This window comes from Antedon bifida, chromosome 10, assembly GCF_963402885.1.
Source record: "Antedon bifida chromosome 10, ecAntBifi1.1, whole genome shotgun sequence".
Classification (NCBI taxonomy): domain Eukaryota; kingdom Metazoa; phylum Echinodermata; class Crinoidea; order Comatulida; family Antedonidae; genus Antedon; species Antedon bifida.
Window position 1 is genome coordinate 17660992 of NC_136235.1, and position 545581 is coordinate 18206572.

Below are 545581 nucleotides of genomic sequence, written 5' to 3' on the forward strand. Positions count from 1 at the left end.
TATGGACACATCATTTTTTTTTTGTCACATAAAGTTTGATAGTGTAGACAGAGCTTAATAGTAATCGATACTAAAATGTAGTGATAGATGGGTCCGAAACCTTTCTTCTTCAAACAAATTGAATTTTTTTGTGTCTGAAACATGCCTTAATATAGGTATTATTTTTTTAATTTTACCCTGATCTGCCTCTTATATAAATGATTGATTGATTTTACAACCCTTCTGATTGTTGGCCAGTCGTGTATCCCCTGTAAATATGATTGCATAACAATATGACATTTACCTTTAATAAAATTTGAAAGTTTTGTTTAATTTTGTAAAATACTATCATGAGGTTGTTAAGATAGAGAAAATTGTTAGTTACAATAGTAACAACATTCAGCAAAAAATGAAAAGTTTGTTCATGAGATATTCCATGATATTGTGATTTCGTGTTTTAAACCGAATTGTTTGATTTATATTAACGAAACCAATTTTACTATATATATATATTAATATATATTAGTAATATCAATATTGTATACACAGTTAATTTAAATATTTATTAGGCCTATAGTAATATAAAGGAAATAGTAAAAAGTAAATCTCAAATTATCAAAAACAGTCAAAATTACTCAGTTTGCATGGGGTGACACTTTTCCGGGAGATCCCCATTAATATTGTTGAATATTGTTCTCAATCTAAGTATCTACTTCAATATAATGTATTAACTATAACGTATACGCTACTGTATAATAGATAGAACACAATCGAAACTCTAATAAACAAATAAGCATCTAATTACGCTTTAGATGCAATCACGCTTTATGACAATAAATTATTATTTGTTTGACAAGATGTTTCAGTGTGAACACTTGTTAAATAAAGTCTTGAATGTAAGGTGCACTCAAAAAGTTAATTCATAAGATGACATAATTTTTACAATTTGAAACTTTAATATGACAAGGTTGTAACAATCACGAGGTTTGTGTCAATTGTCTTTACAACCGAAATACACATAAAGAATACCGCTTAAGTACCAATATAAGGAAATATTGTTATCAATGAATATATATATATATATATATTCACACCTTTCTTTCTATAGATATCTTTTTATAGAAATAATATTCTGAATTAAATTTTCATTTTGGGCCAGCATTATGATTATTGCGCTTATACCGTATGCCACATGTAGCATGTGACCAATTACATTGATCATAGACCTATTGACTTCCACACTTTCTAGTACGCTATCGCATCTCGACTCATATAATAGAACAGCTCAAATGTACATACATATGCTTCACATCAAACAGCAGTAATAGCAGAAACATTGTAATTATGTTTAGTACTCCAAAAGTTGCCGGGAGCATGGCAGAATTCTTTTAAAACTAATTTCTCGTGTAGGGTGATATAAAATTCACTTTATTATTTTATTTATTTATATATTTTATTTCGAAACCCAAATCAACAGAAAAAAAACAAAATTTGCCAATAACCGGGTTAACATACAACAACAGAACGGATACAAATATAAAGAACAAAAGCCTAAATAATAATATTAAAAATATTACTAATTTAACAATTTCTCATGTAGGGTGATATAGAATTCACTTTTCCGTCATTTTATTTTTTATTTATATATATATTTTTATTTCGAAACTCGAAAAAAAAATAAATTGCCAATAACAGGGTTAACATACAACAACAGAACGGATACAAATACAAAGAACATATGCCTAAATAATAATATTGATAATATTACTAATTAAAAAATAAAATTACGCCCAAATATGGTCAATAGTCTATGACGTTTTAATATTGCACAGTTTCTTTTGCATTCAAACAAAGTAATAAATTGTCAGTTTGTCCACAGAGAGTGTTTACCTTCCGATAAGGGAATTTCCCTAATGACGTCATTGTCGATTGCGTTGTTTTGTGTACTACATGTGTTTTATCCACATTGTAATCTGTGATAATGAAACTTCATTAGACACATACATCATACGTACAGGAAGCTAATTGAAACAGTAATACGAGTAATATGAAACAAATTAAAACATTAATTAATGCTTGTTGAAACTTAAATTCATATTTAGATTGTCCATCGGATATTATGAAATACATTTTTAAGTTACAATCACCGAAACACTCTTTCATTTCAAAATGCTATGTCTAGATCATCGAACTTTATGTGACAAAAATGATGTGCCCATATATGGATATGATGATGTCATATCACTACCATATTTAACCATATATTTAGACACATCAGTCATCACACTTTTTTCTGTCAAACGAGTTTGATAGTGTAGACAGATCTTTGTATTCAACAGATACACAACTGTTTTCTTAATCATAATAATGGTATATGGATCGGTCTAAGCTTGTTCGGAGTGTGAAAATGAGTGGGGAGGGGTGATAGCCTATCACATATTCTTGTTTATTTTTAAATGGATCTCTTGTATGAATTTTACCTAAACGGACGTAAACAAAATAAAGTACTGGCACATGAGTCATCTCAATATACGTATGTTAACTCTTGGCTATGTTTGGCTAGGACCCACAACCCACATGAATTAAATGTGGCAACATAGCCTCTTTTATTAAAACGAAAACCAGCGAAGATAGATGATAATTATAAGAATATTGTTTTTCTTCTACACTGAGCAAAGTGTTCATCTTAACTAAAGCTCCGTCTACACTATCAAACGTTATGTGATAATGTGATGTGCCCATATGATGTCATATCACTACCATATTTGGGAATATCACTACCATATTTGGGCACATCACACTTTTTGTCAAACTTTGATAGTGTAGATAGAGCTTAATATCGGTACGTTATGATAACCATTTATATATCATCCTAAAATAAAAATAAAATTTTCACAATTCCAGTTTAATGACATCATGAATATAAGAACAATAAAATTGTTGTTTCGTTAAATCGTATCGATTTTGGTAATGAACATCCTGAAAGATGAGTACGTATTCGCGGAACTTTTTTTTTTCGTCGGCTTGATAAAAAGTTTTTTCGTAGCTCCATTTTTAGAATATTTATCTGCTGCATTTGTGGTTTATATTGGTATGTTTACACGCCCTGTAAAAAGCAAAGGTCGACGAAGAAACATTTTTGCATGCATGACATTAACAGCATAACATTGAACTTTCGTTATTACTGATACCACCCATGTGCTTCATTGATATTGTACTGAAGTTATACTCGATTCATACGTACAAAAGAAATGTAGCAAAATGGAAAATGTATCTCCCAAGAAAATATTGCTGAGTTATTCAATTCAACTTTATTAAACCACGACAGAAGCCCAGACAAATGCATTGTTGTTTATTCCATGGGGCCGTGCACAAATAAAATGTCAACAATGTATTAACAATATTATGTGTAGGCCTAGTATATAAATATACAATAATAAGTGATGGTCGTAGACAAATGAATGTCAAAATCTATTGTTCCATTCAAGTGCACTTATAATATGCAAGGTTACGTTTATTTATGTTCAAGTGTTGGTAAAAGCAGAGCAGCTTTTGAGTGGCTATGACGTCACTGTACATGGGGGTATCCCTCGATGCCCCATCATTTGTTGACATGCTAGTTTGTCACCATAACTCTGTAATGTATTGTACACAATTTTAGTTAGGTGAACCCTATACATAATAATATACGGTTTACCCAGTGAAGATATGGTTTATATAAATAAATACTGAAACAGATAAGAGGCAATTTAGGTGGTGCAACCGAATTTAATTTAAGGATGCTGTTGATTGGTGAGTCATCATGATTTATAAAGGGTGTGTTGTATTCATATATAGTAAATGACTATATTTCGGAAAATAAAAACAAAGCTAAACCAGGCGCGAACTAGAATCACCAGGCTCCGCGTAAAAACCAGATAAGTTACAGTATTATATTGGTGACGGAGTTTTTTTTTGTGGTGAACAGTTCCAATGTTTTCTCCTTTTCCACATCCGTTTTCTCGATATGCAACACGCTTTTTTTATCGGCACTATAAAGAGCTCCACTGCGTCTGACGTAGGTTTGTTTAACCAAATGGAACATGGGAAATACACATTGTATCAGCTTGCGATTTTACCCTAAAAATATGGATTTATTATTATTAATATTCTGTGGTCATATCCTATTGGAAATATCATATTCCCTACATTTTATTTCTACATATGTCTATTCATACACAAATAAAAAAACACGCAACAGTTAACGGCTGTCGCTTGTTAAGCTTGGTTTCCACTAGGACGCAACACAAGGACGTAGACGCAATGCAAGGACGTAGACGCAATGCAAGGACGTAGACGTAACGCAAGTGAGTTAACCAATCACAAGCGACAGTTCGAATAATCCATCGCCTGTGATTGGTCCAATCTCTTACGTTGCGTTACGCCGTTGTGTTGGGTCTGTAGTAGGAAACAAGCATTACAGTCACTTGCATTGGGACGTAGGCTCAGTGTGAATGTGGCTCAAACACGTAGTGACAATGCTGTCGCTTGTCAATCGCTTTGTGTCGTCATCAGGTGACTACGCATACACAGTCTGAGCGTAGCTTAAAGCTACGTGTGCAATCATTTGCGATGAACACCATGCTAAGAACGTAGCACGCTAAAGAGCTGTCGCGTATTATTTTTTTTTGCATTGACACCAATATGCTTGGTATGTAAACGCAACTTAACGAAAGGGCCTTGTCGCGTGTTTACAATCGCTTACGTCAGGGAACGCAAGGCTTGTGTCCCGTGTTAGTACATACTTGCGCTATGGACACCATGCTCAATGTGAACCGTAAATTACGACGACTATCGTGTGTTATATTATTACTTGAGTTAGAGGACACGTAGAAAGACATCGATTAAGCTTGGTTCCCACTAGGACGCAACGCAAGGACGTATAGACGCAACGCAAGCGAGTTGACCAATCACACGCGACTGTTCGAAAAATCGATCTCTTGTGATTGGTCAAATCATGTTGCGTTACGTCCTAGTGGGAACCACCAAGCTTTACAGTGTGTTCGAGCGCGGGAGAGTAAATTCACACTTGCCTGGTTTTGAGGCACATACAATGTTTTGCGTAATGGATGTGAAAAGGTTATTTTTCGGTTGTTGTGTTACACAACATGGTACGATACACAGAAGCCCAACCACAGAAGATACTCATATATCGTATGATAAGTATTGTTATTATTTTAGTGCATCCCCCTGTTCTAATTTGAACTGCATTCGTCTGCTGAGTCATCAGTGTGTAGTGTGGTGTGTATTATAAATGAATCAGAAAATCCAGAAAGTTATTTTGTGGATTTTCATATCAAATCCTGTTTGAGTCTAAGATAGGCCATATAGTTTATTAACGTATTGATTGTATAGTAAATAATAATAGCCAGATTACGCAGTGAATACCCGACTAATATAGACCTTTTGTAACTAGGCTTAAGATACCATTTGCAGTACAATTTGGTCAGGATTAAATACATTTTTTTGGGCCAGCCTATTCTGAACATTATGACTATGGATTAAATTTAAAACCGCGTGCATGCAATCATCTAAATAGACAAAAATAGAAATTGTTAGTGATTGTAAATCGAACTAATTAGTAATAAGCATAATTATGATTTTCAGGACTCGTTATATTTTTCGTTCCGCTTTTATTTCATTTTCGACCAAATTATTGTCGAATGCGTTCGGTTGTTTCCAAGAAAACAGCAGTCAAAAGTTTGAAAGAATCCGTGTATTTTTTTCAAAAAAAAAATAAAATGAAAAAAACAAAACCACAAAAAAAACTTAAATAGACCTATTCAACAATTGGAAGGAAAATGTCATAGTTTAAACTATACGAAAAACAACATTACGGAAACGAAATTACAGTATCGTGGGAAATCGCTGTTCTCACAGAACGCCATTCTCGTTTCAATTATTTTTCGGTTCCCCTCAATGCGAACGGCTTGGCCTTGCAAAGTTTAGGATCGAATACAGGAAAATGCTACAAAGGCTTGCGACTATTTAGGCTTACGTGATGGGTCACATAGGCCTATATTTTGTCTTGTATTTTAGTGGCGGAAAGCGAGCATGAGAGGAGGAGCATAGGGCAGCGAGGGAGAGGGGGAAGGTGCGGTTGGGAAGATAATGGTATAATACTATAAATTGCCAGTTATCTGCTACAGTGAATACCACCCTATGGTTACATGGTTACACGTTATTGTTAATTAGTCTACCCTTCCGAATTACAATAAATGAAAACATCGTCGGGCAGTGCAGTCAGACACATCCGAGATATGTTGTCGTTTACTTACGGGTCTAAAGGTTGTTTGTAATCATAAAAATACATTTTAATTAACTATATAAATATTGTTCAAGGTTGAAGTAGGCCTATAACGTCCGAAAATGAAGTTTTTACTCTAAAACGTAGGCCTATTTAAGATGACATTTTAGCTGATGTTACATGCGCTAAGTTGATTACATTATCTGAGGCCTAACTAATGTATATCATGAAACAATACATGCAAATTAAGCGTTGAAATTAAACCGATCACGGACGGTTTTTCAGGCAGGCTAACAGACTATGTAGGTCACGGTCGATTTGACCCGGATTCTTGCGTGAAGGATGTGTTACTAACAATAAATAGAGGGCGATATTCCAATAAAGTCCATCACTTTATTTATATTTGAGTATTGTCGTTGAATTGTATTTGCATATTATCGAAAGCTTCCATATCAAATCAAACAACTGCTAGTATAGTAGCAATTACTAATATTTAATCTGACTAATAATAGATAGGTCTATTTTTGTACCGAACCTTTACTGATTGCTGAAGAGATAAGTGTATCTCTTGTAGGCCTACTACAGCAGTTACAACTACTGGTGATATGTGACACGTCACTCGGGTTCGAATCCCTTAATGATGATTTATACTTGAAAAATCACCAACAAAACGAATGCAACCAGGCTAGAACAATAGGATGGGTTATTGAAATGTAAATTATAGAAATGAACGATCATTTGTCGCAGAATTTTCTGTCGTTCGATTATTAGATATTACATCATTTCGTATGTATATTTTATATGCAAATAGAAATAAATGGAAATAATTTTCCACTGATGAATGAATGAACAAACAAGATTGGCTCTGGCTAATTCTGTAATACTAGTTAGTATGTAGTATGTATAATAAAGTGTAAACAACATTCTTTTAATATACATAATCTATAGAATGATCGCTTAGAAGATAATGTGAGGGCGCTCTTGAAAAGTACCAGACAACTGTACTTTGCAGGCGCGCAACATTTATCCATTTATAGTGTGTGACGCGTTACATAAAAGGCTGTTATAGTCACTTGGACACCATTGTAATCCGCCAGAAAGTTCCTTTTAAAGTCATCAACGCCACAGGCTAACAATAACATCCGTAATCATAATTTTGCATCTTAAAAATATTTATTTCTTATAACTTAAGTGAATAGGTCATAGTCCTTATGAATTAATACAAGCACGTATATATTAAGCATGTGTATCTATATATCTATCTTATATAAGTCATTATATGACATCATATACTTAATTTCATTCTGGAATGTCTTGTCACCATTGTATTATTATACCACTTATATACATATTTAAGCAAATGTATTAATATACCTTCTCTAACTAATATTCTTTGATAGCATCATTTTACTATTAATATACAATATTATACTTAATGTCATTTTAGAATATCCGTGTAACCATTATTATCAGACAACTTCAATAGTAATCCTATGTATGTTATGTATTGACATACCTATCTAACTAATATTAGTTCTTTGGTATTTGAGTAGGCCTAGTACTTCGTACTAATATACATCATTAATGTAGAATACAATATCTTTGTCACGATTGTATTAAAATACCACTTCAATAATCGTATTTGAAATAATTTATGCAAATTCATTAGCATAATTAATAGTAATATTATTTTGCATCATATTTATAATTTCTTTGAATGTCCATTATTACCATTCCACTTCTAAAATCTTTAAAATATTTAAAAAAATATTATTAACATACCTATCTAACCAATATAATATTTAATGTAGCATTATTTAGTGTTTGTTTGACAAAAGAATACAATTAAATCAAATAACGTTTGAATTATTAATTACATACTATCATTTGAATTTGCATAAATGTAATTTACATAATTTACAATAATAATAATATTAATTATTTACGTTTATTACACACCTGCTGAGGAAATCCTTGATATTTGAACCGTTCATTATTTTGCACTATTGAACGATGAACGGTACTATTGACCATTCAGCTTCAATTTTCTGCAACGCGAGGTTTGTGAAAAATCACTTTTTACCCCGCGTCCAAAATTGCAACGCTACTTTTGAAAGGCCTTGGTTCCCAGACCAGATGGATATTGAATACAGTTGGTGTGTTATAATAAAAACATAATGTTTTATTTTCTTTGATTGAGAGAATATTTTATTCGGCAATTTAAACCCATGAAATATTCTCACCATTCAACATTCATTATTTTTATGCTAAAAAAACAGAAAACTGTTTTACATTGTTTCCTTTTTTGGAAACTGTTTTGATACAAAACAACTTTTACAATATCTAGAACAGGTTTATATACTGTTGTTGGTGGCGCTGTTGTTTTAATTTTTGAAGATGCTTCATTATAAAATAAGAACAATTTATTACTTATGCACATTGTTAAAACCACATTTAACAAAAGTTAAAGTACAGTAAATAAACCATGAACTAGAGTCTTGTTATACGTACGTTACTAACAGATTTTCAAAATCTCAGTTTTTTTTTTATATTTCAAATTGAAATAATCCTTATAATAATAATCATAATAATTAATAAATAAATATATATGTATATATAATTTTTAACATAAAGATTGAGAAATAGCAATAATGTTGAAATAATCTTTATAATAATATAATAATTGATAAATATATATATATATATATATATATATATAATTTTAACGTAAAATTTGAGAAATAGCGATACTGTTGGGATATAATACAATGACAGATAAGACTTAAGGAACAAGCAAAGTAAGAAACGATAAAATTAAAGGAGTAACATTAATAAACCCCGTAATCAAATAAGCACCATTGCGTTATTATTGGTTATCGGCCTGGTTAGTTTAGGAAACACTCAATTTATCATAATCATAATGTAACATTATGTTATATTATCCCAATGCTTTTCATAAAAAATGTAAAAATGTTATGAAATGTATAATACCATTCCAATGAATTAATATCACATTTGTAATTTTAGTAGGAAAAATAATCCTTAAAATTTTTTTTTTAAAGTTAAAATTGAATGTAGTATATATTTTCAAGGTGATATGTATATAATATAGATTATAATATAGATTATAATAAATATAATTTATAAATAATAATTAATTTTGAACGGTTTCATCAATATTGCATAACATTAGATTGGTCAGCTGCTGGCATAAACACATCTGGCCAATTAACTACCTAAAGCCATACTAAATTATCATCGAGTTGGTCAAAAATTAAAAAGTGACAATTATAAGCGAAAGGGTTAAACCCAAACATATGAATTTAAGATATTCACGGTTGAAAGCCCATTGCATCTTAAATGTAAAAACTATAATAAATTTCATATAGTAAAATAACGTTGGTGGTGTCTGAAGCTGCTAAAACTTAAACTAACTTAAAATGGAATTACTTTATTTAAACATAAAATAAATTAATATACTTATTATGATTCGACATTATTTGATCAACAATGTGAGTTTTTGCATCTTTTCCATGTCTTGCCGTTGTTTGCGACACACTGGCAGCCGACTGATACGTTTTCTTTGCGCATTTCAAACCATGAAAGGCTTTCGTCAATCCTGTCAGCATAAAATAACATACGCACCTCATGATAGATTTCTTGACACCTTCCTGGACATCCATGTATCACACATTGGTCGCATTCACAAACCACGTTGTCAACTAACATCGGAATACGTTGTTCGTTTTTTAAACTGACTATCGTTGACTTGCAGTTCCGTTTTTCTTGTTCGAATCCTTCTTTGGTTTGTTTGAAGATTTGAACGTCAGCTGAAAATACACAAAACCGATATATATATATATATATTATAGTTTTTTGATCATTATATTTTTATTGTGTGTTTTTTCTCTCTGCGTCAGTGAATAACGTTATCAAAACTAAGATGGCCTATTCAAGGTTTGATTTTATTCATCTTATCGTTCCTGTTAGGTAAATCAACGACGTAGCAGAGCGAGTTGGCCAATCACAAGCGGCAGTTCGAATAATCCATCGCCTGTGATTGGTCAAACTACTTGCGTTGTGCTTACGTCCTTGCTTTTAGTTCTAATATAGGAATTAAACTTCATATGTTAAACGTTAGAAATACTTACAACATTTTCTATATTTAGACGTGGTATTTGTAGTACGTTGTGTGTCACTATTGTTCGGTGGTTGGTAACTAATAACATAATCATTTAGGTGTCTCGTTGAATTGGCTAAGATAACAGTACTCATTGTAAATATAATCATTAAAATAGTGGCAGTCTGAAATTTAAAGAAAAATGTAATTTTTAATGTTTTCTAGGCCTACATATTTTGCTTTATTAAGTTTTATTAACAGCACCAAACTACCCAACTACGTCACTGCCACGTTCACAATTTGGTAGGCATAATTACTATAATATACAAACATGTCTTCTTTCGTATTTGTGAACGTTTTTAAATGTATTAAAAAGATAACGCACACGTGGTCCTTTGAATCTTTTGTACTAATTACATTGATTGGACATGCACTTGTGTTCGCTGTCAGAAAGTACAAACTAGGGAATTCCCCTTTTACTTTACGCGACAATTGACTGACGTCACAATAACTTTACTACAGTGACTTTCTGAAGTCCAATTAACGTATATTGTCAATATTTTGCAACCATTTTTGTGACATTATTATAAATTACAATGGCTGCACTAAAATGTATTCTGTAGAGAGATAATGAAGATGACTTTACAGATAAATAGGCCTACAGGGAAATAAATATGATCATCAGTAATATACATCAAATACCCAATTCAAGCAAGGAATTTTTTATTTTTAAAATATAAATTATGTTGGTCTACCATATTATTTGTAGGAAACTGTATTTTGTGGATGCAAACTGTTAATTATTTTAAGAAAAAAAAATAATAAAATCAATTGAAACAGCACCTTCTATATTATTTAATTAAAATACGATCTGGATGAGTTTGGTGGTAAGCATGTGTACATTGCAGCAACTAGGCAGAGGCCTAAGGGTATATGAGTTATAACAATTGTAGTAGCTAATTACACTAAACAAAGCTCACTCAGATCCCTTATTTTCCTCCCTAAACCTTTTAAAGTTGAAAGACCTTAACTATTATCAACAGTGTACTTTTCTCTACTCATCGATTAACTCCCTAAACCCACCTCAATTTACAAATTTATTCCAACCAAACGCATCTTTTCACAATTATAGAACTCGAACTGTACAGGATATGCATATCCCTCTTCATAAAAAAACATCATTTCAATATAACATAAGATTTAGTGGACCTAAACTATGGAATAAACTACCTTCAAATATTAAAGTTGCTGTATCTAAGAAAAGCTTTTCATTTAAACTTAAAAGATATATCACATCCAAGTATTAATTTTTATTATATTACATCTAATGATAATAATTTTAATGATGATTAACAAGAATACGAACAACTCTTAATTTATACCAAAATTATTTTTTTAGTTATTTTACTTATTTAGTTTAACCCATGTTATGTAAATTTATATATTGTTATTTCTTTATTTTATTTATTTTTTTTTCTTTTTCCGTGTTGTTTAAATCTAATCTTTGTTTAGGCATGTCTGTCACAAGCTTTTTGCTTTTTTGAACATGCCTTCTTCAATCATATTACCTTTCTTTACACCATTTTGTATACTGTTTTATTTTAAAGAAAATAAATGTTACTTTGAATTGAATTGAAGGCCTGCAAACCACAGTGATCACTAGCGTGAAAATGCATTTCAATTGAACTATTAACACTAGTATAGTAGGCGTAAGCCTATACTAGAAAATCTTAATTAGGCCTATATATATCAAGAGAAGATTGAAATTTTACTCTTCCCCTTGGCTTATATTGAAGATTCAAGAAATGTTATTGGTCCACTTTAAAATGGAAATTCGTTTTGCTTGGCATAATTAAGACAAAACGAAAATACATCAAATTGCAAAAGGCAGTGTTAAAATACTATTAAAATGTTAAAATACTGTTTAAAAAAATTAAAAATTCAGATTTCAAAAACGCCATAGGCTCTGTAAAATGCTGTTATTAAACGATTAAAATTTAAAATAAAATATTACAACAATATTACAATATTCTTCACGCCTAAAATGTTTTCTTATAGTATGTTATTCACATTAGTATATTTGAAATGAAATAACAGAAATTAACTACAAATGAAAGTTTGTTATTTTTTAGACCTATATTATTTTGTGGTGCGTGGATGGAGATAAACTGTCCTATTATAAACGAATAGGCTGGCCATGCTCACTACAGATACACACCAATGCTTACAAGCCATGTAAAAGTAGGCCTACAGTCAGACGATACTCGCAGTAAATCACTGATAATATTATATCTTACCTTCATATCTATAGTTTCTTTAGTGATTCCTAGCTTAATGCTTTAAAGTTGATGAGTTGGTATTGGTTTGATGTTTTAGTTTGGTTCTAGGCATGCATGCAACCAATTATTATATAGGCTAGGCCTAAACGATGAATGACGTAATGCCGGTACTTTCCCGACTACATTGCACGCATGACTAGTCGACTCGAATGCATTTAGCCAATCAGCATAGGATATGTTCTGTTATTATTTAATTTATTTTAATTATATTCAGTTTATGGAGTTAAGCCAAAATATTTGTATAGAAAGATAATGGAAAATTCACAAAAAGAAGATGATATTAGTATTTTTATATTTAGATAATTATCTAATAGTGTAGCATTCCTTGTTGATTGTAGGCCTAACAATCTACTACAGTGTGTGTGCAATATTGGTCTAATGTTTGCCAATGATGTATTTAATTATTATTCAATTTTTTGAAAAAGAGCAAAAGTCACATTGGAAAATAAATGGAAAATGTACAAAAATACAATGGTTTTTTTTAAATTATTAAGTTATACCGTAATTATTATTCTTCACAATTATCTAATACTAGGCCTATGCAGTATTTGTGTCAATATTTCACTGTTTGCCAAGATTGTTTTATTATTAAAACATGATTCATATTATTTGAATTATGTTAAAAATAGTATGAAAAATAAATGGAAAAGAATCGTATATTCTTTAAATATGGGAAAATTCCTTACTGCAGTAATTATGAGTCAACGCATTCTGATGGGATCTAATTTATTAAAATGATTTAGATTGAGGAAAAAATAGAAAATAATAATAATAATAATATTATAAATTGAATATACTCTCTCATTCTAGTCAATCATTCAGCCCATGTATCTTCATACTCATCATCAGGTCATTGCCATTTTATGGTGTAAGATAGTCTATCTCGTTCAACAAAATACTCCTCATCTGGTCACCGCCCCTTATTGCCCTTTTATGGTGTAAGATAGTCTATCTCGTTCAACAAAATACTCATCATCTGGTCACCGCCCCTCATTGCCCTTTTCTGGTGTAAGATAGTCTATCTCGTTCAATAACATACGGTACTCATCATCTGTCACCGCCCCTCATTGCCCTTTTCTGGTGTAAGATGGTCTCTCGTTCAACAAAATACGGTACTCATCATCTGGTCGCCGCCCCTCATTGCCCTTTTCTGGTGTAAGACAGTCTATCTCGTTCAACAACATACTCATCATCAGGTCACCGCCCCTTATTGCCCTTTTATGGTGTAAGATAGTCTATCTCGTTCAACAAAATACTCATCATCAGGTCACCGCCCCTTATTGCCCCCTTCTGAGACAGCTCCTGTATCAACAAACTCATCATAGGCTACCATCCCTCATTGCCCTTTCCATTACCAACATACTCATATTTACTGTAGGTTATCCCTCATTCATTCATACGTCCATTCGTACGTTCATTTATTCAATACGACAAAAGCATTTCAATACACTATATTATACAAGTTTATTTTTCAAAATATTTGATTACAAGAGGTTTTAATAAAACCATTAATAACTAATTCGTTATTATAACGATACATTTGAAATATGGCATATACTAACTTTTTAAAAGTTACATATTTTTTAATATTATATAATAATATTATACTGTTGCTTATTCATTATTCATATTAAACATTTATTCTTTGGATATCCTTAAGTGAATTGTAAATATTGGACTATATCTATTTTCCATAAAAGGTCTAAATGTATGACTGTGTAAATATAAAAATAATAATTTTTTTTAAAAAGTAGCTTAAAAAATCTCGATCCTTAATCTAAAAACTAAAAACTGTAAAAAATATAGAAAAGATATGCTAGCATTTAATTCATTCTTTGTAGTAAAATATATCAAAAGAGAACGCAATCTTTAAACTGTCGCTCGCTTACAAAGGAACGCAACGGCAATTCGCTCTTCTTCTAAACGGTAGTAAAAATGACCACGGTGATCCTGAATGGTAGAGTTCTTCAACATCTGCATTTTGATCTCAAACGGATGGCACAGCTCGTTTGTTGGAACACTGGTAATGACGTCTAAACAGAAACGGGTCAGGTTCTTAGCTCTCCAGATTGTGGCAGGGATCCGATTGGGGTCGTAATCTCTTTCCATCCGGAAAGGACAAGCGCCATCGGCTTCAGATTCTGAAAAAAACCCATAATTTCGTATGATTATAAACTATACATTGTGGGTTGTAGAACTATAACACACGTCTGATATCCTTTTACAAACTCAGAAAATAGTACAGCCATCTTATCCTTTTTTACATTGAAATATTTGCTTTCTTAAATAAAATGTTTCAGAAGCAGTCTAATGTCAACATGGCGTGTTAATATACAAATTGAAGATGAATACAGTACGCGCACATTGTAATCACGATTCTGCGTATAGGTCAGATTAAAAGTAGTGTTTGTCAATGTACTATTTACACAATTGACCTCTTACCGTTAACTCGAGACCCGGGTGCGACGCCATAGTTTCTTGGAAATTTGACTTTAAACAAATCTCCTACAGGATAGAGAGAAGAAACGGTTGTTGTGGAATATGTTGTCTGGGACAAAACCAGTATCACAATGAATAATTGAAGTTTGATCTGAAGGAACAAAAATTATAATAAATAATTAATTGTAAGACAACATTTTAAAAAGCACTCAAATCTCGTACTGTCTAGTCTAGAGACAATAAGGGACCCCAGTTTCTTGTCTGCTGACTATAACCTTTCTCCTACATCTGTTTTACTGCCATTATACATTTTCAAATACACCGATACGAGAATCTAAAGTAGAAGTTGTACCTAATTTTTGATTGACCTCATCTTAGCTGACCTCATTATCATAATAAAAAAAAAGTAGACTACATGGTTTATAAAGGTATAACTTATGTATTATTATTTACTATTATTGCAAGGAATAAATAAGAAAACAAGTATATTTCAAATATAGGGTTATTATTCGTATTAAAATACGCCCTTCTCTTGAATCTAGAGGAAGGGGGAAAAAGCAAATTATAGGCAAAGAAAAGATGAGCTTAAAATATATGTAAATGTTGCAAAATATCAACATAGACAGACAGCAGGCAGGATGTTTTTGTAAGATGGATATTTAAGATCCGTTAAGATACTAAGATAATATAAATAAACTATAAGAATGATCTAAACAACGATCATATTGTTTTGAATATGGGTTGTACTGTACTATTCTTCAAGTTCCAACGGAAGATTCGAAAATAGAAAGCCGCCACTTTAAACACCTACTTAAATATATCGAAAGGAAACGGATGTTTAATAGGCCTAGTTACACCTGAATAAAATTGGAACGATTGACGTGGATTGACTTTCATGTATATTTCAATATAGACATAACAAAAAATAACCTGAAATTGGGGAGACCAGGGTCAACCTAAGTGAACTTAATCACTGTATCTGAATTAACTATATAACCAAATGCATTCTGTTAATATAGACATAAGCTGATGTTATATATTGCATTTGTAAATTCGTTTTAATAGATACTAGAAACTCTTAATTCATACAGTTTGACATTTTGAATTCTCAATAAATCAAAGTTATTAAAAAAAAATGCAAAACAAAGGAATGTTAGTGTTTTACTATATGAAACGGAAGTAATTCGCTTTCATTGTGTGTGACCATGCTGTTAGTTTTTTAGGGGCGTTGGTAGAACTAATAACTATGTAATTTCTATTCTTATAATTCACTTAGTGGATTTGTAATTTGCCACCTTGTCTGAAGACGTCTGTCAAATATTCGACTTAACCTCGATTGATGGAACTGTACTCCGCATAGAACATAAAAAGACTCCCCTCTGTCTGCATGTCTGTCTGTCTATCTGTCTGTATTGTTTGCCCGATATGCCTATTTTATTTCATTTCATTATTTATGTATATTTATTTCAGTAAAACATTACGTGTTTTAACGCCTACATTTTTATCAACATTAATCGCTTATAATCGTATATAAGAAGTGATACAAAAAGCTGGCCTACTTTTGTTTTAAAGGTAAAGAAATAGTTTCCCAATTTGTATGTTAAGTGATAATTACTCAAATATTACTATAATATTGATATTTTATTATATAATATAATATTGATTGTTTTAAATTTTCCATCTCGTATCTTAAATTGTGTTAAACTATACTCTGACAGTAAAGTGAACTACAGAAAAAATCAGACTGAAACAAGTCTAGGCAAATTACTATGTTACTAAAAGAAAGGTATGTTTAAATGATGAAATAAATACAAATATAGGAAAAAATCTGCGATAGGAAACAAAGATGTCCGACCAATATTCAAACTAAGTCTCTTAATATATAAATTGCTAATATACTTTTAAGAATCATTTATAGTTTGTAAGTGAAACAAAGCTGAGTTTGTTTTCTTTTCTACAAGTATTCATTCATTTGAAAAGGATTTGTGTAAAAATACTCAATTGAACTAAACTTAAAGATTGGACAATACTTAACGAGTTTAGTCAAATTGTACTGAAGAGAGAAATGCTAACATAAAAAAAATAAATAAAAGGAAGCAACGATACCTAACCAACATTCGAACAAATCTCTAGTAGGCCTAACTCAAATTTCTTGTCGCAAATTTCTCCCCAAACAGATTAACTTCTTCTTACGAGTAGGACTGCCTTATCGAACCTAACCCTTCTCCTCCTTTCCTAAGAAGATGGACTTTGATATGCCTAACATTACCAAATTATGCTTCTAAATCGTGAATTAATAGCAACTCATAACTGTCAACAGATTTTATAAAAACGCTTTAATAACTCACCGATTTAAAATTGTTACCGCTCATCCTGGCTATGTTAATAGTTTAACTTGGAAGAAGACAAACTGGTTTATGTTTAATTCGAATACATCTTCTTGCTTTTATATAAAGCAGTATAATCTATTTAAGGTAACATTCCACAACTATAACTTATATATTTATTTCCCTCTGGGAAATCTTCCAGGTAGTTTGTATTTTGTAAAGCATCAGTAGTTCGACTATCAGGTTACTTAATCTTCTTTGATTTTGTTCAAATCACCAGAAAATCAAACATAAGAACGTGTTCACACTTTGTGTTTATAAGTTACAAGTTCCTGAGACACGAATTACGGTATTTATATAAATAGTGTAATTAATGAATTGTTTAATTTGACTTTCACAAAAACAACAAAAAATGTTGAAAATTGTAATCACAGAAGCATGGTAACACAAATAACTAATTCTATGTAGCCAAATTCCATGAAGACAGTACCCAAATTGAACGTGTTTTTTAACAGCAATAATATTGACTCTATTACGTAGCCGTTTTAGCTTAAAAAGTCATAAAAAGGCGTTAACATTATTACAATAAGAAATGTAAATAGCATAAAAATGCAACCCTTAGCCCAGTCATCATGCTATTTGCTGACTCTTAAACATTAACATATCAAACATGTATAAATACAACGTTCACTTTGTTAGCATGCTGTTTATTGATTATTAGTGTTAAAATCAAATATAACTTGATCGAACAGTACCCCTCTTTTTCCATTTGCTTTCTAGATACGCTACATTCAGATTACAGTATATATAAATATACTTGTTAGAATTAGGAAATAAACATGTAAATACAATATAAATGTATGGTTATTGTATAAAAAGTAATATTGAAAAGGAGGGATAAAGTGGACATGGGTTAAAATGGAATATTTTATTTTACGTTAAGCTCAACTTTGTCTATTTTATTTTTAAATTATACTGTGCAAAAATTGTCAAAGTGAATCCTTATCTAAAGTTAAAATAGTAGAATAAACCAGTGTAATTTTACTCTTCTCTGAATAAAGGGATACTTTAATTATACAGTACTTTGTTCATTTTTTTATTTTTAAATGGATGGAAAGTTTCTAACTAAAAATGAAACCATGACCATAGAATGTGATGATGGTGGTGATAATCAGATGAGGATGATGATGAGGCTGATAATGGTGATTGCGAGGATGTTGAGGATGAAGTTGATGACGATGATGGTGAAGTTGATAATGATAATGAGGATTATGAGGATGACGATGACACTGATGATGACGATGATGATGACGTATTGGTTGATTAATTGATCGATTGATTATTTGATTGATTTTATTTAGCATTTGATTTTTTTATGTTTTTTTGCATGTGTTTTATTATTGTTTTGTTTAAGATAGATACGTTGTTTGATTTGTAACTTGTACGACATATTGTGTAGTTTAAGATATTTATGGTTAGTTCAAGCTTGACTTCACCACTATTATTAAGTACCACTGATAAAAAAGTGAAAGTATAAAAAAAAAAAATGTGTACCTATTATTTATTATCATGGAATTTCATTTTCTATTATTGCCTCTTGTAACATTTTATGTTCACAAACACATGACAAAGCTAACCTATTTTAATACATGTTGAAATAAAGATATTAAAAAATTACGACTTTGGAATAATATCTCGTGACTGACAGTACAATGGCCAATGAACAGGATGATAGCAGGAGGGAAACTCCGAACCTGCTCATTGAAGCGTTTATTTATCTGTTTCTTTTGTTATACTATGTCAGGTGACCATACCTGTAATACCCAGTGTAGCGACAAATCTGGCTAACCTGACCCGAAGCTATTCCAAGACCGGAATCGTATATGTTAGCTTATCGTGTATTTCATTTTTAATCAAACCAGGATCGATTTAAATTATAAATCTTTCCCTAATTTTCCGTAGAATGTAGAGCAATTCATACACGCACAATGGATTTTCTTTTAAACAAAATATTTTACAAATTTATAATTTAAATCTTGCTTTGTAAATTAACAAAGGTAATCATTGTTAGCATTGTTCCCATCGTTCGTTTTAATGGCAGTGTTCTTTTAACTTGTGGTGTCCCTGAAGGGGTATCCCAAAGCAGGGATTATGTATACCGAGAAATGACTTTTCAAATATAAAGAACTCGCTTGTAATAAAATATTTTATAAATGGAAAGAATAAATGTGGGACGCACCTACCAAAGAGAGAGAGAGAAAGACAATATAGTATTGTATTAGTTTCAGTTTCATTGTCAAGTGACATTTATTTACTTCAAGAAAAACCAGTTAACAAGATGTTGGTAAAAAGTAAACGGTAAAAGTGTACTTTTGCTGATTAAGTGTGAATTTGAATGGTGCTTTATTTTAATATTACGTCACTTTTAGACGAACGAGATACTCTCTAATAATGTCAATCGTTTATGCTGTAATATGTAAGAAGTAAAGATAAAGAGTACCTAATTTTCTCTTACCCACGTGGACATTGTTTTTAACTCTCACAAATGTTCACATATTTATACTGTTTTCACATTAAGTGAAAATCCGATCTACTTAGTATATATAAATAATGTAGGCACAATCTCTAAAAAAACAAAATTCTTATGCAATGTATATAGAGATTCTAAAATATCTAATATAAATTTATCAACCAAGACATGGCTTTTCTCTCTGTTTTCCAAACAGTTGGTGAAAAGCATTGACATAACGTGTGGGAAAAGAGACAAGGTATGGTTTTCAGAGAAAGGTTATAGACAGGAGACAGAAAAATGTAAGGTGCTGTTTCTTTGTACAAGACTCATGTGCAAAAAAAAGTATGGACCCGATTTACATTTTTTTTTTATTCAGGGGTTCTAAAATATCTAAATATATATTTAAAACTTGGCTTTTAGATCTGATTTTAGTTGAAAATCCTATCATTATTAGCTATTCAACACACTATAATATGTCTATGTCTATCAATTTTTCTCGGATTGAAGCAGAAACAATGGACAAGGTTCACATCAATCGAAGCGTAAAGAAATGTAGTTCTTTTGTTACTATTCATCCCATGCAGAGAGTTGTACTAGACGTACGTATCCTAGATATTGTACACAAGTTAAATCGAACACAGCTATACAGCATGTGGAGGAATTATCCCCCCACGCTATGAGGAAATACATATATTTATTAAATATATATTATATGTAAAACACTGATATTCTATTTTATCAAAGCTTGCATTATTGTTTGTCTTTGTTCACGCTGAAGTTTTTACAATTTTGCAAAGGAGGAAAATCCCCAGCACTGTAAAATAAGTGTAATGAATGATATGTTATCGTTAGGATTAGGTGGATTCCCGCTCATAAGTTTGTCGCTAATACCTATATACCAGTTGACAAGTGACACCAGATTAAACATTCATTTTTTTTTAATTTAAAAGGTTTTGCTATTATCAATGTTTTCATCTATGCAAAAAACATTTAAATTCAAAGTAATTGCATTGACTGTATGCTAAAATCAACTAATATATCATCTCAGTGATCCTGCATATAATTTTTTATATTTTACTTTGTGTGTATGTATGGCTTTTATACAAAGGATATATAGAAAGCTCTGCTAACTTTTCTGGCCCTTTACTTTATCGTTTTGATTTGCTTTTCGCTTTTTTTTGTATCTCCATTGAGATCCAGCCACTGATACCCACAGCAGTGTAATTTTTTCAGTAATTTGCCTTTGGATTTATATATATATATAGTGTATTTATAAATATTTGGCTTATCTGTAATCAGATCTAGTTAAATTTGTGGGTTTTTTAAAAATTGCCTGCATTATACAACACACCTTCGTTTAATATAAGTTGGTATCCTCGGGCCTGGGACGTCTGTGTACTTACTTGAGGCATATTTATATAACTAAAGGCTTATATGACACTAACAACTTGTTATTGTTTGACAGAGACGGTTCCACAAAAGAGCTTCGCTAGGCCTATATTATATGACAACATTTCTTCCTTGTATTTTGTAATTTTGGCTTATCTAGATGAAAATGTTTGTTTATTAATGAATCAAGCCATTTGTATCATGTGAAACGGACGTCGCCCATGAGAATGTTTTCCCGTGGATCGATCCTCGGTTGATCATTCGAGCTTTTTTACGTAAAGCTCTTTCGAATTGTCGTCATATTGTGACCCGTCACGCCTCAATGTTTCCATAATCTTGCCCAAATGTATCTTACATAAGAAAAAATTAGGAATTAAATCCAAAGAAAAAAGAAAGAAAATGAACCTGTATTAAATACCAAAAAGAAAACAGCTTACAGAATAATAGGAACTAAAGATAGTACGACCGCTGGAGATATTGTTAACAGTGCCATAAGTAAGGATGAGTATCACCCTCTCCACCATTAGGCCTACCTTGTCTTTAGTAAGTCAGGCGTTTAGTGTACCCAAGATAGAAAACCAATAGGATGAGAAACGAGTTTCTCACTACTGAAATGAGGCAATTAAATGGAACATGGAAATGTTGATCATTTTATGCTATACCCATACACACACCAATCTTGCTTGTATTTTGTATTTTAAACGATGTATTGTATATTTATTGTACCAAATTTTAACATTTTTAAATGTTAATTTTGTATTTTTATGAGAATTGTTAACCTTTTAACTTTAAACAAACGAAAATAATTTCAAACAATGTACTACTGTTTTACTGTTTTTGGCCATGAATATATCAATGAAATGAAATATATAAACTTGTTCAAGATATTTTTAATTTTTGTCGATAAGTTAGGTATTTAATTGGTGTTTTATATTATTTTATTTATACTATTCATAATATTATATTTACTTTTAATATACATTTGTTTTGAATATAGAATATTTTATATGCTTGTGTATGTTTTATTGGAGGCCCTTAATGATCAGTTCCTTCACTGGAACTGGATAGGCCACCATTATAATTAAAGATGCTATTAAACAGACAAATAAATAACGGTATACATTATAATGTATATATGTAACTTTTTAAGAACTTGATTTCCTCTGAAATATCATAGACAAATAATTGGTATATTTTCTTTTCTTTAAACAATTTAATTTTGATGGAATTTACTGTATTGTTTAATCTAATCTCCATTTTCTGACAAACTATTTTGAGATCAAAGAATATTAAATTGAAAGAAAAAGGAAATACCTAAACTATGACATAGTGATGGTTATCTACACGATCAGACTAGTGTGATGTGCCCAAATATGGTAGAGATATGCCCATATATGGTAGTGATATGACATCATCATGCCTATATATGGGCATATCACGTTTTTTTTTCACATACAGTTTGATGGTGTAGACAGAGCATTTAGAAATGAAAGTGTTTCAGTGATCGTATAAATTTTGATAGTGTATAGACAGAGCTTAAGAGGATTAGAAAAAATAGTATAATGTATATATAATTAAGTACACTTAGTTACATCACAAATACCACGTCACCGAATAAACACTACACTAATTAAGGATATAAAGGCGGCATAACATTAGCCTGACGTAGTGAATCAGTTTAATACCTGAAAAAAAATGATTGTATTTTTTAAATTAATAAAGAATTTTTAAAAAAGGAGCGAATGGAAGAATAAATAAAGAAACGAATAAATAAATCAGTTTTCATTTCATAAACATTTATTTCTATTAATGGTGCATAGAAAATAGCAATAATAAATTAAATAAAGAAGAAACGTACCATTAAACAGTTATTTAAATTAATATGTTTTTTTTGCTTGATTAAATTGATGATTATTAAAATTAAAAATATTACTGTGAAGAAGTATATTTGCTCTATTGCAACATTATCACAAGATAACAAAAGGATTAACAACAGGTGTCATAGTCATCATTGCTATTACTGTATCATTTTCGTCGATTTAGTGTATTATTATTTTTGATGAGATATCAGCGTTATCATCACCATTACGTCATCGTCATAATTTACTCGTTGTCATTATCACAGTGTGTCTTTTTGAGGATCAAAGTATTGCCAAGTTATTATTGATACAATGTACGCAATTCTTTTTAGTATTGATTGTACTGGAGCATCAATAATAATGGTGCGTTTACATTATTATGTCATTATGATCGAAAACTAAAACAATAAATATGTTTTGTGATAAACATGTCATGTGAATAATGTTATTGTAATTAACATTATACTCATTAAAATGAAGGTAAATAGAACACCAATTCTTTCAACAAGGTCTTTATTTGCAAGAGGCTATATTTACTAGTGATGACGTAATGGGAATTTCCCTTTTGCTGCAGAATACGATAGCGCGTGTTATTTGCATCGCTAACGTCAATACGAATCTTATATACAGCGACGTATGATATTAAAAGATGCGTTGTTACTTCTTAAAACAGAACGATATTGATAAGTTAAAATAATTGATTATAAACAGGTTATTTTCGACAAAACACGACAAGCACAACTAAAGCTATGTCTACACTATCAAACTTTATGTGAAAAAAACATACCCATTATCGACATGATGATGTCATATCACTACCATATTTTGAGCATATCACTACAATATTTGGGCACATCATACTTTTTTGTCAAACTAGTTTGATAGTGTAGACAGAGCCTAAAAAATCAGAAATGTTTCATGATTTTTTATTTTGTATATTTATTTGCTATTTGAAAAAACATGACATTGTTTTTGTTTATTTTTTTGTACTAGAAGTTTAGAACATATATAATCACAATGATTAATTAAAAACGTCATTGTATTTGACATCAGTATGACTGGGAGTTTATAAATAGCAAGTGTAATAACTTAGCTACATCATCAACTTAATGCAGACTCTCTCACTTCTTTCAATTTTTGATGTTATTATATGTTGCTTTTAAAAGATTGTATCCCTGTGGTATTCCTCGTCTGTTTTTAAATATTGATTGTTTTAAATAATATATCTCAAGTATTATTGAATATTTTTATATAGTAATAATTTTATCAATATACATTTTAAAATGTTGAAAATGTACTCATATTATTTCCATTTTAAATTGGCAAATAAAATTGAATCTTCAATCTTGAATCTTCTTTAATGTTTAAAGTATTAATGAATATAATATGTTTACGTTATAGGTGAGAAATGAGTTTAAATACTTATAATGATTTATGAATATTATAGCTATTTTATAATTATTATTGTATTGTCATAATGTATGTAATAACAGTTATATAAACCTGTATGAATATAGAGTAGAGAAACATATTAATGAACGCGCTACATGTGAAGAATATAAATATAACGATAAAAATACATTTATTATATAAAATTGAAAAGAAATAAAAGTGGGTGAAATCCCCACAAAAGAGAGAAAAAAGTTATTGCTATTATTTCGGAGGCAATCCGGACCATGATTCCAATTCTAGACCACTTTTTATTATTGTGTTAAGACCTGCTAGTGTTAAAAGATAGGAGACAATTTTCAAAAGCCGGCGATTTGGTACTGAGCAGTCTTAACGTAACGTGAGATTCATAGTAAAAATTAAAATATAAAATGTTATTAATAATAATAAATACACACTCAGCACCAAGACACAAAAATAAAATTAAAAAGTCGGGGAAAATCATATGTAGGCCTAGGGGAATTATACTTTAGACGGAGGTATGAACTATCGGAGTGGCCTTCTAGCTTAGTTATTTGTTGTGTACAACGTTATATTACTTAACTTAACAATTTTCAATCCTTCTCAAAATTCAACGTGTTTGTTGCGTTGTTGCTAATTTGCATATAGGTGGTCGCGGTTTGGCTAGAAATTCTCAGCGTGAAATGATATGTGAATTAGTTAAATTGATCTAACAAACACATTGTTGGTGAGAAATTTCTGTTCTAACCTGGCCGAATGGCTAAAGAGGAATTTAAAGTTGGCAGAGGCATAAGTATATCGGATGTACGGTTCAGGAGGAGATAGTAGGCCTCAACTTTCGTGTTTATGCTGTTGGCTAACGAAACACCTTTGTATACTCCGTCTGGTGAATACATTTACTTTAAATGGGATATAGACGTATCAATTTGTTGTCTGTAAGGATATTTTGGACATAATTGCTTTCAGCGCACCGTCGAAGGTAAAGGAGAGCTCTAATTCCGGGTTCGAATCTCTGTTGAGGTAAGTTTCTCGTTCTAGGCTAACTTAATAAATACAACATAGATAAGTTACTAATACTGTAGATGGAGAAGCATTCTATATATTTAAGTTTAGAGTTTACGATTTTTCTTTTTCTGTTTATAAGTTTATTAATATGGATGATATTTCCGAAATAAAACGAAATTGAATTGAATTGAATTGAATGTTCAGGATTTCAAGTTTCTCATATGACGGTCGAATTTATAAATACAAACATAGTAATGTGTTTCCCTCCATCACTTGTTTGCAGACGATGGATCAGATAAACGTCTGATTTTTCGTAATTAAGATGGGCGAGATGACTGTGTAAATACATACGTATACAACAAATGACGTCATATAAACAAAGGCTATTTACACGTTGCAGTGATTGATTTTGATTTGAAATTAAACTATACAATAGTAAATAATAGTGTATATCCGGTTACGACAAAAACACGCTTTTAAAACACAACACGGTATTGGAAAGATTTATGTATTACGCTGAAACTCAACAATGTAAATAAATATACCTACGTAAATAAAGTTTCAAAGTAATATAGAAACAGGTAAACAAAATAATAATAAAAATATTGGATTTTCCGAAAAAATTAAATTCTAAATGTGAATTTGCAAAAACAACACTTGGTGGTCCTTAACGAATTTAAGAATAAACAATAATAATTTGTTTTCCTAAGTGGTTGGAATTGAGCATAGACATGATTTAATGTTACATTCACTTTTATATAAGTTACATAGAGGTAATAAGATTATAATAAAAATACTGAATTTTCCGTAAAAATTAAATTCTTCTAAACATATAATTTTGCAAAAATCCTTAACAATAATTGTCTTAAGCCTACACATGATTACCTTTAATGTTACTCCTTAACACTGTTATAGTTACATAGGTTTGATTTCACGCAGGTGGGGGCAAGCGAAATTATTGGACATTTCCTTACATTGCGTCGGTACGTTACAAAGGGTAAATATAGGAAATTTGATTTCGTATTGTTTTAGTGGGAACCACACTTTGTTCGATTTTGGTTTGTTAAAAAGTATTAATCAATCAATCGTTCGATTTATATAGCGCCATTCCAACAGTCATTGCTCACTCATGGCGCTGCCAAAAATATCAGAAAATGTGAGTTTTGAGTAGTGACTAACTTAAAGGTGCTTAATAATGATGTTGGTTTAATGTTCAAAGGTAAGTGGTTCCAGAGCCTAGGTCCAGCAATACTGAAAGTCCGATCTTCCCAAAACTATGTTTGCTCCTCGGAGTGACTAGATCTTAGTTCTCGCTTTCTCTCCTTGATTGTCAATAATTCTGAGAGGTATTTGGGAGCGCAACTATTTAGGCATCGGAACACCAGAAGCAGGATCTTAAATTGAACACGCGACTCCACGGGTAGACAATATAACTTTTTTAGCAATGGTGTAACATGATCGTACTTTTTTGCACACGTCACCAAGCGAGCTGCCCAATTCTGCACCTTCCTCATAAGTAGTAGAATTAAAACAGCTTTTTTTTCGCGCCGCTCTTTTAGGCAGTTATATTCAAGAGAACGGAAGCATTAGGAAACAGTTACCATGCGGTAGGTTAAAGTTTACTACGGCTGAAAAAATGGGTATTTAGAAACTCGGACTGAGAATGCGCACACCCTAAAGCACGTCTGGGAAAAGAGAGACTATGAATACATTTGATGATGCATATTAATGCATGTAGACGGTTGTTATCGTGAGATGAGCGGCGATTTTTGATTAAAAAAAAAATATTTCTTGTTCAATTTAGCAATACACTTCGGATTTGGAAGCACATTTGAGGCTATACACAATTGTGACTATCTTAAAGAATAAAAACAAATTTCACTGTACCTCTAAAATATTACTTTATTAACAGTAACACCAATCAGTTACTACACATATTAATTTTAGTAATTGTAATAAATAATACACCATGTCGACATTTCAATTTTTATGAAAAATGTAACATCATTTGGTAAAACTTTAACATCGCCATTGTAAGTTACATTAAACTACAAAGGCATAATAAGAATATTATAAATAAACATGAATATAATTAAAACAAAAAAACAAGGTATTTTTTAAATATTACCTAAAAATATACACTAATTAATATGCAACAACATATTGTACTGCCAAAACTAAACACAATTTGATATGTACATTATTATTTTGAATACAAGAAACATTGTGGTAAAATAATGGAAAGGTTATTGTTACATAATTATATTAATCTTGAGAAAAAAAAGACTTAGATTATAAAATCTTTTCACTACTAAAACAATAGTATTTTACATGTTTGCTCCATATCAGTGTCGAAACATCAACTGTGCATTCAATTTATATTTATCCTTTGCAAATTCGAGTTTGTGTAAATCAGTTGAATTTAAAAGAACAATTAAACACAGTTAATCCATGCAACTTAAAATATTTTAATATTTGGGAAATTCTATCAGACATGCTTAACAAAAAAATGAAAGCAAATATTTTGCCTTAAGAGTTTTTCACTTAAGCACTATCTTGACATCTTGACTTAACAAAACAATAAGTGCCAGCGCTGTACTTTAACAATAGGCCTACTGACTTGTTGATTTGTGCATGATTTAGTAGCACTGGTAGGTGGTCCACATGACTGCTTATTGATCTATGGTTCTAGGTTCAAATCCTGGCACTGTCAGTGTGTGAGGATTGAACAAAACAGTAAGTGCCAGCGCTGTAACTTAACAATAGGCCTACTCACAACTTGCTTATTTATGCATGATTTAGTGGCACTGGTAGGTGGTCTACATGACTGCTTACTGATCCCATGGCCCTGGGTTCAAATACTGTCACTGTGTGTCAGGATTGAAAGAAACCTATGCTATCGTATCCTTAGTTTTATTTTACAACATACAATTTAGGATCGATGTGCCTGCTGTCAGATGTGGACACATTTAAAAAAAAAAAAAATGACAAGTTAGTTTTTGAAGATAAAAACTACTGCATTTAATTTGATTTCCGCAGCAAACAGCGGGCAGCAAAACAATAGAGTCACATTAGGAACCCATTTGTAATGCATAAATTATCTTTACTATACCTGGGAATAGATTTCTATCAATCACAGATTACGGTATATGTTTGCTCAATTTTTTTAAATAATCCCCTTTGTAAAAGCCTTCCCTGGTCATTTCACTTGAGAATAAATAATATTTAAACAGTACAGATACTAAAATCTGTGCAGGAAATAAAAGTCCCCAAATCAAAAGAATAAATTATGTGATACTTCTACGGCAGACGCTCTAACTTTTAGAACTCTGGTGCAGCCAGCCAAATTGTATAGCAACTTTTTGCACCCTAAACACGGTTACTTTATTTTTTATTTGATCACACATTTCTAGTGTACATTCTTCTATCTGAATCAGATATATTTTATTTTATGGAAGAAGTGAGGTTACGTGTGCTCAACGTGTCAACACTGTCTACACTAGCAAACTTTATGTGACAAAAAAAGTGATGTGCCCTTATATGGACATGATGATGTCATATCACTACCATATTTGGGCACATCACACTTTTTTTTTGTCAAACTAGTTTGATAGTGTAGACGGATCTTAAAACAATATTTGATACTGTTCCCTTTATTGTACAGTCTACTTTAATTGAACCTATAAAAAAGCGTACAATCAAACAACCATCAATCCATCTCAGCGTCATCTATTTTGACTGGAGTCCACGAATAAACATGTTGTATGCAGATTCTAGGTCATACAGTATTTGTCTAATTTGCTCACTATCCAATTCGTCTGATGCTCGCATACTGTTCATTGTTTTCAACCTGAAGAACATTATAGAATTTTATAATTATTATTTTAACTTTTTTATAGTAAAAATGTGCAATATATTAAATTATATAATAACTAAATAAATTCCTGTCATTTGATTGGATGATTGTGGGTCACATGGCGTGCAACAGTACTCACTATTGAACGGTCGTTCAATAATTCGCATTTGGAAAATATTTTTATAAACTATTATTATTTGTATATTATTACCTCTGCCAAAAAGGTTATGTTTTCATGCATGTATCTTTATGTTTTTTTTCTATATGTATTAGTTAGCAGGATTACAAAAAGTTATCGCCCGATTTTCATAGAATTTTAAAGGATGATTTCATAGCTGTATGGGAACATATTTTTCATTTTCGTATTCTTAGGTGGAAGTTTGCGCTCTCTGAGTGCCCTTCTAGTTACGAGAGAGTTTCTTAATTATACAAATTTTTCCCACTAAATGCATCCATACAAATAGGGTATAAAAATGACCGGAATCGTACTGGGGGTGGGGAAATTTAGGGGTACAAGATGTAGTGTGGGTATCTTCACTAGTTTTGCAATAATTTGAAATACTCTACATATAGATTGAGTTAAATTAAATAAAAGAAAAAAGTAAGAAAACAATTTTATTGGAATTAAGGTTTACAATGAATTCACTAAATTCCCTTATTAGGATATCATATGTTGTATTTCATGTAGACAATACAGTTATTAGTTAAATGTCAAGTGTACTGAAGTTTTCAATGAAATTGAAACTAATTTTTGCAATTAAATCGCACATAAATTTGATGAATATCTTCAAACAAAAAGAAATATAAAGTCCAACTTTCGCTAATAATCCATTCAATGCTGAGTATTATTACTAACTATTGTATGAATAAAATTAGGTTTAAGGATATAAAGTTCAAAGTATTATGAACAGGTTTAGAACAATTACTGACATTTAATGGATGACAAATGAAAGAAAAAAGAAAGTGAAATAATTTGAATATATCACTCATTAAGTTAGAATGTGCCTCTTTTGATTGTCTGTGAATTAAATATTGTAATAAAATAGCAGGAACTAGAACTGGATACAAAAAAATGTGTATAGGATTGGATATGAATAATAGAGTAACTTATACAAGATTCAAATGTCCCCAATGAAGATGCAAGAGATAACAAAATACCTTCAAAACAAAGGATTTAATTGTCTACTCTAGGTATTTGAATCTCAGAATAGGTTATAGTAAATTTAAATCTACTAAAGAATAATTTGAAAAGGGGTTCCTGTTTCATTTTGAAGTTTGATTTCTATCTTTAAACACTAGGTTAAAAATCTTCAAACAAATATTGACAAAAAAACAATCAAATAACAAACAACTTGATGATGATCAGATGATGTCTATTAATGTTCAATATTTCCTTAACATGTTGCCCAAATATGGTATAATAAACAAAAACAATATAATTTCATAACATATAGTAATAATATAGTAATAAGATCATAGCTAAAAGTGGAATTTTTTATTATTAATTAATTAAAGATGTGTTTTTCCCCTGAACATTTGTTTAATTTAATTGTTTTGTTGAATATGCCATTTTAATGTCACATAATAGTTACTCACTTTGACTAAAAATTGGACCGAAAAAAAATTATTTACTTGAAAAAACTGATTTATAGCAAAAATACCAGCCAGCCAATGAGTTTTTGGTTGAATTTAGCCATTTATTTTGACATTTTATAACTGTCAGTCATTGGTCAAGTCGCTTATTTTGCGTCTAAGTCTTTGCGTTGTGTCTCTAATGGGAACTAAGCTTAGGGAAAGGTTGCTTACAGTAAGCTGTGATTGGGTTAAATTATTAAAAGCATCTTAATATAAGTTTCTAAATAAAATCATTTTTTAAAATCTTCTATAAAAAGCCGTATACTGTATATCTTTTTGAGATTCGGATGTTGAGATAAAACAAAGTTGGATACTTCTAATTTTATCTTCTAATATGTTTAAAAATGGTAATAATTGTATGGTTTTCATCAAGATATATTGGATCAACTAGCTACGAACTCAGAAATCGTTGTCAGAAAGAAATGTAAGGGTGTGTGGCGCAGTGTGTTGGACGTTGGATTACTGGTCGTGAGGTCGTGAGTTCGAATCCAACTCTTGTCGCATTGCTTGTATCCTTAAGTTAGACAATTTACTTACATTTGCCTCTCTCCATCCATGTGTATTAATGAGTACCCGGTTAGATCAAGACACAACTTTGCGCTGATTACTAGCTGCATTATGGGAGTAACAAAAAACAAGGCCATATACATAGCTGCAATCGCATGTGCTCAAAGTTTTTACCGACCGACCGACATAGTGAGCTGTAGAGTTGCGTTTGGCTGGGGAAGCGCTTAGAGGCATTGTGCAATAAGCGCTACAGTATATAAGAAAAAATATTAATTCAGTATGGTGGCAGCATTCATTTTCAAAATGTATTCAATTTATTTAAAGTTACTTATTTATTTTAAACTAAATTTTTCTTATTTTGTACTAATTGCTGTTACTTACCAATTTGCAACCTTTTCTTTACCATCATAGCCGTCCGGTAATGAGCTCATTCTGTTCATTGTGTCATTCAGTTCTCGTAACTCTGGCTCAATCTCATCGACCGCTTTCATGTCCAATCGCAGTTTATCCATAACTGTGATAAAAAGCTATACAAAGAAACACACAGTAAAACATCTTTTTTTAAAAGCTATACAAAGAAACACAGTATAAACATCTTTTTTAAAAGCTATACAAAGAAACACACAGTATAAAAACTATAACATCTTTTTAAAAAGCTATATAAAGAAACATAGAGTATAAAAAAAAATACATCTTTTTTATTTATATTCATTATTTTTAAAAGAACACATCAACATTGATCTTTATAGCAACTTTGAATCAGAATACTGTATTATATTTTTTTTTTCCATTTTTAAAACTTGAATTTATAAATTTTAAATAAATATTATTATTATTATACAAGGCTGATTCCTCTTGTCAGTGTACCTAACGCATTATTTTCTAGTATTAATTATTAAAATATAAATATATTTAAAATTATATGTTATATGATTTAAAATCAATATTATTATACAGGACTGATTCCTCTTGTCAGTGTACCACATCATTTTCTAGTATTAATAAAGTATAATAATATGGGAGTATGTTTGCAGACTTGGGTAATAATGTGAAGCGCTTACAGGCTTTGTGCAATAAGCGCTATTTAAGGTCAACGAATTATCATTCTAATATTTTAATCTAAACTGAATTAGATGAATTCATAGCACCGGTGTATCCAAGTGTATCACATGCACTTTCAAGAACCCCTCTTAATAGAAAAGGGGGTTCCCCTTAAGTTTTAAAATCTGACTGAGTTGCCGACACTTTGTAAAAGGACCCCACCTGGAGTCTGAACTGCTTTTAAGCTTAAACTAGTTTGACAAAAAAAGTGTGATGTGCCCAAATATGGTAGTGATATGCTTAAATATGGTAGTGATATGACATCATCCGTATCAGCCATATATGGGCATATCACATTTTTTGTCACATAAAGTTTGATAGTGTAGACAGGGCTTTATGTATAAATAATTATAAATATTATTATGAGGGCAAAATATATTTAATTTCAAAGAAGCTAACAGACTATTTTAAATATGATTATGTGGGACTCACTATCAAATATCATTTAATGATAAAACAATTTATAATATTTATATGTTTATGTCATTGTGTAATGTTGCTGTTGTTAGTAATTGATTTATTGGAGAGCATACTGTAGTTAAAAATATCCTGTCTCATGCTTCTCTGTTAATTTATTGTTGTACCTTTGTACTGTCTTGGTTTTTTTTATAATATAATAAGAATAAGAATAAATGAAATGAAATAGTTTTATATGGTTGTTACCTTTCAAATTGTACATCGTCATTCTATCTTTCACTTTTATGATTTAACTAATGCCTTTGTCAATTTGTATTTATGGAACTAACGCTATATTGTGAACATTTTTATTGTTACTATTAACTGTGTGGGATGAATGAAAATTTCTCTCATCCCTGCTATTAATATGTAACTATAGTGCTATTGTTAACATGTCTACTGTTTCTATTTGTGTAACTAATGCTATTGTGAACATTTTTATTGTTACTATTTATGTAACTAGTGCTATTGTGAACATTTTTATTGTTACTATTTATGTTACCATTGTGGTAACAATATATATCTGAAATCAAAAGAATATAACTACTTCTATAACCAATTTTGGATTAAAATATAACTGCAAGCACTGCAATTTTTTTTTTAAATTCTTTCTTATTTCTGTTTTTACTATTATAACTTTTTTGGTATTTCTACTAGCTTTATGTAACCATTAGGTCCAATTTGTATTGATTTAGTTAGATAGAATTTTCAGTATCATAGTTACAGGTTTCAGAATGGTTCAGTTACAAAGTTTTTATAAAGTAAAGTAATTAAAGTAAAAACATACAAAGTTTATAAGTTAAAGTAATTTTTGAAAAAAGGGAAAAGATGATATCCATCCACTTTATTATTGTTATTATCAGAAGTTAAAGCTCTGTCTACACTATCAAATAGTTTGACAAAAAAGCGTAATGTGCTATACGGTAGTGATATGATATCATCATGTCCATATGGGCACATCACATTTTTTTTGTTTTCAACCAATGGTAGAACATCTTTATATTTTCAGTACTCACTCTCAATTGTTTAAATTAATCTTTTATTATTCTGTATTTTTATTTTTTTTTTTATTTTTATGTACCCTCATTTTTAAACATATATTTTAGCATGTTATAAATTTACACTGAAATGGGGTCACTCATATACACTGTATACTTATGTTATCTTTTTTCTTTAACAATCATTTGAAGAGTGAAAAAATAAACGAAACGAAAACAATTGATTGATTGCAATAAAAGAATTTATGAATTTGAATTATCATATTTTACTATTGTTATTTGGTAATAACACTTTAGAATCATTTCACTTTTTGTTTTATACATCATTATACATACCGATACAATGTGTGCAATGCATTCACTTGTGTTTTCTTTATCATCTCGTATAGTAATTGGTCTATCTTCTCTTATTCTTTCAAGCGCTGCGGGACAGTCCATCTATAAGAATTCAACTTTAGTCAACATGATTTTGAACATGTATTTCTTTACATGAAATCATTTTATTTACATGAATTAATTTTCTTTACATGAAATAATTGAAGTATTTTTATTTACCAGCATTATTTTTTAACAAATCAATTTTTTTTTCAATCTAATTTTTAGTCAAAAAAAAAACTATTATGTGACATTAAAATGGCATTCAACAAAAAATGTGAAAAAAAACCTATTTGTTGAGGGGATCAATATTAATAATATCTTTAAATTTAAATGACAATGTGTTGAAGAAATAATTAAACATGTTTCCCCTTTACCTCAACTAATGGTTGAGCTAAAAATAGACATTGCGTGTTATTTCCTTCTGATGGTTGAGGGCAGTACACCATAATCTTTAGTAAATTTCCAGAAAAGTGACTGTGACTTAAATAAAGTTTCCTTTTCAAATATTTTTTATAATGCTTCTTAATTTTGTACAATGATTAAATAACCAAAAGATTTTCCAGACTTTTTTCAGTGCTTTGAGGGCAAAAGCATAATTTTTTTTAATTCTTATTTTGGTAGGATAAAATAGACAGATGCCTTTTTCACTCCTGTGAATACTGTTCCTATGGGAACTTCAAAGTGCTGGAGAATGGAGCTGTGTAAATGGTTCCTCTGCTTTTCCTTTTTGGTTATCTCAATGTTTTATGGATCATTTTTGTGTGTAAAGCTCTTAGAAACATTGTATTAGGCGCTATACTGTATAAGACTACCATTATTATTATTATTTTAAAAAATGGCCGATTCTCTGAAACAGACCTTGTACTTCTTCATAAATTCTTCAACATTCTTAAATTCATCTGATTGGACTTGTTTAAAGGCTGCCTTGTATTGTACTAACAGCTTGGAACAGGCAGCCGTGTATCTGATGAAAACAAAATGATTTAATTGATAATTGATTTGATATTGATTATTGATAATTCCTATAATATTTTTATTGTAGTGGAGCTGTAGTTTGGTGGTTAACATGCTTGCCTTCATATTCTAAGGTCCAGGGTTCAATCCTGACCTAGTGCCAGGGTTGTAACCAACGACTCTTTCAACTCCACCCTCTTAGTTTATAAGCACGATAAATTATTATAAAATATTTTATCTATCCTGTAATTGGCAAGTTGCTCGCTGTTGGATGTGTATTAAATAAAAAAAATTAAAACAATAATGTATTAGTTAGCTAAGTGAAAGATAAATAATTGTAACTTCTTAGTTATATACTATATTTTTGTTATTTGATCAATTTTGCTATTACAATTTTAGAAGTAGTTTTTAATTTTTTTGTTAAATCAATCTGTTATTTCAATTCAAATGTATTTGATTAAATTATGATATTTTCTCAACATTGATTACCAAATAAAGAAATTCAAACTCAGCCAATAGCCAGAGTAGATTGCAATACTCCCTTGTCTAACATTCCATCAAACTCAAACTATCAAACAAATGTGATGTGCCCATATATGGACATGATGATGTCATATCGCTACCATATTTGGGCACAGTCACACTTTTTTTCAAACTAATTTGATAGTGTAGACAGAGCTTTAGAAAACAATGTCAGAATATCTTACTCTTTGGGTGACACTGCATCTTTGATGTAAGCTTTTTCTAGGTATTGCATTGTGTTAATTACGGCAAACAGCTCCGCGGAATTATCATGTTTCTCGCGTTCTCTTGAATTTCGGTACAACTTTACTTCCTGTATTGGAGAAATAAAAACCGTGTAAAAGATGATTAGTTTTGATATCCTTTATGTTTCAACATATTTCAAATGGGAAGTTAAAATTTTCTGCACCCAGAATTATAATTAGCAGATTATAAATTATACTTATAAATCTGTTTCTACATGAACTTAAAGATATATTGTCCCCCTAAAATTTTTTTTTTAATATGCTATTTTAATGTCACATAATAGTTATTCACTTTGACAAAAAACTAAATCGGAAAAAAAAAATTTACCTGAAAAAAAATGTAATTCAAAGCAAAAAATACTTAAATTGTCTGTCAGACAATGGGGTTTGGTTAAAATTAAACATTTCTTTTGTCTTTTTATAAGTGAAATAATTATTTTTTTTTTGTTTTTTTTTACAGAAGTGAATATTAACTTTATTAAAACTGCAAAATTGCCTAGTATATAAAGTCTGATTTTATTAATCTTCATTTTTCATGTTTTTGGGGGCCAATACATCTCTAATAATGTTAAATCATTTTGTAAATAAATACATACAGATTTTCAAAAAACTTGAAGCTAGAGGCTATCAGTAAATGACAAGAATGTTGATGAAATTTGAGTATTACTTACCTCATATAATTCAGGTCGATGAACAGGCCCTGTTTTATTAAAAAAGAAACTTATTGAATAAAAAATGCTATATTAAATTATATTTGAAAAAAGTATTGTAATGTAAATGATGATGAAGAGACTAAAAAAAAATCGCATAGGCCTACATTATGTTCATTGTTTGTATCGGCAGACGGAAATATTTTATTTTGATTAATTGGCTAGGTCTATGCTATGGGAGAGCCTCTCTAACTAACTAGTACTACTACTTAGTACTAGCCATTATTAATTATTTATGATTTAATATTGATTGACGACAGCCTAATAAAAGTATGCTTGCTCAATTATTGTCAATTGAATTAATTATTGTGGTGACAATTCGGTTCATTATCTTTCAGGAAACTGGTGTATATCACTTTAAAGTAGGAATAGTAGTAGAGCCTAGCCTAGAGGAGGCCTAATCTCTAACTAGGCCTAGCCTAACTCACTCCCGGCCGGCCTCGCCCGGCCAGCAGACTCAGCCTGGCCCTAAAAAGGGCCTAGGAAATAGGCCTAGGCTAGATAGATTCTATATTTCATTATACAGTACATAAATGGTAGATTTACCTTGATTAGTCTGGTTAGTGGGAGCCACTCCTGGGAATATAGACATATTTTACTTATTATTGTTAATAAAATACAGTTTTTAATGAAAAAAAATCGTCGGCGGTCCGGTCAGAAGGATATGAATCACGGCTACAACAACAAAATTGACATGACATGACATTTGACCCGGAAGAGAAACGCTACAAATTAATTGCCAAATTTCGCGCGAAAAGAAAATACTGTACATACGAAACACGACAAAGTAATAATAATACTAGCTAATTAATAGTTTAGAGGATTAAGTGTTTGGTCACAGAGTTAGTGTAGGCCTAGGTCTAGGCCTAGTATTAAAGCAATTTATGAAGGCATAAATAATCATAGAAATCCATTAAGCCTAGATAATCTAGCCTAGCCTAGCTTAGCTTATAATAATAATTAGCCTAAAGACTAGGCTAGCCTACATATTACTAACACTACTACTAGCAGGAGTAGCCTAGCTAGGTAGAAGCCTGACCCTAGTAGGCTAGCCTCTACTCTATGCCTTTAGGACCTAGCTAGGCCTACGTACTACAAGCTAGCTACCTAGCCAAAGGGGATCGCCAGAGGACTAGCTAGGCCTACCTATCTTCTTTCTAGTTCTAGTAGTAGTAGTAGACGTAGGCATAAATTATGTACTACTACTAGTAGTTAGTACTGTCTGAGAATCAATAGGCCTATGCTTGCTCTTGATTGATTGTGGAAACTACTATTGCTATTAGGCTATAATTAGTGACTACGTGAATTGCATGGTTCTTTGAAAGTCGTTTTGACTGTTTATTTGTTTATAATTTTACACAATCAAAATTATTATATTTTTGACCTTAGATAAAAAAAAACCATGGCAATGACCGATGCCCACCGTCTTTCTCTTCAATCATTTATGACAAAAGGAGTGATGTCATCCGAGGAGGTGATAAGACTTCATGCTCATGCATGTGCAAAATTCCAGGTGTACCATGTAGAAAATGGACATGATGAATTTGTAAAAAGAATAAATAGAAATATCCAACCATTTTCTATGGAGATACGTGTTGCAAAAGATGAAGACGACGGAAATCAAGTTTATGTTCTGGTAATAAAAAATTACATTTAATTTTTAAATATTAATATTCATTAATTATGAAATACTAATTAAAGGAAATAAAGAAATCAATATTGTTATACGTATTTTTTAATTTTCAGGTTCGAACTGAAGAGTCAGAAATTTGCAAGTTGATTTCAGACTATCAAGCAAATGAACTAGCTCTTTTTCAGAAAATAGTAAGGAATATCTAAAGCTCTGCCTACACTATCAAACTAGTTTGACAAAAAAAGTGCGATGTGCCCAAATATGGTAATGATATACTTAAATATGGTAGTGATATGACATCATCATGTCCATATATGGGCACATCGCACTTTTTTGTCTCATAAAGTTTGATAGTGTAGACAGAGCTTCACACTTGCAAAATAATTAGTGAACACTTTTGAAAAAGTCTGGGTCCTCATTCAACGTTGCTAATGAATGTGCACATCCCTCACACACCACTCGCGCTATAATCTGGAATTTATCCATTAATTCCACCATAATATAATCAAATTCTGAATAAATTTACACACACTTTATTCAATTGTATACAGAATGCAGAAAATTGTATTGGTCTTGCTTGATATAAAGTACAGTACGAAGAAATTAATGGCATTAGTGGCAGCTCATATAAAGTAACATGAAAATATATCAAAACAAACTTTATCTTTGCAATTCAAAAATATGCAAAAAAAGAAGAAAAATAAATTCCGCCTGACTATTGCATTATACATGTGAATAACATTAGGTACAAAGGAGAACCTATATCGATCATGTTTCGTATATAGCCTGTTTATATAGCTTCAGTAGGATTATAGCCACCCAAGTCCTTAGAAGGCAGAGACTCAACTTGTGCTAACCACAGTAATCATTAATTTTAGCGACAAGAGCGTATTTTTATACTTCGGTTTCGCTGCTGGCATGAAATATACTTGAACCATTTTTTCCACTTTCACAGCATTTCAAGACTTGTTTTTTGCACTTTAAAAGTTAAAACCATTAACCATTATTAGTATTATTACAGTACTTATAAATACTACATGTTATGAATTCTGTTTTTATAGTCTACATCTTTACTTATTTTCCCTTTAGATTGATCTAATTATTGAGAATGGTACAGGTATGGCATCATCCACAGATGTGCTCAACATTGTGTTGCCGCAGCCTCACAAATTGTTAAAGATAGATAAACAAATAGTACTTGATAAGTTGGTAGCTGAAAAATGGTTAAAAAAGGTAATTTTAAACTCTTGGTCATCTTATCTGAAAGAATCGCGCGATTAAAAGGGTCGATGTTCGGCCACGAACTAAGAATGGGAGAAAATACACCTGAGCATTCCTCATTAGTTTTAGCGGTGGTTTTATTTAAATGATTTTAAAGGACGTGTTTGTAGACATCAACTTAATTTACTATATCATTAGAAAAGATCTGAGCAGTAGACATTTTTAAGCTTAAAACACTGAGCGACATGCAGTTGTTGAGAGATGTAGCTAAAGACCGTAAGCAATGGTATGACCGCTATTAAAGGGTCCTTTTGACCTTCGTGTCGGACAGACTATGTCTTTTATACATGAACTAACAGACTCTGTACCCATCTAATCTAATAATATGGATATACAGCGTTTGGGAAGTATATGTATGTTTCTCAGAAAAACTTTTTAATCAGTGTGGACCAAAATATTGTAATCAGGTAGTCCAATATTGGGGTACAGTAGTTGACTGTAGAAATGTATGACCGTGTCCAAGTGGATAAATCTACTGCGTGCGAATCTCAAGCAAATTACCAAATCTTGTCTTTTAATGTTAAAATTACTTCATGGTATCTTCAGTGTAATAATCAATAATGTATTAACCAAAAATGCTACTGTATTTTCCAGAACCAAGGTCAGATATCGTTGACCACCAGATCAATTTTAGAATTAAAGCACTATCTACGAGAACACTTCCCTGATGATGTCACAGTTTGCAATCTGTGCAGCAACATTGTTTTTAAGGTACATCAACTTTACTGTATACATGGGTTAATTGTGTTTGTTCATGATTGTAGACAAAAACAGACCGTATTGGAGCAATTTTGATTTTGCATCATCTCATTTAATTCTTCAATTACATGATGTAAACCAAACATGTGACTTCTAAACTAGTTGTCAAACTTCCTTTTTTTAATTTGTTTTACATAAAGTTATGTTTTTAAAGATGTATTGTCACCCAAAAACATGAAAAATTAAGATTAATAATGTTTTAATAAAGTTATTCACTTCTGTAAAAAAAACAACAAAAATAATTATTTCACTTATAAAAAGACAAAAGAAACCTTTAATTTTAACCAAAAACCATTGTCTGACAGACAATTTAAATATTTTTTGCTTTTAATTACATTTTTTTCAGGTAAATAATTTTTTTTTTAGGGGACAATATATCTTTAAGTTTTGTAACAGTAATTAGGGTATTCATTCTGTGTGTACATTTTTTAAAATTTTGTTATACAAAACTATAATTAAATTAATAATTTATTAAATTACTTAAAAGTTTCGATATACTTTCTTTTTTAGGGTAACAACTGCAGTAATATCAACTGTAGTGTTCGTTTGCATTTCCATTGCTCCAGAGACATGTTTCATGGCCGACCAAATGCTGTGTGCCCTGGATGTGGTACAAAATGGCCATATGTAGTCGAGAATGGTAAGTTGACTATTTAAACAGAAAAGCATTCAATGTTTATAATAATGTTTAGTTTAAGAAAGTACAAAATAGGTTGCGCTATTGTATTTCAAAAGCAATAGTATAAAAAAATATTTTCCAAACGCGGAAGTACTATTAAACGATCGTTTAATAGTGCGTACTACTGCACGCCATGTGACCCACAATCGTTCAATCAAATGACAGGAATTTATATAGGTGTTATATAATACTTTTTACTGAACATAGTTCTCTCAAGTATGCCTTTTGACAATGGAATTTATGGTTTATTTTATTGTTGTAGGAATGGAGGTTGATTCCGAACAGGGCACTTCGTCATCATCATCTAGTACATCTAAAAAAAGAAAGAGATGAGGCATCCAAAAAGACATCACATTCATTTCATTATTGCAACAATTCCGTCCACTACCTTTAATATGCTGTATTAAGTTTACGATATGTGAACAAATTGATATGTTTTCTACAACAAGAATGCATATTATATTGCCTTGATCCTACAGTAAAAGTATAAATTGAATGTTTACTGTGTATATATCAGTATGACTATAGTAACAAGCTCTGTCTACACTATCAAACTTCATGTGACAAAAAATGGATATCCATATATGGACATGATGATCACTACCATATTTGGGTACATCACACTTTTTTTGTCAAACTAGTTTGATAGTGTAGACAGAGCTTTACATTACAATATTTACCTGTTTTCATAATATAGTATTACGATTATACAATGTATAAGTACTATTTTGTATCTACAGAAAGTATTACATTGTAATAGGCCTAATAATTCGGTTTACAGACAAAAAAACGTATAAATCAGTTAAAAAAATGTGTTGGAGAGTTTACAGATTTACTATGTATAATATAAATAGATAAAGTAAACTGTATTTTCTTTGATTTATCTTAATAGTTTTACACATTAATTACATAATTAATCTAGACTGGTGCTGCTTAAATCGCTTTGTGCATTTACTTTTATACAACTCATTTGGAATATAATGTAAATATACACATTGTAATTTGTTTTTGGAATTTTTATTGTACAGTTGTTTTGTTTAAAGCTATAAGATTAAAATTGTTGAATACTTGCATCGACGGATCCTGGGTGAGTTGGATCTCACCTGACACACTAAATATCGGAAAAGTATGATGCAAAAGATAAAACCGTAGTATCCAACGATTCAAGACTGTATTGTAGATTGCACTTTCTAAAGCTATGTCTACACTATCAAAATAGTTTGACAAATACAGTGTGATGTGCCCAATTATGGTTGGTAGTGATATGCCTAAATATACTGTAGTAGTTATATGACATCATCATGTCCATATATGGGCACATCACATTTTTTTTGTCGCATACAATTTGATAGTGTAGACAGAGCTTACTGACTGCACTATATGTTAATCTAATTTATCAGTCAGTATTTGATATACATTAATTTATTTGCAACACATATAGTACACACAACCCATTTCCTAAGTTTCGCTAAATCTACAGTTACTATTTTACATTTACTATAATTGACAGAAATAACTAACAATCACATAATATATTCTGTAGTATAATATCATGCATCAAATTATTATACTGTACATAAAAAAAATACTGTAAAACAAGGCCATATACATGGCTGCAGTCGCGTGCTCAAATTTGAGTTAGTGTTTACAGACCGACCGACCAACCATCCGACTAACCGACCGATATAGTGAGCTGTAGAGTCGCGTGGCACCCGACTAAAAAAACTGTACATTCAAAAAAAATATATTTATACATAATTATATTAAAGATATATTGTCCCCCTAAAAAAATATTTTTTTTAAATTTGTTTCTTGAATATGTTATTTTAATGTCACATAATAGTTATTCACTCTCACAAAAAATTGGGTCTGAAAAAAATGTATTTACCTGAGAAAAATGTAATTTAAAGCAAAAAATGGTCAAATTGTCTGGAAGACAATGAGTTTTTGGGTAATTTAACTGTTTATTTTGTCTTTTTATAGGTGAAATAATTTTTTTTCCCCCGTTTTTTTTCTTATGGAAGTGAACAACTTCATTAAAACTGCAAAATGGCCTATTCAAAGTCCGATTTTAAAAATATTTATTTTTCATGATTTTGGGGGACAATACATCTTTAACTATTCTTTATATTTATAAATATATATACATGTAGAAGATTGCCATTGTCATTCTATATCTATACAAAGGTCATTCTATTTAAACTATAATAATACACATTGAGTTGTCACTATCTTAGAAAGTATTAGTCAAGGTGTGTTCGAGTGTATAACTCATATGACGTCATACATAATATTGCTACTGGTACATAATTAACAATAATTGTTATGTGCCCATTTGAACAGAAATGTTTCGTTCGTTTTCGGGCTACAGTCATTTCATTGGTTTCTTTTTCGGTGTACAACATCCTTTAATGAGCCAGAAATCAATCGCTTCAACAAATGCCACGAGACTGGCACCAAAGAATAGCCCCAGAGCACCACCAAGATCACCTGCAAAAATAACATTAAATAATAGTTTAAAATACATAATAATACGCGGTTAATCGGTTGCAAACTTCATGTTCAACAGACTTACTTACTTGTATTTACTGTGCGTTAACAATTGTGTTTTTTAACTAAACACATATACAAATTTACCCGATTCTGAATCTGTCATTAGGTAGACTATAACTGACTATTGACAGTCATCTAGATACGGGTCTAAGTGTATTAAGTAATATACGTTTAATACATGTTATATCTGTCGCTATGTTATTGTGCGTTAACCATTTAAAAAAAACTGAATACGTATAAAAATTAACCATTTAATCTGTCATTAGGCAGACTATAACTAACTATTGACAGTCATCTAGATACGGGTCTATGTGTATCAAGTATACGTTTAAAACATGTTATCTGTCACTATGTTATTGTGCGTTAACCCATTGTGTTTTTTTACACAATACAAATTTACCCGATTGTGAATCTGTCATTAGGTATATTCTAACTGAATATTGAAAGTCATCTAGATACGAGTCTAAGTGTATTAAGTACTTGTAATACATGTTATCTTTGTCACTAAGTTCGTATGTATAATGTAAATTTGTATTTTGTACTCGTATTACTGTCAATAGTTGGTTAGAATCTACCACGTGACAGCCGCAAATCGAGTGAAATTCAATTCACCGCGGAGTTCACATAATTAACTGAATCTGCACTAAAAACACTTTATTATTTTATAGCTATAGCTCAGCATTCTTCATTTGTATTTTTATTGATGCTGGTCTATAAATTAGAAAACGATATCAATAGACTACTTACATACGATAGAGAAAAACTCGTACCCCGGTTGCTCTACTACCTCTTCGACGTTCAATGTTTCATAGTAGATGTCCACTCGAGCTAAATTATCACTATGAAATTAAATTAGTGTAGCTGTTATTCTGTTATGACATAATAATAGATAGAAGAGCTTGGTCTACCCAAGGAAATCTAATAGGACACTGAGTTCGCCTTGCCAAGATAGGAACTCGTAAAAGTCTTTGTCTTATGTCTAGCTGCGTCAAATACCAATGGTACTACTGTAGCCTACTCCTGTACATATTCTCCGCGGCACGCAGTGTATGATAAGGGGCGTGGAACTGATCGTGTCGCAGCCACAGATACACATTTTTTTATTTCAATTTATATTAATGAACCTTTAAAGTATATAACTTACGCTATGTATTCTTCGGTTAAGAACGATATATCACTGGTGGTGTAAATGCTTATGCCAAACGCGAAACAGGAATCCCAAACTAGCGGATAAGCAATCACGAATAGTTTACCCAATAATACGTCAGTGAAGAGTTCTGCGTCTTCTTCGGTCAAGTTCGCCGATGGAGTTTCCTTGGTGGCGAGTAGCATTGTTTCGTGTATAGCGTCAATCTGGTTACGAAGTCCCTTATCAGCTTCTTCTAGAACCTCTTGATAGAAATCGGAACCGACTCCAGTATGTGTCTTGTTAAACTCGTCGTCTTCACTTAAAGCCGCCGTAACATCGTAATATATATTATCTCCGAGTATGTGGACCAAATAAAATATCATATCATAGCAAAATATTGTGAATTGCCATTCAAATTGTGTAACATATTCTTGGTCCACTTCAAACACACCCTGCATGCTAAGTTCTTCGGCCGTTTCATCTACTAGGTCACCTACAGATTCAAGCAACTGTTCTGAAATGGCGTTTCGTGTTGCCTCCATGCTTCGTCTAAAAATATTAGCAAGAAGATTAAAAACTAATCGTACTAAGAACGTATTTCAGTTTGTGTTTGAAAAAAAAGTTTTGGATAATTTTGATGTTTTTTTACGTTGAATTCAAGCTCAATCTCCCTTACAATCGTAGTCATTCTGCGTTAGTGCCATTGGCATGATTTCCGGGAAATCCTATCATGAATTAACCATTTGTGATTTTACCAAACATACAAACACAAATTGGCGAAACTGAAAAACTACATATGAGTATAAATAATTGTAAATATGTTGCGATACACCACGTAAATAGGAACTGTTGAGGTTCTCCTCGACGTTTCGATCAATATGCTTTGAGAATTCTCACTCTTGAGGACGATCAAAGTATTTTGATCGAAACTTCGAAAGCCAACAGTTCTTTTCAGAACTATACGTAGTGTACCGCAAACTTTATATTAACATTTGATTTCGATATGCAAACCTTTAAACAATATAAAACACATGTTTACGTCAATCAGCTTCAATCATAAATCTATATTATAACTATATATTACTATATGGCATTAGTAATATTAGTATATTGGTATTCCATGTGTTTTTAGCAATACATGTGTATACTATACGTTTTATTTTAGAAGATGCATATGTCTTAGTATTAGTAAAAGAAGTAGTATACGGGTAGATTTTAAACAAAGATAGAGTAATACAGTGTTTCATTGTTTCAAATCTATCTCTATCTCTGTGTTAGCGGTACATTTGGCTTGTAAATAAATAAAGATACTTACTTGACTTTGAATCCTAGGCCAAGTGCGAAGTATTGGTGCTGGTTAGTCACAATAAACGTCTGCGGCACACCGCGAGAAGGAAAACGACTATACGACGGCGTTTTCAGAAAGTTTTCAACGTCACATGCCTCTTTACAGTCACAGTACTCCTCCCGATGATCAGAAAATTCGTCTGTAAATATAGATAATACGTAAATGTATAAGCTTAAGCTAAGTTAAAGGCCCGTTTACACTGGAACAATAACGAACGACGATAGATACCATAGAAAAAATATGCATTTTTTTGCAGAAAACAAAAGAAATGCAATATAATAACGTCATGATCAGTAAGAACAATAACATCGTTACAATTATACTGATTTAATTGTTATTATTGCTCATGACGTCATGACAATATGGATCTACGGTTTCAAATGCATTTGTTTTCTGTAGAAAAAGTTAGTCGTCGTTGATCGTGCGATAGTATAAACGGACATTTAACCGACTTCACATCGTATGAAATTCGAAAACGTTTTAAATACCTTAGTATTTTTAAATACTTAAAAGTCATTGTTAAAAAGTTCAAATGAAATTATTTTTAAAAAATGAATAGACCAGTAATTTAACTTGGAATGATCACCATGATCATTATCATCTGATGATCATATTATCATTTGATGATCATAATATCATTGTTATCATCATAATCACTATCATTATGTTCACTACTGATCATCACAATAACTTACTAGGACCTAATATCACGGAGGTCCTTATGTAATAAATTATCAATCCGATTCCTCCATGTCACGAGTATGCGCACTCGTTTCAACAGTTTTGAAATCGGAATAAATATTGACATAAATAATAGTAAACACCAATTACCACTTTATGACGGCTTTTAAGCTGTTTATATTGCATTTTCAGTTGATAGCTTTCTGAAATATGTCAATCAACTAATTTACTAAATAAACTTGAAAATGATTAAATAGCAAAAATCGATGACCAATGTGAAAGAAATAAATTGAATCCGAGTACTGTTTCAGTGGTGATTGTTGAATGACTATATTACACTTCAAATAGAGAAGTCAGAATATACGTTTAATAATTGCACTTTAAATGGCCTGGAATAACATCTTTCTCTCGGCCTATAATATCGACCACCATGGCTTTTGTAGTTCAACCAAGATGGTTGTTGTTCAACCAAGATGGTTGTTGTTCAACCACCATGGCTTTTGTAGTTCAACCAAGATGGTTGTTGTTCAACCACCATGGCTTTTGTAGTTCAACCAAGATGGTTGTTGTTCAACCACCATGGCTTTTGTAGTTCAACCAAGATGGTTGTTGTTCAACCAAGATGGTTTTTGTTCAACCAAGATGGTTGTTGTTCAACCACCATGGCTTTTGTAGTTCAACCAAGATGGTTGTTGTTCAATCACCATGGCTTTTGTAGTTCAACCAAGATGGTGTTTGTTCAACCAAGATGGTTGTTGTTCAATCACCATGGCTTTTGTAGTTCAACCAAGATGGTTTTTGTTCAACCAAGATGGTTGTTGTTCAATCACCATGGCTTCTGTAGTTCAACCACCATGAGTTGTGAATTAATAATTATTGACCAGTACCATCATTTTCGATAAATTTGTTTTATGATTACATCTTTTTCAGTTTTTTTGGTAATTTTGAGTTTTATTCTGTTTGTGGGCGAACTGTTCTTATGACAACAGTACGGTGGCATGATGTTATCAAAGTAATTGTCAAATCAATTGTATAAAACTCAATATTGATAATTATCACATTCGTTATGACAACAATGCAGGAGGATATTAATAAAGTCAAATTGAATGTAATTTAAAAATGCCAAAACAGTCACTCAAACTTTCAATTAAACTTGAACAGGATTGTAGAAATTACAATTCACTGTGACGTATTGATTGCGCGTCATCGAGATGAATTGTCTGAAAGATTATCACAAAAAGGTATTTTCAGACATAAGATTCTCAACGTACGTAACTAAAGTTTTTCGTAATTCTTGCGCACGCGCAGATCGATTTGTTTACAAAGTGGGCGGAGCTTGTGCGTTGAATGTTGGGAAAGAGCGTTAACGTTTACGTGCTCCTGCGAAAACTCCCTCCCAGATGTTCTACCAACGTCTTTGGGTACTTTTTTTTATCAACAGTTAACAAGTAAACATATCATTTTCAAAGTCAATACTCAAAGATAATACAGGCACCTGTAACTTTAGTCTGGGTTCCATGAGACGGCGTTTTTTCTTAATATTAGTAAAAAGATAAATGTTTTGGCACATATGGCGTTTCATACGTATACTACTTGATTTTGGATACTCCACAAAAATCGAAATAAAAACAAATAAATTTTAAAAAAGACAATGAATACATACTTGGGGCAAGTCTACTGTAACTTTTAAAAGTCTTAGAATAATATAAACAAGGGGAAACATGGCGATGATTTTTCCATAGAAATGATTACAAGAACATTCAGGGCCTTCTTACCGTATTTTGGGAGGTAGCATCCAGTTAAGTTAGCGGGCGAACAGAACACTTGATCTGCATCTAAAATAAACAATTTCAGCTGGATAACTTGTACAATATAAGTTACAATAGTTACCAGATCAAACACAGAACCCGTACTATCTATATATTTATGTTTGATATAACAAACGGTGTGCAAAATAATCTACATAGAAAACTTTAGAAATTTAAAGTGAATTAAATCTCACTTACTGCCAGGTACGTAGTAAGTCCGGCATCCGCACTTCTCCATAAAATAATCAGTTTCACATTCAAGATAACATCGAGATTGCGTGTACGAATCGTTTGTGTACTTCAGTTGCCTATGTCCGCTTTCAATACACGTTCCATGTGGTTTTGGTAACGAGGTTATCTGGGAACATTACATTGAGAAAACTTCAAATATACGCCTTTGCCAAGTTTAATCAGGGAAGTGTAAGGACGGGGAAATAAACAACATGAGTTCATGTGATTCAAGCAAGAACGTTCGATTCCAAAAGTACTCCGGCCGAAAATTCGTTACACATAGTGTGTAACGAACGTGTATAGTCTAAAGACAGGTCCTCCCCAATTATTACAGCGAATAATGTACTGAACAGAATTTGAAAATCAAAACAAATTGACAAAGTTTAATATAATGGCATATGACCATCACAAATGCACTGCGTGCATATTAAAAAATTGTACTTTGAATGTTCACTGTTTCTATTTTTAGCAGACTCGTAAACTTACCGTTTGTTTTCGTATGCCTATTGACGCGCGCATTCCAGTGGCGATATCCACGCCTGACGCCTCTAAATCCGGGATATCGTTCTGACCGTCAATTGCTATTCTGAAACCGACGTTTTCTCTCGGAGCCGATATGTACTGTATGTGCTCAACATTGAGTATCATGCTAAGTCCGCGGCGTTGTCCTGCAATACAACATTCATTGTTTAGTTTAACTGGAGACGCAACGCAAGGACGGAAGCGTAACGTAAGTGGTTTGACCAATCACATGCGACGGATTAATCGAACTGTCGCTTGTCATTGGTCAACTCGCATGAGTTGCGTCTACGTGAGAATAAGTCATAAAAGCAATGTAGTGATACTGTAGTATTAATCATACGTTTTTAATTAACAATATATTAAAGTTTTTACTACGTTTCATCTAAGTATAATGTAATGTTTCATCCGTACAATAAAATATCTACAGCTCTGTCTACACTATCAAACTTTGTGACAACAAATGTGATGTGTTCATTTATGGACATGGTGATGTCATATCACTACCGTATTTAAGCATATCACTACCATATTTTGGCAAATCAACATTTTTTTTTCAAACTAGTTTGATAGTGTAGACAGAGCTCTAAAAGCTTCTAAACTGGATCCAAAAAGTTAGAAACGTTTCGACCAAAATGATCCTTTTCTGTCATAAGGTTAATTAAATTAATTGGAAAAATAGAAGAAGAAAAAATAGAATACTATATACAAAGTTATTAAACAGTTTCATACCGTACCTGCATTTTTTATATTTGTCTTGCCAGTTGGCGGATTGAAGACATAACACGCTCCGTAATTTGTATAGGTTAGCGTAAAATTACTCGGGCCGCACTCAACACCATTGAACATACATCTGCAGTAGGTAAAACCAGTAATACTTCAATTTATATACAATAATATCGGATAATATCCCCTAAAGGTGTTGAAGACTTGTTTCAAATGTCTTAAACAAACTGTTTTTCTTTTTATAAGAATAATATTCTTTAAAAAAAAAAGAGTTTTACATACGGATATGAAGATTTGTAGATTCTAAAATAGTTAAGCAAGATTATTATCACTCACATTACTACCTTATAGGCCTACCCGTACACACATCGACAAAAAGTAGCAATGTAACAAACACATCGTCAACATGTAGTTTTACGTGTGAATCTGAGTCTATGCTGTAGGCGGTGATTTCTTTTAATAATATTAAACCAAATCGCCGTCTACAGCCTAGACTCAGATTCACACGTAAAACTACATGTTTATTTTCTATTAAGACGTCACCTGATTACCATTAATATCAGAATTGAGCGAGTCAAATTTACAATAACAATATCGGCAATGCTTTTATATGACCTTACAGGTATCTTCTTTTTATCACTTACCTTCTGCTCCAGTTATTTCCTCCTTTGATATGCTTTAAGCCATGGAATGACGTCTCGTCACTGAAGACATCAAATCTTCCTTTCACCTCCTCCTCCTCATCGTCCTTTATGCGTCTTTTAATCGGCATATTTACCGTGCTTTGTGGAGCCAAGTTCTTTCCTCTGTGTTCATGTGTAGCAATATCCATATCGTCTCTCCACTGTCTGTTGGTCCAATGTCTCTTTGAATGTTCACTGTTTCTATTTTTAGCAGACTCGTAAACTTACCGTTTGTTTTCGTATGCCTATTGACGCGCGCATTCCAGTGGCGATATCCACGCCTGACGCCTCTAAATCCGGGATATCGTTCTGACCGTCAATTGCTATTCTGAAACCGACGTTTTCTCTCGGAGCCGATATGTACTGTATGTGCTCAACATTGAGTATCATGCTAAGTCCGCGGCGTTGTCCTGCAATACAACATTCATTGTTTAGTTTAACTGGAGACGCAACGCAAGGACGGAAGCGTAACGTAAGTGGTTTGACCAATCACATGCGACGGATTAATCGAACTGTCGCTTGTCATTGGTCAACTCGCATGAGTTGCGTCTACGTGAGAATAAGTCATAAAAGCAATGTAGTGATACTGTAGTATTAATCATACGTTTTTAATTAACAATATATTAAAGTTTTTACTACGTTTCATCTAAGTATAATGTAATGTTTCATCCGTACAATAAAATATCTACAGCTCTGTCTACACTATCAAACTTTGTGACAACAAATGTGATGTGTTCATTTATGGACATGGTGATGTCATATCACTACCGTATTTAAGCATATCACTACCATATTTTGGCAAATCAACATTTTTTTTTCAAACTAGTTTGATAGTGTAGACAGAGCTCTAAAAGCTTCTAAACTGGATCCAAAAAGTTAGAAACGTTTCGACCAAAATGATCCTTTTCTGTCATAAGGTTAATTAAATTAATTGGAAAAATAGAAGAAGAAAAAATAGAATACTATATACAAAGTTATTAAACAGTTTCATACCGTACCTGCATTTTTTATATTTGTCTTGCCAGTTGGCGGATTGAAGACATAACACGCTCCGTAATTTGTATAGGTTAGCGTAAAATTACTCGGGCCGCACTCAACACCATTGAACATACATCTGCAGTAGGTAAAACCAGTAATACTTCAATTTATATACAATAATATCGGATAATATCCCCTAAAGGTGTTGAAGACTTGTTTCAAATGTCTTAAACAAACTGTTTTTCTTTTTATAAGAATAATATTCTTTAAAAAAAAAAGAGTTTTACATACGGATATGAAGATTTGTAGATTCTAAAATAGTTAAGCAAGATTATTATCACTCACATTACTACCTTATAGGCCTACCCGTACACACATCGACAAAAAGTAGCAATGTAACAAACACATCGTCAACATGTAGTTTTACGTGTGAATCTGAGTCTATGCTGTAGGCGGTGATTTCTTTTAATAATATTAAACCAAATCGCCGTCTACAGCCTAGACTCAGATTCACACGTAAAACTACATGTTTATTTTCTATTAAGACGTCACCTGATTACCATTAATAAAAAAGGAGAAAATTTCAAAACAATTGTGTAAAGGATACACTTACACTTGCAGCATGTCTTCCATCCGATGAGCATTGTACTTTATAAATTGCTGTAAATTTTTATCGCCGGGGTATTTATTTGAGTCTAATACCAAATTACCGTCATCTGCCGTAGTTATACCAACGTCAGGTGTCAGACTTTGAAGATATCGAAGACCGTATATGAAAAAGTATACGAAGCCACCCATTAATGGAGTTACCTCATCAAATCTGAAATAACGTAATTCGGTTTACATTATCAACATAGATTTACATAAACTAAAGAACCCGTTACTGATACTGATACTGGTATTATTTTATTGTCCATAGTAATATAAAATGGAAATACATTTGAAACTGGTATGAAATATATGAAAAAAAGATATACTATATACAAATTCAGAAGATTACAACAAAATACACAAAAATACATTAAAAGCTAGGTTATATATAATACATACAGATTAAAAGTTACGTATACAGTATACTAGTCAAAGTCAAGTCAAAAGTAACATTTATTTCTCTATAAATTACAATAATTTTAAACTAAGAGTGGTGAAATCCAAAAAAAAGCAACGCTTCTGAGAGGCAGCCCAGTCAGATAAGTCACATTTGGTTTTTTTTCACATAATTTACAAAATGCAAGCTTAAACACAGATTCGTACAAAGCCCCATACTTGTCTCTAGATAGGAACCTAATGACAGAGATATCGTCTATTAAAAGTATTTAATACAGTTAGAAGGTATCTGGCAGACTGACAGCAGTCTTCCGCAGAGAGTCTAGTGACAGCCACAAAATCGGGTGCTGTAACAGTATTCAAACCTTTCTTATAATTATATTTAGTACCGATCTTAAAGCATTTTTTTTACCACTGTTTGAATTTATTAGGGCGAATCGAATAAGTTGGCTAATGCGCAGGCGTAATTATGCTTAATCAATCAGAACTCGGGGATGTTTGATTCGCACGAATATATAAGTGGGAAAACAGGCTTAATCGATCTATTTCTTTGATGTAGGATTCTACACATTATTCCCCACTACCTTTTGTACACCAGTAGCAAAAAAATCAAATTTATTCTGTCTGTTGCCAAGGAAAATCTTCACCATACTTAACCGATCATCAAAAGTGGGTTAATTATGTTGCTTAGGTTCTACTAAGGTAATGTAATTCTAATGTAATTAATTTTGTAAAAGATCTGAATATCCAGTGTAATCTCCCTGAAATATCTAGGTAATACAAAAACAATAGGCCTATGACACTAAAACCTCGTTTGTAGCACTATCATACTAATTATTTAAAAACTCAGATAACGACATACATTTTTGCAATTAAGATTAGCAATAAGTAGTAAGAACACTGATTGCTTACCGTACTGTAGGCCTAGCCTAACTATCACGAATTCGTGGAAGAACACACCTTTTTTGGTGAATGAGTTTTTAAATATTTTGTATTTGTTTTTTATAATTTGGTCTAGAGACAATGCAGTTTATTTTCTGTTATAACCATGTACTTTGCGAGAATCGGCTGAAACTTCTATCCGAATCGACGCTCTGGTATGAAAGAAGGATAATTTGAATTGAAAACCATCATTGACGTCGGCATCAACTATTACATTATCAATAAACCCGTACTATTCTTAAGCTCTGTCTACTATAAAACTTTATTTGATAAAAAGTATGATGTCCTATATAGACATGATGATGTCATATCACTATCATATTTGGGTATATCACTGCCATATTTGAGCACATCACACTCTTTGTTGTCAAACTAGTTTAATAGTGTAAACAGGATCGATCAGAATACTTACTTGAACATATTGATATTGCACACGGTAACTTTAGGAAACGGTACTGATGATTTGGTAACATAATCCAAGTTGGTGTTTTTCGGATAATCAAAGTACTTGCTTACTGACCGTTGTATTTGATATGTGAGACCAATCAAAGCCAATATGAGAATTATCAACCAAGATATTCTGAAAAAAGGGGGAATTGAAAGTATACTTTGACACATGCGAGCCCGATAATACAAACACAAAAAAGAGATATTGGTTATAATGGATTTTAATATGAATGGCAAGTCTTCGTTGCAACACATGCTCGTAAAAGGAGAACATAAACAAATAGAACATTGGTATGCTCTCTGAAAAGGGCCAACAAAGGCAACGAAGGAGATGTGATATAGCAGAAACTTAGGCCTACTGATTCACTGACGTATAAAGATGTATTGTCCGCTTTCAAAATTAATGAAGATAAGAAAAAAGCAAACCATTTTGTATAGTTTTCAAATCAGAATTGAGCGAGTCAAATTTACAATAACAATATCGGCAATGCTTTTATATGACCTTACAGGTATCTTCTTTTTATCACTTACCTTCTGCTCCAGTTATTTCCTCCTTTGATATGCTTTAAGCCATGGAATGACGTCTCGTCACTGAAGACATCAAATCTTCCTTTCACCTCCTCCTCCTCATCGTCCTTTATGCGTCTTTTAATCGGCATATTTACCGTGCTTTGTGGAGCCAAGTTCTTTCCTCTGTGTTCATGTGTAGCAATATCCATATCGTCTCTCCACTGTCTGTTGGTCCAATGTCTCTCACCACCGTACGGGGCTGCATCGATATAACCGGGAATATCGCAATTACTATAAAATATCTCGTTGTTTCTTCTGACAAACAACGGATCATCTACAAAATGCTTTGAATCTTTAATTCCACCTTGATGATACATTGTGACGTTGTATAGTGGAATTGTTTTAAAGTACAACAGGTAGTCAAGTTGATCCTCCTTCTCTGTTCTGATTATATAATTACGCGTGACGATGTTCGTTCACAGACATTTCATATTCGTAAGTGGTCACGTGTTCTGAAACACGTTAAATCAAAGTCTTATACCAGTAAGATTGATTATTCAAATCGGTGATCACAATGGTTTAACGGTTCATTTAAATATCAGTAAGAGTGATTATCCAATTCATTTATTATATTCACAGTGGTTGAGCGGTTCAATTGATTGTGTATGTATGTTTTATTATGATTATGTTGTTATAACAAATCCATGAAAACGTTTATAATTCCAATTAAAATCAGTATGTGAATAAATATAGAATACAGAATCTGTATCGGTACAATAGGAAGGTGCCTGACTGTAATTACATATCTGTGGACCCGGTTCGTCCCGTTTGATTCTGAACGTTTAGGTGGGTAGTGAGCTGTCAAGAGCTCATTAGTAGGGTGACCAGTTCCTTTCCACGCCACCGCTTTACACTTTTCAACCAGAGTACTCATTTTACACATTTAAGTGGAAAAGCAGTGGTTATTATCACGATTTGAAACGTGTTCTTTCTTAGGGATAGCAAGCTAGGCTACCGCATCTTGCTTCACCTTTAGTTTGTTTTTTTAGGTTATTTATTTTACTTTCAATTATTACATTAGCTTAATTTCTGAAAAATTGTAAAACAGTTAAGATAAGGACCATTAAATCCCATGTTTCCATGAAATTAAGACATAGGGTTTTTTTATCACATTATCGACATATATAATTATTATTCACATTGAATTCATGCAAGGAGCCTGCTATAATCTATATTACTCACAGAGAAAACATAAAATACGGATATTGTGTTATTTGTATAGTAAAACAAAACCTTATAGATCTAATAAAAAATTAGGTCAATCGATATGTCACCGAAGTGTGAGAAGTGATTACATTTAATAATGAAATAATATTAAAATTGAGATCAAACGATAACGTTCAACGGTTTGCAAACAATGTGAAGTGACGAAAATATCGATTACTATCACATAATTTCAATTCCTTAAAGAATACCGCTTTTCTTTTGGTATTATTAAAAAATCCACCTCTAAACGATGACTAATGGACTATGTGATCATATTATTATGTTTATCTAACAAAAACACCCACAATGCCATGGAAACGATTGAACTTCTTTATCAACGAATATCGATTTGCAGCACTTTTCTTTGGTATTGTCAAAAACACCCTCTAAATGTAGAATGACTATATGCGGTGGTGTAATCATAGACTAATTCATTTCCATCACACATAATGTTATGCAAACGATAAAACCATCGATATAAATAATAGATCACCATTAAACTCACAAAATATATTGAATATCGATTTCCATTAACACCCAATACTCCAAATTCAGTTAACGTAATATGCACTGTTATTTCAATACATCAGCCTTTAGAGCATCTTTTTAGAATTGTACATTAGAGTATGACTCTGATAGTTTCAAATAACTTTACTCTTTTTACCCAGTCAGCCTCTGGTTACTGGTTTCTATATCGCAATTGATGGGCGTGGATCTGAAGCCATACATTAGAATCACTTAAGCGTGGTTCCCACTAGCGACGCAACGTAACGCAAACGACGCAACGTAAGAAAATGCCCTTCCAATAATTGTGTTTGCCCCCGCCTGCGTGAAATCAAACCTGCGATGTTTGCATCACTGCTGCGTCGTCGGTTCCACTTGTGATTACGCAATACAGTACTTTGCGTCAATACGTCGTTTCGTTGCGTCCTAGTGGGAACCACGCTTTAACTTGTTTATGTGCTACTTCTTGTACAGTATATTATTATTATTATTGAAATTCGTTTTGACCAAATAAATACATTCACCCAATGAGGATGAAATGATTAATATTAATAAACGGCTAATGGAAATTGTAATAATTTAATGATTATTTTTACAATAAAAATGGAATAAAGTTAGAATTTAGAAAAAAAAGTTCTTAATTCATACACTTTGGCATATTAAGTTGTTTACAAGGATTTTAAATTCAAGGTTACCTCGTTTGTTTTATTTGTATTATTACACGTCATGAATTATCATTAAACTACAGAGATACGAAGCTGACTTACATTAACTTGATTAAAATTGATGGTAAACTAAAACAATTGGAATAATTTATTACTATTGATTTGTTGCACGTAAATGAGAATCGTATATTAGAAAATCGTGAAATATTAAATCAAAGTCAAATTTAATTTATCCTTAAAATGTATCAAGCTTGTATATACAATACAAAAAAAGACTAAACTGAGTTTTTTTTTTTTATTTATAGCCATACAATTCACCGGTGGCCTTAGCTTAAGTGACATTTTGTCCTACAACGGCATCTTTCCATTTTATACTATTTCATTTTAATCTCAACGTTCTGAACAAGTTGTTTTATTTTGTATAATATAGAACATCTTTATTTATAGACATTCAAATGCCTTGTGTTTCACCGGTGGCCTTAGCTTAAGTGACATTTTGTCCTACAAAGGCATCTTTCCATTTTATACTATTTCATTTTAATCTCAACGTTTTGATCAACTTGTTTTATTTTGTATAATGGAAAATAAATGATATGAAGAAACACAGTTTATTGATTATAGGCTTTCCAGATTATTATTCAGAATTGTCATGTCATGGAGTATTCTTTACTCCATGGTCATGTTAAATAATCCTATACCGACAACCTAAACACAACAGAAATAGTTTGTTTATTCCCGTTATTTCCCGTTGTAAAAACGTATACGTACTTACGTACTACTATATACTAAAGCGTGGTTCCCACTAGAACGCAACGCAGCGACGTATCGACGCAAAGTGCTGTATTGCGTAATCACAAGTGGGAACCGACGACGCAACAGTACTGCAAACATCGCAGGTTTGATTTCACGCAGGCGGGGGCAAACACAATTATTGGAAGGGCATTTTGTTACGTTGCGTCGGTTGCGTTACGATCCGTCGCCAGTGGGAACCACGCTAGCGACGCAACACAACGACGTAACGCAACGTAGGGGATTTGACCAATCACAAGCGATGAATTATTCAACCTGTCGCTTGTCATTGGTCAACTCGCTTGCGTTGCATCCTAATGGGAACCAAGCTTAATGAAGGCTAAATTGAATAGGAAGCCATCAGATAGAAAATAAAATAAACAATACAATAATAGCAAAATGAATTAAAGTTGCAGGTTGTAATTTAGACATATATAATTCAGTTCAAACCGATGATTTTACAGTTAATGGTATTGGTGTTTGCTGTTCTTTCTTATAATTGTGTCTATGTTTGTGTATTTGTTATCTAGGTGCCACGCAACAGGTAGTATTAGTGAACAGGGAACCTTCTAAAATTGCATTGATTTACAATATAGTTGAATAGTAATTGTACAGTAACGTCAGTTAATGAGGTATCATATTTGTATACATATATTTCCATATTTAAACTGAGAGAGGCTACGCGTGATGATTTTCAGTGAGTTACAGACCAGTACGATGCATTGAACGGGGAAATCGATTATAATCAAGGCAACAGCGCTACCTAAAAATATAGTACTATACTATATTGACTTTTACTATTACAGTGTAAATAAGCACTTGCCATATTTACCCATGTTACGTCATTTACTCAGCATTTTGGTTGTTGGAAACTTTTTGTACAAATCTTCATGTTTAGGTAAGGAAAATAATTTATAATTGCTATAATTTTATTGTTATTATTATTGATTTTAAGGAACATGCTTTTTTTTTAGTTTTAGTTACAGTGTTGTCATTAAAATTGGCTGTCTCAATTAAAAAATAATCAAGGTTAGGCTAAATCAAGCGATATAGACCAACAGTCAAAGAGAGAAACGCCACCGAATTTATTAGAACCCCTCCTCCTATATTAGGAAAACTCATTTAAGGAGACACTTGACTTGCCCCAAGTCTGTATTTATTTCGAGGCTTTTCGATGTTTGTCTGAAATACAGTTTCAAGCTCAAGTAGTACACGTATGAAACACCACATGTGCCAAAATATTTATCTTTTAATTATAATGTTAAGTCAAACCTCTGTCGCATGGTGCCCAGACTAGGTGTCCGTTTAATAACATTATTTGCATTGATAACAATTAGTAATGTCAATTTCGATTATTTGCACAAATAATAGTGTTTACATTTTTATAACGTTCGTGCTTTGTGTAAACTCGTAAATATACCGTATCGTATATCTTTATAGCCCAACATAATGGAACCTTTTCAACAATCCACGAGAATATTCTGAGTAATTACAATAAAGGAATTCGACCGATGCCGTCGATTGCCGGTGGACAAACATTGGTACAACTATCAATGCGTTTTAGATATCTTGTTGAGTTGGTAAGTATAAATGCGTCATTAAGCGTGGTTCTCACTAGAACGCAACGCAGCGACGTATTGACTCAAAGTGCTGTATTGCGTAATAACAAGTGGGAACCGACGACGCAATAGTGCTGCAAATATCGCAGGTTTGATTTCACGCAGGCGGGGGCAAACACAATTATTAGAAGGGCATTTTCTTACGTTGCGTAAATTGCGTTACGTTGCGTCGCTAGTAGGAACCAAGCTTTACAAGCACGTGCAACGTTGATTCGCACCAGAACTCAACGTACGTGCGTACACGCAAAACAAATAATTTAACCAACAACAAACGACGGATCACCCGGATTGTCACTTGTGACTGCGATTACGTCATTTCTTTGAGTCTTTAAGCTTGGTTTCCGAAAGCGACCAATGACAAGCTACGGTTCGAATAATCCATCGCTTGTGATTGGTCCTTCCGTTGCTTCCTAGCGAGAATCAAGAATTAGGAACCAACAGGGTTTGTTTTGAAATGTTTGAAAGAGATAGAGGAGGAACATGTACGAAGAAAATAATGACCAGCAAAACGTTTATTTGATTTATTTGAAATATTATCGCGTGACAAATTGGAAAAAGAAGCCCATTTATGGTATAATATAATAATGTAATTCTTTCCTTAATAATCATATTGGGCCTTTAAGTGACAGTGACACCACAAGAGAGAAATAGCCGCTTATGTCGAATTATCTCCTCAATTTATGACTTTATAACTGACTATTTAATAATATTTTTCTTTAATAGGATGAACGTCATCAGATATTTAATGCATTATCGTGGGTACACATGGTGAGTAAACAAAGTTTTACTGCATAATTAATTTAAATAATAATAATAATAAATTGAAAGAGTAAAACCGTATACCTGCATCTGTATGCACTTAATAAAGAGATAGGCCTATGTATTGACAGATTATCTGCCCATTCACAATTATATTAATTCCGTTTTATGATTTATTTGTTGTTGTAACGAGGCGTCACAGAAAAGTAAACTTTATTGTATAGTATTAGTACGGTATGATGATAGAATGTATCTACAAAAGAAGAATGTATCTACAAATTCTTGTTTTGGCTTATCATTTCCTTTAGACACAATTGTTGTATTTTGATAGAATATTTTAAATTGCAAATATCGATAAATGGGTAATTAAAGATGATTTATTATAGCTTAATTCGTTTCAAAATTGAACTGCATGAAATTAGAAATTATTTATACAGGCATATATAATTGATTCAACGGGAACATTATTACGATAGATGTGAAGTATCGTAGTAGGCATATTTCTGTACTTTTAATGTTTGCATAGTATTAGCCTAAATACTTTAATTCTAATGTTTATTCATTCTGTTTATATTTTGTTCTCCGCTTTTTTTAGTAACAACCCGTATACCAATGTATTGCTTATTTTTAAAGTTCATTATATTTTATATAGCGATTAAAAATTATAGTCATACATACATTTAATTTATATTTTCAGAACTGGACAGACAATCGGCTAATGTGGGTCCCGCGTGACTATAATGGTATTGAAGAAGTTGTAATAAAACTGAACCAAATATGGTGGCCAAATCTAATAGTTTATAACGAGTAAGTCATATCGGTCAGTAAAGCGTGGTTCCCACTAGCGACGCAACGCAAGGCAGCGACGTGCTATATTGCGTCATCACAAGTGGGAACTGACGACGAAACAGTGCTGCAAACATCGCATGTTTGATTTCACGCAGGCGGGGGAAAACACAATTATTGGAAGGGCATTTTCGACGTTGCGTAGGTTGCGTTGCGTTGCGTCGCAAGTGGGGATCACGCTAATCTTCTGACGACAATCAGTCTCCCGTACCCGCAATGAACCATTCGTATTTATGCCGTTTATGCATTTCGCCATCAAATTAATCATGCGTAACGGAGTGTAACTAGCGCCATCACCATGGAGTAATTATTAATCCATGGTTAAGAAAGAGTGGTTACACATACAATATTGTTATTGTATAATGTAAAATAATATGTATTGTTTATGCCTGTATTCATAGACTCATATAATTTATAATCTAATAGTAAAAATAAAAAAGGGATCAAAGTATATTGATCGAAACGTCGAGAAACTCAACAGTTCTTTTCAGAACTAATACACGTGGTGTACCGCAAACTTTATATCAACATTCGATTTCGCCATGCAAACCTTCAAACAATATAAAAATAAAAAAGTTATACATTTTCAAATAGGGGCCTATAGATGTGATTGTGAAATAAATGATTATGTTTTTGTAATAAGTTTTCTGAAATGATGTGTACAAAGCTCTCCTCTTTGATCACTCCTATTCGGGGAACATCCTATTCGAGGGACATCCTATTCGGGGGACACTTCGGTGGAACAAACAAAGGGAAAATATGTTTCACACATATTATGGTCAACACCTTCAGAGGAAACACATATTAAGGGGACACATTGTAGATTCTAGAATCTATGCACATACCAACCAGTGTGTATTAATAACCCTTCTTTTCACGTTAATTGAGGGCGATATCACTTATTTTATGTGAACTTAATACAGTATTATATTCGTTACAGTGCAAGTCGTAATTTTCCAGTTATCGGAACCTATGACATAGACTACTTAGATACAGTAGTTGATTCGAGTGGATTGGTGTCGTTAACATTCCCCTTTGTTCACGTGACCTTCTGTGGCATCCACATCTCCCACTTTCCCTTTGATTTTCAGACATGCGCATTACGCATTGGACCATCCGGGGTTCCGCGTACAATTCTGAAAGTGGTCATCCATCCTGAAGATGTGTTTCTTGATGTTGTGACCCGGAACGGGCAGTGGAATATTGTCAGCGGTAGAATTTTTGCAGATGAAGATGATGACGAGAGCATTTTCTCCCAAGGCGGCCAAGACGATGTTTCGTCAGTTGTTTTCGAAATTGAGCTGTGCCGTAAACCCGATTATTACATATTAACAATCGCAATGCCTGCGTCAGTTATTATGATAATGGCGTTGTTTGTGTTTCTAATTCCTGCTGAATCTGGAGAACGACTATCGTTCATAATTTCACTCGTGTTAGGAGTTTTGATATTCCAGTTATTCGTTGAAGAAACGTTACCAGTAGTATCAGAGCGCCCTCTATTGGGTATTTACGTTACATGCATCTTTATGGCACAAGTGGTGCTCGTTCCGTCCTCGGTTGTGTCGATGTGGCTTGTGTTTAAAACCAATAGGGGTGTTCCGGCTCCTCGCTGGATCAGATATGTTGCCAAATTTTGCAGGAATTATATATGTTTTATAAACGATGACAACAACGATAAAAGTAAAGCAAGTGACAAAGAAGATGCAAGGTCGAGCAGCATTCCAACAGGAGAGGTTGTCGGTGACATTTCTATAATATCTGATAGAAACATAAAGAAATTACCTGTGGATGAGAATGTAGATATAGAAACGGTAAGTATACACAAACATTCATTGACGACAAACGGATAGACAATATAACTATCGCATCTATACAAGTAGAGGCCTAACTGCAGTTCAAGTTGTGTTATCCCCGTTCTCCCCACTGTAGTATCTCCACATATAACATTTTGTCCAGTTTATGTATTAAGTAAATTCTATTAATACTAATGTATCACATGTTGTGCCTGTATAATGATATGGTTAGGTTTATGTTCTATGATACATGCATCACATTACATGATCTTCCTCATGCAAAACCCCCATTTTGAGTCGTCTGTTTGTATGGTGTAAAATACATATTACTCTTTTCCATTTGAATAAATACAAACATCCTTTCTTTTTGTTACAGAGCATCGACAGTTGGCGTATTGTGGCAAATGGACTGGACATAGTGCTGGCTGCCGTCACATTAGTGTTCATTATTGCGTCAAGCATTTATCTTATTGTTCAAAGTCTTGCTCATAACTGTTTTGATTATCGAGATCCTTGATGCGCTTATGTTAAGCATGATCCGTTGAAGATAAACAACAATTAAGCGTGGTTCCCACTAGCGACGTAACGCAACGCAGCGACGTATTGACGCAAAGTGCTGTATTGCGTAATCACAAGTGGGAGCCGACGACGCAATAGTGCTGCAAACATTGCAGGTTTGATTTCACGCAGGCGGGGGCAAACACAATTATTAGAAGGGCATTTGCTTACGTTGCGTAGATTGCGTTACGTTGCGTCGCTAGTGGGAATCAAGCTTTACCGTACGAACGGAAACGTTATAAGTAAATTCAAATTCTATGGTATTCACACGGACAACATTCGATGAGGATTAACCTATACAGGTCATGCTTTGTTGAATTCATATCTTAGTGTATAGGTTCTTCTTTTGTAATGTTTTCATACTGTATGATCTCATCCAAAATGTATCTACAAAATAACAACTTTTGACACCATTCTCGAATCAACTTTTAAATTCCCGACTAAAGACACATAAATTAAACCATTTCTTTTCTATAATCGTTTTCACATTCACTATAGTTTTTTTATATCATTTTCTTTTCTTTTCCTTTTCTCTTGTTGTTTTCTTTTTTCTGTTTGCATTTCGTTATTTACTGTAAGTCGTAAGCATGTTTAGATATCTTCCGCTACGGATCAAAATATAACTTATTGAATCAGTGCGAAGTAAATTGAGGATCATAGGATCAGTCAGATATCCACTTAATCACTCATAACCCATTTAATCACTCATAATCCACTCATAATCCTTTGGTATGTAAACCTTGAATGCGGAGTAAACTGGTCACTAACCTTCTCAAACCTTATGTGGTGTCACCCAATGGTTACCTTTTGAGAATTACATTATACCGCGTTTGTTGTTACAGTAGTTTCGTTGATAGTAATGTTTTAACGACCTCTAGACACATTTTAATATTAAACTTATTTCTCAAATGATTACAAAGAGTGAGTGCAAATATTAATTTTTAAATTGATCATAGAAAGCAATGTTTTGATTAAATAGAAATATAGAAGAAGTTAAACAAAACTACCTCAGAGAAATATACTGTAGACCGCGGTGAATCAGAGGCGTGGCTGGTTTCTGAGTGGATGTACTGTCAGTATATGTAAATGCGGAACTAGCCCTATATGCCGCCGATATGATACGAATAAATATGTATAGTGTAAACAGTAGTAACACAAATAAGTAAACTGTAAACCTTTAACAAGCAATCATTTTTCTCTGATAAATTCTTTTTTATTTAGGAAGAAATCATTCGTGACACAATACACGCCATACATAGAATACATCTTTAACTTAATTCATTTGCAGAGACACCAGGTTGGAAAAACTGTGTAAATCTCTTACCCTGAAACTGAATATAAATCACATTGAATACACCCACAATTTAAATAATATAACTCCTGGTTGTTGGTATTCAATATGTTGTTATTGAATATTTATTTATTTATTTATTTGTATTAAAAATAAAGTGTAGAACTTTTAAATGAGGTTTTGCAGAGAATGACCTCAACTCAAACAAGAAAAATATGATTTTTAAGAATGAACATTCTGGGATTGACATCCTTTACTAAATTGAATAGTTTGCGAAATAAAGAAATGATGGCGCTCTTCCATTATACCACAAGTTCGGTTCGGTTCGGTTGACTACGCCTCACGCTGACGGGCCTGATTCCGAATCCATAATAGATCTCCGTATTTATTACCGATGGTTTAAATCATGAATACAATTCGATATATTATGTAATATTGCCTCATTTAATGTGAAGAAGAATTAGGTCGACACATCAACATCTGACAATGACTGCCAGTTACTTTACCAATGTAACACGAAACGAAAATACTTAATTTCAAATTGGAAATGGATTTTTAATTATCTTTAATAAACGGCGGATAACAACCTGTGTCTATCGAAGCTACAGAGAGAATACTGGAAAAGGTAAGATTAGATTACATTACCACTGTTTAACCCACGTACCAAATTGGAGGGGTTTCAGACGGTAACACCGCCGAACCCCACAGGCGTGAATTTCGGCCAGACAGTTTCGGCCACGGCCACAATACTATTTCTATGGAGCTTCGTGTACCTGTAAGGGCCTATGTTTTATTACTGTATGAAACTATCTAATTGTCTTATAGTACTACTACTACTAGTACATTCATAGTACATGTAGGCTACATAGCCTACATAGTGATCATAAAATGGTTACCTCATAAAACAACAACAAATAAGAACAATAGCAGATTTACATATGAATAGCTGAAACGAATGACAACAAAAGAAAACGTATATCCCTTAACATACCAAATACCAGGATGGGGGATATCTCGATGAGTGTTGTAATCAGTGCGCCATCGATGACTTGATTAAACACTGACAAAATTACATTGATATATAACAATTGCATTATATAATTACCAGGGAAGTGTAAAATCACAGTCTGATATTACGTAATATATAGAGAAACGAACTAAAAACAAGTATAGCGCCCCAAATCATAGGAAACTTTTCATGAGTGTTGGTATCAACGTTTCAGCATGGTTTCAGAATAAACACAGAAGGACGAAGGAATAAGAAAACTATGATATAATATACTATTTTATATTATCTCGTTTTTTTTTTAGTAACGCTCTTATTGAAACACTGCCCTTCTTAAATGAAAATACAAAGTTTTCCGAAAAACAAATGCTGATTTAAGGAGGATTACACATGAAATTTGTTGTGGATTATTCAACAGTTTAAAAGCTACATTATTGGCAATTCAATAATAGTAATAATCAATCATTTAATTTCTATAAATTGATTAAAGCAATATTTAAGTCATTTTGTTTTAATTATCAAAGTAAATTTACTGTGGAATTTGTCATCAGTGTAGGCCTACAGTATATCACTTAAACAGTTTTGAAAAGAATTAAAACGATTCATCGCTTGGTAATACATTTTAAAGCAGATTTTGTGTTTATTCCTCATTGATATTTTTCCATTTTGATCATTTATTACAGTAGTAGTTTAAAATCATCTAGGCATCGGGTTTAGCAAAGACATTAAACCAATAAAATACCTCAAACTTCGATTTTATTTTGTGTTCGACCCCTTGGGTATAACATAGCTTATCTGATTCACACCGTATACCAAAATCAGCCCGATGGTACCTTATCAGGGGTATCTAGGCCCTGAACGATGCTGCATGACTTCCTCGCTACAACGTCGCTACCTCGACCCTTGCGTACTTTTCAATTGAGGCTAGATTTCCGGGGATTTAGCTCTTTTGTGTCCTAGATTATCATCAGCGCTTGACCACTAAAAAGTGCATTATTCGAGGTAATAATTGTTTTTGAAAATCGCTTCTGATTTTAATCTTAATCAGGAGGATTAACGGTCAAATATATTATATAAAATAGCAGTTTAGATAATATACTATGAAGATGATTATGAGGCCATCCCTACACTATATTACAAAGTATGATTCAACAGTGCCAATTCACTACCCGTTGAAGACACGCCTTTTCTTATTTGTATTGTAATCCCGTGCACTACATTTCCTACATTGATTTCACTTTCTAACCAGGCTTCAATTTCTTGGCCTATCTATCCACCGCCACACGATAATCAATCTCGGGCATTTTTTTTTCTGTTAACTTGATCGTCCATCATTACAATGGTTGTGCTAGCACCTGTATTCTACACCAAGTTTTACCAGGGAAGAGTGAAAATACTTCAGCTCTTTACTCTTCCAATCTACTTCCAATCTTCCCTGGTTTAACGTATTCTGTATTGCAAACCTTTGAAACACCCCATGCACTCTCCAGAATAAGGATTATATCTTGCACACCATACTTACCACGCTGCCCAACTCTTCATATTCTTGAATATTTATTTATTAAGCTATATACATTGAGTAATTGCAGTTAACATTGATACTATATATAATAAACAAAACCACTTTGGAAATAAATTCTTTACTGAGGCACTGAAAGTTTAATTCATTATAATATAATAAGTATATACAATATTAATAATATAAATCCAAAGGCAAAATACTGAAAAATTGACAATGCTGTGGGTATCAAAAGCGAAAAGCTAAATCAAAACGATAAAGTAAAACAGCCAGAAAAGGTAGCAGAGCTTTCGGGCAACACTAGCCCTAGCCCATCCGTGCAAGTCAATATTAATAATATATATTGATATTTTTGAACAATTTTATGAATAACTTTAGATTATTATGAATCATTTAAATTATACCTTGTATTTCGTGGAAAGTGTGTCAATATTGTTTAAAGATATCAAGGACAGAAGGATTATATATTATAGTCATGATGTTAGTATGCGCGTAGCGATAGTTAAAATTTCCATAAGTCTGGATTCAATTCTTGTGTTACATTTTGCAGGTCACTTCAGGCAATGTAAATATTACACAAATGTATTAACAAATTAAATCGAATTTACTGTGCGGTTAATGATTAACGTATTTTTTAAAAAGAAGGCACAATCATTTACACTCAATAATAAAGTGAACAACATTCTGTAGTTGTGTAGTTTTAGAATTTATGCGTAGCGCCCTCTCTCATAATTAACGATACGTTGATCCATTGTTCCGAAACAGTATGTAAAGAGAAAATCTATGTAGGCGTTTTTAATTACATAATAAATACATTGATCTGTATTCTGTTTAATCAGGAATTAATTTGTGTTTACAAATTATTCAAATCACACATTCAATTAAAATAACGGTAGGCCTAGTTAGCCTACTGTACATATTCTGGCATCATAGACAATAATAGAGTTTTATTTTTCGTTTGCCTTTCTTTCTAGGCCTAATAACACTGACAGATAGTAAACAGGAATACATTTTATTATTGTATTAGCCTTAATTCTAATCCGACTGCCTAACCAAGCCATACACGTCTTCAAGGACTCTTACACGAGGCGACAAATTCACGATTTTCTATTTTCTCATATAAGATTCAATTAAGTTCATCAACATTTATTTATAATAAAACATTTATTTATAATAACATAAGACAAAATATACATATGCGAAAAAACATCATTACCACCATGGGCCATAGTGTATACAGTGTATTTATATTATTTAGTTGAGTTAATCAATACTGTAGTTTAACATCCGCGAGTTGCTGTGTAATTATGTGTTAACATTTAAAAAGAAGTGACACATTCGATTCCGCTGTCGCTACTAGCATGTCTACACCAACATGTATATGATATCTTGTCCCGCCAATAAACGATAAACACAGATTATAGCTCCATGCACAGAGGAACACAGAACACCCCTTTTGAAGTGGATTGTTGAAACTGTAAATGGCAGAGTACCAAACAAAGAAATTTCACTTTACCTATTCAGAACAAAACATTGTGACGTGACTTTATCTTTGCACCTGTATGTTAATAATCTTTTATCAATCGATGCGCGATCTTGTATTCAATTTTCACCAGTTCTTCTTAACAGTCAGCTTTTGTTCTCAATTGTCATATTTACAAGTATCGATTGAATCTAGAAATACGATACTGAGCAGCTCAAAGATTTTTGTCTGTTCGAGTCATGTAGACAGGCGTAGTAAAACCAACGGTTTCTGCGGTGATAATTTGTTCAGTATACATTTGAGCATATTGACTATTAACAGTTGTTAGGTAAACTTTAAGATTTGTTTTGATTTAAAACATTTAATTGTATGTCTGTTTGTCCCATTTTGCATTTACAACTTACTATCTGTATTATTTCTGTTTTGTAGGCCTGTTTTATGATGTACAAGTACACATTTAATTTACAAACGCCCAGGGTGGAAACGTTGCGGATAACGTGACAAAGTCAGACCAACCCCCCCCCCCCTCCCTTCCCCCTCCCCCTACATCTCCCCCTCCCCGCCCACATTTCAATTAATAATGTAAGTGATAGAACATGTTAGGTTAACTTTTATTCACAATATAATTTATTAATATAATCGTCTTTCCAACCCTTCCTCTCCACCTCATCCTTTTCCTCCGCACACCCTTCCCTTCCCACTCGGCTCCCTTTCTAAATCCAATGTAAAAAACGTCTTTAATTATTTATTTCATCAACGCATTATGATTACAAATGTTGACTACGCAAAGTTCTTTTGCAATTCCTTAACAAATTATCATTGCTTATGATAATATACAGTACATTGATATGAGGCATTGTTCTCTAGATGAGATTAACCAACATAAATTATTAATTTTCGACATCTGATAGGAAAATACAAAAGTGAAATATTATATGACCCCACTCTAGGCAGATTTGTAGACGATAAGTGATATGCTAAGCAATTTGCGATTCAATCCTCTATTAATTGTTATTACAAAATGAGTCGTTTCTCGTCACTAATAAGTGATTTAATTTCTAATCAGCGCCGACAGCATATCTATACAGTAGTAAAAGTCGTATTTCAATTACTGGTTATCAATTGACCCTTACGGGAAGCGCACCAGAAATGGACTGGTTAACAGTTTACCCCTATGGGAAGTGCAAACAGACATCCATATGTTCCACCAAGGTTCTGACGATCGTATTTTATTAAATTTAAATCTAAATTGGAGCTGATGATTATCAAGATGACGAAACAACGTCGATTATGAAGATTAGAAGTTGATGATTATGACACAATTCATGATGATGATAATTATTGTAATTGTTATGATTATTTGATTTACATGATAAGGATGATGACGATGATAATGATGATGATTATGAAAATGATGATGATGACGATGATAATGATGAGGATGACGATGATAATGATGATTATAAAAATGACGATGATTATGATGATGACGACGAAAATGATGATGATAATGATGATGATGATTATGAAAATGATGATGATGATGAAAATGATGATGATGATTATGAAAATGATGATGACGATGATAAGGATAATGATGATTATAAAAATGATGATGACGATGATAATTATGATGACGATGATGATAATGATGATGATGACGATGATGATGAAAATGATGATGATGACGATGATAATAATGATTATAAAAATTACGATGATGATGATGACGACGAAAATGATGATAATGGCGATTATGTTAATGATGATAATGATGCTGGTGATGATTATGAAAATGATGATAATGACGATGAAAATAATGATGACGATGATAATGATTACGATGAAAAGGATGATTATGAAAATGATGATAATGATGATTATGATGACGATGATAATAATGATGACGATAAAAATTAGGATGATGATAATGAAAATGATGATGAAGATGATGAAAATGATGATGAAAATGATGATGACGATGAAAATGATGATGACGATGACGATGATAATGATGATGATGACGATAAAAATTATGATTTCAACTCCTGATGATTCGATTATGATGATGTTACCATAATAAATACCATATAAAATGATGATGCGGTTTGTGATTAGTATGATGATGACGTTCTCCCATATCCCATATTACGTTTATGTAACGGTAGTCATTGTATTTAAATACATTTTAGAGCGATTATTCAAAGTTCAAGTTCTTGTTAACGACACGACACGTTGAACTTATTAAACATAAAATTCCTACTTATAAAATGCTGGTTTTAAATAATCCCACTAACAATTTTATCATTGAATATTATTACGGTTTGAAAAGTTTTTTTGTTTGTCTGTATACAATAACAGCTGTCTATGACGTCATTGGCTACCAGTACAATATAGATATACTGTATTAAAATAATATTTCTTTGTAATATTCGGCTTATTTACAGCGTGCACAAAGGACATAAAGCGATATTTTGAGTGTTTGTTATGTACGGTTGTCCCGGTTATAATATAAAAGAAAACAACTATTTAATATTATTAATGTTTGACTTTATGATAATTTGCAGTTGTCAACCAGCAACTATTTAGAACAAAACAATATCTGTAGTAACAATATTTTTAATAAATTAATTTGATCTACGTAGGATAATTTAAATAAACATGTTATTTGTTATAGTATTTTGTGTAGTACTTAGCGCTGCTTAAATTTGGATTATAAATTATTAAATATTAATAATAAATAATAATTTATTTGGAGTTTACACTTTTACAACAGTGACACTCGACCAAATGGAAGGTGCATGCAGAAGAAAGGACAACAAAATATACAAAACACACGATATAGTAAACAATAATTTCATATTATACATTATAAAACATAAATGCTTATCCAACCAAAATGTTTACGAACATGAAATAATATCACATTCAAAGCTGCGTTAGAATTCATCAGTCTCCATAATCTGCCAGACTGGTTCTAGTAACAGTTTTATTTGTTGGTATATTCAATGAATGTGTTGTAGTTGCCTTTCTGGAAAATAAATGAAAGTAATTGAATTTTCAAATACAAATCACGTAGTGATGACACAACGTGTTTTGATATTTACGTCTGATTTCACGACTTGACTTGACTAATGTTTAATCAATCGACTCAAAGATAACATCCATTTTCACGAGATTCGTAACAGCTTGTAAAGAATATTGTTTAGCTTGTGGTCAACAAGAAACAATTGTTAAAATGTCTTTATATTTCTAGGCCTGTAAGAAAATATCCTATCGATTAAAGCCAAAATTATATAGACATTGAATACGTTGAATAAACATATAATATAATAATTTGATTATTATGATTATTATGATTATGAAAATGATGACGATGAATCCTCCTCCTCATCCTCATCATCAGGCATTATTATTTTCTCATCCTACTCCTCTTCTTCCTCCTCCTCTTCTTTTTCGTCCTCCATCACCATCATCATCATCATTCTTTTCTCTTCTTCTTCCACCTTCTCATCCTCATCATCAGGCATCATCATTATCATCATCATCATCATCATCTTTTCCCCTTTTCTCTTCCTCCTCCGACCTCTTCTTCGTCCTCCATAACCATCATCATCATTCTTTTCTATTCTCTTCTTCTTCCACCTCCTCATCCTCAACACCATCATCATCATTTTCCCTCTTCTCTTCCTTCTCTTCCTTCTCCTCATCAATATTTTGAAGTCAATGAGATTATAGAGTAAAGAATAGAAAATAGTGTATACATGATGTAATACTATGTCGATACATTCATCGACGAGCCAGATAACACACAACAAAAAATGAAAATGCAATTTGTGTTCGATAGTCTCGTCTGCTGACTGCCGGAACTACTTACATTAATACATTATTGCTGTCTTTTAAGTGGGCGTGTTTTTTAAATTAACATCTGGGAATTTGATGGATTATTGTCGTTTCAACTGCATATACATATTTTTACGATTTAATGTGATTTTGTCTGGGATTTGAAATAATACCATATTTATAGTCTTTTTCAGTCGGCGGGCAATTGTTGTTTTCTGTACTATGAGAGCTAAAGATCAATTTTTCTGTTCCATAAATATCTTTAATGTTTCTCACCTAAAGGCCTTATAATATGTCTGATATAATTATCTGTTCAAATAGTATTAACTGTATTATTATCATCATTCTCCCTCCTTCCTCTTCTTCACAATTATTACTCCTCTTTGGATGAATCATCTTCATCAGGCATCATCTGTTTCCCCTTCTCTTCTTTCCCTTCCTCATCTTTATCATGCATCATTATTTCCCCCTTCTCTTATTTTTCCTCTTCCTCATCCTTATCATCAGGCATCTTTTCTCTTCTTCTTCTTCTTCTTCCACCTCCTCTTCTTCCTCATCATCATCAGACATTATTATTTTCTCTTCCTCCTCGTCGTCCTCCTCCTCCTCCTCCTCATCATCATCATCATCATCATTATCATCATCATCATCATCATCACCATTATCATCATAATAATCATCTTTTTTCCTCTTCTCTTCCTCCTCTTCCTCATCCTCATCGTCAACCTCATCATCAGGCATCATTCTTTTCTCTTCCTCTTCTTCTTCCTCCTCCTCCTCCTCATCATCATCATCATGAATCATCCTTTTCCTCCTTCTATTTTTCTTGCTCCTCCTCATTGTCATCATCATCCTTTTCCAAAAAAGTGTCCCCTTAATAGGGGTGTCCCCTGAATAAGGGTTGGCGTCGTAATGTTAAAACATATATTGCCCTTTGTTCGTTTTACTGTAAAGTGTCCCTTAATGCGGGTGACCCTTGGATAGGCGGGGTTCTACTACTCAGAGGTACGTCGTTCACAACCAATGATATTTGTTAACAATGGTTTTATATTCAATAGTTTTGATAACACTAAAGATTAATTCTCCTTGCGTTTAAATACAAAACCCAGACAGAAATTTTGATATCCAATATACTGTATTACATTTTATTCTCAATCTAGCAATGATTGCAGTAAAATGTCTACCCAATATTTAGGCCACCTGAGATTTAAATTCACGATTATTGAGATGCTAATATTCTGTATCAGTTCGGGTTCAATCCTCATTTGCCATATACACACATTTATCGTGGTACTTTATATAGCATTGTTAATTACACTGATTCAATTGATAATGTTAAAATGGTTTAACTTATGATTTGACCTATAATATTATGTTTGTCATTGTGTTCGGTTCTATTGACAGACGTGTCTAGCAAACTCAACAGTAAAACACAATAACATACGGATATAATTACTATACAAACGAGTTTACCAGTATAAAGAGTCGTGTGCGCGACGCGTGTGAAATACTTAGGACCGGACCACGCTGCACTCAGATGAATACATAGGTCAAACCAAGTACTTTACTCTGCTTGGATACGCTTGACCTTTTCCACAAACGCCTTAACAATTGCACATTAAGTCCTTATACTTATGACGTCACACACCATTTATTTTTGTCTTACCGTTTGAACGCACTGTAACGTTACGCTACTCCTAAAATGTTTAAAGACAAAACCATGTGTCTTCCTCTATTGTCTTTTAGCCTGAATCACATTTGCTCATTAGTCTGTCACCAGAGTTCGATGCGCTTCATAAAAAAAGATAAATGTTATACAGTTCTACTAACGTTGCGCATTTTTATCCAAGGGCATGACTCACAGTAACACATTTCAAATCGGTTAAAAGTAACCCTTTTGCAACGATGAACTAAATACATTTATTATATCAAAAACATCCCTGCATATTACATTCGTTAGGTAACATACTTTCATAAGAGCATTACATAATATTTTTGTTTTGTTTAAAGATGTATTGTCCCAATAAAAAATGATTAAATTAAGATTAATACAATCGGACTTTTAATAGGCCATTTTGCAGTTTTAATTAAGTTATTCACTTCTGTAGAAAAAAACCCCCAAAAAACAATCATTTTACTTATAAGACAAAATAAACGGTTAATTTAACCAAAAAAGATTAATTGATTCAGACTTTGAATAGGCTATTTTGTAGTTTTAAGTTAATCACACTTCCGTAGAAAAAACGAACAAAAATAATGTTTTCACTTATAAAATAACAAAGTAAATGGTTAAATTCAATCAAAAATCCATTTTGGCAACCAATTCGAACATGTTTTGCTTAAAATTACATTTTTTCAGGTAAATAATTTTTTTTCGATCCACTTTTTGGTCAAAGTGAATAACTATTAGGCCTATGTGACATTAAAATGATATATTCAACCAAAAATAATTTTTAAAAATTTCGTATATCTTTAATATTGTATTTGATAGTTCCACTCCATTAGTGGTAGGCCGATAGGCCTATATTAATAAAGAGATAGTAATATGTCTGTTCAATTTTTTAAAGTTGACAAATTCACTTAATAACTAATGTTATTTATTTATTTAAAATATTAACTTAGATAGTCTGATAACGTGAATATGAATTGAAATTAGACCATCAATTGTGTTATCACCGTGTGTATAGACAGATGCAAAATACGATGCTGCTTGGCGTTGTTCAGTGTTGGTTTTTTGATAATAATACTGGTCAGAAAAAGAATCAAAATGTATCGCTTAATTTTCTCCAGTTACAATAAATCCATCATGTCTGAGAATACAGTTGGTGAAAACAGATATATTCTCACACACGTGGTGCTTGTGTTGTTGCCAGTGTCTAATTATTTAAACAAACAATGATCGAAAATTAAATGTGTTAATTGTTATACTGTATGCGTTTCTAATAATAGTTTTCCTATTCTTTTTACCTCTCTTTACCTGGCGTCACAATGCGTTACCAGGCGTCACAATGCGTTATCTGACGTCACAATGCGTTACCTGACGTTTAATTTAAATTATCTGATGTAATTTACATAAATTCACATTTATTTCAGTAATATATTCACTTCTAAAAAATAATAATCATAAGCAAAATAAAGATGATTTTTTAATAGATAAAATAAAATAAAATGTTTTGAGAGTTTGTTTATTTAGAGTTAAGTTTGTTAATATATTAAGCACTTTTGTATCAATAAAAATTATGATATTTCATCGCATTCTAAAATGCATTCCAATTCTCTTTGTTTAATCAACGAATAAAACATTAGCTTGAGATAAACCATTAACACTGTATATATAATACTGACTTTTAATAATCACATTATAAAGAATACAGTATAAACCGCAAATCGATGTGAATAAAAAAATAATATAACTCTCGACCTTCGTTTCACTGAAATATACAACAATGGAAATAGCTCCGAGATTTATTGCACGATTTATGAATAACTGTACTTTAAATTCAGTAAATGATTTCCAGAATTAATCAGTCATCGAAATTCATCTTTATAATTATTGTAAATGTATACCTTAGGTTACGGTATCAATATCGAAGTAAATATTATCATAAATTAGTGCATTGTGAACTCCGACTGAACTCGGCATACATCGGTATGAACCTGGCGTTTTGTTTGTGTTGTATTGTTTTGGAATGATGATTGTATTGTTTAAATTGTATTGTTTTGTGTTGTGAATTTTACTTTAAAAAAATCATTATGATTAGAAATGGTGCTTCTGAAAGGTATTTAAAAAATGAATTACTTTTATTTGTTTTGATTTTTAAAAAGAATTAAACAACATGAAGATTTAATTAAATCAGACTTTGAATAGGTTATTTTGTAGTTTTAATAAAGTTAATCACTTCCGTAGAAAAAAACGAAATAAAATAATGTTTTCACTTATAAAAATAATGACAAAATAAATGGTTAAATTCAGCCCCAAAAAAACTGGCAAACAATTTGACTATTTTTGCTTTAAATTACAGTTTTGTCATCTAATTCTTTGTCAAAGTGGATAGGGGTGTCCAAAAGGATTGGTTCTATTTGTTTATGTATTCAATTAGAAAGTCCGGAAACGGCCCAGAAGAGCGCCACCAGGGTATGATTTATTGTCCCCCAAAAACATTAAAAAAAATTAAAGATTAATAAAATCAGATAGATAGGCCATTTTGCAGTTTTAATCAAGTTAATCACTCAATAAAAAACCGAAAAAAATAATGTTTTCACTTATAAAATGACAAAATAAATGGTTAAATTCAACCAAAAACCCATTGTCTGACAGCCAATTTGACTATTTTTTCCTTTAAATTACAGTTTTTTTAGGTAAATAACTTTTGTTTAGATCCAATTTTTGGTCAAAGTAGTAGTAAATATTATGTGACATTAAAATGGCATAATCAACAAACAAACAATTTACAAATTATTTTTCAGGGGGACAATACATCTTTTTTTTTTAATTTTCAATTGCTATCAATGTCAAAATGTATCAGTTGACGTCATCATCATCAGCAGCATCGTTTCGCTAATACATCAAGATGATTCAAACCAAAATCCTGCCATTATACCATTCATGGGCATATTCAAGTGCGATGTATTCAAATATAGAAATAATAAACATTACACACAGGTGACGAACCAAACAAAGATAGTCAACTTTTGCAGCGAATGAGAGTCTGTAATTATAGATGTACAGTATATTACCCGAGCTAATGAGCTCACCTATGATCAATAATTATGAGTCATAACGAGTACTCTTCATATCAAACGTTCACTCTCTCGTTGAACAATCCCGAGTTCCTTTGTCTATAGTGATATATCCCATGGGCTTACTACTGAAATATAACTAATAACTGGTTAATATCTTTGATGACAATTGTGACAAAGGTTTCGGTGAAATTAAGAAGATTATTGAGTTAGTTTGTTGTGATTATTTAGTTCTAAACGAGTTTTATTTATTTTTTTGTATAGCATTTTAAAAATTACCAGAAAGGTTCATTGTGTCTGCCTAACTTCATGCAGACAATTGGAAGTTGTTGTGTTGATGATAATTAGTTTTGATACAAAAATAACGTTTGTTTGAACCGTGCATTAAATCTTGACCGGGAGTTGTTGATTATCAAAACTCTTCTCCTAAATCACTGTCTATACTATCAAACTAGTTTGGCAAAAAAAATGTGTGATGTGCCCAAATATGGTAGTGATATACTTAGATATGGTAGTGGTATGGCGTCATCATGTCCATGTATGGGCACATCACATTTTTGATAGAGTTTGATAGTGTAGACAGAGCTTTACTCAAAGTTTGTTGATGAGAATAGTTGAGATACAAAATAACGGTTTGGTATACACTGTGCATAGGTTTTGACCGAGAGTTGGTAATCAACCCATATAATCAACCCATAACTCTCACCCTTACCCTTTGCTTTGAGAACTCCTCATTGTGTGATCATGGATCGTTGTGAGGCTCTGTTTGTTCGTATTTGTTCAAATGTTCTTTAGCAAATGCCCGTAAGTTGTGGAGCCTATATCCATTTCATGAGGTGCGAGTAAAGGAAATCTCACATAATGTTATTTGAATGTGATAAGCACACGTAATTATGTACTGACAGCGACATAGATGGAGTAGGTTCGAATGATCAGTAAGACTTAATATCAGGGAGGAAGTGGTTATCAGACAGACAATGTTCTCATCATCACTGTAACGATTTTAGAGATACAACTCTCAAATTCGTTTTAACGTCCTTTTGTTAACAGTTGATAACCCGTCTGTAAAAAAATAAAATAAAAATAATGTTTTCTCATAAAATGACAACTTGATTAAATTCAACCAAGAACCCATTGGCTGGCAGTCAATTTGACTTTAAATTACAGTGCTTTCATGTAAATGATTTTTTCCAATTTTTGTTGATAACTATTATGTGACATTAAAATGGTATATTCAACAAAAACAAATTTTAAATATTATTTTTTCAGGAGAACAATATATATACATAATCATTTGAAAGTATTACTTCGTTGATTTATCAATATCTATCTGAAAATTCATCTTTATAAATATGTGAATTGCGATAAATTCTTTGGAAAAAATCAGATTTACCGACAATCGCAGAAAAACATTATTAACAGCGCGCTTGCTAAAAAGGCGCCACAATAGCAACGCCATCGCGTCGCCACATTAGGAATAAACACAATGTTAACGCATTACGCATAAAGCGTTACCCTTGACTGACCTTGTTAATGCTTTCACTAACTGCTAATAAATGTTTGATAATTTGTGAAATGATTTATAGTCTTACATATTAAACATATATAATATGATAAATATTTATTATTCATAAACGTGGAGGTCAGAAAAGGTTTAGACTCAAGATTTGAAGTAACGTTCTGTGTGCAAATAACATTATTAATATCGTGGTATGAGCCGTGGACTGAATACCATCATGTAATATATTGTATTGTGACTGATGCTTTTTCTTTGTTTGAAAACCACTATACTGTACAAATTTAGATTCTAAACGTATAACTTGTACCCGCTTTTTCCACAAGCTTATCTTCATACATGTTTAATTTTGCCAGTTGTTTACCAGTATACTCTAAACGTATAGCTTGTGTCCACTTTTTCCACAAGTTTAGTTTACATGTTTAGCATTGCTAGGTGTTTATATTCTAAATCTAAACACATAAACTCACTTTTTCCAAACGTTTAGCTTGATACATGTTTAGCTTTGCCATGTGTTTAGATTCTAAACGTAGCTTGTGCCACACGTTTAGCTTCACATGTTTAGCTTTGCCATGTGTTTAGATTCTAAACGTAATATAGCTTGTACTCACCTTTTCCACACGTTTAGCTTGATACATGTTTAGCTTTGGCCGGTGTTTAGATTCTAAACGTAAAGCTTGTGCCACACGTTTAGCTTCACATGTTTAGCTTTACCAGGTGTTTAGATTCTAAACGTATATCTTTGTACCCACTTTTTCCACACGTTTAGCTTGATACACGTTTAGCTTTGCCGGGTGTTTAGATTCTAAACGTATAGCTTGTCTCCACTTTTCAAGTTTAGCTTTACATGTTATAGTTTGCCAGATGTTTATATTCTAAACGCATACCTTGTACTCATTTTTCCACACGTTTAGCTTGATACATGCTTAGCTTTGCCAGGTGTTTAGATTATAAAGGTATAGCCTGTACCCACCATTTCGACACATTTACATGTTAGATTCTTGTTGTAAACGCATACCTTGTACCCACTTTTAACTTCATAACAGTTTAGGTTTTAAACATGTTATCACAGCAAAATTCTTTTTCTCATATTTAGAAACAAACTATTTTTTATTTCAATACATTTTTTCTTACAAAGAATCGCTAAATTTTTACCAAGACTATCAAGAAAATTATTCTTATCAAAAACATTAATTAAATTAAAAAAAACAAAACTGATATATTATTTGATTTGACGTGGTGACGCCGATGATAAGGATGATAAAGATGATAAGCGATGAAGTGAACAGTTGATGATTATGATAAATAATAATAATGATATTCATGGTTATTATAAGTGAAAATAAATAACTGATGATGTTGTTGTATTTGATCCTATAACTTCTCTAAAGTACATCTGGATTTAGCAGGATTGTATTAACAACAACGTCGATCAGTAATTGCACAATTGTCATTAGTTACAAGATAGCACCGCTCTATAGGCTTATGATAATTGGCTAATGGAAGCTAAACTGTCTCGTTATCGTTTTGAATGAACTAAATAAATACTGCAGTACTAACTGTTTGCAGATTAATATTTCACAACCGCATTTTGTTTCTTTCCTTAGTGAATGTCTACACATGGCTAGCATTCAAACATTAAATAAATATTAGCCAATAATTATATCCAGTGATACATCGGGATCAATATTGTATTTAAGAACGCAAACACTGGGGTTTGATAATAAATAAATCAATCAATCAACTTATTACGCGATATTTTTCTGTCAGTCAGTGATGTAATAATTCAGATTGTGGAGCTTGGTTTTCACTAGAGACGCAACGCAAGGACGTAAGCGCAGCGTAAAGCGTGGTTCCCACTAGAGACGCAACGCAAGGACGTAAGCGCAGCGTAATGATTGGTACCCACTAGAGACGCAACACAAGGATGTAAGCGCAGCGTAAAGCGTGGTTCCCACTAGAGACGCAACGCAAGGACGTAAGCGCAGCGTAATGATTGGTACCCACTAGAGACGCAACACAAGGATGTAAGCGCAGCGTAATGCTTGGTTCCCACTAGAGACGCAACACAAGGATGTAAGCGCAGCGTAATGCTTGGTTCCCACTAGAGACGCAACGCAAGGACGTACGTAAGCGCAGCGTAATGATTGGTTCCCACTAGAGACGCAACGCAAGGACGTAAGCGCAGCGTAATGATTGGTTCCCACTAGAGACGCAAGGCAAGGACGTAAGCGCAGCGTAATGCTTGGTTCCCACTATAGAGACGCAACACAAGGATGTAAGCGCAGCGTAATGCTTGGTTCCCACTAGAGACGCAACACAAGGATGTAAGCGCGGCGTTAGTGAGTTGACCATTACAAGCGACAGATTATTATTATTATGTCGCTTGTGAGTGGTCAACACGCTTCCGTTGCGTTCTAGTGGGGAACCAATCTTAAGTGATTTGACCAATCAAAAGCGATGTATTATTTGAACTTTTGATTGTGATTGGTCAATTCGCTTTAGTTACGGCTTACGTCCTTGCGTTGCGTCCTAGTGGGAACCAAGCTTAATAGGTCTCAGTCCTGGTTAAAAAACAATCCCCATTTACGTTGACAAAGAAGTGTTGCTACTATATTATTACTTTGGCCAAAAGATATATACACTTGTTAATCGTCACCTCCCTCCCCTGATTTCAATTCCACCTCTGCATGTTTTTTGGGTTTTTTTTAATGACAACAAACATTCCGATAAATCGTAACATTCGATTATCCACAAGCGTACAGGTTGCATTAAATGGGTTTTCTTGAAGTTGAGATTGTAAGTGATTCATTTGTTCATGTTTCTAAAGAGTTGGTGTCAGTTCATTTCAGAATGGTAACATGAATCATGGAGAAAAAGTTACTCCTTCATTTATCTCCTCCATGGATATGAACCATATTAAGAAAACAAAACAACAGAAAATAAAAAAACATCTGCCCTCCCTTCCCTAAAATGTATTCAGAGGGTTGACGCTTAACATACAATTTTTTTTTTGGGTCTAGAACTTATAGATAACAGTAAACTTGAACGCTTTTATTCGCATAAGAAACCGAGCCTTTATTTTAATTGTGTACTATCGGTAATAAGACAGTAGGCATAAAACCTGGTAAAACGTAAGACCTATAACAATTAAAAATTATAGTTAAAATACGATTAGACATGCTGTAAATGAATTATCACACTCGGCCACTCAATTTTCATGCATTTTCGAAATAAATATGAAATGCACCAATGGTCATGGTCAGTATTGACCATCTGTGACCACTTTATGTTTAATAAGCTCGATAATTTAATGAATAAATGAATAATTTATTATTATCTTAGACGTCGTCTATTAACAACAATGCGTACCTCTGTAAACGTAATTTATTCATTAATTAATAATAAGAAATAATTGCGTATGACATTGTTTCAAGACTTTTTGTAATTGTGATTTTAAGAGCTAAATGTGTTAAGCCGTGATTATAAAATAACACAGCTATTTTAATCTTATACCATACGATCTTAAAATGTATATGTATTTGTTTCTAAGACCATATGATACAGACCTACGAAAAATATTTTATTTTATTCATATAATCAGTGCAGTCAAAATGTCTTGTGTGTTATTTGAGGTTGTAAACGTTCTGATGTACTGGGGTTGTTTTACTGTCCAGAAAATGTGATTTATTTTCCAAAAAATAAAGTAATCCATCTACTATTTTATTTTCCCCATTAGGTTATATAAATAAAGATATTTTCATATTGATGATATCGATTATTGACAAATTATGAAATTTGCAAATAATATTACCCGAGCGCACGCGTTTTGCGGGTGAAAAAGGCAAATTATTGCATCGGACTGACAAACCGACAAACGAATAGGCCTACATTAGTTTTAAGAAATTTCAATGTATTTCGGACTATTATTATAAACAATCTCACAAACCATTATAGATAAGGGATAGTTAGACAAAGGGTTAGATTAGGAAAAGGGAGAATTCTTTTGTTGAGGGAGAAAGATTTAACAACAAAATTGACCATTAACATAACATAGATATTTATTTTTTATTTATTTTATTTCGAAATTTCAAAAGCAAATCAAAATCCTCAGCAACCATAATGTTGAATTGAATATATATTTTGATTATAAGAAAACAAATATCTTTAAATTAAAGTACGGTGTACCGGTATGACACGAGGTATTAAAGTATGAAGAGGACCCCCCCTTTAGTTTCATCTGCAGTGTTTTTGTTTTGTTCTATGACACAGCAATACATATTACAAATACAAATAAACACGTGATCCATCGCTGAAAGTGCACATACTCGCGTCAGTTTTCTGATGCTTATGTTTAACGAATGCTCATAATATGAAGTATTATTATGAGATGTATCGCCCTGGGACGAGTTCATTGTCTTCAAGATCGTGTACAATATCCAGTTCAAGGAAAATGAAATCATTAATATAGGTCCAATGTAACATTCGTGTGGTTATGATCATCTGCCAATGTTAGCGTAGCATGTTGCACAGAGCATGTGTCTTTTTTAATTACTAGAAATGTATACGAAATTAGAATTTTCTTTTAAATTGGATAATGTTAATAATTGATATACATTTCAGTATACGTGTTACGATTGCGAAAATCGCTTATTCGAATGGCATAGTTTAATACTGCAGTATTAATGTCGTACTGTATATTGGGCTACTAAACCTTCAATATGTTTTTTTATTCTTTTAATCGGGTGGCAATGACTTTAAGTTTTTCTTCTGCCCAGCTTTTTACTAATAAGTGTCACTTTGTTTTTTCATTGTAAATGTATGTGTTTGCAGTGAAACAATAAAAACAAACAAACATACCCCTTTTACAAAAAAAGTTAATATTTATAAAACAATAATAATTATATTGAATTCAGTTAGTAATAACATTATCCAGTTACAAGTAATTCAAAGTTTGTCTCCAAACTTAATTTAGACTCCTTCTGCACACTTTTTTGTATAGTGTCACTTTGTTTTATGTGTTGTTAAATGTGTTTGCAGAGAAACACTAAAAACAAACAAACAAACCCCTTTTCCAAAAAAAGGGTAATATAAAACAATAATAATTATATTTAATTCAGTTAGTAATAAAATGATCCAGCCATATTTAAAAAAAAAAGATGCATTGAATCATTGACAGTTGCTCTTCAAGTATGTTATAAGCAATTTAATTTCTCTGAATATTACATTTTCGAAGAATTCCAAACTCCCTCTTCATATCCAATTCTAAATTCTGTTTAAGATATAGGCCTATAGGGCCTACGAGGTTAGGGAAACTATCAGAGGTATAACACAAAATTAGTCATCACAAAGGTCACTACACTACAGAATCATTATCACAATACATCATTTTGTGCACTTCATTATCATAAAAATCATCATCATCTTCAGTTTGCTCAAAATAATATTGATAAATATTTTAAAATTACTCAAAACCGTCGTCTAAACTTTATGTGACAAAAAAATGTGATGATGTCATATCACTACCATATTTGATCATATCACCGCCATATTTGGGCACATCACACGTTTTTGTCAAACTAGTTTGATAGTGTGTACTGTGTAGACAGAGCTTTATGCCTTGGAATTACTAATGAAATACATCATCGTGCCAAAACGACAAATTAATTTAAACTGCAACACGAATGTCTTGTGAGTGCACGGGAGAATAATAAATTATTTTTAAGACAAATGATAATTTAATGTTGATAGTGATTATGAATATCTATATTTTATGTGAAGTCGGTCACTATTTGGCGCGTCCTAGACCTCCACTGTCTCTGTTTATGACAACAGCACATTTATCAAACACTGTTTGCGAGTACTGTATATTATGTACACAAGTATATCTAATACATGTAATAAAATGTCGTTTTGTCGACATCTGTATAACGGAGTTACAATTGTAGTTTGTGTATAGGCTATAGAATTGCCCCAAGTCTGTAGTAGTACATTTATTATGTTTGTCTGAAATACAAGCTCAAGTAGTATACATATGAAACGCTATATGTGCCAAAATATTTATCATTTTACTAATATTAAGTCAAAACTCCGTCTGGAACCCAGACTCATGTAGGCTATTGAAATACAAAGTAAAAAGCCGATACATTTTTATTTCCTCTCCCACTTAAAGTCGCTAAATGCTGGGGTTGTAGGTCTATTTATGGCTCATTGAAAGTTCATACATTATTATTATTAACATATTAATAGGTCTACACCATTTGAAAGTATGTCTATCGACAGATGGGCATTCGGTTCCCGTGGGGTTGTCTCCGGTCGTGTACAACACACATGTGGTATGACGTCACTAATGTAGTTAATCATTACTTTGATGTAAAAATATATTTTATAATCATGTGTTTTTTTACGGGTTACCTCGGTCATTTGTACAGAGTTGATGAAGAGGAAGGAATTAATAGTTTGAAAACGCCGCAATCACCGCGTCTTTTTTTAGTCACAGTGTTAAAAATCTTACATCGATATGATAATTAGTGTAATTAGGTATCGTGCCGTTATGAGTCTGGACGATATTTCAGTCAAGCGTTTCCACGCATGAATAAGATATGATTGAACGTGATTTGAAGTTAAAATGAATACTATCATGAGATTGTGACGTCAATGATGGTGACGACGATTTTGGCGACGAATGTGACGGGTTGGCGACGAAGGTGACGGGTTGGCGACGAACGTGACAAGTTGGCGACGAACGTGACGGGTTGATGATGTCGTTAGTGATGATATGTAGCGCGATTATGATGTTGTGGTGCCGATATTTTATTTATTCGTGAAGAATGTAGGGCTAATTTATATCTACCCTGACCACGAGTTTTATTTTGTTACCTATAAGTACCGTAGATTCAAAGAGGAGGGGGTGGTGGGGATGGGGGACCCAGAAAGCACACCCTAATTCTCGACAATTTCGACGACAATACAAAAGATAGAACATTATGTTATCTGCACTTCGTTTTATTTTTTGCAACCACGTCCCCGTTTCATTCCCATAAACCACCTCCTCACTCCCTCTTTTCCACTCCCTCTTTTTTCTACTCCCTCTCTACTCCATATTTCTAAATCATAAATCCGACACTGATGATGAGAATAATGATGAATCCAAAGATTGTATATGTATGGCATTACTAGTATTACAATTACAATATCAACAGTACAATGGTAATATTATTATTGCAACACACGTGTATAAGTTAAATATAAACAAAACATTCCCGCGCCACCTACGCATATCATATCATGACAAGAATTATCTTTGACAAATATAGTGAGATCATCTACAAATACTGACGTGTCGTAATAAGGGGCGCATCCAGAATTAGAAAACAGTGGCAACGAAGAGTATCCACGGATTCTCAATAAATAACTTAGACATTATAGTTTGAATCTCCTGAATGTTTAATTCGAAACCATATCAACAATACTAATAATACAAATAAATAGTTGCATAACGAGATCGTTTACAAACAAGGTATGAAAAGTACTGTAAAACAAGATTATTATGCATATATAATAGTAGTTGGTCCATTTCCTATATACAGTTTTGAATATGTAAGCATTCGAAATGTATGTGTGAAGAATGAAATTATCGTGTTTGCGCCCTCTATAAATGGATAAAAAGTGCTGTAATGTCATTCATACAAAAAAACAAGAAAACTAGTGTAAATTTCTATTAAATCGTTTAATGTACGATACATGCAGGTTTACCGATTAAAACAAAAACACTGAACAGAGTTTGATTTAATAGTCAACTGAATTGAAGTTTTAATTTAATTGTGGTGGGGTGACACAGAACACCCTCCCTCTCCCTATATTTTCAAATTACAGCATAGGCCTATCACCAAAATGAACCATAATCTCTTACATGAATGAATGACCCCACAGTAACTATAAGATTGAACCCTATAACACTTGTCCTAGCGCAAACTTCTCCATGGGGTAAGGATGACACAATAGTAAAGTAAAATGTTTATTAAAAGTATGGTACGGTAGCAGCTCCGCGTTTAAAATTGATATTGCCTATTTTGTTCATGACATTTTAGTAATGTTGTAAGGGCTTATTTCACGATTTTTACTCGCTCGTTGCTTCACCGGTCCATCATCTGTCGATATATAACGCTACGGTACCCAATAAAGACAGACTGTATGAGTAAATGCGTTATTCTTCGTTCATTTTGTTGAAACCTTCACTTCTTCCATTGTCCAGATTGCGAGAGTCTATATATAGAAAATAACAAAAAAAAGGCTTATATACACAATAATCGATTGATAGAATTCAATATGTATTATACAATCGAATAAGTGTGTCATCAACTCGGCAGGTGTTCCCTGCTTTATGTCAATACCTGTAAACATACCTGAATACAGGCACGCTTACCTATAATCTTCCACAGATTTTAACAATAATCAGATATTTTCTTTATCTATTGTCCGTTCCTTGTTTACAATCCAATAACACTTAGGTGGTGGGGGTTTCATTATGTAATATATTTTGTTACCTGGGTTACTTTATCCGACTCCTTTTCAATACTTAACAGTTGACAATTAAGTCGTGTTTACATTTCGGTGTTTTCCTAAGCGTCGGATGCGTCGATTTGTGGCGTAAAGTGTCAAAAGTCTTTGATTAAAGTTATATGTTGGATTGTATTACAGCTTTCATAGGAATTTCTTTGTAACATGGTTGCTACCACGGGCTGCTTATAATATTGTGTAACCATTTCAAAAAAGCTTTGTATTACTATTGGGGACGTGTAAAATATTATTTTTATTATTCCTAACATAGTAGGCCTATAGTATTATGTCGTATATTTATCGTTTTTATTTATCGTTTCTATCTTTTGCTGGCATTTATCGTAGCATATTCTATCGTCTGATCGTAAGTCTTTCACATTCTGTCGTATTATGTATATCTTCGGGTGGACATAGTATAAACACATTAGTAGGCCTGTTTCAGTCAAATTTGATAGCCTTGTTCCAATGCAGTTTTCCAACCTATGATATACATAAAATGTGTGTGTCACGAATATTACACTCGGCGTGTTACACGCACGGAAGATGGTAAAATAATTAGCATTTTAAGTACCAGGTAATTTTTGTACATTCGCCTATTCAATATAGTATAAAACTTTACAAACAATGCCTTGGGTAGCAATTCTTAAACCAGAAGTAGCATGAAGTTTTAATATATCAATTAGTTTAAGTACGGTATTAAAGGTGTGCCATGTTATTGGCAAGTTTCCATGGGCTGTTTATTTTAATGATTAACGAACTCGTTAATACACTGGTACTGTTGTGGTTTAAGTACTTGTATGATTGGTTTTTTAATTACTGTTCTACGTTTCAACGGATGTTATTATAGGTCATATAGGTTTAAAAAAATTAAGGAATGGCGCGCGAAGAAACGAACGAACGAATGATACTAACGAAAGGATCATGGGCACCAAGAAAGACAAAATATATTGTTAAGACATTAACAATTAGGAAATAAAATACTATGTGTAATAGTTTCTGTTTACGATGATAATCGAGATTAAAAATCGCGAAAAAAATGAAGATGCACAAGCAAAGACGAAAGAAACACGAACAAAACACGAGCAAATACGAACAAAACACGAGAAAATACGAAAACACGAACGATGACGAGATAGGACCATGACGAATGATATAAGATGACACAGGCCTACTGATAAGAATACGATCCCAGTTAATAAGTTAATACCAAATTTGAGATGGACCTATGGAATATATTGAATATAACATTGTAAATACGAATATGAACACACTAAAAGATTACCATTGTTGAAATAGCTAAAGATAATATGTTCGATATAGGCTGATATGTGTAAAAAACAATGTAGCTGAAATAGTCCCAAGCGTAAGACATTCACAATATTATTTACAAAACAAGAACTCTTTTTTGTCACATTTACGACGCCGGACTTACGTGACTAACACCAACGTTCACGTGAAATGATCAATTTAATTAGCATTTCATTCGTAATTAACGCGTATAATTTTCCCGTGAGATTGAACACAGAAATCTTTAAAATCGGTGTTCCGTCGAAGGAATGTGAAACCTGTAAGTTTTAATTGAAACATATTGCAAACAGCACTGTTTATTTGGAACTCATCCAAGCATTCCTTCAAAACAATAAAGGCCTTGATTTTAACTAAACCAATTAATTACGCAATGATAATAACAATTAAAATTTGAAATGTCATGAAACTTCTACGGGAATTTTTTTTGTAACGAACTAAAGTCACGTACTATATTTTAAGTTGAAAGCGTTGTAAGAATTGAGGCTATGCTTCATTAAACTATAATAACGATACAAGTTACATGAGCTTACCGTGTTACGTTAATCACGAGCGATTCTGCGATTTTTGACAAGTCTCGTACGACGAGAACACGCATGAATAATGAATTAACGCGCGAAACAAAAGCATTTCATATACGTTGAATTTAACTGTTCAGACATTAACCTTATCGTCATTGAAAAATAGCGTATTAATCAGTGAATTACTTTAAGTACACACAGTTTATTTCATGAATTGAATACGTTTGGTATAATAAGTGTACTTCGTTTGTCTTGTATTTAAATTTGGGTCATGCGTTTTGAAAAGATATTACGAGTTTTGTTTACATTCTTTTGCTTAAGTATCCTTTCAAGGATTTACACTTACGATTCATTTGAAAAGAAATTCCAATGGCTATTAATCGCTGAGTAAGTGCAAATGAATTACGTTTTAGATTAATTATACGAGTGGAAACCAGTCTTTAAATGTATTGTTTAGACAGTTTAACATAAAGACCTATTATGCAAGGTGCTATTCACCGAAAAAATAACTAACAAGTGTTTAAAACTTTCTAGTTTTATTATAACGTCATTACTCGGTATTGAATACCCCTGTGAATTCATCTGAACATAAATTTCTTTATAAAAAAATCTAATAATGTATTGTAAAATTTAAAATCTACCACCACCACCACCTGCTTCGTGGTTGATTAGACAAATCAATTCGTTAGCTTAAATCGGTTTTATTGGTGTCTAATTAGTTAAGTAAAGGTATGCAACGTTCCAATTGAAATCGGGACATTTTTGTGATTGTATAAAGATTAAACGGATTTTGACAGAATTGCGCGATTATTTGAAGTTTCTATTGACTTACTGGATGTGAGCCAATATTCGCAAATCCATTTTGACAGAACTTCAAGACTGTTGTTTTCTTCTTCCTTATTATTATTTTTATTATTATTATTATTATTATGATATTGTTCCTATATACTAATAATGATACAGATTCCTTTTATTATCCAATATAATGGAAATTACAATGGTCATATCTTGGCTTGCCTTAAATAAATATTTTTAAAAAGAACTATCTTACAAATCTTTTGTTATAATTTTATTGGCACTGCACATTTTGTTAATCAGTGGCACACTTCAACTTGGTATTATTCTGTCCTTCTCCAGGTACTGTATAGCCTAAACGACAAACACTACCCTAACACAATCCTCATGTTATATCATGGACCTATTAAGGTGGCTATATCGTAATTTGTGCTTGATGTGCTTATACTAACAGGGAGTTAACTCTCCGTTTATAATATGCCTTTATGTTTAACCTAACAATCTCTTTTACAAACATTAATATACACATTTTTTTTAAATGAATCAATATTTTCCTTACAACGACTCTGGACTAACAATACAGTCAATAAAATACGAAACTTTAGTTTCAAACTTTAAGATTTTAGAAATGTTGATTAAAATCAGTTTAGCGCCACCTATGATCTAAAAATCAATTTATGTGACGCTAATTTAAAGTTTTTATTGCTGTCTGGAATGTATATTGAATTAAAAGAAATTATACGCGTTGCCCCAGTTTTTAATATGATTATATTGTCTACGTCAGTATGGTCTTTTTGATTGTGCACTTGCTTTTCGAAAATAGGTTACGGTACTTGGTCTAAACTTAACTATTCCTCAAACAAACATTTAAATTTAATCGTTCGAAAGTACCTGTTAAAGGTCACGTAACATATTATATAACGCCTTAATAAATTCCTGTCATTTGATTGGACGACTGTGGGTCACATGGCATGCAATAGTACGCACTATTTAAATTGTATCGTTTAAAAGTACCTGTTGAAGGTCACGTAACTTATAATATCAGATACAATCAAATAATAATTGAGCCTAATTGTATAATTATAAGCCTGGAATACTTCTTTGTGAAACTTAGAGATCATTATAACATTATGTGGTTATGGTAAGCAGCTTATCGGAACCGTTTTTCAGGTGCGTTTATTATTATTTTTAAAAAAAAGTTTTGTGGGTTTTTATCCCTTTGTTTGTAGTTTGTTTACCTTTGATTGGACCATAATAAAGAATAATGTGTTGGTATTACCGACACCACCACAGTCTTTAATGACTCGAACACAATCAGAAGTTGAACAAAAAGAAAATGGAAAAAAAACTACAGTATAAGGAAACGAATCATTTATGATGCTTTAGAGAGAACTGTGTACTAGAAAGAATGCACGAATATGTCGTTTCACTGACCAAAAATATCCGCTAGTATATAGACCTAATTAACATTAGTTGATGGACATAAATAAAGATACTGTAACCTGTACTAAATATTTTGAATCAACTGCTGAGATAGATGCTGTGTACTCTGAATAGATGGAACATTCGAGTGTGAACTCGCAGAAAAGGAACCCTCTCTAGATATAGGCCTTACAGTACATTTCATGTGTGGTATTACTAGCTACCGAAGGGATTATTATCAGAACAGTAAAATATTTATTGTTTCTTCCCATGAGAACAAGGTCTAACATTATTCGTCTTTTCCAAGGACGATTCCAAGTCAACATTAACATTCGTATTATTCAAAACATTTTTGATAATCTTAATTAAATGTTTATTCTAATATTTCTAATTCCTTTTGTGTTTGCATCCTTGCTCAAGGAATTCGACCTAAATTTGAACAAAAGAGAGGCCTACGGAAATGATATGTAGCGGGATTAGGATTATAGAAAGACCTTGCAAGTTCGATGATAAACAACCTAGGCCTATGAATTGTTGAACACAACCCTTAACTATCCTTAGCCTAACTATACGGTTTCTCTGTTTTCTGGTTGGAGAGTGGTAACCGACACCGGTACCAATTATGTGCAAAACAACATTTGAAACCATAAGCAGTAGGGAGGCATAATTTCATTTCTGATAAACATTCCTATGTTTCGATGTGATAGCCAGAATTTCCCAATAAAATGTTGCCTTATTGCGTTAATAATGCCGCCTTATTGCGTTATAACCATCAATGATCTACCAGATTATCTGATACTCTGGGTATCACATGACCCGTATCAAATGCTGTAATGTGCCTGTTTTGTAAGAGGGTTTAAGTTAGGTTATGGAGGAATGGTTAGGCGTATGACAAGATACAGGCATTATATGTGATAAATGTGACACTGTATGATACTGGGGAAATAGTGAACAACAGATCACAATCATGGCATCTTTTAAAAGTAACGCCTTCTTTAAGATAGGCTGGGTTTTCTCCAGATAACACGACCGTAATTCCATTGGGAGATTCTAAGGGAAGGAAGAGATGATGTTACTGGTACATATATCTACTTGTCGGATATCCCTTCTCCGGAGATGTCTTAACTTAAATGATAACAACTTATCTATAGCTAGTACAGATAATGACTTCCTCAGGCCTATATTATCAGTGAAATATCGATTTGAAAAATCTTTAATTAGTCTACCAATAATGTATATTGGTGTTACGCTATTGAAATAGAAAGTTCGAAATATGTGAATTATTATAAAGTTTACTGTAATTAAATACTGTTGTTAGTTTATACTTTATATCATAAACATGCGGTAAGCCTAACATAAATTACTATTTCAAATATATCAAAACTTATATATTTTGGCGTACATGGCGTGTCATACGTAAACTTGAGACGGAAACTAAGTTACGGACAGAAATCAAAGGAATACAGTACTAACAATATATAAGAACAAAAATAATAACAGATACTTGGCATATTATTGTTCCCGTCTCCGTCGGTAGAAAACGTTTGTTTTGTTTTGATGTTTGGAATCAGGTCCTTGAAAGTTAATTTCCTGGATCAACAAATGTTACGTAAGGCAAGGCTGTGGCCTTCGAATAAGGTGCGGTCAATTTTCCTTGGAATGTGTTACCCATGGGCCTACTGGATACCCACAATTTGGTGTGCCACCTAAATAAATAAAAACACGAATACTGTGGAGATTCATAATGAACTAATTAAATGATTTGGGATTCTTCTTTGAACACAATAAAAAATAAGAAAGTGATGAGTTTCCACACTAAGCGGGTTCTTTCCATGTCACAGCCATTAACATTTCAAATTTTATTTTTAAAAATACAAAATTATTTTAAAGTTTTATTCTTTAAACATATATTTGCTGAACCAAGTTAATCCGTAATTGCGCCGAGCATAGTCTTTAATGGCGACATTTTGTTGTGCCTTCGTAGCATGGTGGTTGATATGCAGCAAATTCATTGTGTTCAAATTGTTTCAATCCCGTTTATGTATGTATATAAACTTACTTATAGGCTTTTATTTGTATGTTCCAACTTATAGACCTGTATAGGTTTGTGTTATATCTTAGAACATGTCTTCCGCAAGACCTCTTCTGCAAGACCTCTTCCTATAATTGTTATACCATAAAATATATAGTAATACATAATATAGTAATCTTATTTCTATCATTAACAAATATGAAATGTTCTTAAATACAGCCATTATTAATCAAAGTAGGTAGGCCTATAACGTTATTATTTTTATTCATTTATTTGTTTCGTGTTGGTATTCTACGCCAGCTACAACCTTCACCTAGCCCCCATCACGCACCCTTAATCTGGTTCCTCCCCTGAAATTCATTCATGGTCTATTAAACACGTCAATATATCAAACATTGCTAGGATCTAGGGCTTTGATTTACTTGTGAGCCGTTTTCCGAATAGAAACAAACAATATCATAAGAGAACAATTATACAACAAGAACAATGTCATGAACGTGTCGCATTAATGTCACCGTACGTGACAACACATGTAGCGCGGCAATGTCATCATGTCAAGTTATCTAATGAAATTATGAACTTGGGACATGACCTACTGAAGTAGTTCTACTTTTAATGTTTATGGGTTGACTCGGATGTAACAGGTAAACCAGTTTTGAAACTCATCAAATGGTAACATGTTGCTCTGGTGATGCTGCCATCACCACCATCTGACATCACCACCACCTATATTCACCACCACCACCACCTAAATTCACCATCACCACCTGTATTCACCACCACTACCTGTATTCACCAACCATGGAGAAGAGGAAAAACTCCATGGAGATAATTCCTCTATCTTCCAACCATGAGGAAGGAGTCACTTGCGATTATAATTTGATTAATTTTACTCTTCTCTGCTCCAACAAACAGTGAAGTATTTTATTCTCTAAGGTCAGATGACTTAAAAAAGATAAGGTGCACGGACAAAGCACCAAACGATGTCAGGCTTCCGTTTCCCCTCCTACGATTGGTATTTTCGTTGGTTTCTGGCCTGTTAAGATTACCTTGCTGGAAGTCATTAATATACCCCAGACTCTCATAACTATAATTGTCCTTGCTAAGTACCACAACTTATAAATCAAAACAGGCCTATTAATGTGCAACAGTTTTATATAAACTGATCCTAGAAAGGAGGATGGCCAGGCTCACGTTCGTATCACTACCGCTATCCTCCCGTGGGGTAAGGGTTCTACGCTGTCTGGTTTTCAGTTGGCCATGAACCATCTTATTAAAGTAAGTACGTTTGTGTCAACTTGGTGTGATAATATATTTTTTGTTAACACTTTTTCCAACTCTGTGACCCCCATTCTATTGTCTGTTCCTAAAACGTGCGATGGAATCTGATCCGCCTGTATCCTTAGAGAGAACACTAAACTTCATCTATATAAAGAAAGTAAATTTATATAATTAGCAGATTACCAAGGGACCTATTTCTGGTACTTTTTAACCATATAGTTAACGACTCCCCAAATGAGGTGTAATATCTGCACCTAATGCCCCATTAACAGTAAGAAACAAATGTATAATATATAAAACAAAAACAAAGTCATTGTGTTTTTACAACAGTGGTCTTCGAATAGAGCGTGTCTGCATTCGACTCCGAGTTCGAATCATGTGTGGGTTATTTCCACTAAAGATTCATTTGCATTTTCACTTACTGAAGACAAATCTCTAACATTATTACTCGTGGCAAACTTTTTTTTTCACAATAGTGTCAACAAACTTCAAGTTATCGTCCTGAATATTTTGGCGTTGACATTCAGAAAAATCTATATATTGGTGACGTCACAGATTCTTATTTAAAATCTCGAGTATCGTTATCTTCAACATGAGCCGAAATAATAAATAGCACGCCCTCTGTTGCTCTCTCTATTTTACCAAGCATTTTGCTCAGTTTCTGAGCGCATAATGCTGTATTAATTTAATGGTAAATTTATAAACGTCAATAGAAAATAAGATTTACCATAACCAATTAGCTTATTGTCTCTTTCGTATCATCGTATTAATACTATTAGAGTACTAGGCCTATATGTTATAAAATAATTATACCATCTAAAGCACGGTAACTCTTTTATTTGAAAGAATGTTCTCCTGTAACCCTAAAGTTGCCTTCTAAATATCAATTCAAGGCCACACATGACTTTACTAAAATATTCTCGATTTAATGAATATCACCGTCTAGTAAAATAATCAAGCTAATCTAATAACATTACAGATGACATTACTAAAAGGTCAAGTATCAATACGCGTCGCGTATTAGAGCAGTCTAGAACCTGAGGCGGTGCGTTTGGGTCCGTGTATCACATCGGCGACACCCACGGAGCGCCGCATCACCGCGGGCTGGATTGAAACGTGACGAAAACAGCTGATTACCTTTATTGGCATATTGAAGGAGGAGTGGTGCGACGCACATTCAAAATAATACCACATTACTGTTGGTATACATCGATGTTTTAATGGGTGCCTGGAACTATGTTGATTTTCAATATTATAATGTGTTGTGTGCGTTTCATACACATGTACACAGGTCTTGTAAATTAAATAAACACGAACTCTTTAAACAATACCTTCATAATTATTTTTAAATATCATCATCTCGCATAATGACCAACCACATTATAACCACAACTTATATTAAAGATGTATTGTCCCCCAAAAATCTGAACAATAAGATTTAAAAAATCAGACTTTAAATAGGCCATTTTTCAGTTTGAATAAAGTTATTCACTGTAGAAAAAAAATCAACAAAATAATTATTTCACTTATAAAAAGACAAAAGAAACGGTTAATTTTAACCAAAAACCATTGTCTTAAATTAATTTTTTTTTTCAGGAAAATATTTTTTTTTCGATCCAGTTTTTGGTTTGGTCAAAGTGAACAATTATTCTCTGACATTGAAATGGCATATTCAACAACAAAACATTTGAAAAATTCTTTTTCAGGGGGATAACAGGCTTAAGGGGACCCCTTCAGGACCAAACAAAATGTCCCCTAATAGGGGTGTCCCCTGGATAGACGTCACCATTATGTATTTCACCATATTTGTTTCATAGTAAAATGACCATGTTAAAGGAGGTGTACCCAAACAAAATAGTATTTTTAATTTAAACCAGGAACACATTAACAACATTAAGCCTGAAAAATCGTGTAATGACCATACAGGTCCTTTGTGACTAATAAGGATTACCATGGCAACAATCATAATTTATATTTGAACCACATACCAACACACACACCTTCCCACATCACTAATCTCACCAATCGCACAGCAGCCTGTAGCTTCGTTCATAACTGTTCGGTCATTGACCTCAAGTAAATATAATAATAATACGCTAATAATATCATGAATATTAGCTTTAATATAGTTTTATAATTTATTAATAAAAACAACTATTTTGAGTATTTTATGTATAGAGTATTAATACAGTTAGGGGAAAATGGCAAAACTAGCACTTTGGTCATGTTACAAGAGTTTGTGAGGGGGACGAAAGTGAGTGTTTGCGTGGCGGGGGGAGGGGGAAAAAGGGTTGCTGACAAGAAATGTCGGTCATGTATCGGTCAAATCAAAGAAATAATCATATTATAGTCAAGTATTATTCATATTTGTGTTGAGGTATTAAATATAAATGCATTGATATTATAACAACAGATTATTCTAATTAATAAGTTATAAGCAATTTCTGTCTGTCACCAAGTGGTTATTGGTTATTTTGAAACTTGACCAACCAGCATTGGTACGGCCCCGTTTAAATAGTTTGCTACGATGGTAACTTATGGAGTGCCATTCAGATACGCAACAAACGTACGTGTACAAAATACGCACACACGCACACATTTCAATGTACTCATGCATTTTGCATGCGCATGCTATATATTTTTGCTGCGTATGGCGCCTCATAGCACTTCATCGTATCCGATTTTGTCGACGTTCTATTTTTACCATGTTTAAATTCAACACCTCGGTTTCACCATGTTGATTGCAGTACTTCAAATGATCAGTAAATTGCCATTGCACCGGACACGAAATTGAACGAATTGGCACATTTTGCGTTACAAACGATATCCATACGGCGACCCTCGCACCTGTGAGATTGGGCCTGGGGCGAAATTCCTAGCTGCAATCTTTCAAGGAGGTGTAGGTCTTCTCTTAACGAGACAAGTAATCCTCGTTTTGAGCCCGTGTAGTGAAACCGCTAACGAGCACGGTCGTGGAGTTAGGCTTCCTAATTCGGTTTACAACAACGTGATTCTCATAATTGAGTCGTATTACCTCATTGTTGATTTATTAATCAACATTGTAATTGTTTTATACTTACCCTGAGCAAAGAGATAGGTAGATTTATACATTATACACATTTATTTCAGATGTAAACGTAGAACCATGGACCTATAAATTAGAGGTCCATGGTAGAACTTACTAATGCGTGGTTCCCACACGAGACGCAACAGCGTAAGGGATTTGACCAATCACAGGCGATGAATTATTCGAACTGTCGCTTGTCATTGGTCAACTCGCTTGCGGTGCGTCTACGTCCTTGCGTTCTAGTGAGAACCAACCAAGCTTAATCTACCAGTTCTGATTACTGATGATGCGTCGGTTATGTTCTGAAATAAAAAATGTCACTTTTGTATCGATATTTGGGTCTTCTAATCTCAAATGTGTCTATAAACTCAAATAGAGTAGACGACACATAAATCGACAATTAATTACGGTGAATTATTGTGGACATTGTTTGTAATATTTATATAATTGTAGGCCTCATTTATCAATGTGGGATTGCAGATGAAGAAGGCAGATTAAGAGAACACAACAAACATCTAATGATCTTTGTATTGTAGACAATTGAGGCGTCGTGGATATCAATTTCATATTTATACTTTGATACGCATATCTTCACACGTTAAATAAGCTAATATTTTGCAACGAAAAAAAAACCGGAAACAAAACGATAACATACAATTAATAGCATAATTCAAAATAGTTAACAAATTAATTTATTCATTATAAATATTTATCTTGATATGATTTGGTTGCTTGTAGAAATTAGTCGACGTGTTTAAAATTCGTATGGACAGATGGGCGGTGACTTTTGGACTCTCGTGTATGGGACGCGCAATATTGATAATTATGTTTAAGATATTATGTAAACTCATTTTAATACTAATCAATGTATACTAAAGAACTATTAATATTAAAATTTAAAATGTATGATTGAATAATACATGATTTAATTTATGATATTTGATACTAATCGGCGTTCCATAAGTACAATGTACTTGTGTATCATTGTGGTATTACAACAACCAGTAGCAGATATATGTCTATCTCTAATAATCAATATAACATCTATGATACTTTAAACAGTGTATACCTATAGATAATACAGTCACGAATTAAGATTATTTTGGCTGCAATCTATTTCTCAAGTGACAATAATAATCGATTATTATATTGAAGTACGTACATATTTTATTTAGAGTATGGAGTGATGTTATTGTTGTATTCCTTGGAAGAAAACGCTCCACAAATAATGTGACCAATCACGACGCGGGATGTGCCTAACTACTCGCTTGCGTTGTTTCTACGTCATTGCGTCCAATAGAGACACAATGCAAGGACCAATCATAAGCGAGAGTTTGAATGATTCGTCTCTTGTGATTGGACAAGCTTGTATCGCATTTATGTCCTAAGGGAACTGTGTATAAATCATTTTACGAAGTTCGTACAAGGTTAAGATACAAGGATTAACTAATAATCAACTTGTTAATTGTTTACTTAATTAGACCCTGGATATAAGGCAAGTGCTCGGCCTAGACGAACACAAATAAAACGGTTTGCTGCCAACAATAGGTCGCTGGTCAAGCTGGTCAGTGGTCATTTGTCAACGCCGACTTCGCCAAGGTTTCAAATAACCGAGGGCTTGATTAAATTTTACGCAACCTTCGGAGGCCTGGGGAAGAAGGAAATTACAGCCTTGCAATGGCCAAAGGGACGAAATATTTGACCCTTGGTAAACAGTAGCAGTCTAGGCTACATGTAGCGTGCATACTATTTTAGCGTGACCATTTTCAAGAATTATTTGGACATTAATATCTCACGTTGACTAACTTATTAACATAATTAATCGTTTGTCTGGACGTTGAACTTCGGACACTCAGGAATGCATCGAGATGTCCAGCTGTGTGACGTCATCGACGTTAGATTACAGGGAGTGGGAAGTTGATGGTCAGCATGATAAACGCGTTGTTATATTTAAAATCAATAAAGTTATATCAATTAAACCAAGCATTACAAACCTGGAACGATACCGTAAAAAGCAGGTTCTGCTCAGCAAAAGTACACTGCTATTGTAGAGGTCTAAAGTCCTACTTCCGGTCATTTTTTACAAAAAACTATCATTATTAGAGCGTATACAAATACACATATTGTGAGTACTTTGGTATCAAAATAGTACTTCTACGACCTCTGGTTCCTTAGAAATGCAACAAATTGTTAAATCCAACATGGCCGACTAAATGGGTCAAAAACAACCCCATGGGACACGATTTGAAAATGTTAACAACCTGAACTGGTATATTATTATATTTTTGCAAATAGTTTGAGAACCTGTATCCGTCATATTATGTATTGTTTTGATGTATTATGTTAATTTGGATGCACCACTTCTGTGTGTGCCACCGATGCAAAGGTGTCATTTCCTAATAAATTATTATTTTTATTATGGTGAATAGACATACTTGAGATTATAAAAAAACCACATTAAACAAATATACCGTGCCTCTACTAAGATTAGAACCCGTCCTCATTTGAGACAACCCTATAGGAGGAACATTACCCGAAGGGGAAATATAATAAATGTTTTGTAACACTAAGTTCAACCGCCACCACTTGAAGGGGACACTTCCATCTCTATTAGAAAATATAAAAACTATTAATTCAGGTTACTCAACTTATGACCGATGAGTTTTGGAAAATATCCAGGTAAAAAATAAAATGATAACCAACATCCTATGTTATACTGATGGAAAGTAAATATTTTTATTGATTTGCGGTACACCATACTCTCACTCTTCTGCGAAATGAAATATCAAATTCAATGTCCGCCCTCTTTGTGACTTTGTTAAGTTAACATCTTACTTATGGTCACATTTCACCTTTACCAATCAGGTTTATACAACTCTATGATTTTAATGTTCTACATTCTATTCTTCGTCTTTTGTAAGCTTATAATCTTTTACAATTGTTGTTTAATCTAAAAATAAATAACAAGCAAATATTCAGACAATTATGTCTGTATAAACCTATTTCAATATTTAAAACTAGAACAATAAGGTGGGACATGCGCCTGAAAATGTTTTATTGTCGATATGATAAGCATCTTTTTCGGAAAAAAGAAAAAAATACGTAATGATGTTGAAAATGATGTTGAAATTATAGATCGTGTCGCGACGGCAATGGTGGCGGCACGGCGTAAATGGTTGCGACCACAGATGATGAATTCATCTCAGTTCAACAAAAACAAATTGTAGTGTAATTGCTTATCCTGTAAACATTCCTTTATTGATGTTGTTAAATGGATGAATAATTAAGATGAATGACCTAAAACACTGTAGACAGATCGTGACAAACCGCTATAGCTAATGTTTTCTTTTACGGCCAATGAAGCGATACGTTTGTTGATAGATGCTTTCGTCACCGGTGTCACCGCCGCGAAAGACACGATTTGATCGCATTTCAAAAATTGACGACGATTTTTCAGGTTGTAAATTCTTCCTTTATATAATATGATAAATATAATATTATATATAATATAATAATAATAATAAAGTATGTCGCTATGTTGTATTGATACGTACATGTTCAGCCGCTTTATAATTGTACCGCTCCGGGGACAATCGGAGGTTACATAAATATAAACATACCGCTAATAAGAACGCAAATAACTGATTTTAATTAGTGTTACGATGGAGTAGATATTGTTTTTATTATTGTTTTGGAAATAATAGAACCCTCTGCGTAAATTGCTTTGTTATCGTTGCTGGCCACAACGTATCGGGATACAGTGAAAACCAGTGGGTTAGATAGTATACTGGCGTCGTCAACCTCAACAAATTAAGACCTCCTTCTTCGTATCAAAATGGAAGTAGAAACTCAACTACTGTACTTAAGAAGTTTGTACAGATATTGACTATTTCGTTGTACATTTTGCGATAAGCGTGTTTAAGTTGTACCAAATCTAGAAAAGTTACAGTTAATCTATGATGAGACACAACATACTCAACTGTCGACAGAGATAATTGTGAACGGCTGTCGAATCCAGGGGCAAAACTCAACAGCCGGCTGGACACGCGAACCCTGGCTAAAGAGATACCGGACATCAAAAGTTCCGAAATACCACCGACGTAAAAATAGGTTAAACATACAAAAAAAATGAGATTCCTATAACTGCTTGAAATAATTATAAAAGTAATTTCTTTGTTAGGAGTTCAAGATTGGACACCTTTTGTACTGACGACGCATCAATGACGACACAAGAAGACAATAGTACCAGGGGCGGTTCCTGGTAAATATTTGTTTTTTCCGGTCAACTGTCAAAATACTGTTATTATAGTATCTCGATTGACACTATACATGAAATGAAATTTGATGATTGAAATGCTTTTATAGTTTCACCTGCTCGTATATATTTCATGAAAGGGAAACTGTTCGTTAAGCATTATGATTAGCGTTTACATAATATATATAGGCCTACATAGCCTACATACATTTCCCCTTACGGTTGATTCGTACAGTGGTTTCTTTAATAATGTACGCAATGTTTTCAGTGGCGGATTAAGGATTTTAAAAGGGGAGAGGTTTTCATAAAAATTGTAAAATGAAGTGCTGAATCAACTATCTATATATCTTTTCCATTACAATTTTGAAAATTTAGCCTAGAGAGGTGAGTTTGGTGCGAAACGACTCTGGAACCACCTTATGAGTTGTCACACGTTATCGTTTCGTAGGTTGTGTATATTGCGTAATTATCTCCTTTCGCAATTATCCGATATTCAACTACTACTATATCCAATGTAATCCCTAATAGTTAAATTATTTGCATACATTCTGATAACTGTTAGAACCCATTGATTGATTCAGGGTTCAAATTGAGAATACACAAACAGATTGTAGTAAGGCTTTATGACGTAATGTACTTAGTTACACAAAATTGCTATCCGCGATTGTTGCGCAATTTATGATAAAGCCGGACATTGATTGGTTCACGCAGTGTCGTATGATGCAGGTACCGAATCAGCTGTTTACCATGGGTATTGACCGTGACGGTCAGTTGTCCGAAATTAACATGTCCAATTAACAATGAAAGTGACCGTATTGAACATCATCACCGCCTTTCATTATTATCTTTATATTATATTATCAGTAATATTACGCAATCATAATTTCAGTGTGTATATTTACGTACGTACTCTCAAGCTTCACGTCACTTAAGATTTTTAAAAGTGCGTAGTTTCTCATAGGTGACTCCCGACTCAGGAAAATTTATTATTTTAAATTTAATATAGGCCCTACCGTATTGAATACCTATTTATATAAAATACCTTTTGTGGCCACTGTGGTCACTTTAGCGGTGGTTGGTGGTGAGAAATTAGATAAAGCAGTTGTGGCTGTTTTTCTTATCAATCAAACCTTACTGACCATTAGACATGACCTGGTCATTTTTCGGCGGGAATTAAGGGGGCTACCGTTAGGTATTTCAATTGAAAAACGCAAGTGAATGGTCACCCAGTATAAAAAGCTCGCCAGTCTATTGAAAATATTTGACAGATCATTTCCCGTTAAACATGCGTTTATACTAAAATAAATGATGCGTTGGGGAGACATAACATTCCACAAAAATAATAACACTGTAATGAAATATATATGCTTAGGTTTTGCTACCGTGAGAACGATCTAATTTTAACGTCTGTCCATACGTATTGTATAAACATTGTAATATAGTATAAATAGTGTAACCTCTATTTATGTGACACACCTCCTTGTTGGAATGCTAAGTACGTGGCCTTTGCAATGTGTGAAATCAATCTTGTTCCGCAGATTGGTAGGTGGAATTGACCATATACCATACTTTGAGTGTACAGTATATACTTTGGACACCTATTCAGGGACCACTTTTCCAGTAAAATCCTACTACTACTGTGTAATCCTAAAAAATAATTCCTCCGTGCTTTGGGACGCCTTTCCATGAAATTAACGAGTGCAATCAATGTCTTAACACTAGAAATCCTTCAGGGGGACATCCCTATTCAGGGGACACTCCTATTAAAGGGAAAACCTTCATAGGCCCCGATAGTGTCCCCGTATATAGAAAGAATTCAACTGCATTTTGATAGATGGCTGTGGTTTGGTGGTGGGTAATTGATTGTATAACGTGTTTGAGGGTGGGCAAGTGTTGGGATGTGGTGTTTGTTTATGGGTTGTATCACTGTTGTCTGCAAGGGTTGGAGCGGATATAACATTTTAAATAGGCCTACACAATAATAACATTTCAGTACTTCATTTACTTAATCCACTCGGTTCCTATTACAATAATCTCGGTCCGCCATTTAACAAAGATTAGGAGAAGGGTGAGTGGATATTTTCCTGTACTTGACATCGTTTTACTTCAGAAACAGTAACATTAATCAATTACTCGTTTTCAATTTCGTCTTTATCTCGTCTTGGTTTGTTACGATACGGTACAATTAATTAATCATCAGAAAGAAAAATGACATTATTTGCGAATAATAGGCTCATCATTCAATATAAAATATCGGAAGCCACTTGAATCTCTTTCGACAAATCAACCACTTTGCGGAAATACGATAAACTTTCATTTCCTTTTCCTTACATTATCGGTTATGTATTGCACATTGTATGGTAGTATGTACAGTATTTCTATGGACCAGCCCTGACTTAGAAACCCAATTAAGTTTGTTTCACGGGGCAGAGTCATTGCTTGGCGGGTAGGGACTAACTTACCCGTGCAAGAAACTAATCCTGAACGGGGCCTAACATTGGAATTATTTGTCATATAGGCATATAATGTATCTATATTGCTTTGATTACCCTATAATCAATGACTTAATAATGTGTCTGTAAGCTAGTCTGTTTTATTTATTGTTTTATGAAGTAAAAAACAAGACACCTCTCTGCCACCGTAACTGTTATATTTATGAATATTAAACACTAGTTTTTCCTCAATATTAATAAATTAAATGTAAGAAAAGGACGTTTTCCACAAGTAAAGTCTACGGTGAGAATCAGGCTTTTCACCGGGTCATGTTAATATTTTATCAATGCATACTTTATTGTTTTTAAATATTTGTTCACCTATGTGTCACCGTAAGTGTTTTATTTATCAACGTATATAAATGATAAAGAAAAAAAGTCAAAGAAGATCAAGATGAAGACAATAATACAGACTTGGGGCAAGTCTAATTAAGATGTAATGTTCACGATTAATTTATTTTCTATACGGTTTTGTTGAATTAATATTATTGGAAATGAATTAAAATAATTAACTTAAGTGTGATGTTATTTTTTGTGGATCATCTAAGCATCACACTAAAATGAATTGGCAATTAATTGTTTCCGCTTTGATGCGTGGGCCTGGCTGTCAACACCAACTAGGTACAGATGCCTACCTATCATATGGCTTTGTGTTGTATACAATCATATTCCTGGAAGCCGATGATCTAATTATGAACCGAGTGTTACCCACACAACTGGAATAACATGAAAATCCCCACGGCTAAATGTAAGGTCAATAGTTATCATATTAAAGGGAAGATCTCCCTGATGTTAACAACATCATAAAGAAATATGTGGAAATAGTATCAATTGATGCGATGTGACCAAAGGTCACAATAATATCTCACAGGTTCTCTTTCGCTTGCCATAGTGAATCTTGATGGATCCTATCTAGTCTGGGTTCCAGGAGTTTTGACTTATTAATATTAGTAAAAAGATAAATATTTTGGCACATTTGGCGTTTCATACGTATACTACTTGAGCTTTGTATAATTTCAGACAAAAATCGAAGCGTCGAAATACATAAAAAGACAATAAATACAGACTTGAGGCAAGTCTAGATCTTCCCTTCCGAAGGCGAAACAAGCATATATGAAAAATCCAATTGGTTAAAGATGGAAAACCACGTATTTTATTTTCCCCTCCCAATCCAATATCTTGAAGAAATGTATATGATATCCTTAATTTAATTAATTAATGAACCCACACAATACACAACCACAGCAGAGAGTATGATGATGTAGTACGTGAAGAACTCATTGGCATGCCGCATGACTCAATAAAAAAGAATGCATCTAATTGACACATGCAGAATTGTATGTTGGATAACGAAAATCAATCATTTTGGCTTTCATCGAATCATCCGAGTTCATTCACTTCATTCAATATTAAGTAAAGAAATTATAATGTATTCAAAATTTGAATGTCACTCATCACATTATTGCACCTTGCGGATACAGGTTATAAATTAATGATATCTATCTATCTTTCTGATAATGGTTTGTCCATTCATTCGCGTACTGTTGTTGTTTATATATCGGTCATCGACCCTTGTAACGTGACGTGTACTATAATGCCTTTTATCCAAACGTACATTAAAGCGAAATATTGTGTATTGAACCACAGCTATATTTTTAATTTGTCACTTTTGTCGAATTAGTAATGATCGGTGTATTCTATTTCTAAACACTGGTAATACGGATAAATAAAAACTTGTATTCTTTTTTCTATATACTAAAACATTGTGCCGAAAAAAGGACGCACAGCGTCAGCGTGTTGTCGTGGAATGCAAACGTCACATGCGTATCTCGCATTTAACCTCATATCATTTCAGTTCAGACTTTCTTCCGACTTTCGTCCGACTTCCGGCTCCTATTTGGAACATTAAAGTATCAACATTAGAAATTGTTACTGCCATTATATATAGGTCTACGATAGGCCTACAAAAAGTGTAATCGGATGTATTATGTGAAAATACATTTGACATTTACGATGTCGCTAGCTGCCGGCGACGAGATGACATTATGATGAACTATTTAGCCCAACTCTCGACAGGCCGACATAAACCACTCACGCTGCGACACAAAGCACTGCCAACAAAAGTGAATAATGAGCGCAATAGGGAACAATTCGTTCGAAATGTGATCTCTAAAAATGTAAAATTTGTTTTTAAATTAGTTAGTTAGTCTGCGATTTCGAAATAAATCTCTGAAGCAAAAGAAAATATTTCCATGAAATTAACAATAAATCGTGCTGTTATTTATATTAAATACTAAATAATTACCTATTCAACGTTTCCACTAAACTGAAAGCTCGTTTTGGAATGCAGGTATTCAATTTCCAACTTTCTTTAACGCCTTGGTTACCATGCCAACGCGGATTTCCCCAGTTTAAAAACCTCTTAAACTTTGTCTTGTAATTTTATGTTGTAAAATCAAATCAAAATCAAAGTCAAGTTATAATGATATTGTGTTGTACTTTATATATTCGTATTATATTATACTCTTGTCACTTTTTATTTGACTAGTTGTACAATTATTCGTCCTTTAATAAATACTTTCAACAATTCATAGATTAAAAATAAAAACAAATTCAAGAGATTATAGTTATACAGTACCTGCCATTTTATAAGAGCTTTCCGAATTCGTTTACTTTTTCTATATTATTCTATATTAATTTGTTTCTGTTTTGTAATAATAAGGTCTTTGTTTATTGGGGCACAAGTTGCTATAACAACGAAATACAGAGTTGTTTAATTTTTATTCCAAAATATTTGTTGTAATTAAATAATATATAATAATTATAGTCTGTCACTATTCATTAAATTACGATATATCTTTATCTTTATCTGTTGGGTCTTTCTTCGTAACCCATAGTAGGGTTATGCATAACCTTCACATAACACCCCTAACCACGGTTATGGTTTGTCAAACAGATGGTTATGATTTCTTTGGATGCATCATCATATGGTGAGAATCGTGAGCACGAGTGAATATTTGCGAAAACCACAGTAGAAGAAAAAGATTTTTGGATAATATCTATCTTCTGGTTTACACAGAAATCTGAAAATCACGTCCTCGGGGTACGGAGGGAATGTTAGTGTTGCCGATGAGGTACCTCCTCTTGGTGGGTGAGACCTTTGACCTGATTTCATCGTCACCAGCGAATGACATGAAAACATTTATCATTGCAAATGTTCGTTTGATCCTACCTCCATTTTATGTTCAAACCCCTCACTACCGTTACTACTGACGAGCTTGTATATATATAAAACCTCCAAACCGAAATTGATGTAAACAAGTTGTGGTTTATTCACATTCACTATTAAAAAAAGGTTTGCGGTTTTTATTATGTAGACCTACAGTATATGTAATAAAAACAGTTCAGTGGGCCAATGACTAAACCGGCTTGAAAGAAACGAGTTTCCTGTCCTGTGTGCCTAACCACTACCCTGGGAGAGTAGGCCTACCCTGGGAAGGGAGTGCCTTGGTAAGAAAAAGACACATTCATCCTCAAGGCGATTTCTTCACCACCACAAATTTTACCAGAATAAAAACTTATGTGTGGTACAGTAGGCATAATTATTTGTTAAAGAAACGCGTATTACTGTAATGGATATGAAGTAAAGGACTGAATAGTCTTATTCTTTACTCCATGGAGAGTATAGTATAATGTACCTTTATTTAAAATAACACTCAACTTTAGCCAACTAAAAATTGTCATTATTGCTTTTTTTTAATATAAAAAGCTGAAATATCGCCCTCTCTCTGATTTATATGGAAATGCAATTTGCAAAAAAAGATAAGTTAAAATTAAATAAGAATATAATTATGGAATGACATAAGTTATGACAAGTTCCTGATTATTAATTTTTTTCTCCTCCCAAATCTGTCTTTTTCTTTAATTGCACCCTACTTCCATTTAGGTAAATGAAAAGACTTAATACGAAGATGGTACACATCTTTACCAATCAAATTCCCCCAGAATATGGGAGTCGTTTAGCTATTACTGTTCCAGACGATATTCGGTTCCTTTAAAGTTCACAAGGTAAAAAGACACACCATTTAGGTAAATGAAAAGACTTAATACGAAGATGGTACACATCTTTACCAACAAATTCCCCCAGAATATGGGGGTCGTTTAGCTATTACTGTTCCAGACGATATTCGGTTCCTTTAAAGTTCACAAGGTAAAAAAGACACTTTAAAAAGAAAGGAATAATTTGGCAAGATATTAATTGAGAAAACACCAATGTATTTTTATAGACCAACCTGCTGCTAATGGCATTACAGGTAGTTGCCACAATATTATACACTCTTTTTAATTGAACTCGGAAATTTGTGGTTATTTTTTACTTCCGATTTTCAGGGACAAGTCCAATGAAATTTCATTAACTTTTTAGGTAGGCCTTTTCTTTTTTTAATACAGGAACGGGTCTAATCTTATCACTTTTTACTTCACTTAATTATTTATATACTGTACAGTTTTCCAACACGAGTTTTAGATGCAACTATCATTTTTTCAATGTTAGCAGTTTTAATAATATAAGAATAATTGGCCTCTTCGACCTCAAAAGTTGTTTGTATCGGTCGGTGTTAAAGTTTAAACTATCGTGTATTATTTTTATGTAACGTACCATATTTTACATCACAATATAAAACTTATTATATTATTACTACTGTACAATAATATTTATTGAAGCTATACGCCTTTAAAACGGTGGCACACTAAATATATAGACAATAAACAGATACTGTATATCTATTCTTTGCCTTTAACTTACTACCGTTTACTATTTAGTATATTGGTGATTGAATCAGGGATTAAAATTCTATCCATGATTGAATGTACTATTAGGCCTATTTATAATTCGATCAATGATTGGTTGGATTTAAGCTAATTATATCAGATAAGGATATCCCTCCCTTATTATTGGTTAATCCAAGTTTCTTTACAGTTTTGACTTTAAACGACCCATGATGATCTGAACCGGAACCAGCCAAGCATGAAACGCTTGTTTTATAATATACGTGAGGGATCGGCGACCGCTAGTCACCCCTCTGAGAAATGTATTAATTCTTAAAATTTCATCGATAACGAAAAGTAGAACCGGGTGTGTGAGGAATGGAATGTATATCAGCTTCTCTTGATTGTCTCAATTCTTCATTTTTATAAATAATATATTGTCAATTTATGCATGATTAACTAATAAAGAAAATAAAGGTTAATAACAACTTAAATAGATAGTGGTTTTTTGATGAAATGTGGGATATTTCATATGCTGCCCAAAGTATTGGAGATTGTAGAGATGTTGCTTCAAATTTAAACTAGCAGGCATTAAACTTGAAAGTGCTTTCACCAGGATTTGAATGCTGACTCTCGATCCACCAAATTTCCCTTTGCTTTCTATACTAATTTACTATAATGTTCACATCAATTTGACCATAAGGGTTTATTTTATTATGCGTATTGTGACGTCATGATATCAATAAACCAATTGATCTTCTCAAATAATATGAACTACGTATCCAATTAAAATGTAATTTATTCAAGCTGGTGTCCGATGACCATTAATAAGCCTAATGGTCAGAATAACGAATGATGCTTTAATTTATGCTGGTTGAAATCGGTAGGTATCCGACTGACCATAAATTAAATTAACTTAACGTTTGGTTTATTTTGATTTCAATCCTTGTTATCATTCCTCGTCTGCCCCTGTCTGTGATTTGATCATTTAAATAGACATTTCCCTGAGAAATTGTGCTATATTTGCCTTACAACTTTCAACATCTGTAGACCCCCCTGTCCAGAACCTTCAAAGAACCCCATCACATTCCATTTGCCAGGCCCTGCTCTGATGTTATGTTCGACAATTCTTGTTATCTCTCTGGCATCGGAATCTACCGGCATCATAGGGTTCAATTAGGCCAGGGGAGGCATCATTAAATAGACGAATGTGTTAGTAATTATGGGCTAACGAACGTCTGTGGATTGTTCTTGTTTGGTCCGGTGTGGTCTTAAAATAAAGGCACAATTTATTTTAACTGCGAAACTCTATCATATCCCACACCTACTGTGGTGGTAAGAATGTCAAATTGAGACACGTTTGATTTGACTACTTTGCTGTACTGACAGTAAAGTACGACCTCAAATTAAGATGGAGATCTTCATTTAAACCTGACATAATTAAAAACGTTTTTAAATCGGCGTTGTATATTTGTTACCGTTAAGATGTAGCCGACTTTTGGACTAGACAGTTTTTGTAAACACAGAAATAAGGAATGTTTTAACTTTTAAATGTTGGAAAAATGATGTTTTTCAAAATTTCGCTTATAATTTTTTGGCTTTTACAAAAAACAATCTTTGTTATGTTTTATCTTGTTCCATTTTTTTCTAGTTGGCATCATACTGAAGTACCGTACTTTGAAAGTTCACTGACTACAAGATACAGGCTGTACAATATAACCCAGATCTATTATTTAACCTACACTTTTTTTTTCTCCAACCATTATAAAAAACATACTATGAAACCTCCATATTTAGATATTTACCGTAAAATGAAGTCGTAGACAATGTTTTATCATAATTGGCCAATACGAAGGAGACCTTTTTCACTATACATTTAAGAACATTATGTACATAATTAGAACAAAAAAAACCAAAATAAAATCGAACAGATATTAGTCAAACTGTATTCAGAATAAAAAAAAAATCTTACGATACCAAACAGTAAAGTATTTGAGAAAATTAAATGTTGACCTTGTTTTAATGTTAAATAACTATGGGACTGACTGTGTTCAGTCAGCCTGGTTGAGGAGAGAGATGTACAGTACTGTAGGTTGCCATGTTTTAATATTCGCTCACCAGCCATGGTGGGGCTGAAATGGTGGGTTTAGAATCTTCAGGTGGTTAGGTCAGTCGTAAAGTTCACATTCACAAAATCGGCGTAAAAAGTTATTTCATAATAAAAAAAATAAATGTGCGAAAAACTGCCGTTTCAAAAGTTTTCGAGTGATATCATCACTTTAATTCACGTACATGCGTGCAAAACTGGCGCGTAAGCGGAGCAAAAAAAAGCTGTCGTTTGAAAATTTTTCGAATGAATTAAAATTATCACATGAAATCACGAGCGAACGGTGTGTAAAACTGGCCAATCAAAAGTATGCAAACACTTCAACTCAAGAACAGACGTTCGGTGCGGAAAACCGCTGTCGATGCTTGAACTCCAGACGAGCGTATCGTGTGCAAAACTGTTGTTTCCGCCATGTTTGTTTGGAAAGTAAAATGGTTGAACTCCAGACGAGCGTATCGTGTGCAAAACAGTTGTTTCAACTGATAAAGAGGCGGTGCATAATACAGGTAATGCATTAGAATTGGAAATCGATGAACTATAATTTAGATGCGTTCTTAATATTCATGAACTACATGAAATGTTGATAAATGAGTCAGCTATACTTGTATTAACGTATACAATTATCGGTGCCTGGGCTCAACATCCTTTGTTCGTGTTATGGGTAGTTTGTTTGGCCTTTTGGGGTTAGTGTACTGGTAGATGGTCACACATTGTATTGAATGTGTAGATATTAGGTGAATAATTTAAGTTTTCAATGAACTGCATGAGATAAGATAGACTTACCCCAAGTCTCTTATAGTTTATTTCGAGGATTTTCGATGTTTGTCTGAAATACAAGCTTCAAACTCAAGTAGTATACGTATGAAACGCCATATGTGCCAAAATATTTATCTTTTGCTAATATTAAGTCAAAACTCCGTCTGGAGCTCAGACTAGAGATACGATTGGATGCTTTGAATTTTGTACGAATTGTTGGTGGATGGTGTGTATTATGTATTTTTGGCGGGTTTGGTTTTCCATACTGGTGTTGTCTTACAATAAAAAAGGCACAGTTCATTTTAACTGCGAAACACGTCATTTGAGACACGTTTGATTTGACTTAAGTTCAGTAAAGTATGAGCTCAAATTATATTAAGAAGGATATCTTCTTTTTAAACAACGTGACATAATTAAAAACTTTTCTAAATAAAAAAAAAAGGCGTTGTATATTTGTTACCATTTAAGATGTAGCCGACATTTTGGACTAGACAGTTTTGTAAACACGGAAATTCAGAGTGATAAATAAGAAAGGTTTTATCTTGTTCCATTTTTGTCTAGTTGGCATCATACTAAAGTACTTTAAAGGTTCACTGACTGTAAGATACAGACTGTACAATATAACCCAGATCTATTTTTAACCTACTATTTTTTTTTCTCCAACCAAATACTATGAAACCTCCGTATTTAGATATTAGGCCTATAAACTAAAATTGTAAAATGAAGTTTGCAGCCTGGTCAACAATGTTTTTTTTTTCATAATTTTCTAATTGTAGGTTGGAGGGAGGGGTGGTGGGCTCGAATCCGTCTATGACGTTCTAATGCTGGTGCCATTAGCATTGGCAATTTACTTCTTTTTTTTGTTAGATGTAAATATAATTTTAAACGGTATAGTTTCTTGTAGGCCTACTTTGACCAACAATATTCAATAACCTGAATAAGTACGATTACCTTTGACACCCATTGATATATGAAACCACCTTATTTTAGAAAAAAAAATTCTCATTCACTTTCATTTCCGGTAAATACAAAACATTAAACACAATAAGGAGCTTAATAAAATAAAATTCAAAAATAAAACAAAGAAAACGCAACGGCTCATGGTAAACAAAAACTGCTATTGTTAGGCAGTCATGTTTGAACTCCTCAAACTGGTCGCAAAATATGTACTTTTATACTCGCACTGCTTGATAGAAACAGCGAGAGGTTCGGGGAGCTCTAAAAAAAACAATACAAACAGACCAGTTGAATACGCCTATTAATAGGTCAACCATTTATAACATGATACAAAGGTGAAAGAAAAAAGTTGCAGATTATGGTAACACGGTCGAAGAATGTGGTTGTGGTTATTTAGTGGCCACACCTATGGCAAAATATTATATGTATTATAAAAAAAAAAAACAGTAGAATATAACATGGTATGTGTTTCTTCTCCGAAGTAAGGACGCTAATTTGTGGTTTATTTGGAATGTTTTGTTTACACCATCATGTTAAGTTTCCAAGTTACAGACCATGAACTTTCCGTAACCCATTTTTTCTCAAAATAATGCTATTATCTACGTTACTACTTCATTATGTGGGATGCCAAAACCAAGCCCCTTAATGAATGTGATACATTGTGACCAAACCCAAATCGCAATGTAGTCAAAATGTTTCCAGTCGTTCTGTCGCCCTCTAGCACAATTGAATTAGAGTATTACCCCACTCCCCCACCACTATCCATGACACTCCCATATATGGTACTGATACTACGTAGAACCCCTCCTTTGAGACACTTTCCTATGGACGATGAGCAATATAATATGTTTTAACCCATCAACAACCACATTATTTCAAGAGATACTCTGGACCTCCTGAAGGTGTCCCTCAATATGGTTCTACAGTACTTCATTGTCCATATTATACACATTAAGAAATAACTATATAAACTTGTGTTTCCCCATCATCTTCAAATGCATCACTACAAACATACGACCAAAGTGTCACCATTCCCATTTAAAGTTTGTGTTCTTCCTCATTTAAGAACCGAAAAACGGCCACGGAAGAGAAAAATAGGTGAAAAGGAATAGGTAATTGTTTTCTGTGGGGCTTCTGCATCCCCTACCACTCACATTCATTTATATAGTTTAATTAATTATCATTCTTCACTTACAAGTTATTTTATTCAACGCTTTTGCATGCGATATGAAATTCGTTTTCAAATGAAGACGTCTTTTAAAACCGAATTATGGATAATTTTCAACAAAGTTGAACTCGGGGTCAACAACATTCGGTCTGTGACAGCAGTACAACAACGCTTGCATAGATCGATACAATCTGGTTATTCTCAGAAGAAAATAACAGCTCAATTTGATTTGATTATTTTAATTAGTCTGCTTTATCAAGAATCAATCATCCGATTAGGAACGCAGACAATACTTTGTTTGGGTTTTGAATGTTTTGATAATTATTCTATTACGGCGTAATGCGCGTGTTGATGCCATGGTAACAAGCAGAGGGTTAATAACTATAATTCGGAACTTATTGATTAGAATGGTAATCACGCTAATGGTTCAAGTGATGCGCGGATTTATGTTTTATATTTGACAGATTAGCCCGTTAGGACACGCCCTGTTTACTTGCAGTCTGGCTGAAACATGCTGCGAAATAATGGTCAGTTTTACTCAATGGAATAATCTTCATTGTTTTATATCAAATTGATTACCGTGTCAACTGAATTGTTTTTACCAAACGCCTACTTTGAAACAGTGTACTCTCAGTATATCAGGAGACACTGTTTAATTTAAGCAAGGAAATCTAACAAAAGGATGCTGATCAAAGGGTTTATCTGTGGCCGCGACACGATCTGAGTACAACGCCTCTTAACAGACCATGGAGCTATAAAATTAACTCCATGAACAGACACTGCACACCGCGAAAAATAATGTATATACAGTAGTACAGTACCGTTTATTTGTCGATTCCAGATATAAGATCAAAGGAGTTTCCAATTGTTCCCATTCTCGGCGTCCTTTGTTAGATTTCCTGGTTGCAAGGGACAACCCCTATGATGGGAAACTTTCCCGTACACGATTGGAAGAAATCGAACGGTACGGTCAACTTCTATTTCCCTGAATCACCTTAATTCTATTGTTATCAACATCACCATTAATTAATATCTATTTTAATTGATTTATTAATTGTAGTTTTACATAGCCCGTGTCATTTGTTTTTTGTTTGGTTCCTTCCGTCGTATAGGTACCGTTCATCAGGCCTCTGTTTTATTATTGATTTTTAAGAAATGCCATATTCTATATGACAAAAACTGCCCGAGAATGACCAAAAAAATCAGATAATTTTGTATTCAGCAGGAATCGTAATATACCCTGAGCATCACAACATTGTTGACAGATATGGAAACAATTCCATTACAGTACGGTACCTCCTGATTTTGTATGTCATGCTAAACAGCGCTAAACATGTATTTTGTTTATATGTAGCCTTATGTTTACATTTCATAATTGGATCCGCAAAAGTTTAGGCCCAATCTATAATCGTCAGATCCCCTTGATCCGTGCTTCAAACAAGAGGTTAATCCCCGCCACCGTACGCCATCAACCGCAAGATTGGATTAGTAAATCCAATATGTGACATTCCGAGTATCGTACACTATTACTACTGTACCATGGAGGAAAATGAAATATTGTTTTCCTTCATGACTACTATACTGTAAATGATAACATTTATTGAACAAACGCTTTTGTATCAGCGGCACAGGTTTATAAGGCAATATAAAAACATAAAGAAACTTATCAAAAATAAAATAATCTTATTATTTTTATTGTGTAATTTACAAAGGCCATGGTGATTTGTTTATTTGAGAAAATTGTTAGAGCTGCGAAACAAATCAGTTGGTAAAAAGGTGTTTACATTTACATAAGTTACCATTACTGCCTATTTATTAAGGCCTACAGAAGATAAACAAATAAGCATATTAAAGAATAAGACATTTGTCTATTAAATCAATTCTTACATCATTTTATATTGTATATTGATTTATTGATCAGTGATATAGACCTAATTTTAGTATCAAACAACTGATAACGAAAACTCCCCCGGTTGGATCAAACCGGTTCGTCCTCGTTGTACCGCTGAACTTCCGTAAATTGATAACTCTTTTTATAAGAAATATAGGGCCTACATTTAGTTTATTACCAAATACTACTTTAATAAAGTAATACAGAATAAACCACTTATTGGCCTTGGTTTTCAACGGAATCCCAGGTGTGTGGCGCGATAATTAACGCGTTCCTATCATATACAGATAGGATGTGGACTCGCGTATTCATATGCTATAATATTTAGATTTGGAAATAACTCGGAAAGGCGGGATTAGGTATTTCAATAGGTATCCGGTAGTTGCTACTCTGGATAACAAAAGCGTGTGGCAGGCACTCGACTGATTGTGTAACCCTCGATAGGGGTGCTGTGAGACTCAATGGCACCTGCAGATAATAATTAACCTGCTTCTGATACAGTGCTGCATTCGGATTGTATTTGCCCTGATTAGCTATTTAACCCATACGATTCTTTGAAACTCTCAACAAAATATAAATATCTCATCTTATAGACCTATATCTGTCTCCTAAGTTTGATCGACAACAAACCAAGGTCGTAGCGAGAGGTTAAAAACAGACGAGGCAAAGATGCTTTAAATATAATAATTAATATAAAATACGACGATCTGTGCTGAGAAATTGGGGTGGGTGGTGGACATTGAAAATCATGCTGGCTACGGCTCTGCAAACAATAGGTTTTATTTCACGAATTTGATGATTTCATACTTTTAGTCGCGTGCAAAGCGCGTACAGCTCACTATGTCGGTCGGTTAGTCGGTCGGTCGGTCGATTGGTCAGTAAACACTAACTTGAGCACGCGAGTGTAGTCTTTGTATATGGCCTTGTTTATACTTTATATAATCTGAATATATTTCTAAACTATCTTTTTCTAAAAAAAAAACACGCAATAAAAATAACAAAATTTGTTATTTAATGTCTACAATGCATGAAATGAATTTCTAAACATTATTTTGGCTCCCACCCAGTGTGTTTTTAGACAACGCGTTCTTTTTTCACAGTATATAGTTTCCAAATCATTATTATGAAATGAAACCTAACAATGAATAATGAATCATCAGCCGATATTGGCCCTAAGTAACTGGGTTAGTAGGCAACGAAATGACCAATATTGTATGAATAGTACGCCACAGATTTTATTCTTGAATACTCCAATAAACCTTTAAATCTTTTAACAACAAAAACAAACAATACCATACAAAAGATAATCAACAATAAAAATACTTTACACAGGTATTATTGTTAAAATACCCTGGATATAAAAGCGAGGTCTTCTCCAATTTCACTAAAGAATAAAAGTTGTTAATAAAGCATTTCCGGTAGACGTGCGGCATGATATTGTTAAATTTACACAGGGGGGTGCACAATCAATTCGAATGTATTCATCCGATTTGATCGAAGAAAGAAAGTCCCAAACAATAGCGTGAAGTTGATTGTCAAAAGTGAAAATACAATAATTCATTCATAAAAATAGAAATTTTGTGTTCTAGATTTATTTAATGGGATTTAAATTGCTACCGTCTTTGTTAACTGCATCTTTTAATTCGCTTGCATGGAGTAAAAATAAGCATTATTACTCCATGGCTGTAACTAAAATACTGTATAAAATAACAATTAGTGCAGTTTTCTTGGCCCCCAAGTGTTATGTCAACGTTATTTTTGTACAATGAATTTAGAATGAGAACGGTTTCACTTACAACACTTTACCACGACGAACGAGGGGACACTTTGTTTGGTCCAAAAGGTCTCTCGATTCTACTATTATTACTGTATTAAAAATGTTGTAGATATTTCACACTTTGGGAAAGATAAATAATAATTTATTTGGAGTTTACACTTTTACAACAGTGGCACTCGACCAAGTGGAAGGTGCATCCATAAGAAATATGGATATTGGTATTTCAAAAGCTGCACTTGTGATTTTAATAAACAGAAACCTTTTCAATACACAGTAGTCGTAACGAAGTACAATTAATAACACAAGTCTTCATAAAGACGCGAACAATACAATAATATTTACTTAACTAACCAATACAATGATCGATCGAATTAAACCCTATGACACCATGTCAACGAGTCATAATTAATGTGGTTATGCTTACAAAATGATAATACATTAATATAAAATAATGTAGGCGATAAGCCTCACCCCGTCGAGACCAATCAGAAGCGCCCTAACTAGGCAATCCGTCTCCCCGACTGATTTCACATAAAAAACAGCTGATTGAGGTCACGACCGGATCCAGTCACGTTCATTTGGAGCTCACTGGATTCTTGAATGGAAAGTGCAAGGGACGAACCAGGGCCAAGGTCGCGCCCTCCGGGAAAATTCTACCAATCGCTGAGCTTCCTTGGTGATTTGTCTGCATAGTCGTTCGTTCAACTTTTGAACCTCAGCCGACCAAACGTAATAGCGACAAAATCGATCAAACCATCAGGAGAAAATCAGTCAACTGTTACCCTGTTATGGGAATGATGTACCCTACATATTTCGGATTTAGTAAAAATAGTAGACAGAATAAAGTAATATTAATTTGACAGTCATCACAATCCGTATATTGTTATAATCCTGGTGAAATTGTTTCTCTTCTTGTTTTTTTTGTATGATTTGTATATGGATGTACTATCCGAAATCAAATAAAATAAAGAAATGAATTGAAGTTAATGATGAAATGTTAACCAGCGAGGGAAACATCGATTTTTTAACAGTCTGTTGTCTGCGGGGCCGAGAATTAAATTACTCCATATAAATACTTTAGTTCAACTACGGAGGTATAATACCTCCATGGTCCAACATCGTATGAGCGAAATATAAGAATGGGCTTCTGATACTGACTATTGCTCTCGACCAATCAGTGATCAGCACAAAGTTTCGTTGCCATGGGCGAGTTGTCTAGGTGAAATACGCGCGTGATCTTGCATGCAGACATATAAATATATCTCACCCCTAATCCCCCCACCCTCCCCTCCCGGCAATCCCAGAAGTTACAAAAAGTTCCAAATTAGTCTTGTTCTCTATTTCCTCATCACCTTCCGACCAATGTAAAGTTGTAAACAGGGCCTACAATGTCGCATGATCCATACATGGATGAGAGCGGGTGGGTCCATTATATATGGGTATAGGTACATAAAATGGATAAGTAGGTCATGTCTAATTTCAGTATGACATAATTGTGAGACAGTAGGAAGTAATTCGAGAAGGCACAGTTTAGGTACAATGTGTCGAGGGAATATGGAAGTGATTGATTGACACGTGTCTTTACAGTATTTCATAAATTTATATGAATCAGATTATTTAAAAGTTTCATGATGATTCAATTGAGCCTTGGCAGTGTTACCCTAAAAACTAACCTTTGTAGATCTTTCGCAAAAGGGACCCTTGGACATTCGCCTCAAAATGTCCCCCGATAACCCCAGATCGTTGAAAACCATTTATCTATGCACTACATTTACCTCCATGGCTTTTTCTTTTTATGTTATTCACTAATAATAATGAATATAACGATTTAATCAATAATATAATTTATGTAAAATCCATGAAAATGAACATAATTATGTTCAACCACTTAATTGATATAATGTTTCCTATATAAACAAATTTTGAAACCCTGGATCATACATCGGATTTATCGCTCAGCAGAATTTGAATGTGGGACGAAAAAGGTCATGTAGAAATATCTTCTTTTTTTTTTAACAAATTGTAATCAAACACTAACTATTATTCTTTTAATGAATGGTTAAATATGTTGTTGTAAATTGTAAAATGTTTATATTTGACAAACTTTATCGATAAAACCCGTTTGTGTTTGAAGAAAAACTGTTTATTCAATCAGAACTAATATGTATGAACAACGATTTAAAATAGTTAAAAACCGGGCAAATTCGGGTCAACTCCATTATTATCTCACAATGTTTCTAAGCCTAGACGTTTTAGCCGCAGGCTATGGACTAGGAGGTTTCTTTTAAAAGTCTGGTGCTAAGCCATTGGAAATGCATTTTAATTTTCTTTAGAGTTTACCCACGGTGATAGTGTGTGTTTTTATATTCGTCAAGTGAAGCAACTAATTACACTGATAAATTCAGTTTCTGGCGGGTATTTTCATTCTTTTTGTTAATACAATCATTTGCGCATGAACACTTCCGGTTAATTGCCTTCAGTGTGGTTACTTTTCAATATTAATGTACAGTACCTGTCAAAAAAGAAAAATAATACCCAACTGTTATAATGGTGCTATAGGATTAAAAGAATATACATTAAAAAAAAATCATATTTAATTATAACCGCTGTAGGCCTAATTAATTTTAAATTATGAGATGAGTTAAACTCAGATTTTTGAAAATTATCATCGTATAGCTTCAAATTATACCGTGCTGTTTCTTAGTACAATTATTAGTTCAGTTCAATATATTATGTATTTTATTACTTCAACATGTTTTAGGCAGAAAGTATTCATTATTTGCAGAAAAAAAATATTCGCCGTGTCTGTAGGCCTACATACATTTTTATTGGAGCACATTATACTTGGCTTGCAAAATGCAAATCTCGTGGTGTAAAGACTGTCTGAACATGGTCCAAGAAACAAGGCAATGCCGCTTTGATGTTTGCTTTGATACTAAACTTATGTACGCCATTAGGAACCAGTGACTCGTATTGACTTCTACTACCAAACTTATGACCCGTGTAACTATAAATGACACCAGGCAATCCTGCTAAATAAAGATTGTCTCAGGGTGGCCATACTTAGAAGCATTGTTATGGGAAGTTTTAGCGGTGTTTGTCAATGTTGTAATGTAAAAATAGTGCGGCAATCTCAGAATGAAAAGTTTAGCAATCGGGGCGGTGTTTGTCAATGCTGTAATGTAATGGTTCTGCAATCTCAGAACTCGTTTCAGTTTTGTGTTGAATCCAGGCTCAGTGCATGCAGGTATAAAAGTAGTACCTCCATGCTCAGTGTTAACGTATAGCCCAATATTAAGAATGATGAGCGAGGCGATAAAATTACAAGCGTTTCTTGTCTGAAAATATAAATACTAACGTCCATCACAGGGGAAACGAAACTAAGAGAAATAAGAAAGAAGAAGTATGCCGGATGCTATTTCCATTCAAATACATTATAGACAAAGCTCATTAAAACAATTGGATCGTAACACTAAACAATTTTATCTTAACGTTACGGAATTCCCACGACTTTCTTGTTAAACGCTCCTTTTTACTTTCTTAAGGGGAAAACCGTTTTCTATGGAACGCCGTTTACGCAACATTTCGATGATATGAATTGAATGGCGCGATATACGAATGAAATGTTTTGATATGAATTAAATGGCGCGATATATGAATAAAATGTTTTGAATTGAATGTTTTGAATTGAATGTTTTGAATGAAATGTTTTGAATTGAATGTTTTGAATAAAATGTTTTGAATTGAATGTTTTGAATAAAATGTTTTGAATTGAATGTTTTGAATGAAATGTTTTGAATGAAATGTTTTGAATGAAATGTTTGAATTGAATTGAAAAGTCAAACTATTGGCGGCGTATGTCATTCCCGCTAAAAAAAATACAAATACGATGCGTTTTTATCTTTAATTAATTTGTGTACATGTCATCATTAATACATTTCCTTTCTTTTATAATCTTATACATTAATTATACTTATGTATTTTTTTATACATACATTATCAATTAACAAAAATTGTTTTCTCTTTTTAACAAATAACAATCTTTTTAATTCTTGCTTTGCTTGAAAATAAATACAAAATAAAATGCGTTTTATCTTTAATTAAACCGTTTTAGTATTGCTTTTATATTAGAGTTAAGGGAATAATATTATTAATATTCATTCCAAACAACTTGGCGTATATAACAAAAGGAGAAGAAGCTAACCCGGCCGGCTTAAGAGGTTGAGAGAAAAAATCGTAAGCGAGAATGACATACGCCACCAATAGTTTGACTTTTTCAATTCAATTCAAACATTTCACTCAAAACATTTCATTCAAAACATTTCATTCAAAACATTTCATTCAAAACATTTCATTCAAAACATTTTATTCAAAACATTAAATTCAAAACATTTCATTCAAAACATTCAATTCAAAGCATTCAATTCAAAACATTTTATTCATATATCGCGCCATTCAATTCATATCAAAACATTTCATTCGTATATCGCGCCATTCAATTCATATCATCGAAATGTTGCGTAAACGGCGTTCCATAGTTTTCTGTAAAAGCAAACAATGAAATATTTCTACTGGTATGACTACGCCTTATAAGACACAATAGAGTGAGCGTTATTCATTAATTCATTCATTGAATCGTTATTTCGGAATCTCTGGTTCATAGAAAGTAGCATTACGTAAAAATTAACAAAATGTAGGCCTACTGATAAGACGCACTCGCATCTCATCTTAGGATGGTATTCCACCTGGAATATAAAAAAAAAGAAAACAACAGAACAATTTCCATTTTAAGATGGGGCTAACACTGCACGTTTTTAGGGTATACAGTATAAAAAAAGAGTTACCGTAACCCTTGCATTATATCAACCAAATCTAAACGAATCCGCGGATCAGGATGATCACCACACAGAAGAAGAAGTGGTGGTTGAGAATCGGTTCGGCATACACTTAGTGTGGGGTTATTATACGCTTCCCATACATATCAATCAGGATATCACTAAGAAGAGGTTTAACTTTTGTCTCTTCGTTAATGTGACTTTACAAGTTTATATTTTACCTATACAAATTTCCTTGTCAATTTGTCATATAGCTGAGTAATACACAAGTTACCCTTTAGTCCCAGCAACTATATGTATCTTATCTATAATAAATTTACATTCCGATAAAACGATTTGTTGTGGTTGATATTAAACGATACAAGATAAATGTATACAAACATTTCAATATACCGTTTACCAACGGAACAAATACAAGATAGAACGGTTGGATAGATTAAAATATCCTTTTAATTATACTAAAGTGGTACTACAGATCATGAATATCTCTATGGTTAGATACAGACAATGTAATATTCATAATTGTTTAAACTATCAAACAATTAAAATTTATGAACTTAATCTGTTTATTGTTTGTATTGATAAATACGGCCGGACAAGAAGGCTTTGTCATGCAGTTGTATGTTTTTTTTTTCTTTCTTTTTTTATAACACTGCTGTTAAATAAGCATCGACTAGTTGCTTCCATATTCACACTGGTTATACGTAATAGACGATCGTATCTTCCCTGGTCTAATATTTCAAATTCATGTTTTATTTTCCTTTAAAAAAGTTATCAATTAAGTTACTGCAGCGTTTGTGTGAAAAAATATCGGCTCGTGACCGGTGAAGAGTGTTGAAGTTTGTAGAAATAAGGATAATTTAACTGACGGTTGCAAGTCAGTTAGATAGATAGATGTACCATGGATGTACTGTACAGTATTAACAAAACGATAACCAATTTTACCCTTATACTAACTTAAATAAATGTAAAAAAAAAAACTGAACACTTCCGACCTTAACTCCATACGCCCTATTTAAATGGTGTTGTAGTCTGGTCTTAGCGACTCATCGGCGCCATATATCAAACATTCACTCTTTAACTATAATACTAATGTTTTGATAGTGATCCTGATAACATATTTATTAATATTATAGGAAATAGAATTATCATTTACGATGTTTATTTAGTACAGTAATTCAAATGTACCTTGGCACTTTGATTGGAAAAGCAAATACTGTTGTCCATACTGTATTCATTTTTAAGCTCGAAATAATTTATTTAATGGGATGATTGATAATTTAATATCAATTAGGTCTCAATCAAGTACCGATCCATTCATCCAGTAACCAGCTCAAACCAAATCAACAGCTTTTTTTTTGTGAAAGACGTCCACACTCTAAATGTGGGTTAAATTCAAAGCACTTAAATCGTTATTAATATTTCCATATTTAAATATATACCCATATTGGTCCATAGTTTATTCTATACTAGGCCTACTGCTGTACATGTATTATATTAAACAACATTGACAGATACATTTTTTACCATTTTCCCCACATCATCATAGGTTGGTTTTACCTTATACTTTTCCATTACAACAGTCAATTCTATTCGTAATGAGATGCTTTTGAATCGTTACTCAATGTCCATGGGTAAATTCTGTGCTATAGGCCTATAGGCCTATAGGCCTAGCTATGCTTCTTTGTGTTTTTGTTTAATAACTGTTTTTTTAAATTAAATGTATAATGTAGGTCTATAAGTTTTACAATTAGTATTAAGTTCCTAGAATTCAAAACGTTTGGATTGTTATTATGTTTCTTTCTATTTATTGTAAATATGTAAATATATGATATTACTAAGTAAAATATCTTATAAGTATTCTGACGCACATTTCATAGCATTAAGTCCACTGTCAATGTATATCAATAAACCGTATTATGAGGTCTCTCCCAGCCGGCATTGATTTATATCGTTAACCAAAATATAATCAAATCTATAATCAAACTAAACGACGGTAATAAAGGGTCATAAATCATAAGGCTATATCAATATTACATGATTACCTTTTCATTCAAATGACATATGCCAATTAACACTTGCCACTCATTATGAAAACATAAATATTTACAATGGTTTCATAAACAGTCATTCATCAAAGTAAATGACTTATATCTGTATTGAAAGTGTTTCTATGAATCGGAAATGGAATATCCGATTGATCAGTACTACTACCATCTTTCGCGCCAAAACTTGTAGTATCCGCGTCTGAATTTTTTTCTGGTGTTTTGCATAGATATAAGCATGGTTTTACTCAGTCAAAGTGGGGTTATAGTCAGTGAAAAAAATGTGTCAAATGAGGTGCTGAATTACAGTATCTTTGTAGTTGCCGAAATTTAGGGGGAAGAAAGAAACGAATAATTAGGGAAATCTTGACTGCCCTTTCCCTTCCCACCCCGCTACCAAACATTATATATCTCCTCCTTAACCGCATTGCTTGGTTTTCTTACATTGTAACTTTACTCATTAATTCTATTTCAGAAGTCCATATTAACCATTAAGCTAGCTAACTGTGGGGCGTTAATAGACTTACCAAAGGTCATTATGAGCCCGCATCAAGTTATGATGTAACAATCATTCAAAAATATAAGGGATATTTCTCTACTCTACTTTTTGAAATACTTTTTTAGTTCCGATACAGTTTGAATTTTTTAAGGCCAGGTGCGGGCAACATATTTCCATTGATTATACATTCCAATAAGTATCGATCTATAATTTCCGTTTTAGAATTTTTATTGGAAATAAGCACTTCCTTCTAAGTGAAGGTGATAGTTCAAATTACACAGTGAAATCCATAATTCTTTTGTACACACATTTGTAAATAGAGAGGCATTTTTGAAAAAACTATGAAAAATAAACAGTGCGGTAAAAGATTTTTGTGTTTTTTTTTTTAAACCAAGCATATCAATAAGCCACATTAAAACCTATATTATTGTGATGATTGATTTATTTTCAATCTAGTTCGATAAGCGGTTAGTCTCTTTGAAGATGAATTATTATTGTACCTAGGTCATAGTTGCACCACGGATGTATACAATTAAGTGAGCACCCCATTGAGGGTTGTGTAAACCCCCTGGTTAATAGACCATAATCTGTGGAATCCATAATGCTTTATCGTTTCTTTATGTTAAAGTCCCAGTTCTGATTAATTCCAGTAGCCTTGTTGTAAAGGTGTTCTGACCGAACCTCCCCCTAGGTGACTGTAAATTTAGAGTAGTATAGCAAACACGATAATAATAGAATCACAAAGTACAAACAAGTTTAATCAGTCCTATGTGTTCATATCTCATTTTTTTGCCCTTCAAACTGCCGCTGTTTATGTATTCCAAAACTCATAAAATACTTGACCTCCCAGAAGAAGCAATGAAGAAATTCTTTTGTTTACTTCTTGCCAACTTTAAAAAAAAAACATTTTTAGTATGTAAACTTATGTAAATTCAAGAGTCAGTTTTATACTATGTTATTTAAATATAATTGGTAATTGATAATCTATTGGTAAATTCGTTAGATTAGAAAACAATCAATTGTTTACTAGCCAGATCTGTAGTGTGTTTTCAAGTATCACGTTTTTAATTGGAAACGCGCAATCAAAATGAACATATTTTTTAAAATTATATTTTTGTATTATTTAAGATGATGAGATTCTCGTGGATGCCAAGCTGATACAGATAAGATTGAAGATGTAAATGGCATTATTGATAGCAAGTGATTGTTAAAGGAAGAGTAAAGAGAATAAATGGAGAATGAAGAAGGTAAGGACAAGACAAGAGGGAGAGAAAGACGAGAAATGAGAATGATAAGATAACTTAACGGAAGATGCTTGTCGCAAAGATGAACATTGCTTTAAATGACATAATATTTATGATTTATAAGTTAGTTGTGACTTTTCATTTCACTGTAATTAAATGTATCAAGAGAAAGCAGAGGGTCTTCTCGAAACTAATTCACATCCGTTTTGTACTCCTTTGTGAATTGTAAATTCTCGTTGTATTTATGCATAGGAACTAGACGTTGTCTTTTTGTTTGCAAGGTAGTGAGTAAAGCTCTGTCTACACTATCAAACTTTATGTGACAAGAAAATGTGATTTGCTCATATATGGACATGATGATGTCATACCACTACCATATTTGTGGCCATATCACTACCATATTTGGGCACATCACACTAGCTTCATAGTGTAGACAGAGCTTTTGTTCCATGAGTATAAATAATCTTCTTGAAACTTTATTATTGGAATTATTTGCTTAACTTTGCGAACAATGTTTTTTTTCTTTAATATAAAGTGAACAATTTCCAAGGTTCACCTTGATGGTGAAGGGTTGTGTATTTTTGTTTGACCTTTTGGTCTGGTAGATGAACTTGACACTAAAGTTGTCCATGTAAATTACTCAAACAATAATGGTACCACTGTGTTTATAATAGCCTAAGCTACATTTATCACTGATGATACACATTCCATAGTTTGTAACCATGGATCATAACAATATAAACACGAACTTTTAGTCTGTAAAAAGAGCAATATATCAACAAGATGGTCGATTAACATTCAGCGATGCCTTCTGTGTGATGGGAAATTTAACAACTCGATGCTGCGGTTACTGCATGTTTGTTGCTGAATGTCATTTAACCATGTTCTTACGGTTTTGAATCTTGCAAAATGGAATGCGGCAAACTAGATTCGGCACACTATAGATTCGGCAAACTTACTGAGTCGGCAAATTTGATTCGGCAACAACTGAATCTGTAAACTAGATTCGGCAAAGTAATATTCGGAAAACAGAGATTCGGAAAACTAAGGATCAGCAAAGATTCGGTAAACTGATATTCATCAAATTACTAGATTTTGGCAAACTTGGTTCGGGAAACATATTCGGCAAAGTAAGATTCGGCAAACCGATATTCAGCAATCTAGATTGACAAACTAGATTTCGGCAAACTAACTGAGTTGGCAAAATATATCAGCAAAGTCAGATTCGTTAAACTGATATTCAGCAATCTAGATTTGGCCTAGGTTTCGGCAAACTAACTGAGTCGGCAAAACATATTCAGCAAAGTAAGATTCGGCAAACTGAGATTCGGCAAACTGGGATTTGGAAATGAGTAGCAAAATAACATTTTTTGGGACACCTTTCTTGACAAAATTATAAACAAATGTTTGCCAGTGTACTCAGACCGGTTGCGGTCTTTATTTACATTGAGTGAAAATCTTAATTGTTTAATTTCTTCCAGCTTCAGCCTGGTGTACTTATGCCTGTAGTGTACCTACGTTTGACTTGTGGTGGAGATCTCCGTTTGTTAACATATAAATACTTGAAACCCCTACAAAAATGAACAATTAACGAATTAAATTGTGTTTAACTGAGCTGAAATAAATCATTAATCCTCTGATTTGATATCAAACACAAACAAACTGATTTCCATCATTTGTTTATTTTCTATAAGCAGATTTGTTTATCAAATATGTACAAGAAGTCTCGTGACCTTTGCTAAAACGCCAATGAAAAGAACAGAAAGACCGTAGATTATCAACACAAAAGAGGCAAAAAGTTCGGATTAAATAAGATTTGTGTAAGTGTTTTATCCGGACATTAACCCAAGCTACTAATTATTAATGCACAGATGAGTATTTTCGTTTCCAAGAACCGTTCAACTCCATGTCGAAAGATCGATTACAACAGGGAGGTCCCTGATTACACAGTATACAGAACTGTACAACGAACACGCAAATGCTTTGTATAAGCATACGTCAATTAAAACATATTCATGTTTAACGTCCCTTTCCTCCTTTTTACCACAGTTTCGAACTATAAAGTTAAGAAATTGTAAAAGTTCCGTTGTACTATTTTTCACTGTATATTTGACCCTATAGTCCAGAACCAAAATATATATTTTTTACAGCTTATCAGTGTGGGCTTCCATATATACTCTTTATTCATAAATGTTTTGTTCTTAAACATAAAAAGGGAAAAACATGTTTATTTTGACATAAATAAAGGTATAAAAAGAAACGTGTGTTGATCTGAAAAGTTCTATAATCTTTTTGCGGCGTCATTTAAGTCGAATAAACAAAATAAAATGCGTCTATTAATCACACGGCCATGTTAATATTTGCAGGCACTTATAACGCGATTTACCTTATCGTATTCAATAAGCCTATTGTTGAAAGAAAACTGTATAACATTTACAAAGTTTAAGCGACTTCCGATATCTCACAAGTGTTTGTTTTTGTAAAGAAAATCAAATAGTAACCAAACTATATCAAACATAATGCGTAGATACACAAACCATGAGACAATGTTTTAGGTGAATAGTTTAACGGAAGCAGAAACTTTACTTTTACAAAAGGTGTAGGCCTACATCTTTTTTTTTATCGTAAACATGGATCATCACGGTGAATAAATGTTGTATGCCTCGCTAGTCAATGCCGAAAAAAAGTATTATATAGTCAAAATAAGTTCTATAGCTTAATTAACTTATTACTCCAGTTTTCCCTTTTATACGAATGTGCGTAATAAAAATTACTTTTATTTCAGTTTGTAGAATAATTTGTTTGTAAAGTAACTCTTCCAGACCTTTAACCTTTTATTTCAATAATACTGATCTGTCTGCCCCTTTTTTTCTGCTAAAAAAAAAATATCACCCAAAACGCATGGTACACAAATATCACCTCATCGATATATATAATGAATGGGCATTGTATTTTATTGTAAGTTCATTGATCTTTACGCTAATTAAATCTTCATTTGTATACAGGTGTACTTTTAATCACCTTCATTTATAAATAACTTTACAACGGTTATTATTGCTTCGTGTAACAAAAGTCTTTATTTGCTTTTGTACGGCACAGTGACTTATTGAAATTTAAAGTTAGTGTTTATCATTGTTATCAACATTTAATTTTCAAAATTAACCCTAACATGCCGGTTTAGTATATTGCTATCACTTTATACCACTTTATAATTTGTGTTATTGAATACATAACACTTGATTATTACAATTTCGAAATATTAAAATAATAAATAATAGTAAAATTTGTCATTATACCGATGGCGAGAAAACGATTAAGTTCCCGCTTTAGTCTGGTGAAACTTTGTGATTGACAAAGAGAAATTATATAAAGCATTGGAACTTTTTAAATTTATTGATCTCAATTCTGTTCTGTAAAACATTAACTTGTCTTGATTAAAACGTCTAAGTTAAGTTATACCCCAGATTTGATATTTAACTTTATAGTGGTCGTTACTTTAAACATGGAGGTTACCTCCATGCTTTAAACAATGACTTTATTTTACCAATTACAAAATTAATCGCTGAAAGATGCAAGCATAAATGACTGATAAAAACATCAACTTTTCACGGACTGTGTCCCGCAGCTATGTAATTCAAGTTTATAGCTTCAAATACAAACAGCTCTTTCATTCTGTTACGTCTGGAGTACCAATTTTACGGTTCAATGTTTATTGGTACTTTAACAAACTACTGACCAATCATGGCTCGAAGATATGTGACGTAAGAGACGTTTTGCGATTAACGCTTTGCAACAATGAAATACATTTGTATTATCTGTAATGATACTTGTATTATTTTTCGTTTGTTTAACCTCTGCATACATTTTATTACTTTTTTAGCATCAGTAAAATTATTTTTACTGTTTTATTCTTTCAAAGGTGACAATAAAACTATCTTGTAATGGAGCGCTGTATGCCACCGCTATAATTTCGTTATATTACGGTTATTGTTGCAATTTTTCATAATTATTATAATATAATAATATTTATTTGGATCGACACTTTTTAACAGTGGCACACATGCACATAATTACAAAATTTGAACAACACAATTACTTAAAAACTATACAAACACAATGGACAAGAAAAACTGAAGTATTATTTTGATTGAGATATTTTAATTGGGATGGTACTAAAGTACAATACTCAAATGATACCTTCTTGTATTTGATATTAACAATTATCCTTCAAATGTATTGTAAATGAAACCATTACTCAGTTGTCGGTTATTTTGTATACAATACCGGTACGCGTTTGCCCAAATCTTCAACAATTAACACAGCCCTAGGTTTTAAAATGTAGTAATTTGATAGCAAAGAGTAATAATTGTTCCATTCAATTTATATAGGCCTAAACTGTTTCTTTTTTCTTTGGTTTGAAATATCAGCTCTTTGAATACTCACTGAATGTCACTTATTAAACATGTGGAAACAAAGATACAGAAATAGTGTGGTGTTTCGGTCAAGCCATATTCTAATCATCAAGAACATTTTTTCCCACAAGCAAGATTATTATTTTAATGTATTAAAATTATTACATTTATATTACAATAAAGAAACAGAAGAAAGAGATTTTTATAATCTATTGTGTTTAAATTAAGTACCGCAAGTAATCGGATTGATCTCATTCAGAAATCAAATTGAATCAAAACAAAAATAAATCCGAAAACAAAACAGACGGGATTAAATGGCGTTGTACCCCGCTGTCAGACAATTGTCTTTCTTCAGAGTTGTAAACAAAGATTTGAAGCAAATACAAGACAAGGTAGGCCTTTATTGAATGGTTTGAATTGAGTAGGCCTATACTTTTGTCGGACTTGGCTTGTCATAGGATAATTTCGGTTGTACAGTGTTTCTAAAACGTACCCGAAAAAAAACCCGAATGTACTAGATCCCATACAGGTGGCAACAGTTACAATTTTGTTTTACTTGTAACAATTCAGTTTAAGGTTGATTGAATTTCCGACAGACCACACACTCTTTTAGAGAGCTACAACCCCCCACCCCACCGATATCCCCTCAATAATAATAAGTTTCATCTTGCCAGGAGCAAGTAATAGGCATGAGCCCAAAACTGCTCTTACTCCATCAAAGAGAAGCTTGCTTATTTACAGTATAATAGTTGTAGTACAGAAGCATTGGGTTAAAATTAATGACAAAAAAAATCTTTTTCTTACGGAACATTAGAAAGTCGCTGGCTTGTAACTGAAAATTAAAGTTTTATACTTTTAACATGATAAATTCAAAGGTTGAACTGGGCACCTTATAAGGTTTAACATCAGTTAAAAGGTGCATAATAGCACCTTTTTGTACAATTTTCGTGCCGTATGCGCACGCAAGATGTCTGTAAACAATTTTTAAAATATTGAATTTCAGAGGTTATTTACTCTGGTTTGCTTAAGTCTAGAATAAGTAAACTTTTCTTTCATATTTAACAATATTATTAGAATATTTAATATCATAATGTAGGCATCTGTTGTAAATTTATTTGATACAGGAATTGAACAATAATTTTAAGCGCGTGCGGTTGTTAAAACAGTTTGAATTGAGAGGAGTTTGCGCCCAAAAGCCTATAAAACTAGGCCTAGCTCCCACACCTCTCCAGTGTAGGATAGCTGTTAAAAGTAAGTAACGAAGATTTATAGGCATGTGGTTTGGTGGTTTTTATTAGATTAATTATTATATAGGCCTATAAGCCTAGACCTAAAACTTAAAAATGATAGCTAAATAAATAAATAAGGCTAGCTAGAGGGTAGGCCAGGCTAGGCGCGGCCTCCTACCTAGTCTATCTAGGCGGCCTCTACTAGGCCTAGGTTAGGCCTAAAGTAGGCAGTCTAGAGGCCTACTTGGCCTACAGTAGCCTCTCGGGCGGGGGCTAGCCTAGTCCTAGACCAGGCCTAGCCTACTTACTTGGGCCTAGCTAGTAAGTTAGGCATAGGCTAGGCTAGCTAGGCCTAGGCTAGGTAGACTTTTAAACTTAATTAAAAGCAGACCTAGCCTAGGCCTATCCGGCTAGGCCTATACTTAATAATAGACCTAGCTAGGCAGGCTAGGAGCCTAGCTAGTTATTAATATTAGTTACAGTAGCTGGGTATTATTAGGCCTAGTAGGCCTATATTAAATTCTTATACACATTATTTTTAATTATAGTTACAGCCTACATGATGTCATGGAGGGATAAAATAAGTTTAAAAGAGCACCTCTGCTCTGATCAGCAGCAATGAAGATGTTCAGAAAAGGAGAAAGAAATGTGACCACATGTACCGTAATACTATATATAGGGCCTACTATACTACGAGCTGAGGAAAGGGAGAGGAACATACTTTAAAGTATGTGAAGCATGTGGACAAGGTAATTTGACTTTAAAATCAGAACAATGTCAATAATGTATTGTATGATGTTGTCATATTAATGATAATATTAATATAATAGTTTCCCTTCCTATTTCATGCTTTTTAGGAAAGTACATAATCAGGTGAAAAAGTTCGGAAAAGGTGAACCAGACATCAAGAACACTGTTTCAGATATATGGGGATAAGAAGAGAATACTGTCAAAGATGTCATCATTAGATACTTTTAGCAATAGGCCTATTGTTGGTTTGAGAAGAGATGGCCACACTCTATTTAAGGTGCAGAGACTGGTAATTGCCATCCATTAATTCAGCAGTTGAATTGAATAATGTAACGTTTTAAAGTTGAATAAAATTAAAACAAGCTTAATCAATATTTTTTGTATTTTAGTGATTTTTATTTGTGCACCTTTTTTAACAGAAATTTGAATCTTAGAAGAGCATTATTGAACCTTTTATTAGGGTGTAAAGTTGCACCTTTCTTTAGAGGTTGAATTTTGCTCCTTTGGGGAGCTGCTATTGTTGCATTTCGTTTGCACCTTTTAGGGTAGAAAATTACACCTTATATGGTGCAAATGTGAACTACAAAGGAGCATTATAGCACCCTTTATCAGGGTTCAAAATTGCACCTTCCGTCTATTGTTGCATCGGTTTGCACCTTTTTAGGTAGAGATTTGCACCTTTTTTTTTTAGTGTGCACGGGTCAATAAAGTAACACCCTAATAAAAAGAAAAAATAATTGCCCGTCGTTTTACATTTATTTTCCTGCAAGATTTGCAATTAGGCTCAAGTATAACAACTGGTCGCGTTCATTTTACGAGGCATTGTTTTGGTCATTCTTCTGCCTAATTTCCGTTTCGCCCACCACGCCTTACATCCGGTGTGCGGAATTTTAAATTATGATTAAAAAAATGATCTTGTTAGAATTTATTTAAAACATGTATTGAAATAGTCTTCTGTATGTCGCAAGCTCTCTACACGAGTGCGTTCCTTCTGTTTGATGTTGAAATTGCTCAAACTATTTGATTTTTTGTTGATTACTACACGGGTGTTTTCACTGTAGGTTTTTTTTTCACTTTTACCTTAATGTATCGACGACAGCGATTCAAAAGAATTTTTTACAACATTCTACGATAGTGCGAGATGTTCAAATGTTCAATCAGGGAGTAATCATTACAACTTAAAAATATACAGTGAACCAGGTGGAATCCTGTGTTTGCGTCTCTTCATGAATAAGAAACACTCAAGAAAATCATTGTTTTGTTTTTCAGATTCTGGATTCGGGTATTACTGTTTTACTGTTGTAAAGAACGCTTAAACGGATTTAGCTAATTCGAAGAAAATAATGGACAATGTATGTGGTATGTGATAATTGGGAATTAGTCGGCTGTCAATAAAAGAACAATATATTTTCAAACGGCTACTTCAAAATTTGAATCTGTATTAGGCATATGTCCTCTCGTCTGTTAATTAATAATTGTTAAAGTCTTAAATGTTGTAAATTCTCTGTGATAAACTTGTTACCTGGTGTTGAAGCCAACGCGATACAATGCAATTGGTGCACTAATTTAATCAAAAGAATAATAAAAGAAATTCCTGACATTTTAGAAAAGAAAGCGATTTTTTTAATTTGTCATTTTATGGATTAATAAAAAGAATGGAACACACTGGCTTGTACACTTTCTATAGCCTATAGGAATCTTTCAAATTACTCAGTATTGTCAGTCTTTTGACCTTACTTCTGATCAGATAGGCAGGATGACTAGAGATGTAGGCCTAATAAGTTTCATATTTTGAATTTCTGATCAGTCCATTTCAGATCTTTGCTGTACCAGATAATAAGATAGAAATCAAATCAAAATGATAAATAAAGTTGATTGAGGAAAATACGCCAAAATGTTGCAGCAGATTTGATACAAACGTTTTCGATCATGAACTTTTTCGATCATAGGTAGGCCTACTCTTTCTCAAGTTATAGATTGGTAGAACAAGATAAATTGCTATGTACAGGGAAGAAATTATTATTGATTTGATTTGATTTGAATTTATTTGGAAAATCATCATAAAAAAAAAAAAACATACAAAGTGATAACATAAATTACGGACATTACAAATAATACATTTATAAGAGATTTTCCAGGATAGCCCAAAAAGCTTATCAGCTTATTTCCATTGGGATCCTTTTACAATCTAAAATAAAAAATATAATCATTACAAAGTATAGCATTAAACACGTAAATATAACAATAATATAATAGCAGTAGATGGATTGTAAATATCCTATATATTTAAGCTTAGAGGTTGCGAATTTCCTTTTTTCTTTTTCTGTGTGTACGTTTGTTGATATGGATGAAATTTCCGAAATAAAAGAAATTGAAATTGATATTGAAATTATTAAGTTACTGTATCTTGCAAACGTTGTGGGAAAATAAAAACCCTCATTATCAAATCAAACATATTGAATTGTTTAAAAATGTCACTTGTTCATGTTATCAGCAATATCCTCTTTATGTTATTTGTGATTGGTTTGTTTGACAATTGTTTATAAATTGCTTTAGTCAAGGAATTACATAATATAAACAATCATTAACAGGATTGGATTTCCATTCACTCTGACAGAAATTCAAGATATACATTTATAATAGGCCATTAACAAGAAAAACTATTTTCAATTAGAATGCTTAGACCCTATGTTGTGTGCATAATAAATAGTCATTATATCATAATAAATGCATATTACACCATTTACATATAAGTGACACTTTTATATAATTGTAAATGTGAGGTACAAGATATAAGAGGTATAAGATATTCACAATATGAAACAAAAGCAGTGCCGTTTATTATCAATTATAGATTCCCTTCCCGAAAAGAAGAAATGTATATTTAAGTTTAACCATGGCAATGACTATTGTACCATTCGGCTGGTTTCTGTTCCAGTATAACATGCCATGATTTCGGCTATATACCTCCGGTGGTACCCATACGGTACGTTTAAGGAGGTCGGTTTGAACCCAGTTATTTGTTTTCCTTTGTCCCAACAAACAAAAATTAAAGATAATTTGACAATTCCCTGCTCAGCGTATGGCACGAGAAATAAATTATATAAAAATCCATTGTTTAGAGAGGTCGCATTCCTGAGTTAGCAAGTGAAAAACTAGTGGTGTGACGTCATAATCAGCAACAAATGTTTCTGAACATAAATAATAAAATGTAAGCAAGATTGGTTATTGATTTAACCAGGAAAATGTAACTATATACCCAACATGGTGAAATGTTTATGATGAAATCTATATTTTATGACGTAATAATATACGTTTTCACTCAGTTAAAGACGTAATCTCCATTTGTTTTTGTATGCAATTTCTTATTATTGATAATTATAACCGTGAGTCGGAAATAAGATCATCATCATATTCGTCCTCGTTGTCATCATCATCATCACGATCACCATCATCATCATCATCATAATTCGTCCTCGTTGTCATCATTATCATCATCATCGTCATCAGCATCATTATCATTGTCATCATCATCATCATCATCATCGTCATCATTGTCATCAGCAGCATCATCATCTTCTTCGTCCTCGTTGTCATCATCATCATTGCCATCATCTTCTTCGTTCTCGTTGTCATCATCATCATCATTCACAATCATTGCCATCAGCAATATCATCATCATCACCATCATAGTCGTCATCCTCATACGTCATTATTCTTGGAAAGATCCATTCATGGAGGTATGATCCATTCATACAACATTTTTTTGGAAAGCCAAATTAAATTTGAAACATTACACCGATACTTTCTTTGTCATCTTCAAAACTAAATGAAAACGCTATCTAATTCAAAGAGTTTGGCAACTCGATACCATGTCCTGCTCAAGAGAGTTCATCCGAAAAAAAAATCTTATCTTCAAAATCCAAAATACCTTTTGTTTCTGTCGGTTTGATTTTCGACACGATTTGAATCTGCGGGATATCGGCGTGTACTTACCTCGGGGAATCATCGGCAAATAATAGTAATTGAATATTGCCGTTTAAGTTTCTCATAATCTTTGGGATGCAAGTCACTCGACTAGGGAGCCGGAACGTGCAAACATTTGGATAAGTCGTCACATTCCTAGATAAACGTTAATAATATCCCCAGAGGCCAAATAACAAGCTACATGATTGGCTGGTCAAAAATATACCTTATTAAATACTTTACCACCAGGTAAAATAGCTAGAAATATGTATAATTGTTACCATTTAACAGATGTCAATGTTAGATAGGAAAATTTGTAGGCGTGGTGTGCAATGTAAGTGGTCATCTATAGTGTGGCAATAAACTGTAACTTATCTTAACGCTTTTCCAGAAACGAAATAATTTAAAGTCGAATAATCACGATTTAATACAGTTATTATTAAATTATCGATGAGATATGTGTGCATGTAATCGGTGCATAATTCTTGTTGTACCCTCCCAAGTGTTCATGGCGTCATTTAGGGCCCCTTGGGAATAGGAAACGCATTCGTTCACCACAGGTTGTATTTACACATGGGCATATTCTCCCCCTGAAAGAAAAATTCTGATACAATGTTTTTGTAGAACATGCCTTTCAAGTGTTCACATAGGCCTAATAGTTATTCATTTTGACCAAAATTGAACCAAAAATGTATACATATATAAATACCGTAATATAATAATGACAAAATATTTTTCTTTTTTTATACGTGAATTATTTTTTTATTCGTTTCTTTTCTAATGTGAAAACTATCAAAAGTAGGTCTATTTCATAAACAGGATGTATGAAAATAAAGTTTATTTCAAGAAATGCGATGTATTTAATATTGTCCAGTTCATTTTCCCTTCCCTGGATTGTTCTTTTCTCTTTATTTAACCCACATAAACAACTTCTAATATGTGCTGGTACTCTTGTATGCGCAGAACAATGTAAATATTCTTATTCTAATTTGGCGCCCTGTTTGCCTCATTCATTTTGAACCATGGAGAAACTTATTTCTCCATGTTTGAACGTATTTCATTTTTCCTGTGACTTTTAAAAATGAGGTAGAAGGTGTTTAATTTATTCCGCAATCTGCGTATTAATCGGGTTTAAATTGAAACACAATTTTCTTAATATTAAACATTGAAAAGATCAAAACATTTTGTCCAAAAAATCCTTTGAAAGGATGACTAATATTACACTTCTATTCTACTCTAAAATACATGTTTATTTTTATTTTATTTTATTTTATTCAGTCACAACCAACAGCGATGAAACCGCACTAACAGGTTGAATTTAGATTTGATTTTATTATTTTTCATAGAAAATGTCTATTAATAATATTTAATAATAATTGACATCATTGATAATTTTTAAAACCATGGTGTGAGCTTATACCGTAATTTAATTTTGGCCTATACTATGCGTTCTATACAACAATGCAAGTTAAAAATATTTCATCGTGTTTCAACATTTGTTTTGCGATTTGAAGAGGAAAAAAAGTTTCAATAAATATTAAGGGATCATGTTGAAATCTCGGCAAATGGTTGTCAATCTATTGAGACGGAATTCATAATTTAATCAACCACATTAATTAAAGTCTGAGTACTACATTGTTATATCCAGTATAAACAGGTTGTATTTAAGATATTTTTACAATAGTGTACCGTTTTTTGAAGGATTGCGCTCAAATATGACTACTTTTTTAAATAATAAATAATATTGATGTAAATTGTTTACATATAATTAAACAACTTTTGATTTAAACAACAATTAACTCATTATTTCTATGAAATGTATTTTAGGAAACCCCTTTCCACAAATGGAAACGTCCGTCTGGTTCCTGAGACATGTAGCTCCGCCCAGCGACCTAGTAACTGCTATTTCACAAACGTATTTTATTGCGCAATATCAAGAAATATAATGATTTTGAACATATTTGTTTCTATAAGGTTAAGTTATAACTATAAAAAGATTGCGTTTAACATGTTTAGTTTGTTATATATATTTATTTTAAACTTGATGTCTTTAATTTCGTATTTTGTATATGAGTAAGAAATGTAGATCCAAACGATTTCATTCAAACAGGGTGCTACACACTCAATAAATATATAGGTAATATCAAAAGTAAATTATACGTTTATTTTTATGATATTAATTACTCGAATGTTTGTTTGATAGTATTAGTTCAGTTTTTAGTGAATTGAAGCTAAATTTAAGATAATGTATTATTATAGGTACATGCATACACAGTTTTCAATAGGGGCGGTATCCACTGTTATCGCGCCATCTGTGGACTCGCGGCGTGATATTCCATATCGTAGTAAGTAATTGGCCAGGTCACCGATGATACAGGGCTTTTCCTGGCGCTCCCAGTGTAGTAATAATTACTCAGTTCTTGAGCATCGAAAGGTTGACAAAGCCTATTTTAGGCTCTGGTTTCTAATTATATAACTTTACTGATTTTTAGCGGCTTTGGATATATAGTAGCTTGGTAAGTTGTTATTTATCATTGTGTGAGCTCTATGTCTTGTTTATATGTTATTTATTTCTGTTTTCTCTTCTGTTAGTTTTGGGGAATCCTAGATGTGACAGTCACATTTCACATATTGTTGTGTTGTGTTCAATATGCAAATGTCCTTTTAAAAATGCCGGTAAAAAATTCTGCAATCTGCCAACATTATAAGTCCAAGATTTCACTGGACTCTTTTGATAATTTAGATACCTAATTATATTCAGTATGCGTATATCGACCTGTAATTATTAGGCTGCTCAACTATTTAAATAAAATTGTGTTTTGCATATTTAGAGATTTATTGTGCATATCGACGATGTGGTGGATGGACGCTCAACTCAAATCACTGGTCCATACCCCGGAAGTGTAAACAATAGACTTACATAGGCCTAAGTATTTAATAACAAACTCTACCACCCAGACCCGGTTAGACTAGCATTCAATAGGTATCGCATTTCTGAGATGTATTGTATTTAATTTTATTTTTTAATATTATTTTTAGATGATGACGTTAGCACATCGGAGAAACCATTCCCTTCGGTTCGAGTCTGAATTTGATGAGAACCGACCATACTTTGTCCAATCTCTGGATGAGGAGGAATTCTACGAATCAACTTCGCCCAGTGAAGATATATGGAAAAAGTTTCAGTTGTTGCCAACTCCTCCTAGAAGTCCAGGAAGAGATGAATTCGACGATGGATTTAGCCCGTTGCTTACAGACACTGTGGTCACTTCTTTGCATTCCTCCATAACCGCTGAACAGCTGCGTCTTGTTTCCGAATCTCTGGACGATGGTCTTGCAAGCCCAGCACCACCAAATGTGTTTATTGGTGGTGGAGATATAAATTCAAATCTTATTCAAGATTGCATGTGGAGTGGTTTAATAGACACATCATTAAATTTGGAAAAGGACTTGGCAACACCTACGACCAACAAATCATCAACAAAGGATAATAAGCCGACCAAATCAAACAAATTGTCTTCTTCCACAACCGACTATGGAACAGGTGATTGTGTAGACCCGACAGCTGTGTTTCCATACCCGTTGAGTGACCGAATGGACTTGTGTCCAGACACACCGTCGGATTCTGGTACGTATATCATTATGTAATCAATAGATAGGCTAGGCCTAGGCCTAAAAAGTTCGTGTTTTTGTTATTTTACTACACTACTTTTTAATCCCTTACGTGAAAGGTTCGTTGGCTCCCTCCCTTTTAATGTTATAAAAATTGTTATAACGTATTGTATTTCGCGCGCGTACTGTAAAATAGGAAGTGAGAGTGGAGGTGGAAAATCGGGTCACTTAAAGGCCATGACATCGACCTCTGAATAGAAACTATAGAACTACTCTTTGAGTACTGTATTTAATGTCCTAATTTATTAAGCAAATAATCATGCTCCATTTATGCTGTGGGTTTCACTCTACAGTACTTCTACAAACTTTATACTTTTTTTGTACTTTGTGTACAGTTACTGTATGCCTCATGTACATTGTAACTAACTTTAATTTACAAAAGTTCAACATTTAGGTTTAAAATATGAGTAAAATATCTTGATTTGATGAAAGGATGATGACAAATACTTGTTGGCAAAATGACAAGCAACTTAGTAAAATACAAGCAAACACTGCGGGTCAATATTCACAGATAGGCCGAGATACTATACAATTTAATATATATAATTTCTTTTTGTATTGTATTTTATATTAAATGTCCAGCAGCAGTTTTTTTTTTTAACAGTGCAAACTTTAGGACGATACAGTACCTAGTGGTACCAATCATTTTCTTCTGTAGTCTTTCACTTTCTTAAAACTAATTGGAATTCTTAAAATTCCTAATAAGTGAAATCATAGTTCTTAGCATTCTGTTGTAATGTATTGTACAGGTGTGGGCCCAACATTAACTCATAAAATAACCAATTTAAAATAGTGCGTCTGTTCACATAAAATATAAAGATTAAAATGTTGTTTTTTATTCATTAACCCAGCTACTGTAATATTTGCTATTGTACAGTAGAACAGTACTGTATGTAAACAAGTCCTCTTTATTTTAAAGCTCAGATACAGGCATGAATTTTAAATATAATATTTGGTTAATTGTACATAAATCAAATATTTGTAACAGAAATCAAATGAAAAAACATGAATTTCCCTTAATATGGTCAAATACAAAATTTGGCAAAATTCTTCCATAAAAACCAGGAAGACTTTTTTTCAGTAGTTAGGTAGTTAACCTAATGTATTAACATGTCTGGTGACTCCCTAGAAGGTGAAAAAAGATGGTGGATATACGGTGGATAATTTTTGCTATAGCATGAAAATAAAAATCTGAAGTTGAATAAAAATACCAGAAATGTAATATTCAAGTTATATTACCTATATTTAGTCATCTGATAACATTTTTTACCACACCGTTTATTTTTCATAGCTTTTTAAAATGCCTCTCTATTTACAAAATTTGTGTACAAAAGAATAGAGATTTTACTGTGTAATTTGAACTATCCCCCCCCCCACTGATAAGAAAGTGCTTATTTTCAACAAGCTCGTGTAACACAAATAAAATCCCAAAAATTATGAAACATAGGGGATCGATAATTATTGGAATGTATGATTAAGAGAAATTTTTTGCCCGCACCTGGCCTTTAAAATAAATTTTAAAGTTTTTAATACAATAATTATAATTTATTTCATATTACATAATTATTGTATTTTTAAAATACTCTTTACCCATCCCTGCATAAAGAAAACAGTTAAATCTGGTAAACTTGAATTTTTCATCAATATTTTTTAATAGTTCTGCTTTTTAGCGACAAAAGAGTCATCATCAACCAATTACAGAAGATGATGAACTAAATTTTCTTCGAACCAAACTTGAATATTAAAAATGCTGGGGACTATTATACTGTAAAAATATCTTAGAAACCAGACATCAATATTAATAATATTTTTAATACATTTTTAGCATTTTCTACATTTGATTTAATGGTGCATTATTGCTAGATTTAACCAGCAGTACTGTAATTTTCCATTTATTGACAGTAATATTTTCACAACAAATGTATGATATTGACTTAATTTTTCTTGTTTATTGTCATTACAGAGGAGGAGATTGATGTTGTTGGGATTCAAGAAAAACAGAAAGTGAGTGAAGTTACCAAGATAAGAATTACGCACAACTACTCCGCACCTTACTCGTCGAGACCAAGCTTAAAACGGAAATCGGGACTAAATCTTTCTTTAAATACATCCGCGAAGAAATCAAAATTAGAAACAAATGTAAACATTGAAGAAGTAAAACGTGTTTTACAGAGTATCAAATCGACTCCATCATCGAACTGTAGCAGCAGATCTCATAGTAAGTCCAGCAGTAAGCATACGAGTCGTTCCGGAAGCAGGAACAGCAGCAGAGCATCCTCAGACTCTGAAGATATTGACAAAAGAGCATCACACAATGTTCTTGAGAGAAAACGAAGGACTGACTTGAAAAATAGTTTCATGCGATTGCGCGATAACGTACCAGAACTCGAATGTATGGACCGTGCTGCGAAAGTTGTTATTCTAAAGAAGTCTGTTGACTATGTTGCGAAACTGCAAAATTCGGAAGAGAGTTTGCAATCGGAAGTACGAAGTCTTCGACGAAGAAAAGCCATGTTATTACAGCGATTAAGGACTTTAAAGGAGGAGATATTGTTCTAGACATGCAAAAAGTTTTTTACTAGAAGAGTGCAGAAATTTTAAAGTGTTTTGTTGGGAGGTATAGTAATGGCAATATGTATAGGAAAGGTTTTGTACAGTTTGTAAATATGTATAAATTGTGTTTGTTTCCTATGTATAGCATATATAAATATATATTTTTCTTTTTGTTTTATATTAACCATAAAACTCTTTTCTTTGTTGTATACTGTATGTAAAAACTGTATATAGATTGTTTAAAATTGAAAAGATTTTTTTATATAAGTTTCATTAAAAACAGTGTAGTTGTTGGCGTATAAGCAAATCTTCCATTAAGTAATTTCTGAAAATAAAAAGACCGCACATTTATAATCTTAAACCCTTAAACACTGCCAGCCTTAAAAATATTATTGTGTACTGTATTAAAAACTCCTGCCAAAAACATCTCTGTTCTGTCAAACCACTCTACAACAAAGAGAGTGTATTAAACCAAAAAAGAATCGTTAGTGAATAGCTAGATATACAAACAATGTAGGCCCCTTTGTCCTTTTGTAATATTGTTTAAATATACCTAGGTATTAATGGTTGCACCCAGATACCACTTTCTGGCGCCAAAAGTGGTCATGCGGAAATGTCAGTGTGTCCAAGTTCCTCATTATTTCATACATACGATCAGTCTAGTCAATATCTCTGGAATGTACATGTATTGATATAACGAATTGGAAACACCCCAATGAAGGGTAAGCCTCAGACTGTTCCATTATCAAAAATAGGGGTGGTTATTCAATATAAAAATGTGTATGTAGTGATTCTTTTTAGGCATTTTCTACCTCTGGTAGAATAAGCTTTGCGATTTTAGAATTAATGTGTAATAGTAAGACAATTGTGACTCGTGTAATTTAGCCGCAAAAATAAGTTTTTGATAAACTAGAATTTTTGATGCAAAATAAAACATGATTTGAGTAATTAAGAAATGCAGCTGGAAAATAGTAAATCATTGGTGCGTGTAAGAATCTTCAATTTTATGATTTCATTTTAAACATTACTAAATTCATTTCCAATAAATAATTTTGTATTTAAAAAAATATTGAAAGTAAACTTCAAAATAATTGCAATTTTGTAATTAATATTTTACAATTCCATTGCCATTTTTCGAATTCATTTATTTAAATTATGATCAAAACTGCTTGAAAATTAAATTTCTGCTAGCATATTACGGTGTTTTTGAAATTTAAATAGGAAATAATGTGTACAAAATATTGCATACAAAACAATGCACTATTTTTAAAGAAGACCAAATTTGTGTAATACTTTTTAAATAAATCAGAAAAATGATTTTTTTTTTTAATTTTAAACCAGAAATTATTTTTTTCTCAAATTCTGAAGATGTTTAAATTTCTACCTCAGGGTAAATTTCTCAGGTTTAAATAAGAAAAAATGAACTTAATTATTAATATGTTTGTAAAATTGAAAGGAAATATTTGTTTTTAGTTTGTTTGAGCAGCACTTAATTTTCTAAATAAAATAAAGTGAAAAAATCAAAATTTTTAAATAGTTTTTAGATACCTGATAATCATTACTTACTATTGATTAAAATCGATTATTCTAATCAGTTGATTGATAAAGTATTGATTTAAATTGATTATCATAATCGATATATTGATATCTATTGATTAGGTTTGAACAAGCACCAATATTTACTATCTGTTTGATGATTATATTTAGAGTTTTCGTATTATAGATTTTTGCAAAGTGTTTTCGTTTATTGTTTATGCATTCAGAAATTGTAAGTCTTCCAATCATTGTTATTGTATCTTCTGTTTTGTAAGAAAAATTATATAGAAAAAAAAACATGATTTTGCATACGTATTAATAAAAGTGTTAAAGAATCAATACATAACGTCTTATGGTTGTTTAGTAGTCTGTAGAACTTTTAGTATGTACTCGTAAGTCACACTGCTTGGCCTACATCAATTGATAAAATGGATCGAATGTTCTGTATGTGTGACGTAATCGGTGGTGATGTGTGTGTTGGGGGTGCGGGGGACAATGGATCTGTCCCATCAACACTTAAAAAATTACCTAGCTCCGTATCAACAAATCCACTATTTTTCCACTAGCCTAAAAAGTATTAATATACAGTATTTTACACCCAGCATTAAAGCATTCCAATACCACTCCACCTAAAATACATAACTAAATAAACAGTACTATTTTAGTTACTTCACCCCACCCTAATCTTGTTGACGCCCAGTCCACCCACTTTCAACGTCCCTGGTCAGAGAGAAGAAACTGCATGATAAAAGGGCATGACTTCTATATTATTCAGTTAGAACGTTTCAGCAGAATTCACAAACCTATTTATATTTGCCTTTTAGTATAAGTATACGATACGAAATACTTAAATTGATGAAATATTTATGTTCTGCTGTATGAAATCATGAAGGAATTCATCCGAAACCGAATGTTTATGTCTGGTCTGGGTGTGTTTTTTAACTGCAATAAAACGCAGCAACTTACACTTACAAATTGTTATGCAATCCATGTAGCGATTTCGTCATACTGTTTTATTTATTAATAACTACATTGTTAAAGCATAAATTCCACAAAGTATTGCATTAGTGAATTACATGAATGTGATGTTCATGTGTCACATTCATTAAAAAAATGCTTCCATGAAATAATAATATTTAACCACGCTAAACAATCCGTAACTCAACTGTAATTATTATTTTTGCACAGTTTTTTTATTATTAAAAATAATATCACAATCGAAATTATTAAAGTAGACCCACTGAACAGTATCGTATAATTTTTCCCCTTTTATACCCACCTCCACCACTAACGTCCACCCCATGTATACATACACCATATTTTCGTAATCGCAGTAAGAAAAGACCAAATGGTATGTTAAAAGCAGAAACCAAACATCATGACATTTTGTATAGGCCTATATTGAAATGAAATATTGAAATCTCATTTGATGCATTTCGCTGAATTGATTTGAATTAATGCTGTATCATTCAATAGGCCCATGTAAAGTGTGTCTGTGGTTGGGCCACATTCAACCCATGGAGGTATAAAATTAGATCAACAACCCGGGACATCATTCAGCAATGTACATTCTCGTCTGAACATCCCTGTGTTTTTCTTGGTGATATTATCTTTAAACTCCTTAAGCTTCTATTAATCATTCTCGTTGTGTTCTATTCATGCCAATGCAACTGTAATGTATCATCTTCTATTCAACAGTAAGGCCAGAGGATTACCATTTTGAATGTAAACTTTGACAGAGTGCGACGATTATTACAAAGTGCGACATAGCAAGCTACTCATGCTGTGACGAGAGAACACAGAAACAAAGGAATTGAGAGGTGAAAGAATACCCGAAAATATCTTGCAACGCAAAGCGGGTGACATACACCGTATGCCCTTATTTGGAGGTAACATAGGTTTGGTTGATAACAAAGAAACTTGAAGAAGAGAACATCTTTGTTAGTTAAGTTCTAATGTGTCAACTGATTGTGTAATTTGCTAATGTCGTATCAATCAACCCTAAATAATTTGTGCGATTCACCGTACGTAATTACGCGTACTGTAGCTAATTGATGATGTCATAGCTTGATTGATTATTATTGCATGCTGTGGGTCCAAATTATACCACTGGCACGATTAACTTGTTTTGATAGGCTAACACCAAAACATTGACAATTGTCTGCTTTCTTTTATTTCGATATAACTTGTGTTTAGATTCAATTCAATAACATAATGTGGTAACCGATTATTTCGGTCCCGATTTAAATTGGTCGCGTTTCAAATGCCTTTCGACTAATATATCAGACATTCGATGTAATTTTCCATGTGCAATTGTTATTTCATCATCACATTCATCAAGTTAAAAATCGAATCGTCATTATTTTAGAACGTGATGTTATGGCAGTCGATTAGCGTCTCCAGACCTCCATATCAAGCCTTTCACAATTTGCAGCTTCAAACAACATATTACAAAAGCGGATAATAAACCATTTTTGCATGTTTTATTTATGTTCGTTTCCCTGTTCTTTGTCTGCTGTGTCGTTGTTTCCGATCTGAAACTTCTGTTTATATTATTGGCTCGTTTCAGGGTTAATCACCATAGTAACGGGTGAAATTACAGTGCACGATTTATAATTGAAATTAATAAAATGGTGAATCACATAGATGTGAATAATTAATGTTATTAAACATTAGGATTAGTCATCCTCCGTAAAAACGGAAACTGCTTCGCTCACGATGTGTAGCACAAAGGGTTACCGTACAGTTGGTCTTTTCAATTATAGACCTATCTATTTTATTGCGCTTTTGTAGCCGAAATCGCAAAACAAGACATGCACAGGAGAGAGTGAAATATGTGTAGATGTTCTGTCCTATAAAACAGATGTAACATAACCAAACATTTTATCATCACACTCGACAGTGTGTGTGTACTAATCTCGAATGCAGGCTATAAATTAGGCCTGCTAATATTTAAAACAATTAAGACTCCGCAAAAAAAAAATGAAATTCTTGAGTTTGGGAAAATACAGTTTGTAATGGATCCACTGAGAACTGTTAAGTTAAGGGAGACTGTAATTTCAAACTTGGCAGCGATTAATTAGCCAACACTTCCGTTTAATTTATTGCAGTAAGACAAACTACGATTATCTAATCAACACAGGAACACGTGAGGAATGTCGCTGAAGCAGCCTGCCTATTATATCATCTGTATTATAATTTATCAACTGTGTATCCTCTGAGAGTCATGCACATAAAGTTAAGTTAATTTGCATCATCATACATCCGGTACAGTAGGCTAGGAGAAAGTTGTCCGTCTATAAATCGTGGTATTCTTTGCGGTTTTAAACATGATGCAATATCCGATACATTTGGTTATTAGAAACAAGTTTTATCTTTTTTTATTTATAGCACTTTTCAATTTTTATTTTGCGTTTAGACAATGATAGCTGATGATGAAAAATAGATGTACAGTATTATTATTCTCATGATGAAAACATTTCCAGCGGGCGCTATGATAAAAATCTTAATTGAGGGGATAAAAAAGGTCTACTATAGAGGGCGGTAAAGCAACATTTTAGTTTATCAGACGTGTCCTACACAGAATTCTGTGTAGGAAAACTTTTGTCGAAAAATAAAAGGGTCGAAATTTTGCCATTTTTGGAAAAAAAATCACTGTACTACAAAGTACAGGGATTTTTTCGAAAAATGCCCAAAATATCGACTTTTTAAAATTCAATTATTATGCAATAATATGGGTATATATGTGCATATATTGCTTTGAATCATCTTATAGGGCCATAGTAACCAGTTTTGTCGAAAAATAAAAGGGTCGAAATTTTGCCATTTTTGGAAAAAATCCCTGTACTATAGTACAGGGATTTTTTCGAAAAATGCCCAAAATATCGACTTTTTAAAATTCAATTATTATGCAATAATATGGGTACATTTGTGCATATATTGCTTTGTATCATCTTATAGAGCCATAGTAACCAGTTTTGTCGAAAAATAAAAGGGTCGAAAATTTGCTATAGTTGGAAAAAAATCCCTGTACTATAGTACAGGGATTTTTTCGAAAAATGCCCAAAATATCGACTTTTTAAAATTCAATTATTATGCAATAATATGGGTATATATGTGCATATATTGCTTTGTATCATCTTAAAGAGCCATAGTAACCAGTTTTGTCGAAAAATAAAAGGGTCGAAATTTTGCCATTTTTGGAAAAAAATACCTGAACTATAGTACAGGGATTTTTTCGAAAAATGCCCAAAATATCAAATTAATAAAATTCAATTATTATGCAATAATATGGGTATATATGTGCATATATTGCTTTGTATCATCTTATAGAGCCATAGTAACCAGTTTTGTCGAAAAATAAAAGGGTCGAAATTTTGCCATTTTTGGAAAAAATCCCTGTACTATAGTACAGGGATTTTTTCGAAAAATGCCCAAAATTTCGACTTATTAAAGTTCAATTATTATGCAATAATATGGGTATATATGTGCATATATTGCTTTGTATCATCTTATAGAGCCATAGTAACCAGTTTTGTCGAAAAATAAAAGGGTCAAAATTTTGCCATTTTTGGAAAAAATCCCTGTACTATAGTACAGAGATTTTTTCGAAAAATGCCCAAAATATCGACTTTTTAAAATTCAATTATTATGCAATAATATGGGTATATATGTGCATATATTGCTTTGTATCATCTTAAAGAGCCATAGTAACCAGTTTTGTCGAAAAATAAAAGGGTCGAAATTTTGCCATTTTTGGAAAAAAATTCCTGAACTATAGTACAGGGATTTTTTCGAAAAATGCCCAAAATATCAAATTAATAAAATTCAATTATTATGCAATAATATGGGTATATATGTGCATATATTGCTTTGTATCATCTTATAGAGCCATAGTAACCAGTTTTGTCGAAAAATAAAAGGGTCGAAATTTTGCCATTTTTGGAAAAAATCCCTGTACTATAGTACAGGGATTTTTTCGAAAAATGCCCAAAATTTCGACTTATTAAAGTTCAATTATTATGCAATAATATGGGTATATATGTGCATATATTGCTTTGTATCATCTTATAGAGCCATATTAACCAGTTTTGTCGAAAAATAAAAGGGTCAAAATTTTGCCATTTTTGGAAAAAATCCCTATACTATAGTACAGAGATTTTTTCGGAAAATGCCCAAAATATCGACTTTTTTAAAATTCAATTATTATGCAATAATATGGGTATATATGTGCATATATTGCTTTGTATCATCTTATAGAGCCATAGTAACCAGTTTTGTCGAAAAATAAAAGGGTCGAAAATTTGCCATTTTTTGAAAAATGCCCAAAATGTCAAATTATTAAAATTCAATTATTATGCAATAATATGGGTATATATGTGCATATATTGCTTTGTATCATCTTATAGAGCCATAGTAACCAGTTTTGTCGAAAAATAAAAGGGTCGAAATTTTGCCATTTTTGGAAAAAATCCCTGTACTATAGTATAGAGATTTTTTCGGAAAATGCCCAAAATATCGACTTTTTTAAAATTCAATTATTATGCAATAATATGGGTATATATGTGCATATATTGCTTTATAGAATCTTATAGAGCCATAGTAACCAGTTTTGTCGAAAAATAAAAGGGTCGAAAATTTGCTATTTTTTGGAAAATGCCCAAAATATCGCCTTTTTAAAATTCAATTATTATGCAATAATATGGGTATATATGCGCAATTATTGCTTTATAGAATCTTATAGAGCCATATTAACTAGTTTTGTCGAAAAATAAAAGGGTCGAAATTTTGCCATTTTTGGAAAAAATCCCTGTACTAGGCCTATAGCACAGGGATTTAATCGAAAAATGCCCAAAACATCGACTTTTTAAAATTCATTTATTATGCAATAATATGGGTATATATGCGCATATATTGCTTTGTAGCATCTTATAGAGCCATATTAACCAGTTTTGTAGAAAAATAAAAGGGTCGAAATTTCGCCATTTTTGGAAAAAATCCCTGTACTATAGTACAGGGATTTTTTCTGAAAATGCCCAAAATATCGACTTTTTAAAATTCAATTATTATGCAATAATATGAGTATATATGTGCACATATTGCTTTGAATCATCTTATCGAGCCATAGTAACCAGTTTTGTCGAAAAATAAAAGGGTCGAAATTCTGTCATTTTTGGAAAAAAATTCATGTACTATAGTACAGGGATTTTTTCGGAAAATGCCCAAAATATCGACTTTTTAAAATTCAATTATTATGCAATAATATGGGTATATATGTGCATATATTGCTTTGTATCATCTTATAGAGCCATAGTAACCAGTTTTGTCGAAAAATAAAAGGGTCGAAATTTTGCCATTTTTGGAAAAAAATCCCTGTAGGCCTACTATAGTACAGGGATTTTTTCGAAAAATGCCCAAAATATCGACTTTTTAAAATTCAATTAGTATGCAATAATATGGGTATATATGTGCATATATTGCTTTGAATCATCTTATAGAGCCATAGTAACCAGCTTTGTCGAAAAATAAAAGGGTCAAAATTTCGCCATTTATGGTTAAAAAAAAGGTCGGGAAAAGGGGCGAAATTTTTGCCATTTTTGGATTTTTCGAGAAATGCCCAATTCAAAATATCGATTCTTTTTAATTCAATTATTATACAATAATCTGGTGTATATGTGCATATATCGCTTTGTATCATCTTATATAGTCATAGCAACCAGTTATGTAAAAATAATAAAAGGGTCAAAATTTGGTAATTTTTTTCGCCTTTTTAAACAATATGTTGAGGTAACATACGCATGTAAATTATGTCATAGTAACCAGTTTATATAAATAAATGGGTCGAACTTGTTTACTTTTAAAAATATGTTGAGCTAACATAATATACAAGACATTACCCTGCTCTTTTTTAAACGATATTTTAATGATCTCAATGAACAACTGTCATTCTTTTTCCAATACTAGTGTTCTTTCATTCAAATAAAATACAACTTCTTAACCCGGTTACTCGTCTGTAAGAATGTGTATAATATATATAATACATGTATTTACATAATTTTAAAAAGCACTTGTTTTTTATTATTCTGATATACAGACCTACCAATGTTTAATTAATCGTTTATATTATTTTTTTAACGAATAAAATAATTCCTTATATGGTATTTACAAACGTTATGTAGCATTCAATGCGACAATTCAAAATATCACGTGTTTTGATAAAAAACATCCATTGGAAATTAATATACATTGGTATAAATTATTATTATGAATAATAATAACCTACAAGATTTAACGTACTTTTAGCAATCCATTTTCCGATTATATTTAAAGATTAATATTTTATTTACATGATATTCTTAATCTTTTCTATTGGGAATAGTCCCCCTGCTATTATTAGTAACTATAGCGTAAAAAATGAATACAACATTCACAAGTTGACGACTCTGATACACAGCAAAAATAAAAGTGCGCCCCCTATTTTAAACAAACTTTTATAATTGTTTTATCATTAGCACTCTAGAGGGCGCCTTTGAACTTTTAACGACACCGTTAATGTATTTACCAGCCTGCTGACATGCTAGGCAGACAGTTAGAACCCCTCATTTAAGACCCCCCTCTTCAGAGGTCACCTCTATTAACTTTTCTTTGAAATGAATGAAGGGAAATATGTTGCAACACTGCGGCCAATCCCTTTTCGGTGAGACGCAGCATAAAATTTATTTAGAATTTAAAAATTATTGATACTGTGCTTCCGCAGCATGGTAGAAATCATCCAAGAAAGAATACAAAAATTCAAACGTAGGCCTCTTATCTGAGTTGATGTCCCAACACTGACGCATTATACCATATAGTTCATCCGGGCAGTCATGTGGCTGTAGCATTCGGTAACCACGTGACACTTGCTCTAGGACCTCTCTATTTACCATACCTGAAATAGTCATGTGTGAAGACATGGCAACATTTAGTGTATTGTATTTGTATTTATTTAGAATTTACATGAAGTTTAAATATTAAAAGAATGCTTGTTCGTTTTACATGGTATACAGTAATATTATTATGTTTTTATCGTACTTGCTAAGATTGCTAGGAATGTCAAAATCTTTGAAATAGTACTATACCTGGATATGGTACACGTCCTTTTGTGATGACTTCGTAAATAAGAATACCGAATGACCATACGTCGGATTTGATTGTAAATTTACCAAAGTTAATAGCTTCTGGAGCCGTCCATTTTATAGGCATCTTTGCACCTAAAATATAAAGTATAACCTTAAACAATAGTTCTGTAAATATATTAAAAATTATGTGTGATCCTTAGTCACCTCCTGGTCACACATGTATCTCTCTACGTCCTCAGCACCAAAGATAATGACCCCCTTGTCATCGTCAGCAGTATGGTTGGTCACCTCCTCGTCACACATGCGGCTTTCAGCTCTATGTCTTCTTCATCGTCACCAGCATGGTTGGTCACCTCCTCGTCACACATGCGGCTCTCTATGTCCTCTTAATCGTCACCAGCATGGTTGGTCACTTCCTCGTCACACGTGTGGCTCTCTATGTCTTCGTCATCGTCACCAGTAAGGTTGGTCACTTCCTCGTCACACGCGTGGCTCTCTATGTCTTCTGCATCGTCACCAGCATGGTTGGTCACCTGCTCGTCACACGTGTGGTTCTCTATGTCATCTTCATCGTCACCAGTAAGGTTGGTCACTTCCTCGTCATACGTGTGGTTCTCTATGTCCTCTTCATCGTCACCAGTATGGTTGGTCACCTCCTCGTCACACGTGTGGTTCTCTATGTCCTCTTCATCGTCACCAGCATGGTTGGTCACCTCCCCGTCACACGTGTGGTTCTTTAAGTCTTTTTCATTGTCACCAGCAAAGATGATCACCTCCTTGTCACACATGCGGCTCTCTATGTCCCCTTCATCGTCACAAGCATGGTTAGTCACCTCCTCGTCACACGCATGGTTGGTCACCCCCAGTCAAATATGTGTCTCTCTCTACGTTTCCTTCATCGTCACTGCAATATCTCATCGTTCATCTCATCGCCATCCAAATCATCGTTGCGCTATTATAATCAAGGTGATCTTTAACATCGCAATGTCATTTTCACCATCAAATCATCTTGATCACCACTATAAATGTCACCCTAACCATCCTTCTTATTTCTAAACATTAAATATTAGTATATGTATTATAATACCTTCTCTTGCAATGTATTCAGTGTCGACAAGTCGAGAAAGACCAAAATCTGCAACCTTACACACTCGATGCTCACCAACAAGTACATTTCTAGCAGCAAGATCACGGTGAACGAAGTGCTGTGATTCTAAGTAGGCCATGCCTTCAGATACCTAATTTGAAAGAACGAGACGTGGATAGTTAGGATGCTAAATTAATGTAGCTCTTGGGTCCGATACGAGGTTAACTTTTAAGGTCTTATCGTATGTAGGCGTGAGAGGTAGAAGGTACATACATCATTTTAGAATATTGAAATGTCTTAATGGTAAAATTAGCCTACTTGAGCAATGGAACTTCATTTCCTATGCCTGCTCCTTTGGATTCATTGAAACATATATGCTTCTAAGAATAATGGCAATAATGATGATGATGGTAATGTTTATTCAAACACAGTTAGGTTTACCTGAGCAGTAATATCTATTAATTCGTGCTCTCGTAGATTCTTTCCTTCGCCTTCATGTAGGTAGTCAAGTAAACAACCATTTACCATCAGCTCTGTTACAATATAAATTGGTTCCTTAAAAAAAACCAGAAATAATAAATCAACACATACTGCATCTTTTCCAAAGGTTTATTTTAAATATTTATAAAAATAGAAATAACATAATAATAAATAATTTTCTCAAATACCATTAATCTTCTTACACATCATACACTTAAGTGGAGGAATAGCGCGTGTTTTGCAGCGTGACTGGCCCGAATTGTTGCACAGGTGTGGACGACATATACAACTATTGTATCTCCCCTAAGCGAAAGATAGCTGAATCAACGTAACCCGCTCTCTTCTCAAAGATTCATTGAGTTCTTTAACGGCGTTGGCCCACTCAAATAGAAATATTGGCATAAACTTTCCATAACACCATTAACTATTTATTTGAACATATAAGCATATAACTTACTCCATCTGAGCAAACTGCAAGAAGAGATACTAATTTCGGATGACGTAACTGTTTCATTATATTTGCTTCTCTCAAAAATGCAGCCGGGTCCATAGCACCTTCTTTCAACGTCTTTACTGCCACCTTTGTCGTATTGTTCCATATACCTTAGTGATAATACATTTAAAAAATTGTATGATGCAAATGACTATCAAATACAAATGACTATGTCAATTACTATCGACAATGGTATCATTGTATCAAACAATATGTTTAATTTCTTATTCCTAACATTTATTATATTCAAATAGGTTCAGCTCTGGTATACTCCTTCGTCTAAATTTTAGTATTGGAAGTTTTACTAATCTAAATTGAAGAGCTATTTTTCCTTTTGAATTGCTTACCTCTCCAGTTAAAGAAAAAATAAATAAAACTTCCTCAATTACAATAACATAGGCTTAATTACATTTCGAAATTGGTGTACTATTGATTTTATATTAAACTTTATTTTGAGGAACGAACAACAAAGACAAACTCACCTTCCCAAACTTCTCCAAATTGGCCATTTCCGAGTTTTCGTTCCAGCTTGATGGAACTCCTTGGAATTTCCCAGACGTCTTTGCTAATCTCAAACATTGCAGGCTTTTGGCGAGGACATGGACTAACTAAGCGACACACCAAACCATCCGCATGAGCTAGAACATTTTGATAATTAAACATTTTAAATAATAAATTAAAGAATACACAGTGCAGTCCTGATATTCTGAGGTGGCATAACATTACAATACAGCCAATTTGCCTGTCGTTTTGTAACTTTCTAAAGAATTTTGTTTCTTATCTTAAATTTTAAGATAGACTACATTGAATGGAATTTTAATAACTGTATAATACGGTATAATAATGTATAAGACAGTAAATCAGAAGATTAATTAATGTTAGTAGTGTGTACCGTATTCATAACATACTTCAATAGTGGGTATTTCTGAATATAAAAAGTAATAATTTAAGTAGTATAACTTCATTCTTTTCGTATTGTGTCCTTCATTGTGGTGTTCTGTTGAAAACTAGTACTTATTACGGTTAGTTGCTTTTTAATTATAAAGTCTTAGAACACGTCTTTGCAGTCTCAACTTCCTTCATAGCCTAAGGTTTTTTTTACCAAATTGTCAAGAAATCAGAGCTATGACACAGGTTTGCATACACGTTTCGAATGCACCTAATACATGTATTAAAGTTCATTAGTAATTCAATTTGACAACAAAATTGACGGAAGTTAAGATTGCAAATTCGTGTTAAATACCTCGCTTACTTTGGTAGTGTTTAACGAGCTCCTGTAAAGACCTGAACGTGACTCTTGTACTGATGTAGTAGCCTCCATTATCCAGAGCTCTGATTCTGTAATGCTTGACGTTAAATCCACGGCTGTCGTCATGGTCGAGGACGGAGAGGGAATATGCTCCTGTAAAAAATGTGGACCCCGTTAAAGCTGAACTTGCTATGTTACTTCTTAATTTAAATGAAACGTGCTAATTTTGTGATTTGGAGAATTTTTGAAATTGGAGTGTTCTTATGATTTAATAGCCTTCTTATTAACTTCCATTCTTACGATGTGTAGGCCAACATCAGCATGTACGTTAATATGAAGCGGATGACATTGATGGAAAGACAGTACAACCACTCTTCCTTTGTGACATTCCTATTAAGGGGAACTTTCCCGTGAAACAATCAATGTATATGTTTTAACACTACGGACAACACTATAAAGGGACAGATGTTCGAAACACAAAATTGCAATCTCTCGGGAAGTATCTTATTTAAAACACGATGAATGGGTGCAGAACCTCCCTCCTTCAATATAATTGGTGGTGTGAATAGTGGTTTCAATCGAATACGAGACATGCTACCTGGGCAAGTTTCACTTCCTCTAACCAGGAACGTTCCTCTGCAGTTTCCAGGAAGTTGCAGCTGTTTCTCGGCGTCTTTTCTCATCAGTCTTTCGAAGAACCAACTGCAATACGAAACAAAAAGTGCATTCCACACATTAAATAACTTCTTTTACTAAGTAAAGCTACGTTCACACTGCGGCCCGGTGGACGGATGAAACAACATGAAATGGATGACTAAAAACAGAACCGTATATACTAAGTTTCGAATTTTGTACAAGATGTACGCAGCGTCTGGATTAAATCGTAACGTAGCTATGCGTTTTCTCCTTCTCAATCCACCTGTGCCAAACCCGGCCTCAATATGAACGTACTGTAGCTTAACACTGGTTATATGCATACTTTTACTATAAACATGGCAGCTAAAAAATCAATGATTTTTTTTGGTCATATTTCACTTCAATGTATAACATAGTGATAGCCTACTTACTCTTCAGACTGTAATTTATCCGCCGGCTCAATGTAGTTCCTTGGTACATAACCTTCCCTGCTGGTCTCCAACGAAGTCGCCAACCACCAGTTTGGATCCCTGTACATAACATAAACAAACTTAAGATTATTTAATCAACATAAATATGTCAGACTATACATTCTTGTATTAAATATTTTCAAACATTCAAAAATAAGATGTATGTATAGAAGATCTGTTACCTACAATATATTTTGAAAAAATGGGAAACTAAAAACAAAGCAGAAAGAGCGGGAATAAACAGACGAAAAATGGAAGACGATTGTTCTTACTGCATATTCCGTGAAAGGTCTTTTGTTATCCAATGAGATGCGTTCTTATATAGATATTCGGTCCTGCGTCATCAAACCTACGTTATGCTATGAATTTGCTCGCAGCACTCACTAGCACTTTGTAATTTCTAGTATTATACAAATTGTCATATAAAGAAAAACATACTACTCCTTACCCCTTGTCAGTAATAATTAGTATGTGACCCTTTCTAAATGTTAAATCATCTGCAGTCCTTGCTTCATAATCATACAGAGCCTTGAATCGTTCACCTGTAACAAAAAATATATTTTTTTCGATTATTATATATAAAAAGAAAAAATAAATTCATTATTATATTCGTCTGGAGATCAAACTGCTAATGAAGCATGCTATATGTTCCTCTACATTTAGGCTTGAATACTTACCTTTTCCAATACGATTCTCAGTGGAAGATATTGTTTTATTAATGTATTAAAGATAATTATTAAAGGTCGCAATCCAAACAAAAAATGATATTAACTGTAGAGTTTTTAAATAAGATAATTATGATGTTTTTATCTGGTGAAATTAGACTTTCTTTAAAATTTCAAATCGTCATAAATTCTCAAATTATGTAGCAATTTCATTTTCTTTATTAAAATTAAGTGTGATTTTTACCTGGTTATCAATTGAAATGTATTTATTTGTGAAAGTGTAGTATTAATAGTCATGAAATTATTAGGACACCGCTAAAGCTTGTTTCATTGTGTTGCGTCCAAGTGGAAACGAAGCTTTAGACAAAGGTTTATTCACACAAGTGAAATTGTAGTCATGCGTCTATTAGTACACCGTGCACAAAGTAATGTTCACGATACTGAATAAATGGTACACACAGGCTTACTGAGAATCGGCTGCGAAAAAATGACTTTCAAATTAGGCCTATTGGTTCAATTTTGAGAAAGATTGAACAAAATAACAAATATCTTCAATAAATAAAATAATTATGTTTTACCTTCAGTTAGTTTAGAATGAGTGGCATGCCATTTAGTAGAAGTTAATGGATAATGTGTTTTAATAGAATGAATACGTGATTTCTTTTTAGGTGGAAGAAGAGGTGGTGGAAGAGCAGGTGGAATGTCTGCATGCCGATGCGTGACGTCATCCTCAAGCTGTGTTTCGTCATTCTTGAAGTGATTGTCAACGAAAGGAAGATGCGTTTTGTCACTTTGAAGATGCGTTTTGCTATTTTCAAAGTCAGTGGCATGAACTTCAAGTTCTGTTTTTTCATCCATAAGTTTATTGCTGTGAACCTGAAGATGAGTGTCGTCATCACTAAGGTGTGTATCACCATGTTTAAAATGAGTGTCGTCATCCGCAACATGCGTTCTATCATGCTGCAGATGAGCGTCGTCATCCGCAACATGCGTTACATCATGCTCAAGATGAGTGTCGTCATCCGCAACATGCGTTCTATCATGCTGCAGATGAGCGTCGTCATCCGCAACATGCGTTACATCATGCTCAAGATGAGTTTCGTCATCTGCAACATGCGTTCCATGCTCAAGACGAGTGTCGTCATCTGCAACATGCGTTACATCATGCTCAAGATAAGTGACCTCATTTGCAACATGCGTTCTATCATGCTCAAGATGAGTGTAGTCATCTGCAACATGCGTTCCATCATTCTCAAGATGAGTGTCGTCATCCGCAGCATGCGGCGTTCCTCCATCATGCTCAATATGAGTGTCGTCATCCGCAGCATATGTTTCATCACGCTCAATATGAGTGTCGTCATCCGCAACATGCGTTCCACCATCATTCTCAAGATGAGTGTCGTCATCCGCAGCATGCGTTCCATCATGCTCAAGATGCGTTTCGTCATCCACAACACTCTTGTCATCATGCTCAAGATGCGTGTCGTCATGCTCAAGATGCATGTCGTCATTCGCAAAATGCGTGCCGTCATTCTCACCTTGCACAGTGATTTCCGTGACAGGGACCGGTGGTTCGGTTCCGTCTCGGTCTACCATTATCTCTTCGGGCGGTTGTCGTTTACCTTTTTGTCGTTGCGCACCCTTGTGTTTTTGCTTTCTAGTCTTTGACACTCCAGACGCTGATATGGTAAGTGTTGTATTTCCATCGTCATGGAAACCAGCATTGTTATCAGCTATTGCACTTTCTTTGTTACCCATGTCTTATTATTTTACCTGAAAAGAAATAATTTAAAATCATTTATAATAATATCATAGTACACCTACAAATATCATCAGGTAATTGTGTATATCGCTATTTTTCATTTTCTGGATGATAAACACTATTTTATGAAGCAGAGAATCTTTACAAAAAGAGCGACCTTCTACTGCCGGAAAAATGTGTCATATCCGTATTTGAATTAAAGCTTATTAAAATGATTCAGTGACAGAACTTTTCATTACCACACAATATGTATTAGACCTGCAGGTCTATTTATATTTCGTAGGCCTAGATGTTAACATACATATATAATATATTTTATTATGTAATAATAATAGTTCATTCTTAAATAGTGTATATAAGCAAGCTCTCAATGCGCTGCACATTATTTACCCCGGGCATTTTTTTTAACATATGGAAACATACTCCGATAATAATGCAGCTAGTAATCAGCGCAAAGTTGTGTCTTGATTATATGTATACTCATGATAACTACCCTGCTAACTTGCATGTGTAGTACTTTTTAAAAATATTGTTTTAAGTGTTTCATTCACCATAAACCTCCGGTGTTTTTTTTTTTACAGAAATGATGACAACAATCATTACAATAAAATTGTTCCTCGGAAATGACATTCGTTATACGGTAATGAATTAATGTTATCCACTTACGATGCTGACAGATCGTCCATTGTTTTTAAAAGTTTTAGTTGGTCTAATGTGATGACATTTGACTTTTTTTTTATGTATGTGTTATCTTTCTTTTTAACTTGTAGTGTTATCGTATTGTACATATATTCATACATGCTTAAAGCTCTACACTATCAAACTTTATGCGACAAAATGTAATGTGCCCATATATGGACACGCCGACAGCATGATATATATCATAATACCATATTTGGGGATATCAATACCATATTTGAGCAAATCAAACATTTTCAAACTATAGTTTGATAGTGTTTCAGAAATTCAGATGAAGATGAACATCGATATTTATTTATTTGTGCAAAATTAATTAAAATTAAACAGGGGAAAGCAATAAACTATAAGTTGTAGTTAAATGCACCCGTATGACGGAATGTTCAATATGATACTGGCAAATAAAGTCATAATGTAGAGATACAGCACTGAGAATCAGGGATTTATGTGGTATAAAACTTCAATCAAATTAAGTATAAATAAAAAAGAAGAAGATACAATAAACATATAATAAAATACAGTTATATAAATATAGAAAAATGTCGTCATTCACGTTGCAAATTGATTTTATCATTTAATTGGGCCTATCTCACCCTTCATCTTGTGCTGACTAAAAGGAAAGTAGATTTTTCTAACTTTATTATTATTAACTATTTTGGTCGATACAATGATTTTTTCAAGTTAATATTTATACGTCTATTATGATAATATAATATATATTTACCGTTATTATTATGTTGTGATAACATTGAAATACTTATAAAGTTAGGCCTAAAAGAAATTGAGATAGTAAATAATGAAGTCTCTTTCGTGGCATTAGATTATATTAATGAGTGTACTTACTATTAGAGTCTCCTCTCGGTTTCTCTTTGTAAATCGTGCGACTTATGTTTTGGTATCGTTGAAAATTATAGTACAGTAAATGTATTTAGTTATAGTGAAACAGATATGGTAGACAGAATAGGTTGTATTATTAGTTATATTGATATCTAATTAGTAATACTAAATGCATATTTCGGTATTGTTTTATTTTCCATATTAGCTGATAATTATACAATTAACAGTACGTCATGGATTCTAACGTCATCTGTAAAAAAATCTTTGTTTGTGTGGGCAATTGTTAATTCAAACAGAGCACACCTCATTTTGGACATCCCCGAAGGGACATTCCCATAAAACAAACGAACTATTAAGTTTAACACTTAACTATAACCCTGTTTAGTGGACACGCTTTTGGGCCCAAAAGGTGTCCCTCTAATAGAGGTTCTGCTGTAGTTTCAAATGTTTGATTTCGCTTAATTTGATTTCGCTACAATCCAATATCACTGACACCGACTCAAAAGTGAAGTCAATAATAAATGATAATATAAAGGGAGAATACACTTTTGAAGTAGGAACTTTTCCAATGTATATCCACGTAGGGCATTGCCCAGTGTCATGGCAAAGTATGTAATACAGACATAGTCACGACAGTCACAAACACGTGTCACATTTGGCGTATGATTTGTGTTAAGGTTAAGTTAGGCTTATGGCCTATGAAACAGGTGTCACATGTGTTACAGGTGTGACACTGGGCAAACTATCAGTAGCGAGAATCGGCTAATTTTCTGATTCAATACAGAGAAACATTCTTTCTGACATCATAACTTTTAGTAAGTATAAAAAACAGACCAAATATGGCAAAATAATTTACTTTTTTATATTACAAAAACAAATGTATGATTGTTTACCGTCATGAAAATATAAAATTAACTAATTATTAAAAAAAAAATGTTTATGATTATAATAATAATGAGAAATATATATCCCAATGCATGATGGGAAAGGAGATTTTACCTTAAAATAACGTATTTGTAGTATGAGTAAGCAATCTTCAATTAGGATAAGTGAATTTTAGGAAATGAAATCGAGTGATAATTAGCATAAAAAGAAACTCCGTTAACGCCTTTTAATGATACAATATAACATAACGAACGATAAAATTAACAAAAGAGCCATAAACAAAGCATGAAAGAGCAGCGAAATAAAATTGCATTCAGTTTAGTACACAATAGAAAGCAACGGCAAAATTAAGTGTGTGTTTTTATGAAAGTAATTATGAGTTTTGAATGATATTAAGGCAAATTGATTCTGGCTAGGAAAAGGAAACCGCCATGAAATATCAGACCGCTTTATAATTTAATAATTATAAACTTCCTGTATCAACTTTATATCAATCTAAATAGGTCTAAATGCTAATATCTTGATAAATATATAGCATATACCCGATTAAAAAATAATAAATACACGTTTAAATGCTACAACAAACTCAAAATGCATATTTATTATTAGAAAGATAGTAATTTCTAAAGTTCAACAAGTTAGTTTCGGAGATCTTACCTTGTAAATTTCAGTGAGTAAATTTCCAAAAACGGCTAACTATCTAGAAAACCACTCCACCAACAAAATATTAGTAGACCTATCCAAAAGTATAACAAAGGTCGTATGTTTGAACATATATATCCAATGTTTCTGTTACGTTCACCATTTTAACGTTCTTGTGTAACTGCCATATTCATTTGCAGCTCGTCTCGCACTTGTTTCCGAAGTAAAATGAAGAAAAACGGGACTTAGTGCTTCCGGGTTATGAGACGTCACACACGAGTAACCCCGGATGACCTTTAAAAGAGCGTAGGCCTAAAAATTCCATTGAATTTACTGTTTAAAAAGCAACAAAGAAAAAAACAAAACAAATATAACCAATATCAGTGTCAGCAAAAAAGTCCACTTGTTGGCCTAAGCATGACATTTTTAGAGTACAAGTGCAATTTATGAAAACCAGCAGCTCCATTTTTTTTAATGTTTTATCTCAGCCCGAACATGGTAGAGTGTTTCCAATGTGTAAGCCATGCATTAATGACGGGAGGAATCACAACGATAGCTTATACCTATTTCCTAAATTGCCTTAATCCTCTAAATATCATTACAAAAAACAACTCCGTACAGATTCGAAACCCAAGTTAGAGTTGAGAGTAGGCCTACTCATAATAACAAAGCATTTACCCTGATTGAAAATAACTTACTTACTTCACAAAGTACATGACTGAACAGCTGACAATATTATACGTGCTTCATATTACGTAATTCATCGTTATGTCATAATTAATTCATGAACATCATCTTGAGGGAACGAAACTATAATTAATATAACAAAGTTATAAACAAGATGACCGGTTAGCTCAGCCGACAGACCGTCGTGTTAATAACACGAATGTCGTGGGTTCGAACCTCACGATGGTCGTGGTGGAGTATAGTTAAAGCTATGCGAGCTACTGTGTTTGGGGTTTACATAATTATACGTCCCCCTTTCCACCACACATCATGATACAGCACTTGCAATGCATCTGATGATGATGTGGTGGAAATGACCCCGATGCTGTGGCAGGGCCTTAGTGCTGAGGCAGGGAGAGCACACTATAACATCTTTTTTTTTTATTTCTGCGGCTTACGCCACCTGTATTCGATCTCGTAAATGCTATGTTTAGCGCCCTCAATTTTAAAAACACCTGTGTTGTAATGTCAGAAAATTAGAAATATACAAAATGTTTGTGTATTGATGCCGATGTCTAGACTGATTTCAGAGTTGGGCTAATCGTGTATTCAATAATAAGGATAAGTAGCGATGATAAATTCAAACGATTTTTCACCGCGCTCGTCTAGTAAGCTAAAGCACTGCTGCCGATCAAACAAACACGCTCTTTGAACTCCGTGTCTCTAACCGCGGCCCTCTATAGAACGTTGCGAATCAACTGTTATATTTTTAATCAGGATCAACAACAAAACGTATCCATGTAGAAATCGTATGCGCAGTCTAATTGTTCTATTGGCATGTCTGCGTCGAGCATTAATTGGCAACAACAAGATATTGCTGAACAACTATTTTTAATTTTATCAAAATCGGACTACGGAAAAGTTCACTTTTAATTAGTTTAAATAAATATGCAATTTTTATATTTGAATTTTCATATTGTTCTAATTTCCGAAAATATAAAATTACGTTAATCTATAAAATATAAAATTATGCTTTTGATTATATATGTCTTGGTCTGCTCAGTGCTTAAACATATGGCTAAATAGCAGGTTTTTCATGAATCTCCATAATTATCGATATTATATTTATATTGTAGTGCCTGGTGATTGGCTAGTGGTTATGTCATTTACCTCACAGCCAATCACCGGGCCAAATTGAATCAATCCCTGATCTGGGATTGGCTGGCCATGTATAGTCATTAACTCGCCATCCCAATAGTAGCGCTCGTTTGAAAGCAGACATGCAAACGAAGAAACAACTATTTTATTTTTTCCATGATTTTTACTAAGGTGATTAAAGATCATGATTACACGTTGTGTGGCTACTATACTAAAGAATAGTCTACCAATAGTCTATGTAATGATATCAATGTCGCTAGTCATAGGGATTTAACTATAGGCCTATTTTAAATTACAGCCGAGGTATTCTTGCTGATTTTGTAATTTTACTTTTAAGTAAAATAAAATACAGCGTGATCCACACACACAAACCTACTTAAAAGTAGGTTTGTGTGTGTGGATCACGCTGTATTTTATAATTTTTTTTCTGTTGAATTACCGTCATGGCGCGCACGAATTCCATGCCTCGCTGGCTCGCTCTTTTGCAACACTGTACCATTTAGATTTTAATTGGTATTGTGTCGGTAATGCCTATAAATGTCATTGTTCTTATCTTAAATCAACGTACACGATTAGCGTTAGACTAATATTATTTGAACAGACGCGACTAAATATTGTAACAGTAAGTTATAATTCCATTAGCAAAATGGAGATATTGGATAGTTTGCTTACAATTAATAAGTGGCTTGTAATTGTGATCGATCGCTTATACGCAATTTACCCTCAAGCAAGTTAAAGAAAGGAAAGATACAATTTGTGGCGATGCTAACAATTTCTAATCAAAGTTTCCACAGCCGAACAACTGAGTATGTTCTAATACCGTACCTCCAATCAACTAGAACAAACATGTTCGTCTATTTGGAACGCACATTTAGTTGTTTTTATGAGACCACTGTGGGTGAGTAAGAACACATAGGCCTACACGCTCACAGAACAAACACATTTGAATTTTATAATGACTATGTGAGCTACGCTATTAACACTGTGTGTGGACACTATAGCTTCATGATAATAATAATTACAGATGGCGTTGTGTTCACATGCGACACTTATGATGGTAAACAAGAAGAGAACATACAGGCAAAAATCATCATTGCCCAGGTTACCATAAGTTTATAACATAGGCCTAGGATAGATCTAGGCTAGCTGAGATAGAGGGTGTATTTTTCATCACCGTTGTGTAACTGTAAATTGTAAAACCCATATTGTTTCTCGCGTACTCCATTTTCTACGGTTTCCACACCACAATTATGAATTATTGTGCTTTTCAGAAATAAAATTAAGGAAAGAAACATTCCATTTTATATTATAACGAGATTACGAAAGTTTATTGAACTACCATACGAGGCCATGATTATTACATTTCAAATGATGAGTCGTCCAAAGCCCATTAAAATTGACTGAAATCTAGATCAATAATAGATAGACATGCAACGTGATATGTTCACTTCCGGTGTTGATGGGATTCAAAGTGCTGTAGCCGATGGGCACCATAATGGAGGTGTACACAATGCTGATCTCAATGTCCGAGTTCTTGTTTCTAATCCTAAGCGGTTTCCGCAGCGGTGGTGGTGGTGTTGGCGGTGGTGGTGGTCATTTCGTACTTCCATGTTACCCACGCAATAAGACACATTTTAATAAAGCTTAATTATATTGACTTGACTTGAAATTCTATTCTTCTTGTTTTAAGAAAATGGAATGTCACTTTATTCGACTAGAAAACTTGTTAACTCGTCCTGGTGACGAGTTAGGTGATGATCTACGTAAACGTCACGTATGTACGCGGAAATTATTCATGTTATCCTACGACCAAAGTATGCATGCTTAGTGCTGAATGTGGTCTATCTATCAGGGTGCATTTCATTTGGTATTTCAGCAAATTGTTCTCATTACATGGTACACCTTCTGTTATTCAAATTCTATTCGGACTAGAATATAAAACATGAATAGAAATATTCTAAAATGAGTTATTCAGATCACCAAATATAAAGTATATTTCAAATAATGCTTCACAATCCTTGGGGTACGGTATGGTTTCCCATCATGCTTTGCTTCACGATCCTTTGGGGTATGGTTTCCCATCATGCTTTATCTTCATGAATGAACTCCTTTTCGCTGATGATATTTTAATTGTACTACGAAATTGATTTTTAGATTAATATTTCTATCGCTTACTTTATTCTTTTCAAATCCATTTCTCAAGTTTAATATAAAACGCATATTTTAGTCAATGATATAATAATTCAAAATATAAGTATATTAACACTGACTAGACTCGATTTGTTATCTGGGGGAAGTTAAAAAATGAGTAAAATATGATTTATTTGTTGTCATTTGTTGACTTAATGTTATTAGGAAATATAACTTAAACATCATCGATACAAATAGATCAAGAACTCATCTCATCTACAGTATGTTCAAGGTATAACATAGTAGTCATTAACTACAATGTCAAAGACACTAAACGGGTTTTAATTTCTTTTATTTTAATCATGTTAAACGGTTTTTAAATAAGGCCTTCGTTAATTTAGCCTATTACTTCATAACACGATAGTTTAAAATGTAATTTAGTTTTGTTTCCACCAGCTGTTTATTTTTTTAATACTAAATTGGATACCAGAGAATAAAACTGTAAAAGTACACCAAATGTATGGTAATATCAGCCCCATGTCGACCACCGGGGGACGCAACATATTTAGGAAGGTCCACTAACTATAATACAAAATCATAATGCATTATAAGTAATGTACACCATAATATAATGGACTTACACTTGATTATTGGATGACTTCTTCTACTTTAACATTATTTGGTCATTTTTATAGGCTAAAGTTTTTAATATTATTCATTTCAACATTGTCTTTGGATGGTTCAGCTTTTATGTTCGCTGATATGTTTATCTGCAGATACAATACATGCAATACAGTTAGACTCGATTCTGATGACTTGCGACAGTCAGTCAGAATCTATCTAGTGACAACTGCAGAATCGACTGCAGACGCTCGTAATTGGTGTAGAGTGGTAGTGGAGTTGTAGTTGGTGGTTAACATGACTGTCTTCACACTCCAAAGTCCCTGGGGTTTAAACCTACCCTAGTGCCATGGTTGTAACCTACGATTCTTACTAGGCCTAGGCCATTCCCATGCCTCAAATGAGAAGTAATATAAATTAGAGTTTATCCATCCTACAATTGACGAAATTCTTGCTGTTGGATGCGTTTGAAATATAAAAAAAATAAGGTGTTTGCTTTGTGTCGTGAGAGCGGCTCGTTAACTGAAGCAGGTCAGCCAAACATTCAACTTTATAGCTTATATTTAATAGCATTCCATAAAGGATCATTTATAATGAGATTCTACTACATAAAGTTTTGTTTAATCGTAATATTTAAAATGTGACGTTATGTCACTTAACATGACGTCACTTTCAATGATATATTCACGTTTGAGGAACTTTAGCTGTGACTATATAACCGTTGATGCGTGGTTATTTAATAAGATTCGGTTGCTTCTATACCCAAAGTACCAATAAGAAAATAATTCCACTAGTGTATATGATATAATGATCGATTTACTTAAAACACTGGCTTATTAACACGTACGCAATTAAAATATTCGTGAACTCACATTCACCTTTTTATGTGGTCGGCTGGATATCTAAAGTGTGTGTTGAATTTGTAGCCACTGAACTATGAAATGTTTCAGTTTGAGCAAATCACCCGTCCGAGTTAGTAACAAATGTATAAGTAATTACTAATATATTTGTAGGTTAATTCCTAGATACAATGTCATATGTGACATCGGCTTTACCGTAATCTAACCTCTAATTCATATGATATATTGACGAGTTATGTGACGTTTTTGTATCAGTACTTTAAATACGATTAAGTATAATTTAGATGCAGTATGGAGAATCGTCGGGTTTACGAGTAGCTTCCGAAGAGCTTGGTGAAAAATAACGCTGCTTGTTGTCAAAAAACGCCTGATTTAAAATTTGAATAAGCTGCACAGATATCACAGCCATAAGCAAAAATGTCTATGCAAAAGATAGAAGACTAAGTTCAGAACTTACAATTAGGCACTCGAATTCTAAATCTAGGATCCGTCACTACATACAGTATCTTTATAGTAAAACGTTAACAAATACTTGACACTGTATGTGGCGATGCATCAAATTCTGTGTCAATATTAGATTAAGGCTGTCACGTTTGTTAGTTATTATGACGTAATGCAATTAATTTGGCGCGTTATTACCCGTACACATTTTTTGGCGGGAATGTAATTGAGCCATAACACATTTAGTGTTTGTACAGTAAACAATACCGACAGCAGTTTGTAATAATTATGAAAATACAATGCTTTTTCCTAACGGCTACTTGGAAGTTCATTAATTCGATTTAACGCATCATCTTTAAGCTGGGTTCCCACTAGAGACGTAATGCTGCGACGTACACGCAACGCAAGCGAGCTGACCAATGACAAGCGACAGTTCGAATAACCATCGCCTATGATTGGTCAAATCACTTAGGTTGCGTTACGTACTTGTGTTGCCTCTCTAATGAGAACCAATCATTAAGGACTCAGTTAGTTATTTTCAGACTATAATTTTTTTTATTAACCAAGCCCAAACCAGATCTCTTAAATAATATAATAATAGGCCTAATCAGTACTTTAGTGGTAGTAGGAAGTATTACTATTTTTAAACGTATTTTATTAGTGATATTTTTTGACGTGATTTCTTTCTTTTGATTTCACACGTTAAAGTAGGCCCACTGAACGAATTAAATACACAATTGGTTATGTATCAAGAAATATAATTTCTTAGTTTAATTCAAATATTTAGATTTGACTTCAGTTTGAAAGTGGTTCATAAGCTACGTCAGCATTAGTTCATTTTACTCAATACCATTTAAATTAATAACAGTTACAAACAAATGCTATATTTTTAGTTAATTCCAGCGTTCTGTGCCAATATCTATCAGTATTATTATATCATCACGTCATAGCCAATGAAAGTCAATAGTTCCGCGCATGTCTAATTGTACTTCATGAGCTTTCACGAATGAATTTCATAAACTTAAACTAAAATTCATCATCTATCGATTCTCGTTCATTCAATGACAGTTAAATTTGTCCGGTAGGAACCGTAACATCGCAGTGCATTGATTTTCACAGAAGTGCAAGTATTCATTTTCTGGAGTCTTAAGCTGACTCAGAGGGAATTTAAGTTAGAAGATTTGAAGTTATATCACTATTGGTCTTCAAATGCCCAAGGCATGGTATTGACGCTTATCTAGTGAACATCATTATTGCTCTGAGATATTCCAGTTCTATTGGGGATACATACCCATCTACCTGGATTAAGTTTAGTTATAAACTGATTTTGATGCAAATAGGAAGAAAGCGAGATTGAGGAAAACAAAATGACTTTTTCAATGGGAACACAATTTTTCAGACGTATTATGCCAAGATATGAACAAGATGAAACAATTAACTTTGCTAAAGCTGATCATATTGAAATGACTGCACACACAGAGAATGGCAGTGCGGGAATGAACCATTCTGCGCCGGATGCAGCAAATGGTCATCTACCAACAAGCTACGAGTCTGGAGTTACTTTGGTGAAGTCACCTTCAAGTAGTGGTGCACCTGTACGTAAATACATATCAGCGTGGGATGCAGGTTGGAATATAACAAATGCAATACAGGTATGTGTGTTTTGTGCTGTTTAATTTTGTGTAACGTCATTGTACAGTAGCTGGTCCATGATTTTAGATTTTGAAATGGAGTATATGTGTTGGACAAGGCTTTAACATTGGTGAACTAATCTGGTGTTTAGTGGTTTTCAAATATAGGAGGGTCCGTCCCGACCCAACCGCCTAATCCGTAGTATCGGCCTAATCTGTAGCAACACAGCCATGCTGTTGGCAAGAGGTTGTGCGTCAACGTATTAGAATTCCTATGGGGACACAACAATGTGTACCTTTAATAGAGGTGTTCCCTGAATAGGGGCTGATTGTAGTGTTAAAACATGGATTTTCCTTGTTCGTTTCACGGGAAAGTTTACTCTGGGGTGTGTATCACTATTTTGAATTATTTATTAAACTAATTTTAATTAATGTAATTTGTATTTTAAAATACCTGTACAGATTCTTTATCTTTTCAATATCGCACGTAAATGTTGTCTCTATACATTCACTGGATAATATGCCATTGATATTTTTGACATTTTTTATCAGAACAAATAACACGAAATGAGAGCAAAATGTAACATGTTCCCTTCTTTTATTATGCCATTCATACCAATGTAGTTTTATAAATCATTCTTTATTTACTTTTGACAACCCACTCAACAAAGATCTTGTGCCGTATCTCATGAATATTTGCAATTCAATATCAGTGTAAAAGCTTAAGTTAAGCGTCCGCTTCTTTATAATGTAATTCTATTTGAATAGTTTGGGAAATAAAGATATTTAAAGAACATATTTAAAGGACCAAATCGGGACGCAACAAGTTCCCCTTTAACAGGGGTGTCCAAAGGGGTTCTACTACAATGTATACACAGATCTAGACCAATATTGATCCCATCATCATGGATGTGATTGTGCTGTATGGAGTCTCCCACTGACCCTAACGATTGTTGTTAGATTTTTATTTCTTTGGCCTGCTAACCGGGTTACCGAAAAGTAGTGTTTTTTTTTACTGCTACTAATAATTTATTGACACCAATCCTTGTGTAGGTTCTAGATGGAGTTTTAGTAAAAAGATAAATATTCTGACACATGTGGCGTTTCATACGTATATTACTTGAGCTTGTTAGCTACTTTTTCATACCAGAAATATTTAAGAATGGGCTTACTGGGAATGCATCATTTTATGTCCAACGTATGTTGCTTTAACTCCACCTTTGAAGCTAAAACGCAATGTCCCGTAACATATTGTTTTTACTAAAAGAGAGAAAGCAGACAGAATTAAAATTGAATTTCACGCGACAATAAAACAAAATCGTTTTTATCGATTTCATTAATATTACTGTAGGCCTAGAAAACGTCTAACATGACGTACATGAACACCCATAGCCGGCCTACCCTTGCGTGAATTTACCACCTTCCCCATTCAGAATATTGTACATCATAAAGCTCTGTCTACACTATCAAACTACAACTGTGACAACAAAAATGGGTGTGCCCATGGATATGATGATGACATATCACTACCAAATTTGAGTATATCACTACCATATTTGGGCACATCACACTTTTTTTGTCAATCTAGTTTGATAGTTATTATTTGTTCGGGGATTTTGTTCTACGGAAGTGATTAACTTTGTTAAAACTACAAAATGGCCTATTCGAAGTCTGATTTTATTAATCTTCATTTTTCATGTTTTTTGGAGGACAATACATCTGTAAGCAGGGAAGAAGAGTTAGGCCTACTGTTAACTTAACGTAATAAAACATGCATTGTTTTTGTTTGAATGTAAATAATCATAAATTAAACTAAAGATTATGTAATAACATATTGTAACTAAATATTATATTCAGCAGCATATAACGTGATTAACTTATACGTCAAATATATCATACACTATTGCCATTTGATATAAAAAATAATATCATTATTATCAAATATAATATATATCAAACTAAAGACATGTACTCGTGAACTATAATTACTGAACGGATACATAAACAAAGCTTTTATAATCTCTTATAAAACATAAAATAACGATAGTTCGAATTAATTGATGTTTGATTGGATCGAGTTGCAACATTCAAAAATCGACAATTCGATAACTTCAGAAAAATGATCCTTAAAAACAGATAATTGCTTCATAAAATATTATTAGATTATATTATGATGTAATTGTATATCAATACCATACATACACTAATTTATCTATCTTGTCATTTTTATATAAAGATAAATGGTGAAAACTCTTTTTTTTTTATTATTATTGAATTTCATATAGTGCATTCGAAGTGTGAGTATAGCTATGCGCGGATTAATGAACTGAAAAGTATAACGCCCCTACCACACATTGATACATTTTGTAAAAGAAACGAATACAAGTTTAAGAGTATATGTTTGTTATTGCAAATATACTGAGATTGAACATGTTTTACTGAGACTGAATATGCTATACTAAGACTTAATATCATATACTGAGACTGAATATGCTATACTGAGACTGAATATGCTATACTGAGACTGAATATGCTATACTGAGACTGAATATGCTATACTGAGACTGAATATGATATACTGAGACTAAATACTCAGACTGAATAGGCCTATGCCATACCGAGATGAATATGCGTTATTGAGACTGAATATGCTATACTGGGACTGATTTATGCTATACTGAGACTGGGTACAGGTGAATCCGGATAGAAACAGCAAGTCCTCGAGTCTTTACGGGCTGAATTTTAAATCATCTCGAAAGATGGCATGGATTCTTTAAAGAGATGTGTGTACGTACGCTGGACAGAACTATATGGACGAGGGACCGGAGACTTGCACGTGCGCCGAATTGATAGCTTATGTTGCAGTGTCCCGGTACTTGTTGGTGAAGAGTTTATTAGGCCTAGTGGTAGGCCTATTATAAACGTACTGATTTTATACCAACCAGGCTTCCTACATCTGTTAAAAAGTGTTAATGTTTGAAACTAATAAACAAAACATGACGTTCCGACGACGGCGACTAGATTCCTATGTTAAGTCAAATGTAATGGCTCATTACATGCAATGAATGTGATCCAGATATTACAGTATCTCATATGGGATGAAGGTTGCTGGCAGAAGACGCGATACTGTATTCTGTTTATTGGGGCTTGACATGATACCGCTCGTCTATCGGGTGGCCAAAAGCATTACAATTACTGTAAAGTTTATTTCATAAAATTAAGTTTGATAATATCACGGTATACCGTACACCATAGTTATACAACTGTAAAAGCATGCTTTGATCTTTGAAACAAATTCGTATTCTATTTATGTCGAAGCCAACAAATGCCATTCGTTTATTTCGAGAAATACAAAAATGCAATATAGCTACTTTTGAATTAGTAATTAATTTACACAGTGGATTAAATAAACATAACATAATTGAAAATTATTTCACCGTGTCTAACAATAATGGCATAAATTCATTGTAAATTATAATTGATTTCAGAGCATGTTGTTAGTTTTATAAGACATCGAGGAATTACATTTTGATCATAAGCTTAACCAATTATTCTATAGATGACATGATGTAATAAGTGATCCCATGGGACAGAAACATGTGCGTCTAAATGTAGATATACATTTTTGTACGCGCGCGTCGAACTTGTGACTTCGGATGAAAAATTATGCATTTACTCTTTCTCAAAATCCGGACCACTGTGTTACAACACTCTTTCTCACTTATGTAACTACTACATTTTCTTAAGCTCTGTTTACACTATCAAACTTTATTATGACAAACAAATGTGATGTGTGGACATGATATATGGACATGATGATGTCATATCATTACCATATTTAAGCATATCAATACCATATTTGGGCACATCACACTTTTGTTGTCAAACTAGTTTGATAGTGTAGACAAAGCTTTAATTTGTTTGAGAACATTCTCTTTAATTTCTCTTCTTTGTCCGCTTTCTCCAATTTCAACGTCTTCGTTCGATGATTTCAAAGCTCTACTCACTCCACACTCGATCTGAAATACAATATTTCCTATTATTAGCATCGTAAAACTGTTTTTAATTAATTTTCAATATTAAGGTTCATTTACACTACTATACATATCCTAATTCCATTCTAAAATATAATATTGTGTAGATGCGTTTAATTCCTATACAATCCTTTTTCTAGATCTTCTAAGATATTTAGAACAAGCTGATTGTCTACGCAAGGCCTAGCAAACCCATATCGTTATGACACAAATTTTACTTAATATTATGAAATAACTATTATTTCAATGAAATTGTTCTCATTAAGCCTGGGCTACAGAGCATTACATCATTTATTTTACTCATGTATTCGTCAACTTTGTTTTGATTGGATGTACTAAAATATCAAGCGATTATTGCAGAGTTGAGTGAAATTAAAGGTACACACGCGATAAAAGACAAACCGTCTAGCTTCTATCATTTTATCATAATGTAGGCCTAGAGTTTTATTACCAACGTATGTTGTGCTTTAACTTGTTTCCTACCAACAAAAACTAGTAGATAATCAACATGTTTGCTTTCGTGCCATATCTGGTTTCTGCTATATTATAAAACGGTTTTCATTTCAATTCCATTTTTACATGAAGTCACACCGTATGCCAAGTAAACATTTTTTTTATATCATTTTACAAGTTGGTTCATATTTTGTTTATCTTATTAATTTTGATTGGTCAATCAATTTTCCATCTATGGTACCTAAAAATATGCCAACACAATGTCATGATTTATTCCTGAAGATGAACAAAAGTTAACTTAAACTAAGTTAAATTTATTTGTTTCTAACTCAATACGAATTTGACATAAAATACTTGATGAAATTTCCATTTCCTATTTCATCATCTCCATACAATAAAGTCTGAAATTAATTTACATGATAAATATAAATAACTATATCTCATTTAATAATAGAAAACAATTATAAAATTATTATTCTCATTAGTTTGGCGTTTGTATTTGAATAGTTTTTCATTTTATCAGAATATCTACACTAATAATTTGCTCATTCAAATAAATTGATGAATTCCCGTATGAACAGTTTTGTCAAATGATATTGCCAAGGAGTGTAATTGTTTTCACACATTTGCAACGGTGTATGAATACAGAGTTGGAAAACTATTAGCCTTAAATTATTATTACACTTGATAAACACACATCATGTCCGTATGCACGTAGCTGCGAGCCGCGTAACCTTTCTGTATGATTTTAAACAATTTTTTTACAAGCAAATACAGGTATTACAAAATTTTAAATTAAAAACTTCTCAATTATACTAACATGTACGTAATAAAATAAAACGTTATATAGTTAGTAGGCCTATAAACAGTGATGTACGGTACGGAGAATGACACACTCGAAATGCCAACAAACTAAAGTAAACTAATGTTAGTTCAGGCATGGATTCTGTCATCGTTTCCTCATGATGGGCCTAATAGTTTCGCCTGCCATCTTCTTTAGTTGTTGCTGTTGTTTTAAAAAGCTGAGATTCAGGTCCAATGGTTAGCTCCGGTAGTCGATATGTGCCCATACTTGCTTTTGTTTCAAATAATACAAAGTTAACGCTGGATATATATACAAAGACTCTTCATATCACAGTATAACAAATTGAATTAATTTATTTTCTAGAATAAACATTGATGTTCAATTCACTGACGGGCATAATTCTTTTGCAATTTCACAACGAAATATTTTAGGTTTAGATGTTTGTTGCATGTTTTGTAGGACTTCATCTTTTTTAAGCTTACTTTTTTTTTTATGAAACTAAGGCCTGTACTTGGTTTATCCGGATCCCAAAATATGATTTGATGTTACATACCTCATTGATGTTCACAATTTTATTAAGATTTCCACACACTGCTTTCATTTTATTTAATGTGTGAGTTCTTTATATTTCTCGTATTTGTCGATAGCCAGGGTATTCTTCACCTCAGCAATGGTGAAATGCTTCTAATAATTCTAAGATATTGTAGGCCTGAGGTTAAACTATCCTGATAGTTGGTCTCAATGACGTTTTTTAAAGTACTAACCTGTAACTTAACATGCTCGGCAATTTGAATAATCAATTAATAGAGCTAGCATAGATAACGATCAATTACTTTCACACCTGTGTAGTGTTGAAGAAAAATACAAGAGATTGTTTCGTTACCATAATGATAACAGCGGCAATCAAGTTAAATCATTATTAATTATCAGTCGATTATGAATCATGACATTTATTAAATTCAACCGTAAGTTCCAGTTGCCTATTAAATATGACACGTATTTCCAATTACTATTTATGTGAAAAATATCAACTTACTGATGTTTTACCAAATCTATTCTTACTCAGTTTCGAGATTATAACTTGGAATAAAACATTGAACCTGAAGACATCTGCCAAATCAGTAATATACTTGTACAACACTATGCGGCTGTCATTAGGTATTTTGTAACTGACTATTGACAGTCATCTAGATACGAGTCTAAGTGTATTATTTTTAATACATGCTCGCATGTAGAGACAATGCATAAGGTACAAGTATAAATAAACTAAAGCAAAGTCGGCGTAAGCTGGTTCCTGTCTGGGAGGGTGTAAATGTAAATGCTGAGCTAATATTGTGAAAAATAGAGCTGCGGGTTACCGGAAATGGCACTTTACATGATTTGGTTAATACAAGTTTTGGGTTCATTTCAGCCTAATTTTGATAAATTTTAACTTGTTAGTCCTAATGCATTATCTTGAAAGAACTTTAAAAAAGATGCACAAAGTAGCAAATCGCAGAAAAACGTGTGTTTCTCACGCTGTTCGTATTTTATAATTTTGTTCTGTTGAATTACCGTCATCGTGGTTCGCATGAACGCAATGCACACATTTCATGCCTCGCTGGCTCGCACTATACCATGGTTGTGGCTTAGGTAAGACATTTTAAAAATAGAGCTGCTAGCTCGTCATTTGAAAATGTCTGGCCTAGGCCTAAACAAGTGGAACTTTTTGCCTGTTTGGATAACACACTCCCGCCCCCCTCTCCCACAAGCCGAAATCTCTGAAACAATTATAAATTTTATATTTCGTCAGTCAATAATTTTGTAAGAGAAAGCAATTTGTACAAATATATGACTATTTGACTATTAATATACCATATTCCAATACAACATAGTCAAGGTTTCAAATGTGGTTACCATAACCATAAGATGCCATGATATTTGTCGTTATTTATGTATTCCAAATCCGAAACGTTTTGAGTTAAGCAAGAGCGTTTTTTTTTTATAACTATTTATAGAAATCGGGGTTATGATCATCTATGTTTTCGTTCAACAATCGATAATACAATTAAAAATAAATAAACGTTAGTTCATAACAGCTGAGTTTATGATACGATCATAATTGAAATCATATTTGATTCCTTATTACTTTGAATTTCACTCCAAATTAATTACTTTTGCATGGAAACCCGATTACAATTTTATGCAAGTGTATTGGTCCAGCTGCGAACTGGAGCCAATCGGGACACTCGATCTATTCGTGAGTTTCTTCCGAATGATTGTGTCTCCTTTAACCAATCAATACATCTATTTCCATCTTCTCACGTGACCGGGCTGATCAGTAAAATAAACATAATTCTGCATCTCCATCTTATGTAGATCGCTATTCTCTGTGGACAATTAAACATTGAAATATCTGCGAATGTGAAAAAAAATAAATGATTTGGGTGAGTAGGTTTTCCATTTTGGAAACAAGCAACGCTAATAATTATTTTTTCTTTGGAGATTACACTGAACACAAAATGTGTCGAATTCGATGAGAAATAGTCAAGTTGACCTTTTTTTTTATCAAAGAGTATGAAATAAACAGCTATATAACGTCCTATATTCACCAATGTCTAAAAAAAACTAAATTCGTTTATTTTATGACACATTTTTTTGCGTGTATTATTTCTTTTTATTTTATTTTGAACAAATGTTGACAAATACCTTAGTTGATGAGCACAATAAGTAATAATTGTTTAAATTATTGTTTTAAAATAATTTATATCTGTTTACATGATATATTTACAATCACTGATTTTTTCATAATTAGACCTTTGATTAAGTATGAATGAATCAATGATTCTAGTTTAATTAAAAACTCAGTTTTAATTATGTCCAAATTAAAAAGAAAAACAGAAATTCATCCGGCCTCCTCGTTTGTTATGTATTACATGTTCACAACACAGATTTATTCATTTTAATTAAAATCAAATTGAAAATAATTTTATTTTTACAAGGTTGTGTTTCAAGGTCAAGATTCACAATTGAATTAAATGGGTATAAACGCGCATGCGTGCTTATAATCAGGCTTTTCGTTTGTTTTCTAAAATCTCGTATTGAAAATGAAGTGCGTATAGTCTCTATCACCGCGTAACATTCAGTGCGCAAGCATTCTGCAACGTCTCTTGAGAGATATTCAATCAAACTTTCAATCGACTGTACGTGATATAAATTATGTATTGTTGAAAGAATAGACTTGATGATTTTTCTATCAAAATAAAATTAGATAATGTTTTTTCGAAAAAATCTAGGTTGACATTTGGATGGAAATCTGTTATAAAATAACGAAAAGGAAATCAGCAGTATACTATAACCAATATCATCTGCGTATTTCAGATATTATAATCAGACATTTGATCCAAATTTTCCAATAATTCCCGCCTCTGATGACAACATGACATCTTTGAATGTTGGAATTGCAGCAATACAAAGTAATGTAAATAGAAGTTGAGTTATCTGTGTTCATTGGTCCACACCGCATATCGTACTCAATTTCTGCGATACACAATTCCAGTTCTCTTCTATTTGAAATCAGTAGAAACCCGTAGATTATGACTCGGAGGTGGGCCAGGGAAAAATTTGAGTAAGAAAATGCATTGCTTGTGTGGGTTTTTCTAAATCTGTTTTCTTGCTTACAATTGTGTTTTTGTATCATATTTATCTTTTATTGTTTCGATGCTTCTCTCATTTGAGTGGCGCCGTTGCATCATTCCGTTGATAAATATTATGTTTTGAATTTGGCAACCATTTATTTTGCAGACGCATTTATTTAAATTCAGGTCCTAGCTCGCGGGAACTAAAAGTGTAACGTTTTCGTAACCTTTCTTTGTTTGTATGGGAGTGATTTCCAGATTATTGCGGGATTCGTCATATTGATCGATATTTTATCCACTGATGACAATTAACATCATTTGCCAAGTAAATTCTCTTACATGTTGTCTATTATTACCTTCGTTACCTTCACACCGTTAAAGTGGTCAAGCAAGCAAAGGGAAATCAAATTACACGGCTAGGCTTAGCGTTCGATAATTGTTACGTGTCTCTCTGAATGCACAGGGGCGGTTGGACTCCTTATTCGGTTGATACAGTGTCGCTACCAAAACAGGTGATATAATCAAAATGGTATCGATCTTAATATATCAACTTACTTCTATTCCAATGGATGTAGATTGTTCGGTCGAAGTAGGAACACAGTACTTCCTAGAATAATGAGTAACTACTTAAGTAAACAATGATAAATGATTGAATAATGACAAATGTATTGTGTTTTTTTATCCAAAACATTCGTTTTCGAAATGATAAATAATAAGTTTCAGGCTCGTAAAGAGGTAATATTACGGCACTGAATGTACAAATTATGCGATTTTGTGACTGCTTTTCTCAGAGCAACACACAATTGTCAATGTAGTATATTTATGCAAATGATTATAAACAAATGAAAGCAATGTTTCCATGATGAATGAACGCAGTTTTGAATTCACGTAAACAAATGAACATTAATATATTTATTTCTTTCTAATTTCAGGGCATGTTTTTGGTAGCGCTTCCGTATGCTGTTCTTCATGGCGGATACTGGAGTTTATTTTTTCTTCTCTTTGCCGCAGCCGTCACGTGTTACACTGGTCTTTTACTTGTCGACTGCCTCTATGACGTAGACCCGTTCACAGGGGAGAAAATCAGAGTTCGTGAAACCTATGTTGATATTGCTAGAGAAGTATGGGGCGCTAGGTTCGCCGCACGGATAGTTTATACCGCACAATTCATAGAGCTTATAATGACGTGTATATTGTACTTGGTGCTTTGTGGTGATCTTATGGACAGCACATTTCAAACTTCTTTCCCGCTTAAAAGTTGGACAATAATATGCTGCTTTTTTGTTTTACCGTGTGCGTTTTTGATTAATTTAAAAGCAGTTTCCCGACTTAGTTTTGGGTGCACGGTTGCGCACATTATAATTAATGTTGTGATACTTGGTTATTGTTTAACGAAGGCAAATAATTGGCAATGGAAGGAGGTGGATTACCGTATAAATATCCATGATTTTCCAGTATCTCTTGGGATAGTTATATTCAGCTACACTTCGCATATTTTCTTGCCGACACTAGAAGGAAGTATGTCAAATCGTGACGATTTCAAAACAATGATGTACTGGACTCATGGAGCGGCTGGGTTCTTCAAGATGTTATTTGCCTACCTTTGTTACCTAGTTTGGGGTCGTGACACCAGTGATGTCATTACAGATAATCTAACATCAGAAGGATTCAAAGGTTTTGTTAATATATTTCTTGTTATAAAAGCTCTGTTATCTTTTCCTCTTCCATACTATGCAGCCATTGAGCTATTAGAGAGGGCGTTCTTTCTTGGGAAACCAACAACGATTTTCCCATCATGCTTTGCATCGGATGGTTACTTACATGTATGGGCCTTGTTTCTACGCAGCTTGCCGATTGTTTTTACTCTTGTTTTAGCAATATACATTCCACATTTCGGTGTTTTAATGGGTCTTATAGGAAGTTTCACCGGAACCATGCTCTCCTTCGTCTGGCCATGTTGGTTCCATTTGAAAATAAAATGGCACGTTACAACTTGGTATTACAAAATATTACATTTTTGTATTATATTGACCGGCGCAGCTTGTGGGTCTATAGGTCTAATATATTCTATAGAAGCTTTATTGTTGGCATATAAAAATGGTGATGTTTGATGAATATATGAAATATGTATTTGAATACACATGTGGTATAAATAACCAAATTATAGATACTGGATATTTAATTTAATAAATTTGAATTTTGAGGCATCAATGAAGGTGTAGATAATGGTTTATGATAAAACAAGCTAAGAATGTAGATATACAAGACAAGGTAAATAACTCTGAGATATTTTCATGTATGTTAGATGGTGCAAATAGTATCTATATATTTATATATTAATAAAGGAATATGTGCAATGTTGCTTTAAAGTTCGAATGAGTTGTGCCACCACACCTGCCTGGAAATTGGGGAACTGCTTAACGTAATACGTGATAGTAGTATATTTTATAGCATAAATAGTTACATTCTGTGAACAAAAATTAGTTTGGGATGAAAAATATTTTTCTCTGTAACTCATCAATTGAAATGTATTATCATTAAAAAAGAAATATTCTGATAGTTCTTTGCGAGATTCTTTAAAGATATTTTTCAATTACAATCATTCGAAGGTTTGGTAGTTTAACACTTATTGCCAGCAAAATATGATTGTCTAACAAAAATATGTGGTTACCTGCAATAACACTGCAGGAATAGACAGTTAATTAGATAGCTATAGTTTAAAGTAAAAAGGTAATTCAAATGGTTTATTTAATTGAAAGAGATGTATAGAAATAGTGAGATGTGTTATATAAAATGTTTTTTATGGAGTAACGTTTTAAGGGCTTAACGTGTATAACGTCTTTATGTACAGTTAGGAACGTAGCAAGCAGATGTATCAAGTATAATCCTTAGAGGTTTTTGAACCAAATAATAAGAATATTATAAAGTTTACCAAAGTTATCAAACTGAAAGTTCTTATTTTGCACTTCTTTGTTATGCACATACACATACTTTAGTCTAACCTGATATTTATATTTAATTTATTAATTAGAAAACAAAATTAACAATTAATAGAATCAAATTATAAAGTATATATTTTTGATTGTCGTCTACATTATTTCGTTAAAAAAATGGTTTCAGAGTAGGCGTTCTGTACTGTATAAACACTGCCATAGACCTATAGGGCGGATCCGTAGTGTTTGGAAATAGGGTTGGAGCCTGGGTGGTGTATATTATATAAATGTATATCACGGCCTTGTAGAAGAACACATTTGTGGTGATACAAGCTTTTCCGTGTTAAAATAAATTATATTATATTTATTATTATTATAAAAAAAAACCGGTCATGAGTCACGCTCTGTGATCTTCCGTTTGTGTACATGTAATACCTTTAAAAAATCTTCACCAAAAAAGCTCCGCAAACGATTTGTTGCTAATTATTATTGAGATTTGCACAAAGAAGTAGGCTATGTAGCATGTAATACATGGAAAACAATTGAATTAGATAACGATATTTACCCGTATCTGTTAATTGTGTAAACGGCCTATGTCGAAGTTCTGGGTGACGTTAACACGTGACGTCGTGTTTTATATTCTATACGAAATGTAATAAATTTGTGTTTTGTGTAACATGTAAATGTCAAATGTCATAATATATATGTATTCCTGTACTAATAAAATATGAACAAATAGTACCCCATTCAAATAATCGATAGGCCTATTTCTTATTTATTTTATAACTTATTTATTTCTGCAATATTTGGAATAACAACTATTTATGGAGCAAGAGTCATAAAACATAGGCCTGGTAAATTGTGTGTTTTGAACGTCTTCTTTACTCTTGAAGTTATCTACACGTCACAGATGACGTCAGGAAATGTCACTGGAATGTTGTTGATGCTGGCAGTGAATATACAGCGCGGCAGTTCAAACTCATTTGAATAAACTGAAAGTAAGCCAGGCTGTGGATTGAATTAAGACAGTTTTGATGCATTTGTAGTGTATATTAATTACTTAATAATATCAGTAATGTGACAGTGATGATTACTTCTGAAAATGTGAACACAATGCAAAGCAATAGGCCTGGTATTCACGATGATGCAATAACCTAATCGGCGGAGCTAGGCTGCACATGACATTCAAGGGCCCGTCGTACGTTATTATTCGTGTAGAATCGCAACAAAGCAATGGTAAGTAGGCCTACAAAATGTACAGTTTTGTATACGTTTGATACTTGTATCATGGATAAAATAGATTCATATGGTTGTATCTGTAGTAGAAGGGCACGGCACGTCCTTACTCCTATCAGGGAGGTGAAAAAATTATTTTTTCACCTCCCTGCTCCTAACACAATTCAAACAGGGAGGTGAACCTCCCTGATTCAATGTGTTTATTTTTACTTTATCGCTGGACATAAAAAGTGACATGAAAACCAAGTAAAACGATAAACAAGGACGGCAACCAAATATATACACAAGTGTCTAAAAGGGCACGAACACAGTAAAGAGCAAAATTAATAAAGTGAGCCCTCTATCGTTGTGAAACTTCAACAATATTATTAGTCGCACCTTTTCGGACGCTCATTCTCGGTTTGTGATCAGTGTAGTACGGCTTTTAATATGTATTTCTCACAGGTTATACTTACTGTAATTATCATGGGTGTCACTCATTTAAAATAAAATTGGAAATGCAAACATATTACAGCAGTAAATGTCTTGTATTATTCAATACATTTATTCAATAAACATTTACAATTGAATGTCTAACATTAATAAAACATTCTTTTTGTTAAATTAGACTGTTTTATTATTCATTGGGTAACCAGTTTATATATGTGTAAGAACCAGCTATTTTAAGAAAAGGAATAAATAAGAAACACATAGTATTATTCTCAGAAAGGCTCTGAATTACTAGAACTAGTTTTGTTGAATTATGTAGTATAACTGTAAGAAATAATAATTACTATCTTTTTGCATTACAAAATAATATGAAAAACATAAAATATAGTTTGCTTTAAATCCATTACGCAACTGTGTGTGGTGACACACACGGTTAAAGCTAGAACTGACAAAATAAGCTACCATCGAATAATGATTCTTAAAACAATTCAGTAATTATTCGGTAACAAAATATACAATATTAATATTCTAAATATACGTTTATACAGATACAGTTATCAAACAGTACATAACAACACGTAGCTAAATATATAATTTTAAAAAACGAAACCTATTACACAATGGTGTACTGTAAGATTATAAATAACAAAAGAGGGCGTGATTCAACTTCTTCATCGGGTACTTTCTTAGAATAATTAACACAAAATTTGTTAACATTCCAACAACACCTGACATTCTCCTCTGATTTGAGGTTTTTATTTTCATTTTATACACTTTTCTAAAATTCTGTAAATTGTAAGCTAATTGAAAAGAAACCTACCAAAACAAATCGACAATCACATTTCCATGTCAATATAATAGTTTTTAAAGTACAAAATGTTTGAAAATTTTTGGAAGCACAATAGATTTTGTACTCAACTATAGAAAACGTTTGCTGAAAAATTCAGTTTATAATGTTATTCAACCGCTTAGGCCTACAGTAGTTCCATGTCCTGGGTAAATATACGCGGACGTTGGTGTATTGTACGCTCGTGTGTCCTGGTGGGAAAGTTTGACGCAGTTAACTGTAGTAGGCCTAACAGATCGGATACTTATAATTCCAACGGCACTTTTGCAATTTATGAAGGTCCATTTATTTCAGTATGATAAATTTAAGTCTGCCGCTTAAAGTATGAGTTTCATGTCCTGTGTAAATTAAGAGTTGGTTTATAAGCTCATGCTTATATATACGATGGACGTAGTTCCACTGTAGTAACAGTTCGGATATTTTGAATTCTGACGGCCTACAATTTATGGAGGCCTATAATGTCTGTAAGTTTACCGTACTATATCCCATTTTTCAGTTGGTTGTTGATATAGTGTTGGATTTAGATAACGATCTCTGTTGTTCCTACGTTCTGGATCTCTTTGTTTATTTCGTTTTCTATGTTTTCGTTGTTTTCTCCCCTTCTTTCGTTTTCCTTTATGTTTATTTTTTTCAATTTCGTTAGGTAAAGTATCTGAAAAGAACAAATTTTTGAATAATCAAATATAAAATATAGGTTAAGTTTGAATTTCATCATCAGCAGCAGCATTATCATCTTCATCATAATCATTATCATCTTCATCATTACCATCATCATCTTCATCTTCATCATCTTCATCATTACCATCATCATCTTCATCTTCATCATCTTCATCATAATCATTATCATCTTCATCATTACCATCATCATCTTCATTATCATTATCATCATTATCATCATCATCACCATCTCCATCATTTTCATAATCTTCATAATTATCTAATTATACCATCATCATCTTCATCATCATCATCTTCATCATCATCATCATCATCATCACCATAATTACATTCATCAGTATTATTTTCGTCACCATCATTGTCACTATCGTTAATTAATATAATCATTGCGTAATTATTTTAACAATGGCGCTCTGTGAATGAAAAACATAGACCTATGTGCCTACAGTATTCAAATTAAATATCCCAAACAACATATAGAAAACGATATATATTTACCAGAGCAAAATCGACGTTTCAATTTACACTGTCGACTTTCTGATATGATCGGACAAGGCATACCGTTTGGTGTTGGCTTGACCACTATATCCCTTGTCCGAGCTTGTAAGCCCCATTTGTAGCCACAGTATTGCCCATTTTTGCCACATGGCCCCCATAAGCTCCAGTCAGTTACCTCACAGTCGACTGCAAGATAAAAAAACATCTACAAAATATCATACAGTGTGATATAATTAGTTTATGACTTTATAACATAATTATACACTATGAATCAATTACCCTGCTCTAAAACATAGAACATTCATATGAATAAATAAAACTTTGAATATACCATTTTTAGTGATAATGTAAGTATATTTTGTAGAAAAATTGTGGCCGTGGTTTTAAAAATAGTTTGTTGTTAACGAAATATATTCTATATATCTTGTAGGCCTACAGACGAACAACAGACATCATTTTTTAATAATGGTGTCTTTAAATTATTTTTTATAAATATTTACTTAAACAGTAAACTGACGTTAAACTAGACATATAATTCTTTTTAAAAAACTGTAAACAAAATTATTTTGGTCATAATTCAGAAGTTCTCTTAGTCGTTCGGCAATTCGGTCACCACGCATTTCATAAACAAAAGTCCCTGATTGGCTAAATACGCAAACCCAGAACATTCTTATTGGCTGCTAGATCACAAGTGTCACTTAAAGTCCAAATATATTGCATATGTTTACCTGGTATGTGTTGAATTTTGAAGTGCGATATTGCAATTTTCCACATTTTACCAATATCCTGATTTCGCACGTCCACACCTGAGATAAAATTTAGGCCGCCTGTGTCAAATCCCAGACCCACACGCCAGCGCAGGTGCTTGGGTAGAATTGCGTCAGGAAGCAGGCTACCAAGCCTCCTTAAGGATTTTGAAAGAAGGCGAAAGTATTTTAGTGGGCAACTTTAAACAAAGTCAATATAGCTTATGACTGTCAACAGCCATGGGATGTAGATTGGTAATTTCCGCATCATATCAAAGAAATTATTTCCGAGTAGAATAAGCCTACTCCCTCATCAAAATCGTAAATAATGTAGGCCTCACTAGACTGACCAGATCAATAATATTTATTTAGTTCCACCGATTTAAAAAGATAGTGTTGTTTTTTTTTCTCCATTTTACCTAGGCTTTTTGCCGGTTATACTAGGCTACATATGTTATTATTGCAGACAACTACGTATTGATAATTATAATGAAAGAGCTACCTCTAAAATAGGATTCTCGCAACACTAAACAGAGATTTGAAAAAGTGTATAAACGAGATTTGAGAATTGGAAAGCGTTTGAGAAAGGTAGAAGACGTTTTAGAAATCGTTTTACTTTTAGAAAGTATAAAGCGTGTAATGTTAGCGTCCAATTCTCTCTATTTCCTTTTCTATGAATTTAATTATTTGTTTTAGGTGGTACGGAAATGTTTTAACACCATAATAAGTTACATAATATCGACGTTCTGATACAGAACAAGTTTGTTTTTTGAAGCGGATTTATTTCTTCTATTACGAAACTAACTGACCAAACTTTAAACAAACTTAATAAAAACACTGACGATGCATTAGAAAAAAAAATAATACAACAGTCATTGGTGAGAACATTTTAACTTTTGAACTTCAGTACATTCAACTTAAAGAATGTTTTGTATTGACCGTATACTTATAAAATGTTACCGTCAAAAGCATGTTTGTCAACTAGTGAAATGTCACACCGTCATGTTTATCTCTTGGGGTACAAACTGAGTTCAAGTATCAGGACGGATTTGCACAAGTAAGTTTTACGCCAAAAGAAAATCACGTAATCTAAATCCAATATATGAATAACAGAGCAAGATCGTTTTTTCAAAAAGCTGGATATAATTAGACAATATGAACATGGTGGCGATTTGATAATTGTATAAGGTTTTGGTTTAATAAGCGTTTATTCACTGGGGACAAAGTGCTGACAAGACCCAAGCTGATGTCTTTATCAGGCTGGACAAAAATGGTGACTAACTTTCCTTCTGTAGGCCTAATATTTCGGTTAATTCTGACCAATGATTTGGGTATGATCGTCTCAGTTGTTTTAAATGATGTGTGTTACGACATACTTTGTAATAGTGTTAATACATCTCTTCCCTGTTCGCACATTGTAATTATTTGACGAAATCTATAATAAGCTTTTGTAATAAGTGTCGTAATTTGTAAATAAACTTTGTTGTACTTTGTAATAAACTTTGTCGTACTTAATAAATAATGTAACGTTTGATTCTGCTTACTTTGTAATAACTAATTACAACAAAGTAAAACACAAAGTTAATTACACTAAAATAAAACAGGCTCATTACAAAAGTGTGATAGACAATATTGCAAACTGTAACAGAATTTTTTACCAAGTTTCTCAAGTCATGTTAACTATAATACGTATTAGAGTTAAGCTCTATCTACATTATCAAACGTTATGTGACAACAAAATATGATGTGCCCATATATGGACATGACGTCATATCCATATTTGGGTATATCAATTTCATATTTGGAAACAAACATTTCTTGTAAAACTAGGTTGATAGTGTAGACAGACCTTTAGATTAGATTCATGTTATTTTTTTTTTAATTTTCACAATTTGGTTATTCATTAAAAACTGTTTCAAACCACAAACATTAGTTTAGTTATGCGTAAGCCATAGTAAACATTACATTAATATACTATAATTATACTTTATTTCATTATTAATTTGTTTCATTAATATTAATGATATTAAATAAACATAAAGTATACGTTGTCAAATATTTAAAAGAATATGATATTGATGTTTAGCTTATCCTGGATTAGTAAATATAGATAACCATTAATTATGTAAAGGGTGGAGTGTTTCATTAATTATGATTGATATATCATACCGTAATTTACATAAAGTATGTAGAATGTACATGAAGTATACGTTGTCAAATATTAAAAAGAATATGATATTGATGTTTAGCTTATCCTGGATTAGATAATTATAGAAATATAGATAATTATTAATTATGTAAAGCTTGGGTGGAGTATTTCATTAATTATAATTGATATTATCATAAGGCACATAAAATCAACTATGAAGTATTGAGATAAATGCGTTGGAGAGATTAGTCTATCTTGTTGATATCTACAAATTTTTTACGCAATGTGTTTGTAAGTTCCAGCCAATTAAGTGTACTAACCTTGACTTTTATATTTAGTGTAGTCTAATTTACTCGAGTTTTAGGAAACCTGTCGATTAATTTTAAGGAGTATGCTCATTAAAATTAGTGGTCAGTAATTACCCATCACTTAGGCCAAGGAAATCTGCAAATTCATTTCCTCTGTGGTGGGATCTCCTTGAGATGTGAAGAAAATAAAATAGATAATATAAACTAACATTAATTTTTAAAATATTTAATTTAATGATGCTTTTTTTTTGCTTTGAAACTATAACAGACGAAATAAACAAACTACTGATGTTGTACTCTAACATGCCTTGTTAGTAAATATTAATGGATAGTGAAAAGTTCTAGAATTGACAAAGCATACAAAATGGTGTTAGTCTGCAAAAATCCCGAAGCTCTCTCGCACATTTTCTTATTGTTACTGTTTTACAAGGTCATGGTTCAAATTTTATTGGAATTTTTATGGTTAATGTTTAATTGGATATTTTTTCGCATTCTCCTGGTCAAAATCTATAAGTTTAAAATGTTCTTTCTTAAACTTTTCTATAAACGTGTTATTACTGTACACTTTAATAGGCCTAACTAGTATAATCTTTAATCTCCATTCCATGTACCATTTCTATGCTTTCAATCTTGTTCTTCTACTTTTTTCTTGTATAATTGTTATTGACTTTGAACCAGTAAATGATCAGTGGATGAATGTATCAGCAGTGCATATGCCATTATAGACATAATAATAGTTTTTTTACTATCTGTGGCTGTAATAATTTGAAGACATTTACGCAATCAAAGTTAGATGTACCGCTCATATGACAGTTTTACAATAATATGATTAGTTGAATAGCGTCAATAAAGTATGGTCTGTTACTTCTTAACTTAATTCAGGGCATTTAAACTTTTGAATGAGGTCATCGTTATGGTTATCGTATTTGACGATTATGGATTTTGTACGTAAGTTTTTATTTTGTTATTAACTGCCTGAAACACTCACTGACAGATACACTTATAATGTGGTAAATAGGTATCATGTAATGAATTAGTAGTTCTTTTTTAAAAACCAAAAAATTAGCGAAACTAACCTTGACAGTTTATTGATATAGGTATTATTTTATTGTAAATAGCACAGTTGAAGCTACTTTTATATGATTGATTGAATAAAAATTATGATGATTATTACATCAAATACATCCTAAATTGTTATCGAAACAGGATAATTGACAATTTGCTATTCATTTTATTTTCTTTTTCTGCATTTATCTCTTTAATTATCTCTTCATCTTTATTTTTGACCTACATATTTTTTTTGTAAGCCCCTTTGATGTTTATTTATGTGTTTCCAAATATCTGAGACTTACTGTATATACTATAATCGTATCTTCTCAATACCTACCTATTCGTCTACATTCCCCTGTCTTTCTATCAGCGTAGTGATCCCGTGGACAGGTCGTTACACATTTTCCCAAGTAAAAAAAATGCGTAGATAAACACCTGGAACAGTAGTTTTTGCTAAAACATACATCACAATTTTCTACGCGGCATTCTGAAATAAAAATCATTAGGGCAATTATAGAGACAATATAAATTGGGGTTAAAATTATTTTGTATCTTATTGAACTTAAATGAATCGATAGAAGGGACTTTTCACATGGCATACTGTAAATCGAACATGTCTTATCTGGAATTAAACGTGATCAGGACTTTTGATTATTTAAATTGATTTTTAAAGAAGATCAAATATTTGTCATATTGATATTAATGTACTGTATTACTGTACTGTAATGAGTAGCCTACGTCCCTTCTTTGAACATTGAAATCTTAGTAGGCCTAAGTAATATTTCAAATAATAACGTTATATTTCAAATAATGATTGAAGCTTATTAATCAACAGCCCAATTCTTAAAAGGAAGACACACACTTACTATCACATTTATCTATCGTTTTAGTATGACTATTATAATGTCCACTAGGACACGTCCTGATGCAGGTGCCTTTTTGCATCATGCCAATTCTAGTTAAAAGCAGGTAATATCTGGGCTTGCACATCAGGCAACCATTGAAAGAAGAGCAGGATTCACAACCTTTTGGACAACCTGGAAAAAAAAACAAAAACAATTGGTTAATTTTGTTTACTAGTTTAATTACTATAAAAGGTTGCCTCCAATACCCTCCTCCAGTAATGTATCGATTACATTAAGGTATATTATCGTAATATTTTCTTTGTCGCAATGTACTGGTTCCGTTCAGTTGCACGAAAGTCGATGTAAGCGCTCTTGCGCACAAGAAAGTAGTTCCTTTCAGTTGAGTTGAGTTGCTTCCAGTTTCAGGTCGTCAAGCCTACGTTCAGACAAGCAATATTAGATGTAAGCGCTCTTGCGCAACTAGTTCCTTTCAGTTGAGCTGGGTTTCTTCCGGTTTCAAGCCTGCGTTCAGACAAGCAATATTTCACTTCGCCTTGATCTTATCAATAGCAATTAACCATTCAATATTACAACAGTTGCAGCTAGTTATGTGAATCGATTCAATAACACAGAATATATAGCTAGATCAAAGTCAACCGAACACACAAAATAATCGCGTTGATAGTAAAATCATTGTGAACAGACTAGGTCAATATCATGTCGATATCAGTCTGTTTATTTGAATAATTATATATTTTAATATTTAAACAATTATTAGCCCTGACGAAGTAATAGTGTTTTCCTAAAGATTGGCACTTTCTTCTGCTTATTTTATTTTACCGCTCTGGTTTACATTCTTTCTTAGTTTTATGTGTTGATTGAGATCCACAACATTGTAATTTCTTTAGTAATTTTTCTTTGAATTTATTAGTAATTTGCCTTTGAATTTAATCAGTAAGTTGTATTTGGATTTATATTTTAAAAAACTGTTAAACACTTTTAAGAATATTAGTTATTGATTTTGTAAATGTTTTCATTTAAAAGTGTCACTAATTAATATGGTTTTTATTTTGAAAATAAAATAGTTAATCTAGTCTAAATTATTTTGAATAATAATATATTGTATTTAATTTATCGTTTATTCTGTTGTATTATGTATAAAGTTCTTGTCTGTCCATTAATTTCGGATAATTACGTCACATTCGTAACCAATTTTATCAATGACTAGTCTTGTTGGACAACGACCCTTTACACGATAACTATTATTGAAAACTTGACGCTGTACACACTATTCTATAACAGGATAATCAGTTAGAGAAGTGCGAAATGATAACACTACTCGAGAACAACTTGTGATAAACTGTTTGTGTTTGACACCTCCACAGACATGTTTTACGTGCGTGTTAAATATCATTCCAAGTGTGAATGATACTTTACCTCCGCACGTAAATGACTACAACAAATAACAATCCGTTCACACCATCTAAGTTATTAATGTAATACATCTATCCATTTATTATATTGTCTGTATTTCTCTTACGTCATGCATATTAATTATTATAATGACGTCATTATGCAGATGGTTATGGTTCTACGGAACAGATGTGTTCACGTCTTAGTAAGCCGTTGTAGGCCTAAGTTTAATTAAATGTATGAGATAGCAATATATGATACCGTGATTGTTGCATTTTTTGTAATCTAATTAATTATGAATTAGTTGAACTAAAAAATACCATATGTACTGGAAAAGTGGATTACATGCTTAACAAGGCCATATACCATGCAGTCGCGTGCTCAAATTTGAGTTAGTGTTTACCGACAGACCGACTGACCAACCGACCGACCAACCGACCAACCGACCGACATAGTGAGTTGTAGAGTCGCGTTGAACGCGACTAAAAACCAGAAGACAAAATATATATTTTACAGTTATTTCAACATAACTTTATATGATATGCATATGTGCATTATTTTAGCACATTTTTGTTTATTATTGTTAGAACTATGTTTACTTAAATTTATTCGAATATAATATAATGAAAACAAAGTAATAATGGTATAGTATTATTAATATCCCATATTGGCAAATTATAGAATTGGCAAATTCTGATCTTGGCTAAATCAAACCAGCCAGTGTATGATATTGCAACTTTCAAATGCGTTAAGCGAGCTTCCTAAATAGCATACCTTGTCAGTTAGTAACAAGTCACTTTCCAAATATCTAAATCTAGTCTTTGTGAATATACTACGCAGACATGTCAACTTTTAGTCTGTGGATTTACTTCACCATGCCTCTGTGTTAATACACTAAGTAGTAAGGACTTAGTGTAAACATTGTTGTTATGCACGTTCCGTCATCCTTTATATCAATCAAGATTTATAAATCGATGATAAAAACACTCCAGTATTTCCAGATTACCAAAAAAGAAAGATAAAGTATTTAAGATATTTACCACAACTTGAACCTGTGTATGGCTTATTTTTATAAGCGGATTTTCAACATGATTTTATAATTTATCAGGTAGTTAGCTATGATTGACATTACTTTCAAATTATCGTGTCATTTTTATTTCTTTTTTGACGTTAACAATTTGCTTTTCGTAAATGTACCTTCAAACTACCTTTAAGTCACAAGTTTAACTACATTGTTATCATAATGACATATCATTATCATTTTACAATTTGAAGAGATTAACTTAACTTATCGTGTCATTTTTATTTCTTTTTTGTCGTTAAAAATTTCGTAATTTTACCTTCAAACTACCTTCAAATCACAAGTTTAACTACATTATTATCATAATAACATATCATTATCAAATCAATTTTTATAATCGGAAGAGATTAATAAATAACGTTCGTGGACTTGGTGCCAAACGTCCATATTGGTATGATTAGTAGGCCCAACCATCAATATTTATTGTAATACAATTAGGCCTAGACCTAAAACAAAAAAGACCAAAAACAATTTTCTTGCACTATAACTTAATTAATTTACGTTTAAAGAACAAAATTCACATTTTACAATCCATTTCCAATTTAAATGTCTATTTCGCGTTTTGACGGCACGACATTTTGTTAATAGAAAGAGCAGGCCTAAAACACTGTTACAGCTGTACTTGATTCACAAGCGTTTAGTGAGGTTCGTTCGTGTCGTATCTATCACGGACATTAATTATTCGTTTGGTAGAATTAACGTTTTATTTGTAGATAATAATATTACACGAATGTTTAAGCTACGTTAAACGTGTTTGATAGTTCTCGGCCACGAACGATTTTATAATACTGTCACTAACTGTACACTATTCGTGCGCGGTGTGATGATACCGTATTTAGCAATACAAAGAAAAAAAGAATTATAATATCAGATACAGACACAGATCTGATTGATATGATAATCATTCATAGTATTAATAATACCAAGTTAAACGAATAGTAATATGTCAACGGTATTCTGCTGTCGTTTTATTGAGCAGTCTTATATCAAATTTGTAATAATAAATTTCAATCTTCAATATTAAAAATTAAATCTGTAGGACTTATTATTAGGTTTGATATTGTACCGTAATTCACTCCTCTTTGGCAGAACACCACAAAACAATAGGGCGTAGCATAAGATGTTGTTTCCGTACATGACTATACCCCAATTTCAAAATGTGTGTGTTAGTTACGGATGTTGCCACTATGTTGATTGGTGTTTGAACATGCGCAGATATACATTTAACGGATGGTGGTGCGGATACAATACTCAGATATTTAGGTCACCATCTGGAAAAAAAATAACCTCCTAATATTCTTTCTAATTATCTTATAATCTTAGAATACGTTTATGAATTGCTAATTAACCGGGCCCAACCGAGATTCGAACCCGGAACATTTTGCTTGATGCATACGTCCTAACTGGGGCTTTCGTACTATTGTTCAAATTTGATTGGATAAACGAATCTTTAATACCCTCGACGTTGTACGGTATACATTTATGCCTGTCAAATATACTTTGGTTAGGCTTATTCGTAATTTGGTAATAAGATGCAACGTTGTATTACGTCATTTGCAATCTCAGTCGGGATGTGCTTATTCATTTAATATCGTTTTATACATTTAGTAGTATATTAATATTACTTAGATAACATATATTTAACGAAGTATTAAATCAGTTTTCTAAACACATATAGTGCATTTATCGATTATACAATCGTTATGGGAAAACAACTGGGTCGTTGCCTCTGGGGTGAATCATTTTACTATAAAAAATATATTTTTATTCGATAATCCTTAATGTAATTTGTAAACATCATTATGTTGTTGAGCATAATTTTAATCTAAAACTGATTGTCTTTATGCATTTTGATATTAATATAATTATGCATTTTCGATGAATGATAATAAACGATAATCATCGACCTATATTTTTGTAATTTTCCTTTTAATCTCTAACGTTCTATTTTGAAGAAAACATTTAAAATAAAATAAATCTAAATATAAACTCAAATTCAAATATTAATCTGAAATTGTCCACATGCTTTGTATTTTTTTCAAACGGTTTACATTATATTAGTTTAAAACACATCTTTTTAATTTAGTGTTTGATTAAAACGTTTGATAAAATTTAAAAATATACATTTTTACCTTTATAAAATCTTTTTAACATTTTTAAATACTGTAGTATCACTAGTTTTAATTGTCGTAGACCTTTATGGTATTTTTTTAGTTTTCTGAAGTTGTTTTAATTCTTATAATGGTTTTATACAAAATCATGTATGCCCTGTGCCTATGAGCAATAATTGATTGGATATATGGCGCATTAAAAATGCTGTTTTTATTATTATTTTATATTCTATAGAAAACTGATTTTGGTTAATATTAATTAGAACAAAAACAATTAAAATTATTTCTTCCCATGTTGATGTGGGATACCCTTTTATTGAAGTTACCGATTTATGTATTTTTTGTTCATCAAGTTTTTCTCTGATGAATGATGAATATAAATAAATATAGATCCGATCGAAACGTTAACATTTGAAAATTGAAACAGTTTTTTTTAAACATAACACTAAAATTAACAATTTAATTTTTCCAAAAAAAAATATGTCTTCTCGTCAGCAAGTTAAACTTTTCTATGAAATTGACATTTCCATACAAACTCTTAACGACAGTTTAAAGTATCATCGAACCGGGCAGCTATACTGTTTGATAAGTTGTGCCATCTGACTTTAAGAGTCCCTATACCATCGGTTACTACAGATTTAAGGATTAGTGAATTAACCAAATATATTCCAACGACCATTCAAACTTCCACTTTTGTAAGTACTTTAGTTGACAACTGGACACGATATGCTTTATATTTTGTTAAATTCGTAGTTAAGCATAAATAGTGACAGAGAATCACTTATAGCAAATCATTTAAGACCACGTAAAAGGTTGATCAAATTAGGGTTATTGGGACATGTATTAATTTGATCTACAAGCATTTTCTAATAAAGATATTATCCATAAAATAGTGAATACAGTATTGGAGAAATGTGTAGGTACTGACCACTACATCAGCCTGGTTACTGTAGGCAAACATTTTGGACTGGCTCATCACTATCTGGAGTTTCCTTTAAAGTCGTGCATAAAATTCACGGGGGAAAATGCATGAACTGGACCATATATTTTATCATTTATAATTAAAATAATATAAGTGATACCGTATTTTGTCTTAAACAATTTAACCATTGAGGAATTATCACTCCAACGCAACGGATATGACTAGCAATACAATTCACATAAATCTTGAATTAAATTAGTAGAATGTAGTTTCGAATTCTGATACATAACAGACAAACAAAACGTCTCATTAATTACTGAAATATGAATATTATTATTTTAACAATTATCAAGCTTCCTCAATCAAACCTTGTTAATTAGAGAATTACTGAACCAAATATGTGCACATGTGAGCATATGAATATGTGTACATTTAAACATGTGAACGTGCACATGTGAACATGTTAATGTGCACTTGTGAATATATAAATGTGTGAACATATGAACATGTGAATACGTGAATGTGCACATGTGAATATATGAGTGTATGAACATATGAACATGTGAACGTGCACATGTGAACATGTTAATGTGCACTTGTGAATATATAAATGTGTGAACATATGAACATGTGAATACGTAAATGTGCACATGTGAATATATGAATGTGTTAACATATGAACATGCACACGTGAACATGTGAATATGTACCCATGTGAATGTGTGAACATGTGCACATATTTGCACATGTGAATTTGTGCATATGTGAATTTATGGACTTTGTGAACATGTGTACGTGTGAACATGACGTTTACATTGAACATGTGCACATGTGAATAATGCAACATGTGAACATGTGTATATTAAATAGAAATAACAGATTCACAATACACAATATATTCTGATGTGATATCAAAGACCAACAACAGCATAACAATAACAGAATAACAATAATACTATGACTAGAGTATCCGACATGGTCGACATGTGGCTAGGAGAGGTGATGACATATTAATATTATTCAATTTCACTGACTTTATTAATGTCGTATCCCGTATAAGTCTTTTGAGAGTATGGCTACATAATATAATACATAGACCTACTTTCTATTATTACTTCTATAATTCATAATCATAACAATTGTTTAAGTCATAAATTTGCAAATGAGACCCACGGTTATAAATATTTGTCAAAATTGTTTGTAAATGCCACACACGGTAAGCCAACGCGAGTTGACATCGCCGAATATAAAAATGAAATACGTATTTTTTTTATCAAATAAATAAACCCTCAAATTATGGAATTCGTAAAGAAAACAACGACAATGTGTATTTGTATTGTATAAGTATTCTTTGAATTATTGGAAGTGACGTCGTCGCCAGCAAAAATATCTTAATACAGTACAATAGTTTATTACCTTACTATATAAAATCATATTTACACAATGATAACATGGACGAAGAGAGTAGACGGGCTAGGCCTTAAGTAAACGCTCTTAGCTCTACCGAGTACCTCATAAAAATGCGAGTTACACAGCGAGTGGGTGTCAACAAGTTTCTGCTTTACCCTACATTCACTCAACTTTCGGAAACAACTTGTTGATTTTGTGAACACGAAAAAACTGAATACTGTATACCCGATTTAATAAATAATATACTCGGGTCTATAATTGAGTTAAACAACATTAAGCATTGTAAAGCTTTGTTCCCACAATTAGGACGCAACGCAATGACGTAAGTGCAACGCAATCGAATTGACCAATGACAAGCGACAGTTCGGATAATCCATCGCTTGTGATTGGTCACGTTACTTACGTTGCGCTTACGTCCATGGGTTGCGTCCTAGTGGGAACCAAACTTCATGCTTTAATCCGTACGGGTAACAATCAATCGGTCCACTTTGTAAAGTTAAATAAAAAAAGGTTTTAACTGAAAAAAAAAGAAAAGCACTAATCGTTCCAACCAAGATTCGAACTCAGACTTGTCTGCTTTTGTACCATTATTATGGGATTTTTTTGCCTATGTTATTAGGATTGTATCATCAGTCACATGAGATACGAATGACAATAAACAAGGCCATATACATGGCTGCAGTCGCGTGCGCAAATTTGAGTTAGTGTTTACCGACCGACCAACCGACCGACCGCCGACCAACAAACCGAACAACCGACCGACATAGTGAGCTGTAGAGTTAATAATTAAGATACTATACTAATAAACATTAACGTCATAAACAATATCATCGACAATGATAATCAATGACATTCTTGATTCAATGAACCATTAATTTTCTTTGGGACACCCCTATTAAGGGGACACTTTCTCGTACGTGGGAATTCGTTTTAACACACGATCAATCTTATTCACTGAATGGAAACCTCTATTAAGGGGACACTTTCTCGTACGTGGGAATTCGTTTTAACACACGATCAATCTTATTCACTGAAGGGAAACCTCTATTAAGGGGACACTTTCTCGTACGTGGGAATACGTTTTAACACACGATCAATCTTATTCACTGAAGGAAACCTCTATTAAGGGGACACTTTCTCGTACGTGGGAATACGTTTTAACACACGGTCAATCTTATTCACTGAAGGAAACCTCTATTAAGGGGACATTTTCTCGTACGTGTCCCATGAACGAGGGAAATACGTTTTAACACACGGTCAACCTTATTTCACTGAAGGGAAACCCATTAGGGACACTTTGCTGGGTACCGAAGGTGTCCCCTTAATAGAGGTTGTAATTGTAATCAAATCAGATCATCATCATCATATGGGTGATCCCTATTCTTCAAGATTTAAACCATGAATGTAACAGTGACCTTTCCCATTCAAAAGGCGTGACAATAATATTTTACAATGTATAGTCGAGTAGGCCCTACACCATTCTAAATCATTCATCATTTAATAAGTTGTATCGTTATTTTTGTCAAGTTATTTTACACGCCTTTGTAATTTCTTTACAATATTAATCGTCACTTGCTGGCCAATTGATAAGTTGTTTAGCATTAGTAAAACGTAGCTTTCATTTTGAATTTCTTCCGTCGTTTATGCAATGAGAATGATAGCACACTCTCGATGCGCGTTTTTCAACGTGTCCTGAGTAATGCTCGTGAGAACGTGCTCGGGGAATAATGTCTATGGAAAAGGCGACCCTCTCTGGAATTTATTGGCACGACTTCGGATGCAGGTACTGCTAGTGGAAACACATGTGCTCAACTAACGACAGTTACATTCACAAATCGTGTGAATAGGTTGCTTTACCTTACATCGTCAAATCTCAAAGTTAATTTTTATTTTAGCCCAACGATACATTGTACGTGTTTTGTGATGTCTTATTATTGTTATTCGACCCTAGAACGTGATGTACAATACGCATAAGCATAGAAACACAACCTTCGTTAATGAATAGTAGGCTTGTTCATTGTACTTTCCCATCATCAATTAAGAAGAAATCAAAAAGCAAATGTGCCATATTTCATTTATTAGTGGAGAGATATTGGCATATAATTCAACATTAACATTTTCCTTGATTCTGTCCAGTTACTCATTATGCCATTTCAGCCATATGCAAATTCACCTATAGGCCTACCGTATCATAATAAAGGTTAGTTTATTGCACATGGAGAAATAAGTTGACTTAAAAAATACAAATACATAATATGTGATGACTGTATTACATAGTTTGCCTGTGATTGGACAATATATGCCTAATTATGTAGAATGAGCTAGATAAAGGATCGTACGTGTAGAAAAAATAAGGGCGACTTTTTGGTCTAGGCCTAGACCCCTCTGAAAATAGACGAGACAAAACCAATAATATTCGCGTAAGTCTCTGTGTATCCATCGTACGTGTAGAAAAAATAAGGGCGACTTTTTGGTCTAGGCCTAGACCCCTCAAAAACGTAGACGAGACAAAACCAATAATATCCGCGTAAGTCTCTGTGTATCCATGCTTTAAAAAAAAAGTATGATGATGACCGCTTAGGAATCCTACGTTGTCGTCTTTCTGTCTACTCTCTCGTATATTTATGTTAACCTTATGTTACATTAGTTTTTATTTTATTTATAGGACATCAGTTTTAATTTGAATTGATGTACTTAATCTAAACTTACATCATGACTATTATAATGAATGCTCTAGAGTATTGCAGAACCTAGAATTAAATAAGGTTCGTAAACTTTCCTGTCTTTACACAGTACTCCCAGTGAGTTCAACATTAATTGTTGAGTTATAGTTGCTAGGCCTCATACTGTACGGTTTGATTTGTTTTGTCGGGGTACGAGAGGCAGACAGCAGCGTCCTTGTATGCCTAGCTAATTTTCTTCTTTCCTTGTCAGTTCCAATTCTCTATATTTTATATTATCAACAGATATGTATTATGTAAAACGATATTATGTTATTATTTATGATTCGAACGCTTAACTGTGTTCTAACTAGCCTACACTCATATTTTACAACTGCTGGGTGACATTTATGTCGAGTTGGGGTGATGACATTGTGACCCTTTCAATATTTTTGTATAAATTATTGGCATAGGACCTTTGTAAGAATAATAATGGTTTCAAATTAATACATAACGACTTAGTATATCTCATACACTTAATAAAGAAGAAATCGGTAGGAATTAGGCGCAATTTAAAGTAAAATACATTTTTAGATGCTGTTTTGGCTTATTGTGGTGTTTAAGGAAGTGATTAGCGAAAGCGATGCAAATGACCAATTATTATAGAAATTGTTATCTACAGTCCTTATTTGATAGATAGAGTTTAGAAACACTATATTTGTGAACGCGGTTCTATTATAACCTTACATACTTCATTGTTATTATAGCATTAAGGCCTACTTTGGTGTGGGACGAACTGACTAAAGACATGGAAGATGACCTTTAGCCCTTATAATGGATCATAAATATAAATGTGATAGGAAATAACCGTAGTGTATAATATCACTCGTAGTGTAATATAAGGTAATAATTTTAATTCGTGTTTTGTACCCTTGAGTGCTATTAATCATTGTTTGGTATTTTGCCATCGAAACATTTTAATTTTTTTCTCTCTCTAAGTTTAAAAAATGTTAGGTCTATATGCCTTTATAAGCATGGTATAAAGCACTACATCAGTTAGGCCTATTGTTAGTATTACACGATTAAATTGGGATTTTTCACACTTTTTATCGATTTATCGTCCTGTTCTATCTTTTGTACGATTTGTGTATTGGGAAAATATGAAATCATGAAACGGGTATGGGCCGCCTGGTTGTAGCTTAAAGATGTATTGTCTGAAAAAACAATTGTTTACATTTTTGTTGTTGAATATGCCATTTTAATGTCACATAATAGTTATCCACTTTAAACAAAATTGAATCGAGAAAAAAATTGTATTTACCTGAAAAAACTTAAATTTAAAGCAAAAAATACTAGTCAAAGTGGCTGCCAATCAATGTAGTTTTTTTTGTGTTGTCATTTTATATGATATTAACTTTATTAAAACTACAAAGTAACCTATTCAAAGTCTGATTTAATTAATCTTCATTTTTCATGTTTTTGGGGGACATTACATTTTTAAATAAATGAAGATTTTGTGTGTTTGTGTGTATGTTATATTTTTGCGTGTTCTTGTAAACTCAATTGGTTCACTGTATTAGCGAATATCATTATGTAAATACTAATGAACTGGGGAAAAAATAAAATATGCACACTCAGAAAAAGTTAAATATACAATCAAGGCCTATACTATAAAAGCGTCGTATCGAATACAAGTATGTGATTTGGTTTAATTTCATTGATTTACTTTTTTTAGGCTCACAATGTTATGACAACAATGTTTAACTAAATCAATATTTAACTGATTATTAGTGAAGTATGTTTCCTTTACTTGAACCACGTGACTTGGACAACAACAGACCCGTGTCTGAACAATAAAGAAAAAACTGTTCTCAATGGTCTAAACAATGATTCATTTTTAGTAATGCGCAAGTTATTAGTTTAAAGACAAGGCTTCAATTGTTAAACAGGACGTAGCTTCGTCAAACATGCGAATACAAAACTAGAAATGATTATAAGACGAACATTTTTACATTCGTTAGCAAATTCTAAAACAATTCGGTCATTCAAAAGTTAATTTGATCGATAATAACGTCGTAGACAGCATTCAGTAAGTTCATTAGCAAGCTGTAATAGTGAATAACTGTATCCATTGATACTGTTAATTAAATATGACGAAATACAAAGAAATAGTTTGAGTTAAGTTAATAACCCTGTGTTGTTGACAGTGACACGCGTAAGCATGTTTGTAGGCCTCTTATCGTGTATGAAGGAAACCATCAGTGGCCAATCAACAGACAGGAAATTATTAACTGAATCGTGTAGGAATTCATAGCAATCCATCGGCGATCGTTAGGGCTACTAGTGTTTGTGTTTGCTCGAATTCAAAACTAAAACAAATCGGGAAATTTCAAATTTCCATGTGGCAATATTATTCTTTGTTCAAATTGTATTATATAAAGCTCTGTCTACACTATCAATCATTATGTGGCAACAAAATATGATGTGCCATATTTGGGAATACCACTGCCATATATTTTTTTTTGTCAAACTAGTTTGATAGTGTAGAGCTTAACATGATTATGCATATTACCAGAGATAATATTAAACATAACGTAGGTTTCTCCTTTGTCTAGACTACAGTAGGCCTACTTGCTTCGCCATTAGCGTTTGACACTGAAGTTTTGGGTTTCGCAGTCGTTAGATCAAAATGTATGGGGATGTGTGTACCCGTGTAAATTCGATTTACGCGAGTGAAAGTCGGACGCGACGTGTGTTATTGATGTACGTCTGTATCATTCATGTCTGATATCCCCAACGCGGAAATAATTGAAAAGGTAAACAACATGAAATTGTGGTACAACGATCGTTATCAGACCGTTAAAACTAAATAATAACCTAATTGACGATTACCGTAATTATGGTGAACTAGAATCATATAGATAATCGAAAGAAAATAGTCAGTGTTTTTAAAATGTATAAAGCTCTGTCTACACTATCAAACTAGTTTGATAAAAAAAGTGTGATGTTCCCAAATAGGTTAGTGATATGCCCAAATACGGTAGTGATATGACATCACATTTTTTTGTCACATAAAGTTTGATAGTGTAGACAGAGCTTAATTGAATATTTAAACTGTATATTTAGAAAACCCACCGTGTATTGCCATTGTATAATGTTCTAAATTGTGGACGTGATTAAAAATAAACGTTGTAATGAAACAATAGAGATGTATCGCATTCCAAGAAAAAAAAAGTATAAGTCAATTATTAACCATGATCTAGACCTATAAAGTTGATGATAATTGTTATGAAGCACGGCTGTTGAAATGGGACATGTTCTCTCTCTTATCTATTAATGCCACCTAAATACTAAAACATTTGCCTGAAGTTTTAAAAAATATTTTTAAAAATTAAACATAAATTTCATGTTTAGGATGTATACTCAATCCTTACTCTTTACATTAGATATATAAAGGCACCATATTTTTTCCATTTTTATATTTCAATCATTTTTCTGTAGTTTTTTTTTCTGGGAAATGCTAATTGATCCTTGCTTGTTTTTCATTCGGTAATTTGTCATTACATAGGCCTACAAGAGTTCTATTGGACAAATACACTTTTTACTAATCATTTGAAATAAAGAATTGCATTAATTTTTTCATAGTTGAATCATAAAAATAGTATAAATAGCACACTTACTGTTCGTTTTAGACCTTTTCGCATCAATAACTAACACTATTATTAGCAGTTGAAAGACCAAGATAATTCTCCGTATTTCCATGATGAGTTAGTGTATATATCCTACACTATCGCCGTTTAAATAGCAATTAATTGACACAATTCAGAGTGCGTACTAGTTGTCATAGAAACCTATTTGATAGAGGATCCATTCAGAGATTTGACGCTTTTGTTTTATTTCACCTGTCGAAAAATATGATCAATAAAATAATGTTGATACTTGTTTGTAATGACTCAATCGAACGATAAGATCATAAAAGTGATGTTAGATATGCAAGTGAGACATCCGAATATATTTAAGCAACAGGTGGTTCAAAATATCTGTAAAAAGTGTTCGTATTGTTGTGGTTCCTTTTTATGTACGGTAAGTTGAACACGGAATTTGGGAATACCTCAGACGATCTAATCGCAATTAGATATGGCATGTAACGCGTTCCCAACGCACAGTGGGACGCGTACACTGAGATAAATTAGACCTATCGAAATGTTGCCGATTTCCGAAACATATTTAGGCGAGCATGTTCATATGTTTTGCCATTAGTAAATGTTGTTTTCGCTAATCGTCGCTGGCAACACAGTCACTTTGATTTAAGTTACTTCGCCGTGATCAGGAAAAACGGTTAATAATGCATTTCCGGATATACGTTATTTGGTCTCAAATTGACATGAACACCAAACAGACCCTTCCCCAAGGGTCGTAAAGCCCCTTATTTCCAAGCGTTTGTACAAGGGGAACTGGAGCACACGTCTCCTCTGATTTGTTCGCTCTCGATTTCGTTGTTAACAAAATCTCATGACGACAGAAGCTACTAGTGTGTCAGGTTTGTCGACTGAAGTGTACTGAATCGCTGACTCTTACTATAAAAAATGACGTGGTAAGTAATATCACTGATGATCCATTAAGAAGAAAAACTTCAAGTTCAAAAACACATGTTTTTTCAGCTGTATGATTGTTGAATACCTTCCAAATAAAGATGAGAAAAACTGATTCGCGTTGTTTGCCTGTAAGACTCCGATAGAGTTGTCTTCTTTTCGTGGTTAAGTTCTTTAATAAAGTTCATAAAGTGTAATATATTCCATTCCCACTCAACGAATAATCAGTGCATATGTTGAGATTTCATTATGGTTCTTACAACACCTCATTGGCTAATAGCGATTGAACGGAGGATCAACTACTTGCCGTTCTGTGAATTGAATCTCCTCCCTCTGACGGCTACTTCATACCGGTTTTAACCGTGATCATACTCTGAAAGAAAGCATGTACACTCCCATCAAATAACAATTCGTCTGAACTGCAGTGATAAAAAGTTATAAATCTGAAAGGAATGAGTTTGTTTAAGATCCAAAGGTGACCCTAATTACTAAGTGATAACAATGACAGCGGATTTCGAAGGTATATATACTGGTTACATATTGACACTGTGAAGTACATAGCAAACATACCGATCAGGCGCTACTCATCATCAACATTTAATAGTGACTATGTGTAGTTCCACTGTTACAGAAATAGAAAGATTACAAGCGTTTTATTGTAACTCTAAATTAAAAACAAATTTGATCTGCAAGTTCACAATAATACAATTTCCTATCGGCGCCGAAAAAATATGCATAAACGCTGCTTTAAGAATATAATTGAATTTGAATTAGTTCGTTAAACATTTGGAAGCACATTTTATATTATTATGTATACAAAAAACTGTATCGTTTTTATTATTCGATCGTGTCTAAAATGGTGCCTTTACAAAATATTTAAAACAGTTTGTTTGACTTTCCTGTCCCCCAAAAATGTTACATATTCACCGCACTATTTGGATGTAACAATGATTTAGATGATTGTCACTGGTATTTACAATTGTAGGCTATATTATATACCTTATATAATATACAGAATGATGCAGAAAATTGAAATCAACATCAATAGATTTTACACTAAATCTATAAATCGATAGAAATCTATCGAGTCCTCTTCACAGACACCACTGCTGGAGGCCCATAATGACCCCTTTGTGTCAGCCGCATTTATGTCCCACCCCAGTAAACACTACATATTTGCCTCCCACGTTTCTATACAATGTATGAAAATACCTTAAATATATTAATATAATATTAAATTATAACTACTATAACAAACCATGTATTTCTGCAGCTAATCATAAGTCATTCGCTAATGCCTATTATACTGATTCTGATTTTAACTACATAGTTTAATTATGCCGTTATTATTAAGACGAAAACATTCCTTCTAACTTCTAGATTATACAGAATACGGTATTTTTCTTTATCCTGGAAACCTAGTGTACCCAATCGTATCCCATATTCACCCACATCCATCTACAAAAATCAAACTTGTCTAAGAAACTAATAAAAACATGTTTAGAAATCAACTTACCTTGTTTATCATTAACTTGAACTAATAATAATTTTAAGAATAATTCCCAACGAAGAATATCATATCAGAAGCTAGATCTGTAATTTGAAAGGTTCCTAAGCCTCTTTAGCCTCTTAACATTTTGTTAAAATGAACTTACTCATGTCAATATTAGATTATAGAATGCATGATCATTTTCATTTCTTCTTTCCGCCAAACGAAATTGATTTATTTTTAACAATAGTAAAAACTGACGAATTAGAATTGATGTTTACATACGCGAATGAATCCATTGTTTGGCGACTGGAACCAATGTCGGAAATTGCCTTTTAAGTCACTAATGATCGACAATAAAACACACGCTAGATTTCAGGGTGCCGTGAGCTATGGATTAAGTCACAAAGTTATTCTTGAGTAAAAAGGTTGAGAACGGGTTGTTTCCTTTTTATTGTGCACATTGGTAGGTGTGTAGTTTACATAAAAGGTTTGCAAGTGGGTACTTGGGATGTATTATGGTATTTGCATAAATTTGAGATGTACATCATTGACAGTAATCGATAGATTGATCAATCAATGAGTAAACAAATAATGAATGTTTATGAGTTGAACGAAAGCAGACTGGTCTAATTCAACAAAGATACACTGGTGTATTTTGTTTTTATTATTTTGATTTAAACACATAAATAAATATGGTTTATTCTGTTTCAAACACCAGTCTTAATCGGAGAAAGTTAACTCTTCCCTACCTTAATTCACCTAAGAAAATAAAATTATAACCTTAACATTCTTTTTAATATCGAATCCTGTGTTGTTGATTCTTTATTTATTTATTTAATAACATATTTATCATGGATTGTCGAATTCTTTTAGTAAGTTCGTTATCTTAGATTTGAATGATACATGTGTATGTTATCGGTTAGGTATGTTAAGTTCGTTATTGATCCAACAGTAATGTGTTTACATTGTTAAAGTACTTTAAATATTTCTTGTAATTAGACATATTATAAGTAAATTACTTGAACTAAAGCCCACGTGTTTAATCAAAATCTGAGCGATAAATGTTGAAACATTTTGACACAGGATGGAAGCGACGTTCTACGAGATAAGACTTGTTAGCTTAGATATGAACTGAAATTCCGGCGAAATCTAAATTTATAAGCGTTGATGTGCGTTCGATTTATAGAAAATATAGAATCTTAAAAGGCCTAGAATTGTAATGTTATTCTTCTTCTCTTAGTTATAGGCCTAGTCCTAATAAGTGGAGTTAGATGTTGCACCTGATTTTCTGTATTGTTTCTGTTTCTGATGTCCAGTATCATAAGCAAATTCTGTAATATACAATTTTATTGAAAGTTCCAAGAATCGGCAAAGTTTGGAAATTAATGGAACATACAATGTAATATATAAATGGTAAAATATGTAATTGAATTCTTGGTAAACTATCATAGCGATATTATTACGTATGTTATATAGATAGGCCTACTAGTATATTTTTAATGTTTGTACAAAAAGATGTTGATATTTGTTTTACACGATTATGTTTTTAACAGATTAGATAATAGAAGAAAATCGATTGATAAATAACTTCCGGTGTTAACATTGATAGTCCAAGAAGGACCTTTATTTTAACACTTTATAACTTTGATGATAATACTGTTGGTGTGCTATATGTGTTGTACCTTGTACGTTAGGTCTAGGAGTCATTCTACACACCAATGAACAAGGCAGTATGAACGACGCTCTCCTTTATTAAACTTAAATACCAATTTTATGGACTATGAATTCCAATTGTACGAATTGTAAAGCGACGACTGTAAAGTGTGTTTGATCACGCCGCTGTCGTTAAAAGGACAATCATTATTTTGATCAATCTCGCAGATGGTACCACACAACGGCTTAATACTCTTTGTTGTTTTAAGATTAATTCTGGGATAAACTCCTCTAAATTAGATCGTTTAAAACTGTCATTTTAATTCACCAGGAATTCATTGAGAAATAAAATTATCTGCTTTTCGCAAAAAAAGTAAACATCAGTTAACATCATTGGACAATAGAGCAAATATGATTGAACGAATACTCTAGGCCTACGTTAAGCCTAAGACTCTAGGCCCTAAACTCTAGGCCTAAAACTCTTGTGTATTCACGCACTCATCAATACTGAAATAACAAACATCTGCCTACATGCCTACTCATTGCTTTATGATCACATCAATCTACACTGTTCTCACCAGACGTCTGACCCAATATATTCTAAGAAATTATTATGTGGAAAAAAAGACCACGTAACGTCTGTACAAACACTGTCTATACGTGCTATGGAAAGCCAAACCCGTCAAAATACATAATACATACCATCCACCAATAATTCATTCGTACAAAATTCAAACCACCCAATCTTATCTCATGCAGTTCAATGAAAACTTAAATCATTCACCTAATATCTACACCATACAATGTGTGACTATCTACCACTAGCCCAACTGACAATACGCCGAACAAACTACCCATAACACAAACAATCTAATTAATGTTGAGCCCAGGCACCGATAATTGAATTAATCTAACGTTAATACAAGTATAAAAGCCGACTCGGAACGTATGTTAAACAAAACTGTTGGGTTATCTTTCCAATATAATTACATTTACAAATTTTACCCACGATAGTTATACCAAAATAAAGTTATTTTTTCTGAAACGGCACCCTCATTGTTGACACATGACTATTTAAAAAGTTTGTTAACGTATGAGGGCAGTGTTCAATATATGTACGATGCTAACAATGCCTGCCGTCGTGATTTACAGAGTTATGGTTTTATTTAATAATAAATATAGATATATATTTTATTAACTTAACAGAGCGTGTAATGATTCAAATGTATCATTAGTTTGTTAATATTATTAATTTAAAATGATCACCATCAAAATTATAATTTATAGAATATCGGTATTTCCAGAGGGCGTATACTTTTTTAAAAACAACAAAAAATTACTGTAAAAAATATCATATCCTTATTGCGGCTGCATTATTCAAAGATTGTAATAGGTAATGTGTTCCTGTGGATTATAACTGTTCCTGTTGTGGCTGTTGATGTTTCTCCAGTTTATCTGATTGGCTTTGTTATTGTTATTGTTGCGCTTGTTTCTTTATTGTGTTGTTTCTACTATCCTACACCTGAAATTGGGAGTGGAAGTTGTGAAGCTTCCGGGTGCGAATCCAGGGCTCTGAGCTTGACACCACCAACCTGAACTATACGATTGTACTACACAAGATGGCTCGCCGAAAATCTATTTGATCTATGTCCATGTTTATATTGCGCCCCCTATAATGTCCTAATTTATGCCATTAATCTGAATTATTCATGACTTTTAAGCTTCTATCTCATGTTTTTTGTTTTTTTTTTTGCCCTTATTTTTGTTGTTGCCATTTTAGAACTCCCAGTTCTTATAAATTGCTTGTAATCCTGTATGTTTTCTTATATATTTGTATTAAAATTCATTTTGGTCACATGAATAAATCCGTGCATGAGTTATCAAGAAAACAGTTGGTTGTATGATTAAAAGTGATCTATATAAGTGTTAGAAAGAAAAGACACACATTTGAGGGTTTTTAGTACAGTATTTCTAAGCATGGAGGTATAAGTTCCAAGTACATGTGCTTATTTCAACACATGTAGACCCTACAGAATGTGGTAACCATAATAAAACAAGTTTCGCCACGATCGGAAGTATCTTTCCTGTTTCCCTATTTCAAAGCCAAGGTCAATTTTACATAGTTTATTCATGGTGGAATTAGATTATTTCCTTCGTGGTTTGTTCAATACCACTTGTCACTATACCATATTATGCATTATTACTTCCAAAGTTTCTTGAAAACTAGTAGTTCCCAAATTAGACTATTCTCGGTACTGTATCTATCATTTTGTTCAGAGTAAAATGACACATTATGTAATACCATTATTGCATACGGTACACTGTGACGCAGTCCTAACAATAACATGATTATATGCGTCACATGTGATACATAATATGTGACTGTATTATATAATTTGCATATGATATTCGACAGATATGTGTGGAGATATAGTACAGATATATTCAGGAAATAATAACCAAAATAATAATATACCACGTACTCGTTCGTTTCACTTGAAAGTGTCCTCTTAATAGAGATGTCCTCTCGTGGTGTCCCCCGTGGTGTACGCCGTGGTGCTAATATCACGTACTCGTTCGTTTCACTGGAAAGTGTCCCCTTAATAGAGGTGTCCTCTCCATAGATGTGTCCATTCATGGTGTCCCCCGTGGTGTAGGCCCTGGTGCTAACACCTGTACCCATCCCATCTTAATAGGGGTGTCCCAAAGCTATTGTTAGTCATATATTTATTTTTTAAGTATGCGTAAACTATTTTAAATTCGAAATCAATTAGAACAAATTATAATATCGAAGTGTTGGTTCCACTATATTTTTTTAAACAAACATTTACCACTAAATCACTCAGCTGGTATATATGCCTAACTTCCAGATTGTTTGTGGTGGGGGTTGGTTGTTTTTTGATAAATAGTAATATCATTTTTATACCATTAGTTTTTATATTTGACGTCAATAATAACCACATTGTACAGTACTTCCAGGCCATGAATAGCATTCTTAAGACAAGTGTTATGCTTATAAGCCTCTATATATTGCAAGAGATTAAAGTCCTTATTGATTATCCCCCTTTTTAAATCGCTTAGGCCTAAGACGTAAATTGTCAAAGTATTGTACAGTATTAAAAATTTGTAAAAATACATATTTTTATGATAATGTTAATTTACTAAACAATACATGTCTCATATTTTGCTTTATTTGAAAAGTTCAATAAAATTTACTAAACAAAGACACAGCGGTAACATTTATAATAATTTTATTCCAATTTATACCTTTAATTTTAGAGACTCAAGATAAAAACATCAAAATATTTTGATGGACGACAGGAATCGTATACGACGTAAAATTTGTTTTTATAAATTAAGTGTGACTAAGTGACATAAGATGTTCGGGTTTTCCCCATTACGTCATCCCATTCCAATTCAACTTTAGTTCTGACTAGATTTCGTTAGTAAGTTCTCTCTGGTTAATTAAACTTTTGTTTTGAATCATTTATTGTTTACTGTCTGTGAATAATTAGCTCATTATTTATTTTTATCGAAATAATTATTGATTTGAAAGTAATGTCGTGTTCCGATTCAAAATAATGAAACAATTTTATATTAAAGATGTTTTGTCCCCCAAAAACATGAAAAATAAAGATTAATAAAATTTGATTTCAATAGGACATTTTGCAGTTTTAATCAAGTTATTCACTTCATTCTGCAGAAAAAAAAATCAGACAAATAATGTTTTCACTTATAAAAAGACAAAAGAAACGGTTAATTTTAACCAAAAACCGTCTGACAGAAAATTCAGATATATTTTTTGCTTTAAATTACATTTTCTTCGAGAAAAAATTTGTTTTTCGATCCATTTTTGGTCAAAGTGAATAACTATTATGTGACATTAAAATGGCATATTCAACAAACAATTAAAAAAAATGTTTTTTTAGGGGGACAATATATTTTTAAGGTCAAATTCATTAGGATTATCAAGTGAAGTGAACACTAAATCGAGGTCTCTATAATACTGATTCATCTTCATACAACAGCAAACGTATAAACAGCAATAAAACAGACCTACATACGTAGGAGGCGAGTAAGTTACAATAAAGTTACAAAGAACCTGATTGAATCGTTGACGTGTGTCGACATTTACAATTATTATGATTATTATGAAATAATTGCTATAATCCTCTTACTGTTCTGTAAATCTAGGCACGGATGGCCAGGTAGTAGAAAAATAAAATACGATCCCACGAAGTTGAAATAATCTTTATCCTGGAAGTCCAGTGCTCTTAATGTAAATGCCACTTAATAGGTCTATTAACACCTGACCAATACAATGTGCGTGGAAGAAATTAATTTATGTTTATACGGATATTATTAACTGTTTGTTTGATATTATTACGATGGTTTTAACTTATCAGAAGCAGGACGGTCAAGCAAAACAAAAAAAACAACTGTAGGCCACTAACTTTGTCCGGTAGTAGGTGGAAACCATAAAGGTACTTGTAAAAAAAGTACGGATAAAAGTAGACATTGGCTATATATAAAATAAAACGACCTATATTATACTATTATATCAATAATATTACCGAGATGGATATCAATTATTATTCAATAATTAATAAATATTAATAATTAATAAACAAACAACACAATCTTGGCTGATATTGTATCAAACCTTGTTTACCAAGCAGAACGAGTTTACTTTTTAAGGTTATAAGAAGAATGACATATCCGTAATAAATGATCGCCTATAATTGATGTTAAACCATATCTGAGAATGTAGTGAATAACTAATTTTTATTCGGGTATAAAAAGATACAAAATGACAAAAACATAAAATGCATTACAAAAAATAGAATCGACTTGTTTGTATAAAATAGCTTGTTGCCAGTCAAGTGGTTAGTATTTTGGAAACTTTGTTAAACCAACGAGGTGTTTCCATATAATACTAATGTAAGAAGCCCATGCCAAGGTTTCATTTCAATTTTCTACGTATTTATCATTACATCTATACCATATATACCAGGATGTTGTATTTCCTAAATTTCGGCATCTCATGTGAACACTTGTTTTATGAGACAAATGTTTACATAATACTTTTTTATGACAATTCTTCCATAAATGGTTATATTAATTGCAACTATGACAAGTGTAAAAAAACTGGATATTGCATCATTGAACTGAAATAATAATTCAAACTTTACCCAGCCATAACTGTTTTAGCGAGAGTTTAGTCGTTCTTGTAGGCTAGACAAAACGCTGGTATAAAGACGTTAACACTGGTGGCCGGAGAAAAGCCTGGCTACAGTACATTATATTCTATAATTTAAAGAGAAAAGAATGAATGTTGTTTTTACACTAAATAAAATAATTTATATTTGTCTTCTGACGTATAATTCTTAATTAATTATTGGGTACATAAGTGTCATTTCCCACCACAATAATTAATAAAATAAACAAAAACAAAGAACCATTCATTCTTTGATGTATCATTATTACTATACACAGTATGACAGGTAATTGATAATTGAGTTGAAATCCATATTTGGTAATACAACTTCTTATAATAATGTCATCTCGGTTACGCCCGGCGTCACGATGTAATAGGGTTAAGAATCTGCCTTCTCACGGCATGGGTCCGATCAAATTTCAGTGAACAATGTTTCTAGATACTAATCTGTATAGTTTCTAATATATTCACATCAAAACAAAATACATCAAAAATATCAACTCAGTTTATGAATTTATTATGATTTTTAGATTTATACGAAACGATATTGTAAATTTTTAAAGAAATACAGTATAAAACCTTATTTAAACGACGGAAACAATTGGAGTTGTTAAAGCGAATAGTTAAAGCTGCTCATGCGTACTATAGCTAGAAGTTCCATGTGTGTTTTGATAACAGCGTGACTAACACGGTAATCCGCTAAACATAGCATATTGGGATTTCTGAAAATCATCGTGATTTCATTGGACAACTCTATTTGTGACGTAAACGATGTGTATATAAATCATCAAGTGTCGAACAACTTCAGAATAAACCAAAAACTGAGAGCACATTGAAACGTGTGTATAAAACTTAAAGTTGTTAGCATGGAGATAAAAAAAGGTGATATGGTTTTAAGTGGAAGAGTTGTCTACGACTTTAAACTTTACAAGCACGCAGGGATTTTTGATGGTGAAAATGTTATACACTTACGTGGTGACAAACCTGGAATTTGGGAGGCTATTCAAACAGCCACCGTTAGAATATCAAAACTAAAGGAGTTTGCAGGAGAGGATATGAGTACTTTTGAGGTGCTAACTTGTCCAGATGATATCGATCGTGAAGAAGTTGTTGAAAGAGCTATGTCCTGGGTTGGAAAGAAGTTCAGAGACAGCACTTGGAATCTGTTTACCAACAATTGTGAACACTTCTCGCGCTGGTGTATGTTTCAAAAAGCTGAAAGCAGACAATTAGAAACAATGCCTTCTGTTCTAATAGAGTTCATTGGTCACATAACAGGATCATACATGAAGACGATGGTGAAGCACGTTCAATACGATGAGATTGTTTCAGAACTTTCATATTATTATTCTCAAGGTTTGAACACTTTATGTTGAACATACGACGAAGATTTCTAAAGATACATCCGTGGCGAAGAAGATGTTTAGGAACGCATCCGCAATACTTCGTTGTTGGTTTTAGCTATCCGGCTCTGATTGAATATAGCTTTACCAAGAATAAGAATCGTATTCGATGGTTCAATAACAGACTAAGACATTTATTTGAATGTGAATACATTTGACAATATTTTACCTTGAACTTTCATAATTCGAAAGATAAAAAATGTGCAATATTTACTTTCCTACTAAGTAATTTTATTCCGCCTTGTACTTGCAACAAAAAGGCTTCTAAGATATTTTATTCCATGTGTTTAATATCATGTCGCCATGTTCTTTTAACCTAAATGAATGAATGTAAATATGTTTGTTTTAAAGTTATTATTATGACTAATTTAAATAATTGTGTATCATTTTAAATACTTTTAGTATGAAATGGTAGTTATAATTTTAAAAAAAACTTTAATCAATTCATCGAATTTATAATTCGAGTTATGATTATAATTTAACGTATATTTGTATCAAATATCGAAGTTTCAGTAATAATACTGAATTAATTTGTATTTTTTAAATTATTAATTATTTAATGATTCGTGTTACTTAATTTATTCTTAAACATTCAAATATTATATCATGATAATAAATGATGTATTTGATTTATTTACATTTATTATATTTACATAAGTTATTTATAAATATGCAAGTGTAGATGAACATACACTTCTTAATGAACGGCAATAGTTGAATAAATTATTGAAAACTAAACGGATCTTGTTTATGTGTCTTTCTTAGTGCCAAATAGATAACCAGTTATGCAGAAGCAATCTGTACTCATTTCTAGGCCTGCTATTTTGAAAAGGCAACACACTGGAATGTGCGATGTTGCGCAGCAACATTGCGAACAGCCCCGTCAACAAGTTGTTTTTGTTCGAACGTTCACGACACATTAAAATTAATACAGTAAATGGCAGAAGAAAAACAGTATGATTCACAAAGTTGTGTATCTTATCTTATCATTTATATATTTAGAACTTAACGACATATTGTAAAGTTTCAATGTTACATACATCACAGAGAATACATATACAAAATAGATGTACATACAAATGCATGAATCTCGGAATGTTGTTAGTAGAACCATGGAGGTATCTATTTATACCTCCATGGTAGAACCTCTAATAAGGGGACAACTTTAGAACCTAATAAATTATACCCCTGAATATATAGGGTTATTTCCTGAATGCACTGGCCGAATACAATATATGCTCCTCGTTTCGTTTCTCTGTGTCCCCGTATTATGGATGTTCCCCCCCCCCCCCCCCGTAGGTAGGGGTTTTACTGCTATAATAATAATTGGTATATTCTTATTTCATTATGTTACTCTTTAAATTATAAGTTGGCATATTGTTTATATTTTGGCGCCTATAGCCCCGAAACAATTTATATTTTATTTTGTGCCAAATGTTGAAAATAATGATAATAAAACATATAATATAAGTACAATAAGGTAGGATTTCCTATAGTATCAATTAAGACCCTCTACAAAGAGAAATACAATACGGTACACTTAATTAATTTCTGGAAATGCATTTTGGATAAAAGAGCCAAAACAAATGATAATTGGAACAATATGATCCAAACACTTATCAATGTTTGTCGAGACTTATAATAACAACTTGTAAAAGCTTAGTAAGGAGGTGTTTTATATACTATTACATACATTTTCTTATTACAAATTCTTCTTATGTTAGAGTATGGTTTTTGGTACACCATAATGAAAAGTAAAATCAAAATGTTTTTAAATTTTAAATAAATTTGAATTTCATTTTTTGAAAATAATTAGATGGTGTAGCACAAACCATATGATATTACTTAATTCGTATTAATAAAAATACTTTATTTCAAAGCACATTTAATCGTCAAAGTTTTCAATACATTTGCATTTTTCATACCGTATCTATGTCAGTTCATGTTAGTAATGCTTGTGAGTCCACTTTTAAAAAAATAATCCATTATTTTTACCCCATGTTTTAATCGTTTAACCTAAAAAACTTATGTCTGGTTTTATCTCAATAAAAATATCAACAATTTATCTATTTTTAGCACAATATTTAATGGAGCTATGTATACACTGGTATAGGAATATATTTTATTAATTGTTTAGGTCAGATAAATGGTATATGTTGTTGTTCTCAGCTGGTATGGTATTAATTAAAATGTCTTTTTCATTAGTAAGGTAATTGGTATAAGTATATAATAATATATAGTGTCACTCCAAAGAATCAAATTATTGTTTTGGGTCAAGTGTAAGTTATCAAATTAGCTACTTTGGCACCCAATATCAACAATAATATCGTGTTTGATGTCCCCATGTGGATGTCCCCATGTGGTTAATTTAAATTTCAAGTGTCCTTTCCGGTGAATACCTTTTACCGCATGTTTGCACAACACCTTGGCCGTACCACAATAATCTGGTTTTGTGGTGTAGGCCTACTTTCAAGCGTTTCTATTTCAGTTTACTTATACAAATATTTGCCATGGTAAACAAATTTCATATCAATATGATTTTTAGTGAACACATAAACTGTTTAATCTTATAGTTCTCACCAGAGAAGAGTTTCCCTGGTTCTCACTGAGATGCAACGCAAGGACGTAGGCGCAATGAAAGTGAGTTAACCAATCACAAGCGACAGTTAAATGTGTTCCATCGCGTGATGATTGGTGAAATTACTTGCGGCGCGCTTAATATGTCCTGGTGGCGTTGGGTCCAAAATGGATCTTTAATGTTTCGAATAATTGAACTACAACTACAACTTGTGTTGTTTTTATTGTCTTGTTAATTCCGAGGTGAGTGCTTTGACCTGCATAATACTAATATGCATGCTTTGTATTGTAGTTACGTTTATTATTCACCCGCCTACTGTACATTTTAAACCACTTCTTTTCACGAATGAAATGACCTGAAGATTCACTGTGGTATTTATGATCGTCAGTGACCATAAACAAACCCAAGTTCATTCAGAAGACCTCTTTAGGTTTTTTTTTAAAGAAAAATAATTTTGAATCATACTTTGTTAATTATCATTTGTAGCTATCTGGGATTCATAAAGTTAGAGGATAACCAAGTTAAAAAATTCAACTCATATCCGAAAAGGGCAATTGCAGTATCGAACATTTTAGGTTTTTTTTTTTTTACGCCATTAATGAGCTAATTGTATCAATTGTTTTCAAAAGACAATATTAGGAGTAGTAAAGTCACAATATATTTTAGAAACATCCGTCATACTTTGCTTCCTGTTAAATTCTATCAAATATTTTCTTTGTACAGTCCGAGAGAACTTCCTTTAGGAAAACTTAATTCCTTTAGAAACTTTTCCATTGGAAAAAACTAATTAAACTAAAACAGTGGTGCTAAACTGTTACCTTCAGATTGTGTTAAAAAAAAGTTTCTTTATAAACAATTTAACATTATTGATTTAAGCTAAGTAGTAGAACAACTTACTTAATCGGCTCTTTTACCTAAACACACGTGGCAATTAGCGGTTGCGGAAATTTCCTCATTGTTTTTTTATGATTGTAATCCAGGATCTAGGAAATACCCATAACGTATGTTGTATTGTCATTATTATTAATAACCAGAATAATTGTTTTGGTTTATTTTATAGACACCTAATACTGTAGCGAGTCAATTATAGAGATTATTTATCATGCTTGTCTTATTTGGGTATGGAGTTGAAAGAGTTTATCACAACCCTAGCACTAGGTCAGGATTGAACCCTAGAACTTGGTATCGGAATGCAAGCACGTCAGCCACCAAGCTATATCAGCTCCACTACAAATTGTTAAGGGCCATGACAAAGAATAAAACAAAATATTTATTTTCTCTCACTAATCTAATAAAAAGTGATTTAGATACAAGATTCAAGATTCAATTTTATTTTGCCAATTAAAAAATAGAAATAATGTGAGTAAATTTTTAAAATTTTTAAATGTATATTAATAAAATTATTACTATAAACAATATTTGTATTATTTAAAACAATCAATATATTAAAAACAGACATGAATACTACAGGGATACAGCATTTTAAAAGCAACATATACTGAATTATTCACACGGTTTGAACTAATTGTTTATAGCAATTATTTTAAGCAATGATGTGTTTATTTTTAATTATCAAGGAAACATGCGAGTGGCAGTGTTGTGGGAATTCCCTTTGGTCATACCACGATAACATATAGGAAATACTGTTTAAGTGTCTTCCTTAATGACCAAACACGGCTGTATTTATTTACACTCAATGGTTTTAAAGTTCATCATAATGCCGTAATTGTTAAACTTCCATGACTTTTGCTCATAATTAATTATCTTTAATCCCATTGTGTATAAAGATCTGACCCGCGCGCGCATATTCGCTGAAATAATCACATAATAACAAAAAATCATCATCACATTACTAATAACATGATTGATTTAATGAAATAGGCCTATACAAAAAATTGATGCAGAAACAGAGTCATAAGTTTTTTTATTATTAAAAAAAAAATTAAATTAAAAAAGTATAGAAATACATAATCTTTGATATAGACCATAGCTATTTGTACAAAAATAATAACTTTTCTTCATTGACTTTATTATCATTACCTCATACCTTGAGTTTTTCATCTCTCATCGTCAAATAAGGATATTATCATTATTTTAATTTAGTTTATTATAAATTTCACATTTGTTTCTAAATTCCTTTCTCAGTATGACGAAACAATGTCACGAGATGATGTCATTCATAAAACAACCACAGTGGGCTACCACTTCCCGAGGGGTAGAAGCAGAAATTCATGTGACAATGTACATCAATTAGGATTCAATTTGGAAGATGCAACAATGTGCCGGGAATGCCTACGAAGGTTTTAGTAATAAAAAAGAAAATTAATACATTCAATTTTAAAATAATAATTAAATGAATCAAATAAATAAATAATAACAAAAAAGAATTTAAACAAATAAAAAAATAAAAATAAATAACAGACCATGGAGAAATAACTAATTTCTTCATTGTTAGACCTATAATAAGAAATACATACCGGTACATTATATTGCTGTAAGCTGGTTTAGTTCTCATATACATTTTTCTTATGTATTGTTATTGTAACTGTTTTGACCAAACATACCTACCTACCTATCCTCTTCGGACCCTTTGGCCCATAAGGCTGCATTGACCAAACATATGATTGAATAAATGAATATACTAATTAAAATGTACATGATGAATATTAATTTAAAAAAACAAGTCACATGACATGTAAAACATACAGTAATTTTTGTTAAATTATTAATATAATATTTCAGTATTATTCTTATCGTCATTGATATATTTACCGTATTTGCTGTTGATGACCGGTAGTTCAACTTTCGATTTTGCGGTTTAGTGTGATGGGTACACACCTCCAAAACAAAAACATTGTAGTAAGGTCAATGTTTGAAAATAGTACAAATATGCACCCATGACCCACTACTTTCACGCTGATACCCACTTCCGTCAATTTACATCGCACAATATGGGGTAAAGAAGGAATCTAAGAGGTCACGTTTTATTTTTATTCCTCGAATAGTGTTTATTCAATCTATAAATAATGAAATTGTACCAGATCGTACCAATCAACTTAATTATAGTAAATTTAAATTGTATTTTTAGAGAAAATAATAAATTGGTATTCTTATGACGTCACACTGTAAACCAACTACTGTAGATGAAAAAAAACCAGAAAAGTTTACCATCATCGATGTATTCGTATTTATTTCAAATCAAAGCCAAAGCCTATTCCATTACAAAAACAACTCACTCCTCCCTCCCTCACATGATGGGTATATAAAATGTTAGAATCATCGACGGAAAATTCAAGATCTTTATTTAACTAATATGATGCAATAACAAGGTTGGCATACTTGCATAATAGTAAACAATCTATGTCAAAATGGCCTATAAACATTGGTCTCATATAACAAAACAGGTGTTCCCTTGAGATGCTGAACTGTAGGCCAGTCACATGATGCGTCAACATGATAAGGAATCACCTGCATTTTTGTTTTCATTTCATCGACATAATATGACAAAAAAACAAAGTAGAAGTTTAATAAATGTTAGTATTGCTAATGTTGAAATATTGATGATTAATGATGTATAACATAAATCAAATTGTAGTTCAACTTGCCTTAATTAAGCTCTGTCTACACTATCAAACAATGTGATGTGCCCATAGACATGATACCACTACCATATTTGGGCATCACTACCGTACCATATTTGGGCACATCACACTTTCGATCAAACTAGTGTAGACAGAGCTTTACAATACTTTTAAGTATTAAAATAGAAGTACAAATTACTTTTATATTCATTATGAATTTCAATAGATAATTACCGGATATTAAATAATATCCTGTCATTGTTTGACAGAAATATAATTTGATTCATTTATATAACAGAATATTGTATAATAAGTGTATTAAGGTCTCTCTACACATTCAATCTAGTTTGACAAAAAAAAGTGTGATGTGCCCAAATATGGTAGTGATATGACATCATCATGTCCATATGGGCACTGATCACATTTTTGTCACATAAACTTTGATAGTGTGGACAGAGCTTTAGTTATTAAAGCCGGTAGTTTTCAGTTTCCATTATTATTATATCATACTTTCAAAAATACAGTAGAACTTTTTTTGCGACACTGTCCTGTTAAACGAGTGAAAAGAAATAATTAGAAATTAGTTTTTCCACATTCTACATTTGTCTTAATAAATATAAATGTTAAGGCATGGAGGCCAGCATTTTCAAAGAACGACGGTGACATCCGGTGGAATTTACCGTTGAAGTTCTCAAATCAATGTCTTATGTTATCAGCATTATGAAAGCGTAGCATCAATGTTGCTATATCAAAGCCTTGACCATGAGGAAATAAAAGAAAAAAAATTAAGTTTCCAATTTACATAATTTCCTCGTATTCAACTCTCCCTTGACCGCGGCACCGACTTAAATGAAATGAAGTGAACTTTTTTTATTAAGTTAAATTGTTTCGCTTGTAATTCACTAGATGCTTAAATTGCGTTATCTGATGCCGGTCAAGGGAAAGTAAAATGGAAATCTCCGTGTTTGTTTTCATACTTTCTTCATTAAAATATTAAAATACTTTTTTAAAAGTATGCTTGTCACAATACACCAATTTGATTAGGGAGCACTTGTGAAACGGATTGAGGGGCAATAGAGGTCTAATGCTTTAACCGGTTATCTTTGGTTTCCTCTGGGTTCATATGCTTTTTACTATTCCGGTGCGGTCACACCTTTTCGCTACCGTTTATCGCTTAATGCTCTTGGTTTTGTAAGATTTAAATTAATATTTACTTAGCAGTGATAGCATCTCAAATATCAACCAGAACAAATAGATCATCTTAACCTTAACTTCCTTTCATTTATCGTTTTTGTTACATGTAAATTATACTGAATTTCCGATCCGAAGTAGGTTTCTTTTTTGGGATTTTTTTTTATCCAATATTAATTTCTAGTATTGGAGCAAGAAAAAAGAACAAACAAGAAAATTAATGTAACTGGTGTAGACGGACAGCGGCTGACTTGATGTTTGCCATAGCGTATGAGGCCGTGTACCTTCTTGACAAACTTTGTGAAAAGCGAATATGTTTGCAGATACACAACTTGCCAGTCTCCAATAAACATAGACTACAGGCACCACAAACTTGTCAAGCAGTTTTTCTTCAAACTATAGTTTTCTGCAATTCATTTTGCCGAAATTTGTCAACTGACACTAAATAGCAAACATTGGAAAACTTTTCTAGTGTGTATATATACAAGCAATACTGGGGAACCTAATGTTCCAAATATCAATTCCGTGAGATTTTAATGCTTAAGTTGAGTTCTTGACAGTTTTGGAATCCTTAGGACTAGTAGAATTCATTGCAACTGGGGGAAAATTTTCCCGACCCTATTTTAGCCGCCATCTTGGATTTCAAAATGGCCCAATTTTTTACTCAAAACTGATAGTAGCTCTTATTTTAAACCACGTACGAACGTAATTTGTGTGACGAATCTTACAATATTATGATAAATCAGTGCAATGGTACAATTTATAATAATAGCATATGGCAGCCATAATTAATGATAAGGGGCGAACCGGCAATGCGTTAACAAATGGATTTCTCTCTCTCTGTGAACAGTCTTAAAATACAGTTAAAACTTCGTCAATTGTCGATTACATCAGTGAAAACCTATAGATACTTAATATCTACTTACCGTTAAACAACATACTTACGCTGATTGGTCGAAATGCCGAGAAAACAGACAAAAGAAAAAAGAAGACAAACACAATTTGAAAGTCGACGTTAGCCCACCTGGTTGGGAAGGTAAACAAACAGAATCACAGGGTCCCGGATCACATGATGTCGACTGGCGCCAAATACAAACAATGCCTGAGAAGCTTGACGCTGTACTTGGCGAGATTAGACGAGGTTGAAAGTCGACTTACCAATGTTGAATCGATCAATCTTATTTGCTAAAGAATTAAGTGATCAAAACAAGAAAGATATTGAGAAACTTACCGAAGAAAATGAAACGCGTTCATCCACTGTTGAAGGATACCAAGATTCGTTAACAACGATTAAACAAGAAAATGTACAACTTGAAAGGTATTCAAGAAGTTTTAACTTACGGTTTGGTGGAATCGATAAAAATAATGAAGAAGATCATTTTACGGTTCGGAAACATTTTATTGAAGACAAGTTTAATATTCATGATAAAGTGGACATCGTGAATGCACATCGTACTGTACGTAAAATGCAGAACGGTAAGCCTCGGCAAATTATTGCCAAATTTTTATATAGGCCTAAAAAATATAAAGTACTAAAATCGGCAAAACAGTTGTTGAGACCAGATCACACCTATTTCGTAACAGAAGACTTACCTTGGGCGGACGTTCAAGAGAAGAGAAGGTTGAGAGACGTGATGACAAAGGCATACAACGAAAGGAGGAGGAAACTGGTATTTAGAAATGGAAAATTATACATAAATGGCATGATACCAAACAACGACTTCTCTCTGAAAACATACATGCATACATTATATACGTTTTTAATGGCGGCCATCTTTGAATCCAATATGGTTGCCATATGCTATTATTATAAATTGTACCATTGGACTGATTTATATAAATATAATAATTATAAAATAATATATCAGACCTTCTGTTCTTTCAGACCATCAAGCTATTTCGTTGAAAATTATAAATAGTCATGAAAAAAAGGACCTGGAAATTGGAAATTCAACAATAGTTTTTTGGAAAATAAAGATTGTATACAAAACATTTTAAATATTATTGACAATAATAAAAACAAGCTTAATCCAAGTCTCTTATGGGAATACCTGAAAATTAAAATCAAGGAATTCTCATGTAAATACGGAGTAAATAAGAAAATCCAAAAAAAATATAAAAAAGAATACATTAATTAAAGAAGTGTATGAGTTAAACGATGAGCTTGATGTTGCTTATGATCAAAAGACAGAAAAGATATTAAATAACAAATTAAACGAGCTAAACCAAATTTATACATCTGAAGCAAAAGGAGTACAAATTAGGGCTCGAGTAGAATGGACTGAAAAGGGAGAAAGAAATACTAAGTTCTTTTTAGGTTTAGAAAAAAACAAGGCTAAGAAAAAACATATTACGTCAGTTCTTAAACCTAATGGAAAAATTACTACAAACACCAAAGAAATTCTTAACGAGCAAGTTAGGTTTTTCAAAGAATTGTATAGAAAAAATTAAAAGAAATACTCTGATACAAAACATTGAAAATGGTGGGGTTAAAATGATTGACCTTAACTCTAATTGAATCTTTAAAGTTAGGCTGGGTAAAACGTTTACTAAGCCCGGACCCAGGGAAGTGGAAATGTATTCCATTATACAATTTATATCCAATTGATTATACATTAAGTATGACAGAAGCAAACTTTGAGAAGCATAATTCATTCAAATATGTAAATAAATTCTATATAAATATGCTTAAAGTCTGCATACGGTTTAATAACATTTATGCAAAAAAAAAAATGTATATGTGAAATAAAAACTTATGTGAGAATATATATATCATGCATAACAAAAAATCACTATTCTGTAAATCTTGGTTGAATTCAGGTATAAAAACAGTAGGAGATATTATGGTTAAGTCTAGATTTAAGCATATTAATGCAATAACTCCTCTGTTGAAAAGAAGGGAAAATGCATTTCTAATATATATGGCACTAATTGACGCTATTCCGAGAAGCTGGAAAGTTATAGTGGTTGAGAAACCCTATTGTTTTATACACAAAGAGGTTGATACAATAGAGAAAATGTTAATGTTACTAATATTATACAACTGTCAAACAATTCTATTCCACTTTTACCAATGTAGCATATAAAGCGTGCATACCAAAAACACAAGATAAATGGGAAAACCAAATTGTTTAATAGACTGGAATCTATGTTGAAAAAACAAAGTTAAGTGTATGTTACACATAAAAAGGGTGGCTTTTTTTTTTAATTTTAAGTAGCTACATAAAATTTTACCAACTAAGTGTAAGCTAAAATTATGGAATTTATCCAACTGCAATTATTGTGAATATTGTAATGAGGAGGTTAAAAATGAAAAGCATATGTTATTTACATGCAAAGAAGTAACAAATTGCTGGGTAAAATGTTGCGCTATACTGAAAACATGTTTTGCATTTACTCATGAAGTTACATGGGAGAAAATTGTACTTGGAAAATATGATGTCAAAATTAATGAAATATTTTCCATTTTAACTTTCTGTTATTTATAAAAGTAAAGTCAGCCATAGACTTGGTCTTGTAAAAAAATGTCCATGGTTAATGGTTACTGCTGAGTTAGAAGTTATAATCAATAGTGAGGTTTTAATAAATAAAGAAAAGGCAAATAAAATGTGGTCAGATCGTAGCAATTTAGCAAGGTATAACATTAACGTTTATAAAATTGATAGTTATGTAAAGTAAAATATAACTATTTTTTGATTGTCTGAAAGAGATAAAAGAGTTATAAAACAAAAGAATTCTGTGCTAAATTATACGTACATTGTCAAGGATTGAACACTGGGCATAGTGCATCAGGTTTATTTACTTGATGCACTAACTGTAATGTAAACGTGTATAAAATAGAGGAAAATATTTTTTTTTCTTCTTTCCTTACTATTATATATAAAAATGCAATGATAGGAGTGAGATATAAGATGTATTGAAAGTTATTTAATGTCAGTTGTATTATAATATTACATTAATCAAGTGCAATGCATTGTAAACGAATATTTTATTGATGAAGAAATAAAAGTGGTTCGAACCTACATAAGACAAAAAAAATATTATGATAAATCAGTCCAATGGTACAATTTATAATAATAGCATATGGCAGCCATAATTTGATGATTAAATGTATAAATGCATACATTATATATGTTTTTATGGCGGCCATCTTGGAATCCAATATGGTTGCCATATGCTATTAGGCCTATTGTACCATTGGACATATTGGAATATTTTAAGATTTGTCACACAAATTACGTTCGTACGTGGTTTAAAATAGAAGCTACTATCAGTTTTGAGTAAAAAATGAGGGCCATTTTGAAATCCAAGATGGCGGCCAAAATAGGGTCTGGAAAAATTGGCCCCCAGTTGCAATGAATTCTACTAGTCTTGAGGATTCCAAAACTGCCAAGAACTTAACTTGAGCATTAAAATCTCACGGAATTACATTAGGTTCCCGACTACAAACTAAAGTTTAAGGACTGAAGTCACATGACCAATCACAAGCTACAGTTATTGTGCTTCGTCCCTGTGGAAAAGCTTAAAATCAATGTTTTCTTCAATAGAATTTTCTAGGAAATCCACTCTATTATATTTTACTCAAATAAGTTTCTGCGCAGTATAGGAAGATGATGATATGTTTTTATTGTCAGCTGGTTGTAATACCGTACTTTTTTGTGGCGTACCCATTTGGCATAATATGTCATGTTAGTGCCATTATGTTAAGGATACGGATATTGTTTGCAGTAGCGGACCTAAGTTGATTGTTACTATCCTTCCGTATTGAACCTTAATTAGAGATGATGCGCTATACCATTTTCCTGGATTTCCCCAAAAGTTTATATAATTACCTAATTTCAACATTCCTCAAAATCTTAATTAAATTTCAAAAAATAAGGTTTACTTTAACAACAGTCATATCACTTCGCAGTCAATCTACACAGACATATATATGCCTAATAGATATACATCAACATATACGTCAAAAAGAATATGACTTGTATTGTGTTTAGATAAAAAGGTAACAACATTACAAAAGGATTGAATGATTATTTGATGCGGTTTCCTTTTTTTGTGTAAACGGCAGTAAATACTCTGGTATTATGGGATTAAAAATGATAATGTACTTATGGTCAACCAACTGCCATTAAATATCTACACAATTTGTTTGAAGAAAAAATGATGCATCACTGCATCGGTGGGATGTAAATTGCTTACCATTGTATATTTTGCTTTTCTGACTTTTATTATTATCTCATGACTTTTTACACACTAATGTTATACAGTATATCTATATCTAAAATTAAGAAAGATATAATTTGTACGAATGTTCGTTATAAACATTTTTTTTTATCCATATACATGGGGTGCCGGTGGTAGTAGTAGTAGTAGTAGTAGTAGTAGTAGTAGTAGTGGTACCTTCTCCGGGTATCTTTGCTAGAATGTTACATCAAATAATGAATAATTCTAACTATATAAAACAAACTAAAGTTAGTCAAGTCTAGTTTTAAAACAATATAATTTAGAGGAATAAATTAAATGGTAATGGCTGATGTACCAACATCAATAATTTGACATACAGACAATAATGTGTAAGATATTAAGCATTAATCATTTCTACCATCAAGTAATCAATAATAGGCAATTTTAAATCCTAACTTAGTAAGATTGATGGAGGTAACTTATTCCAATAAGAGTGACATGTATACGAAATATCATCAATGTGTGTTCATTCTGTAAGTATCTGTTTTGTGTTTTTATTTTGAAATAATTGAATTTCCAACTAAATAATTAATTAATTTACAAGTGATGTTTTTTTTATCTATTTATTATTTATTCGGTTTATAGACACACTTAAAATGAGAATTTTAAAAAGAACAGAATTTTAAAGTGTTATGAGTTTGCACAAATTATTTATGTTCTTTTCTAATTCAATAGAAGAAATAAGTACAAAAAACAGTTGTACTTTATAACTTCCTTTCGCAAAATTCGACTATTTACAGTTTGATATGCTGACGTCACCTCGGTGTTGTTGAGGGCGCTGGGTTTTCTTAGTACTTCTATGAAAACCACATGATTTCTTTGAAATACTAACCATGATAATAGTAACAATGATAATAATAAAAAATAATAGTATTAAACTTGTATTTTTCTCGAATATAAGAGGTTTAATAACTAATTCCTTCCCAGTTCAAGAACCCTGATGTTGTAGTACAAGTACAAAACATTGTGCATTTGTGTGTGGTGATTCGCAGAAACTGTATTCAATTTCTATGAAAATTACAATAACAAAAATAATAGTATTATACAACCAATCGTTTTTCCTATTTTCTGTGTTATGTAAGTTTATAACGAAATTCGAGGCTTGATATGTTCAGTTATACTATATTTTGTTTTGACAACGCAAACAAAGTGAAATGCAAGAAACATACGATCGATTATAAAGTGATTTTGTCAGCCTAAGCTAGGTAAGATTTTTGTAATTGTTTTAAAAGTTGCATGGTGATGAATTATACACAACTGCTTGTGGTCACGCCATATTTTAAGCTTGGATGTAAGCGCATTGTAAGTTATTTGATTGACCAATCGCAACGGAATTGATCGTCCGAACTCTCGATTGCGATTTGTTTGTTTTTTGTTTGTTTTTTTTTTATCCATTTTAAAAAATACAACCATAACACAAAATCACTTAAATATAAAATAATATGTATCAAATTTATATGAACGTTTAAATAAAATAACTTACAGTGATCAAACAATATTAAAAACTATAAATTATTAATTCCATTTTTTTAAAGTAAATAATTAATTTGGTAAATGCTTTTCCACAATTATGTAACTAATCTGAATATAATTGTGTTATTGTGTTAATCAAATTAGCCAGATATATACATTTACTAACATATTAATTTTTTTTCTCTCTTTAACATAATAATAATAAATAATACACATATACACATACATACACATATACACAAATAGATATATTTATACATACCCACATATACATCGATTGCGATTGGTCTACTCACTTGCATTGCGCCTTGCGTCCAAGCCGGTTCCATCTTTTGATAACATAAGAACTGCTATATTCTTAGATTGTTTAAGTTATTGAGCTTATATAGTTTTATAAGTGTGTTATATGGAATATTGCTCCCATTTTGAGTAGACGATTTATTTTTTTGGGTTTTTTTTTCACGATACACGCGTCACGCATCTATGACGCACGTATTAAGTAAAAGCTAAAATTTGCATATGCTCATTTGTTTCTGAGCGTGCGCAAAACGAAATAGAAAATCAGCTTAAAATATAAAATAATAAAATGTATTAATAATTTCTTTTCAAGATCCAATTTGCTAATTTCATTGGACAAGTTCTGTGAAGTACAGTAGGAATATCCTGGTGGCTTCAGATAACACGGTTGCCAAACTTGCTATGGTGACGGAATCATCAAACGATTTTAAGCAATTTCAGTAACTGCGGTAAATCTGACTAGAATATTACACAACTTAGAAAATACTTTTATACACAACCTGTAATAATGATACACATTGAAACATTAAGAAAGGGTGATATCGTTTTAAGTGGAAGAGTTTTCTACGAATTCCTACTTTACAAGCACACTGGGATTTTTGATGGTGAAAATGTTATACATTTCCGTGGTGACAAGCCTGGGATTGTGGAATCTATTCAAACCGCCACCGTTAGAATATCAACACTAAACGAGTTCGCAGGAGAAGATACGAGTACCTTTGAGGTGATGAGTTGTCCAGACGATATCGATCGTGAAGAAGTTGTTGAAAGAGCTATGTCCTGGGTTGGAAAGAAGTTCAGAGACAGCACTTGGAATCTGTTTACCAACAATTGTGAACACTTCTCGCGCTGGTGTATGTTTGGAGAGGCTGAGAGTAAACAATTAGAGACAATGCCTTCTGTTCTGGTAGAGTTTATCAATCACGTTACAGTTATATGCATGAAAGTAATTCGGGAAAAAATCAAACCCGATTCAAGACTAGAATAAACATTGGCAAAGAAACATATCAAAACGATATTCATGTTTACACATAGGAAATAACTATACGATGCGTTTCTATAATATTGGTTCAACTCGTTTGCTTTTTCCTACGAGCTTATTATTCGAAGTCGATTGACATTCAATTGTCAAAACTGTGTTTTAACGTCTGCACAATCAAATAAGATTGATTCGAACTGGTGTACGTTTTTACGACGAATTTTCGGCGAAAAAACACTTTAGATGATGAATGTTATAAACTGTATTACACCAACATCGACATCCACATTATATGTAAGACATGTGATATATCTACATTCATCAAAACCCAGCAACAAAATTATGCTGCACATTTGATTAGATCCGATAATGATCGGATGAAGAAAAAGCTATTCTTCCAAGATGAAAAATGCTCGAAGCGTGGTAGAAACACGAACACGTTATTCAAACAAGTTCTAGATAATGTTGGAATGGACAGACAGACCTTTATTAACAACTCGAAGGCCCGCTTATTTTGAATCGGCATTTATTTATTATACGCCATCTAGCACACTCCGTTACAGATTAAAGATATTTATTATTTATAATATAGAACATTTTTCTATAACGTGTTAAAGTTGATAGAAACCCGAGATTGAAGAAAGCCGCATACAACAAACAGACAAACAGTGATATATTTTAGATCTATCGTGATATTAAACATTCATTATTTTAATAGCAGCTAAGTTAATTGAATATTTTTTGTTTTAAAAACTATTTCTATTATCATTAATAGTGTTCATTATTTATGATTTTGTATATAGTATTATGGCACTGACGAGATCTAATACGATCGAAACAGTATACTGTCTCAGATTGATATATATGCATATCTGTACATTGTGTTTATTTAATAAATAAACAAAAGCGCTTACTACTGTTTTTTAATTTAGTACTGTTTTTTACTTCGTTGAAACAAATAATTATAACCCAAAAAATGAGCCGAACGACCAGTATAATATCAAGAAAGGAGGAAATGGTTTAGGTATAAGTTGGTTCCAGTTTGGTGCCTGGGTCCTGTATATTTACTCAGTCAACATCTGCATCCCATGGGTTCTGTTTTCTTACAGTTTATTCTATATTCTTTCTTTTATTCTTTCTTTCTTTCTTTCTTTCTTTCTTTCATTCCTTCTTTCTTTCTTTCTTTCTTTCTTCTATCTTTCTTTCTGTCTTTCTATCTTTCTTTATTGCAACTAATGCTACTATTTTCAAACGTGAACTCCGATTTATTCTATCTATTTGTGCTGCCACCAAGCATCATTTTGTTTTCATCGCTGGCCACACTGCATTTAAGCCGTTTCTATTGTTGCAGTTTCTTCGCTTTTGATGGGCAATCGGTCGGCACAGACACGTTGAAATGAAACCGATGATAGGCCTACACGTTATACCACTGTTGCTAATTGCTAATGTTCAATTAGCGTTTACAGACAAGGTTATAGTAAGTGATCTGACAAGTTTGATAATATTTTCAATGAATATTTATAATCTAAATAGACATTTAATGTAGTTAACTTGAGTCGTAACATCGTGTTTATTTAAGGCAGAGTGCATAACATTGGGTAACCTACGTGTATGAACAAAGCTGCATTTACACTTGTTTCGTAACATCGTGTTTATTTAAGGCAGGGTGCATAACACTGTGTAACCTACGTGTATGACTAAAGCTGGATTCACACTTGTTTCGTAACATCGTGTTTTTTAAGGCAGAGTGCATAACACTGGGTAACCCACATTCAATTGTTTCGTTGGATAATAGAAAATCGTATAAAGCGCCGTGAATGATAGCTAACAATATAGGACAAATGTATGATAGCTAACAATATAGGACAAATGTAGGGCCTATAACATATAATAATAAAAATAGTATTGATTGTTTGTTTTCAAGTTCAGTATGCATTCATTGTGCAGTATTTTTAATGTTTACCTCTTTCTCTATGTGTCGATTCGGGTAGTTCATGCCATCAATAGTTTTTATAGTTTTCCTCTTTTTTCATTAAAGTATTACCGGTGTTTATTGTTGTAGTCCATTGACATTACCTTTGGCCTAAGCCATAATCATAAACTGTTCATGTTCTTTTTTAGAATCATTCTACAAGATTAGATAAAAAAAAAAAGTATCATAAAACAGCTATATCATTGTAAAAGCATTGATCCGCCGTTGCTGAAAACAACCCACTTAATGATTAAAATTGTTTGTCTGATGCATGCTACAGAAGGCTGAGTGTTAAAAGAGTCTAATTTGCCATGACTTGCAAACGTTTACCTGATTAACATATATATTTTAAATAGTGTATAATAATCATTTTCGGTCAGTTATTTCGGTTGCAAAATAAACACTTAAAGACGGAACAGTATACCATTTTACAATTGGTAAGATGAGTTTAAGATGGCCGATGTTTTGTTATGATTATTTCGTATTGAATACTATAAACCTACCCGTTTAATTGAACGTTATAAGTTTATTATCATACACAATATTTTCCGGGGTCATTAGAGCCGGTCGTCCGTGCCTAGTCGTTATATAATGTATTAAAGAGTAATGTAGGCTACTGGCAATTAAAACTTTCTTGTAAAGTTTTTTTCCCGGCCAGCACTGCTCAGGTAGATATGAATAGCACGGGTTTGTGGCCAAATTCACCAGCCACCCACATGACCGAGCATACGCGGGCGCGCTTTCCTACCTTTGAGATCATGAAGTAAGAAACAATGTGATATTATATATATATTAATATATATATTTATTTCTCACTATTTGTGCACTTCTAATCAAAATTATTTACCTGTACATTTAATAGGAAAAGTCCAAAGTGCTGGTCGTACTATCAGATGGAATGAGATGGGATCAATATGGACTCGATTTGCCACATTTTAAGAATATCCAAGACACCGGAGTAAAAGCTGATTGGATGGACGGTTCGTTTGTTACCCTGTCTTCAGCGAGTATGACAACAATATCTACAGGTAAATTACCAATCATAACAATGAACAACAATAGAAAAGATACTCGCCTTTGAGCGGGCATCCCCACGAGGCAAGGCGGTTTTCAAATATAGTTTAAAACCATCCCAGTACAATTCCGCTCATGTTTATACTCCATGTATACGTGCAGTAATAGATTATCAAATGATCGTTGAAGCGTTAATATAAAGCTTGGTTCCCACTAGCGACGCAACGTACCGCAACCAATGCAACGTAAGGAAATTCCCTTCCAATAATTGTGTTTTCCCCCGCCTGCGTGAAATCAAACCTGCGATGTTTTCAGCACTGTTGCATCGTCGGTTCCCACTTGTGATTACGCAATACAGCACTTTGCGTCGATACGTCGCTGGGTTACGTTGCGTAGCGATTGCGTTCTAGTGGGAACCACGCTTTAATAGGAAGTTTCAGTAGAGTACAGTGCTTATCGACGGCCATAGATTACTTCTTTTTGAACTACACTTGCGGGTTGCGACACAATTTCCTACTGCGGCGCTTATTCGACAGTGATTATTGACTGCGGCAATTGTAGTATTTTCTACTGCGGTGATTCAGACCTTTTTTATCGACTGTGTCGCTCATTGATTTGTTTTAGGATTATATCAAGAGTCTCATGGTGTAGTTCATAACATCTATTGGAATGCAGAATACAAGAATAGAACTGCCGGATTTTTTGACACACTGAATGTTACGGAGTTTTTTGACACAGGGTCTTGTGAACCGATATGGGTGACAGCAATAAACCAGGGTCTTAGAGCTGGTACAATAAACTATCCTGGTGGGAGTGTTGCAATAAAAGGCGTAAAACCGACGAAAGATATTCCAAACACGTGGTGGGCATTTCAACACTACGGACTGAAGCAACGTGTTGATGACGCTATCAATTGGTTAACCAACGACGACTTTGACATAGTTATGTTGTACTTCAACCAGCCTGATGGCGCCCTTCACTCATTTGGTATTGGAGATCCTAGAACAGATGCTCAATTACGCGAAGTGGATGACGTAATAGGTTACCTGTTCGAGCAAATCGACGAAGCATCTCTGACTAATGTTCTTAATGTAATAATTGTTAGCGACCATGGTCACGTGAATCAAGACGTTAGAAAACACGTGATGTTGTACGACTACGTAGATGAAGATGATTTCGAATTTGTAGTTGGTGATTATGGACCAATTGTACAAATTATGCCCAAGGAAGGACGCCTCGATAAGGTATACAATTGTTATCAATGTTTGATATTAAGAGGACAGTATTGTGGGGGAGGCGTATTAGCAGTAATCATGAATAGAAGAAAACTTCGTATTTTTGTAGCAAATCTAGTCTAGATAAACAGTTTGGCACGCAAGGCGTGCCATACGTATAATGAGCTGAGATCAGTTACCTACAAAAAGCAAAGTAATTCAACATAAACATTTCAATAACTAGACTTAGGGAAGTCTAATACAAACTTAAAGAGGGATATATTTTAAATAAAAATCATAACCTAAATACCAATTTTTCTTTGAATATTAAGGAAATGTAACATAATTATGTTGTTTTATCAGGTATATGAACAATTATCGAATGCTCATCCTGCGTTATATGTTTTCAAGAAAGAAGATTTTCCTACGCGTCTCCATTATGCCAACCATCCTAGAATTCTACCAATAATTGGATTTGTCGATATCGGATGGAGTCTCCATTTAGTAAGTTTGCATTTTCTATTTGATGTAAAAAAACTAAAGTACACAATAGGCATGGAAATTAATTCTAAACCGCCCGGTGATTAAATAATTTAATTAATACAACTTTTAATGGTCAATTGAATAACATCATCGTCAATTCACATGCGTATTTAGTATGAGCGGAGACTAAAATACACAGGAGAAAATTGTAGTAGTAAAATGGTGTTAGTAGTAGTAAATCGTGAGGTAATTTCCCGCATGATCGTAATCAAAACGGTACTGGGTTTGGTCTACTAGCTTTCCTGCTCCCAACTCGTCATCCATTCATAGAAGCCTTGATGAAGTAAGCCTACCTGTTGGTGACCATAGAACGGTCCCAAGATAACGACTATACTTCGGCTTTAGTCGATAGAAGATTGAAATATTGTTAGAGATAGAGTATACGATGTTTGATTATGTGTAGATGTGTGATTTGTTCTATTATTCAAATGATGTTCCGCATAAGGGGATGAAGATAGTAGTTGTAATGATGTAATGATGTTGTATATCAATTATCCTAGACTATATTATGCGATAATTATTATTTTATATATATTTTTTATTATATTTATTGTTATGATTAAAATATTAATAAAAAGATATTTGTTAGTATAAATTTAAAAATATAAAATATAGATATAAATAAGAAAAGCAAAGAGATTATGGAGCGGCTATTCCTGAATATACATTATTTTTATCTTAGAAAAAACTTGCTTGGAAGTTCCATTTTTTTAAATCGCATTCACATCGTTTCTTTCTTTCATATTATTTCAAATCTTCTAGACCTGAATTATTACTAAAGCGTTACTTACCAATGAACACTAACTTAGCATAAGTTTAAAAAAAAAATGATTATTTTTTCTGATTATTTGATTAGAATTCTACACCAGACGACGAATGGGAGTCTGATCATGGATACGATAATCAATGGATGCTGATGAAATCGATTTTCTATGCCAAAGGTCCTGCTTTCAAGTCAGGCTTTAGATCACCAAACTTTGAATCGGTAAACACTTTTTCACAATTCAGTTTCTAAACTGCTATGAAATTAAGTTGTGTTACTTGATGTTTATGTTTCTATTGAATAGAGATACCTTAATATATAATAACTTGGTGAAATCTACAGCATTAGATACGTAATGAGCAATTTGCGTGATGGTAGCTTCCGCAACTACCCCAAATTCCTAACTTGTAATGTACTCATGAGAAATAGAACCTATCAACACAATATAAGACCTAATATAGGAAACACGTCTATTATTTAAATAGATAATTAATTAATTACAATTGCTAAAATATTAACATTCTTTGTTTTAATTCTATTTTGTTATTACAATGTAACAGTTCTAATTTAAGAAGGTGTCTTTTAAATGTGTTATCATTCACAGGTAAATGTGTACCCATTGATGTGTGAGCTCCTGGGAATCATTCCTTCTGCCAACAACGGTTCAAGAGGCAGCTACGTAAACATGCTACAAATAGGTACTAATTCGGCAGACTTTGTTCATGACTCTGCATTTAGAGCTTTCATATTTATCGCTATATTTTATCTAGCATTAGTTTATGTATAAATGTTGGTGTAATACTGTAGTGTAGGCTGCTACTGTCATATTTCGATGATGATAATAAGAGAAAATTATCTTTGAAATTCTGGACCGACAGAGGGCGGGCAATGTATTGATATTGAAGATACAGATAACTCGAGATTTATAAGGTTTTGTAACGTCAGCAACACATTGACTTGTCTGTATCAATAATGTATAACTATTAAATTCAGAAAGATAATATGACAAGTGTGAGGTTATCGTGCAAAAATCATACATGCAACAATCATACAAAAGTACCTTGTCAAGTAACAAATATTGGCATGGTCATCTAGTGGGTGTAATAGTGCTTACACCTTTTTGTATTTTTATCTCATCGGATAAGTTATATCAGATCTTCAGTAGTGAAACAAATAAACCAACTTTATTATCATCGTCATCAAGTTTATGTTCGTATTCGCAGGTGACGCACCGAGCCGATTAAATTACAGTAGTGCTAGGCCTAGTATTGTTCCTCCTTCTTTTATTTTTATTAGGATAAAACTCCATAAACGTGAACAGTTAAAGGGAGAAACTCCATTTGTTGTGCAAAGTTGAAGGGGTACTACATACGTTCTTATTTCAACAATTAAGCCTATGGCCATATGGATATATTTCTTGTATTACTACTTGTTAATTAAATGGAGAATCTCATACAGTGTTATATAACAGTTTAGATACTAGACTAACCATAGTTAAAATATATACTGCTTATTATAATACATTTGGCAGTCATGCATATACATCGGTTATTAGGCCTACTATGTTTGTTGTCTGGTAGCCCTAATTGTTTTACTGACAAACTTCCTCCTCTTTACCCGGCGATTATAATGGTCTATTTTGTGTACTCTGTTATTACTGATAATTTTTCACAATGATTGTGATAACAATATGAACAAACAATCAATTTCTCTATCATGTGCCCGATTAATAAAGATAAAAGTAATCACCCGTACAATTTGTACGTTTGTATTATTTAATTTACTGTACTTTAACCCGAAAGTGGAAACAATACAGCTAGGCATTTGTACTGTATTGGATACAGCGATAAGACATTTTTTTGTAATAAACATTGGTCATAATCTCTGTTCATACTAAAATGGCCAGCCATTTACAGTTTTTGCAAATCGCTTTGATAATATTGGCAGCAGCACACGGTGTTCATTCGAAGGTATAGTCAAACTTTATGTTATTACAGTAGTAATATTATTAGATAATAACTATAGATAATTATATTATTGTTGTGGAGAGTTAGTGCCGTTTGGTGGCACGAAGTCGTTGTTTGTGACAATAACATTAGTTCACTGGGGTTTTTGGGCGTTTCCACCTGTAAGAAGAAATACATAAGTATGTTATAGGCCTACAGTACTTTTATTTTATGATTATAGTTATTAATCGTAGACATTATAAACATATACCAACATGTAGGTGAGATTCAATCCATAAATCCATGTCAAGATCTCTCTTTCGTTTTGAACATTCCGTTCTTCGCCATTTTCTCGAAAAATGTCGTCATTGCATAGTGAGAGATATTTATAATGGTTAGTTTAAGTCACATTTATATTGTCTCTGGCCCAGACATACGTACGAGAATCAGCTGTCATTTTGATTGCGAACGTAATTATTTTATTTATAAAAATAACTTAATATACAAATTAAGAATCTCTTATTTTACTATAGGATAAGATCCTATTAGTTCTATCAGATGGAATGCGATGGGATTTATTCGGTAACGACTTACCGACATTTAAATACATTGAAGAAATGGGGGTGAAGGCAGAATATTTGATTCCCGTGTTCCCGACGATGTCACTACCGAATATGTACACGATTGCCACAGGTAAGTAGGCCTACGGCAACAAGATGGCGACGTTGTTTGTCTTGTTTCATACGGGCCTACAAAATGTTCATAAAACTTTTATTTAATATTGCGCATGCGTGCGTACTAAACCGTCACCAATGATCCTGGTTTCTTAAAACCAGACTATACATAATAAAACAGGTGGCCCAGTAGGTAGAATTGGTGAAGGTGGGTAGTTGTACTCGAGGGCGTCTCATGGAACTAAAGTTTTGAAATGTCCATCATCACAATCAAGCTTTTACTGCAGCAGAAACCAAAACATGACGGGATATTTTTCTTTTCTTTTTTTTTGAAAGGAGATTAAAGGAGGCCACCTTTTGTTGACTTTCCAGAGTAAACACTTTGTCAATTTTAATAATGATATATTTTGTCTATCGTTGTAACTAACTAGGTTTGTACGCTGAAAGTCATGGCGCTATTCATAACTTGGCATTCGATGCCGAAACTGGTAACCGAACCTTGACGTATTCTGCATCGCTAACTGTTCAAAAGTGGTTTGACACAGGAGCTGAACCAATATGGGTTACTGCGATAAAACAAGGTAATATTTGTCGTTTGCTTTCTGGTATACATCATATATTTTTTGTAATCTTTGTACTGTAGTAATGCTCGTACATTTATCTCCATTAGATATTGTTTAAATGGTGAAACCAAGATACCCCAGTGTACATAATACATGTTTTCGTACTTTTTTAGTAATAAAATTCAGCAAAAAATATTAGTAAAGGTAATCTTGGTAGTATGGTATTTTAGAGTATAGAAGCAAATGATGTTGATATTTGTATACATATTTTTAAGGTCTAACGGCTGGTACTATGCGGTACCCTGGAGGAGATGTTTCCATTAAAGGAATACGACCAACACGTGTAAACTCTTCAGAAGAAATTCCGTTCACGTCTAAAATGGACATGGCGATAGACTGGCTAAAAAAGGATGATCTAGACTTAGTGATGACGTATTTTGGAGAACCAGACGATAAATTACATAAATTTGGAGTTGGTTCTGCGCGCGCAAATAATAGTCTGAAAATAATGGACGAATTATTGAAGCATATGTTGGACAGGTTGAAGGAAGAGGACATGCTGGATTATGTTAACATAATCATCACTGCCGACCATGGATTCCATAATTATGTTTATAAAAACTATATTGAACTTAATAGTTACGTCAGCAGAGACGATATGGATTTTATGATGGCTAATTATGGACCAACTTTCCAGTTACTACCGAAAAAAGATAAAATGAATGAGGTAAAATAGTTAACAGTAACAGTATCTATGTGCTATCACAAACCACTATCCACCCGCCCGAATAAAAGTTTTTCCCAGTGGAAACCTTAACTTTTCATCAACCTAGGCACTCTATCTTGATAATACCAAGGCAATTTAACAACAGGACACTGAGCTCGCCTAATCAAGACTCGTAACAGTCACTTGATCTTATGTCTGGTTGCGACAAATACCAACATATATGTACCTTTTGTTTTACTTTTTATCTTATAGGTGTATAATAATCTCAAGCATGCCCACGAACATATGCATGTGTATTGGAAGGAAGAATTGCCAGAGCATTTCCATTACTCAAACAACGACAGAATTCTACCAATAGTTGGATACGTTGACCTTACATGGCACGTTCACACCGTACGTATTCTAAATTACGGGGCGCAACGCAACGTAAAGGATTTTACCAATCACAAGCGGTGTATTATTCGAACTGTCGCTTGTAATTGGTCAACTCGCTTGCGTTGTGTTTACGTCCTTGCTTAACTACTTGTCCTGATGTGTGACAAACACAAGTTTGGATATGCTTTTAAAGGAAAGAACAAACAAACTGTGGTTTATCTTTCAATAAAAAAACAAAAACTGTTTACCTGTTACCTGTAAAACTAACTGATTCACAGGACTCTTTTCATAACGTTATAAGACTTAAGAAGTTTATCGCTAAATATAATTTAGTAACTATTTTTAAAACAAAATAGTTTTAATGCGTATAATTGATTGTTCTTTCGATATATATATATATACAAAAATGGCTCAAATTTGCATAAATCTTATAAAATCACAATCTTACCTGTGAAAGGGTCATCGTAAGTTTAGAGTAACTAGGATCATCATTAATTATATACTGATATAGAATTATTTTTTGGAGATTTGGAAATATAAAGCACATGTATATTGTATCAAAATATATGCAAAACATTGTTTAATTTGCATACAGGCGTGGAAAAAGGTAAACAGTGTTATTGGAGACCATGGCTTCGACAATCACGAGCAATCGATGCAGCCTATCTTCTACGCAATGGGACCGAGGTTCAAAAAGAATCACATATCAGCCCCTTTTGAAGGAGTAAGTACCGTAATATTGATATTATAGCTGATTCTGGTGCGGTATCATGTCTAGCAAGAAGAAATTAAAAAATGTTTAAAGTTCTTAGAATATCGTGTGCAGTATTATTAGAAAAATGACCCACAATATGAAAGTTGTGAAAAATCACCAACGTAGATTGCGTGTCATCCCGTGCAAACCCAAGTTTTCGACCTTTCGAAATATTTTCCTTTTTAAGTAGTGTGCTATGCACCTCGTTGTCTTTAGCGATAGTAAAATTAAAATTTACTATATCTCTATGTTAATACGGATTTTTTTTTAGAACTCAATTATTATGCAATATCTTCACATACATTGCATTTTGTCAACTGTGTTATAGAACGTTTGAACATTCATTTTGACAGGTTGATATCTATCCGATGATGTGCGAGATTTTAAATCTGGATCCAGCGCCAAACAACGGATCACGTGATCGATGGGGTGACGTCATGGAAACTGGTAATAATAGCGCCACTAAACTAAATATTAACGTCCGAAACGTGTTTATCACGGCACTGGTTCTTATATCTTTGCTCTATCAATAATTGTTACAATATTGAATTTATTCTACTTTTATCATCTAAAAAATAGCTTTCGGTTTATAGCCTATGAAACTAGAATTAATAATTATCTACCAAGGAAATCTAACAACAGGACCCTGAGCTCGCCTCGCCAAGATAGAAATTCGTAACAGCCCTTTGATCTTATGTCTGGCTGCGACAACTACTGTACTGTACATATTCGTTGCGGGTCTATTAAGGAGCGTGGAACGGATCATGTCTCAGCCATTTGATCTGTGAAGCACAGCATCCTGTTGTTAGATTGCCATGATAATGCAGAACCCCTCCATTTCTAATTAATAACTCATATTTTATCAATATGGCAATTATATTAGCATTGACGCAATGAATAATGTATGTACAGTAGAGGGATTTGTAGAAAAATCAAAAGGGTTGAAATTTTTGTACTACAGTATACGCATGTACAGGGACTTTTTTAATACGGCCAAAATATCTTTTTAAAATTCAATTATTATGCAATAATATTGTCTTGAATGCACATATCATAAACTTATGTCATGGTAACTAGTTTTTTCAACAAATAAAAGGATCAAAATTTGATAATTTTTCGAAAATGTTCAGAGATTTTTTCAAAAAATGACCAAAATCGGCACTTTTTAAAATACTATTATTATGCAATAATATTGTCATATATGCGTATATATTGCGTTATCATCATCTTATAGAGTCATAGTAACCAGTTTTGGTAGAAAATAAAAAGGTCAAACATTTTTCATTTTTTTAAAGTTTCCCTGTACAGGGATTTTTCAAAAAATGACTAAAATTTCCACTTTTTAAAATGCAATTATTATGCAATCATATTGCCATATATGGGTATATATTGCGTTATCAAAATCTTCTAGAGTCATAGTAACCAGTTTTGGTAAAAAAGTAAAAAGGTCGAAAATTGGTCATTTTTCGAAAATTTGCCAAAATTTCCACTTTTTAAAATGCAATAATATTGCCATATATGCGTATATATTGCGTTATTATCATGTTATAGAGTCATAGTAACCAGTTTTGGTAAACAATAAAATGGTCGAAAATTGGTCATTTTTTGAATTTTTTTTTCGAAAAATGACCAATTTTCGGCACTTTTTAAAATACTATTATTATGCAATAATATTGCCATATATGCGCATATAATGCTTTATCTTATAGACCTATAGTGACCATTTAAGTCCAAAAATAAAAAGGTCGAAATTTGGCCATTTTGCGAAAAAATCCCTGTACTATATAGTACAGGGATTTTTTTGAAAAATGGCCAAAATTGGCACTTTTAAAATACTATTATTATGCAATAATATTGCCATATATGCGCATATATTGCTTTATTATCATCTTATAGACCTATAGTGACCATTTAAGTCCAAAAATAAAAAGGTCGAAAAATGGCAAAAATTGGCACTTTTTAAAATACTATTATTATGCAATAATATTGCTATATATGCGCATATATTGCTTTATTATCATCTTATAGACCTATAGTGACCATTTAAGTCGAAAAATAAAAAAGTCGAAATTTGGCCATTTTTCGAAAAAATCCATGTACTATAGTACAGGGATTTTTTCAAAAAATAGACAAAATCGGCACTTTTTAAAATACTATTATTATGCAATAATATTGCTATATATGCGCATATAGTGCTTTATTATCATCTTATAGACCTATAGTGACCATTTAAGTCCAAAAATAAAAAGGTCGAAATTTGGCCATTTTGCGAAAAAATCCATGTACTATAGTACAGGGATTTTTTGAAAAAACAGCCCAAAATCGGCACTTTTTAAAATACTATTATTATGCAATAATATTGCTATATATGCACATATATTGCTTTATTATCATCTTATAGACCTATAGTGACCATTTAAGCCGAAAAATTAAAAGGTCGAAATTTGGCCATTTTTCGAAAAAATCCATGTACTATAGTACAGGGATTTTTTCAAAAAAACGGCCAAAATCGGCACTTTTTTAAATACTATTATTATGCAATAATATTGCTATATATGCGCATATATTGCTTTATTATCATCTTATAGACCTATAGTGACCAATTAAGTCGAAAAATAAAAAGGTCGAAATTTGGCAATTTTTCGGAAAAATTCCTGTACTAGGCCTATAGTACAGGGATTTTTTCGAAAAATGGCCAAAATCGGCAATTTTTAAAATACTATTATTATGCAATAATATTGCTATATATGCGCATATATTGCTTTATTAACATCTTATAGACCTATAGTGACCACTTAAGTCGAAAAATAAAAAGGTCGAAATTTGGCAATTTTTCGGAAAAATTCCTGTACTAGGCCTATAGTACAGGGATTTTTTCGAAAAATTGCCAAAATCGGCACTTTTTAAAATACTATTACAATGCAATAATATTGCTATATATGCGCATATATTGCTTTATTATCATATTATAGACCTATAGTGACAATTTAAGTCCAAAAATAAAAAGGTCGAAATTTGGCCATTTTGCGAAAAAATCCCTGTACTATTATAGTACAGGGATTTTTTCGAAAAATGGCCAAAATCGGCACTTTTTAAAATACTATTATTATGCAATAATATTGCTATATATGCGCATATATTGCTTTATTGTCATCTTATAGACCTGTAGTGACCATTTAAGTCGAAAAATAAAAAAGTCGAAATTTGGCCATTTTTGGAAAAAATCCATGTAGGCCAACAGGGATTTTTTCAAAAAATGACCAAAATCGGCACATTTTAAAATACTAATATTATGCAATAATATTGTCATATATGCGTATATATTGCGTTATCATCATCTTATAGAGTCATAGTAACCAGTTTTGGTAAACAATAAAAAGGTCGAAAATTTGTCATTTTTTAAAAATTTTTTTGGAAATATTGACCAATTTTCGGCACTTTTTAAAATACTATTATTATGCAATAATTTTGCCATATATGCGCATATATTGCTTTATTATCATCATAAATATAGAACTATAGTGACCATTTAAGTCCAAAAATAAAAAGGTCGAAACTTGGCAATTTTTTCGAAAAAATGGCCAAAATCGGCACTTTTTAAAATACTATTATTATGCAATAATATTGCTATATATGCGCATATATTGCTATATTATCATCTTATAGAACTATAGTGACCATTTAAGTCTAAAAATAAAAAGGTCGAAATTTGGCCATTTTTCCAAAAGTGGCAAAAATTTCCATTTTTTAAATGCAATTATTATGCAATAATATTGCCATATATGCATATATATTGCGTTATCATCATCTTATAGAGTAATAATAACCAGTTTGGTCAAAAAATAAAATGGTCGACAATTGCTAATTTTTCGAAAATTTCCCTTTTTTCTTTAAAGTTACAGTTCGTGCTCAAATAAGTCTAGTACAATCAGTACAATGATTATATTATTAATTTTGAACAAACTATAATAGCATGGGTAAATTAACCAACTATTTAGTACAGTCGTAAGTACACTCACATTATACTTACCGGATAAGAAATCCACTTGTACTTTAATCTGAGTAGCTTGTTAGTTAGTCTATTGTTTCCGTCCTCATATCCAATATTGATATCGGCGCTATTATGCTCTAATAGGTATAAAAACATATTTTCCCAAATTCTAAACCTACGATGGTTTTTATAAGTTGTATTTACTCTGAAGGAGAACCGGGAACTTACAAAAGTTAATTAAGTAAAACATCTTAAGATATGTACGAGGGTATTTTATACATTAAATCTATGATCATTAACTAATCGTTATAAATATCGTCGATTTGTCTATGAATAGGCTAAATCAATAATGATTTAGTTGAAATAATAATCTTATTCAATCTAGGAAGAAAAAGTTTATAAATAACCACTATTTGTCTATCTATACTTAATGATTGTTATATAAACTTATATTATATTATTTGTCTATTTACACTTTGTTAAATCTACAGTAGGCAATATTCACTAAAACGATATAAATAACTGGTATTTGTCTATTTACACTTAGCTGTTAAATCTACAGTAGGCAATGTTTACTAAAATAATATAAATAACTGGTATTTACACTTAATAATTGTTAAAAAACACATCACATTACTATTACTAGGCAATATTCACTCAAACGATATCAACAACTGGTATATGTCTAGTACTTAAACTAAATAATCTTCTTTATAATCCACATATTATAATCTATTTATGTAATCTGTAAAATGTTATTGTATTATACTAAAGCACGATTTTTGTGAAGTTTTGACAACATGGCCTGTTTCTGTTAAATACCGTCAATAAAAATACCGTAGGCGTCGTATCAATAACTGCGTTTTGCTATTCCTCTTAGTCCCCTGAGTGTTTAAGATGTATCCATTAGCTCACAGTATCTTCAATATGTGATGAAGTTGTTAAAGTGTTCGTGTGGTGACACGTTCTATGTGTTCGCTCCAAGCATTACGTACCTTGGTTGAAAAACATAATAAAAGTCGTTTAAAGCGAAATTCTAAAGCTTATACGCATGTGTTATTCATGTTTCCAACTTTCAAATCCCTCTCTACGCATGCGTATAAGCTGACGCTTTCGATTCGCGCGAACAAATTCGCATAGTGGAAAATCAGCTTTTATATATATGTATATATAAACGTTTATAACAATTCGTAAACAAAATGAATTTATATTTACCTGTTTACTAAAAAGAAATTGAGAAAGGAAAATGACAAAACCTTGGAGACCATTAACAATAACAAATAATAAATCAAATATAATAGTGCCGCCGATAACAAGAAAAATACCCAGAATCCAAGTGATACCAAAAACTGCCAGCAACGGTAAGAAAGACTTCGCAATATTTCTATATGAAAGACATAGAGATCATTATAAATGAATAAATTACATACGAAATCATGAAAAATATAGAGATCATTATAATTTAATAAAGAAATGCATACGAAATTATGAAAAAAGATAGAGATCATTATAAATTAATAAAAACATACATTCGAATTCAATGAATCGGTCCCTTCTGATCGCAAAGAATCTAATAAACTTCATTCTTTTTCCTTTTTACCAGATAGGATACCAACAAAAGTATTGTCAGTGAAATAATGTTTAAAGTAATATTAGAATGATCGCATATTACACGAATGTTACACGAGAAATAATAGATTATTTTGGTTTTTTTTGTGAAAGGTCATCATGCAGCCATCGGGACCAACTGCACAACATCCAATCAAAAGGACGGGAAAAGCCTTTTACTAATAACAAACAGTACCTGGAGTTTTTTGGATTTTTTGTTTCTATGTTCGTTGGCTGCACAGCATTCTTAAGCGTTTTGGTTGTCTTACATGCCACCATAGCTAATTGAACTGAAGTGAGCTGAAAAAGACCAAATCAATTCAATTCAATTCCACATATATTTAGCCTAAAAAAATCAGCATGGACTTTACACAACAAAAGGCTATTTTCTGTAGTAGACGACAACATGTTAAACAACAATTTAAAAGTACATATATCATATAAGTACATAATTCTCATCTCTTTAATATAGTTGTATGACCCCTTTTACATCGAATAGAAAAATGTCAGATTTTACAACACGGGCGTTTTATATGTGGAAAGTCCGTATAGTTTGGATAGTAAATTACATTTCGTGACCGCAATAACCGTATAACAACTTACTAGAATCAGAAATACCGCCGTCGAGTAAAAAACAAACATAGATCGACTGGTGATGCTGAGCCAACAGCTGATAAAATATGAAATAAATATTATTTAATAAAATAGTGCTTAGATAAATATCACAATGATTGCTGAAACTGAAAGGTAAATGTTTTTTGAAACTGTAAATTGATCTTGCCAATATATGTTTATATGTTGGATTTTAATAAATAAAAATCACAATTAATGTTTCTCTTCGTGTGACAAGCAAAGATAAGAAAATAATCATAGATTAAAGTCACTTACCTGTTTTCATCAACATACCCACTTCTAAAACCTCCGATAGTTGCACAAACAATCACTACTGGAGCTATGTAGGATAGGGGGCGGTAGATGTGTATATTTTTGGTATGGTCAAAATACGGAAAGTGAACTTTCAACCATATATCAGTCGATGCGCATAACATCCAGAGAAACGCACACGTGCTCATGTACTGGAGCAGTGCACCTGTGACCTCACAAAGGTACGATGGCTGTAATTATGAAAAAAGACATGATTTGTCTTTATTTGAAAGTAGGTAAAAACAAAAACAGTTAGAAATCGATTACTGTATATAAATTAGAAGTTTTGATTTTTAAATTATAACATTATTTTGAAATAGATACAAGATAATGTTATAATGAAAAATAAACCATAGGTAGTTTAGCGAGTACAAGTAACACTGTTGTGAGGGCATAAGGTCAACATATAATTATTAATAGAGTCTATTTCGAGTACAGTGGGACTAGACTCTGCACTCATATTTCGTTCTTTTCTTTAGTCCTCTCAAAATATAATCTGCTATTTTTGGAAAGTTGAACTAGCGTTTGAGATTATTATACGCCATGAAGTATTAGCTTTGCAAGACAGTTATAAGAAGGCACTATGTATTATCATAGGAAAATGTATTTTCTATTGTAATAATTATGTCTACTAACCTTGCTTGCCATACTCGTGACATAATCAGTAAACAGAAACATAAGGTCTCTCAGGCAAACAGAAAGTACAATGTTTCGTACGATGATAAATCTTGTATTTAAACGAAGCGCTCTGAAGAAGAAAATAATGAAAAAACAGGGAGGCCATATAATTTGAATGATAACATGCTTGAAATGTTTAAAGAGGTGTTTAATCATTTTATGTATGTACAGTTATTTAAACCCACCCAATGTATTGTATTATTTATTTATACTGGGTGACATCTTCAGTCAAAGACTGGTCTTCCAAAGGGCCCAGTTATGACTGTGGCTGTGATGTACTATAGTACACAGGGGTGACCCACTACTCATCTCGAAAGATGTACTAGGTTCTTTAAAGTGCACATGAGCTAGATGTGTACACTGGACCTACGGTTTATAGTCCTTCTCCGAGCAATATTCTACCACCAGAACCATGAAGTAATGTTTTAATTCGGAAATGAAATAAACATGTAATTCTGTGACGAGTCTTTGACAAAAACTTACCTGACATACATGAACGATATGTACGTAGGAATTGAAACAGATATCGATAATCCAAGACAGAGATATGTCATAACCGACAGAATCGTCTCCCAGCTTGTGTCCTAAAGTTGATAACAACATATTATTATAAACATATGTAATTTCAATTTGAATGTGCATATGATCATGGGAGTTACAAAGTGCATCGAAAGTGAATTACTATGGGTTTTTCACAATAGTATTAAACTAGGAAACTTGTCATTGATAAACTAGATTGCGTTGCGTCCACGTCGTTGCGTTGCGTCCACGTTGTTGCGTTGCGTCTCTCTAGTGTAACGATGCCTACCTGAGGATGTATTGTAACTTTCATCATTATTGAAAAGCTTGTTAGATGCTCGCTTTCACAATTAATTGTTCCATTTACCTCCTCGGTTATTAGACCTTCCGATGACCAAATTCTAACAGAAAAAAGATCAAATTCATATAATTATGCATTAAGATACTTTAAACAAATTTATAACATTATTGATTACAAATTAGCCATTTATGATAATGATATATGCTCGACTCAATATATGTATGTTTTTTGAAAAATGTACTTGTATTCTGCAAATTGAAAAAAATAAACTTACTCCAAAATTGGATCAAAATACGTGCATATAGGTTCTAACGTCGACCCTTTAGGAACGTCAATCGTAAATGGAAGTGTCTACACATTAACGTAAATTAAAAATGTTCTATTAGATATGAAAATAAATATCTTTTGAAATGAAATTTGAATATGCATTCAATAAAAACAATGTTGAGATTACAAAGCTGAATATACTTTAGAGAAAAGCATAGAAGAGAAAATCATTATTTTGAGTAAACACATTATTATCAGAGACTCCCTGTTATTATAATAACATAAAGTAAATCAACAATGATTTACTCATAATCAAATTAATTATTTGGGTAAATAACAAAAAAAAATAGTATTACGATACATCTTGAATAAACAAAACCAACTAATAATACTGATAAACTTACCAAATTGTTAGGATATGTGAAACGTGCCTTCGCAGACAACATCTCCCCAAGTGGCGAGTATACGTTTAAACCAAAGATGCCTGCATATGCGTAGATATGTGTATTTGAGCTGATAAAATAAAACATCAGTTGTACTATGCTAATTTATATGAATATTCATTTTTTTTTTCTGAACGCCTTTTTGAACGTTGAGTTTTTTTAAATACTACATTGTTAGAAACAACATTGTAAATGGAAACAACTTCCTATTTCAACAAGATTGTGAAAGATTGTTGGAGATCATTATTTAAGTTGGTGATAATTGGTCTCTGAAGCCTATAACATCTGGGTAAAATAACTAGGCCGAACTGACCCTTGACCCCTAAATCACGAAGAGTCTAACAAGCCTATTCTATAACTTAACAATACTGTCATTTTACGATCTGTACTTAATTGAATTATATTAATTAATTCTGATGTTTACCTTTCTTCAAAAAATGGAACGGTTTCATTTTTACTTAATTTTGAAAGATCAAGAGACATCAGATAAGACGACGTAGCCAATTCTAAGTCTGTTATAATAAAGAAATTATTATTTTTATAAATTTATTAATTAGAAAGGCATAGTTTTTGTGATGATCGCCGCAATTTTGATAACAACACTATTGGGATGAAATGATGATTATAAAGGCAAACTGTAAAAAAACGTCGATATAAAAGAGATACAATAAAGTTCAGTACAGTTTAGTCGATATAGAAACGAATCGGTGCAACTTACTTGAAAATTGAGTTTGTTCAGGATAGAAGGTATACATAAACGGCTCCGAATCCACCAATTCCAGAAAATTAGTGTCATTTGAGGTCGGTGAATCAATAACTAAAAAGAAATTATATTATAATGAAATAATTACAACCAGTAACTGACAAATAATTGCTATCATCAACACTATCATAGAGTACTATAATGGTCGGTTCTAAAAACTAATGCTCAAAAGCTTCCAAACTATGCGCACCACATGCCTTATCATATTTGGTATTTACTCTATAGGTTTATGAGGTATAACGATAACATCAGTACGTTAAGGAGTGGCAGTATGTATGTAGCGTTAGTAAAGAATGGAGTGGCAGTATGTATGTAGCGTTAGTAAAGAATGGAATGACAGTATGTATGTATGTAGGTAGCAAGTACAGTAGCGGCAGTAAATTATGTAGCGACGGTAAGCAGGTATGTAACGGCAGTATGAATTATAGCAACAGTGAGGTATATGGAGTGGCAGTAATTGGTAAGGTAAGTAGTAGCGGCAGTAAGGTAAGTAGCAGCAGTAAGGTAAGTAGCGGCAGTAAGGTAAGTAGCGGCAGTAAGGTAAGTAGCAACATTAAGGTAAGTAGCGGCAATAAGGTAAGTAGCGGCAGTAAGGTAAGTAGCGTCAGTAAGGTACTGTAAGTAGCAGCAGTAAGGTAAGTAGCGGCAGTAAGGTAAGTAGCGCCAGTAAGGTACTGTAAGTAACAGCAGTAAGGTAAGTAGCGGCAGTAAGGTAAGTAGCGTCAGTAAGGTACTGTAAGTAACAGCAGTAAGGTAAGTAGCGGCAGTAAGGTAAGTAGCGCCAGTAAGGTACTGTAAGTAACAGCAGTAAGGTAAGTAGCGGCAGTAAGGTAAGTAGCGGCAGTAAGGTAAGTAGCGCCAGTAAGGTAAGTAGCGCCAGTAAGGTACTGTAAGTAACAACAGTAAGGTAAGTAGCGCCAGTAAGGTACTGTAAGTAACAACAGTAAGGTAAGTAGCGGCAGTAAGGTAAGTAGCGCCTGTAAGGTACTGTAAGTAACAGCAGTAAAGTAAGTAGCGGCAGTAAGGTAAGTAGCGCCAGTAAGGTAAGTAGCGCCAGTAAGGTACTGTAAGTAACAACAGTAAGGTAAGTAGCGGCAGTAAGGTAAGTAGCGCCAGTAAGGTACTGTAAGTAACAGCAGTAAGGTAAGTAGCGGCAGTAAGGTAAGTAGTGACAGTATGCAGTAGCAGGCTCTGATGTAATGTGTATAACGGCAGTATATGAAAAGAAAAGAAAAGAACAATCACCAAACAGTAAGATAAGTATATTAGTTTACTACCAAAATACCCGAAGCTTGCCGATGACAGATTGTTGGATTCTTCGGAATCAATAAGTAGGAAATCTACATTGTACAGCAGTTCACTCGTGTTAGCACTGGTGTTGAAGAAATCTGGTAAGAAACGTATACACTCCACTCGTACCACATAGTCCTGTATTATGCACAAACCACCAGATTCATTACGGGACAAGTAGCACTCAAAGAGGGATGACTCGGAACCATTACACATGAAGCTGAAGACCGGGTTTTTATAAGCTTCCGGCAGGTGTTTGTCCGGCTTATTCGTATCGTAATAAAGGACACCTTGATGGCCTAACTCTTTGCAGACTACATCGGATTCGGGCATGCCCCAACTATCTAAGCAGATTTGGTTGAAATCCTTGCCATCATAAATGGAAACTACGCCTTCGTAAAAGCCAAATTTTCCAAACAGAAATGTAACGAACGACTCTGTGAGAAAACAACAAATAGTTTAGTTTTAATGCAAAGATATGATTGGCTGATTTATTATCACGTGTGTTGCTGTACAAAAACAATAATCACAATAAACGTACAAGTTGTTATTGTTAATCTTCTTTAAAATTTGTTTTAGATATAGATATACCTCACTACCAAAATACTATTATCGGTGATGTTGCTAATAATATTATGTGATATACAAACTTATTTTGAAATACTTTACCATCAACAATTGGTATACAGACGACACTGACATCATCGACATGTGTGCACTCATCCACGTAAATAAAATTACAGTCAATGAGTTTACTTTCATTCCCAGTACATTGTATTTCGTTTAGCATAATGATACTTTCTTCCTCAGTAACATTGCCTAATGAAAATGAATATGCTCCTTTGTAGAAGCCAATCTCCCGACAGATCACATTGGCTACAGTAATGCTGAATTCATGACCGCATATTGTGCCAAATCCTGAACCATCAAAATAGCTAAGACGAACTAAGCCTTTATAACTCCTCCAGTCATCAGTCAATTTAACTTCTATATCTTGTTCTCTTTCTGCAATACAAATAACGCAAAATAAATTTCCATATTTCAAAGTATTTTTCTAAAAGTGTGTGTTTGGCGATGTTGATTTAATTTTGCCAAGATATCATTAAATCGACATTTGCCATTTTTAACTAATACAATATTTTATCAAAATTAATTTACAAAAATTCTACTTTAACCAGAAAATTACAAGCAATACTTTACCCATAGTAATTGGAACGCAAACGACACTAACATCATGTTCATGCGTACAATTGTCAACAAACTCATACATGCAGTCAATGAGCCTAGATTCATTCCCGTAGCATTTTATTTTATTAAGCATTATAATGCTGTCTTTTCCAATATCACTTTCTCCTAACGAATATGAATACGCTCCTTGGTAGAAGCCGAGTTCATTACAAATTATGTGAGCAGTTTCAATTTCAAAATCTTTGCCACAGATTGTTCCAAATCCAGAATCGTCTACGTAACTTAACTGAACTAGGCCTTCGTATGTATGTACACTTCCAGTTAGTTTAAGTGTAATGTTTTGTTTTGATTCTACAAAAAAATATAAAAAAATGTTTGCCTTAATAAACTGTTGCGTACTGATGCAACATTCTATTCGGTAAAATTTCACTACTACAGTATGGTGTTTTTCAAATAATAAAAATAAATTTATTTTAAGGACATACGGTATATGAATTATGTTGTATATTTGCCGTGAATAATAGTACATTTCTAAAACATTAAAATATTTAAATGTATTCAACACGCGACTTTGTCGGTCGGTCGGTTGGTCGGTCGGTCGGTTAGTCGGTAAACACTAACTTGAGCACGCGACTGCAGCCATGGATATGGCCTTGTTTTTATACTGTACGGAACATGACATTTTATTACCATATTAATTGTAAAATTATGGCAAAATTAGATGGAAAAGGAATATGTTTAACACACTATTCAAAAATAGAATAGTTAACTTACCTTCTGTAATTGGAACACATTGAATAGACAAGTCACTCGTATGACCACATGCTTTACTAACATATTTTGAATATTTACAATCAATAAGATTTTGTTCCGAGCCATTACAGAACAAATCACTAAGCACAATGTCTTCAGTTCCAGCGCCAAATGCTGCGTCTCTGCTAATGTTCGCTGCCCCTTGCACGAAGCCAAGCTTGTTGCAGATAAAGTGTCCAGTGTGAATAGTGACGTCATCATTGCATACGCTACCCCATTTTTCCTGAGTACTGTACTTTATATCCAATCTTCCTTGGAATGCATGACTCTTACTGTCATTAAGACGGAAAGACAAATTACCATCGGCTGTAAACAAAAATTTAAGAATAGGAAAGCTAAGCAAATGAACATTCATGTAAATCTAACAGCTCAGAAGACAGGTGGTCGACATGAAATCCACACCTGTTGTTTTTGCATTGGAAAATAATAAGAAAAGCGTCATTATTTTGTTTTTGAAACATTGTATTTGTATGGACAATTGGAAAACATAGTCTTATAGAAGTCCTTCCTACTATTCTCCATGATTCAACATAGATCAGAAAGGATCGAGTTGATTTTGCTTCTGTTACCATTAAAATCACATAAGCTTTCATCTTTAACACACTGAACAAATTACCATCATGTCATTCCGGTTCTAAAGAATTGATTAATTTAATGAGAAAACTTACATTTGTATATCGGCATACATGTTAGTAACACATCAGTAGAGTTTGCACTGGCTGGCAACCCCCATCCCCCATGTTGACAATCATGTAGAACATTTTCTGTACTTTTGCATTTGAAGTCATCAACATTGGGTAGAGTAACTCTTGGACCTGATCTTAGCTGTTGATCATGGTGAATTACACCAATGAATCCAAGTTGACGACAGGCCACTTTGGAATCGTACAACCCCCAGTTTTCGTTAAAAACTGGCCCCCACCTATCGTTATACTTCAGCTCTAGTCGTCCCTTGTGAAGTTCATCTGCTTGGTTAATTCGTAAGTATTCTGAATCTAGATAAAGAATATGAAAATAAAAAATAACTAATTGAGAATAATTTATTAAGGACAGGGTATATGAATTATGTTGTATATTTGCCGTGAAAAATAGTACATTTCTAAAACATTAATGGGAATATTTAAATTTGTTAATTTTGATGCATTTTGTAAGTATTAATACAATCGAGAATACAATCTCCAGTACGTGTTATTACACCTAACAGAATAGCCAGTCATGGAGGTTATAGAACCATCTCATAAACATCACTGAACCACCTTTGATCGCTCAGTAATTTTACAAATATCTATATAATAATAATCTAAAAAGATTTGTGTAATTCGTGAAACCATTGTTACAAAGTTTTCTTTTCTATTTATTTAATTTTTAGACTGTTGTTGCAATGGAGTTTGAACTTATAAAGCCACTGGGCCATACCTGGCTGAAAAAAACATAATAAAAATAACCGAAATAAATTCGGTAATACTGTTTCAAATTAGGTTGTTTTTCTTTTCAAATAAGGAAAACAAACATGTCTTCGTCGCTTCTAGTGAAGCCCCTAGTTAATGTTGTTGTAACTCAATATATTTTAGATATAAGCATAACTTTACCCAATTCGATAGCTGTACAAATAAGTTCAATTTCGTCACACTGAACATTGTGTTTAGTTGTTGTGCTGCATCTGCCGAGTATATTTTCCCGCCCATTACAGTCGTACACGTCTGTCTTACTCGCTATTTGAGCCACCTCTACTATCGTAAAACTGTCGAAGTCAATAAAACCGAACCCCTTGCACGCAACTTTGGCAGATTTGTCGTTTAAGCTTGTGAAACAGACCGGTAACCAGTCACTATCCACTAGTGTTTGTAGACGTCCTCTATACTGGTGATCGTCTGCGTTGACAAGCCTGGTCTCATCTATAAGAATGTATACAGTTTAAGCGTGGTTCCCACTTGCGACGCAACATACGCAACGTAGGAAAATGCCCTTCCAATAACTGCGTTTGCCCCCGCCAGCGTGAAATCAAACCGCGATGTTTGCAACACTGTTGCGTCCTCGGTTCACACTTGTGATTACGCAATACGTCGTAGGGTTACGTTACGTTGCGTCGCTAGTGGGAACCACGCTTAATTCTATGAATATTGGAGGAACTTTTAAGAACAGAATTCATGGCAGTTGTTCATAGTATAGGCCTATAGTTGTTAATATAATAATCCACAATCCAATCAGCGTTTGTGCAAATTGATTTTTGAAATACTATAGGTTGTTTTTGTGGAAGTTGCTACTGTTAATTCCTGGTGATTTTTTTTCTCTTTTTGTTTTGTATGATTTGTATATGGATGTACTATCCGAAATAAAATAAATGAATGAATGAATAGGCCTATACCACAATTAGTATATTATTTATTCTTAGTAGTAGTTCAATGTAACTGGTAATTACTTCAAATAATAAATATTATATTTCAGAACACATGGTTGTTTAAATGTAAGTATGTCTTTAAAGTAACTTTAACTAAAGGTTTACAACCTATAGTTACTTTCGTGAAACTAGCACTTTCAAATAGTTGGACTTAACTTTCATTTCATTTATTTATTCGACCAATAATAAAACAGATACAGAACAGAAACAAAGCACAATGGTCAGGGGCAACTAAAGCAAAACAATTACTATAACTCAAAGAATCAGTTGCCCCTTAAAAAACATCGAAATAGTATAAAATTAGTATAAGAGAGACCTTTACTATTACTACTTACTGTCTGATGATAACAGATCTCCAAATATCACAGTAGCCATTAACATGACGAGATGAATTTGTATAATATGTAACATGTTTATTTCATGTATGGTATACACTTAGGTCTAACCTTTCCACAACTGCTTCGGCAAATGGTCACTAGCGAAATTAAATATACGATCCTAAACTATTGTATTAAATAGTATTACTGCAATTGACAAAGGGCACGTCGGCACTCTATCATTCTTTGATGAAATTACATCTGGGATAGGATAATTAGAATTCTTGCTTATAAATTTAATATAGGCCTACAGTATAACAATAGCTATCGTTTAGTTTTCATTAATGACAATGAAATAAAATCAACAATAGTAGACAATTAGTCTTTAGTACGATTCTTCAATCGTTACGAAATGAAATATGATACTGATCATTATAGAATATAATTAATAATTAATTACTATTAATAAATATAAATTGTTGACCAGCAATATTTACGTTGCTAAGTGATTGTCGTCTATGTTACCATTTTTAAATTGAAAAGCTTGACGACGGTTTGTTGTCCATGTTGTTTTCAATTCCTGTGTGCGCTGAGTCAAACATTAATAGTAGTAGATTAATATCCTTCTTGTCGACTAGGCTAACTTATCTGCACGAATCGAATATCCCCCAATTTGCATGCTGTCCATTTTTCAAATTGCCAAACAATAGATGGAACTATGAATACGCATGCGCGTATTATAGCAATGTTTTCAATTCTCCTAATGAAAAGGGAGCTTAATAATGTCCATGGTTACCATTGTGTACCAATGCTTTTATTCTTACTCAAAATAAAATATTTTTCTATAGTTTACAATACAATTTACTAAATTATTAAATAGAAAATATAGGTACGTTACAGTAATATGAATCTAAGAAATGAAAGTAGCTTAAAGATATATTTTCCCCCTGAAAAACACATTTTTTTGTTCAACATGCCATTTTAATGTCACTAATAGTTATTTACTTTGACCAAAAATTGGATCGAAACAACAAATAGTTACCTGAAAAAAATTGTAATTTAAAGCAAAAAATACTCAAATTAGCTGCCAGCCAATGAATTTTTGGTTGAATTTAATCATTTATTTTGTCATTTCATAAGTGAAAATATTGTTCTGTTTTTTTTTTATTAACTGTATTAAAACTATAAAATAACCTATTCAAAGTCAGATTTAATTAATCATTTTGCATGTTTTTGAGGACAATACATCTTTAAATTATACATTTTTATATTTGTTTCATTTTGTTTACCCTTTCCATACTGATACTCCACATGCGTCACAGAGACACTAAATCGTTTAAATCTTATCTTACAACTTCTCCATTTATTTTAAAAAGTATGTTCTCTAATTCCGCCTACTCCTAATAGATGCTGATTCATGTCGGAGAGCTACTAATTCAAATGAACAATGGTTTGTTTTTTAAACAAGTCTGATTCTAGACTATAACTGTAACTGTAACCAAGTTAAAATTAACTCTTCCCTGCTATAACCATCTACGAATACGATATTCGGTACATTTTTTACTTGCTTATTTATATTTAAATTATTTCTATTTGCAAGAATGTAAATTATTCTATTAGGGTGTCTTGTGGTCATACACTCTCTGATTTCTGTCCGCCAGTTAAATTATTTCTTCAATAAGACCGCTAAAAGTGTCTAGTTTCTACAGGCTCTTTGATTTCTGTCCTCCAGTTCATCGTATTTCTTTAATGAGGGCACTATAATGTCCTTGTGGTTGCACGCTCTTTGATTTCTGTCCTCCAGTTCATCGTATTTCTTTAATGAGGGCACTATAATGTCCTTGTGGTTGCACGCTCTTTGATTTCTGTCCTCCAGTTCATCGTATTTTTTTAATGAGGGCACTATAATGTCCTTGTGGTTGCACGCTCTTTGATTTCTGTCCTCCAGTTCATCGTATTTCTTTAATGAGGGCACTATAATGTCCTTGTGGTCGCACGCTCTTTGCTTTCTGTCCAAGCATTATGTACCTTAGTATCAAAATTTAAAATAAAAATTTAATTTTTATTTCAAAATTTAAAATAAAAATCTAGTTTTTGTTTAAAGACTTACTTCATGATCTCATTGAAAATGTTTGTGAAAATGTTACCGAAATAAAAATTAAGTAATTATATACCTCATATAAGACGGTTAATTAGACAATTTCAGTTTAATAACAAATGGTAATGTACTACCTTGGCTCAACAGTTTTTAGTCTATGCTAAAGTTGAAATTAGATAGTGTATTTATGAGTGCCAGTTATGAAAAGATTGACCTAATGTGGTTCTTTTCATTATTAAAATCAATATAACACTCGAATTCAAGAACAAGCAGCATAGGCTTGAAATAGCAATAACATTGTCAAATTAAAACAAAATATTAATTTATATTTACCTGTTTACTAAAAAGAAATTGAGAAAGGAAAAGAACGAAACCTTGGAGACCATTAACAATAACAAATAATAAATCAAATATAATAGTGCCGCCGATAACAAGAAAAATACCCAGAATCCAGGTGATACCAAAAACTGCCAGCAGAGGTAGGAAAGACTTGGCCATATTTCTATATGAAAGAGGAGGCCATTATACATTAATAAAGAAACATGTATACAAACGTAAAGGTGCAAGTAATTACAAAGTAGTAAAATCATTTTAGAACCTATGCAGTTGTGTAGGTAGCGCAATGCACAGGCGGATAATGCCCTGATCCCCTGATCCCCTCGGTTGATCCTCGGATCAATGAGGCTTAGTTCAACACTTAATCTTATCAGTTCATTTTATATAACTGCATAGCGTACTTAAAGATGCTTTGTTCCCCTGGAAAATAATTTTTACAATTTTTTGTTGTTGAATACGCCATTTAAATGTCACGTAATAGTTAAAAATTGGATCTAACAAAATGTATTTATCTGAAAAAACTGTAATTTAAAGCAAAAAGGTCAAATTGGCTGCCAGCCAATGAATTTTTGGTTGAATTTAACCATTTATTATGTTATTTTATAATTGAAAACGGTTTTTTTCCTACGGAAGTGCATTGATTAACTTTATTAAAACTACAAAATAACCTATTCATAGTCCGATTAAATTTTTCTTCATTTTTCAGGTTTTTGGAGAACAATACATCTTTAAAGAAGGATTAGGCAATCACAAATAAGCTGTAATATATCAATTATATATTAGCCCTCCTATTATAAATTAAAAATCAAAACAAGGACAATGTGCTTAAAGAAATTAAATAAATAAAGTAGGTCATCAGTACCTGGATTGTTTTGGATCCTTCGTTGATGCTAAGTTCGCGGGCTGCACAGAATTCTTGAGTGCTTGAGTCGTCTTACATGCCACCATAGCTAACTCTATCGAAATAAGCTGAAAAAAACAAATGTTTTTACCTCCCTGTGTTGTTCTGAGCCTCCGTAGAGGTTGAAAGTTGAACTTCTTTAACTTTAAAATATTTGGTTGATGATTATATGAATCGATTGTCAGGTTATACTACTGTAGAATTAATTACGCCATCTTGTCTGTGCCTTTGGGCAAGATGCTTGTTATTTCATTTATTTCAAAACGATACATACAAATACGATACAGGTAGAGACATTATTGCCAAAAAGCGACCCTAATCACTATCTAGTTAAAAAAAAGTCTTCTATTACACTTGATTGAAAAAAAAATATTTTTAATTAATAATTGGCGATATTTCTTTAGGTTAAAATGATCGTTAGTACTAGTTTAGCTCAATAATACTTACTACAATCAGAACTATCGCAGTCGAGTAAAAAACCCACATAGATCGACTGGTGATACTGAGCCAGCAGCTAAATAAAGTTAAAATCAGAAAATAATAATTATATAAGATGTTCTCACAAAGATTGGTAAATGTTGAGAACGATTGGTATGACTGGAATGGAAGCAAATCAGTTCAAGTGATTTTCATATTAGTTAATTTCTGGACTGGTATATATAGGTAAACTTATAAACAGAATTCAAAAATGTCTATGAAAAATAACATTTAATGAACTACATTATACACACTTACCTGTTTTCATCAACATATCCACTTCTAAAACCTCCGATAGTTGCACAAACAATAAATATTGGGGATATGTATGATAGAGAGCGATAGAAGTATATGTTGTTAGCGTGGTTAAAATACGGAAAGTGAACTTTCAACCATATATCAGTCGATGCGCACAGCATCCAGAGAAACGCACACGTGCTCATGTACTGAAGTAGTGCACCTGTGACCTCACAAAGATACGATGGCTGCAATTGTAAATATATTATTATAGTACTAATAGAAAATAGTATGTTTTCATTTGAACTATTTTCTTTACTTATTACTGTATTTGTGAAAGAATTTTAACAATCCATATAACAATTGTGTGGGTGTGGGTATGAAATAATTTAACAGAGACAGTGTACAGACCAATATAAGTATAACCAGACCATTCACATAACGAAATGTGGTGATTTTTGTTTATTCTTTTAATTAAAAGCCATTAGTACTACTTTTGAAGTGTAATTTGATCTGCATGCACTTTTTTATACAGTATTTAATGTTTTCAACTAACCTTACTTGCCAAACTCGTGACGAAATCAGTAAAAAGAAACATAAGGTCTCTTAAGCAAACAGAAAGTACAATGTTTCGTACGATGATAAATCTTGTATTTAAACGAAGCGTTCTGAAGAATTAAAAAAACAGTAATATATAATGATATGGTTTTATTTCCCAATATAAACCTACAATAAGACAATTAGTATTACAAATATCTATTATGGACAAACAAATAATGCTACATCGTTCGTACTCGATCATATTCACCAATTCTATCACCAATTCTAAGGTATCATTTCCTAAAATTAAGCAATTGAAATTATTGTACAACCTAGGTAGGCAGGCCTAGTAAACTTTAGTTTACAAACTCTGAGTTTTCCAAAGTTTGCTACAATAGACCAGAAAACGTGGACTTTCCTGGTAAACACCAAACAATACATTAATATTGTTGTACAGCCTATGTAAGAAGGCCTAGTCTACACTTGCAAACTTCAGTTTACAAACTCTGAGTTGAGAAAAAAAAGTTTGCTACAGTATACAAGAAAAAACTGGTTTGCACAAGTTAGGTCGTGGACTTTCCTTGTAAAATAATTTTCAGAGGTTTGTGAATTCAGCAAATAGAAGTATTTTAGACATTTAGTAGCCTAGTGTAATATACTACCTAACATGTGTTTGCAAACTGTTTTTACAGCCAATATTAGTTTGAATTGGTGATTGACTTAAAAAACTTACCTTACATACATGAATGATATGTACGTAGGAATGGAAACACATATCGATATTCCAAGACAGAGATATGTCATAACCGAAAGAACCGTCTCCCACAATGTTTTCTACAAATACAACACATTAAATTGAATGTGATTATTTTTAAAGTTTTAATTCCATGTGATTTGGGACAAATGTAAGCATTTTTTTATTGTCAAAAGCTCTTCAAAAAAAATTATTATTTTGAAAATGAAAGTGATTGTTACAAATTTAATATTAGGTATATCTATCTTGTATTGAATAAAAGGATGTATTGAAAATAAAATAAAATCATTGGTCAACTCGCTTGCATTGCATCAACGTCGTTACGTTGCACCTCTAGTGGGAGCCACGCTTGAGGGCAAAGATGCCTACCTGAGGATGTGTTGTAACTTTCATCATTATTGAAAAGCTTGTCAGGTGCTCACTTTCACATTTAATTGTTCCATTTACCTCCTCAGTTACTAGACCTTCCGATGACCAAATTCTAACAGGAAAATAATAAATGAATTATGAAGTCTTTTTCGTTGAGATTAGCTTGAATAATCCATACTTTTAAAACAATATACTGAAAACAGTATAAAATTGATTGAAAAAAACTATGTAGCCCCATTAATGATAGTCTGAAAAGTAACTTCATATAAAAGTTAATCTTTAATAAGACATAATGTATTATTTTCTGTTTGTTACTTAATTGAAATGTGTGTCCTGTACCCAATATCAACCATTTTTACATTTTTTAAAGACTGAATCGTTACTTTTTTTATCCTAGATATACGATGTATTTACAAATAAAAAACACAAAACTAAGTTATTATACAACATACAATTAATAAGTAACTTTTAAAACAACTAGAATAGGAGTTACTTACTGCATAATTGGATCAAAATATGTGCATATAGGTTCAAACGTTGAACCCTTAGGAACATCAACGGTAAACGGAAGAGTCTATAACGTAAATTTTAAAAAAAATGTTGAAGTTATTATAATTCTGCATACCAATTTTTCTCTTTCGTACCTTGAATGCTTTTCTTCATTATTCATACATAATACTGATAAACTTACTAAATTGTTGGGATACGTGAAACGTGCCTTTGCAGACAACATCTCTCCAAGTGGCGAGTATACATTTAAACCAAAGATGCCTCCATATGCATAGATATGTGTATTTGAGCTGATAAAACAAGAAAATACACAATTGTTATGATAATCAAAATAATAATTACTTTGCTTATATATGACTTGACTTAGCAATCCTAGTCAAGAATAAGTATAGTAGTATGTTAATTGCTTAAGTTGTTATTTTATGTATGTTTCCGGTTGCCCTGTTGTCCTGCTTTCTTTTTTAGTTTTTATGGGCTGCCTATACAAGCTTCGCTTTTTTTTAATTTTGCCCCTCTTATTTTAATCATATTTACTGTTATTTTTTATTTATTATGAAATTATAAGAGAAATAAATGTTGATTGATTGATTGATGTATTTTATTGTTTACCTTTCTTCCAAAAATGGAACTTTACCGGTTTTATTTATTTTTGTAAGACTATTTGACATCAGATAAGACGACGTAACCAATTCATAATCTATTATAATAAGATAAATTTAATTCAATTTAATTGTATTGGCTACCGATGGCATCAAGGTCAAATAGCCGATGTTAACCAATGTTACAGTGACAATACGTATTACGTAATTCAAAACAATAATAATAATGTTGACATGACTTGTTGAAAAGTCCATGATCTATCAATCAACCATGATTTTCTACTACATTGGAACTCTCTTTTGGGACCTCCCTATGCAGAGGACCCTTTTCCGGGTGAAACGAACAAAGGATAATAATTATGGTTCCGAAGGAAAGGTGTCACCTGGTAGGGTGTTACTGTCGTATTAAAATATTGATTTCGTTGGAGGTTCGACTTTTACAACCACCGCTCAATGTTAGATGCAACAAAGTATCAAATACAGGTATATTAGACTAATAGTACTTACTTGAAAATTGATTTTGTTCAGGATAGAAGGTATACATAAACGGCTCCGAATTGACCAGTTCCAGGGAATTGGTGACATTTGAGGTTGGTGAATCAATGACTAAAAAGGAACGAAAAATGTATACTAAAATATAAATATTCTAGTCATTCATACAACTGAAATTGAAGGTGATTGAAATTCTACGAATATTTAAAACTGAGATTAGTCTCACAATTTAGTCATGTTTATTTGTACAATTTGTACAATAACCGAGTAGTAATTTCAATAGAAATAAATAAATAATGAAATGAAATGAAATAGAATTATAAGCATATGCGCATAATGATTGATAGCCCTAAAAGTTGCGTAGTCGCGTTGCGCATAGTGATTAAACGAAAGGTCGCTATCGTCGGAAAGAGAAGTAGCATGTAGCAACAAGTAGCACCAAGTAGCACCATTGCCGTCCACAGGAGTGCAGCAATGAGAAAATTATTAAATAATGTATACTATAATAACAAGTTTACTACCAAAATATCCGAAGCTTGCCGATGACAGGTTTTGCGCTTCCTCGGAATCTATAAGTAAGTAATCCACATTATACAGCAGTTCACTCGTGTTAGCACTGGTGTTGAAGAAATCCGGTAATATACGTATACACTCCACACGTACCACATAGTCATTTCGTCTGCATGTACCACCTGATTCATCACGTGCTGTCACACAATCGATGAGAGACGACTCTGAACCATTGCATTTGAAGTTGAAGATTGGGTTTTTATATGGCTCAGGCAGGTCCGGCTTGTTTTTATCGTAATATAGAACAGCTTTGTGGCCTAGTTCTCTACAGATTACTTCAGATTCTAAACGACCCCAAGTATCTAAGCACATTTGGTTGAAGTTTTTGCCATCATAAATGGAGACTATTCCCTCGTAAAAGCCGAATTTCCCAAACAGAAACGTAACGAACGACTCTGTAAGAAAATAATAAATACTTTAATGTAAGGATTAACTTGAAATATTATTTATTAACTATTCTGATTGCTGTAAAACTAGGATGTGCTCAGAAACTGCAGAGAAGGCAGATATCATGCTATTAATTAATTCGGATCTTATGGAAGATCTCGATATTTTAATAACCAATATCAATTGATCGTTATACGGTTGTGATTGTTACTCTTTAATATAATAATTAATAAATTACCCTTAACAATCGGTACACAGACGACACTGACATCATCGGCATGTGTGCACTCATCCACGTAAATAAAATTACAGTCAATGAGTTTACTTTCATTCCCATTGCATTGTATTTCGTTTAGCATAATAATACTTTCTTCCTCAGTAACATTGCCTAATGAAAATGAATATGCTCCTTTGTAGAAACCAATCTCTCGACAGATCACATTGGCTACAGTAATGCTGAATTCATGACCGCATATAGTACCAAATCCTGAACCATCAAAATAGCTAAGACGAACTAAGCCTTCATAACTTCTCCATCCATCAGTCAATTTAACTGCTATATCTCGATCCGTTTCTAAAACAAAAACAAAGAAAAAGAAAGAAGAAATTAAATATTTCAAACGTATTCTATAAGCATATTTCTAAAAATTTTGCATGTTTGTTATAACTGAATGTTAGGCCTAAATAATGAAAAGAAATCACCTAGTGCTGAAAGCTTGTTTAAACTTCCTAATATTTTTATCTACCAGCACTTTCAATATCAAATCATTGAATTCAATACTTTACCCAAAGTAATTGGAACGCAGACGACACTAACATCATGTTCGTGGGTACAATTGTCAACAAACTCGTACATGCAGTCAATGAGCCTAGATTCATTTCCCTGGCATCTTATTTTATTGACCATTATAATGCTGTCCATACCAGTGTCTCCCAAAGAAAATAAATACGCTCCTTGGTAGAAGCCGAGTTCATTGCAGATTACGTGAGCAGTTCCAATGTCGAAATCGTTGCCGCAGACTGTTCCAAATCCAGAATTGTCTACGTAGCTTAATTGGACTAAGCCTTCGTAAACATTTACACCTCCAGTTAGTATAAGTGTCATGCTTTGCTTTGACTCTATGACCAAAAGAAAAATAAATAGTATACCATTAGACAGATATTTTGCATTAGAATCCTATCCTAAAAAAACTTTTCGGTGCAAACTCAGAAAGATATTGTGTACATTGGTCACCTTAGGTTTTGCAACATCCGCAGCAATGATAGAAAGTGATTCTGTTTGAAAGGAATTGAGCAACACAATGTTTTTGTATGTATTTCTTTCCGAATTGATATCGTTAAACACAACAAAATAAATGTTGCTACAGGTATTATCTGTGAACCACCGGGGACGAAACAGGTAAAAGTTATCTAGCTAGAGTAAATTAGGCATAAATATTTGAAAATAGGTTATTGATACAAACAAGCAAGTGTATAAAACCTAATTAATAAATTAATTAATTAGATAAAATATTAAATAACTTTGGAACACGGATAATTGACAAGTGAAATTATCACCTGCTAATATTATTTTGTTAATTTATAATTTTTATTGGCAGAGTATTCAATTAATTGTTTCTTTTGCATCATCCAAAAAAATTATTTTAATACTATTCAGAGATCTACATGAACCTTTATACTAAGAATTTTTTAGATTTTTCTTCATTTCAATCATAGTCTACTTTATTAACAATTAAATATAATTGTGCCCTTATATTGTAAAAGATATTCACTACGATGTGTATTTTAGGCAACACAAATTAATTCATTATAACATTATGGTCACCAAATAACTACTGTATTGTGTAAAAGCAATACTTTACCCAAAGTAATTGGAACGCAAACGACACTAACATCATGTCCATGCGTACAATTGTCCACAAACTCGTACATGCAGTCAATGATCCTAGATTCATTCCCGTAGCATTTTATTTTATTAAGCATTATAATGCTGTCCATACCAGTGTCTCCCAACGAAAATGAATACGCTCCTTGGTAGAAGCCGACTTCATTACATATAATATGAGCAGTTCCAATGTCGAATTCTTTGCCGCAGACTGTTCCAAATCCAGAATCGTCTACGTAGCTTAACTGGACTAAACCTTCGAAAACATTTACACCTCCAGTTAGTTTAAGTTGTATGCTTTGTTTTGACTCTATGACAAAAGAGAAAAGTAATAATTATAGCCATCTGCAGATCTACCGTTCAAATAGTAGGCCTAACCCTACTATATGCAGTACTTTGTATGGTTTTGATCGTGCCTTCTGCCGCATAGGCTCATTTTTATTGGTCTCCCGATCCTATTTGCTCGAGGCTACTACCTACTATTCTTATATGTTTCTTCTAAATCGTATTCTATTTTGCACGGATGTTCACCAACCATAATAATCGCATAGATTTGTACCATGAAAGTGTTTTCCGGTACAGTAGACCTATAATATTTATATCGAGCAACAAAAATGAGTTCATCAAAATTAATTAATGCTTATTTAACCAACATTTTTATTTATTTTATTTCCACACTCAACAAACAGAAAAAGAAATTTGCCAATAACAGGAGGTTTATAAAAACGAAACGGATACAAATAGAGGAACAAATGCCTAATTAGTAAACATATTAAATTCAATACTTTACCCAAAGTAATTGGAACGCAAACGACACTAACATCATGTTCATGCGTACAATCGTCAACAAACTCGTACATGCAGTCAATGAGCCTAGATTCACTTCCATAGCATCTTATTTTATTAAGCATTATAATGCTGTCCATACCAGTGTCTCCCAAAGAAAATGAATACGCTCCTTGGTAGAAGCCGAGTTCATTACAGATTATGTGAGCAGTTACAATGTCGAAATCTTTGCCGCAAATTGTTCCAAATCCAGAATCGTCTACGTAACTTAACTGAACTAGGCCTTCGTATGTATGTACACTTCCAGTTAGTTTAATTGTTATGCTCTGTTTTGACTCTACAACAAAAATAATTTTAATCATGGGACAATTTGGTAAGGATATAAAGATATTCGTTACAGTTTTCAGCCAACACAAACCAGTTTACAAAACTTGAATGACACGATCTCTACTTAAATAATAATTAAAAAAATGTAAAGCAATACTTTACCCAAAGTAATTGGAACGCAGATGACACTAACATCATGTTCGTGCGTACAATCGTCAACAAACTCGTACATGCAGTCAATGAGTCTAGATTCATTCCCGTAGCATTTTATTTTATTGACCATTATAATGCTGTCCATACCAGTGTCTCCCAAAGAAAATGAATACGCTCCTTGGTAGAAGCCGAGTTCATTACAGATTACGTGATCAGTTCCAATGTTGAAATCGTTGCCGCAAACTGTTCCAAATCCAGAGTTGTCTACGTAGCTTAACTGGACCAAACCTTCGTAAGTATTTACACTTCCAGTTAGTTTAAGTGTTATGGTTTGTATTGATTCTATCGCAAAAAGAAAAAAAGATATAGGAATTTAGGCAGATCTGCAATTTGAATAATGACATATCATTGTGCCATAGAGGTAAACAAATTATTAATTACGGAAGGACTGTGTGTGTTAACCAACACAAATATTAAGTTTGTTAAAGTTAATTAATGTTATAATAGAAAAAAACTATGAAAACAATAGTATTACCGAAAGTAATTGGAACGCAGACGACACTAACATCATGTTCATGTGTACAATCGTCCACAAACTCATACATGCAGTCAATGAGCCTAGATTCATTTCCCTGGCATCTTATTTTATTAAGCATTATAATGCTGTCCATACCAGTGTCTCCCAACGAAAATGAATACGCTCCTTGGTAGAAACCAAGTTCATTACAAATTACGTGAGCAGTTCCAATTTCAAAATTTTTTCCGCAGATTGTTCCAAACCCAGAATCGTTTAGGTAGCTTAACTGGACTAATCCTTCGTAAGTAGTTGCGCCTCCAGATAGTTTAAGTGTTATGTTTTGTGTTGACTCTATGACAAAAACAATAATGTAAGACATAAGCCTATCTGCTATTTGAAGAATGACATAGCATTATGCCGTATAGGTGACATTGTATTAATTACTCTAAGACTATATAGTTTAACCAACACGAGTTATCAAAGTTAACTAATACTACAATTTAAAACTAAAGCAATACTTTACCCAAAGTAATTGGAACGCAAACGACACTAACGTCATGTTCGTGCGTACAATTGTCCACAAACTCGTACATGCAGTCAATGAGCCTAGATTCACTTCCCTGGCATCTTATTTTATTAAGCATTATAATGCTGTCCATACCAGTGTCTCCCAACGAAAATGAATAAGCTCCTTGGTAGAAACCGACTTCATTACAGATAATATGAGCAGTTCCAATGTCGAAATCGTTGCCGCAGATTGTTCCAAATCCAGAGTTGTCTACGTAGCTTAACTGAACTAAACCTTCATAAGTATTTACACTTCCAGTTAGTTTAAGTGTTACAATTTCTTTTGACTCTATGACAAAAAGAAACAAAATAATTTTAGAAATATCTTGAAACCGGTAAATGTTTTCACATCAGGTTGAACAAACTCTACTACCTGTACTAATATTTAATGTTTTTATTTTTAAAAATTAAAGACAATTACATAAGTAATGTGCTATATAATGTAGGCTATCGTACCGAAGTTTACCTTCCTTAAGAGAATGGTACAGAATCAGTGTCTGTTCCAATCAACGGTTGTATATATATAATTTGAAAGGTAAATTACTGAAAATGAAAATACTGTGGATCTCAATGGAGATACAAAGTACAATAAGCAAAAAGCTAAATCAAAACGTTAAAGTAAAACAGTCAGAAAATATACAGAGCTTTCGGACAACACTAGCCCTTTATCAGTGCAAAGTTGTTATATATTTATTTATAAATGTTTTTTCATTTATTTTATATTTCTTATAAAGGAAATAAAGCGAACTCAGTAAAAATTTTACTCTTTCAATTCTTTATAAGGAATTCGATGCTAAAACAATATGCATTATGGTATGTATTTTTAACCTACACGAATTTTAAAAGTAATATATTTTACCTATAGTAATTGGAACGCAGACAACACTAACATCATGTTCATGCGTACAATCGTCCACAAACTCATACATGCAGTCAATGAGCCTAGATTCACTTCCCTGACATCTTATCCGATTAAGCATTATAATGCTGCTTTTTCCAGTACCACTTTCTCCCAAAGAAAATGAATACGCTCCTTGGTAGAAGCCGAGTTCATTACAGATTATGTGAGCAGTTCCAATGTTGAAATCTTTTCCGCAGATTGTTCCAAATCCAGAATCGTCCACGTAGCTTAACTGAACCAAACCATCGTAAGTAGTTACACCTCCAGTTAGTTTAAGTGTTATGTTTTGTTTGGACTCTACGACCCAAAAGAAAACAATCATATTAGCAATTATGACGATATGGAATTTGAAAAATGACATAAAATTGCATCCTATGTGTAAAATGATATTCATTACAGTGTGTACTTTAACCAATGTAAATGAGGTCATTGAAATTAATTACCATAAATACTATTTCAACCACAAAAAACTAAAGCAATACTTTACCCATGGTAATTGGAACGCAAACGACACTAACATCATGTTCGTGGGTACAATTGTCAACAAACTCATACATGCAGTCAATGAGCCTAGATTCACTTCCCTGGCATCTTATTTTATTAAGCATTATAATGCTGTCCATACCAGTGTCTCTCAAAGAAAATGAATACGCTCCTTGGTAGAAACCCACTTCATTACAAATTATGTGAGCAGTTCCAATGTCGAAATCTTTTCCGCAAATTGTTCCAAATCCAGAATTGTCTACGTAGCTTAATTGGACCAAACCTTCGTAAGTAGTTACAACTCCAGTTAGTTTAAGTGTTATGTGTGGTTTTGACTCTGAGAACAAAATTTAAGAAATATTTAGCTGGATATCATAGAACCGTATCCCATTCAAGAATATCATTTTGTTTATTTGTTACAATTTAGTAACATTACGATAATTAAATAACAGACGTGAACTTGATTTTCGCGTCAAATATGCCTACATGTATCTCTCAATTTTAACTATTTTGCTATTTTCTTAGTGCCTACAGTTTCCCAGAAAAGTAGGCATCATGGCGTACAAAAACACAAGCAAGAAAAACGAAAAAACACATTGTTAACTTACCTTCTGTAATTGGAACACATTGAATAGACAAGTCACTCGTATGATCACATGCTTTACTAACATATTTTAAATATTTACAATCAATAAGATTTTGTTCCGAGCCACTACAGAAAAATTGACTAAGCACAATGTCTTCAATTCCAGCGCCAAATGCTGCGTCTCTGCTAATGTTTGCTGCCCCTTGAAAGAAGCCTAACTTGGTACAGATGAAATGTCCAGTCTCAATGGTGACGTCATCATTGCATACGCTACCCCATTTTTCCTCAGTACTGTACTTTATATCTAGCCTTCCTTGAAAGCCATGGCTTTGGTTGTCCATAAGACGGAACTCAAAATTACTATCGGCTGTAAATAATTAAACAGTCGTATAATCTCAACATACATATCTACAACGCCTCGCATATCGTATGTACAGTGTGTATGCACAGGTGAACACATTTTATGTAAATTTGTACTACTGGCTTAAAACTGGAGGAGCTACGGTTTTAACCGTTGTAGCTAAGCTAACAAATATGCGGACACCGGGCTACAACAGTCCGACCTCCTACACTGATTTCCCTTGTTCCTTCTTCAGTGTTCTAATTTTCCATATAATAGGTGGAATAACTTTGGAAATATATTCAGCAACACTTTTCGTAAATTCAACTTGGCGTTTGCAATATAATATAAGTATACCATTCATAAAGGAAATTAGCGCCCCCAGCGGTTTATTATGATTCTATACACAACTCATTATTTCCCTCTATAGGCCTAAATGACATTAATTGAAAATACAGGCAAAAAAATGAATAATTTATAAGTAAACTTACATTTGTACATAGGCATACATGTTAAGAAGACATCAGTAGAGATCGTACTTGCTGATAATCCCCATTCGCCATGTTCACACTTATGTAAAAAATCCTCTGAACTTTGACATTTGATATCATCAACATTGGGAGGAGTAACTCCTGTACCTGATTTTACATGTTGTTGCTCATGATGAATTACACCAATGAATCCAAGTTGACGACAGGCCACTTTGGAATCTTTCAACCCCCAGTTTTTGTTAAAAACTGGCCCCCACACATTGTTATACTTCAACTGTAGTCGTCCTTTATGTAGCTCATCTTCTGGGTTAATTCGCAAATATTGTGAATCTACAGAGAGAATTAGCTTATAAAAATAATTATTGTAAAATAACAGATACTATTAAGTTGTTAGGAGTCTAAACTAATGAAACAAATATATTGCTGTGGTTTTTTTTTTCACAACCAGACAAGTTCAAACCAACACTATCGAAGTTACTAGTGCCACCATACCTGCTTCGTTCTATAAAATCGTTTGGAATTTGTGTTATTGATAATAATGATAGTAACTTATATTTTTGAGTATTCGATTGAAGGAAAAATTCTCCACATTATGACACTATAAAAAATATTGAAATCAGTTACATCACATGCACTTTTTACCTAATTCGATAGCTGTACAAATAAGTTGAATCTCAGCACACGCCACATTGTATTGCATCATCGTTTGGCAATCACTGAGCCGAGTTTCCGCACCAGTGCAATTGTAAACTTCTGTCCAATTGACCGTTTGAGCGCCGAGCACTATTGTAAAATTATCGAAGTCAATAAAGCCAAAACCTTTGCAAGCCACTTTGGCTGATTGTTTGTCAATACTGGTGAAACATACGGGTAACCAATCAGTGTCATCAGAAGTTTGTAGACGTCCCATGTATGAATTGTCGTTTCCATTGTTAAATAGTCGTGTCTTATCTATAAATATATAGAAATTATAATCACCATACAGAAACAAAATAGCTTTTTAAAGTTGAATTTCCAAATGTCTAAAAGTACTTCTAGGTACTCTACCAGTAAATCAGTGAACAGTGATTATGAATGAGAAATTATTCTTTTCAAACTTTCGAATTCTTTGTTTTTAAAATCTCAAAATAAATGGTTATTTAGTATATATTTTATCAAATTGTATGGTCTATTTTACATGTCTATTTGTTTGTTTCTTTTTGTTTTGTACTGTTTTTGCGATTGTAAATTTCGTATTTTTAATTGTATTAGAGCGCCTATGGAAATCAGCTCCCCTGCGAGCGAAATGAACTGAAATCTACACCAATTGTTGCAATTTTCGTTTATAAATAAGACAAAAAACAAGGAAGGCTTTATCGATTAATCAAACGTTAAATAATAATAATAATAATTAGTTAACTTACTATCTGTTGATAACAGATGTCCAGAAGTTACAGTAGCCATCAACATGATGAGAAGTACTTGTACTTGTAACATGTTTATTGCCTTTAGATCTGTGTGTGTTATACACTACACTTCCACTTAAGAACTGCGAGATCTGCTCATAATTAGCTCATTAAGAACTAACCCACGGTACTCTCATTTCAAAAGTCATCTATTTTGTAATATTTGTAGTAATCTAGAATCCGTATTGATCGGTGTACATCCAAATATTGACTTTAAATGATATTTAATAATGCCTTTTCCAGATTTATCTAAACTACTGTTTTATACTATTCATTTCTTTTCATGACATTTAAATTAGAATTCGTATTATTTGGTAAATCCAAATATTGATTTTAAATTCATACGTAATAATGCTTTATTTCAGGTTTATTGTGGTAACCATAATTAGAATAGCGACAATATTCTTTAGAAAAGGACGGTCAATATTACATATTGACATATGATATACACCAATTAAATATATTACAATATTAAATATCAAAATATCTACTTTAACATCTACATCAAGTTGTACTTTATATTGTGTTTATCATGTATGCATGGTGCATTTTTTTTTCAAAGAGAACCTAAGATACTTATAGGTTTTCCACTTGGTAATTCAACCAATCACAACGCGATCAATAATCCTAACTGTCACTTATGATTGGTCAACTCTCTTGTGTTGTGCCTACGTCGTTGCGTTGCGTCAATCTTAAGGCTGATGCACACACTGAGCGACAACCGAAAACCATGTGATTCACATGATTTTAAATAGTATACGCAATGATTTCTTAAAACAACACAGAGCTATAAACCACCTAAAAAATGATGTATTGTCCCCAAAATCATGAAAAATACAAATTAATAAAAAAAAAGACTTTTATATGACATTAAAATGGCATACGGTATTCAACAAAAACATTTAAACAAATTTTTTTTTCAGGGGGACAATATATCGTTAATATAAAACACCTAATGTTAGTTGAATAAAAGCTTTATTATTAGACATGGTCGTTAAAATTCGAACATTGACACGCATTTGAAATATAGAATACAATGACAGTAGTTAACATTAACGATATTTGTTGACACTAAAAAAGCAACTACGACCAAAGTGGCGTCTGCTTACTGACTTGCTGTATTACTATGCATCTGTCGTTACATATATACTTATTTTGAAATACTTTAGAATGAAAAAATCATCCAACTAGAACGGAAGGACTGACAATGCCACAAGCATGCGATTAATGAAAAATCATTTGCTAGTAAAAAAAAATCACTTTCTATAAACAACGAGTGCAGAATTGTAAAATCTGGTTTATTTCCCGCGATTTTTCTGCTCTTTGAATGCCTTCCTAACCTGTAGAAAATTTAAATAATAATGATTTCAGTAAACTAAACATTTATTGTACTGTATACCAAACAAGACTGTTACGTAATCATATCGATTTAGTTCCTTGAAAACTATGCTATAAAGTATTGCCCTTCGGACTACTTTTTGTTCGGTTTTTATTTAAGTTAGAACTGGTGTTCAGAAACTTTGATCAGAAAAGATAGTTTGGGCTTGATGGGAATTCATAATCAAACTTGTGTGTTAAAAATGTGAGTCATCTGCTTGGCCATGGTCGTCTCGTCAATAGGGATTTTACGAAACAATAAAATACTATAATACTGTACAATAAAAATGTTATTTCATTAAACAATTAAATTAGAAGTTCAAATGTTATTTAGAGTTTTGAAAATTCCACGTTTAAGTGTAATTTGAACTGTATATTTAAGGTTATATGTACATTATTTTTTGTCAGTCTCCGTAAACGGGAAAATGGAAACTTTATCGTTCTCAAAAAGTTAAGACGACGGAATTTTACGCTAAGCTCCGCCCACTTTCTTAAAGCTCATGCATAAATTATTCATGAGCACCGTCCTATGGCTTCCCGTCGTGTTTCGTAAAGTCCCCAATATTTTTTAAGTAGAAAAAAATGCAAACCTGTTTGCTGAAAAAGCACTGGGTAAGGCAAATAACGGCCCCCTGTGTGCTGTTGCTCAACACGAAAATGACGTCAAATATTAAAGTTCCTCGAATGCTGGTTAATACGCCGATGATCCAAGTCACGCCAAGAACCACGGACAACGGTAGGAATTTCTTGGCTATGTTCCTAGCAAAAGACAATACGTGAAAGTCGTTCGAGTAAGAGTAATAGGTAACTCTGGGAATTATCAAAATGATATAAAATAGTAGTCCTTCATTGTGTATATATACGTAAATCTATTTATGGTATCATGCAACGTATGTTGAATAGTTGTAATATTCTTGTTGCTTGTGTTTGTATATATATATGCTCCATAACTAAAAAATGTATTGTCGATGGAGAAGTATTCTATATATTTAAGCTTAGAGTTTGCGAATTTTCTTTGTTTCCTTTTCTGTTTGTACGGTTTTTTTTGTTTTTTGTTTTTTTTGATATGGATAAAAAAAAAATTGATTTGGAAGAAGAGATTGTTATGAGATCACCATAAATGATGCATAGTAAGATAATTCTGAACCACATTAGAAAAAAACTAGTACAGGTATTATGACAAGAAAAGACCGAATCACACCTTCAAATATAAAACTGTGGGGTAAGGTAAGGTTTTAAGTAACAAACCGTGTATTATCCAGGTTAGTGTGCACATGCGCAGGATGAACAGCTCCCTGTGACTTTCTGTAGGTCTTCCATGCCACACAGACTAATTCGAAGGCTATTACCTAAAAATAGAAAAAAAAAGGATATTAAAGCAAATGTAAAGAATATGCCCTCCAAATCATAAATCAAGGGGAAATATCAACAGAGGGCGTGCTATTTAACTATTTGTCCCATATTAAAGATACAGATAACTCGAGATTTGTAATAAGCTTTATGACGTCACCAACATTTTTTTGAAAATCAGGAGACATGGTGTGTTGATACCTATTTCTAATTCAGGACAGAGGAAACTTGAAAAGCATTTGCCGAGTTTATAACCCAAATTAAATGTTTTAACCAATTCATAAATAGGCCTATCTAAAAATATATGAAAGATATACCATGGATATATATAATACTAACCATGATACAAATGATGACTGGTATGAAAAAAAGGTAAATAGAACCACTCTGTATGTCAAGCCAACATCTAAAATAGAATTAATATTTGAACTTTACAGAGTAAAGCTCTGTCTACACTATCAAACTAGTTTGACGACAAAAACGTGTGATGTGCCCAAATATGGTAGTGATATGATTAAATATGGTAGTGATATGACATAATCATGTCCATATATGAGCAAATCACATTTTTGTCACATAATGTTTGATAGTGTAGACAGATTTAACAAATTGAATACTCAATATTTATATCAAAAGAAAGGTTAGAATTCTAGTAAATTCTAGTCGATTAAATTCAACGTCATCAAAAGAAATACAACGTAAAATTAACGATGTAAATAATTTAGATCATGAAATATAACATATTGTTAATATATTCTCAATCGGAATACAGGTGTTTGAACCTCGGGGTAGTCGATCGTAGATTTGTTTTTAATAGTAAAAGATTATTTAGAGTTAAGTTAATAGTGTTATGTGCTATGGTATTTGCCAGTTACTGTAAGAGAAGCGATACTAAAAAGGCATGATACCGCATCTATCTACGTTGAACTAAAATGATAAATAAATGTTGTGGAAGCGATAACTTACTCATTACTTATATAACCGTCTTGGAATATTCCTAAACCAATGGCTACTATGAGTACAGGTGAAAGGTACGCCAGAGGACGGTAAATGCGTTTATTTTCGTCGTGGTTACGATACGGATAGGTGATTTTTAACCAAATATCAGTTGACCATATGACCATCCACATGAATGAACACATGGACATGTAGTGAAGAATTGATCCAATTGCAATACACATAATCTAATTTTAAAATGAATAGAGCAAAAATAATGTACTTATTTCTAGTTTAAATATATTTACACAAACGACAAAATTGTACTAATCTGCTTCTAAGCATGAAGTATGATTGGTCGACCACAGAGTAAGATCACATTCAAGATATGTCTAACTTACGTCTATTACCGGTACCATGCTTGACACTATGAACAAACAGTCTCGAATACAAACACACAAAACCGTATTTCGAACAATGACGAAACGTGTCGAAAATCTGAGTTCTCTGAAAGACAACGACAACTTTTTCCAACAGAATTATCGTTTTATCACTCGCCCTTTAGTTAAATTTCTACTACACGGGCAAACATTTCTTTTTTTGCACTTTGAGTTCTCCGAGGAAAGTTTGCTAGTGTAGAACATTCGGGAAACATCAGAAATCAGATTGCAAACTTGGGGAAACTCCGATTTTGCAAAACAAAAATGGTAACGTTTTCTATAGTGTATTCTAGCCTATCAAATAAAACTTGTTATGCATTATTAGGGCAATCACACTGAAAACTAAACAATCGTGAATACCAGTCGTACCTAATGTAAATGAAAACTAGAAAAGTTGGTATTGACATCACAATCGATACGGCAAGTAATGCACTTGACATAAAGCTCAATACTTTCTGAAAAAATGTATCCTCTATCTATAAAAAGAAAATTTAATTGTTATTAAAGCAGTGTTTTCATTTGTAAAAAACATTTAAAGAATGGATGAGTAATTATATAGTATTAATTCAAACATTTACAGCGGTATATTTATTACGAAGTTTATTATAACATCATTTTTTTTAAATTAAATTAATTTTAAATCATAATATCCCGATCACTAATAACAGGGAAGGGTCAAATTCCTTGTTAAAACTAGTATTGCGTTTATCATATGCCAGTATTACGTATACATTATGATTAACACAGTTATTTAATACCGGTATTACGTAACGTATGCATTACAGGTGTTACTTAACGTACGCATGCCGGTATTACGTAATGCATGCAAACAGTATTATTTAACGTATGCATTACCAGTGTTACGTAACGTATGCATACAGTATTACTTAAAGTATGTATATGTTGTATTTAATACGTATACAGTACCGGTATTACGTATTACCGGTGGAGTAACGTAAACATACCATACGCCTGCTATTCCAATACCTACCTCTGTAACTCGCATCATCACTGAGAAGCTTGTTGTATGTTTACTCTTGCATGTTACCGAACCGTTTACATCTATAGCAGTGACGATCCCTTCCGTTGACCATGAGCTACAAATATACAAATAAAATAGGCCTAGGATATTTTGTGGATCGATGAATATCTTTGTTTGTAATAGTACCACCTAACTACCAGAGCCATAGGGCTTATACAACAATAATATGCCAAGGCTTACAGGTTCTGTGTTGTGTGTTGTAAAAGGAAGTAAAGTAAGACATGATTGGTTATGCCAATTGCTCTGTCATGGGCAGGGTGGTTTTGTCTTAGCACCAAATTGCACATGTTGTCTTTAGATGCTGCCTTGTAACGCACCGAGATCGACAACAAAAACTCTACAATGTTGTCGATGATGACGATGACGACGACAACGATAATGATGATGATTACCATCATAATCATATACAATATGCATCATATTATTACCTCTTCAAATAGTCAAAGTACATGCACATTATCTCACTGACCAATTTCGATTCATCTGACACCTCAATCGGAATTATCTAAAATAGATAGTAAGGAAATCAATTTATATCTTTCATCCCAAAACTATGTTGTTGAAAGAGTGTTCCAACAATGTTATGTAAAAAGGAGAACATGTAGTTTCATACACTTTATTCGGTTCGGTTGTCAACCGCTTTCGATTTACGACGACTTAGGACCTATGTGACGTGACGTTAATTTATTGTGCGCATGCGTTTGAGTTTAGTTTGACAATTTTTGTCCGATGATGATTTTTACATCATAAAACAATTAAATAATCACCTACGATAATTATGGTAATGTTAAAATGTCAACTATCCAGATGCGACTTACATGTTTTAAGGTGGGTTTTTCTGTACTCGGCTTCAATGTCTGTACTCGGCTTCAATGGAAGGCCTAGCCCGGCGGCGGATTAGCCAACTTCAAAGTTAGTCTACAAATGTTCTATATTATTTTGTTCCTAATTTTCTGACATTATAACGCGGGTTTTCTTAAAATTGAGGGCGCTAAAAAGATCGAATACCGGTGGAATAAGCCACATGTATGCTCTCGCTGCCTCAGCACTAAGGCCACTAAGGGGGACATATAATTCTGTGAACCCCAAACACAGTAGCTCACATAGCTTTAACTCTATTCCACCACGTCAACGTTCCGACTAGCTCGGGGGTCGAACTCACGACATTCGTGTTATTAACACGACGTTCAGTCGCCTGAGCTACCCGGTCATCTTGTTTACAGCTATTAAAATACAAGTTTCGTTACCTTAAAATACGTCATCAATATTACATATTTACGATTTACGTAACGACTATAATTACGTAATATGGAGCACGTATAAGTATAGACTATTGCCAACTATTCAGTCACGTACTAGTACTTTGTGGCATAACAGGTAATGCTCTGCTTTGAGTACTCTCAGCTCTAGCTCTGGTGGTTCAAAGCTCTTCGGATTTTGTTTTAATGGAAAATAAATATTATTTGTAACATGATCACTATCTATTTACAGTACTCGCTATCTATTATAGGGGATGCCTCTATTGCCTCTGTTATAATTATTAGTATAAATACGACCGTGATTACTCACAATAGTTTTAGGAAAAATAAAAGTAGTTTTTGTTGATGTTTTGTTTCCGCCTGATGTGAAAAGGTCCAAGCCAAATATTGGTGAAATCGGATACGCATATACATTTATACTGTAAATTTTAAAGAAAATATATTGTAAAGTTATTTGTATAGTTGGCAACAATCGAAAATTTGAGACATTACCAACGTTACCTACTTCTATTTATAATGCACATAGTATACAAGTGTTTTCTGGCCATGCCATGGCCAACTTATGCCTATAATGCCTCGTAAAACAGATTTTGGCGAACATGGCGTGTCATATGTAATATTGGAGCTAGGATCTACTTGAAATCAAAACGAGAAGGCTGATTGAGCTTGTAAAAAAAAAATACAACAACTTGTCTATTTGAAAGAATGGCAAAAAGGCTAATACGGTACCATAATATGCACACTATAAAACACCCAAATACAATTTTTTTTATTTTTAGTTTATTATAATATTAAAGATTACCTATCACTATTTTCAGCAACGGGTACCTGATCCGAAGAGTTTAATTTAGCAAGTTCAAGCGACAATAGGTAGGACGAAGTGGACTGGATTGCTTCTGAAAAAAAAACAACAAACATCTGTAAACGGTACCGTTATGTTATAATCGTAACAACATGGCGTGTCACCATTACGTTACGAGTTACTGTTTACAAAAGTCAACAGGTTACATACATTACGCTACAGGTTAAGAATCTGGGTTTGCGCGAGTTTGCAAACTAAAGTGTTGCTAGTGCAGAATTTCGCAAGCGTGACTTCTGTATAGTTTTCCCAAGTTTTTCAACTGGCCTACACTAGCAAACTCTGGAAAATTTTTCTTGATGAAGTCAGTCGAGTAAGTTTGCCAGTGTACAAAAGACTAGACTGCAATCGTAGCTGGTTTACGGTTTGAATAATGTGGTGATTGTTCTCGATTTTGATACTGATGACAATAATGATGATGACGACGTCGACGAGACGACGACATGATATTGACGATTTATGATTATGACCATGTTATTCTATGATTATGAAGAAAATGACAGATGATTATAAAGTTTGGTCTCCATTTAAGCTTGGTTCCAACTAGGACGCTCGAAGAAAGTAAGTCAACGCAAGAAATTTGACCAATCGCAACCAGTTCGAATAATCCATTTCAACTTTTGATTGACCAATTCGCTTGCGTTGCGACTTACGTCTTTGCGTTGCGTCCTAGTGGGAAGAGGCACGCAAGAACATAAACGCAACGCAGGGCAAGCGAGTCGACTAATCACAAGCGACAGTGTGGTTTGAATGATCCATCGTGTCATGTTTGGCCAACTCACTTGTGTTGCGTTTATGCAAAGTGAGAAACAAAGATCTACTAACCATTACTGGATATTTGAGTTTCCAAATTCTCTTCAAATTCATATTGAAGTGGATCACCTAACGGCAGTTCTAGCGTTTTCATATCGTTCATTGTTGGAGCATCCACGACTGAAAAATTAGTTTATATGATTTATTATTTTCTATAAATTACTTTAGTTTGTTGATGGTCATCTTAAAGAATTATAAACACGTCTATTGAGCGAAATTGACAAATACTGTAAATAAAGTTGATCGAAAGACGAATATGATATAATACAATTAAAAACAGTATAGAGTGACAAAGGATGTATGTGAACCTCTCGATCTGCGAATACAAAACAAATGTATATTATGCCTTTGGGAACTCCTTTTCCATAATTGTTTAACTATTGGTTACGTTACCAAAGTAAGGTTTCTGGTCTTAAAATCAGCCCATCATTGGTTTCCTGAGCACACTACTTAACTACTACCTTTAATACATTATTTAAGGCATACAATAGGTAATGAATCGTTCTATATTACCAAAGTAACCAAAGCTTCCCGAAGCCAGGTTTCCTGCTAAACTTGTTTCTTTCAAGAAAGCGTCAACATTCTCTAATATGTCAGTGGTGTTTGCCGACTCATTAAAAAAAGCGGGAAGGTGACGTACGCACTCAACGCGTACTCCCTTCTTCGTCTGACACTTTGTGTTGTTTTTCAATATTAGCCGACAGTCAAACAGACTAGTCTGCATATCATCACAGTCAAAGTTAAGAATCAGTTCAGGGAATGAGTTGTTTACTTTGTCCTGCCAAGGATTGTTATCTTCGTACAGTACATCGGCAAATTGTAGTTCACTGCAAACTACAGCGGACTCGTGCCTGGTCCAGTCATCAGGGCAGACGTAAACAACTTCATCTGCATTTCCAATTGCAACTTTTCCTTCGTAGCCTCCAGGTTTTCCGTCATTTAACATTGTCTTATAATCTGCATAGTACAAAACAACAGAAATATGAAATTCCTTTATGACGGCTATTATCTGGTAGTTACCAGTTCAGTACCGTTTACATATGTTTAGCTTATTAGGTTTATTCACATGTGTACTGGACTCGTCGGTGGCAGATAAAAGTATATTTGTTGTATCGCTCAGTTTTGTGAGAACTTAAATCTATTTGTTTTTATTTTTTATCGCGCTACTGGTAGCCCTAAGCGTCGTCACTGAAACTTACCCTCTTTTATTGGAATGCAAACGACGCCTACATCCTCTTCATGAGTACAATTACCAGGCTTACTGTATCTGCAGTCAATCAATTTAGTTGCACTGTTATCACAATCAATGTTGCTCATCATAATGATACCAGTTGATGGTACCCATGATTGTTTCCCGTTGACGTACCATTTGAAGGCACCTTTAGTAAATCCCAACTCTTTACAAATTAAATCAGCAGTAGTCTTGGTAAATCCTCGGCTGCAAATAGTGCCATAACCAGTACTGTCACTGTACTTCATTGTAACATATCCCTCGTAGAAGTGCCTACTACCATCAAGTTTGATAGTCATGTTTGGCTTTGCTTCTGTGGTTATAAATGTGGAGATAAAAATAGAAAAATAAAAATCTATGAATAATTTGCACAAAAACATTCTAACAAAGAGAAAAGAAAGAAAGAAAGATAGAAAGACATCTATAATAATTATTGTTGGACCTTCAGTCATTGGAATACACGTCACAGCTACGTCATTGTCATGAAGACACCACCTATCTATAACTTCATAGTATTGACAATCTTTCAGATTCTTCTCATTGCCTGTGCATTTCAGTTGTTGAAAGACATGGTGCCCGGTTCCCTGTCCGAATTCTGCATGATTCGTTATGTTTACTGGTCCCTGAAAGAAGCCTAGCTGACTACAGATTATATCTGCCGTCTGCATGTTCACGTCTGTGTTACACACGCTGCCCCAAATGTCTCCAACACTGTACTTCACTTCAAGAATACCCGCGTACGTCATTCTAGAATCTTGTGGTAGCAATCGAAATTGTAAATTTACTTCAGCTGTTGATTACAATAATAATTCCAACTTGAGAAATAACTTAGATCTAACAGTAAATTACCCATTACATTGAAGGAGAAAGAGAGAAATAAACTGAATTTCTAATACTTTGAAATACTTATTTTAACTTAGATCTAATAGTGGATGACCCATCATTACATTGAAGGAGAAAGAGAGAAATCGACTGAATTTCCACCACTTTAAAATACATACTTTCGTCCACTAATATTATTATTCTGACGTGATTTAAACCATTTTCATCTAGCCTAATATATAAAGGTTATGAAGGTATTACAGTACCATGTTTCAATATGGACGTGCCATATACTCATGCTGGCATAAAATCTACCCTAAAAACAAATCCTAAGATGATAGGCTACTTTAACGAATAGAAAGAATAAAATAATGTTTACCTTACATTTATAAAGTGGAATACAAGTAACATTAGCAGCATTCCCGTTAGAAGTATTCTTTAACCATTCGCCATGTTGACATTCCAGTACGGTGTCTTCGGTACTGTTACATCTCAGCGAATCAAAGGCTGGTTCTATGTGGCGGTTTCCAGGCGTGTTATTTGTATGATTGCCGGTTATAGCACCTATGAAGCCTAGTTGTCGGCAGATTACAATATCTTCTGTTATATTCCAACCCGTGTTTCGAATAGGTTTCCATTTGTTATCATATAAAATCTCAACCGTTCCCCAGTATCTATTTGTTAGTTCTGATCCAGATGGATGGAATCGCAAGTATTCTTCAGCTGTAAAGTAAATTATCTATAGGTTTGTATTGTCTTTTTCCGGAGCACAATTAATGATAAAATTAATCTAAATTAGGCAGAGTTAAATTAATGATTACTATAATATCAAGAACATTTTGTAATAAAATAAAATCCTAAGTAAGTCGATGTTTTTGTATTTATGTACTGAGTATAATCATTACATGAATTAGGCAGAGTTAACTTAATGCTTGTATTATATCAAAGAACATTTTGCAATAAATCCTAAGAAATTCTGTGTCTTTTTGTATTCGAAAATGTACTGAGTATTCAGTACATTTTGCAATAAATCCTAAGAAATTCTGTGTCTTTTTGTATTCGAAAATGTACTGAGTATTCAGTACATGGCTTCAGACTTAGAGTAAGACAAAAACATCTGTCTAACTAGGTTGCTATTAAAACTACTTTTTATTTATATATAATTTATGTTTAGATTAACATTTTGAAATAGGCTATGGTATCATACCTGTAAGGATCGGAACACATATTGGGTAAACACGATGCCACCCAGCCGATGCCACTACAAAGTCATATGGACATTGCCTTAAATATTTTTCTTTTCCACTGCACCTGAAGTTGTTGACAATTTGTCCATGGTCTGTAGAACTTGTCATAGGTTTGTTTTCCTCTATTACACCAGCATAGCCCAATTCTTTGCAGGCAACTTGCGCATCTATAGAATCCCAATCTTGATCGTAGACGTACCTCCATGTTCCATTATGCGATAACTTTAGATAACCATATGAGGATGTTGCGTTGTAAAATTGTAATGTTCGACCTGTAAGATACAAATGCTAAAGATGGTGGATTGTATAACATTCAGATGGGTGAAGTACTGCTGAGGATCTGGAGTAGAATTTATTAAAGCAATTCATTGAGTTCACCAATAGTATTTCAATTGTGTTTTATCACCTAAAATCTAGGTTCCTACCTTGGACCCAACGCAACGACGTAAGCGCAACGTAAGAGAGTTGGCCAAAGCGACAGGTCGAATAATTCATCACATGTGATTAGTCAAATTACTATTACGTTGCGTTTACGTCTTTTGTACGTACATAGGTACATAGTGTGAACTAAGCGAGTGAGGTATCTAATTCAGTGGTGTTAATCCAACTTGTTTTAGATTAATTAACACTGTTTAATTATCGTCGTTGTTTGCCTATATATAAATAGTTATTCCATCGTAAATTCTGAATGTTTTGGAGTATATATAAATGCACAGTACAACTCGTTCAATCAACAGTGATTGTTTTATACAAGTTCGTGATATTAACAAATATAACTTTTAAATATTTTAGCACACAATGACATCAAAACACTAGGACAAAATTAATGTTCAAACGTTCTTCTTATAAAAATTACTAACTAAATAGATTAATATAAATTAACAAAAAAAACTCTTACTGTCGGTTACTTTAAAAAATGCTGTCAATAAGACCAATATGGAAAAATAAAATATCATTTCCATTATTAGCCGTTGAAGATTTTCTGGCACAAAAAAACGAAAAATCCTCGACGAATTCCAAATTGTTGATTTAATTGTTTACAGTCGCAAGAGCAGCGGTCGGTGCTGGTGCGCTGGTTCAGTCAGAAAAGAGTGTCTATTCTGATTGTTACTAAATCTCTCTTATAGCCTAAACTAACAAGTTATCATTTTGTATGCTATCATTGTGTTAACTGTCATAATCAGGTTTATGTATTTATTAAATTATAACTATATATACTATTACAATAGTGTTGGCTTAATATGACTCCCAGTAGAAATTCGAAACAATGTGACGTCAACACAGAGACTCGTTAATTATATTAATTGTCGTGTATTCATCATGATCTTTATTAAAGGAAGTTTTATTTATATATTTATTTATTTCAACTATATTTTATGAGGGTGGTCCGTCCGCCAACGTTGATCAGGCCCCTTACATAATAATAAATAATAATTAGCAAATAATATAAGTATATATAATAATAATTTTATTATGATTGTTGTGCTTGTGCTTGTCTTTTTGTGTACTTTTTTAACGTTTTTATGAATCTTTTTATTACCACAACCAAATGAATTTCCCCGGAGTTTGGGATAATAAAGTGTTATTGAATTTAATTGAATAAAATAATACTAAATGTTTAAAATTTGTTTCAAATTAAAATTTCATGAAAACTGATTTGAGAGAGATGGTTTTAGGAAATACTTGAAAGGGAGTAAGTAACCTTTGTTTTAATGCTAAACTTTGGAGAACGAAGATTCAACCGGCAAACTCCATGATTCAGACTCAACCCTCTCTCACTAAGCCTCAAGACAAAAATCACGATAGTTTGTACAGCTTGTAGGCCTAATTGGCGAGCTATTTACTTTTTTAGACAAAGTGGGCGACCAAGGGTCTGTGCTTATCTTTACTTTTTAGAGCTAGTTTATTGTAAACACCAGTGTTCTGGTATCATGGCGCATGCGTATTGATGACTGGGTTGGTCAAACAAACAATAATTCATTATCGATACGGAAGTAGCCTAGCCTAGGTGAGTGTCAATATTTGTATTTCATTAAAATTCATTATTTCATGTAGAAATGTATTGTATTTATATTATCTATCCATTAATCATTTATTAGTGTCGATCAAGATTGCATTTCTCACGTGTGTTGCGTGTAGAATAGTTAGTTTACAAGTGAGAAGAGGAGAATAAAAAAGAGATCGCGCCGTGTTTCGACAGCCAAGCAATGCTGCTATGCTAGGCTACGGTACTGTAGGCCTACAATTACGACCTTGGTGTCTTGCTAGGCTGTGGGTGGGTCAAACAACAGGTGTTATAATGCCGTCCTAATATTGCAAATGTGTTATCTATGTTTAAATTTAAATTTCTCATATTAAGCATATCTTGTGTTTGGTAGTTTGTTGTAAGTGTACAGTCAGTGTACTTTCTTAATTTAATTTTACTCTAAAATTAGGCTAGCTAGGCTGCCTAGCTAGACTACACCACTAACATCATCATGCCTTCCTACGCAAACCACAAGAATGGGAATACGGAATTGGACAAGACAACCACAATTCTATATTGTTTTTAATCTAAAAAACACAAATGGCTTGTAGTTTATAGTATTGTTTCTCTGTATAATTATCCTTAAATATGAATTATCATTTGAGACTAAAAAAGAACACACATTCCGCACATTCTTCCATAATTAGTAGACAGTAAATTTATTATATTATTTAATCAACCCACACAATTCAATTATGAAACGTTGATTTCCTGATCCAATAAAAAAAAAACAACCAACAACGAAATAAATTAATGCTAGGCCCTATGCCTATTATAGTTTAATATGTAGTAATAAAATAATTAATTATTCGAAAAACAATGTTTGCAGTGGATTATAATATACATTAAATTATAAAATGATACTGCAGATTAATTAAAAAATCAATTGTTTTTTAGGTTTTTTTTTTCCTTCTCGTGTCACACACAGTGGTTTGAACCAAATAATGTAATCCATAATAATAATTTATATAGCGCACATATCCACTAATATAGTTTTCCACTATAAATTTTATTGAAAGTAATACAGATTTGTGGTGGGATTTATTTATACAGTAGTATTTCTTGATTCATACCCATTTGTATACTGTTCAAATATGTCATTCAAGCTACTGTATGTCATAAAAATCATGCCTACTTCCATATAAGGAGTTTGTTTTGTTAAGGTGTCTCATCAAATTTATTTTCAAGGTCTTTTGCACTTGCTAGATACAAAGGTATTGAATCTCGAATGAAAACAAACTGCCATCAATGAGGTTCAAAAAGAAATTGAATTGAATCCATATATAAAGGACACACTTGTTGTACTTACCTTACACATAACAATTCACATTAAAACCTCTTGTGGTATTGATATTGTTAATTAAAGGAAATTATATACAATACTGTACAGTAGTAGGTATTTTTTTTCTGAGAAAATGCAGGTAATCACCTGTAGGTACAGTACTATGTTTCTCTTTCCTTAATTTAATTTTCAACTTTATTATGATTATAAAAGACATTATGTTTATGCCATGGGTTCAGTTTTCTAGTCTGGGTAATAGGAATTAAAATCTTGTGGACCAGAGCATAGGGTCACAAGTCTGGGATCAGAGAGAGAAGGCCATGGAAGTTCATGGCTTTTATGGACATTAACTCCCCTTTTTTAACCTTGTTTTTTAGTCAGTTAGCCATCCCTTGTGGGGCGAAGGATTTGACTCTTGCAAGATAATATGTGTTACAGTAGCCTACTTTCGTAATAAATTTTTATACAGAGTGTGGGTATGTCTTTTCCTCCTTTGAACTGAACTGAAATTTGCAGACTACAGTATCACAATCAACATACAATTTTTAAAATAGTTTTAGGGTCTGAGGGTCCCAAATGATCAGCAATTGCTGGATAGATTACCCTTATTAAATATGGTTCAAATAAAAATAAAATAAAACAAATTTAAATCTTTCATTTTCTTGTGTTTTTTGTAGGGTATAGTAACTACAGTGTAACAACAACAAAAAAACAGTAACCATGTCGAGCCGAAAGACGAAAGGAAAGACCACAAAGAAGCGTGCCCAGCGTGCAACTTCCAATGTCTTCGCGATGTTTGATCAAGCGCAAATTCAAGAATTCAAAGAAGCCTTCAACATGATTGATCAAAATCGAGACGGGTTTGTTGATAGAGAAGATCTTCATGACATGTTGGCCTCACTCGGTATGCTTAATAATTCATTAAGACATTATTGGCCACTTCTCTATTGAAAAATAATGCTGTAATATGTATAAATATGTCCAGAAGACATTCCTAAAAAGCTCTGTCTACACTATCAAACTTTATGTGACAAAAAAATGTGATGTGCCCATATATGATATCATTACCATATTTAGGCACATCACACTTATTGTGTCAAACTAGTTTGATAGTGTAGACAGAGATTTTAACAAAAGAAATTAAATTTGATAGTTAAATACAATAATAAGTATTGTAAATTAACGTAATTCTATACTGTACCTCTTCTCCAAATTTTACTGTAATATTATTACCTTAATAATCATCTGCATTTTATTTCAAAACTGTAGGCAAGGATCCATCTAGTGCATACCTTGATGATATGATGAAAGATGCACCCGGTCCAATTAACTTCACCATGTTCTTGACACTGTTTGGTGAGAAGCTGAATGGTACAGACCCTGAAGACGTCATTCTAAATGCATTCGGCTGCTTTGATGATGAAGCAACTGGTTAGTAGTATAAAATATTTATCCATTAAATATCCTAAGAAAAAAAAGTATAGGAACCATTTACACCGCACACTTTGAAGCTCCGATATGAGAGTTTGCTGCAACAGTATTCACAGGAGCAAATCACACTCGCAGTGAAACACTTAATTGTGAACATTTTTACATTTACAATGTTAAAACGTTTTAAAAAATTACAATACAATTTGTACAAAACTAAACTATAAAATGTCTACAATTGATGGTAATACTCACTGTTTTCCTTTCACTCCAGGTGTCATAATGGAGGACAACCTCCGTGAATTGCTCATGACAATGGGTGATCGCTTCAATGACGACGAAGTTGATGAAATGTACAGGGAAGCACCGATCAAGGACGGCAAGTTTAACTACCGCGAGTTTGTACGTATTCTCAAACACGGAACCAAGGATAAAGATGACTTGTAAAGATAATGCGGAAAACTATAAATTCCAACCCAATATGCATTGAGTCTTCTCGCCACTTCCAAAAATATGACCGAAGGAAGCTTATAAAAAATAAATCCGGTTACCACACTGTCCACAAGTGTAATTTTATGCATTTTTAATCTAACCTTGCTTTTTAGTTCATTAACGACCATAGCTCAATTACTAACCCAGCGTTAAAATAGTATAATCTAACCAATTTATCTTCGTTTATTATGGCAGTTGTCTTGTCAAAAAAATTGTAATTAGTTCGGAACAACCTTATTTATAAAGGTTCATCTAGATGATATGGAATAGTATTGAACACAAACTACAGTACCTCAATAGTCAGTGCACCCATTAAATAAATGTATTCAATTCTCATATGTATTTATATATTTATATTTTTTATTTATTGTACATCCAAGTTTTTATTCCTATATTGCCTTTTTTCTTATTTTTGGTCGTGGTGATGGGAGTATGCGTATTTGGGGGCGCTGTGCTACATTTTGATTTTCTAATTTTAGATTATTTTTCTAATGTGAATGTTTAGAGCAGAAATAGTATTGAGTGATGAAAATAGTTTTTTTTTATAAAATTTGATATTTAACAAATGGCGTTTTACACATTTCTAATAGAATTTCGATTCCTTGACTTCTGGAAGTTCATACATACATTTTGTAGATATATTAAAATGTGTTCTGATGCTCAGAGGACCAAACAGTATTTCAATTGTGTTTTACCTACCTGGACACAACGCAAATGAGTTAACCAATCATAAGCTACAGTTCATACGATTCGTTGTGATTGGTCAAATTACTTGCGTTGCATCCAAGTGTGAACAAAATTTAACCTTATATATAGAGCATCATCAGGTGGGGTTGACATATCGATTAATTTATTTGGAACTTATACCTTCACAAAAAGTGGTATATCCATTCCAAAATATTAATACTTTACAAAATCAATACTGATATTAATATTGGTCCAACATAATAACAATTAAATCCTAAGAATAGATATTTATTGGAAACTTTGTATGGTTTGACATGCTATTGTTATCCAATGACAAGAAGATTCACCTAATGAAATTTCTGAAAATCCACTTTGCATAACGTAACAAATAAAATCTTAACATTATTTTTGTGGGGAAATTCCTATTTAAAAATGATAATAATTTACTTCAACTGGTAAAATCAATCAATATGGAATCTAATGGAAAAATTATGTACTGTAGATAAAAGTAATTTTGTAAAATTAATATAATTGTAGTTATCACAGGTATTGTATAAATCTGTGTATATAGCTTTGCATGCGGAAAATGGAATTAATAAAATGTAGAATGCTTATTTTTTCTTTTATTTTTATGCAAAAAATAAATAAAAATCACATGTTTTAATTTAGATCTTTGCACATACGTTTGAGTATTAACTGTGAGCCTTTCCATATTATTTGAAATTGTATATTTTATTTCATTAAATCTTTAATCATTCCTTGTGTACTTGGTAACAAGATAAGTTGATGCCGTGTCCTGTAGCTTGTGGGTTTTTTCTTCCACAAAAGTTGTAGTTGGAAGCTTTATCAAGCTTTCAAAACATTTAAAACAAATTAATATTTCAATAACATGTTCATTACATTGTTTGAACGTAAATACATTGGCTTCCACTTATATAACAAAATGTTATATCAAATTTGTTACTAAGCTATTAACAATATGCAAATTAGATGCGACCTGTGTTGGTGACCTATAATCAAAGGTTGTGACCTCTTATGACAATAAAACATCAAACATGGAAAAACAGTTTCTTTGTAATATTTTATTAGTGTATGATGTAACTTTTGGTAATATTTTCTTGAGAGGTTCTATCTCAAAAAAAAAAACTATTCTTCGAAACCGGTTTTCGCAGTCTTTATAAACAAATCTCACTGCAGCCTAATTTTTACTCCGTTTTAAAATCACTTTCTCATTTGGTGATAGTTGATGCAAAGACATCCTTATTATCCACAGAGACAGACAATTGTGACTTGCGACGAGATCAAATTGAGACCAGGGTTGCATTGGCGAACGAAGCAACTGGGGTTTTTAAATTGGTAATATTTTCGCGCTGCTCCTTTAGACAGTTATATTCAAGAGTACGGAAGCTTTAGGCAACAGTTACCATGCGGTAGCTTATAGTTTACTACTGCTGAAAAAATGGGTATTTGGAAACTCGGACTGGGCATGCGCACACCCTAAAGCATGTATGGGAAAAGAGAGTCTATGAAAACATCTACTGATAAATAGTGACATGCATGTAGACAGTAGTTATCGCAAGATGAGCGGCGCTTTTTGTAAGAAATATTTCTCTTTATATTTTTTTTGTGAAGACCCATTTCTATAGACAACAATATCGCTCAAAATATTGTACAAAATCCATTCTTTCATTTGAATTAGAAACCAATCCTAAGACGCTAACTTAGGAATTTTAGATATTTTTCAATGGCAAAAAATAACATCTTTATTTCCAAACAATCTAAAAACACACTACAATAGATCAAAAACTTGATTCCTTGGCTAGATATTATATAAATAATCATATCATAAATGCTCATTTTATACAAATTCTTATCTGAAATATACATATTTATAAACTTTGTGGTAAAATAAAACATATATATGTATACAATGTTTATTACAAATTTGTTTACATGTTATAACCTAAATGGGTATTGATAGAAATAGATATTAGATTGTTTCCACCACGTACAGTGTGATGTCGTCATTATTAAGTTAAAGCTATGCTCAATACAATTATGATATCATTTTCCAATATTATTGCTTACTTCTTTATGTGAAGACTTTCCATGTCTTTAATTTTTGAAGATTATTCATAAAAGTTAAAAATTGTTAATAAACAAGACTTATTCAAAATATTATTTGATATTTACAGTGAGGGTACCACCTTGTGTTGTGTGTTTTATGACCGTTTTAGGGCCAGTCTGTCCAGTCTGCACCTCTCCCGCTTCCTTTTGCTTGTGGTATTCAATTATCTCATCAATGGTAGCAGTGGCCTGAAAATTGTGACATAATAAGACATTATTATATGTTACGTTAATATACAGTAGCATAAACAAATTGGACACTATCTGCCATCTGGTCAAGCTGGTGGATTTTTTGAGTTTGAAACAACCAAAGAAACTTTTCACAATTTCTAGGCCTAAAACTCCCTCCCTCCCTATGCATATTTTTACTTGTTTCAAAGTACTAGCAGGAAGGTTATTTTTATACCTCTCTGCTTACACTAGCACTTGCCCATTTTTGTGGAAGAACCTGTAAAAATTCTCAACTATAGGCTGGCTATGCTAGCTTTTTCTTAAAACTTCTAGCAGTTCTATTCATGTTCCAGGAGAGCTCAGTGAATTTGTCAAAAGCATCGTGCACTCACCCAAGCAAAGAAGATGGCAGCACCAGCGCTAACGTCTCTAACAGTCTCCAGATCAAACTCCTCCAGAATGGTCTTGCTTCTGTCGGCAGTGGCAGCAATACTGGTTTCAAGTTTAAACTCTTTGACTCGTCGCTTCAGTCCATCTTTTCCAGTCTTTCCGATTAGAGCTTGCATTCCCTTCCAATCCTGAATTTGGTTGTAAATAATTGTTTAAAAAAACAAAATAGTTATAAACACAGAATTTAATACTATGGATTACTTCACTTAATTTGAGAGTGGGATTATACCATGGGGTGTGCTTTATACTCCAGTCGGCCACACTAGGTTGGACTAATGACCCATCATTATAATCATATATATATAACTATGATTTTGATTTATATAAACAATTTATTATATATTGATCTTTATTATCTTTAGTTGTTATTGTTGCTTGTTTGAATTTATTATTATAGTTTATTATGTTTAGATTCAACCTGTTAGTTGCGGTTTCATCGCTGTTGGTTGTGAACTGAATAAAATAAAATAAATAAATATTTACTTCATCTAGTAATTGCCTATATATAACTATTAGGTTTTTTTATTATTGAGTTTTGTATCATACCACCATAATATCTTGTACCTGTATAATATTTAAAATACAGTACAACTCCTCATTTGGGACACCCTTGTAGAGTTAGGTTGAGTGTCCCCTCGATAGGAGTTCTGTTAATAATAAATAATGGTACATAGTATTCATGCTAGAAAAATGCATGCATGCTAAAAAAAGAAAACCCTCGCCAACAATATGAACAGTCAATTGTATTATTTCTATTTATTTAGTATTATAACAGTGTTGCTATAGTGACAGTAATCAAAGTCTAGTCGTTAGTAATTTGAATTGCACTAAATCATGTGATTGAACACCTTAGGAGATTTTCAGATAAGATACTGTAATCAGGTGTGTGCGTAGGAATAAAATCAAATCAAATTAGACATTCAAAGTAATTAAGTTATATCCTCAGATTACTGAGGCTTTTGATAGTGTGATGTGATATATTTCAAATCACTGTGAATATAAATAAAAATATTCAGAATAAAAAAAATAAATTGCAACACCACAAATTGTGCGTAATTAACCATTTTTGGCATTTTTTAACAAGTATTTTAGTTAGCAATTTATTATCTCATAAAAAAATAGGAAAACTGCAAATATATATTATATATAAAAATACAATGTATATAATAAAACATGAATTATAGAAGGACAAAGTTGAGCAAAAATGCAAATAAATTCTTTAAAATAAGATAATGAAAACAAACTTACCTGTTGGAATGAAATGAATGAATAAAAATTGAAATAAAAAATGGAAAGAAATGATCCTATTACTCATAGAGAACATAATTGGCACATATCTATGACTGGGTACTAAGGGACAGTCTGGTGTTGAGGCTAATTCTGGATGTGGAAGTCTAATTTCTAAGTCTAATATACATAGATTATATTATACAAAAAGGCATAAAATAAAAACAAAGTAGGGGTGGATTCAGGGGGTTAGCGCTAGAGGCAGGTAGACAATATCTTTAAAGATGTATTGTACCCCAAAAACATGAAATAAATAATTAAATAAAATCGAACTTTGAATAGCCGGGCCATTTTGTAGTTTTAAAAAAGTTAGTCACTTCCATAGAAAAAAAACAATTATGTTTTCACTTATAAAATAACAAAATAAATGTTTAAATTCAACCAAAAACCTATTGGCTGGCAGCCAATTTGATTATGTTTTGTTTTGAATTACAGTTTTTTCAGTCAAATTTTTTGGTCAAAGGGAATAACTATTTTGCGGTATTAAAATGATTCAGCTAAAATATTTCAAGAATTGTTTTTTTCAGGGGGACAATACATCTTTAAGATAAAGCAAATTTGACTTCCACATTCCAAGTCTCACCCAGGCCATCACTTGTTAAAATAAGAAGTTACCTAAACCTCTTCATAACCTAGTAAAATCAAATGAATACGGCATATCATGTTTCTTTCTAAAATATGATTGATGTGTGAAATCGATGTGTCATGTTGTAACTAAATATGTTCTAATAGGTTTATTGATTTCCTTCCCCATTATTCTGTTCTTTCATTCGAAAGTCTACTGCTTTTACAATTATTCCAATTGGTCTATGAATTGTATTAATATTTTATGATATCTACTATAATTTGTAGGGTAATAGTAGTTATATTTCATGCATTAGGCAAATATCTGATTTCATCAATTGCATTATTTTGAAGAATAATATTTAAATGATATGATATAATAATATGACTATTAAAGGACAACTTGACCATATTTTAACAACGTTGTAAAAATATGGTCCTCGGTCAAGTTGTCCTTTATTACTTTTAAAATGAGTGAAACATGATATTAATGTACACACTGTGAAGTAGTGCTTAGGTTAAGAAGTGGCTGACAAACTCTACTTTGACCTCGGTCAAAGGTTACCACCTGTTACTTTTACAAAAACATCACTGAGAATTAGTTACACATGAAAACTATGGCACACAACAAAACAGATATGTACGGTTGATTATTGTTATCCTCATCGCTCCAACCTTTTTCAAATGTTATTGACATGTTCCATTTTAGGTATCCCATAAGACTACAGATGAGTAAAGCCAACATAACACTTGAGAATTCACACAGTGACGAAGAGTGTACAACATTGTTACTTGCGCCTTACAGTTAAGAGAAATGTTAGTGAAGAACGTTAATTGAGATAGGTTATCACTCGCGTTAAAATAAACATAAAATAAATAAATAACATTTATCACATACTGTACAAATATTATAAACATTAAGACATTTCTCCTCAGTGATGATATCATAGTAACAGAGATAACCTTCGACCTTTATAGAGGCCATTTGGTACCTTTAAAGATTTTTCCTTGTTGCCTAGCAACAGATATGTGCCAATCATCACTTGATGGACAATTCGTGGGGGCTTGCTGTAACTGCGAATCTCCGCTACCGTACTCTGCTTCAAGTTGAGGATTTCATCACGCAAACGTTTTAATCGTTTTAGACTGATGAGCATCTTGTTGGCACGGATCATCTCATGTGGTAGATCTCCTTCAAACGTGTTCTTCTTGACAAACGTGATTGCCTTCTCCAAACCCTCCAAGTCTCTGTTTTCCATTGCTTCTTCCAAGTCTTAAAGAAAAAAAAGAAAGAAGAGTGGGGAAATTTACCTCTACCATACCTTCCTTGGCAACAAAGAATGGCTCTTTGGCCATAGCAAAAATAAACAGAAACAAAGACGGACATTTCCTGGACACTGTATTCGCAATAAAGAACAAATCAATGCATGATGTGGCAGCCAAAACATGGGCGCTCACATACATTGATGTACTAGAGACGGATACTGGAATGCAGAGAGAGAAACTGGCTGTAACAATGGCAGATAGGAAGTTATGGAGGAATCTAGTCATTATTATAAGTTTGGGTATGTCTTGGACTAAATAGGTAAGTAATACCTTCCTCAAATAATGACTGAAGTATTAAACAAATTGGTAACCACAAGGAACACCAAGGCTCTGTCTACACTCTCAAACTTTATGAGACAACAAAAATGTAAAGTGCCCATATATGGACATGATGATGTCATATCACTACCATACTTGGGCATATCACTACCATATTTAAGCACATCACACTTCTTTTTTCAAACTAGTTTAATAGTGTAGACAGAGCAAACAAGTTTGTTGTTTTATCATATGGTACCTTGCTTAGCTTGTGAAAGTTTCAGAATTCTCTCTGCTTTCGGTAAGTCCCCATCAACATCAGCTAACTTTGCCTTCTTAAATTCACCTACAGACTTTACTAGCATCTTCTTATCCCTTTTCTTGATTGCCACTTTTAGTTCTTTGCGAATCTTCTCATTTCTTTCTCCTAAACACAAACATGTCATAAAATTTATTTTATCCATTTTGGCAAACAATTTAAAAACAACAAATAGCTTAACTGTGCCAAAAAGTGGCAAAAGAGGCCAATTAAGTGTACCACTCCCAACAACAAAATCCATATAAAAATGACGAATCACATTGACAGAAGGTCATCACAGAATCATTTGCGTAAACAACGTGAGTACTTGTATATTGGTTTATCGAAAGTTATATTTTTCATACCATATGAAAATGAATTAGATAATAAATTGTTTTAAATGTATCCAACATAAAAATGAATTATAACATCTGCCGAATTTACAATTTGGAAAATTCATGTTTAATCAGCCTAATAACTATTATTTTACTTATAAATTAATTTTTGTAAGCCTACGTTTAGCCTTTTCTCTGGCTGCCTTCTCAGCCTCTTCAGCTTCTTGCCTAGACTTTGCATCTTTAGCGGTCTTGGCTGCCTGCTTAGCTTTATTTGCCTCTTCTTCAGCAAGTCTCTCTCTTTCTGCTAAAATCTAACAAATTAACAAATGATCCACAATTACTTTATTTCTAGTAGTGGACTTTGATGTTTAATATAGTAACATATAATAATGTAAACTTATTGTGTGCCAGTGTCAATCAGAAAAAGATGCTCCTGGTGCATTTCAACAATGCAAATCAAGTTATTAAAAAAAACACTTTAGGAATTCTACCACTTAAAAAATGAATGATTGCCCAGGTGTATCAATTATTACAAATCAGTGGCGTAACGGTTATGAGCACTCACTGGCTAAACCCAGGGGCCCCGGAGCTTATAGGGGCCTCGGAGCTTATGGGGGTCCCTGAGCAGTGCCAAGAGGAAAAATAAGGCATTCAAATATGTTAAAAATCTAAAAACGCCCAAGGCCTCCAGCGTTGGAGGGCCACTTAGGGTTCCTAACCAGGGGCCTCAGGCATCTGCGTTACGCCACTGTTACAAATACAGTAAGCAGGGGATGTTTCACAAATCTAGCATCTATAAACCGCATAAAAGACATTCTAATTGCCATTTACCTTAGCTTGTTCTTCATCATCTTTTGCTTCTTCCAAATCTCTTTTCTGTTTTTCTTCCAACTCTTTTGCCTTCTTTTCTAGTTCCCTTTGAGCTTCTAATGCTTGTTGTACCTCTATGATCTCAAGCTCTCTCTGTCGTTCTGCCTCTTCTCTTTCTCTCTGCTCTTTTTCACGTCGCTCTCTTTCTTCTGCCTCTTTTTTTCCTAACTCTAGCAAATATAAAAACATTTCATTGAGATAACACTTGTTCTGTTTGAGCTTGAAGTGTCTTTGTCATCTTGAATGGAGATCACGCCTTTAACCTGTATTTCAAATCATTAAGGTAACTTTATTTAATATTTGCAAAATTCTACAACTTTTTTAATTCTAAGGATATTTCTTATAGCTTAAGTGGGAAGAATATGGCCACTGGATAAAAATCTGATCCTGGACTACCACCAGGATATCTTGACCAGTGAGTGACCACACCAAGATATTTCTAGACTACCTCCAACTACTAATCCTGATGCAGCTCAAAATTTGTTAAACAAAAAAAAACACAAAAAAATGACATTTAATACAGAAACATATTTTAAAAAGATAGAAATTCTTAATTTGAATTAATGTCACAACAATTAAAATTTCTTTAAAAAATAAAAAAGACAAGCATGGTTACAGAGTACAAAAAAACAACAAAATATAAAAAAACACTAAATTTATTAAACATTTGAATCAAGTGGAACTAGTAAAATTAAATTGAGGTGCTCTATTTCTAGTAAAGTATAAAATACAAACAAATACAATGTGAGTAGAAATGAACTAGCATTGCATACTGAACACGGCGAATTGAAGGCCCTTGCCAACCCTTTCCTAGACTTGCCCCAAGTCTGTATTTATTGTCTTTTTTATGTTAGTTCACCAGTCGGAATTTTGATTTTTGTCTGAAAATACAAGCTCATGTATTATATGTATGAAACGCTGTATGTGCCAAAATCTTTTACTAATTTTGGTCTAGAACCTAGATTACTCCTTCTCCCCATCCCCTAACCTATTTAAAAAATGTTAAATCCATCACTGCTACAGATAACTAGGCTTTATTTACTAAAAAAATAAAATTGTTTTATCAACACAAAATAATTTAAAATGTGCAGAATATTTGAACAAAAATACTTACCAAGTTTTAACGTAAAGCATCTTAACATAGATATTTTAATTTAGCAGTGTGCAAATTGTAAACTGATTTTAATTGCAATACTATAAAATACTATCACTGTATAGGTATTTTTTTTAAAACAAGGGAAATATTTCTTTTTTTTTCTAGACATTTAATGCGCAATATTCATTTATCTTCTATTTTGTGAAGCCACAACACTCACCTTTGGCAGTTATGATAAAAAGAAAAACCTGACAGTAAAACAAAAACTAAATTAAAATTTAGGGCACCAGAAATAAGCTATTTGAATAATTTATACAAAAATAAATTGTTATTAATGGATATACTGCTAAAAACTATTGTGAAAGATCACCACAACTAAAAATAAAAAACTAACTAAGGAAAGGTTATCGATATTTTATAAAAAAGAAATTACACAATGTAAGAGACAACAAATGAGGTAATATTGAATTGGGCTTCCTTTTTGTCCTATTGTTAATATTTTCCGAGTGCATAAATTATTCATTAAAGTCAGGGTTAACTTACAGTCTAGTCAGCCAGAAGGATTATTTGTAATTACAAATCTTTTTTATAAAATAAAAAAACAATACCATCATTTTTAATAGTTAATATGTAATTAAGTAGAATCTTGGGAGTGTAGTGACTCTGTAAGTGGATTACTTCATTTACAATAGTTTTCTATACAGTACAACCCCTCCTTTAGGGGACACCTCCATTCAGGGGACACTTCTATTCAGGAACACCTCTATTCAGGAGACACTTCTATTCAGGGGACACTTCTATTCAGGGACACCTCTATTCAGGAGACACTTCCATTCAGGGGACACTTCTATTCAGGGACACCTCTATTTAGGAGACACTTCCATTCAGGGACACCTCTATTCAGGAGACACCTCTATATGGGACACCTCTATTCAGGGGACACTTCTAATCAGGGACACTTCTATTTAGGGACAACTCTATTCAGGGACACCTCTATTCAGGAGACACCTCTATATGGGACACCTCTATTCAGGGGACACTTCTAATCAGGGACACTTCTATTTAGGGACAACTCTATTCAGGGACACCTCTATTCAGGATACACTTCTATTTAGGGGCAACTCTATTCAGGGACACCTCTATTCAGGATACACTTCTATTTAGGGGCAACTCTATTCAGGGACACCTCTATTCAGGGAGACCTCTATTCAGGTCAGGTCAGGATAGCAAAATTAATATTAAAAAAAATAGTATTACCTTCATCTTTCTTCTGTTTTATTTTATTTTCCATCTCTCTCTTCAATCGCTCCTCTTCATCCTTCTTCCTCCGTTCTTCCTCTGCATTTTTCTGCCTTTCCGTTGCTTCAGCCTTTTTACTATCCTCATCAAGTTGCAACATCATCTCAGCTTTAGCTTTCTCATCTGCGAGTTTCTTCTCAATGTGTTTTCTTAAACGTTCTTAAAAATAATAGTAATTAGTACTTTAAAAAGTGTGCAGTAAACTTTCCTCATCAAAACATCAAAATCAATAATGTTTGGGTTTGTCTGTGAATAGAATGTGCTATTAGTGCTAGGTATTTTTCCAATTGCTGCTTTCCCCTTACAAAAAGGACAGGACTAAGTTTGGTTTATCCAGGTAAGCTAAGCACAAAATAAGTCACTATACTAGTTTTGGAAATAAACTTTAAACATACCATCTTTTTCTTGTTTTTCTTCAAATTGTTCAAGAGCTATGTCTTCTCTACTTGGGATATTGCAAAGGTCAACCTCAATTTCCGCAAAAGAGACACCACTACCAGGGACAGCTCGGTTCTTAAGGAACTTCTCCCATTGTCGTTTAGAGAAGAGGTCACCATGAACAGCTTCCATTAAAAACCTGAGTGAAAGAGAAACTTTCCTTTAATTCTAATTTTAACATATCTATACATTGGTACATCTATTTTAGTACATGGACACTATAAGAATTACGGTAGAGGTTCAACTAGGCAACAGCCAAGTAATGTCAACAGGGTAGAAACCCATAGCAAAACAGCTGTTGTGTCTGCTTACGATGTTATTTAGTATGAAAAAAAAAACCTAAAATATTATGAATATATACATATAAATTTTCAGTATATCACTGGGTGGTTTAAAATTTGTTCTGTGCCTGTGGTGTTTATATATATTGTCCTGCATAACTGGCTCAGCCTATATATTGTGCCAGTTCTGTGATACATATCATTTCGAAACTTGATCTGCACTGACGAAATCTAATAAGATCAAAACAGTACTGTCTTCAGATTGGATAATATATATCTGATTGGCCGATGTGATACAACCTTTTCCTAACCATGGTAAATCACTTTTTGAGCTGTGATTATGTTGGAGAACTTGGACAGTAGTTCTATAATACTTCTTTTTTAATCTAGTATTTTTTTTAAATACTGAAAATGAAATATGTTATTAATAAATGAAATATGATTATAACTGTTCGCTTAATTATGCTCACTTTGCCTGATCCTCACGTATAAAATCTGTCTGGTCACCATCAAGAAGCGAGAATTCCCAGCGGAAGTCTTGAACCAAGAAATAACGTCTGTCCAACTCTTGTAGAGCATCAAACAGTTCATCCAGTTCACAAGAAATATCATCGCACATACATGTGTAGCACATGGCAGCCTTTACCTGTGGTGGTGGTAGAAATATGTAATCAATAAAGAATGAAGAACAGCCAACAACATCCAGGGGGACATACTAGGCTAGAGGTACTGTACGTGTCAATATTCGGTGTGGAGGCTATCAGCATGGTAGACCATGCTGGAACAGTCAACCAACTAAGTTCGACCATGCTTCCTCTCTGTTGTCAATCAGCACAGAGATTGAGAACTAGCCGAACTTTAGATCAAGGGCTACAGACGAGGCAAAGATGCTTTAAATATAATATTATTAATATATTTATGCCGATCTCTGCTGAGGAATTGGGGTGGGTAGTGAATATTTCATGCTGGCTACGGCCCTGTAGATACATGGTAAAGTGTTTCGAGTGCCCAAATAATCAGCTTTTCTGGGTGGGCTACCCTAAATATAACATGGTTCAATAAATGATCACCCGTGCCGATAGAAAATATGAAATTCCTATTTGCATGGTTGACTGTGCTGATTGCCACCATTTTGACTATACCTGTGAAAGGCTAATACCACCAAATCGTAGGCTTGAATGTAATGCCTGTAGCTGTACTGGTGTAAGTTCTCCTGAATTGTCCGTGTCATATTGCTGGAACAGTGCTTGCAAAACTGCCAACCGATTAGCAAGCTCCCCCATTCTGAACTAGATTCAAGTCTACATGGAACAATATATCTAAAGAAAATGTTAAAAATGTATATATTTGAAAATATTACAATACAACGAAGATTGCAAAATAGGCCTAGTCTAGGGCCTACCTAGGCTAGGCCTACTAGGCCTAGACCTAGCTAGTCTATGTTATGTTTTTCACACACAGGAGAATATGATTGTTAATAGATTGGATAGGCCTAGCTAGGTCTAATTCATTCTTTTTTAGTACCTGTCCTACTTCCCCCTCTGTGCTGGCTTACACTGGCTGGGGCCTACCTACCAGCCTCTACCCTAGTAGCTAGGCCTACTAGGCCTCTAGCCTGCAGACAGACTGGTTCGCCCCTAGCGCCTCCCGCCCTCCGGCAGCAGGTGGGCCTGGCCCTCCTACTAAACACTAGCTAGGGCCTAGGCCTACTTACTAGTCCTAGGCCTAGCTAGAATAGACCCAGGATATAGGTTTGCACATCCACAGGGTGAAGCAAATATTAATCTTGATCTAAAGTGAGATTTATTTCTTAAAAAGTACCTTCAAATTACTTTTTATGTGGTTTTATTTCGCATTTTGATCGTGTATACGACGTTCCCACGGAAGTTGTTGTTGGTTGCTGCCGACGTCATTGCCTATGGCGCGTCAAAGTTGCATTTTGTTCTGCTCGGCGTAATCTTATCACCGCGCAACTTGTTTAAAATAATATGACTAATCACGGATAGAATTCCAAAAGGGACGAAACTATTTTTTCTTTTAAATAAAAAATGTAGAACATATAAAAGACAAATAAAAAAAGAATAGGCCTACAAAGAATGTTCATTTAAAGCAATTTTAATCAAATGTTGACATTATCAATCTAGTAGTAGTACTACTAGGCCTAGAGGCTTAGAACAATTTAAATGTCTAAAACCAGTGACGACGACGCCAGTAATGATGGTGGTAGTGGTAATGACGATAATATGGATGATAATAATGATGATAATAATAGTGACGATAATAAGGATGATAATAATGATGATAATAGTAATGGTGATAGTACGGATGATAGTGGTGTACAATGATCACGTGCCGACGATGATGCCAGAAGCACCAACGCAAAAGCCCTTTATTGACTTGATCAGGTGACACACCATTATCAATTTCTTGAACTCTTGAATCAGTCTTGAATATGGGTCCAGCTTCTTCGGCCTCTGCTATAGCATCAACTGGTGTAGCTTCTTTTAGGTTGCTTCCTTCTGCTATTTTCTTAAATGGTGGTTTATCCACAGAAGTAGATAAACGGCCATCAGGTAGGTTGTTAGTCTGTAGAGTCAATGCTCCGCTAAGACTGAGTACCAGCAGAAACCAACTGGCAAATAGATGCATGTTTTGTTCTGCAAGAAGAAACAATTAATGGCATATTTTGTATTATGATAAACAGTTGTAAAAGTGTAAATGTTTCAGAATGTTTCAAAGTATATAAAAGGCGCATTGTATTTTAGTACTTTTTAGTATTTTAAAGTACAGCCACTGTCTGGGCAGGCACAGGATCGATTTCAGAGGCTTAAATGCGGGATAGTGAGTACCGCATAGCACGATTCCATTTCGCTCTTTACACCTTAAAATCCACCTGATTTTAGAACAACGCAGTGTTTGAATTAAAAAAATACAACGCAGAAAAATTACTGTTACTTAAAGATACACATCCATATTGGACAATAAGTGCCTGAAATGAGTCGATATCATATAATAAAGTGGGAAAATATATATAATTAGGCCTATATTTAAGTTAATTTTAAGATATAATACTTTAATACTATTTACCTCTCCTACGCCAATCAGACCACTCCTCTTATGTATTCACTTTGTTGAATGTCTGCACAAACGTTGACGCACAACGTTGTTCAAAATGTCAAATAAACTCGGCAGACGGTGTATTTTTTTTTAGTCAAAACTACTATTAATAAGTAATAACGTTGCTGGTAGTCTGGAAACGACATTTTATAAAATATATGAATACATTATGTTGGAATTTCCAGGTAAACCGAAATGTTATAGTGCCACTGAAAAATATTCAATGATCATTCACCGTCTGCTGACGAATCATGTCCCGTATGCGATATTTCTTTTCAGAGCGTCATTCTGACGATGGAGCATTCTCTACTTCTCTACGGAGCGCCATTTATGTTTGTTTGTTTGTTTATTTCCATTCACATAAACATACATAAATAATCATTACAAAACAAAGGAATGGAAGGGAGGAATCTCTGAAGCACAGCTTATAAGTAGAAACCCCCTTTTACAAAACAGTATACACTGATGAAGGGCTAGTGTTGCCCGAAAGCTGTTTTACTTTATCGTTTTGATTTAGCTTTTCGCTCCAATGGATATACAAAAAAAAAGCGAAAAGCTAAATCAAAACGATAAAGTAAAACAGCTTTCGGGCAACACTAGCCCTTCATCAGTGCAAGTGAAGGAAATGAAAAAATGGCACAAGGGCATAGGCAAACAAAATGTAACTTTTAAGAATGCAAACAATCTTTTTTTTTATCTTAACAACAACAAAAAGATAGTTTTCTCGGAGAGTAAAATGTAATTGTAAAAAATACCTGTTTTAATCAGAGTATTGCAAAAGTAATTTATTTTTGTATATTATTTTAAAAGTTATAGGATTCTTATGTAACTTAAGAGTCTCGGGTATTTCACGCCAACGTTCAATACCTTTACTGACTAAACTTAATGATTTTTAGTGGTTCTTTTAAATTGTGAGTAGAATTGGTGTATATTTATCGTGGACAACTGAGCATAAAATGAAATTATTTTGAACAATCGCTTGGAGTAAATTATGAAAAGCTTTATGCCTTTCTTTACTTCAGAAATAGAAATAGTTCTACGGTAACTGGTCCAGTGGATCAAATTTTATCATATCTAAATATTTAGATTTGATAAATTTTGATTTCCACATCGAGTTCTTTTCGAGATTACTTTTGCAAACTAAACGAGGGGAACTGCTAGCTTCCCGCCCGGAAAATATTTTATTTACATGATTTGAAACATCTTCTAATGTAAATAATTAACAGCATCAAAATTTAACAGTGTGGCGTGTTGACCGCGAATGACTAACATACCATCTTTACCATAATACACCTGCACAGACTCATTTGCATAACAACGCACGCACATACTAAACTGTTTAAAATACCCGAAAATGACTATCTGTTTAAAACATGTTTATTCTGGGACGGCGCGGCCATACACACCAACTACTACGAAGAATCGGACATTTCGCTACCAATGTTGCAACATTGATTAACAAAATCAAAATTCAACGGTGGGGCGCGGTTGACCGCGAATGACTTAACAATACCATCTTTCCTACTACACCTGCACAAACTCATTTGTATAACAACGAACGGCATACCAAACTATGATGAGAGATATATTCTCTTCTCAACACGTAACGCGTAACGAAGATAATTAATTCCTTTTTTACATTAAAATTGAGGCCGCTAAACATAAAATTTACGATCAAATACATGTAGCGAAAGACAACAAAAAGAGTAAAAATTCAAAAACTCATTTGCATAACAACGCAGGGCTTACCAAACTGTTTAAAATAGCTACAAGGTCCCCAGAAATGACACCTATAGTATTTTGAAACATGATATATAAGAGTCTTCACTACCCCACCATAATTGGGGCTGAGCAAAGACAATTTTGAAAAAAATATTTATTGAAATATGAAATTAAAATATTAAGTCTCCAGTTAAGCTCACCATGGTTGAGGCAGAGCTAAGAATGAAAGCTTAGTCCTCGGAAATTATGAAACGAAATATAGAAGTGTTCAGGACCAGCCATACAATGGTGATTGTTTCCCTAGTGTGAGACATGCAATGCACGCGGCCGTGGCGGTAATTCAACAAAAAATACAAACAGAGCTAGCACACAAAAGCCTACTTGTTAATTTTAATATTTCTATAATACAATTAGAATTATCATATCACCTTTGATAATTATAATGTTAAATTTCAACTATCCAGATGCGAATTTTAGGTTGGGTTTTAAAAAACTCGACTTCATAATTATGCTTTAATTTCGAAGATCTGCTTATAACATATTTATTTATTTATTCTACCATAAACTTTTATTCACAACATATTAGTAGGCCTACAATACAATATCTTGCATGAAACGGATATTTAAAAGTACACTATAATGTGTAACGGTAGAATTACAATTCTAATGTAAAAGATTAACAAAATAAAAATTGAACAGTGTTGTGTGTTGATCGCGAATGACTAACAATACCATCTTTCCCACAGCACATGTGCACACTCATTTGCATAACAAACGCACGGCATACCAAACTACGATGAGATAAAATTAATTCTCTTCTAAACACGTAACGAAGGGAATTAATTCCTTTTTTTTTACAATAAATTAAATTGAGGGCGCTAAACATAAAATTTAAAACATCAAAGCAGTTAGCGAGAACCAAAAAAAAAAAGATGGTAAATGTGCTCTCCCTGCCTCAGCACTAAGGCCCTGCCACAGCCTTTTGGGGTCGTTCCCACCACATCACCAGATGCATTGATGTTGTCGCCTCATGGTGTGTGGTGGAAAGGGGGACGTATGATCTGTGAACCCCAAACACAGTGGCTCGCATAGCCTTAACTCTATTCCACCGACCAGCGTGGGAATCGAACCCACGACATACGTGTTGTTAACACGACGCTCAGACGACTGAGCTAACTGATCATTTTGGTTTTAGCAAGGTTTAATAGGATATTTATGACGTAATGATCAATTACGTAATACACGTATAAATAGACTATTATCAGCTTTTCAGTCATGTACTTGGTGGCGTAACGGGTAATGCTCAGTTTTGAGTGCTATCGGCTGGGGTTCGAACCTCGACGGATATTTTTTTTTTTTAATATTGTTTTTTAAATTTTAATATCTTTTCGTATAAAACACTGTGCTCAAGTGGACACAATTTGATACCAGGGGAGCAGTGATATAAAATAGAAATAAAGTCACTCAAGTTTCAATCTTTTCGTATGTTAATACACTGTGCTCAAGTGGACCCACTTGGCACCAGTCCACTTGGCACCAGTGGATTTTTTTTAAAATGGAAAATAATGAATATTGTTTTTCTTTTATTTTGAAAGAGAGATATTTTGAGGATTGTAAATGTCAAGTGGCATTTTTTCTAAATCAGAAACAAAGTTGCATGGCATTATTTTCCATTTTCCAGACTGCCATAAAACCTCGAAAAGAAGCCCATGTGCTCCTTCATTTTTAGTACTCTTGAGTGGGCTTCTTTTCCACATCGAGTTCTTTTCGAGATTACTTTTGCAAACTAAACGAGGGGAACTGCTAGCTTCCCGCCCGGAAAATATTTTATTTACATGATTTGAAACATCTTCTAATGTAAATAATTAACAGCATCAAAATTTAACAGTGTGGCGTGTTGACCGCGAATGACTAACATACCATCTTTACCATAATACACCTGCACAGACTCATTTGCATAACAACGCACGCACATACTAAACTGTTTAAAATACCCGAAAATGACTATCTGTTTAAAACAGAGTGTATTAAAATACGAAAAGATATTAAAATTCAGTGACTTATTTCTATTTTATATCACTGTGCTCCCCTGGCTCCAAATTGGGTCCACTTGAGCACAGTGTGTATTAACATACGAAAAGATATTAAAATTCAGTGACTTATTTCTATTTTATATCACTATGCTCCCCTGGCTCCAAATTGTGTCCACTTGAGCACAGTGTATTAGCATACGAAAAGATATTAACATTCAATGACTTGTTTCTATTTATATCACTGTGCTCCACTGGCTCCAAATTGGGTCCACTTGAGCACAGTGTTTTAACATACGAAAAGATATTAAAATTAGTGACTTATTTCTATTTTATATCACTGTGCTCCACTGGTGCTAAATTTGGTCCACTGAACCAGTTACCGTAGTACTATTTCTATTTCGGAAGTAAATAAAGGCATAAATGGCGCTCCGTAGAAGTAGAGAATGCTCGATCGTCGAAATGACGCTCTGAATATACCTCATACTTTTCGACGATTATAAAAATTGTAATAGCGCCCTCTATTTGTATTTGTCAACGACCATATTTATCATTTTCATTCAGCTCCAAAAAAACAACCACGGCGGTGTTGTGAGTGGTTTTGTTTACAAGAAGATACGAGGCGTTGAATTGGAGATAAAACAACGACCGAGTAATTGTAAGTATCGTTATTGTTGTTGTTTATCATCATTCCAATCTTAACTATTATTTCACGTCTTTTAGTTACTAGTGATGTATATCCTTTAACAGAGACTGATTGACAAAAAGGTATGGACAGTTGATTGGTAAGCCACTTCGTTTCCCCAAAAAATAAGATCGGCAATACGAGAAAAAGACGTCGAAGAGGGGTGACAGTTGACCCTCCTATGTAGGCTTAGCTTATATTCGACTACTTTTACCTAGGCATGCACAGTAGCTATACACTTGGACCGATCCTACACTATCTGCTGTTCTTTTCTTGTGATATGAATGTTACCAATTGACTTTATGGTATGCAATTTCTGTTTTTCTATTTGTTTGATGATTTTACCATTTTATGACAAAAAAAATACGAATGATGTGCCCATATATGGATATGATGCTTTCATATCCTATCATATTTGAGCATATCACTACCATTTGATTTAGACGCATCACACTTTTTTGTCTGCGTCGTGCGAAAAAAAACGTGACTTACCTTCAGTTAGGTGACCATGATGCACCAATTTTGACGCATTGTGATATTGTGGGTGGTAAAGTGATGAACATTGACACACCATTGCTCATTATGTCACGTACCATTTAGGTTTTTTGACATACCCCAATGTCAATAATTATTTGTAAATGACGCACCTCTCCCGGGAGTTGTATAGTGACAAGTGCATTAGCAACATTTTTTAATCAATATCTTCTACAATACAATTACTGCTTATATAATTTCTTTCAACTCAACAAATTACTGCAGACATAAGGAGAACACAATTTACAGTACTAACTACATCCAGTTGACTTTCTCTTAAAGTTGATTAATGTATGTTCGTTGAGATTCAAGCATATTTTTCTCTGGAATTACAGACTAAAAAATAATATTTAGTTTTTAAATTAATACTTACTGTACACAGTAATTTATATGTATTGTATTGTATTTAAAATACTTTAGCAAGGTTTATTATAAAATAAGCCATTTATTTCTTAATCTTAATTTGTTTGTTTTAAAAAGCTCTGAATTAACCAGTTTAATTAGTCAATTCAGTTTCAGGAAGAGACACTCTGACCAACTTCCTTAGGTCGGTCTACAGTTACCACACCAACTAGAAATTTAGTTATATAAATGTTTTACTGTGTCAGTCTGTACAACAAACTTTGAATAGGCCATTTATTTTTAAGGTTAAGAAACTTCGCAATATTGTCCTGTAATTACATAATAAAGAGAGAACCCTAAACTGGCCTGCGACATGTTGAAATAAATAACCTATCTAATAAAAGATAAAGAAATAAATTTGAATTTAGGCCATTTTGTAGTTAATAAATAAAGTTATACAGTAATATACTTTCATAGAAAAATAACAAACATTAATCATTTTTACTTGTACAAAAAAGACAAAATTAATGTTTTGATTTATCCAAAATATTTAATCTAAAATTTTTTCTTCAAACTACGGTTTTTTCAGGTAAATCATTTTTTAAAGTTTTATCATTTTCAGTTATATATTCTACTGTACATTACAGTATTTGATGAAATATTTTAAAGAAATTTAAATAATAAATATGTAAATCGCCAAAAGGCCAAGTATAGAGTATGTAATCATGAAGCAGTGTGTATGATTTAATATGTCTTTGTTGACACACCACTTGGAGGTTGAATAAACATTCTTGCAGTTGTGCTTTGTGTCTGCATTTATTCTCATTAATGTAGATTACGTATCTTGCGCCAATTAAACTTACATTGAACTTAGTGCCTATCACCTTACCTTGCGGTAATACATCACTGTACTGTAGTTTTTTACACACAGGCAATACGAATTGATTATTCCATCCACTTCAGCAAAAACCCTAAATTATATTTTTAACCATAACTAGAGATTTAGGTTTTTTAAAATTAAAATTCAAAGAAACTGTACATGTCTTTAATTACCTCCCACCCCCCTCCCCTACCATTACAATCATTGTAAATTTGCAAAAACACATTTCCCATGCTTAAAAAATACAATCTTATTATATTGAATGATCGATTGATGTTTAGTATATTTCAGTTATCTGCTAAGTTAATAGCCTATATAGATAACCATCATAGGTTTGTATACTACATTTAACATGATGAAATAACTATGTATGTAAGTACAGTACTGTACATTCCTTTTTAATTTAAATACGGTCAGATTATACCACAATGTGATTGACCTCATAGTGGACATTAGAGATTTGCTGACGTTTACATTGAGAAGCGAAGGTTGACTTAGCATTGAACGTACTGTATTGCAGCAAGGAGAACGAAACATAATCCATGTTGAGAGCTGTATCGTCATTTAAGTGCTTGCTAAGTTCTAAATCCTCATCATTCAATATGGCTAATAAATCAACTATAAACTATGAGATTTCATACTGATTATTTTACATACATTTTGTCTGACGAACTTGTTCTATTTCTAGTTCTATTTGTTGTATTTTAATAACTGTTCATTTCCGTAGTTACTACTGTGCCAAATGAGAGTACACAAAAGCCAAATGAAAAATTGGAAAAAATGAGTGTTCAATGGGCAGATTGGATTGACATGTAGATAGCTAGCTCACCGTCTTTCGGATAAGACGTTAAACTGCTGATCCTGATATTAAACATGGCTCATGTGCATGTTGAAGAATGCAGTACACTCTTCAAAAAAGAGTATAGTGATCGTTTCCTGGTGTACTGCCCAAAATTCACCACCAGAAGGACCACACTTGAAAAAAGTCTAAGGACTAGAGGGATATTCTTGGTGTGCAACACGGAATAATTTCGCCAGTGTAGCATGGCAAAAAGCTATACAAAACAACCTTATTGCTACTGTACACATATCTAAAATTGTATAGCAAAAAATACAATATAAAAACTATGTTTCTCGACTCAAAAATCAGTTTGATTATCAATATTGCTAAACAAAGTTGAAAAATTATAACTAAATAATAACTAAGCCTTTGTCTTATAAACCTTAAAAGGTCTTCTAAACTGAAATATTGTTACATTTCAGGATTTATAACAGAAGGAAGGCGATTGGATCATTACTAATGTAGTCAGTCAATCGTTACCAAAATTGATTGTGACTCTACCCACCTACTGTATAATAGAACAAGAGTATAAGAAGGCAACATGTTTAAAAAGCTTAGGAAGCAACCAAAGTTGGTAAGTAAACATGTTGTTTTTAAGTCCTTTAGTTTTTTTAGAGTATAGAAGCACTTTTCTAACACTAACAGAGCTAAACACTGCATCCCCATTTAGATAGGCCTACAGTATTAGACACAAGAAATGCTGTTTAATGTATTTCTAGTGGTATCTTGGACATAAGAAATGTTTTGCTGTTTCTGTACAGAAATTATTGTGAATTTTAATTCAAAGCAGAATATTAAAAGTTTAAACATTAAAAGAAGAACCAGTTTACAATTGTACCGTGGAAGTTCAGATAAGCTACTTCATGAGACAAAGTTAATTAATGGCCCATTGATGACATAGAAATATTCAATGTTGTAAAGGGTCTTTCACACTTGTTCCGGCACAGTTCCATTCCAGCGCTGGCAAATCAAATCAAACCTCAATGATTCGTTTTCACGTGGCTACGCGCATATCAATTGGTGTATAGCCGCGTGGAGCGTCATGAAAATGAAACATCAACGTTCGATTTGATTTGACCCTTTAACCAGTTGGTTTCATTTCACAATAAATTTTCAGGGGATTCTTTTTTGGAACCCAAGTTAAAACTTCCAAACATCAGATTTGTGTATTTTCTGTCAGAACTAAACTGTGCAGTACAGTACATTTAAAGATTATTATATTGTTGTATGTGTACCAGGGCAGAGATGTTGGCTATGAATCATAGACTAGAGCAATACCACCAGCTCTAGAAACTCTAATTCTGCTGACAGAACTATTATATTGTAATGTACTGTATAGTAATATTAGTAGTAGATATGAAACTTTATTAAGGCCAATTTACAGACGATACTATAGAATAGAATCTATGTTCCTTATGACCATTTACACACAACGCAGCGAGTATGGGCGGTTTCCACTCAGGATAGATTCAGATTCTACGTGGGACAAGCTACGTTGTTGTCCGCTATACAGTTACCACTTGTGTAAATTGGCCTTTAAACAGAAAGGTACAGCATGATGAAATTAGTATATAGTGCCATATTGGAAAGAATATGACAGGTTGTTCCTAAAATATACTTGAACTTGTGAGACTAGTGTTGACTGTTAACTTGAAAGTGATAGCCTACTTAGATTGTACAAGATAACACTTGACACTTGGTAGGAAGTTATGGTAATTAATATTTTGTCAATTACCATATTAAATGACAATATTTCTAAATAAAATTAAAATCACCTCTGTATCAATCATATCAGGAAAATTCAGGTATTTTGACTAATTTTACAGCAAATTTGCTGCATAGATGTATGTTAAATGATTTTTCTCCTTTTTAGGGACCATGTCAAAATTGTTTTAACTGTACATTTTTTTAGCATACCACTCTTTACTGCCTCATAAAGTTTTACAGTGAAACAACCCATTACAGGTTACTGCAGTAAAAGAATGTAATTACTGCAGTTGCTGCAGTAGAATAATGTTAGCATGATTCCATATAAGCACATTAAACTTATGAAATATTTAATCGGTCACTCTTTTTTTTTTATCATTATTTTGTGGTGAGTTCATATAGTTGAAATATTAAGCCATTGGGGATGTATGTTATCCGGTGGTTGCTGTCTGAGGTCATTTTGTATTAGACTGGGGCACATAGATGGCCCTTAACATTTTGACACTACAGACACAGTCATTTTAAACAATTCTGAAGGAAAATCAGAGAATTTAGTTTCTGTTAAGATAGTAGTATAGTAGTAGTTTTTTTGATAAGAGGTTTTCAAATTATAGGAATGGTTTCACCTTTACTTCAGTTACAACAGTTCAAGATCTGTCTGAAGAAGGGTGCATGGAGCAGCCAATGAGAACACTAAAGCTCTACCATAATTGAGGATATCACTACCATATTTTTGCATATCACACTTTTTTGTCACATAAAGTTTGATAGTGTAGACAGAGCTTAACCTCTTGTGTACAAAAAGCTACTAAGAATGGCCAGTAAATTCAACTATAGACTTAGATTAATTTGTAAGATTTTAACAATAAAAAGTTCACTTTTATGGTCAAGGATACCAAAATAGTAAATTGTGTACAAATCTAATTAGGTGTACTTTAGTTATTATATTTAGTAAACCAACTACAATATACCATTTTAATGCAATTGTTCAATGCTTCTTATTTTAAAATAGCTCTAAACGACCCCACATTGTTTATTACTGATTATATTAACAATAACAATAAACCTTTTTGTTAATGTTATTCTATTATTTTTAGGATTTGTAAAGTATTGGTAAACCTACCTGTTAGATTAACACACCTGACGTGATAACAATGGTCATGTTTTGTTCTTTTGTGTAAAGGTGTCAAAAATGTGAATGGCTAGCCAGGTGCCAAATTCAGTCAATTAGATTTGTTCCACCTATAGGTATACTGTAAAAATAAAACAACTTTGGTTAAATATAGTTAGACTACTGTAGCATTTTTGCTTTTCTACCAATTAATAAATATAGGGTTTCTTTTCTACAACAATAATAACAGATACAGTACAAAACTGGATCCACCAAATTGGTTGTTTTTTTTTCACAATACAGTACTGTTTTATAGCTCAATGGTTTATTACCCTTATGATAAGATTCTGTGTGTCAGAAGTTCCACAGTGAATTTTATACATTACAATATAAAGTAATTAGTAGTTTTCAATAGTAAAATGTAAATACAAAAAAGAGAAGATAAGAATAGATCTACAACTGAAAACAGAGGATGGGAAGCGAACACAATTACCTTCTAACAAAAAAGAGATTACACACTACACTACACACAGTATACTGTAGATAATCATAAATTTAAATTTCAGGAAAATGGTTATTTTTATTGCATAATGGTGTTAATATAAAAGGTGCTTTTCATTTAACAATGGAGTTAAAGTATAAAGCTCCATCTACAATATCAAACTGACAAAAAACGATATGATAGTGATATGCTTAAAAATATGGTAGTGATATGACATCATCATGTCCATATACATTTCTTTGTCACATAAAGTTTGATAGTGTAGACAGAGCTTAAAAGGTGCTGTTTATTTCACAATGCAACTACCCACAGTTTGAGGGCCCCTTACGAGTACTAAGCCAGTGGCCATTGCCCTGTACGTTATGCCACTGACAGCACTGTATTCAATCTAGTCGTGCTTTAAAGCCCCATTTTGCCTGTCAGAATGTCACCCAATACACACTCAAGGATTACCATGTATTGATTCTATATAATTAGCAAGGCAATATGAAGAGATATCTAGTGCTGTTGAAAATCAATAAGTATAAACAGTTGTAGTACTCAACATTCCTATCATGAATTAAGCATAATTAATTTAACCCATAAAGGGTTCTCTGTCAATTTAACAATGGTTATAAACTGTAGTTTTTTAATAAACTCATTAGTCGTATAGTAATGAATATTACTACAGTAACTTGACAGTATACTGTAGTACAGTATTATCTAATCTGTTATTTATTTAAATCCTTATTTTTTTTCTAAGCGCTTTTGGATTAATATGCCGATTGTTGAAAGCGCTAATTACGCTAATTAATATTGTTAATTAATAATAAATATGACAAGATTAACATACATAGTACTATTAGTACGTGAATGAAAATAGCATTTTATTTTTCAATTATGGTACATTTTAACTGAGTAATAATATTCAATTTTGGAATTGTTGCTCTGCATGTAAACAGTGCAGTATGATTACAGTAGTAGTACCGTGTGAACCAGTGTTATGATATTCCTATCTGTAGTAGTACAGTATATCAATCATGTGAACCAGTGTTAATGATGATCATGCCTGTAGTGTAATGTGATTTTATTATTTAATTGTCTCAACCGATTTTACAAAAAATAAAAATTAGTATACTGTATATAATCTGAAATTTTAATGGAAAATTTTAATCTATTATATTTTACCAAAAAAAAACCCCTTTTCCAACTTCAAAGATTGGCATTTAGTACGGTACTGTACACTTCTCCCGAGACTTTTGTTTTATTTTCATATTATTTTCACTTTTATTATCGTTTACCTGTTTACCTTTCCCATCTCCAGGGGTATAAAAGGAGATAAAATGATACAATGACCTTAATCATTACCTGAACAGGTTCTCTAAACTGCAATGTTAAGTTTTTTCTAAAATAACTTTGTCCTTTATTTTGATTAAATTATTTATAATAAATATTTTAAAATTTAGAATAAATTATAGAAAAACATTAGTCTATTTCGTGCCAAGCTTACCTGGATAAACCGACAATAGCCCTTCCTTCTCGAAGAGCGAGATATAACTCAAAGTAGAAATTTTCATTGAACACCCCTCTCCACAAATGGTATAGTCCATGAACTATGAGCCTCCCCACAAACCCCCAAAAGTTCAGTAATCGTTGAATTTGTTCAGTTCTTCAAGTATAACTTTTTTAATTTTGTCATGTCAGGGTTTGCTACAGTAAAACCCCTATTTGGCCTCCAAGGAAGTGTCCCCTTAAAAGGAGTTTCCTCTGAATAGGGGGTGGCCATAGTCATAAAACATCTAATTATTTCCCCCTCGTTCATTTTATGTGAATACAGTATGTCCCCTTACTACAAGGGTTGTCCCAAAGAGTTTGTACTGTGTTTTAGTACTATTTATTAGACTACAATAATAGTTACAAAAATGTACAGATGTTCCTCTTTTTTACTGGAAATTGAATATTTTGTCATTGTATTCCACTTTTTAATTAAAAAATTGAAAATGTACATATTAGAATCAGTTTTTATTCAATTCAGTTTCTATTCAATATTTGACTTAAAAATCAATTTTGTGAAGTCGTTGAAATGCATTTGAATTTGAATTATCATGCACACACTACCCTAAGGCCAAACTGGCTAATTTTCCAAATCCTATAATTTCTTGTTAATTTGAATTTCACCATGGCAACCTATTTTAACAATCTTGACGTCATTTCAGTGTATTGCCACCCTCTTAGTCTTATTTTCAAATTATCTTACGCAGATTTCTGAGATAAGATGTTCATCCCTTTTACATTGGCTACAACAATTGGAAACACTGTACAGTTTAAATTGATAACTAGAGAGTTAGAGTGTTGTACTATTTACAGATACCTCCTTTCTGGTATAATATTTTAGTTTAATTTTTTATTTATGAATACTATATCAAACATTAAATGGTAAATGTTTGATTTTATTAGAAGAAATGATGTTCCCAATTGATTCACACTTCTTTAGTTTTTTGCCTCTTTCATTTTATATATAATTTAATCACCATTTTATACATTATATAACAATTTTGTTCTCAAAATGAAAATCTTGTCAGAATTTATAATGTATTAATTTTAAAACAAAAGAAAGAAATGTTTATTTGATTATTGATTGAGAATGGGTACCTCTCCCCCACCCCGGTCCAAAACCAGTACAATTCTGGTAATTTTGATATCCAACTACACCCCCAAAAACCAATGTATACGAACACAAACACTCTTAAAATATAGACGTTGTACAAGTCTCGAAGGAACTTGGAATTAGTGAGTAGATGTTAAAGTGCAAAAATAAAGATGTGAATAATGGTAGGTACTAGTATACTACTGTACAAAGAAAGGAAATTTAAGCTTTATGCTCTACCGATTTGGCACTGCAATCAAGTATTAATCCATTTATATTTAGTAAATTACTGGTTCAAAAACCGTGAATTTGCAAAAAAAAATTGTTAACCACATTTTGATAAATTAGTTGATTCTTAACTTTTCAATTTTTAATGTATTTTTAGATTTTGTTTAAGCTGAAAATCATTAAAGCATATTTTTCATAATTGTACTATTGTAGGTAATAATGTTATGTATGGACTGCTGCCAGAAGGTGGTCAATTGACCAAAACAGGGATGTGGGCAACTAGAATGTAAAGCTTGGTTCCCACTTGAATGCAAAAGGATGTATAAAAACTCACCATAAGTAATTTGACCCAAACTGTCACTTGTGATTGGTCAATTCACTTCCTTTCCTCCTAGTGTCTGTCGTTGCGTTGCGTCGAAGTGGGAACCAAGCTTTAATCTACAATAGAAAGAACACCACGCATACATATTATTAAAGTTTCTAATCTCTGATTGATTTGTTCTACTATAGGTTGAATTAGTTTGAATGCAGTATGTGTCTTAACATGTTCTGTTGAATGTATAGTTTTACAGTCAAGTCTTCAAACATTATCTTGTTTATTATCTTTTATAGAATAATTACTAAATTAATCTTGGTAATTAGTTATTTATTAAATTAAGGATTAATTTAAATTAGTCTAGTTAATTTTCAATATGAGATGAACAACCAAATAACATTCTAATTAGGTGATAGATTTTATTCAAATTGACGGATTATATTTTTAATATTTTCTAACCTTCGACTAGTACTTAATAATTAAATTATGTTTTTATATTATGAACAGTCATTTGATATTAGTAATAAAATTGTCCAACTTATTGCCTAATTGAAATTAAAATAATTGAATTTCCTTGGTGTGTAGAGAATCCAGGGACCTTAAATTAAACTCATACTTTGCCACAAAAAAATTGTTTATTAACTGTAAATATTATTTTACAAAAACATATTAAAATAATGCACTGTTATCAATGCTTTCTGCTCTAAAGGCTTTTAGTTTCAAATGTGCAATAGATTCAGGAGTTCAATGGTGGTCACTGTCGCTTAACACCCGAAAGCATACAGTATTACCAACATTTTTTTCGCAACTTGCTGCAAAACTATGCAGCGACTACCAACATAGGTCAGTAGGTCAATCGATGTGTCATTGGTTTTTGCCTGAACCTAGAAACCGTCTAACCTGTGTCAAGCTGAGGAACAAGGAAAACGTCCTAATATCTCCACATGCATACAATGAACTAACATGGCATAGTTTGGTCGTGGAAAATCAAAGCTTCCTATTGGGTAAATGGTCATTAGTGCACATGGTCATATGCGTGTACAGAATGACTTTTTGACTCAACAGCTGTATAGTCACATAGTGATAATGATTACTGCCTCTCTGCTGAAAAGTCTGCCGATATTACCGCTTGGGCTGCTCCGTATATCTCTTTTACCAGTTTCTTCCAATTGGATCTTTCATTGGCTAGTTGTTTAACTTGTTTGATGTCTTTCTTGGTTTTCAATTGTCCGGGATACTTGATGTTTGTGTTCTGCTTATAAAGAGTGAGTTATATATTCACATACGTTGTGGAAATGAAAGATTACTTTTAACTTTTGTGGAAGGAAGGCTCATGCTTTTTTTTTGGTTGCTATTCAACCATTACTCTACAGATTTGATGACAGATATTTTAAAAGAATCACAGCTTCATAAGTTGAAATGCACAGAAGCGTAAAATCAAATACCGTATGATTGATACATGAAGCGATTGATGCGGTTTAATTTCATTTCCTCGTATTCATTATCTCCAGATTACCGAAAGTATTACAAGTTCACTAAATTCTCACTCAGTATTCCTTTGTATTTGCTGTCATCATCCTTCACAATGTAAGGTATGCCACTAATTGGCTTCGTAATTATTATTATTGAGTGTATCTTTGTTTTCTGTTCTCTTGTTAACACTGATCATATTTCTCATAATAAGCAAATAATAATACTAGTTTGTTGTCCTTTGTAGGTCAATAGATCAGATAGTTGTAAATTTGTAACTAAATCTTGGATCAAAGAAGATTGTATGATGTCATAAAGGGATAACTATCATCAAACAATGTGTTTGTTTGTTTTCGTTTCCTACTAATATCAAACATATTCCATATTTTGTATCTGTATGAGGCCTTTTAAAGGCAAGTCACGTTTTTACTTCTGATGGTGTGCAAAATTATTTGAAAACATTTCTATTAAATGTTATTGGTCCTCTGGAGTAATAAAGCCCATCTCCTAATTATTTAATGGAATAATTAAAAATCCTTTCTATTTTGTGTGGTCCTTTGGATTGCCCTACCTCCAAAACTAAGAATTTGTGTTTAAAGATGAAATGAGGTGTAATGATGATCTTGTTGTACATGGAATTGTTGTTTAGTTATACTGTACTAGATAATTTAAAAAAGTTTATTTAACCGTAATAAAAGTATTGTAAAATTTACTTAATTTTTTTACGTATGACAAATTAAAATACCAACAAAGTTCGCATTCTTGACCTGGATTTTATTTGCGTTAGTCCGTCTTTGCATCAGCGATGAATGACGTATGAATAATAAGGGTGCAATAAGATGACTTGCATGCTTGTTTCCCGTACAATCTATGAAGCACACCCTACACTTGATGATTCAATTTTAAAAACAGTAAAATAATTGATGATATAACTGAACTGTGTAAAATAACATGCCTTATTAACTCTTTGAGATTTAAATTATTACTGAATCTGACAATAAGCTATGAGAAAGTCACTTAGAAAACTCATTTTTCATATTCATTAATCATCATATTAAAAAATGCAATTTCTGAAAATGTTTCCAATCTGCATAAATCCTGTATTAAAGTTGTCATGGATCATTTTACCAAACTTCCGACAAATAAAAAAAATTTAACGAACTTATGAGTAATAATAAAAGAATTCTTGGCAAACATTTGATTGATGTTGTTTATATTATTCTTATGTAATTAGGTTTTCAATTATAATTATTATTTATTACCGATTATTTTAAAATGGCTTTCATGAGTATATCATTGTTACTCAATACCACTACTATACACCCACTGTAGGCTTGAGTCGACTAGCAGAATCTATAGGTTATAATCCAACACGACTCATATTAGAGTTGGGTCAACTTGGTAGAACCTCTACAGTAGTTTGGTACTATTTATGACACATGAAATATTTCAAAAAAGGTCGCATGGGGGAGAAAGTCAAAGTGAAATAGTTTTCCTTTCTTTTTGCTTTCTTGAAATGTGAATTAAATCTGACAAGAGAGCAACCTGTGTACTATAGGATAGAAGATAGTGATATTGGTTTTAGCATACCAACCTATGATAATAGCATTTATGAATTACCACACTTTTACAGAACCGAAAAGGCCAGAAAAATGATTGGTTAATTTTTCTTTAATAGAACCAATTCTTATGTAATCTTTCCTTCTTCTCCCCTCTCCTTTCTCCTTCTACTCTCTCCTTCCTCCTTCTACCCTCCCTCCTCCTTCCTCCTTCTACCCTCCCTCCTCCTTACTCCTTCCTCCTCCTCCTTCTCCACCAAACCTCTCACCCTCCTTCCTCCTTCTCCACCAAACCCCCCACCCTCCCACCCTCCTTCCTCCTTCTCCCCTCCCATATTCTCAGATTCAGTGTACTCTATACCTGTTACACACTCAATGTGTATACTGTACTTTATGATGGTGAACTCGCACATACAGTAGTAAACAAAAGCCAGTGGATAATACAATGGAACAATCGGCCACTACTGTTTTATATGTTGACATGCCATATGTCATTTGTACCGTATGTGTATTGTTTGAAGGTTTGCACAAGAATATGCATTAATTTAATTTTAAAACACCACATAATTTAGTTTTAAAAATAAACTCAATCAAACTGTTTTAATAACAGTTTGACTCTTGGACAAACAGGAAAAATTGAACAGACTTGTATTAGTAAAAGTTAACTATCGTCATGCATGATTGAATTTAATAATAATTAGAAACTAATTGTGTTCTAATATTTCAATAACCTAAATTAGAGAATAATAAGACATCTGCTATTATAAGACTTTACATTGTTGTAACCAGTAATTATTCAGTTTCATTAATTCCAATCTTGGTGTAGGGTTTCTTATCCATCTTTGCTTAATAATTTTCCATTTCTAGAATGCAGAAACATTATTTCTATTTTGTGCCTAGCTTACCTCGATAAACCGACATTGGCTTATTGTCTCTGAGAAGAGAGCTACAACTCGAGTATATAAAATCTAGAAACACCCCTATCAGATAATTGTACATTCCATGAACTACATATCAAGGGAAACATATACAGCTAAGCAAGAGAATACGGTTTTAAATACTGTATTTTGAATTAACAGTAGTTCACTATTATTTTGTAGTTGTAATCAATTTACAAAACTTGGCTGCCATTCCAATTGGATTTATAATGTTGTCAACTGTATACAATAATTTTTGATTTATAGTATCTAAGATTTGTTTTCCCTTTTGATCAACAACCATGCATTTTCTAATACTATTAATATATAATTTATCAAAAGGAAGTTAAAAACTGTTTTAAAAACCAACCAAATCAAATATTGTTAATACCTTACAACATCTAAGACATGATTTGGGAATGACATTAGGTATTTGGCAGTGAATGTATGATATAAGTGATTGAACATTTTCTTTCAGCTGCCTCAAGATAAATTTCAAATTAGGAACATGAGTTGAATTCTGATTAACATAGATTTGCTCATTCAAACGAGATGTTTCAACTCCTACATAAAATCCTACTTCTATTCCTAAGAGACGTGCCAAAGTGGAGCACATTATAGTTTCAACTTCTACATAAATCCTACTTCTGTTCTGAACAAACGTGGCAAAGTGGGGCACATTATAGTTTCAACTCCTACATAAAATCCTACTTCTGTTCTTCACAAACGTGCCAAAGTGGCGCACATTATAGTTTCAACTTCTACATAAATCCTACTTCTGTTCTTAACAAACGTGCCAAAGTGGGGCACATTATAGTTTCAACTTGTGTCTTTTTATTTTATGTTCAATGGTGATCAAGTGGCTGATCCAAATCAGCCACTTTAAAAAGGGCGAATGAGAGGGCGTAATTGTAATTAATGATGTGGCAAATTAAATCTAATTTACCAGAAATTTAGGGAGTTAATGGGAGGAGATGAGGTCTGCTAATCTATGTAGAAATAAAAGTATTGTATATGACTGGATACACTATGATTCAGTGTATGAAATTTGGCAAAGATTAGGGAGGGGTGGGGGAGGGATTATACTCTGTTGGCATTAGAATTTTTCCGAAGCCTTGTGTCCGAATAAGTTTTTATAAATTTTTTGTTAGCCTTTGGTTATGACACTGGTGAAAATGTTCTCTGGCTATACAAATCTATCTACTATATCAACATCAAATCTGACATTTCAACAGCAGCTGTAGTGAAAACAAAAACATTAAAGTGAGACTGAGAACGGTTTAAAATTAATTGATTTCCAAGAGTTGAACTGAACTTTGTGATAGTACAGGTACATAAGCTAACATACACCTTGTTTGTAGTGTAAGTAGAACATCTTTATCAACGAAATACCAGTTGTTCATTATTGCCGTGAGCACTCTTAAAGTGTAAGCATATTAAAAAAATAAAGGAAATTAAGAAAAAGTACATTAGAAATCATCTTGATATGACACAGTGACTTTCTCTTGAATCATCTCATTCTGATGTTTATCGATATCAGAATTACAGTGTATTCTTATACTGCATTGTGATTTTCTACATTTTTTGTACTGAAATACAAAAATAGAAAGAATGTTGAAGCTTAGTAGAAGATCCTTGGGTAAAAGTACAGTTTGAATAGGTTCAGTGCTCCTATTGTTTTATAGTATAATGGAAGTAGATATAATGTATTGTGAATCACCACAATAATACTATAGCCCACTTTCATCCATTTATATTTCTGTCTTTCGTTTCATAGCAAAGAATTGTCTACTGTATACGATATACTGTATATTTATTAGTCATTCTTAACTTTTTGATTTTGTGAAATTCATAAATGTCAGCATACCTTATAACCATATTAACTACATTTCATTTTGTAATGTATGTCATCAACTTTCCCAAAACCAGACTCTCTGAGAGCCGGAAACTTTCCTAAAACCAGACTCTCTGAGAGCCGGAAACTTTCCTAAAACCAGACTCTCTGAGAGCCGGAAACTTTCCTAAAACCAGACTCTCTGAGAGCCGGAAACTTTCCTAAAACCAGACTCTCTGAGAGCCGGAAACTTTCCTAAAACCAGACTCTCTGAGAGCCGGAAACTTTCCCAAAACCAGACTCTCTGAGAGCCGGAAACTTTCCTAAAACCAGACTTTTCTTGAGGTTCCAAAAGTTGAAAATTCTTTTTAGCATTAGCAAAAAACACATTCATAATTCCACAATTTTGGAGATTCAGACAGTAGGCCGTGTCAGGTATTGGAAGTATTAACTCAACTGACAATAATAGTTATTATGTTTTATGTAATAAAAAAAGGTACAATACTATAAACACAGTATTGTATTAACATTGAATTGAATTTATTATTAAATTGAATATTAAATATGGCATAATGTCAACACTTTGTTACAAAAGATGTAACACATGTGTATTTTCTTGTTTATTATTAGATGAAGTGGGTCACTAGGTCAATTACCGATAACAATCCTGTCAACTGTGACTTTGCTTATTACAAAGGATTATGGGCTTTCTTATGTTTAACTGTCATCCTAGATAATTATCAACATCCATATTTTAAAACTATTGCAAATTAATACCATGTTTTAATGGGTCTTCATAATAATTGTTCGTGGGAAAGATTGATGATTTTGAGTGGCAGTTCGACTGTCGCGTACACTTTTGTTGGGTTTTATTATAAGTCGAATATAAAGATAAACAAATAAATTGAATAATGCAGTACTATACTATATTGACTAGAATGAAAAAATGCCTATCAATCATCATTTACTTTTTGCCAAAATTATCTATGATGTATAAATAAATCATTTCTCAAGCCCACCCAATTTGACCCAATTTTTATTTGAGGGAGTGGAGTGTTATGTTGTCAATGCACCTGGTAGGCCAATATAATAATACTAAAAAATGATATATTTATATTTTTGTGAACACAATCGCATTGATGGTCAAGGTAACTTTAAAGATTAGAACACAGCCATTTTCCAGCTAGGGTATTAATCTGTTGATCCCATCTTTGCCATGACTCATAATAGGGCCTGTTTCTGGCAGAAAAAAAAAATGTCTCTGGCAGTAATGCACTATACGAACCCTGGGAGAGGTGCGTCATAGGTGCGTCATTTACAAATAATTACTGACGCATGTGATCGTCAAAAAACCTATATGGTACGTCACATCAATGAACAACGGTGGGTCAATGTTCGTCACTTTACTACCCACCATATCATAAACAACATGGTCACAGTGCGTCAAAATGGGTGCGTCATGGTCACTAAGGGTAAGTTTTTGACGCACAGGTGGGTCATGGTATTCATAAGGTATGACGCACATTGGATAAATGAAGCACCTCCCCCTGGGGTCGTATAGTGGGTCATGCAATTGACAATTGCATAAATGGCATACTGACAAAAATATTTTTCCCAAAATAAAAAAACTAAAAAATATCACTTTTAATACTTTTTATGCAGTTTCAACAAAATAGCAGTCTCAATTTGACCTCACAATGATGTAAAAACATGAACACATTCTAGCAGACTAGTATAAAATGACATCATCGTAATGACAACCACACTCTGTTGTCGTTTTGCAGTAACATGACCATGCACACATTTTATACATGTAAATTAATAAATTACATATTTATGAATGTGTTGACCACTGATTAAAATGCATGAAACATGACCATTATTTGACCTTAAGTTTTGGTGATTTTAAACTTAAAGGATGTTTTTGTTAGCCTACAGCCATTGGATATCATTCGCTATCTATCTAGGTCAGTCGGGCCTAGAGTCATCGCGTCTAAACAAGGCTCTGTACTTTCTCTTCAAGACCAATATTAGGAAATAGTTATGAGACATTAGGTGATGTCCCTCGTTGTCTGTAGATGAATCAGGCGAAAAGATTTAAATGAAAGTTTGTTTTCTCTGAATATGATGCAGTAGTCTCGGTTTGTCCAAAACAAATTCAAGATAACATCCTAAGTTTGGTTCCCGCTAGGTAACAACGCAAGAACGTAAGCCACAATGCAAGCCAATTGACCAATCGAAAGCGATGGATTATTTGAACTGTCGATTGTGATTGTTCAATTGCTCACGTTGCTGGGAACCGAGCTTGAAACCATCTCATTTATGAAAACAATCTTATTTGAATTTATTAGTTGGTCCACCTTCAGTGACTATACATTATTAAATCCGATGCTATCAAATTTGGTTCCAAATATATTCAATGTTAAATTAAAAAGTGGCCGAAGGCGAGTGGCTAAGACAGTGGAAATGTAATTACGTAGCCATAAAATCGGCAAGTGTTTGAGGCTCACCCTCTCCATGGTTCTGGTGGTTTCCTCAGATAAGGACTATAAACAGTACACATCTAGCTCATGTTCACTTTAAAGAACCTAGTAGTAGCACATCTTTCGAGACGAGTAGGGGGTTACCCCGGTGTACTACTAGTACATCACAGCCACAGATCATAACTGGGCCCCCTGGGAGACCAGTCTTTCATCTTTGACTGAAGCGGTCGCTCAGTATAGAAAATATTTCAATTAGTTTCATAAATATGAATTTTAAAATTCTACTGTAATTATTAATGTTACATACTGCCCTCTAAAGTTTCTGTATTTTAAGTTATGATTATTCATTAAAAATTATTTATATTGTAGTTTTATAATAATTATAAATGTTCCTCTCTTTTTTTTTTATAGGTGAATGATTGGACCAAGTATGATGACAAGGTCTTGCAAGCCGTAGATGCCGGTGATCCCGAGAAGCTTCAAAGCACGTTGACCAAGAAGGGAACATCAGCGACCAAATTAGACGCGGAGGGAAAGAGTGCGTAAGTATCTTAGCAACCAGTACGCGAGAAACACACATTATGTATTACACTTACAGGTTGCCATGTATATAAAAAATGCATGCATGGAACTAGGCAGGTATACATGTTGTGTCTCTTTATGTTTTCAGTGATGTCATATCACCTACTGTTATCAAGAACCTCACTTTCTTGATAGAATCTATAAGTTTGTTTTATTTGTTTACCACATAATAAAATGGTAATACTACGAACAAAAAAAATATAAAAAAAATACTATAAAGATAAAACAGTGTGTGGTAGGTCTCCAAAATAAGTAGACGGAAGGATACAATATAGACACGTACAAATATGGTATTATTCATTGGGCCCCCTTCCTGACAGACATGACATGTGGTGACACATTGTATGGTACTGTATATCATACATGTCCCACATAATTTGTTCCGTCGGATGTTAATGTTTGACATGCTGGGCTACATAGTAGATAGATGTTTAAAAAAAATTAAAGCTACTGACCATAAAATAGTGCTTTGATTATGAGGGGAATATAACTTAAGCTAGTTTAAAACATGTTTATGGTCATATTTGAAGACTCTGAACTTGGATTGGAGTACCAACTTTTGATTGGGTGGTTAGGAATAGGGTAAACATCAGCCTAGGCAACCACAACTTAATCTTAATCATCCTAGATTTCCATTTATTACTATCCAAAGCCTATCCTACAGCGTTGTGTTACAACAAGACAAATCTAATTAAAACCATACAAAATCGATCGGTATCTTTAAAAATTTGCCCAGAATAAAATCACCTTCTATACCAGTCATGTGACCATAAACTGACTAATATCCTAATGTCGTAAAGTATTTCCATCTATAACCTTAACATTGCTGACAAGCTATTCTTAGTAACAAGGAACTGAAGCTAATTGTGTCCTGATATGTGTGTGACAGTTACTATGGTTGCCCTGTAACTACTAAAAGTTTTATATTACAATATCAATCATAAAATGCATTTTTTTTAAATCCTTTACAAAAAGTGCAATTTTTCATTATATTATTTTTATTATTTGTATGACAGATTTCATCATGCTGCTAGGCTTGGTCAGTATCCTTGCCTTGAGGTTTTGCTACAACTAGGAACCAACGTCAATGCTGTTGACAAGCAAGGTAAACAAACAAACACCAAACAACCATTGCTAAGGCATACAGAACCGTAGTCAAAATGATCTATATCATAAACATAAAATAATAACAATTCCACTTGAAGTTGTCACATTTACTGTGTTCAAGTTCATGTGATTAAGTTATAGTTGAAAAGTTATGATAATTAATGTTTCTACTTATTAGCATGTTTATAATTAATGTTTCCATGCAGGACATTTTTTTATCATGCATATGTCCGCGTTCATGTTGTTTCGTTCTGTAACACTACAACACTATTTACAAGACATAGTCTTATTAAAACCACTGAAAAATAGAATTTAAAAAATAATCAGAATAATTTTAGAAAAAAAGAGAAATAATGGGCTATTGCAAGACCTCAATTTTAAGAAATAGGTTATAGTCAAAATATAAAGAGTACAAAAAGTATAGAACATTTTAATATGAGATTAAAAATGTCAAAAACATGAGAGCTAGGAAACAAGGCCATACACATGGCTGTACTCCCGTGCTCAAGTTAGTGCTTACCGACCAACCGACCGACATAGTGAGCTGCACGCAACTAAAGACAAGTTTAAATAAAAGTGTGAAATAATTACAGCTGTTAGACAAAAAGTATGGAGGTACTGTAAACATTCTTTTTCGATTTATGTGTTTTGATCAAAAGTTTAAATAATTATTTGATGTTTGAATACATATTATTCTAATCAATTTGAACAGTCTTTGCCTTTGGTCAATCCATACTTGGAATTTTCATTTTTTATTTTTTTATCTCCGGGTCAAACAACAAGTCGTTGCTGTTATCTTTGTAGATTAATTAGTTCCTGTCTATGCATGACAAAGTGAAACTAACGAAACAGTATTTTGGTGTATATGTGGTTCTGGTACTCCATCAGTAAAATTTTCCACAAAAGGCATTAATATTTCTGCAGTGCTGTAAATTAGAGATATTTAAATCTTCAATACGCAATAGCATAAAGCGCGATAAAACTAAATTAAACCTCTTTTTATCTCATCATAAAGAATTAGGTTGTCTAGTGAAAATCAGAATAAACCTTATTTGCTTTAAAACTGCCTTTTATAAATATATGTATTCTATATTATGGTGTAGTGTGTCAAAGTTAAGCCATGCTCTAAGCCAGTCAACAGTGTTTGAATTAAATTGAAGACCCTTCCTATTACTTCAGTATAAACTTTATTTGACAAGCTCAGAATTTACTACCTACCTTGTCTCTACCTTGTCATCTGCCATTTTCCAGGTCCATGGCAGTCTTCTTCTTTCTTCATACTTCTCTATTTTAGTGCTTCTTCTTTTAGTTCCAAATATGTATGAATTTACTAGGAAATGAAAAACATTCAAAATCAATAAATTAAGAACACCAACAATCATTCTCTTTTATCTTGATTTGGTGATTTTTTAATTAAAATTTCTGAATATTTTACCAACCATGTTGAACCAATAAAGTTTTAACCATTTGTTTTTAAATTATTTTATTTATTAGGCTGGACTGCATTACACTGTGCTTCAAGCTCTGGCCATTTTAATTGCATCCAACGACTGCTTCAACTTCAAGCTGATGCTACTGCCCTCACCGTTCAAGGAGAAACAGCTTTACAGTTAGCAGGTAATAAGAACAATATCCACACCACTTCAGTGGTGTACACAGGGAAGTGGGTGGGTTCAAATATTCCATGTGACCCATTAGCTGCACTATATAAATAAAATCTGATTATTAATGAAAGCTCTCAATTTGATGCACCTGATGACCTAGGTCAAGTAATTTCTTGTGTGCATGTCAAGAAGTTGGAGTGGGGATGTGTTTCTCTCTGTCCATTCCTCAACACATTTGATGGTTTCTAGGTTCACACAACATCTAAAGCTCTGTCTACACTATCAAACTAGTTTGATCAAAACAAAGTGTGATGTGCCAAAATATGGTAGTGATATGCCTAATTATGGTAGTGATATGCCCAAATATGGTAGTGATATGCCCAAATATGGTAGTGATATGCCCAATTATGGTAGTGATATGCCCAAATATGGTAGTGATATGCCCAAATATGGTAGTGATATGCCCAAATATGGTAGTGATATTCCCAAATATGGTAGTGATATGACATCATCATGTCCATATATGGGCACACATTTTTTTGTCGCAAATTGAAAGCTCCCTAATAATAATTCCTGTTTTTAATGAATAATAATAATCTCCAAAAATGGTAACAATTAATATACAACTATTATGAATAATTGTCTCCAAATCCATCAATGAGGAAACATGACCTGGAATATCCATAGAATATAGTTAGAACATTTGGTCGAACATGAACATCAGATCATTTAAATTATATAATTGAAGTTGAAAAAAGACAGTTTAGAAGTGTATGATACATGATTTTAGGCTAGGTCAGGAAAATGTGTCAGCGGTAATAGCCAGTCATAAAATGAAAGTTTTATTCATTTGACTGTTGAGGGTTAAAAAATTTTAAAAAGATAGCACAATACAGTAGAACCTCTATTAATGGGACACTTTCAGACCCAACAATGTGTCCCCTTAATAGTGGATATCACCTGAGTAGGGGTGTTGTCCCCTTGAATAGGGATGTTATCCTCTGGATAGGAATGTAATCCCCTGAGTAGGAATTTCCCCTGAGTAGTAATGTCCACTGAATAGGGATATTATCCCCTGAGTAGGGATGTCCACCGAATAGGGGTATTGTCCCCTGAGTAGGGATGTCCCCTGGATGAGGTGTTGTCCCCTGAGTAGAAACGTCCCCTGAATATTTATTGACATTACAGTAGTCACTATATTGGTTGACCTTAGTCACTATTGCTCTTGTTGATTTCATAAGAATGTTTCCCCTTAATAGGGGTTGTCATTGTCACATATATTTTCCCTCTTTTGTTTCATGAGAAAGTTCCCCCAAAACAGGGAGTTCTGTATTTACCTTTGATTAATATCATTTGTACAGTATAAAAAAATAAATGGCAATTTACAAACTGTTGATGTCTTTCCTTAATGATTATTTTCCCCAATAAATAAAACATAAACTTGTTATTCATGCCGCATGGTTCAGCAGTTATACGTGTTATGTGTCACAAACTATACAACCCATTAATACTTTACATGTGTCGTCGCATGTGGCATATCCCAAGGACTTTCCTTGTAACATACTCCGTCGTGATGGAAGTGGCAAAGTGGTTAAATGCAGATTAGAGGGTCAATTCCGTTTTCCTTGGTTTTTTAGGATACTAGTCATCAATGTACTTTTGGTATTAACATAGAAATCATGTGCTTTTGAAAGTTTGTTGAATTTGTGTCAATAATACTAGTCAACAACACTTGTTGACTAGCTTATCTTTATCTTGATGTTTACTACCAATTTGTATAAAAACCTCCATTCACAATGCATTGCGAATAAACACTAGTTAAGTTTGCGATACGCCATGTGTTTCCAAAGGAAATACAGTAAGTTGACAATATCTTGACAACTGAAACGTCAAGACATCCTCAATTTTCTTTATTTCCTTCGGAAACAGAGTGTACTGCAAACTATACTAAATGTGTAAGAAGTTCCATAATTAGTTTGTATGATAAAATGTACTCCAACATGGATCTGAACCCTGTACAGTAATAATATGTTTTTTAAACCTCACTATTTAATTGATTATGTTATTCCATACAACAAGCCATAATTTCTGTAGAACTCTTTCTATTTAAAATTCTGACTTGTATCAATACTTTTCAAATACTAATGATAATGATCTTTTTTTTTCACTAGTTGCTGGTAACCATAGTGATTCGTGTAAACTACTACTTCTTGGTGGCGCTCCTGTTGGATCTAGGGATAAAGTATTTTATTATGTTTTTTTTAAATTGTTAATCTAAAATTGTATAAACTGTTAGTTTAGCATTGCCATGATATGATTTCTTTATAAAAGAGAACTATGTGCTTTAAAGACATTGGCAATTGTGACATCATGGTAAAGGAATCAGAGAAGCATGTGAGATACATGAGTTTATTCATTCCTTTGTAAAGGCATTAAAAAAACAAATTTGTTTTCTATTTTTTAAATATAAATAATAAAAAATATTAACTTTTGTGGGATTCTTATAGAAATGTCTTCACTCTAAAAGTATTTATATTTAAATTCAGACAACATATGAATGCATTGAAATTATTGCTAATTTTTAAATTTGTTTTCTTTTTTACATCTTAGAATGGTAAGATGCCATTGATGCATGCAGCAGAGCATGGAGATGTTGAACTTTGTCGGGAGCTTATTGAGAGAGGCGCTGTGGTCAACGATCAGGACAAGCTATTACAGTGAGTTGACACTCAAAATAATTGAGAGCTAGTTGAATTGCTCATACAATCGATTTGCCAATTATGATATTAAAAACGTGATACAATGACACATTCAATTAGGGGGAGAATTTTTCTTAAACAGTTAAAATTGACACAATGACAGATAGTAGTAATAGAATTGTATCAAACAATGAACTTGGCTGACCGTGGTTTACCCAAGTTATTTGGCTTTAAATATATAGTCTGACAACCAATTTCCCTTCGTAGTGTTAGTACTGATTTGGTATAGTAGAAATCCCTATTCAGGGTACACTAGGGGAATATAGGTTTTAACACTACAACCAACCACCATTCATTGGACATCCCAAGTGCTTTTGGTTATATTAAAGATTTCTCATTTAGCAAACCATTCATACAAGGTCAGCTTTATTAAAAGAGGGTAACCCTCTTTAAAAGGAATCTGTAATTTATATTTAATTTAACATTATAGCCAACCTCTATTCAGACACCCATAACAGGAAAATCCATTAAGTTCTGAAGGAGTCATTTTAATAGAGGTCTCTGTCTACACTATCAAACTAGTTTGAGACAAAAAAAGTGTGCCCAAATATATTAGTGATATGCCCAAATATAGTACAGTAGTGATATGACATCATCATGTCCATATATGGGCACATAACATTTTTTTATCACATAAAGTTTGATGTATAGACAGAGAGCTTAATACTAATATTAATTACATATAACATTCTAGAAAATAACATTTATTACTATTCATTATTCACATAATGAATCTTTAAAATAAATTATTACTATAATACTGCCCTCTTTATTTTAGAAAAACTTTTTTTATTTATGAAACAATACATTTACATTTAATTACTTTATTAAATTTGTAAGGACTGCCTTGATACTGAGCTGTAAGAAAGGCCACAAAGAAGTGATTGAATTATTTGTAAAGCGTGGCGCCAACGTGACAATCAAAGATAGTACAGGTCATGACGCCAAGTATTACGCTGAACAAAGCACAGATGACGATGTTAAGAAACTGCTGAGTGAAGCGCCCTCTGTAGCCACTTGGGATGTCAGTAAGTTCATAAAACAATATATGATATGCGCATGTACAGTAGTAAGGTGATATTCAATATACAGTATCGTGATCAAATAAGAGACATAGTGGATATTTCTCCAAGACAATATATTTTTCTTACTATGTGCCATTAGTATTAATGCTAATTAACAGACATAGAACAAATTCTAAACCGCACGGACTGAATATGAATTAATTAATTTTAAACACTAAACATGAGGAAAATCTGTGAGAATGAGAAAAACTGCCACAACCTAGATTAAAATTCTGTACAGAAACAGCTTCTTCAATAGAAACTGGCAAGGAGGTTTTAACCATGTAATGTATTTTACCATTTATTTTAATAAAAATGAAATGTCTATATGCATCAGTCATATGGTTATGATATTCTTAATAATCTATCTTTTGTTCAAGGTTTCAAGATTTGTTTGTTGCATTGCAAACAATGACCAGACATTCCAGCAATCATTTCAAAAGTTATTTTCATTTTCATTATTTCCATTTCTAGGGAAATAAACAAATGGAATTTGAAACTAAAATGTAGAACTATGAGTTAGTTAAAGTGACTAAAGCACTGTCTACATTATCAAACTTTATGTGACAAAAAAAGTGTGATGTGCTCAAATATGGTAGTGATATGCCCAACTATGGTAGTGAGTCCAAATATGGTAGTGATATGACATCGTCATGTCCATATATGGGCACATCACATTGTTTGTTCAAACTAGTTTGATAGTGTAGACTGAGCTTAAGAGACTATCACAAGGCTTAGGCCTTCAATATTGCAAAAACAGCTTAATATGAGTAAGCCTCTGCTGACTAGAGATTTGCCTAATATATCATTCTTTTCATTGAATTATCACAAAACAAATTGACAATGAAACACTAATAATAGAGAATTTATAAATATTTGATATTGTATTTAAAACAATATAGACAAATCATAAACAAAAATAATGTATTTTTTATTATCTACTCTGTCAGCTGACCAAGTTAAACAAAACAATTAGCATATTTGATGATCTGAAATTCGCAATATTATTTTGATTTGAATTATTTGCATTTCACTCAAAATAAATAAAAGATGATGGATATTATATAAAGTACAATTATAATTTTAAAATAGTATAAAGATAGAAGAAAAAATAGCCAGAAAAACACACAAAAAAAAGACCAAAAGTTGCAGGTAAACTCATGATTTTCCTGATGTGGAACATATTTTTATTGGGTCCAATGATCCTCCAAACAAAAAATACAAAACAAAAACAAAAAAACATTTTTTTAAATGGTACACAATTGAAATTAAAATTTAGTTTTATAGAAAAAAAAAGTATGAAAAAATCTGATTGACAAATTAATCTCACATTTGCTGTTTACTTTAATCAACAAATCAAACAATGAAATAATCAAATTGAAAGATAATATATTATCTGTTAGAATGTATTGTTATCTAATTTAATAATATCCTGCCAATTTTGAAACTGTTATATTTAATTACTTAATGCTTCTGAGCAAGGATAGTCTCTAGGCTTAATATGGTGTGTATTTAATACATAATGCCAAGTGATTGAATTATAAACAAAATGTTACGCATTCCTATTGAGATTGTCGCGTAGCTATGTCAATGGACATTTACGTGCCGTAACTTCTGGTCACAGTCGTGTAGGCGGGCGATTCTGAGTCACATGACTGTGGTAGGTAATTTTTTTGTATTGTAGCCAAGGCTTCATACAAATGATGGTTTTCCTGCTTAGAAATTAGTAACAGGAAAGTATAGCTGACAGTGTTCGTTGAAAACCGGGATCGTTTTAAAGTTCGCGATCATTTTTCATCCGCAGAAAACGATGATGACACTGACGAAGTGAAGCCAGACGTTGTGGACTTTATCGATAGGTTTGATATGACGGATCGTGGAGAATCGCCAGTACCGAACACTGCACCAATATTTACTAAAAACCTTATGAACGGTGATTCTAGAGATATGGATTCTTTAAATGATTCGCAGTTCTCGCATCATTCGACTCAGTCAGCCACGGAGAGAGAATTAAAGGTATGTGTAGTTTTCTGTACATTGAATATTTGTATATTTAACACCAATTAACTGTTGAAACAAGTTAGTAATTTCTGTGTTTACGTTCAAAATCTGTCCTGAAACTGTGGTATAACAGTAATGCACTCAAACTTCTACTTAAGGCAACACCTTCAGGACCCAACATTGTGTCCCCTGAATGGAGGTTGGCCGTAGTGTTAAAACATATATTGCCTCTCATTCAAAGTGTTGCTTTAATACGAGTGTCCAAAAAGAGGTAATTTCTACTGTAGTTATTTTTAAACTGTGGACATGATTTCCATTTTAGTAAAATAAATTTCATTTTCTCAACTTTCTATCATCTAAAACTAAAAGTCGTAGTTAGTCATGTCTCGGGTCACATTCTATGGTCACCGTACAGATAGGCTACTACATCAGTACTTCTATGAATGGATGACTAGTTGGTGACAATAACGCTAGTTGGTCATACCCAGTACCGTTTTGATTTTATGATCATTCGGGAAACCACCTCACTATGTGAGACATTATTAATTCAAAATAGTAGCATGTAGCGGTTATAGTGTATTGCCTTTCGTGTTGGAATGAGGTAATTGAGAGGATTTGTTTTTGTTAGATTAGAACTGAAATGTTTCATTCATACATTTACAGAAGGCTCCATTCTCCTTAACTGCTAAAATTATTTATTATTATTATTAAAGAGTGTGCTATAGTTATATGTTTAGTGTACAGTATACTATTATTTATATAAAAAACTTATTGGCAAGCATAAAGAATATTCTAAATATCTTTAAATAAATGTGTATGATAAAAATGAAGTCATCTTAAATGCCTGCCTAGATCTTTTACAGTTCTGACAATGTAGTCACTTTCTAAACCCCCAGAGAGTTCAGCAACATTACTATTCAAATGCATAACATCAAAATTAGATTTAGAAAACCCCTTTGTAAATAAAATTAAATGGTTTTTTTTTCGTCGACCATCCATCAAATGTCATCTTGTCCTTCAATTGTAATTATTTGGGTAATGACCGGATGTGTGCTTAGTTCTAATTGGTTGAAATGTGATGTTCATGATTGGCTGTCAGACTACAAGACGGCACCAGTTGGTTACAGAAATAATCATTTCAATAAAGAACATTTGATTATGTTTAAAAATGAATTGTCTGGATTAATGTATCATTTTTCTATGACTTTATTAGTTATTCATGTTTTGGCAAAGCCAAAAAAATGAGCAGATAGACCCAATTTACACTTACGATTTGGGCCAGCCCAGGGCCTGCCTTGGGTCACCAATTGGTAAGTGTATCCATAAAGTCCCTGGGCCGGATGCAAATCTGAACCACCTCTCGAATAGGTCCATGAGTGGCTTTTGGGCCGGCTTATGCAGTGAACCGTGACCAATGGCTTGAGAAAATAAAGTAAATGTCTTGATAGGTTTGTCCCATGAATAGATGTTGGCCATTGGTTTATTTCATGTGAATATATCACTAAATATGGTATAACCGTAGTAGAATTAAGTTTTCATCCTAGTGGTAAAAATGTATTGATCCTCATCCATTTCACAGTAAAGTTTACCCTTTAGCAAGGTAAATAAATGTAAACAACCATTCTAAAAGACCTTCTTGAATGTAGACTTTTTTTTTGCTTTGCTAATGAACTACATTACAAGCAATATCCTGTGTGGATTACCATTAATTTCAGTGTTATTAGAAGATTGTTAGAAAGTGTAAATTTGTATTGAATCAAATCTCTACATTCCTATGTGTACATACCTTGTCTTATTATTCTATCTACTTTCAATTTAAAACTCATACAGAATTTGGTTAGATTTGGAAAAGAACAGTTTGTACTATTACTAGCACGAGTTAAGCTTATTTGTAATACTTTAATGTTTATAAATATTCAGTTGGCCACTCTAAATTATTTAAAAGATGGTATTTTCTGCTCAGTGCGAACATTTTAGGGTACCTTAATGAGAAAGGTTCAGTCTTGATTTGAGTAACCTTTTCACTTAAGCAGATTCCCTTAATTTGTTACCATTTAAACATAATTATACAATTTTTTAAGCTAAATTTTACACAATACAATTATACACAGGTTTTCTTGATGTCAAATCTTTACTTTGCGTTTGTGATTGTGAATTCCTAAGTTTTGTTTTAGTTTTGAAATTAATCATTAGCCTGACATTTCAATCAAGTTTGAACGGAACTGAAAGCAAATTGTACTTCATTATTATTTGAATTCTAATTGAAATACTTAGTGCTGTGTAAACCGTAATAACAAAGTGTGAATACAGATTAACAGAAAAAACTTATCAATATCACGTAAAGACAAAAGCAAATATATAATGTAGTAATAGAAAAAATAGTACATGTAAATAGTCTATCATTAGACCAAGCTATTTTAAAATCTGATTGGAGCAACTTCTTATATTTTTTACAAATTGATAGTGATTTTGACCCATGGCTTAAACATGATAGATAAAATCCTAGAACCTATTGTCCTATATTTTGAATTGTAAATCCACAGCTTGGATCTTTCTATGTTAACAGCAATCATGAAAGACATGCCCTCAACTCAGCGATATTTTACATCAAAACTGTTTCAAAATTGAAAAATATTTATTGTTTGTGTTTGTATACATCTTTTTCAGGAATTGGAAGAAGAGAATGAATTATTGCATGAAGAGCTGAGTACAATGAATATAACATTAAGTAAATCACAAGAGAAAGTAAAGATGTTGCAAAGACTTCTAGAAGAACAACAACAAAATGTAAATATGCTTTTTATGATATATTCAACTCTAAACTAGCCGCCTCAAAATGTCTGGAGAGGAGTTTGGTTTCAACATTTCAATGAGTATAGAAGAAACTGGGGTGGAGTCTAAGTTTATGATGCTTTTCAAAGAATAGGAATGAATTTGGGCATTTTAATGAAAGTCTGATTATGGGAGAATTTTATTTATTTCTTTCATATATAAAACAAATATTCACAAAAAACAAGGCAAATCGTAATCTGGAATGGAAGGGAGGAAAAACAACAAGTGAAATGAATACCTATAATGACTATATTGATTGGTTTCCCATATAAAAAAATAATATATAAATTATGAATTGTACAGTTAATATGTTAAATGTGTCAGTGATTGCACAGTATATTAATTTTTTTTAATAGATCTAGGCCAACAATTTGATTAAAAAAAATAACAATGTTTGTTTTATATTCTCAAAATTTAATTACTTTTATTATTATTTTTGATGAATTAAAATTGACATTAATAACAATTTCTTGTTGGGAGTAGTGTGAATGGTGCCATGATTATTGTTAGGCAGCAAAAGTTAGTCTAAATCAACCTTCAATTCTAAGTTAATTAATTTATGAATGACCGTATTAATAACACTTTGGAGGTTATGGCGCACTAATACTAACAGCAAGGCCTGTGCATTATAAAAAATACCTAGGGGCAATGTGAATGATAATTCGCAAGAAACCTTTCCTAGGTCTTTCATAATAATTTGATAATTAGGTTATACCTTTTTTGGATACCTATTTAAAACATTTGTTATCTATATTAATATATATTTATTTGAAATGTCAGCAATTCGCTGCCAAATAGATAATATTTAAATACATTACAGATCTTTAATAACATATTTTTGTTATTGTTATAAAAATTAATAATATTCAATTAAATTTAGAATGAGAATGCAATTTTCATTTGGCAGTGACCCATGGAAGGGAAGCGCTCCAAAATACATTATGCATCATAAGTTAACAATGGTTAATATTTCTGTACCTGAATGAAAGGCACATTATGCTCTTCAACATTGAGCTTCCATAGATCCCACTTTTTCCCTAAAACAACCTCAAATTTTACCCCCAAACCCCCTCCCAATCAACCACTACTTTTCAATGAAAATATGTCTACAGTGTGTACATAATTATTTTAAGGATATTCCTTTTAAATTCATCAACCTTTGTTAATCATTCATTTAAATTTTGTTTACAGGGAAAAAATTCAGATAATACTGAAGAACTGGTATGTATACAATTTTATTGATTTTTATGATATCAAAAATGTTGTTAATAAATATAAATATGTTATTGAAAAATACAAAAGATTCTTTAGGGAAACGTCATGATCAAAAAGGAGTGTCCCATTAATTGAGGTGTCCCGTGAATAGGGGTTGGTATTTGTGTTACAACATTGCTCCTTGATCGTTTCACAAAAAGTGTCCCTTAAATAGAGGTTGGCCATTTTAAAGACATCCCCATAGTAACTGTTCCCTTAAAAAGTTTGTCCCCTGAATAGAGGTATACAAAAGGAGCGTTTTACTGTAATGGCATGAATATAGTAACTCTAATGAAATGATTAGAAAGACATTAAAATTCAACATACAGTTGCTTTGATATTATTCATCAATTTTAAACAATGATATATGATAAATGATATTATACGATGAGTAACTTTTATCTATATTCTCACGCTTTTAGTACAAGCTATGCCAACTAATAGAATTTTTTTATTTTCATATTCCAATGAATCCAATTAAAGAATATATTTTATGATTCACTTGCTTTGGGAAAGTGCAAGTGAATCATAAAATATATTATTTTCAATTTAAATTGTGGTTATTAAATTTATTTTATAAAGTTTTTAATTCTTCTATCACAAACATAGTTTATAAAAAAAATTTATGAATAAATAAATTTATACTATAATAAACTTCCGATGATATCAACTTATTAATTCTACATAAAAGTTGAATTTACAGAAAGAAACCTGGAAACAAACAACTACCTAGTTTCAAAATTGTCTAGCAATTATGAAAAATGTACTAGTAAACAGGGCTTTATTTAGTACTAGCCCGGCGTACTATGGCTAGTAAAAACAGCTCCGGGCTATCCAAAGTATTTTCCTTTAAGCCTAGATGGCTAGTAGGTTGTGGGAACTTGAAATTGGGATGAAATGACCTCATAAAAATAACTCCGGCATTTGTAGTTTTCTAGGGTATATTTCAACCTCTCATAGTGCTAACAGTATATAACTTTTGCTAATAATACTAACTATTTTTACTTGTCAGGTTGTTCAACTCAGACATCAACTTGATAAAGAACAAGAAGAGAAGTTAGAGACTAGTGAGGAAATTACTAAACTCAAAGCAAGGCTAGCAGCCTTTGAGGTTTGTTATAATAATAATAATATTCTGCATGTTATATGAAGCACAATTTTTCTAGGAGTAAGCAATAGGCATAGGCAACAACTTAATAGTTAAGATATTTTTAATAATACAGTAAAATTCTGACTCTGAAAACTGGAAACTCAAAAGTAGATTTTTCTTGTAGTCCAAATTATTTTTTTTACCATTACAAAGGCAAATATCAGACCCAAGAGTGTCTATATTGTGAGAGTTGACTGTAATTTTTCTATGACGAAAATGAACAACAATGTTGACGTCACTGGTAAACATTCAATATTTCAGTTTTGTTTTATAATAATGAACAGTCTACTATTGACAAATTGATAAAACCATGTATCTCAATTTAAAATGTAACATGAAAAATTTGTCTGGTTGACAAATTATACCAATGCATTTTTACCAAATACACATTGTTGTTTATATTATTCCAATCTTCTGTTGTGTATGTTTCACCATACAAACCTATACAAATGTATAGATAATTAGATAATTATAAATGTGTTATTTAACAGGCAGCAGAGGACATGGACGAGGAAGCTGATAAGGATGATAGCTGGGGAGACAGTGATGAAGACCTTTTTGATTTGCCAGGTAATAAACATATTATGTCACATAAACTCAATTAACTTGGATAGTCAGTTAAATTAGCAGCACTCCCTGTTGTAGAAATAAACAAAGTGTCGAGTGAAAGGAATGCTTGAGAAAAATATCTTTTGGTAAATAAAATGGGTAACTAGTGTTTGTAAACTGGATGAAAACTTGAATAAAAACTCATTCCAAATTTCAAACAAATTAATCATCTTACAATTCTTTATTATCTCTAGAATGTCTCCTCCTATGCAATAACTATATTACAATATAGTAGTATTATATGAATAAATCCTTCTCATGGTACGGATCTAGAGGGGTTGTGCTTGGGGCACCTGCTTATCCCCTTTTGACAGCTGAAATGAAATTATGAACTAATTTTTTATATCTATACTATTAATATTATATGTTAGTGTCTAAAGCTCTGTCTACACTATCAAACTTTGTGTGACAAAAAAATGATGATGTCATATCACTACCATATTAGGGCATATCACTACCATATTTTTTTTTCAAATTTGTTTGATAGTGTAGACAGAGCTTAACTTACTGTAATAGTGAAAGCTTGAGTAGAAACTTATTCCAAATTTTGAGTTTGTATTCTATAGTTCCTCTTTCTATAGAATATAATAGTAATGACATCACAATAATTATTGTCTTCTAAAAGAAGACATTATTATTATGCCTGTTTTAACAATCAACCTAGTTCTGATCATTTTATAACTCACTTAACTTAATAATTATGTTAAGTTCAATGGCAAAATTCTAATATATATGATAACCAATCAGAATTGTTCACTTGGATTCACTATACTTAAAATAGTATTACGTGACTCTCTTGTGGGAAAACGATGAGTTTGTAGGCCACCTAGGTTTATACATGAATTAAATTAAATCCATTTTTTGGCAGAGGAGTCATAATTGTTTTGGCCATTGCCATTATTTCCATTATCTTTATAAATATTTTTATATTATTCACAAAAAGAAGTGTATTGTTTAAAGGTTTGCGTGGGAAATACTCATTAGAAAAGTTATGTTTGCAGAATGTCCGCCAAAAAGAAATAAAGTATGGTTGAGAATGTCTTGACATTTCAGTATTTATGGTATAACCCAATCTGAAGAGAAAACAAAAAAAAACCTTTTTTTTTTTTCTTTTTTCTAAATCTAGGTATGAATCCAACATTAGGAAAAGCTCATGTAATAATGCCACGAAAGAACGATTCAGATAAGTTGGTGATGTTGTCCAATCAGATTGCTTCGTTGAAGGAGGAAAATGCAACGTTAAGGATGAAGAATGAGGTAAAGACATCATCTTAAATTTTCTACCACTTTTCTTTCTTGTTTTTCCAAAATCTGTAATAGATTACTAGTTTTCTGAAGTACTGTTATGGTACGAAAAGGGAAAAATTCTTCAAATACTCCACCTTTAAGAATAATAGTGAATTAATTTCACTTATGGTTATTCTTGGCAATTTGCCTAAATAAATATCTAAAAAAAATTTTTTTTTTAAAGTAGGACAGTTGACCTCACAGAGCCTGCCCTCTATTGATTAATAATCTGATTCATGCATGAGTAATGAGGATACACCCAGAACCATAGCAACCTTGTCCTATTTTTTAAATCATAGTTAACATACTATATAAAAATCCCATGAGTTTATGCCTAAGTCTATAAATGGACATTTTAATATTTAGCAGGTATCCTTTAAGAATATTTTAATATATTGCTTAGACAGGCTTTATTACTTAGGATGACTACTGTGTGAAAATCTTGGTTTTACTAATGAGGTAGACAAATTGATATATACTGTATATATATAAATCAGAAGGCAAATTACTGAAAAAATGACAATGCTGAGGGTATCAGTGGCTGGATCTCAATGGAGATACAAAACAAAATAAGCAAAAAGCTAAATCAAATGATAAAGTAAAGCAGCCAGAAAAATTAGCAGAGCTTTTGAGCAACACTTGCCCTTAATCATTGCAAGCGAGAGTACTTGGAAAAACTAGATATATATATAATTATGAGTTGACGTTGATGATGCAAATTACAAATGACTGATTTTGTATTGACGCATCTTATTTACTGTATTAAGTTTGAACAAAAAATTTGCCAAGGATAATTGTACCTACTGTATTTCCAAGGATGTTTATCCTAGCCAACTTACCTCTCAATTTTAAATGAAATACATTATTATATATATTTTGTAACTAAAATGATTACTTTCAGAATAATTCAAGTGGTTCCAACAGTCCATTCCACTCACCATCACTGGTCCCTACAGAGGAATACTTAAAATTGAAAGACACCAGTGACATGCGTATTACAGAGCTAGAAGGTCAGGTCACTCAACTCCAAGATGACCTCTCGAAACTTGAGAACCGGTCTGTGGTACCAATCACCGACTTTGAGGAAATGAGAGAAGCAAATATTTCTGAGACATCGCAGCTGAATAAAATAATCTGTGATTTAAAAGATGAGAGAATGGAAATGGACAAAAGGGTAGGGCTTTTTTAGGAAATATATCGTTAATTGTATAATAAATAAAATATTTTTTCATGAAAGAGAAATTAATCATTGTGTTTACGAGAGTAAAAGGAATCATTACAAAATCAGATAACATGATGGTGATTAACAATGTTGTTTTCTTTTTCTTTCACTCCTTTTATGGTTTTTAATAATCATCATTAATTTGATAGGAAGTAAATAAATTTAGAAGATGTGTTTTACTGTACAGGGAATTCTAAATTTAATTACCGAAATTAATACGTAATTGTGGAATCTATTAATAATAATGAATACTTTTCTTTTTTTCGTTGTTGTTACAGTTAGCCGAGCTTATGGAAGAGAACGCTCGTGTGATGGCGATTTATTCCCACCAGCAAAGAGGAACCAATACTCCCAGCATTCCCGTGGCACAGTATAAGGAAGTGCTGGATGAAAAGAGCGAACTTGAAGAGGTCATGAGCAAACACAGCGAAGTTCTTGCTGATCAGGCGTCGGAGATCGAAATATTGAATCGATCATTGGCAGAGAAAGAACAAGAAAATGAAGACTTGCATGAACTACTTACGCAAGAGAAAGAAATTGGCAGAAAGGGGGTCAAAGAACAGTTAGAAAGATCAGAAAGTAAGAACAGGTCTTTGAGAGAAAAACTCCAAGAACAAGAAGACTTGATAATAGATCTAACAGAAAAGACTGACTCTGATAAAAATATAATTCAAGAAATGATAAAAGAGAGAGATCGATTAGAGGTGAAAGTAAACACGTTACAATCGCAAATTGACGATTTTGAAGATGATCGAGAGAAGTTAGAAGAAGTTATTATTGAGCATCGACAATTGGAGGAACTTGTTAAGAAGCAGGAGTTGTCAATCTCCAATCATAACGAACAACATCTGAAACTTGAGGATTTGTTGAAGGAGAACTGGATGCTTCAGGAAACTGTAAGAACACTGGAAGGAAAATGCACCAAATACGAAGAAGAAGTTGAAAAGACAAAGAAATTGGCAACTGTGGAGAAAAACCGTATTGAGAATAACGCGCAGTTTATGAAGAAACTTCAAGGGGAGAACGATAAATTAAAAGAAGCCATCGCAAGTTATAAACTAGCGCTTGAAAGAAAAACGGAGGAAGCTCAACGATTTGTTGAATTACTTGCCGAGAACAATGAACTCAAAGACAAAGTTTTAAAGCTCGCAGAAACGAGAAGCTCGAACGTTAAGAGCGTTCATGAGGAGGAGGAAACGGAAGAAATGAGGAAACTGAAAGACGAGTTGAATCGGTTACGGAATGAAGAGGAGTTTTGGAGAAGGCAAAAACATGGAAGTGGAAAATATATTGATGATATCTCACTTCAAAAACAAATGAAAAAGATGGAACAAGAGATGGATGAAATATTGCGACATCATGACAACATGATTGCAACCTATCGCTCTCATCTTCTCAGTGCAGTACAGGTGAATAACACTTGTTTTATTTACTTAAATTAACATTTTGTTTGATCATATGGAATATTTGATTTATTTAATTGATTTAATTTTGTATACAACATCTTAACACATATAAAAAATACAAAGTATAAATCTGAGTACTCACTTACAATTTAATTTATTCAATTTTTTCAATTTATTGATATTCTTTAATTTTCATTATTTGCTGTAGGAATGAAAAGTAGGAGTAACCCCTCCCCCACAAAAAAAGAAAAGAAAAAACCAACAAACACAAGCTTGTTTAACATAGAATAATATCAACAAATGAAATATGAATGGCCCTTAAAAAAATTGGGGACTATCTATTATCTCTGTGCTTTGTATCTCCTTATTCTATCATTATCATTTTGACCCCCACTGCAAAAATCATTCCTGATCCTCCGTCATTTGTAATAATTGTCTCCATCTAATCTTTTTTATTATCTGATTAATTCTGCTATTTAGTATTAATGTTTAATAATTTCTATTTGTAGGGTAACATGGATCCAGCCATTCAAAATGCACTACAGCAAATTGTACACATGAGGAACACACATGAAGTATGACCACAAGAAGGCCTACACATTCAACAACAGCAACATTCATTTTCACAATGCATCATGCGAATAAGCAGCTGTTGAGTCTACCAGTCATTCTGCACTTGCTGTTATGTTTCTGAGCGTACGAAGAATGACTTTTCAACTGGACAGATGGATAGGCACATGGTGCATTGCGAAGATGAAAAGCAGCTATTAATACAGAAGTTCGGAATAAAATTATGATTCCCAAATGTTTGCAATTTTTTTGGAAATCAACAACATAGTGAAAAAACAAGTACAAATCTTCAAAAAACAATTCTATTAAAACTTCCAAAAATAAGAATTAAAAAAATCATGTAATAAATCTCCTTTTTTTTTTTTTTTGCCTTACTCTAGCTTTTCTCATTGAACAAACAAAAACAACATAATAATATAAAATATATTTTTTTAAACCTAATTTCTTTATAACAATCGTCATCAACTAAGTAGCATTAGTTGATGTAATGTTAAAATATGTAATATTCCAAAGTGAATATTAACATGGTATAATATAATCAGGGCTTCTATATGTTATACTTTCAAACCTAACTTCCATTTTATCTTACCACATTTCACAAATAAAACTGCTCTAATTAAAGTTAGCTAATGCTGAAGTTAGGATGCGATTTTTCACAAAGTATAAGTCAACATGATGTATATATAACTGTTAATATTGTTAATATAGGGAGATACTGTAATATAATATGTTTAGTAAGAATACTGGTTTGATTAGCAATCAATAGTTAGGTATTGTATTGTACATGAGTTAGAAGAGGTAATGAAGTTCTGAATAAGTATATATGGCACATTTTACAAAATTCCGCCCAAGTATGGTTTAAGCCACAATTTTTGGAAAACATTGGAACCCTTAAGGTGACACCTTCGAGACCCAAAAAATCGTCCCCTCTAATAGGATTTGGTTATTGTGTCAAAACATATATTTTCCTGGTTCATTTCAAATGAAAGTGTTCCCTAATCAAGGTTAAATCTGACAAGCACCTCATCTGCCTTATGCTGGCTATGGCCCTGTTAATTAGATAGTGTCCAAAGGAGGGGTTGTACTGCATACCATACTTTATATGATAGTGTTAGTGGTCTAATGGTAAGGCTGTAGGCCTATGCAGAGTCAAGGAGAAGTTCAAGTCTCAGTTTGGGAATGTTTAATTATTTTTAGCATTACAAAGTAGTACTAGAGTATAGTTAACACAGATTATACATTAGATCTCGTAATTCTGACAGAGTTAATAAGAAGGGGGACTTGATTGGAAGAACACATTTTATCAATATCTAAAAAATATCAATATTCACATAATTCACATTATTATTATTTAGATTGTCCAAAACATTAGTGTCCAAATATGTACATTTAATCAAACTTTATGTGACAAACAAATGTGATGTGCCCATATATGGACATGATGATGTCATATCATTACCATATTTGTTAATATCACTACCATATTTGGGCACATCACACATTTGATAGTGTAGACAGAGCTTAAGGCAATCAATAGAAATATTTATGTTTATTTAAATTTATTTTGGAAACAACATCTACAGATTTGTAAAAAAATATTTTCCTGTTTTCGATAAAAGTATAACTGATGTTGATTGAAAATGTTCATCTGGCTTGTAGTCATAATACTAATTGTTGGTTTGGAAAAAAGAACATTTCTAATAACTTATAACTGATGTTGCCTAGGAGGAATTTATAGAGACACAGAAAAACATGTACATAGCAAGATATGCAATGTAAATCGCCTTGTTTGGTGCAGGTATATTGCACTGTGTAAATAATGTACATTATATTTGTATTGTTGAGTTATTCTACTGTTTAATTCAGTATTATATCAAAAAGCTCTGGTGCTCTCATTCTTAACTTTAAATTACTTTGTTGTTTTTCGACCAAATTTTGTATTTGTTAAATAAAAAATGAGATATAGAATTCTTATTCCAAATTGATTACCTAAATTTAATTATTTTTTGGTACACAAGTTAGCATTGTTCTGTTTGTACAATGTAATTATTGTATTCAGTAAAGTTGCTTAAAAAGGATTAAACAGTGGATTAAGTTTTGTTGATCCATTTGAAATAAGATGTTGTTCCAGTATTTATTTTCTTTCTTAAAGTTTTGTTTTCAGAGTTCAATATTGCCTTGTGCAAGTTCAAATTACACGTAAAAGTAAAGCAACACACCTTACTGCTGCATCGGTGAACAGCTAAGAAAAAATAAGAAAAAAGAGTATAATTATTTAGAATGTAAAATACGTAAAGGAAAAAAAAATCGTTGCCTCCGCACACAAACAACAATTTTTACTTTATTTTACAATGTCGCCCTCTATTTAATAAATGCAGAATAAAAATGGCAGCCTCCATGAATTCCAGACGAATTCTAGTTGGCTATCGAAAAAATGGTTCAAATAATGTAGAAATTGCCCCTTTCCAGCAAGTAAGTATACCATTGCGATAATTATTAATCGTTCTTGATGTATATAAACAAATGAAAACACATGTTTGTGTTCTAAAACTTGCTAGGCCTAGGCTAGTCTTCTTAGTTCTGTAACACCACGAACGGCACGGTTCAGAACGGCAGGAGGGGCTGAGCATAGTTAGCCACTGTGAGGCCTCGGCCTATAGATTACAGGATCCAGGTTATCAACCAGTGAATCCATGGATATTTTATTTTCTCACTCTACACATATACGTCAATTAGGTAATTTTATTAATACATACACTTAATATTATATTATTTAATATTATTTGTTTTTTCAGTGTGTATTTGATTATTTTGGTAAAACTGGGCAAACCACAAAACTAAGTTGTAATCTACAAGATGGGGTTGTTGTCATATCAACTGAAGGCGATAAACAAATCCTAGTAAAGGTTAGTATACTGTCGACATACAAATAATTCATTTGAAGTAGTACAAATAAATTTTGGGATCACTGCAACCATAAAGAACAATTCCTTCAGTTATCCAGTTTTCAGAGAGTCTTTGAACAATGTTCAATTCAATTTAACGTTTATTTCAACCAAAATCAACAAACATATCAATATAGAGAATATGTACATTTACAAAACAAATAAATACAGTAAATTACTGGTATATACACTAATATAAATAAAGTAGCCTAGTAGTAGGTGTAATAATGTATAGTAATAAAAATAAAAGTAATGTAAATTAATTAAAACCATTGAATTTTCTAAATTTGAACTTTGTTTCAAAGCATCCTACATTTTGTCCAATGCATGCATTGACAGAGTCTGATATAAAATCTATACGACCAGAAGATGTCACCAGAGGAGTTGATGTGGGCGTTGCGACTTTGCTGCAGACTTCTGACAGACACATACTAATAACAAGACGAGCAAAACATTTGAGAAACTTCCCAGGCATCTGGGTTCCGCCTGGTGGACATGTGGAAGCCAATGAAACAGTTAAGTATTATCTGACAAACAATGAAGATACAGTATAAGCATAGTAGGCTACGGTGTGGTGCAACTGAAGGCTAGGCTCTGTTTAGGTCCACCTTCCTTGTGCACCTAGCTGTCCATGTCCAAAAGCCTACGTTCTTGCATTATGTGCTCACCCCATTTTCAGCACAGTTTTCTTTTTTCTATTGTTACCTTTTTTGCTCTTTTTGTCTATGTTTTTCTTGTTGGTCCTTTTTGGTGGTTTAATTTATTTTTCTATTTTAAGCTAACCTTTTCTTATGTTCCTGTATAGTTTTTTAGGTGTCAATGTTATCCTAATATATATATAATTACCATTGGTTTTATACTTTTATAAAAATTTTTATATTTAGAATATGTAAATATCCTTGTAATTCAGCTTTGGCTGCGATGACGGTATTTTAAATAAAATTAAATGAAAAAATAATAGTGCTGTGCTAAACATTTACATTAGGGTTTTGTTGTTTATCAATACATAAAACAATTTTATTCAAAATTTAGTACAGTGTATAAAATCTAAGTATCATTGTGTTTGTATTCATCAACATTATTTTGATGTTTTCTTTGATGCAGTTAGAAGAGGCGGGATTGAGGGAGCTAGAGGAAGAGACTGGTTTGAAAATCACACCTCAAGACTGCAAGTCAATAAAAGTTCTTGCATTGTGGGAGGTATATTTGCAACTAATTACTTGAGTTACTATAACTATTAGTCGAAACGCACAAGTCGGAAACACCCAACACCAGTTCCAAATCGTTGAATGTTCAATGGTCCGCCGATCTTGTATCTGCATGATCACTGTAAATTGCATGATTTGTTGCGCGTCGCACACTGCCACATCACCTGTTTCGAAAGTTTGATAATGTCATAAGGAGAACTGTACAACTAATTAACTTATTCCTTTCTAGTCAGTTTACCCAGCAATGCTATCCCAGGGATTGCCAAGACGTCACCACATGGTGGTGTATCAAACGGCTGTAGTTGACCAAGATCATGAGGACCTGCAGAAGAAGTTAGCGCTGGACCCAAATGAGACCGATGCTGCAGCATGGCTATCAGAAGCTTGTTTGAGAGAGATCGCCAAAAACTCTGATAGCAATGAAAAAGTGGGGGATGTACCTAACCATATACCTAACACATTCGAGTAAGTTGGTTGGATTATTATCATGTTAGATGTTAATTATCAAATGCTGTGAAGGTTGATCTCCATATCTCTCCTTTCCCCCAATTTCCCCTTGTCTTTTTCTCTCTCATAGAAGTAGGTTTTACTCAATATCTTTAGGGTGTCAAAACATTTCTGTCTAGGCCTTCGCTGGGTGCTCTATTCCCATTAGTATTCCCTTCTAAAATTATTTAATTATTATTATATTATTACCGTTATTTCAGTAAATATGATAAACAATAATGAGGAATTATTACATTATATATTATTATATTATCACTCTTTTCAGTTGATGTACTACTACATTGCCAGGATACTTAGATGTAATGTAGATTTTACAGATATTGAGGTTCTCGCTATATAGTATATTCTATATTTATTTTCAGGTCTGTAGTTTTGACACAAGATACAAACCAACCAACAATACAACAGCTATCGTCATCAATACTATTTGCAACAGCTCCCTCAACAGGCCCAGATGTAGAACGAATTAGCACAGGAACAAAGTTTGCTATTCAACAATGGAGCCAAACATTTGATTAGGTTTAATCAGGGAAGAGTTAAAATCACTCTTTCCTTGTTTAATCAGAAGAGTGCAATCACCCTTCTTGGCTAAATATTTCCATTACAGAAAAGTAGACGGTAACATAAAATGGAGAAAGCCCAACAGGCTAACATACAGTATTTGTCTAGAATTAAGCAGAGGTCTTTCATAAAAAAACATATTTGTCAATGATATAATATATCATGGTGTATAAAAAATTATTTTTTCATTTTTAAAAAAACTGAATAGAACATTATTATTTATTCTTCTACCAAGCTGCAAATAAAATATTATGTTATTATATTACACTGTAGTAAATAATTTATGAATATATTATTAGTGTACTAATTAATCTACAAATTCATACAATGTATGAAATAATATTATTATTATTATCAATGATTTTTATGTATATTACATAATGGGAAATACTGTGTGTGTGGATTTTCATTCTGTTACTTAACAAAAGTATGTAATTTTCTTTGCTATCTAAACTAAAGATTACCACCATTAATAGTTACCACCATTCCTACACATTTTCAGAGGAGAAAAAAGATATTTTCTGATGTACTTAAAAGGTACAACATATTTTGTTAATTGATAATTTGCCATGTACTGTGGGATCCCCACTATTACTTACATTACATTACAAACATTTTCAATAATGTGCGTACACATTATTGTTACCCATACCCCAATGTTCGCCACTGCAAGAAAGTCTGGATAAGTAAGATTCAATTGAACCATTAAAGTCCTATTCCATACGTTTTTAGATCTAATTTAAGATCACAAACTAACGGATTAAAAACAGAAAGACAATGCAGCAACTAGACAACGTCAGGCTATTAGCTAGCGTACGATGTTCGTACGTTACTGTTGTCTACCAGCTAGGCCTACAAAACTAGGCCTAGCCTAGTCTAAAGACTACATTCGACGCGAGCTACTTAACTTAGGTTGTTTCTCTCTTTTTGACATAATTTACCATAAAACGTACATTTAATACAAGGAATGACCTGGTTTAATGTTTTTAAAGTAATATATATGCATTATTTTTACAAAGTGTCAAAAAAACGTAAGGAATGGGATCATAATACATAGGCCTAAATGAATGTGGTATGATCCCGGCCTTCCTAACTCACCTTCATTAAACCAAGCTAGGCCCCCATAATACAGATCCATTTGCCTGGCTTCACGAACATATCTTCTTCATATTAGTAGTAAAATGTACTGGCTGGATGGCCCTCCAGCTTCCATGTTTTTAATTGGTCACTTTAATTCCTATGGACAATGATTTTCCTCATATAAATTAAGTCTAGGCCTACCTATCTGTGTCAACGTACGTGAACCGCGCTTTTCATAAACCAACGCACGATTTTGACAAAATATAGTCTGTCCTCTGCTGATTGGTCGAATCTTTAATAATTCTGTCACGTTGTCGGCGGACCAATCGCACGATCATATTCAAGAAAAGCAAGTTCTTAGTTCAACGTTATTTATTCAGACGACCAGATCAACACATGGGTGTTTTTTTTTCCGGGACCGTCCACATACAATATAATTTGAGCTAACTTCAAATATGAAATTCCAATCGCACTCTATACCACGTATAGCGTATGCTCAATCACGGATTACTTTAGGATTAATAATAATAGTCTGCCCTCAACGCTTGTTGATCAATCACTAGCCGCCCGCCTATTGTTGCTAATCGGGATCAATCCGGTTTTTTATTGTTCACTATTTCAGGACCTGCTGCCGAATCTGCATTGGCTATCAAATAAACAAACAATCTGAAGCGATACAAATACTGTCTATCAGCTGCTGTAGACCCAGTCGAGGCCTATATACCGTTATTGCAGATTTTTTTCCGTGGTTGCTTAGCAGTTTCAGTAGACCTATGGGTACTTTTATGTTTCAGTTATAGGAAGAGCACTATTCAGCAATGGATAACAAACGAGGATGGACTATCGCTTTTTGCGTTTTTATCATAAATATATTTATTATAGGAGTCATCCATACAGTTAGCGTTATCCTGGTGGAACTGCAGAGAGAATTCAATTCAACGACAACTGCTATAGGTAAGTTGACTGAGTAGTTATTTTGCATAGTAAGTAAGACACTTGACATTCATCAAAGGAGGCTACAATTGTATTTAATTAAAAATGTTTCACCAAGAAGGCTTTTTGGTGTCACGCCCGGGGTCTGAAAATCGTTTTTATGACAGGTTTGAAATTTACCAGCGGATCATCTTCAGACTTGAAGTCACTGTTTCAAGATTTCTAAAGCTTAAATCAAGAATATTAGAATGCTAGAAAACGTATAGATTAAACCATTTCGTAAATTAACTTAAATGGAAATTCGCCCACCATTTTCCTTTAAAAATAGTAAAAAGTCAAGTGGCTCCAGATCATGCGAGGAGCAGGGACGTAAAATCAATTCTTTACTAATATTATGTTTAGCCTTATTTAGCATTGTGTTCTGTGTGTTTTTTGCCTATCTCTCCCTTTGGTTCCTATGCTTCTTATGATTTTGGATGGGTCGTACATGGATTCTTTTTCATGAAGCGAATTAAAATATTCTGTTTATCAAATCTCATCTTTTCATTGTATAAGACTACTGTTACTTTCTTTATTTCAATTGTTCTGCTATCAAAATGTCATCGCGGGTCAAATAATTGACTTTTCACAGATCTAATTGTCTTGACAACATTACGCCATCATGGCGAATCAAAAATTTTCAACATTAGACAATTTATTATTCGAAATATTTTCATAAATCTAACACTGCACTGTATAAATCGTTGAAATGTGTACGTGCTTACAGATGTAAGGCTGACCTAAAATTGTTTAAAAGGCCGCACCGTTTATTCATGATTGATTGGTTGATCAACCATGATAATAATAACATAATAATATATTCATAATAAGTTAAAAGCTCATTTCTGCAATGAATTGAATCGAAAGAGTGAATATAAACAATGTCCTATAGTCATTTTTATTGGTCTCTAAACACCTTACTACAAAGGACAATTCCCAGGTACCTATAACTCTCCTTTAACCAGTGAGATGTTGTTTTCGTTTGTCTATATGGTGTTTAGACTGTTTAGCATACGGTTCAATTTCTTTTCCGGGATGTGATGAGGACTTGAGCAATATCCTAAGACTGGTTTAAAACAATGTAGAAGAAATATGAACATAATTTCCTTCTTAATTGGCCATTATCCGATAATTAAAACAAGTTTACGCAACGAATTATTGTGACTTTATTATAATGTTCTGATTGTTAATAAGTTAATAATGATTGCTAATAATTAGTTTATTGTTTGAATGTGCATGTCAATCAAATCAAAAGTTTGCGGAAGTTCTCTGAAAAGAACTGTTCTCGACGTTTCGATCAATATACTTTGATCGTCCTTACCGCAAGATTTGTCAGCCCATAAATATTTTGCATGAGAAGGAAGCCGAATTCTATGAATGTTTGATGTTGTGAAAATGTCTCGATTTTAGAAATTAGTTAATTGTTTGATCCGTAACTTGATTAAGAGTTAAACTATTCAGCAGAAGTAGACAAGCCTCATCGTGTAGGTTGCATAACAGGCCGCATAGAGTCATGAATGTAACAAACTGTGTTGGAAATGTAGGCCGTTGAATGACAAGTTTTTAATACACGTCTTCGTGTTTCTCTTATTAAACATTGTTCTGTGTAACATGTATTTAATGACATTTTGTCCAACTTAGAATCTAAGTCGGACCAAATATCATTAATACTGTATACGATACACTCACAGAACGAGGGACAAGATCTAAGATCGTTGTTTAATCTGAAACTTAACGTGAGAATCTGTTTTCCTTAAAAATAGATCAATTTAGTAACATAATTGTATGAACACATTTTATCAAAACTTATCCATGAAGTGTTGATTATAAATTTCCATTATTATAATACAGATGCTACAAGGAGTTTAATGTGTTGTTTCGTGAACACTTCTTTGTGATCGTAATTTGGTATTTTAATTCAATATACAGAAGTCTGTTTGTGTTCTTTGAATATGTGAATATAATAATGACATGTTATCCGACTGCATCGTTGTTTCGTCAGAATAATGCTTGGTTCCCACTATGACGCAACGCAAGCGAGTTGACCAATGACAAGAGACTGTTCAAATAATCCATCGCTTGTGATTGGTCAAATCACTTACGTTACGTCGTTACGTTGCGTCTCTAGTGAGAACCAAGCTTAACTCTACCGGTTCTCGTTTTTACGGTAGTTTATCCAGCGTAACATTTTGTCAAATAATTCGCGTATTTTTAACCCGGGGCCCCATAAATAAATAAAGTAAAACTCAAAAGGAAAGACAATGGTAAAACGGGAGGCCACCGATGTCAAGTGCACGTTCAAGATGCCTACATGTGTATTTGTAATGGTACATTAAACGGCATTGTATGAACACATTTTATCAACACTTATCCATGAAGTGTTGATAATTTATAGTTTCAAATATAAATAGTATTAATGATAATAATAATAATCAATGTTTATTCCGCCCAAAAAAAAATTGGCGAATAAGTTTTTTACAATTTTAATTTTAAAAGAAGTGCAGACTACCTTTTAATTAAGCTTCAGTTCCCAAAGCGCACGATCTTTACTCGTGCTGTTCCATGACATAGAACGCATGCCTAAATCCGACACTGTGCAAACTTAAATTTGTTTATTAGGAAACCATTTTAAATCACATACTTTCACCCTGGCGTACAGAGAGCCTATGCTTCTCTATTACACGTTTTAATCTGAATTAGGTTGAAATTGCAAGGGTCCTGAGCCCACCTTTAGGAAGAAGATCGCATTACGTATTTTATTATCGTAAAAACCACCTGCATGTACATATTTGCATGCGTGTCAAATATGGCGTGATCTTAAATTTTCACCAGAAAAAATGTACTAAAGTTGATCTTGATAGGGCTATTTGATTGCCTGTGGACGTGTAGATCTGGTGTACATTTCTGTACATGCTGAGGAGTAACCGTCAGCAGAGGATATAAGATGACGTAACACAATGTCGAAAATATCTCGTCGATGATTTGATTAGTAATGCAATGCCCGGATGATGGAGGTCCGTCTTGCAAGTCGTGAGAGTCTCCGATCTGGCTTCACGCTGTAAATTCGATTGTTCTGGATTAGGTCTACAATATTTAGTAGGCCCTAATTAGTCAATGCGGTCATTATAAACAATAACAGAGCTATCATAGAAATAAAGCGAAAAATGAAGCAAAATACATTTCTGTTGATTTTCATCTATTTTTACTCATTTTACTTCCATGAAATTCTTTGGAAGTAGACTTAATGCATGCATTGAGTATACACAATAACTTATTGTTGTTTTTGGTTTCGAGACGGCACGCAACCTATAGATATAGAGCGGAACTCAGAGTAAAGGCTTATTAATAACAATAATACTATCGAGGCAATGATATCGATAAAACATAAAACGTTCTATTTCTCCTGAATAAGTATATAATAAATTACATAAATATGGCATTTATGTTTGAAATTAAATGAAGCAAAGCCGTTTTACAATTCACGTTACTGTGTGAATACGATCAGAAATAACACGCCATTGAAACTTACCTGGTGCAATTACGGTACTTAAGCTTGGTTCCCACTAGCAACGCAACCTACAACGTAAGAAATAGCTCTTCTAATAATTGTGTTTTCCCCCGTCTGCGTGAAATCAAACCTGCAGCTGTATGTTGCGTCGCGTCGGTTTCCAAACAGCACTTTGCGTCAATACGTCGTTGCGTTGCGTTACGTATCTTAATGGTTACCTCCCCTCCAGAAATACGTGAACTTATAAATACGCGCGCACATACCACCAACCCTTCCGATTGGCGCGGATTGTATATACAATATTATTATCGCCGGAGAGTGGTGTATTCAGTCTATTATTACTTCCCCTCCACTATTATGTTTTGCTCATCGCATTATACGCAGCTTATTCATGTTGCAGATTTATATAAAGCATGGTTCCCACTAGCGACGCAACGTAACGCAATCTACGCAACGTAAGCATATTCCTTTCTGATATTGTGTTTGCCCCCGCCTGCTTGAAATCAAACCTGCGATGTTTGCAGCACTATTGCGTCGTCGGTTCCCACTTGTGATTACGCAATACATCACTTTGCGTCGATACTTCGCTGCGCTGCGTTCTAGTGGGAACCACGCTTTAGTAAAAAGATAAATTTTAAAAAAAATAAATAAAAAAGATATGACATTATCGCCAAAAGAATCAGTTACGAATCAAGTTATAATCGTAAAAGGTGCTGATAATGTAATAACGTTTCTTTTGTATTTGCCGAAATTTTAGGAGGATCCGCTTATGACCAATCGTAGAATGCTTGACAGGTCAACGTTGTTTTTATTAAAGTGTTGAACTTGTTTTTTTGACACTTCAAAAAATTAATCTGATAATAAATGTACAATTTACTGAAATAACAATCACACCTCACGTAAGCCATTGTCAAAGTCCATGGATAGGGCGCGTGATTGTAATAGTCTGTTCACACTGACGTTTTAGGATGATTTATTTGGTGTCACGTTCTGATTTAAATGTTTGTGCAAAATATAAACGATGGTTGTTGTTGTTGTTATTGTTGACAGCAAAGGCCTTTATAATACTGCACTAAATCTTTTCTCAGAATATAATCATTACAGTTTCGTGTTTTCGTTATGTGTCCCAAAAAAAGTATTAAAACCATTCTGTCATTTATACTATCAAGGCCATAGAGAGAGGTTAAAAAAAAGAAAACGAGGCAAAGATGGGGAATTGGGATGGGTAGTGAAAATGGAAAAATGTCAGACGATGCCTTGTCTGCCTCATTGTTATTACATTTATTCTTTATTGTCTAAGTTTGCTAGAATTCAATATAAAGCTAAATAAAAAAAGTAAAAGTAGGAATATTTAAAATTATCAGATGATCTTCCTACAACTTCTTTCTACAATGTACACGTATACTTCACGTTAACTTTATTCGTCATAATTCAACATACGATATATTTTCTTATTCGGCAAGTAAAGATATTAAAATGATAAAAACTGAAAAACACATTGAAAATAGTTTCAAAACTATACAATAATATAGCCTATATTAGACTTGCCCCAAGTCTGTATTTATTGTCTTTTAGGCTAATTTAGTTTTTTTATTTCGATTATTGTCTGAAAATACAAGCTCAAGTAATATACGTATGAAACGCCATATGTGCCAAAATATAGTATTGCACCAATTATTTATTAGTTATATTTACATGCTATATTTACATGTTATATTTTTTAGGATGGGTCGGCTCTGTTTCAACGGCAACGATATGCTCCATGTCACCACTGTCTTGTTTCTTGTACGAGTTGACCAGCCATCGTAAAGTTGCCATAATTGGAGTCGTACTTAGCGCAGCCGGAATCTTGTTAACGACATTCGCTACAGATCTGGTCACGGTATTTCTAACGTTTAGCATCGTGTACGGAATCGGCGGAAACTTTGTATATAACCCGTTAATGAATTTATTAAGCTGTTATTTTCCAAACGATAATTGTTCCCGAGCTACTTCACTGGCTGTATCCGGAACTGCAGTGGGTAAGTAGGCCTATTTATTAAAGCGAGGACGTAGACGCCACGCAAGCGAGTTGACAAATCACACGCGACTTTTCGAATAATCCAACGCTTGTGATTGGTCAAATCACTTTGCGCTGCGTTACGTCCTTGTGGTGGGAACTGAGGTTAAACGCTGTAAACGATAACACAAAATATTAATGCTTATATGAAACATTTTAAAACAACAAACATTTATTGTTAGATAAGAGATGAACATTGGATGTTCGGATATAAGCTGAAGTAAGCTTGGTTACGCAACAAGGTATTGCAAAGCAAGTGAGTTGATCAATCACAAGCGACAGTCATCTATCGAATGGTGATTGGTCAAATATTACTGTTGGTTGCGCCTACGCGTCCAATACGACCTGCATTTAGTAGTGACAATTCTTCTATAAATGAAAAGAAAAGAAGTCTGAGCATCTGAACACCATTGGGGATGAAATGTTATAGGCCCTACTGGTTATTTTTCTTTTAAATGAAACAAAGTTAAGTTACACGGATCCAATAATATTTTGAACACTTTTCAACTGGCCCGATCTGTTTGTGGATGGTTAATTTTCATTGTAATAACCTTGGGTATACAATATATTGATCAAATTTGATTTGATTTAGAATAAAGTGGCCATGCAAGCGTTTGTTTCTTCCATTGTCCTTCATTCACAATGGTCATTTGAAAGGTCATCTCATCATTGTTAAGTTAATCCATGTCCGAATTCTGAAATTGTTTATTAAATACGTTTTTAAAATGGATATTACGAGGTATTGGTAGAATAGCGATGATATTATGATATACATACATGTACACTCATGTCACACAACATTGTGTTACATGAAACAGGACGAATAGACCTAATTCCATTTTGCATATACAGTAGGCCTACTGGTGATAGTTTTGAGAGATAGTTTGTTCCAATCATTGCAGTATAAAATAGACATATGAAATATACAACTGTTCCAATTGTGCCTGATAAATGTTTTAATTCTCACTTTTCTTTTACTTAATCTAACTTTCTAGGTATGTTAACGCTCGGTCCAATCTTTAGTTTTTGTTTTACTTGGTATGGCTGGAGGTTGACACTTCGTATTTTTAGCATCATTATATTACTAGTTGGCGTTGTATGCTGTATTCCCTTCGACGCACCGCCAATTAAAGACGCAGATAGTACTTACTCAATACATGACGACGAGAAACGAACTGAAAAATGCGTCGTCGTCGCAGAAGAAAAACCTAAGGATATATTTATGAAGTATCTGTTGATACTGAAGTTAGTTGAGCATTGGCTCTTTAATCTGGCAATAATATTTTCAACTTGTGCGGCGATGTTTAATCTTATATATTTGGTAAGTAAGCTATCCATTTGAATCTTTAAAACTTTTCAGAATTTTTTTTCTTTTACTTTTTCGTCTACCCACAATGATCCATATTTTTATATAAAGTTGTTAAAATAACCTTTTTGTCGTTTTATATAGAATTATTTTATTAAATTTTATTTGATTACGATATATATTTTCATAAGCATGCACTTAAATGGTTGGTATTTGTCATTATTTTATTTATTATATATAATATAAACCGGGAACTTATCTTGAACTGTAATGATCTTGTCAGCCTCACGTGATTACACACGTCAACTCGAGTCACGTGATTACACACGTAAACTCGAGTGTTGAAACTTGAAATGTTCACATTAACAAATATATTTTAGTTTAGGATTAGGTTAGGGACATTACACTTGACGACATTGATTTTCCGTCATAGGTAAGCGTTGCTGAAAGTATGGCGTTCCCACCAAAGATCGCCTCGCATATGGTTGCGATATCGGCTGGAGGTCAGCTGATTGGTCGATTCCTGTGCATAATAGGCGGTGACAAGCTTCCGTTTCCACGGGTCGTGGCAATGTGTCTGACGTGTCTGCTGGGAACTGGCATTACCGTCACCTTATTATTCGTAGATTCCTATGCTATGTTTATAGTCTATACCATCAGTAAGCATTTACTAACCATTTTAAATAAGTGACCAACACTTCGTTTTGCAGTTTCATAAGTTCCATTCAGACGACGAAATGTTCAGTGTTGCAAATTACTTACTGTACGGTATAGCATGAAGGAAAATCGTTTATCATTCAGAATTTTAAATAAAATATTTTCTGGATGGGGAAACATCAAGAAAGGACTCGGCAGGGGCGGATCCATCTCAAACGGTGTTGGATATACTTTGAGGAATCTGTCCCTCTGGTTTTGGGTTCTCCTTGCGCAGTTGCGATTTCAATATAGACCTATGTCCGTGTTATATTCTTACCTGTTAGTGTATTTTAATATTTCAAAAATAGATATAAATATAAATGTATTCTGTCACTGTTTTGGGGAGATGTGCAATAATAGCGCTAATAATACACCACTGGATTCGCCCCTTTGACAACAAACCATAATACCTGACGCACTTTGTTTGCAGTCCGATCCGTGCTTCACATTATTCATCCGCCAAAATATAGGCCTACATTCCTTAAAATCATTTCTCCACGAACAATAAAAAATCTACTGAAACTAGTTTTACTTAATGATGATGTATAACATATAACCTGCCAAGACATCGTGAGTGAGAATACTCAAAACAACAGGACTTCCTCTCAGAGGATAAAAAGAAGTTTTACCAATCGCGACCACTAATATGATTTATTATAGGCTTATCACTGTCATATCATTGTGATTATCAATTTCATTGCTATCATGATAGTAATGTATTTTTGTGTGATAACTTTTGTATACAGTTAGAATTTTTTATGATCACTTAATGCATAATAAAATCGTTTTAACGTTTTGTTTATTGGTGAGTTAAACAATATTTATTAAGATAGTCATGGGTATAAAGTAATGTGTTACGATGTTTTCTGAGATACAGGTGTCTCCCGATCCTCCAATATATTCATTAGTGAGTGGACAAATTCCGTGCTCTCCATCTAAGAACGCGGCACACGTCGTGATCTCCTGTTAAAAGACGCGTGCAAGCAGCATGCAGACGATGCTGCCAGTTTTCTGATTTTAAGCTACGTTAGGTCGTGAACATGGGTGTAGTGTTTAAGAATACAAGACGTGGCTCATGTGGCCTTAGATATACGATATTGGAGAATCGGGTGAAACCAAAAGATATTGTCTAATACTGAATTGTTTTTATGGATTATTCCCTTTAGCTTGTTGATGAAACTTATATCTTACACTTACAAGTTATTTTTATTAACACAATAAACTTTTGATCATTTTAGTCTCAAGTATACCGATGGGCATCCACTGGTCTCTGATCTACTCGGTGGCAGTAGAGATTTTTGGTATTGCAAGAAACTCTGAAGCTGTTGGATATCTGACCGTGTCTATTGGTCTGGCTGCGTTAGGTGCTCCGATGGCATTTGGTAAGTTATGTGCCTTTCCCCTTTACCCCCACAAAACCCCGCGTGGCTTTGACGGTCATAATGATATTATAAGGTCACAGCCTAAAAAAATCCACTTGCCAGGCGAGTAGCTCAATAGAGAAATTTCGATTTGCGACAACTTATCTGGATGTCCAGCTCTCTAAAATCGATTTTAGCAATAACGACCATAAAAGGTTAAAATGCGCATGTCTGTGATAATAATTCAAGGTTGTCACCTGGACCATTATACGTCTATGCCAGGACCTAGAATCGACGAAGTTGAATTCGATGACTTGACAAAAATTGCGAAATTAAACTCATACGAATAGGAAAATAGAAAAGTCCTGTCGTCACATCGAACTATATGAACAGTTTTGTCATTGATGTTTAATTTAATTGAACCAGTTACGGTAATTAAATTCGCTAGCTTTTTGACACAATTACTCGTGGAAAAATATAAGAAAATAGCCTACCCATCATGATCGAGACAAACTATACATTTTATGAGGTTTTTTTTATAGTGAAAAGAGTTGACCCGTTATATTTTGAATGGGTTCATTCTCCCCGTATCAAAAAATAAGATCTTTTTATTTAGTTAAATAAATATACGGTCAAGATAAATACAAAATAATAATTTGAGTTGGAAATAAAACCGTAAATAAGGTCAAAACCAGAAGAAAACAATTTTTGTTTGTCCTGTTAGACCTCGTATTTGATAAAAAAAAAAATACAGATAAACGTAACTATATGTCGTTCAAAAATCGAATGTAAAATCTACTATTTTACTTATACGAGGCGTCAAGTGTAAAAACAATTAGTTTAATAATCCAGTAAATATTAAAATTGTTATTAAAAATCATTTAAAAAAACACGCCACTCTAGAACAAATATTTACCGTTAGGTTTGTAACCGTCTGAACGCAGCCTTGGTTGTTGTCGTGTAAAACGACCTTTATTCAACAAGTATTACATGTCATTGTCCTTTTCTGCGCGCCTCAATAACAATATTAATTAATTATCAATAAATGACCATGCCAAACGGTAACCATTATCATTATAAATTAGTACGCGCCGCCTGATTTCGTTTTTGTATATTATTTCAGGATATTAACATAACGTGCGTAACCACCAGATTAGGAAGCGGTTCGTTTTGAGTGCAAATTCGTATTCCTGTTTTGAACACCGAGCATTGTCTTTCCATAGAAGTTAATTGTTCTTAGTCTGGTTTTATGTGGTTTTGAAACAGTATCTTGCGCAACAGACATATGAGTACCACTAAAAAGTAAATGCAATTATAATCGTCAGACACCATGGTTAGCTGGACTTAATGGAATAGCGCAGTACACAAAATCCCCCCTCCCCCCTCCCCGGACAGAATGGACACGATCCCTATTATATTTAGCGTGCAGTGTTGTACACTAAAGCTTGGTTCCCACTTGCACGCGTAACACAAGTGAGTTGACCAATCAACAGCGTCGTGATTCAACGGTGCGCATACGCACGCTTCACAATGCATCCCACGTACGCTACATTGATTATCCTTTACCGTTAAGCATGATTCCCACTAGGACGCAACGTAACGCAACGCAGCGACGTTTTAACGCGAAGTGCTGTATTGCGTAATCACAAGTGGGAACCGACGACGCAATAGTGCTGCAAATATCGCAGGTTTGATTTCACGCAGGCGGGGGAAAACACAATTATTGGAAGGGCATTTGCTTATGTTGCGTTACGTTGCGTCGCAAGTGGGAACCAAGCTTTAGTGTAAGCCCGTGGTCTAACTCAGCGCTGTGCTAGTTATTCTATGAGAAGAATAAATCATCATCAGTATATAGGCCTCGCTTATACCGTGCAGTTTTAATTCATTGCATCATAAGTTTTGATTTACAACATACTAATAAGTTATGTATTCGTTTATTACAAATCTGCAGGTCTATAATAAAACTGAATGAATTCGACCCAGTAATCATTGCCTAAGTCATTATAATTATTACGCCCCCTTTATCCATTTTTTTTAAAACTCTAGTTGCGTTGAATTTTCAAATCGTTAAAGTTTAAAATAAACAACGAAGACTTTGCGTCCAAGCTTGGTCCCCACTCTAGGACGTAATGCAAGGACGTAATACAAAGTAAGTGATTTGACAAATCACAAGCGATTCCCATTATTCGAACTGTCACTTGTCATTGGTTAACTCGTTTGCGTCGTGCTTACGTCATTGTGTAACGCAAGGACGTAAACGCAACGCAAGCGTGTTAACCAATGACAGTTTGAATAATCCATCGCTTGTGATTTGTCAATTCGCTTACGCTGCGTTACGTCCTTGCGGTGCGTCTCTAGTGGGAACCAAGCATAAGAACCAAGCGTTATGGGAGAGATGAAGTCAGATCTGGATGGAGTAATTGTGTGTAACATTTTGGTCCACTGTCTTGTCAGACGGTTATCGATATTAGGCCTAAAGCGCATTATAATTACGTATCTATCAAAAGCCCAGGATTACACTTGTTACTTTTGTCTTTATAGGTAAAGCCTTCGACGCAACCGGAAGCTACAATACATCAATAGTGGTGTGCGCCGCTTTTTGGTTCATGTCTTCTCTGTGTTATTTTGCTTTGTATGTCTACGATTCCTGTTGCAATTCAACCAATAACGACAAATACATCGCCGTTTCCACTGGCATTGTTGCTGAAGACAAATTTATTCGAGAAAATGCAACTCCTGTTTAGACGTATAAACTATCTGTGGAACATCACTCAACACTCCAAACGAGGAGAATTTTTGACTTTTGAAGTCGAATGATAAGACTAATATATTAGTGGAGAATTGAACTAAATACAAAGACATTTTAAAGCAAATTTGAGTAAATCATATGAAATATGACGTCACTCATTTATTTATATTTTTCCTAAAGCACGTCCTAGCCTTTTGCCGGGATGTAATTTTGTTTCCATTCACTATAGATTAACCCAATGCAACACACATAATAGGCCTATACTAGATTTGAACTCGTCACTGTTGGGTTGAATTTGTTGTATGTGCGAACGTGCACGTCACGTAAAACATGAACGCAATCCTTGCAGTAATGTTCAGTGCTAAATTGTGTCAATTTGTATGTCATTATAGTGTAGCATAGGTTAAATTAACCACCGCCTATATTTTCTAACATGATGACGTCATCAAAATGAAACATGACGCGACACTCCTAGATAATTGTCTGAGCAAGAACATTATTCAAATTGGAAAAAAATCGAGCACGCGAGATGGAAGCAGTCTTTGAAATGTGATGAACTACTATACGTCGAAAAAGATATAAAAAATAAACTGAAATAATGTTAAGTTTACACCTGATGTCCAGAAATTCGTCTAAATGACGTTTTTTATATTATTTGTGTTGAGCTTGTCCTTCATGATAAAGGAGTGTTTACTTTCTAAAAGACAATAATGGCGTTTGATATTGACGACAGCTTTGTGTCTAGGATCGACCTAAGCACACATTGAATTATCTCGTTGATATTGACAGAATAAACCAATAAGAGGACAAAGGTAACGATAAAATTAAAATTTATATCGTACGCGCAATCATAAATCCATAATTATTATCCAAGTTTAAATGTGGCAACTCAAATGTTATCGTAGGGAAGATAACGGTTTAGCCGTCGTCGTTTACACAACGGATAGGCCTATTTAGCCGTCGTCGTTTACACAACGGATAGGTCTATTTCTACGTTTGATACAAATGATATGTTTAAAATTGCTATTTCTACTTTTTGTTTGTTTTTATTTCTAATCTATATAAAAAAAAAAAGTACAGAAAATCTAATAGATTCAGGATGAAATTAATCCTTAAACAGAAGAAATTAAATAGTTTCCACTGTTCCTTGATTTGAAACAAAATGTGCTAATAGTACAATTGTGTTAATTCTGCTACAGCATATCTCGTTTTATACAATGCTGTAATTTATATATGCACTGGTGCAGTGTCTTGCCTATAGATAGGCCTAGCGAAATTGAAAGTACTATATAAAATAGGATCATATGATTTACGACCGGTAGTAGTCCTAGTCCAGTCGAAGATCAATTTACGTTGAATTTAGAATTAGTTAAATTGTATTTTTTTGTAAATAGTATGAACGTTCTTTATATGGCCATATTGGTTTGCCACACGAGGTGATAAATAAATAAATTTCCTCAACTTTTAGATACGTCTTTATTTATTATACTTGTTGTAGAACGCCACGAACAATATTTTTACCCGCGTCCAAATGCTGATGACAAACTTGACATGTATGGACTGGCCCTACAATGACGGAGCTGACTGTGACTTGATAATAGAGAAACATTTAAGATGACGATAATGTTTTGAATGTTTGTAATAATGATGACGAAATCAGGAATGTAAAAATTTCTATATTAAAAAAAAAGCGCCAATTTGAAAAAAAAGTAAGCTTAATTGAAAATTGTGTAGTGAGCCCTCTCTCACCATATTTGATTGGATGATACGGTTCAGTAGTTTTACACATGTTGGTGGTGTTGTCAAAAATATTTATGTCGATGTGGCAATTGACAAAATATTGTATTTGTTTTTAACGTTAAAACCTTTGTTGTGATTCAGTTAACATATGTAAATTGGCAGTCTGAAGGTATGTTATAGTAACCTTTATTTTGAAATATATTTATATACAAAAGAAAAGATCTAATCATTAAATTTAATTAAAAATGCTAGGCCTACTAGTAAGTGTAGTATGACTGGGAGGGACCAGAGCTAGAGTAGTAGGGCGAGTCAAGGCCTATCCTACTATAGGCCCAGGCCTAAACATACTTATTAGCTAGGCCTAGCGAAGTAGTAGCAGTAGCAGGCTAATAGCTATGGTCTAAGCATAGTTTATAGTACTAGGGTGCCAAATGCTTCTATCTATGACCTAACCAAGACCAGACCGCTAGTGGAAAATATTGGATCCCGATCCTGGGCCACGCACTCCGAATGCCTGATGATGAACCATGCACAGAGTACGCTCTGTATGTTCCTCAACATGGGACAAGAAAACGAGGAAGGCAGAGAACCAACTTTCTGCTATACATCCAACAGCTTTTGGGGGATGAAGAAGGCATGATTACCTCTGATAAGCTGTCAGAGTTAGCCAAGGACCGTTGTGGCTGGAGAAAGCTTGTAGTCGCCTGCTCCGCAGCCGACTGATGATGATAGTACTGTAAAGTAGTAGAGGTTATGACGCCAGTCTTTTCTGGTCACATCTAAAATTCAGATGTTCATGATTCATAACTTATGATTATAACATGAACAGTATGGGCAATAGTTTATAAATTATATTGTTTTTATAATTCTTTCTCCAGTATGAGAGCTAATGCATCTGCCTACCAGTATAGAATAATTAACATAATTAAAAAAATAATTAACATAATAATTTATTCTCTCTTCATTTAGAACATATAGTAATTGCATAGTTACAAATGAAATGTGTGAAAGAATATCATTTGGTTGCGGAGTGGAGGGAATGGCTAGGACCCTGTAGGGTGTGGATGATTTTGACACTATCCCCCAAATTTCTATCCATCTGATTGGCTCCTGATGTAAAGAAATGGTTTCATTAATTATAGAACATCCAGGAAAACTTTTCAGTCACTCTTTTACTTTTTTTATACACAAGGAAGCAGTTAAAATAACAGATTTGACCCTAAAGGTGAATGGAAACAGGCACTTTCCATCAGTCAATACCCTTTGGAAGATGGAAGAAAAAAATCTTAACTTTGTTCCACAAAAGTATGCATGTAGAGAGGGCCGGCTGGATGCGTATTACAGTAGATAGATGTGATGACGTCGCATGATAATTAAAATAATAATAATATAATTTTTATTATTTTGTTGAAGCTAACTGGAAATGGTTGTGACCAAAATATGTTGTATAGGCGCTGGGTATGTTGGTGGACCAACTTGTAGTGTTATAGCGTCCAAATGTCCAGACGTGTGTGTGACCGTTGTTGACTTAAGTCAACCAAGGATCGATTGTTGGAATTCAAAAGATTTCAACCTACCAATATATGAGGTAAATTATAATAGTAGTAGTGTCAATCGAGAATGCATTTGATACCAGCTATGGCTATGTAGAAAAGGGCATAAAATGCTAATGCTGTATGCAAACAATTAAATTATGCTATTGTCTATTAATCCTAAAATAAAAGGTTTTGTTTGTTGTTGAAATCCAGAAAAACTGTGCCTTTCTCATAGAGGAATTACTAAGCTATTTACTCAATGCTTTAATATTCCATAGTCCCTGCCTGTGGGGGCCAATCTGCCTGTTTGCACTATTGTACTATGCAAATATGTTTTCCCTGTCTATTTTATTTATTCTATGCAAATATAGTTTCTTATTAAATTCTAAACTTGGAATTAAGGTACACAACCAGAAAAAACATAACCACTAGTTCAAATATTGTCACATCCAACAAAATTGTTGAAACCTCATTTGTCAAGATGTCGCCTAAATTTTAATCATTTTCTAAAGCAAATTTAATTGGGGGAAAATAGCCCTGTCCACCACTGAGAACCAATTTACAATGCAAATCCTTTGTTCTACAGTATAACTCCAACTTTGGGACACCTCCAAATTCAACCTCTCTATTCAAGGGACACCACTATTAAGGGGACATTTTCCTGTGAATTGAACAAGGGAAAAATGTTATAATATTACTACTTACCCCTATTCAGGGGACATCATTATTATTGAGGGGACACCTTATTAGTCCCATTAGTGGGTTCTACTGTAACTGGTTGTAATGTTGTTATAAATATATTTATATTTTTTTATATTATCTAAAAACTACTATTAAGATTATTAATTTAATAATTATTCATTATTAAAATTAGCCAGGTCTCAAGGAAGTTGTCCAGCAATGTAGAGGGCGCAATTTATTCTTTTCTACGAATATAGACGATGCTATTAATGCTGCTGATATCATATTCATCTCTGTCAATACTCCTACTAAAACATATGGACTTGGAAAAGTAAGTTATTTATTGGCACTTGTTATAGATATACTGTATTAATTGAATAAATTCCGCCTTCCCTCAAATAAACACCCCCCTCCCTCGAATAAACACCTCCCCTTAAAACCCTCCTGAACAATAAACTCTGCGGGCGTATATTCAAATAAATACGCTAGCTGCTATGTCTAATAAGGCACTTTTATGCTAAGCTATCATTTTGTATTATTAATATGCATTCGTATATAAATAATGAATGCTTACTGTTAAATGGGAAGAAAATTAGTGTAAAAATAAAATTAAACCTATTTTTTTCATTAGGGTAGAGCACCAGATCTGAAGTACATTGAAGCTGCGGCTCGTAGGATAGCGGACGTTGCTACTGGCAACAAGATAGTTGTTGAAAAGAGCACAGTCCCTGTGAAAGCGGCTGAAAGTATTCAACGTATTCTATTTGCAAATATGAAAAATGGTGTTCGATTTCAGGTAGACTAAACAATTTATTTAATTTCCAAACACTTGAAAAAAGATTTAAACCCTTCCAGTTTTAAAAACTGAAGTATCTTGTTTATATTCAGGTTCTATCTAATCCAGAATTCCTAGCTGAAGGGACAGCAATCAATGACCTTATGAACCCTGATCGTGTGCTTATTGGTGGTGAGCAGTCAACGAGTGGTTTACAAGCGGTTGAGAAGCTTAGCTGGGTTTATGAACATTGGATACCAAAGGAGAATATAATAAAGACTAACACGTGGTCATCAGAACTTTCCAAATTAGTAAGTTTAATCCTAGCATTACATGACAGTTTATAGTTCAAAGCAAGTCAATTTGATGATCAGTTTAATACGTAGTGCTATAAACCATAACATCTAGCTCATGCCGTCTTCTCCAGTTCACACAGTTTTCTGTGTGCACAATAAAAAGACAATGCATAAACAGGATAATACAGTATATGTAATAATAACACTTGGTTCTACGAGAGGATAATAATAGTTCATTCTTATATAGCATATATAAGCAAGCTCTCAATGCGCTGCACATTATTAGTCATTTTTTGGATCAAACATGTATGGAAACATACTCCCATAATAATGCAGCTAGTAATCAGTGCAAAGTTGTGTATAACCATTACCCATTTTATACACCTGGGTGGAGAGAGGCAAATGTAAGTAAAGTGTCTTGCCTAAGAATACAAGCAATGCGGCGAGAGTTGGATTTGTACCACAATCTCACGATCAGTAATCCAACGTCCAACACACTACGCCACATGCCCTAAATCCCAAATCAAAGCCACCTCACAAATTAATTGAAATGAATATAGATAATTCTCTTTTGCATTAACCTTCTCTCAAATAAAATACTTCTGTTGTTACATACAGACTGCAAATGCATTCCTAGCCCAAAGAATCTCCAGCATTAATGCCATGAGTGCCGTCTGTGAAGCCACCGGAGCTGATGTCGGAGAGGTTGCCCATGCCATTGGTACAGACTCCAGATTAGGACCAAAGTTCTTACAAGCTAGTCTTGGTAATAAACAGTAATGTCATTGTCAAACAATTATACTCAAGTATTCGATATTTGATTTTAGACTGATTGCCACGTTAGGTAATCTTTGCCATATTTCTTTTTGCCACAATCAAGACGCAGAGAAGTTACCATGAATTCACTAAGTAGGTGGTAAACCACTAGTTGTGTTTAGTTAAAGTCTTAGTTCTGACAATTCCCTCTTTCTTTAAGCTCTGTCTACACCATCAAACTAGTTTGACTAAAAAGTGTGATGTGCCCAAATATGGTAGTGATATACCCAAATATGGTAGTGATATGGCATCATCATGTCAATATATGGGCACATCACATAAAGTGTAGACAGAGCTTAACTTTGTTTTTATTTTCAGGATTTGGTGGCAGTTGTTTTCAGAAGGATGTGCTGAATCTTGTGTATCTGTGTGAAGCCCTTAATCTTCCAGAGGTAGCAGCCTATTGGCAACAGGTAATTATTGTAACTCTTTGGCTTTGGTTAGTGCCTTGGCGGCTCGCAGACCATAGCTGGCCTGTATGTGCATTTCATATGGCCCTTGAATACCTATTGAAAAAAAAAATAAGGGTGAAAAATTGTTTTTTCTCTTGAACGCCGCTGTACTTTTATGTAATCTGTTTTTTTTGGCCAGATTTTAGCTAAAAATAAGATAATAATTGTTCATTTATGATTTTACAATAAGGCATTCTAAATACCATATTCATTATTCTGTTTTATGTAGGTGATTGATATGAACGACTATCAGCGTCGGCGCTTTGCAACCAAAGTAATAAGTTGTCTCTTCAACACAATCACAGATAAAACCATTACTATTTTAGGATTTGCATTTAAGAAAAACACGGGTGACACAAGGTAAGCACTCTTGTTATTCTGTTTGAGGAGGCCTAGCTCATCAGTTTCCTCACTGTTTCTATAGGAGCTGTGCGTGTAGATCACATTTTTTGTTCACATAAAGTTTGATAGTGTTGACCGAGCTTTAAACACATCAGGATGCACACCATGCAAAATACCCTGGGATGTAAACCTCAGAGTTTTGCTAGGCAGTGGGAAAAGTACGAGACTCATTTATGACAGGGTAGGAAAAAATGCCATAAAATAGGGTGTGAACTTGATGCAATGGCTAAAGCGTTGTACACAAACATGTGATGTGCCCATATATAGACATGATTATGTCATGTTACTACCATATTTGTGCACATTTATTTTGTCAAACTAATTTGATAGTGTAGACAGGGCTTTAGGCTAGAATATTTTTTTACTGGAAAATGTATGTTGCACAGATCTTGTCAGTATTTCTCAATGGATAGACAATTATGTGTGTGTTATTTTGTGTTTGTTTATAGGGAGTCTTCGAGTATCTACATGTGTAAGTATCTAATGGACGAGGGCGCTAAACTGCATATCTATGATCCGCAGGTCGAACACAAGCAGATCATTGCTGACCTATCGCACAGAGATATATCTGAACAGTCTGAAAGAGGTATGTATTGGTTCCAGTATGTCTATACACCCCTTCACTCATGATCCTCTTATCCCAGCTATCTACCCTTTATTTCATTATATATCTTCACAACCATCCAATCACTGATGCTTTACTCTATAACATATGAATAGGAATTGTTCCTATTTTGATCAGATCACAAAATTTGACTATTTAATGTCAAGTAAAGGAAGATAAATTATTTTGTGTTAAAATTTGTATCATCATATTTTTACTGATTCAAAATGTTGCACTTTTTTAAAACTATCATTTAAAACACTGCCTGTTCTTTAGCACTCTTGTCACTAACAGAATTCTGGGTTTAGAAGAGGTTCAGGTTTTTAGGAAGTTTGGGTTTGGAGTAAACTTAAGTTATATTCCAAATTATATTCAGTTTAAATGAAGTCTGTAAAGTCTGTAAAATTGATATATTTCAAAATATTTATTACTTAGTAAATCTAACTAAAATATATCTTAAAAGTGTAATCTTACAGCTAATCATTTAGACTCAATTGTTATCTCTAGGCTTGATTTGAAGGCCAGGGGTGTTCCAGCCTATTCAATAAACTAAAATATTCCCTATTTTTAGCCTAAAGAATCCAGCTGGGTCACATTCTATTATAATGTCAAATACTATAGTCAACTCTCACAATACCCATAGAGATATTATATTTCTATACAATACCAGACACACTTGAGCTGGCCTAACATGTCTGGTTTTCGAGAAAGTCTAAATGTTTAAAAAACAATTTTGGACCACAAGAAAAGTCTGGTTTTGGGAAAGTTTCCTGTTTTCAGAGATTTTGATATTATTAGAATTTATAACAAATTCTCTTATAAAATGACCATAAATTGCAGTCACATCTAATACTAATACTGCATGTTGATATAACATTACTAGACTAGTCTATGTTTTATTATTTTTAATATGCAAATTTATTGTAAATATTAAAACCCGTTTATTTTGCTGATACCCTTTTAATTGTGTATTTTTTATGATTATTATATAGTTATTTTTGTAATAACTTCGTTTAAAATAAATATTAAAAGGAAATGTGAGTGATACATTTTAACAACAATATTAACATTTTGGTCGGATAGGTGATTCCAAGATGGCTACTCCTCCGGTTGAAACCGAAAAGGAGAAAGGTAAATTTGAAGATATCTATATCATCTTCATTTCAACCGAAATTGTCATTTAATTTTCAATTTTCGTTTTGACTACTTATGTAGCTGTTTTGCATAGGTGTATTTTTGTTAAAGATATTATTAGTAAGGTCATGTTTGGAGTACACAAAGGAAATAAAGTAGCAGTTTAGTGTGTCCTGGATTTTAGGATGTCTATACTACAATTCTCTCTTCTGGAGTAATGCTAGCAAGAGCTAAGCTATACTTGCCTACAAGACATACAAAATTCTTACAGGAAAAGTGGATACTACTGTAGTTCTTCAATATTTTTTATCTTACATACGGATAGCATAATCTAAAGTTATATACTGTAAGCCTGTAATGAAAAGGTTTTTGAACTGAGAAAACACTTGTTTAGCTTGAGAATAATTAATCACTGGAACGCATTTTCCTGTTCCGGTCCGGCGCAGGAAAATCCAATCGAACGTCGTTTGTTCGTTCGTTCAATCGATATGCACGTAGCCACGTGGAGCGTCGTGAAAACGAAACATTGATGTGCGATTCGCCGGACCAGAACAGTGCCGGAACAGGTGTGAAAGACCCTTTATATATACCCACATGCAATAAGTTTCATGTTTCAAGACAGTTGTAGCATAACAACAGAAATGTCCGGACATTCTCAACTGTACTTTATTTCCTATCGCAAACCTGGCCTTACAAATGTTTATTTGCAATGCAAATATTTCAACAATCAATTTATATGTTACTCAATTAAAATCTAGTGAATTTTCAATTAATTTTATAAATATGCAATTCTGTTACTTTATTTTTATTTGGTATTTATGTTTTTTCTTGTTTAAAATCCTTTGAAATCTATTTTGTTTGAATTAGCTTTAGTTGCAATTGCTTTAAAAGAAATAAGATTATAAAATTAAGGTAATCAGTAATATAGTGATAAATATTATATTTAATCATTAATAAAAATAATTCATTTTTCTCTGCTTGTTCAGTTTTGAAATGAAATAATATTTAGTAATTAAATTAGTTATAATGGGAGTTACGATCCTTCATATCTTTTTTGTTATATTTTAGTTTTTTTTGCTTTTCAGTGCATGTTAGTTTTGTTTGCTGTATTCAAATTAATTTTAGTTTATTATTGATTTATAATTTCGTTTGTTTTATATGCTTGAAAATAAATGGTTTAATATTCACATAATCATTTACATCTACAAACTAATATTAAAACTAATCATATGACAACAGTATCATTGGGTATCAACATTAGAATACACACACCAGAATTACGGAGGCTCGTAAGAGTCACAGTAAAACTTTAAAATGCCACTTTTTTTGCAATGACACTTGCGGGCCACCGTAGAAAATATTGAAAAAAATACTGAACAGTTGATTACCACTGCATGACTAAATTAAACTTCACTTTGCACCTCCCTCTTTTTTCTTTACAAATGTAAAGCTCTGTCTAGTTTGACAAAAAACATGTGATGTGCTTAGATATGGTAGTGATGTGCCCAAATATGTAGTGATATGACATCATCGTATCCATATATGGGCACATCACATTTTTTGCCACATAAAATTTGATAGTGTAGACAGAGCTTAAGTTTCAAAGAATTCCATAATTCTACTTTGTATTTTATAAATTGACACATCTTTTACCTGGTGCTAAACAGAAAAGAAAATGATTTGTTTTATATATTTTGTTTTCAGTAAATAAATTGGTGAAGATATTTCAAGATCCATATGAGGCATTAAAGGGAGCTCACGCATTTGTTGTTTGCACAGAATGGGATGAGTTTAAGGTAAGGAATTGTATGGGCAATCTGTGTGTGACAAAAAAAACGTGATGTGCCCATATATGGACATGATGATGTCATAACCACTACCATATTTGGGCACATGGGCAGATCACACTTTTTTTTTCAAACTAGTTTGATAGTGTAGACAGAGCTTAAGGGTTAAACGTTTGGTGATCTGTTGATTTGTTTTCACTTTTGGATGATGTAATTTACCTGGTCTACCAGTAATGTACCTTAGGCTTGTTTCCCACATCAGGGGCGTATTGAAAATGCAACTTAACACAAACACCCCAAGCTTTGTGAACAATAAAACAATTGGCGGTTCCCCGGTTCCCACATAGAACATGCGCATCTAACATACTCAAACATGTGTTTACCAGGGGAAAAGTTATGATCGTTTATGCTGATTGTTAGCTCGCTACATTTGAGTGTCACTTCTGGCCAACTAGAGGTACCATTTATCATGAATTTTATGTACCATTTCTGACCACGTAGGTGTGTCATCTAATTAAAATTTGCTTTGCCTCAGGCCCCACCATATAAGTTGCTCAAAGGCTGAGTTTCAGTACATCATTGCCATATACTGTAATTCAATTCATTTTCACATCATATCAATCTCTTTATATGTCCTCTTCACACCAACATACACCCAGGTCTAATTAAACATTCACTTCTTGCTGATAAATATTGGTTTTTCTTTGTAGGACTTGGATTACTTGCGCATCTACAATAGTATGCTGAAGCCAGCGTTTGCTTTTGATGGTCGTAGAATCCTCAACTATGATGCATTAACGAATATAGGCTTTCATGTTGAAACTGTCGGTCATAAAACGCTAAATAACTGTCTACCAATCACTCCATAATACGTGACTGTAAATGGACACTTTTTATTGCTGTATTTAATATAAATTAAGTTTTTATATGTAGAAATATTTTTATATTACAGAATTTTAATACTTTTTTTAGATCTTTTTAAGAAAACCTATATATGTATTTCAAACCTATTTTATTTGGTGGTAGTGTGTATCATTTTTAAAAGGAAAATATTTGTATTATTAGAGATTGGTGGTTGTGTACTCATTGTGATGTGTTTTTAATTGTTGCACTTTTTAAATTAATGTAGTATTTGGATGAGTTTTAAGTAAATTATGTTTTTTGTATTTATTATGTAAAGCTCTGTATACACTATCAAACTAGTTCTGACAAAAAAAGTGTGATGTGCCCAATGATACACTTAAATATGGTAGTGATATGACATCATTATGGCCATATATGGGCACAATAGCTTTAGATAGACTTATAACCTGCTTCATCATGAGGCCTAAAAATTATGTTCACCAATAGAACAGCATCAATTGAAAAAACTGGGTTGTTTGGTTGGTCACTGATTTTGTGTTAAATAAATATATAATCTTGCTTAAAAAAAACTACTTGGCCAAAATCCAAAATTTAAACAAGAAAATGTAATCATGCATGCAATTTCAACTAAACAAGTAAATGCGACATTTATGAAAAATGCAATCCTAAATTTGATCACATTTTGGGCAAAACAAAAAACTGATTAGGCCTCATACTTTTTCCTTGCAATATTTACCAGGATAGTTCATATTCAATATTTAGCAGTTATTTTATAGTGTTTTGATATTTATATATCTTTTGTAAGACCAATATATTTTTAATACACATTTTATTTGCGTAGATATTTTACATAGAAATCAAGTAAAATCCCTTTAATCTCTATCACCATTTAGAATATTTTAATGCTGTATATTGGTTCAGGAGTTGAAAATAAAAAATCTAGGATACAATGCAGAATCATGTTATAAAAAACTGTGATGTGGTAATGCACTGATTGCTAGGTTTTTAGACTGGATATCAAGTCTGTTTTATTCCGTCCTTTAATGTTGGTGAGATATTGATAACAGGATTGTTGTTTGTAACTACTGTGGAGTAGCTTTGCGTCAGGGTGTTGTTGGTAATTGGGTACTGCACCAAAATTGTTTGCAACTACTGTAGTCACAAACAATTAGTTGGGCTCAAATCTAACCCCTAGCCATCATGCTCGATGGTCTAAAGGTGTGAACGCCAGGCTAGTGGTCTGAAGGTCGTAGGTTCGTGTCCCACACGAGAATTGCTATAGAATTATCAATATACTTAGTATAAAGTACAAACTACGTCAGAATAGTATTTATTATATCAGTATTGTTTATCTTCACTATTTTATTTAATTTACAATACCTAAATTTTAAACCAAGTTATTCTTTGTCGTAACATAAAGACAGGGCATAAAGTGAGCCCATTTATTTAACATCAATAAAGAGCTCAAAGAACAAATTGGTGTTACCTGCTTTGTTTGTTTTCAAGATTTATTCTTTATATAAAGGTTTTATTTTTTTTAAAGGCCCATCTATATTTTATCATTCGTAATCTAGTGCATAAATGTTATTAATTGATGTTAATTGATTCATTAAAATATTCTACCACTTTTTTTCCTTTTTTTTTTGGTTGAGCGAATAAGCATGCAGTGTTTAAGCCAATCACGCAAAATATGCACAATTAAATAATACATTTCTTAAGCTCTGTCTACATTATCAAACTAGTTTGATGTGCCCAAATAATGGTAGTGGTGTGCCCAAATATGTTAGTGATATGACATCATCACGTCCACATTTTTTTGTCACATGAAGTTTGATAGTGTAGACAGAGCTTTACAAAGGACAACACAAAAAAGTTTGATGTTTTATATTATGTTTTATTTCAACATCATACAGGATAACATATTAAGAATTATTGACTGTTTTCGACATCACTATCTAGAAAGCTAAACTATCAACTATAGTGATTTCAACATTAAAAAGAGTTATTACTTTATCGTCCCTTCACATTGGATTGTTACATGGGAACAACTCCAACTTATTTAATCATCTTTTTATTAAATATCTGTGTGACACGCCATGATGCAATGTAGATCAATTTTCTATATAAATATACTTATAACCAGTGCACCATTGCACATACAGTTTAGTCCATTTGGTCCTTTACTGTATAAAATATAATCATTACATAGCTAAATTAAGCTAGTATTAGTGGACTCTTACAATAGTATGATATTGAGTGCAACATGCATTTATTCTATAGACAATAACCATCAGTCACATAGTTTTAGGACTACATTTACTCTTCAATTTGAACTAATACATGGTATACCATGGGTATACAGTACATGAACTTTGATTGAATTTTATTTATTTTGAACTAAATTGTGTCATAACACAGAACAGCAGCAACATTGCAACCTAACGCCAACACTGTAAAACAGTAAAACGATTAATTGTAAACTACTTACACAATAAAACATGAACATGGCATAGTTTATTACCGTACTTAAAAATTACCTTGGTATTTAAAAAAAAACCCTTGCATTTCATTAATTGAAAAATGTTATTCACAAACATAGTATATTTACAGCTTAAAAAAACAGTAACTAACACATAGTATTTGAGTTTGAAAATGTAAAGAAGCTAAAGTGAAAATAATTAATTATAACTTAAACGTTTTTTGCACAAAATAACGATTAAAAATACTGAACACTACAGTAAATTATAATTGATAATTATTTGACAGTCCAATTAGAATTACAAGTACAGTATGTATTCTCAATCTTTCTACTAATTTTTCACAAACACTGAAAAAAAAATTGTAATATTCAATGTTATTGAGGGCCAATGTCTGCATTGTACAATATGTATTACAGAAATAAAGAAGCAATCAATAAATTAGGAAGAAAAATGTGACATGTGGCAATTCTAATAAGCTTTTGTGCAATAGGTCGTAGGTTGACCTTTGCCAAAAAAATGTTGTAAACTTAATCTTGTGCAAATAAACAAAGCAAGTCAGCAGAAAGTAAGTATTTTACATGGAAACACATGCAATTGGGTCTGACCTATGATTATGAAATAAAATAAGAAAATATTAATTATCTAGTTGGTTTAAAGGCGCTAAGCCTATGTCTCATTAGTACAAAAATTAACTATTAATTAACTGTTATCTTCTTTGAAGATACAAAGTTTAAAATCCATAAAAATGTATTTACAAAATTCATAATGAAAAAATAAAATAACATTAAATAAATGGAGTTTTTAGCCACAAATTGTTAAGCAATTAATCAAAAAGTGTTACTGTTAATAAAAACCATGTTTATTATTTTTGTTGGGTACATCGTAATATAAAACGCAGAATTAGCCCCTTCTATTTAAAATAAATTTACTGCTGTTAATCTAAAATGACTTATTACCATCTTTCCCATCCAGAGACATTTTACGTTTTGATTTGATGAAAGCCATACCGTGGTTACGCATGTGTGTTTTAAGGTTTATCTCTGTATCGAACACTTTGTAACAAACCTGACATTCCATTGAATTAATATCATATTTATTTACAATGTGAGCGGCTGGTGATGGCTTTAGTTTGATCTTCTTTTCAGCGTTTTCTTCATTGGGCACAATTTCCTCAACGTCAGGACTTTTTTCGTTCAAATATTGACCCAAATCGTAGATTTTGTGTACGGCTCGTAGATGCATCTTTAGCGAGAATGCTGCGCGGAATGACAAGCCGCATTCTTGGCACTGGTGTTCACTTGTAGCTTCGTGTTTTTCTGCAAGATGATTTTTAAAGTCGTCTCGGGCAGAACATTTAAAATCGCAGAGACCACACCTGAAGTCTTTTCGTGGCAGGATGATCTTTAGTTTCTTCAACGGAACTACATCCTCTTGACTGTCTGCCTTTCTTTTACCACTATCAGTTGTTGGGTCATGGCCTGCCCTGGTCATATCAATAGCATTTTTCAGAACTGCCTCCTTGTGTTTTAACATCAAGTAATGACTATCAAGATCTTGTTTAGATTTAAAAACCATATTTTTACCATCTTTCGAACAATGTAAACATACAAAAACATCGGCAATGTCATTGGTGTTTGCGTTATCTTGATTATCTACTTGTGACTTTCCGCTGCCCTCACCATCCTTTGACATCAACGCACCAACATCTTCAGAGCTTTTCACTTTGCTATGTAACTTCAGGCTACAATGCTTCTTGTGAATTGCAAGATCACAGAACTGAACAGCTCGGTTGCAGAATTCACAATGGAAATGACCAGCGCAGTTTTTATGTGTAAGTAACATATGAGTATCAAGTGATGATAGTTGTTGAAAGAGTTTTCCACAATGAGAGCACTCATGAACGACTTTTACTTCACTCAAATCCGAGTAAGTATGTGTGCTTTGAATGTGTGCCGTCAGTTGCTTCTTGTTTCCAAAGACCGTCTCACACAGTGGGCATTTCAAAATGATGTTACACATGCTTGAATTCTTGCTGTTTTTGTGTTCAACAACAGTATGGCATTTTAAGCTTTCTACCGACCTGTACGCCAATTGGCATTCCACACACTTAAAGAAGCTCTCTGCATGTCTGTCGATGAGGTGATTCTGGTAAACCTTAAAGCTTGACACGTAGATGTTGCAAACAGAACAGCGTACTAAGATCTTGCGTGCCATATGAAAACAAGACTGTTGGATATGCCTATATGCTTCTCTTTCAGTATCAGAGACCAGTCCACAGTCAGGACACTGCAGAGGTTGCCTATGAAGGTGGAAGTTTTTGTGCAACTCTGCCATGCATGGGTTGAACAAAATCTGATCACACAGCTGACATACTACTCTTTTCGTTTCTCTTTTAAAGTGATTAGCTTTGGTGTTAAGAGCTGTAAATCGTTCCATACATATTAGACACATTTTCATCCCATCTTTGACATACTCTTGGCTTCTATCATTGACCTTGTCTTTCGTCTTGCTGAGTTCCCCGACTGAATCTTTAGGTTGAATGACTTTCTCTTGGGTTTCCATTATCATTTTTTTGGTTTGGCCATCTTCAACATTGTGTTCTCCCCGATTGAAAAAGTTAATTTCTTGAGCAGGTATCACAGACAAATTTGCAAGATTAGCACGTAACTCAAATGGTTTCTTCGTAACTCTTGCATGATCACGGGCATGAATAAACAGACTGCACTTATTATGAAACGTTTTTGTGATGTTACAGTAAGGACATTTGTACTTGATAAGACTGCTGCATCTATTAACATGCATTTGAAGACTAGATTTTAAGGTGTACGAGTCACCACAGCCTAGACACTTGAATGGACTACCTGTCAGTCTATCAGCAAAGCGCTCAGGTACTTCTTTCACAGCATGCTTTGGTCCAGATTTAAATAGGTTCGACAACCCTCCACTGTTGACAGAATACCACTGAGAGTTAAACTCAAATGAAGTTGTTTTTATCAGGTCTGTTAAATTTATCTCTCCTGCGTCGCGATTACTGTTTGAAGTCTTCTGCGCAGCTGAACTGATGAACTTGTAATTCAATTTACGGCTCTTTGAGTTACGTGGTGCAATAGTTGACGTTGGCCTCGTTGAGTTAGCAGCTGCTTGAATACTACCAACACTGCTTATCGTCTTCACTACATTTTCTGAAATCAATGCCAATGTATGCGATGCAGATGACACTTTGCCTATTTCCGGTACCTTTATCAAAGGCTTGATAAACATAGGTGCTGATGATGCTATTGGTAATTGTCCTGTTGGTTGTTTGTTCATGGCTTGCACAGCTGAGACAGAAATTGGTACAGTACCTGATCCTTCTATGGTTTTATGATTAATTTGATTACTATTAGGTAAGGTTTCTGAGTTTCGGCCCTCTGCTGATGTCTGAATGGCAGTCATGTTTGATTCTCTGTCTAACATACAACTGTTCATTTTGGAATGGTCGCTGATGCCATTCCCAGCTTCACTTTCTTCCCGTTTGTTATCTTGATTATCATAACTGTTAAGCAGGCCATCAGGTGTGCTACTAGAAGAAACCTGAAAAGTGAACAAAAATTTTTTTTTAAGAAGACACTGCCAATTTTTCTTTAAAACACCATTTTTTTTGTATTTTATCTACACTTATGGCTGACTCAAGGGTATGCATTTTAAAAAGTTCTTTTGTCAATAATTGGAACGTTTCCATTTTAAAGAAATCGAGTATTGGAGGAGTTGATTGTATCAGCAGAAAGTTGTTTAAATTGCAATACCTTATTTGAGCTGTCTGCTTCCATTGCCGTACCAAGAAATCTGGAACTAGATATCACTTCAAAAATCAGTCAATCTAAAGCAAAAGAGCAATGTTCCAAAATATCAATTGTAAGGACTATCATATCTCAACTGTAGGCCTAAAAAACATGAATAAATATTGTGAATGTCTCTAAAGAGATACCAACAATGAATACATTGTCTGGCGCCACCAAGGCTTCTAGGCCCAAATTATAGTTTGTTCATTATAAGATATCCAACTACAGATAGGCCGCAGTTATTTAGCAAGAAGCCACGCCTATGTATCACATACACAGTTGTATCATACAGAGGAAATAAAGAGAACATAAACTGAAATAAACTATTTAAATTTCAATATGCACATGCAACAAAATATCCTTTGTCATGCTTTTACATCATCATTAAACCAGGTTCCACGTCCACACTATTTTATTTAGCAAGTAAAGTAAATTATAAAAACTCCCGCAGTAAAATATCCATATCATGTCTTTTGGCGGTGCATAGATAAAGATTGTAGGCTTCAAGTCAAGTCAAGTCAAGTCAAGTCAAATAAACATTTATTTCTTTCATATTCATATTTGAGTAAAACATTATAATTTCTGATATTTTATATATAAATATTTTTTTTAGCGATATAATACAGTAAATCATAATGTATAAAAAAAAAGATGATTCAGTTATATAAAAAATGAAAGAGGCAAAAAAACCCAAGAAAGTATCGATCAATTGGAAACAAAAATCCAATTGAAAACTTGTATGTTGGGAAGCCATGTAAGAAAATTATATACTTATATATATAATGTAAACATATAACTACACATACACATATGAAAATGAGCTAATAATATTTAGTCACTGTACAGTATTTTAAAAAGCACAACATATCCTTCTATTCACAGCACATCATATAATCAATAATGAATTACAATACCCATTGACTACTTTATTTTCAATTCTTCAATGGAATTTTAATACAAACCTCAAACACAACAAAACTACAATAAATAGTTCAGAGAGGTCATGTACAATAATCAGTTCATAAAATACACATATTAATGATTTAAATGTGAAAATGTATCATGCTATACACAAAAACAACATTTCCCTCACTCACGACCTCCAGTTTAGTGGACCGTCATGCATTGTAAAAATCCCATGATGCATCATTTCGTTCCCGTCATTCCTTTGAATAATATTAATAAAACAACATGGCAGCGTACATGTGAGACGGAAACAACAAAGCAACGCGACAAGGCTTGTGGCGTTATCGTGGTGATTTTACCGATATGTTATATCCAGATTACAACAAATGTTTACTTTATTTAATGCAACTATTGTGCATATTATTTGTAGGCCTAGTTCAAAAAGTACAGAATAGTTCTGCAGCAGCATCGGACGGTGCAATCGGGGGAGGAGACGCTGCTGCAAAACCACCGACTGGCCACCTGCAGCCGCTCGGCTCGCATCGACCTGCAGAGCCTGGGATAGACACCGTGGAAGCAATACCTCACCCTAAACAATTTTATGAAGATTATGTGAATAAGGGAAAGCCTCTGCTAATGCGTGGGGCTGCTAGCTCTATGCCAGCATTTCGACTGTGGAATGACGATTTTTTAAAGTGAGTTACATGAAATGATGTCATGAATTTGTGAAATTATTTAAATAATAATACTAATAATTTTATAGGCCTACGTAATTTATTCTTAAATTATTTTTTTTTAATTTAGTAGGTCTAATTGAATTGGTTGAATTGCCATATTTAATGTATTGACTTATAACAATAAATTAACAGTATTCTTTTTTCTGTTGATTATTTAGTTAAAGGGGTATTTCGAGCTCAACGAACAAATTAATTATTGTTAATGGAATAATGTTAATCAAAATTCTATTTAATACTTTGATTTAATTTTTTGTAGGGCAGGGTACCAGCTTGATCAGCTTCAGCTGGATGGGTCACCCTTGTAAAAAATAAATTAAATTAAAAAGTTAGTAGTACTTTTATATAAAAGTACTACTAACTTTTAAATTAAAGGTTTTCCAATCAAATAATGTCATTTTGAAAATCTAAATGAAGAGTATTAAAAATAATTTTTGAAAAAGAAATTTATATTTGTAATTAAATACATGACACTTTATGCTGCATTAAGAAATATTTTCAAATACTCATAAATCAAGGAAACGGGAAGAAATTGTTTAGTATCCTTTCAACTTTTCAAGTGATCATTGATCAAATTTCAGCACCATATGCTTACATATGGTTTTCGACGTATTGATACTGATAGATTAATATTAAGGAGTGCCTCTCTGTACAAAGAATATAGACCTACTGCTTTTTAAAAGAATGTATAGTTACTGCAGTAGAATAATTTGGCATGATCCATTAACTAATTGTGACAAAACTAAGAAGGTATTAAAAATACTATGCTAATAATAATAATTTTAAAGTAGTTAGTATAAAATTATATGTAGTATAAATTTAGGATTACTAATTAGTATACCTCCCTATTGTAACAAGGCAACATACAGTATTCAACAGGGCTGTACGCAGCATTTTATTTGGGTGGGTGCAGATTACTATATTTTGGACCATTTTCATAATGTATAGTTTAATACACTACAGATTAATTTTAAGACCCTATAAAATGTGGACCTTTTGCAATTTGGGGGGGGGGGGGGGGGGTGGTGCGTCAATTCACATTTATTTACTCATCGTTTCATAATATAAATGATGGCAAGGATCCTGCATACTGTAGAGAACTTTACACTTCTGTTTTCGCAGGACCCTTTTACATCAAAAACATAAAACAATAAACACAACATAATAAATATAAAATTTAAAAAAAAACATTTCCTATACATTTTAGAGTTGTTCATCATCATAAAGCGATAGTGTTTTCTAACATGATTATTTATACATTTGTTTTTCTTAAAAAGTTTATTACTTCCAGTACATGTGAATTCTTTCTTTATATTTTATAGCAAAAGTATAATACATTATAATATAAAACAGGCTATGTGTGTATACTCACACACACACCACTTATAGTTCTGTATATACAGTGTACAGTATATACTAATAATAATAGTAGACAATGATAGAGACATCTGTGTTCTAGAATTATATCCTTTTTGTCCATAATTTATCACAACCATGAGGTATCTCTATGACAACACGGTTCCTTTTGTCCTCAATATTAAATGAAGGCAAAGGTTTGCAAATTTTCATTTTCTCTGTGAAAGGAAACTGTAATATAAAACTACTGTAGAGATCTGTGTACAATTCATATTATATACAAAAGCAAGTTCAATTTAATGACTGATCAACATTCATTATTTGATGAGAAGCCCATCTGTTTTTTACATTGTATATATTTTACAAAACTGTAAAGCTTCAATATCCAGATACTAAGTGCAGATAAATTAAACATGCTGTACATCCTAATAATACTTGTTGTCAAAATTGGATAAGTCTTCCAAAACAAATCAGCTTACACAAAAATAAATAAGGGCCGAAATATGACAATAATAAAATATTCTTTATAATTCTTAAGCTCTGTCTACACTATCAAACTAGTTTGACAACAAAAAAGTGTGATGTGCCCAAATATGGTAACGATATGCCCAAAGATGGTAGTGATATGACATCATCATGTCCATATATTGGCACACACATTTTTTTGTCACAAAAGTTTGATATTGTAGACAGAGCTTAAGTAATTGATAGATAGCCTTTATAATATAAAGCATCGACTACAGAATTAAAAGATCAATAATTGTTTTACTGATACATAATCAATAGAGACGAAAAATTGAAATACTAACTTATTACCACCCTTGATTTTTTAGCAGTAGCTGTCTCTATTTTTTTTTTAAATGCTTTATTTAAAAAATCGTAACATTCAATCATCTAGAGTGCTGTATAATACAGTATAATAATACTTTTATTGCATTAAATGATTTTTTTCAAAGTTGAAAAAAATGTACGTAGTTATTCATCTATTCTTCTTGTTTTAATAAGTCGTTGTCAGTTTAATTAAAAATGGATGTAAAATCAATTGTCGATTACCATCCACATTTGGAAAAAAAAGGTTGACGATTTAAACAAGATATTTTTTACCTTAGTAAATAGTAGAGAAATTAAACACTACTATTCAACAGTTGAAAGATCCAACACTCACAAAATTATCATACTATAACTGATGACATTATTTATTAAAGATGTATTGTTCCTTGAAACACAAAAAAATGAAGGTCAGAATATTCTAAATTTAAATTGGCCATATCAAAGTAATGTTAAAGTTATTCACTTTAAGTCGAAAATTCGAGCCAAAAACAACAATTTTACGTAATTAACAGCTAAATTAACTTGATTACATTTCTTCTGGAAAATCATCGCGAGCGAAAGTAAACAAAGATTTCAAACCATGATTATACATTATGCATGATGCTAATTAGGATTGTTTACAACTCGTCACGGTTGAGAAGGTGTTTTCACACAGATCGCGAGGAAGTTTTATGAATATGCATACAGAGTAGCCAAATAAGCGCGTTGCATATATGTTTTGATCGAAAACTTTGACTGGAAGTCAAAGTTATTTTTTGAACCAAAAAACGTCTGTATTTCAGTTAAATGATTTTTTTTTCTATTAAGGGACTATTATGATACTTCAAAATGACCCACTTTTTTTCAAAATCTTTTATTTTTTATTTTTTTTGGAATTTGACAAAGGGACAATACATCTTTAATGTAATTGAAAATGAAATTTTGTCTATTGCTAGAGAGAAATATGGTCATTTAACTGTAGAAGTTGAAGAAGGCAAGAAAGAGAATCGGTCATTAGGCTTATGGGAGATGACATTAAAAGAGTACATTGACCAATACAACAACAAAGATATATATCTTGTGGAGAGTATTAAACCAGCAATGAGGGGTAAGGCCAGCACGACACTTGTGAACTTACCTTACTTACTTACCTGGATAAACCAATAATAGCCCTTTATCCTCGAATCATGACTTTTTGTGGTGTGGGTAGTCGATTTTCTTCTGGTGTTTTACTGGAGTTTTCCCATAATTTTAGGCCAAATCATAAATTTGCGTAGGATCCTGGAGTTGTGGAAAGGAAGACTGGAAAGAAAAAGTCCTTTCCCCTTCCTTTCCTCCTTTTTCTTTTACAAATGACCTCTAACTCCCATGCTTAGCGGAGCTAAATATTGCTATTGTAAGTATTAAAATAATGTCAGGTGTAAAGCTCTGTCTATACTATCAAATTGTATGTGACAAAAAAAAAAGTGATGTGCCCATATACAGTATGTACATGATGATGTCATATCACTACCATATTTGGGCATATCACTACCATATTTCACACTTTTTTTGTCAAACTAGTTTGATAGTGTAGCCAGAGCTTTACACTTAAATTTGTCAAAATTGTCATTTCTGATTTTTTCAAAATTGTTATACTTTTTTTTTTTTAAATAGATGACTTCCATCTGTTGAAATGCATTCTTTGTGGTGGCTTCGTTGATAACCTCCAAGATGCCGTACTTTGGTTTAGTAGTGGAGGAACTAAATCTGTTTTACATTACGATGAGGTTGATAATATCAACTGTATCATGGATGGCAAAAAAGAGTTCTTTATGGTAGATAAGGTAATCCTTAGATAATGTCAAAGGTCAGGTTATTTCTAGTTAAGGTCAGGTTATAGATAATGTCAAAGGTCAGTTAGTTATTTTTACAAAATAAAAAATTCATTTATCAAGTTGATACTTACTTGTTCCCATGCGCCAAATATACATTCACCCGCCCAAATAGAACCAAAATGCACCAATTACTTAATACCAGATCCAAAAAAAAACTTAGCTAAATTTATTTATGAAATTTTGTATTTGTTTAAGTTAGATGTTGCTTTTCGATATATCAATTATGTATAAGACCAAATATTTATGTCTGGAAGTGTTTAGTTTGTTTCTGTATAAGATTGAAAGAATGTTCTTTCATACCCTGAAAAAGGGTTGATAAAGAAATAAAGAATCATTGACATTGTCGTCATTGTTATTACATTATAATATGCAAAAAATATCTTTCATATATATGCAAAATTATCTTTCATCTCACACACAATGGGTGTTGAAAATAAACTAATTAGATATGCGTAAAAAGAAATATCAATTATGTGTATACAGTATATATTATAATATTAATTAAATTGGTACTGATACAAAATTTAATTACAGTATAATGATACTTTAGCAATAAAGGAGATAAAATTTGACTGGATGACATCACTATTATTTGACTGACCACTATAGTACTGTATCAGTTTCTGTATGGTACACTGGTAGAGTGCCAGCTTTGTAGTCTCATGGTCTGTGGTTCAATTCTCAACATAGGTCGAGGCAATGATGATAAAGAAATTCTCTGACTTGATATCACTGAGTGTCACTACTTGTGTTGATCGATGTCTGATGTGTAAACTGGAAAAATCTTCTCTCTGAGCCTTGTTATTTAACTTTATTGATTTATTTTATAATACAGTATATTATTTTTCAGTACCAGTTGTATTTTCTATTAGTAATATTTGTATAAAGTAATAATTTTTTATTTTTTTTTTCTATTTATATTATTTTATTTTTTTTAATGTATGTGTAAACTTAGTGAGTTTAGTGTAAAATATAATTAACCTTAAAGCTCTGTCTAAAGTGATCCATATATGGACATGATGATTTTATATCACTACCACCATATTTGGGCCCATCACACTTTTTTTTGTCAAACTAGTTTTGATAGTGTAGACAGAGCTTAACTTGTATATAAAATAGAAAAGATGTCTTTTTCTCCTGTACTGTAGGCCTATTGTTTTATAACACCTATTAAATTGACCAGAACCAGGTTTTGCAGGCCATTAAAATTGTTATTTTTTTTAAGACAGTATCAATGGGACCCTATAAAGTGTCCCTTTAATAGAAGTGTCTCCTCAATATTGGAGTTAGCTAATGTTGAAATATATATTATATAGTGTTTCTACTGGATGTGCAGTAGTACTAATAAATTTTAGGTAATATGTGTTTTTTTTTGTGTTCTTTAGAAAAACAGTGAATATATAGATATAGATGCCCCAGAAGGAAGCTATTCAGAGGTAGACGTTGAAAGGGCTGACTTGTACAAATATCCAGGCTTGGGAACAGTTCCATGGTTCAACGTGACAATGGAAGCTGGAGATTGCTTTTACATTCCTTATAAGTAAGCAATTCAAAATAATGTATATTCAAATACAGTCACCTCTCCCAAATACCAGACTCTCTGAAAACTGGAAACTCTCCCAAAACCAGACTTTTTATGAGTTCCAAAAATGTTCATTTTTACTATTAAAAACACATTTCGAATACCAGACTTTCTCGAAAACCAGACATATTAGTCCAGCCCAAAGGTGTCTGTTATTGGGAGAGTTGACTGTACAGATTTTATATTCAGATGTACCGTTAATATTGGTGATCAATATCTACAACTCAATATCCCTAATACATGCCACACGAATAGACCGGTTCATACCAAATTCTTCAAGTTCATCAGCCCAGCAGCCGGTTCACTCTACACTGGAAAATTACTAGAGTAAAGTACTAGACGTACACAGCCACATGTACTCTCCTAATGCATTACTTTATTTATTGATTAATTAGTTAATTTATTGATTCAATTAGACATAATAATTTAAATAATGTAAAGCTCTGTCTACACTATCAAACTTTATGTGACAAACAAATGTGATGTAGTGCCCATATATAGACATGATGATGTCATAGCACTACCATATTTGGGCACATCACACTCTTGTTTTCCAACTACTTTGATAGTGTAGACAGAGCTTAAAGTTTGTTCTTTTGATTTCAGGTGGTTTCATCAGGTCAAGTCGTCTTCAGGACGGAACTTGGCAGTTAATGTTTGGTTTAACCACGTGTGGCGATTCAATCACACAGATTGTGATGATAAGCAAGCTAGGGTGCATCATGCACCCCTTAGCTTGTTCAAATTTGTGGACTCAAAAGAAGAAATAAGGTAAAAGTTATTATTTAGTTTTTTAATAATCGATATGTTTTATCTGATGAAATAATACTGATACATAGGATTTAATATGAACCCCTTAACTTGCTGAAATTTGTAAAAACCTAAAAGAAGAAATAAGATTGGATCTGACTTGCTCTCTCTTCTGGACAGAAGATTGTAAATACTGTACCTACTGTATTTTAATCTTATTTATTTTTCATTTTACCTCCATAACTAAATGTACAGCAGTAGCATAATTGAATTTATGTATGTAAATAATTAAACGTTTACTCCATGCAAATGCTTTTAAATTTTAATCAATTAATAACTTTCCAATTCAGTTCTAAAAATAAAGATGTTGCTGTAATTTCTATTTTTTAAGACTTTCTTGGTCATTGTTTTTCTGGGTTTTTTCTTTGGAAATGGGGGTGTTCATTGTCACCAAACTGAAGCCATGTTATTATCATACTTTATCTTCTTTCTAGGCAGCATATCATGTCTTTAATGGATGACCTCAATGTGCAATATCTCAGTGTAACAGATTATAATGAGCTGGCTCTAGCCTTAGATATTGATGAGCAAGATAGTGAACTGGTAAGGGTCCTAAATGTTGAGGACATTTACAATGCAAAATATATAAAAATTAGGGACCCTTAGGGGAGAAGAAAGTTGTGGTATGTGTTGTCCACACCTGTGCGCAATTTAGCCCAGTAGGCTGCAAGTCACAGATTATTCTCCATTTATGTTACATTACACTTCTTGTTACATTTTTTAGTTTAAATGTCTAGTTATTGTCTTTTTTGTGTTGTTATTCCACCAGTCAGATTTTTGTCTGAAAACTAAGTGATTCCAGATCAAGTATTTTGTGTATGAAATGCCATGTGTGCCAAAATATATATTTTTTTACCAATATTTAGTGAATTATCATTTTTTTTAATGAGCACATTACAAATGTTTTCCCATTCTTAATTTTAGTGTTAAATATTATTGTATTTTATGTATGAAAGGCCATGTGTGCCAAAATATTTATTTATTTTTTTTTATGTTTAGGTATTTACTTATATAGACTCCAATCTGAATGGAAGGATTACAGAGGAGGAGGTGTTACAAGTAGACGTTGCAAAGATGATAGCATTCCTACCTGAAATCTTTCAAGACTACCAAAGTGAGGATGAGCGACTTAAAACAACAAAAGATGAATTATGAAAAAAAAAAAGCATCTCAGTTGTAAGAAATATAACATAAAATGAATAATTTTATTTATTCGTATCAGCTGTTAGTAGCAAAGCAAACTTTGATATGATTATTTTCTTTAACTTTTGAAAATATATCACCTACACAGATGCATATAATGCAGTGTGTATGAAAAAAAAGCACCCATCAATGGAACATACCATTTCACAGTAGGTGTGACTGCAGAAAAAAATGTATTTAAATTTATTATTTAAAGTTTATGGTTGTAAAGAAAGAGCAGTGAAACAAATTGTGTAAATGTGGTAATTGTCTACATTTTAAAAAATATTTGAAAGCAACTAACCTACTAAGATGCATAAAATGCAGAGGTAGAAAAAAAGCCCTACTACTATTTCATTGTAGGAGTGAATGCAAAAATCTTCAGTTTGTAAGGTAAATGCGATACATTATGGTTTTAAATTTGAAATGTTTTAATGTTAGGTGCAATAAAATGCAACCTTATGGAATAGTTACTACATAGTAGTACAACCATATTCAATCAATCAATCAATCAAAATAACATTTATTTTCTTCAAATTATAACAGTATACAAAATGGTGTAAAGAAAGGTACAGTAGCTTTGTTTCCACTTGGATGCATCACAAAAACGTAGGCACTTGAGTTGACCAATCACAGTTTAGATGATGTCCTTTCGTTGCGTCCTTTCGTGAGCTTTAGATACCGGTAGTAGTGTGGTGTAACGGTATGACCAACCCCTTTTTGTGCGTTAAATAACTTTTATAATTTAATTTATATGAATTTTACGAAACCATTTTAGAGTTTTGTTTAATATAATTTGTGTTACAGAATACTCGGGTTGGTTGTCAAATATTTTATGTATGGTATGCAATTTGAGGTGATGGTACAGTGCAATGTTAATTGCGATTGTTTTCCCATTCAAAAACTAAGGTGATCAAGAAGAGGTAAAATGAGGATAAAGTGTTTTTGGACATTGAAACACCAAACAATTTTTTTAAACGAGAAATGATAAATGTTGTTATTTTTAAGAACGAAAATGCATGAAACATGCAGTTATTTTGTAAAATACATTTTCCAATTTTTTAGAAAATACATTTTAATACATTTTTTCATCCATTTATCAAGATTTAGATTTTTATCTTAAAGAATATTTGTGAATTTTAAATAGTGACATTTACTTTGTATTGAATTCTTTAGGGGGATGTTATAAAATAAAAAATCATAAAAATAAAAAGGTCTTAAAATATCATTATTTGCCTCATGAGTTATTCATAAGTTAGGAGGTTGCTCACGCACATAAAAATAATAATTTTGTAAAACAATAAGCAGTTGGGGCAAGTCCATGTCTTTCTCCTCTGTCTACACTATCAAACTAGTTTGACAAAAAAGTGTGATGTGCCTAAATATGGTAGTGATGCCTAAATATGGTAGTGATATGACATCATCATGTCCATATATCGGCACAATACATTTTTTTTGTCACATAAAGTTTGATAGTATAGACAGAGCTTAATACTTGGCAAGTCTAACCATGTTCTTGACTTTGATTCAATTTCTACAGTAGATTACACAATTTACAGACACCTCATAGAACATAGAAAGTAGAATAAATGTTTTCCAATTGTGCAATTAACACAAATTTAATCAAAATAAAATTTTAATATAATTCTTTGGTGAAATATGCTCTGTAAAAATGATATATAATATAGAAAACGTTTGGCACAGTGATTCTAAAGCTCTGTCTACACTATCAAACTAGTTTGACAAAAAAGTGTTATATGCTCAAATTATGGTAGTGATATGACATCATCATGTCCATATATGGGCACATCACATTTTTTTGTCACATAAAGTTTGATAGTGTAGACAGGGCTTAAAGATGAAAATTGGATTTGCAGTGAACAGTCACTATTGTATACCCCTTACTAAACAATAATTTATTTTACCATTTACAGGGCCAGATTTTTTATATTTCAATTTGCATACACTGTTTAGTAACATTAAAATATAGGTAATTGTTGTGAATATTCATGCAAACGCATATTTAAATGTTTTATGAATGATAGATTTATTGGAACAAGAATTCTAAATAACTGGATGATACATAATAATGGTCCTTGGAAACAGACAAATGCTGATCTCGGTATAACTAGGTCATCGGCAATCAACAGCATATGGAGAAAAAAACTCTATTCTTTGCAAGAATATTCATACATTATATTAAGGTCATAGGTCAACCAGACGAATGAAATACTGTAATAAGAGCTGAGAGCAAATTGTCTCCGAATAAGAGTGAAATAATTATTAAATATTTCAGAATTTTAAGTGATTTATATTTGTGGTGCATCTTTTCGAATAATTATAATAACATTTATTTTTTATTTTAGTAGTAAATACATCTTTATCAAGGCACAAACAAAATAATCCTCCAGGATTAGTAATTAGTGTTTAGTAATTATAATATGATTCAATCTAGACTTATCCTTAATTATCATAAACTTCCATTAATAACTGGTAAATTGTAACAAAAATTATTAAAAAACTCTTGAGCCTGTAACCTTTGTCATTTAATTAGTTTATTGCCCTAGACTCTTCTATTAATATTTTCATCAATAATTTATCTTTTTTTAGCTAAAAAAATAATTGAACAATGTTTTTAAGTTTGTTTGTTTTTGTTTGTTTAATTAGTTTTCCACAATTAATACATATATTTTCTAAATAAATCTTTAAATGTTTATAAATGTGGATGGTGGTCACATAAGTCTAGAAATAGACTTTAAGCAGAGGCCACCATTAACAAAATATAAAAAATGGTTTAGGCACTTTGAATTGTTTTTGTTGTCTTGTGTTGTTAGATATATTCCATTCTGTAAGTAGTTGACTGCTGTTGAGTGTGAATTGAAATACAAATATAAAAAGAAGTGTACCTTAACCACTAGACCGCATATGAACTTATTAAACACCTGATTATATATACATATTTTCAAACACGTCCCCGACTAAAATATTATTGTGGTACTGCCCTACTGGCAAACCATGAAAACCTGTGTACTAGAAAATAAAATAAAGATGTCAAAGTTCACACATGATTTATTTACATATTAAGTAATTATTAATTAAATGTTCTTAGTTCCCTGAACAATATTAAACTTTTATTATTTTGGTACAGGTAAACTTGAGGTATCTTTTGGTTCCTGTGACAGCCTCCATTTACCCAGTTCTGGTGGAACTTGGGATGGTGGTACTGGTATCCATATTTTAGGCATTTCTTTAGGAGATGTTGTGTTAACAAACGGTACAGGCTGTATGCCTCTTCTTTGATGTTCAGGTACATCATTGAAATCTGGATACGCACTTTCCGTTGGTTGTTTATACGGTGTTCTTTGCCATATCTTGGCAACCAATGGCATGCCAAAATCTATATCACGCTTCCATGTACCGACTGCTCGACCACTCTCATCACTGTATTCAACATACAGATCTGGATGTAAGTTGGTCTATAAACAAAATATTGAGAGAAATGCATGTGAAATTATCTATGTGACTTTTTCTTACTGTATGTTATTTATGTTATGGTAATATATATCAGTGTTTCTTTTTAATGATTGAGTACAGTATTACAAAAAGCAAGTTACCAACAGATTAAAAAATGTTCACATTCTCACTCGATCATAGAATATTTATCGAAACGTCGAGAAACTCAACACTTCGTTTCAGAACTAATATATGTGGTGTACTGCAAATTTTATATCAACATTTGATTTCGCCATGCAAACCTTCAAACCTAAGGGACCATCCAATGCCGGGTAGTTGCATTGGACTGCTCATGCTCTGGGGCCCCTTAAGCTCTGGACCCTGTGTTTAGCCAGTGAGCGCTCATAGCCATGCACTCGGAAATGAAAATATTTTTTATTTTATAGGCATTTCTATTTATTTCTTACACAGCAGGTAACTCCCCAATTACAGGATGGATAAACTACATCATTTTTTTGAACTAAAATATGTGAGTTACAACTCTAGTACAAATAAATTTAAATTTCAAATGAATTTGTTACTACTCTACCTTTAGTTTTTGTAGTCCAGAAACTGTGGTCGTTAGAACATTTGCATTATACATGGGCTGAAAAAAGTATAAAAATATGATAGTACATATAGTAAAAACATAGGAGCCTATACTACAATTGATGATCATAAATGACATAAATAAATATTCTAGATATTCTAGGTTATACAGTTCATTAATGATTAAGAACACTATGTTAGGTCCCTGAAAGTGTCCCTTTAATAGGGGTTCTACTGTGCTCGGTGTCCCCTTAATAGGGGTTCATGGTAGGTGTCCCCTTAATAGGTGTTCTACTATGGTAGGTGTCCCCTTAATAGGGGTTCATGGTAGGTGTCCCCTTAATAGTTCTGTAGTAGAAATGTAACCTGCACCCTACCTGATATGCTTTAGTTACGGTCACATTCAGTTCCTTGAATAAAAAGAATACGTAAATTTAAGTGGTTTCAAAGAAAAGTGATATTAATGATCATATCAACAGTGATGAGGGTAGTCATAATTATTATGGAAATAGTTTTAATTATCTTCTTCCTCTTCTCATACCTTCCCGTTGCCTTCGCTCGTCTTAAAAAATCTCCTATCCATTATGACTTTTAACACTAAAACGTATGGCCTAAGCATCTTTACTTCTGCTGCCTCTCACTTATGGAATGACCTACCCGCCTCTATTAGATCATGTTCTTCTACTATCGCCTTTAAATTTGCCTTAAAAACTCATCTTTTTCTTTCAAATTGAGCTCTCTCATACACCGCACCTTTGATCACTTACTGCTGGAATTGGCGCATTACAAATTCGTATTATTATAATGGAAATGACACATCTTTCATAAAAATTTAATTCGATAAACTTACCAGAGTAAAATTGTACAGTTGAATATTAAACCTGTTACAGAAATCGTTTTCAACAAAAACAACAATGTTCACTATATTAGATGTTTGCATTCCAATGTCGACATTCACAAAGAAATTTGAAAACAAATACCATCTAATCGGTAGAAATTCGATTACTGAAAGAAGAAAAAAATACCTTACTGTGTTTATAACCGTTTATAATACCATGGTTATTATGGGATCATGTCAACATTATTCTACTGCAGTACTGCAGTAATTCTACTGCAGTTACTGCAGTAACTAGATATTGTTTTAACCTGCTTATTAAATTATTTAGTACGCTTTCTTTAGAAAACCATACACACTCTGTTGTAGTAACTTCCTCATAAACCTCTACATTGAGATAAACAAAAATAATAGGCTATTTCAGTAAAAAAAGTGTCATTACTGCAGTAACTTCTTTTTCTATCAAACCATATTTCAAAAATGGACAAAACCAGTATACCTCTGCTCGAACGTAGTTCTGGTGGCAGAACAAATCTTCTCTGACTTAAGCTCTGTCTACCCTATCAAACTTTATGTAACAAAAAAATGTGATGTGCCCATATATGGACATGATGTATATATACATATCACTACCATATTTGGGCACATCACAGTTTTGTCAAACTAGTTTGGAGGAGGACAGTTTCACTATATCTATATCATATTATATAAATGTGAATTCAGCAGAAAAAAAAAAATTTTAAATTAAATAGATATTATTTTACCATGTGCATCTTCCCACATCTGCATCTTCGCATTATACAAAGTTGTCTGTCCATGGCTGTTAATAGGATCACGTAAGCCACGACCCACAGCAAGATCTGATACCACTGTTGGATACTGCTGCCCGGAAGAGGTTTTATCTTCTTGTACACCTAAAATCAATGATGAAGAACTAATCGTAAAGTTGCTGTGTCTGTTTTAACATCATCATCACTTAAGCTCTGTCTACATTATTAAACTTTATGTGACAAATAATGTCATGTGCCCATATATGGATATGATGATGTCATATCACTACCATATTTAAGCATATAACTACCATATTTGGGCACATCACACTTTTTCTTGTCAAACTAGTTTGATAGTGTAGACAGAGCCTTAAGGTTAAATACAGCATCTCTTCACTGTTTACTGCTCTCTTGATTTTCATGCCATCTCTCAAGCTCAGACAAGGAAGAGTTCAACATTTCTTACAGAAAACCTTTAGTTGCATATATAAACCAAGGGGCTGTTTTGATTTATTGTTTTACATGTTTCTAATATATTATATTGTATGTTTATCAAACCTGTTAGTCGTGTTATTTATTGCCGTTGGTTTCGTTCAAATAAAATAAGAAAAAAAAATTGGCAGGGTGTAAGTCTGGGGGAACCCAGCCGGGGCCTCTTAATTTTTAAAAAATGCAAAAGATAGAAGATTATGTTGAGCATTTCATTTTAGCTCCTGGGCTGTCCTATCTCACAATCCATTACTCTATTCTGATTGCCTGTACTATTAAATCTGTAGGGTACCTTTTTTGACATCGTCAAGAACACGTTCTATCCTCTGTCTATTCTTAACATGCTGAAGCAAGTGTTTTGCAAACACACTGTACTTTTCCCCCTCTGGTTCATAAGCATTGCAATTAGCACCCCTACAATTGTAATAAAATGAAAAATAAACTATGGAATTAAAAATTTAGTTCAATCGAATTGAATGAATTCACAGCCCTGGAAGGTGGGACCCCAGAATATCATGTTATGGTGACTTTGCTTTTGGTGTTGGATAAATACATGAAATGAAATGATTGTTGTTTTATTGTTGTTGTTGTTCGTTTTATACCTGAATATATATACCTGTAGTTCAGTATAAGTATCTATACTTACAACCTCTATTTTAAGGCAATACCTTCAGGACCCATCAGTTTTCCCATAAAAGGGGTGTCCCCCGAATAAGGAGTTACTGTATTTAACAATATTATAGATTACCTCATTTACTAAAACTTATACAATAAATTTGGATATTCAATTCTCCCTTGACCAGTTAATTATTGACTGACTATTTTACAATACTTACGCAGCATATCCAAAGACAGTGTTACCTCTGACCTGTGGACTGACCTTATCGTCTACTTTCTGGTCCTGATAGTCATTCCTAGACAAATAAATTTAAAATAGCACACAAAAATTATTATTTTGGCACACATATATTAATATAGAGAAGAAATACTAATTTAATAAATTCAATATTATCACTATTATCTTAAGTTTTTTTTTTTTCAATATTTTAAGCTAAGGTGAAACCAGAAAACAAATATAAATATTCTTAAACAGCAAAGAAACTAACAGAAACATCAATCAAATCTTCCAGAATTAACAAGAAATTGTTGCACATAATAAAACAATAAAGCATTTTCACTAGTAGAAAGAAGAAAACATTTTTAGTTATTATTATTAGTTTCTGTAGGTTGTCAAACATTCTCCTATTTGATACTTCTGGCATCAATGTACAATTTATCATAACAATCTATAGGACATTATACAAGTAATAAAAATATTCTCCCCATTCAACACTGAACATGCAATAGAACCATAATTTAATAGAACCATTGAATAGAACTTTAACAATAGACCTAATACTCAATGGCATATGAAATTAACCAATCAGATAGTACAGGAATCACTCAGGCGTGTTACAAAACAAAAGAACAAGCAATGTTATTATTACTTCATTCGACAGATGTCCAACAACATAACATTGAGGGCAGGATCACGAGACTGCATCTGGTCCAAAATCCATTGCGTATCGACGCAGTCGTCACTCTTATGCTCAGATGTTGAATCAACCGGGATAAGGAAACTGTGACCATTATTTTCAAAACCATGTCCACTGAAGAAGAACAAACCTGGGAATTGAAATTAAAAAAGAAAAATAGTTATAAATAATACCTTATGCTGAAAACTATCATTAAAGGTCAGGTGGGGATTTTATTTGTGTTACACGATCTTGTTGAAAATAAGCACTTTCTTATCAGTGGGGATAGGATACAGTAGGTCAAATTACACAGTTTAAATACACATTTGTAAATAGAGAGGCATTTTTAAAAAACTATGAAATACAAATGGGTGATAAAAATGTTATCAGATGACTAAATATAGGAAATATAACTTGAATTTTACGTTTCTGGTGTTTTTATTAAACTTTTTTTATTTTCGAACTATATCAAAAATGTCTTTTATATTTACCATACATTCCTCTTGCTAGCAAATCACAGAATAACCGTACAGCAGTTCTAATTTCTTCTTTCGTCAGATCAATCAATGTGATAACCTTAAAATCACAATCACGATATAACGTAAGTGCCAAGGCTTCTACCTCGTTTTGAGGAGTATTCAGTTTCTGTAAGGCTCGATATGATTGGTTGCCTATCAGTAACGCCACCTTATTGAGGGCTACAATAATAAGATGTAAAACAATCATTATGATAATACAGTATTGTTAAATATATTTTAAAAACAGTTGAATTTTCCAGGCACTCACAGTGGTGTTACGGCTATGTGCGCTCACTGGCTAACTCATGGGCCTCACAGCTTATGGGGACCCCTGAGCAGTGCCAAGAGGAAAAAACAGACATTTAAATGTCAAAAGAGCTAAAAAAAACCTGAGGCCTCCAGCGTTGGAGGGCCAATTAGGGTTCCAAAACCAGGGGCAGCCTCAGGTATCTGCATTACGCCACTGGACACTCTATTTCTGGTTTTCAAACGTAGTCAAAATACAATTATTCCCTTGATATAATTATTATTATTTGGATGTTACAATGTTTATAATTTATATTCATTGGTAAATAAAATGAATGAAAAACATCTAAATTAGTAGTGACTCACCAAAAATTGAGTTATCGGGCGTGGGAGACTGTAGGACAGCTTCCGGTGACTGTACTTCTCCTTTATTATTACAAACAACACATATGTAGGTCCCGTAATGAGATGGTTTCATTGATTCAATTCGATATTCAGACCCTGATGCATCTATAATAATCATTTTATATTAATAATTTTATAATAATGATATTTTTCCATTTGTATAATAATAGTACCATTCAAACAATCATTGTTCATGGTGCTGAGCACTTAAATGCTGTTTTTTTTTCAACTACATTTTTCTCCCCTTAAGCTCTGTCTACACTGTCAATCCTTTTGTCATATCACTACCACATTTAGGCATATCACTACCATATTTGGGCACTTTTTTTATCACATAAAGTTTGATAGTGGAGACAGAGCTTTAAGTATGATTGATGAAACAGTTCTTACCTGGAATCTCTTTGCCATCTTTATACCATTGATAAAATAGTGGGCCTTTTCCGTATGCTTCGCAGGCTAGCACATAAGGATCATTGTCTTTGATATATTCTGATACTGGTGGACGAACTATTACTGGCAACTCTGAAAAGAGAAATAATCATCATCAATACAGTTCATTCAGACTTATAGTCAACTATCACTAATGTAGATTTAAATAGAATTTGTAGCACATCTATACACAGACCTCTCCTCTATTTTGTGTCATCTTCCTGCTCTCCCGCTAAACTGATCCTCCCAATTTTAGGGAGAAACTAAAAATATATCCCGATAATGTATAATAAAATATAATTTCTACTACTAGTACCTGTACTATCATTACAAAAATAAAATATTGTATAATAATATTTACCTGATTCGGTGTTATAATAATTTCTTGGAACTGGAAACAAAGTAGAAATGATAATGTATAAGTTTAAGAATATTCTTTAAATAAATTATAAATTGTCAAAAGTTTGTCTGAATTATCGCATTACCAATTTATTGGTTAAGCAATTATGTATAAAATAGTGTTACTAACCAACTTCCAATTCAGCAAAATTTGTCCATACTTTTTCTCTACCACTTTCAATTTTACATTTATAACCTCCACGGTCTTCAAGAGTAACCTGTTTGAACTGTAGTGTAAGAAAGAATGTTTTGACATAGGTCATAGGTCATAATAAAATGTTGGGCAGCTAAACATTCAAAACCTTACTACATTTGCAGTAGTACTGTTTGGCAAAATAATAAAATAAACTGATGTATGTACATACTATAAGTTTGCTTTCGGTTTTCCCAGGTATAACAATCGGTGAGAGGTTTGATTTTATACAGTACCATTGGTATCGGGGAGAAATTTGACATTCGACCTCACATTCAAAACATATAGAATTTCCGACAGAGGCTTTTACTGAAGATGGATGCTTGAGTACTTCCAATGTTAGAGGTAGATTTTCTGGAAGAAAAAAAAACTATTGGTGTATTCCTTATTAAACCAAATTCTAGTATTATTTGTATTTTATTCTATTTCAAAATCAACCAATTATATCATGCGTATCATAAATTTATAAGTGTATTGTAATATCGTAGGTAGTATACATTATACAATGCAGATAAGTGTAGGGCTACCATGTTTTGAGTAAAACTGAGAAGTGGAATAGTACAAGGGACAGCATTTTTCCACTGAAGTCTGAACTATCCAACTTTGACAAAAAAATGTAATTTACTCAGGGTATGTAACATAGATCATACCAATTGCATTTTCGACTTTCAACTCTGCCCATTCTGTAAATATATAGCTGACAACACTATCATCCCGATCATTGTGTAACCTGCAGGAATACGAGCCAGCATCCTTTGGCGAGACCGGATTGATCCGTAATACACGATCATTCCCATTTTCAACTGTTATAGCCTCGTTATCAGCAGCCCTGAACCATTGGTAATGAGGGAAAGGGAAACCTTTTCCGTGGCACGAAAATACCGCATCTTCGCCTTCGTCAGCTGTGACGTTCGTTGGCTGTTGGATTATTCGTATATCTTCTAAAAACAAAAACCAAACACAAAATGTTTATGTGAATGATTACCAACTTCAAGGAGGACAGTGAATGAAATCATCAAGGCTAATGAGAATACCATATACCATTCAGAGGTGGATCCAGGATTTTTTAAACAGAGGAGCGCTAACATACAATATTAATAGTCTGTCAAAAATAGATAACAAAAAGTAGTTATGCACCCTATGCAATCTGCTCCTGAATGTGTATAAATAATAATTTATGTATAGTTGTTTAGGGAGGTATGTTTGCCTTGTTAAACACACTGAATATTAAAATATTGAGACTGGAATTGAAAAACATAAATAAAGCGTGGATCCCAATAGGATGCAGCGCCATGCAGCGACATATCGGCATACTATAATCACAAGTGGGAACCGACGATGCCATGGGAAATCAATTCAGTTTAAACACTAAAAAAGAACACTGGAAAACATAGTACATGAGGTGAACCAGGTCAAAGTCTACGGCAACTAACGTTGATGCGCAAATGAGTAGGTTTTATTTCATGCAGGCGGGGGAAAACACAATTATTGAAAGGGCAGTTTCTTACGTTGCGTAGGTTACGTTGCGTCGATAGTGAGAACCACGCTTTATAAATAATAGTTTACAAACCAGAGGGCACTTGTAGTAGAAGCAATGCAGGTTCATTCCCGATTGCTTTGAGGTAACCAATCAGTTGCTTCACTGTTCTGCCATGGCCAGCTAAAGAAGACAACAGTGCTTTCGCTGGACTTTTGTTCTCAAGTTTTTTATTAGCAAAACATTCAATATCAAGCGCCCTAGGAAACAATTAATGGAAAAAATAATGTAATTATTTACTAATTTGGTATTTTGGTAACAAAAATTAGATGGTTCTATGTTAAATGTTAAAATGTTAAATGTATTATTACTGGTCCTCAAGTTTAACTGGAAACTGAGGAAATTCGGATTAGGCCCTCCACGGACCCACGGCAGCCAGCAGTACAGCGCCTACCAGATCAGTACACCGGGAGACGATCCCCTACTCGTTTCGAATAGTGTACCAAGTTCTTTAACGTGCACTGTTAAGTACACGGGACCAACGGCTTTACATCCCATCCGAAGGGTTCTATGCTATTAACTAGGTAAACATATTGATTTATAACCCACCTGAGTAGGTTATTGTCATTTGATTGAATGATAATATAATAAAATATAATAAAAAAATTGATCGTGCTGTGGTATCTGTTTAAATATTTTTAGTCAAATATTGGTGTAGACATCCATACTTTTTGTGAGGTGAAAAAGAAATACTTAAAAACATGTTTTTAACAAAACATGGTTAGCAACTTACGAGAAAGGAGCATCAGGCAAGGCATATGCGAGTGCCCTCCAGTCTTTACCGTTAGCGTGCAGGTCAAGCCTAGAAATTAGTTTTCTAATGATAACAGCATTAAGGTCACCAATGTTGCTGTTGGGGTTTACCCTCGGCTCTGGTGGGTAGTTGTTGTATGTATGATTCATGTCAAAAACTCTATATAAAAAAGTTAATAATACAGTATTATAAGTACAGTATTTTAGGTGAATTTTCAAACATAAAAACATACAGAATAATAAACAATATATTTTCTTCAAATATCTTCAATTTAAAAACAAAACAACCTTATGGATATAACAATATCTTATTATTTTAATTAAATATTGTTATTCATACAACATCTCAATCATTAATATTTGTGATTTAAACAGATTGTCTAATAATGTTCCGAATATTAAATAAAAATGTATGAATTTTATACTTTAATTTTAATAATAGAATCACAACATATAATATAATCTAGGCCTAATAATTTCAGTGGACCAACATATAATACGTCACTTCATTACAAATTATTCTAGAAATATGTGTGTGATGTAGGCCTAGGCCAACCGGATGCTTCGTAGTAGGCCGACCTGTTTCAATCAGATATAGCCTAGGCACTAACCTCTCTCTCTCCCCACGGCGATGGTCGTTGTTTTTATTCTCTTCCGCTTTAATCCACGCTTGGTAAACAAACAGTAATTAGTGAAAACAAACCTTAACTGAATACAAATGTTCAAAAGAATTCATTTAATATAATCTACATTATCCTGAAATGTATTAAAACCACATTTAGATATTATTCTGACAATACTTTACCGGATAATTCTACACCACATTTCGAGCAGTTTTAACTGCACGAATGGCAACCACTACGATGACGTAATAGGCTGAAGGGAAATTCCCTAAAATTTTACATCCGCAACTCTAAACTCTAGACACAATAGATATGCGCGAATTAAAAGCTTTTGGGGTTGAATTTAAGTGACAATTGAACTACTACAACCAAGGGTCACAAACTATGTTATAGTGATCTGTTTAACTTACGAGTGTCTACACTATCAAACATTATGTGACAAAATGTGTAGGATTCGACAAGGCCTATAACAAATTTCTTGCGAAAAATGTAATGCTGACAATGACAACCATGCGCGTTTTCTGCGCGCGTGATAAGCCCTATGGAACTTTGCGCATTTTGAAACGCTAGTCAAATTATTCGAAGCGTATGCGTGGAAAGAATTTTTGAACACGTTTTTTACATTCCTTGAATTTAACCGCGAAATTATTTAATTGATTTCTTACGTATTTAATCACACAATGGCGGAAGAACAAAATGCCAGAAAGTCACAGTTGTACGAGAAACTCTCTGCTAAGGCAGAACTTTTTCGTTCAAAACTTATTGAGGATTTTCACCTTTTAGACAGCTTTGACGAACAAGGACTTGTTGATGCCCCAGTACATTATTCAAAAGACATGGCAGGTAAAACGTTGTCAATAATATATACATATCATAATCAACAAACCAAATATAGTGCGATAAAAACCTATTATTGATAATTGAACCCAACAGCATGGCTCGTAAGCTTCCCAATAATAGGGCCTGGAGAGACGCAGCGCAAGGACGTAGGCAGTTGGCCAATGACAATCGACAATTCGAATAATCCATCGCTTGTGATTGGTCACAATCACTTACGTTTCGTTACGTTCTTGTGTTGGATCTCTAGTGGGAACCAAGCATAATTCATTCACAGAGCATGTTCAAAATATAATTAAGAATAGGCAGAATACTTTGATTTTATTTTATTTTTTCAGACAGTGAATTTTTAAACCAAGTGATGCTGGATAATGCAAATGAGTTGATTAAGTTTCAAGTGTATTCAAGTAAAGATAAATCACAAATACAAATGAGCGACAGACGTAAGAATCGAGTAAAGAACAAGAACTCTAAAAATCCACCGTTGGACATGTGGGCGCATTTTGTTCTAGAGAGTATCCTTTCAATATCAAACTCTGTGTCTACACTATCATACTAGTTTGACAAGAAAAGTGTGATGTTCCAAATATGGGAGTGATATGACATCATCATGTCCATATTTGGTCACATCACATTTGTGTTGTCACATAAAGTGTGTAGAGTGTAGACAGAGCTTGAGTGTGTTGTGTACAGGTCTTTTAGGCCTAACCATCGTCGTTTAATCACCATCTTTTAAAAACAAGAATGTCCAATATTTACCATCATCATCATCTTCTCCTTCTTCCTCTAATGTTAGCTTCATCATTGACATATGACACGATATAATTGACCAAGTTCGTGAACCAAAGATTAAATTATGTTTTTCTTGACTTTTTGACAACATGCTCCCTATTTCAGAATTCAATGTTATTCCTCATTCTAACCAATTCTATCGCGCTAGGAATACAATCAGGTGAGACATTATAGACCTAGCCTTGTGACGGCATTGTGATCCTGGTATCCAACGCAATTCATTTTAGTGGCTTTCTTCTCCCTTCACTTTTATCTTTCCTATTCCTGTATTAGTAACTGTTTAGAGCGTGTGAAACGATCATTTATTTTAGCAACATTTTGAGACAGGCGAACGGCAAGAACGAGAGAGAGACCACAGCAACGACGCTTAACCCGATACGGATTAGACCGGCCGCCCCGTCAGTCTTCCCTGGTCGACTAGAACTCGTATTGTATTGTTTCTTATTACAACATTTTTAATAATTATTTATCCTTGCAGAGGTATCTGGTAACACGAATCCTGACCTAGACGGTTTGCGATTTGCTCTGGACATCTTTGATTACTGCTCGTTAATCCTGTTCATGTTGGAGATCATTCTGAAGTGGATTGACTGCTTCTGGACATTCTGGGGAAACGGATGGAATATCTTTGATTTTACAGTCACTGTCGGGGTAAAGCTTGAATCCCACTAGGACGTAACGCAAGAACGTAAGCGCAACGCAAGCGAGTTGTCCAATCACAACGCGATAGATCATCGAACTGTCGCTTGCCATTGGTCATCTCGCTTGCGTTGCGTCTACGTCCTTGCGTTGCGCCATAGTGGGAACTAAGCTTAAGAAAGTCAATCTGAACCCCGCCGATACAGAGTCTATTGGTGATCAAACAGTTTAGGTCTAGAGTATGCGTCGTTTTCAATGTATATTGTCCTATGACCATCATTGGTCCAGATAGCTCTGTCTACACTATCAAACTTGTTTGACAAAAAAGTGTGATGTGCTCATATATGATTATGATATGACATCATCATGTCCATATATGGGCACATCACATTTTTTGGTCACATAATGTTTGTTATTAATTGTAGACAGAGCTTAAGATTTCAAGAAACAGGTTAAAATATAAACTACACCTATATTAATATTTAAATTTATTTATTCAGGGCGAGTGACAGCAGTCATATAAATTAAATGAATAATGTTCTCAGGATTAATTTTGTAAACGAATTTTGTTCACAAAAAAAACTTACACAGCAGGGGATCAATCGAAGCGTAAACAAATCCGCAAATGAATATGTCTAATAATCAAATTATAATTTTGTTGATTTAAGTCGTTTGTTCCCGAGCTGATTGCCTTTACAGCAGGCGATCTGAAAGAAGTGCGTGTGATAGTAAACAACTTACGAGTGTTTCGTATTCTACGATCTCTTAAGATGGTTTCTCGATTCAGACAAGTACGTCTCATCGCCCTTGCGATTACAAAAGCGTTCAATGTAAGTAAATGGAAATTAGGCTATGACATTATTCAGTAGGGTTTATTGGACCATGATAAATTAAAGCGGATAAAAACGATACTGCTCTTTCAACACATCAACTAAACATGGATTCGACCAGAAAATAGTTTAGTTGTTTCTTTCCTTAAGCTTGGTTCCCACTATAGAATGCAGTAAGGACGTAAGCCGCAACGCAAGCGAATTGACCAATCACAATGAACGGTTCGAATAATCCATCGCTTGGATAGGTCTATTCGCTTGCGTTGCGACTTACGTCCTTGCGTTGAGTGCTAATGGGAACTAAGTTTTAGAAAGGATCTTCCCTGATTCGACTTATTATTTGAATACATTTAACGCTGAATGACAAGAAAGACGACAGACGATTCTTACCAATCAGAGCCTCCGATTCTGTCCAGTAAGATTCGGCCGGGATGAGACAACCCTCTCACAACACTTCCATCCAGCCTAAATAATGAGGTATCTGTATTATATACCATAAGGAGGAGAATGGCAATGAATGATTAAAATTGCAATCACTTTTCAGGGGCGTTAGGCTGGGGTGTTAGTTAGGGTAGTTCCGCTTTAATGTTGCACTCTCCCAGCCAGCAACCAGCCTACGCCTCTGCTTTTATCTTTTCAAGGCAATGACGTTCATCATGCTACTACTGTTCACATTCGCCTACATCTTTGCTATAGCAGGTGTCATCTTTTTTGACAGTTACTCGCGATCGGATCGTAAGGATCTTGTCTACAAGGACAGTTTCAAGTAGGTATAGGCCTACGTGGTTACTCACTGAAATAAAGCTCTGTCTACACTATCAAACTTTATGTGATGTGCCCAAATATGGTAGTGATATGCTTAAATATAGTAGTGATATGACATCATCATGTCCATATTATGAGCACATCACATTTTGTTGTCATATAAAGTTTGATAGTGTAGACAGAGCTTAATAATGCTGATGATTGCTTTCTCGTTGTTTTTTTCTTGTGTGTGGACACAATTTGAAGTGGTTTTATTTTTGTTGCAGCAATCTTGGACGCGCCATGATCACGCTCTTTCAGCTCTTCACGCTTGACCAATGGCATAGAGTTCTCACTGACATCTGGAAAGTTTCTGATAAATTCTTCACGACTTTCTACATCATTCTTTGGATTTGTATTGGATCGTTCATCTTCCGTAATATCTTCGTTGGAATTATGGGTAAGTTACTCAAGACTAAAGCTCTGTCTACACTATCAAACTTTATGTGAAAAAAAAATGTGATATGCCCATATGTAGGATATTGATGTCATAGCACTACCATATCTGGGAATATTTGGGCACATCACACATTAAACTAGTTTGATAGTAGACAGAATTTTACAGTATAATTTCTGATTCCATTGTAACGCTTGAAAGTTTCATGTCGGCCTAAGTTCCAATTATTGTATTGTACTTTTATTTTGAACAGTCAATAACTTTCAGAACATTCGCAACGATCTATTCGACGAAGTTCGGGAGCACGAGACGACACGCCAACTGATATTGAATGCCGAAAAATTCAATGACGAACTCAATAAGCACGACATGACCTTAAATAAAGCAAGGTAATTTGTGCAGTAACGCAACCTACGCAACGTAAGAAAATGCCCTTCCAAACATTGTGTTTGCCTCCGCCTGCGTGAAATCAAACATACGATGTTTGCAGTGTTGCCTCGTCGGTTCCCACTTGTGATTACGCAATGCAGCACTTTGCGTCGATACGTCGCTGCGTTGCGTTCTATGGGAACAACCCTTTTACAATTCATCAGGAGTGACTTTTGTGTTCTTTACAGACGTGCTAGCCAGGTTTCATCGGTTGCGAGTACGGAGAACATTGATAGTAAGGATTCCGCAAAGAGTGATGCTGGTGTAAAGGACACGACGTCATCTGGATCTATGAACCAATCAGAGTTGATGGACACCATTAGTCATCGTATGATGGACACTCAGCTGATTTCCGATAGTAAGTTATAGGATGGATTAATTCTTTAATCCATGGTTATAGTAGCCGTTTGAAATACTAAAATGTGTTATGTAAAGGCCAACTAAAGACAGTATCGTACGAGGCCCGACGAAACGTCTTGACTCGTCGGTGCTGTCTGAGTTGAATCGTCGGGAGAACTTTTAAACATGTTACATTTTCTCGCCGTACGACGCTGTCTGAGTTGGCCACAAGCAACCCGGATGAAGAGGACACTCCACTTTGGAAGTTTCAACTTTTTGTTTTTCAGATTGGGAGAAGATGGTACACGATAACCTAGAGATTTTATCACGGACACCCACAGAAACGTTGTGGCCACGGGACACTCTCTTTCGATACCTACAGCTGATGGAAGCCATGCAAGAGAACCTCGAAGAACGAGAGCACTTCCAGAATCTTGCGTGTAAGGAAATTGACATTCACTGCTCAGTGCCAAACTAATTATCTGAAAAAACTAATATTAATCGGCAATTGTTTTCTAGTCTTTATACTCTATTGAAAAATGGTACGCTTAGTTCCAACTTTGACGCACTGCAATTTAAGGATGTAAGCGCACTGCAAATCATTTGGCCAATCACGATTCGATGGATCGTCTGAACTGTCGCTTGTGATTGGCCAACTCACTTGCGTCGTGCCTGCAACTGATTCCCAGTGCTGTATCCCACATACTATCTATTTCCGAAGTAGGCTAAATCACATGTGGTGCCTGTATAATCGTAATTTTTTTTTTTTATAATTGTCTTTCATAGATCATGCCTTGCTACGAATGTTCGACACATCGGCATAATACCACTGTACCAGTTACATGTCCACTAGCTGATGCTAGCAATACTGTAGTTGTTCCATCTCGGGTTTGGAAAGGATTAGTTGAAAGTAGCCTACACCTCATCAACAGAGAATCTTCATCAATTTCTGATTTCGAATTTTAGGATTTGGTTTAGCAAGCTCAAAAATGTTTGGCTGCCAAATTAGCGAGATACGGGCCACTCGCAGCTGGGTTTTAATCACATCTTAGTTTGGGTAGACACCTGGTCAACATCAGTGTTAAACTAACTAAAGCTCTGTCTACACTATCAAACTTTATGTGACAAAAAATGTGACATATATATATGGACATATTTGAACACATCAAACTAGTTGGATAGTGTAGACAGAGCTTTAGAATACCCACTGTTCAAAAAACATTAGTTTACACTGAAGATGGTAGTTGTCTACCAATACATGAACTTGTATGTTCATATAGCTACCAATAAATGGTTTTATCTGCAATATATAAATTACATAACAAAATATTTTAATTAATAAATAAAACACAAATATTTACATAAAATATGACTTTTGCCACAACTTTATTTTGTATCCGCATTTATATAAATATCTATGGTGCTTTGGCAAATGTGCATATTTACATGAATATGTATTTACCTCTTTTAATTTTATCAAATATAACTAGTGTTAGCTTTATTTTATTATATGTTTTCAGATGCCTTTTGCAATTTTATCGTCGTTAGTACCTGAAACAAATTTATATATTGTTTGCCAAAGGTAATATTTAATAAAATATACTAATACAAATATGATATAATATAAATGGGACATTAACATTCAGGTATCAACATACAGCTTAGAATACCCATTTAGGAAACAATCATCATGACTAAAGCTCTCAGCCTGTCTACACTATCAAACTAGTTTGACACAAAAAGTGTGATGTGCTCAAATATGGTAGTGATATGCCCAATTATGGGAGTGATATAACATCATCATGTCCATTATGGGCACATCATATTTTTGTTGTCACATAAAGTTTGATAGTGTAGACAGAGCTTAACATTTCTCACCAATATGGATTTCCCCATCTGCTGTTCTGCTGTAAAGGTAAAACATATATTCCACCTTGTTAATGTTATAAGTGCCCCTTAATAGGTGTGTCCGGTCTACTGTATTTAAACAAGATTTCCCTGGAATGTGCCCTCACAGTGACCCCTCATACAAATTAATATAATTATTTTGGATACTTTTTAGCAACACAGACAGTTTTACATAATTCTATACTATAATTCACTTTCATCCACATCATTGCACTAAAAACACATTGCATAAAACAGATGCTCCATACAAACATAAACAGGCTCTTATATTATAAAAAATGAGTTAAATTGCTATAGGTTTAGTAAGGCAGTTGGGTCAGTCTATTCATATGACATCAGACGATAAAGGAGTCATCTTCTTTGGTCATCATCATATAAAGCTCTGTCTACACTATCAAACTAGTTAGACAAAAAGTGTGATGTGCCTAAATATGGTAGTGATATGCTTAAATATGGTAGTGGTATGACATCATCATGTCCATATATGGGCACATCACATTTGTTTGTCACATAGTTTGATAGTGTAGATAGAGCTTTAGGCAAGAACTTAAATCTAGCATTTAAACAATGTGCCTCTTTCATTTATAATCAACCCCTCCCTCTTTTACCTGGATTGAAAAAAGTTCTACTAAGTGCTCGTAATGTTGTCATCATTTTTATAATGTACAGTAGAACCTCTATTAAGGGGACATCTTCAGGACCCAAAACAGCATCCTCTAAATAGAGGATGGTTGTTACGTTATTATATTTCCCCTCATTTGTTTCACAGGAAAGTGTCCCCTTAATCGAGGTGTCCCCTAATAGGGGTTTCCCAAAGGAGAGTCCTACTATATTTGTGTTCACTTTAAAATACCAATATAGTTGCAATATGTACAGTACTCCTTTTAAAGAAAATAATAAAATAACATTGCGGAGGCTTATCCAAACTGTTTGTTCATATAGCTAATATTGTCCATTTCTTTTTTTTTTAAACGTCACTTATCTAGAAACCTACTAAAATTCAAGGTATTTTATAGTATTGCAATTCCATTTATCAAGAAATTATTTTAAAGTCTCAAACACAGTTTCATTGTATCCTATTGTCTAGTAGTTTTCTGCCATTTTCACAAGACGTTTGTCAACACCCAAACAAGAGGTTGGCCGGAGGCTTTTAAAGTTTGGTTTTTCCTCTGAATATCACAAAAATTCTCAAACTTAATGACATAAAAATACTACAACCTGCTGTATTTATACCCAATTTACACAGAATTGTCACATTGTAGTACCAACTGTATCCTCTAATACCCAACTTAAGCTCTGTCTACACTATCAAACTTTATGTGACAAAAAATGTGATGCGTCCATATATGGACATGATGATGTCATATCACTACCATATTTGGGCATATCACTACTATATTTGGGCACACCACACTTTTTTTGTCAGACTAGTTTGATAGTGTAGACAGAGATTTACAGATATAGTGCTGTATCAATGTCCAGTCTTTACACAGACTCGTATTCCTTTTGCCATTCCATGTACTTCTTCTGTAACATCCGTGCAGAAGGCTTTGTATGCTTAAGGACTGCTTCCACATCTTCTGTTGCAATGGGATCAATTGTAAACTCTGGAATAGCTTCATCCTCTATAAGAAATAATATTCGGTCAACATTAAAAGATATAATCCATTTTCACACACATGGTACACAGGTGTATACTGCACAAACTTATTGTGGTATCAACATTTCTATTTTATCATCAAATTGAAGTCATCCCACTGTGTGATTGACTGTGCTTCACAATTGTGCTCCTACTATGATCAATAAAACCGATAAACTGATTCCTGAGACCTTTTATTCACAGCAAAACATTGAAAATAATTATTACAAAAATTAGAAACAGCAACCTGAAACCTTCTCAATACTTACTCAACCAATACATGTTACTATGCCGGTCTGTTTAGGAATAAATATATTCATAGCATGGAATCAACAGAGGGAGAAAATGTATCACAATATATATACAAGTATAGCATGTAGCTTTAACTGCTGGTAAGTAAATTAAAGTTATTTCAGACAAACATTAATAGATACAGTACCGGGAAGCGGCTGATGACATTAGCTAAGTGTAGTGTAATAAAAAACCTACCTATCTCCGCTGACTCCAGTATATCAAATATTTTTCTAACTGGCCTCATCGCAGCTTCTTTGCAAACTAACTTCAAATCAGATCCAGAGTATCCCTCTGTTTTCTATAAATTAAGAGTATGAAATATTTAATTTGCTTTTTATTGCATCCAACAGACTTTAAAAGCTTTTGGGCACATGTTAAGCATGGATCCCACTAGCGAAGCAATGTAACCAACACAACGTAAGAAAATGCCATTCCAATAATTGTGTTTGCTCCTGCCTGCGTAAAATCAAACCTGCTTAGTTGTGTGTTAGTCGCCGTAGACTTTGACCTCGTTCAACCTGCATACTTGGGTACGTGCTGTAATATGTTTTCCAGTATTCTTTTGCCTTTTGCGATGATTGCAGCACTGTTGTGTCGTCGGTTTCCACTTGTGATTACGCAATACAGCACTTTTTGTTTATTAACATTACATTGCGTTCTAGTGGGAACCACGCTTTAGATAAACATAGTGGTGATACTGTGGTTTGGTGCTTAATTGCTTACCAACCCAGGATCCTTGTGTCAAACCCTGCCACAGGATTCTGACAGCCAATTTAACACCACTATCTAAGCCTTAAATGCGACTTTGTTTGGGTTTCCCATCCTGTAATTGGTGGTAATGTATTTGTTTTTAGTATGATGTACTTACTGTTGCTAATTGTTTGTAGTCTAAATTGGTTTTAATAGATAATGCACAGTCTGGGTTGAGTTCAAGTGGTAAATGAAATTGAATCATTTTCTCTCTTGCTTCCGTCGTTGGCAAGTCAACTAGAATTCGTTTCTCCAATCTACGCAACATGGCATGATCTAACTCCCTGTAAGGTTAAATCATTTAAAAGATTTATTTTACAGATATAAAATGTGCTGTTAACACTGTTATAAGATAGATTTAACAAGGTAATATAATGTTTTAACTGGGATACTGTGTAACATAGGTACAATGGTTCCATGTAGCATAGATATAGGATATAGCCCTATAAATTGATCGTGTGATAAAATGCCTCCAACAGGACTCACTGACGACCCATAGAATGCAGGCAGAGGCTATTTAAAACATAATTGGTTACTACAGTAATTGTTGTTACATTTACACTGTTATAAGATAGATTTAACAAGGTAATATAATGTTTTAACTGGGATACTGTGTAACATATTTACAATGGTTCTATGTAGCATAGCTATAGGATATAGCCCTATAAATTGATCCTGTGATAAAATGCCTCCAACAGGACTCACTGACGACCCATAGACTGCAGAGGCTATTACTTAAATGGTTATTACAGTAATTGCTGGAGATTGCTAGCTGAGTCTAGTTAATGTTATGTTGAACAATAATTGAGTGTGTTTTGTAACAGCATCATTATCATCATATTAATCATAATTATCTTGCAAAATTATGCTTTCCACTATTTTATGCCATTATAGTATATGGGATAAAAAACCCACTGATATTAATATCCACTATTTGTCATCTAGACTAGTGTAGCTGAATATACTGTAGAGGTATAAATTATAGAAATAAAGTATTTACCAAGGTAAATTTGATGCAGCTAAAAGAAACACAAGATCATCAGATTTAGCCAGCCCATCCATTTGTACTAACAGCTCTGTTTTCATCCTTCTACTGCCTTCATGCTCCCTGAAATGAGAACAGATAATTGTGTTAGCTAACATACTGGTCAGTACATCACAAAATTGGTGTGCAAAATTGTCTTATGAAAAAACACTACTGCAAACAATAGTAAGTACAAAAATGCTATTGACTGACCCTCCAGCTAGTGATCCTCTTTGGCTCATCAATGATTCTAACTCATCAAGGAATATCGTGGATGGTGCATGGAATCTTGCAAGTTCAAATAATACCTGAAAATACGAGACAAAATTATTTTTTTATTACCAAACATAAAGAACAAAAACAAATACTGTCAATTCTGAATGTCTGAAAAATTGGTTTGGGCCACTATTCTGAAAAGTCAATACTTACCCTAACTAGTTTTTCTGAATCCCCACGCCACTTGCTCACAATACTAGATGCTGATATGTTAAAGAATGTTGTGTTGCATTCGGTAGCTACTGCCTTGGCTAGCAGTGTTTTACCGGTGCCAGGTGGACCATATAATAACAGACCTTTCCACGGTGACAGTATACCAGTGAAAAGTTGTGGGTACTGTTACAAATTAAGAAATAACAATTTTAATGTAATGGTATATTATGATGACTGCTGATTGCTGCAATAATCTAATAAATTAAGTAAGAGAAATACATGACAATATAAAACAGAGGGCGTGCTATTTATATTTCGGCCCATATTGAAGATAATGACCTCTCAAGATTTGAATGAGCTTTTGTTAATGAATCGATTTTACTGACAAATTGGTTGGCAAATGTTTTTCCAAATAATGAAAATTAAAGATATATAGCCCCTCCTAAAAATTTATACTTTTTTTGTTGAAAACGCAATTTTACTTTCACATAATAGTTATTCACTTTGATCAAAAACTGGAACGCAAAAGCAAAAATACCTAAATTTTCAAACAATGGTTTTTGTTTAAAATTAACCGTTTCTTTTGTCTTTTTACAAGTGTAATAAATTTGTTGTTTTTGTTTTTTTTACAGAAGTGAATAACTTGATTAAAACTGCAAAATGGCCTATTCAAAGTCTGATTTTATTCATCTTTATTTTTCATGTTTTTGGGGGACAATATATCTTTAAAGCAATAAAAACAATTAAATAAATGACTCACCTTAATTGGATAGACTACTGATTCTTTGACAAGACGTTTGGCTGCATCTAAACCTATGATGTCATCCCATCGTACGTTCGGATTATTTAAATAAATATCTTTACTAATGCTCTGTGCTAATTCACGCCATTCAAGAGAGTAACCAGCATAGCCTCCAAGAGGTTTTAGTAATCTGTCCTGAATAAAACATTTTTTAAAATACTTGATTTGTTGGACCTTCCAGAATTACATATTTTGTAGATAGTAGCCAGGGGCTTCCTGACACATTTTTTTCAAGCTGGAGATTGGAAATTCTAGACTAGCAGCGAAAGTTCTAGTAAACAAGCTCAGCTCATGACATAGGTAATCCTACCTAATCAGCAGACACATTGTATCTACTAGGCTCAACCTAAAGCTCTGTCTACACTATCAAACTGACATGTCCTAATATGGTAGGGATATTCCCAAATATGGTAGTGATATGATATCATCATGTCTATATATGGGCACATCACATTTTTTTGTCACATACAGTTTGATAGTGTAGACAGAGCTTTAAACAATCTTATCTTCAGGTCCCCTAGCCAATAGTGCTTGCTTACCCTCATCATGGAGAAATAATTTAATTACAAATCCTGGTTACAGGCTTGATTTTTGTTTCAATTTTGTGCTGAATTTTTGTCAAATACTTACTGAAGGATCTGAATCTGTAAGGTACTCTTGTGTAGCCCCCTTTACTGCGTTGTTTAGCATGGCTTTCATGTCAATTATCGGACCCCTACGTGGAGGAAGTTTACCAGAGTTGCCTCTATGTCCGTCTGCATCACTGCCCTTAGGAGAAGCTACTGTTGACCCTGATACAGCTAGGTCAGACAGTGGCTCAGCATTACCATTAACCTGGAAATATAACAAAAGGTTTTACATTGTGATAAGTCTAAGTTACGCATTTTGCATGTAGAACCCTATTAAGGAGACACAATTTCGGACCCAACAAATTGTCCCCTTAATAGGGCTGTCATCTGAATAGGGGTTAGCCATAGTTTCCACAGGGAAGTGTTCTTTTAATATGGTTGTACCAAATTAGGGGTTCTATACTTTCAGTACTTCATTAAGTTGTACATTATCATAGTAGTGTAATTTCAGGCTTTAAACAGGCTTTAGCCCCCCCACCCCACTAAAATTTAACAGCCACGTCTTCTCAAAATAAAATAATTATAAATAATAAATAAAACAAAATAAAAATAATTTTATTTATCTGCAACCCGACGGGTCGTTTTTATCATTTATGAAATATTTAGCCAGTTACCTATGTTGTACCTTTCTATTATATAGCCTAAAGTGAAGAGACATCCAACTGATAGACAGTGTCAGGTGCAGCACCAACAAGATGAACATGGCGAGAGTAAATCTTATTTAACCATTGAAGATTTCAAAAAGAAACTAAAATCTAAATAAAAAAATATAAGCCTTTTATAAATAATTTACCTGCTGTGATTTAATGTTCATCTCTTTTGGTTTCCGATCAAGACTGAGTTGCTTACGCATTGCTGGATTTGAAGACGTTGGTCGCCGTCGCGAGGCAGAAGTGGCCGACGAGGTGCCATCCTTTGGGTCTGAAATTTTAGGTAAACTTGGAGTACTGCCATTTCGATTCCTGTAATGAATTTCAACCAGTTGATTAATTAAAATGAAAAGATCTTATTATTTAAAAATTCAATTAAAAAGTACTTTATGATTGAATATTTTATTTATTCAAATTCTCACAAAAATGTACATACAAAGCAAGAAAAAGACATAACATATAAAGAACAGAGTACATTCAGTGAAGGATGGGACCAACAGGTGGTAAACACCTCTAGAACGGTCCAATCCCAAATTACAAAATGATAAATGAAAAAGTTAATAACATTATATAAATATTTAAATATAGTAAAAAATAATTTATAAATTTGTATAATTTAAGATTAAACTAAGTTGGTCAACATTTACATTTAATACTGTATTATGTACTCCAGATTATAATAAATCAAATATTTATAGTGTTTTGTAAAATAAAAATTAGTTATTTAGAATTATTATTTAAACTCTTAACTTGGCATCGACTTTCAACTTTTTGGAACATACGCTACCCACCCCCTCAACTACCCTTACTGTATAGCTTTGAAATAAGTTACCTCTTTCCGCTGCCTTTCTGTTGAGGAACATCACCTGTAAATGACAAAAGAAAGACTAATGATACTGCTTACTAAAGTGCAGAACAATAATTATAAATACTACAATAAAATAATACAGTTGTTGTATATTGATCTTAGTATCACTACAATAAGATTAACCCATAAAAAGACATTTCACACATTCAATATAATAAATTTACTAGCTTGTTGTACAGGCAATATACAGTATGGCATATTAGAGTATACCTTTTTGTTTGTAATAAACCCTCTTAGTCTTACCATTATGCTCAATGAATTGAGGAGAACATTTTTTTTTATTAACTATTAGTAAATATAACTTTAATAACTTTATTTATATTATATTATTATTAATACAGTATTTAAATGAATTTTTAAAACTTACCTGATGATAATTTTTTTGTTATTTTTGGATATTTCCCAAACTTTACATAGAAATAGGATTCATATTCCTAAAAATGAATTTGAAATCATTAGAAAAATCATACTTCAAAAAATGATGATTTATTATCATTTCATTATCACAAACAACATAAATATATATTTTAATAACTTTTGTACCAGACAGCTTTTGTGATTGGATGTACTATAGATACTAAAGATTCACATTTAAATGTACTCTAAGTTATGTTAAAGAAGTGCTTATTAGATAGACTTAAGCTCTGTCTACACTATCAAACTACCTGTAGTTTGACAAAAACAAAGTGTATGTGCCCAAATATGGTAGTGATATTGATTGATTGATTCTTTTATTTTTCACACAACATTCATAAAAATATAAATAAAAAATTAAGTACAATAAAGTGTGAAAAACAGGATAACCACAAGAAAGCAAAGCTTTTAATCTGTGGCACCCTAACTTAAAGTATAAATTTACAAATATATTACAAAAATGTTTTCATGTAGTAAATAAATGAAGGAAAATACAACGTACTATAATATAATATATATATATATATACATCACAGTCTCAGAATATATACGAAAATGTAATTAATTAAGTTAAAGTTAGACATATTTTACAAATGTTGTTTTCGCAAAGATATATTGTTTCTTTATAACTATTAATGCATTTATTTAGTAATAGTTTTTTAAATATTGATATATTTTCACTCTCTCTTATATTTCTTATAAGTTGATTCCATAGCTTAGGTCCTCTATATGCTATACTTTGCTGACCCATATTAGTTGATTTTAATTTTATACAATAATTGTCTTTATTTCGAGTGTTATATGCATGATAATTATCAAATAAACTGAATAAAGAATTAAAACATTTTGGAAGTTGTCCTTTTTGGTATTTAAACATAAAATTTAAAACACTGTTTTTATACAAATCAAATATATTAATTGTGCCCGTTTTCACAAAGAGCTGAGAAGAAGGATGATGAAAGTCTACCTTACAAATAATCCTAAGAGCTCTTTTCTGAAGCAAAAGGAGGCGATCCAAATTGTCTTTGTTTCCCGCACCCCATACAATAATACCATATGTCAACACTGGTAATATAAGTGTCTTGTATATGGTAAGTAATACTTCAGTAGATACTAAATGTTTTATATGACACATGGCACCAATTATTGAGGATGCTTTACAAGAAACTGCATTTGTATGGTGTCTAAAGTTCAGTTTCTCATCAATGATGACACCGAGAAATTTAGTATATGGTACTCTATCTATTGAAACTCTATTTATTGAAAGTACAAATTGGGATATGTCAATGTTGGTATTCTTTCCACTAAATAACATATACGTAGTTTTGGTTGTATTAATATTTAATCTATTATTTTAACACCATTTCTCAATTTTATTTAGTTCATTTGTCATTATTGTAAAGGCAGTGACGACATCATTGTGTTGTAAAAACATATTCGTATCATCTGCAAACATTATTAAATCAACGACATTACTTACAGAAAACATGTCATTTATGAAAATCAAAAACAGCAGGGGTCCAAGAATTGACCCTTGTGGAACGCCTTGTTTTATTATTTTGGTTACAGACTGACACTTCCCAATTTGTACGAATTGTTGTCTTTCTCTAAGGTAGCTTCGGTACCAATCAAGAACCACGCCTCTTATTCCATAATGGGGCAATTTTGTGAGCAATAATTCATGGTCTATCGAATCGAACGCCTTGGATAAATCCAAAAATACGCCAATCATAAATTGCTTGTTGTCAACGGCTGTCGTTATTTTATCAAGGACTTGTAGGAGGGCGTGGTTAGTTGAATGACCTGCCCTGAATCCATATTGAGATTCATGTAACATATCATATTTACACAAAAAAGCGATTGTTTGGTCATATACGACCCTTTCAAATACCTTAGATATACATGGTAATATCGATATCGGTCTATAATTTTCTATGTTCTCCCTTGCTCCTTTTTTATACACAGGAATTGTTTTAGCAATTTTTAGTTGACAAGGAAATACACCCGATTGAAGGGATACATTGATTATATGAGATAACGGTTTAGCCAGTATATCTGAGTTATTTTTTATATAAATGGTACCAATGTCATCACAACCACTTGACTTATTTACATTTAAGTCATTAATGTATTTAATGATATCGGACTCAGATACAGCTCTAAAAAACATTGAATTCAAAATGTCATGTTGTATTTTATATTCGGTGTTACTATTACGGTTATCATCACCTGTCATTTGGTCACCTATATTTATAAAGTATGTGTTAAACGCATTGGCTATGGATGTTGGGTCATTAAGTTGATAGGAGTTGATTTTCATTTTTTGAGGCATGTCTTGATGTTTCTTCCTACCTAATAATGAGTTTATGACACCCCATGTTTTCTTTATATTACTCTTGTGCTTTTCAAATTCATTTTTGTAATAAGTAGTTTTTCTTTCTCTTATTATTGATGTTAACTTATTTTTATATTTCTTATATTTAGATTTATTTATATCTGTTGGTTTCTGTTTATATTTGATGTATAATTTATTTTTGGTACAAAGAGATTTTTGAATTCCATATGTTATCCACGGTGATTTAATTGTATCTACTTTTAACCTAACTCTTTTTAGTGGGAAATGCTTATCTATCATTGTTTTTAAAGAATCTGAGAAACGTTTATATGATTCATTCGCATTTTCAATGCTAGTTACATATTGCCAATCATAGCCCTGTAATTCAAGTCTAAATTGCCGTTTTTGTTGATCAGTATAGCTTCTTTTTATTATAAATTTTTCTGATCGTGGTAATGAATAATTTTCTGAATCATCCATGCAGAAAACTGCAAAGTGGTCAGATATGTCGTTAACTAATATCCCTGTGTTAATATTTTGGAATTCCTGATAATTTGTATAAATATTGTCAATTACTGTTGCGGTATCTTTTGTGATTCGAGTGGGTTTATTGACTAGTGGAATGAAAGATTCTGTTAGCATGTTGTCTACGTGAGTTTGAACATTATTGTCACAGTTATATTTTTGTAGATCTAGGTTAAAGTCACCCATTAGGTATGCCTTTTTATTTTCATTGTTTATCATGTGCATTAATTCAATAAGTTGATTATTAAATGTTGGAATATGGGCTTTAGGGGGCCTGTAGATTATTCCACTTATAATTGATTTATCATTATTTTTTAATTCAATTATAATGCACTCTCCCTCGTTTATCATAGCAGACAAGTCATTTCTTATTTGATATGATATATTTGAGTGTATGTACAATGCTACACATCCCCCTGTCTGGGTTTCTCTGTTTTTAAAGATAGGTGTATAGTTTGGAAGTGTATATAAACCAAGGTGATGTTTGCTTGAAAGCCAAGTTTCAGTAAGTCCTATTACATTAAATTCAAAATCGAGAGAGGATACATAATTTTTAAATGACACCATCATGCTTACCATAAGAATAGTTGGTAGATCTATATTATCACATACTTCAAATCTGCTAAAACTCAGGTTTCCCTCTGATTCTAATGCTTTAGCAGACTCTAAATATCCTGAATCGACCAGGTGATGAAGCACAAGAACTAACAGATTTCGTTTTCGTTGTTCTGTCCTTTGTTCTTCCTGAAATAAAGTTTTTTTAGATTTTTAAGTTTGAATAAATTTTCCAAAGAAAAATGAAGAATACAGGCTATGTATGGGTAGTTAGTACAAAATATTGATTGAATCTCTTGAAAGTTAAAAAGATAGCTTACGCTGAAAAAAAAACATCCCTCTTTAGTTTTAGCCATAAGCCGGTCTAGGCCTAGTAGCCTAACTTTTTAGTAAAATATAAATAAACACTTTTTCTTAAAAGTCGTCTGGGAATCGAACCGCCAACCCCTAGCTTTATGCCAACGATGTTCTGAACCGACTGAATTTTATTTAAATTTAGTTTAGTTTATCCTTAGTTTATTATCAGACCTGTCAACTGGTCCTTGACCTTGTCATTGCACAATTTCAATGATGTATTGATGGCCTCACAATCACATTCTTCACTTAATAACTGTAGTATCGACCATAAGGGGGTGGCCGCTAAATGAATGGCCCGAACCTACCAACCGTCTGCGGGCGCCTGGTTCTAGTGCTTGTGACGTATGGACGGCTGGGCGTCATGCGCAGACGGTTGGAGCAGACCAAGAATCGGGGCAGTTAGCCACGGAGTTTGCCGTGGTTAGAAGGATATTACGGCTTTTAGCAGTATTACCAGAGGATTTATATATATCAATTGGATTTGCCCCAAGCGGGAAGAAGTTCCCAGATAGGTGAGTATCTGGTGCACTTTGTTAAACGGGGTGAATACAATATTGGCGCTGCGAGCAAAAAAGGATAATTATTCCTGTATTTTTGCTTGTTTTCCTAAGGAATTTGTGTGTGCGATAAAAGACACACTTGTTCCGCATATTTATGCAAATTAGTTTCCAAGGTCGGTAGGAAAAGCATTTGCCGCGTTATTGCGGTACGGTGGGTTAGTATTACTTAATTGGATACATATATTTGTGTGTCTATTGGGATTGTGATAAATTAATATTTATTTCGCTTTTGGAAATCGAGAATCGATCTCCAGCGGCGGGGTTCAAAATTCCCGGTTGGGTGATAATAAAGTACGGGGTTTCTTTAGTGAATAGTAGCGTCTGGATTACCATGCCCATAGACGGGAATCGCATTCGAGTGAATTTCTGTACACTCGAGCAATTATGCGATATTCCGGGAATAGGGGTGGTTCGGGCGGACGAAATTTTGTCCCTTAGGACCAGATTGGGGAATATTTCATCCGTAATAGATTTAAGTTCTATTAAGGGTCTGAGTAAGAAGCCAGAATTCTTAAGCAGATTCGATTTTTCACCTAACCCTAGGTTGTCACCCGAGGATTTTCGTCGAATGTTGGGTTCTGTGTCTTCGTTGGTAGATGATCGGAATGATTTTAGTGTTCATTCTCCAGCCCAACATTTAGAATCTGAGGGTGGAGCTGAAAGGGGAGGCTCTGGGGCAAAGGGAGTAGAATTTGATAAGGCTCATCATAGATTAGGTGTTAGGTCTCCGATGGTCCTGCAGCAGCAGGGGTCGGCATCGTCTGGGTCTGCTGGGGTTAGTAAGGGCGCCGATACAATTAAAAGTGCCCTAAAGAAGGCGGTGGGTCCCGGGAAGGACGATACTCGTTCCCGTAAAACTGAGCAAAAGCTTAAGTTTATGTCCTTTAGGGAATTCTCTCTTTCTCCAGAGAACCAGGAAGAGGGTTACTCTAGTGGGGAGGAGGCTCATGTGGGTTCCGCAGAAGACTACGCAGCGACTCTCCGGTACAAGGCTGGGGAAATATCCTCATGTGGAAGGGGGAAAGAGTTTAGCGGGAATAAAGAATATGGAACTCCGGTATCAAAAGGGGGATATCCGGCTCCACAGAGGGAATCTCAAAATTACGAAGTTGGTACAGGCCGACAATGGGCAAATACGAGAGAGGGGAACTCATGGGGTGGAGATAGATCAGGGAACGGGTTCCCTGGGGATGGTACTTGGGACCGTCCTGAATATCGTCCAAGGGATGACAGACCAAGACTCCCACACAGGCCTACTCATCAGGAATCGGATTGGACTTCGGACCGATCCGGGAGGTGGGACGGATACCAGGGGTCCGAGTCTCCTTATGGATGGTCATCCGGTCGTCCACGGGAGGGACCAGGGCGTCAGGACTGGGACTATTCATGGGTCGTTCCACAACCCTGGGGTAGATACGAAGAGAGGCCAGTATTATACCAGGACCGAAGGGATAGAGGTCCAAGGGCTGGAACTAGGGGTAATAGGGCAGGGGGTAGGCCAAGATGGGAACCTTTCCGATCTAAGGATGTCCCGAGAAGCCTGGTATATAGAGGGAAGGATAATTGGGCTTTCTTTAAACGTAGATTTAGGGCTTTTTCGGAAGAGCATCATCTTTCGCCCTGGGAAATGAAGGAGGCGTTTTGTTGGTGCGTGGAGGGGGCTGCGGCAGACCTCTACACCAATTTAGTAACCATGGATGGGGACATTTCCTTTTGGGACATAATTCATGCCTTTGACCAACGATTTACGGAGGATGAACTTCCTGAGGTCCTCCAGGCCAAACTAGAGACGGCATCCCAACATGAGACAGAAACCGTAGGGGAATGGGCCGATCGGGTATTAACCCTAACTAGGAAAGCCTTCAAGCCACTTTCCAATGAATGGATACAGAGACATTCAGCTATGAAGTTCTGTATTGGGTGCCGTAACACGGGGGTGGGGAAATTGGTACTTTTTGAAAACTGCGCGACTATGTCCGAGGCGCTTAGAAAGTACGACAAATTTAACAGCCTCCAATCTCTGTATGAAACAAAATGGGGAAAGGAAATAACATCTCTACCACCCCAGGCCAGGTCTCCAACGGTCTCGGCTAGGCCGATGGCGCAATCACGCCCGCTTTCCTCCACTTCCGTCCAACCGGAGGACGACAACGATAGTGAAGGGGAGGGGGAGCCCCTGGTCCGGTTAGTCGAGCGTAGGCCAGGGATGGAAAATAGGGGATTTTACCGACCACCACCTAGAGGTGGGTCCGAGGCCCGACCAGGTGGGTTAGGTAAGAGGGTGATGGCAATCGAGGCGGATTTAGCCCAGGTTAAAGGGTTGTTAAAAAGGGTTCTGGAGATAGTAGAGGGCGGGGACCGAACGGGTGGGGGTTCAGGGCCGCCACCTCCTCCCCAATCCACTACTACTACCTGGGACCGCTGCTTTGAATGTAATGAGGTGGGTCATTTCAAAAGGGAATGTCCGAAATTAGCGCGGCAAGCCAGGCAGGTAGGGGAACAAGAGGATCCTTTAAACGAATAGGGGTCGGGGGTCGGGGCCTGACCACCGACTGCCAGCGTTCTGAAGGCTCGTGCGCTAAAAAGGAAGAGGGACAGGGGTACCCGGGTGGGGATCCTCTGGCGGTGTCCGGGGATATAGTTAGCTTAAAGGAAAGGGAACCATGCATAGTGGTAAATAGAGTGGAGTCAGCGAATGCATTGCATGCCACGGTGTTTGTGAATGGGCTTCGCACGGTAGCTGTAGTAGATACCGCCGCTGATTATACAATTCTTTCAGACCGGGTATTTGCCAAGCTGGACCCTGCCCCACCAATAATTGCAGAGCTTTCCTTTAAATTAGCAGGTAGGGGGACTTCTATGCCGGGATACCGGGTAGGCCCAGTCACGTTCGCATTAGGTTCCGAGGTGTACACTGAGTATATGTACGTGGCGCCGATTAATGACGATATGTTGCTGGGAGGGGACTTTTTGATACCCAATCGAGCTCTTATCGATTGTGGGAAATTATTATTATCTGTGGGAACAAGTACACTTTCTCTTCGCAAAGAGGTGGGGGAGGTTAACCCTAGGGTTGCCCGGGTGACGGTTGGCAAGCGCAGGGTGCTTCCTCCGTTTTCGGCGGGATATATACTGTGCCGGTTAGATGTAACAGGGGAGCATCTCCCCGATTATTTCATTGAGCCCGATAATCAGGGGAAAGTTTTAATTCCAGCCACTATTCATCGGGGTGGGACTGTTCCCAAAGTTTGCGTGGCGAATCTTACGGGCAGATATGTAACACTGAAACAGGGAGAGGTTGTGGGGAATGCCACTGAGTGGGAAGGTAATCATGCTTCTCAAGGGGGATCGGTGTCCACCGTAGGGGTTGACGCTTCAGAGAAATCCTCCACGGACCAGGGTGGGGTACCACAACACCTGGAAGGAATGTTAGCGGATGTAAGGAAAACCTTGTCCGATTCTGAGTTCGATAGGGTGAAACAACTGCTCATTGAGTTCCAAGATGTCTTTGCCGCCCATCAATTTGATATAGGAACTCTGAAGGGGATCGAGCATACTATTGATACGGGGGACGCGCCGCCAATCCGACAACGACTCCGACCAACTCCTATGCACTTTGCCGGGGAGGAGGAAAAGGAGATCGATAAAATGTTACAAGCAGGGGTGGTTCAGCCTTCAGTGTCCGAGTGGGCCTCCCCACCGGTGTTGGTACGCAAACGGGACGGCTCAGTGCGGTTCTGTATCGACTACTGGGCTCTAAATAATGTTACAATTAAAGACGCCTATCCTCTACCCTTGGTACGGGATTGTCTCGACGCTCTGTCGGGCAACACGTGGTTTACCAAATTGGATGCCATATGGGGGTACTGGCAAATTAATATGGGGGAAAATGATAGGAGAAAGACGGCATTCATTACCAAGTACGGGCTATTTGAATTCGTTAAAATGCCATTCGGGCTATCAAATTGCCCAGCCACTTTTTCACGGGCTATGGGTTTAGTATTGAGGGGGCTAGCCTGGGACACCGTTCTTGCCTTTCTGGATGACATTGTAGTGATGGGACGGGATTTCGATGACCATTTGGGCAATGTCCGACAAGTTTTAGAGCGTTTCCGGGCAAGCAGCCTTAAGCTCAAGCCGAAAAAATGTATCTTTTTCCAACGGGAGGTGGAATTCCTAGGCCGGGTAGTTGGTGGGGATACCTTATCGGTTTCGGCTACGGATGTTACTGTAGTCCGAGATTGGGCCGTACCTACCTCGGTAAAGGAGTTGCAACAGTTCCTGGGACTGGCTAATTACCACCGGGAATTCATTGACCATTTTGCCGATAAGGCTGGCCCGTTGTACGAATTACTGGGTAAAGGGGTCCCATTTGTATGGGGGCCCGAACAGCAAGCTGCTTTTGCTGGCCTAAAGTTGGCTCTCATTACACCTCCTGTTCTCACCCTTCCCAATACCAGGGACGAATTTATTTTAGATGTCGATGCGTCAGACCTGGCGTTAGGGGGAGAACTAATACAGGTACAAGGGGGACGGGAGAAGGTAATTGCGTATGCTAGCACCCGACTTACGGCGGAGCAACGCAATTACTGTACGACCCGAAAAGAATTATTGGCGGTGGTGTATTTGACGCGCCATTTTCGCCACTATTTGTTGGGTAGACCTTTCCGGGTTAGAACAGACCATAACAGCCTGGTCTGGTTACTGTCGTTTAAAAACCCCCAAGGGCAATTAGCTAGGTGGATAGAGGAACTCAGCCTTTATAATCTTGTTCTGGAACATCGTAAGGGGGTATTACATGGGAATGCAGATGCGTTATCCCGTCAGGCCAAACCGGTTGACCACTTTGAGCAGGGAGTTGACCCCGGGGATTTACCATGCGGGGGATGCACTTATTGTGTCAGGGCGCATGGCCGGTGGGTCCGTTTCCGGGAAGACGTAGATGACGTGGTCCCGATCTCACAAATCCGGCAGATAGAACCGGACCCTAATGAAGGGGGGTTGGTGGACCCGGGTGGGACTACGATCGAGGTCGTACGGGGGCCTTCGTGTTGTGCTATTAATTTGGTTCAAAACGATGTGGGGGGGATTTCAGCTATACAACCCGACGGTCGGGTATCCATGTGTTGGGGATACTCCTGTAAAGAGCTTGAGCAATTGCAGGCTAAAGATCCCGATTTAGCGGTTATCAGGGGATGGTTAGAATTGGGGGAACCGCCAGACGGGGAATTATTTAGATCCAGTCCAGCGACTAAACACCTATGGCTGAATCGAGAGTGGTTACATATCGGGGAGGATGGCCTCCTGTACATTCTCAGGGATGACATGGGGGGCGAGCGGCTAATTTTACCACGGGAACTCCATGCCGAGGCTCTGAGGCTTCATCATGACATCCCATCGTCCGGGCACCAGGGAATGTCCCGCACCAAACTCCGCCTCCGAGCTAAGTTCTTTTGGTATGGGATGGGGAGAGATGTGGAGCGCTACATCCGAGCCTGCGAAATCTGCAATCAAAACAAAAAGACTGCACGTAAGGGCAGGTCTCCGTTAACGGAGTTTCACGCAGGGGCGCCAATGGAGCGGGTCCACATTGATTTCCTGGGACCTTTACCTAAGTCGGAGGCGGGTAACGTCCAGATCCTGATGATGGTGGATCAATTTTCAAAATGGGTAGAAATTAGTCCGTTACCATCACAGACTGCAGAGGTGACGGCCAGGGCCTTAGTAGCTAACTTTTTCAGTCGGTTTGGGGTTCCGTTCGAGCTTCATTCGGACCAAGGCCGTAATTTCGAGAGCGAACTTTTTGGTTCTCTCTGTAAAGTTCTCCAAATTCACAAAACCCGGACGACCAGTTATCGTCCATCCGCCAACGGACAGGTCGAGCGTTATAACCGCACACTGATGGATGCGGTTCGTTGCTTCGTGGGGAAGAGGCAACGGGACTGGGACGTCCACTTACCTCAAATAGCGGGGGCATTGCGGGCGACCGTTAATCGGTCAACCGGGTTTACACCGAATATGTTGATGCTGGGGCGGGAAGTGAACCTTCCAGCTGATCTCATGTTTGGGGGGGAATTGCAAGGAGATGGGCCGGATCCGGGGGTGGGGGTTTATGTCTCGGAGCTGGTCAACACCATCCGAGATGCACATGAGGTAGCTCGCACCACTCTCCGGCAAGCCCAGCGGCGTATGAAGAGGGACTATGACCTTCGGGTACTGAAACGTTCCTATGGGTTGGGGGACCGGGTGTATGCCTTGGATGACAGCACGCCCAAGGGCAAGAGTAAAAAGTTGTGTCCTCCATGGAAAGGACCGGCGGTTATCGTGGGGGTCCTAACTCCCTCACTTTTCCGGGTTCAGTTCCGGAACAAAGTTATGGTGCTAAATCACGATAAACTGAAGCCTTGCAGAGACAAGTTGCTACCCAAGTGGCTTCAGACCTTCCAGTTGCCCACTGCGTCAGCGAGTGGGGACCGGGCAGACACCACCACGGGCGGCGAGTTGTATTGTTTTTGCCGACGGCCCTGGGGTGGAGCTTTTATGATCCAATGTGATTATTGTGACATCTGGTACCACGGGGTGTGTGTCAATATTTCGCAGCTAGATGCGCTCAATATTGACCGTTACAAATGTGCCGCTTGCCGAGAGCCAGCTATAGTCTCGGCGGCGCCTACTATCTAATAATCAATTCAATTTTAATTGCTTGTATTTTTCTATCGTTTCAGAGTTAATAATGAGTGACCCAAAACCAGAGGGGAAGACGGGCCAAGCCGATGATGCTTCGCTTTCCAGTGACCCGGGCGCGAGGGAGGCGCCAGTGGAGGACCGAGGTGCTCCTAGCCGAGTGGTAGTGGTCATGGACGAAGAACCAACACCATCGACCGAGGGGGTGTCGTGCAGCTTTCCTGGATGCGATGCTACGGGTATTCGTCATCTAAGAGCACATATGCAGGCCCGGCATTTTCCACCTTGTTTCCGGCCACAATCCCGGAGTACGGGGCGCCGTGCGCAAGTTCAGGCCCAAGCCCTGAGCGAGCTGGCGCGAATTATTGTCCGACCTGGTGGACGACAAGAACCACATGATTTGTTGAGGAGCCTGCAAGAAATGAAACTTCTTCCCATGGATGTGTCCTGGGAAGCCTTGGACCCTAAAACCCAGGGAGCAATGCTCAAACTGAACGGGGTTTTTAAGGGGAGGGAGGAGGACCTGTGTACACGGGTTGATAATCACCCTGCTTTCCTAATACATTACCGAGCACTGGCCGCCATGGCCAAACTCGTGGGGGTGGTTACGTTTATGGCAGTGGCTGAACGGGCGGAGGCGAAGGTCCCAGTGCCTTCCCAGACGCCGGCTGACAGAAGGGGGAGGAAGCGGCGTGCGCCGACGGAGGGCTCTCGGGGTCCTGGCCCTGTGCCGGAAACCCCGCCTCCGCCGTGCGCTTTTGACGCACATTTTCACCCGGATCGTTTATTTTCGGCCCTAGGGCTGTCCCCAATCTATCAGATACGTCGGGTGAGGGATGCAGACCCTGTAAAGCCAGGAGACCCAAGGGTCACCGTTCTAGGGGCAATCGCGGTTTTCTGTGATCCGCCCACTTATCCATCCCTCAGGGAGATAAACCTGATGCAGTCGCCGCCGTACAACCATGTTTCCGTTGGGCTACACCCCACGCGCATGGTGTCGGCGCGGGAGTTTGCTACTTTTCGGGGGTTGGCCCAGAACCTGAGTGTTCGGGCGCTGGGAGAGGTGGGTCTGGACCACAACCGTTCCATCACCGACTGGCCCCGACAAGATCGGCTCCTGGAGCGGATCTTGCGGGAATGTTTCTGCCCCCAGCGTCATCACGTGCTGACCCTGCACCTGCGGGGTGCGGCGACTGACCCAACGGGGGAGGAATGCTACCTCCGGGGGCTGGACCTTCTTCGGCTGGTGGGGGTACCCCGTGGACAGAAACTGATTTTGCACAGTTTCTCGTCATCGGTATTCATTGTGGAGGAATTCCTGAGATTCTTCCCAATGACCTATTTCAGTTTCAATTTGGGGGTAGGGCGAGCGTGCCCAGCTGTGCAGGAGGCCTGCAGATACCTCATGTACCAGTCGGAGCGCCGGGTCCTACTGGAGACGGACGCCCCTCACTTTCGTCCGGCGGGCCACCGGGTAGGCTCTCCCTACCTCATCGGCTTCGCCGCCGAAGCCCTGGGGAAGATTACGGGGATGGAGGCCAGTGAGGTTCTGGACCTCACCTGGAAGAATGGCCGGGATCTGATCCCGGAATAGTCTTGCTCCGCCAAGGGGCCCAGAAGTGTTTTTGTTGGTTTATTAATAAAATTAAAAGAAGAGTACGGTTATTTTTAGTTCAGTTAACAGAAGCTCGTTTAGTTGTAATTTGCACCAGGCCCACGGCCGGGTGCTACGTTTGGGATCACCAGTTAGCAATTCATTGAACCCAGTCTCAGGGACTGGGCTGCAACGCTGGCCAGGTGACCCCGGGGACTACCTCTTTTTCAAAACCGGGGGGAGTGTAGTATCGACCATAAGGGGGTGGCCGCTAAATGAATGGCCCGAACCTACCAACCGTCTGCGGGCGCCTGGTTCTAGTGCTTGTGACGTATGGACGGCTGGGCGTCATGCGCAGACGGTTGGAGCAGACCAAGAATCGGGGCAGTTAGCCACGGAGTTTGCCGTGGTTAGAAGGATATTACGGCTTTTAGCAGTATTACCAGAGGATTTATATATATCAATTGGATTTGCCCCAAGCGGGAAGAAGTTCCCAGATAGGTGAGTATCTGGTGCACTTTGTTAAACGGGGTGAATACAATATAACTACACCCTCCACCACACAAAAACACACACTACCACCAGCAGATGCTGCAGCAGTAGCCTACCTACTAGCTACTACTAGACCTACCTACAGTTAGTATAATCTACCTAGGCCTAGCAAGGGCAAGGCTATATACAGCCTAGCTAGCCTACCACCAGCCGAATGAGAGAGAGCAGCCCAACCAAACCTAACTTTTAGCCTAGCCTAGCTAGAGGGCCTATTCAGGCTACATTTGAATATGAAGCGTATAACTACCACATACCGCCTCCCTTGCTTGGTTTGCTGATTTTAGTGTTACATAACTAAGTGATTCCATTTTATTTAAACATACAATCTACAACTTTAAAGACAGTGTAGGCGTCTGGTTGCCTAGAGGATCGGATCGAGGATCACACGACGGAAGTAATATTTTTAATAATGTATCCCGAAATGCATTGCTGCAGTTCAAACTTATTGCGCATGTGCACAATTTGGTACGAGATTGTAGTTTTGAACAACCAGCAAGATGTCGGACTATTTGGAATTAAAAGTAAGCAATATTTGTCAGTTTGTGGTCCTTTGATATACTATTTTTACTTATCGGACATATCGTTAGGCCATGGATGAATTTAACTTTCCGTGTAATATTTATTCACTTTTTGTAAGGTTTAATAAAGGGCTAAATCAATCGAATGACTTTGAGAGCGCAATTTGTTTTGTCCGGCTGACTGTGTGGAGGCTAGCCCACACTTTTTTCGCGGTGTACGATAGATCGGTCCGCCTTCATCAGGGTATTCGTCAGTGGGCAATCATCTTGATTGGTGAAGCCTATATTTAGTCTTTGGGCTTAGGCCACACCGCACTTGTTGTTATATTTTTGTATTAATTGTACTGCTGTTCTAGGCCAGGCCTAGTCTATATATTTATGATCAGTATTTTTTTTTGGTAACTTCAAATGTTGCATAACATAATATTAATAATTTGATTTCAAAAGAATAAAGATAAAGATCTGGTTGTCTTTTTTTGAGCAGACTGACAACTGAGATAACACGTTTAGCCTCTTATATACAGCATACAAAGGTCTTCATGTTGAAATGACAATGTAAAGTATTGTCTAACTCTGTGTTAGTTAGCCTACTACTTGGCCCTCAAGGTACTCCCTATAGCTAATACACTTGCCTATAGCAGATCTGGCCTAGCTAGAGCCATAAAGCATAACAATTTTAATTAAAAAATGTACAATGATATGTAATTATTTTTTAAACCATGTTTACCTTGTTATCTTTCCATACTGTACGGTACATAATAATGAGTTCTGTATTTATTTTCGTTACGGTCAACTATGCGTGTGTAATTTATTATTTTCCATAGGCATGGTTGACCATGCATCAAATTTAAGGTTTTAGGTTTCTATAGGCACTTTCAACTCTCTGTCTAGTTCTATGCCGATAAAAGAAACATAATTAATTATTAAACATTTTTCTTCCACTTCAACATAGAGGTTGAACTGTGTGCGAGAAACCTGTATGTAAAATCATCAATTTAAAGGATTTGTTACTTTTTGTGTGATTTTCCTTCATAAAAGTACTTATGAGGCCTAATTGTAAGGTACATTCACAATAAAGTAATTGTAAATTTTTACATGCTGTCATATGGATGTTGTTATAAATAAGGAAAAATCGCACTCAGCGGAAATTGACAAACAAGATTTAGCTCATAGGTTTCTTTGGTCAGTGCTGTTTTGAAAATACAGATAGTCTTAGAAAGTGAGCACAGTATCCTACTGTATGTTATGTACCTAGTCTAGCACAATTACATCCATGTCTGAGTAATTCTGTATATTTTTTTCAGCGAATGGTTATGAGTTTTCGTGTTTCTGAACTACAAGTATTGTTAGGATTTGCAGGAAGGAACAAAAGCGGTCGTAAACATGAACTCCAAGCAAGGGCACTTGCATTGCTAAAAAACAATTGTAATACACCAGTTGAAATTAAAATAAAAGAGCTAAATAGGAGACGATTCCCTAGGCGGTTAGTTAGCCCGCCGCAAGTAGCAGTTGGAAATTCAAATAGTAGCAGTAGGAACACAAATCAAATGCCAGCAGAAAGAATATCGCCGCCAAGCAATCCAGCATTACCGCAGTTTCCACAATTCTATCCGTTTAGTTCTCAGCAACATACGCCACAGCACGTGGGAGGTCAACATATTGAACTGACCTCGCCTCAGCCTGTTAGACCTGATGTTAAATTTTGTCCATTACCATTTTATGATATCCAAGATGACCTAGTAAAACCAACTGGTCTGGGTAAGTACTGTAATTGCTTTTTTTTTAAAGATGAAGCTATAATTTTTTAAAGAAATATAGTGATTGATTTTCATTTACTCTTTATTGTTCACATAAAACATTTGGTAAGTGTTTTTCTAATATATAAGGGACACTACTATTGAAGTGATATCCCTATTGAAGTGACACTCCTATTCAAGGGACACTCCTATTCAAAAGATACTTCTATTCAAGGGATACTCCTATTCAAGGGATACTCCTATTCAAGGGACACTCCTATTCAAGGGACACTCCTATTCAAGGGATACTCCTATTCAAGGGATACTCCTATTCAAGGGATACTCCTATTCAAGGGATATTCCTATTCAAGAAATACTCCTATTCAAGGGATACTCCTATTCAAGGGATACTCCTATTCAAGAGATACTCCTATTCAAGGGATACTCCTATTTAAGGGATACTCCTATTTAAGTGACATCCCTATTCAAGTGACACCCCTACCTATTCAAGGGACGCCCCTATTCAAGGGACGCCCCTATTCAAGGGACACTTTGTTGGTTCCTGAAAGTGCCCCTTTAATAGAGGCTCTAATGTGTACTAAATTAATAAGCTGATTAATATTCTTCAATGACAGTGCCATCTGGAAAATATAGAGAAATCCAAAGAACCGTGTTATTTCACCTAACACCACAGCAATTACAGATGATTCGTGAATCTTGGACACCGAATCCACGAATAGAATATGCAGTACAAGTTCAACTAAGGTAAGTCAATTCATCCACACTGCATATTTAAATGAATTATTAACAATTATAATAGTAGCACATATATTTCACAGGGTATTTAAACAGTTTTCAGGTATTAAGCTCTGTCTACACTTACCAAACTAGTTGGACAAAAAAAAGTGTGACATGCCGAAATATGGTAGTGATATGACATCATCATGTCCATATATGGGCACATCACATTCTACGCTCGCGCTAAGGTCAAATTTTCGTTCGCCAAAATGGCGAAAGGTTTTGAAAAACATTAGCCAAATTGAAAATCCTTTAGCCAAATTAAAAAAACCATAAAAATTCGCAAAAATGTTTATTTAATAAATAATGCATGTATTTGTTTGTTATTTGTGACTTCTTTTACATTTATATTATTATTAGGTATCCCAATGAAGCTGATTTTCGTTACCGCGATTTTAACACGTTCGTGAAATTTCAAAAAGTGACGTGTCTTTGAAGTTAAAAATATACTATTTCTTATGTACCCATGAGAATAAAAATTATATGCCTGGAAAGATCTTGTTTAAGGGATTATTTTTATATATTTTTAATCTATGTTTATTAAATATTTTAATAGAAAACGCGAGTTAAAAATGAGGTACAAAAGCCGGCGAGCCGAAATCCGCGCGCTAAAAATAACTTTGGAAAACACCTACCCATTTTCGCACCCGATCGCACGAGGTCCATAATAGGTGGTGGAGTAATTTTTGTTGCATGTTATCAGGCTTTAAATACTCTTTATTTTGATATGTAAATCGGTTATTATTATTATGTACATCCGCCTCATATGTCAATTTTAACGATAAAAATTGAATTTTTGAGTCTTTCTCATTATCAAAATCTGGCTAATTTAGTATTGAATTAAAGCTAATTTATATTTCTGTTTGATAAACCACATCGTTTTATTTGACTTTGCGTGGACCTCGTGCGAAGAAGCCAACAAGACCAACCACTGAAAAAAATAATCCCTACCATAAATATCAGTGTTTACCATTTTCCTTACGGGGGATTCAGTTCTCCGCTTATTACTAAATTACCGTCGCCCAGGCAATGTGCATGGTATGCATGTATTAGCGCGTTAATTAATGATTGGATAACCCCCGCAGTGGACTGTTCCATTTTCTGAACTAGTCTTCGCCGCACACGAGGCATGTCGAAAAATGTCACCTCTCATCATGGAATATTTGCTTCGAAACGTCAATTTTACCGATTTATTAAATTATTTAATAAGTGGAATATTTATCAATCTATTATATAAAACAAGTACGTTAGGAAGAAATGTACCGCAGAAATTTAAGAAGCTTTGAATTTGCTATGCAGCGGCCGTAACCCATTCTATGTAGGCGGCCGAAACGCGCTTTGGCCAGGGTTGCCGTTGTAGTATACGCTGTTTCTTAGCTATTCAATTTAAGCGCAACTTTCGGTTAGAATAATCGAAAGGGAAATAAAATTAAACATGTTAACATTTTACAATTGAGGTAATTACTTTTACTTTTTAAATAACAGAACAGCCTCGTTTACGGAAGTATTCGTCCACATGTTTCTGTTTACATTTTTCTTCTCGAAGTTCATTTTCTACGTCGAAGAATAGGGACTTCCCCTTTTATTCGCTCATCATCACGTCGACGAAGGCCGGCCACGAACCAATCACATTAACTGTGTGTCATTAAAACGTCATCGAGGCACGCTCTGCGCATGTTTAATCAGAACTAAAAAAATAAACACGGCGATCGTGACGTCGTCACATAAAATGCTGTGGTGGTAAAAAGTGTACCCGAGTCAGAAAGTACCGAAGTGTGGCGAATTCTCGCTCCCATAAGAAGTCACGCCGACCAGGCTAGGCCTAGGCTTGGAAATGTATTTTCGCCAATTTGGCGAACGAGGCAATAATTATTTTCGCCAAATGGAGACTCCAGTCGCCATTGGCGAATTGGCGAGCGGTTAGCGCGAGCGTAGACATTCTTTGTCATATAAAGTTTAATATTGTAGACAGAGTTTTACTGTCTCTACATTTGTTTAAGAAAAGACATTATTTACAACAATATACTACTAACATTTGTTGTAATTTCGAAATACTTTAGTCTCCTAGCAAGGCTATGGTTTAATGTCAATCGTGTACAAGTGAACACAAATTGATTCTAAGTCTATCAGTACTAGACTGTCCTTCATCTCTTCAAATGATGACGTTACAGTATTCAAAAGAAACAAGCCCGAAACCAATAAATTCGCTACAATTCAGTACTTTAATGGATATTTACTCAATGGTCAAATACTGGACAATCAACTGATGCATAAATTTTGTAAATTAGTGAATTAGAATCGACTGGCTTGCTTACAGTGTGGTACAATAATTTAAAAAGTCTATAAAATCAAAGCAGGTTGAGAGACTTAATATTCATGTTTTTTATTTATTGCACACCATGGATTAGAAACGTACATCTGTTAGAACAGAAGGTTATTGTGGTTTATCTATGGATCCCTCAACAAGAAAAATTATAATAATAATCTTCTGATACTTTATCACTTCCCGTTTGATTAGACATTCTGTGAAATTGGTTTTTTTTTTAATTTTCATAGCAAACAAGACATGAAAAACACTTACTGAATATTGTTATGATAAAATATCATTAGTTAAACAAAACATCCTTAATTACCATAAAGATCTGAACAGTACATAATAGTAATTCATGTTATGAAATCAATCAATAATAATTTAAATATATGATTATTAATTTAGTTTAATGTTGGCAGCGTAATAATTTTAACTTGTTCTTTGGTTAAATTCAATCCCAAACATAAAGTTTGATAGTGTAGACAGAGCTTTAGTTTAGACTAGACCCTTTAATTGTTAGAATACTGTATCCTTTTTTGGGTTGTTTTTTTAAAATATTAAATTACTTAAGTAAAAAAACTTCAGATGTACAGATTTGTTATTAACATTAACATGTGACTTCCTTTTATGTTGTTTCATTTAAAATACATTTTTTACTGATTTTTTTTCATTGATATTTTTTATTTTAAAGGTTTTGTCTGGCAGAAACAAGTTGTGAGCAAGACGACAAATTTCCAGGGAGTGTTTGTGTTAAAATAAACAATAAGTTATGTCCACTACCGGTAAGTATTATACAATTCTACTTCTTACAAAGGTTTCAAAAGTTAAGGGTAGGTGGAAATGCTGCAAAGGTTTATAGTACAATGAGGCAGTAAAATAAATCTTACAACTCAACAGATATAGGTCTATATGTATATGTGTGTCTCACAGAATAAACCGTTTTGTATTTCAAAATTGCATCCTGCTAAATTTATCAAACCTGTTTAAATCAGTTGGTGATCGTCAATGAAAAACATTAACATTACCCAAAATGCCCTCAGATGGTCAACGTTCAAGATGATAGTAGTTGGGGCAAAGGTCAATGGTGGTCAATCAATTAACAGTTATTATTTTGCGTTTTATTGTTCTAACACCCAATCAATTGGGTGTTTTAAACAGTTATTTTCAGGCTGCTATTTAACTGGTTATTGAAAATTAGTCCTTTTTCCTCTGCCAAGAAATTGGGGTTAATTTATGCACATGGTTGTTTATCCAGTTATTTTGTTTGCAGCAGAAACAGACCCTTATTTAAAAACACATATTTAGCTGATTCCATTAGTAATACAATATTGGTAGTACAGTAGAACCTTTGTTTTACGTTCCCTGGATTTTACCTACTCATAAAATGACTGATGACGTCATCGTTTTTAGTAAATAGTGTTATTTTCTTACATTGAGGATGCAGTTTAACAACAAACAACAAAGCCAAGGTCAACCTGGATTTTACGAATCCTATGTTTTACGCACGCCTTTGGTCCCGTACTGTACGTAAAATGAAGGTTCTACTGGACTACAGTATGTTCACTATTAAACCTACAATCGACAACAATATCCCTTCTTAATTACATTGCATGATATTAGTATTACTGTAATTTAGAGATTATGATTTTGGTATACCTAATATTAAAGATGTATTGTCTTCCAAAAACATGAAAAATGAAGATTAATATAATTTTAAATAGACCATTTTGCACTTATTAAAGTTATTCACTTCTGTAAAATTCAATATTCAATAGTTGTTAGAGATTATGACTTTGGTATACCTAATATTAAAGATGTATTGTCCCCCAAAAACATGAAAAATGAAGATTATATAATTTTAAATAGACAATTTTGCACTTATTAAAGTTATTCACTTCTATAAAATTGAATATTCAATAATTGTTTAGATTGTAGTGGTCTGTAGTTGTGAATTCAAGGCTATACTACTACCTGTAGTTTATATCAGCAGTGTCGGGTTACCCTACAGGGTGTGTCAAAAACAGAAACCTGACACTACAGTACCTACAGTACAATCTCCATCCTACTGCGAATTTAACTTTCTGGTATTACTGTTCCTTGTACTGTAGGCATTTTGCAATTAATACACAGATCACAAGATGCTCAAATCTTATTGTGCTACCCAATTGTTTTCCTATCTTATTATATACTTGTGATTTTGTTTATAAATCTGGTTCCTGGTTTACTGAATTATTTTGACATTCTTTAAGATGAAATATTTCGAGAAATTTTGAAATGTTGCTAGGCTACTGAACAAATTCATTTTACATTTCAAGCAAGAATTGAAAGAAACACTATTGATTTCAGTTTGTGTTAAAGTAAATTTTTTTTTTAATTTAGTAGTGTAAAATAATAATAATTAATAATAGTGAAGCATATGAACAAAAAGTAAATTGTTAATCATATCCCCTACTGAAGAAATTTTCCCAAAATCTGAGTGAATTGCTTTACATCTGAGATTTCAATATTGTTAAATGCAGGTGTATTCCAAATAATTTTATTCATCATCATCATCTTCCTATACTTTGCAGAACTCTATTTTAAATATATCATTTACTATTTAAGTAGTTGCACTTATAGGTTGGTCACATTTAATTTATGCAGTTATAATTAATAATTGCCTAAATTAAATGTAATAGTGATTATTTTTTTTTAAATTTGTGTTCCACACATTTTATTTATTCTTGTTATTTCCAGTCAATGTACAGATTTCAGATTACAATGACATGATTTGGGAATTTCCAGTAGACATCTGTTAAGACCGTGATTTTCCTAAAATTCGTCGTGACATACCATACTACTATTTTAACAATTTATTTAGGAAATCATTTCATTTTAAATAGTGCTACCTGGAACCGGTACTATGTTGTACCAAACAAAGAAATACTATGGAAGCAATTAAAATCACAACCCGATTTCAATTAATGATTCCTACATATAGTCTGGTGTTCTATGATGTCATTTCCTGTTAACCTTTCAAAAAAGGAAATTGACCTGAGCCACATAGACATCAGTCCGTTGACCTGGAAATCTCAGGGGAATTCCCTGCTATATTATTATATCTGTTATTAATTTGTTTGTCATGTAAATCCTCTCTCCAAGAAGCAAATTTGATCCGTTTTACACATTTTCATTTTATAGAATAATTTTAAAATAAATCATTTCTTTTAATATTTTTGTGCCTTTCATGGCAAAGTGTCAATTTTTAATTAACTAGCATAAACTGTTGATTCTTTTGTAAAATTAATGATGAATTTATGATGCCATTTTTGTTTAACAGGCAATACTGTACTGTAGGTACCGTACTCTCAATCATATATGAATATTTATGGAAATTTTTTATATATATATGGATTTTGGTATTTCATGTTTTAATTAATGTTACAGTATCTATTTTACTTTATTATATTCATAATGTTCAATTGCTTTTATGCTTTTTGTAATGATAATTTTAAACCAAAGTAAATATTAAGATAAGATATATATTTACAGTATTCGTCCAATCATCATGTTTCATAGGTTCTATTACTACTACAGGTATATATACTATGTTAGTATTCAAAGTAGTAAATGAAGAGATTTAGTTTATTAATTGTGGATATTTTTAATATATTTTTTTAGGCATTTCTGCCACAAAGTAAGGCAGGTGCGGAACCAAGACGACCAAGTCGGCCAGTGAACATTACGCATTTGATACGCCCGAACTTAAATGAACCTAACCGAGTAGATATAACGTGGGCGCAAGAGTTTGGTCGAGTAAGTAATCAAAACATTTCTTTTAGAAAATTATATTGAACACTTATTTTGCTTTACTATGAATGTTAACCTACGGCCTACAAATGTCATGGAAATTTAACTGTAGTGTAGGTGTTTTACATATATTCCCTAAATACTAAATAAAAATATCAAGGTCAAGTTTAACATGTTTTATAAGGAATACAAATTATTGATGTGTTTTTTTCTCTATAGCAATACTGTGTTGCCGTCTACCTTGTAAAACAACTAACTTCAGATATATTACTACAAAGATTACGCAGTAATGGTTTTAGAAATGCAGACCATACGCGGGCATTAAGTAAGTAATGTTTAATTTTAATGTTGTTTAACTTTTAACATTGTGTGCTATCCCATTGCATTGGTTCAAAGCTGACTCGCTCCTAGTGTTGTTACTTTATGAAACTTGGGTAGACTTAGCACTCCTTTGGCCATGAAAAAACAGTTTATTTTGGTATCATATAACTGAGTAGATACCAATATATTCATTATCTTTTAAATCCAGAATGTAAAACACTTCCTATTCTGTTGAAATAGGAAGTCATATGCAACCCCTGTCTTATCGAAGCATGCAATTATGACCTAAGGTCATCAATAATTATTTTTGTATTTATTATGGATGCTATGCTATAATTTTCAAGTCCTTCAAATAAATTGATTTTTTATTAAAACCATTGATAGAATGTTCTTGTAACAATATCCCAAAATCATTTTACAGCAATCCCTCCTTTGGGTCATCCTGTTAAATTGACACCCCTTCTAAGGCGGAACTTTCCTGTATAAAATAAAACAAGGGACTGCTACTATACATATTTTTTAATACAACGGCCAACCCCTATAATGGGGACACTTTGTTGAATCCTGAAGGTTTTCCCTGAATAATGATTCAAATATTGATTTCATTGTCAATGTGTTATTGGAAATTTGTGTTATTCCAATCCATTGATCAGATAATCCGGTACAACATATTCATGACCATACAGTACTACAAGACTTACCTTTTTTTGCTTTATCTACTGTTAAATAGCAGAACAATAACATCAATTCATATGCAAATTAGAAACTTACAGTTCTTTATTGTTCGGTGAACCGTGAAAATTATTTGAATATTTTACGAAGGTCGTTGTCCTTATTACGCAATCATTAAACTAAAAATAGCTTTCTAGTTGTTATTAATTAGGAATACATATAATAATATTGTGATAATAATAATAATTTATGATAATATGAATTGAATGCTGTTAATATACAAAGTTTCTAATGTTTTATGACATTACAATGTCTAGAGTACATACTTGATAATTCAGAATGGCTCGTCCCTGATACCATTATTAACAATTTGAATGTTTAGAGTTGAAATTTGTTTACAAAACATTATTTTTAGCAACATTTTATACCAGAAGTTTGAGTTTTGTTTATAATGAATACAACAATTGATAATTGAAAACAACTATCAGTACTATTAATAAACATATTTGTTTATTAACAATGCTCGAAGGGAAAAAGAATCGGTGATAATGCAGTTGGATATAATGACTATTCATTTGTTTTAAAATAATATTGTATGAAAAATTGTATTTTGTTCTGTATATAAAACGTGATGTTACAACAGCATCTTTCAAAATAATCTTGCATCTTTCCAATGCAATAAATAAATCCAATTTATCGTAACAATTAATTTTCCTTTTTTTTTTGTTGTAAATCTCATAAGGATTATTAAAATTGATTATTTAATCGTGCAGTTTTTAATTTCTATTTCTAGATGGAAAAATATTAAATGTAGTTACAAATTCAGGGTGCTTAAAAAAACTGTAAAATATGACATATTCCTTTTTCAGTAAATGCGTACTAGACCTTAATGACATGTGAATAGACATGAATACATAATATTCAATGACCTATTTCAACTGTAGACTCTAACATGTCATGTGCAATGGTTTATTATCACACTAAGCATGTATTATCATTTATTTATTCTAAAACAGTCCTGATCACCAAGAAAATATTCATTTCATTGTCATTTTGGAAAATTAAAAAATTATAAAACAATTAAATCTTTTTACAATTTTTTTTTTTCAGTATTAAACTTTTTGAAACACTTTCAAATATGTAAATTTTTCATGAGGTCCAATACTGTACTGTACGTGCCCCAAATTCCTTTTTAAAATTAAAAAAAAAAGCATTCTAAATAGCATTAATTTCTTGAAAATAATCAATATTAGGCACAAATTGATTTTCAGTATTTCCACATAAACAGTGTGTCAAACATTTTATTCATTATTTTTATAATATTTTTCACAAAATATTATTGAGCGTTAATGTGAAATTCACATGTTTACTACTTTGTGCATCATTATGTCTGTCAACATACCTCATTACTATTTTCAATTTGCTTGAAATGTTGTTAATATTGCCTTTTTATTGATAAACAATATTAAGCTCTGTCTACATTATCAAACTAGTTTGACAAAAACAGTGTGTGATGTACCCAAATATGGTAGTGATATTCCCAAATATGGTAGTGATTTGACATCATCATGTCCATATATGGTCACATCACATAAAGTTGGATAGTGTAGACAGAGCTTTAGCCATGAATTTATCTCATTTATCAATTGCAATGGGTTTATTCACTTTAACACTAGCATAGCAGCGGCAGTATATAGTTGTTATAATGCGTTTGTAAGTAGAAGATGAACTACTTTACTAATGTAAAAGGTGAATTATTGTTTTCATTTACATATTTCTATCTGCTTATTGACAAATATTGCCAATATGATTTTAATATTATGTGTGATGTCAAAGTTGTGTTATTTCTTTGCACGTCCCTGATACTTGGGTTATCACACCATAATAATGCATCAACAATGTCTGTTGGCTTATGTCCTAATGGAAAATATCAGGAAATCTATTAATATATGGATTTTCCCAAAGAATTAACAGATCATTATCATTCATCATCATTCATACTAGTAGTTTGTTCATGTGTAATTACAAATACTGCCTTACAACATTACATGGCTAAGCAATGGATAAAATCTAGGAACACATTATTCTTCGAGGGTACATATCAGTCATGTGCCTTCATGGTATTTATTCTTTTTCATACAATATTGTATACTGTATATTAATTTTGTAATAAATAAAGAATAAATGAAAGAAATGAAATTATTATAATGAGAAAAAAATGAATTGCATATAAATTATATTTTGTTAACCTTTATCTGCATAATAAATATTGTTGTATGCTTAATTATTGGTGTAGGCGGACACAATGCAAACATATTTAAGATAATCATTTCGGATATAACCATTCTATAAATAAACATAGATAATTAATTTTTGGTTGTCTGCACTTCAATTTAAAACATTCTACCTTGGGTTATAGGTTTGTCTATTATTTAATATTAAAATAATAAAATTGAAAAATAAATATATATCAAGCACATGAATTGTTGGTCTTCGCAAACGGTCAATTACGGCCTGAACCCAATCATGAGGCCGGCCAACAAAACAAGTAACAAGTGATTACAAACCAAAAAAATGACAAAATGGATCTACAAGAAAATTGCATGTATACGATTGTGATATGATTTGAGTAGTATAACTAGAAAAAAAAATGTAGTAATTTTTATTAATGGATTCATTTAAAAAGAAAGTATGTCAAGGTATTATACAATTGTAAAATATTCTAATATTGATTTTTTTTTTCAACAGTATAAATTTATTAAAAGTGAATTGGTGATTCTTAAAACTCGGCTTAATTTTAATACATTAACCTCATAATAGAAAAAGAAAGAAGAAAATTGAATACACCGTACAGTATATCCTCGGGTATAATCCCACTTCGGGTTTAATCCCACCACCTACTTTATGTTTGATTTCACAAACAGGCATATCCCCAGGTATATTCCCAGTATTGACTTTTGGTCTGGATGTACAGTAGGCCACTCTCTAGCCAGTTCAAATGAGTATTTACAAGAAATGGTTTAACAATCATTTTTGTCATGAACCAGGGTTTCCCTGGGTATAGTCCCACACCCCAAAGTCGGCCCAGTTTCATGTTCTAGGGGGGTGGGATTATACTCAGAGAATATACGGTAGAAGTCAAGTCAGTAGTCACTCAACAGTCACGTTTTTCTTGATTGTAGGGATAATTATGTTTGGTTTTGCTTTACAGTTAAAGAGAAGTTATCTCATGATGCCGATAGTGAAATAGCAACCACAAGTTTAAGAGTGTCGTTACTATGCCCACTCGGTAAGATGCGTATGCAGATTCCCTGTCGAGCGAGTACGTGTACGCATTTGCAGTGTTTTGATGCCGCCCTCTACCTCATGATGAACGAAAAGTAAGGACATTGAGTTTTCGAAAATCGATTCAGATTCTCAGGAGTACTGTATCCTATAATTGTCATAGCCAAATTCTTTGATACAGAATAACATGTCTTTCACATGTGATGCCTGTATCTAGACAAAAAGCCTTACCTGACATTAACTTACAGGTGCCTATGATACTGTCATATGTTGAGATACAGTGTAGAGCATTTACTGATCATCATACAGTATAATATGAATTCACATGGTAAATTTAGTATGTAGTCGAGTCTCCATGCAACTTTAAACCATTTCAGTTTTTGCAATTTTGAAACAAGTTCAAAATTACTGTAATGTAACTCAACCTCAGTCCTTTGCTTAAAGGTTCATTATTCATAGCTGAGTAATTTACCTTGAGCGCTGAGACGATTTACATTGTAGCCCTCGGCCTTAAGAGTTAGAATATTAAGGATGTATTGGTTAAAAGTAGGGCTATATGTAACACACTGCATCTTCTGAGGATTTAGATTGATTGATTGACAGGAATATATTGACATTTATTGATACTTATTTTATAATTTCAGGAAAGCCACATGGATCTGTCCTGTATGTGATAAGAAGGCACCGTTTAATCTCCTTGTTCTTGATGGGTAAGTTTACCTTTTATTCATTTAAAATCTAGGCCTCTATTTTTTTAAATATGAAACCAATATTATCACAGCATCATTTTTTCAATAAAGTTTGAATGTTTCAAAGTAAGTGAAATAATTTTTTGTTTTTGTATTTTTTTTTTTTAAGAAGTGAAAAAGTCTGATTTTATTAACCTTCATTTTTCATGTTTTTGGGGGACAATACATCTTTAATTTGTTTGATGTCGTTTTTGTAGGCTATTCCAAGAGATTATTCAGTCATCACCCGATACCAATGAGATACATTTCTTACAAGATGGTAGATGGAAACCAGTTAACAACAACAAGGAGGAGACGGTGGTATTGGGTTCAGCAACCAAAGTCACTAATGTGGAAAGCACACAAGAAAGCGTAAAAGACAGTTCAACATCCAGTAATGATAGTACAAATAGTGAGTTACATTCTTTTTGTCCCATGGTTGCATTAACTACTGTATATACTTCAACTTTATTCCATCTAGATGAAGTAAAAACATTGTTGGGAATTTCGCTGTTTTTGCATGCCTTTAATTTCTTCGATTGTTGTCTCATCCCAAAAGCCATGAAAATTAAGGGCATGCAAAATGTTGGGCTTTACAGTACATTGATATGCAGAGTTTAGGTTTAAGGGTCTTTCACACTTATTTTGGCACGGTTCCGGTTAAAATCCACCAATGTTTCGTTTTCACTCAACTACGCACATATTGATTGGTGCATAGCCACGTGGAGCGTCTAAAAAACGAAACATTTACGTTTGATTTGCCAGGGCCAGACCGGAACCGTGCCTAAACAGGTGTGAAAGACCCTTAATGCAGACACGGAGACATATAATAATATAATTAATCAGGCTTGATAGAGCGCATTATGGTAAAAGCCCCAATGCGCTTTACATTTACATTATTTTGGTTTTGTTTTTTATTTTTTGGGGCAAGCTTACCGTTACCGGTTGTTGGTGTAAATAGGCCTTTATTTCACTACATATTTAATGTTTTATATGTTTTGTTATTTGTGTTTCTAAGGGCCATAAATGATTAGTTTCTATGGTAATAAATAAATCATGCTTACCAAAAGGGTCTCCCCTATTTTACTACTACTACTCTCCCTCCCCCACCTCCCTTCTTATATTGATTTTTAACAAAAATGCTGATATAATTATTTATTTATTCATAATTTGTCTTTTCAGCAAATTCTTTCAAACCATTTAGTAAGACAGAGGTGGAGTATGTTGACCTAACAATAAGCTCAGATGAGGAATCGGACGACGAAGACAGCGCTATACCCGTAGAGCCTACAAAACTGGACTTCTCATCTAACAATGGGTGCGTTTCACCAGTAGTTATAAGCTCCTCCAATCCTACCTCACCAGAACAAGCTAGTGATAAGAACTCTGATTCAGATTACACTATTGTTGATGATTCAGTACCTCCACCATCTGATCCACTAACACCTGACATGGACTTCGAAGAAATTGAAAGAATTTTAACCTCATCTTTATCCCCAGCATATCAAACCCTTAAAAGAAAATCACCCTGTAAAAGTGATACAGAGAATACAGAAACAGAACAAAGCACACATTTAGAAAAGACAACAACAGAACATACGAATAATACACCAGAGAAATCAAATCCTGTGAACAATAATACAGAAAATTGTAACACAGAAAAGAATAATACAGAAAAGAATAATACAGAAAAGAGTTACGCAAAAAAAAGTAACACAGAAAAAGGTAACAAAGAAAAAGGTAACGCAGAAAAAAGTAATACAGGAAAAAGTAACACAGAAAAAAGTAACACAGAAAAAGGTAACAAAGAAAAAGGTAACACAGAAAAAAGTAATACAGGAAAAAGTAACACAGAAAAAAGTAACACAGAAAAAAGTAACACAGGAAAGAGTAGCACAGGGAAAAGTAAAAATAACAACATAGTACTTGTTAATAAAACACAAGAAACTGAAAGTAGTAAGTTATCTAACACAGCAGCTATAAAACCAATTGTAAGAACCAATAACATTGTGTCACATATGACAGAATCATGTGCCAAACGACAGCGCACAGAATACTATGACGGTCCAAGCTATCCTAACAATTATTATATGCAATCACAATATAACACAAACCAACCACAACAGCAGTATTACAATGCGGTCCCTCCTCCCATGGTACAAAGATACCATTGGTATCCTAATGGTAACAACTACCCATGCTACCCACAGTATAATTACCCTTCTTAACAATTATATTGAAAAGCTATTTTAAAAAAATGTTTTGTAAAAAGCGTTTGTGTTTATTATAAAACATATTTATATATGTATATTAATTTATTTGTTACAAAAATGTAGAATAGTGTTGAAAATTTCAAAAACATCTTCAAAAACATTTTTGTTTGTGAATGTAAAATAGAGGAAAGAAAATATTTATAAAAATGTATACATTGTCATATACTTGTTTTTTAAATTATACGATTCTAAAGGGGGGTTCCCCACTGCTCTGTACGACCTTAAATGTTATTTACAAAATGAGTACAATAACTCGAAGGGGATTCTCCCACCGCATTCATTCATTTATTGTGTCAATTAAGGAAACATATTTATTATTTTTCAGTTCTATACTAATGCATGATATTTTACATACACAATTTAAATGTGTACTGTGTAATAATTAAATCACAGAATCATTTTTTAAAGACCATTTCCTTTTCAATAGTATTGGAAATATAATCTATAATACAGTGGAACCCTTATTCAGAGGACATCTATATTAAGGGTAGACTTTCCTGTGTAATGATTTTGGGGTAACTACTGCAAATTCAAGGACACCCCTATTAAAAGGCATCCCAAAATTGTCCCCTCAATAGAGGTTCAACTGTGGTTATTGCATTGTAATTGCGCATGAAACAACTTATAATTTGCCTTTTGTTTCTTGGTTTTTCATGCTTGTTGCATCCATGATTGTATCATTTACATGGCGCTATAAATTAATAATTTCAAAATGTGAATATTTTAAAAACTTATTTTATTCTAAATACAGTAGAACACATATTTGGAAATATCCTTATTAGAGGACACTCACATTTGATGGATTACTCATATTAAGAGAACACTTTTAAGGGAACACCCCTATTAAGGGGACACTTTCCTATGATACAAATTAGGGGCAATATATGTTTTAACAACACTAAACAATCAACCCAATTTGTTGGGTCCTTAAGGTGTCCCCTTAATATTGGTTCTACTGTATTCATTTATGTTACAAGTATGCATAGATTTTAAAATGAGTATATTAATTTACATTTGTTGTGGGACAGGATATGATGTACATGACAACAAATTTCATATTATATTGTCTTAACTTTTAATTTCTTTGGGTTGTAAGTGTATAAAGTGTTATGTGTACATGTGTCATCTTTTCCAAAATTAGACACCCTTGGGCAGATAGACTGACTCCACCCTTGGGCCAACTCCACCCTTAAGCTCTGTCTACACTATCAAACTAGTTTGACAAAAAGTGTGATGTGTCCAAATATGGTAGTGATATGACATCATCATGTCCATATATGGCAACTTCACATTTTTTTGTCACATAAAGTTTAATAGTGTAGACAGGGATTTAAGACTGAATGCCCTTTTAAGTGTTTGGGTGTTGTTAGTGTTTGGTTTCAGAAAGCCTTAATTTAGGACTCTTTGTTATATAGCCTTTTTGTATTTTAAAATGTGGATCCAACTCACTGATATTGTTACTGTTAGTCTGCACAGCATGTTTTTTATTTGTTTCCATATTAAATAGTGTATTAAGGCAAAAAAACTCTTAAACTTTGCTTTATTTTGGCTTCTTATTTCCAATCAGTCATCGTCAATCATAGAGTATTTGACTCAATAATTCACGTTTTATTCCATCAATTGTTTATGTGCGAGAGGAAAGTAGAAGTAATCAAAAAATAAATGTTGATATAGTTTTCCTCAGTGTTTTTATCTATATTTGAAATCAAAAATTTATACCCAAAAACAAAGGAAAGTTGTGGGAATCGGGCTTTTATTACGACAGTCAATTCCAAATGTTTCCATGGATAATTTGTTGGTGCCATTTCCATCATTAAACAAATGTAAATTAAAAATGTTACTGACTTGTGGCCGGATAAAGTCCTTCAACCAGCAACCAAGCAACCATCATAGTTCACAAAATAAAAGCACATTTCTCTTAGCTATACCTGTGCTTTGATAGTTGCATGGACCCCTTGGGATTATTTTGATATAGTATAAAAAGAAAATGATGCTTGCTATTATAGGTAATTTTAAACAATTATTACATTGTAATACAAAACAATGCTCTAGGGAAATTTGTATTTTTAAGTTGTTACTAATAATAGTACTATTATGATATAGGGATGACTTGTATGGCATTTTAGCTCATGATTAACATCCTTGCCTTCCAGTCTGAAGGTACCAGGTTCAAATCCTCTTGATTCCAATTTTTTTCCTTCTCTTTTTTATTTGTTGTAAGAATTATTTTCAAATGTAGATAAACTAAATTAAATTGTAAATTAATTATGCTATATAACAATCATTTTTTAATGAATATAAATAAATAACTTTTAATTTAATAATTTACAGAATCCTGAATTCATTTTCAATGTAAATAAACATAAATTGAATCGTAAATTAATTATGCTATATAACACAATCATTTTTTAATGAATATAAATGAATAACTTTTTTCATTTTTTTTTTTTTTACAGAAGTCCTGAAATCATACCGACACCGATGCCACCTTTTGGGTCGAACAATTCAAGTATCTCGTTAAATACGCAAAGTTCAAGCCCGCACCTTCACCTTCCAAGCTATAACGAATACATGAATATTCCACCGCTACCAATGACGCATATGCCTGACTATCCAAGTATGTTGACTTTTAAGTTTTTTTAATTTTTACCAAACTTATACTTGGATAATAATTTATTTGGTTCTCTAGTTTAAGAACAGAGGAACACCCTTCCATAGATGACCACAAAATAATATTTACAAGGTGTATTATAAATAAAATATCAAATAAAAAAAAATAGTACAAAGCGTCATTCCCATAGAGTATATAGGCACAATACAAATGAGTTGACCAATCACAAATGACAGTTTGGATAATCCATCGTGATGTGATTGGTCAAATTAATTTGCGTTACATATAGTGGAAACCAAACTTATACAGAGGGAATAAAATAAATTATTTCTTATTTTAGTTTTTTATTGTATTTTTATAAATTACAAATTTTGATTATCACTAAAAAAGTCATTCACAAAATATCTGTCGTTTTTAAATGGTTATCACAAAATATTTGGTTTTTTACCTTTGAGTCAATACACATTTGCTTTGCTGATGATTTGCCAGAACGGCTCAAAACATTTTCAAAATATAAATTCTGTATATTACTTTTTCTTACAGATATAGATCTTATGTCAATGCTGTATACAGTGAGTATATTTATTTTCAATGCATACACTTAATCCAAAATATGTTCCTATATCTCCTTCTAAACCACAAGATCGATAGTATTGCCTTTCAAGGCTGTAGAGAGAGGTTAAAAATAGACAAGGCAAAAGATGCTTTAAATATAACTATTGATAAAATATGTGACGATCTCTGCTGGGGAATTGGGGTGGGTAGTGAAAATTGAAAATTGCAGACGAGGCGAGCTCTGCCTCATGCCGGCTACAGCCCTGCCTTTAAATTTTCCTTTATATTTATTAAGCTATGTTTTAATGTTTTTATTTCCGTAGCATTCAAACATTTATCAGAATCCTCCGATGCCAGATCATGGACGTTCTTCTTCGAGCAGTAGTCTCTTCAACCAAGACATCATTTCTCTCGATTGACAAAGAACCTGGGGGACGGAGGCTATGCAGGCTCCGTCTTCCGACATGGATTTTACAGATATTTTTGATGACCTTTTTCGTAGTTGTTGAGCAAACAGGTATGAAACAACGCAATGCTTAGTTGAGAATCTAAAATTGCTACCTGCCACTATCAAAGGTTAAAATCAATGGTCAGAGATTATTTAGGTAAAAATAATATACAGATATTGCCTGCTTAGAGGTGTGATATAAAATGTGATACCCTCAGAGGAAGTTATAGTTTAGGACTCTATTTTCCTTAGGAAAATTATAATTGCTTTTGATATCAAATTTGTATTTAACACCAATAGAAAAGGCACTATCTGTTATATGAAATAGCCAAAATGTTTCTGCAGGCAGGGCCTATTGTAGCACTACCATTGCTTAACTCTGCGAAGAATGAACATAGAAATGCAACCAATCAATAATTGATGATTACTTGGCCTTAAAGCTCAGGTACAGGCATGAATTTTAAATATAATATCTGGTTAATTGTACATAAATCAAATATTTGTAACAGAAATCAAGATGAAAAAACATGAATTTCCCTTAATATGGTCAAATACAAAATTTGGTAAAATTCTTCCATAAAAACCAGGAAGACGTTTTTTCAGTAGTTAGGTAGTTAACCTAATGTAATAACATGTCTGGTGACTCCCTAGAAGGTGAAAAAAGATGGTGGTTATACGGTGGATAATTTTTGCTATAGCATGAAAATAAAAATCTTAAGTTGAATAAAAATACCAGAAATGTAATATTCAAGTTATATTACCTATATTTAGTCATCTGATAACATTTTTTACCACACCGTTTATTTTTCATAGCTTTTTAAAATGCCTCTCTATTTACAAAATTTGTGTACAAAAGAATAGAGATTTTACTGTGTAATTTGAACTATCCCCCCACTGATAAGAAAGTGCTTATTTTCAACAAGCTCGTGTAACACAAATAAAATCCCAAAAATTATGAAACATAGGGGAAACTATAGATCGATAATTATTGGAATGTATGATCAATAGAAATTTTTTGCCCGCACCTGGCCTTTAACATAATATTCACTCAGTATATAACAAATTATGTATAAGTCTTTTTTATCAATGATTCTGTCAATTTCTTCAATGATAGATTTAAACCCAGTTGAAGTCACCAATTTTAAGAACATTAGGCTGGCTTTATTGAGCAATCGAACGAATCCTTTAATGTGCTTTCACTTGTGGTATTCGCGTCTCAATCTGGTTAAATTAGAGACCTATTGTTATAAATTTTATCTTCCCTATAACATAATGTTTTGGATTCATGGAGCGGTAGTCTTATAATGCTATTTCGACCAATAATGTTATCGTATTTTCATAGGCTATGTATTTTATTGACCGAAACAAAAATAATATAATGCAGCAAGTAATACGCAAACTATTTGCGGTGGGTGCTTATTATAACTATAGTGGTGGCATAGGTATTTCTACATACCTAGAGGACTATGGTTTGGGTGCCCAAATACGTCTCATGATATTGGTAGTAAGAAATGTTCAATTACAGCGCAAGATGGAACAGAGCATTACAAACCAAGAGTTGATGTGATAGCTTATCAACATGACCACACTAAATTCTGATATTAATATATTTGTGGAAGCTCTTTGGTTTGCAAGCATAATAAGATGACATTACTCTATCACCTCCTTGTTATCATATGGAGTTGTGTCGTTTTAAAATGCATTTAGAGTAGTCTGGAGTTATCTATGTTTTGGCCTAAAACAATTTGCCAATTTTTACGATAACTTTTACAGAATACTAAATTTTAAAGTAATTACTTCTAGTTTTGGAATGTGATACCAAGACTAAACTAAAGCTCTGTCTACACTATCAAACTAGTTTGACAAAAAAAGTGTGATGTGCCCAAATATGATAGTGATATAACATCATCTTGTCCATATATTGGCATATCACATTTTTTTGTCACATAAAGTCTGATAGTGTAGACAGAGCTTTAGGTGTATAATAACAGAACAATGTCATGACACTTTATGAATATTATATTATGTATGTATACAGGTGCAAATATTTTTATATAAGTTTGTAGAGGTGGTTTATATTATTATTAAAAACAAATTTTAATCAGTTAGACAGTAGAACCCCTATTAAGGGGACACATTCAGGAGACAAACAAAGTGTTTCTTTATAGGAAAACAAACATTAAAACAAACATTACCTTTAAGCTCTGTCTACACTATCAAACTTTATGTGACAACAAAATGTGATATGCCAATATATGGACAAGATGATGTTATATCACTATCATATTTGGGCATATCACTACCATATTTGGTCACATCACACTTTTTTTGTCAAACTAGTTTGATAGTGTAGACAGAGCTTAACACTATCCTTAGTGAGTCTCTTTATTATTTTCTTGGGAAAGTGTTCCGCTTGAATGAGTGCGTGTTCTACTGTATTAACCTATGACCTGCAATGCTGTCACAATAGAAATATTGTTGTTTTACAGTTATGAATTAATATTCAAATTTGAGTGTTTTTACAAAGAAAAATAAATTAATAGGGCAATATAAAATTATGTAATTGTATAAAATAATTTGTAATTATTAAAAATATTGATGGGAATTCTTTTTCTTTCTTTTTTAATGAGAAGAGTTCCTTTAAATTGTTTTCATTTTAACATTTGATATTAAACACTTTCATTTTAGCATTTTTGTTGCCTAGTACGGATCAACTATTGTGATTGTCATGGTTCTTTTTTTTAACCCCTAAAATTCTTAACAATCTTATTAATCTTTCGTTAAATTTGCATCTTTAAGGCCAATTTACACAGACGAACGTTAACGGTAATAAAAATATAGAATCTATGTTATTCCTTATGACCATTTACACACAACGCGGAGATAGATACAGATTCTATGTTGTACAAGCTACACGGTTTTTCCGCTTACCGTTACCGCTCGTCTCTGTAAATTGGCGTTTATGGTTGATTTTAATAGTTCTTTTAACGCCATTTTTATTGTATTTGATGTCACTGAGCTCTTTAAAAAGGACTTAAAACTAAAAAAGTAACATTTGAAGAGTCTCATTGCTAGAAAGATTTTCATTTGTTACTACAAAAGTATATATGAATGTTGTATGTTGTTGAATATAATGTAATTTTAATTATGTTAATCCATTATGTTGAACATAATAGGTAAATTATATATGTAGATGTAAGCCGGTTTTAAATTTAATAAATATTAAACAAAGACGCTTTCTTTGTAGGATTATGGCTTTCCCATTTAAAAAATTATTTATTTTATATGCATCCAACAGCGAGTAACTCCACAATTACAGAATGGATAAACTATTTTATAATTTGTCATGCTTATAAACTAAGTCTCATTGAGGCTTAGGGAGTGGAGTTGAAAGAGTGAATATAACCCTGGCAATATGTCCGGATTGAACCGTGGACCTTGGGATTGGCAGGCAAGCATGTTAACCACTAAGCTACTTCTCCACTATTCATTATTTCATACTGTTGTTTCAAAAGCCACAAACAAAATTAGAGGAATGCTTGTACTATTGGGGTTTTTCAGATAGTGCAAATTATTTTTTATTTGTATCTACATTGTGGAATTTGTAAAGCTATCATACAGTCATTTACTGGATTTTCTTTCTCAGAGGTACAAAAGAAAAAGTAGATTCTCATGCTTCAAGAATACGTTCTCAATCTCTCAGAGATCTCTCCAATATGACCCATGACCCTTCCTCTTATTAATCCTTACATTGTTGTTAGTATGACAGTAAGCTAATTTATTACATATTTTATGGTTATAATGAACTAAATTTCGGACGGTAAATATTAAAATGCTGTGCATTTTTGTTAATATTATTGTGTTGATTTTATATGCTGTTGGTAATAAAATGATGTGGGGGCAGATTTGCGCAATTACAAGGAATCTATGTTTTATATGAGAATAATTGTATCTTCACTCTAAAGAAGCTTCCCACGTTATGCAAGCGCGCCGAAAGTAATTTGGCTAATTATGACGCAATGGATCATCCAAAGTGTCATTTGATTGCTCAACTCACTTTCGTTGTGCCTACATCGTTGGGTTGCATCCAATTGGGAGCTTTAACGGAACATCTAATGTTGATTCTATGTTCCAGATACATTTTTATTCATGTTTTGTTTTAAAGGACTATAGTTCGTATATAGAGGATAATCCCTGTACTATTTCAGGGAGTCATGCATAGATTAGTACATCTAAACTCTATATAAATGTAATACCTAATACTTTATATGTTTTTTTTCTTTTGCAGATAATTAATTTTGTCCATGTTTTATTAAAATGATATTATTAAGTTTATTATTATTAAATAACAGTGATGGAAGTGGAATATATTTCAGGGATGCATGTTGTGAATTGAGTTTGATTATTCTGCACATTTATTTTTTTGAACGATAAAATATTATTTCATGTTCTTCAACTATGGCACTATCTTTATTAAGTGATCAGTTAGCAAGTTTGAATTTTAAGTTATTTGTTTAAAGAATAGAAAAATAATAGACATTTCACCACATAAACTTGTACAATATGTTAAATAAATGAAAATATGTACAGCAATTAAACCACTTTGTAATTGTTTTTATTTATTACTTTGTGAAATAAAATACAGTTACTGTATAGTTGATATATTACAACAGTTGCTCTAAAATATTTAAGCAGCAAGATTTTTAAAAAAACGTTTCCTAAAAAATACAAATTTGTTTACATCCGATTCTGCTTAATAATAAGCAAGGAAAAGATTTTTTGTTTGAAGATATCTGTATCTTCAATATGGGCTGAAATATTAAAATAATATGTCTTGTTCCTCTCTGAATGTTTCCAAAAGTACTGTATTTCACTTTCTTTTCTGAGCGCTTGACTTTTTCCATTATTTATCTGTTTATATTCTGGAACATTCTATAACATTATTATTACAGTTCATATTCAAAATATATATTAATGGCTAATTTCATAATTTATCGTACATTCCTCTAATCAAGCAGCCACTCTCCTCTGTTAAAACCTACTCCACACATGAAGTACTGTTTTGCCAATTTGTAAATGTATGCTTGTTTTTTTTTCTTGGACTGTTTCAAATAAATGTGAATAAAAATTTTATATTATGATATTTAAATATCAAAATAAAACATCTGTTCTCTAATGCAAATTATTAATAAAAACTGAATATAGGATAAAATAACTTTTTCATTTAACAGTAGATTTGTCTTCATCATCATCACTGCCAAATATATTTTCTATTTTTATTTTAGGCTCTGATTTAATGACGCCCCCACTAGTCCACGTCATCCCCATCTTTTTTGGTTGTGTTATTTTCATTGATTTGTCTTCTTCTTCCTCATCATCATCATCATCACTGCCAAATATATTTTCTATTTTTATTTTAGGCTCTGATTTAATGACGCCACCACTAGTCCACGTCATCCCCATCTTTTTTGGCTGTGTTATTTTCATTGATATTGGTTTAGGTGCAGGTTCCTCTAATGCATTATATCTGGCTCTTGCTCTTTCCCATTTCTCTGATTGCAAGTTTCCTAGTGCGAGATCATTTATCGTTCTTCGTGCCTGACCACCTAACCCAGCACGTTTGTTATTAGACAGTACATTAATCTGTAATGATAAAAGTATTAAATTACGTAAGTAAAGTATAAATATTAAATAATGGGTATAGTTGTTATATTTGCATGCTTCATCACCGTTAGAAATTATGGACCAGTAATAATAGATAGATAATAGATAATCTAGTAGTATAATGCTTGTTTCCCACTAGAGATGCAATACAAAGACATAATGCAAGGTAGTAAGTGATTCAACCAATCACAAGCGATGGATTATTCTGTCAAATTAAATATGTCCTTGCATTGCATCTCTAGTGGGAACCAAGATCCAATGACTAGATGCTTAAAGAAACCCTCTACATACCCATGGTGACAAGATATAGTTGTTTAAAGCTCTGTCTACACTATCAAACTTTATGTGACAAAAAATGTGATGTGCTCATATATGATGATGATGATGATGTCATATCACTGCCATATTTGGGAATATCCCTACCATATTTGAGCACATCACACTTTTTTTGTCAAACTAGTTTGATAGTGTAGACAGAGCTTTACAATTGAACACATGGCCATGCATCCAAATTATATGGATGAACCTACAGGATCTGATCAGATTTGTATTCAAAAACTCTGGCGGGATACAATGAGGAATCGCTTAACAGACAAACTTACAGGTTCCTTAATACCAGTGTTATCCTTGCCCAGAGTTTCTCCAGATTTCCATCCCATCTTCTCCATCATTTTCCTTCCAACGTTATCTGATGCAATTTCCCTGCAATGTGTAAATTATAAAGTCAATCAAATAAACTGCATCAAATGAACATTAGTTACATATTCCACCAAAAGCTCTGTCTACACTATCAAACTAGTTTGTATGATGTGCCCAAATATGGTAGTGATATGCTTAAATATGGTAGTGATATGACATCATCATGTCCACATCACATTTTTTGTCACATAAACTGTGATAGTGTAGACAGAGCTTTAATATGGTTCTACTTCTAGGTTGGCCATAAAATATGGATTGATGTACACGCATAGTCCAGACTTGTAACAGGTTGTATTCAATCTCAATATCCACATTCATGTACAAAAAAGCTACCATATATGGAATGACTGACTACCATATATGGAATGATTGACAACACACTTACCTGTCAACAGATGCAGGTAGGTCGTCTTTCTGGTGTGGGTTGTCACTGCCAACCGTCTTGCGGCGGATGTCTGATCTATCAGTGTATGCTGGATTAGCAGTCGATGAGTTCGTTTCAACGTAGGTTTCTCTAGTAAGACCATATTTCTTCTTGATCTGCTTAAGACCTTTCCGTCTTTGCTGCTCTTTGTCAGTCGATATGATTATGGGATCTGTAGAATTTAATGAAAACAATTTTCAAAAAACACACAAAAGGGAAAAATAAAATAACAGTTTTTGGCAAGTTGACACACTTTTGAAAACTGCAAAAAATAGTTAGGCCATACACCTTGACAAACTAGTTTGCTGTTTGTGAACTCAGCCAATTAAATAAGTCTTTGCAGTTGTAAGTTACATCTTAAGCTCTGTCTACACTATCAAACTAGTTTCACAAAAAAAGTGTGCCCAAATATGGTAGTGATATGGTCAAATATGGTAGTAATATGACATCATCATGTCCATATATGGGCACATCACATTATTTTGTCACATAAAGTTTGATAGTGTAGACAGAGCTTTACCTTTTGGTTGTGTTTGGGCCAGCAGTGCCTGCACTTGCCCTGGCTCACAATCATCACAAGTTTCTGCTCCAGGATGTATGTGTAGTCGAAGCATCGTGCCACCAATGGTCAGGTAATCCTTATGTGACAGAATTTGTGCTTCACTCTCACTCCTTGACTATAAATAAAAAGAACTCACAGAATAAAATACCTTTTCAAAAACCAAGCGTGTAGCCAGAATTTTGACAAAAGGGCGCTATCTTTTCACAAAATGGGGTAAAAATCGCTAATTAAGCACATTCATCATCAATTTTGCTGCTTGCGTTTGGAAAGGGCACTTTAGGAAAAAAGGCGTTCGTTCAAAACTTCAAACCCCTTAACATTTTGGAAAGTGCACTTCAGAAAAAAGGGGGTTCCTTCAAATTCAAACCCCCTAGCTAGACAGAAAACATGCATTTCAGAATAATGTAATCATACCACGATACAAACAAAAATCTTTCAAATAAAAATTCTTACCTCGCCTATAGGTTTTGCGTTGATAAGTGTGCCATTTTGACTCCCTAAGTCTCTGATATAATACTGCCATGAGTTTTGACAGTAGAAGATCTCTGCATGATTTTTGCTAATCCCTATTTCAGGTATAAGCACTGTATGTTCACCTTCTCTGAAATTATGAAATCTTAAGTATTGATAATAGATAATTATAACGATGCTTTTGAATAAATTTGAGTATGAATTATTATTTGTTGCTTCAATTATTATTTTTAAGTATTGTTTTTTCTGGGGGAGAATTGTAACACTTTTATTTTTAATTTTTCAAATTCGGCTAAAAATGTGTAAATTTGGAATAATCAGAATTATTCATACTACTGTAAATAGAAATAAATAAATCAATTACTACTATCTGTATGTGTGTGATGTTTATTGATACATTTTGTTGTCAGTGGCGTAGCGCATAGGCCTGATAAGTGGCCCTCCAAGTTTCAACGCTGGAGGCCTCGGGTGTTTTTAGCCTTTTCGGCATATGTTAATGCCTGTTTTTTCCTCTGGGCACTGCTCAGGGGCTTCCATAAGCTCCGGGGCCAGTGAGCGCTCATAGCCCTTACGCCACTGTTTGTAGTGTTTAATTGTAGTCATAAATTAATTGATAATTAATGTGATATGATACATACCTTCCAATGCTGCCTCCCATGCATGTTATTATATACAAACTACCAGGTTGTAGGCTCTGAGACTTTGTAACAATCATTCGTATACATGGTGGGTATTCACGTCGATTTACTACAAAAAATGATAATATATTTTGTTAATAATTGAAGAAAAAAAAACGTTCTGAAAAAAAAAAAAAAAAAAAAACTTATGAAAATCAGATTTTATCCCAGTTGCTGTACTCCATTCACATTTATATGTGTCCAAATATGGTAGTGATATGACATAATCATGTCCATATATGGGCACATCACATTTGTTTGTCATATAAAGTGTGATAGTGTAGACAGAGCTTTAGGTAAAATATTCTCTATCTAGAGTAATATCTATTGGAAATATTTTAATTGTGATTGGTGAATAAAACCACAGACATCGTTGGGTTGGTGGTGGGAGAAGGTGTTTTAGGGAGTGTTGTAATACAATATAGAAATTCATCATTTATGTGATTATTGCTGATATTATTATGACAAAATAAAAATTAATAATAATAAACAACATTCAGACAATGAATATTACAAACCTTGCTCCACTTCTTTTTCCATCACTTCATCCCTTTCTTCATCTCTCTCCTCCATTTCTTCATCCGATACATCAGTCATTGAATCACTTGAGATATCCGACAAGGAACTGATATCAGAAACGCTCTTGCTAGAAGAGCTAGATGCAATTTCACCTTCTTCTACTTCTCCCTCTTCCACATCGTCCATGTTCTCCTCAACTTCTTCTTCGATCTCCCCTTCCTCAACGTCAGATTCCTCCGGACTTATAACTTCATTTTTCTCTCCTTTTTTATTCTTGTCGTCTTTTTCAACCTTTTCATCTTTTTCAATCTTTTCCTTTTCACTCGCTTCATATTTTTCATTGGTGGTTCTCTCTTTCACTTTAGTTTCTTCTACTTTATCTTGTTCAGAATTTTTTCCCTCTACACATCTACTATCATTTTTATCCTTTCTCTTCTTCTTTTTGTGATGTTTTTTATGTTTAGATCTTCGATCTTTATCTGATCTTGAATAAGACTCATCATATCTGTCCCTTTTGTGTCTTTTCTCTTTCCTTCTATCGCTTATACTTCTATCATTTCGTTTTTCTTCTTTATAACGTTTTTCTCGTCTATTCTCTCTTTTACTTCGATCAGGTGTTTCACTTCTCAATTGATGTTCTTTTCTTTTTCGATTTTCAGTTTTTAGATTTTCTCTCTGAAAAATAGAATAAGTTGCGTGTGAATGCAAGATCTTCGTGCTTACCTATAAATCTTTTTTTCGTTGAGACGTCCGAACCGTATCTGGGTCCAAGGTGCATGTTTGACACCCTGGATGTTAAACTGTCGATCTGTAAGAAAAAAATATACAAGTGAAAATTTATTTTTCATTTTATACCCCTTAAATACAAAATATATCATTTGTTGATAATTCCAATTGCTAGTTAAGTGTTGTTTTTTTTAGTGGACACATTTAGGCTGGCCTAATATGTCTTGGTTGTTAGATATTATGGTATTCTGAATGTAATTTTAATGATAAAAAAGTAATTTGGGACGATTTTAGACCTATAAATTGATTTTGGAAGGGTTTTCAGTATTGGCAGAGTTGACATAACATAACATTTAAATAACTCTGTATGCCTACTCAGTCTCCAAGCTATCAAATACACACTGAAATACAATCTTTATATACAAAATTCAAGTAATGATGTGTATTTTCATTGTGTATGCATTACAATTTCATACAAAGTTGCAATCATACAATAATGCTATGTAAATAAAATTACTATCAAATCACAATTATAGATAGATTCTGTATTCATGAAGAAGAAAGGTCACCCTAATTAAATGGATATAATACAAATGCCTCGTTAATTTTAATTATAATGATTGTAATTACAGACATAATGACCACTAATTAGATTGATACCATATTTGGTTTCTCATTTAAATATTCACAAACCTCAGGAGTATGGCGGTACTTTTCCTTCACACGTTTTTCTCTACTTCTGTTATCTTGTTTTCTGTCGTAATGCATATTATACTCAACTGTGTTCGGTTGACTTTCTTCAGGAATCTCAACTTGCGAGTGGAACTCATATGAACTGGTACTTTCATTGAAGTAATAATATGTTCCGGTATTAGTATCATAGTAAAGATGATTTTCCTGTTAGCAAAACAAGAATAATACAAAAATAACTTAAATTACTTACAATGAGCCCATAAAAAGCCTTTTGTAAATTGCAGATTTGCTGAAGGTGTACTGTTTGTATCTTGATATATTGACATTCCAAATTTAAGTGGGCAATAATGACACCTCAGAGGAATTGCATGTTAAGCTCTGTCTACAAACTTAATGTGACAAAAAAATGTGATGTGCCCATATATGGACATGATGATGTCATATCACTACTGTATTTGGCTATCATATAATCAAATAATTTTGACAAATATTGCTGATGCTTACAGGGTTATAGTAATATCCAGTGGTATAGTCATAGTACAGTCCTGACGTTTCATCATAGACAAAGCCAGAGTTTGTCATAGCTGATTCAGCCGCATTACGGATACTATCTGCTATTGATGTAGGCTGTACCTAAAATAGAAATAATTTTACAGTTTAGTATACTAGTAGTACTAACCATTTATTTATTCATTCAATAAAGAGGCAAACAACAAAAAAACAATCATTATTTATTATTTAGTTGGTACTGTAGCAATGTATTTTTAAATGTTAATGATGAGAGTGGGTGGCGCAGTGTGTTGGACGCTGGATGAATTATTATGAGATCATGGTTCGAATCCAACTCTCGCCGCATTGCTTGTATCCTTAGGCAAGGCACTTTGCCTCTCCCCACCAGGTGTATGAAATGGGTATCCAGTTAGATCAAGACACAACTTTGCGCTGATTACTAGCTGCATTATGGGAGTATGTTACCGGGGTAATTATACTTGTAAAGGATGATTACTCATGAAAAGGACGCTATATAAATGTGGTATTATTACTATTATTATTGAGTTCCTTTCAAAAAAGTAGGCAGAAAGAAGAAGAGAAATTGTAATATGTTTATTTTATTATCTATTGTATGATGATAAAGTACCTGCTGCTGTGATATTGTTTCCTCATCCTCCTCTGTCTGTGTTGCCACATCTACATTGTTCTTTTTATTCTTCTTCCAAATTGAAATCTCTTTTTGCAGCTCTAAAATCTATTTTTAAAAAGTCACTGATAATAATAACAACACTGTATTGGTTTCTAATCTCATTATGATAAACAGTTTATATTTAGAATGCAAGGAGTATACAATAATATATTGCTTAATATAGCACTTTTTATCAAAGTGCTTCACAATGGATTTTATACATACAAATGTATACAAATGCTGTTTAGTGTTAGAAATCGTGATGGAAATATATCCATATATAATAATCCATATAATAAACAGCAAACTTTTAGTACCTTGGATTTGAGTTCGCTGTTACACGCTTCTGACTCGTTTCGTAGTTCTCTTTCTTTTAACAGTTCATCTTCTAGATCTTTTATTTTTTGCAAGTGACCATCAGCTTCTTCCTTCTTTAGTAATATTGCACTTTCCTCTTCAATTTCCTCTACACTTTTCTCCATCATTGTGTGTGATTTTACTTCTTGTACTCACTAATCTTCAGTCTGTAATATTAAATTTAAAAAAAATTGTATTAATATTAATTTTTCATAATTAATATAACTTTTCTAGGACTAGGCTACCTGGGGCCCAGTAGGCCTAACTAAGCCAAGGTCTAAATAAGGCTTACTTGCTTATATCTACTGTACTGTATTGTATGTATTATGTAGGATCTAGTAGGCCTAGCCTAGCCTATTACTTTACTAGTAGTACTACTTCTACTGCCTACTAGGCCTAGCCTAGCCCTAGACTAAAACAGTAGTAATGGGCAATAATTAGTAATCTTATAATTTAATTTACCGGATGTACTTATTACTTTAAATCATTTAAACCTAAAATTAAACATTTTTTCGAAGAGCAGCATAAAAAACATTTTCCAGTTCTGTCATGTCGCCCTCTATTTTTTATATCGAACGCGAACCGCAAATTTTATTTTTACCACATGTCCATTCGGCTTTTGTCGGAATAGATCGTACTTTTCCGTATGCTAATATTTTTGTTACAGAAAGTGTGTCGTCGTGCGCGTGGGGCTCGTCGGTTTTTACGATTCTGAAAAAAAGCAATGGCTTCTGGTGGTTATTTTGGCTTTACTCATGGCGGAACTCAGTACAGGTTTGTAATATAATTAACTATGATGTTTTGATATATTTTTCAGGAACAACTTGAAGTATATTTTGTGAATTTAAGTTTAATATTAGTGCCAGTTTTTGCCCAGCCAGTGGCTAGCCTGCCTCTCTCTCTAGGCTAGTCTAGCCTTTTAGCCTAGGCCTAGCTTAGCTAGGCTACTAGTTAGGAGTAGCCTAGCTAGTAGTCTGGGTGAGCATGGTAGAGACCGAGGCGCCCTCTGGCTGGATTTTGGTTGGAAAGAAGTCCACTTTTGTTGCTACCCAGTCAAACGAAACCGTGTGAAACTGGCTATATGTATAAATAGCCTTTTTTATTTATAAAGTTATAAATAATATATTTTTTATACGATTTATTATTTAATTAAGTATGGATGATCGCGAAAAATGTGCATGGCATGATGTGCTTTTTTTACCGACCAATCAAAGCACAGCCTTTTTTCCTAATCATATTCATAGTCATAATTTTTTTTTTTGTTACTTGTGTTGCGCTTATCCTAATGGGAACCACGCATTTGAAGAAAAATTGGTTAATTTGACCTATGCTATATTTCAGTGCCCAGCCTGCAACAGGATCCTATGCTGCCCAACCTGCTCAGCACACTGGCTATGTACATGCCCAGCAAGCCCATCAAGCTCCTGCCTATGCCACTGCTACAGCTGCACCAAGAGCAGCATCTACTGCGACCGTCTATGAGGCTAACTACCAGCCAACCCATGCTGCTGGAGGAGGCTACACATATGGGTAAGATTATGAGATATTTTTGGATAATAATAATTTTTTAGTAATCTTCCCATCAGTGGCAGTAACATTAAAAGACAATTTAAATGAATTTATAAGAATTGAGAAAATATAAATGTTGTGTTTTACATACATTTATACAAGCACAGTCCACTTGGCATGCAAAAATGTTTACATTAAAAATAAATAAAATATGTTTTTCGTAGTGCAACACAAAGACAAGATGCGGCTCAAGTAGTCTCCACTCCAGCATTCCGTGAAACTTATGCTTCGTCGTATGGCCAGGCTTCAGCCACGCCAACTTACGAGAAACAAACTTATTATCAACCACAAACAACGCAGCAACATTCCTCTACTGATGGCTACTATGCTGCCCCAGGTAATATTGACAGATGAAATTAATGGTTTTCTGTTTGTTTGTCATGGCTAACTACTACATTTATTTATTCTTTATACTGAGTAGCCTCTTCAGTCTAAGACTGTTCTCCCAGAGAATATATGATTAGTTTGTGACAGTGGCTAAATTGAATTTTAATTTATCTTATCTTTATTTGTAATTGTACAGTCTCAAAAACATGATCATTCATAAACTACAGTATATGATATTCAATATGACATTGTCAACATTTTAATAAATTAAGCACTGGGTGAAGTTGTAATATAATGATTCAGCCCACTACTACATTATTTCTTTGCGAAATTATAATTTATTGATTTTATCTGTTAATAACTACATTCAGAAATGTAGACATTGCATTATACATATTAAATCTTCTATGTGCCATTGTCTACGTTTTAATAAACTGAGTGAAATTGTATATAATATTAATTTGGTCCATATTGAAGATACAGATAACTAAACATTTGAATAAGCTTTTATGACATATTGCATATTGATTTTCTTGGGAATCAACATACAAATCAAGTGTTGGTATTTTGCCAAGTAAATGATGTCGCATTGAATTAAATCTATTTATTTAATAAATTATATTTACCAAATTGTTGTTATTATCATGTTAGTTTCAGTGAAAGCATCGGCAGCATACAGTTCAGGTAGTGGATTCGGCACTCATCAACCTGCACCAGCTAAAATTGTTCAACACCCCAAGACTGTCGCTGCTTCGTATACGTTTTCTATCCCGACTACAGTTACTACATACACAACTACCGCGGCCACTACCTACACTACTGGAGGTACAGTATATATTCACAATTCACTTTTATTTCAGAACAAAGTCCATATCATAACACATAACAATATTCAATAAATAGATGTAAGTAAAGTAGATTTAGCTTGTTGAAAACGGATTCAGAAATTGTGCTTAATTTGATTTTATCACTAATACTATTCTATATTATAAGAGAAAAAATAAACGTTTTTCCATTATAAAAATTGTTGCTATTTTGGGCATCCATATCAAAATTACCGGAATTTTACTTTTAAACTACATTGGAACAGCACCTAGGGTACTGGACTGCACTGTAGCAGATATTTATACTTTTTTACATAACTATATAACAACAAAAGGCTCCTTCACTAAAACAAAAACTTCTTGATTATTCTAAAATTGTAGGTAGTACATATTCTGGATATGATGCCGCTGTCTACTCGGCAGCAACCAACTACTACCAACAGCAACAACAGGTTGCTAAGGGCAGTCAACCATGGCAGAACAAGAATAAGAATCAATTTGGAAAGCCAGTGAAAAAAGATAGACAGCCTCCAAAACAGCCACAGATCCACTACTGTGAGGTTTGCAAGATCAGTTGTGCTGGCCCCCAGGTGAGATATTTTTTTCATAGGGACCGTTCAAGCTCAGTTAATTGACCCCCTAAGTTGGCTTATGGACCGATTATCTCTAACTTAAGTGGGTAGGTAACCATTTTATCTGGGTAAATTCCTTAGAATAAATGCACCCATTGTATTTTTATTAGTTAACTATCACTCGGAAAGTCGAAACAGTATTACTAAAATGATTTAATAAAACACAATCAGATACTGAGATAGCAAAAATCAAACTGTTGCATTTATTTCAGACTTATCGTGAACATCTTGAGGGTCAGAAACACAAGAAGAAAGAAGCTCAACTTAAGACAGGAACTCCAATCCCTTCCCAACGCATCGGTACGCACAGTCTACGATGTGAACTGTGCGATGTGACCTGTACTGGACAGGATGCTTACAATGCTCATATCAGAGGTTCTAAACATCAAAAGGTATGTAGTAAATGGTTATTATTGATTTTACCTTATTTATAGAGGGTGGCCGTAAACTGAATATGCTGACAATCAAGAGGCCCTCTTGATGAGCTATGATAAGTGTCTGTGTGTGTGTGTGTCTGTGTATACTAGTACACCGGAGTAACCCCCTACTCTTCTCGAAAGATTTACTAGGTTATTTAATGTGCACATGAGCTAGATGTGTACACTGGACCTACGGTTTATAGTCCTTATCCGAGAAGACTTGTTCTACCACCAGAACCATGGGGCAAGTGAGGCTTAAACCATTGCCGGTATTTATATGGCAAGGAATTGCGGTTTCACTATCTTAACCACTCACTCACTAAATGATTGCAAACAATTAATACACATTCAGTACTAGTTTACTGTTGATATAGTTGTATATTTATTACAATTAAGATCATATAAAAAAGTAAATCAAACTATAATACTTTCATTTACAACACTTGCATTTTGTTTATGTGAATTGATTGATAATATTTAGTCTATTTCGTGCCTAGCTTACCTGGATAAACCAACAATAGCCGTTCTACTCGAAGAGTGAGATATAACTCAAAAAGTAGAAGTTTTCATAGAATCCCCCTCTCCACAAATGGTATAGTCCATGAACTATGCCTTTAAGTGGGAGCCTGCCCAGAAACCACCATCATCATTCCTTTATATAATTGTTTTGTTTCTATAGGTTCTAAAGCTACACACTAAACTAGGAAAGCCTATCCCATCTACTGAGCCAGTAAAAGTGGGTGGTAGTTCCACCACAACAACTGCATCAGGCTCCAAGGCTGCGGCAATGAAGACCACTGCATCAACTGCTAGTTTTGGGTCAAGTGTGGGGGCTAATGCCGCCCAGAAGCCTAAGGTTGTTACCAAGCAGCTGACAACACCCAAGATTGCATTTGTTGGTAAGATTTTTCTTTAAAACACTATTTTAATAATCCTTTTTTGATATATGATAATGAATGGAACTGTGTATATTGGGCTTCTTTGAATGCGTAGATTAATATTTTGTAAAAAAAAACTGATATTTTTCATTTCAAAGCAAGGGTTTTATTATATGATTGGCGAAGTGCCACACCAAGCTTCATGTAAGCCAATAAGCTGTGGTTGGTAATAAAACATGCTCAAAAGATTGGTGTAGGTTAATAACATAAGGCGTATTCAACTGATCACTCGCAAACAGCAAGAAGTTTTAGTGGCTCCTGATTATCTACTCAAAACAGCCCAGTCAAATACACCTATAAAGCTCTGTCTGCACTATCAAACTAGTTTGATAGTGTAGACAGAGCTTAAGTTGTAACTACTAAATTTGTTTATGATATTGTAGGAGGAACAAAGCTTATGACAGCTGCAACTGATGCGGAGAAGAAGCAAGCGGCAGAATCAAAGGCTGCTGGTAACCAAGCAACACCAACAGCTACTTCTCCTGTACCAGCACTTACTGATAGTAAGTTTTACAGTGTACCATTTGAATAGACCTTGTTTATGTTCCTGTTGTTAGTAATGAATGTATATATTTCACACACAGTTGTTTCCTATCAGTGTTAAATGTCTTTGTTCAATAACATATAGTATACAAATACATTAATGGTGTCTCAGAATTAACTAAGAGCTGGAGAGAGTGTTTGTTGACCTGATGGTCAGAATGTTACAATAGTCCAAAATTACCCTTACTTACTTACTTAGGGATATACCCAAACTTATATGACTAGATTCCTCCATAACTTCCTATCTGCCATTGTGACAGCCAGTTCATCTCTCTGCATACCAGTATCCGCCTGTAGTATATCAATATGTGAGTGCTGGTCTTCCTTGTTTTACAAGCCCATGTTTTAAAATTATTCTATAGAAATCCAAATTGCACACAGTACCGCAATTTTATTCATTTGCAGTTATATAAGTAACTTATTACAATTACTTACATAAATATGTTATAAAATTGCATTTCTTTAAAACCCATCTTTTTTCTTTGTAATTTCTTTCTGTTTTTCTCTCAGCGCTTTGGGACAATCTTTTGATTGTAAAAGCGCTTTATAAATCGAACAACACACACAGCAGTGGCTACAAACATTACATTTTTTTTTTTTTCTTGTTTTGTTATTGTAGATAAGATGGCTGAAGAGTTCTTTGAGCAAGAAATCACACCCGTTGGTGAGGACTATGTGGAGGAGGTCAAGAATGAGACAGGCAAAGTGATTAGTTTCAATTGTAAGCTCTGCGAGTGTAAGTTCAATGACCCCAATGCTAAGGAGATGCACATGAAAGGTCGTCGCCACAGACTCCAATACAAGGTATGTTACCATTAGATATGATCATCATTTTTTATATGACATTACTATAATAAAATTATTGAATAAAAAGATAATATAATCATTTTAAAGATTTTGTGAAAGGAGATGATATATAAAGTGCAATAGCTTGACCACATGGTAGTCGGCAGCATAAAAAAGTAAAAAATTTTGTTTCCATAATAGAAAAAGGTAGACCCCAAGTATCAAGTAGAGGTGAAGCCTACAGCTCGCGTTCGCAAGTTCCATGAAGAGAAATTGCGCCGACAGATGGCTAAGGATGAGTTTTTGAGAAGACGCGATGAAGAGATGCGAGTCCAGGTAGAAATGAGGTAGGTATATTAATCGGCGTCTCTGTTAAACTTTGTCTACGCTATCAAATTAGTTCGACAAAAAGTTTGATGTACCCAAATATGATAGTAATATGCCTAAATATGATAGTGATATGCCCAAATATAGTATCGTCATGTCCATATATGGGTAGATCACATTTTTTTGTCACATAAAGTTTGGTAGTGTAGACTCTAGACTTTAACCCTTCCACATTGTCTAGCCGAACTCTGCAATTTACACACACCATACAAAACGACAATGTTGACACCCTGGCGTGTGTAATCTCAGCAATGTTCAATAGACAAACTTTGTTTATAAACAGTTTTGTTCATGTAATATGTTCCATTGATTTACGACAATATTATTTATCAGACGTTACGAAGAAGATGTATACTGGAGACGTTTTGAGGAAGAACGCTTCATGGAAGAGCGGTTACAGTACGAGGAAGAGATGGAATTCTTTGAATGGCAGCGTCGCCGCGGCATTCCACATCCCAGACCTGTTCCACCTAAGCCTCCCATGATGCAGGACATGATGACAAAGAGACCAGATACGGTCATTGACCGTCATGTGATGGCCAAACATGCGTCCATCTATCCAACAGAGCAAGAGGTAAGTGGTATTATATAACACCTAAATAAATCCCTGTCATTTGCTTGGACGATTGTGGGTCACATGGCGTGCAATAGTACTTTTTTTTGTGTACAAAAGAAAAATCTTTTTGTGTACTATTGTCCGGATCCTGTCAATCATTGAAAAAAGATTTGTTTTATTAATGTAATGTCAAAAGTAAAGAACGGTGTGAAGCCCTCCCTAATGTGGAATGCGTCACCGTTCTGGATTCTGCAAATTCCACTTTTAAACTTAAGTTCAAGGAAGCCCTCCACATCACATGGAAGAAACCTTCCTCAAACAAACAAATCTATAGGCGTCATGCTTTTAATATGATTGTTATGTTGTCTTGTCTATATGGGCATGATGTCAAATCAGTACCATATTTCAAACTTTGTGTGACACAAACATGTGATGTGCCCATATATGGAAATGATAATGTCATATCACTACCATATTTGGGCACATCACACTTTTTGTCAAACTAGTTTGATAGACAGAGTATAATGTACAAAAAGAGAAATGTGATTTATATGAATTTTCGTAACTTTTTTTTTTTTCTTGTATCACTTTTAGTTGGCTGCTGTGCAGAATATAGTCACATGTTGTGAAAAGTCGTTGAAGCTGGTTTCAGACTATATCTCTGATGCAGACAACCCAGGAGTGCCGATGGAAGAGGTACAGACAACAACAACAGAGGTAAAGAAAGTGGAGGTGGAAGAGACTACGACCGAAGAAAAAGAAGAAAACAAAGAAGAGACGAAGAAAGAAGAAGAGTAAGTAATTACAGATAATGCAATGATATTTATGGAAATTCCTCAAAATAAATTTAGTAGTATAGTTGGCCCTCTAAATCACAGTCTGATAACTAGACACTCTCCCAAAACCAGAGTTGGGGTCTAAAAGGTCCCATATACATTTTTACGATTAAAAACAACGCGTACCATATACCAGAATTTATGAAAAACAAGAGACAGTAGGCTAGCCAAAAGGGAGTTGTCTATTGTCTACTATCCTTTGATACTTGTGGCTAAATAAGTGCAAAATAATAATAATAATATTATAATAATAACAATTTTCTTTTGTACATTATAGGAAAGAGCCAGCAAACCCACGTGCTCTGAAAGGAGTGATGCGTGTAGGCGTTTTAGCTAAGGGCTTACTTCTACGTGGAGATCTCAACATGAGTCTTGTGGTGCTATGCTCCGAGAAACCAACTCGCACGCTACTGGAACGTGTAGCTGATAACTTGCCTAAAAGACTTGCTGTAAGTATATGACAGTGTCAGAGTGATTACATTTTTGGATGATACGTAGAGCCGTTGGTCCCGTGTACATATAGTGCATCTTAAAGAACTTGGTACACTATTCGAAAAGGGTAGGGGATTGTCTGTAGGTGTGCTGATCTGGTAGGCGCTGCACTGCTGGCTGTCATGGGTCTGTGGAGGGCCTAATCGAATTTCTTCAGTTTCCAGTTACGCTTGAGAACCAGAATAAATAGCCTTTATTACCTTTATTTTTTAGGAAACAGAGGGTAAATTTGATATAAAACTGTGTGTGGAAGAAGCAGCTATTATTGTGTTTACTACCGACCAAGAGATCAAAACTTCAATCAAGATACTACTCAGCTCTCCGGCGATGCGTGAAACCGCTTCAGGTGAAATACTAACACGTTTTTATATTTTTGGATTTTTATTTATTTATCATCTTCTGAGGAACCTTTCAAATGATTTTAATTGTTTTTATTAAAGTTTAATTATTTTATAAATGAGCCTTAATTCATGCAGACTGGTTGATGGAGGCTAAGTCATCATCCAATCAGGAAAGCACATTCATGTCATGTGTTTCTGCTGATTTGCTGAATGGCCAGTATGCTATGTTTTTTTTCCAAGAGCTTAAGTACCCAAATCACTATTCAATAGTGTTACAAAATAGATTAGTTAACCCACCAAGTTGCTGGATTTCTGTTATAAATCTATGTAGCCTGATTTTCGACATTTTTTATTGTATTTTATTATTTTGTATATATTCTCCTTAGTAGTCATGAAGTGAGGCAATTAAAATGATTAAAATATTGTTGTTTTTAAATATAAACTATTATTTTTATATTTTGTAAAGTTCCTCAGAAGTGAATTTATTTTTTTATTTATTTTTTTTTTATGAAAGAAGGCTTTTCAATTTGAATATGTTGTATGTCGCTGTAGAACAACAATATAACATTATGAAAATGTTAAAAATGAAATTACCTGACATGTAATACAGGAAGCCTATGGCCACACTTGTTCATTTTGGTCGAGTTTACCATGCAAGTTAATGTGTTCATGTGATGCCTTTGTTATACATTCTGCAGGCCTTGTCTTTTTAAAATTGTAGGTGTGTTACAAATTGCACTCCTCAATACATTCAGGGGTACTGTAGGTGTGCCATTTATATTTTGGGGTGTAGAAGTTTACCAAATTTAAGTGTGTTGACACTCCTCAAGGGCAGTTTAGGAGTGTGTTAGCTGAGTGATCGCATTTGCTCACCTCAAAAGAAAAGGCCTGATTCTGTCCCTATCATATTAGGTCACAGCATATTCCTCTTATAATCATGAAATGGTGGTGACTCTTCCGTAACACTTCTTACCATAAAATTGGGTCAAGTTCTAACTTATGTGCTTAAAACTAAATTCAAAAAATCCCTGGAAAATCCAAGAAACAAATGATTTTATTTTGGGAGTTGGTTGTATTTAGGAATTCTGAGATTTAAGATTTTTAATGAATATACAGCCAAATTACTTTTTAAGTTGGAGGTGTCCTCAAGTCAGCAATTATACAACGTCTGTTTGTCCTTGGTGGTTGTAGATTTACTATAACAAATTATCACAAGAACACATTGGGTTGCTTACTAACCAATACATGCCTGTGTTCATTTGAACGTGGCTGTGTTCATTTGAACATGACTGTGTTCATTTGAACACGACTGTGTATCGTAAACAGTACACGAATGAACATCCGTGTCCCAGCTTTTGTAGTTTGTCGTTTCAGATTTTTAACAGCCAGTCAACTTCGTTGGCTGGCGATATTTGCCTCTGGTTTTTTTACTCAGTTTAAAGCCTTCTTACAACAAGACTCTTCGCAGAAACCTGGAGGATTTTTGACCAATCAGAATATACACTGCTTGTCGCAATGTGTACACTTGGGACACGGGTGGCGTGATGCGCATTTTAAACTTATTGTTTATTCCTTAATTCACATTTTTATTTAGCAAAATTTCGGCAACATTTGCATGGATCTTACAGACAATTTTTTCTGTAGTTGTAAGACCCTTAACAAAGTACAAGATGCACTAATATTAAAGAATAATTTAAGTTAATTACCAATTTTGAAGATTATAAATTAAATAATTAAATTTTTTATTGTTATTAATCAAGCCAAACATTAAAGAAACATGTTAATATTGTAGACAAGGAATAAGAAATTTAATTTATGTATTGATAATGGAAGTTAATGCATAATAAAATCTGAAACACATTGAGATGTTAATATAAATAATCACAATAGTGATTTGGTTAGCCAGATGTGGATAACCAGTTATTTTAGGCCTAATTAGTATGATAAAAATGATTTTATTAATTATTATTTAATGGTAAAAACCAAAATACTCATCAATATACATTTTATATTAAAATTGATTTTCATTTTCCACATTCAAAACAAAATATAAACAAAAATATAAAAATAAAAATTTTAAGAGAATTAATCCCAGATTATGATAAATTAATTAATCCCAGATTATAAAATACTTAATCCCAGATTAAAAATTTTCTTATTCCATCAAGTCTTAAATCTTAATCTCAAATTCTAGTCACCATGCCCCTATGTGTATCCTCGTGTCTATTGCGACCTGCCCCCAAGCCAGGTGGCTGGAGGCAGTCGGAGCGGTCAGTTGGTCAAACACCCATTCCAACCTGCTGTTATTGTGTTATACCATAGAAACCACTAAAGATCCTCCGGATGTACTGGACAGGCAGAAATGCCTCGATGCACTTGCCGCTTTACGTCATGCTAAGTGGTTCCAGGTTCGCTCTCAACATTTTCAATTTTGTGTATTATCTTTCTATTGTGTTACTTTGTCTTCTCAAACCAAATCAGAGCAAAATTGTAATTGGAAACTATTTATTTTGAGGCCCAATAACATACCAAAACTATCATTGGGGTTTTTCTAATTGTTACTATTAAATTACTAATAACTAATAGAATACCAATTTAAATTTACTCTGTCAATTTTCTGTTCTGACCTGTTGTATATAAAGCCTCATCATTTCTTATCATTCATTAGAATGTTTTTTTTTATTTGAAACATGAATTCAACAGTAAATCAAAATATGCAAATTTGTATGAATTATTCATGAAGCAATTAACCTTTAACCTATGATTTTCAGTTAATTTTTTGTGCTCTGATTTGGTTTGTAACAAATTGACATAACTTTGAAAAGTTTATGCTTAGAAATTATCCCGCCGAATGCATGTATACAGTAAATAGGAAATCGTTTGATTGCATGATACAACAACAAAGACTAAAAAGCAATGGAGTGTGACAAACATCTGAGCATGCTCACAAACATGTTTTTCAACCGCCCTTATTGCTTGGATAGTCGCTGAAGTTACCACAACAAAGATATGTCTGTAAACATGTGCAGGTGTTTGTTATGCTCTAGCGCTTTGTTGTTTTTGATGTCAAATCGTGTAATCAAAAAGTCATTATTGTGTAAGTTACTACTGTATATTCAAACATTTAAAGGTAGGTAAAGTTGGCATCAATTTAGTTAAGCTTGTTTGATCTCTTGAACCTAAAGAGTGGCATGTTAACCAAGTACAACGCAAAATGTAACGAACAATAATTACTGCGAATGACCCAATTTATCTTGACCCTAAATGTGTACATGCACAGAATAATTACAATGTACATTAACAAAGGTTATAACATGTACATAATTTTACTTTCATTACTACTTCATTTGAAAATATGGATTTTATATGTCTGTTAAATGGCAAGTAAATGTATTGATTGATAACTTTTTATACTACCAATTTCCCTTCAATTTAATTTTTTTTTAATAACTTTAAAATTAGAATTTTTCATTAAATTCAACATCCTCCAAAAGTTTACCTCAAATTAAAAAAAAAAATGTCATTTCACCTCCATGACCAAGTCTATACAATTACAGTGCAATACAACAATTAAAGACCCCATCCCACAAAGGTAGTCCACCCTCCAAATAGAAGCTACACAATGCAACCCAAATACATCCCAGTGTAATATAACAATTAAAGACCCCATCCCACAAAGGTAGTCCATCTCCAAATAGAAGCTACACAATGCAACCTCAATACACCCCAGTGTCATACAACAATTAAAGACCCCATCCCACAAAGGTAGTCCACCCTCCAAATAGAAGCTACACAATGCAACCCAAATACATCCCAGTGTAATATAACAATTAAAGACCCCATCCCACAAAGGTAGTACACCTCCAAATAGAAGCTACACAATGCAACCCCAATACATCCCAGTGTAATACAACAATTAAAGACCCCATCCCACAAAGGTAGTCTACCTCCAAATAGAAGCTACACAATGCAACTTCAATACATCCCAAATGTGACCAGCTCCTGGTGTGTAAGTTTCATATGATTTTAGCAAGTAGACCATGTGTTATATGCTGATCTTCATTATTAATTTATAATGTTTATTTTGTATTTAGTGCATGAAATCATACTACTTAAAATATACCGTTCAATAAAATAAGTCATTTGTGTTCTGAATTTAAATTGCTTATAATACAAATGACTTAAGTTAATTTTGGTATAACCTTACCATAGATTGTTGACTTGTGGATTTGTATTAATGTTGCTGGACATACTTTTTTGTGTTTTTAGGCAAGGGCAAACTGTCTTCAATCTTGCGTCATCATCATCCGTGTGCTACGAGATCTGTGTGAAAGAATTCCAACGTGGTCTCCACTCAATGGCTGGGTAAGTAAATTTCATTTGTACCTTGTTGTAGAAACTTATAATAAATACTATCGTATCGTAGACTGGGTCTAGTGGCATACAGTACTGTACAGCTTTTTTAGGAATCTTTTGTGGGATTCTTTTCAAGATGGGCTTCTATTCGAGTTTACGTTTGCAACCGGGGGGGGGGGGGGGGTGGCTTTTTTTTTAGGTTTTACAGTAGGTCTGATAATATAGACTTCTTTACTTTATAATGGGGCGTACTCAAAAATTTCAAATAAAATATTAATACAATTTATGGACTTATGAATGAACCAAATACATAGAGCAATTATATACAATTTTTTCAGTGCAAATTTCTATATGAATTCCACTGAGATCGTTAAAGCCTAGCTTATTAGATTTTTAGTTTATTGATAGTGAGAGCAAATAACTTACAAGTTGGCCTTAAGCCATTTATGTTAGTATGTCTTGAATATGACACCATTGCAAACCACCTGCTATACAGAGGTTGAAGATTTACTGTAAGTAGTGGGTGTGAGATGCAAATTAGATTATGTACAGTTAGTAAAATAATAAATTTATTTACTGTTGAAGTCTGTCTAACATCATTCATTTTAACTTGTTGTTTTTTTTTTGTGCCTCTTTGGCATTTTTGTTTATATCTTTGTTGGGGCTGTGTATACTTGATATTGAGAAAAATAGGTGTATCTTGAAAATGAGTGTATATCTTGGGGGAAATGGGTATATATCTTGGGGGAAAATTGGTTTATATCTTGTGAGGAAAATTGGTTTATATCTTGGGGAGGAAAATTGGTTTATATCTTGGGGAGGAAAATTGGTTTAAATCTTGGGGAGGAAAATTGGTTTATATCTTGGGGAGGAAAATGGGTGTATATCGTGGAGGAAAATGGGTGTATATCGTGGGGGAAAATGGGTGTATATCACGGTGGAAAATGGGTGTATATCACGGTGGAAAATGGGTGTATATCGTGGGATGAAAATGGGTGTATATCGTGGGGGAGGAAAATGGGTGTATATCGTGGGGAGGAAAATGGGTGTATATCGTGGGATGAAAATTGGTGTATATCGTGGGATGAAAATTGGTTTATATCATGTGATGAAAATTGGTTTATATCTTGGGATGAAAATTGGTTTATATCTTGGGATGAAAATTGGTTTATATCTTGGGGGGAAAATGGGTGTGTATCTTGAGGGGAAAATGGGTGTATATCTTGAGGGGAAAATGGGTGTGTATAACTATAGTTACGTAGAAAAAAATTTTTTTAAACATGATAGTATTTGATGTTTTACTGTATGTTATTTCCGATTCAATAGCCTATGGAGCTTCTCTGTGAGAGAGTAATTGCCAGTGCTGGACAACCTTTGACCCCTGGTGAATCTCTGCGTCGTATCTTTGAAGCAATAGCTGGAGGGATTATTTTACCAGGTAAGATGTTTTGATAGGCAACAAGGACAATTATGTATAAGTCTGGCAGCACAGTAACTGCCACATTTTTACACATGTCTGGTTCAGAAAAAAGTGTATTTCCCATGGATGGAAAAATGATGATAATTGTGTTTGCTATGATTTTAAAAATATTCTGTAATTATTTTATGTATTGACTATTGTTTTCATAATGATTATAGTGTTGCAATTTTCATGATTATTTATATGGACATTTTTTATATTTATATAAGTTTTTTTTATTTATAAGTACATTTTAGTTAATGATAAATTAGTTCTTCTTACATAGTTAAATTATGTATAAATATTGCAGTTTACTGTACTGTATTAAGTTAGTAATTAATTTAACTTCTCTAGCTTGTCACTAAGAAATTAATTACACACTATGATTGACCTTTGTAGGAGGGCCTGGTATGTATGACCCCTGTGAGAAGGATGCAACAGATGCGTTTGGACATTTAACTAACCAGCAGAGGGAGGATATCACAGCAAGTGCTCAGGTAGCTGTTACATCATTTATGTACTACCCCTGCTGTACACTACACTTTGTAGTGATATATTGATAATTAATTATTGTTAATATTACTTACTAAGTTTTTCTGGATGTAATTTTAAAATTGAAACAAATACAATCAAATACAAAGTAAAATATATAATATAACACTAAGTACATAAATATATAAAGTATTACAAATGCAGTCTGATTTAAAAGCATTAATATTTAAAATCTTTATACACAGTTATCTGGTATAGATATTAATAATAAAATAATACTTTAAATATTGTAGCATGCCCTGAGGCTGATAGTGTTCCGTCAAGTGCATAAGGTTCTAGGTATGGAGCCATTACCACCGCCACAGCGCAACTCCACCAAGACGAACCGTAAACGTCGACGTGACGATAGCGAAGGAGGTGACAAAGAGCCTGGTAAGTGTCATACATAAACTATAACCTAAATAACTTCTGAAAACACTGTCGTTCATTATTTTGCACTAATGAATGGTTAATTATTTTGCACTAATGAATGGTTCATTATTTTGCACTAATGAATGATGAACGGCACTAATGAAGGTTAAGCTTTTTGCATTCAAATATCAAGCTATCGGCATCTGTGTCCAGTATTGGAGCGCTGCCTTTGTTAGTGGCCTACATAGATATTTCTAGATGGATTCATTGAATAAAAGTAATAGGGTTCAAGTGTGTTATAAAATGAATATTGAATGGTGAGAATATGTCATTCTTTCAACTCATGCAATATTCTCACCATTGAACTCTTTTTTTTAAACTTCATCTCTTTTATTCAAATTCTCTTAGATACTCATACATAGGTAGTTACACAGCTCTATATCTTGTGCAAACCAAATAAGTATTGATAGAAATTGCCCACCATTGAACTCTTAATCAATCATTATTTGTATATTGACACACAAACTATTTTTATCTACACAGTTGATGGAAAGAAGGACAAGAAAGAAGGAGTAGAGAATGCAGGCTCTGCTGTTGACATGGCAACCACTGAAGGTGCATCATCATCATCATCGTCCCAGGAGACCAAGTAATCAAACCATCGCCATGGATATAGATAAATTAAGAAAACTGGCGAAAACCTAGTTAAAGATGTTTTATTTCTTACCTTTACCCTGTACAGTGATTTAGTAGAATTCAATTTTGTATTTTTATTTACATTTTTATAAATCTTGGTTTTAGAAAGAGTAGAAATGCGCATTTTTTTTTTTTGAAATAATATTTCTTATGAATTAATTACTAATAAATATGTCAATATTAGTTGTTATTTGGTGTTTAACACATTTTCGTAAATTATTTTATCGAATATTAATGATAAGAATGTTATTTTCTTCATTGCCATTGGGTGGTGTAGAGTTTTCTTTAAAGTCTATCATGAAATAAAATATGTATTTGTTTTGTTAAATTAAATGTTAAACTTTTTTTGCTTTTTATTCTCAAAAGAAAAACTGCAGTTATATAACAGTTGAGAATGTAATAGTTAATAGAATAGTTGCTTTTAAAATTTAAACTGTGATATCGTTGTTGTAGTATCATTTCGTTGGATTACTTTGTTAAATATGCATAATACTGTTTAAGCATGTTTTGAATATAGATTACATATACTGCGCAGACTCGAATGTAAGCCCATTCTGGGGTATATATTTCATTACAATATTGAATACCTTTCATGCAAAATATTTATGTGGATAAATTCCATTGTATTTTATATAGTGCACAGACTTGAATGTAAGCCCACTCTGGGGTATATAGTTCATTACAATATTGAATCCATTGTATTTTATATAGTGCACAGACTCGAATGTAAGCCCACTCTGGAGTATATAGTTCATTACAATATTGAATCCATTGTATTTTATATAGTGCACAGACTCGAATGTAAGCCCACTCTGGGTCTATTAGGCATATAAATCAGATGCTGTCTATTGGAGCTTGCATCAAAATATGTGCTGTGCGTTTTACAATTTGTTTTTTCTGACTGTAATAGTAATTTGTGAACTATTATGTAATCAAAAAAATAATGCATTGCAAATTGAAAATGAAGGATTTTGTGAGGGGGCACTCTCTCTCTACGCTCCGATGCCTTTACGTGGTATATACAATGACAGTTTTTTTCACCTTGGAATAATAATAAGCGATATACTTCAGTTTTTTAAATGACAGGTTATAAGGTGATACCAATGTGCTACTCTTGTATTCTGTTAGAAAATAAAGACAATGTTTATGTAGCTATACATTTTTATTTCTGTTTAAATTTAAAGCTCCGTCTACACTATCAAAATTTATGTGACAGTACCATATTTGGGTATGTCACTACCATATTTGGGCACATCACACTGTTTTTGACAAAACCCTTCCAACTTTACCAACAGCTTTATTCATTTGCGAATTAAGGTCTTACTCACTCGATTCTCGGTATTGCATCTCCACAGGCATTATCTGTACGAACAGCTGGCAATGGTCTATTCTTATACGTGCTTCATATTACGTCATTCTAATCGTTACGTCAAATGTATGCATTAATCATCGTCTTGTATTTAGTAGCTATGAACAAGATGGCCGGTTATCTCAGGCGACTGAGCGGCGTGTTAACAACACGAATTTCGGGTTCGAACCCCACGCTGGTCTGAACGTTGACGTGGTGGAATAGAGTTAAAGCTATGCGAGCTACTGTGTTTGGAGTACGCCACCTTTTCGATATCGTAAATTTTATGTTTGGCGCCCTCAATTTAAAGAATTTCAGAAAATTAGGAACAAATATAGAACATTTGAGATGCCAATGTTACTTCGAATTTTGAATAATCTGCCGCCTACCACTAGGCGAATATGTTCGCGCGAATCGAAAGCGTCAGCTTATACGCATGCGTAGAGAAAGAAAGAGATGGAAACATGACGCATGCGTATAAGCTGACGCTTTCGATTCACACGAACAAATTCGCCTAGTGGAAAATCAGCATAAGGCATATGAAGCCGAGATTTTCAGAAGAGAAAACCCCACTCAAAGTCGCATCTGGATAGTTGAAATTTGAACATTACCATATTATATTTTATCATTTGTTCTGTTGAATTACCATCATGGCGCGCATGAATTACATGCATTGTATGCCTCACTGGCTCGTACTAACCATGCTAGGACTGGCCCTGGAGTATAAGTGCAATTTCCTAAAGCAACTCTATATTTCACAATTAGTTGGCTAGTACTGGAGACTAATAATATTTATTTTTATTATTTCAAAGTATAAAGGAGGTGGGCGGGGAGGGGGTAATTCCGCATCTACAATTGTTTTTACTCTGTCTACGCCTCTGCATTTTCATATTTAAAAAAAAGTTTGTAAACAGTTTTTTATACTTTTTTACTTTACTGGTAAGACCAACACACGACCTCCAGAGTGGGGCAAACATTCGACCGATTACTTAGCTCCCTGACGCAAGATATGTTTGCAATACAGTATCATAACCAGGCCTTAAGGCCAATTTACACAGACGGTAAAGGTAATAAAAATATAGAATGTATGTTATTCCTTATGACCATTTACACACAACGGTTTCCGCTCAGGATAGATAGGCCTACATATTCTACGTGTGACAAGCTCCGCGGTTTTCCGCTTTTCCTTACCGCTCGTCTGTGTGTAAATTGGCCTTTACTGTATTGACTTACGTCATAATTCGTAGTCTCTCTTGTAATACCAGGGTTTTCTTAAAATACTTTTGTTGTTCGCTACGGGTCTTGATTCTTGTATACTTGTCCGATTTTATACGATTGTCTCATAGTATAAGCTGGCCTTTCATATTGAATCGGGAAAAACGAGTTATAAGCAAAATTGTTTGCAATATTAGGGACATATAGGCCTACTACCTATTGCGGTAAGTTTAATTTCATAGTGACTTTACTTGAGCTGTAGAATCTTTGTAGGCACACATAGGCCAACTCATTTCCGATACTGGATTGGGAACATCCGTTCCTGTTGGTCTTTAAATAGGCCTAAACATTAATATGGTACATACCTACCATGATATTCATCATAAGTTATGACAGGTATTTATAATATTATATAGGCTCCTAAACAGCTTGTGTGCAGAAAAACCTGTCTAGTCCCTATATTCGAATAGGAAATCAGTAATGGGTCAGTTGTTCATTATGGATAGTAAATGGACATTGACACATTGTTGGTGGAATAAGATTCTCGACGATAGAATGGCCTGTTGAGCAGACCTATGAAAGTATTGCAGCCCTAATCTGGCATAGAGAGGTGTAAATTTTGTATCTGGATTTTTTAAATTTAGAATATGGAGAGGACCAACTCTCCAAAATGGCTATATTCCTTGTATCATATCGTATCGCTAACCATGCATCTATGTTCCCTATAACGTAATTTCGATGTCACAATCTCATATCGAAGGACAGCCAACAACAATGATAATAATATCGTAGTAATATTGACCACCCCCCCCCCCTCCCTACCCGAAAAAAAGTGCTGTAGTCAATCCCCTACACTCTTAACATTAGGCCCTACCTATCCCTCCTTAACAACAGACAACACTCGATTTGCCACGCATGCGCATCTTTCTTTAATCATCAGTCATCATTACTGTCATTCATTATCTTTCGATTAATTAAGATTGAATCGAATGATTCGATAACTTGAAGAAAGAATGATGAGATGGCCAAGTTACAGAGGTAACAGCAGCATTCAACAATGAATTATGTTAATTACGTAATGTGTACGATTCCTTATGGACAAACCAACACATTCCTCTGATAGAGTGACGGAAGTTTCATTGAGATTTTAAGCAAACTCAGAAGAATCATTCAAATTCTATTTATTTCCATAAAATGAGTTCAAAATAAAATGATCAAAGAATGAATTATAGTAATACTATTGTAACATACACAAAAGTTAAATGAATTGCATTGTTATGTCTATAGGCCTACGTTAAGTTATTGTGTTAGACAAAAGAGACTCAACACGTATGCCCATATATGGAAATTTCAGAACGTGTCTCTACAAAGGAATATCCATTCAAATTTAATTATATCGAATTAAGGTATTGAATCATTAAACTTGAAAGTGCTGTCTAATTTCAATTAATGGTGTGGATAGCCCTTAATACAAGCCACGACACCCCCTCATTACCCCACTCCTTCGTCTCACCAGGCGATATTATTATTAGGCCTACAGGATGGGGAAATGAATGAACACAAAAGACATTGTTGTTCAACTCAATGTTGTACGTTCTACTTTGCCATTTAGTGATTTACAACCGATATGACCCAGTTATTATTAATGTTGTAAGTTAGTTATGTGCTATAAAATGTCGACTGACTGTGACTGGTATCACAGGCTCAGATGTAAAAATAACAATTAGACTTAGGCCCGGTGACGTCATAGTCGTTAGTTTCCGTTTTTGTTCAGTCCAGTATTGGAACACTGTCAATATAGGTCTTTATATCCCTACGTAATAATAAGCTTCTTTGCATATTTAACGATTTAACTTCCTTTATTATACAGATTACAATTACTTTTTTTGGATTAGCAAAATAAAAACCACTGTTAAATACAATAAAACCCCTAATGAGTATACCTCTATTAAGGGGACACTACAGTCATCTCTTATTCAGGGGACACCTTTTTGTTAAGAAGAAACTTTCGTTGTTTTTGGTTCCAAAGTGATGATAAATATTAGGCCTGGGCCCATATATACGACATTTCAATTAAACCATAAACTAGAAATTTCTTTATACTTTTTTAAATGGAAAAGTCGATAATTTGACTGTCCCTTAAAAGAGAACCCCACTTTTTCCGCTCGACTCTGAAAAGTATGTGCTGCTCATAACAGTAGGCTCTCTTCTACTACGTCATTCAAAGTGCAACAAAAACTCTGTGTGACACCGAAGAACTTGCATACCAATACATTCATGACATTTGTCGATGGACTGTCAGCTAGCTATAACAGTACAAGAATAATGTCAGTGTTGTTGTCGTCACATAAGGCGGTATGACCGGGTCAGTACGAGTGCCCGCTGAGTGCGATAATGAAATTCACTCGTGAATATTAAATATTGTGGAATACGGTAGTAGGCTTATATTATATCAATCCTTATACCCATGCAGCAATGATGCTGTATAAGTTATCCTCTCAACGTATTATTAAATCATTATTAACCATAATTATATTAATTCTAATCTTTCAGTTTTCAACGGTTTGTGTGTTTGTGTTTACTGCATAAACGTATGATTTGTGTAGATATACATATTTATCATCAGACTTTTTTTAAGGCAGTATATGCCTGTTCATTAAATGCCTTACGATTTTAATTTTACTCGAAAGTTTTGGTGGTATCATACATGATTTATCAAACTTATTTGAAATGGATGACAGCGTTAATTAGTTATTCGGTTAAATTCCAGTTCATCCTAGTTTTCTTTATTTTTTTTGTTTTATTTGGTATAGGATATTTCCAACAGGAAACCATGTTTTTCTTAAGCTCTGTCTACACTATCAAACTAGTTTGACAAAAAAAGTGTGATGTGCAAATATATGGTAGTGATATGCTCAAATATGGTAGTGATATGACATCATCGTGTCCATATATGGGCACATCAAATTTTCTTGTCACATAAAGTTTGATAGTGTAGACAGAGCTTAACAATGGACGAATAACAGTACATATTACATTGCATTAGAAATTTAGCGTATTTCCAATTCATTGATGATTTTAGTCAGTAGTAAAATCTTGATTGATGTCATTAATAATAAGTTTGTATCTGATAACTACGTCTCTTAATTCGCTGTCATTATACAAATAAGGAGATTTTAAAGCGGAAAATATTCCTCTATACTGTCATCATCCAGAACCCCATGCGTGTTACAGATCATTCTTTGAATTCAGAAAAATAATATAATAAATAAATATTATACAAAATTATAATTTGAATCATTTCAAAGAACGAGGCAAGTTTTCTTAATTCTTAAATTTAATCTATAAAACTTATTTATGAAATTAATTTTTGTTAAAAATGATATTGTTAATTGAATGCAATAAGGGTTGTTTAAGAAACTAATCTATATTATCAATATCAAACTTGGTATACAAAGTGATGTTATTATTTCTATTTATTTATTTTATTTTTTTTTTTAGTTTGGCTGTCATTTTTCCCGGGGAATTAAATTTATTCAGTTGCAGTAATGGTATTGTGTGCCACTGATTGGTAAAAAAAATTGATAACCAATATAAATAAATACATAAAGTGAGTGAGTAACTTTAAAGGGAAACAATATTTTTGCGGGATAAAACTCATCTTCACAACCGGCATGCAATCCATTTGATTCATTCATTGACAGACAAAAGTAAAACGTTTGTATCAATCAAAATGGCAAAAAAAACTTGGCAAGCAGAACTCCAATAGTAAATGTGTAGTATATAAAGCCTTCATTGATTCTTGTGACAGATTCTCGCCTGCTGAGATCGTCGTGACCAGGTTTTTCTACAAGCAATATTTTACATAATCTAATAAATATAATCCCATAGCATAATATTATACGAATTTCAATATTAATATTAAGCCTATATTTACACCAGTTGGTAACTTTTGTGTGTATACCTTTCACCCTGACGTGTTAATGTCGATATTTATAAAGTAAATGTATATTTTAAAGGGATTTTCTTAAGATAGATGAAGTCAACCTTCCAGCAGGAACCAAATAAGGAGGGCGCATATGGGTCCCGACAGCGAATCAGAGTTGCTCATCTTGAAACATACGTCATACCGAGAATTCTTGTTGAATGCGGTATACGCTTCTCTCATTGGCTGAGCCGTGTCTTGTGACCTAGCCTAATGTTATTTCTTGGTCCTTCCAACACCCACAAAATTCCTCTCTGCTATCCCATATCTAGTTTGGTCTTCCGTTACATCTTTATCTCTTTCAGTCGAGCATTCTCGCGTTGGTTGTCCGCTCCTCGTCTCGTCTCTTGCTCACGTCTGCTTCTTTTCATTTAGTTTTTTGTTTCTCCAGGAAGTATCATCCCGTAAAAAAAACTTAAGCCATGGATACCATCAAGAAGAAGATGATTGCTATCAAAAATGAGAGGGACGCAGCTGTAGATGCAAAGGATAATGCTGAGACTGAAATGAAAGCAGCAATTGATCGAGAAGAGCACGTAAGTACCATTAAGGGACCATATAAGGTTTAAGTATGACAACGATCAAGGATGATTTAAGCATCGCTAAACAAAAGAATTAATCGCTTAGCATTAATAATAAATGCTAAATTTCAAAATTTGAAGTAAACTGTTGCATGAAAACGTATGAATAAATATAAAATAGCAACATATTATACAGTCTGGTTAAAATATTAATACGTAAAGCATTATACCACACTATTGACCTAACTTACTTAATATCAGTACAATTGATACTTTGTTACTGTTATTAGTACAAACGTATAAACTGCTCTTTTAAAATGTCTAGTCATTTTCCATACGATTTCATCTTAAATCAAGCCTAAAAACTGCTGCAAACGATACTAGTCGGTGAAACCAAATTAGGTGCAATAAATCAACGCATTACTTACTATCATCATTGTTTTTATGCTATTAAATGACAGATGTATGGATAAGCAATATGAGTTTATATTGACGATTACTTGATTATAAAAAATTGTAAATTGTAAAGTTATTTAAAGGCAAAGCATCGTGTTTTGTAAGAAGCTGAAATTCATAGCAGGATAAAACACAGTAGGCCTAAATGGTATGTTAACTTTTGCGTAACAATACTGTATTCTTATCAAAACGTTGTTTCAACATTTTAATACAGTTCCCACAATTTACTATAAAAACTATGGAATATTACCATAATTTGACAGTTAATGAAAATGAATGTAATGCAAAACAGAGATATCGAGGTCAAACAATTTGCATACGGGGTCATAGAAGGCCATGAGGCAGAGACTGCATTCCATACATGCTCGACACATTCCTCTGAGTGCGCATGCTCTACTTAGTCCGTGTTGTAGCAGTTTTTTATACCAATAAAATATTATACTCATTCTAAAATCTACTATACTATACCAAATATTCTTGATTTAATTTCGGTATTTTAAAATTAGAACGTAAATTATCATATATAATATTTATTTATTTAAATCATACCGTATCATAACAGATACATCTGATACACCAAGTTTCAAATTATACATATACGGTATATGTTTTCAATTTTGATTATTAATTTAAATCAAATTATTTTAAAATGATTATGTTATTAAATACGATACCTATTACTATTAATATTATCAAACATTACATTAAGGCGATAGCAACAATGTCAAATGACATTTACGTAATGTTTACGTCACATTTGAGACTCAAGGAATTTCAGGAACTTAAACAGGAAACTTCAATAATCGGTCAGTGCGGTAAATACATTGGTTTTCTTTGATTTGGTAACTTGCACAGACGTGACGTCACAGGCTATTACAAGATTGAAATAAGAATGTTGTTGAAGACCAGTACCGTATACTTTGTTGAAAAAAATAGGTGTATAAAGACAAACGACCCAAATCATTTCAGGAATTTAAAAAATACTATTTTTGGAACATAAATATTTGAAAAAGAATAAATAAACTTCATGAATCCTTCAGTAAATATCCAAAATGTTGATTTAAAATTTTATCTCTAGATCTCGGAATAATATTTTAACCAGATCGTTGTTAGACTAGTGAGTTACTTACGACCTTCGTTGCGTTGGTTTGTGCACCGGACACCAGCTGGGTGTGATATTAGACTGGCGTAGCCTAGAGCAGTTTACAACCAAATATGAACGGAATCAAGTTTAATCGAAAAATGGTTTTAGCTTTTAGGCCTATGTCTTCTTCCATTAAAAAAGTGTATTAATTACAAACATATTGGAATATTCTTCGACTTCGGTCTATTAATAGAAATTGAAATAATTATTTGTTGTCATAGATTTGTAAAAGATAGTAAAAACACACGATTGGAATTGAAAACACATTTTTTGTCTCTAACTGCTTAGAATTACAAGATGTTGTGCGTGACCTACTAAATTTTAAACATTTATTAAAGTTAATTAAAACAATGAATGGGTTATTATGTGATTAACCTTTGAGGTACCGTAGTCTATACATGGTCTATACGTACGTAAAATTGCACTAAGTTTTCAACATCTTTCAAACTTGTATCCTCATAATAAAATTCACTATTTGCTTACTTTCAAGTAGGCCTAAGTCAATCATTTATAAACTGATAACGTGCGCCAATACGCTTTTGTATTTTCGTTATTTCATAGGCCTATAATGAGCGCAATCAAAGTGACTGTGTGGCCCGTTTATCTAAGGGCGAAACCTTCCCATATCCCCACTAAGCACGCCAGGAAGAAGACCATCTGTTACCATGGTGATCAAAATTAGATTGCACTGTGTCCATTATCAATCCGCGACAAGAGAGTGTTGTTGACTGTTCTCAGATATTTCTCCCTCGGATAAAAATTCCGATGAAAATTAAATGGTAATTTTGTGGTTCAGGATACCTACTTTTTAGACATATGATGATATGATGTCGGCCATAGCAGCCAATTGAATGTAGGCCTATTACTTCAGAAGATTCAGAGGTATATTTCGCCAAAAAAAATGGTCCAGTAAATATCATTCCTCGCGATTTTTTCCCGTAAATACAAAATGTCGAGTTGAGTACTGTCACATGTAGCGTTGTATTTTATTCAACCTAACCTTCAATAATTCGATCACATGTGACGAGCATAACTCTGTATCGCGCAACTATTGACAAAAATAATTCCGTTTCGATCTTTCAATTTCCAGACTGATGAGGTCAGACGCGTCGATGTCCACTGGGACCAACATTCAAATTCATAGGCCTACAGGGGTCTATGTTCAGTTAGTCAAGTTCTATTGTACTACTACTAGGCCTATTAGTTGCATTTTTTTTTATTATGCCAAACAAAATTAATTTCAATTTTAACTGGACAAATAACATTTTTTGAATTTTGAATTGTATGATTCAATGTTTTTAGAAGAAATAATTTTTGAGTATATTTCTAAAATGTGGGTTTAGATGCCAAACCTATTGATTGTCAATACTGTGTGTAATAGCTTTATTATCTTTAAATAGAGATCAAATGTTCTATACCAAACTTGACTTTTCAGCGGAAATAGTATTATTTGCTCATTCGTATAATGCGACGCCTGAAGCGAGTCTGTATTTGTTTTGATAATATTTAATTATTATTATAATTATTTGTCCTTGGAAATACTACATCACTTTCAGATCATTTTGTGTTATCAATTTAAAACATTATCCCATCCTGAATCAAATGATATGAAAATTCAATAATTATTAATAAATTAAATATTACTTTTAAACACTACAGATAAAATGGATGTAAATAAACAGTTGCATGTTATTAACACAAAATAATATTTAAAAATAAATTCTTTTTTCAATGTAGGTATATATGATATTGCAATTATATCAATCGGCCACTGATGATTCTATTTTGAGAAAGTTTGTTTCCAAATTATACAGTGCAACGATATTCCCAGGGTAAACTCAATGTTTATAAAGCAATCAATACGTTTGTAACCCAAATCCAATAATATTCGTTGCGTAAATAAATTACTAAAACAATTTCGGGTCAAATTATGGTTACCGGGGTCGATTTTACTCTAAAAATAAGTGCAATTTTACAAACGAGGATGGTCTAAAAATACGATAATATGAGACGCAGCTAATCCGGTTGTGTCGAGTTGAACCGCTTGAATCCGACCACACCTGCCGTAACTTATCAAACACAATTACATTTACGTTCGCTACGATACGCCAAGAGGAATGTGTACTATTTAACAAAACAACTCCGCTAGTTGTCTTTCTCTTGTGGAGAATTCAACTATTTTTAGAATCATTTTTTTAAAAAACAAAACAACACTGATTTGATATTAAATCATTGATTGAGTTTTGAACGTTGATGACGCGATTATTTAAATATTAAATTTATGTGCCATTCTTGTTATCACTATTACTTTTTCAAAATAATATTCTTGAATGAATATTGTAGCCTACTAATTTACTATAAAATATTTACACAGTATACACAGGATAATATATACTTTAAACGAACAAATGGAGCCTATACTAGATATACTGTATTTACGTCGGGTATGCGATTTCCCCCCGAGCAAGTAAACATTTTAACCATCATTATACTATTTTTGTGTACAGTACGTTGTTTTGGGATCATGCAATGTTGACTTTATTGACATTTTTCCTTGGTCAAAGGTCAATGTCAAAGTCAAACAAATAAAATACGAGAGAATTCGGTTTGGTGAACACACTAACATACATCTTCATTATGTTGTTTAATGTCACCACTTTACCAACATAAAGATAACATTCTGTAATCGCAGACGACAAAATGTTATACTTTGACGAGGACGTTTGATAATCAGTTGTTCAGTTTACACATGTACATTACATAACTTGAGGGTAGTTCATTGTTACCATGGCAATAGCATGTCGGTGTAACAGATTGCTGGAATTTGAATCAAAACGTATTAATTTCTTTGTACATATTTGGGTCATTGCGGTCAAATTGATTCGTGAGTCGATTTTCACTTCCGGGTCTCCCCATCGTTAATAAATCATGACAGCGTTGGATACAAGTACAGTACAAATATTACGTTTGATTTCTTAGTTTGTCTCCTTCATGTCGTTAGTATTCGTATGACACGCCATGTGTGCCAAAAGTATTATTTTTTAAATAATTATTACGAATCGCCGTCTACATTATGCTACTCCCTAGACACCTCATCAGTAAATATGGGTTAATGAAATACTGAATAAGTTAAAAAAGTAAATTTTATTAACGAAATTCTGAAGTAGCGAATGTTTGCTGACTGAGACTGCGAATTACCTAGACCTGTTTACCAGAGTAGAGGTTATGTTTTAACCATGATTTTGTTATATTTTTTTCAGGCCCAGGAAGAAATAAAAGAACTCCAAGCCAGGGTAAAACAGATTGAACAAGACCACGACGAAGCAACAGAGAAATTAACCAACGCAGAGGCAGAATTGGAAGTTACCAAGAAAGGACAAGCAGACGTAAGTGTTATCCATCATTTTAAAACATTATAATATTTATCATCACTGATTTATTTGTTTGTTAATCTTTCTGTTACTATTAATTTAAACTTGAGAATTTGATTCATTTGCGTTTAAGTTCTCTTTCTGATTGAAATTGATAATTAATTAAGCTTACAAAATAAAACGCCAGCTACAGTTTTATCAAGTCTACAGTCTACGAATACTGCCATTCTATTGGTCAGTTTAGTATTTTTAAATTTGCATGCAAACAATCAGGACTTTACTAATTGGCGGATTGTTTGCTGTAATGTTTCTATACGGATTTGAGAAGATATAATGTTTGTTAGTGGCATTCATTGTATGAGGTAACTGATGCTTTCTGCATTCTAAATAATTTGAAAAATTAGTATACGATGGTCTTGAATCATAATATTGGCGTGAATGTTTGGTTTTCTGTCTATGGGATTAAGGTACTTAAGTTAGGCCATGTTAGTTGTGTGGCCTAACTGTATGTACCTTTTACGGTTAGACTTGTTGAGATTACATCGTTGGTAACGACTTATGCAAAACGACCATAAAAAGTGTAGTAGGCATAACTTGCACGATAGCTAGCTGAAGCAGTTGTAACCTATGGTGACACAGGTTGACCTCTGCCCTGTATTTACGTACTGTATTGCTTTAATTTGATTGGCTAATAGACGCCTCATGACTACACGGAGGACATACATACAGTAACCAATAATATAATAATATATATTGCGTTCTAACTCTACAATATTACCCCTAACATGCTTTGGAATAATTTGAATATCTCGATAGAAGTTGTTACCACATATCTGAAAATCATCATCATCATAATTATCATCGTCATTATCATGTCATTTATTTATTGTGAAAGCAACCAAAAAACTTGAAATTTAGGCTGGAAGTACATGCATTTATCAAATTTGTTAAAATCAAATATAATCATTGCAGAATTTATTTACAACTAACTATTATTATAATAACTTGCTTTGCTTTCAATCTGCTTTATACAATCTTTATTAATTAAAAGCATGAAACAACGTTTGGTCAGGAGTAATAACAGGTTGGGAAAACTTCCTAAAACCAACTTTGAATGTAGTCAATGGATTTTCCTATTGTAAAATTAATACAGTAATAATAAAAGTTATTACAACAAATCCATACATCATAACTTCTTATTGCGCATGTCGGCATAGCATTTTCTCTGACCCTTTTCACACTATTATTATTTCCTCTGAGTCTTAATTCTTTTACCAATAGATTTCACTCCATTGTTGCTCTGAATCTTCTTTTACGTTTTTCTTTCACTCAATTATTGCTATAAATCTTATTTTACGTTTTTCGCCCACTCCATTGTTGCTCTGAATCTTCTTTCACGTTTTTCTTCCACTCCATTTTTGCTCTGAATCTCCTTTTACGTTTTTCTTTCACTCCATTGTTGCTCTGAATCTTCTTTTACATTTTTCTTTCACTCCATTGTTGCTCTGAATATTTTTTTACATTTTTCTTTCACTCCATTCTTGATCTGAATCTTCTTTTATGTTTTTCTTTCACTCCATTGTTGCTCTGAATCTTCTTTTACGTTTTTCTTTCACTCCATTATTGCTCTGAATCTTCTTTTACGTTTTTCTTTCACTCCACTGTTGCTCTGATTCTTCTTTCACGTTTTTCTTTCACTCCATTGTTGCTCCGATTCTTCTCAATGCATCGTCGTTCTTATTCTTGTGTCCGTTTCATTTCCATAATTTTCGCTTTTCTATTCCGTCTTTTCTTGATTATTTTCTTCGCCTTTCAGTCGAATACTCTATATTATTGACAATTTTAGAAAAATATATCTTCTTTATTTTTTTCTTTTCTTCATTCCATCTTTTTCTTCGTATTCGTTGTATATAAACGCCTTTTTATTCTACGTAATAGCCTGTTCTACAATTATATTCCAGTACTGCTGCTAAACTTGTATAGGTACACAGTATAAAACATTTTATTTGACAAAATAACTTTGTATGGTCACGTGCCTGACTATGTCATGTAACGACTAAATATAGGTATATGAATACCATATGGAAATATTAGTTTTTTTCTCAAATAAAAAATGTGATATTCTGAACTAATAATAATATAACTCCCTAAGTGAATGGAAAACAAACATTTCTTTCATGAGTGATGCGGACTGCTTTGGAATTCAATGACGTCATAAATTACGGCGTGAATGTATTCATTGTATTCGAATTTCATGCTGAGAAAAATTACTAAGGCATTGAGACAAATTTGAAAACGTCCCGACGAGTAATTTTCACCTTCGCCTGGTGTCCAGAAATTTAAGAAAAGGGGCTGGATCGACCAATTACATGGCTAAAGTTTGGTTCTTCTTATGTTACTTGAATGCAACGCAAACGTAAGCGCACGTGATGCCCAATCACGAGGTAAATTAGTTGATCAATTACAAGCCATAGTTCGAATAATCCATTGCTTGTGTTATCTGATTGGTCAAATTAATTTCGTTGTACTAGGCTACGTCCTTGCGTTGCGTCCTATAGTGAACCAAGCTTAAATGAATAGCTGATACGCGCGCATACCCTGGGATACGCGCGCATACCCTGGGATACGCGCGCATACACTGGGATGCGCCAATATTGTATACACGTGCACCTAGTTTTTAATTATTAATTTGATCGGCCGGGAATTAATTAAATTGAGTTTCAAATAAGTTCTCTTCACTCATGATAACACCGTCTTTGTTCTTTCGATGTAAACTTGCCAAGAGCTTGCCGACTCTCAAGCAGTAAACCGGGGCTTGGTTTTGGATCTAGAAGACGCAGCTTTTCAGTTAAACGAGGCTAAATATGAGGCGAATAAAGCTGAGAGTAGGGCAGTTACTGTAAGTTGGTAAAAGTAGTGTGTTTCTAGACCAATAAAAAAAATCATTCAAAGTTATGAATTATGAAACTAGTGAGGGCGCTATATATAAAGTTGAGTGTCTGATACAACTCCCTGGTGCTGATGATCTTATTAAAATCTTTTTGCGAACGGTATTGGGAAACAATATGGAAAGCTCCACGATTTTGTCATCATCATTACACTAAATTCTTATATCTGTCGTAAACATTCTGTAATCTTCAATTTATGATACTTGTCTTATTGATATTTTAAAACGATATTGTATTATAGATCATATTTAATTGATAATAGGGATGTTATCTCCCTGAAAATAGTAGCCTAAACACTTCATTGTTTTACATTTTCTCAAACCTATAGTGCGTTGAGTTGATGTGGAAATCATGCATTTTGTACTATCGTTTGAGATAAGAAAACTAATATATATGCTAATATAGAAAAGTTGGTTTGTACCAAAGCGGTGAAGAACACAGATAGAGAGAGATCAATATATCCGCATTTCCGTGGTTTAGGCCTAGACCTAAAAAAGAATACCGGAAAACCGGAAAACCAAGTTGCAGATCGTCTGCCCAGAAAAAAAACCCAACATATTTCTAACCACAATATAAATGCCACAACTAGTCTGATGCATATTTTATTCCACAGTACAATATTATCTTGATTATCCATTCTCAAAGCCCCAAAAACCAAAGTTTGATAGAATCATCGGAGCTTGCAATTGACGTCACAACTCCTTATATGGAATAATACGATAGGAATGTGAAATGACTGTTGTCTCAGCTATTCCATTGATCGTTCTCGCTCACCGCTACCTGGAACTGTTGAACTTTGACATTGAAAGTTACTTAACAACTTAGAGGTTATACGTTAGTATGAGACTAAACATTAAACCTTATATTTACCCTAATGATGGACAGTATGTTGTTATGTATTAATATAATTAATATACCTCCTACACTTATGAAAACAGGTAGGCAAGTTAGTACCCTCTTACTTTTTTGAGTCAAAAGCCCGTGTCTTCTCAAATTAATAATTATTATATCTTATTTACATCCTCTCAAACGTTATGATATAATGGAGTTTATAGAGGGGGAGATCTTTGGGGAGAGGTTGGGTCCGACCACTAACTTAAACCAGTTTTAGTGTGTGTTGTTCATTATCAACAGCATCTCAGCAATTATTTCCAGAGAGAATTTTTGCAATGTGTTTGTTGCTGCAGTCAGATTTGGTCTACTGCCTCGTTTTCATTTAAAAACATTTTTATGTAATTTTTTTTTAATTATCAAATTGGCAAAATATAAGATTTTTAAACGAATATATATATATATATATTATACATAGGCCTCTCGTATGACACATGCTAACAGGTAGCTGGTGAACCCCACCTCATCACGTGATCGTATACTTCCGCAGCCCAACCCACTTTATATTACTGTAGGTGAATAAGTACACACTGTGTGTAAGATAGCATAGAAAGAGTTACGTTGGCTGTCAAGAATTAATACGCTAGAATTTTATATATCTGTTTGTGATACATATGTTCCACCTGATAACATTAAAAAAAATTGTGTAGATTGCATATATCTTGTAAATTTATACGTGTGATTGTTCAAGGAAACCTGTTGTTGTTGAATATTATTGTATTTCTGAACTCTTTCCGTAACGCGTACTTGTTTGTACCGCTACAGCAGCAAGTAAGCTTATTAGCTGGTGTGTGAGTTGAGTACTTGGGGTCTCTCTGCGGCTAGCTATCGGTGTATCGACGAACGGGCGTGAAAAGGTTTATTTGATTGTTTTGATCTTGGATACCATGGAAAATATTAAAAAGAAGATTTCTAGCCTTAAAAATGAAAATGAAGGACTCCAAACAAAAGTAGATGATTTGTCACGGAAGTTAACAGAAGAAACGGAAAAAACAGAAGCGGTAAGTCTAGGCTGCGGGCTAGGCATCCTCGCCATTATTTTGTGTCGAGCAGCCTTGCCCTTGCTCGTCGTCTGGGAATGCCTAGGCTACAGAATTTGTAGTTGTTTCCCGCGGTGAGATGGGATGGGCCTACTCTAGACTGGCATCACGATACTGACACCTGATGATGATGTTGACAGACCATACGTATAGGCAAATAGACCTAGAAATGTTTTATGTATCTGACTATGTTCTATGTTTCACTGCAATATTAATTAATATTGCAGTGAAACAACATTTAAGCTTGGTTCCCACTAAAGACGCAACACAAGGACTTATTACCAACATAAGTGAGTTGACCAATTACAAGCAACAGTTTGATAAATCCATTGCTGGTGATTGGTGAAATCCTTTGCGTCCTTGCGTTGCGTCTCTAGTGGGAAGCAAGCATTACCTGCCATACAAGCCTGTTGCCATGCTAAAATACAGTTATAACACACTGTTATAAATGACTGTATCCCACCCCGCCAACCCCCCCCCCCCCCCCCTAAATTAAGCTAAATTTGTACAGTAGGCTACTAATACTATTAATAGAAAACAACTGACATGTCTTGTAGAGTTACTTACCATACTCCAGAAGGCAGTTTTACAGTGCTAAAACAATCGAAAGAAACATTTTCAACTTTACGTATTAAATTTGAGACTACCACAAACCTGACTTTACTATACATTTAATGAAACTTATTGAATTAAACAACTGCTAAAGAAAAGAACTTTGTATAATGAACTATAGTAAGATATGTCAATTATTTTGACAAAATATGGTTTCGTGCATCATTAATTATTGACAGTATTCGTTGAAGTTTATGACTTGAATTGGTATTGTATGAATTTAACAAGTTATTTCCAAAACATTTGAACAAGTTATTTCCAAAACTTCTGAACAAGTTATTTCCAAAACTTCTGAACAAGTTACTGTATACAGTATTTCCAAAACTTTTGAACAAGTTATTTCCAAAACTTTTGAACAAGTTATTTCCAAAACTTCTGAACAAGTTACTGTATACAGTATTTCCAAAACTTTTGAACAAGTTATTTCCAAAACTTCTGAACAAGTTACTGTATACAGTATTTCCAAAACTTCTGAACAAGTTATTTCCAAAACTTTTGAACAAGTTACTGTATACAGTATTTCCAAAACTTTTGAACAAGTTATTTCAAAAACTTGCCAAAACTATTAATATTTTATTTTCTAAATTGAGAACGCCCTGAGGTCAGTTCCAAAACATTAGAGGAATTCTAAACCCTGGATCAGTTAAATAAGATCATTAGACACTATTTGGTATCCAACAAGGAAACAATTCAGCTACTAAATATAGGGTAAAGTTCAAGATAAATAGAGGCCACTGAGGTATTTGGTGACTCCACAATTTGTCACCTTTCTTGTGTATAAGTAATTAAAAGGTTATTACAAGAAATAATGGTGCTTTCAATGGTGTAGTACTTTACTTTTAAATAGTCCTATATAACAAACAAGACAGTATTGCAGGTGGTCTTTTGTTTTTTAAAGTATTATTCTACAGTGTCACCTATTGTTCTTTTATTGTAAAGCCCTGTCTACACCTTTTTTGTCAAACTAGTTTGACTTAACGATTAGCAAGTATGCTAAACAGTCCTGTGCAGTATTTTAATGACCATGTTGTTATTCAATTCTAGCACATATTTGGCTTTTCTATAACATAAATGTAATAGTGTATCTTTTCCGTATGATGCCATTACTGTAGGTATGTTTGTTATTTGTAAATACTAATTATACTAAAATTTGAACATACCTGGTTTACACTACTATAGGTACTGTATTGTATATATGATACACAATCTATCTCATTCTCAGATTTTTTTTAAACCCAGTTTCAAGTGTAAATCAAATCAAATCATATTGTAAGGTAGTAGTGGGTTAATATTATACTGTACTGTAGTACTATGGACAGTAGATTTGTACTCTACTACTATACAGTGTAATTTTTTTTAACATAGTTTTAGCCTTTTTGACAATTGATCTTAATTTACAATAAAACGTAGTACCCGGTAGAAAGGTCAATGACACTTAGTCAGTAATTGTTTTGGAGTCTTAACGCCCACTCTAATGCATTATTAGCAGTTACTATCCTAGCTGTACAGTGGTCAGTGAAGTACAATACTTTATATTGTTGAGTACAGTAACCACCTTTGATAGTATTTTGTTGGTGCTTTCGTTTTAGTAGGCTGGCTGAGGTGAAGACATGTGGTACACCAAAGTAATAAAGGAAAGGGGAAAGGATAGTAACTACACAATGTCTGGATTTTTCTTTGTGGCAAATCTCCCAAGTGGGATGTTTGGAAGTCCTAGTCTGGGAAGTCAGATTTCCACATAGTCCCATGGGTCTATCATCAGTACTGTAGATACATTCTATACTTACTAGCCATTAAATTTAGGAAATGTTAATTAATGTGCCAGATTTTTTTCTTTAAATAACGGCAACAACCAAAAAACAAACAATGTAGTTTAACAATACTTATTATTTAATGACTGACACTGACAGTTTTACCATTTGTAGGACACTTATACCTTTAAGTCATTTAGTGGGCATTGTCCAAGCCTCTTATCTCACAAGATCGGTGCCTGTCAGAAAGGGCAAAAAATAAGTGCTCATCCTATTAAAAACCAACAAGGTCCTTTCCCACTGAGACTGAAATCAACATGCCGAATTACAGTACAAATATTTTACGCATTTTAAGGGCTGCTTTTATCAGGCCCTGCCTGCTACTGGATCTCACTCAGTGCGAAAGGGCCTTATTGGTTTACTGTACAATAGGATGAGCACCACTTATTTGTTGCCCTTCATTTGAGTACAGTATAAACTGTCAAATACTTTAACACTAATTAGAGCTAGCACACTTCCTATAGCTTGTTAAAGGTGTCTAGCCTTGACAACCAAAACTTATCTTTTGGAATGTAGGTCACAATTGGCTGATATTTTATTTTTATACTGAAAGTTTAAAAATATGTACTGGACATTGATAACCAGGCTAGATTCATACTGGTACTGTAGGGTCAAAGGGAAAGCCATTCTTAATTGAATTCTCTAAGTGTACTGTTTTACATAGTACAGAAATACTATACAGTACAGTACACCAACCTGATCTGAAAGTGTTGTCTAGTGCTAAGTGCACAGTTTAACTTTTCATTCTGAGAATCTGGTTGAAGTGTTTGCAAAAAAAGTAATTATTCGCATAAAGATATAAAATATAGGCCCTACAAAAAAATATAATAATCATCTTTCTACAGTAATGGCTGTATCAATGAATTTAATATTTGAAAGTATACACCTATGAAGTAATAGTTTACATAAACTTACTGTAGGCCTACTATGATACTGTATTGTAAGCAAAACACAATATTACCAATTGTCATTTATAAAAATAAAGAATGAGCAAGCACAAGTGGTGCTTTGCTAAAAGAATAAAAACAATGTATACAGTACATGAGGTGAAGATTAATGCATTTATTTATTATTTTGACAATCATCATTTCACTGCTGGCTTAGTGAACTAATTAGCATGCTGGTAATTATAGACTACTTGTGACGAGTTGATGAGCCAAGCGTTATTAACAAACTGTTATGTTTAGAAATTTTATGACTGAATTATATTAATATACAGTACTGTACAGTTAGTAAACAGCTTTATTGATCAGTGTTCCCAAAGCACTGAATAATATCACAAAAGTGATGAATTATAATACTGTACAGCATCTTGATTCATAATCAAATAATTTTTAAAAGTATTTTTTTTTTGTTTTTATTCATTTCACTTCACCATGCAAAAGACAGTTAGTACCCCTATTGGGACTGTTAATATTAAGGAGGGCATCCCAATTCAGTGGACATCTCTATTAAGCTCTGTGATGAGCCTAAATATGGTACTAGTGATATGACATCATCATGTCCATATATGGGCGGCACATCACATTTTGTTGTCCCTTGAACGTTGATAGTGTAGAAAGATTAGGGAAAACTAATCCTGCAAAACTAGGGCTATATATTATGTTTTAACACTCTACAACCAACCCCTATTAAAGGGACGTGAACACCTCTAGAGGTTCTATCTAGAACACCTTGAATTGTAACTTGTATCTAATTCATATAACAGTAGAGATATTCCGCTCCAACTGCCTGGTCTTTACATTTGTATGGGAGCAGAAAACACAATTCAGTTTCCAACTTTGCTATTTCTCTGATTCAATTTCAATAAGTCTTTATAGCATTTCTCTCAATCTGAATTAATTTGTTTTCATTTCATTATCATCTTTTGGACTGGATCATTTAATCATCTCAGTATTGGTTGGTGTTGGTGAATATTTCATTCATGAATGGGTTTTCACAGTTTTAGAACAACACAAGGGATTTGTACATTCCTTGTTGTATGAAGTTGGTACTACAGTCTTGTTTACTGTTCAAGGTTTGATAATATGGAGCTATAAAAATATAGTAGCTAACAATGAAGATATGAAATTGTCTCAACAAAACTTGTACAGATACTGTAAGATATGTTAGTGTCTACTGGGAGGGTTTTTGGGGGAGGGGGCGGTTGGTAGGATGGATGTCCTATAATATAAAGTCTATACTATCAAACTAGTTTGACAAAAAAAATGATGTGCCCAAATATGGTATTGATATTCCCAAATATGGTAGTGATATGACATCATGTCAATATACAGTATGGGTACATCTTATTTTTTTGTCACATCAAGTTTGATAGTGTAGACAGAGCTTAAGTGTGAACTTGAATGTTAGTCCTACTCTGTTATCACTGATATTTGTGTGCACACCTTTTATTTATTTTTATCCATCTTTGTAGGCTGAGCTTGAGAGAGACAACCTCAATAGACGAATTCAGCTTCTAGACACCGAGTATGAGAAGGCATCGGAAAGAGTAACCTCTCAGACATCCAAAGTTGAAGAGCTTGAACAGAGAGTAGAGGAGAGTGACAGGTAAATATGACAACAAGTGGATTACAAATTCTCATTTCTGTCAGCTGTATTAGTAAGTAAAAGCTTCGCGTGTGCTAACTGTTTCGGATTACTGATGTCCACTGGAAATATAGCTGGCTAAATCCGCGGTGCGAAAACAGGACATCTTAAATCACAACATAGTACATACCTAAGGAAAAAGGACATTGTTTTACAGTGTACTGTCTGGTGTGTTGTGATTCTATCAGTGTAGCCCAGTCGTACTAAACACTACACAGACAGCATGTCAGTAACACTATTATTACCACATGCCATAAAGCTTGGTTCCGAACAGACGCAACGCAAGGACGTACATGCAGCGCAAGCGAGTTGACCAATGACAAGCCACTATTTGAATAATCCATCTCTTGTGATTGGTCAAATCACGTCCTTACGTTGCATCGCTAGTGGGAACCAAGCTTTGAGTAGGGGGTTAATACACTTTAGTTCTGCTACTTAAAGGGTTGGGTTCGGTTATATTTAGGAGTTAGGGTTGATTACTAACGTGCATTAGCACCTAGTAGGGTTAGGCATGTGTGGTGGTACTATGATAGTAAGGCATTTAGGTCCTGTGTAGGCTTGTGTACATTACAGTCAGTGTACTGTACTGAAATGTGTCATCATGCACTGGTCTAGAGTTCATCTTTTGTAGCATGACTTTGACCCTGCTGAGGTATCACTGTAGTGTTTCAGAAAGAGCCTTGTCAACTGTATAAAACTCTATTATCATCAGGAAATCAATACCTATGCTATGATGCATTGTGTGCATTGATTATAGAGTGCAGTACAAACAGATTGAGAATCTTTTGAATTATGTATTATCACTTGTTGCTGCTGTCAACCATGAACAATTTTACTATATTAAATCAACATTTTATAGACATTATAATGTTCCTGTTCAAATACAGCATAACATTTTACAAGTTATGTGGTACATTACAATCCTTTAAAAAATGCCAGTTTACAGTAATATTTAGTTTTATTTGAATACAGATTAGACTAAAAAAACAAAACCTAAAAGCAAACAAAATCTTCCTTAGATAGTGGGTACCAAATTGTCTGGTCTATTTTTCTAAAGGTGTTCACTCCTTGTATCTTGAACCTTAAACAAAAACCCTAAATTATTTAGACAATAACCCAGTGTTTAACTTTAAATGTTAATAGATTCATTTTATCATTACATACCAGTGATACTGTATGTAATAAAACCATGTGTGCAACTAATTTTCACGCCCTGATCATAACATTTGTTTGTAGTAAATATTCCAAGAAGATCCCTAAATGTACAAGTCTTTTGACATGACCTGGTAGAGCTATGTAAACCTGAAGATATAATACAAAGTGCAACAATGAAGCTTTTTATTTGAAAGCTTTCTATAAAAATTATTATTATTATAACAATGAACTAATATTGGCATAAGTGGGTAGTTTTAACAGTTGCAGCTTGTAGTATTAAAAATACTGTATAGTTAACTTATACTGTATACTTAAAATAACTTATTGAGTTGATTTCAAATCCTATGGTGCGGGGTTCGAGTCTAGTATCAGGTACTTCCACATGAAGGGTTTAGTTTCTCATTTGGGATTTCTGATTTTCATTTCATACGCATCCAGCAGGTCACCACATATAGGTTGTTAAAAACTATGTCTACACTATCAAACTGGTTCTGACAAAAAAAGTGTGATGTGCCCAAATATTGTAGTAATATGACATCACCGTTTCCATATATGGGCACATTTTGTTGTCACATAAAGTTTGATAGTGCAGACAGAGCTTTAGGATTATGATTAAAATGAAGAAAATCTATTATTTCGAGTTTAAATAGAGGTGATAAACCTTGTCCTGAAGATGACATAGAATAGAGAAGTGATGGTGGTTGTAAAAACCAAGTTACAATATACTCATTAAAAGGACCGGTTTATATAGTTTTATGAGGGAGCTTTCAACGGACGATGACGGACGACGCATCATTTGAGCTGACCTACTTGTTCATTGTCTGAACCTAGAAACCATGTTGTAACTGTGTGGAACGAGGAAGTGTGTCCCAACGTCCCTGCATGCGTACAATGAATTGACGTGACTTTGTTCAATCGTCGCAAATTGAAAGCGTTCTATCACAATACAGTAGTTACTATACAGCTAACTGTCACAATAAACATAATGCATACTGTTATCACAATCGAAATTTCAATTGGTTTGATTCCTAATGCTCAAACTAGTGTGATGTGCCCAAATATGGTAGCGATATTTCCCAATATGGTGGTGATATGACATCATCATGTCCATATATGGGCATATCACATTTTATTTGTCGAATAAAGTTTGATAGTGTAGACAGAGCTTAAATAGCCTTTATAGTCTATTTACTTAGTTTGAAATATATTTTTCTGGCATGCTTGTTATACTACTGTACTAGTCCTACTGTTAGTAAATGCTGTTTTAGTATAAAGGATTTGAATAAGCCACACTTGAATCATTACAGTTTCACCAAATTCCATTCATAGTCCATGATCTAATCATAGACTAACAAACATTTTAAGTGGTTCTATTATCCCAAACTGTTGGCTAATTATACAATGCTATTGTTTGCTATGCTGAGTATTCTTGGTGAATTCTATTGCAAGAGACTTAGTTCTTTGAATAGGAACTTGTTGAGTAATAGTACTTAGCAAGGCTTCTGCATTTTCTATTATAATTTGATGAAGTGTGAAACATCGAAGACTCATATGGATAGAAAATTAAAACAGAGGTTTCACTGTTTTATTGCAAAACACATTCTTCATTTTGATCTAAAGTCGACTCTCTCAATACCAGACTCTTTAAAAACCCGAAAGTCTTCCAAAAAACAAACTCTTGAGAGGTTAAAACGGTCCTAATTTCTTTTTTTTAACTATTAAAAACACATTCGTACAGTAATACCATAATTTCTAAAAAGCCCACGGGTATCCGGTGTTGAACAGAGTTTGGCTGTTGCAAGAAGACATAGGTAGTGTTTCTGCTGTGTAAAAATAGATGATTAATTGTCCATGTGAATGAATTAGTTTTTCCCCAAAGTTTTGGCAGCAGAAACAGGGGTTTTCTCTGCCAGTTAAATGGCATTCTGAAAGTAACGATTAGAATGTAATTTTAACCGTTTATCGCTGTGCAACTTTTAGCTACAAAGGCGGTTATTTGATTGACCGCCGTTGACCTTTAGTGCATCTTGAACGTTTGACCGCTTGATCGCATTACATCGGGTGATGGTAACATTTTTTCGCCACTGGCCACTCACTGAAACTTGGTGGATGCAAACATTGTTAGTTCAATTTTGTTACAGGATCCGATTCTATTACAATTTGTTTGGGTTGGGTCTGTAGGATTATCATAATTACTGTAAATTAAGGATGTACAATATTACATGGTCTTTAAAATTGAGGATATACAGTATTACATAAACAAGGTCTTAAGTACTGTCTACACTATCAGCTAACTAGTTTGACAAAAAAAGTTTGATGTGCCCAAATATGGTAAAGATATTCTCAAATACGTTAGTGATATGACATCATCGTGTCCATATGGGCACATCTTGTATTTGATATTCTGCTGCCATTGAAAGTCTTATCGGTTTCTTATAGTTGTTACATGGTAAGATTAAGTGGAATGCAAGGGTTAAAATAAGCCTTGATTGTAGTACTATTGGTGGGTATCACCTGCCTCCCTTCCCTCCTCCTAACTTCTCTGTACCTCAACACAACCCAATCCATGTATGCTTGCTGGCCCAGATTATTTTAAAGAATGAATTTAGAATGGAATAGACACTATGATTTTTATTGTTTAGTGCATTGAGGAATGGTGATAATAAACTTGTTACTATTCGTCATTTCACATTAAAAGTAAATTCAACCAATTCATTTTTATTCCTTCGTTCACTATTAGCATTTTATACAATGAAACCATTGTATTAAATTTAGTATTAAATTAAAACTGTTAAGTTAATCCCTAGGGCTATATGCAAATTGTACTAAATACAAATGACTAACCTGGAAAGAATTTTTCTATTACTGTAGTCAATTACCACATTTTATTGTGGTTTCTATTTAGAGATGAAAGTGGATTAATATAAGTATCCAAACATGATTTTAGAAATTGATTTCTTTTATACTATTTTTTTTAGTGAAATTGTAATAATAGTTTACTGTGATGAACAGTACTAAACAACATGTCTATTTACCTAAATATGTTTTTTCTACATAACATAATACACACTTGGTAATGATAAACATGAACCCTTGTTACTGATAAATGTTTGTCAGACCATAGTAACATCTTTGAAAAGCTTTGTTCCCATTTCACAACATTTTTATGCCATACACACACCCCCTACATATGCCACACCCATTCTACACATGCCACACCCATTCTACATATGCCACACCCATTCTACACATGCCACACCCACCACCCACCCTAAACTTGTCACACCCCACCCTACACATGCCACACCCCACCCTACACATGCCACACCAACACTACACATGCCACACCCCCTACACATGCCAACCCCCCTACACACGCCAAACCCCCCTACACACATCACACCCACCCTACACAGTTACAGTACTAGGATATTTTTCATTACGAGTTCAATATGAAGCCTTGTTTTTTTGTTGCAGCGACAATTTTGTGTTGTTGGTTTCTGACAGTAATTATCAGTTTGGCTTGGATGTAATCTCTAACCATTAATGGATAAATTATAATTTAATTCCTTTCCTTTATTAAAAAACATTTAAATTGTCAATTATCCCAGGCATTACTAGTAGTATATAGGTATAATAGTCATTAACATTCAATTCCAAATGCTCTGGTTATCAAAATGCATTTTTATAGAATATATTATAGAAATAATTTTGTACTGTACATTTTATGAAAATATTAGTTGATACAGTATGTTTTCTTTGAAAGAGTACTGTATTAGCAAGTTAATTAGAAAGTGTTACCATCTAAAATGTTACTGTAGTACTGTAATTAATTATTGTAGTCTAGTGGGATCTCTTGTTAATTAAACATCTACAGTAGGAAGATGAGTAACATGCACTCCTTGCCGTTAATTATTATCTAAAATATTCAATAATGTATTAAAGTTCCATAGATGATAAAGTTATATGTACACTGGATTGTAACCCTGTTGTAGGTTTAAATTGTAACTCAAAGTCAACTGTGTCTTTTATATTATCTAACATATTTTTGAAGTTTGCTTTTGAATAAGCTTTTCTAAAAGATAGTCGTTTATTTCCTCCTTTTTGTCAGTCATAAATTTATATGATTACAAAACCCTTAACAATGTTCACCCAGAATTTCCGAAATTCTTTGAGATTAGGCCTACTATAACCAGACATTTTGGATTGATTGTAATTAATAATACTCGTTTTTGTATAGCAATTATTGCACACAGCTTCTAAGCGCTTCACATGATTACCCCAGTCATTTTTTTTATCATACACATACACGGAAACCTACTCCCATAATGAATTCCGACACTCTTTCCACCAATCCACACATCTCAGGCCCTCCTCTTCCATAAATTGCAGGGGAAAAAAATACAACGTAAATAGCACATTAGATTAACTTCAGCACTTATTTCACAATTTTTGGCCCTAGGTTTATCCCTCTATTAAAAAATCTGGCCCTGTTTACACGTAGTTAGTATCAGTAACTGCTGCTAATAAATTGCCATACGTTAGTTAAATTGCAGTAAAGTATTCTCCAGTTTGTAGTAGTAATTTTCGCTATGTTAAGGCCAGTTTACACAGAAACGGTAATAAAAATATAGAATCTATGTTATTCCTTATGACCATTTACTCAAAACACGCAGCGGACAAGCCATTTCTGCTCAGGAGAGAGATTCTACATGGGACAAGCTACAGTATGTGGTTTAAATTTAAATTTCCCTTTAAGCAGATGAATGTTATACCGAGTAAGTTACAGTATACACTGCAATAAATATGATTATCATATCAGATAGGAAATCCTTTACGGTCTAATTCAGTTCATAATTCATACTGATTATATCGGAAATTAAAAGGGTGTGATGAGATCAATAGAATCTGAAGAAATGCAAGGTGACAGGTTTGTGTACTGGCTGCCGGTTGCTATCATTATATCACAGCTTGTATTCATTTTTGCATAGAGACATCAACACAGACAGTGTAGTGGCATAATGAGGGATTTGGACTAGCATGTAAGAGGCATGGGTTCAAAACCTCTATGTGCCATATTGCTTATCGTTAGGCAAGTTACTCTCATTGCCTCATCCTTCGAATGGGATGTAAATTTGTTGGTCCTGTGTACATGTATGAGCATATTCATAATAAAATGAAAAATAATATGATATACTGTAGTTTATTATTAGTAATATAGTTAGTAATAGTAAGAAGTATTTGAATAATGCTTTATATGCAGTACCATTGTCTCTTGAATATTCATAAAGGATATTGCTATTCTTCTCACCAGTGTTATTTGAAAATTAGATTGCCCTGGATAGAATACTTATATCCTATTAACATAATATACACTAGAAGCAAGGCCATCGGGACACTGAGCTCGCCTTGCCAAGATAGGAACTTGTAACAGTCCTTTGATCTTATGTCTGGCTGCGACAAATACCAACAGTGAGTATGTACTATGTACATATTCTCCGTGCTGTGGTGTCCGTTAGGAGGGCGTGGAACTGATTGTGTCGCAGCCACAGTTAAACCCATTGATCTCCGGAGATCAGCATCCTGTTGTTAGATTTCCTTGCTAGAAGTTACATAATACTACTGTAGTAAATTTGTCTAATTGTAATGAAATGTTAAAATCCAATTACTCAAGTAATATTATGTACTGTATTTAATAGAGTCGCAATGTAATAAAAATATATTATTTTTTACTGGAAAAATATTTCCATACAAAATTAATTTACAAACAGTTTATTTTGAATGCTTTAAATGATAAGTTGGACACATTGATATCCACAGACAGGGTACCATAATGTCTGGTTTAAAACAATACTTTTGTTGTCGTCACTCTTTCAAACTCGCATATTATTTTTATGTTATAGGATGAGGAAAGTATTGGAAAACCGTAGCAATACAGATGATGAGAAGGTAAGTAAACTATCAAACTAGTTTGACAAAAAAAGTGTGATGTACCCAACTATGGTATTGATATACCGTACCCAAATATGGTAGTGATATGACATCATCATGTTCATATATCAGCACATCATAAACTTTGATAATGTAGATTGAGCTTTATACAATTTTGATAAAAGGAATTTCATGATTCAGTTTTCCCCTACAATAAGCAAATTATTTCAAAGTACTTGATGTTTGTTTCCAGATTGCTTCTTTGGAGGAACAAGTACAAAAGTTAAAGGAAATTGCAGAGGAGACTGACCGCAAATTTGAAGAGGTAACCATGGCAACAAATGAGATAATAATTTACTAGATAATGAATAATTGTAATTGACGAAAATTCAGTACGACACTGATATTGGGCGAAAAATAGTTTGAACAATTAATAGTATCTGCATACTTTCTTGGCCTTTGACAACTTTACAAGTGTTATTTGGAAAGACCACTAATGAATACTGAAATACTTCATTTGTCCATTATCATAATAAAATAACAATAGAAATTCTTCTTAAAGATTGACAAATATTAGTATGATAAAAAAACAGATAAATATAAAATACACAAAAATTAATATATAGAATACACACACATTATTGCACAAAACTTAAGTTTTAAAATGCGGTCACTACCAATGTTGGCTAGTTTTAGAGCTACCTTCCTATTCGAACCACAGCACAAATATGCAAATTACAACGTATGCAAATTAACAATACATCTGCAATCGCTACTCAAATGCAATAGTTTTTGTAACATGAATAACAAACTACAGTACATTAAAACAGACAAACAAAATTATTTTCTGGATACAAACCACGCATTTATATACTTGGAACATATTTTTATCAAATGTGTTATTGACCATCGTCTATAATATAATACCATTCCTGTTGGTACATGTACAGTACGTCTTTTCTGGAACATTTTTTTGATTTTTTTTTCATCAATGAAATGTTTGTTTTTCCCTCCTACTCACTAGGTGAGTAACAAGAATAAGATACTTGAAGCTGAAAATGATAGGTATGATGAACAACTTAGCGTTGCTAAAAGGTGAGATTATGGTTTTGATTACATAATACACGAAGGCAGAATTGGTAGGATTAGACGAAACAGATATTATTCTGGTGATTATGAAATCGAATTTGACTTGCAAATGAACAAAATTTGTTTTCAGTACAAATTTATATATTCTTTAAACATAAAATAATTTTAAAATATAAAGTCTATTTCGTGCCTAACTTACCTGGATAAACCGACAAATGCCATATTCTCCTCGAGGAGCAAAATAACCAGAATAGATGTCTGTTTGTCTAAATCTACTGATCCTGCCTTCTTTTTTATTTCGAGTAAATAAATACATGTTTTCATACTATTAAAATCTAGGTGCAGCGAAAGTTGACCGTAACAGAAGGTGAATTGGAGCGTACTGAAGAGCGTGCCAGTCAGGCAGAAAGGTTAGGCGCTGTCACAGCAATAGTTTGATAACGCACTGCCGTTTTACAGTAGATTTGCATGTGCTGTTCTTCTTAGTGATTGTTCTAAAACCGCAGCAGCATGGATTTCGACACACGCTTGAGATTTAGCAACAATCTTCATGGAGTTAATAGTATCACCAGTAATAATAATAACCATCATCTTAATACATTTCTAATTTTAGCATTTTTTACAGCTTACTAAGTCTGGATACCAAAGCATTCCCCTACTTACGTGCAAGGAAAATACCATCTAACATTTAGTCCGTACATACACTTTTATTATAGGGTGTTGAATTGTGGAAGTAACAAATAATAATACATTTTACTGTTCTTCATAAACGCATGATTTACGAATTAATTTAGTGACGTTTATTACTAATCAATATCCCCATTGCAAAGTGACATTCCATTTAACTTTACCGCCATTTTGTGTCTTAGTACAGTACCTTATTTGGTCCAATATTTCCATTTAAACATGACTACAGTACCTGGCACCATTTTGTTTCTGTAGGAACTTTTTGGTCCAAAATATCCTTTTAAACATGACCACCATTTTGTGTCCAAGTGCCATATTGACCCAATATTTCCATTTAAACATGACCACCATTTTGTGTTGAAGCGCCATATTGGTCCAATATTTCCATTTAAACATGACCACCATTTTGTGTCCAAGTGCCATATTGGTACAATAATTGTCCATCTAAACCTGTCTACCGTTTTGTGTACATAATAATTTATTATTTGACCACCATATTGTGTTCATTACTACCTTATTTGGTCAATAATTGTCCATTTAACTTTAGTGTTTGAATGTTTTAACTACAGTCTTTTCTCTTACAGCATCCATTAATGTAGAAATACGGTTTAGTTCTAACATGTTTTTTCATAATTAACATAACCATAGATGATTGAGCAAGAATATGTTTTCATTGTTTAATGATGCGTTTATTTAATATGAATTAACATGATTTAGGGCATAATAATGTTATTGCATTGTTATAATACATGTTTGACACATGTTAAATCTTAACACATAATGTTATTTAATAATATGGTTTTGGTTGTTTTTACTAGAAATATGTTTTTAAAATGTTTTTTGCTGTATGTACAGTACAGTTTATATGCTGGTTTAGAGCAAACCAGAACACTAGACTACGTGGCTATTGAGTCTAACAGTCATTCTGCAAATGTTCAAGCATATTCAGAATGACTTTTTAACTCGATAGCTGCATATTCTAGTGGCGCGTTGGTAAAAAAACATTATCTGCTAACCACGCCTTTTTTCTGATACAGCCATCGTCTGTTTATAATATCTCAATTATTAAAAAAAAAATTTGGGGCAATATTCTAAATTTTGGATGTACAGTTTTGAAGGAATTGACTACTGCAGTGTAAATTTCATTGAATCAACAAATTTAAAAACCATATTATATTTGTCGTCAACAGCAAAGTGCAGGAGTTGACAGAAGAAACATCACTCCTACAAAACCAAGTCAAGGAACTGTCGAGGGCTGAGGAGACTGCCAGCGAGAAAGAGGACATGTTTGAAAAGAAAATTAAGGAACTTTCATCAAAGATGACAGAGGTTTGTTAATGTTGATGTGAATGAGAGAATGAGTTTAGAGTTAGTAGTTGATTTCCAGGAGTGTTTATGGATTAAATAATCACTGGTGAATGTTTGTTTCTTGTTGCCCAGTTCCCACTTCTTTAACAGCTAAATGTTATATGAACAGAACTAAAGCCGCAAAAATATGTGCAGATTCTAAGTGGATGCTCACTTTTTTTCGCTCCTTATAAATAACTTTGTGCCCTTGTTCCTTTATACACCATTTATGTTTCCATTGTTAATTGTTACCTTAGCTGTTCAGGGAATATGCATCCTTCCTGTCATAAAAGGTTATAGTTGCATAGTCTCTGGTATTATTACATGGATTATACATTTTAAATTTGGTTCTTGTGTTGTCAATGTTTTGTTGAAGGCTGTCCCATTATTGGCAAAAACTTCCATACTTTATTGTTTGATTGGATACCTTATTTACCTGCCTAAATCAAAATGCTTTTTGTTTATAGTCCGAGACAAGAGCCGAGTTTGCAGAGAGGTCTGAGAAAACAATCCGTGTCACTATTGATCAGTTGGAAGGTATGTTCCTCTTTTCACTCTTCTTCATTTTACATTCATGTGCGTTGTGTGAATGCAGGTGATTATCAACGTTATTCAAATTAGTAATTTGCATGTGTGGATATAGAAAGCCATTTTCCAGGAAGTATGTTAGTATTGTCTAAGTACTGTTGGTGTAAAGCCTAGTCTCCACTAACAAACTTGCGGGTAAGCTTGTGGTTTTTTGCAAACGAAAGTTTGATCAAGTCTCCTAGTGTAGACTAGGCTTAAAGGATGTAATAATGTTTCATTGAAAAAGTTATATTCAAATAAAATTACTGTAAATAACTAGATAAATGCACAGTGTGTAGTGTTTAGATAAATTTTCACAATATTTCGGGATTTTTGCACCATTTTTTAATCCTAGTTTATATCTGAATGGTTTAAATGGTTAGCCATTTTCATTGAACTGGCTAAATATGTTGGGGTCAAAGTTTACAGGTCATAAAATACAGAATTTCAAAAATTTGAAATGCAAAGGAAAATTTTAAACTAAACACCACATTTTGCATTTTTGTTCTTGCTTCTATCCTGGTAGATAAATTTCAAACACTGAGAAAAATGACAATTTGCCGTAGGTGCAAAAAGAGAGTTATGGGAAGAAGCTAGTGAGTATGATCACTGTTGCGCTTGTTCCTGTAAACTTTGACCTGCTAATTAAATTGGTGAACTTTGACCCACTAATCATATTTGCAGTTGAGAAAATATTGGTTTCAATATTAAAAAATATGGACGGTTTTTTTTTTGTCTTTGAAAATTAACCTAATGTTGAATAGTTTTTGCTGTGTTCAAAATACAGTATATTGTGTATGTATGTAAAGCCAGAGTAGTAGTAGTAATAATAAGGTTGTATCGTTGTGTTTACGTGTTAAGACCAGTGAGTTTATAGTTATATACAGTATATGTGTTACGGTATAACTATTAGTACAGTTATAATTAAGTTTTTTATATATAAGTTAAATTTTAACAGTTAATATTTTCATATCACTACCACCACCACTACTGTTCTATAAATATCTCTTTTCTATATTTTCTTTCAATTATGAATTTGTTTCTATTGAACGTTTTAATATATATAAGTTTATTTTACATTCATATGATTTTTTCCCTAGCCTGTTTTTCTTATTGTTTGTTTTAAATACAAAAAAAAATGCTTTGTGTTTTTTATTGTAACCTCTTTAATGAGGAGAGAATCCAGTGCAAAATTTGAGTGTGAGAATGGTTTTTTGAGTGTTGCTCTTATTTGAGTGTTACTCTTATTTGAGATTGCACCAGATTGCATGCTAAAATAACCACTGTTTGCTAACATATATTCAAACCTCTGCTGTGTACTATTAAGGACATGTAGGTTTAGAATGTTCCTGTTTTTTTTTCACAATGCTACAATTTGCATCAAAAGGAGGTCTTAATATTAAGCATGTGACTAGAAAATTACCCAGTAAGCATTGTACTCTGCCTCTGTATCCTATATAACCCAGGCATGTCCATTATTTCAAAAATCTATTTTCAAATTTTCATTTCCACATTAACTTTGACACAATAGATTTTTATTAGGTAGATATTTTAGAATGTTTTAATTTAATGAGAGATTTTAAAGCAAGTAATCAAATTACAGGGGTCAGGCTTATTAAACTCGCTTAGCAAAAATATTTATTTTTCAAATAATGGGTCCCTGTCTGTTACTGTAATGTAGCCCTGATCATTAAAATAAATTATTAGACTGTATACCAATGTAAATCATAAACTAATGTAGTACAGTAAGTTTTATAGGCATGATTCACACATAGAATAGGAAAATTAATATTTATATAGGTACAATTCACACACAGAAAAGAGTTACATAGGTTACTATATCTATAGGTACGATTCACACACAGAATTGTAGTTACATAAATCTATAAGTACAATTCACAAACAGAATTGTACATACATCTATACTGTAGCTACGATTCACACATAGAATAGTAGTTACATAGATTACTATATCTATAGGTACGATTCACACACAGAATAGTAGTTATATAAATCTATAGGAACAATTCACACACAGAATAGGAGTTGCATAAATTACTGTATTTATAGGTACAATTCACACACAGAACAGTAGTTACATAAATTACTATATCTATAGTACGATTCACACACAGAACAGTAGTTACATAAATCTATAGGTGTGATTCACACACAGAATTGTAGTTACATAAATGTATAGGTATGATTCACACACAGAATAGAAGCTGCATAAAATTACTATCTATTCACACAGTTCATAATTTGAATACATCCTAAGACCAGCCCTTCCCAACTATATGTAGTTATTTATTTTCTATACTTCCCCTCATCAAGCTCATAATTGTCGTAAACCGATTCTTCATAAACAGCCTCTAATTTCACATGTCTGATAAATTACTTAAAATTCCTGGTGTTGGTTTTCAGTTGAGGAATGATACAAACAAAGCATCTGTTTTTGCACGATTTTATCACTTTTTATTTCTTTTCAAATTTTAGAACATAAAAATGCCATTTTTTAAATTTAATAATCATCATAACTACAGTATAATATTAATTATTATTGTCACCTATTATCACATAAATCTTAAATATAATGTAGGAATGTTTTTATTATTTAAAATATATAAGAATTATCATATATGGTATAGATCGTCATCATCAAAAACTATTAAATCTTAAATGTAATTTAGAAATTCTGTAATTTCATGTCGAACTGTCAAAATTAGCTTCAGTCTGTGGGATTTGAATTGCAGTTTAAACTGCTTGGAACCCCTATTCAGGGGACATGTATGAGAGGCAATATATGTTTTAACACCAAGGCCAACCCCTATTCAGGGGACACTAGTTGGGTCCTGAAGGTGTCCTCTAAATGGATGTTCTACTGTAAATTTATTTGATTGTGAAATAATATTTGTAACTAACCACAAGTTTTTTAATAATTTTGGTAATAATCATAGATCAATTTAGTTTGTTGTGTTGAGAGGTTGGAGAAAACAGTTTTGTTTTGAAAAAATACAGTAAAATACAAAATACAGTATACAAAAATTGATGTCAAAATATGAGAAAAAACAGGTTTATTAAATTCAGTATTAAATATAAATTATAAAAATCATCCCTATCCTTAAAGATGTTTTGTCCCTTTATATGATTTTCATATTCAAAGTCGGATTTGTTTGTGTTTTTGGGGACAATACATCTTTAAAAAAGACTTTCGCTATAGTAAACTATAAAATATAAATATATCCATTTTGTAGTTACTATTCATTCATAACCAGTAATATTATTTTTGTTATTCCATTACAAAAGAATTGTTATTAAAATGTTTTAATGAATAATTTTCATGGCATGTTCATGTATACATTACATTATTAATTCACTGTAAAACGCAACATAATTATAAAGTGTAAACACAACTATGCACGCTCAACCGTAATCGTTAGCTATGTTCAAACGCCCTCAATTGATATCTGCATGATTTTGTGGAAAATTGACAACAAACAAACATCCAAACTGCATGGTGTGATCATAGATTATAGACTTTAATATTGTGTTTTTGTGGAGAAAAGATTAAAAATAACTTCAAATAAAAACTATGATCCAGAATTGTGAAGATGAAAGACAAGACGAAGGTAATAACTTTGATTATTCCGTGTGAAAAAAAAAATACTACATATTTAAAACTCTCACAAATACCAATACAGAGAGATAAAATACCCAAGTTTTAAATCATTTTTAACCAATCGCAGGTTCGTTATTTTTTTTTTGTGCGAAAAAAATTCCTTGCATTGCATTCTATTGGGAAACTAAACTTTCCACTTTTTGATACATTTGTTTTTAATAATAATAATATTCATTCTTATATAGCGCTTAATGCACAAAACATTTAAGCATTATTATTATCTTCACATTATTATCCCGGTCATTTTTAAAAATCAAATATGTATGGAAACATATCCCATAATGCAGCAGCTAGTTTGTCATCTTACTGTAGAGAACTACCAGTTGGATAAAGTATACAATAATAGGTAGATGAAGAAATCAAACATTAAATAACAGACAGTCAATAATGTTTAAATCTACAATCAGTTCAATAATAACAAAATGTAAATGGCCCAGTTGAACTTGGTGTCGTTGTCTGATGTGTCGGTAATATCAATGTCTGTAGTAGTCGAATATTCTATTGATCGGCATGAACATTTGTAAAGTTCTGCCTACACTATCAAACTTTATGTGAAAAAAAATGTGATGTGCTCATATATGTACATGATGATGTCATATCACTGGCATATTACCACCTTATTTGGGCACATCACACTTCGTTTGTCAAACTAGTTTGATAGTGTAGACAGAGCTTTAGATTGCCTTATTAGCTTTTAAATACTTACAGTTACAAAAAACAAACTTATCTTTATAAATAACTTCAAAAAAATAAATTGTCTCGGAAAGTCAAAGTAATATGTTCTACCCATTTTGGAGTTTTGTTCAAATATTTGTTGAATTTTTTTTGTATTTATTTTATATGTATATTATGATTTAATGATAAATTTCATAATCAAAAATCATAACATAATAGGTTCATAATTGAATGTAAATGCACTATTCATGAAATGATACATTCATAAAACTAATGTTCTGTTTTACTCAGTAAAAAATAAACTTTATTCTGAAATAAATATTGCAGTTAATCTTGAGTGAGTGGCTAGTTGAGTGGTTAAGGCAGGGGTGGCGTAAACTATTGCCATAAAATCCATCCATCCTGTAATTTCCGAATTACTCGCTGTTGGATGCGTATATAAAAAAACTCCTCGAACATTTTTTTGATAGTAGTCTTCTTGGATAATAAGGATGTAAAACTAGTAGCCTATTTACAGTTCTGTACTGTATGTATACTTTGCCCAGTATCATAGGCAAATTCTATAATACAGAGTCACATAAGCCTAACCTTAACATATATGTAGGTACCACATGTGATACATGTGACATTGTATTACAGAATTCGCCTATGATACTGGGCAAGTTATGCCATATTTCGAGATACGAGAATCTGATAAAACGGTAGGTCCAGTGCTTACATGTGCACTTCAAAGTACCCAACACATCTTTCGAACTGTCGCTGTTGTGGGTGTGTAGAAGGTCTAATCCCAATTTTGTTAGAATTATTATATCTAATATTATTTCTATAATTATATGCTTGAAAATTACAAAAATTGAGGATATCTAATCTAACATAATATCATTTTATATCTTTTCCAGATGATCTTGAGAAAGAGCAAAAAAAATATGAAGCGGCTAAACAAGAATTGGATAACCTACTTCTAGAAGTTAATGCTATGTAAATAAGGTTAGTTTGAACACATTATGTTGTTAGCTAAAGCTCTGTCAACACTATCAAACTTTATGTGACAAAAAAATGTGATGTGCCCATATATGGACATGATGATGTCATTTCACTACCATATTTGGGCATATCACCACCGTATTTGATCACATCACACTTTTTGTGCCAGAATTTTAGGCCTACTGGGAACTATGGAATATCAACATGAACGAAATTTGTACTGCGAATTGTGTTTAAACTACTGCAGTGGGGTGGGGAGAGGTACCCGTTCCGGGGCGGTTATTTCTTGTAGTTGGCCATAAGCCTATGTGATACATGTGACAATGTATTACAGATTTTCCTATGATACTGACATACAGTATAATGCCATATAAATGAGAATCGGATGGCAAAATAAGATAATCATAAACATACTGGAAAATGTTAATTACTGAAAATGGTTGCAGGCTTACCTGTGCAATTTGTTTTAATTTTGTTATTATAATTTGCTGATTTTTTTTTTATCTTTCAGTTATACGTGGCAAGCATAACACCTCGAGAACAAGTGACCAACTTATTTGTAGACATAGATTGTGTTTAGAAAAAATGTTGTGCAAGTGTTAAGAGTTAATAATGACAAAAAGCACATGGAGTCAAACACTCTTATTTTCTATTTTTATTATTGTTTTTTTTGTGCTTATTTTCCATCTTGCTTGCCGGTCACCAATGTACCGGGGTTGCTTGACCAATTGACCAAATGATGGAATTACAGGACCAATGATATGTCTGGTTCTTTTTTTATATATATATATATAATAAAAGTGATTGATTAAAAATGTTTTATATTACACAATTATATTTGTGTGTTTTTCCTAGTTAATTAATTTCTACCCAATTCTGTAAACATATTCCTACAGGCAATTGATTTTTTTTCTAGAATTTAAGAAAATAATTATTAATTATTTTGTTTGCATTTTGTCATTATCTGCCAATGTAGGAACATGTAGTCCATTTGCTTACAAATGATAGAAAATCTTGTAATTTATATATACTGTGTTTATTGCCTACAATATAGTGTAATTTGTAGATATGGCTTTTTCCTATCAAGCCTGAATCAACATATTAAATTAACTTTTATTAACTTTTTGATCATGTTATATGAAAAATAAATACATTTTTTTGAAAAAAATAAGTAAAGCCCTTTCACACTAAACAAATTCTATCAAATTTATTTGAACAATTATGACTAAATCCTATATGTTTAAATTTAACTAACAAATTGCTTTTTTACTGTTTTTATGTGATTTGATATGTAATGTGATACCACGCCCATTTATGGACACCTTTTTTCCTCACAAGTTTGGTAGTGTGGACTGGGTTTTGCAATAGTTTTACGCAAAATTATACAAATTATTGTCTGAGTATATTGATAGACATTCCATGGTAAAATTAGGTATAGATAATATAACTTTGTAGGAAAAAGATTTAATAAATAAAAACGTCCGTCTGTAGAGGGCGATAGACCTAATTAAGCTTGATGTGCGGTCATTCCTAGGGTGCTGTATAGGGTAGAAGCATATGGTGGTGGTGGTAGTATTAATAAAACAATGTCAACATACATTTTGCATACATATATGTACGTAGAATATATATTGTGATTTTTAACATTTTCCTCTAATATTTGCTTGGTTGCTTTTGTGCTAATTATATTTATGTTTTTATCAGTGCTTCTGCAATTTATTTCTATCTATCCTTCTCTTGCTATATTTTTACATTCATTTTTTTTTTCTTTTCGCTTCTTTACTCTGCCTTACAGATGAGTTGTTCATGGAGAAGGAGAAGTCCCGACGGGTTGCTGATGAGTTGGATCAGACCCTTGCTGACTTGAATGCTATGTAAATCTATACTACTATCAATCTATTTGACAAACTTTCTATACTTCTGTAAACATCTTTTATCATCTCTTCTACTTATCCTGGTTATGGTAGAAATCCAATGAAATTTTTCGGGAGTACCAGCATGTTCTGTACTTGAATACAAATTTCTATATTTGTTGAATTTTTTTTCATTTATTTTTTAAATATTACACTCCAGTGATGCTGTGTAGGGGGTAGGGATTCCCTTCCTCCATGGTTCCCCACCCCCGGGAATAGTTAGTCCGAAAAATTGTTATCAACTGTGTAATAAGGGAAAGTTTAATCAGGAATTGGAAAGCATAAAGAACGCTATGAAAAGATAATTGGACGACGACAGAGCTTTAGGTTAGATAACGTGTAAATGTAGGCTTTAGTGGCACCCATAAGCTAAAATTATTTAAAAAAAGAAAAAAAAATATTGATTAAATATTGTAGGCACTGCACATGGAGCATTGATTAAAACGACATTTGTGTTGTTGACGGTAAAACTAAATATATCTGGGTATCATTTCACGTATCAGTATTACAATAAAAAAACATTCATAAGCCATGTTCCGGCCGATATTTTCCAGTTCTTTGTACACTATTTATGTATTCATTTTGTTTAGGTTATGTATTTTGACAGCTGAATAATAATTAACAGAATTACCCTTCCCTCAATAAATTGATCTCCCTGATTTATTGATTACTGTAACTTGTGGTATCATCGACCAATGAGCAGACTCGTTCTGTGATGGTACGTTACCAAGTACCAACCCTTCCTATAACAGTTCTTTTAGTATCACTGTGTCCATAGGCCTACATGTTAATACAGATAATAATCATATATAAATATTTTTTTTTTTCATACAGTAATTTTTATTCCAAAGATGTTGTCTGTAGCTGTAATGTATATGATGTTAGAATACCTAATTCAATCTTTGAAATAATTTTTCTTTATTTTTTAATTAATTTAACGCTATATTGAGTTAATAGAACTAACTGCTTGGTCTCGTGCAGTGTTTTCAGTAGGCAGTTTATATCTGGAACTATTGTAGATTTTACCAAGAAAAAATCAGCTAGGTTATTAAAAGCAAAATTATCTATGTTTAAAATAAAATCCCTAGTTTGTTTCTTTTTCGTTGTGATTATTAATTGAAACGTTTTATCACCAAACGTTATCTAGTAGGTTAAAGGTTAAACGATATTCTTTCACGTAATTGCAACAAGATTGTATTTATACATTTGTGAACTTATAGTTCGCATTATCATGTAGTCTATGTTTTCCCGTTTACGATGATTAAGAATGAACGAACAGAGGGTGTGAAAACCTAGTCCCCTGTTTATATTTTAGCCTACACAGTCGCCCCGTTTGAGCAAACTAATAAAAGTAATTAATACATTATTGTCTTGTTTCTTTTATTTGTTTCCGAATGTTTTGCATTATTTAAGGGGCTGAAAAAGAGGGTTGGGCATCCTATTTTGACAACTAAAATGAAATTATGAACAACTTTAGCATGCTCCCCAGGACTTTTGATGCATTACTAATGTTATGTGGAAGACTATGACCTGAGTTTTCTTATAATTAAATATAGCAAACATACAAGCAAATGTTTTTTTGAGAACTGATTGACCAAATTGCAGAGAGAACAACAAATATTGAAATAATAGATATATAATACTCTCCTGACCCGTGATCTATATAATAGGTGGCGCTATACAACTTGTTTTAGAATAAATATAAAATCCACAGCGACGTCGTCAAACAAACAACAAACGGACTGCATGAATTGTTCATAAAATTAATAACTATGACTGAGCCAGACCTTTATAATGGCTGAATTTACAGAAAGAGAAAGTATGGTTTGTAATGCAGTTATGATAATAATCTCCTTTTAATGAATAGATAAATAAACCACATTGTCGTAGCCTAGCTAGGCCTAGAAAGCTAGCTAGCTAGGCATACCCACCCTCGTCCATGCATTCTCCACAGTAAGTCAGTCAAAGTACTGTAGCTAGATAGACACTACTAATATTATTAGAGGGTATGCCTAGACCCTACACTGTAGGATTAGGCTCTAAACTATGTACTAGACCCTAGCGTAGGCCTACCTCGATCTGCCTAAACAATTATTAATATAAATGCAAGGTAAGCCAGTTTTGGCAACTCCGATTAAAAAATTAAAACTGTTTTAAATTGTGGCCAAGACACACACATGCTCAAACATAAATTATAATTTATAAAATAAACATTGAAAGTTCCTTTTTTAGATGATGCAGTTGAGACCATTACTGTTGAAGTACTGAAAAGAGTTTCAGGAGAATTTGATGTTACTAGTATTCATTATTTGAATTTTAAACAAAAAGGTAACAACACAATCAGGTTACCGCTCAGACAAATTACATCGACCATTAATAAACCAAAACAAATTCCAATAAAATCCAGCGTTTTCCATGAACGTCCACCAATGAATTACTCCAATGAACTGCACCAAATGGACTGCAGTATAACCATTCAAGATCACTGGGCATAGCGTAGACCTTCAAGGCTTCAAGGTCACTCACATGAAGAGAGAAAGTTGTGGTGTGTGTCGTCCACACTTGTGCGCAAATTGCAGGTTATTCCCCCATTACATTTACATCACTGGTTGTTTCATCGTACCCTGGTTCATTGGACTTCACTGTGGTTCATTATTGTGGTTCATTGTGCTTCATTGGGGTGTTTAATTATTAATTTATTTTTTTTACACGATATTTGTGCAGGCATCAAGGACCTAGGTTACATCAGGCATTGTGAGAATATTGAAAGGTTGGATGTCTCTCACAACTGTATCACAAGTCTGCTACCAATCAACAAGCTAAAGCAACTTACTGATCTCAACATATCAGCCAATCAAATCACAGATTTAGGTGAGTAAAACAACATTTTGTTGGTAGAATTATTAGTGAAGCCATCAGCAAAAAGGTTGGAATGTGGTAGAGAACAGGGCAACTCTAAAATCAACCTCAAAATATCTACTTTTACAACATTATTCATTTTCAGAGCCAGTTGCTTGTCTAGATAGTTTACAATCTTTGAATGCTGCTGGAAACTTGATCAACAGGTAAGCATTAACTAAGATTTACGATGTCAAGTTGTAATGTTGTCCATCACGCGATACCATTTGTGACGTCGCACACTGCACTCCATACCTCTCGATAATAGATAGAGGGTGCTGTGACCTAAAAAAAACATCAGCTCCTGTTTTTTAAACTAAAGCCTTGTCTACACTATCAAACTTTCTGTGACAAAAAAATGTGATGTGTCCAAATATGGTAGTATAGTGGTATGCCTAAAGATGGTAGTGATATTACATCTTCATGTCCATATATGGGCACATCACATTTTTTGTCACATGAAGTTTGATAGTGTAGACAAGGCATTAGATGTTGGCATGTATGCAGATTCTAATAATAAGATAATAATGATGTTATATGATTTTCTTTCTTTAATTCAGTTTTGACAGTGTGAGCAAACTAGCTGGCCTTGAATTCCTTAAAACATTACGACTCCAAGACATTGTGAAAAAGTTGGACAATCCAATATGCAAAGATCAAAGTTACACCTCAACAATGTGTTATCTGCTGCCCTCACTGCTGACACTTGATGGGAATAGGCTTTCAGGTCCAGGTAGCGACTTATTCAAATTGTGCCAAGAAATCGATGCCTGCTTTGAGGGTATGTGTGATTGTTGGATGTAGCATAGAAAAACTTGACCTTGATGACTTATTAAAACTTGGCTCCCACTTGGTCACAACGCAACCACGTAGGTGCAACACAAGTGAGTTGACCAATCACAGGGGACATTTTGGATGCTCCATCACATCAATAACTGTGGGCTTACTTCTTTACATTGCATCCAAGCTGGAACCAAGCATGTCAGATATAGTATAGATATAGCTTCATTTACACTTATATTTATAATTTCGGCTTTGTTTTCGAACCCTGTAACTTATAATAAATAAAAATAGGACTAATACCACTTTATATCCAGGTGGCATAAATAATTAATGCGTTTTAATTAGAGTATACTAATTATACCAATTGAATATTTTTTCCCCAGCACCACGAGAAGGACCGATTCGAGAGTCTCCACTACCAGTTCCATGGGTTAATGATGTCATGTCGTCTAAGAAACCATCTGAAGATACAAACGTGTTACAAATTGAACAAAATATTAGAGGTACGGTAAATAATCAATACAATCAAACCAGTTTACGTGTATTATTTATTTATTGGGGGTTACTAGTTAATTAAATATTCTAATCTATTTTTTTCAAATTAACAGATATTCTTGCGGATTGTCATAATTTGAACAAACAGGCAGAGAATAGCATTGCATTGACTATGGAGTCTACAAAGTAGTAAAAATAGTTTAGCTGCTCATGTAATGTGAAAGCGCTGTCTACACTATCAAACTAGTTTCACAAAAAGAGTGTGGTGTGCCCAAATATGGTAGTGATATAAACAAATATGTTAGTGATATAACCGAATATGGTAGTGGTATGACATCATTATGTTGGTGTAGAGACTGAAAGAGAACATTACAGAGAAGAGAATGACATTGTATGGAAAACGCCTCGAGTAAAGGAGATTACTATTCTCTTTGTGTTATGATGACAGTAGACCTCCATAGTTCATTACAGTAATATTGTAGTCACGCCGCCAATAAAACTGTGATAATGTAATACAAAATCGGACGAGTAGATGTTTTATCCATTTAGTAATTAAATAAATAAATTATTATTAAATAAATTTTATTTGTACTGTACTCCTTTTCACATGATTCACTCATCAACACACATACTGAGGTCTCTCTATCAATTTAATTAAAGGATTAATTAAAATAGTGTACACTGCTCACTCTTCTAGATTAAAAGTACATTTATGAATTAGTTTTTGTTCTATCTTGGGGTGACTTTCTTGAATTAAAATTTATAAATTGCACAATTTCTTTAGACTTCTGTATAGCGCCCTCTATAGTTTTGATATTGTTCACAATTTTATAGCGCCCTCTACAATTTGAACTTGCTTGCTTTCATTTTCATAAAATCTGATAAGTGCGGTGCTTACCTGCTGGGAAAGTCTGAAACTTTATCCAATCCAAATTGTTCGTACGTTTGCAAAGCAAAACAGGTAACTTTTTATTTACGAGAATTTTTCGAACCCAGTTCTAGCCTTACTTAGCTTGACTCTTAAGCTTGCTTGTTGTGTAGGCCTAGAGGCCTAGATAGAAATACGAGTAGGCCTAACTAGCTAGGCAGCCCCTGTTTGGGCCCAGCTAGGCCCTGCACAAAAAGGCCAGTGTGATGATGGATTACCATGTGACCTAAGTGTGAAGGATAGGTGGTCACGTGAAATGTCAAAACAGTTGGATCGGTTTAACTGCAGTAATATAATAATCAAGGTGCTTTTAACAGTCCTGGCTTAGTTTCATCCATCATTCAGATGAATGTAAAACTATTGACATTGTCGTTTGTGACAGACGTCGGCCATTAAAAAAAAAAAAGAAAAACATTTTAAGGTCATTAATTTTGAAAACTATATTAATTCTTACAGTATATTCAAGCAAAGAGAAAAGAGAAAGTTTACAGTAACATTCTAATAATTGTAAAATACATTAAGCAGAATTTCTATAGCAAAATGTGACAGAAATCTTGATGCATGAGTGTACACAAATATTTAAAATGTACTTTTTTATATAACGAGATATTATATATGTATGATTTTTTTGTTGTTGCTGATACTTGTGGTATTTTTGTTTTAATTATTTTACAAGTTGAATTTAAATACCTCCTCCTACCTACTCCTAGGTTTATTGGGGTAGTTGACCTAGATTCATGAAATGGTAAAATGAAAACTTAATTAATACAATTGACTATTGACTATTTATCTGTTCTTAAAACCCAATTTATTAGGCGCTGCGAGACCTTATGGTAAAGACCGGCTAAACAAACAATACATCTTTAATATTCTGATTATTATGATATAATTATTCTTTCAGATTTAAAAAGATGAGTAAAGAATCAGGAGAGATGTTTGCAGCTAGGCTGAACACAATGTTTAGCAGCTCTATGACAAACATCGCAATCATTACTGCAGTAGAAGTTGGTTTGTTTGAAGTTCTAAGCACCTTCAATGAACATATGACTTATGAGGAAATAGCAGATGCATCCAAATTAAAACCAAGGTAATTTGGTTGTCTTTAAAGATGAAGGCGTATCAATTTGATCTCTCGTGCGCGTGCATACAATTAAGGGACTAGTGCTGTCCTCTAAAAGAAACCCATGGTATGTTATAAAGTAGTCATTAATATTCAATTTTTTACTTTGTCTCTATATTAATATCAAACCTTATTTTTTTAAATTATGGTAATATTCTTGTTTTTAGGTATGTAAAGGAACTGCTTGGGGCATTAACAATGGGAGGCATTGTTGACATAGACCCCACCAATGAATCCTACTTGCTACCTGAACATCGTCGTGATTATTTCAACACTAAAGACTTCAAATCCATTTGTGTACAGAGCATGCAGTTACTACCGAAGCTGTATCGGATTAGAGAAGAAGTTAAAACATGCTTTCCAAAGGATGGACCAACAGGTAAGGCTGTAATCATGCCACGCCTTTAGGCTGTAATCATACCATGCCTTTAGGCAGTTATATTCCCAGAGGACATAAGCATTAAGAAGCAGTACCACACACGAAGCTTTACTTACTACCGTTCCCAGAAATGGGAATTTCTAAACTCGCCTATTATTTATAGGTCTTGGAAATTTATGTTATAGTGATTAGTATATACCTTTGTTTTTCAGGTGTAGCTCAAGACTTCTATCTGGACTTTGCAAGACAAAAATCAGAAATCAATTGTATGAAATTTAACTTCAAGCTCCTGTCCTATATAAAAAATATTGAGGGCGCTTCTAAATTACTTGGTAAGTGATGTCGATATAGTGATGTCACTATAAATTGAGAGACTATGGTGCATTTGACTGGGGGAGGTGTCACTATGAAAATAATCTAACTGAGCCTTGCATGTATAAAAAAATAAACTTTGACCTTTTGTCACATGACATGCCATTGGATCTGTCGAGTAGAAGTCATTCTGCACATGCTCAGAGGAACATCTGCGAAAGGTCGCCATTATTGTTATACTATTATGTTCATTATTGGTTGTATATTTATTATGTTACTCCATATTTTGCTCTATTATTTGTGGAAATAAATGTTAAATATTATTATTATTAAATATCTAGTGGAAAACCTAGTTTTCCACTAGGGACGAACAGAAAGTGTGAACTATTGCCCATACATATTCATGTTTTCATCTACGTTTGTGATGCAATCACAGTTTAGGAATGTTCGATTTTTGCGTACAGTATATGTTTGTCTAGTAGAAAACAGGCTTTAATGTACATACGTAGATGTCGTACATGTCCCCTTTAACCAACTCATTCATTGCAAATATTGCTTATTAAACAGAAAATAATTATTGTCTTTATAAATAGAGAATGGAGCAGAGGTGATTGATTTGGCCTGTGGAGCAGGCGACTCCACGCTGTTATTGGCAGAGCATTTCCCCAAGTCTCACTTCATTGGAGTCGACTTTGTCTCTGAGCAATTGGAGACCGGACGGAGACGAGCAAAGGAAAGAAACATAAGTAATGTGACATTTCAAGTGCAAAACATTGAAGAACTTCCAAAAGAATGGGATGAAAAATTTGACTTTGTCTTCTGTCACAATGTAGTTCACGATCTAGCTCATCCAAAGAAAGGATTAAGTGAGTTCCACCGCATTCAAAAAACATCTGGGATGGGCGTAATCATGGATTTAAATTTACACACAAAACATTCAGAAAATGTGCACATTAATTACGCTGTACAGAAGTATATGTTCAGTATGCTTTATTGCGTACCGGGCTCCATGTATTTTAAAGGTGGTGAGGGGCTGGGTGCTGCATGGGGGATGGAACAGGCAATTGAATTGATTCAAGGTGCTGGCTTCAGTGTGAAAACACAAACAGATTCAGATAAAATGATATACATATGTACAAAAGATTCTGGCTCTAAAGAATAGAATGATAAGTGACTATAGCACAGTATTTTACCAACAACCAGGACAGGACATAATGCAAATTTGTATTTCTTTTTATTTATTTTTTTAGTTATTTGTTTTTGTTTAATGTAAAGAGACTGAAAGAGCATTCCCTGCTATAATTGGAAGTGAACCATGTCAACCATGCTTGTAATATCATCTTCTATCGGCACAGTTGACCTAAATACAATAAGTCAACAGAATCATGGACCATGGCCAACAATTAGGGGCACGCTTAACCACCCCAATAGCCACCACACTATATTGACTATTGGCATGGTCAACTGTGGTCATAGAAAATGATCATTTATATGCGTAGTTAACTGTACCAATAGCCATCTATACCAATAGCCATCTATATATTATGATGTACACTAAATATTGACTTTATAGAAGATGATTATTTATATGTGTAGTTAACTGTACCAATAGCCATCTATATAATTATAATGGTAATATTTCAATGATACTGAACAAATACATTAAATCATATTTTTTAATAATAAACAAATTATATGTTCCACAACAAAATTGTATCTTTAATATATTAAAACTTTCATATGAATAAAGGATACCATGATTAAAACAAAAATATAAAACTATAATAGAAAAGGTGGTGGATATAACATGTACTATATATTCAGTAAAATAATTAAACTTGTTAAATTTGATAATTAATAAATTTTTATGTTGATTTTTTTATATACACATTTTCTACCTATGAAATGTTCTTATACAGACATTTTACAAATATTTACAGCAATAACGACATGTACAGAAGCCAATGATAATAACCATTTTTTTGTGAGAGGAATTTAATTGGGATATTATTTTTTATTTTATTTTTTTTAAACTTTGTTAGTTATTTTGACAAATTCTAAATAACAAAATGGACTCCAGGTACTACGTTAATAACATTAACAATAATTGTATTGACTATTTTAATCAAATTTAAAATCCAAGTGTTGGTTAAAATAATTCTATTATATATTTATATTTCCCAATTTCATCCATACATAGAAGTATCTCTATAATAATATAAACAGCTGCAACTATAGTTGTTGCAGAAGTGAACAAACAATGCATGCATAACATACTATTAAGCATGTACTGTATATATATTTTAATACCCTCTTAACCTAAAGCTGTCTACACTATCAAACAATTTTGACAAAAAAAGTGTGATGTGCCCAAATATGGTAGTGATACGACATCATCATGTCCATATATGGGCACATCACATTTTTGGTAGTGTACACAGAGCTTAATGATTTTTAAAACCAATGCAAATTCCTTGCCCTGCTTTTCCATCTTTTATATAGAAAGATATGTTATTGTTAATTTTTTAAAGCATAATTAATAATTACATTCATAGTAAGCTGACTTAGTTATTTCTGTGTAGTACTAAACTATACATTATTCATAAACTTGAAAAAATAATCCTGATTTTGGAATATTCCATTTCTAAAAAAATATTAATAGAGGAATGCATTATAATTTTAAAAAGTTTATATTACGATAATAATTTTATTTAGTTTCCAATTTTGTTTAGCACCAACTTCTGTCTACTGAAAGTTGATAATGAGTTTTCAATTCTTGTTATTAATCGAAAAGGAAGGAAAATGTTTTTTAAATTTGCGATAAGTAAATTCTTAAAGCTGCTTTGTCCTTTATGGAACTTGTCTCTATTACTGGTCGTACTTTAGTTGGTCCCTTGTCGGTTTGTTTTTACCAATATTGTAGCTAAAAAGTTTCTAACTCCTAGCCATGCAGCCTCAGTGCTTAGCCATTTGACCCAGTGTACTCTAGTAGGACAGATTATCCAGATAGAATATCAATAATATAAATTATCCAGATAGATTATCAATATAAATTATCCAGATAGAATTTCAATATAAATTATCCAGATAGATTATCAATATAGATTATCAATATAGATAATCCAGATAGATTATCAATATAACTAGATTGATTATCCACATAGATTAGCAATATAGATTATCAATATAGATAGATAGATTATCCCGATAGATTATCAATATAGATAATCCAGATAGATTATCAATATAACTAGATTGATTATCCACATAGATTATCAATATAGATAGATAGATTATCCAGATAGATTAATTCACAGACATGGTCTGAATACATACAATACTGGAGCTGCCAAATTTGACAAAGAAGGAATACACGAGTTGATGGACGAAACGGAAATCACAATGCGTCTCTGATCAGTTGATCTGGTATGCGCAATCCAGATTACACATATGACAAAAAGCTCCAGATCTGGATTATTAAACCAAGCATTAACTGGCTATAGATTGTAATGTAAATCACATTAAAATTATAGAAATTTGTTATCGCAAGTCTATCATATCCATATTCAGATTGTCAAATTTGGCTGTCAACATGTTTCCTTACTATTTGAAAATTACATGGACCCATAAACAGTGTCATTTCATGGCTGCTATCATGACTCAAGTGAAGTATAACATACAGTAGTCATCATGACGTCTTCGTTAATGCATCTAAAATCTTGTCTTCATCTGTTCCGACAACTATCAACTGTTTTTTTATGTCTTCTGTTTGAAAACCAAGCGTCTCAAATTGATTTATTAACCTTAAAAACTCCGATGCCTGCCAAGAAATGAAAGATTTTGAAGTATTATTTTTCTTTTAAAGATGTATTGTCCCTCAAAACATTATTATTATAAATAATTCCTCCATGCCCAAAGCATGAAAAATAAAGATGAATAAAATCAAACTTTATTCACTTTGCAGTAAAAAAATAATGATTTCGTTTATATAAGAGACAAAATAAACGGTTCAGGTTGACTTTTTTCCCTTTAAATTGAAGTTTGTTTACCTTTTGTTCATCATTGCCCACTAGGTTCAGGACGTCCTCAACCTTGGTGTCCACATAGCCTTTATCACACAGCCTCTGTATTGCACATAGAGCCTCAATAACCTGACAACATTATTAATAAACAATCATTAAAATAATGCTTAAAAAAACATCACACAACGTCACACCAAAATAAAATCCTGGTGGTCCCAACTTGGAAAATGAAATTATCAGGGGAATTTACGAAATAGCAAATTGTCAATGACTCAAAATATTGGGAACCTTGTACGATTATCAGAAGAGTTGGGAGGTCTGGAATCTTCCAAATCGCTATATGAATATTATATGAATATTATATAAACATTATAATATGAACATTATATGAACACTTACCAGTTCCGAGTCACAGCCGTTTCTTTCAACCACCTTGGCCACTCGTAGTAGAGGAAAGCCCATCGCTGCTATTGACTTTGTAAAGTGTTGTTTTTCAGTGTCTAGCGACATAAATAGTGGGTGTTGTTGTGGATCGTCTGATGGTAAAGCAGGGCTTGCTGATTTCGGTGGTAGACAGGAGTATTTATTAAGATTCTATATGAAATAAAAATGTCAATCAAAATTTATAGCAGAAAAAAGGAAAACAGAATGATCAGATTCTGTATTATTTCCATACATAGATCAACAAGAAAAAAAACAAACAAAAATGTATGTATATTCCGATAATGCATGTGTACACATTTTTCAGTGAGTAAATAGTTGATAGAATTTTTATAATTGTAATGTAGGCCAGCCCATTTTTTTGGTTGATGATTAGATAATGATCGGTGTTGTGCTGTGGGCTTCCCACAATTTAAGCTTACAAGTAAATGTGCATACACTTTTTTTAGCCCCAATATATGCCAGAGTACAGAATAATGTTCTGGAAAGCTCCAGCTCAAATCCAACCTAGGCGATGAATACTAAACTTACCATTGGAAAGCTGGGTGGCACTTCAACTACTCCCATTGACGATCCAGCTCTGCAACTAACTGAGTCTATTGCTGTAGACATACCAGTTCTATTAAAATTTATACTATAATTATCACTTTCAATATCTGGGTCTTGATAAGTATCGGTATAATTTTGACATTTGGGAGAAATTGGCGGAAGCGGCGTTCTTCTGGCAAATGAATCCTCTTTGTAGACGTACGCAGGAGTATTGGATGTTTGTTGCGGATGATTCTGCAAGATTGGATATGGGGTGGTGGATGCTACTGGGTAGTTCATCATCCCACCATTGGCCTCACCAGATGTGTTCATCTCTACTGGTTTAGTGTATTGCGGAGCTTGATTTACATTATTGTGGATTGGTTCCACTACCAATTCACTCTCACCAGTTGTTTGTTCTTCCGCCTGCCTTCCCTGCTGTGTTTGCTGCGTATCATTTGCCAACGTAGTATCTGAAGTTGGAAGAGTCTGCTCAAGAACGCTTCGAAGTTCTTCCATATCATTAAGCGTTTTCAATTCAGTCATTTCAAATGGGTCCGTTGCTCTACTTTCAAAATCTGCTAGATCTATTAACGGCTTCTCGTAGACGGTAGTTTTTGGCGCACCAGCCGAATTAGCAAGAGGGGTGGGCGTAAGGATGTCCATGCCTAGCATAGCTGGTCTTGGTTGGATCATCAACGCTGGTTCTTGTGCAAGACCATTGGATACCTGTTGTGACCCTGTATCTGCTCTTTGTCCATTTTCATTGGATACCGATTTAACCTCGGAATTCACATTGTTTATTTCACTTTGAAGAGCTATTTTTTGTTTTTCTTTTAATTTATTTTGTTCATCTTGCAAACGCCTTTCTTCGGCTTTTCTCAGAACACTGTTCTCCAATTCAAAATTATACTGAAATTGATGATAGAAAAGATTTACCAGTTGTGGAAATACAAAGATGTTATAATAGTATTTAATAATCCTACTAAAAAATATGTTGAATATTAATATTTCTGTAATGTATTTTCTGCCTTGACAAACTTACTACTGTACTACCAGAGGTCTCAGCTTGGAAAATTGAAATACCATGATACTTTCATAAAGTCTCCCTATTATCATGAAGGAAGACTAAGCCAGTTATTTTATAAACTGGTTTTTTCAAAGACTTACCTCAAATCTGGAAAAATCATTATTATTAGCATTTCTTTCTATATAATTTATTGGAAGTGTTATTCGTTGTGACTGCTTGAAACGTTCCCCTATCCTCAACTGTACACCGTCCATATATGAGCCTGAAATTGAAAAAGTGTCGCATTAAATAAAACACAATCTTGATTGCAACAAGGACATTTTAAATGGTAAACTTGTCAGTATCATTCATATTAAAGTGTCATCAATAATTGTGGGACAGATCGTATTAGAAAGCTTAAAGTAGGAGTGAAATATTGATTAACTACAACAACTTGTAAGTTATTACGCACCGACTCCAGAAGTGCTCCTTTCTATATTTTTTGTTGGAAAATGCGTCATGTTTGTAGTTCTCAAATTCTGTTTCGTTTTTCAGAAAGTGTTAAGCATTTTTACTTCATATCCTGAAAAGAAAAAACATATATTAATATTATTCAGCCGGCCTAGGTTAACCTTACCTTATTGCAAAAATGCACGTTTTGGCCTACTAGGCCCAGGCACTACTATCTATATATATGCGTATGTAGGCATTATTATTATTGAATATAAAATATTAACCGAACAAGCGGTTGACCGAGGTTTTCTGTCGCAAATCTAGCCCAATTATTTATAATAAATAAGGCACACGATTGACCGTTTCAACAGCTTCAATCAGCTGGATATGACTAGGGGATCAGGTGCCGTTTTCGGCCACCTCGACTTATATGGACTATACCATTATTATGACAGGGGTGTGGTGTATTATGTTTTATGTAGAGAAGGGTGTCTATTGAATGGGAAGACAATACAATTGTTCTGTTATGTAACCTACAGTAAAAACTACAAGGAACAATACAAAACATCAAAAACTAGCAATGCATGTACTTTTTATAAGGCATGTTATTATTAGGTACTGTGTTAGGGAATGCCAAGATTTTGTAACAATATTACTATATTAACTAAAGATATTTTAAATAAAACAAATTTTATAGACAAATTTAATGAAGAACCATCTACTAACTGGATAAAGCCATTTAGGAAAAATAATAAACAAGTTGATCATAACGAGTGGTTTTCGAAGGCCCAATGCAAAACAACGTTAACGGAATATACTATGTATAAAGGAACTCCAAACCTTGAACAATATTTGTTAGATAAAACTAATGTTAAGAGTATCAATTTAAAATTTAAAGCAAGATCAAACTCTCTAGATCTTGAGGGTCATAGACAATCCTGATCAAATCATAACACAGGATTATGTAAGATGTGTAGTACTAACGAAAAAGAAACAGTAAACCATTTTTTATTTAAATGTCCTTCATTAAACTCTGTTAGACAATAATTAAGTATGTACTGGGATAATTTTTGTTGTATCTCAGGAATTAAAACACCATTTTATGCTAGACAATTTATTCACTGAAAATGAAACATTACGAACAATTAAAAACATTTTTAATGAAAGCATGGGGGACTAGATCTACAATTTTATCAGCATTACCTCTCTCAACTAATTGATTAATATAGTAAACAAGCTACAGACATCTCTATGAGGATGTATCTGTAAGTTTTATTTATTTATTAGGCCTATCCTGTATTTTTGTTGTTCTGTTTTTATTTTTGTAGTTATATATTGTACAATTTACGTATTATGTATTTTCATGGGTGGACATGTTGATCGTAGTTAAGAAGTTAAATACAAGGCTGTACTGCTTGAGGAAACTCGGTTCTTTGGGGTAAAGCAGGATATTTGTACTATAGAATGTTTATGTTTTACTAATCAGTGATGTTCTATTTGGGCATATTGTATATTGGGCTAGGAATATCAGTAAGGGAATGTAAAGGGGATAAAGACCGAATTGAGAAGGTGCTGGGTAGAGCGGGGAAAGTAATTGGTTTGTCTATGCAAATGCTTGACTCGTTCTACAGCGAACGGCTTGCCGATTATATTGGAAGACACCAATCATCCTCTTCATGGCGACATTATCAGCTCCGTTTTGCATTCGCTATTATAACGTTTTGATGCAAACGTTGTTCAATTAGAACATGTATTTCTACACAGAAGACGTTTAAAAACTTAGTTTAAAAAGTTTTAGAAAAACCAAACCTAAAAACACGCAATGTCAAACGCTGTGTTTTCTGGGAACAAAATGGTACAGATTCATTGACAAAATTATAATGTTTATTTGTTTTACTGATTACCTAATAATCAGTATGTGATAGATCTTATTAGTACTACTGTCATCTTTATTAAATGTACTACTGTGTTAATTAAATTATATTTTTTATTTGTAACTGGAATAAAAACTTTCTTTATATACTTTCTGTATCTATAAATCCGTAAAAATTATTCAATATCCACCTTAGGGAATCCACCTAATATATTAAGGAAGGATACCTAAAAATTATATAGAAATAAAGAGCCATAATATACTGTAGGCCTATTAACTTGAAAACTGAAATTAATTCTACAGCATGCAGGGCGTAGTTGTTTTCCCTTTGTTGCTGAAACATAATGCACTAAACAAAAGAACAAAAGCAGCAGTATTTTAACACATTAACACACTCAAATAATAAATGGGACACCCCTATTTTCCCATCTTTTTATAATGGTATAGTCCATACAAGTCGAGGTGGCCGAAAACGGCACCTGATCCTGACTAGGCATAGCATGGTATAATACGGTTAGGCCTAGCTACTAGGGGACTACTAGGTCCTAACTAGGCCTAGTTAGTAGGAGACGTCCCACGTCTAGCTAGAGAGTACGCCTAGAGTAGCTAAAACTAGGCTAGCCAAGGCCTAGCCTCTAGTTAGGCTATATATACTAGCCTAGGCCTACTGGTAGGCTAGCTATATAGCTAGGCTAGCCTAGTATTAGTATATACATTTATTTAATATTATTTATTTTATAGTTAGAATATAAATTGTTGTTATTACCAAGGTGAGACATAATCTTGTGACAACTCTTTACCAACAATTCCAACGGAATCCATTTTTTCTTTTTCTATTTATAGAAATTTAGTTAGAGTCGCTAACTAAATCGTGCCAGACCGCATCATATTCATTTCTTCCCTGTTATATTATATCCAATACCAAATTGGCGAGTAAACCATGTTTTACTTTATATTAAATTAAATAATACGCTCTTCCACAATGTCAATTGTTAGTTATACATACAGACTATATTAAAACAATGATTTTGAACACGTAGAGCATTTCTTTGAATTCTTCGTTTTGTGGTAATTTACAGATTTGTATATGTTTAACAAACATAATAATGCGTCTGCATCATGCTAGACTACAACTTCCGATAGTGAAGTAATCGAGGTATATTCAGAGCGTCATTTCGGCGATCGAGCATTCTCTACTTCTACGGAGCGCCATATATGCCTTTATTTACTTCCGAAATAGAAATAGTACTACGGTAACTCTGGTTCAGTGGACCAAATTTAGCACCAGTGGAGCACATACAGACTAGTGATGATATAAAATAGAAATAAGTCACTAATTTTAATATCTTTTCGTATGTTAATACACTGTGCTCAAGTAGACCCTATTTGGAGCCAGTGGAGCACAGTGATATAAATAGAAACAAGTCATTGAATGTTCTATTGTAAAAATGTTATGAATAAACTTTGATGGTAGTTGCTGTGTATGGCCGCACCGTCCCCAGAATAAACATGTTTTAAACAGATAGTTTGTCTTCGATGGTTTTTGTATGGGGGTAATGGAGAGTTAAATAAGATCAAATATAGAACATTTGCAAAGATGCCGATTTTTAGACCAATTTCGAAGCTTAGACTAATTCCGCCGCCGGGCTAGGCCTTAGGTATATACGAAGTCGAGTTTTAAAGTAGAAAACCCCACCTAAAATGTTGAAGTCGCATCTGGATAGTTGAAATGTTAACATTATTATAATTATTATAGGTGATTATGTATAGTTATAAGTATAAGTGCAATTCTTGGCTCTATTTTCATTATTAGCTCTGCCCCAACCATGGTGGGTTAGTAGTGGAGACTTAATATTTAATTTCATATGTTAATGAATTATAGGTGCACTTTCCGGGGATAAGCTCTATTGTCCCTGGTGAGTCTTATATAGTTTGTTTCATATAATTTAAAATCATGTAAAGTGCCATTTTTTTTTGGGCGGGAACCTATGCAGCTCTATTTTTCAAAATTATCTTTGCTCAGCCCCAAGCATGGTGGGGTACTGAAGAGTCTTATACATGTTTGAAAAAATAATTGATGTCATTTCCGGAGACCTTGCAGCTCTATTTTAAACAGTTTGGTATGCCGTGCGTTGTTATGCAAATGAGTTTGTGCAGGTGTATTATGGGGAAGATGGTATGTTAGTCATTCGCGATCAACACGCCACACTGATGTTGTTAATCTTTACATTAGAAGATTGTTCAAATCATGTAAATAAAACATTTTCCGGCCGGGAACCTATCAGCTCCCCTCTTTTAGTTTGCAAAAGTAATCTCGAAAAGAACTCCATGTGGAAAAGAAGCCCACCCAAGAGTACTAAAAATGAAGGAGCACATGGGCTTCTTTTCGAGGTTTTATGGCAGTTTATTTAATGGAAAATAATGCCATGCAACTTTGTTTCTGATTTTAAAAAGGTCCACTTGTGTTATTAAGCCTGACATTTACAACCCTCAAAATATCTCTCTTTTAAAATAAAAGAAAAACAATATTCATTATTTTATTTATTTTAATTTTTATTTATTTTTTTTTTATTTCAAAAAAAAAAATATCCGTAGAGGTTCGAACCCAATCTACTAGAGCTGAGAGCACCTAAACCTGAGCATTACCCGTTAGGCCACAAAGTAGTACATGACTGAACAGCTGATAATAGTCTATTTATACGTGTATTACGTAATTCATCAGTACGTCATAACTATCATATTAACCTTGTTAAAACCAAAATGATCAGTTAGCTCAGTCGCCTGAGCGTCGTGTTGACAACACGTATGTCGTGGGTTCGATTCCCACGCTGGTCGGTGGAATAGAGTTAAAGGCATGCGGCCACTGTGTTTGGGGTTCACAGAATTATACGTCCCCCTTTCCACCACACATCATGAGGCGACAACATCAATGCATCTGGTGATGTGCTGGAAACGACCCCAAAAGGCTGTGGCAGGGCCTTAGTGCTGAGGCAGGGAGAGCACATTTAACATCTTTTTTTTTATTTATTTTTTTTTTTTCAACCCGTATTCGATCTCGTAAATTTTAAGTTTGCCGCCCTCAATTTTAAAAGAAATTGAATTTATATTTTCATCGCAGGTGTACGAAACGGTTTGGTATGCCGTGCGTTGTTATGCAATGGTTGTGCAGGTGTAGTGGGAAAGATGGTATTGTTAGTCATTCGCGGTCAACACGCCACACTGTTAAATTTTGATTTTGTTAATCAATGTTGCTACATTGATAGCGAAAATGTCCGATTCATGCAAGATATTCTATTGTAAAAATGTTATGAATAAACTTTGATGGTAGTTGCTGTGTATGGCCGCACCGTCCCCAGAATAAACATGTTTTAAACAGATAGTTTGTCTTCGATGGTTTTTGTATGGGGGGTAATGGAGAGTTAAATAAGATCAAATATAGAACTAAAAATGAAGGAGCACATGGGCTTCTTTTCGAGGTTTTATGGCAGTTTATTTAATGGAAAATAATGCCATGCAACTTTGTTTCTTATTTTAAAAAAGGTCCACTTGTGTTATTAAGCCTGACATTTACAACCCTCAAAATATCAACATCAACAACATCAATGCATCTGGTGATGTGCTGGAAACGACCCCAAAAGGCTGTGGCAGGGCCTTAGTGCTGAGGCAGGGAGAGCACATTTACCATCTTTTTTTTTTTGGCTCTTGCAAACTGCTTTGAAAGTTTAAATGTTATGTTTAGCGCCCTCAATTTATTTTAATGTAAAAAAAGGGAATTAATTCTCTTTGTTACGTGTTTAGAAGAGAATTAATTTATCTCGTCGTAGTTTGGTATGCCGTGCGTCTGTTATGCAAATGAGCCTGCGCTTTTGTGCGCTAGCTCTGTTTGTATTTCATAATTTTCTCACACTTGGGAAACAATCACCATTGTATGGCTGGTCCTGAAGACTTTTATATTTCGTTTCATAATTTCCGGGGACTCAGCTTTCATTCTTAGCTCTGCCCCAACCATGGTGAGCTTAACTGGAGACTTAATTTTGAATTTCATATTTCAATAAATATTTTTTCAAAATTGTCTTTGCTCAGCCCCAATCATGGTGGGGTAGTGAAGACTCTTATATATCATGTTTCAAAATACTATATGTGTCATTTCTGGGGACCTTGTAGCTATTTTAAACAGTTTGGTAAGCCCTGCGTTGTTATGCAAATGAGTTTGTGCAGGTGTAATGGGGAAGATGGTATTGTTAGTCCTACGCAGTGAACACGCCACAAAATTAAATTTAAAAGATAAATTTTGATTTTGTTAATCTTTATTAGAAATTCAAATCATGTAAAGATACAATTTTCCGGGCGGGAGTCTAGAAATTCCCCTCCTTTAGTTTACAAAAGTAATCTTGAAAAGAACCCTATGTGGAAAAGAAGCCTATCCGTTGAAAAGAAGCCACTGTACCCAAGAGTACTAAAAAATTCCCATCCGGGGTGTTATGGTGTCTATTTAATGGAAAAATGAATGCCATACACTTTTGTTTATGATTTAAGGTCCAGTTGCCTAGGCCTGACATTTTCAACCCTCCAAATATCTCAAATAAAACAATATTCATAAAAAAAAATATCCGTAGAGGTTCGAACCCCAGCTGATAACACTCAAAACTGAGCATTACCCGTTGCACCACAAACTGAAACATAACTGAACAGCTGATAATTGTCTATTTATACGTTTATTACGTAATTCATTATTTCATCATAAATATCCTATTAACCTTGATAAAACCAAAATGATCAGTTAGCTCAGTCGCCTGAGCGTCGTTTTGACAACACGTATGTCGTGGGTTCGATTCCCACGCTGGTCGGTGGAATAAAGTTAAAGGTATGCGACCACTGTGTTTGGGGTTCATAGAATTGTACGTTCCCCTTTCCACCACACATCTTGAGAAGGCACTAGCAATGCATCTGGTAATGATGTGGTGGAAACGAACCCAAGGCTGCTGCAGGAAAGCACAATTTTTACTCTTTTTTTGGCTTTCGCTACGTGTATTTGATCTCATAAATTTTATGTTTAGCGGCCTCAATGTTAATGTAAAAAAAGGAATTAATTATCTTCGTTACGCGTTACGTGTTGAGAAGGGGATGTATCTCTCATCATAGTTTGGTATGCCGTTCGTTGTTATACAAATGAGTTTGTGCAGGTGTAGTGGGGAAGATGGTATTGTTAGTCATTCGCGGTTAACGCGCCCCACTGTTAAATTTTGATTTTGTTAATCAATGTTGCAACATTGGTAGCGAAATGTCCGATTCTTCATAGTAGTTGGTGTGTATGGCCGCACCGTCCCAGAATAAACATGTTTTAAACAGATAGTCTCCGATGGTTTTTGCATAGGGTTAATGGAGAGTGAAATAAGATCAAAATTAATATAGAACATTTGCAAAGATGCCGATTTCCAGACCAATTTCGAAGCTTAGACTAATTCCACCGCCGGGCTAGGCCATAGGCATATACGAAGTCGAGTTTTTAAAGTAGAAAACCCCACCTAAACTGTTGAAGTCGCATCATAATTATCATAGGTGACTATGTATAGTAATAAGTATAAGTAAATGCATTTCTGGCCTCTATTTTCATTGCTCTGCCTCAACCATGTATGGGCTAGTACTGGAGACTTAATATTTAATTCTATATTTCAATGAATAGGTGCACTTTCCGGGGACAAGCTCATACGTTGTCCTGGTGAGTCTTATATAGTTTGTTTTATTCAAATAATGTAACGCCATTTTTTCGGGCGGGAACCTATTGTATACAGCTCTTTTTTTTCAAAATTGTCTTTGCTCAGCCCCAAGCATGGTGGGGGACTGAAGATTCTTATGCATGTTGTTTGAAAACATAACAGATGTCATTTTCGGGTACCTTGTAGCTCTATTTTAAACAGTTTGGTATGTGCGTGCGTTGTTATGCAAATGAGTCTGTGCAGGTGTATTATGGTAAAGATGGTATGTAGTCATTCGCGGTCAACACGCCACACTGCTAAATTTTGATGCTGTTAATTATTTACATTAGAAGATTTTTCAAATCATGTAAATAAAATATTTTCCGGGCGGGAAGTTAGCAGTTCCCCTCGTTTAGTTTGCAAAAGTAATCTCGAAAAGAACTCCATGTGGAAAAGAAGCCCACCCAAGAGTACTAAAAATGAAGGAGCACATGGGCTTCTTTTCGAGGTTTTATGGCAGTCTATTTAATGGAAAATAATGCCATGCAACTTTGTTTCTGATTTAAAAAAAGTTCTACTTGACATTTACAATCCTCAAAATATCTTTCTTTCAAAATAAAAGAAAACAATATTCATTATTTTCCATAAAAAAAAATCCACTGGCGCCAAATTGGGTCAACTTGAGCACAGTGTATTAACATACGAAAAGATTGAAACTTGAGTGACTTTATTTCTATTTTATATCACTGCTCCCCTGGTACCAAATTTTGTCCACTTGAGCACAGTGTTTTATACGAAAAGATATTAAAATTTAGTGACTTTATTTCTATTTATATCACTGTGCTCCACTGAGGCCAAATTGGGTCCACTTGAGCACATTGTATTAACATACGAAAAGATATTAAAATTTAGTGACTTTATTTCTATTTTATTTTTTTATTAAACCTTATTTTGTGAGAGTGACCCTAAACAGCATATGCAGAGACAGTCAAAAACATATATGAAAAAACAGATGAACTATGTTCAAAAAATTTAAATATATAATATATATGTACTTAAATACAAAAATATAGCCTACAACACTATACAAAACGTTGAGTTTTTTTTTTTGGGATTAAATATTCTTTTAGAGCAGACTTAAAATTATTTATTGTTACCGCATTTCTAAGTTTGGTGGGTAGCAAATTCAGGTATGTTGTGCTCTATAGATGATGAAGCTGTTCTTAAAAGTTTCAGTTTTAGGGAAAGGGACGACAAATTTCCTATCACACTTCGGGTACATCGATGATTTGGAATTCTGGCAAGACACAGGGCAAGACCATTTACAGACCTGTAGGCAAGGCAGCCCAGTTGTAGATGCTTGCGATCTTGGACTGTTTGAAAAGATTTAAGGTGTTGTAAATGTTAGTTCGTGGTGTGAGAGGATGAGATTTAAGGATAATGAGAAGTGCTCTATTTTCAATGGTCTGTATTCGGTCAATATTCGATCTGATTCCCCAAACATCAATAGACAATGTGTGGGAGGATTATAGTGTTATAGAGGAGTATGGATGTGTGTTTATTAATTAAATGACCGAGCACGCGATAAGATGAAGATGGAGATGGACAAGCCCAGTTTGGAACGGAGTTTATTTACATGAAAAGAAAAAGATAAATTTGAATCAATGTGAATGCCAAGATGTTTCTGTTTGTCAGTTTGTGATATGGGTATATACGAAACGATATTAAAAGTAGTGACTTTTATTTATATTTGTTATCACTGTGCTACCCTGGTGCTAAATTGGGTCCACTTGAGCAGTTACCGTAGTACTATTTTTATTATTGAAGTTAATAAAGGCATAAATGGCGCTCCGTAGAGAAGTAGAGAATGCTCCAGTCGTCAGAATGACGCTCTGATTATACCTCAGTAATCAGCACATTTTTGGTATTAAAACCTTTTTCACTAAGCTAGGGAATCTTCTGACAATATTCATTAGACCGTACTTTAGTTAGCCAATTGTCGTATTCGAGTGAACCGTTGAGTAGTTTTTCCGTTGAGTACTTTTTAACGGACTATTTTGAGCGTTGAGATTGTTCTTAACGAAAAAGCTTTCGTTGTCAACGTTTTCTATTCGAATGACTTTCTGTTGAGCACAAATTTACAATTCGAATACAAAAAGTACTCAACGAATCTTTACGTTAACAACGAAAGTTCCCAATCGAATACGACAAATGAAAATAAACGTATGCACTTTGCCGCGTGGAGATAATGTTATCATGTTTCTGAGTTAAAAAATACTTTGAGACTATTTGAGGTGTTGGTACAATAACCCAGTTTTATTCTTAGTTCAGTCAGTCCCAACTAAAACTATGGTAAAAATTAAACCATCTGGTTACAGTTAAACACAATGATAAAGAATAGGAATTTAATACAAACATGATAAATGACATTTAAATAGCAATTTAGCACTGTGTTTTACTATAACCATAGAGATATTATAGTGAACAATATCTCTATACTATAATCAATGTTTTGTATTTCTAAAGTATTTATTCTAAAGAACAATTGATCGTAAACACCAACTGCGTATCTTATTTCATTAATTAATTATTTTAAATATACTTTGGCGATTATTCGTCACACGACGAAGCGTCGAATATCGATTCGTCATGGGAGGAAAACGTGCATCGCGCACACTGTTTACGCGCCTCAACAATAAACGGCGAATATGCGATTCGTCACTAATTGCATGTGATCTGATTGGTGTATTATTACCTCCGCCAAGGAGGTTATGTTTTCACTCCTGTATGTTTGTGTGTGTGTTTGTGTGTGTGTCTGTGAACAGCCTGGAGGCCACAGTTTTTATCCGATTCTCACCAAATTTGGACACAATGATCTATGTCTCAAAAGCTCGGACGAGTTCGAATTTGAGAGGAAAGGTCATAGGTCAAGGTCACAACTAACAAAAAACTATTTTACTGCCTAGAGACCACAGTTTTTATCTGATTCTCACCAAACTTAGCCACAATGATCAATGACTCATCATATAATTCTGGTTACATTTTGAAGGGTCAGGGTCAAAGATCAAGGTCAACAACAAAAAAATGAAATAAAAAAATAATAAAAAAAAAATCTCAGCGGGACTTGAACCAGCGATCTCAACTGTGAGAGGCTGGATATAACCATTACACCAAACTCTCATCCACAACTTTGTAGTGTGCAGTTAGCCTATTTACATTTAGAACTAATAAAAAAAATGTTAAAAAATACTATATTTTTTCCGGGGACATTTTATGTAGGGGAATTTTACAGTAGGCGGAGGTTTGTACTCTCGGAGTACCCTCTAGTTATAAATAAATTCTTCGCGATGAATTTTTCAGTAGATGTAATGAGACAGTTACATTTTAAAATTGTTCTGCTCTTTTTTACAAAGCTATACTACTGTATGTTAATTATGGATGGTGTAGCACTGTTAAAATTATGAAATCTCTGGAAGTGTGTTTTACGAGTATGTCCGCAAATTTATGCGTTTACGGTTTTAAAATGTGATTAAATAGCGAAAATGATCTTGGTGGGTGCACTACGCACGCAGTATCTCAAATGTCACTAATTGGGAGAAAATCATATTGTATTATATCATACAACATCCATTCTTTATTAGTGTGCTATAGAAAATAAATTACTATGGAAATGTCTTTTATCATAATTAATTTTATCCCATTTGTTATCATTCAAATTGGTTATAGTAAAACACAGTGCTAATTGCTATGTAAATGTTATTTATCATGTTTATGTTAAATTCATATTCTTTATCATTGTGTTTGACCGTAACCAAATTGGTTATAGTAAAACACAGTGCTAAATTGCTATGTAAATGTAATTACCTCCGCCAAGGAGGTTATATTTTCACCCCTGTATGTTTGTGTGTGTGTCTGTGTGTCTGCCTGTGAACAGCCTGGAGGCCACAGTTTGTATCCGATTCTCACCAAATTTGGCCACATTGATCTATGCCCCAAAAGCTCGGACGAGTTCGAATTTGAAGGGAAAAGGTCATAGGTCAAGGTCACAACTAACAAAAAACTATTTTACTGCCTAGAGACCACAGTTTTTATCCGATTCTCACCATACCGTACTTAGCCACAAAGACCAATGACTCATCATATAATTGTGGTTAAATTTTGAAGGGTCAGGGTCAAAGATCAAGGTCCAATAAAAAAAAATTATAAAAAAAAACCCAGCGGGACTTGAACCAGCGATCTCAACTGTGAGAGGCTGGATACATAACCATTACACCAAACTCTCATCCACAACTTTGTAGTGTGCAGTTAGCCTATTTACACTTACAACTAATAAAAAAGATAATCGCAATAACCCCTAGGCTAATAGCAATTATTGGCCCGAGTAGCCTTTTAAACCAGACGTTGCGAGGTTTAAAATATGAAAAACATGTTTGGTATAGTTTATATACCTGCACACGCTGCGTACATCAGCCGGTGTTTTTGTTTTCTTTGTACAAATAATCTCAAGATAATAATTAGAATTAAACTGCCCGTGATCCTTAGAATTTGCAAGATTGAATATTATATTCTAAGGAAAAGAAGTTACTGGTGATCTCATTACCCGGCAAGAGCTAACTGTGTGTTCATACAGGATTACATACAGAATACACACCCACCTTCCATCGTGAAATCCATCCAGGTCTGCCAACTATATCTAGGCCTAGGCTAGGCCTTTCATCTTTATTATCACCTCACCTTAATTAGGCCTGGTGGTAAGGTAAGTACTTTTATGAGGACATTAACATAAAAAGTCCTTTAAATTTATGATTTTACAGACATGTTCTTGCATCATCATCATCATCATCATCACCACCATCA

General features: G+C 33.3%; 33 protein-coding genes and 2 long non-coding RNA genes across 55 annotated transcripts; 20 read left to right on the plus strand and 15 right to left on the minus strand.

Annotated features, from left to right (window-relative positions):
- Positions 1–9385: 9385 nt before the first annotated feature.
- LOC144854667 (uncharacterized) lies at positions 9386–12754 on the minus strand. The gene is made up of 3 exons (XM_078712605.1): positions 12683–12754; positions 10417–10570; positions 9386–10095 (listed from the first exon to the last, which is right to left on the minus strand). Exons 1-3 carry the CDS (start codon positions 12686–12688, stop codon positions 9770–9772), a joined length of 486 nt encoding a protein of 161 aa, XP_078568731.1. The 5' UTR covers positions 12689–12754; the 3' UTR covers positions 9386–9769.
- Positions 12755–14572: 1818 nt separating this feature from the next.
- Positions 14573–17583, minus strand: LOC144853735 (uncharacterized). Its single transcript, XM_078711530.1, has 3 exons — positions 17512–17583; positions 15167–15314; positions 14573–14865 (listed from the first exon to the last, which is right to left on the minus strand). The coding sequence occupies exons 1-3, from the start codon at positions 17533–17535 to the stop codon at positions 14594–14596; spliced, it is 444 nt and encodes a 147-aa protein (XP_078567656.1). The 5' UTR covers positions 17536–17583; the 3' UTR covers positions 14573–14593.
- Positions 17584–25388: 7805 nt separating this feature from the next.
- On the plus strand, positions 25389–42380 carry LOC144853730 (non-structural maintenance of chromosomes element 1 homolog). 2 transcript variants are annotated; one of them, XM_078711524.1, is made up of 7 exons: positions 25389–25680; positions 38417–38663; positions 38774–38851; positions 39750–39893; positions 40536–40652; positions 41211–41340; positions 41642–42380. In XM_078711524.1, exons 2-7 carry the CDS (start codon positions 38430–38432, stop codon positions 41710–41712), a joined length of 774 nt encoding a protein of 257 aa, XP_078567650.1. In that variant the 5' UTR covers positions 25389–25680; positions 38417–38429; the 3' UTR covers positions 41713–42380. The 2 variants fall into 2 exon arrangements, with proteins under 2 accessions (XP_078567650.1, XP_078567651.1); XM_078711525.1 differs by lacking the exon at positions 25389–25680 and adding an exon at positions 37772–37814.
- LOC144854905 (vacuolar protein sorting-associated protein 28 homolog) lies at positions 27689–37704 on the minus strand. Its single transcript, XM_078712920.1, has 7 exons — positions 37574–37704; positions 36989–37017; positions 36258–36385; positions 35455–35560; positions 34555–34656; positions 32045–32190; positions 27689–29515 (listed from the first exon to the last, which is right to left on the minus strand). The coding sequence occupies exons 1-7, from the start codon at positions 37617–37619 to the stop codon at positions 29395–29397; spliced, it is 678 nt and encodes a 225-aa protein (XP_078569046.1). The 5' UTR covers positions 37620–37704; the 3' UTR covers positions 27689–29394.
- Positions 42381–43740: 1360 nt separating the features above from the next.
- On the minus strand, positions 43741–51206 carry LOC144853514 (uncharacterized). Its single transcript, XM_078711208.1, has 9 exons — positions 51019–51206; positions 50386–50501; positions 49616–49797; positions 49097–49256; positions 48866–48925; positions 46377–46548; positions 45077–45610; positions 44680–44771; positions 43741–43869 (listed from the first exon to the last, which is right to left on the minus strand). Exons 1-9 carry the CDS (start codon positions 51204–51206, stop codon positions 43751–43753), a joined length of 1623 nt encoding a protein of 540 aa, XP_078567334.1. The 3' UTR covers positions 43741–43750.
- Positions 51207–51264: 58 nt separating this feature from the next.
- On the minus strand, positions 51265–55358 carry LOC144853515 (acid-sensing ion channel 4-A-like). The gene is made up of 5 exons (XM_078711209.1): positions 55003–55358; positions 54437–54604; positions 52649–52855; positions 52056–52171; positions 51265–51467 (listed from the first exon to the last, which is right to left on the minus strand). Exons 1-5 carry the CDS (start codon positions 55356–55358, stop codon positions 51265–51267), a joined length of 1050 nt encoding a protein of 349 aa, XP_078567335.1.
- Positions 55359–59684: 4326 nt separating this feature from the next.
- Positions 59685–64220, plus strand: LOC144854412 (neuronal acetylcholine receptor subunit beta-4-like). Its single transcript, XM_078712358.1, has 5 exons — positions 59685–59785; positions 60548–60592; positions 61281–61390; positions 62370–63240; positions 63599–64220. Exons 1-5 carry the CDS (start codon positions 59717–59719, stop codon positions 63737–63739), a joined length of 1236 nt encoding a protein of 411 aa, XP_078568484.1. The 5' UTR covers positions 59685–59716; the 3' UTR covers positions 63740–64220.
- A 1200-nt stretch (positions 64221–65420) lies between these two features.
- On the plus strand, positions 65421–135363 carry LOC144853736 (uncharacterized). The gene is made up of 3 exons (XR_013614412.1): positions 65421–65696; positions 126838–126956; positions 134614–135363. It is a non-coding gene; the product is annotated as an uncharacterized LOC144853736 (long non-coding RNA).
- Positions 132577–133665, plus strand: LOC144854683 (uncharacterized). The gene is made up of 3 exons (XR_013614658.1): positions 132577–132616; positions 133143–133343; positions 133452–133665. It is a non-coding gene; the product is annotated as an uncharacterized LOC144854683 (long non-coding RNA).
- A 4346-nt stretch (positions 135364–139709) lies between the features above and the next one.
- Positions 139710–145300, plus strand: LOC144854023 (myc protein-like). The gene is made up of 3 exons (XM_078711904.1): positions 139710–139826; positions 140350–140938; positions 142946–145300. Exons 2-3 carry the CDS (start codon positions 140350–140352, stop codon positions 143539–143541), a joined length of 1185 nt encoding a protein of 394 aa, XP_078568030.1. The 5' UTR covers positions 139710–139826; the 3' UTR covers positions 143542–145300.
- A 6672-nt stretch (positions 145301–151972) lies between these two features.
- Positions 151973–159796, minus strand: LOC144853713 (tyrosine-protein kinase Yes-like). Of its 4 annotated transcripts, XR_013614410.1 has the most exons (12): positions 158847–159796; positions 158052–158145; positions 157565–157663; positions 157093–157199; positions 156501–156650; positions 155731–155886; positions 155213–155358; positions 154717–154830; positions 154276–154426; positions 153189–153320; positions 152700–152998; positions 151973–152668 (listed from the first exon to the last, which is right to left on the minus strand). XR_013614410.1 is itself a non-coding variant. In XM_078711499.1 (11 exons), exons 1-11 carry the CDS (start codon positions 159769–159771, stop codon positions 152805–152807), a joined length of 2193 nt encoding a protein of 730 aa, XP_078567625.1. In that variant the 5' UTR covers positions 159772–159796; the 3' UTR covers positions 151973–152804. The 4 variants fall into 4 exon arrangements, 3 of the variants coding, with proteins under 3 accessions (XP_078567625.1, XP_078567624.1, XP_078567623.1); XM_078711499.1 differs by having other exon boundaries at positions 151973–152998; positions 158922–159796; XM_078711498.1 differs by having other exon boundaries at positions 151973–152998; positions 157096–157199.
- Positions 159797–170062: 10266 nt separating this feature from the next.
- LOC144853722 (vesicular inhibitory amino acid transporter-like) lies at positions 170063–182640 on the plus strand. Of its 2 annotated transcripts, none has more exons than XM_078711512.1 (2): positions 170063–170618; positions 180439–182640. In XM_078711512.1, the coding sequence occupies exons 1-2, from the start codon at positions 170334–170336 to the stop codon at positions 181615–181617; spliced, it is 1464 nt and encodes a 487-aa protein (XP_078567638.1). In that variant the 5' UTR covers positions 170063–170333; the 3' UTR covers positions 181618–182640. The 2 variants fall into 2 exon arrangements, with proteins under 2 accessions (XP_078567638.1, XP_078567639.1); XM_078711513.1 differs by lacking the exon at positions 170063–170618 and adding an exon at positions 179854–180035.
- Positions 182641–183575: 935 nt separating this feature from the next.
- Positions 183576–237672, plus strand: LOC144853724 (ectonucleotide pyrophosphatase/phosphodiesterase family member 7-like). 3 transcript variants are annotated; one of them, XM_078711516.1, is made up of 6 exons: positions 183576–183675; positions 233358–233523; positions 234134–234753; positions 235087–235227; positions 236123–236251; positions 236634–237667. In XM_078711516.1, the coding sequence occupies exons 1-6, from the start codon at positions 183673–183675 to the stop codon at positions 236814–236816; spliced, it is 1242 nt and encodes a 413-aa protein (XP_078567642.1). In that variant the 5' UTR covers positions 183576–183672; the 3' UTR covers positions 236817–237667. The 3 variants fall into 3 exon arrangements, with proteins under 3 accessions (XP_078567642.1, XP_078567641.1, XP_078567643.1); XM_078711515.1 differs by lacking the exon at positions 183576–183675 and adding an exon at positions 231868–232000; XM_078711517.1 differs by lacking the exons at positions 183576–183675; positions 235087–235227 and adding an exon at positions 231868–232000 and having other exon boundaries at positions 236634–237672.
- LOC144853731 (R-spondin-2-like) lies at positions 184296–205738 on the minus strand. Its single transcript, XM_078711526.1, has 5 exons — positions 204503–205738; positions 191247–191417; positions 190718–190867; positions 186128–186313; positions 184296–185603 (listed from the first exon to the last, which is right to left on the minus strand). Exons 1-5 carry the CDS (start codon positions 204582–204584, stop codon positions 185422–185424), a joined length of 771 nt encoding a protein of 256 aa, XP_078567652.1. The 5' UTR covers positions 204585–205738; the 3' UTR covers positions 184296–185421.
- A 47-nt stretch (positions 237673–237719) lies between the features above and the next one.
- Positions 237720–242017, plus strand: LOC144853517 (ectonucleotide pyrophosphatase/phosphodiesterase family member 7-like). Its single transcript, XM_078711210.1, has 7 exons — positions 237720–237860; positions 238509–238668; positions 239081–239230; positions 239488–239939; positions 240192–240332; positions 240910–241038; positions 241422–242017. The coding sequence occupies exons 1-7, from the start codon at positions 237720–237722 to the stop codon at positions 241599–241601; spliced, it is 1353 nt and encodes a 450-aa protein (XP_078567336.1). The 3' UTR covers positions 241602–242017.
- A 3033-nt stretch (positions 242018–245050) lies between these two features.
- Positions 245051–256626, minus strand: LOC144853518 (uncharacterized). Its single transcript, XM_078711211.1, has 19 exons — positions 256587–256626; positions 255563–255748; positions 254522–254848; positions 253815–254159; positions 253053–253391; positions 252522–252857; positions 251840–252289; positions 250518–250616; positions 250224–250311; positions 249761–249869; positions 249364–249440; positions 249078–249189; positions 248753–248853; positions 248228–248339; positions 247556–247782; positions 247271–247337; positions 246864–246967; positions 246275–246443; positions 245051–246054 (listed from the first exon to the last, which is right to left on the minus strand). Exons 1-19 carry the CDS (start codon positions 256624–256626, stop codon positions 246001–246003), a joined length of 3342 nt encoding a protein of 1113 aa, XP_078567337.1. The 3' UTR covers positions 245051–246000.
- On the minus strand, positions 256219–273350 carry LOC144853519 (scavenger receptor cysteine-rich type 1 protein M160-like). The gene is made up of 26 exons (XM_078711212.1): positions 273278–273350; positions 272517–272825; positions 271875–272204; positions 271066–271410; positions 270462–270794; positions 269933–270271; positions 269030–269362; positions 268525–268857; positions 267999–268331; positions 267514–267846; positions 266701–267033; positions 265625–265957; positions 265077–265412; positions 264403–264846; positions 263897–263995; positions 263400–263487; positions 262972–263080; positions 262778–262854; positions 262281–262392; positions 261891–261991; positions 261174–261285; positions 260639–260865; positions 260351–260417; positions 259865–259971; positions 259000–259168; positions 256219–258596 (listed from the first exon to the last, which is right to left on the minus strand). The coding sequence occupies exons 1-26, from the start codon at positions 273348–273350 to the stop codon at positions 258543–258545; spliced, it is 5829 nt and encodes a 1942-aa protein (XP_078567338.1). The 3' UTR covers positions 256219–258542.
- Positions 273351–286674: 13324 nt separating this feature from the next.
- Positions 286675–291674, plus strand: LOC144853732 (myosin regulatory light chain 12B-like). Its single transcript, XM_078711527.1, has 4 exons — positions 286675–286703; positions 288681–288907; positions 289273–289434; positions 289706–291674. The coding sequence occupies exons 2-4, from the start codon at positions 288724–288726 to the stop codon at positions 289876–289878; spliced, it is 519 nt and encodes a 172-aa protein (XP_078567653.1). The 5' UTR covers positions 286675–286703; positions 288681–288723; the 3' UTR covers positions 289879–291674.
- Positions 291675–291736: 62 nt separating this feature from the next.
- On the minus strand, positions 291737–303332 carry LOC144853714 (uncharacterized). 4 transcript variants are annotated; one of them, XM_078711501.1, is made up of 11 exons: positions 303235–303332; positions 302556–302732; positions 301884–302059; positions 301090–301271; positions 300653–300853; positions 298261–298469; positions 297608–297740; positions 297053–297220; positions 296202–296482; positions 293301–293486; positions 291737–292926 (listed from the first exon to the last, which is right to left on the minus strand). In XM_078711501.1, exons 2-11 carry the CDS (start codon positions 302694–302696, stop codon positions 292789–292791), a joined length of 1815 nt encoding a protein of 604 aa, XP_078567627.1. In that variant the 5' UTR covers positions 302697–302732; positions 303235–303332; the 3' UTR covers positions 291737–292788. The 4 variants fall into 4 exon arrangements, with proteins under 4 accessions (XP_078567627.1, XP_078567628.1, XP_078567626.1 ...); XM_078711502.1 differs by having other exon boundaries at positions 303246–303328; XM_078711500.1 differs by having other exon boundaries at positions 302556–302714; positions 303235–303318.
- A 5834-nt stretch (positions 303333–309166) lies between these two features.
- Positions 309167–347869, plus strand: LOC144853709 (uncharacterized). Its single transcript, XM_078711488.1, has 17 exons — positions 309167–309272; positions 311987–312138; positions 326729–326859; positions 327916–328004; positions 329501–329623; positions 331782–331852; positions 332221–332327; positions 333210–333397; positions 335238–335449; positions 338102–338221; positions 339458–339487; positions 340533–340631; positions 341162–341240; positions 342406–342536; positions 343468–343740; positions 344067–345197; positions 345704–347869. Exons 2-17 carry the CDS (start codon positions 312106–312108, stop codon positions 345773–345775), a joined length of 2889 nt encoding a protein of 962 aa, XP_078567614.1. The 5' UTR covers positions 309167–309272; positions 311987–312105; the 3' UTR covers positions 345776–347869.
- A 283-nt stretch (positions 347870–348152) lies between these two features.
- LOC144854257 (m7GpppN-mRNA hydrolase NUDT17-like) lies at positions 348153–351365 on the plus strand. Its single transcript, XM_078712185.1, has 6 exons — positions 348153–348236; positions 348560–348670; positions 349015–349224; positions 349814–349909; positions 350147–350382; positions 350787–351365. Exons 1-6 carry the CDS (start codon positions 348162–348164, stop codon positions 350941–350943), a joined length of 885 nt encoding a protein of 294 aa, XP_078568311.1. The 5' UTR covers positions 348153–348161; the 3' UTR covers positions 350944–351365.
- Positions 351366–352691: 1326 nt separating this feature from the next.
- Positions 352692–366155, plus strand: LOC144853723 (monocarboxylate transporter 13-like). The gene is made up of 6 exons (XM_078711514.1): positions 352692–353019; positions 358270–358566; positions 359600–359925; positions 360344–360569; positions 361845–361988; positions 364509–366155. Exons 1-6 carry the CDS (start codon positions 352884–352886, stop codon positions 364709–364711), a joined length of 1332 nt encoding a protein of 443 aa, XP_078567640.1. The 5' UTR covers positions 352692–352883; the 3' UTR covers positions 364712–366155.
- A 361-nt stretch (positions 366156–366516) lies between these two features.
- Positions 366517–377291, plus strand: LOC144853720 (UDP-glucose 6-dehydrogenase-like). 2 transcript variants are annotated; one of them, XM_078711509.1, is made up of 12 exons: positions 366517–366625; positions 367870–368044; positions 368866–369003; positions 369304–369468; positions 369561–369758; positions 370362–370509; positions 370878–370972; positions 371241–371371; positions 371863–371999; positions 373101–373148; positions 374856–374947; positions 375649–377291. In XM_078711509.1, the coding sequence occupies exons 2-12, from the start codon at positions 367880–367882 to the stop codon at positions 375805–375807; spliced, it is 1476 nt and encodes a 491-aa protein (XP_078567635.1). In that variant the 5' UTR covers positions 366517–366625; positions 367870–367879; the 3' UTR covers positions 375808–377291. The 2 variants fall into 2 exon arrangements, with proteins under 2 accessions (XP_078567635.1, XP_078567636.1); XM_078711510.1 differs by lacking the exon at positions 373101–373148.
- A 384-nt stretch (positions 377292–377675) lies between these two features.
- On the minus strand, positions 377676–383208 carry LOC144853710 (zinc finger protein 532-like). The gene is made up of 3 exons (XM_078711489.1): positions 383066–383208; positions 382068–382141; positions 377676–381855 (listed from the first exon to the last, which is right to left on the minus strand). The coding sequence occupies exons 2-3, from the start codon at positions 382089–382091 to the stop codon at positions 379222–379224; spliced, it is 2658 nt and encodes an 885-aa protein (XP_078567615.1). The 5' UTR covers positions 382092–382141; positions 383066–383208; the 3' UTR covers positions 377676–379221.
- An 80-nt stretch (positions 383209–383288) lies between these two features.
- LOC144853876 (bifunctional peptidase and (3S)-lysyl hydroxylase Jmjd7-like) lies at positions 383289–392560 on the plus strand. The gene is made up of 7 exons (XM_078711731.1): positions 383289–383704; positions 386866–387017; positions 387566–387735; positions 389172–389326; positions 389975–390139; positions 390613–390721; positions 391178–392560. The coding sequence occupies exons 1-7, from the start codon at positions 383373–383375 to the stop codon at positions 391331–391333; spliced, it is 1239 nt and encodes a 412-aa protein (XP_078567857.1). The 5' UTR covers positions 383289–383372; the 3' UTR covers positions 391334–392560.
- A 1886-nt stretch (positions 392561–394446) lies between these two features.
- LOC144853578 (mucosa-associated lymphoid tissue lymphoma translocation protein 1-like) lies at positions 394447–403649 on the minus strand. Its single transcript, XM_078711291.1, has 17 exons — positions 403470–403649; positions 402770–402936; positions 401850–402140; positions 401372–401553; positions 401137–401233; positions 400969–400998; positions 400569–400700; positions 400140–400283; positions 399501–399707; positions 398983–399160; positions 398332–398409; positions 397788–397909; positions 397001–397150; positions 396252–396406; positions 395779–395811; positions 395403–395459; positions 394447–394836 (listed from the first exon to the last, which is right to left on the minus strand). The coding sequence occupies exons 1-17, from the start codon at positions 403637–403639 to the stop codon at positions 394495–394497; spliced, it is 2535 nt and encodes an 844-aa protein (XP_078567417.1). The 5' UTR covers positions 403640–403649; the 3' UTR covers positions 394447–394494.
- A 1143-nt stretch (positions 403650–404792) lies between these two features.
- LOC144854523 (cation channel sperm-associated protein 2-like) lies at positions 404793–410081 on the plus strand. Its single transcript, XM_078712473.1, has 11 exons — positions 404793–404955; positions 405288–405464; positions 405833–405901; positions 406220–406392; positions 407049–407210; positions 407852–407976; positions 408242–408414; positions 408665–408800; positions 409029–409198; positions 409467–409619; positions 409966–410081. Exons 1-11 carry the CDS (start codon positions 404793–404795, stop codon positions 410001–410003), a joined length of 1539 nt encoding a protein of 512 aa, XP_078568599.1. The 3' UTR covers positions 410004–410081.
- A 466-nt stretch (positions 410082–410547) lies between these two features.
- LOC144853581 (katanin p60 ATPase-containing subunit A-like 2) lies at positions 410548–432113 on the minus strand. Its single transcript, XM_078711295.1, has 13 exons — positions 432003–432113; positions 422023–422190; positions 418540–418606; positions 418137–418170; positions 417448–417616; positions 416656–416859; positions 415984–416160; positions 415224–415406; positions 415008–415102; positions 414771–414878; positions 413889–414054; positions 413216–413318; positions 410548–412712 (listed from the first exon to the last, which is right to left on the minus strand). The coding sequence occupies exons 1-13, from the start codon at positions 432054–432056 to the stop codon at positions 412573–412575; spliced, it is 1668 nt and encodes a 555-aa protein (XP_078567421.1). The 5' UTR covers positions 432057–432113; the 3' UTR covers positions 410548–412572.
- Positions 432114–432170: 57 nt separating this feature from the next.
- Positions 432171–456377, plus strand: LOC144853579 (E3 SUMO-protein ligase PIAS2-like). Of its 3 annotated transcripts, XR_013614391.1 has the most exons (14): positions 432171–432269; positions 433571–434024; positions 434638–434767; positions 437803–437893; positions 440772–440906; positions 441120–441225; positions 445105–445273; positions 445823–445888; positions 446125–446318; positions 447089–447224; positions 450636–450796; positions 451334–451362; positions 451669–451862; positions 453136–456377. XR_013614391.1 is itself a non-coding variant. In XM_078711293.1 (13 exons), the coding sequence occupies exons 1-13, from the start codon at positions 432246–432248 to the stop codon at positions 451762–451764; spliced, it is 1791 nt and encodes a 596-aa protein (XP_078567419.1). In that variant the 5' UTR covers positions 432171–432245; the 3' UTR covers positions 451765–451949. The 3 variants fall into 3 exon arrangements, 2 of the variants coding, with proteins under 2 accessions (XP_078567419.1, XP_078567418.1); XM_078711293.1 differs by lacking the exon at positions 453136–456377 and having other exon boundaries at positions 451669–451949; XM_078711292.1 differs by lacking the exons at positions 450636–450796; positions 451334–451362; positions 451669–451862; positions 453136–456377 and having other exon boundaries at positions 447089–449704.
- Positions 456378–456453: 76 nt separating this feature from the next.
- LOC144854182 (uncharacterized) lies at positions 456454–464317 on the minus strand. Of its 3 annotated transcripts, none has more exons than XM_078712081.1 (12): positions 464228–464317; positions 463726–463932; positions 463367–463474; positions 462733–462861; positions 462229–462432; positions 461533–461617; positions 460252–460360; positions 459596–459743; positions 459101–459257; positions 458542–458752; positions 458060–458159; positions 456454–457436 (listed from the first exon to the last, which is right to left on the minus strand). In XM_078712081.1, exons 2-12 carry the CDS (start codon positions 463891–463893, stop codon positions 457014–457016), a joined length of 1842 nt encoding a protein of 613 aa, XP_078568207.1. In that variant the 5' UTR covers positions 463894–463932; positions 464228–464317; the 3' UTR covers positions 456454–457013. The 3 variants fall into 3 exon arrangements, with proteins under 3 accessions (XP_078568207.1, XP_078568206.1, XP_078568205.1); XM_078712080.1 differs by lacking the exon at positions 461533–461617 and adding an exon at positions 460809–461484 and having other exon boundaries at positions 456455–457436; positions 462316–462432; XM_078712079.1 differs by lacking the exon at positions 461533–461617 and adding an exon at positions 460809–461484 and having other exon boundaries at positions 456455–457436.
- A 124-nt stretch (positions 464318–464441) lies between these two features.
- On the plus strand, positions 464442–480986 carry LOC144853577 (zinc finger RNA-binding protein-like). 2 transcript variants are annotated; one of them, XM_078711288.1, is made up of 20 exons: positions 464442–464539; positions 465107–465295; positions 465499–465671; positions 466313–466486; positions 466867–467075; positions 467330–467509; positions 468216–468435; positions 468858–468977; positions 469637–469821; positions 470005–470150; positions 470524–470764; positions 471341–471540; positions 471860–472031; positions 472288–472420; positions 474738–474823; positions 476685–476780; positions 478098–478209; positions 478630–478727; positions 479016–479154; positions 479677–480986. In XM_078711288.1, exons 1-20 carry the CDS (start codon positions 464490–464492, stop codon positions 479784–479786), a joined length of 3033 nt encoding a protein of 1010 aa, XP_078567414.1. In that variant the 5' UTR covers positions 464442–464489; the 3' UTR covers positions 479787–480986. The 2 variants fall into 2 exon arrangements, with proteins under 2 accessions (XP_078567414.1, XP_078567415.1); XM_078711289.1 differs by lacking the exons at positions 474738–474823; positions 478630–478727; positions 479016–479154; positions 479677–480986.
- A 5659-nt stretch (positions 480987–486645) lies between these two features.
- Positions 486646–521150, plus strand: LOC144853586 (uncharacterized). 5 transcript variants are annotated; one of them, XM_078711303.1, is made up of 10 exons: positions 486647–486913; positions 491759–491884; positions 501588–501721; positions 508819–508864; positions 509100–509171; positions 510275–510345; positions 511813–511951; positions 512437–512506; positions 513063–513132; positions 519670–521150. In XM_078711303.1, coding segments are annotated over exons 1-10 (843 nt in total). In that variant the 5' UTR covers positions 486647–486799; the 3' UTR covers positions 519671–521150. The 5 variants fall into 5 exon arrangements, with proteins under 5 accessions (XP_078567428.1, XP_078567429.1, XP_078567426.1 ...); XM_078711300.1 differs by lacking the exons at positions 513063–513132; positions 519670–521150 and adding exons at positions 517790–517877; positions 518386–519566; XM_078711302.1 differs by lacking the exons at positions 510275–510345; positions 513063–513132 and adding an exon at positions 509871–509941 and having other exon boundaries at positions 486646–486913.
- Positions 521151–521481: 331 nt separating this feature from the next.
- LOC144853428 (leucine-rich repeat-containing protein 61-like) lies at positions 521482–524559 on the plus strand. The gene is made up of 7 exons (XM_078711124.1): positions 521482–521606; positions 522020–522115; positions 522512–522658; positions 522792–522852; positions 523246–523466; positions 523852–523971; positions 524077–524559. Exons 1-7 carry the CDS (start codon positions 521582–521584, stop codon positions 524151–524153), a joined length of 747 nt encoding a protein of 248 aa, XP_078567250.1. The 5' UTR covers positions 521482–521581; the 3' UTR covers positions 524154–524559.
- A 251-nt stretch (positions 524560–524810) lies between these two features.
- Positions 524811–528475, plus strand: LOC144853426 (S-adenosylmethionine-dependent methyltransferase Rv2258c-like). Its single transcript, XM_078711123.1, has 5 exons — positions 524811–524924; positions 525793–525978; positions 526179–526390; positions 526603–526722; positions 527296–528475. The coding sequence occupies exons 2-5, from the start codon at positions 525803–525805 to the stop codon at positions 527862–527864; spliced, it is 1077 nt and encodes a 358-aa protein (XP_078567249.1). The 5' UTR covers positions 524811–524924; positions 525793–525802; the 3' UTR covers positions 527865–528475.
- A 393-nt stretch (positions 528476–528868) lies between these two features.
- On the minus strand, positions 528869–535929 carry LOC144853425 (ubiquitin-associated protein 1-like). The gene is made up of 7 exons (XM_078711122.1): positions 535795–535929; positions 533175–533285; positions 532864–532985; positions 531697–532605; positions 531124–531318; positions 530752–530853; positions 528869–530522 (listed from the first exon to the last, which is right to left on the minus strand). The coding sequence occupies exons 2-7, from the start codon at positions 533221–533223 to the stop codon at positions 530391–530393; spliced, it is 1509 nt and encodes a 502-aa protein (XP_078567248.1). The 5' UTR covers positions 533224–533285; positions 535795–535929; the 3' UTR covers positions 528869–530390.
- Between the last annotated feature and the right edge of the window lie 9652 nt (positions 535930–545581).

What these genes read in the sequence shown, in the direction of transcription:
- LOC144854412 (XM_078712358.1), top strand. Translation starts at nt 59,717, where the DNA reads ATGCCGTCGATTGCCGGTGGACAAACATTGGTACAACTATCAATGCGT. An exon ending in CATTATCGTGGGTACACATG is followed by an intron (nt 60,593 to 61,280) that starts GTGAGTAAACAA and finishes TTATATTTTCAG; the next exon opens with AACTGGACAGACAATCGGCT. An exon ending in AGAATGTAGATATAGAAACG is followed by an intron (nt 63,241 to 63,598) that starts GTAAGTATACAC and finishes TTTTTGTTACAG; the next exon opens with AGCATCGACAGTTGGCGTAT.
- LOC144853709 (XM_078711488.1), top strand. Translation starts at nt 312,106, where the DNA reads ATGTTTAAAAAGCTTAGGAAGCAACCAAAGTTG. An exon ending in CAATGCTGTTGACAAGCAAG is followed by an intron (nt 328,005 to 329,500) that starts GTAAACAAACAA and finishes TTTATTTATTAG; the next exon opens with GCTGGACTGCATTACACTGT. An exon ending in CAAGGCTAGCAGCCTTTGAG is followed by an intron (nt 340,632 to 341,161) that starts GTTTGTTATAAT and finishes GTTATTTAACAG; the next exon opens with GCAGCAGAGGACATGGACGA.
- LOC144853731 (XM_078711526.1), bottom strand. Translation starts at nt 204,584, where the DNA reads ATGGAAATACGGAGAATTATCTTGGTCTTTCAACTGCTAATAATAGTG. An exon ending in GAAAAGGTCTAAAACGAACA is followed by an intron (nt 191,418 to 204,502) that starts GTAAGTGTGCTA and finishes TTTTTTTTCCAG; the next exon opens with GTTGTCCAAAAGGTTGTGAA. An exon ending in GAAACGTCGATTTTGCTCTG is followed by an intron (nt 185,604 to 186,127) that starts GTAAATATATAT and finishes TGTTCTTTTCAG; the next exon opens with ATACTTTACCTAACGAAATT.
- LOC144853581 (XM_078711295.1), bottom strand. Translation starts at nt 432,056, where the DNA reads ATGGAATCACTTAGTTATGTAACACTAAAATCAGCAAACCAAGCAAGG. An exon ending in TGAACATTAAATCACAGCAG is followed by an intron (nt 416,860 to 417,447) that starts GTAAATTATTTA and finishes TTATATTTCCAG; the next exon opens with GTTAATGGTAATGCTGAGCC. An exon ending in ACTACAAACAATTAGCAACA is followed by an intron (nt 413,319 to 413,888) that starts GTAAGTACATCA and finishes CTTAATTTATAG; the next exon opens with AAAACAGAGGGATACTCTGG.
- LOC144853732 (XM_078711527.1), top strand. Translation starts at nt 288,724, where the DNA reads ATGTCGAGCCGAAAGACGAAAGGAAAGACCACAAAGAAGCGTGCCCAG. An exon ending in TGACATGTTGGCCTCACTCG is followed by an intron (nt 288,908 to 289,272) that starts GTATGCTTAATA and finishes TCAAAACTGTAG; the next exon opens with GCAAGGATCCATCTAGTGCA. An exon ending in CTTTGATGATGAAGCAACTG is followed by an intron (nt 289,435 to 289,705) that starts GTTAGTAGTATA and finishes CTTTCACTCCAG; the next exon opens with GTGTCATAATGGAGGACAAC.
- LOC144853579 (XM_078711292.1), top strand. Translation starts at nt 432,246, where the DNA reads ATGTCGGACTATTTGGAATTAAAA. An exon ending in ATAAGTTATGTCCACTACCG is followed by an intron (nt 437,894 to 440,771) that starts GTAAGTATTATA and finishes ATATTTTTTTAG; the next exon opens with GCATTTCTGCCACAAAGTAA. An exon ending in AGACCATACGCGGGCATTAA is followed by an intron (nt 441,226 to 445,104) that starts GTAAGTAATGTT and finishes TTTGCTTTACAG; the next exon opens with TTAAAGAGAAGTTATCTCAT.
- LOC144853425 (XM_078711122.1), bottom strand. Translation starts at nt 533,223, where the DNA reads ATGACGCATTTTCCAACAAAAAATATAGAAAGGAGCACTTCTGGAGTC. An exon ending in TGCCACCCAGCTTTCCAATG is followed by an intron (nt 531,319 to 531,696) that starts GTAAGTTTAGTA and finishes TATTTCATATAG; the next exon opens with AATCTTAATAAATACTCCTG. An exon ending in ACGGCTGTGACTCGGAACTG is followed by an intron (nt 530,854 to 531,123) that starts GTAAGTGTTCAT and finishes TAATGTTGTCAG; the next exon opens with GTTATTGAGGCTCTATGTGC.
- LOC144853517 (XM_078711210.1), top strand. Translation starts at nt 237,720, where the DNA reads ATGAACAAACAATCAATTTCTCTATCATGTGCCCGATTAATAAAGATA. An exon ending in TACAGCTAGGCATTTGTACT is followed by an intron (nt 237,861 to 238,508) that starts GTATTGGATACA and finishes ATTTTACTATAG; the next exon opens with GATAAGATCCTATTAGTTCT. An exon ending in TTACATGGCACGTTCACACC is followed by an intron (nt 240,333 to 240,909) that starts GTACGTATTCTA and finishes ATTTGCATACAG; the next exon opens with GCGTGGAAAAAGGTAAACAG.
- LOC144853426 (XM_078711123.1), top strand. Translation starts at nt 525,803, where the DNA reads ATGAGTAAAGAATCAGGAGAGATGTTTGCAGCTAGGCTGAACACAATG. An exon ending in GCATCCAAATTAAAACCAAG is followed by an intron (nt 525,979 to 526,178) that starts GTAATTTGGTTG and finishes TCTTGTTTTTAG; the next exon opens with GTATGTAAAGGAACTGCTTG. An exon ending in GGGCGCTTCTAAATTACTTG is followed by an intron (nt 526,723 to 527,295) that starts GTAAGTGATGTC and finishes CTTTATAAATAG; the next exon opens with AGAATGGAGCAGAGGTGATT.
- LOC144854182 (XM_078712079.1), bottom strand. Translation starts at nt 463,893, where the DNA reads ATGATGGAGAAAAGTGTAGAGGAAATTGAAGAGGAAAGTGCAATATTA. An exon ending in AAACAATATCACAGCAGCAG is followed by an intron (nt 462,862 to 463,366) that starts GTACTTTATCAT and finishes TTTCTATTTTAG; the next exon opens with GTACAGCCTACATCAATAGC. An exon ending in ACACTGGTATTAAGGAACCT is followed by an intron (nt 457,437 to 458,059) that starts GTAAGTTTGTCT and finishes TTATCATTACAG; the next exon opens with ATTAATGTACTGTCTAATAA.
- LOC144853876 (XM_078711731.1), top strand. Translation starts at nt 383,373, where the DNA reads ATGTTATATCCAGATTACAACAAATGTTTACTTTATTTAATGCAACTA. An exon ending in TGGAATGACGATTTTTTAAA is followed by an intron (nt 383,705 to 386,865) that starts GTGAGTTACATG and finishes GTCTATTGCTAG; the next exon opens with AGAGAAATATGGTCATTTAA. An exon ending in ATGAGCAAGATAGTGAACTG is followed by an intron (nt 390,722 to 391,177) that starts GTAAGGGTCCTA and finishes TTTTATGTTTAG; the next exon opens with GTATTTACTTATATAGACTC.
- LOC144854023 (XM_078711904.1), top strand. Translation starts at nt 140,350, where the DNA reads ATGATGACGTTAGCACATCGGAGAAACCATTCCCTTCGGTTCGAGTCT. An exon ending in AGACACACCGTCGGATTCTG is followed by an intron (nt 140,939 to 142,945) that starts GTACGTATATCA and finishes TTGTCATTACAG; the next exon opens with AGGAGGAGATTGATGTTGTT.
- LOC144854905 (XM_078712920.1), bottom strand. Translation starts at nt 37,619, where the DNA reads ATGTCTATATTCCCAGGAGTGGCTCCCACTAACCAGACTAATCAAG. An exon ending in GATGCAGTGTCACCCAAAGA is followed by an intron (nt 35,561 to 36,257) that starts GTAAGATATTCT and finishes TGTTTTCATCAG; the next exon opens with ATACACGGCTGCCTGTTCCA. An exon ending in AAAGAAAAGGTTGCAAATTG is followed by an intron (nt 29,516 to 32,044) that starts GTAAGTAACAGC and finishes AATGTTCTTCAG; the next exon opens with GTTGAAAACAATGAACAGTA.
- LOC144853518 (XM_078711211.1), bottom strand. Translation starts at nt 256,626, where the DNA reads ATGGCTACTGTGATATTTGGAGATCTGTTATCATCAGACA. An exon ending in CTGTATACCAATTGTTGATG is followed by an intron (nt 252,290 to 252,521) that starts GTAAAGTATTTC and finishes GTTTTCTCACAG; the next exon opens with AGTCGTTCGTTACATTTCTG. An exon ending in TCACGAGTATGGCAAGCAAG is followed by an intron (nt 247,783 to 248,227) that starts GTTAGTAGACAT and finishes TCATAATTACAG; the next exon opens with CCATCGTACCTTTGTGAGGT.
- LOC144853723 (XM_078711514.1), top strand. Translation starts at nt 352,884, where the DNA reads ATGGATAACAAACGAGGATGGACTATCGCTTTTTGCGTTTTTATCATA. An exon ending in TGTTTAATCTTATATATTTG is followed by an intron (nt 359,926 to 360,343) that starts GTAAGTAAGCTA and finishes TTTCCGTCATAG; the next exon opens with GTAAGCGTTGCTGAAAGTAT. An exon ending in GTTTATAGTCTATACCATCA is followed by an intron (nt 360,570 to 361,844) that starts GTAAGCATTTAC and finishes TGATCATTTTAG; the next exon opens with TCTCAAGTATACCGATGGGC.
- LOC144854257 (XM_078712185.1), top strand. Translation starts at nt 348,162, where the DNA reads ATGAATTCCAGACGAATTCTAGTTGGCTATCGAAAAAATGGTTCAAAT. An exon ending in AAATTGCCCCTTTCCAGCAA is followed by an intron (nt 348,237 to 348,559) that starts GTAAGTATACCA and finishes TTGTTTTTTCAG; the next exon opens with TGTGTATTTGATTATTTTGG. An exon ending in AAGTTCTTGCATTGTGGGAG is followed by an intron (nt 349,910 to 350,146) that starts GTATATTTGCAA and finishes ATTCCTTTCTAG; the next exon opens with TCAGTTTACCCAGCAATGCT.
- LOC144853428 (XM_078711124.1), top strand. Translation starts at nt 521,582, where the DNA reads ATGGCTGAATTTACAGAAAGAGAAA. An exon ending in CAATCAAATCACAGATTTAG is followed by an intron (nt 522,659 to 522,791) that starts GTGAGTAAAACA and finishes ATTCATTTTCAG; the next exon opens with AGCCAGTTGCTTGTCTAGAT. An exon ending in AATCGATGCCTGCTTTGAGG is followed by an intron (nt 523,467 to 523,851) that starts GTATGTGTGATT and finishes TTTTTTCCCCAG; the next exon opens with CACCACGAGAAGGACCGATT.
- LOC144853714 (XM_078711501.1), bottom strand. Translation starts at nt 302,696, where the DNA reads ATGGGGGAGCTTGCTAATCGGTTGGCAGTTTTGCAAGCACTGTTCCAG. An exon ending in ATGATGAAGAACAAGCTAAG is followed by an intron (nt 297,741 to 298,260) that starts GTAAATGGCAAT and finishes TTAATTTGTTAG; the next exon opens with ATTTTAGCAGAAAGAGAGAG. An exon ending in ACAAGGAAAAATCTTTAAAG is followed by an intron (nt 293,487 to 296,201) that starts GTACCAAATGGC and finishes AACCAAATTCAG; the next exon opens with GATTGGAAGGGAATGCAAGC.
- LOC144854667 (XM_078712605.1), bottom strand. An exon ending in GTCTAAATATAGAAAATGTT is followed by an intron (nt 10,096 to 10,416) that starts GTAAGTATTTCT and finishes GTGTATTTTCAG; the next exon opens with CTGACGTTCAAATCTTCAAA.
- LOC144853730 (XM_078711524.1), top strand. Translation starts at nt 38,430, where the DNA reads ATGGCAATGACCGATGCCCACCGTCTTTCTCTTCAATCATTTATGACA. An exon ending in GAAATCAAGTTTATGTTCTG is followed by an intron (nt 38,664 to 38,773) that starts GTAATAAAAAAT and finishes TTTAATTTTCAG; the next exon opens with GTTCGAACTGAAGAGTCAGA. An exon ending in TAGCTCTTTTTCAGAAAATA is followed by an intron (nt 38,852 to 39,749) that starts GTAAGGAATATC and finishes TTTTCCCTTTAG; the next exon opens with ATTGATCTAATTATTGAGAA.
- LOC144853586 (XM_078711302.1), top strand. Translation starts at nt 486,800, where the DNA reads ATGGATACCATCAAGAAGAAGATGATTGCTATCAAAAATGAGAGGGAC. An exon ending in CAATTGATCGAGAAGAGCAC is followed by an intron (nt 486,914 to 491,758) that starts GTAAGTACCATT and finishes TATTTTTTTCAG; the next exon opens with GCCCAGGAAGAAATAAAAGA. An exon ending in CCAAGAAAGGACAAGCAGAC is followed by an intron (nt 491,885 to 501,587) that starts GTAAGTGTTATC and finishes CCATCTTTGTAG; the next exon opens with GCTGAGCTTGAGAGAGACAA.
- LOC144853515 (XM_078711209.1), bottom strand. Translation starts at nt 55,358, where the DNA reads ATGTATCATCAAGGTGGAATTAAAGATTCAAAGCATTTTGTAGATGAT. An exon ending in ATGGAAGACATGCTGCAAGT is followed by an intron (nt 52,172 to 52,648) that starts GTAAGTGTATCC and finishes TACCTACTGCAG; the next exon opens with ATGTATGTTCAATGGTGTTG. An exon ending in GACAAATATAAAAAATGCAG is followed by an intron (nt 51,468 to 52,055) that starts GTACGGTATGAA and finishes GTTGTATTGCAG; the next exon opens with GACAACGCCGCGGACTTAGC.
- LOC144853578 (XM_078711291.1), bottom strand. Translation starts at nt 403,639, where the DNA reads ATGAATCATACATACAACAACTACCCACCAGAGCCGAGGGTAAACCCC. An exon ending in ACTGTCTTTGGATATGCTGC is followed by an intron (nt 397,910 to 398,331) that starts GTAAGTATTGTA and finishes TTACAATTGTAG; the next exon opens with GGGTGCTAATTGCAATGCTT. An exon ending in CTGGACTACAAAAACTAAAG is followed by an intron (nt 394,837 to 395,402) that starts GTAGAGTAGTAA and finishes TTTTGTTTATAG; the next exon opens with ACCAACTTACATCCAGATCT.
- LOC144853724 (XM_078711515.1), top strand. Translation starts at nt 231,920, where the DNA reads ATGAAACCGATGATAGGCCTACACGTTATACCACTGTTGCTAATTGCT. An exon ending in TATGACAACAATATCTACAG is followed by an intron (nt 233,524 to 234,133) that starts GTAAATTACCAA and finishes GATTTGTTTTAG; the next exon opens with GATTATATCAAGAGTCTCAT. An exon ending in TCGGATGGAGTCTCCATTTA is followed by an intron (nt 235,228 to 236,122) that starts GTAAGTTTGCAT and finishes TTATTTGATTAG; the next exon opens with AATTCTACACCAGACGACGA.
- LOC144853514 (XM_078711208.1), bottom strand. Translation starts at nt 51,206, where the DNA reads ATGGATATTGCTACACATGAACACAGAGGAAAGAACTTGGCTCCACAA. An exon ending in GGAAATAACTGGAGCAGAAG is followed by an intron (nt 50,502 to 51,018) that starts GTAAGTGATAAA and finishes TACCTACTGCAG; the next exon opens with ATGTATGTTCAATGGTGTTG. An exon ending in GACTTACTACGTACCTGGCA is followed by an intron (nt 48,926 to 49,096) that starts GTAAGTGAGATT and finishes TGTTTATTTTAG; the next exon opens with ATGCAGATCAAGTGTTCTGT.
- LOC144854523 (XM_078712473.1), top strand. Translation starts at nt 404,793, where the DNA reads ATGGCGGAAGAACAAAATGCCAGAAAGTCACAGTTGTACGAGAAACTC. An exon ending in GTCTACAAGGACAGTTTCAA is followed by an intron (nt 407,977 to 408,241) that starts GTAGGTATAGGC and finishes TTTTTGTTGCAG; the next exon opens with CAATCTTGGACGCGCCATGA. An exon ending in CACTCAGCTGATTTCCGATA is followed by an intron (nt 409,199 to 409,466) that starts GTAAGTTATAGG and finishes TTTGTTTTTCAG; the next exon opens with ATTGGGAGAAGATGGTACAC.
- LOC144853722 (XM_078711512.1), top strand. Translation starts at nt 170,334, where the DNA reads ATGACTTTTTCAATGGGAACACAATTTTTCAGACGTATTATGCCAAGA. An exon ending in ATATAACAAATGCAATACAG is followed by an intron (nt 170,619 to 180,438) that starts GTATGTGTGTTT and finishes TTCTAATTTCAG; the next exon opens with GGCATGTTTTTGGTAGCGCT.
- LOC144853735 (XM_078711530.1), bottom strand. Translation starts at nt 17,535, where the DNA reads ATGAGCGGTAACAATTTTAAATCG. An exon ending in GCGGTAACAATTTTAAATCG is followed by an intron (nt 15,315 to 17,511) that starts GTGAGTTATTAA and finishes TTGTTCCTTCAG; the next exon opens with ATCAAACTTCAATTATTCAT. An exon ending in ACCCGGGTCTCGAGTTAACG is followed by an intron (nt 14,866 to 15,166) that starts GTAAGAGGTCAA and finishes GGTTTTTTTCAG; the next exon opens with AATCTGAAGCCGATGGCGCT.
- LOC144853519 (XM_078711212.1), bottom strand. Translation starts at nt 273,350, where the DNA reads ATGTTACAAGTACAAGTACTTCTCATCATGTTGATGGCTACTGTAACT. An exon ending in ATGTATGCCTATGTACAAAT is followed by an intron (nt 271,411 to 271,874) that starts GTAAGTTTACTT and finishes AATTATTTACAG; the next exon opens with CCGATAGTAATTTTGAGTTC. An exon ending in TTGCGTTCCAATTACTTTGG is followed by an intron (nt 267,034 to 267,513) that starts GTAAAGTATTGA and finishes CTTTTGTCATAG; the next exon opens with AGTCAAAACAAAGCATACAA.
- LOC144853577 (XM_078711288.1), top strand. Translation starts at nt 464,490, where the DNA reads ATGGCTTCTGGTGGTTATTTTGGCTTTACTCATGGCGGAACTCAGTAC. An exon ending in GTCATGCTAAGTGGTTCCAG is followed by an intron (nt 474,824 to 476,684) that starts GTTCGCTCTCAA and finishes TTGTGTTTTTAG; the next exon opens with GCAAGGGCAAACTGTCTTCA. An exon ending in AGGAGGTGACAAAGAGCCTG is followed by an intron (nt 479,155 to 479,676) that starts GTAAGTGTCATA and finishes TTATCTACACAG; the next exon opens with TTGATGGAAAGAAGGACAAG.
- LOC144853720 (XM_078711509.1), top strand. Translation starts at nt 367,880, where the DNA reads ATGGTTGTGACCAAAATATGTTGTATAGGCGCTGGGTATGTTGGTGGA. An exon ending in CATCAGAACTTTCCAAATTA is followed by an intron (nt 369,759 to 370,361) that starts GTAAGTTTAATC and finishes TGTTACATACAG; the next exon opens with ACTGCAAATGCATTCCTAGC. An exon ending in CAGAATGGGATGAGTTTAAG is followed by an intron (nt 374,948 to 375,648) that starts GTAAGGAATTGT and finishes TTTTCTTTGTAG; the next exon opens with GACTTGGATTACTTGCGCAT.
- LOC144853713 (XM_078711497.1), bottom strand. Translation starts at nt 159,771, where the DNA reads ATGCATCTTGAGCATGACGACACGCATCTTGAGCATGATGACAAGAGT. An exon ending in TCATTCTAAACTAACTGAAG is followed by an intron (nt 158,146 to 158,846) that starts GTAAAACATAAT and finishes TTTTTGTTACAG; the next exon opens with GTGAACGATTCAAGGCTCTG. An exon ending in AAGTGAAACTTGCCCAGGTA is followed by an intron (nt 156,651 to 157,092) that starts GCATGTCTCGTA and finishes CATTTTTTACAG; the next exon opens with GAGCATATTCCCTCTCCGTC.
- LOC144853710 (XM_078711489.1), bottom strand. Translation starts at nt 382,091, where the DNA reads ATGGAAGCAGACAGCTCAAATAAG. An exon ending in AAGCAGACAGCTCAAATAAG is followed by an intron (nt 381,856 to 382,067) that starts GTATTGCAATTT and finishes TTCACTTTTCAG; the next exon opens with GTTTCTTCTAGTAGCACACC.